Genomic DNA, 576,716 nt, shown 5'->3' on the forward strand with positions numbered 1-576,716 from the left:
CAAATGTCAATGAAATCAGGATGTATTGTAATAGCTTTCAGCATTGTGCTCTGAGTGGCAATGCTAACATTTTCACATTGCGCAATTCTGCCAGCCAGTTCTGGGAACAGCACCCAACCTACCAGCCAGTGAATAATACAATTTTTATGTTGGCTCGAAGGCCACTAAATTTTGGTGACAGGGAATGTCTGTAGTTGATGCAGTCAAGTGTACATATAGCCTGTTGAGGAACTTTCCAGGATAGATGATTAAATGTTTGTGGAATTTCACATTTTTTTCCATCCTTGCTCAGAGCATGATGGAATTCTTGCACGACTCACACGTTTCTCATAGGAAAAAGAATCAGCAGAGATTCAAAACCTTGGTTCCTCCCTTGCCAGTTCGGACTGCCACAGACAGCTCAGTAATCTGAGCTCATCTTGAGCAGTTATTCATCAGTCTGTCCAGGGATTTTTTAAAAATCAAGTGTAATCGTTCAAGTGCAACTCTGTAGTGGGTGCAACAAATGTGAAAAATCTTTATACAAATCTTTATGTAAGTCAACAGAATATGATTCAGGATCATATCATATACCACATTTAAGTAAATGAGAGAGGAAGGTTGTGCACAGAAGGCGGATTGTTGTTGCTTAGAAACAAAGCGATCAAATTGACCAAATTCCCCTAAGAAGCAGCACTCATCCGAGGACAGTGCCCTTGGACGGCAGCCACAGCGTCAGAAACTCTGGTATACTTCAACCATATATGAGCTGGCTCTCCACCAGCCTGCACGATTAAAGCAGTTGCAGACTGCAATACATTAGTGATATGAGGAAAACATTATGTCTAAATATAAATGTCAATTTAAAAACAATAAACATTAAAAATGAAAGTGAACTAATGGAAGAATGAGTATATTACAAACAAGTAAAAGTCGCGCAAGTTCTTTTGCTCAGCAGAGCACAGGCTTCTTACAGGAAATATTTCATCAGAACGTGCGCGTCCATGTGGTCTGTGTGGCATGTGATTGCTCGCTCCCTGAAAGACTGGGAACGGGGGCAGTAGACTACAGTACACAGTAGTGCGGCTTGCGAGAGGCAACTCTGAAGCAGTGGAGCTTCTCAAACTTTGGCAGAAAAATTTGACACAAAGAAGGCGTCCGACGGATGCTTTGACATTCAGAGCATCAGAGGGTTAACCTCTTAACACTACGAAAAGCAACAAAGTTTTTAAATAAAAGGGAATTTGCGATTTTCTTGGAGTTTCTTTGGATTTAGCCCGTTAAACAACTACATTGCTAGCTTGTTGCTGAATACGTCTTCACACACGGACCTGCAACTTGGTCGCTAACAGCGTTGTTTCGGGAATATCTAGCTGGCACCTTGCTAGCATTGTAGCAAAAAGAGATTTTCATCCCAGAATGGACACAGGGGTTGTCACTGAAAAGAAAAGGTACATGTTCTGCTTTGGGGGGAGATGGGTAGCTTGTGTTTTGTTCTCTTGCAGGTTAGGTAGCTAACCACGTTTATTTTTTTGATTAAGTGTATTGATGCACGTTTTCTTTGCTAAATATGTTTTATAGTTGGATTGAGTTATCTTGTCAGCGAGTATAAAATGGGAAGCTAGCTATACGTTTGGCAGTGCTAGTTGGCCAGCCGTCCTGGATTACTCAGACACCGTCCACGTCGCCATTTTGTCACGGACACTAGCTAGCTTTCTGGAATCGGGCGACTTGTTTGTGGTGATTCTAGTTCACGAACGTTTGCATTTTTAAACGTTCTTTTTTCTGATTCGCAATTTTGCATTATGTCTTGTGATTTTTTAATGTAGGGTGTCACTGGGAATATAAACGTGGCTCCCTGACGTTAACGTTACCTACCTAACAAACGTTAGTTAAAATAGCTGCAGAAGTTTGCTTTTCTGGTTTGCATGATGGCTAACTAGCTATACAACAGAGAAGCAAATTAACAAATGAAGTAAACATGTGTCTAATAGAGGTAGTTTAAACTGAAAACCAGGTAACTTTAATGTGAGCAAGTTCTTTAAGCTACACGTAAGTCATCCAACTGCTACTTAGTGTAACTTACTCCAACTATGTTAGCTGTGGTAACGTTTGTTGTGAGCTATTTCGGGTTTTCCTGCCTGACTTATTAACTAACAGGCTAAATGAACACGTTATCTATCTTTATCCGCATGTTTTGCATTTCCAATCCGCACTTTATTCCTTGATCCTCAGTCGTTTGCATCACACAGTGGTTGAATTAATTTATATAAAGCTGACAACGTGGTGTCGTTGAAGCGACTGGATGAGGGTAATTACTGCTATTCAGTGAAATCTCAAATTCAGAGGAAAAAAAAGTTTTAACTTTTTGCTGTTTTAAGAAGCATGTTTAAAGTAATTTAACTTGCTAGGTTGCGTCTGCCTATTTTAGCCAACACAAATCTGCACATGCTTAAATAATTTATGTGTACTTCAAAGCCTCGTTATTCTTTGCAGACCATTTACACAGCGTACAGTTGCGGCATTGTCAATTTTATAGTGGCATACTTGCTCAGGAAAATTGAGTTGAAGTTAAAAGGAAATATTTCAGTGTCTCACCTCCTAGGGTTCAAACCTTCGACTTGTCTACGCGTTCTTGTACCCCAACAAGGATGTTTCTTTGTCTTGCTGGTTTAAACGAGCTGGTTGGTATGATATGCATTCACTGACAATCACATTTGAAATCTGGCAAATGTATGTGCTATTTTGCTATTCCCTAATTTCGTTGAATTTAGATGATAGTAAAAACGTACCTGTTGCCTGTCTCGACAGCAGAATGTTTTAAAAGAATTGCCATGTTAATAAATTATTAATTAGGAGCATTGACCTTGCGTCCCACAATTAAAGGCCTGCGTTTCTATTTAAGTCTACTGGGTAATATACCTGTGCTACATAATTCTGACAGAATTTTTGAATGTGTTGGAGGAAAATTGGCTTAACTGAGGTACAGTGGTAGCAAAGTGATTTGATTCAATAGTCGGGTCCATCTGCACAGGATCTTGGCTTGATGAATTTCTGTAAGGACATTAACTTGTGGTAGTGTCCTGCTGTGTGTGACGTGGTGGGACTCTAGCCTTTTGTTTCTGGTGTATTTTAGAGAGTGCCCTGTGTTATTCCCAGCCTTCGTCAGTACGCGCTCCTTGCCGACTGTCAGGAATACTCGCTGGCCGGTGTGATTCGTTGCCTTCCCTTTGTGATTGTATTCCAGATCTATGTGTAGAGCAGGATAATTGACATACGGAGACTTCCATTCACGGAGGCTATGGGTTTAGTGAATGGTCAAAACTCATCAAACTTTAGTGTCTTCGCTCAATAAATGGGCAGTGTTTTGGAAGTTATTATGTAGTTGGTGTGATTGTCTTTAAATTTAAGTTTGTTGAAAGCTGTCCTTTGGTCCATCTGTAATAGAGCTGATTCTCCCCCACACTACGTACCGAGCTCAGGAGGTTGCCAGACAGTGTTTTTAATTTAGCTTTGCAGGCTTGAGTATCACCTTTGTACTCAAGCCCAATGGTTTCACAAACTCGGTCCCCCTGTGTATGCTGGCTTTCATGCCAACCATAATTGCAGTCCTATAATTTTAACAAGCTGTAATATTTTATGAATTACTCCTGTAATGTTTAGAGAGATTATTTACCCTATTTAGATGCATTATGTCAGAAATAGCTATGCATGTCATGAAGAATAAAAGTCTACATTCACGTTATGCTATATTGCAAACTAGATGTAAAAAATTTTAACTCATCAAATTAAAGACTGAGGTGAACTGGTAGGCTGCTAACTGTGGACTTATGCCCACTAAAACAAACCATTTTGTAGAAAATTAAGAATTAAAAGACAAAGCCAATGACAAGTGAAACCTGCATTGTGTTTATGCATTTAAGGAAAAAAATGAAAGAACTTGCATGTGTTCAGAAACCTAATTCAGAGGCTATTGAAGCACTGCAGTCTTTAATTTGGTCGATTAAGAAATTTGACTTCTTCATGCAATTGTTTGCAGTATAGCACAATAAGTGCAGTGTGATCATGGGATTCTTAATGGCAGAACTATTTCTGTCATAATGTGGATTAAGAGGGTAAATAATCCCTTTTAACAGCACCTAATTAAGAAAAATTAACAGCATGTTAAGATTCTGGGTTTGCTATTGTGGTCAGCACAAAAAGCAGAATACACAGGGGTCCCCAAGTAGGACCAAGTTTGAGAACCACTGCTCTAGCCTACACCGCACACCATAGGAAAAACAAGTTGGTCTTTTTGGTGTTAATCTTGGAGTGTTATTTAATTTTAATCATGCATATGCGTAAATGGGCTCAATATTTTTTTGTGCATGTCCAGTGTACATTTGATTCTGAATTTTGTTGTTCATGTCTTCATATCTAACTTCTTAGTCACAGATTACTTGACTTCAATGAGGGTTCCTGCCGCAACATGTGGCACCAGAGGCTAAATCAAGGGAAGCAGTAACAGAATTGGCAGGTAGCTGTATATTTCTGTTTAGGGTAGAGAGCTGTGTCTTGGTGCAGCACTTATGTGAAGAAATGGCTGTAAATTAAGACACTTCTGTGTTTTTGTGACAATAGCTGTTTTTGATAGCATGAAGTTTCCTGCATGGAGCAGTATATTTTTCTATTTCGAATGAAACTTGAACTGTTTAATTCAGCTACAGACTGACGCACTGTAATACTTTAAATGTTAAATTAAATATAGTTTAAAAAAAATTGCCAGTCCATTCAGGGCTCTACAGTGCTTCCATTTTTAGTAGCATTTGCTCTTGAAAGTAGATGTGCTCTTTTGCCAGTTAGCAGTGGCACACATCTACTAATTGGGATGCAGTAGTGTGCTCCAAAAATTTTCAACTTAGGCACACATGCGCTCCTTGGAAAAAATGTGAGGTTAGAGCCCTGCCATTTGTTTATGATCATAACTATAACACAAGGTTGTAAACAACAGAGTTTGCAACAGTAATCCACTCAAAGTGCATTTCTAGGTACAGTGTGTAGCCTGGCAAATATTACATAATGCTGGCCGTCATATTACGTAATGCCAAACAATGTTTTGTCACATAAATATCTAGTGACAGAAGACCCTAGGATGTTAATGTAGGCCGGTCGCTGGCGTTTAATAATGCAGCTAGGGAACTGGTTTAGGCTACTGTTGTTTTGGTGACTAGGTTGTTAATGACAGGACACTGCGTGACCTGAAGTCTGGTTGCCTTATTTTCACATTGCACTTGGTGAAACAGAGTCGTGAGAACACCATGGAGAAAGCGGTTAGGAGTAATTGGCAACGGACAAACCGTAAATCCATGCGGTAGTCCGCTGGGCTACCCAGCAGCCACGTTTGGTGACGCAGTTTTATACTTGTGTATTTGGAATAAACATTGTACATGTGTACCATTTGTATAGAAAATTATGTTAGAAAGTTTCTACATCCTGTATCATTTATTTTACGTGGGCAATAAACAAATTAAATGGACTGCGGTTTATAGTTTTCTAAAACTGTAAATGTAATCAGTTAAGAACATGTCTCTGGGAAGATAGTTAAATATAAATGTATATAGGCAGTGTCACAATTTTTGTTGTGTTGGCTCTGTACTCCAGCACATTGGATTTGAAATGAAACAATTGGGTGATCCGTGTGGGAATTACAGCCCTTTTCATTCTTTTGCGTTTAACTGTACTTTTGGGAATATGATCTGATTGGATGGAAAATCTATCTTGCGTCCTTACAGGATTCACGATTGGCAGGACATGATTCACGATTTCACGAGGACATGAAAAAATGGCAGAAATAATGTGTGAGGACATTTTCAATTATTTGGCTTACTCCCTCAGTGTGGTGCTATTATACACAGTTACAAAATCACAGATGTGCTGATAATATATGCATTGTCACTATATGCCTGTCCTCCTCGCAAACTAGCTAGCTGTCATTGTGTTATGTAATCTGTGTGTATTTATAATTTTACTTTGTTCTTTGGCTAGCATAGTAAACTTACAGTTGAGCTTTTGTTATGTTGCACCTATCCTTTCCAGTCTAGGAATGTTGTCTTCCAGGTCTAGCACTATTGTTAATATTAATCAAGTGAATGCATTTATGTTTCTCATGTATTGTAAATTGCTCTGTGCAAGATGATCTGGATTAGCCAAGATATTTCCAGTATTCTAGGTGAATGGCTCACTTACAATTTTTTTTAATGTGGTGAGGCATTCTTTAACATAGATTATCATGCCTAAATGCGAACAATAATAATGTCTTCCAAGAAAGATGAAAGATTAGTCGCCGTCTCGATTGCCTTCTGAGATAATGCTGGTTAAAAAGGGGACCTTCTGAAATTTCAGTTCTCACTGTCTTGTAAAAATATTTATCTGTGTCTTTGTGCAGTTTGGAACTTCCGCCTAAATGTTTAATCAAGGAAGAACCAACTGAAGGTCACCCAACAGAAATTATTTGTAATCTTAACCAGTCCATATATTTCTTGTCAATGCGTTTTCATCTAGGGCTGATAGCATTTACTGGTAGTCTGCTGGGCTTTGATGCATTAGATTGGTAGTTCTGGATAGAAATATGGTAGCCCTGGGTGCCCGGGCTCTCGATCTGGCCACCTTCTGAACCATCATGTGATTAAATGGTCCACTACACAATTTATGGCCTTTGAAGACATGATCACAGCATTTTGGAATGGTGTTAAAATTGTGGCTGTATGTGTCTCTTTGCCTGACATTTTTCCTTGCATGCAAGATATTTTGACTTGCAGCAGAAATGTTTTTTATTTCATACTTTCATACAGATACATTTTTTGTTTCAAGGGTGTTAACTTGCGCTGTATTAAAATTTTTTTTTTGAAAAAAATGCAGTTTTAAAAAAGCTGCAACGATGCTTGTCTCAAGTCGACCGTTTATGTACAAGTTTACAGAAGCTGTGGACATTCATCGTCAGGTTCACGGGCTCTAAGGAACACATTGGTGTGATTGTGTTCTCATTGAGAAGCGTTTATTTATGTGTTAAAGTGTTTGTTAATTAAGTTTTTGCTATTGATATTACGCTTGTACACACTGTTACATTTCATTTGCATATTAAATAATCTCATTCTCAATTCATTTGTGCTGGAAGTGCTTTGCATTTGTTTCAGTTTCAATTATGCAAAGAGCTTTAACTGCACTGATTAATCATTTACTGTGCTGTGAAGAGATCTTAGATATTATGAATTTGCAGTAATGTCTTCGCCTAATTATCTACATGAAATAAACATGAACAGCTTGTTGATAAGTTATTTCATATGACCTCCTATTGATTTGATCGCTGTTCATATTTTGAAAATGTCAAATTCAAGAAACTCCCCACTTACTATATTTATGAAGATACAAACTACCAGCTCGGGCTGAGCGATATTGATGGTGTCACAGTGTTTGGTTTTCCAGTACAAATGACAAGAGAATTAAACTGATATGTACTGTAGGCCTCCACCAAAATAAGGATCAGTTAATCAAATCAATAATAATAAACAAATAAAATGAATATCATTCAAAAATTGGATGGTAAATAACACCCTAATGTGCAACATGCAAATGCTATGCTACTGTACAAAATATTCACGCAAAATAAAAACAAAATTTCTGTAGGCTATTTATGGCATTATGAGGCGTTGGGCAGAGTCTCTGTTGGCAAGCACTACAAGGCCGGTTACATAATCTTCCGTGAATCCTCTTTTGAATGTGGCACCCAGACTGGCAGACAGGGGAAAGGTTTGACCTACAAAGCAAATGGAGTAGATGCCTCCGGTGGCATGTTTTCGCCCGCCCCGCTCAAGTCAGCTGACGTGTGGTAAAGCTGTGGATGGCATGGGCTCCCTGGCACACTGCCCGCCCTTCACGCCGCAGCGGGGTGGCAGAGACGTGTCCTCCGTCCCGAACGCCTCTCTCCGGGACGATAAGACCACTCTCCCATTCAGGCACTTTTACAGTCCTGAAAACGGTGCGCCATTAAACTTTACGATCCGTAGGTTCCCACCCGCACGCGCGCAGAGTAAACGCTATATTAACTGTCCTGCAACACGGCCGCTATGCATGCTGGGTGTTCCATGGGCCAGTATGGGCCAGTGAGGTTAATAGGTTTTTTTTTTTTTGTTGCGTAGTTCTGTTGTCTCAGAGCTGATCTACAGTCAGCTGTGGCAGAGAGGGGGAAAGACGGCACCATCCATCGCATTTTTATTCGCTGGAGGGTAACAGCCAGACCTCCTTATGACTGAACACAAACTGCATACATACTAAACGGGAGGAAGTATACATTATTACGCCTTGAAGCTTATCCGTTTCCAATTTTTTACTTTTAACTGGCGCAAGACTTGGGGAAAAAACGCAAGCCGAGACAGGCTGTTGCATTGCACTGCGTCAGAGCCGTCCGCCATGCCTGTTCAGTGGAGGTTTCCCTAGCGCTACCGTTGGTTCCTGAAGCCCAGAATGGGCATTACGGTTTTTGAAAGGCATGTTTATAGGCTATGGCAAATTGATGACATGCCTCTGCAGTTTTGAAACGTGTCGTTCTTTCATGATGTGGCTGCAGTTATTTCAGACAGCTTTCTTGCCAGCTCTTTATTTATGTACAGTACAGAACTCACCATGGCGGTTATTGTAGCGAGTGAGCTTCGGACACAACCTACCATTTATTCCAGTAAGCTGTTGCATCATTTTAGTATGTGCCCGCCATGTTTTAACCACCTGAAGATCATATCATTTAGTGTGGTAATCCATACCCTTCTGTCTGTGAGAGATCGTATTTAAACTCAGCGATGTGCTCTGTAGATCAGGAACAAAATGGATTTCTCCTGAGTGACGCACAGAGACACATGCAGGTCAGTTAATGCCCTGGTGAATAACGCTCTTTCTTTACTTGTAGGTGACCTTCAAACATTAGAGCTCACATGCTGAAATCCGCAGCCAAACAGACTTGACATTTACTGTCTGAAATCTGGGTCAGCAAGGTTGTTTCTCTGAGTGGAAAACTCCACTTCTAGCCTCCTCCGTTTCGACTTCATGACAAAGTGAAGCATCCGAGTAGGGCTGTTGCTACCAACAGAACTTTCTTCTGAAAATAAACATGTCATTATCCTTAATTGTTTTGCTTCCTCGAAACCTCGTGAAGGGTGGGACGTGTCGCAGCAGCTCGTCTGCATTGCTAACCTGCGCGTGTGCAGGTTCGTTTGGGCGGTTTAATATCTGAACAGTGCTACAGTTGCCTCCAAAATAATAAACGTCGCTCGTCAGTCATTTGAAGTCACGCGGGGGACAGCTAGGGTATTAAACTTTTTGTTGAAGTAGCTGCCCGCCACTGGAACGTTGTTGGCGCTCTAATCCTCAGCCGCGACATGTTTGGTATCATTTAGGCCTATTGCATGTTGTCCAGGTCATATATCTTGCTGACACTCATCTCACCATCTCACACCATCCAGCTGCAGCTCAGTGACTTCCCGGTTTATGACTCTCAGTGCGTGTTGCAGGCTGGGTGCTTTCAGTGAACTAGTGACTGAGTGCCCCTGCTTAAATCAACAGTAGAAATGGTGCACTTGCAATGAATTGCGCCCATAAACACTTTGTGGCCTTGTACTTTGAGCATGCACTTCACTCCCAGAATCTTGTGGTGCTATCAAGACTGTGATAAAGCTAGTAAAATGTGGTTTTCTTGTTAATGTACCATGTTCCTTGTATTTAAGTAGCAGTGATGCCTGTTAGTGTTGTACTCGTAATGTGAAATGTTGGCAATAACATTACATTACATTACATTCATTTGGCAGACGCTTTTATCCAAAGCGACGTACAAGAAGTGCATTTTCATGATCGTAGACAACTGCTGAACACGGGTAACAATAAATTGCTAATACATTAGGAAGTTGTGGCACATTGTTTTCTTCCTGGCTCATTCCAATTTAATGACGAAGGGATAAGGGAAGGATCCATTTTGGTTTCATCATGAGGCCCTATGGATGTATCCTAATGGCTTTTTTCTTTTTTTGAAGACCTTTGTAAGATTTTGATTGGATGAGTTGAGGCCTGATAAATGTATCCTAATGGGCTTATTGTTTTTTTGAAGACCTGTGTAATTTTGATTGGTTGAGTTGGTGGTGCAGTCGGGACTGTGCAGTCAGTTAGGCGGTGCTTCTGGTGATTTTCTCAGGACATGGCATATAGCGTAATTGTGTTACGGAGATGATCAGCTGGGGTTTGTTGGAGTGGACCATTAGCTTAATTTCGTACTCAATTTCGTATGGCTTCCATGTAAATGCTAAAACACAGCAGCAGAGTGTTTGTGGTATGAAGCAAGCATTGTTTCCGGTGCAGGTAGGCTTTATGAAGCGTATGATGAGCCATCCTCCTGACACTTTCCACTGTCCTATTGGGTAATTACACAGCTTGCTGATGGCCTGTTTCCAAAGCCCACACCAGTAACACTGATGGGCTGAGGCGGTAGGCTGGCTAAAAAAGATAATAGATTCCGCTCTACAGTGGAAACAGGCTATTCATTCTCCTTAGTTTACTGAGGGAGAGGAGCTGTTGATCAGTGGCAGATGCATCAAGCAAGAGGAAGGACACCCAGCTATTCATTATTCTGCTGGTGATGTAACGTTGACAGGGGAAATAATTTTTCTGGGAACGATGCACATTTTGAGATGAAGTACCGCTCACAAAGTGGCACCATATTGCAAAGGCTATGATGGCCTTGACAAGAGGAAGTGCACAAGGAGAACTAGGTGTGTGATGCATGTTTGCTTTTGTATTCAAGTGAAAAATGATCAACTGGGAGGAAGCTAGGGAACTAAAATATTGAGCAATTTGAGCTGCCAAAAACTGAAACGGAGGTTTTCAGCCTACATGGGTTCTGAATGGTAAGTAAATGTTGGCTCTCAGAGTTGTATGCATGCTGGCAGAATGCAGGCGAGTCACATAAAACAAAATGGATCATCATAAATTAAAGTTATTAACACACATCTATATCTGGGCTCTATGGCATTTCTTTGAAGTATTACTGGTACTCTATTGTATATGAAAATACAGTTTTTTTGTCATGGAGGGGATTGATTGAAAAGGCCATTGCAGATATGTTGTATATATGCACCGATTTTTCTAGGTCAAAATAAATTTATAAAAATGGCAAGTCATCTTCTCCTCCCTTATCTTTTTTATAAATTTTTTTTACTGCATTTCTATTCCCCCCCACCACAAATTTTTTCATTCCTTTTAAGCTTGGATAAGAAATAGCTTAAAATTCTCAGCAGATGGTTTCTGTTAATAGAAACAGTTGTGTTTCTCCTCCTATTAGGTGTGTAGTGCAGCAGTAAATTAAATGAAAATGGACTGGTTTAGAGGCATTGTGATAGTTGCACAGTTGCATTGGTTAGGCTAATCTTTGCTTATTGTAGCTGTGACGCAGTGCTCAGATGCCAGCAAGGACATTTGCCTAAACCTTTGGCTGTAAAATGGCCGAAATAAATTTGTTTAATTTATGCTTCAAGGATCTGAGTTAGTTGGCCATATGACAGATCTGTACTGAGTACTTTAATCAGCTTAAGACAACATTTATCCAAAAAAACTGCCATTGTCTGAAGAGTTTTATCAATAGGCCATCTGCAACCTCTGGAGAAATTTGAGAACTCCTCCCCCAGTCTTTCAGCTGATAGTTCCTGGTTACTGCTGCCAAGATTTAATGAGGTGAAAGTAGGACAGTTTCATGTTCTGGCTACGGCCCCTTGCACCACCCAAAATATCTGCCTTCGGTTTTGATGGTGTAACAGCCTGCTACTGTGGTCTGGAGGGTTTGCACCCACCAGGCACCGATGGCACAGACTGTGCAGCTAAGAGCTAATGTGCACATGAGAGCTAATGCTGATTGTCTGCTTTCTGTTTACACTGTGCTGCCAGAATGTGAAGTGCCCTCTAATGAGTCTTCAGCCATTTGGCTGGGTCTGAGTAGATGGTCCTATACGCTTAAGAATGAATCATAGTCACATCTTCAATAAAGGCAAGTGAGCCGGGTTCAGTGGCAGCCATACATGCTCCAGCCACAACACTACCTCCACCATGTTTCACTGATGAGGCTGGGTGCCTGGGATCATGAGCAGGTTCACTTTAACCTCATATTCATCATTTCATTTCAAATCCAATCTGTTGGAGTAAAAAGTAAAAAAAGAAAGTATTACTGTTGAAATACTTATGGACTGCAGTCTATATTGGTATGAAAATTTTATTTCAAATTCATATTTAAGTCACATCTCACCAGCTGTGGTGCTTTGACATTACATGCCTGGTATGAATTTGAAGGTTCACATTTGGATATGCCAATGTATATTTGCAAAGCGCCTGCTATCATTGCAACATAGGTTAGATAGTAACTCAGGACAGGATGAATCAAATGTCTTCTGTCAATCCTGGGAATTCCCAGCTGTCCCAAGGGTGTGTTAGCCAATTTGGAAAGAGCTTCAGTCAGGCAGGCACACTGCAGTGTGTAAAGGGGGTGGAGCACCAGGAGGAGGAAATGAGAGGTGATGAGGGGAAGATTACCAGACAGGAAGCAGGAAGTGAGGCTGCTCTACAGCTTCAGTGTTTTTTTCCAAAAACAGGAAATTGGTGTGTATTTGTGTGCCAGCCCCTCTCTCTCTCTCTTCAGCAGAAGGAAACTCCACAGACTGTTCTGTACTGTAATTTGAGAAAAGCACTACTGCTTGGCCCAGGTTCTTTAATGAAATGTGATGGAAGGCATTAAGCGTATTGGCTGGATAATTGCTTTAATGCAGCTTGTCGGTCCCATATTTAATTGTGAGATGGATTTTAATTGAGGACGGATGTCATCATAATGAATGCTCTTCAGAGCTTAGACCTACAGCCTGTAGTTGCCTATATTAATTAAACATCCCTCTGCCTGACCATGCTTCTCTGCTCAGTGCTGTAAAGGAAAGAAGCTGAGGCAGTAAGTGTCTGAGCGCGTGCTGATCTGCTCTGGCTGTACTCCAAGATCCAGAACATAGAATCCAGTGCATGTCATATGACCATGACCCCTCCGTCCAATCACAGTAAGGGAAGGGGGGGGCTTACTCCGCTTCCTTTGGTTCTCAGCCAATAAGCTTGAGCGTAAGACATTCATGTAAATGAGCAGCGTCCCACGAAACGCCGAGTAGCGTCCTTAAAGACCCCAGTGCCGCAGCATTCTCTAGTGTAGTCGGTGGCTGCATGGTGCGCTTCTCGAGAATGGCGCCCAGGGCTTCGAGCGTGGGCGTGGATGCTATTGATGCTAACGAGGCCCTCGCTGTTCCTCCCTCCTCCAGGGTGAGCTCGGAGCGCAGGAAAGAGAAGTCGAGAGATGCCGCGCGATGCCGGAGGGGCAAGGAGTCGGAGGTGTTCTACGAGCTGGCGCACCAGCTGCCCATGCCCCACAACGTGAGCTCCAACCTGGACAAGGCCTCGGTCATGAGGCTGGCCATCAGCTACCTGCGCATGAGGAAGCTGCTGAGCGCCGGTCAGTGTCCTGCGGGAGGGCGGGGTCGGGTCAGGGGGGAGGGGGGAGCAGGGAGGGCGGTGGGCACAGGCCCCGCCCACAGCAGCCTGGGGCGTGTCGATCACTCGAACCCCGGCGCTGTCCGTGTCTGGCGCATGATGGCAGGCGAGACCTCATCCTCCAGCTCGCGGGGTCATAAGTAACAGAAATACAGCACCGCTGCAGCAGCGGAGGAAGCCAGGTACTGTACGCATCGTAAACCTGAGCTCCACAAATCCAGCCTCTTCTTCACTCTGCTTCATTTAGCCTTATTTAGCCTGCATGCACACATTTCCTACTGGGCTTCTCCAGGGGGCGATAACGAACGCCGTCTTAGTGCTGTAACTCGAGTGATGAGCGCTCGCGGCCCTGCATGTTATCCTCCTGCCCTCAAACTGTTGACCCAGGCAGAAACACAGAGCCCGAGGCTAAATCATTATGCTAAATAAGCAGCAGAAAGCACGCTCGTAACAAGAATGTGCTCGTTAGGAGCGAGAGCTCAAGTGAGCTGCTCTTTTGTCAGTGATTAGAGCTGTGGGTTTTTTTTCCCCTCGGCTACGCGGTGTTGTCCAGGCCGGTGAAGCCTGCTGTTCATGTCCCGAGTCTCCTTCCTCCCTCCCCCAGATGATGCGGTGGTGGAGTCTGACCTGGACTCCCAGCTCAACAGCTTCTACCTGAAGGCCCTGGATGGGTTCCTCATGGTGCTGTCTGAGGATGGGGACATGATCTATCTCTCCGAGAACGTCAGCAAATGCCTGGGGCTGGCCCAGGTGAGTTCCCTGCTCGGGTTTGCGTGTGTGCATGCCTGTCTGCCGGTGTGTGTGTGTGTGTGTGCATGTATATGTATGCGGCTGCAGAGGGTGAGACTGTGTTCAGCAGGGGTTTGGGTTGTTTCTCTAAAACGTCTTTCCTCCTGCGTGGCAGTTCGACCTGACAGGACACAGCGTCTTTGACTTCACTCACCCCTGCGACCACGAGGAGATGAGGGAGATGCTCGTACACAGAACAGGTGAAATAACTGTACACGCACATGCGCACGCACACACACACACACACACGCACATGCACATACAGATGCACTCAGACACGCGTGCACACAGACAAGTACATACAGATGCATACACATGCGCACGCACGCGCACACACACACGGATACAGGGATATCCTTCAGATTCATTACTACAAGGAAGCTCTCAGAGACACAGACTCCTTCAGAATAGGCCACTAATCCCAGAATCCCCCCATATGGCCTTTACACAGTAAAGCAGCAGAACTGAGGAGCGTGCTCAGTGTCCCCACAGCAGCAGAGCATGCCAGCGTTGGCTCCTCTAGCCTTCGGTCACTGGCGTCACAGCAGACCCACCCTGTGCATCCTCCTCTGGCCAGGGCAGTGCTGTGGCTCAGGCTTTTACACACACACGCTCATTGCTGACCCTTGCTGATCACGCTGAATCCTTTGAGTTCTGCATAGCTTGCATGCTCATTTGTTTGAAGCTTTGAGACGGTGGCCTGATTTCTGTAATGACCTCCACGGCTGACTGAATCCGCGCAGTTGGCGTTAATGTGATTATCGCGGTTGAGGCCTTATCGAGCGCTCCGGTTCCTTTCCCAGGGTCCTCCAAGAAGGCCAAGGAGCCGAGCACGGAGCGAAGCTTCTTCCTGCGCATGAAGTGCACGCTCACCAACAGGGGGCGCACCGTCAACATCAAGTCAGCCACGTGGAAGGTAAGCCCTCTTGAGCTCTTACGGGGCGGCCGTGTCAGGAAGCGCTCTTAAGCCACCGCGTCCTTTCCCCCCCCCCCCCCACCTGGATGTCAGCGCGGCTTCGTAAGCAGCTTGTGGGCCGGACCAGTGAATGGCTGGGGTTAGCGGGAGAAGTTAGCGTAGCGCCAGATTACTGTTATCCTGTCACTGGGCAGAGATTCCATAAACAAAGCTCTCAATATAGCACCCTGCCCCTGTTCTAATCCCAAGCCCTGCTAGTGCCTGCAGAAGAGGGAGGCTTGCTCACCAGCGTGGCCTGGACCCTGTTTACAGTGCACTCTGGCCCCGTTTGTCTGAACTGCTGGCCAAGGCCTGCAATCCCAGATAACGTGATTACGCACTTTAAACACAGGTGAAAGGGTTGATGGCCGCAGACAGGTTCCTTTCCCATCAGTTAAACAGCCCCGTGCGTTGTGTTTGTAAGAGAGCCTGGAACTGTAGACGAGTGGCTGACTTGCATGCGATCCAAGCCTTTTCCAGAACTCAGAAATCTTTCCAAACCATCACACGTGATTTCCCCACTGAGGATCTGGTCTGAAATCTCTCCAATATTAGTGCACACCCGTACCCACTGCTAGCATGAAAGCATGATAGTCGCTTTTATATGTACAGGTGATTACAGAGGCCCTCCCCCTCTGTGTGCAGTGTGCAGAGACAGAGTGCCCAAGATGGCTGCTTAGTTACCCCCCCCCCCCCCCCCCCCCGGCCTCTCTCCTGCCCTCTCCCCAGGTGCTCCAGTGCTCAGGACACATCCGTGTGCACCAGGACGAAGACCCCCAGAACAAGTGCGGCTACAAGGAGCCCCCCGTCCCGTACCTGGTGCTGATCTGCGAGCCCATCCCGCACCCCTCCAACATCGAGTTCCCGCTGGACAGCAAGACCTTCCTGAGCCGCCACACGCTGGACATGAAGTTCTCCTACTGCGACGAGAGGCGAGTACCGCCAGAGCCAGGGGTCTGTGACTCCGGGGTCTGTGACTCCAGGGTCTGGACTGCAGACATTTCAGCTGTTAACACCCTTCTGCAGACACTTGGTCAATATATTTTCAGTTCCCCCCCCATAGCTGTTCCATATTACTTCTGCTATAGTTGCTTTTATATGTGTACTGGTGCCATATTTCTTCATTGATAAAAGTTTTGAGAGGTCTTGATGAAAACTGCTGCATAAGGTAATGCAATGTAATTTAGTACTAATAACGTATGGAAAGCGATGTTTGTCTTCTGCATGGTATGGAATTTTTTTTTTAGTTCCCCTACACCACAAGTTAAATTTAACTTAGACATAATGCACATTTGGTATTATTAAAAAATAAGTTGAATGTTTTGCATCCTTTAAAAATCTTTCCATGGGTGTGTGGCTGTCATGTCAGTGACTGCTCCAAGGGAAAGTTATGCAACACTGCCACCTGGTGGCAAATACCTGAAAGAGCTTACTGAAAGGAAGGACTTTTGGGGGTGGCTGTCTTCAACAGAACTAAGTTGAAAGATGATAATTTAGTTTCAACTGTGTGCTGATAGGCCCTCTCTCTATCTCTCTCCCTCAGGATCACAGAGCTGATGGGATACGAGCCGGAGGACCTCCTGAATCGCTCTGTGTACGAGTATTACCATGCCCTGGACTCAGACCACCTGACCAAGACTCACCACAACCGTGAGTATCACCCCACTCTAAAACACATTCTCTCACCGCATGTGCGTGCATTACGATACTATCAGAGTAATCTGCCCTGCAGCTAGGATTCTGCCGGACACTCTGCTCAGTACATCCTAATCGGCTAATCTGTGTTCTGCTTTTCTGCCCTCCTCCTCCAGTGTTTGCCAAGGGCCAGGCCACCACAGGCCAGTACCGCATGCTGGCCAAGCGGGGAGGCTTTGTGTGGGTGGAGACCCAGGCCACCGTAATCTACAACAACAAGAACTCGCAGCCCCAGTGCATCGTGTGCGTCAACTACGTGCTCAGGTACGGGCCCAGGCCTCCGGGAGCATTGACTGTGTATGCATGAGGCGCACTGGGACATGGTGTAGGTCATGTGCCTGTTACATATTACAAATACCATTTTCTTAAAGTAGCTACTTTGCCTACACGCCACCAGGGGGTGCTAGCACCCATGGTGGTCCACCGACCAGGGAATGGCTGGTGTTGACGACATGCAGGTTTGTGAAAGTTCCGTGTGTGTGACGTCAGCCTGTCTCTGCAGCGGGGTGGTGCAGGAGGACCTGGTCCTGTCTCTGGAGCAGACGGAGAAGAAGGCCAAGCCCGTGGAGGAGGAGGAGGAAGAGAAGAACCCCGAGGCTGACATGGGCAAGCTCTTCACCAAGGTGGCGGAGGAAAAGGCCATGGGGAGCCTGTACAACGAGCTGAAGGAGAAGCCCGAGGCGCTCACCCTGCTGGCTCCCGCTGCCGGAGACACCATCATCTCCCTGGACTTCAGCAGCCCAGGTCTGAGCTCCCGCCTGCATGAGGAGCTCTGTAGGGCAGGCAGACCCCTCAGTCGTAACTCTGCTGAGACATACACTTCAAAACCCACATCATTTTACTGATTCATTCTGCTTATGGGCCATCACTGGTTTTCAAGATTGTGCTGCTGCATTTTTAAACTCCCCTCCAGATGGTTAAAGTAAGTTGAAATTTGAGTTAACATGCCAGATATTTGAAGAAAAATAGCGGGCATGTGCCTCTGAGAAAGATGAAGGCTGTCCATTTTGAAGAGAAATGTTTGCGGTAGCTAGCTGTCCTCGGCTGTCGTGCGATGGTTGGTTTGAAGCCCTGGAGCTCCGCCCTCATCTTGACTCCTCCCTTCGCTCCGCCCTGCAGACTCTGAGATCCTGCTGGTGAAGGAGGTCCCCCTCTACAATGACGTGATGCTGCCCTCCAGCAGCGAAAAGCTGCCTCTGTCCCCCCTGCCCCCCAGCGAGCCGGCCCAGTCCCTGGTCGCCAAGCTGGAACCCAGCTCCGAGAGCTTCCCCTTCCCCGCACCCTGTTCCCAGGAAGCCTCCGGCACCCCCTCAGGCCCCAGCACTGGCCCCAGTTCCCCAGAGGTGAGCATGCCCAACACTGCCAAACCCACACATTGCCATTAATGCCATTAGCCATTAGACATGATGGTAATAAATAATACCCCATGCGCTAGAGTCTTTTTTAAGATAATGGGGTAGTTGCACTAGCTTGAGCAGGTTTATGTGGCGCCTACTTACAGAGAGTCTTATAGCACGTTAAGAGTTTTTGTTTCTAAATTCTCAGTATGCTTTAGTATCCTGGTTCTACACACAAGCTTCATACAGCTAGCTGGTGCAACCATAATCAGACTTTTTCCATGTCAGTAGGCTAGTCAGAAATAGTACGAAATAGCAAAACCACATAATTCACTTGAATGCTGAAACTCCCATCTTTTAAGTCTTTCTAGATGCAGGTGTTAAGACATGATTAATATACTTCACAACAGGAGAAATGATGATCAAGACTAGCATGATTCAGCTATATGGTTAACTTCATAAGTTTTTAACATATTTGAAATGGTTCAGATACAAGGTTTACCGTTTGCATGTGTATGAGATGTGCGGAGCTCGTCAGGACAGAAGAGCAGGCCCTGGTTGCCGTGCACTGACTGTGTCCTGTTGAACAGCACTGGAGCTGAAGTGACGAGCCTTCTTCTCTCTCCCCAGCCCGGCAGCCCGATGGACTTCTGCTTTCGCGTCGACTCTGACATCGGCAGCGAGTTCAAACTGGACCTGGTGGAGAAACTGTTTGCCATCGACACAGAGCCCAAGACCCCTTTCACCACACAGGTAGCCCTGATGCTTTGTATTACAGTGAAAACACTAGTTATGTCAATACTGCTTCTACCATCTTGGGAGTGTTCAAGGCCAGTGCTGGATACACTCTGGCTAGTAAGCAGAATTGTGGGACTAGATGGGCCAAATGACCTGATTTCGTCACCATACGTTCTTATGACAAGCTGCAGTGGATTGGTTTGTCTTTGTGACAGACCGCATGGCAGAACCCAGGCGTTGTGCAGTAACTGGTAGGCTGTCCTGTGTGAGTGAAGGCAGGATGGCTGACACTGTCCCCCCCTGCCCTGATCTTCCCCAGGCCATGGAGGACCTGGACCTGGAGATGCTGGCCCCCTACATCCCCATGGACGATGACTTCCAGCTGCGCTCTCTGTCCCCCGCGGAGCCCCTGACCCTCATCCTGGCCAAGCCCGGCTCGGCCCCCCCCACACAGCACCTGCACGAGGCCTGCAGCTCTCCCAGCTCCCCCTTCAGCCAGACCTCCTCCCCCGCCCCCTCGGAGGAGTCGGACGCCCCGCGCTGTGCCACCCCGCTCGCCAAGAGGTGAGGCCCTGGCACCGCCCGAAAGCTCAGTGTGTCCCCCCCGTATGCCTGTGAATCCTCTACCCAAGCACCCAGAAGCACCTTCCAATTTTGTCCTTGTGTTTAAAATGTTAGTCAACTTTAAGTGAACATGGAATATTTATCAGTGCTTAGTGGTACTGTCATACTAACACACAGGGTACTGCACTGTACGTTTAGTTGAGACAGACATTACTTGATGAGTTTCAGCGTCTAAAAGCAATCGCTGTTAACTACTTCGCAGACGCCATTATCTACTGTGCGTAAGCTTACATTTCTCACATTAGCCGTTATACAGCTACTTGGATGTTTTCCAAAGCAGTTAACCTTAAGCACCTTCCTCAACGGCAGTGATGTCCAAATATGGTCATCTCAGTTCCTTAAACGCACAGCGCACATAAGGACAGAGGGCTGTGAAAATGAGCGTGCCCCAGCAGCACTGTGACTCTCTCCCCCGCCGCCTGCGTTTCAGGCTGTCCGCTCTGGACAGGGAGCTCAGTCCCCAGAGGCTGGCCATACAGAACCGTCAGCGCAAGAGGAAGTTGGAGGACGTCACCATCTTGTCCCAGGCTGTTGGACTGGTAAGTTTAGGGTTGTTTTTTTGCGCACCCCATTGTTGTGTAAAAAAAGATATCCCGACTGCATAAACCAGAGAAGAGCGCTGTGGATTGTAACCACTATGAGAATAAATAGAGGGCCCTAGACTGTTGCTGATGATAAATTTTGGTTAGCCATATTTATCATTCACTGTATTCCCTTTTTTTCTTTTACACAATGTCTAAATCAAGATAAAATATGAATTGAATATTTTATCCCTTTTAGTTGAGATGGTTTGTGTTTAATTTTTCATATTTTATATTAATGTGTTGTATGTAAGATTATTTCTACACAACAGATTTACTGCTGGGGGACAGTAATGATGTGTTGAGTGGCCGAGTGATTGATTGGGCTGACTGCTATTTTCCCAGGGTGCTTTGCGCCAGGAAGTGACAGACCCTGCCGAGCAGGGAAAGAAAGCCAAGGTGCTGGAGGCTCGCGGCTCAGAGCTGCTTTCAAGCAAGACCATCCTTCTCCTGCCTTCCGGTGGGTCTCCAATAACCGAATGGAGAACTGTTTCTCCTCCATTTTACCCTTTCTCACATGCTAAACACATTATGCTAAATAATGGGACTCAGTCTCTGCCGGTGTGTAGTCTGTTGCTTACGGCACAAGTGCCGTCTTTCCCACTCAGATCTGGCCTGCCGCCTGCTCGGGACGTCTTTCGAGGGCAGTGGTCTTCCCCAGCTCACACGCTACGACTGTGAGGTCAACGCCCCGGTCCTGGGCCGCCAACACCTGCTGCAGGGAGAGGAGCTCCTGCGTGCCCTGGACCAAGTTAACTGAACTGAACGCCAGCCTGGTGTTCAGTACCGGACACTGCTACTCCACCCCCCACCCCAAACCAAGCTCCCTCTATTTATATTTTCTATGTCTAGTTACCGTCTTGCACCATATATGTAGATCTTAACGGATTTCCCATTTGGCAGAACATATATTAACACAGCAGCAGCCTTGAGGTAGCCTTAACCTTGAGCACTGGGAAGGACAAGTGTACCAGCTGTCTTATTGTGATTCAGACCCAATGTGGGCCAAAGGCCCACGCTCACCAGTGACACACGCGGTCAGTGGTTTGAAAAATAGCCATCTTCTTTTCTGTCTCCACAGTACCAGTGCTTTTGCCAGTGGTGTATTGTAGCATCGATCGCACAATTATATATTTTCTTAAAAAAACAAAACAAAAAAAAAAACAAAAAAGATTCCCAGCAGATCATGCAATATATGAGGCATTTTTAAAAGTACTTTAATGAAAGATTCAACATTTATTTTTTTCTGTATTTTCTTTCCTGTTCTCTGTGTGATGGTAGAGTGCATAAAAATGTGTTGCGTCTGGATTCGTTTTGTCTCCCTGTCTAATCTGTCACGATCCGAATGACGTCTGTTAGTGGTTCACCGATATATGCGGCTTAGGCAGTTCTATGTCAGTCCATACATGTTGCTGTACGCTGTGTATTTGTTTGCATAGATCACCTGTAACATTTAGAATGATGAAGATTGCGTGTAAAAACACCAGCAAAATTAACGTTTTGAAATGAGCAGAAAATTAATTGTGAAACATGACTGAGTCATTTGGACCTGAAATTGTGTGATTTTTGGAAGTTATCATGAGAGGTTAGTAACAGATGTATAGTCTAATTCTGAAATAGATTTTTAAAATATATATTTTAGTTACTTTAGTCACCTTTTCCCACCAGCTGAAAGGTAGCCATGCAGTAGATTTAAATGCCCATGCTTAATCACTGTAGCAGAACAGTATGTTAGGCTTAATTGACGTATATTGTTGATTAGTCCAGCCAGCCCATATTCCCAGCTTCACACTGTATTTAATGGTGGCAGTTATGCAATGTCGGTTCTCATGCTTCTTGCTGTCACTGTACTATTAACAATTGTAACAACATAATACATCTGTTGACTTTTTTGTGTCCTTGGGGAGTTACTTTCCTAATAGGATTTTGTCATATGTGTAAACTTCTGTTAATTCATCTTTCTGCTGTCTGTTGTTTGGTCTTCTAACACTAAATGTATTGTTTTATTGCATCAGTAAATAAAAAATGCGGACCAGGTTATATGAAAAGTGTCTTCCTGTTCCTGTGATCCAGACCAAATTGAGATATGAAACAACGGGATATGAAATTGTAGTCCTGAGCCCTTGGTAACACACAGGTTAGACATGTACTCCCTAATTCTGACTGTTCCCTTTGTGACGACAACTATGGTCACTGAAATGGTGGGCAAAACCTATCCGCTATGCTTTAATGATGTAACCATGGAAAAATTTCAAGAGAGTAGTCCTTTATCCTCAGCTAGCTCATTGCTTCTTCTTTCAGCATGACTCCATCATGCATAACCATTACACATTCACATAAGTCATCATATACACTGTAATGCTGCATTTCTGTGGTGAAGCATTTTTTGCATTCTGATTCTCTTCAGAAAAGCCACCTTCCTGATAAAAGTCACCCCCAACAACCTTTCACAATACTTAAATTGTGATAGCATTGATTCCAATCTTTGAACGATCAATCAGTGTGCAAAACTGACACCATTCTAGACTGACTAGCCGTATTGACTAGATGTGGAAGCCGTCTCTCCATGATTCTGTTTCAGATGCGGGACTACCACACCACAGAAAGAATTGTGCTAGACACGTTATACCTATAATATATTACAATAAATGGCTTTTGAACTACAGGTTATTATATAATCGTACTCTAGTTACAAGAGATCATAATAAAAGCCTTTCAATGTTTACGGAATCAAGAAGAATATAGAAGAAACAATTGCTCACCAGTGGTGTTCGAATTTATATAACCAAATAACGGAATAAGATTTCAGAAAATATCTGAAATGTATAAAGACAAACGTACAGCATATATTCTTTGGAATTTACTTAAGACGATAATTTACTGATATAACGCACCCATTGCATCAAAACTGAAACCACGCATCTAATAATTATTTAAAGTAATGCTGTCCTCGTTCCTCAGAAGTTAAACTTGATAGAAATAACGTTATTTCTTCATAACGTTAACTTATTAGCGGTGCTACAGCCAATTCATTTAACCTCATGACAGCACAGAAAACGTTACATTTCTTCTTCTTTTTTTGTTTACATAAACGAGCATATCATATGGTAGTGCAAGCATTAAAAGAGACAAATACACTGTTTGAAAGAAAAAAAATCTTACCGTTGTTTACGTGTGCTGCTGGTTAAGGTCTGTCATGCATTAATGGGCACAGTAGGGGTGGAGAGAGTGGTCCCCAACTGGATTCCCGGCCGCGTTTAATCGAGATGCGCTCGCTGCGTTGGAGAAGTCCAGCCACATCCCTTGTATAGCTACGTGCAGATCCTCATGACATTATGACAGCGTAGCCGCACACTGAGGCACGTACACAATAAGGAACAGAAATTGATAAAATTCTTTCTAGATTCAGCAAAAGCTACGTGCTTCCATACTTGCGTTAGAAGGCAAAGGACAAGCACGTTAATGACATAGGCTAGGCCTATTTGTCGGATACATATTTTAGTGATCTGCCTGTATCTGTAGCCTACACGTCCATGTCTGACACAGTTATTTCCATGGCATGATTACATCTCTGTTAAAAGTTTATAAATGCCCTTTATTTAATTTAGCCTACCGTTCATTGCTCACATACGCATCTTATTCAGGGTAGGCTAACTATGTAACCTTTAATAGCCCATGAATCTCCATTTCATATGTTCAGATGCGAAATATTTTATTCTGAAATCGGCCATAGACTATGCTATCCTAAAGTCATGCTGGAATGGAATTTATAACCAAATCTCCAGTTGATATGTATTTTTCCTGAGCAGAATGTGTGTGCTTTATTTAGGTGTTTATAATTTTTAGATGATTTTCGGGATATCAATTGTTTTCAATTTCGTGACCGATTTTGATACTTTGCTGAAACTGCAGTACCACATTTTTTAAAAAATGTGGGATTATAACCCCATAAACATGTAACCACAACGCCTTTCTTTGTTTGGCCTTTGCTGCTTCCTGTACTCACAACACGGAAGTTTACGAACAACGTCAGTCAGTCGTACATGCCTTCTGTAGCACGGCGTAACTTGTTCAACTTATCATACGTCCATATAACATACTCATTTATTTTTTTAGATAGTTACTGAGAACAGAAATGGATTACTTTATTGAGCCAGTAAAATCAGACTGTGAAGATATATTGAGTCGATTTCAGAGAACTGAATCGGTCCGGTACGAGGAATTCGCGGCCATCTGGAGAAAAATGGACTTCCCCAGTATATTTTAGTAAGAGTTTTATATTCCGTGAATGCATTACAGTGCGTCTTTACTGTTGGATTATATTTGAGAGAGACGGTGCATTTCGTAATCATGTTCTGTGGAGACAAATTACTGATGTTGTTGCATTAACGTTAATTCGTTAGGTAGTATAGCTTTAGCAGTTGACCCAGCCAACACGTATTCAGCAACATTAGGTAATTAAGATGTTTCGTTGGCTGCCGTCTCCAGTTGTCTGAGATGGGATTTTCATTTGATTTAATCTAGACTGCATAATAGCTGTACCCAAATTTTCAATGTCATGATTCCATAAGTCGCCGCAAGCAATACTATACGTCGCTAGCTAGACTGCATGCTGCAATGGGGGAAACTAAACATGAATGCTCAGTATTCAAATTGTAGCATCCACATACTTTTGTCAATCGTGCATAAATAAATACCCACAAATTTGGCTCTTTTAGTGGTGATTCTTTTGAAACATTTAAAATCCATCTATGACATCCAATAAAAGAGTGCTTGACGTGTACATAGGTTAACGTAGGTTGGCTAATTCTCGCATGCATGAAACAAGACTTTTAGTCTTCATGCTACACCCACCGAAGCTGTATTTTTATCGCCTGCCCGCCAGCAATGCACCGAGTAATCTACCTTAGGCAATTCTCATCAGTTTTTCGATTTGCAATGTATCAACTGTTTGCACTCTCTTCATTTCCAGTGGTAAAATGGCAGCCAATGAGATGAGGGCCTTCAGCCGTTTAATCCTGACGACTGCCTATCCGTACCTCCTCCCTCCTTACAATTTCCAGATACGAGTTGGGGGACTGTATTTGCTGTACGGCTTATATTACACACAACTTGTAGCACCTAAAGAAAAGGTAGGGCTAATCACCCTGATGTAAAATCCAACATCAGTAATGCATCCAACTATTTAGCTAACAGTTAACTACTGTCTATGTGGTTGTGGTTTTTGCTTCAAAATGTTTTGCACAATTTAATTTGAGCCCTGTTACCCTGTTGGAGTTTGTGTCGTCAACATTTACGATTTTATGGAGACATGCACAAGAGTTTCCGGTCCACCAGTTTTTGTGCTTCTTGTTTTCAGATTACCATTGCGCTGAAGGACTGGGAAAACATAATGAAGTTCCAGCAGGATGCTATGAATTCCCGGCACTACGATGTGTGCTACATCTTCAGAAAGCTCATCTCTGAGAAAGCCTTTTATTTCGCCGCTATGCCCAAACACGTATGTCACTCACACTTGCAAGATCCGCAGTAAGCAACTCAAATGTGTTTCCAGGTTCTGCCTGGTTCTGAACGAACATGGGTGATGGGACCTCTCAGGTTGATAGGAGCTACGTGTTGCCACCCTGCTGAGAAATTCAAAATGAACTGTTTGGTATGACCCATGACACTCTCTGGGTTCCTTGCAGCTGTACTTCCATGTGAAGAGGAAGCCCAAGAGGCAAGAAGTGTGTGAGGAGTTCCGGGATCGGCCTGCGCGTGTGAAGGAGCTCATCACCACGGAAACCCTGGAGGTGAGGCTGGTTTCTGGGATGGGATGGTCATCAAGGCACTGCTAGACCACATCCCTCCTCCTCCTCCTTTGTGCCTGGTAAATACCGAGGCATCGGCACATCTCATCATTGTTCTTCGCTGACATATATCCTACTGCGGGCTTCTTCGAGATTTCAGCCCCTTTTTAAAATATGTGTAATCAATAGCAAAGTGCTTCTGTAAATGTTCAGATGTTCAATGTCCATTCCCTTCAGATCTCAATGATGAAAATGAATTGTTCTGCGTGCACTGGGTATAGCTGTTGGCAGTTGCAGTATAGCCATATTTTCATTAAGGAGATTGTGAAGCTGTGAGTTGCTGAGTCATTGTGTTTAGTTAATTGTGCTTACTCAGTTTCATGCTGTGTTGTGTGCAGGAGATTATGAATGTCCAGGAGCACTATGAGAAGGTAAAGGCAGCCGTCTCCACGACCCCTGGCCAGCCAGACCCAGCAGTCAACTTGATTAATAAGCACCTAGGACCAATGGTGCAAAGCACGGTGATGGAGTACCAAAACTGGCTGGACGAGGTGGTAAGAGATGTGTGTGTGTGTGTATGTGTGTGTGTCAGAAGGAGGGAGAGCACTATGTTATCTATTAACCTGTGTGCTATTGTGTTAGAGCATTATTTTGTGTGTGACAGTGCTCCGTGACCTTGTGTGCTGTTGTCTGTCACTCTGCTGTACTGTGCGTGACAGTGTGTTCTGTGTTTAGGCAGTTAGGAAGAATGAATCTGGAGATGCAGCTGCTGCCGCTGATCCTGGTGAAGGAACTTCTACGCAGGGTGACGTGAGTGGCTCTTATCTCAATCCTAGATGAGACAGCTCAGCACTTAGTTATTTGAGGTTGTCAGTTGAAATTAGAGGAGCTTTTAATTAATGATTAAATTTTACTACTTGTTTTCATCCCTTATTATAGCCTACGGATTGCCATAATCATCTTCAGCATCTTAAATGCAAGGTGGCACTGATAACAAAATGCACAGCGTAATCTTCTTAACCTCAAGGTGGCGCTGTTAACAAAATGCACAGAAAAATCATCTTTCCCACTGTTTCTCCAGTCTTCCCGAAGAGCAGAACTCTTGGCATCCATCAAATCCAAATCCTATGGACATTTAGTGGAGGTATGTGTCTTTAAGTCGTTTACTGATGTCATATTGCTATATGTTGTTTGACTTTATGCAGTGTTTTCATCTTGCCTTCTGATTTCTGAGCTTTACAGCTTGATACTGCGGTTATTGAGTACCTCAGGCGAGATTTATTTGCAGACATTTACAACATTTTTTTCCTAGTGTTTATATTTGATAGGAAATTGTCCTGTCAGAAGTGTACTAACTGCTACACCCTCTCCTTGTCAGGCGTCCAAGTCCCGACGGCACCGGCAGGTGGAATTGGACACTTCCGGCCCAGAGATCAAGCAGGAGTCCACTCGTAAGACGATCCCATGTCTGCAGACAAGGACTATGAAGAACCTGATCAGCAAAGGCAGGTTTAGCGCTTGGCACTCCATACACTTGCACCTTCACATAGCGAGAAATCGCTGACCGCTGTGCTCATGCTGTCTCTGTCTTGTAGGAAAGGTGAAGGAGGAGGTTATGGAGTGCACCAGACACTGGCGCCTCAGCGTCACCGAACAGGACAAGTCACGTAGGTGTTATAAATTGTGTTATATTTCACGTTTTTGTGGGAAAGAATGTGTTTTTTCTCAATTGAATTACCTGGAAACTTGTTGGTTTAATGTACCAAAAACGTATGTAGTCAGCTGCACAAACAAGGCTAATCTATACTGACAGGCATTCACTAGGCAAGAAATTCCTTTGGCTCCCATATTATCCCCCTAGCATATGTATTCATAAAGTGTTCGGTTTAGTTTTATAGCCTGTTGTTGTGCAGTCAGGTAGGGACTGGCCTTGAGGGAGATGTGGTTGGATGGCATAGCAGTCTGTGAAAAGTAGTACCCGACTTCCTCATCCTGGCAGCATGTGCCAGGCCATCAGTTTGAAAGACCAGTTGATGGAAACTGCCAAAGCTGTAGCCCTAGGAGTAATAGTAATAATAATAAATGATGATTATTATTATTGTTATTACTACTGGAAAAAGTCCAGCATTTGTTTTAATCAGGAATAATTTCAGTTAAAATAAATATTTTGTCTCCTCATTTTCATCCAGTGAAACGAAGAGTGAAAAAGCGATTCAAGTATTAACGCACTGGAAGAGGAAAATGAGGATGCTGAAGATGGGTCGTGCTTTCCTGACGAAAGCTTCGCAGTTGCAGAGGAGGAACCCTCGGGGGACAAGCGGTGCTTGAGTTCTTGATTGGTCGGGTGTCTTGCAGAACACGGCTCGACTATTGACTACGAATATTTGTGACTCAGTGGCACAAAGTCAATATATGAGTCATGTGTTGTCAGTAATCTGCTCTAGAGGTCTGAATCCAGACAGACTGTTTCTGCTCACCGAGTTCTTAATAAGGATAGAAGTCAAAAACGAGACCTTACACATGTAGCATACATGAGGAGTATTTATTTTTTTGCATACATTTTAAACAATTGTTTTTCTTTTCTTTTTTTTGCTTCCAATTTGGAATGTTGGATTCTATTTGTGGGAGGCTCTCTTTGAGGCACTGCCCTCTGTCAGTTTTGGAGACCCAGACCTCTCCTCTGAAGCGCATGCTGCTGTCAGCCACTCCTTTCCATTCTGCAGACGACTGGCCCAGCTGCGCAGTCAGGGCACTTCGCTTGCAGCTGGTGCAGTCAGACTAGGAGCCCAGTCAACCAGGGTAGGTCCCTGGTGCATGCTGAGATGTGGATAAACCCACCTAGGCAGCAGTGCAGCCAACTGTGCTCTGCTATGCAGGGCTGCTGGCCTGTCAGCACTGGCACAGTCTCCATTTTATACCAGACCGTGGTGCCAAATGCACACACGACACAAGCCCAGTGTCTTTAACAGGATGAGCTACTCAGCAACCCCTTGAATGCATGAGGCTTTCATGCTAATGTCCAGTAGGGAGCTGGATGCTGTTTTTTTTGTGCTCCTTACTATGTTTGATTTATCACCATTCACTTGTAATTAAAAGTAGGACTATGCAACCAAAGTGTTTCTTATTGCGAGAACAGAATGTTCACGAAAGGGAGGTAGATAGGACATGACGGGCTTTTGTCTGGAAAAGTCATTCTAAATTGTGTTATATTTCACGTTTTATGGAAAAGAATATGTATTTTTAAATTGAATTACCAGGAAACCTGTTGGTTTGAACCAAAAACGTAGGATGTCAGCTGCACAAACAAGGCTACTCTGTACTGACGGGCATTCACTATGCAACAAATTCCTTTGGCTCCCATATTTTCCTGCAGTATTTTCCCCCATATTTTTCCCATATTTTATATATTCATAAAGGAATGGTAAAAACCAGCTATCAAACAAGGACTGCTCAAAACCAAATTTATCTAATATTATTCAGTGTTCTGTTCAGTTTTCTAGCCTGTTGTTGTGCAGCCCCTGCCATTGTCTACATGTATGTGTTGCACAGTGTATATTGTCCAACACCATATGGTATGCTCCAGACCAGGGGTCAAATACGTATTTGTTTTGGATTCAAATACTTTTCTGTGCTTTACTGATCTTGTCTGGTGTATTGGAACAATGAAATACTCAAAAAAGTGCAAACTCCGCCTTCCTCTGGTTATATTGGCAGTCTCAATTACACCAGGAAAGATCAATAGAGCACAGAAAAGTATTTGAATCCCAAACAAATATGTATTTGACCCATGTCTGGTATGCTCTGTATTTTGGAGCCCCCGTTGCACTGTATATGACCACAACCTGATGTCTTGCCACTTTTAATGCAGGAATATGTGAATTCTTTCACATATGCACGGGCAGCCACATAATTTCACTAACGGAGAGTAGTTATACCTTGAATATTTTAAAATTTGTAGTACCTTTGTAGCTGTGTGTGATGACATGTCAGAAGACCCAGGAAGATGGTATTTTGACCTGTGATTTTCTGTCTACCTTTTGCCAATCGTGGCATTCTTTTTTTCTTTTTGTTTATGCTGATTTGCACATGACTTTGATTTGTTTTTCATGTTTGAGCAGTGAAGCAAAAAGACTATAATTATTTTTCCTTGGGAAGCATACAAGTCACATAATTTCATTTTTAATAAGGGCCTTTCAGTATATGAATGCTTGGTACATTAAAAAAATTTTGTTTTTGTTTGCAAAACCACCTGTGCCTAACTTTAACAAAATATTGCATGAATAAAAATAAAAATAGACAGTTAAATCTTAACTGTTTAAGTTTGACTTGCTTGTGACAAATAACTGTAGAGCGGTTAGCGTGACATGTTTCACAAGGCAGTTAGGGCTCCAGGCAAAACAAGCAAGCTTGTCTTATGTTGTATCGTGTTGAAAATAGTGATAGTTCTGCGTATGCCACTGTCCAGGTCAGCTGAGGTCAGTTGCTTTTTGATGTCGAGCAAATGAATGCTAGCGTGTATGTAAGAAATGCTACTCCCCTCAGGATCTAACTACTGATGTCTGCTGTCCATCACATCACAGGGCTGCTGTGTGACCATGTACCGCTGTATCATTAATATTGAAATGTATTTTTATACACGTTATTTATTTCTTTATATAAAAGGGACACTGCACAACAATCAACATATCATGAATCACATCAAAGAATGGCGTGCCTGATTTAGCTCAAGAGCTAATTTTCATCTGTGGCTGGAAAGTGATCCAAATCCTTGTGAATAATGTGTAACATTAAGCAGGACAAAGCCATCAAAATTAGACTAAAGCGGAGTATAAATCATTATGATATCTCATTGCCCACTCTCATTCTGTATTTTTCTATATTATTTTAGAAATTATTGATTTGACATAATTGTCACTGGGTTACTCCAGACTCTAATACCATTTTGAGGGTTTGGATGTTCTATGTTGCCATGTTCCTTTGTTCTCTTGCATACTGGATCATTTCACACAGCTCCCGAGGCATTCAAAACATGACACAAACGTTAAAATATAATTTAACTTAACTTATAGCTTTTAATATAAGTTCAAGGCATTTCTTTTGAGTATTGCTTGTTTTGGAAACGAAACTATCTTTCTTCTGCAGCTTATTAAAGTTATTTGTGGTTCCCAAACCCGTTCATTCTTTGCGTAGCCTAGTTGATGAATAGCTTTTGAAAGGATATTTCATTCGCGTCACAGTACAGAACTGCTACGATAGTGTGCGCGATGACAGGCGACCTGACACGCCATAGCTCATTCGCGATACCAGCTTGACCATTGGGCTACACTTGGTTCTGTGATCAACGGATGTGACAACGGTGGAGACGCATCTCTGAAGCTATGTTATATTACAATGGGAGCCAAAGTAGAACAAAGGAACTGTGATCATTTCCAAACATTTCAGATTTCGATCCTACATCTCTGTTAGGCTAGTTTTATTCCAGCAGGACTGATTTCTTTCCACTGATGTTGACTAACATTTGGTAAGTTTCCGATTTAATTCTATAATTGGACATTGCCCTCCATTAGTACAATTTCACTATGGTAATCATTCATTTTGTTTGCATGCTAATTCGATACCAATTTTAACTCGGTTAAAACTGGCACGAAACAGGAATCCGAAACGTGCTTTATTCAAATTTAGTTAAGCACAGTGTGTCACACTAAATTTGGTGTGGCATGGTGTGCTCGGTAGGTGTGATTTAGGCTACGCACCTGAGGCTGTGGTTAACCGTGGAACGACAGAAGGGAGGGTGCAGCACGTCACTGTTTGGATGCCAGTGGGACCCACAGAAAAAGCAAGAGGGAGACAGGAAGAGGAACACAGACCGTAAATGTGGTTGTTGAGAAATGGCCTAGGAGCTGGAAGGAAAGGGCAAAGCGGCTGTTCATTTCAGTAGCGTCCAATTAGCAGCCGCTATCCGTATAGCTTTTATCCGGAGATAATGTAACCATTAAGGAAAGCGCAAACCGTGTGTGCCGCATTCGGATGAAAAACGTGGACAATCCAGATATTCAACCATGGCTTCTGATAGTAAGTGACCCTTTACTGGATATTATTATTATTATTATTATTATTATTATTATTATTATTATTATTATTATTATTATTATCTGTATTAAATATGTAGCCTATACTTACAGAAGAACGCAGGGAAATTATCTTCCATTGGAAAATCGACGGTTGTTGCAGTGCATGGCCAAACAGTGGGAGGAGAACGATTCTTATCTCCAGTATTGCACTAGCAGATAACTATCCGTTTATAATATCGTATTTAAAACCGCGTTTATATTTCAAATTCATGGGTTTTAGTTATATAGCAACTAATCGGGCGAATACTAGCCTGTGTAAATTAATTGTGTGACTACATTAACCATTTTGAGTTCACTGCAGACCGTTTCCTTTTCGCTGGCTCTAGCTATCTTTACTGATTAGACTTAGACTAATTATGACGTTTTCTTATGCGCAAACATGAAATAAAAATCATATCGATAGCTTGGGAATCCATAACCCGTCGTAAAAGCAGTTTAAGACTAGCATATTGAGAAAAATGTTACGTTTAGTTAAACATTGCCTTCTCAAACAGCTGCACACATAATTTAGTGACATGGCGCGACAGAAACAAAGCATTTTTATTGCTCCTTGATTTAAATACATTTTAAGGACACATGAAGCAGTTGGGTGCACAGTAACTAAGCAAATGAAGTCAGTGCAGTAAAGCAAATATATAGTTTGTGGGAGCAATGGTACTCACGTTTCCAATCAGTTATGAAATATTTGTAAGATGATATACTGTATCTGTACTCTGAAAATTTCGAGACTTTTATTTCATTTTGAAAACAAAATGTTTTACTCTAAGTTTCATTTCCACTGCAAAGTACATTTTTATTTGTTATCCATACTGTATGAATATGATATTACAAAAACACAGAACAACTGTACCACCTTATCTGCTGTTATGCTTGTTAATTCACTGACAGATGGAAAGAGACTTACATTTAGGATTTTCAGATAGGTACTTTGATGTGCTGTCTTACATCTGACAATGACAGAAAGCTGTACACATTGTTAGTGTCACTTTCTTGCATCTTGAGTCAGAAAGTGGTTTCATCATTGACCGTTACTGTCTCCAGGGACTTGCCACAGCATCCTCCAGGACATGGAAGGATAGTTACTCTTTGCTTTCATTATTGGGTAGAGGCATGGTTCCTTGTTTCCACATTGACTGCGATCAATCATCACCTTTTGTGGTTGACAAGGCCCAGATTACTGAGTGTGAGGAATTACATCTATAAATTGTGAGTGCACTAATTGACAATGGCTTCAGACAGCATTAACTGACAAACGGAGGCCAGAAATTCGTTGGGGAAGAATAGTCCTTGGCAGTATTTGCGTTCTAAATGTGGAGAAAGCATATACTCCTAATATGCTGTAGTTCCCCTGGCTTTTGCGCAGGTGTAAAGTGTTGGTCTCAAGCTGGACAGAGCGGTCAGGTCTGGACGCCAGGACTGCTGTGCTTCCTGCTGATTGGCGGGTCTGTTGCGCCACTGCTTGTTGGCTCCCCGAGCGCTGGAGTGGGCAAACTGCCAGGCTGTGTGAAAGTTGGACGATTGAGCAGTGCGCTGCGTGCAGCATCTATAATCCAGCCGGTTTAGGGGCAAGGTGCTCTTTCCTTGCTCACCATCTGGGTGAATCCTGTCTTAAAGTCATAAATGTTAATGGCATAATTGGATTGTGTAGAGCAGTGGTTTTCTTCTGGGCAGTAATGTTTTTATCTTTTTATCTGCCTATAAAAAGACCTATGTTTTTGAAGACTGAATTTTTATATGTAATTAACTTATATTTGATTGAATTATATTGGGCCCGTAACAGCACAATTTCCCATGCTGAACTTGTGAGTTGGCTTCTAGAACAGGTATTGTAATTGCTGTTGACTGGGCGCACTGGTCTCTGTGAAGCCTGGGCTATGTAGAAATGTTTTATTTGAATGAGGTACCTGCCCAAACCGTGTGGCACACCACAGTGCTGATTTTCGGTCCATTCCATTTCAGTCAGCCACCATTTCAGCCACAGAAGAAGCCAGTGAAAGCACAGAACAAGGTTGAAACCCTTTGCTTTGGTGCAATGGCCTTTTAAGAGAAATCCTCTTCCATCTTTTGCAGCTATCAGACGGTAGTGTCTGATCATTACTGAGTATCCTCTGCGGTTCTGCCTGGCTGCTTGGCCTAGATTCAGGGCCATGCGTAATTTATGCTCTCTGCCCCCGCCGGCAGCGGGGGGAGGGGGTGGGGAGAAATCCCGGGTTTAGCGATGCCCAGGACAGGCTTCTGCAGCCCCTGAACTGCTCTCAGTGGGGAGGGACATTGATTTATGCCGGAACAGATAAAGGTCTCTTTTTAATCACTCAATGTTATGTGCCTTGGTATTCATTTAATAATTAATGATGTAACCAGTGACCAGCAGCTGTGACATTGTGTAAAGTTTACTGGGCAATCCTATAATTGCACTGGCATCTGTGTAATGCACATTTGCACTGTTCTGTATTAATTCTAGTTGAGCGGTGGTTTATATGAGTGTAAAACCTGACTCCTGTCTAGGGAAGCAGTTAATTCAGTCTTAGTGAATGTAGATCCTGTTTTTTGTGGTCTGAATGTGTTGGTCAGTATATATTGCATTACTTCTTAAAAGAGAGGTGTCACATTTCTAATGCATTTGGCAGTGAAGCTTCTTAGGCAACTATCCCACAAAGCTATTAAAAAAATATTATTTGTCTCACTAAAAGTAGAATTAATGTTTAATAGATTGTAAAATGAGGGTGGTTTGGTTACACTAAACCATTTCACAATAGATTAAAGCTTTCTATTGGCAATAAAACCCATTAGCAAAGCATTCTCTTTGCAGTAATTCTCTGTCAGGAATCAAAGTTTTCCTATGCTTTGTCTGTCCGGACTTATTTCCTGACAGTGATCTTACAGTGCGTTAATGTCTCACAGGACATGCAATTAAAGAAAAATGTTACTCTTTATCTCAAGGGAAATGGTCCTAATTTCTGATTCCCTGTTCCTGTTTTTTTTTGTCCTCACTATGGCACAGTAGCTTTGATATTTTACTATGATACACATGATATGAATGTGTGTGTGTGTGTGTGTGTGTGTGTGTGTGTGTGTGTGTGTGTGTTTATACACGTCTGTCACCAGCATTACAGTTTTCCTGTCTCTGTCATTTGCGTACAGAATGTCACTGAACTGCCACTGCTAGATGGCTCATTCTGTTCAGATGCTGTTCCAGTGCATGGGTGGGCCCCATAGTCTAGTATCAAACTCAAACCATGCCAGTGCCGAATGTGACCAGCAGCCTGGCAGGGCCACGCTTAATTCTCCTCTATCCTGCAGCCTTCAAGAACACAAAATGTTATCATCTCAGGAAACATATGCAACATTTATTTGATGCTTCGTTCGTTTAGTTTAGTGTAGCCAGAGGGAGGATCCTTTGACTAGTGCCAATGAGGTATTGCAATGGATTTTGCAGTGCTGACTACCGACTTGAATATTGAAATTTGGCTGTGTTCTTAGACAGAGCAAACTGCAGAGGACCTACTTGAATGTGTCTCACTGGCCATTTTTGGGCAGTACTCTGTTTTGTCTTGATTACGGTCAGGAAGGGTGTTGTGCCTGCCCAGACAGGACATGGCCCGACAGATAGGGGTACTGTACTCCCGAAAACAGAGGGGGAAGGAAAAGGGCATGGTGTGAGAGAGAAGGTAGTGCAATCAACAGCAGGCACCAGTGTTTAATTCTGGACTAGAGTGGGAAAATGGCACTCCAGCCAACTTCACAAGGGACAGGGACTACACTGTTCTCCCCATCCAAAACCTGTGACCTCATGTCAATCATTTCTTGCTCCTGTCGCTTGTATAATATTACTCTGAGGTGCAAAATAATTGGAAATCAATGTAAATGCTGTACGTTAATGACATTGATGTGGTGATGCTTTTCATTTGTGTATAGGGCATTTTTGTGTTTTTGTTTGATAGTTTCATTTTCTCTTCTTCAGGGTACACTTTAGAATTCTCAATGGGGCGACATAGCTCAGGAGGTAAGAGCGGTTGTCTGGCAGTCGGAGGGTTGCCGGTTCGATCCCCTGCCCTGGGAGTGTCGAAGTGTCCCTGAGCAAGACACCTAACCCCTAATTGCTCCCAACGAGCTGATTGGTACCTTGCATGGCAGCCTTTCACCGTTGGTGTGCGAGTGTGTGTGTTAATGGGTGAATGAGAGGCATCAATTGTAAAGCACTTTGGATAAAAGTGCTATATAAATGCAGTCCTTTCTTTCTTTCTTTCACTAAAAAATGGCCAGTAGATGGTGATATTTCATTAGTAATATTGAGAGTGAGCTTTTCTTCTAGATATTGTGCTGATATTGAGCTGTTGTTAGGTTTTGATATAACAGGACTGCATTGTGTTTTTCAATTGCATTATTAGAATTTTAGCCTTTATAATTGGTTTAATCATTTTTGACATGTATACATTTTAAAAGAAGTTGTGCCATTGTGACTCAATATGTGTCCAGCAGATGGCGCAATTATTTATACAATCTCGCCTACCTTCCATTTCAATGTTCAACACGAATGGTCTCTGTCATATTTGTGTATTTGCTGTATGTCATCTATCAGGACTTCTGATTTATTATTTTTATTTTATTTTTTCTTATTTGTACAGTATGTTACAGTGTGTGTGTTTTATTAAATATTATTAACTGGAGCTGCTGTTTTAAAATAGTGAATGGTGATAGCTGCATGTCGTTTATGGATGTTGTGCGACATAGAGTGGAGGGGCTCCAGTTCCTGTCAGCCCCCCCACCATGCTGCAGGGGTTCAGTCTAATCGCAGGGATTAGCTCAGTAGAGCAAGTGAGCAGGAGGACAGCACCTGGCCACGGGTGGGGGCTGGAGAATATGGCCTATACATGCGCATGGGCAGATTCATCTGCATGTGTATGTTTCACATGGTTTCTGCCTTGCTACTGTCCCGTGAATCCCATTTTTGCACAGTCTCTTTCTTATCGTGGAATCATGAACACTGACCTTATCTGAGGCTAGAGAGGCCTGTTGCTCTTTGGATGTTCTTCTGGGATCATTCGTGGCTTCCTGGGTGGGTTTTCGCTGCACCATTAGAGACGTTTTGGCAGGCCAACCACGCCTGGTAAGATTCACCACTGTTCCAAGTGTACTCCATTTGGAGATAATGGATCTCCCTGTGGTTCGGAGGAGTCCCAGAGCCTTAGAAATTGCTTTGTAACCCTTTCCAAATGAATACATTCGAACAACTTTTTTTTCCTCATGTTTCATTAATTTAGTGAAATAATTGAAACATGGATTGTGTTTACTCAGTTTCCCTTTGTCTAATATTACATTCTGTCTAAAGATCTGAAACTATTCAGTGTGACACATGCAGTAATAGAGGACACCAGGAAGGGGACAAATACTTTGTCACCGCGCTGTATGTGCATTCATATTAATACACAGATATTCATACTCACAAATTCTCATAATCCAAAACACGCCCACTCACGTATTTGTACACTGGTACATGTACGCACTCAGAAATATATACTCACACATTCATGCACACACGTGACTGCAGACATACGCATTCTCTCCCACTCTCTAATTCACACCCTGTCTGCTCTGTGCCTTCAGTGGTGAATCAGGTGCATTCCTGGTCATCGGCATGAATTCGCATTTTTAATGAACACAGCCCATGAGCAATCCGGTTTTAATGAAGCCCGAAAATGAGCTTCGTAAAGGTTCGCTTTGCTGGCCTTTTAATCTAAATGCACCGGCTGGTCATAAACACCTGTGAACTGAGGAGGAGAAATGGCTCTCAGTCTCTGAACAGGCCCTAATGCAGCTGGATCATGTGCATTGTGGCCTTGGTTACTTACAAGTGGTGTGTGGAGGCTGGTGAGTCACGTATTAGTGGACCTTGAGCTGCCCATTTGTATGTAACCCTTGATGAGGTCCACAGAGCCGCGGCTCAGGCCGCCAGCTCCAGTGCGTGAGATACATGTGCCCAGAGGACACGAGGATTCAATCTCAGATGCGCACCCCGGCATTAGAAAGCACTTGTTGTCTTGCCCAATCGTGCAAGTCCCCTCTGCACCATGGCAACGTGGAGCCTTTTTTCTGCTCTTGTGTGTGGGTGAGGCTTCAGACATTCAGTCTGCCGAAGACAGACAGTTTCCACGGAAACTGACCGTTCTGCGGTGCTCAGGTGTGCGGAGTTACTCCTCCGCCGTGCTGTAAAAATAGCGGTGTGACATGTCAGGAGGCGGGGGAGGGAAAGGTGGAGGGGGAGGGGGGGGTACGCGATCTGAACAGGAATGAAAGCATTATTTGGGATCTGTGTATCTCTCTCTCTCTCCCTATTTCTGTCAGAGACACTGTGCTCTGTGCTGTGAGTGCACTTGGGCTTACTCATTTTTACTGTCCCAGCAGAGTAACCAGTTGTGCATTTCTTTCCACAGCGTGACTCTGAGAGTCTCATTCAGACTTCCCTGACCTGGGTGTCTGTTTGGGCCCAATCTATTGGTCATCTGCCAGCTATAGAAAGGGTTTAAACAAACACAACCAGTGCTGTTTATGGACTGGATATCACCATTCAGAGTCATGCTACAGCTGCGTGTTTTGCTTTTTTCCAGCTTGCTCGTGCGAACCCTGGGCTGACCACAGTTGTGCTCTGCCCTGCTCACACACGCACCTGTATCACCCACCACGCCTGCTGCTCACACAGTACTGGCAGTAGAGCAAACACTGCGCGGCCCCACCTCTCTCCCGCTCCCTCTCTCCGTCTCTCTCCTTCTCTCTCTTTCTTCAGCCAGCTCCTTTAAGTTCCCACTTCCTGCCGAGGTACAGAAAGATTTAGTGTCCCTCGGCTGGGCACGGGCTGCGTTTGGACTCCTCTCGTCTCCATCTGTTACCACCGTTCGCATCCGTATAGTTTTGCTGCTGAGGCCTAAAATCCTTGGCTCTGCTAGTTCCTTGTGGCCATTTTGTGGGAGCGCAGTCGCGTGGACTGGTACGTGGATTGTGTGTGTGTGTGTGTGTGTTTTCCTTTGAATATTGAAATGTCAGCGTGGAGTCATTGTGGAGCCTTTTTCCTGTCCTTGATCTGAGCTTGCTGAAAAGAAAGCGGATTAAGAAACCAGATAGTCTTTGATGTTGGATTTCAGTTTCCCCGTCTTGAGGTACTTTTTCATACCATTGCTTTGTGGTGAGCCCACAGTTCTGCATAGGAGGCCTCGTCTTTAAAACACCTTTAAAGCTTGGGTCTAGTGCTATTTAGTTGAGTGATGACCTAACTGGTGATTTTTCTTTTAAGATCTTGTGGAAAAGATGTGCTGAGTTGACCTTCAGAATAGTATCACTGAACTTCTCGCTGGGATTGTCATGCAGTGATGTTCTGTAGGGTTTTTTTTATTCATCAAGATTAATGAAGGGATTATAATAGTAATATCTCTGGTTTCTGCCACAGACTGTATGTGGTATGAAGTTACACACAGGTTTGCCTGAGAAGAAGATTCCATATTTAGAAGGAATGTTTTTTGTTGATTGCTTTATTAACGATTCATTTGACATGGTGTTTTTAAAAAAATATATTTTTGTTCTATTAAAACAGCCGTGTAAACAGTCCTGTTAGTTCCGTTGCAATTTAGGCTACTGGTGAGGCGTATCCGAGATGATCCCCTTTCCCTGATTTTGTGTGGGTATGAGCGCAGATGAAGGTGGGTGGCTTTGCTCGCTGTGAGCTCAAATCAGTCGGCTGTGTCTGTAGATAAGAGAGCTCTGCCACAGCGCTTCCTGCTGCACTAGAGAGAAATGCAAGCAGGGACTGCTTTCTCCATTGTGAAAATCAGGGTCATCTGACAAGCAAATTCAAAAGGAACTGAAGGACGGATCTAGGTAGCGGAAAGGAAAGTGGGCGAGCTGGTTTTTCTTTACCCAGGGATGAAATGACTGTGCACACATACGCACACATACACACACACACACACACACACACACACACACACACACACGCCCATGCACATGCACACACACACTCACACACGCACACACACACACACACACACACACACACGCCCATGCACACGCACACACACACACACGCCCATGCACATGCACACACACACACTCACACACTCACATACGCACACACACACACACACGCACACGCGCCCATGCACACGCACACACACACACACGCCCATGCACATGCACACACACACACACGCCCATGCACATGCATGCACACGCACTCGCACGTGCACACACATACACACACACATGCACACATGCGCTCACACACATACACACACAAACAGCACTCACACTCACACACACACACACACATACGCCCACACAGAATCCTCTCACACTTCTGTTGTCATAGTCATAGTTTAAAACATTTTTTTTATGAATGTAGGTTTTTCATGTGTGGGCCCCAGTGTGGAGGTCATTGCTGTAATGGCAGAGATCACCCTTTGATGACTGAAGAGAGCACAACTGACTATTAAGAGTGTATGTGAGAGTAAACCCAGTCTCTCTTTGTGTGAAAATCCACTTCAGGCATTGAAAAAGTCAGTTTGGTTTTAAACCAGGGCTGCTGCTCAGCAATCACACAGAAGAGACTCATTTCTTCTTCTAGATATCACATGCCTTCCAATGCACTCGTTCTGTACTTTAGGATGCTCACAAATGAAAGTATGATGCCAGATCTTATTAAAAGGGGCAGTTTGGGGCCTGCATTCATTATTTTTCTCAATTACAAACCCCAGAACAAAACCAGTAGATTTCCACCGCATAATTCAGTAATACAATTGGAGAGAACAATGGTTGTAAATCATTTTAGGGTTTGAAAGTAAAATGTAACAAATGCATTTTATTGCAGTTGGTATTGAAGTGTGCTGAGCCTGTGATGTGCATCATGTTGAGGACTGCTGATTGATGGGTACTGCGGCTTCTACTGTGCGTGCGTGCGTGTGTGTGCGTGTGTGTATCTGCGTGCGTGTATGTTAGTACGTCAGCATGCGTGTCGGTGTGTACTCAGGACGTGCGTGTTGTTTGATGGGTGTATCTCCCTCTCCCAGTCACTCCTGAGGCCATCGGCTTCCTCTCGGCTGTGGGCGTCTTCGTGGTGGTGCTGGCTGTGCTCTTCCTCTTCATCAACAAGAAGCTGTGCTTCTCCCGCGTGGGCGGCCTACCCTGCCTGGAGCAGTACGGCAGGAGGAAGCGCGCCAAGGACAAGGCCAGCATCCACCAGGGCCTGGGTGAGTGAGTCGCTCCAGAGGTGGGAGCTGGATGGGGTTATGGGGACTAATCAGAGCGGCCATTTCCACACACCTGGCTAGTCTCAGCCTACTATTCTGTCATTTTGCATCATCTGTCATTTCGCATCCTCTAATTACATTTTTTATTTGCTGGGTAAACTTGCATGCCTTTCCTTTTTACTCAGTATTGGTTTTGCAGGAGTTTAGCTTGACCGGCTTATTTGGTATAGTGTCAGTGGCCTGCCTGGGGTGGGACTTGCCGTTCCTCGGTGACGCACTACCGCCCATGTTACAGCACATTTCCCTTGCAATCAGCCGCAACACTGGGCTGTAATTTTGATTCTCCAGTTCTGTGCCTCGACAGCATAAACAAATACTGTGCCTGACGTCACTCCGGTGTCTGATGTACTTGTGAACGTTTGTCCTGTGCTTTCTACCCTTAAGCTGTGTAGCCTGTCCTGTTTGCTGTGGTTTGACTTCCTGTTGCTCCTTACAGTCGATTGACTCACTCAAGGACTGCCCTTTTTCGTCAGATGAGAACATGCTCAGGAGCGTTTTGTTTTCACAGGACACTGCACTTATTGTATTAGGTTGCAGCTTACGTCATGTGTGATTCGAACCGCAGGGAGTAGCAGGAGGATGGCATGATGTTTACCTCTGAGCCTCTGATAGAGGTTCCCAGAACTCATCTTTCATGAAGCGTAGTTTAATCCTACAAAGCACAGGTGTCAGAATCCAGTCCTGGAGGGACGCAGCATCTGCTGGGTTTTGGTGAATTTCACCTTTTAATCCTGTTTAATCCTCTAAAGTGATGTACGCAGCACAGAAAGAACTAGCTATATCTGCCGTATGATTTTTCCCCGAAAGCCTTCATTGGTAGGATAGCGTTGAAAACTTTTGGCAAACAGAGACCGTCTGCCAAAGGTTTTCAACCGGGTATTTAAAAACGTAAGCCACCAATCAAATTTGCAAAGCTTCTCGGAGCTTCTCGGAGAACCGTAGCTGCCAAGGTCCAATGGGTTAATTTTTGCAAGAGATAAAACAGGAAATGAGGAGAGGTGCTATGCCAGCTCCCCTTTGCCTGTACACTTGAGAAGTACGCTGCTCACACCTGGCTTTCACCTACCCCTGACAGACCAAGACACGGCTCGTCAGTGCAGCTCTGGGGCACTTATTCATGATCTCTACCTGTGTTCTATATTCCAGAAAAGGTGTGTCCGCTTCTCGCAGTCAATCAATCAGCTCCAGTGTACTGATCAAACTGCTCAATAATGAGCAATACTTTTAGTTGAATATTTTTCTAAAAAAAAGAAAAAGAAAACCAAATCGCAGTCTATAGAGTAAAAGTTCAAGAATGATTTGGAGATGTACCCTTGCCATTTCACAGTGCTGTCTTTGGGACATTAGGTGATTGTCTGTTAGTATTTGAAGGAGTGAAATATGTGACAGCCTTAACTGCAAACTCGCTGCGCACATTTTTGTAACAGTGACCAGACAATCACATGATGCTCATGACGCATCATATCATTGTGTACCTGTGATATTCCAGCTCAGAGCTTTCAGTTAGCCTGACTGCAGAATTTACAATGGTGAAGTTATCTTTTTTAATATTATTATTAAACTCAGGACAAATTGTCATAGATTAGTCAGTCTCTCTTATGCAGCAGTGCTACCCAATCCTGTTCCTGGACATCTACTGTCCTGTAGGTTTTCATTCTAACCCTAATTTGGAACTCCTGATTAGCAGCTCAACAATATATCTAGCTGTTGAATGAGGTGTGCTTTATTACATTACATTACATTACAGGCATTTGGCAGACGCTCTTATCCAGAGCGACGTACAACAAAGTGTATATAACCAGGAACAAGTGTGTCGAAAACCCTAGAGAGGGGGTTTTCGATACACAGGGTTGGAGTGAAAATCTACAGGACAGTAGATCTCCAGGAACAGGGTTAGGCAGCCCTGGCATACAGTATTGTACATGTTCTGGGTTAAAAAGATTGGGAAATGTGCTTTGCTGTGCTACAACCTGTTGTCCAGTGCCTTGATGCTGTGTTGCGTTCTGGGTGTACAGGCTTGATCGGTGTGCTGGGGGGTCCGCTGCTCCTCCTCACGGTGGGATATAGGCAGTCGGGTCTCGCTGTGCGTCCGCTGGCGTACAGTGATGTCATCTCCTCAGGAGGTGCAGGGCGGGGCCTCTGCGTTCTCCGCCTGGCTCTCTCAGGTCTCCGGGGCCATTTCCGGCGCCTTTCTGGGCCCCGCTAAGCCGGGGCCCACAGCTGCTGAAGAGCCCCCAGCAGACAGAGCCCAGGACGGGGCGGACACCCTGCTGCTGGAGGATGGCCTGCACTCAGGCAGGAGCTCCAGAGCGGGCGTGGCCAGCCTGGACGTGTCCGCCATGGACCCCCAGGAGAAGCTGGAGGCCATCCGCGCCCGGCTCGCCCAGCTGGGCCTGACGGACGAGCAGATAACAGAGCGCCTCTCCACCATCCCGGAGGAGAACGAGGACCTGGAGAGCCAGCTCTTCGACTTAGAGGAGGGCGGAATGAGCACACTGACCCCACACTGCTCCGGTAAGCACCGCCCCCTCCGCCCCCCGCCCCCCGCCTCCACCCCAGGCGCGTATGACCTCATCGCCCAGACCGACCTGACAGTGACGTGAGAAACACTGCAGTCACAGCGGTACATTACAGCAGTCACAACTCTGATGTGTTTGACACGTGCGGCAAGTGAAATTCGCACCTTCTTTTTGCAGGGTGCTTCGGCAACTGTTGCCAGGCTCTGATTTCTCTGTGATTACATCATCTTTATTTTTTCTCCGCATCATAAATTTGTGGTGTGTTCCTTTTTTTTTGTTGTCAAAATTACGGTAGTGCAGCACAGGAGATTAGTATAAACCTTGCTAAATTTCGTATTATATCTCAGGGAAGTAGAGATCTGCACGGCATGGTGAATCGCGTATGTCCCTGGGGGAACAAAACAGACCAAGGTTGTGCCATTATTCATACCGGCAGCTGTGCTCCCTCAGAAAGCCTTTGCGTGAAGCAAATTATTATGCCTTGTGATTGTGCATCAATGCCCTCTAATACAAAGCGTGGAGGAGCATCCGTAATGTGGAACGTGATGCCTTTTGCTAATATATTTAAGTAATTTGTTTCGCAACGGTAAACTGGAAAGGACTGACCTGCTTTTCTGGTTGTCTGAGACAAGACCTCTCGCATCCATACAAACATGCAGATATAACTCTGTGCCCTCTTGCATCTGCTTCCTAGCCACAGATTTATCTGGCTCTCCGCCAGGCTTCAGTACATGTAGGCTGACATCCCCAAACAAACCCTGGGCTTAGTCACGTATGATCATCTGCGGAGTGGCCGGCTCTCCTTGAGTGTGCTCGGCACGGAGGCCCTTGCTTTGTCAGAGGAAAGCTGTAGGAGGGAGGCCACATAAACAAAGGGCTGCCAATTGCCTACCTTTTTACCATGGGAACGGAGCCGCAGAAGTGGCCTCTCCTTCGGAGGTCATTGTGAGGAAGGCTTCGAAGTGGAAGCATTATTCTCTTGAGAGAGGGCACTTTGAGGAGTGGCTTCTGTGTGGCCGGTCTTAAAGGCATGCCCATTTCTAGCCATTTCATAGTCCGGCCACTTTTTGTGCATGGACACCGAGTCTATATCACTAAAATTGTAATGGCTGTTACAGTTGCTGGTTCATGTGTGTGTATATATATATATATATATATGACAGTATATATGACGATGACTGTAATGCTAATCAGAAGAAATGTTTTATCCTACAATTTTCTATCAGGCGGCTTTGAGCACTTTACCCATACTATGCTTCATTGAAAGCCTTAAATTCTGTAAATTTGACCATGCTTTCTGTGATTAATTGTCCGCTAATTTCAGTAACTTTGTACTTTCATTTAACTTTTATATATTAAAAACATGGCTGTTGTCAGTAGTTTCACAATGAATTATCAATTCGCAAAAAGCACAGATTGATATCTTTGGGTCATTGTTGAAAAAGTTCACCTTGTTCTTACCGATGAATCGTACCGACTGGTAATGGCAACGTTTTTGCTGTGGCCCACACTAATTTGGAGAAGCCTGTGAAAACCTACTCACACAGTCATTGTTAAGATTTGGCTCCTAGAAATTCATAGTATGGCTACTAATTGTTAATGAGACCAAGTCGTCACGGCATATCAAGAAAGCTTACTACTCATGCGGTATTAACTTCAAAACGCTGTCTTCAAAGCCTTCTCTGTGTGCTCTGCGCTGATGTTTGAAATTAGGAGCCAGCCTGCTACAGCGGCTCAGTGCAGGCTCTGGAGGCTATGAGAGTATGAAAGGGGGGGGGGGGGGTGACAGGAAGTCACTCATCTTCTGCGCCCACACAGTGGAGCCAGGCTGCACTAAAGGGTTTCCATGGTGACACTCCAGCCGCTTTTCTTCTCCATATGGTTGTGGAGAAAGAAGGACATTGTGCACATTAGGAAGTACACGGGGGGAAAATAACTACCTATTACAGTCGTATGGTATCCAGCAGTTAGATTATCTAACCATATGAGTGGCTGCCAATTAGCGATGTAATGACATCTTTACTCAGAAGAGCAAGATTTGGGAGGAACAGGGTCAAACCTCAGCAAACACAACCAGGAAAATGATGAATGGCTCCATCTTTCAAAGGCTGTTCTGCTGGCCAGCTTGGTCTCTTGGGTGTTCATTCTGTGCTGTAAAATGGGCGGTGCTATTTGTCACACCTTCTGCCATTTTTTCCAACTTCTGTTTCATTCATGGATAAACTAAGGGAGTAGCAGGGCCATCTTCCTCTGCTGATTTCTCCTGCTTACAGCATGCAAATGGTGGGGTGGTTTGTTGTATTTACTGGGGTTTTGGAATGGTATTCTGAATATGATCTGCTCTCTCCACATTGATTCCTGGCTTCCATTTTACCTCCCACTTAAATCTTTTTTACTCTTTTTTATAGGAGACATCTTTCACCCCCATATTCCACTGGCCTTTCTTGTCTGTTTTCCCTGTAGACAAATTTGCCCTACTTTCCCAACTCCCTCTAGTCTGTCCACCTTTTTCCCCTGGCTTTATCTATTCTCCCTCTCTCTGTCTCTCGTTCCTGGCTGCCTGTCTTCGTATCCTTCATATCCTCTCGCTCGTCCGGGGCTCACCTGTCACCTGCCCTGTCTCCTTCCTGTCTCCCGTGTGTGTGTGTGCTTCCTGTAGTGAACAGCTACGGGGACGACGAGGATCAGTCCACGTCTTCGGACAGCGAGGACGAGATCATCAAGCAGTTTGAGATCTCCGTGTCCCGCTCTCAGAGTTTCCGCTCGGGCGCGGGCGCGGCCGAGGCCGGGCAGCCGAGCGCCCCCGGGCAGCGCCACAAATTTACGCGCCTGCTCTCCGACCAGGAGGAGGGCAGCACGGAGCCCTCGGACTGCGAAGGTACCGGCAGGGCAGGGGGGGACAGAGAGGGCAATCCTGGAGGGTGAGAAAACAGAAAAGCAGGCAGTTTTTCGGCCGCGCGAGTCGGTCTGACCAACAAACGACGGCTAGGCTCCAGCCGTGCCGGAGTGCCAGATCTGGCCCCGTTAGGCCGGTGCTGCGCTGTCCGTTCTGGAACGCGCGGAGTTCACGCGGCATTAATTGCCAGATCTCACCCTTCCCTCGCTGTGATTCAGAGCAGACTACTGGCAGCGCAGCGCGATCCTCAGGCTCAGCGGTATGAAAGCCCAATCTGCTTTCCACTGATCCAGCACTAGGAATAGCTGTAGATTACAGGTATCTAAAGCTACACAGCCATGATCTACAGTACGCTCACCCCATTACACCTGTGAGGATGGGAAACTGACAGCTTGAGGTTTGATGGTTAATTAGGTGTAAGTATTGAAATGCTCTCATATGCATTGAACAATATTAAAAAATGTGGGTGTGCTTGCCCTCTCCACTTGCCTGGCACTGGTTTGATGGACTATAATTGGAATCCAGGAATATATAATAAGACTAATGATCACCGTGTCTCATCAGCATTCATATTCTATTGCAATTGTTCTGTATTTTCCAGTCAAGGTTTTTCTATTTAGTCATTGTCACTGTTATTCAATTTTTGATTCGTAGGTATTTACCTACACATATGTGAATTGCCCTTTATTTTAATTGTAATATTAAGTAAATGTACTCATATATTCATCCTTTTTTAATCCACAAATATTTTGATTTACATTGCAAAATAAAACTAGGGAGCCCATTTCAAAATGTAAGTTATTCAGAATGAACAACTGTGAGTCTGCACACTGCTTTGTAAAATAATAAATGTAACTGTATAAATGGTACATATTTACAAAAGCCCCATATATATGCAGTGTTTGGGTGTGTGCGTGTGTGCGCTTGTGTGTGCGTGTATGCGTGTGTGTGCGTGTGTGTGTGCGCGTGTATTCGTGTGTATTCGTGTGCGTGTGCCTGTAGGCACTTATTCTCACACACAAGCCGTAATCTCATTGCAATATTTGCACTTTTAGTAGATGTATTAGATCCTTTGAGCACCATCTTTGCTGTGTGCTTCAGGGCCATTTGTGTCCGTGCTGGGGCGCGCAGTGGAACACGGTGTCTCTGTTCCTGCAGACGCCGATGGGCTCAGCAGGTTGAGCTATCAGGACCCCCTGATGTGCGGGGAGGACGAGCGGGGCTCCGTCGGGTCCCGGGGCACGGCGGACGAGCTGGAGCCCGGTCCGCGCGCGGCCTCCGCCGTCACGGAGGACAGCCTGGACCCCGGCCCGAGCCTACAGGGCGCAGAGGAGAGCATGGAGATGGAGACCGCCGTGGACAACCAAGGCTTCGACAACAACGAGGCCACGGACAGCTCCTCCACGTGGAGCCCCGAGGTACTGCAGTCAGGGGTGGGTTTAAAAAGCACTCCACCGCACTTTGTAGCGACTTCGTTCTCCGTGACTGCTTACTTTACTGCCTTCTCTTCTCTGTATTTTGAATGACCGTGAATGTGCACCCATCCCATTGCTGCAGTGGCCTCCATAAATGAGCGGGGGTGTGTTCACAGCTAGCTGCTGCTTCTTTCCACTCTTCAGTCAAATGGTTCAGCTGCACATATATTATACGGGAGGACTGCAAGACTAATACAGCTGCTACAGACAGACTGCAGGCCCTGGGTCAATGAGCATAGCTATTGCACAACGAGGCAGGGGACACCCATCAGACCAAAATGCTCCCTCCCTGGGCAACCCCCAATTATGCCCTGTCCCACAAATCACCTGGCCAGTGCCAGCATGGTCAGGATTCAGTTCTGGTCCATGAGGTGTATCACTGCAGCAAAAGAGTTGCATGCACAATCAGAAAGCACTTGTTGTTTTTCGTAGTATAATTTCACAGCAACCGCAAGTTTCATATCTGCATGTTTCCTCTCAAAATTGGATTTGGCATAACTCGCTCATTTCTGGCCTCTGCCCCGCTTTTCATTGTGATCGTCCATCTGTAATTCTGTCACTACCCCATGAAAAGCGCCGGGCATCATAAATATTTATGGAGCATTAAGAATATCGGAACACTGCTTGTGGATAACGAGCGTTGCCGTGTGTCACTAATGGATAATTCCCTGCTAATGTGTTGTGCTCAGTTCTCGGCCCAGTGAGAGTGGGTGAGAGGTGTGGGTGGCTCTCTTCCAGGGCGGCCTGCTTTTGGAGAGAGCTGGCCCAGACCCGTGCCCGTTCTCACAACAGCCTGCGTCTGCGTGGTGTTGTTGCTCAGACTGCAAGCTGTGCGCTGAACATCCATCCCACTCGTCCAGGCTCCTCTTCTAACACTTCATCAGACATGTCAGCATTATTTATTTATTCCCATTTTGTTGGAGTGGGAAAGTGGGAAAGGTATAACATACAATTGCTCTTCCATAAGAAATGAGCAGCTGATTGGGCCAAGTTGGAACCTTGGATACTGCCGGACAGTAGGCACGTAGTGGTGTGAGTGGTGGAGCCCATGATTGGACAGTAAAGGTGAAACTCTTTGCTGTGAACAGCAGATGAAGCTCAAGGCAGAGTTATTGTGACCAGTGTTGTTGGGTGTGAAGAATGTGCGTTCTGGTATTCAGTCGCTGCTGGCAGCATGTTAACATTTCCCACGAGCAGAGCCGCACAGCCTCCGCTAACAATGAGGCCAATTATCTCCCCATTTACTGTTCTCTCAGGCACTTTCAATTTCCTTTTCTTTGCGATTCCAAAAGCCACACTGTGACAAGGTTGTGCAAGGTTGTATCTTTCACCTTTTTTATGCCTTGAATGAAGCGGGCAGAAATAGGCTGTACAACTGATAGCAAAAATGTTCTGAAGTCTTCTGCAGATCAGTGAAAATAACACACATGCAGACTCACGCACACACACACACACACACACACACGCATGCATCCAAAAAATGCTCTGCAAAGGTATCCATTTTCTTGACAAGTGTGTAAAAATCAAACATTATTTGTACAACTTGAATAAGATAAAGTTTTTTAATGAACCTGGTGATTTGAAAATTATGTATGTGTGTGTGTCTGTGTTCTTCAGGAACAAGGTGCTGGGGAGCCACTCTCCGAGCCGCCCACCTCCCACCATCCAATCTCCAAGTGCGGCGACCTCATCATCATCCTGGACTACAAGGCGGAGGCGCAGAAGCTGCTGGTGACCGTGGTGACGGCGCGGGACATCCCGGACAAGGAGCGCAGCGGCATGGACGCCTGGCAGGTGCACGTGGTGCTGCTGCCGGGCAAGAAGCAGCGGCACAAGACCAGCGTCCAGCGGGGGTCGGCGCCCCGCTTCAGCGAGACCTTCCGCTTCTCCCGCCTGGACCCCGGCGAGCTGGGCGGCTCCGCCCTGCGCTTCCGCCTCTACGCCATGGGCAAGATTGGGCGCGAGCGCATGATGGGCGAGCGGCTCTTCCACCTGAGCGGCCTCCGCCCCGACGGAGAGATGGAGGCCACGCTGGTGCTGGAGCCTCGCAGCAACATGAAGGCGAGTTCCCTTAAGGAGCATCACCGCACTGCACTGTCCGTAAATCACTGCGTAAGGTGCAATGCGTCACAGGCGACAGTGGGAACTCACGGGTGGGTATAGTAATTACGAAACGAGTAGCTGACTGTCAGGTTAAAGAAAGCTACCATGAACCATGGAGAGGTACAACAGCTAATATAGCAACAGTCAACTAGTCACAATCGCTCATAGTAAGGATCTTAAACTCAAACGTAGGCACAGCATTGTACAGGAATGTATTATTATACCTGTCTCGCTGGAGCAGGTGTAATATGTCAGACGTAGGTACGTGGTAATTCAAAACACTGAGATTGAGTAGCTCACTGCCTTGTGACGGATCTGACCGTGTGTGTCTCTGGCCCCAGAGCGCGGACTCCCAGCTGAGCCTGTCGGCCGTCTCTCAGAGTGACAGCGCCTCCTCCACGCAGTCCCTGTCCCACGGCGGAGTCCCCGAGCTGCTCATCGGCCTGTCCTACAACGCCACCACTGGCCGCCTTTCCGTGGAGCTCATCAAGGGCAGCCACTTCCGCAACCTCGCTATCAACAGACCACCTGGTGAGTGGTACACACTGCGTGTGTGCACCGACACACACACACACACACACTCACACACCATCACACAGACACTGACCCACAGACCTACGCACACACACACACACACACACACACACTTGCATTGGCATTGAAGAGATTGCAGCATTTTGGCTCCAGTTCTGCTTAATGTTTTGCGCTAGGCTGTAACTGTTGAGACCAGTGACCCCTGTGGGAGAAACTGTAGTGCTGGCAGTCTGCTTCTGCTCTGACTCTTGGCTGTCTCCTCACATTAAGCTATTTTCACCAGCTGCCTCGAGGTTACTGCCAAAGTAGTGTCTCCAGCCAGACATAACACTTACACCTGTTGCTTCACCTGGACACATGTTATTTTCCTGCACAGAAAGACTACACCTAGATGAGAGGAGGTGCAGGATGGAAACATAAGACTTCTCCATCATAATGCAAATTAAAATGATAAATGCCTGTCACGATATATTTGCTAATAAAAAAAAGTGCAGCCATTATGCATCTTGTGTAGCTATATATTTCACACAAGTGGGACACAAGCCTGCTTGCAGACTAATTATTTGATACCAAAGCAGTCCATTGGTTGTTTGAACCCTTTGGATTCAGTACAGGCCTATATTAGTTTATTAATGAGCTCTCACCCCTGTGAACTACATCTGTGACCAAAACAGTGCAGGGTTACCTGCCTTTCAGATGCTGTATTCAGTTTTTATACATGGCATAATTAACATTTAACTATTCACAGGCTGCATTCCCATTGCGAGTGTATCAGATTTTATTTTTGGCGATCATTGTGTTCTTGCATTTGCTAGTTAGCTGTTCAGTTAATAAACAATATAGCTTAGTCAGCTAATAAACAATATGATATTTTATTCAGTACTTGCTCTATTAATCTTGTTTTTCATAATTTTTGAGGACTTAAATGTTTCAAGGACAGCACTACACCATATATACAGTATGGCTTCCTGGTTTTATGTTGTTGTTACTGAGGGAGTAAACCTGCTCACTGGGTTGTTGCACCAATGTTGAAAGTCAATTAAAAAAACAGTCAACATGTTGATTGTGAGCGAAATACACATTCATATTGGATGGGTTAAAATGACGGAAATCTACTTGGAAAAAAGTAATAGCCTAGTCCTGAAATGAGTTTCTCCCTTTTGGAATTGTAATAGCATTTTTTGAATAATGCGAGATTCGTCAGTCATGCAACCATTACCCAGGGAGCTCTCAGGTGTCATGCTGACCTAACAGAGTCATTGGGTTTGACCAGATCTGTACAGGTAGAACAACAATATTCATCCTACAGGCTTTTTCAAATTCCTCCTTAAATTACACTCCTCCGATCCTCCCACATATACAGTCCCAGCTGGGCTGTGCCTGCCTCTCTTAGGCTGATCCGTTTGAAATGGACGGAGACGCTGAGTTTTGCAACTCCTTGCTGGTAGCATGTCGGCTAAAGCTCCGCTCTGCGTCCTGCTCTCTCTCTCCCCCGGCAGACACCTATGGAAAAATGACTCTGCTCAACTCCATGGGGCAGGAGATCTCCCGCTGCAAGACCTCCATCCGACGGGGGCAGCCCAACCCCGTCTACAAGGAGACCTTCGTCTTCCAGGTGGCGCTCTTCCAGCTGAGCGACGTCACCCTCATGATCTCCATCTACAACCGGCGCAGCATGAAGCGCAAGGAGATGGTGGGCTGGGTCTCCATGGGCCAGAACAGCAGCGGCGAGGAGGAGCAGCTCCACTGGCAGGACATGAAGGAGTCGCGGGGCCAGCAGGTGTGCCGCTGGCATGTCCTGCTCGAGTCCTAAAAACGCATGCCGCTCCGAACCACCCCCCTCCCCCCCCTTCCACCCCCACCGTCATTCGCACACCTGTCTTCATGTGCACGAGAACTTCTGCGGCCCTGAAGAACAGCACCGCTCCTCTGTCCGTGGAAACCTCTAAGCTTTAATTCAACCCAGTAATCAGTGGTATTGATTCTGCAGCCGGTCCTCACAGTTTGAATGGATCACAATCAGGGCCATACGCACCCAGTGAAAACGTGGCTCACTGGGTACTGTGGTGGCTTTGAAATTCTGGAAATTGAACTACTGATAAAAGCTGAAATGCAAATGTGATTCTTTAGCTGCAGATTTAATGTAGATTCTGTGTTCTTCCAGCATCATAATCATTCAAGTGAGAATTGCTTAGGAGTCACAAAACGTTTTTTTTTTTTTTTTGCTTGAATTTCATTTACGAAATTGTTCTCGTACATGTTTCTTTTAGCAGGAGGTAATGGACTGTGACATTTAAAAATGAAGATTAATCTCAGGAATGCCATTTGATGAAATGGTGTATTCCCTTGTGTCGCTTTGCTGAAAGCCGGTCTGTACAGGGCTGGGAATGAATCCAAACTCCCCCACTTTTAATTTTGCCTCCTCTCTCATCCAGCCAGGTTATCGATCTCTGCACTGCACAAAAATGTGGGTGTTGGAATCTCAAATCTCATATCTCAAATCTCCACATCTGTACATGTAAAAGAGCCCCCCCCCCCTCACACCATACCCCCATTGAACTGTGTCATTGGATGCAAACAGAACTCTTCCCTTAGTTGGTCAGAGCCGTTGCCCGCTGGGGAGTGGACTGTATGACTCACTCTGCTCACCCACCGCGTGTGAAGGGTGCGCTGCAGCCTTCTCTGAGAGCCTCTCCACAGAGGGGTTCATTCAACTCCCATCTGCTCCGCAGTCAAAAGAAACTATTAATGTATTTCCACCAGATGATCTGCATTCAGCTCTCGCACAAGGATATGATTTGTTTTTGGCTCCTCCTCCTTTGACCGTCGCAGGGTGATGCTGATCTATATTGCCATGCATGCCACGCTTCACTTGCTCCCTGAGTAGCTGCTATGATGGTGTTCTGTTTTACCCTGCCCGGGAGCTGTCAGCCTTCAAGGCACCTTTCTCTGGAGGTGGCTCGGATCAGAACAACTGTGGGCAAAGATGCAAAGGCCAAGCTACTGCCGGTCTATTGCTGGTCACCTCGATTTTGTAGCGATGCTACTTTGTTTACCCGCACCCAAGTCAAGCAGTGGGATGTACTGTTGCCTCTGTTCATACTCCCAATGGAGTAGAAAAATGGATTTATCTTCAGTTTATATATTGTGCAATATGTATTAATGGTCAAACACTAGAGGTTTTCGAGCAACCTAATTTGAAATAGATTTCATCAATGAAATTCTGTCACAAATGCTTATTATGCACAACGAGCTCACTGACAACTTTGCCGGAAACTAGCTTTAAGCAGTTATGACTGGTCAGTTGAACCTTGATCAGATTTGACTGTTGTGTAAAGCCAAAAGCACTGAACTTGTATGTGTACGGGTAGAGCCCCAGTCTCTCTTCAGCGCCCTCTTATCTAGCATGGAACTGTGCTGAAAAGGGGACATGTGCAGAGACGGTTTCATATGCTTGATGGTGGTCAATCTTCTGTTCTACAGTAGAAAGAGTTTTTTTTTTTCAAAAATGTGGTGATTTTTGTGAGTTTTCCCCTATGGAATTTTTTTTTTAAACGACAATGAAATTTCAGATGAGTTGATCATAAAAAAAAAATTACAAAACACCCTTCTCAATCCACAGTCCTCCACTGGTTTATTGCACAGATTAGCTATTGGCCCCAAAACAATTACAATTCATATTGTTATAATATAATAACATATGCATGCCAAATATTACTGTACATATTTCTTAATATTTTAGCAAAGTTTCAACATACCATTTCAAAAAGTATATATTTTCTATAGCATGCCAGTTTTACAGCTTCCTGAATTGTATAAAGAAGTGCCTGCAGTCTATGTACGGAACTGTTTGCGTGTGTAGAGTATAATTGTAAGAAAATGAGATAAGCATGTATTGTCAATGATGTTTACTATTCCTTTCAGATGCTGAGTGCATGGACAAGTTCAAATTATCATGTCTGTATAAACAGTGCCTGTACTGTGCATGCCAAAAGGATGCAGCAGAACATGTTTTGTACTTATTTTTGTCTTACAATAAATTGTGATTCTTGCTTTGATATTGCTGTTGCCTTGGTTTCTGGGTCCCGTGCTTTGTGCATTTCAAGTGTCCCCTTTGCCAAATTAGTTAGCTTTATGATCATTGAGCAGCCGTTCTGTATATGAAACATATTCTGCCATAATACTACAGTCCCTGTGCTGCTGTGAAATTGATTTTAAAATATATTTCTCAGAATACTGCAAACTGTAGAATTAAATCCAGCACTGTGTCAATACTACAAATGGCCGGGTGAGCAAGCCCTTTGGACAACACAAAGCATATGTCGACTTCCACATTTAACATGTCAGATGTGTGCGCTTTTTGAAGATACAGAAAGTAGATGCTTCCAACTAGAATAACAGGTCTCTTTGTGTACATAGACGAATAATTAAATTATGCGGGTTTAATCGAAAAACGGCAACACAAGGCTGTGCGCAAATATTTCATTTTAATCAAACATCCTTATCTCCTCCTCCTATGTGTGTCTAATACGGCGAATAAAAAAAAATGACGAAACCTAGCACCAAATAGAGAGGATGCTGAAATAATGGCGCGTCATCATCGCCTAGCGACTCTCCTAGCAACAAGAAACATCTGCTTATATGAGGACCAATAAGGTTGCAGAAAGAACTGTGCTGTTGCTTGTTGCACAAAAAGAGATATTTTAAGACCTAGGAGTGTTGCGTGTTCCGAGGGGCTTATTAAGGCAGCGATACAACGACAGGGTGTAAAAGGCAAACTTCAGTCAGTAGAGAGTGGGGACAATTGGATCAGAAACCAAAGGGATTAATGCCAGAGCAAAGAACGTTTACACGCTGGACGACGCCAACAGACCCGAGCTGAGTCATTTAACAGCTTCTTACATCTGATCTATCTACTACTTTGAGCCTCAAAGTGAATTATCTCTGACCATTATCAAAAGGTATTTATTTTCATTGTCATTTATAAAGATGTAGGCTATTACATTTATTTGTTTCTCATAAAATTATACAAATGTGAAATGCTAAACTCCAATATATTATTTGGATATCGTTTTACTAATTTAATTTACTATTAGTGTTTTATTTCGACCTGCAGGGCAACTTACATATCTTGGCTTTCACAGATGCTAATATATTTAATAATATAGGTTTTTATTGAAAATCCGAATATTACCACGCTAGCATGTATTACTCAAGTGCTACAATGTGAATAGTTTACGGGAATAATGGGGTTCTCAAAGCTTTACTAGTCTAATACCTACATATAAGCAACGCTTTCAACTTAGCTATAGGTCTCGAACAATATGACGTGGGAAACAGGCAAGGAGCGATTAAAACGCAGTACTCAGAAGGCTTGAATTTAGTGCACCAGTCATTATAAACGTATTCCGCATAGCCAGATAAATTGCTTGTAATAGCTGTCATCACCGAGGAGGCAGAACAATAAACTCCAAGGTTCAGCTCAGTCAATTAAGGAGCCACTGAGCGCCTTTATGAATTCCCTCTGGGTAATATCTTCATTTTAATGATATAAACAGACACCTTACTGTTTCTGGAAAGGTAACAAAAATAACTTTGCCTAAAATTGCTTGACAGATAGATATATATAATGATATACCACTCTTTAAAGAAGAGGAGTCAAGAGAGAGAGATAGCTGACCTACCGGTTGAGAGGGGAGGATTGCACAGTTAAATTCCGCCTAAGAGGTGATGTGGGATGTTAGCACCTCACCTCCGGTTTGAAGTGATGTGTGAAAAAGCATCACCTATAAGTAACGGTTTCAGAACAGAAGTATTTTATTATTCCAATAAAAATAGTGTAGTAATTCATATGGCAAATGGGGAATGTGCTGAGAAGCTACCTGATACAAAATGAATACAAAAAAGTATTCACTGCCACTGGGTCATTTCAAGGGTTTTTAAAATAGTCCACCCTGCATTTACATTCTACTTTGGGCATGCTTCTTGATAAGTACATATTTGACTGTTTCTGTTGCCAGGGATTTCCCAAAAGTAGCCGTTGTGAGTGGATTAAAGATTAAATATGTGCACCAGCGCAGATTAAAAGCAGATGCATTACTGCATCAGTTCACTGTTGAGCTCAACAACATCCGTTTTTAGTCATTAGGTAGGATTCTCATTCCTGCAAAATTCTGTCAGTACGTGTGGTCCCCTCGATGTGACTGTCAGTGATGGTTCTGTGTGTTTGTGGCCCTTCCTCCTGCAGAAACTTGTGAAGGCGATGTGTGAAGTACAGAAGGTGGCTCAGAGGAACCCAGGCAGCGTGTTCATTTGTGGCTGATCCCTGCCCTTATCAGGTACTGTGCACACTGTCGTGTTTTTGTTGTACTGAAATAGTCTTTTAACTGGTCAAACAGACCGAGGACTCCAGTCAAATCAAACAGGAGATTTGGTATCGACCATGTGACGCATTTATTTAAAATTTCCTCCATGTCCTTGACAGCCGATTCCCTCCAAGAAAGCCCAAATCGATCAACAACGTCGAAAGTTGCTTACTTCAAGAGGAAATATGCGGAAGAGGAGGATGTACAAAGAGACATTCATGGCTATTTTCAGAGAGTAAGAGCGGCCTCCTCTGAGAGCAATGCATGGTTCGGGAGCTGTGTTGTAGCATAATAATGCATATTCCATAATCATTTGTGTTTCTTCCCAGCACCTGATACTGCCAGAGGACCGCAGCTGCATCCTCAAACTCTCCATGGAGAAGCTGAGGTTCCTGGAGGACCCAGAGACCTACTTACGGCGCTCCGTGCTCATCAACAACCTGCTGCGGAAGATCCACCATGAGGAGGAGGAGATGGAGGAAGGGCAGGGAGCTTGCGGCAGAGTGCCCGGCCAGAGCCTGCTCTACTCGGACAGGAAGAGGCTGAAGTTGGTGGTGGCAGACTGCTGCTCCCAGGCCTTTGGGTACGAAGAGATACAGCACTACCATGTCGTACCCTACAGCTCCACCAGCTACCTTTACAGACTGGGCGGCTACCCCAGTGCCATGCCTGAGCACAGCACTAAAGTCCTGGTCTATAACCTGGATGATAACGGGTGAGCGGGTTTCTTGCTACCTACGCATGGAAAGAAACAGATACTCACCCACACACCTGCACACATTCAAACAACATTTGGTCACAGCCTGAGATTGCTGCAGCGTGGGCTGCTTCATTGAGTGCCTGTGCAGGCAGCCTCTTAGCGTTCCGAAACGGTTGTTCTTATTGGGCTTAAAAGACATTTATGCTATGAATGTACAGTAACAATCCAAATCATCATCAGCTTGTTTTAAAAGGACACATTGACATTGAAGATTCACTGCCATGGAATATCAGAATAACAAATAACTTTATAACTAGACTGTTTTGCGGCTAGAACCGGTATAATTTTCAGGGATAATTTTTTCAGTGTGGTTATTCAAACCATTGCTATATCATTAATGTACTTGTTTGAGAACAACGGATACGTCTGAATTATCATAGCTATAAATCACAATTGTGATGGTTCTGAGTGAAGTTTCGTAGTGTACAATCTCATGCTTTCTGCGTTTCACATTGTGAAAAGCCATATTTGTGTTAAGACAGAATAAATAATGTTTCAGAAAAATCTTCTATTACAAATACTTTGGAAATATGACAGAAAATCGTATATAGTAAATGCTTGTGAACTATGGGAGAGAAGACACTAAGTCAAATGATAACAACATTCATAGGAACAGGTTTCAGAAGTGTAAATTGTTGCATTGCAGCAATCAGTTTCATTGTGGTTTAGTTTTTTGAACAGAGGCACAGAATGTATATATCGTAGACCCAAGGAGACAACACAGCAGTACAAAGCGAGCACAAATTCAGTATAATAATTTTTTCTTGTCGATGTTTGTACTGTGAAACTGAAGAGGAATTAATTTGGAAATGTAACAGTGGTAGAGGCACATGGAGCCACGCACTTACTAATTGCATTGTGCTGCCCTCTACTGACGACAGTTTTACAGGTGAGTCTGAATTTTCATTGCAGATTTGCACTACAGGAATAGCCGGTAAATCTATTCTTTTCTTGCTATACAAATGGCACGGGGTCATTTCGGAGGTTATATCTGTCATGTTGTCATTCTTTCCCTCTGACTACTGTGTGTCACAATCCCTAAACTTTTCTGTCTTCTGGATTCATGTAATCTTTTGTTCTGTACAGCTATACTATTTACATATTGAAAAGCCACACTCTTCAGTACTACTGACTTCATAGTGAAACCTCAAAGCGTGTTCCCTGTGATTACTTTTTTGTTAGTTGTAAAAATTGATAAGCATCGTTTTTTAGGCTGTGCACGTGAGGTGACAGGCCTTGAGATTGACAAGCACATCTTGACGTTGTGTGTTTATTCCCTTACAGAGTCAAACCAAAGACTTTAAAATAGGTATTTGCTGACTCTTTGCCTGTAAAGATGCAACGATTTAAAGGAGAATAAAACTCCAACCCACAGTTTTCTGGGTCATAGTGAATACAGATAGGTGGGCCTCCCAGCCACAGGCTGCAGGTACAGGCCACTGCACCCACAGGGGAATGCTTCTTAGGGAAAGCTGCTATGGTGTTGCTGTGATGGAATTCTCATTTCTGCACTTTTTGAAGCCAGAGCAGATCTAAGATCTCTGGTCCAAGTCTCTGAGTTCTCTGTTTTTTATTTCATTTATATATGCTCTGTACTATGTCGTTTGTTGGAAGATTTCTTGTTCCTGCCAAAATCAAGTTTGATATAAGTTTGTGGATTGTTTGAAAAATTTTTGAGAGATGGATACCATAATGTATGATTGTTTAGGATTATATGGTGATAAATTACATTGATTTAATTTAAATTACAACTACGTGGAATAAAAATAAAACAATAATGCCATATTTGAATACTTGTGCGGACAACAATTTTTCTGTAATTATGTACAGTGTCAAAGTCATTGTTATTTTGATATATGTCAGTGTGATTCTAATCAGTTTTTTGAAAAGTGACCCAAAAGTGCTATGAAAATGACTCATTCGGTAATTATACAGTTGGTAATATTTTTCTGAATTAAAAATTAAATGCAAAATATTTTACTCTATGAAATTATTTTTTGAAGAGAGTAACTGTTCAATATTTCTTCAAAATATTCTTAAAAAATAATGTTATTTTGGCACATGTATTGGAAAAGTAGCATCAATGATCTGCCTTATTTTCAAGGATGTTTACTATCAAATAAAATTTTAAAACATTAAAACTGGCCTTTCAGGTTTTTTCAGGGAAACAGAACTGGTAAAATACTGCACACACTGGACAAACTGGCCCAGAAGTAACCCCCGAAAGTATGCAATTTGTTTTAAAATCTTTTGATAATATGGTCATGCATGCTATACCATCTTTTAACTGAAGGGAGAGCCATTGTGCAGTCAACCAGTTCCCTCAAGATTCAGTAGACATTTTCATTAGCTACAACTGATACCTTGTGTGATTGTTCAAACCCTTGATGTTGTCAATTTAATTTTTTAAAATGTACAAACCTGTGTCTCTCAGATTATTTGAATGATAAATGTAATGGAACTGTTTTTATTTTAAACATACATTGATTTTTCAACCTATGACATCCTGAGTATTTCACATCAATTATAGCCACCATGAACAGTATGTGAGTCATTTGGGGAAAATAGACCCTTTTTAACCTTGATGTCTCACATCTTTCTGATATTTGACATCTATAATGTAAGCTTGGAACAATGACCATACTCTTGGATCTTGAATCCAATACTCTTGGATTCTCTCTCTTGGATGCTGTAGCTGGTGCTTATACAAATGCCAGATCAAAATACAGTTTGATGGAGCTAATTAATTTATTAAGAGCAGATTTTGGCACAAAGTCCCGGAAAGAATCAGCCTTTGTTGTGTAGTCCTGGGTAGAACACAGGAAATTTGTGACACTTGTCACAAAAACTGGAAAACACATTTTGGAAAATAGGGTTGGCTTAAAGAAAATGATTTAATATTGATCTTTGATCATCCATATTTCTTCAGTCATAAACAGCACACAACTACTGTACTTATTATTCTTGACAAATTTCACATTCATAGTATTACATTTTTATATAAGTCACCTTCATATGTTATCTTCAAAAAGTCTGATCAGAGAATGTACCTTGAAGCCTTTTTAAAATTTCCTTTTAAATCTTTTTTGTAGGCTCTTCAATCTCCCACCTGCAAAATACTCATCGTGTGTGCTTGACTCTGTGTACTTGTTGTTTTATCCTTTATTTATTCTTTTGTCCCATAAAATATAAAAAGGATTTTAGAACACGTTTGCAATTATTTGGTATATGAACATTCTGAGCACACAGATAAATTCATGTCGGAATCAATGCGCGCGTAGATGACATTGAAATCGACTGAGCGCAAGCGCACTAGTTCAATTCCACGCGGGTATTCTATTCGTCCATTCGTCAGCCATACGTGCGCGTCCCCGTTTGCTTTCCTCGCGGAGCAGCCTGTCAGTTAATTTACCGGATATTTTTTTTAAAAATAGCAGTGGAGCGACGGAGTACACGCCTTGAACTCTATAAAACTGAAGTTATCCTGGCTGGATTCCGTATATATAACTTCACTGATATTTGTACGTGGAAGGGATTGGGTGATATAATATTTTATTTGTTCTTGTTATTTTCAGTGAAAACTCTTTTACAGTAAAGTAAGCTTAGCTAGCAAACGTTAGAGGTAGCTAGCTTGCACATCGTATGTTTCGCGGCAGCGAAGTAGCCAATCTGAGAACCCTTGCTTGTTAGCTAAGTTAGCTCAACTTGTGTTGGGTGAGGCACTGCGATCGTGTTTTATTACTTTAACATGGGTCTAATAGATATGGCAAGTAATGCGAAAACAAGATTTACGCAACTTTGCAAAAATCTGGAAGATCCACATCACGTAGCAAGGTTTCAGAAGATTTGTGGTGTGATTGGGACCTTTTCTGGGATTTCAACAGAAAAAACGCATGAACAGGAGCAACTTTACAACGGAACCTGTATTAAGCACTGCGAGGGTGAAAGTGACAATTATGACATTTACGCAGGTAGCGAGAAAGTTACCGACGGTCATCGACAGAGGAAAAACACCGCGACTGGCACTCGTACGGAGCAGGATGGCTGTAAAAACGGCCTTTTGAACGGGACAGGTCTGAATGTCGGAGCTGGAGAGACTGGGGGATACACTTTTTGCTCTGGTGTCACCAGTGCATCGGCGTCGGAAAACCCAACTAACGATTGCGGGGTGGACCGCATTTCAACAAAGGATGCTGATAGTCAGAACGAGAGTTCCAAAAACAGGAGCGCAGTAAAACCCATGCGCAAGAACTCACTGACTGGTGATACTGGGCAGGAATTCTTAATCGAGAATAAGTTTTTATACTACCTGTTCACTGTCGGAACTGAACTGGGGAATGAACTCTTCTACATCACATTTTTCCCTTTCTTCGCTTGGAACGTTGACGCCTATGTGTGTCGGAGGCTGATGATAGTCTGGGTGTGGGTCATGTACCTGGGTCAGTGCACCAAAGACATCATCCGGTGGTCTCGTCCGGCCTCGCCGCCCGTGGTCAAAGTGGAGGTGTTCTACAACTCGGAGTATAGCATGCCCTCAACGCACGCCATGGCTGGAACTGCTATACCCTTTGAGCTATTCCTACTTACTTACAGTCGATGGGAGGTAAAGCTATGCCATTTTTTAAAAACTAAACAAAAGCCACTGTCCTGCTGGCAAAACGTTTGATTCTTTATATTAGATGTTAGTTTAAACTTGTGAATCTGATTCATTTCAGGTTTAGTTGTTATAAGATACTGTTAATCTTATTGATTTTTTTTTTCACTCTGAAGTTTTAATGTCCATGAGTCATTCCGTACACATTCAGTTTTCAGAGCTGTATCCTTTTATTTGCTTGTGTTCTGACATTGAATAGGGCACTGAACTGGAACACAAAGCAGGCAAAACAAATGTTTAGCTGAATGAAAAACTTGCTCTCACCTGCTTATCTGTGGCCAATAAGCGATGATGGTTGGCCTGTGGTGAGTGGTGCAGCCCGCCCACCTGTGGCTTGATGCATTTTAATTCTGTATGGCAGTGGGATATACAATGATTAGGACACTCCAGTGCTCCATTTCTTTCCAGCCAGTTGCAGACTTTTTTCTAGTACGTTCCTGGAACAGACACACACACACACACACTACTGACCCATGGCACAGAAAGCACCTGAGGGCTTAGTATGTAACCATCGCACAGTGTGCCTTATCTGGATATCCAAAAGAGAGGGCAATCACTGCACTGCCCACCAGAGTCCAAGTGATATGGGAACCTCTCCCAGTAGGTTAGGCTGTGAGAGCTGCGTAGGGAACACAACAGCCTGATGCACAATTCTCTTTGACTTTCAATCACTTCAATCTAATTTCATCACAACTTTCATTATTGATATTGCCAATAATTCCTTATTTTAACAGCCATTATGGACGCATACGAGACAAGCGAATCTCAACCTCTTGCTATTAAACCCTTTATTCAAACACCTCATTAACCTTTCAGGATAGGTTGGGGTGGGTTTTCTGGTGGTCGTTTGGGTAATTATTCTTTCAGCCTGAACTGGGTACTGATATAGCATAAATGCTTCTCTGTGCCGACACCCTCCGATTGGGACTGAGGAAGCAGCGAGAAGAGCAGAAACCACTTTCACAGAAAGTTCCCTTTTTCCCTCTGAGCTGTCCTGGGGCACGGGCTGGCAGAAAACACTCTCCAGAAGTCATCTCCAGACCACAGTCGCAATCTTGTCATGAAGGGGAAAGGGGGGAGGGGATTTTGCAGAGTCTACTCTGTGTGCCAGCAGAGGTAATAAAGGGGAACCAAAGAACACACAGGACCCCAATTATCTGTGCTGCTGTAAAGTTGGAGGTCATCCAATCTCCTAATGTCAACTGTGACTGCTTATGTCATGTTGTTGAGCGGTTTTCTTTTTTTTGGCCGGATAACCGGATAATTACTTTTGAAAGATCAGCTCCGTAGTTAAAATGCATCTAAGCTGTGCTGCGTGGTTACCAGGAGTACCTGCGTGCGCACAACCTCAGCACGTCCGATCGTATCTCGGGTGCTTTAGATTGCGCAGTGGAGTGTGGAGTCGGGGGAAGTGATTAGGCTAATTAGCCTGTGTGCCCTGATAAACTCCCTTTCACTTCTTGCACGCGGTTTCTGTATGACAGAAGCCCTCTTTAATGCTTTGGCGCTTAAGACACACTAAGGTGACCTGAAAGGCGGCTGTGATGTGCATTCAGGTAGATCAAAAGCCCCCTATGCCCGTGATTACTGGGGTGAAATGTAGGCAGACTAAAAGGAAACACTTCACCCCACTTTTTACTTGTTCAGCTTTCATTGCCTTGCCCTTCTGTAGTCCCCCTCCTCTTGTTTAGTTTGTTGTCCTTTGGTTCCTGTACTGCGCCTCACAGGGATATGGAATTCCACAGCAATGACAGGCCTCTGCAGGAATTTGGGATGCATGGCAGACTGAGAACCCCCCCTCCCTTGTACAGTAACAGAACACAGATGTTTATCCATCTGAGGGAATTGAGAGAGGCAGGTCATGTTTCAAACAGTTTGAACACATATCATGGGAGGGCTGTTGGAACCACAGCTATTACAACTGGACCATAATTCAGCCTTTAATGTGTTGCAGTTATGTTTTGTTATCAGCACGTTTGCTTTCCCCCAGTGTTTTTGCACAGCTGCAATAGAAAAGCGTGTAGCTCGGGGACCCTTGCGTTCCGCCTGATTGGTTGAAGGGTTGAGGGGATTTCTAATCTCAGTGGCTGGCAGTGGAAAGCACCTCCCCTTTCCCCCCCACAGCTCTCCGGCTGCGTCGGCCCCTTGAGACGGCACTCACAGGTCTGTGATGAAAACAGGTCCTCGGCTTTGATGTCTCGATCACGGCGAGGTGACCGAAAGGTGCCGGCCGTCGCTGTTCGCTTCTGGCACAGCCGCTGATATTATGGGCTCTGTACACTGTCAAGAACTGGGGATTTCCAAGATTTCCACAGCTTCCTAACTCTAATGCACTAAACGTGTATATTGCTGTTTATTAGGACAGTGTATGGACTGCTTATACTGGTCCTGTGCAAATTGGACATGAAGAAATAGCTGCTCTAGGGTGGCTTTCTTTTATCTCTTGAATAGTTTAATCACGCATTTTGGTTCAGTGGATTCAGCGTGTTTTTATTTTATTGCATCATCAACCTAAAAATTGATAAGGACACACAGCTATGCTGACAACAGCTGTTTTTCTTTGTATTGTTGACTAGTAATATCCTGAAGATGTTCTGCAGCATTTTCTCATCAATGAATTCTCCTTTCTGGAATCTGTTCAAAAGCACAGTGGCAGCAAACTTCTGTAGGTTTTATGAAACAATATGTCCCACTATTCTTGGTCCTGAACTTCCATGTTTTTGGCTTGATCCCTTTCCGTCAGCTCACGCTCAAAGGAAAAGCCTATTCTCAGTGGGTCGTCACTTCCGGAAACCTTAGAAAGATTTGACAATTACTGTGTTGCCAGTAAAAGAAATGTGTGAACAGTGGTGTCCACTTATTAAATAAATAATTATTCTCACATTGCATTGTTCTCACCCACGAATGAGAGAATGCTTTGCTGCCTGTTCGTTTGAAACAAACAGTCTCCCTTTCTTCGAGTCTCCCTTTCACAAAAGTCGTCTTCCTGTTTTTGATGCATTCATGTTTCATTTTCAACTTGATTGTTGAATTTTTATTACTCTCCCGCTCCACTTACGTTTCTATTTTGTGCTGTCTGGGTCGATTTGCTAAGGGTGCCATATCAGTTCAGGTAAGGTTGACTGATTTATTACTGCTCAGCACCCCTCGTCTCTAGTCCGGAGTGTACCGGTCTCTCAGGCCTGCTGTAGCCCCAGGAGGCTTGGTGAGAGAGCCAGAGCCGGCCTGTGTGTGGGTGGTCATTAGCCAAGCTCACAGTCTCGTCAGGAAGCGCAAGCTGCCCCTGGCCCACGTGACTATCCCTTTTGGACTTTGTGCGTTTTTACCGCAGCTTCATAAAGCCGGTCCTAATCCTGCTCTGTAAGAAGCTGAAAGCAACCCACAGCCTCATAACAGGCCGCTGGAGGTTGCCGTGTAGCGACCGCGGTGCAGCTCTTTGGCGCGGGAAGCCTGCCAAATTAGCCCACGGCCCTCGGTGAGGGTCCTCACGGATAGCTAATGGATTTCCGTAGATGAGCTCTCTGCCTCGGTTAGAAGAAGGTTATGGCACACGTGTGATACGGAATAGCCATTTCCCACCCACCCCTGTTCCCCACTGACAATGAGCAGAGTTTAGCGCAGCTGGCTGTAGGCTAACGGGCTGCCGTGCTTTTGCCTGTGAGCCGGCTGCGCTCTAATCCGTGAGCACAATGCAGCCTCCCCCGCGTGTTTTCCCCAGCCTCTCGAATGTGAACCTTTGACCCCGCCGGCCCGCATAGATTGAGGCCACCGTGTCTGGGACTGGCGCGGGCTGTGGAAACAAGCTCCGCGCTCGAAGGGAGCGCTCGTCCGTGAAATTGTTTTAGGACAGGAACACGAACAACGCTCTTTGGGTGTCCGCCAAAAGCAACATCCAGCGGTAGATGAATCTAGGGTGTATTCCTCTCGGTCTGTCTCAGCCGTAGGTGCACAAGGGAGACAGGGTTCATGCTGCTGTTGGAAATATATCGTGCAGAATGTTTGGTAGAATGACGTCTCTGGGATTTGGGCTGTCTCAGTGAAGGGGTGAAGGGGTGGAGGGAGTGCTGAGTGCTCCCTGGGAGATGGAGGGTCAAAGGGACTGCTGAAAAGAAATTAGAGCTAAACCCCAAACACTGAAACCATAGTGAAGAGAGGAGCACAAAAGGCTTTCAGACAGCTTGCAAACATCAGCAGTCCCGGTGCTCTGCATCCCACTCACCCACTCACTGCGCTGGGCCAAGCTGGCCTCCGTCTGATTGAGAAGGTGAAAGGGGCCAGGTTGAGTAGGAGTCTGAATTTGTGTGTCTGTCTGTAGTCAGAATGTACTTTGGCCCAACTGACCTCGTTAAAAGGTTTTCCACAGAGTACCAGAAAACAGTATAACCTCTTCTTTTGCTCCGTGTGCCCACATGGTGCCTGTGAGATCTGAGCGACGAGAGTGTCCTTATGTCCTGAGCCACAGTGTTTTGTGGCTGTTCTACCCCTCTGTATATAGAAGGCATGATGGGCAAAGACTTTGGTTTGTAAGAGTCTCTGTATGTCGTTCTGTGTGTGTCCCAGCGAGGATGTTCCAGAATCTGTCCTCATTAAACAGTGTGATCGCTCACCCTGGGTTGACTGGATCTGACCTAAATGATCAGTGTGTGTGAGTGGGGAGCAGCAGGTTCCCAGGAGGCCCCCCTCTCCCCCACACAGCCCCCATACGCTGAGGCCCGTGCTCAGGGAGAGGTTCCCAGCCCTGGCTGTGATTGGAGGATGGGACGGATGGCGGGGTCACAGGGTCAGTGCGGATGGCTGTGGTTGGAAGCCGGTGAAGATGTCTGAGTTAAAAGGTCAATGCGGATGGTTGACCGAGCACGTTAACGCTAGTGTTGGCTATTGACTCCAGGGCGGATGGCTGGGTGAAGAGGAAATGTGGATGACTGGCCGAGGTCAGTGTGGATGACAGCGTGAGCTGGTCAGTGCAGATGGCTGGGTGAGGAGGGCCTTCCTTTGATGTGGTTATCCATTTTTGTTCTTTTCCCACTAGCACATTTCCATCTGTCCCTGCAGCTCCATATGGAACCCACACCAGGGAGCATGCCCAGTTCAGCTTTAGAGGAGTTCAGAGGAGCCAGAAGGGTTTTTAAAATCTGGGAATTAGGATTAACTCGGGTCTCCAGGGTGCAGGGAGCAGAAGCTCCAGCCATGAGGCATTATCACTACATTGTAGCGATGACATTTTTTTTTGGGTGGGTGCTAATGGCAGACAACCCTGGGTTTGTTTATTGACTACTGACCCACAGTTAGCATTTAGCTGCTTATAGCTAACAAAGCAATGTGTATCATGGAATTCTGTAGAGCAAACAATGATTGCAGCATTTAACATAGTTACTTCTTTTATTTAGGTAGCAGTTAGGGTTACTCTAGATCACCACATCAATGTTTTCAGAAATTGAAGTGCTGAGTCAGTTTCTAGCAAGCATTTAGCCACACATTTGAAAGGGTAAAGTTTCAAACCGTACTTGTGTAGCATTGTTATGTAGGCTAGTAATGTAGGCTAAAGGTGTATTTCTTATGTCATACAGACGATAAAATTTTCTAGATGACACATTTCCTGTTCCTGGAGTGTTTCCTTTTTTTATTAGCAGTCTTGCTATGTAGTTTGCGCATCGAGAGAACTGAATGGTTTCCAATTTTCGAGCTTAGTTATATACAGCAGGCTGCCTTCCAGTGCTGACAGTGTAGATACTGTCATTGGCTGTGATAGCCTTTACAGTGTAGCTGGTGCCGGTTCTGATATTATTACATTCACTCATTTGTTTAACAAACGGGCAGGAACAAATACCCATGGTCAGAATTCCAGACTAAGATTGAGTGTGCTAGGTAGAACTTTTTGGACTACTTCTGGTCTTTCGTAAAGGCTAACAGATCTGAATTGTCAATGAAGACAACTGTGCTACTGTTTTTTACTATTTGAGTTCAGAAAATGCTCTACAAAATCAGATTTACTGTATGTGAGTCATTCAAGCGAGCAGCTGCATTCCACTTTGAGACTGAGGCCTGCATTGGGAAAGCAATCTTTCCTGGTTATATCATCATAGGGTACAATTCATCTGGACTGCTAGCAGCACAGAACATTAGCCTATATTATACAGCGGGTGTACATTCTGTTCCAAAACACAGTGGCTGTATTTACTGCACTGTTACAGGGTAATACAGTCGCTAATTACCAACGTCTGGAGAAGATGGTGGTTCTCAGGCCCAGAAGTGCTGCCAGAGCTGTGATGTCTCTGGAGAAACACTGCTTCATCCTACCCAGCACAAACTCTCTCCTTTCACTTAATAAGCTTCACTCCTTTCATACTGTGTGTGTGTGTGTGTGTGAGAGAGAGAGAGAGTGTGTGAGAGAAACAGACAGCTAGACTGTGAATAACTTGATACAGATTATGTTAAATGAAATCATATGTTCGAACATCTGTTTGCACCTGTCCTGAAAAGGTTCATCCTCAGCATTTAATTACAGAAGAATACAAAAATACATGAGGCTGAAACTTGGCTATTTAGAACCATCTAGCCTTGCCATTTATCTACAAGCTAGAGAATATCCAGCATTTATAGGAGCATACAGAAATCCTTGAAATTAATGATCCTTCGTGGTAATGCAGAATTCCCTGACTAGAATATGAATGCAGTCGTGCAGTGCATTGGTTACTGGCAGAAGATGAATGATCAAGCCTGCAGCTGTGTTGGATGCACATGAGGGTAGCAAAAGACATTAGTTCTGGCCTGCGGTCCACGTCATTTGCCAGCTGCAGGACTGTAACCGAGTGACCACATTTCCCTCTCTCCCTCTGTTCTCTCCGCCCTTTCCCTCCATCTTTCTTCTCTCTCCCGCAGTACCCCTTCACGCTGGGCCTGGTGCTGTCCTTCAGCTGGTGCATCCTCGTCTGCTTGAGCCGAATCTACATGGGCATGCACTCCATCCTGGTGAGTCGGCGTCTCCTTCAGCATCATTAACCCACCGCCCCGAGGCAGGGTGCCCAGAATCACCCTGGAGACCGAGGGGAGCAGAGAGCACTCATACCCCCCCCCCCCCCCCCGCCCCCCACTTTTAAATGTGCCTCCTTCTCAAGATGGGGCGGGGAGGGGGTGGGGGGTCACATTGTCCATCGCTGGTTCAAATTACAGGGCTTAATTGAGGAAAATATGTGATCTCTTCAGTCCCCATTGGCTTCTTCTAAAAGGCGGATTGGCCTGTAGCCAGTGAGCCTGAAGCCATGGGGTCTGGTAGGAGTAATGGCTTCTTCATTCTCCACCTGACCAGAGGATCGCGGGCAATTAGGACAGTGGCCAATCAGACGGAGCCAGGGCCGGCCAGCGCGGGCAGCCTGGGGGGGCTGGAATGGAGCTCTGTGCTGGTGGTCTGGTGATGACATGCTTTTCATCGCTAAGAGCTGGCTGGAGCCACTCAGTGTTTTAGTCTGAACTACCCAGCAGACCCTGTCTCTCAGAGCTCAGGGTAAAGCACACCAGAGAATTACAATCGCCCTGTCTGAAAATGGAGCGATGAGATAACCCTAAGAGTCATCATTTCACTACATACTTTTTGAACGTGTGAATGAATGCATGGCTTGTGTTCCGTGGAGATGTGCTTTTGGCTTTTGGCCAGCCACTGTTGCGGTCGCTCTCACCTCTGGAACTGTTGCAGCATGTTTCCTGGTACGAGCACTGCACTGACGCGCCCCCACGCTGCCCCCCCCGCTGCCCTCCGTGTGTGTGTTAGCGGGACAAGTAAACGCGACCTGATTGTCCCGCACAGGCTGTGTGGGCCCCCCTGAGCATGTACACAGAGCGGCAGGTTGCCTTAGCTGGGTCTCTGTTCGGCTGGTGAGGGCAGCAGGACTAAGGGGACCAGGCTGAGACCCTCTCAGGCTGAGTCTGTAGAATTACGGAGGTACAGCTTCTGCTGTCGACCTCTGCGTGTCTGGCCCTACCTGCAGTGAATTATAGGATATTTGCTTTAAACTCACGTTATACCAGCCATGACTTGCCCCTTTTTATGTAAATGTCTGAACTGGCTGGAAAACCTGGTAAACTACTGCCTTTTGCTCTATGTTGTAACTGCACTTAACTGTGTTGAAAGCAGCTCTCGGTAGGATTGGTACTCTTGTTTTGTTAAGGTAAGCGTTTTTTAAAATCATGCCACTCTTGAAATGAGCATTTAGGAGCGGATTACCCAGCAGCCTTTAGAGTCGCAGTGCAGACAGTTTCACATGTGAAACGGAAAGAACCCAAGCCCCCTACAGAGCAGAAGGTCAGAGAAGCATTTGCGTTTGTAACAGTAAATGGCTGTCTCAGTACGCTTATTCCTTAAAAGGAAGCACAGCAGAGAGAAGAATTCCAGTTAAATTTTTGGTGGGATTATAACAGCGATGCTGCTGGGGGGGAGGGAGCTGAGGGGGATCGATGGAGGGCTGGGGTGGGGTGGGGGTGGGGGGGTCTATGGCTCTCACTCGCTGCGGAGTGCCGACACTCTTGAAAGTGCTTCTTTGTGTAATGAAGTTCAGTCTTGCACCCTTTCTGTTCTGATGAATACCTGCACTTCCACAGAAGTTCTCTGAATTCTCACTAATTCTAGAGAATTGAGCGTGCTGCGGCTGAACCCACATTTACAGAACCGGGGGAGTCTGGGCTGGCAGGCTCCACAAGTATTCGGGTAATTATACCCTACCACCGCTGGAATGTATAAACCTGTTACTGAGGGGCGAGAACTTCTGGTTTTCCACCCTCCCTTTACCTGGGAGTCAGGTGTGAAGACAGTCTGGCCAGTCAGTAGCACTAAATGTTCAGTTAATTACTTGGGAGAAAAGAAAACCAGGGCTGGATGTGGATTGGGGGGGGGGGGCAGATTTGAGTGTGGGTGATCTGAACCGTATAATGCCACCAATTTACCACTAATGCTGTAATGTTATAAAGCACTTCCAATAACTCCAGGAGCATAAAGTCATTCAGTTTTCCCGTAAACTGGTCTTGTTATTGCTGGTGTTGATCGCAGTGATAGCTGCTTGCAGGTGGATTACATTCCCATAAACTTCGCAGAGCGGAGTAATTTCAGCATCGTTGCTCCTGTCCAGCATGGATGCTAAAATCACGGGACTTTACTTGTGAAACACTGGCGCAGTGAGCAGTATGAGCACTACCCTGCCCTGTTGCTGAGAAAGCGGTTCTGCGTAAAGCTTGCGCAAGAACTAGCCTGCAGCCTGCAATGAAACATCATGAAGTCATACCCACATTTCAGACAAACCGCCTTAGCCTCTAAACATTTAGGAAACTCTGGAGACATTGACCTAATTCCGATTGTTTAGTCTAACTGTTTACATGGAAAACGATCAGCGTTTGTCCAGTGCATATTTTGGGCTTGGTGCTCAGATATCTAGAATGTTATCTTATTTCCCAGCTCTCATTCTTTTCTCTTTGGTTGTACAGGACCAACTAACAGATTATGTAATTGAATGGCTATTTTTCATTGGTTGTTCACAGTGTCTCACTCATGTGACTGGTGAACATTGATCAGGAATCAGATAATTTGTTTTGATATGCCTTTGCATCTTTGAAGGAGACCTGAGGCGAAGATAAATTATCCTCACTTGCAGAACCTGACACGCTACATGACAAGCCAAAGTTAAGCCAAATTTTAGGGTGCACTGCACACACAATTTCACCAAGAATCATTGCAAACTTGTAGTAGACAAAAAAGGACAGTTAAAATGGGTATAAACTGGTAGTCTGTATTTTAGGCACACTTGTCAGCTCATCTCTCACCATATTTCAGCTTCATTGCTGAGATATGGGGGCAGCTTCAATGTGGACCCTGTTGTTATTTTCCCATCTGTGCACAGTCGCTTAATTCTGTGTGCTGAAACTTGTACTTCCCAAACTGCCAGAGTGGAGCTCTTTTTCCCCTTGAACGTCGTCTGGCTGATGACATAATTCTGGGTGAGCTCATTTGTCTGGTGTCTGAATACAGATGAGTGGCGGGTGTGTGTGGCTGAGGCCTGCATCATAAGACACATTGATTAGGACACTCAGCGTGGTGTGCTAAGCAGTGACTTGGTTACGCTGAACCCCAGACGGTGTTGAGTCAGCACTGCCTGTGGTCCCGCTGACCCGGTCTGCTCAGGGCCGAGCTGATGGCGCCGGGCATCCTCCGCGGCCGTTCGCTGGGCGCGCTTCACGCTCGCTCCGCTCCCGCTATCGACGTTTCCGAGCCCCCTGTCTGCTCCAGTCTGCATTCGTTTGCTCTGCGCCGCTCAAACTGCTGAGTCTCTGTGCTCCTCCTCCAACTGTGAGGGTCGCTGCTGCGATGGCCGCTCGTCACCTGAGGAGATCACAGCTGCTGGCTGCATCACCCTGGCTGCTGTTGCAGAGGAACCTGAACTGAACCCCTTCCCTACTCCCCCACTCTCCACTCCCCTTTCCTCACTCCTCCCTCCCCACCTCTCCACTTCACGCCCGCCCTCTCCCCTCCCCCTCCCCACTCACAGCTCCGCAGGAGGGCACGGGCTAGAGCGTGCCGTCGCGTTGGAGAGGGTTGCCAGGGTGAGCAGTCTGGTGGGGAAATGAGCTGCACTGTCACGCCTGTGTGGAACCGTGACTGCAGAGAGTCCAGTTCCACAGAGAGCGACTTCACTGGCTGAGAAGAGCGCGCTTCCTTTTACCCTCCAAGTCATTTCAGTTTTATTTAATCCATATGCAACATCACAGTTCGAGCACTGCCACTGTGAGGTCACAGGCACAACATGTGACTAACGTGGGATTTGACTAAATCAGAAATAGTTTCTTGTGTAATGGTGATTATACAATGCTTTTTTTCTTCCAGTTTTAATATGTAGTCATGTAGCTCTGTGGGTCAGTATCTAACGGAATCATAGATTAGCAGATCTGTTTACTTTGGGCTTCTGGGCTAACAGCCTTTCACGGCACATGCACTGGCAGCTTTCCTTTTGAATTTACTGTCTGTCAAATCCCCTGTATAGTGCCCAGTGCCCCTTAAATACCCCTCACAACACCTCCTGTATTCCTGTGCTTTACTCTAATGCCTGGCTCCAGACTGACCTCCCCTGACCCACCCTCGTGATAGAGGAAGTGGAGCCTTGCATTTCCAGCTAATAAGCCCTTAATGACATGCCCTAATGGCACTTAATGGTGTTTGTGTTTGAGATTGGCCTCTCTGCCCTCCACACCTCCCTTTCCCACAATGCAGCTCTGTGCTGCTCGCTGGCCTGGAACTGTGGTTGCTCCTTCGCTGTTTGCTTTGGATGGTTATGAAAGTTAATTGCTGTTTGTCGCTAAGGCGCCTGCGCGTACTCTTCCTCAGAATTTGCTGGTGCTGTGTTACAGCGAACTTTTAATCCGTGCAAAGAAAACAGCCCTCTTCTGTGGCAGGACGTGCCCCACCCTTTGTTAACCCTTTTATCCGGTAGATTCGTTTGGTCTCTCTCTCATCGGGAAGCAGGAACTCATTGACATTGCAGCCAATAAAGGCCGATAATCGATCTGGTTAGGTAATTAAGGGCTCCAACTCCTGCTCCTCGGGATGAGGAAGAGACTGTGCCGAGGGACGTGTTTATGCCTCTTAATGACCACGTGCCCAGAACCATGACACTGATTAACAAAGAAACAGGGCACAATATGGCAGCAGCAATAAAAGCATAACGTTTGTTTATCATTTACACCATAAAGCCTCTAACTGTAGTGATAACAGGCAGTTTGTGCAGTCTTTAAACCAGTGTAAACTGATGGCTCCAGCTTCTTTGTTTGGACCCTGACACTGCAGGGATCCCCTCTGTCAGCGTAATGTAAAATGGCTCCTGCTGTAGGGGACAGAGGGTCAAGGGTGCTGGAGAACAGAACGAAGATGAGAGGAGGAGAGGAAGGGGGAGGGGACGTCCTGTTTGCCTAAACCTGTACCAGCTGAAAGCAGAAACTAAACTACAGGACTGCAATGGAGGATATGAGCCTATAATTGGAACTGTGTTTCTATAACATAAAAGGCTGATTTCATTGATTTGAACCTTCTTTTAGTGCAAGGAGTGTTCTCTGTAATAATAGTTGAGTACTGTCAAAAGTGTGCATTTGTTTTTCTGTTTGTTTTTTTTTTAATGACAGGATGTGCTTAAGGAAATGTGACTTATTTAAACATGAAATTAAAATGGAAGTAAACATAACATTTGAGGGCTATCTCAGAGTCTGTGCTTCCAAGGGCCATTGTGAAGGCCTTGCGCTTAACGTGTGCTTTGAAGCAAGGCATTATCACAGGGCTCCAGAGTTGCTGTGCGGTGCACATCACACTTGGTCCTGCTGGTTAATAAATAAAAGCTCAGGGTGTGATCTGATCTGATAGGGACTGATCTGAGTGGTGTGTCAGCATGGCCAAATGGATCTGTAGGTCAGCGACCTGCAGGAGTATGTTACCACATACACACACACACACACACACGCACTCTCACACACACACACACACACACACGCATGCGCACACACATACACGCAGGCACCTGGACTCTACCCTAACCCAGCTGTGGTGCTTGGAAGTGAGGTGTGTGTCCAAAGTCTTCCTGCACAGGGCATGTGGACGCTGGTGAGCTCTGGGGTCAGAGAGCAGTGACTGAGGGGAATGGGATGTAATACCGGAGAGCAATAGGCAGGCAGAGGCAGTGGTCTGTATGCGGTGGATTCATGTCCTGGGCCATCTGTGGAATCTCTCGCCTAACAGTGAAGCACTCCGAGGTTCACACACCACTGCAAAGACAAACGTACAGCCCCGGGCTTGGAGAACCCGTTTTTTTTTTTTTTTTGCATGGCTGGGATGCACAGCAGCAATGCACATGCAGGTCCATGCACAAATGCATGCAAAGTAAGCACATAGACAGGCACATGCAAGCACTCACACACGTGCATATGGTTTGCACACAGGGCTGCTTTAAGTAGCTGGGGCAGTGCAGACTCGCAGTTGTGCACAGCCCGTTTGCTGAGTACGAGGGTATAAATGTTTATGCCCGTGTGTGTGTCTTCATTCCCCCACCGATTTTATCTGCCTTGATTTGCCTAAACTGCTTTGAAATAAAAATAAATTTTTTTTTTGGTAATTTCATCAGTTATGATTTTTTAAACAATGTAAGTTGTAGAAATACGCCTACCATTGCAGTATATAACGACAATGTACTATAATGGTTAGGACCTCGGCTTGTAAGTCAAAGGTTGTTCGATTCCTAACTGGTGCTTAATCTGAATTGCTTCAGCAAAATGGATTGTGCGTAAAAATGCAATCCGTATGAGTAGCTCTGCATAAAAGCGTCTCGTAAATGCCGGAATGTGATTATAACGTAATGTTGAGCTTGAAACGGGCCCAAAAATGTCAGCCCGACCCAAACAGAGCTCGCATCTTTTTAGCCCGAGCCCGCGTGTTGCAGCATTTTGAAGAACGCCCGAGACGATCTGAACCCGACTTGCAGCGTCAGTAGATGTACCTTGGTTTGAGGTATCATCGATATTCTGTTTGGAGAAATGGAACTGACGTGTGAGTCGGATCAGTGGATGGTGCACGGCAGTAGGCTTGTGCAGTATACCGTCATAATGTTGATGTCCTTGTTTTACGGTTACCGTAGCGTACTTAGGCAGGGTATATATAGCCTAATTATAATTACATACGCAACTTAGGGTATCGCGGTATTTGCATTTTAAGAGCCCATGTAAAAGTTTGTCCAGACCTCGAATTTGAATTTCAGTGGCTGCTGCCTCACTTCGTGCCCCTCTGACTATACATTTTGCCCCGAGGCACGCATTCTGTCGCGCGCATGGCTTAGCTTTTTGCTATAACTGCGATCCAGCTCGCGCCGTGTTTTGCGCTGAAAATTTAAAGGGCCAGAAGAGCCCGACAGAATTAGGATCTCTAACGCAATGCATTGATCTTAATTAGGAATTGCACTTGCATGGCTGGACAGCACCCTAATACCACACACTCAGCCTGGGGATGAAAAGTAACATGGTGCCAGACAGTGCCTTTTTCAGTCTGAACGGCCTATTTATTAACAGAATTGCTTTGAATATTCAACATTCTAACTGTAGGAACACTACGACATTATCCACTGGAATGTATCACTTGTTATGGTTATCTGTATCTAGGTGTATCCAGGATCTTGGGAGAGAAATGTAGGAAAATTCTCTCAGTCACACATTAAGCAAGGTTAAATTTGGAGTCATAACATTGCCTCTGAATTATCACAAACTCCATTACTGTTGGGTCTGGTCTTGACAGTGCATGGCCTGTATACAGTTAATGCATTTCTGGTGAATTTCCTTCTACGGTAAACATAGTGCTACAGTGTAAATGGTTTACAAACACACTGTTTGTGGGGCTGAAGACCTGCCAGCTGGAAACTTTTTTCCTATTGCATCAGGTTAGAAATTGTGATGATGCTCTTGCTGAATATTTTCTCATGTGTATTAAGGAGCCCTTCTGTGGTGTACTAGGGAAATTGCCTTTTTTTTGCAAATGAATGACAGTATTTGAAAGAAGTGTGCAATCTCCGCTCCTTTTCCACAGACAATATTAAAGCAATTGGTCATGAAGCAGCGGTTTTGATAGGATATTGCTCTCCGCAGTGCTGCACTGTCAGTTCCCCAGTGGATGTAAAATATAGGATATGCATCGCCATTCTTCAGGATCACACTGGTGCTGTGCTGAGTGCAGTTTAACCCTTTGAAGTGTAGGTTCTTGGGAATATTTTTTCAAAATTCAAAAGTCAGTGCTCTAGAACTCCATTGATTACAGTTACCAGTATTTATTGTTACATCAGCCTTAGAATGTTGAGTTAAGAACATTCAATTCACACATTTGTGATCTGACACCTTAAAGGGTTAATGGCAAGCATGCCTCTATTGCAGGCCTCAATTCGGGGGAAGTCGGCTGAGCCATTTGTCACAAGCTGATTGAATCCAGTTGGTAGAGGGGTGGAGAGAGCTGATAGTTGTAGCCGTTATGAAGTCTGTGGCAGTGTACCTTGCCTGTGCAAAACAAACTTTTGACAGAATCCTCGGTTGGGTGGGGGTGGGTTGGTGATTTGTGGATCCCTGGCCTGGCCTCGGTCCTGTGTGGTGGGGAGCAGTGAGGGGAAGATGCCCTTGAGAGTGTGGAGGAGAGCAAAGCCGGATAAGGTAGGGCACTCTGAGAGAAACTACAAAACAATGCTCGTCTCGCGGAAATCCCTCCCCTCTCCTCCCACGCCCCCCCCTTCCCCGGAGAGTGGGCGGAAAGAAGCATGCGGGCCCATCGCCTTGGTTTCGACGTCGAATCCTGTTTCTCGCTTCCCCTTTCTCCTCGGTTTCCCCGCAGTTTGCCACTTCGTTGCCGTCTGCGCGTTGACATAAAGCGAGAGCAGTGCCTCCTTTAGGCTCCGCCCCTCAGGACGGGCCCCTCCCCCTGCCCCGCGAGGTCACACTATCTCCACCGCGGTCAGGCTGACATTCTGCAGACGCAGCGCTGCGCTCTCTCAAACCAGTGCGCACAGAGACGTGTTCAAACAAGAACCCGTCCCGCACAAACACCGCCGCGCCTCCCGTCCAGACAATAGCGGGAGACGCCGTGTTACTGAGTCTTAGAAGGTGGAGGCAGATGGGGAAAGCGCTTCATCCCCGGCCTGGCGGGCAGCGGGGGTTTGGCGGGAGAGCGCCCCGCCCAGGCACGCGGCCGCGGCGGCGGTCAGGAGTCGCGTGGCGGCGGGCTGTGGGCTCGTTCCGCTTGGGTTGGCTGCGTACGAAGCTGAGCGGAGTCGCTGGCAGGGGCAGCTCCTGAGGTCTGGTCCCTTCACAAGCCTGCATGATTATCCCTCACCAACCTGCTCTCTGCATTCATTCTGACCCAGAAGCACTCATTTCACATTACCACTAAACTGGTTTTTGTGTTTTGAAGCGGTTGGCCGCAGTTTTGACAGGTCTTCGTCAAGCAGTGTCTTGCGACTCGACAGTGAAACGGAATAAAGGAAGGTTGCGCTAGATAATGAGCTGATTTCCTTTACTTCAGTTTGATTGGAGACTTGTTCTGTTCCCGGCCATAAATCTCAGTCAGAGACAGTGTTTAATCTTCCACTCAGCAGTTGGGCTGCTGCTGCTTTTCATGTACATCTGGACAAACTATCAGCATGTGTGGCGCGGGCTTTTGGCAGCCTTTGAAGTGGAGCAGCCGTGAAGCTCGGAGACTAGTGCTGCTATTTGCGTTTCTGTGTATATACGGCTAGTGAAAAAAATGTAAATCAGCACAAGTAAATGAAGGAGCGCACAGGCTACCAGATAGGTGTGGCCCATCCATTATTTAAGAAAATGACATCCCAGCATGCACCAGGTTGTGTATTAAATGCTGAGTAATGCTGGCTGCCTGTAGCTGTAAGAGGAGACCTTAGTGGCACTGAAAAGTGGATGATTGCTGGGTAGCGTCTGGCAGGAGCTGCAGGGACTGAGACGGCTCAGCTTGCTGATGTGTCACGAGCCACGGTGTTCAAGGTGATGTCAGCCCAGCCCTCCGGAGAAGTGACATCATCAGCGGAGGGCAGGTGCGGGCAGAAGTGCATGCTCCTGGCTGGCGATGCCCAGGCAAATGTCCAAGGCAAAACAGGCGAGCAACGGCAGATAGTTTTACTGCAAACTTCAGCCTGGGGTGAGAGCAGCCAGTGTCATAAAAACTTCAGTGGCTATTATGTGACTTTATTTTGATATTTCCATGTTTTTTCATTACCTGTCCCTTTCCCAAAGACTAATATATGTGCCTTTAAGCACATTCAAAATTGTTATCTCAACTGGTATGAGAAGAATATTAATTCAGCTTGAGCCTGGGAAATCCAGTGTAAATACAACTCCCTTTCTGTCACGTTTTCAGGCATATTCACTGGTCTTAGCCCCAGTTCACAGTAATGCAGACCTGCAGGAATATCCTGTTGTGCATACACGAATAGCTTCGTAATGGTGGAGTGTTTGTTGTTCGTTTCACTGACACTTACTGAGAGTCAATGCAGTACTATACTGTATGTGTGGGAGGGAATCCTACAGAATGTTCTTCAGATCTTACTGCAGTTTTTGTTGTTGCTGCAAGATAAATTATTCACTTTTTCTGTAAATAGTGTACATGTGTGCATCTTTTTGTGTGATAAGGCAAATATTCAGAGAGGAATCTGGGTTTCCTTGATCGTTGTGGAGATTTGTCATGTGACGGGGGAGATGGTGAAGATGTTTTTTTTTTGTTGCCGTTGGGCAGGACGTCATCGCCGGCTTCCTGTACAGCATGCTGATCCTGGTGGTGTTCCAGCCGGCGCTGGACGTGATCGACAACTTCAACCTGACGTGCCAGTACGCGCCGCTCATCATCGTCTCCCTGCACCTGGGCATGGGCTTCTTCTCCTTCACGCTGGACACGTGGAGCACGTCGCGCGGAGACACGGCGCAGATCCTGGGCTCGGGGGCCGGCTTCGCCCTGGCCTCGCACCTCAACCGCCGGCTGGGCGTGATGCTCGACCCGCCGCCGTCCCAGCTGCCCCTGACGCCGCCGCCGCTGGGCCCGGGCCTGGTTGGGCTCTGCCTGCTGCGCCTCGTCCTGGGCATGGCCCTCCTGCTGCTCATACGCGCCGTCATGAAGGCCCTGACCATCCCGCTGGTGTGCCGCCTGGCCGGCGTCCCCGGCGACGACGTGCGCAAGGCCCGCCGCCACATGGAGGTGGAGCTGCCGTACCGGTACATCGTCTACGGCACCGTGGGCTTCAGCGTCCTCTACCTGGTGCCCGAAGCCTTCCGCTGGATCGGCCTGCTCTGATGCCTGCCTGTCACGCCTCCGCCCCCCCCCCTTCAGACCCAGCCTATTGCTTCCTCACAGAGAACACACGACCCCCCTGGGGGTGATTTCCACCCCGAACTGTGTGCTTTAATCATTACTGCTTTATTGCTTCGATGACTCGGCCTTAAAAACTGTTTCCTTTTTTTTCTTGTTGATTTCTGCTTTGCGCTGTCCTTAGGGTCTGGCTGTTAGACGTCCGCGCGCGTGATCAGAGTCACAAGAGGACTGTGGTTGCGTGGGCTGCTGGTACAGGGGCTGGGATAGCAGGGTTCTGTGCACCACTTCCCAATACTGCTTTCTGTTATCTGCTCTGACTTTTTTTGCGGTGAGACTGCTTGGTCCAGCAATCATCTCACATGCAAACACACAACACACACACACACACACCACGCACGACACACAAACACACAAACACACACACACACACACACTAACACACACACACACACACTAACACACACACCTTGCAAAAGCCAGTGAACACAGAACTGTTTTTTTTTTGGTTTGCTTAGAGAACTGTTCAGCACAGCTCAAACCCTTAAAGAATAAATATTCTGTTTTTGTATTCCCATTTAAATTGATTAGATTTTTGTACTTGAAAATCTAGCCAGGAATGACACATTTTGTTTTTGTTTGTTTTTTTTACATAAGATCCGAGTCTTGTTTTTCATATTTTTCTCCCCTAAGGGCTCTTTGTGTGTTTCTGTATTTGTTTTGTTGATGGAGAGATTTAAGTGTGGGGAACTGGGAGGAAAGAAGCCATTAACAGGCACATGTACTTCTTAGATTTCCCTGATAGCTGTGGACTGGGTGTGGAGGGATGTTTTCTGGTCATCAGAGGGAGGGGGGGTGGTTACATGCCCTACGTATTCTAGTCCTCTTGACCCCTCCCCCTTTCCCTAACACTAACACTGATCTGAGCTTGCTGCCCAGGGACTTCCTGTTTTAGCTGAGAGTCGCACGCATCGGCTTCCTGTGGTTCAAGTGTCCCGTGCCTTGGGACCGTGAAAGATGAGGATGAGGCGGGGGCCGCTGACAGGGGCCAAGGGTAGGACAGAAAGAGAGGGGGAGACCGAGGCGACGGGACGCAGAGGTGCGTCAGCGGGAGCAGGCCGTTCTCCTCTGACGCACGGTCGAATTACCCGTGTCGTTTTGGAGGAACTGAAAAGTCGTTCCCCACACCCGCCTGCAGGGGGCTGCAGCGTGCCCATCGGACGAGGCGCAAAAGGGAAGTTTAAAGCAGAAGTGAGATTTTGCGGCCTGGTGCTGAGAATCGCAGTCTTGTACTGCCTGAAGCTGCACTTTTTAATGCAACTGTTGCAGTTTTGTCTCTTTTTATTCTTATGCATCTGTTCCGCCAGTGCTTCTCCACCCACACCCACCCAAATGAGAGTAGCCTGTCACATCCCTCAGTGCACCATCCTTCACTCCCTTCAGCTTCCTTACCTGCTGCCTCACCTGCCACGACTGCATCGTGGGGGTCTGCTCACAACACAGTTAAATATAGCAGAAAATGATCTAGTCTTACTACAGTGTTGCTGTAGTACTCTCCCTAGCTGACCAAGGTAATTGCTGCTTTAGTACGGTACATAAATTATACATAAATGTTATTATTTTTATTTTGTCAAATGTCCTTGTGCTTGTGAAAGTGGAGCGTGGTTAAATGAGAGCGGGAAGGCACTTCGCCGCCGTGGAAACGGTCGGCTGAGACTTCCCCTCGGGTCACTTATTTTGCCGCTCCCAGAATGCACTGCTCCCTTTGCTGTTGCCTCCTCTCTGCAACCCCTCAGAGCTGGGGAAGGAGCCTGGAGACAGGCTAGCTGTCAGCAACGTCTGTGTTGGTGTGTGTGTGTGTGTGTGTGTGTGTGTATGCGTGCATGTGTGCGTGTGCGTGCACATGGGTGTATGTGTGTGCATGTGCCTGCTTGTGCGTGTACGCGTGCCCGTGCGTATGTGTTTCTGTGCGTGTGTGTCTGTATATGTGTGTGTGTGTGTGTGCGCGTGCGTACGCATTTGAGTGTGTCATGGTTGCCTGTGTTTTACTTATGTGGTGTTTTGTTGTTGTTTTTCTTTTTAAATCCCGTGTCCTTGTCCTGATAGTTTGGATGTGTTCCAGTCAGCTGTACTTGAGGTCACGGATGTGATCTATTTTAACAGGACAATGTAGGGCTCGGGTTCCAAAAAAAGCAAACAAAAGAAAGCGGTGGTCTTGATTGGCTCTTATGTAAATAAACCCAGGGAAGGGCAGTAGAGCTTGCTATCTCTGGCTGCTCTGTATCTGGGACTGGGGTGAACAGGGTTAATGACACTGCAGTGTTGGTGTTACTGGTGCTGTCACGCCTCAACACCAGACTCTACTGAGGGCCTACTGTGTGTGCACTGTGAACACTGTGAGTCTTTACTGAGCATTGCTCCCCACGGGCTAGAAGTTAATATAATTTTGCTTTGATCCAAACTGGTTCCACTTACCTCATTTTTCACTTTAGTCATTTCACCTCTTGCTTTTGTATGTTCTCCCATGTCAGTATTCTTAAAACATGGTTCAGATTTCAGTATATAAACCCTTGAGGAATATGTAGAAGTTTGTATGTAAAATGAATTGACCATCTTGGATAAGGTGATGTAAAGAAATGACATTCGTTTTTCCCATTTTATTGTAACCTGCAGCTAATTTGCCGGAGTGGAGGAAAAATGAATTTATTTTTAATTCCCTGAAATACTAAACTTGAGCTTTAGTGGAGCCTGGACAGGCGTAAAGTTTTGAAATCCAGCCCCTACAAATTTCCAATACTACACAATGGAATGGAAGTAAGCTATTGGGCATCACCATGTGTCTGTATGTATGTCTGTAGGTTTGTGTACTTTATTATTTTAAAGCTAAAGCTTTTATCTGTGCTTGTATGTACAGCATTAGGGTTTTTGTACCTTTAGTAAAGAATACTTTAGGTCAGAAACATACAAAAGACCAAAAAAAGAGACTTAAATCCTGTAGTTTTTTTATTTTTTAAGCTTGACCTAAGTTCCATTGTTCTATATACCCCAGTGCCTTTACTGTAACTGTTCTAAAGTACTGAGTGACTCCTCTGCTTTGGAGTAGCAAGGGTGTGGACGTGTTCTATGATGACTGTTGAGGAATGTTCTGGATAAGTTTATCAGCATGTTTGGGTTTGTGTATTTATGTACTTTATGTATTTCATCTCTATCTTTAATTTCAGTCTGTAAAAAGTTGTCTGGTTTGTTCTCTAGCTCTGAAACTTGTAATTGCAGAGTTTAGGTTTAAAAACTCATTATTGCTTTACTTAAGCAGCACAATTAAAATATCCTGCATCTATTTTGATTTTTCTTGTAAAATTTTGCCTTCGTATTCTCATTTTTGAGTGATGTGTTTGTTCCTCAGTCATTAACACAACAACCTGTGTAAATCATTTCCATGAGATTTCACTCCTAAGGTGAGGGACAAAGTATAAAAGGTCTGCTGTTAAAAAGCAATATTTTTCAGTGGATGAATATGCATACTTCTCTTTTCTCCAGGCTCACTTGGAGTGGGCTCAGGTAAATCATTTTAATTGCTGCAAAACTCTTTTGCTCTCAGTAGAAACAGCTACAGCTGAAGGTGTGAAAATTAATTTTGAGAAAATAATTAAGAAATGTAATTTTTCACTGTTGAACTTGGGACTGTTTGATGCAGGAAAGCTCAATAATTTGCACATATATTGCCAGAAGGCCTTGAGTAGATTTAGAAAAGGGAGGATTAGATTTAGACACGCCTGTCGTACAGACCGTGTGAGCAGAGCTTCTGTATTTCTCCTCTAGGTTGGTGTCATCTCCCCTGATGGCCACATCTGTTCTGGCTGCATTTGGCTTCCCTTGCACCTGTGGACTGCAAATTTGCTTTTCCTGTACACTGTTTTCATGCTTACTGAAAGCACTGTCAGCTCAGCACAGGGCCTACCGGTAGAGGCGCGTGGTGGTGAGATGTTGATTTTGGCTCATCTGTTGCTCTAACTGAAGCCACCAGAGGTCTTGTTTGTTTCAGTTCTGCCTTTGCTCCACTTTTCTGACCAAACCCACGTCTGATTTTCCGGTCCCTGTTTTGTCCAAAGTAAGCTGTAAGTCGTTAGAGGTAAAGCAACGCCTGTGACATGGAGTATGTCCGTACAGTACGTCCCACTGCTAATCAACACCGTTGGTAAGTTTGTTTCAGTTACTACCAAGTTTGAGGGGCCGCTCGCCTACAAATGAGTCAACTCCATGTGTGTGATGAGCATTTTCCACATCGCTTTCCCTTTCTGAGAAATATTCATACGGTCTGCACGGGGACTCATTTCTCCCCAGAAGTACAGTAAGTTTGCACAATAAAGAAATGGAGCAAACAAGACTTTTAAAATCTTCTTTAAAAAATCTTTTTTTTTTTGGTACCTGTCCACTCCAGCCATTTGTATTCACTAATTTACAAATGGCTAATAGAGCTATACCAATTTGATCACTTGTTTGAGTGTCTGTGCTTCTGACATCCAGTTAAATTCAAAAGTTTGATGGCATTACAGTATATTTCACTTTCTGTAGAAAAAAATAAAAATAAACCCACTAGAAATAAATGCACATTGTGAATTTTGCCTCATAGTCATTGTTTGATTTGAAATACAAATTTGATGAGCACAGAGGAAAAACAACCTATTTGAGACCGCTGCGTCAGTACGTTGCCTTTATCTGTATCTTCAGGGTAAAAGTACCCTCTTCATTTTTTTCTGTTGAGCAGTGGGGCTGGAACAGAAGGTCTGTTGAGTGTCTGTCGAGCGTCTGTGTGCGAAGTCTGTCACCCTGGTCTCCTGCTGTGTAATGGGATCGGTCTCTTCATTTCAGCCCTGAGAGGGGGAGGCAGAAGAGATCATTGGATCCACCCCAGCGCCACACCGTGTTACTTGACAACAGCTGAATTATTAATGTTCGGCCAAGTGGGGTACTGGATAACGGTGCTGTGCTAGCATGCGTGAGCCTGACCTGGCCACATCCTCGCTAGGCCCAAACAGATTTTATTTAAAATAACTGACTCGCAGGCTGCCTCCTCCCTCGCCTCTAGTGTTTAGATTTTGGTGAATTATCGGCTTTGCCTGTACCTTAAGGAGGCACGGAGCGGAGTTTCCACCGCTGCCTGCCAAACTACCAGACGGTACCAGGCAGACAGACATGTGCAAACATTTAAGCCTGACTTTGAACTAAAGTCCTTATTTTTTTTTCCGCTGTGATGCGCGTCATTTTTGGACAGCTTTTTTTAATGAACGTTCTGCTTTCATGATGCCACCTCCCCCCGCCGAATTGAGCAGCCCTGGCGCATATGGGGCGCACGTGGCCGGCCACCTGGCGCGAAGCGGAGCCATTGAAACCGCGGCGGTGCCGTCTGATCTGGTGCCCCGCCGTGAGAGGCCTGTTGCCGCGGGCCGTTTGGGAGCGGTAGGGCACCCGCCACGGGCACAGTGCCCCGCCCTCCTCATCTTACCACCTTCCTTTGGTCCTGTCCCAGCAAACAGTGGTGCCCTGGGTAGCTTCTGTTCACACTGTCAACCATGCCATCATAACCTCCCCCCTCCTTCCCACAAGTCGAGCACCCTGCACAAGAGCCAGTTTTTATTAAAAAAAAATCTATTTCGTCATCCAAGTTGAAGTAGGAAAGCAGGGTGCCCACAGGGAACCGCAGAGATAACGTAGCGTCAAGCAAAACAAAGCGGGGGGCTGCATTTCTTACGGTCCCACAGACGGGTGAGACAAAGGCGCCTCTGTTGCTGGAGAATAATGGCGAGTATCTGCCACCCTCCCCTCACTGAGCCATGCGCATAGAACCAGACTCTGTTTCATCTCCGTCGCTTTCAAGCTCCGCATTCTGTGATCTGTGACTTTATCGGGGCATTCATCTCACTTGTCACCAAGGAGGCACCAGGAGCTGAAGGGCTTAAGTGCACCTTTGTGTGGTTTAGAGCGATCCTTTGAGCATCCACATGCAGGCCAGAGAACAGCGGGTTTGACCTTTCCGTTTTAACTCATCCTGATGGTGAAAAGAATGCCACTCTGTGGTTCGGCATGGGCTACAAGATTTTCAACCGATTCAACTCTGTGTGGCAAAATAAAAGCTAACAGAAGAGAAATCTTGTTTATAACTATGTTATATTAAACCTGTTTGATCAGTAACATCGCACATACACAGATTTCAGTTTCTCAGGGTTAATGCACTGACCATCCTTGCTTGTACATCAAGGACAGTACATAAACACTTTTATTCCTATACAGTGTCCCTTCTATGGCATTTAACTTCCTATCCTTAGACCTACTCCCTCTCTAGTCTTCCATGTTGTTTATTTGAGAAGGACAGTTGAAAAAAGGTTTGGTTTTCATAGTATATATATATATTTCGTAGTAATTATTAGGTATTTTATGAAAGTTTGATTTTAACAAATCAAAATAGAATTGGAATCACATTCGAAATGAAAGAATAACGCCTCTATACGAAAGAATAAAACAGTTGTTTTATTCGATAAAAAAACGATATAAGAATACATGGCACTAGGTGTAAAGATTTACAGTGAGTTACTCCCACCTGGTGGCCAAAGAAAGCAATTATTATCCATAAAAGTGAATATTATTATAATTGAATATTCACTTTTACAAATATTCGTCATTAATTGTAATAAACATGTAACGCATTTTTATCAAAAAACAAACAAGCACAACATAGACTTTTTTTCAATACCAGGTGTATTAATACGGAAGTTCCAAGTCTCATGTGCGTTTTATGTCACGGAACACTTCTCTCTACACGAAGAGTTTCCAAGGGTCTCAAATTGTTGTTACTCCGCAATGCACCGCATGTGTAAGTAATCGTATTAGTTGCCGCGGTTCTTAGTTCTGTGGTTGTGGATAGCTATGATTATTAGAATATTCCTTGTTGGATAATATATTTGATATGTCATAATACATTATCTCCAGCGAATATTTTGCCAGTTTGACACTTGACACAGAAAACATCTGAACCCAGTCTTGAAGTCAGTGAGTTGGCTAGCACAACCTAACGTTAATATAAAATATATGATATATTATATCTATACGTGTAGTAGCAAGAAATGTAATCTGTGAGTAAAAGAGCCGATCGACGGAACTTATTACATTTCAGCAGATTCCTTTTGACAGCGCGAGAGATACAGAATTCGGTGTACCGCGTCATTAGTGTAATCGCTTGGCATCATAAAAGTAAATGAGTGTCACGTCCAACACGTGATTTTGAGTACCCTTGGTTGACAGTTTGCGAACCATCAGCGTTTCATTATTTACGCTCATAACGTCTCCCTCGTAACTTCGCAGTTTGTGTGAGCTACTCACACGAATAATAATTTTGGCAAACAGTCCTTATCATGTTTTTCTTCCTCCACCAGGAAATTCTGGCAGGCTGTGGATGAGTGTTGCCATGGAGAACCTGGAGGACAAATTTGCAGCTCTGTCAGTTGCTCGACGCCTGCAGCCTAGGGAGCCCACGTACCTGCTGGACCTAGCTGTTCAGACTCCAGGCTCTGGCGGTGGGCTGGTGGCTGCCTGTTGCTCCAACCGCTCTGTTGTTCTGCACGACTCGCACACCCTCAGTCTTCAGGGTGAATTCAAGGGTCACAGCGGGGCAGTGTGTGGAGTGCGTTTTTCCCACTCCTCCTCTGGCCTGCTGTTCTCAGGCTCTGCTGATGGGACATTGTGCACCTGGGATGTGCGCTGCCCCGGCTCGCAGGCTGTACAGGTGTTCCAGAGCTCCCCCTCTCACTCTTTCTGCAGCTTTGACATCAGCTGCAACGACGTGGTGCTGTGCGCTGGCACTGAGCAGGTGGAGGAGGACAGCTTCCTGGTGTTCTGGGATGCCCGCATGGCAAAGGAGAGGGACGGGGTTTTGGGGGTGTACTCCGAGTCCCACAGCGATGACATCACTCAGGTGCGCTTTCACCCTCAGGATCCAGACCGCCTGGCTTCTGGCTCCACTGACGGCCTGGTCAACGTGTTTGACCTGGGCCACGGCTCGGAGGAAGACGCCCTGCTAGCCACCTGTAACTCCGGCTCCTCTGTCAGTGCGGTGTGCTGGGCGGGTAAGGAATATGGGAGGCTCCTGTGCCTGAGCCATGATGAGGGTCTCCACCTGTGGGACTTGGCCCACATGGAAACGGAGGAACCGTTGACCGTTCTGAGCATCCCTGATGCCCGGTGCTCTGCTGCTCTCTCTGGAGATTCAGCCCTGGATTACTTTGTGGGAGGAGCCTGGGTGGAGCAGGAGGAGAGGCTCCTGGTGATTGGTGGGACCATCAGAGGGGAGCTCCACCTCTTTGACTGCATTGACCAGGGCCTGGAGCTACGGAAATCTCTGCAGGGTGGCCACTCTGCCACTGTTCGCTGTTTCCAGTGGGACCCTGCGGGGGGCGCTCTCTTCACGGGCGGGGAGGATGCACAGCTGGTGCAGTGGAAGCCAGGAGCAGAGGAACTAGCATCTGGGAAGAGACACACCCTAAAAAGTGCCTCTGCATTGCAGCTCAAAGCTGGACGCCATGGGAAGCACACAAGCAAGAAAGAAAAGTGAGACAGAGGGGTGTGAACTGGGGAGGACATCAAAGACAGGGGAACAGTGCTCTGCTTTGTGAACCGCCTGTTTCCATAGACAGTGCTGTCGGCTGAGAACACCTGTGTAAGCATTTGGGGACACAGCCTGGGACGTCTTTCTAGTGATTTATGGAAAACCGAAAGGCTGCAGACCTGGAGTACCGGGGGTCCGTGCAGGCCGGTGGATCAGTACCCAGCACAGACCGGAACTCAGGCCCACTGCCCTCCAGGACAAGACATATACACAGAAGAAATGGGAGGTGTTTTCCAGGCACTCACCGTTAATGTGTTTTCATGCTTTATCCTGTGAAGTGAAGTGTCAGTTAGATTTTCTTTCAAAGTCTGCAGAAAAGAGATGTTTATGGCACAAGACCAGCGAGGACTGCTGTTTCCCCTGTGCTTTGTCAAAGTCTAGTGACCCCAGACTTGGAATGTGCATCTGTTGATTATCTTTTCTTTTTTTCTTTTTTTTAAATCTAGCGTGAATTTTAAAATTTCTGCTCTGAAGTTTAAAAGTAGCCTTCATCTTGGATTCTGATTACAGGGTTCACATCATCAAAGTCAGTGAGATGATAGAGTGCACATAGGAGCAACAATGTCCTGTCCTGTTCTACAAAATAAATATAATGATATTTAATGACTTCGAAATGGAGTTCAATCTAGAGGCCTTCCCTGTAATCACTCAAGACAATGATATTTGGACAGCTCTGCACAGTGTTTCCTGGGGCGGAGACCAGCACCATAAACAGAACAGTAAACCAGTCTAATGACAGAGAAAAATGCTGTACACATTGGAAATGAATTGTTATGGGTCACTCTGAGAAGTACCTTTATGACTATAGGCTGTGGTTATGTATTCAGTATCATCATGCTTGCTTTTAAATTATATAAGATCATTTGCATTATCTTGAGATTAAAAAAATGTGCCTTACGTATAAACCTGTTTGTATCTCCTGACTTCAGTAAACGGTTGTGTGCTGGGCTGGGTATGAATGTTTTTGTGCACAACTGGGTGGAGTTATGATTTAATCCTAAATGGAATCTTCATAAAACAGCATGAACTCTTTTAACAATACTTTAAGTCTGAACATAGTCACCATCCGTTTATAATGTTTTGTGTAAAATGTAAAAAGATCATTATTCTTGGAATGTAGTATTTGCTCAAAGGCTTGTGTCATAGCTCAGGCTGTATATTTGGTAATCTGCGTGATGCACAGCAGCCATCATGAGATGTAGCACTGTAGCAAGCGTGGCCAGTTTTCATCAAACTGTCAAATTTAGTGAGTCTAAATGTTGAAACGACCACCCCAGTTTGTCAAAGAATTCTAAAAGGTTGTCAGTGGCTGAAGGGTGTTGGGATCTTGGTGTAATATATCGCAGAGGTGCACAACAAGGGCAGATCACATGCATACTTCAGGTGTAACTTTTTATAGTATATTTATATTTCTTAATATGCTTTGTACATTACACATGGTATCATTCGAACAACATATGGAGACAATTTCATTAACCATGACTTTTTTGTCATTTGTTTTAGAGAGTTTAGCTGTCTTTCAATTAGAATTTTAGGATTGAAGGTGTGTCATAATGTACATCCTGCATGGAGAGGCTCAGGCCGCTGTCTCAGCAAAGTATTTTTAAAATAGTTTACAGTGACTGCTCTTGATATCTCTGACATCTTAACTAACAGTCCTATGTTAGTATTAGAACAGAGTGGCATTTTTTAAATACAAACTGAACTTGTCTACTAAAACTGAACGTGTCTACTAAGTTTAATAAAATGGTTAAGAAAATGCATTCAGGCCTGAAATTCTTTTTTCAAATCCATCATATTCTAGTATATAGTATAGCTACTTATTTATGGTGACTACCTAAATTATGTTTATTTTGATGTGAAAAAAACCAGTTTCCCATAGTGCTGCAATGTGTAAATAAGCAATGCCTTACCTGTCTGTAAAACATTCAATTGGAAATTAAAGGGATTATGGCTTTAAATGTAAAACGAAATTCTATATCTAGAGGTCTAGATCATAATGGTCTTAGAGCATTGATCTAGTTCTGTGGTTCTCAGCCTTTTATTCTTTTTTCATGGCATGCATATAGCTATTTCTGACATAATGTGGCTTAAGAGGGTACATAATCTCTCTAAACATGAAAAGCATAATTGAGGATAATTAACTGCTTGTTAAAATTCTGGGATTGCCATTGTGGTTGGAACGAAAACAAGCATACACGGTGGTACCTCAGGGCCGAGTTTGAGAAACACTGGTCTAGTTGATCTAGTAGGCACTAAAATAGAAGTAAAAAGCAGTATTACTAGCTATTCTATATGAGGAAATAGATGGAAGTAATTAGTGGTGTAAATGTTAGTATTTTGTGGTAAATTATAAGATATTATGAAAGTATCTTGTGTGACTGAGTGGAATTTCTTTGAATTGTAATGAATTATTTTCCACTTCCTGTCATTCCAGTTCAACATCCTGTTGGGGTGGCCAATTCAATTCCATTTCCAACCCTGGCATCAGAACAGTTGCTTAACCATTTGCATGTGACAGCACAGGGATATTGTTTTTTACTGCTTTGTTTATTGTGTCCACCACTGGCCCACCAGCATCACTACATCACTAAGTAACAAAGCTTTTTTTTTCATTTCACAAGACTAATTCATATTTAGCTGCTGAGATCTTGTAGAAGAAAAGAGTTTATATCATAAGATTTAAAAAAAAAAATTCTATTTAATCATTTTTTGTCCTAAGAAATATTACTAGAAAAATGCTTTGCCAACTGACATTTATATAACAGGTTACATTTAAAATTGAACTGTGGTTAGAATTACCAATACATCAGCATTTAAGTACAGTCAGAAGTTCCTTGACTGCCGACAGATTAGCAACACTGAAACTAACACCAAAACACTGAGTCAGCGCACTTGGGTGGTGACTATTTTTTGTCCCTATAGCCATGCTACCATCAGGCCATCTTCTGTATAATTCATTGCTTAGGTTCAGAAGAACAGACTGGAGCTGCATGAGCTGCATATATTGTTTTGTTTTGGGTTTTTTTTCTTCTTTTTTTGTTGTTGTGTAGTTGTTACTTGACAGTGCTTTGCAATGTTATGTACCAAAAAATTTTATGGAAATATTTTTCAATGATTATTATGATATATTATATCTATCTATTATATGATTATTTATCAACTGATTATTTTCTATTATGTGGTGGTTGGTGATTTTTTGGATTGAACATTATGTATATGCAGGCATTGATGCATGATTGGAATAGTTTTCTCAAATTCATGTAACTCCTAGTCAAGGATGTTTATTATTGAATAATAACTTGTGATAAGTGATATATACCTCATGTGCTGCTGTAAAAAATATAGCTGATTTTGCAGTTGTATAGTTGTTCTTATTTAGTTTTTAGTCCAAGCATTATCATTGGTTTTATGTATTTGTAAGCTTTTGTTTATCACTGATAATCCATCAAGGACAAATAGACAATGTCTACATCAGCAAATCCAGGTTGATTTTCACTTTTTAGTAGAGTGCCGAGATCTCATATCTTGACAAGCTAGCACGTGTACAGCATGGCAAGGAGATGTAAGATTTGGACTTGTAATTGCTACAGGCAGAAACTACATATGGATCACATTACACCCTGGAAACATGTGTAATTACTATTACTCGTATGTCAGAATTCTCTGAAACAATTGGCAAGATGTTCAGTTTGTGCAGTATGTATGTTCACACGGCTAATGGGACAGTGAGGAAATCACTAGCAATAAATGTCTAATACCAAATGAAGATACATTACAGATAATGAGAGAAACCTGTAGTGCAATCTGCAAGCCCACCCAAAAAGATATGTCTGCATTTAATTATAATAATTCAAAACAAACCATTCTAATTTAGTCACAAATTTAAATGGAGCTATTGACTTTGGGGTGAATCTTTCATCTTACATTTGAAGATTTCCATAGTACAAATGCATCTAAAATGTAATAACAACCAATACTTGACATACTAAGGCACATTTATGGAAACTGATAAAACACAAAAATAAAACTGGTGGTGTGTGGAATTTACATTTTCCAGTTATCAACTATATAACAGACCTATTAGGGTGAATGCAGTGGTAAAACAGCAGCAAGTGCACACAAGTTCACAGTATTTTGTACTGAACTATACACAAGAGCTTGTTTTATCATTATGAGCTTCATAAATAGCAATATCAATATCTAAATCTCCAGCATTCAAAATATCATTAACATATCAAAATTTTTCCCTTAACAGGTAAATGGGTGACAGTGATAAAATAGAGATGGATGTTTGTTTTTAAGTAGATTCGTACATTAACTGAAACTAAACTATTACGAACAGAAAAGCTGGAATTTAAAAACAATATTTTCCCTTTCTTTGAAAGCACTACATCCACAATGATATCGTAACCATCATGGTTGCCATTGTTATTGTTGCTACTGTTATGTAACATTTTGCTCCAGAGTGTGGTATTAGTTCATGAAAAAAATCCCCATTTAATCCTTTTCTCCAAACGGGACCAGCTGCCAGAGTAAATCCTTGCCTTTTGGTCCATGGCGTTGCACAGTATGAAGTTCTGCAGCAATCAAGCACAAGAAAGTGCGGTTTGAGTTGCCTCGATGCGGAATAGCACGCCAAGGTTGTACAGTAAAAGGGAAGGGCCTCGAACAGGTTTAGCCTCATTCCATACGGGGAATGGTCCACCTTCGCCTCCTGCCCAATCTCCTTCCTAGTACCATTCTTTTCAACCGATCCTATTTATTCATCTCTCGAGGAGCGTCTCTACTTGCGAAATGATGGACGTCACCAAAGACCCAACCCAATCGCTCATTTTCTTCAAATGAACCAATAGGCAGCGACCTCAGCTCCGAGTTGAACAGCACGGTAGAGTGTGCTTCTGTTATGTGTGCCATGGACTCAGCCCAGTAATATTGACAATAGGGTGAAAAGAGATTGCCCTAAATTAAACAGAGTCAAAAGCAAAATAACCAGAAAACACAGGGGTGCGCTGCAAGCAAGCGATTGCGTAAACTATCAGGGAATGTGATTCATTTATTTTCGTTTTTTTATATATTCGTATTTCGTTATTAATGGGACTCGGAGGATTATTTCGTTAGAAGGTAAAAGGTGCTTGTGGGTTTGGCTGTCTAAAAAAGGCCAAGATAGCTTTTTCTGCTATTGCCGCTGCTAGGAGTGGCTAATTGCACAGGACTGAAAACATCCTAGTTTAGCAAGCAAAATACTGTTTAATAGGATCACTCCTTGCCACCATCTCCACTCCGAAACACAGAGGATCAAGGTAAAGTACGATACGGTTCCTTTGCCTTCCTGGTATGTGCGCTTAATTTGAGTAGCTAGCAAGCTAGCCAGCTAATGTGGGGAATCTCTCGTCTCTGCCACGGTATTCGGTAAGATAGTGCTACACATGTTCGCAAGCTAACCAGTCATACATTTGCAAGAACTACATTGAAACAGCCCGAAAATTGTAACATTTTGCAGCAGCCACTTAACGTTTATAGAAGTCAGTTGCTAGCTAAAACATTTGACTTAGACTGTGATGGTTCGCTAGCTAGCTAGGCCCAATGGTAGTTTTGGCTAACTTAGCTAGCTAGCCATTTTCATGGTTAACGTAAACTCGGTAGTCATGTGTAACAGCTTACTTGAAAACAATATCGTGTAGCAAGTACTAACGTTTGTGAATTGACGATTATGAGTTCTGGCTTGGTAACGTTAGACTATTTGCTTCCTTGTTAGTTAACTATGCGCGAAATATGTCTTGCTTGGTACTTGTAGCTTAGTAAAATAATGGGTAGCTGTCGTTAACCGTAGGCACCCTTCTACAGTTTTAAGAATGATAAAAATGCCGAGAACTAACGTTAGATTAGGTAGCAACATGGTGCTTTGTGCTCCACTAGAAGTAGCGTTAACCATCAAACGTTGGCTAACCTGACACGGTGGATGTGATCAAGATGAAATTGACAGTTTACTGCTATTGAGCTTGGCCGTTTAATAACGCTAAATTGAATGCATTCTGTAATGTTAACTTACAATGCGTAAAACACAGTGGCGGTTGCTGTCTAACGGTAGACTTAGTTTCTTGTATGTGGTTGTGAACAATAATTGTCACGACGTTTCAATGACAAGCTTGCTAACATGTCATGCTTTCGCATTAGAGATTGAAACGGTCAATTTGACGCAGTGTATAGCTTGCTGTAAATAGCTCATATGAAACTAGCAGTTGGCGGACTAGAAACTGACGTTACTAAGATTTACCATTGACTCTTGCCACATTGTTATTTGAATGGTATATCCTGAATTTTCAAGAACGAGTAAGCAGATGGTTGCTGACCTTACTGTTAAATGGGGTTCCGAGGTGGTTAAATTGATTCAAATAATCCGAGCTAGTTTTTGCTATGATATAACCCTTTCCCGTGTTATTACTGAAAGGTAAATCGCTGACCTCGTGTTAAATTTGCACTCGAGTCATTTAACATATTTAGCTTTATAACTTTTCCTTAACCTTTCCCGGGCCGTTGCTGCTAAGTACTTTTCCAGTTCTCTACTCACCTGTTCTTTTTAGGCTCCTGTGACCATACCATCTTAACTCGTATGGCACATGGAGGAGAAATAGAGACCAGCTTCGGCTTACTGTGTTGAAAGCCGTCTTCAATGCTTCTTTTGTACCTAGTGCTCATTCACCTCTGGAGGTCTGATACACTGTCAGGCATTAAAGAAAAGGAGGAAATACCAGCCAGAAAAAGTGTCCAGTTGCCCAGTTAAATATATCAGTACGTTATTTATGTGTTATCAAGGTGGTCCCCTTGGAAGTGAATTGACTTGCCTTGTATATTTCACTCTGAGTCTGAACCGGGACAGTGTTTTATGGTTTGCTTGCTGTGGGATGCATTTTAAAATGCCGTACATGAGTGTGTTGGAGAACAGTGTGCAAGTTGTCGATTGGCCTGAGGCAGGCAGATACAGGCATTATGTTTCCCTGCTTTTCCTTATGCTTAGCGAGGTGAGACCTTCTCAGGCTTTGGTAAGGGTGAATGTGCCCTTGCTTTTTCCGGGCTTGCTTTTGCATGCCCCCTTGTCAGTCCCAAATGTCACAGAAGCCAAGTGGCCTTGTGTCGCATGGTGCATGTACTTGTGCGATTGCGAGAGGGGAAAATTCTCCCTGAGTGGGCTGTCCCCTTCAAGCTGTAAGTATACACGCAGCGGGCACCATCCAAGGAACGTGTGGGCTTGTTGCATTCAGTGAAGGGGAAATAGGCTTGCTTGAACTACCCACGTGAATGAGTGGCGTAGCGCATTACCTTGGGAACCTTTCGGAGGTGACTCAACGCTGTGTGAAGAGCATATTCCGGTATTAAGAGCGCCATTCCCATGTGTCTCTGCTCACGTGGGCGTAGTACTCATACCTGTGTGTACGCATGCATGTGGCCTGTAGGCTTTTTGCGGGGTTTCTAAAGGTCACATCAAGGCAGGTGAGTCTCGGTTCTACCTGCTGATCTGTGTCCTTCCAATGTCCCCAAAGTTTATGGCTGGAGATAGGTGCCACGTGCTGGTGATTTCGTCTTTGCCCTCGCTCCTGTTCCCTGCACTTATCAGCTGTTTACGGATTTTCTGCAATATGCCCAGCTGCATTGTGGGATTGGTTTGTCAATGCTGTGCATACATTTAGAACTTTTTTTTGTTTTGTTGCATCAGCCAGTTGAAGCAGAAGCCCGAATTCGGTCGGTTCTTTAGGTTCTTGTGCTTTTGCACTAGCGCAGAGCGCTGGTCCATCTTGTCGTGTGATTAAAGCGCAGGAGGGGGGCGATGTAGTGTCTTTGTTCTAACCTCTGGACAAGCAGCTGTGTGTCGGGGGTTTTGAGCCGGGGTCGAATGCGCACGTTCACCTGCTGAAGGGCGGCCCTGCTGCAGATGGCCAGGTAGGCCGCCGGGCAGATGGGAGGGGAAATTTGAGCAGAAAGATCACCTTATCTGCTGCGTCGGGGGTTTTGTGCGGCTCAGCCGGAGCGCTCACCGGGAGCTGACGCGCGGCAGGGCCCACCTGCTGAACCCCGTCTCGCCCGTCTGTGCCTCCCCCCCCACGGCCCCCACCTCGTCCAGCGCTCCGATAGCTGGGGCCTTCCTGGAGCCCGGCTAATGCCTGTCAGCGTCCTGCTGCTGTGGGCTGGGGCCGGCCTCTCGCTCTCGGTCCTTAATCCCTCCCAGTGTGGATGTCATCTGGCTCTTATGTAAGAGGGATGCACGGGAAGAGGATCGGCACATGCTGTGTGCCAGCCCAAGCCCCCCCCCCTGCTCGTTTTTTTACTCTGGACTTGGCATGCTTGCTCTAAGTGGCTGCTGACAGCGCTTTGTTGTGACTGAGCGATACGCAGAGGTAGGCGCTGTGTAGACCGACCTATCTGAACTGCACAGGGAGTCGATCTATAGAACTGTGAAAATGAGCAGTGATGCCCATGTGATGGGCCTCTGGCAGCTTGTCACACAAAAATGACTGGTTCAGCTTGCCTAAGTCCAGATATGCCACGAGAAGCATGTTTTTCACAACTTGAAGTAAATCACCAAGGGCATAAACTAAAAAAGTGCAGTTGAAGGCACCCTACTAAATTGGTGTGTACACGGTGAAGGGCCCACTCATTTTTTGGGAAATGAGTTTAGTTCCTAGTGTTGTGGTTACTTTGCTGTAAAGTGGTTTGAACTCCATATGGGGGAACTTTTTCAAATGCTAAGCTGTCTAAAGTTCCTAAGTAACATGCTTCGGTTGGATCATTATGATCGTTTCTTGCACATAGTTGGAGCTGGAAGGTGTTGTGGCCTCTTAAAATGTAATGGAACAAAAGTTAAATTCATGACTGTTGCCTATAGGGCATGTGTAACACCTGTGAGGGGAGATACTGTTGTTGTGGATTAGACTATAGGCGTGATGTGCCTGGCATGATGGTGCATGTGGCTGCTTTCATGCGTAGTTTCGAGCGGCGCCATTGTTTTCAGTGGCACCGTCTTCAATCTGTCGTGGGAGCAGCCCCGCGGGCCCTGCCTGTTGCTCTTCCTGCCTTCTGCAGCGCCGTGTCGACACACCCTGCTTCCTGTTCTGAGCTGGCTGTGCGGTTGGCTCTGCCCCCACGGCTGGCTCCTCCCCTGCTGCCTGCTCCGCTCGGCAGAGCCGTGGGCTGCCTGGTGCTGTGCAGTCCAGCGTGGTGGGGTCTTCACAAGGGCCTGGGCACGGGGACCTCCGCTGTGTGCCAGGCGGGTTCCTACTGATTATGAATGGAGCTGCAGTTCCACATTGTGAATGGCGTTTGCACACTGGAGGGTCCTAGATGAGTATTATTAGCCTGGTAACCCTAAACTATCACATGCTCTTAGCGCCTGCGGTAACGGTGGTCTGTCGACCTGCCGCTAAGTGTCGTCCCGGCAGTAAATTTGCGAGGCCCGTGCCGGTCGTCATGCGTCCTGTTGCTGTTACGGTCTCTGAACGTGCTGTCAGAGAGGAGACAAACTGAATCTCCATCTTCTCCCGGGGATCACGGGATCCTGGTCCAAAGGCTGGAGAAGATGGCCAGGAGCGGGCATGCCCGTGTGCTCTGCTGCCTCTGCTGCACAGCAGCTGAGCTCATGTCATCGCTGTGGAGAGTGATTGGTGGTCTGTGTTCACGTGTGTGCGCGTGTGCACTGGTGTGTGTGTGCATGCTCATGTGATGGTGATATTCAGGCCTGCAGCTGACCCCCTCTTTACCCTCTCTTCTCCAGCAGGGCTATGTCCTCAGCAGCCACTACACCTCCATCAGTGGACAAAGTGGACGGATTTTCCCGGAAGTCTGTCAGGAAGGCCAAACAGAAGAGGTCGCAGAGTTCCTCGCAGTTCCGGTCTCAGGGCAAACCCATTGAGCTCACTCCTTTGCCACTGCTGAAAGGTGAGTCCTCAGGCCCCATTACCCACCCACCCACCTACCTAAGGGGTCCCCCTCACCAACTGAACAATCAGTGTTCGGGTCACATTTTACATCACCTGACTTTATGCTCATTGAATAGTCATGTTATGGAATATAGGCCCGTAGTTGATGGCGATCCTGCAGACATTGTTATTTTTATTCTGTGTGAAAATAAAGATAGTCACTGGCGGATGCTGCTGATCTGGGTTTCTCTGATAACATCTTTAGCTGTTTGTGGCGTACTCTCCTGACGACTCGAGTTCTCACGCCTTGACGTCACAAATGCGTGCTGAATGCACATGCTATATGGGTGTGCGTTTTTATGCACCGAGGCAGAGAAAGAACCCCCATATGAAGAGAGTCCTTTCCTGTGAGTCTGCTCTCAGAGGAAGTGTGTGGTTCAGTGTGGCGCGAGCGTGTTCTCGTGGTGTGTGAGTGCAGCGTGCACCCCAGATGTGGCTTTGGCAGCGCTACTGAGGGACAGAGCGCGCTCCTCAGTTTTCTGCAGGTAGCAGCCGAGCGCGCGGCTGTTGGTTTGGCCATTTCTGCAGGACATGGTTGACTGAGATCAGGGTGGCTAGAGAGAGTGGTCTGCCTACATTCCTGTTCTTCGTGTGAAAACAGCGCTTACTGCAACCCGGTGTTCTCTATGGTGAAACCTGCAACTAGAGATTTGGAGGAGCCGAGGAAGAATCCAGCCTAAAGCCAACTGGGATGTAGCAATCCCTTTCTTAAGCAGTGCACAGTGTACTCTATCCCTGAGTGATATCACGGCTGGATTTTTACATCCTCGTTCTGTGGTGTCATCAGAACCCTGAAGCATTAGATCATGCCGATAAACTTGTGATTAATTTCATTTCGAATGGCTGGTAAACTTATGAAAACATAGAAATGTAAGCACCACTACCAAATTATCAAACAAAAAAAAGTCATAAGAATAAATGCTCAACCATTTGCCACTTTTACCACATTATTCTGTTGCCGTCTTAAATGGAGCCAGCACTAGGTTAAAAACAAGATATCCACGTGTGTTGATGCCTGGTTTAGGAGTGATGGTGAGGAAGAATGAAGTTTCCTGCCTTGGTAAAAGCCCTGTGTCACTCTGTGCTTGCGCTGGTGATAGGTGTGAGTTGTGCAATGAGAGAGGAATTAATATTGTGGCTTCCCCAATGTTAAGGGATGCCCTGCTCCATGGGTACAGACTCTTAGGTACAATGTCTCACCTATAGTAGCAGTCTCCTCGGCAGGTAAGGAAGTTGTAGCCGCTACGTGTTACTAGAAACGCGGCACCGGCAGTATTTACACTTGTTGCAATTAGTCGCAGCTAAAAGCCAACGCCACGGTATTCAGTGTCTGCGGTGATGCATTTCACACTTATCTCCATGGAGATGAACATGGACACGTCGCTGTTTTACAACACGCTTTGTTCAGCAGATGGCTGTTCGGTGTGATTACATGGCTAGTCTTTCTGCACATTTTTAATAATGTAGCCGTTGTTCGTGCCTTGATTGCGTTTCTGATTGTTAAGAATGTAATAATTTTCGATACATTCATTCTCTCATGTTTGTATCTGATCGTAAGTTGGCAGTGTTCTGTGAAGCCCTGTAGGAACCATTGCATTTAGAGTCTGTTTGCTTGTTCTACTTTTACAAGGAAATCAGTGGGTGTAGTGGATATGTGAAAATCCTTGTGAAATGGTCTGTTAAGTTAGTCTGAAGCCTGTTTCATATAAACGCCTGTGGATCACAATGTGAAGATAATGTTGAATTGTTCGGCAACCCAGCCCACGTACGTGCCTGAGATGGGCATTTCTGCTTCTATTTCCCACAAACCTATCTGTGTATGAAATTTACATCAGAAAGCAGCGTATGCTTTCATGACCATATTCAGAGAAAAATGAATCTCTCAACAGTATTTTATTTTCGCTCGTTTGAGATTAGCGTTATTTTGGGATGATCATAGTGCGAGTCCTTTATTTCCTTCTTCCTACATCTTTATTGTAGTCTGTTGTTTTTGACATGGAGGATGAAAATGTGTGCTTTCCGGGAGTACGATTGAAGAAGTAATGTTTCACTTGCATGTGATGCGTGCCGTGGGCAAACCAGACCAAAGAGGGACATGTGCAGCGGTCCGCATTAGCATTTCTGTCAGGATTTGCGGATCCGAGCCGTCATCTGTGAGCCACGAGGACGACAGCGGCACGAATCATTCACAAGATCAGCCCACAATCACAGAGACGCTGCGCCGAAGCAGCCTGCCAGCCGACTCCACCGACAGGGCCGTTTGCATGCCTCCGCTTTACCTACGCTCTTACAATGAGCTTTGCCTCATTTCCATTCATTTCTCATTTCCAATTCCGTGTCTGAATTCCAAATATTGTGTAAAATGGGGGGGGGGGGGGAGTCTTTGTTTTTGAATGGATGGTGGTGGTGTGTCTGCTGAGGTTAAACCTGTGTCTGTTTTTAACAAAACAACAGACAAAGGGGTGCTGCGGTGACCGTTATGATGGCAACAGAGGTGCAGAAATGGCCAGGCCGCACCACAGCCCACGTTTTTGAATAAGACCTCAGCGTGTCTGTGACAAGATGGAGAGATACTGTATTGCGTGTCACATCCGCTTGCTGTTTGTCCATTTGGATAGAAGTGTCAGCCAAATAAAGTGTAATGTAATGCGGTGGACACCAGTACCTGGGGCCAGCCAGCCTGTGCATGACTGTGTGCCTGCGCACGATCCGGACACAGGGAGCGGCTTGCGGAGCGGTCAAGGAGAGCTCTGTCCCAGGGCGGTGTGTGTCAGTCAGTCAGTCACGGTGAATCATGGACCGGGCCTGTTCTTCAGGATTCGATGCGTGCAGAGATAGAGGGAACGTTCCAGAATCCAAATCAGAACCTCCTCTGGTGTGAACCTCTGCGATGCACTTAATTGGGCTCCTAATTAGGATGTTATGCAGGAGAGGTAGTGTGGTCTGATGTCTGAATGTCAGGCCACAACCTCCTTGGAGGATAGTTAACTTTGTGTAGACTTAAGATAATTATCCACTGATAAAGTGTCTGGGTCATCCTGGGTGTTTTTTTTTTGCGAACGTGAAAGTCAATCGATGCATTGTTTCAGCTCTGAATTTCAGCCACCTCATGGAACTTGGTCTTCAGAATGAACTCCTGTAAAGGTTAGCCTGGTTGACGCTGGTGATAATACCGTAAGTTATTTTCTAATGCTTCAATGCAGAATTTTGGCACGATGAAATATTTAGCCAGTAACGGACACAAAAATGCTTTGATTTGGTTGCAGACTGTAGTTGCTAGGTGTCGCTTCATTTTGCGGCTTCCTTACCGCTTTTCAGCACACAACTTCAATGCAGACCTTTGCCGGCCTTGAGTCTCTCTCCGTGGGCATGAATATAGCCCACGTCATTGTGGCAGCCTTTGTGAAGGTAGCTGTGCATAAAAAGCATCAGATTCCATATTGTGCCTCGGCTCTATAGTAGTTTGAAAGGTCCTTTCATGCTGAGCGGCCGGCCTACGCAGGCGGCTGAGGCTTGCGTATGCTAGCGCACGCACCAGTGCTCGCTGTGTTGGAAACAGACATGCCCTTCCCGTAGGTGCCTCCACATCAGAGGGTGCAGTGGGCATATGCTTTCAGTTTAAACCCCGCGTCTCCTCCTCTCCTTCAAAGCCCTTTCTGCAGGGCTCTGGCTGGGAAACCCACCCTTTTATTCTGGGGTGTCTGAATGTGGTTCTTTTTAAACTTTGAGCCAGCGTGCGTGAGTGTGAAGTAAATGGTGGCGGCGGCGGCCATCTTCCCTTGCGCGTGTCTCGCAGTGCTCTCTTGTCGAGCAGTCAGAAGATTCTAGATGGCGGGCAGCTGAGGCGGGAGGGCAGGAAACTGCTCCTCTTCCGTGGCCTGTTGCCTGTGTCCTGTGCCTGCGCTGTGCTGCGGAAACCTTTAGTTTGAGACAATCCTCGCAAGGCCTTGAATTACTTGCCTTCTCACAGTGTCTGATGTTTGCCAGGGTGGTACAGTACGTATGTGTGGTTCTCAGCCTCCATGCTAGTAATATGAGGCTTGTTTGATGGTCCCATCAACATGGCAGGATTGAAGTTCATTTTAGAGTTTTTAGCCTTGTAAGTCAACTGGTAGCCAAATATGGAGGGGAGTGGTTTGTTTTTATGGGCTGTGGGTTGACATGGAACGCTAAGTTGTTCCTTGATAGTGGAAGGCATCTGTTGAAATGGGAGCCGGAGCAATTTAACAAATACAAGGCTCTGCAGTGGAACTAAGGTCAGCCTCCCGTGGACACGAATCAGTGTCTGAAAAACTTGAAATACTTCTTAACGGTGTTCATGGGAGGTGAAGTCCAGGCTGTTCTAAATATAGTCCACAGTCTCTGGCTGATGACTTTGCTTCTCTTCAGCACTGTTTCTTTGGCTTTGTTGCCTCAGCTTTGGTAGGAGGTAAAGTTCAGGGTGTGGTGTTGTGCAAGTTAATCGGAGGGGCCGTGCGTGTGTTGGCAACTGTAGCGGCCCTTCTCGATGACGGCGCGAACCAGAAGGATTCCCACTGGCTCCTAAAACTCTGGGGCCGCTGCAGGCTACGTGCTACAGTGCCACGCATCTTGTCTCATCCTTCCCCTGCGTCTTGTCCTGTTGATAGCTCAAACGGGTCAGCTGATGCTTTGAGCTGCAGTTGTGGGTAACGTTTCGAAGGGCATCTTGGCTAATTTCGGGGTGATGCAATGCCAAAACAACACTTGTGTGAAGTTTCCCTCGCCTGTGGACCCATGCACACACATGGCATCTTCAATTTCATTGAGGGTGTCTGTAGGAGTGTGCAGATTCATGTTTGTGTGCTTGTTTCCAGACTGTGTGTGTGTGTGTGTGTGTGTGTGTGTGTGTGTGTGTGTGTGTGTGAGTGTGGGTGTAGTCGGAGCTGAGAGAGTGGGAGAGTGAGAGGTTTGGCTTGTGGCCTGCGGGGGGGATTAGTGAGTCTTTATGATGTAAGACAGAGTGGCAGCAGGAAGAAGAAGTCTGTCCAAAACCAGGCCAGATCAGGACAAGCTGTCGGCTCTCCACAGCCTCCGCCAAAAACACTTGTGCTTCCCACAATCCCTTTCTCTCCGCCCGCCACGGGGCGGCCGTCCCAGCGTCCCTCAGCACATCCGCGGTGTGCGGCGGTGCCGGGGGCAGGGCAGGGCAGGGCAGGGCAGGGCAGGGCAGGGCAGGGCGGGATTGTTACAGTACTAAAATAAGACCCACCCCTCTGCACCGTGTGGAAGACGGATAGCTGTTACCCTGACCTCATGAGCCGAAATAAAAGCCGAGGGCATAAATAGAAGGCGCACCGCGGGGAGAGCCAGAGTCCAACGCCGGCTTGGGAGCAGCTCGACGTTTCTCCACGTCCTCCTCTCCCTCTTTTCCTTTTTCCCCTTCAGTCAGCTCTCTCTCTCTCTCTCCGTCCCGGCCCCCTCTCCGGAGGGGTAACCCGACCCCCGGGGTGTCTCTTTACAGCGCCTTCGCGTCCCACCACTTCCAAACGAGCAGCGGCGAGCGGCGGGCCCCTACCCTCCGCTCCGGACTTTCCCTCCTGCCCCCGAAACGGGCGCTGTTTTTGCCGGGCCGCCGTCCGCGCAGAGCCGGGAGCCTGGTTTCAGTGAGTCTGCCGCCTCTAGTGCCGGGGGGGGGGGGCCGGGTCGGGCTGGGCTGGGGGCGGGTCCACGCCTGATCGCTCGCCCCTGCCGCGCACTCAGGAGCTCGCTGTGCGTACGGTCTGCCTCGCTGCGCTGTTGCCATGGAGGGCGAGGGGGGGGGGGGAGGGGGGAGGGGGAGGGGGAGGGGAGGGGGCTTCGGTGAGGCCTGGTAGCCCCTGGGCCGCTCCTCGGCAGGCCCTTTGTCGTGGCGAAGCGAGTTTTCCGCCGCGGCGCTCCCCTTGGCACGGGGGTGGGGTGGACGCGTCTGTGTTTTTCTCATTACGGGCGCGCTGTAGCGCAGTAGGGCAGGGTGGAGCGGGCACCCCTCCAGCCTCCCCGCCCCGGCCCGTCCCGTCCCGTCCTGGCGCCGCCCTGCGTCCGAGGGAGCGGTCCCTCCTTCAGTGGATGTTTTCGGAGCAGAGGTCGCGGAGCAGTCGGGCTGGTGGAATGCGAGGTATTTGGACACGTCCGCTTTCCTTCGCTCTGAAACGCCGGGGGCGCTGGGCCGGGCGGCGGAGGAGGAGGAGGACCAGCCGCTCATCTCGCGCGTAGCCGCGTGCGCGCGCCGCTTTCGCCCGGCCGATGGAGGGGACGTTTCTGAGAAGCGCGAGGCACGCTGCCCCTGGAGCGCGACCGCTGCCGTTTCCCCCGGAGACGGAGAACAAAAACGTGCCTCTGAGGTCACCCAGCATGCAAAGCGGTGTATTCAGCTTCACAAGACGTGCTTTAGGTTTCACTTTCTGACAGCTGTTTGTTGTGTCATCGAATTTTAAGAACGCGTTTTTCTCAGTCGGGTTGTGTGTGTGCCTTGTTTACAACACCGAAATGTGGATGGTTATAAAAAGGCACGCAACCATGTTTTTATTTATAGGTCCTTGTACTGTGTAATTTCTGGGCCACTCCACTCAATGAAAGACGGGTTATAATGGTGACGTGTAGAGCGAAGAGGGTCTTTAGAGTGAGAACACATCACATCTCTCTCTGTTAAAAGTGAATGGGCGGTGTATGAAAGACCCAGGTGGTATCTCAGCTCTGTGCAGTCGTAGAAAAATGCAAAAATGATTAATAGTGTGGCCTGGAGTCAGTGAGGCACGTGTGGAGATTCAGGTTAGGTGGCCTCTTGGGTTACTACCAGTTCATCCTCCTGTCAGATGTCTGGGTTGAAAGGAGTGTTTTGAATAGACGGATGCTCATCTCTTTACTCACACCCATGACCACGGCCTCGACTGACAATGCTGCGTGTCATCGTGTATCGTCAGATTTAGCTTGAGGAGAAGGTATATATTGAACCAATACCCGTAATATCTTCATCTGGATTTGTCTACAAGATACCAGTTTTCATCAGTTGTCTGCCTCACTGTGAACAGTCTAAGAATGTCAATCTCATTTATTAGATTCAAATACGTAGCCTAGTGCTTAATTCTTCAGATATAGAATTATGCAGTGTAAAAATACTTTAGTGGGAATTGATTTGTGCAGGTAATTTGTATAGAATTTTCAATACCTTTCACCCTTAAGGGCGTGGGAGTATTGTGGCATATCTTCTAGGAATGTACCTGTCATTTTCATTAACACAGAACGTTGTTTGCTCACAGTTAGGTGTTTTAGACATTTGGTTTCTAAAGGCTTTTCAATGTTGGTCACAACATATAAATAGATAACATTTGCTGAGATCAAGTTTAGCAGAAATGCCACTTTTAGGTAAATCTCCAATTAGAACTAGATTATTTCAGCTGTATATGTGGTTGTACAATGTCGCACATTGAATCATTAAATGAAATGATATTCACACTTTGAAATGCCAGTAAGTGCTGAAGTAATTAGTCATCTCATTAATATGCCTGAGTATTTGGTAAATAGTAGAGTCATTCAGTTGGAAATAAACAGCATTTAGGCCTAGCTGTTTTATGTTTTGACATTGCAAGTCAGACACAGTACGGCTTGCAGTCTACTAGCCGTGTTCTCTTGTAGAGAAGTGTTGCTGCTCCTTCACCATGGTGATCTAATACGGTAATATAATTGTACACCAGCGCAGGGGCCCGGGGCCCGGGGCCAGCAGATTCTTTCCAGGAGGTGTTTGTCGGTGTTGTTTGTGCCGTTTTGCATATGCGTGCCGCGCGCCGCGCGCGTTGACCTTCACGCCTGGCTCGGGCCCGCCGGGTCACCTGCTGAACACACACCTGCTTGCTCAGCTCCTTTTCTCCGGCGGTAATCTAAGCTCGGTCACAGCGCAGGGCTTTTATAGGCCGGGGATTTCCCCACCCCGGCTCGGGCGGACGGGACGGGACGCGCCCCGGGACGCCACCACGGACGCGTTTGGGTTCAGCGGTGGGCGCGAGGGAGGGTGTTGCTGTCCCTCGTTCTGGGGTCAGACAGCAGGCTAGATTCTGACAGCGACCCTCAGGCCATCCAACCTGTATCTCTGCGTGTACTTCGCTGAGTCCACCAGGCTTTCTGCCTCTCGCTGGAGTAGAGGATGGAAGGGGGATTGGCTGCTTTCATCTGGAGAGTGTCTAACTGACCAATAAGAGACTGGTGTTTCAGCTGCACAGGGTGGTTTGAACGAAGAGCAACACGAACGTGGACTGGCACACAGAGTGGTGTTGGACTCTTTTCAGTGGGTTTAATTGATTGTGAAACGTTGAAGATCTGGATGGTGATCTATTAAACTGATCGCTCGTACAGTAATGTATTGTGTGAGCTTGGGTTCCACTCCACTGCTACAGATAGGCTAGTGCTTCACATCAACATGAGCACTTTGTCCCACTTACAATAGGTGTCCTACCACAGTGGTGTCTGCAGGGCTAACGGAGGCATTATAATGTGTCAAAAATGAATGACTTTCATTAAACTTGCATGAGTAGCCCTTTTTAATGTTCTGCTGATTTAACACTTGGCTCGTTTCAGTTCAGATGTTATTTTGGCATCGTTCCTCTTTATTTTGGGTCAGTCGCGTCACTCCTTCGGCCTGGAGATTCTACTGCAAACGCCCCAGGACACGAAAGTCAGTGACTGAGTCAGTTCCTGATGTGTTAATGCGCTCGGGGGGGGGGTGTCATGCTGAAGGTAGTTTTCTGAGGCAGGTTTCATTGTCACGTTAGCTCCCTCCTCCTCTCTATGAGGCACAGCAGGAGAACAGAAAACTATGAATGTTTTTCCAGCTCCCCAGAACGCCCACTGCCTCCCACGGGGAGCTGTGCGGTCGGAGTTTAAAGACCTGTGTGCAAGCAGCGGTCGCAGAATGACCGTCCTCTCCTGAGTGACCGTCTCTACGCAGAGCCACGAGCTAGCAGTACCATCGGTATCATCCTGTACCTCCCAACCTGCCTGTTCAGAGTGTATGGACTGTGGGCTTTTTTTAATCACCTTGTGTTAAACAAACATTTGCTTCTTTGCCTACTCCAGCAGTGAGTAGACAAACACGTTTCCTTCTTCACGTGAGTGTTAGGTAGAGAGTTCTGTAAACTGAAAAAGCTTTCAGCCTTCACCACGGTCACTCTCGACTTCCTGTTCGCTGTGAGCGGATGCTGCCGAAAGTTCAAGTGCAGAAATAGCGCTACACAGTAACATGTCCGGTGTTAATTCAACACCGACAAGTGTTAATTCAACTCTAACAGAGAACATTTCGTCCAGCTGCGGTCCAGAGTGGGGACCAAATGTGTTTGAGCTGAATTAACGCAGGACATTTTACTGTGCAGGCCTTTCAGTCCGAACAGCCCTGACCCCACCCCCCCCTCAGAGAAGAGCTCCCTCATGCCCATCACTGCAGGGGTCACTCGAATGGAGGGCAGAGGTGAAGGGAGCATTTTAATCTGTAATGAAAACGAGCCGTACGGTACAAACGCAGAGCGCAGGAAGCAGTGCATGATGGGAGTGCCCTCGCGTGGGCCTTAGTGGAGTTGTGGGCTGGCATAGCGGTAGCCTGAAGGAGATTATACTCTCTCCGCTGCGATCATCTTGGCTATTAATAGTTTCCTTTAAGGCCATTCAGGTTCTCTGTAGCGTCTGTGGGACCCGGGGGAGGTGGTGGCCCGTTGAGTAATTTCAGCCCACAGGAAACTGAGGGCACTGGCGCTGGTGGGCGTGTGCGTACGCACTGGTGATGCGTCGCAGATCTGGGGAGAGGTTCACTGCTGTCCTAGTGCGTTTCAGGAAAACCAGCGCCAATACCGGGGGGGGGGGGGCAACGCTGTCTGTTGTCTCCGCCTTCAGCTCAGTCCTGTGGCAGGCTGTGCAACGTTCTCATCTGTGATTTCATCATCTGAGGCCTCAGTTTTTCTTTTTTTTAACGTGTTTTCTATTTTTATTTATTATTTGTGGTAAATGGCTTGTTTGAGAGGGAAAGGCCGTTCCGTTCCAGTTCCAGTCTGACCTCCAGCCGTTGACCCCCAGAGGTTCTCCCTGTTCTCTGGCATTGCCGGCGAGCTCTCCCTTTCCCTTCTGGAGGAAAAATGTCAGCAACCCTGAGTTCAGGCTTCCTGTTGCCCTGTGGCTTCAGTGTAAACCCAGCAGCTTTTCTGCGTCTGTTTCCTGTTTTCTGTTTGGAGGCCCGTCTTGCCGCCATCTTTCGGGGGAACGAAAGGAGGCTCCTGCCACTGTTTTGCTGAGACGCATCACTCTGTGAAGCAGCCTGGTTGGCCCTGCCTCTTCTCACTTCCTGTTGGCCACTCTCCACTCTCCGTGTCCCTTACCCACACAAAGCCTGTTCCTCTCCTCCTCTCGGTCCTCCCTTCCGTGGGTTCTGGTCCTCTTTTATTCTGAAGTGATTTTTGGAGCAGAGCACTCCCGCAGCCTGGCTGAGTTCTGAGTTCGCCCATTGAGCGTGCCCGGTTTGGACAGGGGAAGGAGTGGCAGAGGCACACTCGATAGGGCTGTTAACTGAAAAGGCATATGTCAGCATGCGTCACCAAGCCTACAAACGCGAAGGGGCTGACTGACGTTATGCAATGCTAGTGCATCCATATGGATTCCCCTGCCAGCTCCAGCCCACTCGGTTCAAACCGCACAGGCCAACCACTTCAAGTGGCTGCTAGGTGTTTATTTGGGGAACTAAATATCGAAGAATATTTATATCTGCTCTACCCTCGCTGCCCTCTCCTTCAAGCATTCCCATCTTTTTTTAACCGTCTTCTCTACCTTCTGTTACTTCACTCTTCCTCTGTTCTCTCCCTCTCCTCTCCCTGTTCTCCATCTGCTCCCTGTTTTTTTATATCTGTTCTCTGTTCTCCCTTTGTTCTTTCTGTTCTGCCTGTGTTCTCTTATCTCTCTCTGTTGTCTGTCTGCTCCCTGTTTTCTCCTCCTGTTCTTTTCTCTCTATTCTCCCTTTCTTATTTGTTCCCTTTATCTGTTCTCTATCTGCTCTCCCTGTTCTCCCTCTGCTCTCTCTGTTCTCTCCCTGTTCTCCCTCCGTTCTCTCTGGTCTCTCCCCGTTCTCCCTCTGCTCTTTTGGTTCTCTGTTTCCTCCCTCTGTTCCCTCTCTCTGTTCTCTCTCTGTCGGTGTTCCTCTCTTCACGCATCTCTCTCTGTGGGTGTCCCTCTCTTCACGCGTCTCTCTCTGTGGGTGTCCCTCTCTTCACGCGTCTCTCTCTCCCGCAGACGTCCCTGCGCCGGAGCAGCCGGAGCTGTTCCTGAAGAAGCTGCAGCAGTGCTGCACGCTCTTCGACTTCATGGACACGCTGTCCGACCTCAAGATGAAGGAGTACAAGCGCTCCACCCTCAACGAGCTGGTGGACTACGTCACCGTCAGCCGGGGCTACCTGACGGAGCAGGCCTACCCCGAGGTCGTCAAAATGGTGAGCTTGCAAAAACGCACACTGCCATCGGTCCAAGGACTGTGCACAGACTGAGACTGTTCTCAGGACTGTCCACAGACTGAGACTGCTCCCAGGACTGTGCACAGACTGAGACTGCTCCCAGGACTGTGCACAGACTGAGACTGCTCCCAGGACTGTGCACAGACTGAGACTGCTCCCAGGACGTCCACGATGGATGTCCAGACTGCCACAGATGAGACTGTCCGACTGTGCAAGCTGAGACTGCTCCCAGGACTGTGCACAGACTGAGACTGCTCCCAGGACTGTGCACAGACGAGACTCTCCAGACTGCACAGATTGACTGCACCCAGGACTGTCCAACAGACGCCCAGACGTCACAGACTGAGACTGCTCCAGACTGGACAGACTGAGACTGTCCGGAGTGCACAGACTGAGAGTCCAGGACTGTGACAGATGACTGCACCAGGCTGTCCACAGAATGAGAAGGAAGAGACAGGCAGGAGCTAAACTTAGAGGTTCCTCCTGTCTGAAACGGTTTGTCATCATTTCATCCCCTAGAGCGGATGCCTCACTTCTTAAAGCACACACAAACCCGACTTTCCAAACAGGCATGTTCTGCCGCGCGCTGTTTGAGTTCCGGTGATGAAGACTCTGAGGCAGCGGCCCGACCCCCGCTCGGTGCAGGTCTGCGGTTATTAATTCCTGCGCTCAGAGTTTCCTGTGGGCGCCGGCGCGTGGGAGGAGAGGAACACGGCATAAATATTTACCCTAAATATATACCCTGGCGCTACGCGGCTGAAGCCCCAGACTGAGCAGCGCTCGCCTCGCTCGCTGCTGCCTGCGGAGGCCTGCGGAAGCCAGCGTGAGTCTCTGTGACTGCGTCCGATGCAGCCGCCACGGTTTCAGCGCACGCTCACGGAGTCATCCCCCCGAAGGCGTTAATCTGTGACTCCGCGCCGCGTGTTTCACATTCTTCGCGATCACACAGTTCACGCCGAGCTTTGTGCAAAGCTCTGATTCATTAGGAGTGTTAAGATAACTTTCTGTAGTTTATAAATATTGGGACTGATTTTTTGCCATGTTCTTAGTAATTACAATCCCTTTATTTTATCCCCCTAAGATGAATCTGTTTGGAGGAAAAAACCTGTTTCATGTGTAGACCTTCCACTAGGGGGCGACGTGGTGCACTGTAAACAGAAGGAACGGCAGTCTGACTGAATGTGATGACTAGGCTGTTTGTTTCTGTGTGGCTGGCTTCTCTTGTCTGTAGTAATTGCAGCGGGCACAGGACCAGAAGTTGCATAAGTACCCCTGCATCTGTGTGACATTTTTGTTTGGCTTTTGTCTGTCTCCTAGGTGTCCTACAATATATTCCGGACCCTTCCTCCCAGCGACAGTAATGAATTTGACCCGGAGGAGGACGAGCCGACGCTCGAGGCCTCATGGCCTCACTTACAGGTAGCCATGAGAGAACACTGACAGTAGCAATGGTGGAACTTGCAGATTGCGTGCGTGCGGATAGGCGATTGATTATTCAGCCTGATTGGCTTTCCTTCCCTCGTGTGGAAACCTCCCTGGCTGTACATTTTGGTTCTCCTTTTTTTAATTTGGATTATGTTTTGTGTTCTAACATTGTGCTTTTTTGGATTAATCCTGAGCCTGTTCTTTGGATATTTTTTGGCTTTGACGCGGGTGCTCTCTCACCCGTCTTGTGTACTCACTGCTCTGTTTTCCAGGACTCCTTTAGAAATGAGATGCATATCTCAAGGAGAATCTTCCTGGTAAAACTTTATTTACATTTGTTTATTTTGTATCTTTTTTTATTTTTATTTTGTGTTCTTTTGAATTAAAAACCAAATTCATTCAAACAACTAAAATTTTGAGATTAACTCCTTCCCAGTCATCCTCCCTGTCCCACCTCTAACCCACAGTCAATGTGATAGAGGTTTCAGACTAGAGCCCAGCGCCCCCATGTGGCTGTTTCCTGTACTACTGTCATTTGTGTGCTGTGACCCTGGCCCCGCCCCCCACAGCCCTCCCCCAGCCTCTCCCGAAGCCCATGCTGCCGCCCCACCCACCGTCCTGACGCCCCTCCCCCTCTGTTTCCGCAGCTTGTATACGAGTTCTTCATACGGTTCTTGGAGAGTCAAGAATTCCAGCCCAGCATTGCCAAAAAGTACATAGACCAGAAATTTGTATTACAGGTGAGTGAAAAGAGCACATTTCTCTCAGCGCAGTGAAAGTGCCGTGGAAGCTCTCTAGCAGCACTGCTGTGTATGTCCCGTCTACATAAGAGAACACTGGCTTGGGTGTAGAGAAAAGCTCTGTAGCTGGATGTCAGTGGATAAAGTTTCTCTAGTTGGATGCTAGCGTTCAAAATTGCTCTATAAGCAGGTGTTGCTGTATGAACTTGCTCTATAGCTGTGTGTTGCTGTATGAAATTGCTCTGTTGCAGTGTGTTGCTGTATGAAATTGCTCTATAGCTGCGTGTTGCTGTATGAAATTGCTCTATAGCTGTGTGTTGCTGTATGAAATTGCTCTGTTGCAGTGTGTTGCTGTATGAAATTGCTCTATAGCTGCGTGTTGCCGTATGAACTTGCTCTGTAAAGTTGACGTTAATGTTAGCGCTCTGACTGTCGTCCCGCCAGCTTCTCGAGCTCTTCGACAGCGAGGACCCCCGGGAGCGAGACTACCTGAAGACAGTCTTACACAGAATTTACGGGAAGTTCCTGGGGCTGCGGGCTTTTATACGAAAACAGATTAACAATATTTTTCTACGGTAAGAGCGCGTGGATCACAGCAGCGTGTGTGCACAGCAAAACCAACCGTCTGCCTGACTAACTGTCCCTCTTTCTCTCTCTCTTTCCCCTGTCCAGTTTTGTTTATGAAACTGAACACTTCAACGGGGTAGCTGAGCTGCTGGAGATCTTGGGAAGGTATATGCGTCTGTGCAGTTATAGCCACACTATAAACCGAACGTCGAAAGCCAGAAGTAAGCGGTGACGTTTTCAAGGCACCACTGTGTTGTGGTATGGAGTGAAGCTGTTGGACACCCCTTGCAAGCTGACATTCTAAAATTACTCTGCAGCTGCAGGCCAATGCAACGCATGCATTTTAGCATGCAAGAGGTGCCCAACAGCTTCTCCATGTCTCCACATGCAGCAACGCCAGGCAGCGCTGTTGCATTCAGGCACGTGAAGGTTACTGTGCGTCGCCCGTGCGGGTTTTCAGTGTCAGAAGAGGCTTAGCGCTCCTATTGCTCACTGCTGGTGTGTTGTCAGGCAGGACAGGAAGCGGCTTCTTCTGAGTCCGTCTGTGTCTCTCTCCCCCTCAGCATAATCAATGGCTTCGCTCTGCCTCTCAAGGCCGAGCACAAACAGTTCCTGGTCAAAGTGTTGATTCCCCTGCACACGGTCCGGAGTCTCTCCCTCTTCCACGCACAGGTAACACGGAGCAGGCCGTGGGCCTGTGTGTCTTGGTATCAGACTTGGGTCAAATACATATTTGCCTTGGATTCAAATACTTTTCTGTGCTTTGCTGAGCTTGTCTGGTGTATTGGTACCAATGAAATGCTCAAAAAAAGTGCAAACCCCGCTTATCTGGTCCTCTTGGCAGACCCCACTGCACCAGGCAAAATCAATCGAGCACAGAAAAGTGTTTGAATCCAAAACAAATCCGTATTTGTTACAGGTCTGGTTTGTATGTACTTCCTGTAGCATGCCGTGTGCATGTGCATGCCCTGGCCTCTTCATTAAGCACACACGAGTACTCTCCTCTTCTACAAGCTGAACACTGTCTGGTGTCTGTTGTTTTCCAGTTGGCGTATTGTATTGTACAGTTCCTAGAGAAAGACCCAGCACTAACAGAACCAGTAAGTGACCTGTGCCCTGTCAGAGAAGCCCGTCTAATTTCTTTAAATGCCGAGTGGTTGATTTAACTGTGGTTGCTAATTAAGTTTTTGTCTCATTTAGGTCATCAGAGGCTTGCTAAAGTTCTGGCCGAAAACCTGCAGTCAAAAGGAGGTAAAATCGCTACAGTCGCTAGCATTCGTCTGAAACGCGCACGTCATCGATGGAGAGATGTATAAGGGCTTTGTCATTGTTCTCTGATGAATGAGGTGCATTCTTGTCTAACTGCGTACCTACTGCCGTGATGTCAGTAAGCGAAACGGATCGGTAGACGAGCACTAGACAAGGTGTGTCCTACAGGGGACTCCCGATTTTGGTGAAATTGCGCAACGAGGCTGGAATTTGTCAGTCGCAGGCCGAAAGGGTGTGACTCCTGACTGGCTGGCTGTGCCGTGCAGTGTCAGTTCCTTTAAGATTTAAGCATGATTGAGGAGGCATGCAGTGAAACTTGGCAGCTGGAGTTCTGCTAACCTTGGCACACTGAGCGCACTTCCTCACACCATACAGTACAACAGACAAGTGTGCATTGTGTGTGAGCAGAGGAGTCAAGTCCCTGCCCGTAAGGTTTATTACACCTGCATCCTCTTACGTTGTACCAAAAGAAAAAGCAATCTTACTGCAGCTTTAAAAAGACTTTTATTTTTAACTGATAATTTTTTACGCTGTGCTAGTGACAATAATAGTGACAAGGCTAGTGATAAATCACAATTGTAGGTCTTCCGCAGGACCATACACGTGTACTGTGATCTGCAATCTGCATCACTGCAAACACTGAGGCTCCATAAAATGGAGAGCTGCTCTGGGGCAGGTTATGAGAGGCAGTTGGTGACTTTGTGTGGTCTGGAGTTAAAGTGCTTTTTATAGCCTTGTCAGGCAGGATTGGTGACAGGTGGTTGGCAGTACGTGGTTATGGAAACTGTCGTTTAAAGTCGTTGGGTGGCAATATATAATATATGAGTTTGTATTTTATTTGGTACGTCGAGGCCCAACTCTTCTACAGTAGTCCAGTAATAATGTGCATCAAATACATTTTCTTGCAAGTCTTAATAATAGCAGTATGTATGTCAGTATTCTACATTCCTTTTTTACTCCTACCTACGTATTCTATTGTGCTGACATGGGAAAACTAGAACAACAGAGAACTGTGATCCAGTAAAGCTGGTTCCTGTTTGGAGATAAAAAGTTTTCACATTTCCTAAAGACGGTGGACAGTCTCCATAGAAAGCAGTTTTCTTTGAGCTATTAGGCTGCTAGCAGTGCAGAGAATTTATCCTTGCTCTGTCCTAAGATTTTGTGCCTAAAATACATAGCTGGCTGAAACTGTAAAATATTATTAAAGTATTTTTCTTCACTGGTCTCACTGCCAAGCCCCTTCCTTGCCCTTTCATTGATAATCGCTTCTGTTCTGGCTGTGCTGAATGACTGCCAGTATAGCGGCAACCAGGGCCGAACTTTTAAGGAAACATCTTAAGATTCTAGCCAGCTACACAACGCACAAATATTTGTGTTGGTTAAATATTGGATAAATCAAAGGTACTATACTTTAATCAGTCTAAGAGCAGATTATTTTCTTCCAAAACGCTTTGCTTCAGACTTTTGTGTGTAGGCTGCAGTCTTTTTAAAGAAATCTGATCTCTCTAACATAATGTACTGTGCCTAATTGTTGGCATGCCAGCTCTGTCAGTTCTGCCTGGCTCCTGGTAGCCAATGCTAGCTTAGCCATTAGGCTAACATGGCGTCGTTCGATATGGCTTCTGGATCTACTCCACAGTTAGAGCATAGAAAAACAGGCGGGAGCAGGTTTCGGTGCTTTACATTCTGCTCCTCGTTCCTGTCCCTACGTTCAAAATGCCCATGTGAATGTTGTCTTGTCGTTCTTTCTGGGACCAGGAGCAGCTTTGGTCTCGTCCGTAAATGTCTGCTCATGTCCTCTCAGGTGATGTTCCTGGGGGAGCTGGAGGAGATTTTGGACGTGATCGAGCCCACGCAGTTCGTCAAGATCCAGGAGCCCCTCTTTAAGCAGATCTCCAGATGCGTCTCCAGCCCACACTTTCAGGTCAGTTCCAGAAGAGCCTTAAGATCCTTAAGTGGTGTTAATCGTATCTGAGGTTACGCTGCTTGTTTGAAGGCCTTTATTCCATAGCCCTGAAGTCTGAAGGTACTGTGTCTTAAAGTAGTGATTCAGGGTATTTTCATTTTCTCATAAAGGCTATGCACGTACAACCATGAACTTTTTGGCATCCTTTTATCCATTTATCATATGGAAAAAAGAATAAATGCATTAGAATAGTGGATATTTCTTCATCTAATATGAGCAGAATAAAGCTCATATATATTTTGAAATCCATGTTTTGATTACAGCTTTTTTTGGTAAGCCTGTGTCAGCAAAATAATGTCTGAGGGGTCTTAGCATTATGCAGGTTGAATGCTCTGAGCTGAAATAAATTTCCTGAGGCAAATTTAGGCTCCTACCTCAGTCATTTGTAATGAAAACATGCTTTAAAAAAATATGCGATTCCATTGCAATGGTTACTTTAGTATTCCAGCAGATATCCCATACGTTATACCACTTAGCGACAAATGTGTCTTTCTAGTACCTTAATATTACCTAATATTAAAATTCAGTTTGGTTTTAAGTCAAAATGGTCTCGCAGAATTTTTGTTATCACAGATGGGTAGCTAGCCAACTGTTGAATTATATTCAAAACGGAGGCTTATCTATAACGTAGTCAAGCTTTAGCTAGACTAGCTATCCTCTATTCAGTCAATCATGGACATCAAGGTGACACTGTTGCAAGTATGATGCTATAACTTGGCTTGCTTGCTCTTACAAATTTCCACTTTATTTACTGAGTCAGATCGATGCACATTTTTTTATAATGGTGATTGAACTTTTCTAGGCGCTACTTCATAGCCAGGCATATATTGAAAAACAATGCACAAGTCCAAGCCAATCAGAATTGAGTATTCAGCCAAGCCATTGTGCATAGGTTTTGCGCGCACACAACAGATTTTGTGAGCTATAAAGTTCTTTTTTATCTGACACTGATTGTGTTTATTGACACAATCAGCATCAAAACTTTATTATGGAAAGTCTGGGTACTAATCTGAGTCGTTATGCGTGAATGCATTTTCTATACAAAGCGTGTTGCTGCCCAGCCAAGATGCGCTCTAAAAATAGATTCTTCCCCATGCCTGTAATCGATTTGGAATCAAACTCATTATGCGCTCACTCGATCTGTGAAGTAATTGAAAATCACCATCCCTAGTTTAAGCTGTGATACTTGTGGGTTGTAATCACTGTCTTGATTTAAGCTGTAAAGCTTGTGGGAGAAGCTCGTCTTTTTTACAGGTGTAAGCAGTGAAACTTGTTGATTGTAATCTCCGTACTGGATCAAGCACTAAAATTTGTGGACTGTAATCTCTACTGCTTTAAGCAGCGGTGCGTTGTTTTCTTTGTACAGGTTTAAGCAGTGAAGTAGAGTGCACAGTCATCTCTGTACAGGTTTAAGCAGTGAAGTAGAGTGCACAGTCATCTCTGTACAGGTTTAAGCAGTGAAGCAGTGTTCTGTATTCTTCGTACAGATGTTAAGCAGTGAGGCAGTGTTTTGCATTCTTTGTACAGGTGTAAGCAGTGAAGCAGTGTATTATATTCTCTGTGCTGGGTTAAGCAGTGAAGCAGTGTTATGTATTCTCTGTACAGGTGTAAGTAGTGAAGCAGTGTTTTGTATTCTCTGTACAGGTGTAAGTAGTGAAGCAGTGTTTTTTATTCTCTGTACAGGTTTAAGTAGTGAAGCAGTGTTTTGTATTCTCTGTACAGGTTTAAGTAGTGAAGCAGTGTTATGTATTCTCTGTACAGGTTTAAGTAGTGAAGCAGTGTTATGTATTCTCTGTACAGGTTTAAGTATGAAGCAGTGTTATGTATTCTGTACAGGTTTAGTATGAGCAGTGTTATGTATTCTCTATACAGGTTTAAGTAGTGAAGCAGTGTTTTGTATTCTCTGTACAGGTTTAAGTAGTGAAGCAGTGTTATGTATTCTCTGTACAGGTTTAAGTAGTGAAGCAGTGTTATGTATTCTCTGTACAGGTGTAAGTAGTGAAGCAGTGTTATGTATTCTCTGTACAGGTGTAAGTAGTGAAGCAGTGTTTTGTATTCTCTGTACAGGTTTAAGTAGTGAAGCAGTGTTATGTATTCTCTGTACAGGTTTAAGTAGTGAAGCAGTGTTATGTATTCTCTGTACAGGTTTAAGTAGTGAAGCAGTGTTATGTATTCTCTATACAGGTTTAAGTAGTGAAGCAGTGTTTTGTATTCTCTGTACAGGTTTAAGTAGTGAAGCAGTGTTATGTATTCTCTGTACAGGTTTAAGTAGTGAAGCAGTGTTATGTATTCTCTGTACAGGTTTAAGCAGTTAACTGGTGCTTTGCATTCTTTGAACAGATGTAAGCGGTGAAGCAGTGTTTGCTGTAATGGATGTGATCAGAGCGATTGCCTTTGTCTCCCACAGGTGGCTGAGCGCGCCTTGTACTACTGGAACAACGAGTACATCATGAGTCTGATCGAGGAGAACTCCAGCGTCATCCTGCCCATCATGTTCGCCAGCCTCTACAGGATCTCCAAAGAACACTGGAACCCGTGAGTTACACCCTCAGACTGTTGCCATGGAAATAATATTCACCAATCATATTGTCGCCATTTTAAAGAATACGGTTCTCAATCATTTCATGTACAATAAAATAAGCAAATGTTAATATTTTTGACTGGGATTTTATTCTCTTCCTTTCCTTCAAAACTGCAGAGGGCTCAGACGAACTTAAACAAATAAAATAGCATGCAGTGTGTTTTTGGCTCACGTTAGAGTGGGCCAGCACTGCTGCATTTAGGACCCTTCTGTAGGCTACTCCCAGTGGACAGTCGGCTGTCCCGGGATGTCCTGTCCAGATAAAAGCCCCTTTTCATGCGAAAGGCTTGAGCTGAAGTCTTTCTGCAGCACACTCAAGCTTACCCTGTCTATTTATATTGGTTAATTATTTTCTCATTCATGGTTAGCTACAGACCTTTAAAAGCCAGCCTCTTAATGTGCATGTGTAATTGGACGGAATGCAGTTCAGAATGAATGCTTGGAACCTTTTCAGAATATCCTACTAAAAACCTGTCAATGATTCGTTGTTTTGTGCTCATCTTTATATCGCCGCAATTTTAATTTGTGTTTTTTTTCCCTCTCAATCTTGTTTCCAGGGCGATCGTAGCTTTAGTCTACAATGTACTGAAAGCATTCATGGAAATGAACAGTACTTTGTTCGATGAACTCACAGCGACATACAAGTCGGATCGCCAGCGGTAAGAGCCACTCGAATTGCGCCGTTTTGTGCCGTGAGGTCGTTTGTTAGTTTAAGAGGAATGGCCGTCTAGTCTAGCGGCTGGCTTTTTGTCACGTGTGATGAAAAATTGTTTTTTATTGGAGTGAATATGGTCTTCCTGTAGCTCCCGATGAATGACCTTTGCAGCTCCCATACGTGCACACACTTAATATACAAGTGCACTCAGTCCGGTGCACAGAGCACAAAGGAAGTGCCCTTCCACGAACATGGCGCACATCCATAGGCTACCCTGCACTCGCAGGATGGACAGAAGCATTAAGCAGCAGTGATGTGACCTTTGACCCCTGTCTGTGAGTCAGGGCTGATGGTCATTGAAGTCCAGTTTTTTTAAAACATGGGATTCCCCCTCTGTCCTTGCGCAGGGAGAAGAAAAAGGAGAAGGAGCGGGAGGAGCTGTGGAAGAAGCTGGAGGACCTGGAGCTGAAGCGGGGGCTTCGGAGCGACGGGATAATCCCCACTTAACAGCGGCGGGCGCTGCTCCGCCCGTCGCCTAGCGCCCCCACCCATCCACGGCCGCCTCGTGCCAGATGGAGCAACCGTTCTCTTTTTTTTTTTTTCCTGTATTGTGCGACTTACTTTACGGTAGATTTCACACGTCTGTTTCATTATTTCAGCAGCACTGTAAATAACTTTTTTTTTTCTTTTCCCTTAAAATATTACACCGAAGAAAAAAAAAATAAATAAAGAAAAACGAAGAAAAAAAATAATAAAAAACGAGAAAAAGGAACATGTCGGAGGATAAAAAAGAGACTTTGGACTGTAGGACTTGAAACGAACTCTTCTGTATAAAAAACAAAACGAAAAAAAACTAAGAAAAAAATCCATTTTAAAAAAAGAAAGGTAATTGTTTTAACCTTCATCCTGTCTCTGCCCTCGGTTGGCCCCTCCCCTCTGAATCCTGTCCCCTCCCCCTCTCCTGGTCCCAGCTCTCTCTCCAAGGTGCGATCGTACCTTTACCTCTTTCGAGGGCTGCGTTCCTGACTGTGCGGAATACGAGGTTCCTTCAGGAGGCCGGCGGTGGGGGGGGGTTCTACGCTGGGCCCTAAACATGAGGATGCACCCTGCCCCCCCTCCCTCGAGGCTCACCCCCTCCCCTCCCAAACTGTTACAGAACCATTAGTCTGAAGGAAGAAAACAAAAATGAATTTTCAAGCCCCCCCTCCACCCCAGACTCCTGCATTAGTCTGGGAAGTAACAAAAAAAATGGAAAATAAATTATTGCACACTTTCATTTTCTTCCCTCTTACTTTATTTCTGTTTCTGAAGTTTGTGTGCGTCTGACCAAACCACCCGTTTGATTTTGTCAGATCTTTATTGTTTCTTTGGTTCCTGTCCTTTCTGTTCAGTACCGGGTGGTACCGGTCTGGTACTGGTACCGTTGATCAGTAACCTGTAAAGATGAACCTGTTAACAACCGCAAGCTGTAGAGGTTCCCAAGTTAGTGGTGAACTTGTGAAACTCATGTATTGTGAAAAGGAACACTATTTGTGTCAGTTCTTCACAGTATTAAGAATCTGTATATTAATGAATGCAGTACATTGATATCTTGTATCTTGTAGTAATTTAGCTTATATTTTCTTAGGAACAGTTGAGGAGTATCCAGTATATAAAGTGGTATAATGGAACAAGACTTCCTGGTTTTATGATGCTGTTTTCTCCCCGTTTCCTTTTTTTATTATTAAGTTCCTTTTGATCATATGCTTTTTTTTAAAGGGGTGGAGTGCAGGAAGGGGGTGGGGTTTTGGGGAGGATTCAACATCGTGCTCAAATCAACAGTAACAACTGCGTTATCGACCCCATTCAACTTCGATGTGTGCTTTAGGACGGCCCAGATATAATACAGTTAAAAACAAAACAAAGGGTTGGTTAAATAAAAATGTCTAATTATTTTAAAAAAATAAAGAGATGTTAAATTAAACCTGTTTTCTGATAAAGCCCAGATGCAGAATGTTTTTTTAATGTTAAAGCAGTAATGCTGCCTTGAGGGACAGCCAACTGAGTGCATGTGCGCCTGTGTGTGTGTGTGTGTGTGTGTGTGTTTGTATGTCCGTGTGTGCGTGCGTGCATGGATGTATTTGTGTGCGTATGCATACGTTTTTTTTGTGTCTCGTGTATGATGCAGTACTGGCTTTTTACCATTAGAGGGCAGCAAATCCCTACTCATCTGTATCTGCGAAGGGGCAGACTCGCGAGTTGCGGTCAGGCGAGCGATCTGCTCGATAAGGAGCCGCTGAAGCATTAGGAGGGTAGGGACTGAATCTCGTATTTTCTCTGCCCACTTGGGCACTAAACCCGTTCCTCTCCTGAAATCTGCTGTTAAAGACTTTGCTCAATTAATATGTTAATCCACAGAGTTGGCCCAAAACCAGAATGATTCAAGTTTAAAAACGGCCTGTAAGGGCACATCCTGTATCCATGATTGAGTGTTGGGTCAGAAGGGAGGGTTAACATTAACTGCTGTAGATATACTCTGGAAGTGCCCATTCACTATCAGCTTAATGTTAAGTGCTGGACTTTTATTTCCAATTCATGTCATGTTATAAGACATTCTGTTAAAGCTGCATGTCATGTCACATTTAATTTTTTGTCATATATGAATGCAAAATGCAATATTTAGTAAGAAGGGGGGACCTGATCAGGGTGCTGCCCTTAATTGCTTAAATTTAAAATGTTCTGGAAACGCCCATTTCATCATCAGCTCTGTGTTGATAGCCATCAATGTTAAGTATTGAATGTTTATTTCCAATTCATAATTTATGTTTATTTAAATTTAAATTTTTATTTTTTATTTTTGGGCTGGTTGTTACTGTTTAGCATCAGTCATTAGAGGCGCTGTGGTTGTGGTGGACAAAGCGCTGTGAGACAAGTCATGTTCTTGGAATGAGCAGGATTTGACAGGTAAGGGAGGAGAAGCCTGTTAGTTTAATTGCCAGGCACACGGTGTTCTGCAGTCCGCCCTCTCCATCGGGTTTTGTTTGACAGGATAATTCCCCTGGCTGAGGGTCAGACACCACAGCCACTTTGGGCAATGGGAAAACTCTTATTTAATTAGTATTGCCGATGTGAAAAGATGAAGACTTGCTTTCCTTCTTAAATGTACTTAATTTATCCTCTAAGATCTTCAGTGTACCTGGGCCACTTTCATCCTCAGTCTCTACGGAAGTCTGCTTCTTTAAATATATTAGGAGAGCTAAATTCAGTCAAATGTAGAGATACACTGTAATGAAAAACAGAAAAGGTTTTTCTTTGCATTTATGAAAGGAGATTATCGAGGCATAATTCCAAGCCTTGATTTCATGAGGTAATTTTTTGGCCCATCAGGTGATTGTATAGTGGAAAATTGCTCACCCATTCAAAAGCCTGGGAGCTATAAATCATGGAGTAGCAAGTTCTCAAATGTCACATTTTACAGTAAAGGCTGACCAGGGAATATGGTGGTCAAAACACACTCCTATGCATTGGCCTGGAGTTGCATGCTGGGTGGGGGATTTGTTTTCTGTCTTGCCTTTATTATCATTGTGGTGTCCTAGTGCACTATTTTTCATGGCACCCACATGGTTAACAATGATGTTCCTCTGAATACTTCTTAGAAGGGCAGCAAAAGAGCTGTGTATGGTAATATAATGATAAGGTCGTGTTCATAGCCTTCATCTTTAATATATCCGCATATTCTTAGAGTGTACTAATGAACAACTGAGAGTGGATTATGGGATTGTATAGACCGACAGAGAGAGAGAGACAGAAACTGCCCTTTCAAGGTAAAGACTGCCCTTATTGCTGAGCCCATGGTAAAATGGAGAAACTGCAGCTGCCTCCAGGGAAGTTGCATGGCAGGCTCGAGCCCCAGGCTGTGGCTTCCGGACCCAGCTCACGCAGTTCTGCGGGATGCCATTGGGGGTTTGGAAAATGGACCGCGGCATTTTCACGGCAAAGCGAAACCCGGAAGATGCAGTCTCTTACTGGGTACTTTTTAATTTGTGCGCGGAGACACACCTGAGAATACAATCTCTAAAATGCATGGTTTCATGAATAAATGAACACCCACTTCAGAAAGCATGTGGAAACGCTGCACCGCTCGCTCAGACGAAGACTGGGAGTCTTCAGCCATCTCATGCATAATTTCAGATATTACTCATGTGAGTGCAGTGCACGGTTTGCCTGACTCTCATGTACTTGCTTTCTGTCCTGTCCCCCAACACGTGTCTGGGGCAAAGTGAACGCCCTTACCCTGATTGCCACTGACTCCCAAAACCTCTGGTACGTTAAGTCACTAGCTCAGGATTTTGGGGTCAGCAGACTCTGACCAGTCAATGTAATTAGTTGGCAGTGTAAAGGAGTGTGAGGTATGAGGTACCGGTGACATGTACATAGGCGTGTGTGTGTGTCTGTGTGTGAGTGGAAACGGGGAGGGGGGGTGGAGAGCCATAGATGGAAATGCAAACCCAGGTATTGTACAGTCTTCTCCATATTCATAAACCATAATTGAAAGTAGTTGACTATACAAGAAACGCTGCCATCAATTTTTCTTTTTATATCACTATGTATGATAACCCACCATGAGAGCCCACTGTGTTTGGTGCCTGCCAACACTCAAGATTCTGCTTTTCTGGGCAAATGCTCAAAATATATGAAAGAAGAATTTTCTCCAGGACTCCTGAACATAGCTCAGGCTTGTAAATATATTAAAACTGTTGCAATTTCTGGATATTTAAACTTTTCACACTTCGATGTTTAAATAGTAGAATTAATCACAACTATACTGCCTTGCTGATGATTCCAATTGGCTTCCTGTTTCTGGGTCTTAAAACAATAGACATGAGTGATTGTGAGTGTCTCAGTGGTGTGACTCAGTGGTTACTCAACAATAGATCATATCCTAAATGCATATATTTGGTAACAGACAACTACAGCTATATGCACACACATAACTCTTTCATTGTTCATCTCCCTATGCAAACTGCTATCTGGGCTGCAGGTTCCAATGGGCAGTGAAACATTAGCAGTGACTCTCCATCAACAGCAGGGGGGAAGTGCAACTTGTGAACTAAAGAAAGACGCAGCTCAGACGCTTGTACACTTGTTCTTCTGTCTTAGGCTGAAGTTCCCTGTGAACCGAGTAACACTTGGCCAAATGGCAACTGCTTTCCCATGGACAGAGTCTCCATCGTTATAGCATCTCTTATGCTAACTATGCTGTCTTACTGTTGTGCCTGTCCTAAGACTGTATCCTTGAATTATTTTGTCCCAAAGTAGGTTACTATCATTTTTGTCCGTGCTCAAATGGATGGTTTTATCTAAGGTTTCACTAATGCGGGCTCTCCAAGGAATCCTGTTCTCTGTTTGTGTTGATAATGTGATAAGATCTGAAGTGTCAGTGCCAGTAAAGCGCTGAACATGGAAACAGCTTGTTCTTGAATGCCCAGGAAATGGAAGAGGATGCCTTCAGGAGCCCTTCTGACATATTTCACTCTTTCTGCTGCGTAAGTGTTTTCTCTTCTGCCCACCTGTGACTAGGCTTAACAGAGGAGCAGACATTTGAAATCAGGGAATACCTGTAGTTTAATTCTGTTCTTCTCCCTTCCCTACCATCTTCAGGAATCTATCGGTCAATTTTGATGCTTGGTTTTTATCCTTGCACAGAATGGCGTACTTCAGAGAAATATGTATACAAAATGATTATGAAATAGTGCACATGCAACCCTTTCCTCTGTGTGTCTTCTGTCTTTTCCTGAAATGGATGATCAAAGAAACAGGACAAAATTATAATGCAATCTACCTGCCATTATGCAACAATGATGACAGATTATGCAAGAGCGATTACTTAACTTTAAAAATAGTACTAACCATATGCCTTGTAAAACAAACAATACTAATTATTGTAGATGCTACTGCTAATTACTCTAGAAGTGAGAGTTCATCTCGCCAAGAACATATTGCCTAAATTGTGTGATTACACCAAATTAAACCTGGCATTCTATGAAACATCTAATTGCAATCTACTCCAGTACTGCTTCTTTAAGGAAAACATTGAATACATTATATAGGGCAGACTACTCCAGAAGAAAATGATTAGTTACGGTATATTGAAACGGGAAACTGGAAAATACTAAATGTAGAGCTGGTCCAATTAATTTTTTGCTTTTAGTGATATTGAAATTAGTGCTGACATGATAGACATTGATGTTCTGATGACCCTGAATTTTAAAACACCTGTTGTTATTTTCAAAATCAGTGTAAAGAGCAGTCTTTACATTCAAATAACAGGACATTTGCTATGAATACTACCATTTACAGTATCAACATAGAACGTTTTGTGCTGGGTTGTGCAAATTATTTGCTTTTTCATAGTCAGGTACTAGAGATAATGAGTTAAAGATGCCCCTGACTATAAGGACTGAATTCCGTTTGAAAGCTCATTGACAGTAACATTACAGTGATCTGCCACCATATCATTCTGAACTTTTAACTTACAGAGCTTAAGATTTTGCTCTCTGTACGTGGCCACTTCCACATGAACCCCTACGTTTCATTTTTTCTAACTAGCACATGTTGCTTCTCCAAAGTGAGAAAAACCCTTTTCCATTTCTGTTTAAAAACCCTTGAACCCCTAAAAAGTATCTTTCAGATCTCTCAATATCATGTCCTCCTTTGTCCCTCTCACTCTACTGAAACTGCATTCTATCAGTAACCCACTGCTGCTTTTCACACTGCAGGTACAGTGCCATCCAAAAGTTTGGTAATGGTAGAGTGAAATTAGTTCTTTTTTCTATATACTTATGGCATCTGAATTTGAGATCAAAAGATGAATATGAGTCAAAAACATGGACAGATCAACCTTCATTTCATTGCATTTATGTGCATATATGTTTTATCATTTTACCAAAACAGCTGTTTTTGTGTTGAGTCCCCCCATATGTGACCTTGTTTGCTGTGGTGTCCTCACCTTCCTAATTAATCGAACACTCTCAGTTCACCCCTTTCTGCTACAGACTGTACAGCACTGGGATCTCTTAAGTCATTTTTTTCTTTCCACATATGAACATGTATGCAAATGCTCCCTCTCTACGAATCTTCGTCACTCTTACCCTGCTATTCGGGCTCTTCTCAGCTCAGTTTCGATGATTTCCCTCTGTCTCACGTCACATTTCATTTGAACCGATCCTGATTCCTGCTGTTTGTCTTCTCTCGCTCTCCTCGTACTGCTCTGTTGCCCTCATTGGCTCCCCGTTGCTGCTCTAACAAGCGTCACGATCCTCTTCTCTTTTTTTTGTTGGCTGTTATTTTTTCTGTTCTGCTCCTTCTCACCCTGTCGTGAAAATTCGCTCTGCAGTCTCATTTTTCCTGTTGAGATTATCTTTCACGACTATTTCTTCTGTTTCTAAGTATGTATCTCCTGAGCTGACCGGTGGTAGAATTAACTGTCTGCAGGCAATAGAACCATACTTTTTCATTTTCTCTAGGCTATTTTTCAACACGCATTTAATGCCATCAATCTTTATAGCTGTCATACTTCACCTTATTGTAAGGATTCTTCTTTTTCCTTCAAATAATCCCTGTTCATGAATCATGATGTTCGTCAATTCTATTGAAGAAGAACTAAACCATATAATTCCATTTTATTGTCAATGTTTTTATATCTAATTTGAGAGTTAACAGGCAGTCATCCTCCACAGATGTGGAACAATTAATAAAAAATGCATCGGTGTGTAATTATGTTAAAACATCCCACTGCAGTGGCGAGAAGGCCAGGGTGTTACGGGTGTGTTAAATCCATTGGTGTGTTAAATTATGCCATTGCAGTGAAGGGAAAACCAGGGCCGTAGCAGATCTATTTGTGAATTTTCTTAATCTGTTTCAGGGGTTTAACATCTGTTTGTCTCCTCACATTATGTCTTCAAAGTGCACACGTTTCATTCGCCAGCTCAGAGGAGGCTTTGTCTTAATTGTTTTACACAGCATCCAGGAGACGGTAAAAGGATACAATTATGAAGGGCTATGGAGAGCAGAGTGCACCCTAAGCCTAAGCCTAAGCCTAAGCCTAAGCCTAAGCCTAAGCCTAAGCCTAAGCCTAAGCCTAAGCCTAAGCCTAACCCTAACCCTAACCCTAACCCTAACCCTAACCCTAACCCTAACCCTAACCCTAACCCTAACCCTAACCCATATAATTCAATTTTATTGTCAATGTTTTTATATCTAATTTGAGAGTTAACAGGCAGTCATCCTCCGCAGATGTGGAACCATTAATAAAAAAATGCATCGGTGTGTAATTATGTAAAAACATCCCACTGCAGTGGCGAGAAGGCCAGGGTGTTACGGGTGTGTTAAATCCATTGGTGTGTTAAATTATCCCATTGCAGTGAAGGGAAAGCCAGGGCCGTAGCAGATCTATTTGTGAATTTTCTTAATCTGTTTCAGGGGTTTAACATCTGTTTGTCTCCTCACATTATGTCTTCAAAGCGTACACGTTTCATTCGCCAGCTCAGAGGAGGCTTTGTCTTAATTGTTTTACACAACATCCAGGAGACGGTAAAATGATACAATTATGAAGGGCTATGGAGAGCAGAGTGCACTGAATGAATGCCTAAAGGGCAGCCAGTTCCAACAGCACTGGGAAAACAGAAAAACATTTTTTTTCAAACATTGTGATTCAAACTTTTCAAAGAAAGTTTCTCTTTATAATTTAACACTGCTTGATCATAATTACATTTGGATTACACATTTAGGTGTTACATTTAGAAAATCTAGTACTCTGCTCCCAGTAATCACTATAGGTTAAAAACATGCACACAATAAGCTTAAAAATAATAATATAATCTTCTTATCTGAAAGGGCTGAAAGTACTTCAGCTGTAATATTGATAATAACTAATGCACATGGAAAATAAGTTTTAAATCCAATTTCCAACCAGTAATGACTTTTTATGGACTGAGCTACCTGTCTATGTCAATTATCCCCCAGTCTTCATGCTAAAATAGCATCAGTATGAGAATAGATACAATCTCGTGCAGCCAGGATATCTTTCTCCAGCTTGGTATCATCCTGCTTTTGATCTTCCCTTGCCATTGACCACAAACCTCAGTGTTGGCAAATAGTCACCTGCTTCAGCAACCAGGTGCATGGATTCATTAATTACGAAGCTGAACTCCACATTAATCAATGGAGGTTGTGGTGGACTCAACCGTGCGTGACACAGAGAGATTAAATGCTCTACTAATCAATTTGGCCTGTCAAATTTAATAGAGCGGTTCCCCTCATTAGGGCTGAGGGACCAATCAGAATGAATAATGATGACCGATCAAACAGCGTTAATAGGCTAAGCCTTAAAGGCCTACTACGCAGGATTTTTTAGCCTGTGTCTGCAATCAAATAATTCTCTATTTAAAAACAACAATTTAAAACATACGTACATTTCCACAACTCTATTTTATCACAAGCCCCTCTCTCTCTTTTTCTCTCTCTCTGTATCTTTCACGAACTCACCTCTCACTATAACTGAGCATGACGGTTAGCACGCACTCTTGATCAACCCCTCCTGTATGCTTTAACTGTACAGAAGGCCTATGTCATTTTTTAAATTTCTATCGCTGATTGGTCTAATGGTGTTAGGAAGTGTTATTTTTGTAATGTAAACGATAGGAGAGGAGAAGCTGTGGTGGTCACGAGATTATAGAATGGATACTTATTGAGGCTTTGGGGAGGACGAGACAGCGGTGTCCTCCCTGCTACATTTTTCCAAGTCACTAGAGGCCACTGTTGAGATTTTAACATTGGCAAAAGGGGTTATGTCCTGGAAGACTTAAAAATGGACATGAAAATGATTTGTTGACACTGTTATATTTAAAGAATTATTTTTATATTTTTCTCTTTCAAATTCTTGAGGAGGACGGTCCTCCGTGTTAGCATCAGAGACTAAGGGGATAAAGCTATAATTCCACTTTTGTATATGCAGAAATCAGCATGGTGAACGGCTGCTGGGTCTTTATTTGTGGTACAAATTGAGAGAGAATAAAAAGATGGATTTTATATCATATATCATAGGATAGGTAGCTATAATGGAGAAACAAAAGGCTCAGAGGGCATCTGTAGCTCTGAGTGAAAGAACACAGGTAAATGCACATACAGGTTATAACAGGGTCATGTCTATGCTTTATCTACAGTACTGATGAGTCGTATTAACTGTAATACAAGGGAGGATGGAACTCATCTTTATCTGCCTAAATGTACACTGCAAATGAGAAAATATTTCACTTGAATACTTGTGCTAATTATAAACACAATGTGACATAATGTTGGAGATGTATGTGTCCCATTCTCAGGGAAATGGAGCTATCCTGATCAAATTCTGCCCCCACGTCCCTACCAAAGTGGGGGGCAGAATGGAGGAATGTGTAACCCGGTGCTTCATTAGGATCCATCTCCTCCCACAGCTCAACCGCCTTTTCTCTGGGTGCTGGCATATATTTCATCCCCTCCGCCTCCAAGACCGCTACGTATCCAGCTGAGCCTTCGATTCCTGTGTTGGTGGAATTCTCGCCCCTGTACGGATTTTTTCCATGCATAATGCAAAGCCCAATGTAATCTCATCAACGGAGTATTGTTTGCCATTAATCTCGCGCTATTATAATACGTTAAAAAGAAAAACTTGCCACAATTCAATCCGCATGAATATTTGATATCCTTCAGTAGGCCTCTTCGTGGGGGAGTAAAAAATGAAAGAGATTTAGGTCGTGGAGGGATTTGTGGGGTGGGGAGGGGGACCTTTTCTAGATGTCATGACTGCATAGAGAAGGGAAAACAGGTCAGCCCATCAGACCTACTCAAAATACAGCCAGCTATGCCTAGCTCTGGGGAAGAAATTAAAATGAAGCATTTAAAAATATCATTCAGTAGGAGGTATGTCAAATGTAGTCAATTTCAGACTATTCCCTCACATTTGTTTTTAATCAGGAAAGGTGCAGGCTGATAGCACAGGGGCTCATTTGTAGCTGGCTCACACACGGGCAATGATGTCAGAGTGAAAGGCCATGATACCATCAGCCCGTGTCAATGGGGTCTCACTGCCTCACTCCTGCCATCATCCCGACTGTGATAAGTGATTGGTTGGGACGCTCTCCATCCCTTCTTCCAGGCCAAGCTCCTGGGCGTTGCGCTGAGTGCTAAGGCTGGCAGCAGGCTTTGAGTCAGCAGTGGGGCTTGGCACAGGCACTGCAAAACCAACTCTGACAAACTGGATTTTATTAGCTCTGAGCCATCAGCACTCGATTCCTCTTTTATCTTGGTCTTCCCAGATCCAGTTAATGCCGGCTCGCCCCTTATCTCCTGATGAACATGCACAGTGATAGCGATGCCCTTTCACCTCTCATCAAGCTCACAAGGGACCAGCCTCATCAGTACAAAATAAACTGTATTTCAACCGCCCCCCCACCCTCCCCCAATTAAAAACTGCAATTTAGTGAATGTGTACATATATTGATTGTCAATGTAGAAGCCAAGTTACTGGTCAGTGCTGAAGAAGATGCTTATGAAATGTTTCCCATTCCAAAACACTGTTTACTGTGGATTACTGCAGTAGTTTTCAAAATTTTAAATGAGAGGGCATAATGAGCAGGGCTTGCACTCATTAGAGGTGCTTACCTTGAAATGTGCCTAGTCCTTGGTTTGTCCATGAACCTAATAAATCTAGTGTGCATGACTGAAGAAGAGGCAATTCTTATTTGTTGTTGGTGCTTAATACTTTCCACCAACAAACCAAGGTAGGTTTTTTCTTGCATGGAACATTTTCTTTGCACAAACAAAAGGATCATAATATGACAGTTTGCATTATAATTTTGGCCCAGGGTTATTAAAAGTTGTTTTTTTCTTACCTGTGGTTAGAACAACTGTTTCAATATTGCAAGTGAAAATGACTTTATTCAGGCCTCTAAACTAGACGACAGCCTTGCTGGTGGAGACACTGTCAGTGTCTTACGGATGAGAGGCATTCATTTGCATGTGAATGCAGAGTGCTTCCCCACAATCAAAGATCCGAACATATCCCGAACTTACCAGTTTTAGCAGGCAGTTTTCATAACATGACTCAGACTGAGAGAAAAAGTACAGCCAGTCTCTTCATGCCACCAATCATCTTACAGTACCGTGCAAGATTAAGAGGAGAGAGGAGTGTCTGTGTGCCGGTCCAGAGTAGGCGTGTTATTTAATGAGACTCAGGGGTGTACTGTAATGGTCCCTTCAGTCGATGAAGTTTCTGATCCAGCCTTTAGCTTGTTTGTCTCTGAAAGGAACAAGCTTCACCTGTGGAGAACACCCACTGGAGGTGCAGTACTGTACAGAATCCCCCTGCGCACACGATATTCCTCCCTGTATACCCATGTCCCCATGGAGCTGGAAGCCCACGCCTTGGTGACTTTTATTCAGCTGCAAGGTGACGCCAACAGCAAGCCACGCACAACCCTCTAACACAAGCCTCCTTATTGCTCCTGAAAGATGCTGACAGATTTATTTTAATAGATGTGCTTGGAGCAGAACTATAGTGGATGTTTCCACCTCACATTTTTTGGTGGAAATGTGACTTCCACAAGTATTTACGCAGATGCTTTGTTTCTGATGTCCTATTTTTCTCTGACTGAAACTACATTTCATTGGGAGGGTTGGAATGTTTAAACTGTATAGAAGTTGGATTTTTTCCAAAGCTACATGATTATCACAGAGTCCAGGTGCGGTATCTGAGACAAGCTAATCCATTCTATGCCTCCTCAAGGATGCAAATGTGCAGATTGTCTTCTGTCACAGATAATATTAACTAGCAAATTTTATATTAACTTCCACATCTTCATTAAGAAGAGATATAGAGCAAATTTTATAACTTTATACATGTTTATACATGGAATGACATTTTGGACTTGGAACTTAGAATACTTAGAGGGCAGGGATTCTAAATTTAAAAGAGAACCTCAACAGGGTATAAAAATACGCTGAAATGCTTTTTTCTGAAAAGCAATGTCAACTTAATATAATTGAAAGTGATCTTGCTAATGCTGACAGTCAAGTTAAAATAAAGAGCTGTATTCATTTGTTTCAATGGTAACTACTGAAAAAATGCCCCATTTTCAATGATATCATGCTATCTAAATAATTGGCTTTGGCTGCTGTCGTATATTGGATGGCAGTTCCCACCGTCCCCCTGCTGACTGGATGATTTATTTAACGAGTGACAAGGTTTGCAGAGGTGTGCACAATCGAATATGTGCCACATGAAGCCTACATGTAAGTCTTCAACTTTTTTAGATGGTTTGCCAGCTATGAAAGCAAAGAAAATTAATTGATTTAAAACAGAGGAAATGTACCGCTGTGCAAATTCCCATTATTTCATTAGACGCAAATGTATTAATTTAAAATGTCTCCACAGTTATTCAACTCTCTCCTTCCCCTTCAATATTTCATTAGAGGATTAGTGACGTTCCTGCAATTATTAAAGCCAGTGACCAAGCACATACTGTATAATCACTGCACAAATCAGTGTGCTTTACAATGGTGTTACATATAAATTGCACAAAATGGTATTTAATGACTTAACAAACCATACATATTCAAATAGATTATGTGCTTCACGTACTGATTGTTTAGTAATTAAATAAAGTATAATTTAACTGCCTAATTGAAAATAATTACCCCATAGGATTACACTAATAACAATTCCCAATTTAGCTGTCTCAGACGTGACATTCTTTCAGAGATTAGGGAGGTTAATCCACCCCTCTTTTGCTTTCCAGTAAGTGTGAGAAAGAGCCTTTCAAGAGATTATTTTAAAAGAGTGTCTCCATCTATTTTTTCAAGGGTTTCAATTATGAATCAATTTGTCTGGTGGAATTGCTTTGCTCATCATATCTATCCCACTTTAACAGGAATGCAAATGAGTCAGCTGAAGCATGTTTAGTCCTGAGAGAGTTGACCTCTCTTCTCTGACTGAACCTCAAACAGGGAAACATTCGAATGAGGCTCTACTGCAAGTGAATCAACAGCATATTGAGTGTCATCTGTGGATATAATAAAGAGGTGCTGCTGCTGTCAAGCCACGCATTGTTCTTTATTACTCAACTTTGGATGGGTAACACAGATTTAAACATTGAGTGCAATCGTCAGGAGAAAAATATACCAGAAATGTGATGTGATATTTAGAAAATTAAATTTCAATCTGGATTACTGTTCATGATGTTGTGGCATGAAAAGCAATGGTCTATGTGTCAAAAACAGGAGTGGTTACACTGTCTGTGTCCCCTGAGAAGATCAAGCAGGCTAAGCTCATGTCTTCCCTTTCTCCACACGTCTACCCTGCAGCTGAATTATTCAACATACTGTACTTAATGCACCACCCAAAGTCAGCTGCACTAGTTCTAACAAAGCCTTTCCCTATGCTCCTCTCATTTTCCTCGTGGTTAACAAACAAAGATTTGAATTGATTTTGGCGTAAGATTCCTCTGGAAATAGCTCATGTCAAACTGTGGTCACCGTTGGAGGTAATGAGTAGGGAGAGTGAAAGCTGTCAGCCGCGCATGCCAAAGGTCTGTCAACTTACTGCAGCCTTCATCGACCAGAGCTGATCTCTCTGGTTTTCTTGTGTAGCTGTTGAAACACTTGTCCCATTGGAGAAATCGTTAATATTTAAGAACAGCTTTGAATATAGACAACATTTATGTATTAATCCTACGCTTTTCTGATTTGTGATTCATATTGCATGACTGAGCTAACTCAAGTTCACAACAACAAGCTTAATTTGGCTTCATACATTGTTCCTTGGTAACTAATATTTGGTTGCCAAGGAAACAGGCCGGTGTCATCCTCTATATAAGGATAGAAAATGACAAGTGACGCACAAAAGAGAGTAAATTGTGACAATTAGCAAATATCTCTGCATATTCCTGCAGGGCAGGTGAGTCCATCGATAGGAAGAGAGAAATGCAGGATTAACTCTAATGAAGGGGAGGAGTGGCCTTAGTCATGTACCCTCCGATGCTATGCTGAAAACATTCCACAGCTGTAGTTCTTCTGGATTATCAGTTTTTCTGCAGCTTTTAGAGCATTGGTATTGCAACTTGACAGTTCGAAATGTTGTACTCCCCAAAAGAATGCCCTTTTTTAAAGCAAGCATGAAACAGTAACAGTGATGACCGGGGTCAGCTGAGAGGATGCACCTCCTTAGTCTCCAAAGCCCCAGCTGAAAACACTTTTTGGATTTAGGTTTTTCACAGGCTGGGCTTGGCTGTTGAAAAACAAAGCAGCACCAGTGATGACATAGATATACTGAGATCACCAAGGCTAGTTTGTATGGATCTATCTGAGACATGCAGGGCATAAGGAGAAAAAGAGGTTTGTAATTGACTTGTTTCAAAACTCTGGTTTTTCTTGCTTTGCATATATATTCAATAATAAAAAATAACCCTAATCTACACCTTTAAGTAAAAATCCAGTCTATAGCACCCTAACTTAAAAATCATACGAGCAGATGCATTACATTCTGTTACTGAAGTAAAAAACAGGCGCACTGATGAATGTTAGACTACTGTTCATCCTAGCATTGTGATCAGTGCTACTGGCTGATCCTCAGCGAATTTGTCTTCTCCAAATTTAAATTGACCCTGTGTCTGACAGTCCTTCACATGAACTGGCTATTCAGGAGAGTCTACAAGCTCTGTGCTATTGTAAGAGAGACACTGTCAGCCTGGCCAATGAGCTTAGTCATCCGCATGAGGACCTGTGTGATGAGCTAATTAAAACAAAAAATGTTTAAATAAATTTGTTGGCCCGCATGGAGCTGAGCATGTTCAATTCCCACCATAATTTGGAATGGCCTATCTGCGACAGCAGTCACATTCATGTGCCCACTGCTGTTTTGGGAGAGTTCCACAGTTCTCCTCCGAAACACATGGTGTCACCAGTCTGCTTCTTTTCACACCAAAGACTACGGCCGAACTCGCACAGAGTGGAGTGAGAGGAAGACCATTCAAATGAGGCCTTGACATGCAGTTCACGCCATGATGATCGATCAGCTGGGGTCACTAGAGAGCAAAGAACTGTGGACCCTAATTGACCCATACAATCGCCAATTGTGCATCACCATATAGAGCTACCGGCCACTGTTAGTACTCAGTGTAGCACAGTGTGGATTCAACCTGAGACCGTCGGCTCCTCCATGCACCACAGTGCAGGGCCCTGACTGAAGGAGACACCCAGCAGGCCTGTGGTAAGCTAATTAACACTCTCTACACACCACTTTTCACCACTCACACAGTTTGGATATGACAGGCCAGAACCCATAGGACTCATCACCATCCAATTGAATTTTGGGCAGCAAGGAAACAGGTGTAGAAACACAACACTTTTGGCTGGAGATCAGAAAACTTCTGCTGAGGTTCCCCCTGTATCTTCTCCAACAGATTTCAAAGCTATACATAATTTACAAGTACAAATAATTTTTTTTCACAAAAAAAACAAGAAAAAAATGTATGAGACATCATGAAAATATGATTTACAAATTTAAAGAAGTGTTTTAAATGCAAATCAGTTAATTTCCTTGTTTTTATTATTTTTCTGTTAGAGGGTTCTTGTGCTTAGACTGTACAGGGTAGAACAATCTGTTGTCAATCACTCAGATGTGTTTCTTCTGAGCACTGACCAAAGGCTGAACTGGACTGTATTCATTAAAGTGTGCCATTTTCTTTAATTGATACTTCTGGGCTGAGTTATAATCAGAGCTTGGATTGGTCTTGTTTTGTATTCAGTGAAGCACAAATGGATAAGGTCTTGAATTCAATCAAAACTTGTCCATTACTTTGACTCGCAATTAGATGCAAGTGTTCTTTTTTCACTAATACACTTTCACCAATGCTGCAATCAGCAAAATTAACTTGCCAAACTATGTCTGCTAAGAAAAAAAAACTTTAAGAACAAAAGTTGATTGAACTCGCATCAAAGAATCCTGTCATGCAACTAAAAACACTTTCTACCACAGTAGTAGTACTTTAGTGTTAAGTTCATTATTTTACAAAGAACACAGATGGAGGGTTGAAGCATCAATCAATCCACCAATAAATCAAATTTTACGTGGCATAGCCCCATGCATAATTGAATTAGCACGTAGCATCACAGTAAAAATTTGATGCAAGTATGACAAATTACAGGTTTTCTTCATTAATAATACATCTTCTTTTTCCAATGTCCAAAAGTTACCAGCACTGTGCTATTAACTTTAATTTTGTGGCTGTGATATTGGGACAGTAACTTTATCTGCATCTGTGGTAGACACTAATTGGCTAGAGCTGGACATGGCATTATGTGAGACAAGCTGAGGAGTGGTAATTACAAGCATTCATGATTGCATAAGATGAATGCACTGTCAGTGACGGACTAAAAACAGTACTTTATACAATTCTTTTACAAACATGTTTATCACACCAGCTTATGTAACATCCTCCATCACGTCTGTCATCACACTGACTTACCGTATAAAGGCCTTTATATATGTACTCAAAAGAGATGTCAATCATGCTACACTATACAGCAAATGTGAGCCTTTTAAGACACAACACCTATTAATTTGCATGGCTAGTGTATGAACCACAGTATTGCATCAGAATAAGAATATGAGAATAAGCAGCACACAAGCTCTGCCTCATTGTTGTAATAAGATCACCCATTTACCCTCTTGGTCATATCACACATGTCTTCTCAAGGCTGGTACTGATGTTCTCCCCTATAAAAGGCCTTTCTACTGTACACATAGCACACATGCACACGCACACACACACAAACACACACATGCACACTCACATGCACATGCACACACACACACACACACACACAGACATGCACGCATATGCGCACACACACACACACACACACACACACACAGACTGGATTATAATACCTGAGGTAGGCTCTGCTCCTGTTAAAGTTCAGGGAAGGAGGGACTCACAGCATGCTGAGCACACACAGCTCCTTGCCAGAGTGCTTGTCACAGGGCCACCTCGGGCAGGCATTCTTGTTTTTGGAAAAGAGGCAATAGGAAAACCACCCATTTATCCTTCATTGAACAGGGGCCGCAAACAGAAAAATAAAAAGGCTGTAATAACCGGGTCCTTTGTATGAATCTAACCCCATTGTTGTAAGTTTTTTTCCCCTTGTTCTCCGTTCCTCCCCCACACATGCTAATTAGAAAGAGAAATTGCAGGGCATCGCCAGGGAGCCAGACCTTCATTATGGGTACATTTAGACACAGTTCCAGTGGTGTCTTACTCAAATGTCTGAAATAAACAGAAAAAAAGAGAACTCTGTACTGAATGGAGCTCTGCTGCACGGAGGGACCAGGGCACACCTCCCCATCTCTGCCTCTCCGCCCATACTTACCGACAGTCGGCTCCGTCTCCGCTCTGCTAAGCAGCTTTCATGGCCCGGTGAGAAAGCCATTCATTCATTTTTATCCGGTCCTCAAACGAGAGATGTTTGCTGTGATAAATTGCCAGGAGCGCTCCACATCAGTTTAGTATTATCCCCATATGATGTTCAGCAGGGCACTGAGGGTCATAGGAATGTGTCTGGGGTTGAGAATGTCCAGGCAGACAGGATGTAACTGCATGTCTGTTTCTACCCCAGTCAATTAAACAACCGGCTAAACCACTTTTACTGTATTAACCTTGTTTATATTGCTTTGCACTTAACCTTCCCTTATTTAACAATGGCTGTCTATTCTCACACTACACAAATATGTGTGAGGATTGTGTATAGTTCAAATGCAAAACTAAATTTAAAAAGTACCACTCGCTACAAAATACTATTGAATGTCTGAATGAAGAAATGCAATAAAGTTAGAACGCACCCTGGCAGTGTCTGACTGACCATAAGGACTATGAAGTGTAGGGAGGGAACCCCTGAGGGCATCTCTGACAAAACAGAGCAGTTTCCCTCTCAAACAGAAGAGTGCTAAATGCATGCTCCCACCATTAAGACAATGAAGAAGAAACTACGTTCTTGAGATCTCTGGACTCGGATACCGGATGGAGGCTTCTCCTTGCTCAAATACATTCTTCTACACAGTCACTGCTCTGGATAGCCACTGTTGAAGATACTGCTTTCTCTTCTGCAGGGTGCAATGCATGCACAGGGGCCGGTTGTGGCAGCTTTGACAGCACCTGCACGGATGCAGGTGAGCCAACGGAGTGTGAAAGCATTTGCTAATTGAACAGCTGGGTAAAATATGTCTTAACAAAAAATTAATATTCATTGAGCTTATTAAGTCTGCGCATGCAGACATACAGTCACTCATGCTTGAAGCGTTTATGTGACAGTGGCCCATCTGGGTCAAGCTTCCTCCTACCCCTCCCCCACACCACCTTTCTTTCGGTTAGAAAAAATTATGCTATTGAATCTGTTTCTTTTTTTAATTTTAATTTTAAAAAAAATTTTTAAGCAGTGTTTGGGTTTCACTAAATACATACCATTTGATGAATTAAACCTGAATCCCAACTCTATTTTCAGAGTTGAATATTGTAGTCTCATGGAAAGAAATGGAAGTTAGTTAGTTAGCTAAAGCATATATATACTCTTGTATGCCTGGTAAATGAGAGCACATTACAATGATACATTTCAATGATTATGAAAAAAATTTCACCATTTGTTGGGCCATATTAAAAAAGTATCATTTAATTTTCCACCCAGCCCATAGAAACATTGTGAAAAGGAAATGTATCTTATATTCAATAGCATACAGATAGGTAGCAATCTTATTCATGTAGTTATTCTTATTAATAGTAGTCATACTATGAGTATAATTATAGAATTCTGTTTTCAGGGCTACCTTGCATAAGAGGATTGCCACCATAATTAAACACATTTAATGAATAAATAGCATAATGGGCTCATGCGTTTGGGGAACATCCAACTTCATTAGTGTGTTTATCCTACAGTTTAAACACTGAGGTAGATGCTCTTTAATACCTCGCTTAGATTGCTCAGCTTGAGTGACAACAGGATTTGATGGTGCTGATGCAATATTGTGACTGCAAGTGGCGAAGCATTGAATGCATTATTTGAATAGGACAGGTGCTGGTGCAAATCGTGCACAGCGACTTCCATGGGGTCCCTTGTTGGAAACGAGCCCATACAAAAGATGCCTTTTGTGAACATCCCATTAGTAACAGGAGCCCTCTCTCTACAAAAATCAACATACCCTCAAATGTCTATTTCCTCTGAGGAAAACCAACAAATTGAGCCATTTTTAGACATTTCGGAAGTTTGTGGGTGGGAAAGAAACAGGCTGATAGGGAATCAGAGCTTTTGTGTTTTTCCATGTGCACCCACATAGAGGTTCACGGGCGACTGATATAACTGCTGCTCCCAGATCCGCGAAAGCTGACACACAAACAGGTAGCCTATTGGTTGAGCAGGTACTAGTACGAGACACCACTCAAAATGACAGGTGTCATGGGACATAACAAATCTTTGGTTCCTGTAATCACATGATTTGAAGCAAGCATCGGTGCTGCAATTCAAACAGCAGTGATTTGAAAGCTTGACACCACATATGGAGTGGTAGAAGCTGTGCTCAGTTCCAGGCTTGTGCCAAGGACCTCTCAGGCTTCATAGTCAAAAGGTCGTTAAGAGGAGAGGTTAGAGAGTTCTGTGGAAACTAAGCGACTCTGTGAGGGCCTTTTGTAGGAGGGCAGGCAATTATCTGAATGCGCTTCAGGTGCTCTTCTTGCTTCCAGATAACTGGCTGCCTGATTCAATAATTGGCCCTCTTGGAGCTGTCCAGACTTAAGTGGGTAGAAGGGGTGCTGAATTTTTGTGTGGCCCTGCCGGTGCTGTCCATGGTGCTGAACTCTCCTGTTCTGGATAGGGACTGCATGAGTCAGCACTGCTCATATGTGAGCAAGGGTATACAGTGCAGAGACACAGTGACACAGTTTTTGTTGTCTGGGCTCTGTACTCCAGCAAATTAGATTTGAAATTGAAACAATAAATATGAGATTAAAGTGCAGACACTCAGCTATAAGTTGACCGTATGAACACTTATATTTGTCGACCCGCATAGGAATTACAGTGATTTCTATACATAGTCCCCCCCCCCATTTTTGGTGAGCAAAAGTAATTGAACAGTTGGCTGTTTAGCTGTTCCTTGGCCAATTTTGTGTTTTTGCATCATTACTGTACATCATGCGCAAGAAAGCAAACAAAAAGTCTAGAGTTGATTCTAAGTGTGGAGATTGCATTCGGAGTCAGTTATTGTTGTCAACATGAGGACCAAATTAGTGTCAATGCCAATAAAACAAGCTATCATGAGGCAGAAAAATCAGAATAAATCAATCAGAGACAGCCTTGGGTGAGTCAACATAAACTGTTTGGTACACACACACTCTCTCTCTTTCTCTCTCTCTCTCTCTTTTTCTGTATCTATTCTCTCTTTTCTGCCTGTGTTTGAACAATGTCCCGATAAAAGGGTTTTTAAATCTCAAAATCTATCTCTCTCTCTCTCTCTCTCTCTCTCTCTCTATCTCTCTCTCTCTATCTCTCTCTCTCTCTCTCTCTCTCTTTCACGCACACACACACTATGTAACCCCTACAGAAAGGAGGTTAGTAACACACTGGTGACTCACATCTTGCAGCAGATTCTTGTCAAAAGTATATCCACTAATATCTATCTTTAGCTATTCATGCAGAAGCAGTTTTAAGAGATAAATAATCATAAACATGTCCCTATATTTTTCATTTGACCACTTTTTCTCAAATGCACAAAAAGCATGTGCTAAATAATGAATCAGCGTGTGGATTTACTCTCATAGGCTTCCAATTAAGGGGGAAACATCTGGACTATGGACATAATCTTACATCATCTTACATCATGTTTTACCATGGAGAAAGCTGGTGAGCAGAGCCTGTGGAGGGATATACCCTCTGGTTGCATATCCTATCAGGTTTGTGATGACCATCAACAGTCAATTGAACATTGGTTTCGGAAAGCCTCCATTACACAACGATGCATGACTACCAGTACCTCCCATGCATCACCATACAGGAGAAATTGTAGCTGTGGCACTGAATCTGAAACAACATTTTAAAAATATAAATAGTACGGTATATAAAAGAGGTAAGCCATTAAAAATAGTTGCATGTCTGATTGCTCAAACACTATACATGTTTGTTTTTCTTTCAAAATTCCCATTTGTCAGCTGGACAGCTATACCCTGTGGGCAGACGTTAGCGAGGCTTTCTAATTTGCAATGCTTTTCTTTGTGAGAGAACGATTAAATAAGAACTTTATTCAGCTGAGTAATATCTAACACCCTTAGGGGGAGTCTTCTCCTCCATATATCATAATCACTATTCATCAACCAGCAAGGCACGCACAAATCGACCCGAATCTCTTCACAATGGCAACCATCCGTGATCATGATCCTACAGTCTTTTCAAAGAAAACCGAATAGAATGACATGTTCAAAATAATTCACACCTTCACAAAAAATGTAATAATTGAATTAATCTAATTCACAAAAAAAAAATCTATCTAGCAAACCAAAGGTGGAAAATCCAGGTTCAGAAAGTAGAAGTCCTCCCCAGTATTTTGTTCTAATCACCTGGATGTGTTAATTAGCACAATTCTTCAGCCAGGAAGCAGAACTAATTCGTAACATCAACTGGGTGAGTTTGTGGGTGGAAGAAATCCACAGCAGCACTTTTACTTTCTGACCCCTGGTCTTTCTACCTCAGTAGAAATCTACTCCAAAACACATTTCATAGACAAGCTTAAAAGACCCATGAAGAATGTCATTTTTCAACAGCGAAATGTGTCTAAAAATGAGAGAGCTAATGTGAAAAGCACATGCTGATAATCAAAATGATTGAGTGCTTTGAAGAGCTGCAGTAGTGCCTTTTTGAAGGCAATTGGAGATAAAGGTCTATTTACAGATCCTTACAGAATTATATTGCATGGCTTGCGATTGTCCCCAAGCCGACCCCTGCAGCACTGTTCAAAAGTGGAAATGTAAATATCGGCAGATTCTTTTCAGTGAAGACTCTGGACAGAACTGTACCTGTCTGAGACGGACAAATCATTTTTTATGGAAAGCTGTAGAGCACTGCAGGAAAAGAAAAGCTGGGTGCTTTTTATCCAGCAATTTAGAATGAGGTAAGTTCAGTGTACAAAGTACTCCATATGCCCTGAGCATTGTAACAAAATTTACGAACATAAATGTAAACTTTGAGCTTTGAACAAACAAAAGCTAAATCTGATTTATCACTGTAGCCATGCAAATTGAAAACAAACACCCAACCACATTTATTTTGGCTCAAAAACCCTATGATAAACACAAGATGGAGCAACGGATATAAACTGCTGACTGCAAATCATTACAGTTTGCTTCTGTTTGCTTTGCCTTCAGGAACAGATGGCATTCGCTGTCTCCGTTGACCATGGTAAATTTATGGGAAACCAGGAGATTTAAACAGCATATTGTAAATCTGGCATTATTTATAGACTGAAACATGATGTTGCCAACTCCTTTTCCCTGTGAGAGGGAGTTGGCTGTTATGGTGTCATCTGTTAGGCAAAAACTATTGATGACAAAGCAATATTATGATTTCTTAAGAACAAGGTGTGATGTTTATATGTTAGTTTACATGGACATTATTTCATTGCCACTGGCACATGATAAAAGCAGGCAACCAGACACAGAGATCTGTGTTGGCATTACAACATTATCTCATCTCCAGCTACACCTACATATGGATAACATGATTTACTAAAGTAGGACATGTTCCTGGCTCAACATCCCTTGTTGTTCCAGAGTCTAGGAGGGCTGCAAAAAACCTGCATAGTATGCCTTGAATGTTTAACTAACTTTTTGTCATTTGTTTTTTTTAATTTATTTTAAAAGCAGGGAGCTTTGGAGAATTTTGAAATGGCTCAGGAGAAGGTTGTTGGGCACACATTGATGACATCAGAGGGCAATGATTGGTTAATAGGAATGTTGTTCCAGGAACAACAATAGTGATGTTGATCCAGGAGCATATCCTACTTGCCTCAATCACGTTGTGCACCTACATACACAACAGCGGGGAGCTGGGGGATCATGCGTATCCTCTGAAAATTTCATCTCAATTTGGGCATCATTACTGAAGACAGCCGACATGAATAATACCCTTTCCACCTCAGCTGATGTGCAGTGAGTTTTCTGGTTCAAAATGACTGCTGTGCAGTATCTGTATTTGTGCTACATGATGATAGTGGTTGATCCACTTACCCTGGAGTTGTTTGTCTGGCTGGCTGTGTTAGTAATGTTAATTAGGCCTCTCGTGTACAGTCCTTAACAGGCTGTTTTTACACACTTGCTTAACACAAATAATTTGGTTGCAGAGTCTCAGACAAGTCTACAACTATGGGAGCCGTGAGGGGCAAGTTTGAATCTCTGTGCTGATGATATTCATTCTGAGCTGCTAGTTACACAACCATTGAATACCATGGTTCATCGGGACAAACTTCATTTGTTCTTAGTTCCTGTCTGTGATTATTGATGGTGTCCTCCAGCTAGCTCATCAGTATGATAAAGTACACCCGTGCCCACAAATGTCCTTATTGCATAATCTGCACATCCTAGTGATTGAATGACTCTGGCTCTGGTATGAGACAGTTTCAACCCGATGTCAGTTTGGCTAGATTTGTTCAACACTCAAATCTGGAGATAATATAGGTGATCATAGCTGCAGGAGCGAACGATATATTTGCATTATTGTAGAACATTCAGAGTGCCATTAGTTTAAAGCTTCACTTTAATCAAAGTTAGATTCACACCAGGCTAAACGTGACTTGGAATAATGTTCATGCTGCGTCAAACAGTTCAGTTAATATGCTAATATAATAAAATTGATAATATCACTTCACCCAAAAGGCACGAAGATTCTGTTCTGTTCTAATCATTATGGGTGTCTGAAAAATAATATGAGAAAAATAGATTCATAATGCATGTAGTTGCGGAAATTAGAGGAATAACAAGGTGAACATTTGGAGACAACAAATACATACAATAATGACATATACATACAATAATTACATAAATATGTTAATACTTATGACATAAATTACACCTGGAAATATCAGGGTGAGTTGCAGGAACTCATCACATTTCAGTGAAACTGTCCAGATACTTCGTATAAACATACCTTAATTTCATTTTTGGGTAAACACACAGATAAGCTTTTAGTGATGCTCAGTATACCAATAACAAAGCTACTAGAGCGTGTCATCCATGTTCAGTCACTTAAGACCAACCAGCTAAAATAATGCAGACTGTATCAGCAGCTGTAAACCGCCTGTCTGGATCCAGACGCCCCTGTTCTTCTGCTGGGAGCTTAAGCTTAAGGAAGTCTTGGCTTAAGGACTGAGTTGGAGCCTGGCTGCAGCTGTCTCTGGGCCTCCAGTGCTTCACAGGGATTTCTGAAAGAAGTGCGGAGCGTAATACAGAAGCTGGTTCCTCATGCCCTTCATGAAATCAGCTGCTGCCTCTGTTAAGCTGTCTCATGTCATGGTCTGCACCATTGCACAAACAGCTTGAAAACAATGAAAGCAAAACAAGTTCCAAGATGTTTGAGACAGTATACTGAGATTGAGTGTTTTGCAATATTTCTTATTAAAACACTTGTAATTGTTTTTGACTCATGGATTTTTTCAGCCTGTAGTTAATCATCAAAAATGTATTTATTTTTTCTCCTCTCTCGTACCAGTTCTAGGCTATAAAACAGTTTTATTATGGTAAGCACATGGCGTCGTCCAAAGGATAATTTATTCTTGAAGTTCAGCGTTGGTAAAGGCAACACACAGATTTCCTAATACAAAAAGCAGGTGTGTTACTGATGAAGTTTGCATCAATTAGGCTGTAAAGGGCTGGGAACATACACTGCCACTCAAATCTCTCTGTGTTTTTCTCATCTGCTTGCACAGCGCTGGAGAACCCAGCCCTACCTACCCTCTCAATTAACACATTATAGAGATTGCATCACCATTACCCTGCCTCCTCCACAACCCTGCACATGCACACCCTATTAGCATATTTTATTCATGACAAAACATCAGCACAGCTGCCACGTGCTATCAATCTACTCCTAACAAGCAAGTGTAAGGAAATTTCATGACTAAAGCAAACAGAGATATGAATAATGGGCAATTTTTTATTTTCTAACATAACCGGAAAAATGTAGTAAATTCATGATATCTTTATTGTGGGTGATTTCTTTTAGGTCTGTTCTTTATAATAATAGATTGTAAACATTTATAATCCAGTTTTGATGGATGAATTCACCATGATGTTTTAATGCAAAAAGCATGTACTGCGTGTGAGGGGAAAACATTGAGGTAGAGAAAGCTTCACTCACAAAAAAAAAAAGACTCTTCAGGGAATTTTGTGGTGAAACCCCTGGGATGTTGTTTTTGCTAGGGACCGGCGTCCTGGCTGTGGGGTACCTCACAAATGTATTGTTTCATTCCTTCTGTCTTCAATCTTCCTCTGAGGACAGCAAAAGTAAACAAAATTGCTGTGCACAAAAATAATATAAGAATATAAATTGTGATTGTTGAATGTGTACACTAGTAACAGAATTAAAAATCATAGCAACTTTCTGTAAAGATAAAGTGAAAAATGTATTCAATTCATGTTCATTTGAATTTATGAAGAAGGACTGCTGTGACAATTAGCTCAGGGTCTCCCAATATCTGGTTGAAGGCCCCTCACTTGGTCCTTGATTATTCTCCAGAGTCACTCTACAGCCAGGAACATGGGATTTTACTTAATAGCCTTGGGGCACTGTAGGTGAAGAGAGGAAGCATCTTTCATCGTCTCCGTGGCAGCAGTGCATTGACCACACTTATTCCACAGCCCTTTGCACTTTAGCTTTAGCCAATCACATGTGAAAATGTCCAATTCACATGTGATATTTTCTTTTCACGTGGATATTTTAATTCACTTGTGAAAATGCTAAATTCACATGTGAAATTGATTTTTACACGCGAAACAAAAAATCACATGAAATTTGACTTAAGGGAAAGTTCAGAGTAAAAGTAAAAACTTTTGCAAATAGTAATGCTTAAGTATAGATACAAAAATGAACTACACAAGTACAGTATTTTTAATTAATTTGCTGTATCTCAGAGGCCTGAAAGGTCTTCTCTGTTTTTGAATAATGGGACAGGCTCTGCATGACTGCTTGTGATGCTTTGACTGTGGAATGGAAAGAAACTTAAGAGTCAATTAGGTTCGTTGCCTCAAGAATTGTACCTGTGATATTGAAATTACTGCTCCTGCTGAGAGTCGCTTTTCCCCCGCTCCTGTTCTTCTAATCTCATCTGACAATATAACTCCCTCCTATCCACAGGAGTTTAGGGTCCTGCAATGGCTCATATAGGGAATTCAGAACGGGGAGTGAATTGTTCAGAGGTGTATGCATGTGCGCCCAGCACCAGTGATGTCACGATTGGTCTAAAGATTATTGGTTGAATGGCACTGTTGATAGACATTATATAAAGCCAGATCGTCCTCACATGTATGCCATGTGCTGTCAAGCAACGTGAGTGGGATCCAGGCCCCGCAAATACTGTGACCTGGTACTCTCCCCTGACCATGAGACACAGCAGGATCACTAGACATCAATGTCTGTTTCTGATAGCCCCCAATTAAAAACAGACCTACTCTTACATAATTGGAATTTTTACCAGCTGGCCCCATCTTTTACGAAAAATTCCAGTGCACCATCCTCTAATCGTGATGGAAAGTCGACATAGAAGTTAAAAATACATCCATCTATCCATCCATCCATTATCTAACCCATTTATTCCTGGTCAGGGTCGCAGGATCCCATCCCAGCATGCATTAGGTGAGAGTCAGGAATACGCCCTGGACAGGTCGCCAATCCATCGCAGGGCTCACACACCATTCACTCACATGGTGGTTTCATTTGAACATGGAATTGCTACGCCTGCGAGTAATAATGTTGGTAGTTATTCTGTCAGATATATAAATAGCTATCTAAACAATAACTAATCTGGAAATAACAAATTAACTAGCAAATATCCAGACATTAAATACATTAAATGTTTCTCTTTAAAAGACTTTAAAATACTTTCTCTTTAAAAGAGGTTGGAGATCTTTCCTTTTTTACCGCAATAAAAGCAATAGCTTTGCTAGAATTGTTATTAGCCACATCACTGTGAACTGTGTCCCTTGGCCATGTTTCAACACACAAATACTGGTCTATTAACCACTATAATTCCCCTTTGTTCAATCATATGCTTTGATTAACTTTATCGCCTTTATGAAGCTGCTTACCTGTTCTGGGCTTTCAAACAGAGCTGCTGGAACCTGCTCAAGAACAATGCTGACTCTCCCAGTTTTATTCTAAAAAAGACAATTTTCCGCATGGAAAACCATGAATGACAAAGACAAGAAGTGAGCTTGACAAAACTGTGAACAGTGAGGATGGAGCAGCATAGTGCTGGTTAATGAACTATCAAGACTGTGTAGAAGAACCATTTTATTTATCAGGATGTCAGACTGGAATGGAAAAGTAAACCAGGAGGGGAGGGCGACCAGGGGCATGCTATGGGGGACGCTACATTTGTTTTGCCAACTTGCACACGTTGGTACATACTTGAATAAAGCTTTGAATAAAGTGGGGCTGTGCTGGGAATTTCAAAAATGTAAACAATCAGCATGTCAGTTTCATTTATTGTTTAGTCAGATTTATATTTTCAGTGACAGTAGTGTTGTATTGATGCTCCTCAGCCTCAGTTTAATGTAAACATATGTGAATGAAAATGAATTTGTAAATGGATTTGAGCAGGTGGTACCTTAACTTATTTTATTAATATCTCATTCGCTGTTCTGAAGTCTACAAGTTAATGCCTGCTAAATCAGGATCAATGTGGTGCAAAAACAATAAGTGGCAATAAGAAACGTATATAATCAGTCAAAGCTGGCTAGTAACTTATTCCTGTAATTTGGTGTGTTTGGAGTATTCACTGATAAGGGAGGGTGACATGGGAGGGGAAGAGGCTGCTGTTGCTGATGTCCTTGAGCAATGCCTTTGGGGGCGGGGTCACTGATTATTGATTGACAGCTAGCCTGCTTTTATTTCTTGCCAATAGTCAGTCAGTGACTAAAGGTCCAGCTCAGTCACCCTGGAGACAATGTTTGACATGGGAGGCTCTGGAGAAAGCTAGTTTTTTTTTTTGGCACAGACTGACATTATAACACATCTATAAGGTACAGTATTCTTGCAATGAGAATGACATACAAGACTCCTTTTGCACCACTCACAGACAATAAGGTGCAAGGTGTGCACTGTAAAACAATGAAATGACCAGTGCTGTACTGATTTTATTGTTTCATAAATTATAAGCATACTAAATTTTTTCCATGAAATGGAATAACTTTGGGCTACAGTAGCCACCCAAATCATGCTATATATCAAAACATTAGCAAACAATAAACACAATTCATTGGTTGACAACAATACTTGTATCACAAAAAAAACTTATTGTGTTTAAATGAAAGTTGGAATGCAGAAAAAAAAATCCAAGAAATATTCCTCTCACTTGTGGGCCTGTAATGGTGGTGTGCTGTGTTTGTTGCTTTGTGGAATTATTTGTTAAATGTATATGCCATCAGAAGAGTCAGGTCAGTTTGTGTTTTACATTGCAGTAATATCCACTTTGGAAAAAAAGGCTATTAGATATGTCACTCAAATCTGGGTATCATAAAATTTTGATATGTGTATGTGTGTGCGTGTGCATTTTTGGGTAACTATTGTTTTTGGAAACTATTGTAACCACAAACACGCAATTGTATTGACACAGAGTCGACACGGGCAAAAATTAGTCGTCATGAGTTTTTTTTTTTCCGTCTTCGTTACGGTGCAAGATGCCTCATGGGAGTTTTTTTTCCCTCTTAGTTACAGGGCTAGATGCATCATGGGAGTTTTTTTCCCTCTTAGTTACAGGGCTAGATGCATCATGGGAGTTTTTTTTCTCTTAGTTACAGGGCCAGATGCCTCATGGGAGTTTTCCCTCATAGTTACCGAACACAGAGCCTGATGGGAGTGTCGGTCTGAAAACAAGGGCTGGCTGGTGCTCACAGCCTTTCACATTCTCTGTTCTACAGCTCCAAATGTGACACTGCCAAACTCAAAAACAGTTTTCCACAATAGCAAATATGTGGCAAGAGAATAACATTACAGTATTCATAGCATTTTAGTGCTGTATGAATTTTCAGCAGTGGTTGCACAACATTTTTACTGTAGATTTCAGATGTACTGTAATAGGATTATTTCTACCAAAAGACTTACTTGATTTGGCTGTGTTTATCAGTACAAACTATAATGTGATTATCTCACCAAAAATGCTATTTGAGGTGCTGAAGATACAAGAATCACAGAGATGTCTGTCCAGACATAATTTTATTGTGCTGATACTCCAGTTTGTGGAATTGCAAAACAACAGCTTTCAGTGTCAATGCTACTTCACCTTGCTTAACGAAAATGTATAAAAACAGAACCATTCCAATAAAAAAACCCCCAAAAAAACAAAAAAAAACAAAACATTTTTGACTGGTCCTATTGTAGATAAAGAAATTATTTAAAGGGAGCACAATAATTGCTTTTCGCTGTTACTTTCATCCAGTCCCAATGTAACTACCACCAGTTGGTAGAATGGATGAATAGAGTAGCACATACAAGCTGTACATTTACATGCTCAGGACAGTCTGATTTATATGTTCTTCACCAAGAAAATAAATGACCTCTCATATTACTGAGTGTACATTCAAGTGACAATGCATCATGTGTTCCCTGCAATGAGAGCGCTCCATGTTAAAGGTGCGAGATTGCAGGGAAATATGTTTGTCAGGAGGGGGATTTTACCAGGATCTGTTCCACTTCTCTCTCATGAGGGACAGAGTGCCTAGCAGTTTGAGCACCAGTCCCCAGTATTTCTCCTACTTGGTGCCATTTCTGAAAAATGACAAAGTTTTGGTCTAACTGGAAATGACCTGTGACCAGGTAAAAAAAAAAAAAGTCTGTTACTTACTTTTTCAATGTACAGTGGCCTAATATTTGGTATTTGCACCCGCATGCGCTCTCTGCAACAAAGACTGGCTATAATCAAATAAAATGTGATTATAAAAATACAGCTGAGTATATGACATTTCTATGTACAGAATATATTACATTCTGAATTACCTGTGAACAGCCCGAACAGGGGGGCCATGCAGGAACATATTATCCAAAACAGTGCTTGGCAGTTCCTTCCCTCTAATAAAAAAGCCAGTGCCACAATCACTGCTCTACACTACTAGAAACTCAAAAGAAGATTGCATAGTTTGTGACTTTACAACATAAAACAAAATGGCAACAATGGCATCAACAGGAAATTATGCACTACCTCGTTCCAACAGGCTGGGAAACAAGGTGTACACGCACCCAAAAGACAACCCTCGGTTATAAAATTTAAATAAAAAACACAGGCTAAGGACAGGAAAGACCGCATTGAGACAAAACATTCCTCTTTAAAAACATGACAAATGCTACTCGAGTGAAGGAATCAGCATCAATTCAATGAAAAAAAATTTTCAATAGCTCACTGGCAAACTGCCCCTTAAAAGGAGACTGAAGACCATTGTGTCGTAAATGGTTCAATACAGAATGTTCCCCTATCTGACTTGAGACTTAACCCCCTCTCACACGACAGGCATTATGAGTCTCTACAAGTAGCATGGCCTCTGTACTGACGGAGATGGGCCTCTCTGTATTCAGCACAAGGTGAAATAAATCCAGTCAATCCAATCAGGATGCCATTATTGGGGTATCAGTGTACAGTGCTCAGGAGTGGCATGTCTGGCCCGCTAGAAGAGTATTAAGTCTCAGCTGGCACCTGTCTCCCCATGCAGGAAAGAGAATACCCGTTAGTGTGGGCAAGGGGGAGGTCACAGGGAGGCGGTTCTGGTCTGTCTGTCTCTAGACTGGTCGTGACTTCAGGGTTTGGAGGAATTTCAGATGCAATGATCCTTCTGTAAGGTGCCGGCGAGGGCAGGGGGCCATGCAACAGATCCCGGGTGGGGTGAGGTGGGGGGCTCTTCTAGATCGAACTGGATATAGAGCTCAAAGAGCACAACAGAGAGAAAGTAAAAGCTTTCAAGACTTAAAAAAAAATCCTTTCATTGTATGGCTTGTCTTGATTGGGTGTCTGCATGAGTGGTTTTGACTCCAGAGCACGCAAGGCTAGATTGACAGAACACATATGTATATACATGATAAAGTCATGTGCACCCAGATCCACATCCACACACATGCATGCACGCAGGCACACACACATGCAGGCACACATGCATGCACGCAAGCACATATGCATGCACACACACACGCACGCATGCACACACACACGCACTGTAACCAGTCGGAATATTAATAGTCAGGTATCTCCCTTGGAGGTCTCTCAATGTGTTTACTGCTAAACACAAAACTGAGTGTCTGAAAATGAAGCACTTGCTGCATTCTGGAGTCACAGGCAGAGCTGCAGTCCATCTCTTCTCAAAATGAATATGACAATGACAGAAAACGCAGCATTCGCAAGTATAATTTTTGTTGACAGTTAATAAATACAGAGCACTTTGAAGCAAGCAATAGATAGCTCCCTGTAAACAGGAGTTTCTGCTGCAGTGCTGAGTTAAGTTTAAGAACTTATCTTTTCATGAGCTACACAACCTAAAAGCTCTATCTGGCAGGGTTAGAGGACTGTGGAAAACCCTATTAGGCCATTCAAACCCAGATCCAATGCCAAATGCACTGATGCACTCTACTCTCTGTACACCTAAACCGCCATTCAGCAGAACAGAAATCTAAAGAAGCAGCATTTCATCAAGGTGAGCTTTTAGCTGTGAGGTGCAATCAAAGCACTTGCAGTCTCTTATGCAGCTTGGCAAGCCATTTTCTCTGTAATCCCATAACATTCTGCTTGCTACTCAATAGTTTGTTTTGAGAAGGGGGACTGTGAACCATTGGATTATACTGAATTTTATGTGTGCCAAGAGCTGCTTCTCTTAAGCTCTTATGTCTCTTGGCTTGTCTTCTGCAATTTCATCTTTGCAAATTAAACTAATAAATTAAATTATTTCAATACCATTTTCCAACAGCTCCACAACAATTGAACATCTGGGTGTCATTGATCAGTGCTGACCACAACCAGCAACACACCATAAGTGGGCCAGTGAAAGTATATTCATTTTGCATGTGGAGAGTACTGTAACTAAGCGACAGTAAAAGGACTAAAGCAATTATATCTTCCTGGTTATGTCTGCATACTGGAATGGCATTGTGTAATATGTGTTTTTGGGTTTTATGAGTATGAATGCTCCTTTCTTTGAAGGGTAGACAAAAACACATTGTTTTACAGGGCAGGCATTAGGCATCCCCACACAACTTAACTCAGCAGTGCAACTCCAATACACTGAGGCTGGTCCTCTCAGTCAGAGGTGTTCAAGAGACCACCTCTCCCCATCTGGAGAAAATTTTCTGTAAATATTTCATAAATAGTGAAAATAAATCAAAACAATACATGGATACTATTCAAGTTAAATATATATATTTTTTCAATAAATACATTAAAATATAAATGTATAAATGGGAACATCTATTCACATTATATACTTTTTCGCATTTATATTTCCAATGTGATACCATCTATTTCAAATGCATTTCATTGTGCTACCAATTCACCTCTTACTTCTCAAAGTGGGCATCAATTCTACAAATCATAGCTAGTAAGCTAATAGCTAGTAAGATTAAGAAAGTTACTGGTGAATACAATATATGCCCCCCAAAAGAGATTGTCAAGGCATCATTGATTCACTAATGTTATCACAATGCTGAATGTTCACTTTTGCATCTGGAGCAATGGGACGAAAGGTTTACAGTACAGTAGCTGTGACCAACATATTGATTAAATCATATCTCTGCTGGGTCTAAGTTTTAAAGTTCTCTGTCACCTTGTTTGGATAAACAGAATTAAAATGTACGTTGAGAGAGAGAAACCAAGCTTGACTACTCAGCTGTCTCAAATATGAAGAGACAGTGTCACCTGGATGCCTTGATGCCCATTTAACAAAAATTATTAATTTCACACAAAATGCAATGTAAAATGTACAAAAATGATACCAAAATGGAAATATAAAAGATCTAAAAAGATTAATCAAGCACCTTATAATGACAGAGTTTATTGATTTAATTATTATTATTATTTTACCTTTTTGATGCAATTCACATATTTATATAATACCAACAGGAAATGTTCTCCAAATTCCCAAACCCTGAATTTCTTCATTGTGAATCGACATCATTAAAACAATCTAAATTCCTGGAGATACAGTTAGAACAATAAATAATTCTCTTCTTTATTTTGCATGCAGTAAACTGCATAATATACAAGCAATAGTTAGTTATTAAGTTTCTTTGGCAGGCCAGAATCCAGCTGGACATGCAGAAAGATATTTACAAGGGAAAATAATTTGTCCATTTTACACAAAATATGTTTCTCTTGCTCCTCTCCTCAATGAGAGAAAAGGCATGGGTGCAAATAACTAAAAGAGATAAATTAACAAGAAAACAGTGAGCAGTTCAAAACTGCCCATCGTCTTTCTCTGAGTCGGGTGTGACTGGTCTGGAGACGGTGAAAATGTCCTGGCATTTGATTTTGGTTTTGGGGGCGGAAGTCTGTGGTGGCTTCCTCTTCTCGGAGAGAAGTTTCAAGATCTCAGCCACCTGCGACTCCAGGGAAGCCATTCGGCTGCTGAGTGTCTGAATGTCCTCCTTGAGCTGCAGCTTGGTCTCCTGTAGCGTGGTGTGCAAGGCCTGCTCGGGGATTGGGTAGAAGGGGTGGCGCACCTCCACAGGAATGGGGCTGTGCTCCAGGGGACTGCGGTCCAAGGGGCTCCGCGCCTCCCCCAGCTTGTCTATGCGCAGGTCGCTCTTGGTGATGCCGCTGTCACAGGAGCCCGTCTTGCGCAGGGGGTTCTTCCTGTCCCCCACGCTGCCCCTGCCCTCCGATTCCTGGCTCCTGCTGTCCTCCGAGAGAAGCTCCATGGACCCGGCTTTGGAGACGTTGTTCCAGTCCTCCTTCTTCTCCTCGGGAGCGGCCATGTTGTTTTTCAGGCGCATCCAGCCGCGGTTGCTGGCGGGCTTGAGCCGCATGGGGCTGGTGACCTTGAGGCAGTTCTGGTCGCTGACGGTCAGGCTGGGTTTGAGCTCCATGATGTCGCGATTGTTCTGCTTGCTGGGCTCGCTGGTCTTGATGTACACCAGCGAGTTCTGGATGGGGGTGATCTGGGAGACAGTGACCACGCTGCTGTTGCCGGTGGTGGAGGCCCCGTTCTGCATGGGGTGCGAGTGCTGGAGCGGGTGGTGCTGGTGGGAGTGGGGGTTCAGCTGGTGCTCCGCCTGCAGCTGGTTCTTCTCCAGGTCCAGCTGGGAGGAGCCCTGATTGCGCATCTCCTTCTGCTGCTTGAACTTCTGGAAAAGCTTCCTGACGGGATGGTCCACCGGGATGGAGAGTGTCACCTCATTCTTTTGTCGCTGCCGCTCCTCCTCCTCCTTCTTCACATCTATGATCTTCCGGAAGATTATCTACAAGACACAGGAGAACAAGCTGAAGTGTGGACCGCTCTAGTACAGTTCCTCCCTTACAAAACCATGACAAATGCTTTGCGTGGTACAGTATGTGCAAAACCACCAACTGTATTACTAACCTGTAGCTGAACATTATACAGTAGGAGCACATGATGCCATAACACATTAATTAATGTGGCTTGGGACCTCTATCGATCGCATAAACAGGAAAGTAATAAGAATGGGTGTGTATTGATGGCAGGTATTATCCTCAGTCCACAGGTAGACTGTGGGAATGAAAAGAACTAACCATGAGATAACAGGAATTGCCCTTTGGTGCACTGCTACCTTCCACTGTAATTACGCATTTAAGCATTGCGCATGTAACACTGTATGTAAGTACATGTAAGTGCAGTATGCTATGTCATTACACGTTTTCCCATAGAGTAAGCACATACATACAGTGCTAACATATCAAGTATATAACAACACAGGCACAAGACCACAGTAATGAAATACACAGCACTTTTTACAGGCAAATGTGTGGCATAGGTCATAGGGCAAGCCACCCTATTTCATTTATTGCTTAATCTCTGTAACTTGATGGGAAGAAGTTCTTTTTACCTGCCAATTGATTATTCAGATAATTGGCACTTGTTAACAAAGGAAAATGAAAGAAAATAGATTGAGACCAATGATCTGTTTAAAGTAAAGTTTTCTGCTCCGTCTATTTTCAGCTCAACAACCGTCAGTGAAGTCTTATATTAATTCACCATACAAGCAGACATTATGAAACGGCTTATTAGCGTTTGTTAATAAGCCAGACGGCAGTTATGAGGTCCAGATTGGTTTCTGATGTTGTCCTTTAGGGAGTTCAGTAAGGTTTTGTGGAGACTCTCTGGGGGCTTGTATTGGATTAGTGTGTGTAGAGGTGTGGAGTATTACAGACTGGAGCTCCAAACAGCGGCTCCAGGGCTCCGGCCCAGTGAAGCACAGCTTCAGTCTTTCTGATGGATAGCAGGGCTTGACACTCTCCCTACGTCTTATTTCCTTTGTCTTCATTGACTGTAAAGAGCTGAGTGTGAGCTGCATGCTATATTGACCAAGGAGTAAATGGCTGAGGCCATGCTACAGGCCACACCGGTCACAGCACAGTCCTTGCTGAGCACAGCAAAGCGGTTTAACAGCAAAGCTAAGCGGACCTCAGCACTTCCTCAGGTTTTTTGGACGCCTGTGCTCACACAGAGACTGTGTAAGATTTGCATGCGGGTTCCTCGGAAACGACTGTTTGGCTTCAATAACCTCGGTTAGACAATGTTTTCCCAAACGGCGTGAAAGATTTAGCGTTCATATTCCATTAAAATGTTATTCTCTTAATGAGACGTGGTGAGAGGCAAACGGGACATAAACGCGGTTTTATCACCACGGGCACATCGACAGGCCGCGAGCGCGGGGAGCCGTCGCAGTGCGCGCCGATGAAAGTGGCCCCCGATCGCCCCGACAACAGGCAATCGGTCGAGATATAAATAGAACAACGGCCATCGCGCGCTCTTGTTCTGCCGGCGCTGTTCCTACCCCCAAGTGTTGGCTTTGGGAGGCCGCTGTTAAATAATACATCCAACCTCCTGTGCCATTTTACATTATTTAAGCCACTCTCAGCCAACTTGGAGAGACAGCGCTTCTGGCTAATTATGCTGTAAATGACAAGAATTAGTGGTGGAGAGGCTCATGTGTTATTTTTATTGGCATAAAATCTCTTAGTAGCTGATGGTGAGACTTACTGGGAGCAGTTATTTCACATCTTGCTCTCTGTAGCACTCCTGGCTAGACTCCTCCCCCCCTCTCTGAAAAGCTCTATTACATCCGCTCAGTATTAATGCCGTTTGCTTGTCATGCCGGCGTAATTGCAGTGCAGCTGGGAACCGCACGTTGTTCAGAAGAGAGGCCCTATCAATCAAATGGCCGTGGAGAGGCCGCTTTTCTTTTCCCTTAACGTAATTGATTGACTATTCATTAAGGGTCCTGTCCTTTTCAACCACTTTTGCTGATCGCTAATCTACTTGTGTAATACATTCAGGTGATGTCCGAGGACAGTGAAATTATAATTTGCACTTTCCCTACGGATGGGAAGTTTATTTGTTACTGGGACTTTTCAGACAAGAACAGAGTCAACGACCAGTGTTTAGCACAGTGTTTCTAAGGAGATGGGACTACGATGCAAATGTAATACTGTAGGAGGCCCAGCAGCCCTGCTTTTGATTGAAGGGTGTGCTGTTGCCAGGGTTGGGGAAGCTACTCTGAAAATGAAGAATAACTAGAATTACTAAACATTAGCTAACAGACACAGTTCTGGCACTTGGTCATCCATGATTTCACAAATCCAAAGCCCCAAATTCACCAAGCCAAAAAAAAATAGGCTAAACCCTAATCACATTCCCCAAACGAAATGACACAGTTTGTTTATTAAAAAAACAACAAAATGTGCCTTGCATTACTAAATAACTTAACAGCCAACTACATTAATCTCACGGACGCACCGAAAGAATGACGTGAGGTATAGCTATAGTACAGCAGACTCTGGCTCCACATCCATGAAGTGATTTTGTGTAAGGGCCATTTACTCATGCTGAGGGAAAATAATCCTGTAGTACTTGTTGCAGGCATTTATTTTACTGGACATCACTTTCACGCCAAGTGGTCAGAGACCATAGACAATGTTCCACATCCCCAGCAGAAACAGTTGCAAGAGCCTAAAGGCTATTTTTCCTCTTAAAATAATTAAAGATTAAAAAGCTAAAGCTTGCTTCCACAGTTTAGCCTGTGGGGAAATGTAGCTTTGTCCACACTACCTCGCTACTCAGTTAAAAAAATAACTTTCCTACTTGAACGATAATTGTTTCTCAAAGTAGTTAAGCCACCACATGCTACTGGGAAATGTAGTTAATCTAGTAGCTCTGTTACACTGTCTCCAACATTGCCTGTTGACACATGTACTACACCTTCCCTGTGCAGCAAGTATTCCACACCTGCTGAGAGGCCCTCTGGCTGAATAGAAATCTACATGAGCAACCTCATGCAGATAAGGATCCAGGAGCTTTGATGTGGTTCAAGGTGTCACTGAGACACGGAAGATGTTCTGGGATGACAACGATGCGGATGAGGTGGCACAGATGAAAACAACAGACTTATCGAGGCTCTGCTATGCCAGCAGCAAGGCTTTTGATCAGATGTGCCAGCCCACAGTTCAGAGTGCCAGGGGACTGGGCGTGTCCTGCTGCAGGGCTATTATTTCCCAGTGCAATCAGCAGAAGATTCTGGAAAGAGAAGCCTTTTCTCAGTCAGAGGAAGTTTAATATGCCAAGGGAAGTCAAGCGCGGTTTATGGGTCTTAAACTCTTCAGATGGATTACAAATAAACACATCAATTATTAACAGCTGAGTTCAGAATCAGAACACTGTTCGCAGAACCACTGTCCAAAACTGCTGTTTTTGAAATAAACACTTGCAAGCCAAACCACACCATTTGAGCCTATCAGTATCCAGCATAAACGGGCAACCAGAACAGCGAGCACTTGCACACAGTTACTATACAGTCAGCTCAGTCACTCATGCCACTGACTTCTGATTATGTGGGCGAACACAGCAGCCAGGATTCCAGCAGACGATATCATGCAAAACTGAGAGGAAATTAGAAAAGGCCAAGTGGCAGGCTTTTAGCAGAAGTAGACTAGTTCAGTAAGGAGCCTGATGCCTGGATGACAAGTATCTTTGTTATGAAAAGCTATAAATTCTCCTCACTGTATTTCATAGGACTACCGCAATGCCCCAATAATGAACTCTTTCACATGGAAAAGATACAAAAGAAGAAAAGATTTAAGCCAAAGATCAACTGACCAGATGCAAACTAATAAAACAAGATGGTGCCCACAATCAATTACTCATGAATATTTCAAATCATAAAGTGGGGATTTTAATGGGCACCAAGTTCCTTATGTGTCACTGACTTACTTCTCATTTGCCAGGTGTGTGACAGGTAGAACAAACAATGTTTACCTAGAATGATTTTCAAAGTGATCCAATGACACACAGTTATGAGGACCAATTAAATACCAGTATTTGAGTTCTATGAGAAGCAACAGCAGAAAATAAGAATAATGAGATAAAGAGATTCTGGTGGCTTCAAAATCTCCGTAAGAAACCACACACATAAAACACTGTGTCCCAATTTTAAAAAAGTAATTATTTATGCACCACATTTTTTTGCCTGTTATTCCTAGGGCCGTTTGTCTATACCAGGGGTGTCAAACTGAATCCCAAGGGGGCTGCAGTGTCTGTGGGTTTTTGTGGTTTCCCGTCAATCAGCTGACAATTAAGGCTTTGAAAACAAGGCGTGTGGATTCCCAAGCCAATCAATGACTTAACTGAAACATGGGGGTTGAGAACACCCCAAAAACCAGCAGACACTGCAGCCCTCCAGGACTGGAGTTTGACATCTGGGATATGAACCAGAAGACCTGCAGAGATTTGGACATGTATTTCAATGGTAATCCTCCAGGGGTCCCGATAGACACTCCAACGACACATTCAAGAGACATAAAAACATTTAGTTGATCTGTTATGGGAAGAGTTAGGAAGGAAGGTGAACATGGATGGAAGTTGAAATGCTATGAAAAGCACGTCTTTGAGCCAGTGGTCCTCACTAGTGGTCATGGATGGCTTTCCTTGTCACTCAGAACTTGATTAGAACGGCAATTGATTCGACTGTTTACTCAGGTCAGCCCCTTTCTTTGGTCTGAGTTAGTCACTGATTTTAAGGAATAAACAAAAACTAGCAGATTCTGTGGCTCTCCAGGAACAGGATTGACTATCAGTGCTGTAAAAAGAAAAATGCAACCATATAAAGCAGGGTTCTCCAATCTTAGCTGAAAAGGGCTGGAGAGAGTGTTTTTGTTTTAGTCCAGCATTAAGACATCTGATTCTACTTAAAGTCTTGATTGAAGACCATGATTTGTTAATTAGTTGAATCATGAGCGTGAGCAACGCTGATTCACCCCAGTAGTAATCCTGATGTTGACTGACCAAATTATTGTTCTAACCACACTTCCGTCTGTCCTATTTCATAACAGCTCTTCATGGAACACAATGTGAAATGTTCTGAAAGAGAGAGACATTGTGCAGCTTTTATGATGGTAATAGGTGTAAGAGAAGCGGGTTTCTCCGTCCTGACAGGAAAGCTAGCTTTACTTTAAAATGACCACTCCTGTTTGCCTCAAACCACAAGTACAGTAAGTTCATAAGTTCACAAACAATGCATTAGCCTTTTGCATCCCAAGTGCTGGCACAGTACTCTGGTTCCGTCAGACTGGGAATTTTGTGGCAGTATTAAGAAGATGGTAAGACTCGTTAAATTGTACAGGCTAGAAAACAGGCTTTTCCTTTACTGTATTTGTACTTATATTTCTATGTTGTAACTTGTGGTTCTATTTTTTGTGTGGTTACTTTGTCTTTTATATGGACATTTAAAACTTATCTTAAGCCAAGTAATATCAATTAATCATCTGAATGAATAGTGGCTTTACCCAATTTATCAAATTGATATAATAAATTCTTATGTTCCCAGACTGCAAAACCTGCAAATCCCTTTCACAGACACAATGTACTTCTTATTTTTAGCACTGAGACTTCGATTGACATCATTATTCAAACATGAACTAAACTCTAATACCTCATGCTTTAAAACTAAAACACAGAATAGACCAAAGCCGTAAATATGTAAGTTTCTTTTGACAGTACCCAGTCAAAGAATTAATTGGGCCAATTACATTAAAAAAAAAATCATTTGAAGACAAGAAGCCAGACTATCTGGAGAGTACAGAAGGACACAACAGCAGAATAATGCCAACATGTGAGCCAGTGATGAGGACAGTAGTGGAAAATCACTGGAAACTATTCAATTCCAGTTTATTTGTATAGTGTTTTTTATGAAAGGCATTGTCACAAAGCAGCTTTACAGAGTGAGATCCAGGCCTAAACTTAAAATTATTATGAGTTTCATACAACAAAGTTCTCAAGTAATCAGACAGACTGAACTATCGAAAACAATACCCATTGTTTCCATTCTGTTTAAGACACCAAAGGTTGGTGAAGGGTTTCGGAGGCTGTTGGTACCCAGTCCATGTGTAGACGCTCGTTCCCTCTTCATTATATGATAATTGACTCACAAAGAGCGACTTTTTTTTTCCTTGAGCAGGTGGGAAATTAATTTAATTACAGGCAGCACGACTACAGAGCACTGCAAACTCAGCACGTTTAAATACTCACAAGCCGTTAGATTTATAGCAGTGCACACATCAGCCCGAAACTCCTTGGGTGCACAAGTCTTGAGAAAAATGAAACACTGAAATGATTTATGATCATTTCTCTTTTAATTCTTGCTAAATATTCTTTGTTCCGTTGCACGGAAGGGTCTTAGAAATCAAGTGGTCACAAACCTGTCAGCTGTGCAGACTATGATATATCAAAGGAAATTAGGAATAAAATAAGGAAATTTAAAAAAAAAAAAAAACGTTTAGTTAAATTACCTGTTGCATTTTACTTTGATAGAGTACAGTTGATCCCTACTGGGCTTACATAATAAGCACATAAACATAAAATTTTACTGATGTATTAAGAGAAAGGAAGAATTCAAGGAAGTCTCAGTAAAATGTGCCTGTAAGTGCATGCTTAATGAATATGCTTGCACTGAACAGAGCAAATTTCAAGGGCTTTGCTATTTGGTAAATGGTAAATGGACTGCATTTATATAGCGCTTTTATCCAAAGCGCTTTACAATTGATGCCTCTCATTCGCCAGAGCAGTTAGAGGTTAGGGGTTAGGTGTCTTGCTCAAGGACACTTCGACATGCCCAGGGCGGGGTTTGAACCGGCAACCCTCCGACTGCCAGACAATCGGTCACCACCTGAGCTATATCGCTGAGCTATATGTATCATATAGCAGTTTGTTCTTCCCCTTTTGTTAGACTGTATACTATCCTCTACTGTACATAGTGCATGATATTTATGGACCTGCTTGCTGGATTCAAATGGTTAATTATCATAGGGAGACAGTGTGAAGATGTTCTTCTCATAGACTGACCATAATAATTTCATATCAAGTAGATGAGGAGGGAAGACCGTAAAATCAGTAATCAAGCATAAAATCAGTAACTTGACAAAACAAAACTTAATCAGGCACATTTCCTCACATGTATGTCCCACTACTGACATAGCATTGGTACATTTTATTGTTTTGAAAATTCAAGACAGAATTCTCTCTGGCCACTATTCATTTATATTGCATACATATTTTCAGTCTCAAATTTTTTTTCATTTGCATTTGGAGCTGATTGATATTGATTTCACATGTAACTGGCAAACAGAGTTCATGTGCGAAAACAAATAACTTTTAAAAAAGTTAGTGGCAAAAACTACAGAATGGAGGTGCTAGCATTTGAAATGTGTTTGACATACTGTACATTACGTCATACTTGTAACACAAGCCTCACATTTCCAGCAGTTATCTTTATTTTTTTGTGGTAATGTCAGAGAATAAACATATTTTGAAACTGCCTGATGATTGATATATGAACAAAACCAAAGATAATACCATTCTATGAGTTAATAAGACAGCTCCCTGAGAATGAAAGTGTATGTAGTCACATTGAATTAATCCCGAATGACTTTCTTCTGTCAGTTAATAAGACGGCTATCTCCCAGGGAATGAGACTGCATGTAGTCACATTAAATGAATCCTGAGTGGCTTTCTGCTTCTTAGTGCAAATTAAAAGGAAATTAAGCACTGCATGCATGCAAGCACTAAACACATTCAGACTCTGCAGGTTTGGAAAATTCCTCCTGCACATGAATGCTGTCATTGTCATAAGTGTAATATTCGATATCCTCGGTTGGATGAACATCATTAACATTGTTCATTTGCACACAGAAGGACACTGTGAGGACAGTGAGCAAGCATATTAAGGTAATAACACCGGAATAATCTATGAAACATAAAAAAACTACACTCAGCGGCCATTTTATAAGGTACACCAGCTCGTTAATACAATTAACGTGCTCCACATATAATCCTCTGTCGCCACTCTCACCCCAGACAGTGTAAGCAGGCAATCTTATAATTGTTCCACTATGTTGACCGTATGAGCTTGGAGGAACTTGACTGTGATCCTCTCTTGGAGGAGGACCAACACACAATGTCAAAGTAAACGAGCAGGAATGCAAGCAGGATTGCTGACCATCAGTACGCCCAACACCGCAGCCATGTCATGGTCAGAGCGCTTGCGTGGGCCTCAGAGGAAGCCGTCGCGTGCTGTCGCACGGCTAACGCACACCGAGGCATATTTACATCAGGGGTTGCAGCCACTTACACCCTGATGTGCATTCAGAGAGAGTGTACTCCTCAGCCCGCCGTGAGTCCCGTAGCTATCTGTGCCGGTCCTTTTGGAATGCGTTGCTTTCGGCAGGTCTATTCCTAGGCATGGCATTTTGGTTTTGAGCTAAGGTTCAACTCTGTCGCTTAAAGCCGATCGCAGCAGGGACTGGCGGAGAAGGGAACCCCTGTAGGATGAATCATAAACTCAGGCTCTCTCTGCCGGGGGTTTAATGAGACCTGGCAGTAATTTAGTATCCCGCTTAACCAGTCATGGCAGGGCGGGGCAGTGGCTGGTGGCCTGCCAGAGAGGGTGGCCGCTTCGCTACGGCGTTGTGACCAGCCCCCCCCCCCACTCCCACCCCCCATCCCCCCACGCCAGACGCCAGTCAGCACTTCCTCCCGAATGTGGCCAATCAGCAGATTGCTGTCGGGCCTCTGCTCTCTTTTTGGGGGACTAACCCTTCTCCTCATGTGAATGCTTTTATCTAAATGACTGCTGAGGTCAGAAAACCGATTGCAGTCAAAGAAGGACCGAAAATAATCTACACATTACGGCGTAGCATCTTCTGCAGCCTGTATCGTTCTTGATCAGGGTCCGTGATTCAGTTTGCACAAAATACCGTAATTGAATTCAAGGCAAATGTACAATTAAAGAGAGACAGAATGAAAAATGTTTTGGATCAATTTCGTAATCCATAATCCAGTTTTTCACAGTGTTTGCTCTCAACAACCAGATGAAATGGCTGATTGAACTGAATTGAAAGATGCTAGTGCTGTATTGCTATTCAGAAAGGCAATTGAACTGTTGATAAGACTCAATGAATATCATTAAAAAATAAAGGAGCAATAAAACTAAATTAAATGTTTTGTTTTTTCAAAGAGTTCCAGCATGGATTCAATAAACCTTTGTGCTTAATTTTGACTTTTAGATAAAACGTTTTCAAGACAAATATTTTTTTCCATTGATGGAATTGGTGATCATTGATTGGTGATAATTAAACTTATCAGAAAAAATAAAAATAAAAACAAACTTTAAACTCAATGTTCAGGACAAATGTAGATAAATCCAGGTCTATGGTTTGGAGGTCACAGAGACCATCATGGGCTATGAGGGATTATGTGGTGCAAAATAGAGTGACAAAAAAAAAAAACCCAGGTATGTGCACCATATGACAATTCAATGGTTGCATCATGGCCCCATCTGGACAAGAATGTGAACAATCATGATTTCCAAACACATAAACCCAGAAAAATGATTCATCTTTTTAAGAAAAACTTAAAATCTAACAGAAAATTGTGGAAGGTCAGTGCTCTTGTGAAATGCTCTTGGATGAGCTTTCACATTTTAAACTCTCAGAAAGTACTAGTACTAAGGGTAACAAGGTCCCCATGATGAGGATATTTTTCTCAGTGTGTTGGCCATCTTGGTGATGGCTGCCACTGACAAGAGGATAATCAAGTACCAGTCCTGGATGATAAAATCCTCATAAATCAAACTCTGTAATGCTTTAAAAAAGGTTTCAAGTTCACCAGCAATAGAGGATATTCAACATTCTGTCTGTCATATGAACATAATTGCCTATAAATTATAGCCTATATTGTAGTGTAGTGCACAATAGTGTATTCTATTGTAAATGGCATTGTAACCATATAGGGGTTAAGTAGCTCCTGTTAGGTACTGTTTGTGGCTGGGCAGTGTATATCACATCAACAAGCTCTGTACACTGAAGATAATTCAGTCATACTGGGCGTATCCATCTGGCACTCCACACAGATCTGCTCACCACTTTAGATCTGAATTGTCCCCTGGCTCTTATCTGTAAGGTGCTGAGCAAAGCACTTTGCTCTTGTCTGAAAATGATATATGATGGTGGAATAATAACATTTTCATTGTCCATTCGGATGGTACAATGTCAGCGGGTCAAGAGCCAAGCTAAGCACTGAAACATTGGTGAACATGGCTGTTGTTGTCTGTCACGCTCACTTTCTATAGCTTTCCAAAGCTCCTATCACCTTCTCCAAGTCTGCCGCTCTTTTATTGTCTTTCCTTCTAACTCACTCTCACTTTCATCCTAAGACACATTATTAATGTATGAGCCTTCTGGTGCATCGTGTGTGCAGCTTTGGCCCTAGAGTTTATTCCACTGGCATTCTCCCTGCAGGCATGCAGCTCTGTGGGAAAAGACAGTAAAAGACACATAGACCATAAAAAAAACACAACATGCCTTTGTCAATGGCACTGATGGAAATACTTTTGGAATATCTGATTATCCCCTTGGCACTGTCCATTTGCATTTGAGTGCATACCATGGTAACTCACTTCATTAAATCCATCATGAATGCACTAGGGGTTTAAACATGAGTGAAGGGATTAAGCGCAAACAGACTCATCAGTCAGGGAAAGCCTAAAATGTGCATCTGCTTTCCAAACGACTACTCCCTACACATCCGTTTGGTGACTCAGCAACGATGCTGTATGCTTGTCTTCAGTTATGACAGCAGAAAAGGAGGTGCTCATCTTTTCAGTCAGATCAAGAGGTTAAAAGCTTCATGGTGATATGCTTATCAGGCAGGTGAACTTTTCCATTTCACAACTTTCACAAGCTGTTTTCAGGATAATAATGATGGACATTTCTACTGGGGGAAGAACCACAAAAGCCAAAAAATATGCCAAAGTGCTGAAGCAGATGCTTTCAGTTATACACATGCATTATGTGCCAATGAAGGGTTCACCTGGTTATTTTCGTATTCACCCATTGTAGCTAGCTTGGAAAGCGCACCCTTGTGATTGAAAGCGTTACTGCAGAAAATGGGAGCTAAAGCACCCACACACCAGCACTTCAGACACAGAAAATGAGGAATGTGCATTAATTTCTACTCATTACCCACCGGACACTGCTCTGCCACGTGTATCTTTTCTTTTTCTCGGCTGAGCTTGTCTTGAACCTGAGGTCACGCAGCCAAGCCCCAAAGGGGTACAGTGTCTGCAATCACTCCTCTGTGCTCATCACAGGAAATCCACATGAGAAGCAGTCAGCTGAGAGTAACATGTAATCTCACCATTTCCTCCCCCCGTGGGAAGCTGGACATCATGACTTCTAAAGTCTACATTTAAAAAAAGTACTTTCACAAACATAGCAAAAAAAAAAAAACCACTGCAGGCACAGAGACACGTCCTCTCTCTGGGGATTTCTACTACCAGGAACCTGTGAGCTTTCTCTACCCTCTCTACAACAGACAGCAATTCCTATAGAATAATAAGGCAGGACAGAGTCCAGGTTGGTGCCTCAAGGCGAAATTGCCTTTTAGTGGTGTTTGTTGAGCCTTGAAAGCTCCATTCTTTCAAGCAGTGAACCACTTCAAGGTCAGAGGGGCATTGGAAAATGGCACTGGGCCATTTGAAAATACGGCGCATTTAACCAAAGGCAGCAGGGAGGCAAGGGCGAGGGTGACCAATGGAAGGCCTTGTGCCCGGATGGGTCTTGGGGCTGACTGGGAGCCAGTCTGCACTGAATAGAGAGAAACAGGAGCAGCTGAAGTCATTAGACCCCATTCAGTGTGTGCAGGAGTCAGATGGACCCACAGCACAGACTCATGGGTTAATTCATAAAGCCCACAGCAGCAGAAACCTATTTTTCCATTAATAACTGCTGTCCGAAGGCACATCCTGGCAGTCATCACAGTAAAAAAAAAAAAAGAAGCAACGTGGCAATCTGTCACTCTTGAGAAAGTCTTTGGATGTTCACGTAAGTGCTTAAAATAATTTTGAAGCAGTCCTGAAATGGGTTACCTTTAAATAGTATGGTCCATTGCTCCACAGAAAGTTAGAGGATACAAAAATTGAGGTGACAGTATATAACAGCAATACTGCATATTTTAATGCTCTGTCAAAATATTAAATTTACTCATATTTAATAATACTGTGTGTTTATACAATATAAATAGTGAAAAGGGGAAAAAATAAAGAAATGGAATAAGCACCAAGAAACTGTTTTAAGAAGGTATAATACACTTAGAAATGTTTTCTTAAGCAGTAATAACTGTATCCTAACCTAAAGTGTTACTGACATAGCAAAGATTTGGCACATAAAAACACTTGGACCTAGTTTCAACATCTTAAGGACCCTGAGTTAAATTAATAAATACCAGTCTTGAGAGTTTGCATGAACCTCTAACTCCTCTTCCCTCCATTCACTGAACTGAAAGTTGTTCAATTTTAATCAAAGGAGGAATATATTTGATGTCATCCTGGATAAAATGTTTCCATCACAGCCATGGGCTGTCCTGTGTCAGGAGTGAATGGGGAGGAAATCTACTCACTGATAAGGTACTTGAATGCTCCCACTGTGATCACATCACAGATTGATGGGAATTGAAGGACACTACAAAAAGCCTACTCTTAGGGACCATCACTCTCATGAAAGAAAATCTACAGGCAAGCCAAAGCTCTTTAGTCATTAATGTCTACAGTAGCCTACTTTTCCATTTGAGCGCAGCTGGCATTAAACCATTATCTGACACAGAGAATAGTTTGTCATGAGTCATTATTATGAATTACAAAAGGGAAAAATCTTCATTTCAGCGCTCTTGAAAAGTTACCTTGATCGTCACGCATTGCAACGTGTCTGCGTGATTGTGGAAGACGAGAACTTTCAGTCTGGCATTCCAAACACATCAAGAAAAACAAGTAAAAACTGGAATACATTGATTGATGTTCTGACCCTGCTTTCAGATGTTTTGCCGTAGGAAGTGAAGTATAGAATTTCGATATGTTACTGTGAACCAAAGCATCCCTGATGTGATGCTTCAGACAGCAGGAGTGGGAGACTGCAGTCCACTGAGTCAGTCCCCAGTCAAAGTTCCGCCAGTTCTAAATACCATCTTCTGTTTCAGATTTGTGTTCTCAGACACTCTACGCTGCTTTAAAGCCACCACCCTCATTACCAATATTTCCTGTTAGAAAAAAGGAAATGCAGCCTCGCAAGACAGATTCTGAAAGGAGATTTGATTAGTCTCTGTGTGGTAAACAGGGGCGACGGAGACCCCAGTGGAAACAGTTCTTATTCAAGCACAGGAGGATATCCAGACTTTGCCAAAAAATCTCTCCTGTGGGCTGCTTGGTAGCTCACTTGGTAAAAGCTCCACTTGCAGTGCATGAGTGAGCGCGACGGTATCGGATGAAATCCGGCCAGTGCTAGTGTCGATTGCAGCCGGCAACCCTGGAGGGGCGGTGCACAATTGGCTTTGCATTGCCTAAGGGATAGATGGGAGGGATTTATTTAGCAAGTATAGCTGTGCTCATTTCTCATTGCGATCCCTGTTGGCCAGCCAATCCCCCATGGCTTGCTCTCAGCGCACACGTATGATTGAATGATTGACATTTGAATTTGATTGAGTAGACACGTGAGTATGTGTGTGGGTGTGCGTGTTCACGTGTGGAAAGCTAAGAAAACTTGTGTACATCCATGTGCATGTGTGTATGAATTAATTATTCATTTTATGCATGAGAACAGGCCGGTTTAAAACAGCTGTAATTCCGTGGCTGGTTCATTGCATACTGTGAAATGCAGACTGGGGGAGCAGTTGGGCTAGTCTTATAAATCATGCCTTGAAGTACAGCTGCCTGGCTATGACAGCACACATTTCGAAAAGATAAACAATTCAAACAAATCACAACATCAGCAGAAGATATACTCGTCTATTAAATTCCCATCTGTGACTACTTTCGGTCTTTCAGAAAAAAAAGATTTTGAAGAGGCAGCAAAAGACCTGATCATAGCTAAACTACAGCAAATATGGGAAAGGATTATAAAGTTTAGCATCAGTTAGAGCCAAAATGACAGGAAAACCAAATTACTGCATGCCATTCTGACCTAAATGCTCTTCGTAATCTAGCTGATATGTGTGACAATTTATTATTCTCAATTTGTGACTAATATTATTAAAGCGAGGCTTAGGATTCAAACAAAATTGACCATCCACCTAATCTCAATTTACTGGCTTGACAAAAGATTTGTCTTGTCATTGGACTGTGCACCTTCAAGGGTAACAGTCATCAACATTGCTTTTGGAAATTACCATTAGGAAATGATAAAAAAAATTAGCATAAGGTTGCTGGATCAAAGAAAATCTTTAAAGCAAATCCCAAAATCCAACTGCAAGCATTGAGCGCGAGGATCCTGTCATTAGTACATAGCCTACACGACAGACTAATTGAGGTAAAATAACAAAACTGATGCCAAAGGCTACAATGATGCAACAGCCTACAATAAGTTTTCATTCTTAATAATTCCCTCTCATATCTCAACGTGGTGCAATTCACACCCTCATAAAACCAATGAAAAGCCAGTCCAGCAACACAGACACGTCTATCAAAAAACAGAGGAACGTGACCCTCGGGTCTGTCTGAGGGAGTAACGGTAGGGGCAGGACAGGACAGAACGGACTGTGAGCGTACCCGTTTGCGCAGGTTGCAGGTGAGGATGAGGTTGCGCGAGAAGGAGTTGGCGAAGGCGGTGTAGAACTCCAGCACCTTCAGCAGTGCCTCCCTCCTGATGACATGTAGGTCGCAGTAGGTGAGCGCCCGGACATTGGCGCACGCATGGGCCAAGGTGGTCTCCTTCCAGAAGACGTCCCCAAACACATCCCCTTTACCTGAGAGGGAGAAGGATTTTCTTTCTTTAGTGAAGAATTTTCCATATCAACATCCTCATAATCTTTATGACAGCAGCACTGAGTTGGCATATTCATGCCGTCCAGTGTTGGGAGGCAGTGTAGTATTGGTTAGGGAACAGTACCTGTAATTCAAAGGTTGCAGGCTCAACTCCGACTTGGGGCACTGCAACTATACCCTTGGAAAAGGTACTTAACCCGAATGGCTTCAGCTCCAGCTGTATAAATGGATTATATTTGTAAATCTAAGTTGATCTGGATAAAAGTGTCAGATAAATGGCAAAATGTAATGTAACAGAGCCACAAAATTCACACAGTTAACACAAGGTTAACGCAGTCCTCTTCAGGGAATTTGAAAAGTGTAACAATGTATCAATGCTAGGTTAACAACGAAGCAACCAGCAACATTATCAAGTGTTACATTCATATACTGTGACATAAGAACCATTCTGTACATCTCACTTATAAATAAGCAATTACAGGGAAATGGGCGAGTTATTCATTGCGGACAAAATAGTGCACACAGGCACATTCGCAATGTTTCGGCCACTTGAAATGTCAAGAACACTCCATGTGCTCAGTGTTAACAAATTGTTCTTTATAACCACGGAATCTCGTTGCAATCAAAGTTCCATTGGGAAACTGTGATCAGATTGATTTAGCAGCGAGGCAACAAATAAGCTCGGCTCACGGCTGCATGAAAGTGGTTTATAGTGACTGAGGAGAAAAAAAATGAACCTAATAACGTTGAGGAGAGAGATATAAGTCTTGCGTCTATAGTTCTCAGGCAGGCGTTATGGAACTCATTCAACTCTGTAAAGCCCCCATCGCTCACTGTGGAGGCTCCGCGTGTCTGCGGACTACAAATCACCGGCCAAGCCCCAGTCCTACCCCAGGCTCATGGTATCAACTCAGCTTCCGCTGAAATGAGTCCTCCTCTGGATCTAAGAGGAGAAAGGGACCAACTTCTATGTAGGGCACATTAATCAAATGAATCTAAAAAAAAAGAAATTTGGATGGACAGCTTTGAAAGCTGGCAGGTGGATGGGCATGGCCAGAGCGTCAGGGCGCTGAGTTACACGCCAGTCGGTCTTCTAAGATGGAGGCAGCGGAATATGCTGACGCAGTAACTGACAGCTCCTGGAGGGTGGACTGGCTGGTGCCGTCTGCTGACCGCGCGGTAGAAGCAGGGACAGCTACCCTCCGGCGTTTCTCCCATCAGCCGCTGGAGATAATTGAACAGCTCTGCTGGTTCGGAGGCTGGAAATACCGGGAAATGCTGCAGGCTAATTGGCTCAAATCATCCTCATTTTACTGAACCTGTCATTCTCTCTGGTGGCAGCCATAATTATACACAGGTGAAGGGAGTTAGGTGGCTGTTCCTGCTGAAGGGAAATTGGTGAGAGATGAAATCAACAGCGCTATCTAATCAAATGCAATTTAGCACTATAACAGCCTACTTCTCCCCTATAAATTCATTTAAATTTAGTACAGCACATACATACAAATGCAAAATGGCCATATTCTAAAGTTGGAAGCTGTTTTTCTGGCACCTGACAGAAAATCAATCAAAGAAGAGCCATTCCAAATTACTGGAAACCGGCACCACCTCGCATTAAAGAGACTTTCTGTAATTTCTGCGATGGCGGGTTTGGCCTTCTCCTTCATTATTACATTAAAATAATTATTGACATATTACTGACTGGTAATCAGCCAAGATGTTGTTGGTTGGCTTTGTCGGGCCTGTTTATAAAGGAGGTGTCTGCTGTGCCTCCAGGGACAGACCTACACTAAACTTGTGTGGGGTTTGGCTCTCCAGCAACCTTGCATAGAGAATGTTCTTTATTTTTCCATGAACCTGTATTGGGATATTTTCTTTTTGTTGTTCTCTATTTTATTTTGAAGTGAATAAAACAGCTATTGGGCAGTCCTGCTGTTTTTGTACTCAAATTACCATCATGACCTGGCTCTGTGCTGCAATGACATATTTATTAAACGATTAAAACTGCAGGGGTTAAACAGCTGGAGACATGCAAATAGATTTGCAGAAGAGAAGCTGACCTTCCCTTTAAAAACTGATCTGAGGAGGCCTGACATAATTCAATACTGTTACTACATCAAAATTCTCTTTAAGCCAATTTGACTTAATTAGACTTGAATCAATCTAGGTCTAGGACGTTTTATATGAGGTCAGGCTTGTTTGTCATCAGAAGGGCTCTCCGTGAAACATGTATCTTTGTGTCTACACACCTGTACACACACATAAAACATACCTGCACATCCACATACAGACAAGCATGCAGAGGCACTCATTATATGGCTACACAGGGTCAAATCTCTTTCCTAGAATGGGGTCTCTGTGTATTAACCTGCAGCTTCACACTGGCAGTGGCCCTGTCACTGCTCCTGGAATCAGGGATGGGGGTTTATCCCTCGGTGGGAGGACTCATTACTGTGACTTCTCCTTGTCAGAAGACAGAGGATGAAGGCTCGAAATTGCATGTATAGTGTGGTGCAGCACTGGTAGACCAGTGTGCGAGAATTGGAGGGGGGTTAACTCAGGAAACGACATAATATTGTGCCATCTTGCAGTGGATATGGTGTCCAGTGGGTTACATTATTACACAATGACTCATAATGTGAGGTTAAATAATTCCCTGCCAAAATATAATTTGTAAAACAGATTTCTGAATGTCTGTCTCTTGTAAGGATGAGAAATTATGAAATTTTTATCAAGAGGGCATAGAAATGATCAGGATTGCAAGTAACAATAAGAATTACAATCTGATGACAGCATATGAAATAGTCATCAAAGGGCCAGATTTACTTAGAATCTGTAAGGAGTAGAATGCATGTAAATATGGCATCATCGTCATCAGGATATATTTACAAAACTGGCAAATATTTAGTGGAAATGAAATATCCTAAAAATGTGGGCCATTGAATTATGGCCCTCTTTCCAAAATCGGCCCACTGACCTCTGAAAATGTCTGTTGTTATAATATTATTTCAAAATGCCTATCAGTAACATATGTGTCACTTTAAGATGAAACAAGTTCTTTCACAGCTCTGAGGATGTCATTTTTCCAAAAGGGGACCCAGCTGCTAGGCCCTCTCCTCTCTGCTTCTCTTGCAGAGGTGATAATGAAGATCAAAATGGTGTCAGAGTGAAGGGGATCATCTGGAGCATCAGCAGGAGATAAGAACAGAGAACTTCCGTCCTCAGACATCACTGCGTGAACCATGGCAACTGGACCGTCACCAACGAGGTCACCAAACCTCAATATATGAATAATACCTATGTGACCTCATCCTCACCCTGACTGATCACACGCGGTTGTCTTGCCTGTCATTGTCATGGATGGGAGAAAGAGGAAGTTGCATCTGTGAGTAGCCAGTAGTACTGAGGAAAGTTGACTAAAGTTCAGCTCACTGAGGCATGAGTGCTAGAAGTAATATTTAAAAATATATGCACACTAAGCTGTTTAAAACAACAATGTAGACTATTACTGCATGGATAATATATTAGAGGGCTTGAGAATAGTTCAGGGAGCTTGAAAAGAAGCGGCACATGGTCATTTAGATTCTTTCAAGGATGGAGCTGTGGTTGACCATAACACATCGGAGGTATTGTACTGTTAGGGACACAGGAAAAGTCATCCTCTGTGAACTTCACTGCGGTGGCAGATGAGCTTCCTTATGCAGAAACATGAAGATGTCTGAAATGTCATGTGCCTTCCCTGTTCCTGCGAGGCTCTTAATGCCAATGCTTTGACAAACGACAGGCCCAACCTTAGCCCCGATTCCGCTCCCCTGGGGTAATCCCGCGGGGATCGTGGGACTGAAACATCACATCGTCAGTTCCTGGAGCCCACCCCCTGTACAGAGCATTAATGAGGGTACAGGCCCACCCATGGAGGAGCAGGCTTCACGTTGGCATCCATTACGGCTGGTGATTAATGTCGCGCAATTCTCGCACAATGCGTCTGCGGCTAATACGATTTTTATGAACCTTTCCGCTGGTGCTTTGCGGGGCTTTTAATGACGTTAAGGAACCGTTCACAGTAAATACAATCATGGCTCCGGAACTGCCCTACGGCCTGACAGCCGATGAAAGGAAATTTCTCCTCGTTTGACGGCGGGATGGTAATAAACCCTGACAGCCTCAGGAGGAAAGCTCCCAAAAAAAAAAACACACACCGAATCCAGGTTCACAGGCAATGCTCGGCGCAATTTGGGCTCAACAAGCAGCAGCGTGAGCACTCAGGGATTGTTTGTACTTATTTGCATTTGAACAAAACATCAGCTGAGGGGTAAAACAGATGGAATGAAAGGCCTTGGATACCCTGTCTAGATAAACACATGTGGCAGGCTAAAAAAAGGCACCTGCTCATTTACTACTGCGTCTCCGCCGCTCACCTAGAATGGCTATGACCTCATCGTCCTGGATGACCTCGAGCGACCCCGACACCACGAAGCACAAGGTGTCCACGCTCTCCCCAGCGTGGAAGATGAGGTCACCGGGGGCGCAGTGGATGGTCTGGAACTCCACGGCCAGGGAGCGCAGGCAGCCGTCGCTGGCCAGCCGGAAGGCGGGGTGCTCGTTGAACACCTTGCGGTTCAGGTGGACGCAGATGTCCGCCCTCATGTCCTTGGGACAGATGGACAGCACCTGGGAACGGAAGGAAACGCACCAAATCAGGTGTCAGTCTGCAAGCTGGCCTCTGATGATGCTAGGCACCGACTGCAGGACAGCAGGAGGATAGCTGATGTAAGAAGCCAGAAAGCTGCACTAAAAATATTCTCATTATAAAAACACAAATTGACTAAACAAATTCTGTGAAGAAACCAATTCTCATGAGAATCATCTTCAAGCAAAAAACACTCAAACTGTGGTTTGAGGTAAACTGTGCAAATGGGGCACTCATTTCTTTCATTTTATAACACCTCAACAATTTTATGGATATAAAACTTTTACATTCCATTTTAGGTTTTCTCAATCTCAAATTTTTTCTTCAAATGGCTTTGCAAATGGTTTTTAAAAAGTTTTGTCTGAACATTTAAAAAACTAAAACAGTGGCATGTAGCCTTCAGGAATTTAACAGCTAAAAGTAAACAGCAGCTTTATAGTATCTGCTTCAAGTACTTAACATTATTCAAGTAAACAATATTGAACTTGCATTCAGTATTTCACTGCAGCGGTGATAAAACTAACAAAGTAAGTGCTAGTGTGTTGTTAACCTTTATTGATTGCAGTATGATGTTAGTATGATGTAGCTAACACAAGCCAATAACAATAACCCATAAAACTTATTTATAATGTTGCTTTTTCAATTGAACGTTAAAAGTGAACGTACTGTAATAGCACAAGAAATTTGAAAAGGCAAAAGTCCCAGGAGAAGATGGAGTTAAATCTTTAAAAGTTATATATTTTCAAAAGCATTCAAGATGTTGCTTGCCTGCTGTCAATAAGTCCAAGCAATCAGAGCATATAGATGGTATGTAAATTATGAAGTATGCAGACCTGTGTTCCAGAACCCAACAAATTAAATGCTTAGTGAAATGCTTACTCTTATCATTAATGGAATGTTGGGAAAATGTGAGTTTAAATGTCCAAAACGGTAAGCATATCATATTAAAATTCCATATATGTCCACAATACATTAATTTAAGGTTAAACTGATACTATAATCGCAATATGATTTTCAAAATTCAATTTTTCCAGTTGTCCTGTGCCTATGTTTGGTGGATCCAGGCTGTCGCTGCAGACACACTATACTGTCTGCCATTCTCACTTATTGCTATTCTCTTCTGTTGGTAGGTGATCCCCAGTTTCCCAACTTTCCTAGACTACTTCCTCTGCGTCTTGTCAGTCAGGCAGGAGTGCGGCACCAATTTGGACTGATACAGTAGAAAAGCTAATAAAGTTACATTTTATACATTTTGGCATCGACTTGGTACCGAAGTATCGGTTCTTGTGACATACTTATTAGTGAATATCCTTTCATGACTATGCAGCAGTCAGCCTGACTCAGGGTCAATAACAGAATGAGAAGGGACAGGCACACAGGGAGGTGCACGATTCAGAAAACTCATTTATCAGCCACAGATTCTTCTCTACCTAAAAAAGGACAGAGTAATCCTGCTTTAACCCAGTATATTATACAAAATAATCAGATACTTAATTTGTAACTATCCATTAAGTTCAATATTAAATTGGGGAAAGGTCACAAGCAAATTAAAAGCTGGTCATAGGTTTATTAGAAAAACCGGAGCACCTTGTATTTTCTTAGTGGGTCTATTCTGACAGTTTGCAGATACTTGAGGAATAAACCCAGCCACATAAACCTTTGTGCATACTTGGACAAAAAGCCAAGAAAATATTTCTTTCAGAGGTTTGGTCCAGTACAACTAATTGCCTCAGGAGATGGGGGGAAACCTATGTACCTTCTCAGTGTCGATGCCCTTGGTCATGGACCAGGTGGAGACGATGTAGTCCATGACCCTCTCGCTCAGCCCTTTAGGCACCTGGTAGAGCTTCAGGAAGTCACGCACGTTGTTGAGCATCTCGTGGTAGCGGTTGGTGTTGGCATACATCTGCTGAAAGATGGTGGTGACATTCCCAAAAATAGTTGCATACAGGAGGGCTGGGAAATGAGAAAAGACAGAGGTGCACAAGTAAGCCTTCTGACACACTGGGACATCACGGCATAATTGCATAATGTGCGTAGAGGTGCTCCGCAGTGTCTCAACTGATGAAGAAGTGAGGGCAGGTTTGCCCTGAATGCAGCCAGTTCAAGCCTTGGCCAGGTCATTAGCAGGAAAAAACCAAGGTGAACATGTTGGCAAAATACATTTGGCCTCAGTTGACCTGCTCAGGTACGGTGGCTTAAATTGGCCAGGATTCCTCTGGTTACCACTGCATCCATTAACAGCAAAAGCCAGGAGACCCCGTGGCTCTCTAGGAACAGGAGTGAGGAACACAGGCTCAAAGACATGCTTACTGTCGCCTTTAAACTTCCATCCATGTTCACTTTCCGTCCTGACACTCATCATAACTGATCAACTAATTGTTTTTTTAAATGTCTCAATTATAAACTCAGTTGTACGATTAGTCACTTGACTGTGCTGTTAGAGCATCTATGGGGACCCCTGGAGGATAACCACCAAAATACAAGTTTAAATTGTGGAGACAAACTGGTGGCCCTACTGATACGTGTACATTGGTCATTTAAGAATGTCAAAATGGAAGCACATAGATTGGATTGGACTCAGTATATACCAATTTTAGCAACTAAAACACTGCAGCTATACAGCATAACAAAGAACCCCAGAAGAGCAGCCCTTGCCATATGGTGCCACAATGTGTGTCCCTGCATTTCACTGTTCATGCTTTCTTGAGGGAAGTGAATGCACCGATTCTCCTGCTCCGCTGAGCTGTTTACTGACAGACTCCAACACTACTCCCCCGTGCAGTGTTGCCATAGAAACCCGACCCAAAATAGTTCTTAAAATAATTCAGTCATTTTCAAACCACTCAGAAAAAATAAAAAGGAAAGGCAACAATTTAAAGAGTTACTCAAAGTCAGAGCTCTGGCACATGAGCAATGGGAAGATCTGTCACAGACATAATAAGAACAGCAGAGTAGATGATTAGATCAAATAGCCCTTTTCCTACATTGTGATAACGCACACTTATATTTCAGTTTAAGACAGTTGATCTACAATAAGTGATAACACAGCGCACAGTATAAAAGGGAATAAAAGAGTAAGGGAATCTGTAGGTCTGGTAGGCACTATTTCACCCAAACTCTTTTGGTTGTAGTAAAAGTTTATGGTCAATAAAAAATAACCAAGGTAATCTTGATGGCCATACCAGACACTAAGTTCCCTTTCCAAAGCACTGTGCCTGGAGGCTGTTAGGGCTAATGTGCCCACTGTAGTATTGTGCTGAGTTTTTTTATGAACTACCATAGTCCATCACCACAGCCCAAGGGAACACACATAGTAAATATGAAATACATAGACTACCATAATGCAAACTGCCAGATCATATCTTCACTCTGCACTGGGTATTGGCTGCAAAATCTCACAAGAGAATGGAATCTGTGCAGTTGGCAGACTTCAATGCTGTGGACACAGCATCCACGGTAACATTTCAATTCAGATCCGCCTGGTAGACATTAAATGATCAAATGAATACAGCACTGATGAATCATAATGTTTACTTATACTGTACATTTTGATCTAGGCTTAGGGATAGAACATGAATATGTTAGCAGGGATAAGAAACTCATTTTAGCCCATGGGAGGTTGGTGCATATGCTGGTTTTTGTTACAACCCATTACCCTGGCTTAATTGGTTAAATTAGCTGATTATACATGTATAATGATGCAGCCCCCACAAACACTCAAGACAAATATTTGAGCTTAAGGCATATCATTCAGGCGTAATGCACCACTTTAGATTAATTACAACAGTAAAATCACTGACAGTACCACTTAAATCCTACAAATAAAGTGGCCTCTTTGCATATGAATTTGACACCCTTACACAACATCTTATGTCTAAATCAACGGCAACTATTTTTTTTATTTTGTGGTCACATGCATGTTCCAGACAAATTAAACCTGAACTATGATTTGAGTTTACCACTGACAGCCGAATACATTCTGGATAACAAAGGACATTACCACAGTCAACACAAAATGATCTCCATTCCTCAATGAGATCCTCAATGAGTTCCATCACAATGCTTTCTCTAAGAGTAATGGAGTAAGCACAATCTGGAATGGATCAAATGAGAGTTTTCACTGTGAGGTGTACATTTTTGCTTCTCAGCCACAGTCTTGGAAAATCTGAGGACTGCGAATAATTAAATGACCTGCCTCAGCACTTAACTGAGTGGTACTATGACACTACACAGTAGATGGTTAATTGAACACACTTTAATCCACCCAGCAGAACACAAGACTAGTGCTGGAATAATAATCATAATTACTAGAGTAAACATGGCCACTACATTTATTACCAAACACTATCACATTAAAACTCTTCAAAAAAAAAACAAAAAAAAACTATGAACTGTCTTCTGTCTTAACCCACAGTCCTTGGGATTCTATGGACCTTGGCCATTTGCAAATTTAATCGTTGGCTGGCTAACTGTTAGCTGGCAAATCATTAGCTAATGTCATCGCTTGCTCTTCCAAGCGGCTACAGTACAAATCTCACAGCAGACCTGTCTCCATTACATCAGCAATGTCAGAAACAGTACAGCGTCTCATCTTCCATTTAGGCTGGTGCCCAACATGGACCTTCTGAGCAGCCAAATATGCGAGAGGCCAGAAAGCAAGTTAATGAAAAGACATTAGCATACATTCACAGGCTTGAGAGTGAGCGCCATAGGGATGACATAAAATAGCACCACTTACAAAATGCTGAGAGAGGAATATTAACCGCATATAAATAAGAACATTCCTCATCCTATTCAGTGACAAAACTGAAGCAGTAAGACTGAGAGATAGCTACGGCTAGCCTAGGCTGCATGTGTAGCAGTGCTAAAGCTATTTAGTCTGGAGATAGGCCTGCACTAAGACAGCTGAGATGCATATTAACAATGCATGAATAAGTTCAATCTATTTAGCTGTGACTTGGAATAAATAAAAGACCAATGAGCAAGAACAAGATTGGTAGCAAGGCGAGGCTAAATAATAAGGCTATGCCATCCTTTCTTTGTATTAGTCACTCCCCAAGATTTAAGGATGATTTTCAGCAAACATGAAGGGATTGGATGAGTGGGATAAATAAAGAATGGTTCCAACTAAAATAACAATACAGCTAGCAATTGGGTACCAACTGCCTGTGCATCGAAGAGAGGTTGTTTAAATACACTGTTAAGTGAAATAGACAAAACCATGCCAGTACATTTCATATAAAATAAATACAAAATAAATATATAAGCTTAAAAAATACCTTATTAATGATAACAATGACAAAATGTTTTTAAAATGTTAAAAATATAATACCACTAACATTGTTGAAGAAGTTTATCACCTCAACCCCACATGCACATGTAAACACACACACACAAACGCACGCACACACACACACACACACACACACGCGCGCATACTCACTGTCTCTCTCTCACTCTCTTAAGACACTTAAGCAGATAGGAGGGGCTGTAAATGTATTACATGTGGTAAAAACAACAACAAGTGGTAAAAAAACTGAAACTAAGCTACAATAACTTTATAAAAATAAAGCCAGTCAGAATTAAATCTAAGATGAATAAAAAGAAAATCAACTCTGATTAATCTGATGGTCAACAGTAGCCACCTCCATTGTACCACTTTGACCAAATTAAAATGCATACTTTCAAAAAAATAATTAAAAGCCCAGACTCCAGACTCTGCTGAATTTCCGGTGAACACTTGATGGAACCCTTAATTGAGTGATTGGCTCGTTTCCCATGTAATTAATCTGAATAAGAGACGTAGGCCCCCCCCGGGGACGTTTTCGCTCAAGTGGCCACGAACAGCAGGTCGGAACTCAGTCAACAGTTCTGATCCGACAAGCCATAATGCTACACTCATTCTCTTCATCATCCGCACACAAATCGCCCGCCCCCAGCCTGGAACAAACTGCAGTCTGATTATGAGGTCTGCAGCAGACACAGACCACTATTCCCCCCGTCATTATCCAATCACATTGTTAGTGCTCTCGGATGAAAGGCCACAGCGCACCTCCACTTGACTTACAGTCAGCCTCTTCACCAATGAAACTTATTACTTTCAAAGTGCCACCGTGTAATTCTATTTGCGCAAATTGCAATTGAGGAGAAGGAGCCTCTTCAAAGCGAAGCTCTCCCGTTGATGTGTCTAAATAAAAATTGATCGAAGGGATGAGGATAAGAATCGCATTTTAGTCATACTTCCCTCAGGGGGGTGATAATTTTCCTTATTATCTTTTTCATAAACATATTTGTGCTGCGTTCAAGCATTCTATTTCTCATTTTGTTCAATTGAAAGCTAATCTGATGCCATTTATGAGAAAAATGAAGATGAGAAGGCACAAGAAAGTAACTTTCAATACTTTCCAAAATATCAGCCAGAGATTTGCTATGGTTAGTCAGCTATTTAAGATAACATCAACAACACTTAAACATGCAGCTTGTACTGTTTCTTTAATGTATAATAATCAGACTATGTATTAATTATACCCATTAGCAATCATCAGAAACATAATTAGGAAGAAACATCAAACATTACTTTTTCCTCATAGCAAATAATGAGAAACAGCGTTCATCTGGTGAAATTTAACAAAGGCTTGCTGAGAAGCAAGTCTCTTGGGAGCCAAGATTAATTGTCTCATTCAATTGTTTAATTATACTCGTACATCACCATTAGCAGAGATACAAATAGATCCATGACCACGCTGCAATCCATTCCATAGGCAGCAGGGTGACTGCTGTCACCATCCACTTGTATCCAGAAATAGGTTCCAACACTAAAAATCCATTCAGATTATTCTCATTAGTAATAAAGGCATCACAATACCCTTTTTAAGCAATGCTGTAAAGTCGCAGTTACTTTCACAATTGCATAGACATAATTTTACTGCAAGAACTATTTGAAGCAAATTTTAATGACAATCAAGAGACTTTTCTTTCAAAGTATTATAACAACAGTGAAAACACAAAGGAGGGTTCGCAGAAACACTTACACAGCTCAGAAGACCGGGGGAATAGAAAACACTGGACCTTCGACTTAAGACCAGAGATCTTCTTGAGTAAATAATGAGATGAGATGATTAATTCAAAGTAAAGTTATTGCACATTCCAGCAAAGATTTAATGGCTGATTTCCATTTGAAAACATATTAAGGGTTAAATTCTGGGTTCATGGAAAAAACCCCTCCCCCACCACCACCTGCTGCCCCACGATTTGAGTTACTCACAAGGGATTATACCTCCTATATGAATCCATATCATTGTTATTATTCAATTTTCCCTCTTTATGCACACACGGTTAAGAGTCTCCTAATCTCTCAATCCACTGCTAACTTGCCCTTCCTTCTCTGACCCCCCCATGCACTATATCCAACGGTCAATGAAAGCAATTATGTTAAGGAACAATCCATCAAGTCTCGTTTCTGCTTGATTCAATTATCACCGCCGTCATTCATGCTGAAAACTCGCCTCTTTCAAAAAATTTGTATAAATTGCAAAAAAGAAATTAAAAAAGGGGGGGCCCAATTTCTTGCCTTTTCATACCAGGAGATTGGGTTGATACAGAATAAGTTCATAAATGAATGAGTCAGGCAGATGTAGAGGATGAAAATGATAACAGTAATAATTATGGAAATAATGGTTGACTCGCTACAAAGCAACACCCTTGTAACTGCACGCAGCTCGATATTGAAACATATTAAATATTTACTAGCTGAGCCTCATTTAATGATATTTTCCCAGTGTGCCACATCTCTCTTCATAGGGCGACAAAGGGTATTGGAATATCAATGAGAGGCAGAATGAAAAAAACTTTGGAGAAGTTACGAAACAGGAGAGGAATGGTAGAAAATTAACACTCCCGACCAAAATCAATAGCCTATCAGTCATAAATTTACTGCAGAAGTGAGACAGGCTAACAGGCTTATTTAATCCCATTTTTATATGAGCAACAACTGGTATATACATCTTGCGTGGGGTTAGAATTAATATACAAATAATTTTTTAATGAATTGATTGTTTGAAGTAGTAAATTTGGTAAGGGATAGCATACAGTGTATATAAAGCACACAATAGATTCATTAACCAAACTGTGGTATAAATGTGTAAAAAGTAGTTTCGATACTGGGTGGAAAACCACAGAAACCAGCTGTAATTCCAGCTGTGAATGTCACACCTAAGCAAACAATTCCTTACAGGGTCTGGAAAATGGCACCATCCTATTACCAATACGTAAAGCCAGCCCACACTCTCCTACTACCTCTATGCCAGCTGAAACCTGCCAGTGGAGCTCATTGGATTGGATGAAAACATGTGCAAAGCCACATAAGCAATTTGACATTTTGCACGAAGAAGACTGCATAAACTACAACAACAGAAAACGTAGTAATCTTAGAACATCTACAAAGGAAATACGAAGTGCCAGAATCGTAATTTGTATTATTAGCCAAGCCAGGTACCCTGTCAAACAAAGTCAAATGTCCCCTTAATATCTCACATGATAAACGGATGCTATGGAGTAAGAAATTTTGATTAGTGCTTAGCAAAGTGGGCTGGCATTAAGAAGATCCATAAAATTAAAAAGGGTCCATAAAATTAGTACACACTTTGAGACACCTGCTGGCACTTTATGGCGAACAACTCACATGATAAATGCCCATGTAGACAAGAGTTATAAAACACAAGCCCCTTTCATACCCACTGCAATCAAGCTAGTCTCCATTTGTGCTCTGGACACCCATCTTGTATTAATGAAAGAAGAAAGATAGTGGCAATTATATTCAGAGTTCGATCAAGACACTTGTTGTTTGTGGTTACAAGAGTTAACACGATTTAGCAAGTTTCAATTATAATTTTATGATATTCAAGTTACATCATTTTTCTTAGTTTCATCATTTCCATCAAGATCCATGTTTCTCTTTTGTGATGTGTTGCTGAATTCAGAAATACATCACAAATATCTAGGGCAGCAAATGGACAGCCTATAATAAAGTGTCACATCAGCAAGCTGCTGGTTAGAAATTTATTGGCAAATGTGAAGGGCCAAAAAGTCGATTGAGGAACAACCCTCCTTTGTAAAGGACTGTGCTAAAGGCTGAGTAATTTGTTAATAGCGCTAATTCTTCTCCTTCTGCTGGTCGGATAAGTCCAAATTCAGTTAAAGGTGCATTAAGCCCCAATTCAGCTAAAGGGATTAAAGCCATTCGCTTCAAACTAAATTGTTTCTCAAACTTTCTTCTGTAAAAGTACTTTTCTCTTCTGCTATATATTAAAGAGAGTAATTGAGTTGAGGAGAAAAAAAAAAAAAAAGTCCTAAAAATGATTCTGCTCACTGTTACTCAGCAGATTAATTATTCTGCTTTGTGTACACTGTTAAAATCCTTTCATTTTTGGGTGCTTGGATTAATTTGTACTGCTAATCTCCTAATCTGCCGAAAACAATCCCTCGCGCATGAGAGGTGCGCAACAGAGACCTATCGAGCCACGCAAGCCTTTGTGAAAGGAACAAACTTCAATGGGAATGCAGGCAGATCCTACAGGCAAAGACCAAGAGAGGATCACCAAAAGAAATCAATGACATCAATAACAAAATCAAACATTTTACTTGCAATGCACTGGAATGCAAGATTGTCCCTGGAGGACCTGGAAAACGGGCACCAGCACAGGGATAAACAGTATATAACCGGCAGAGCAGAGAGCCATGGGCTCGGGGTTTCCGGTGGACAAGCTGGGGGATGGAATTCTGAGTGGAGAGATCACAAATGACTCTATGCAAATAAAGAGTAGGAAGGAAAATCCCCAGATATATGACTCATCGCATGAATCAAACGTGAACAAAGCAACGACACCACACACTACAGTTTAGCATAGCTGCAGAGAGAGCGAGAGCAAGAGAGAGACAGAACGTGTGTGTGTGAGTGTGCATGCATAGTTTTCTTCACAAGTCATTACAGAACCCGTGAAATATATGCACTTGTTCAAGTTCTCTGTCTATATGTGATGCCCACATCAAATCCAGGAAGAAGGCGATTGCAAACTGATGACAATCTTTCTGGCTCTTTCCTCCTGACAATGGAGACACACTGTTATGCGGGAAAGACACACTAGCAGGAGAGCTTTACGCTGCCTCGGTACTTATTTTTGATTTACACATTTATACTTGTTTTACTCACTTCGGATCAATTATTCTGCTCAATTTAAACTGCATTGATGAAGGTGCCCTTGTAATAAACTACAAAACAAATGAGGGATTATGACCAAATTCCGCACAGCACTGTCGTTGATCAGTGGGAGACGGATGCAGTATTGAACAGGTCTGGGAGGGGGGTTATGCACACAGGCACAGGCAGTGATGCACGGTGAGTGGGGTCTTTTCAGCCTAACATTATCACTGGGGAATTCACCACAGGAAGAGTCTGCCCTAAAGCCATTAAAGAGAAACAGTATGCTCTTGGTAAAGGCATTTTCATTTCTGGAGAAAAATGATTTAGTCATTTTAAAATGTCAAAGTAGAAGTGTTCATCGTCTAATTACCAGACCAAAATTATACAGAGACAGAGAGATGACAGAGGGCATGTTGTACAAGTGCGAGCGCACGCACACACACAACCACACACACACACCCCACACACACACGCATACACACATGCACACACACAGACACATGTGCGCGCTCACACACACTGCCAAAGGGGAAGATGAACATTGTCTTTTTAAGTCTCCTATGCAATGCTCCCCAATAAAAAGTGTGAGATACCAGATAAGTGTGTGCAACCAATTAAACAGTATAACAACTCAGACTGGCTCCCCTGAAACCTGGGGAGTTTGTCTCTCGGGGGCATTCTTTAGAGATTCATCCCATTAGAAATGTCCAGCGCATACTCTCTAATTTACCGCCTTCTTCTGTGTAACTAATAATGCTCTGCCCAATTTGGGCCCCAGAACTGGAACACTGGAAGCTTGCTGGACTCGGAAGCTGACGTGACCTGAATGAGTCACTCAAGGTCTGAGAGACAATGTGTTACACAGGGCAACAGACTCGCTTTGGATTAATCGTCCCACGGGCGATAACGCAGCACTTCTGTTCTACTCCGGGATCGGCCAAGACAACGACTATCTGTCTGCCATTAAGGAGGCCGGCTATACGGAAAAAGATCACAAAGAGTCGCACTCACAGGGCAGAGTCTCTGAACACATTTTTTCATGAAAGGCGATCGTTTGTTGAAATGCCAAACAGTCAATAAAAAAACCAAAACACAAATATGATAATTCCAACTGGGCAGTTATATTTAGCACACCAATGCTCTCTCTCTCTCTCTCTCTGTTTGTTTTTGTGCCTCTCGCTCTGTGTCTGGCTCCCTCTCCCTTTCGACACTGTGGGCAGCGTGACAGACGATCTCTGAGGAGCGCATTATATGGCCACCGCTTTGTGGCTTCCGTGGGGGGGGGGGGTTTGGGGGGACAGTTCTGGGCCAGAGCCGATTAACACATTCATAATCGCTTTAATCACCCTGGATCAATTAAGTCTGCCCATTTTAAATCACACTGATGAGAGCGTGCTTGCCATGCAGTGGGAACACTCAGCTTATTTCTCATTCTATGCGATCTCTATTGCATTACGGACTGCGGTCTCTATTGCACTACGGACTGCGGTCTCTATTGCATTATGGACTGTGGTCTCTATTGCACTACGGACTGCGGTCTCTATTGCATTGCGGACTGCGGTCTCTATTGCATTGCGGACTGCGGTCTCTATTGCTTCGGATGCGGTCTCTATGCGTACGGACTGCGGTCTCTATTGCATTACGGACTGCGGTCTCTATTGCGTTACGGACTGCGGTCTCTATTGCACTACGGACTGCGGTCTCTATTGCATTATGGACTGCGGTCTCTATTGCATTACGGACTGCGGTCTCTATTGCGTTACGGACTGCGGTCTCTATTGCACTACGGACTGCGGTCTCTATTGCATTATGGACTGCGGTCTCTATTGCATTACGGACTGCGGTCTCTATTGCACTACGGACTGCGGTCTCTATTGCATTATGGACTCGGGCATGAAACCGTATCCCCAGCCTTTGCAGAGATGGCATAGCCGGTCAAAGCAGATACATGGTCTAATTATTATCGCCCAGGGCTTGTAAAAGCTCAGGTAACGGTTGTGCCTCTGACCCGAACGGAGGCTTGCCAGTCTAAGCTCCCTTCGGCGCCGCGAGTGCTTTACTGAGGGCTTACCGCTCCGTGTACATTAGATTCATCCAACTTTTCAGCCATTATTCAAAGGGTCTTTCCCCCCTAATCCTTGTCTGTGATAGCTTCTCCCCTGGCACCGCGATATAAGTCGAAACGCGTAATCTCATTACGGCGCGGAAACCGTCTCCGGGAACACGGAGCCGGAGCGAGACTCCGCCATCGCTCACGTTTCATTCCCGCTAAACTGGCGGCCGCTCTATTTGATTTCTTTAGTTTCATCAGAAGCGCGATGCCTGATGCCTGAGCTCATTATGCGCACACTGGCATGTGTGCTCTCAGCAGATGAGCGTGGGCCCCAGTCTCATATCTGCTGCCAATGTAGTTAAGTGGCCCAGTAATCAGAAATAGCTATTTTCTGCAAAGGGAAGAAAGGTGTGGGAAGAGGACGCTCTGCTCTTCCAGGAGAACTGCGCGTCTGTGGGAACGTGGGCTGACATCGGGACATCGTACTCTGCCGGGCTGACATCGGCCTCATTGTTCGGGTGAAGAGCCGCTCGGCGTCGCCAGCTATCTGTTCGGAGCGAGTGATTTAAATTACACTTTTTCTTTCGGGCAACAATGCAGCCGTAAATAGCAGCAGCGCAGACGATTACACTGAAAGGCCCCCACCACTGAAGCCAAGCTCCTCTCCTGAGAGTTAAGGGGACAATATGGCTCATCTATTCCAGGCAGACACACGGTGCGCTCAGTAGCGCTCAGTAGCGCTCACTGCGAGAGGCGAGACGTGATATTCAACGCAGCCGATTGCTCTGCTTGAATGGCACAGTGCACTCAGACCCAGGAACATTTTATGTACGGAATCCACATCAATAGGTTAAGTCACCTCAAATTTCCACAAATTGATCTGGTTTTCACATAATTTACGCCTGACATTGTGCCCAGAAAGCATTTTCATAGACTTGCTTTCATGGACTTTGTTAATAAAGCTATACAGCTTTCCCTGCACTGCATACGCAACAGACCCAGCTAGAGCTGCATTTCTTCATCCAAATACACATATAACTGCCACATTATTTTATAAGAACGGTTACTGGGTTTTAAATGAATGCTTGTGCTTTTCTGATAAATACCATATAATAATGATATACTGTATGAAAGTATATGTATAAAATTAAATTAAAAATACAGACTGCCTCATAACTACAGACAAGGTCTGCATTCTGTTTAAAAGCTATATGATTAAGTGATCAGAGTAATGTTACAGACTTGTACATTCACAATACATACAATAGAAAATCATTTAAAAAATCAAATTGCTCAATGAATATGCAAAGATACCCAAACAGATAGAATGAACAATGCTGTTATGGTAACATAATGGATTCATATGGAGTGCAAAAACATTACCCTAAAATAACGCATTCCAAAGCAGAGCGGTAAATTAATTCTGCAGCCTGATGCTGGTGCTCCATAGGAAATCATTCCTATTAGATTACACTGGTGTCACATTATTGGTGGTAATTAGACAGCAGTCTAGTCCTGGAGCTAGAATCACACCTTTCTGGGAGGAACTACATTGAATCAATGCAGAAAGCTGGGGAGATGCACTAGGGAACTCCACAAAATTAATGAGGATCTGAACTGTATGCTTAAATGCAATGGGCTGCTGCATTTCAAATAAATCAGATCAATCTTAACGCCCTGCCCGTGTAACTGTAGCACTGGGACTACTGGCCCTCTCAGAGCTTGCGTCTCCAAGCTTTGGGTGTTTGCCTGAGTGAGTGTAGGGTATTAACACTGCAGGACGGTCTAGAGCCCGATCAACATGGCTGTATTTACAATACAGTTGGACGGAATGGGAGAGTGGTGAAAGCTGAAAGGGGTAAAAGAGCACAATGAACCACACGCTTTCTGCAGTGATGGAGAACACTGACAGCACTGGGGGCCATTTGTGAGCAATCTGTGGAAAAGCACACAGTAAAAAGTGTTTTTCATTTTTATCTACCAGAATCCAAAAGGGATGAAATGTACTCTATCAGATTTTACACTGGACATTAAACTTACAGTCCAACCTTTAAAACACTGGCTTATCGATCTGCATGAAACTGTCTGTGGTGGATTCTCTCAAACAGCAGACCTCTAAAGCAGGAAAGCCTTTGACAAAATGGCTAAGGCTGTCCAGAGCTTCATAGATCAAGGCAATTGGCTAATGTAAGACCGCGCGCTAAACATAACCAGCTACAGGACTCAGCATTTTGCAGCACTGGCAATACGTGTCACCAGAATTAAGGACCATGTTTATGTAATCCCTGTCCCACCCCACTGCATTTTTAAAAAGTCCTCTCAGTGGAAGTCATGACTTATATAAAACGCGCTCGGAAGGTAGAGTCAGACCTGCGTTTCATCAAAGGGCATTTGAAGTCTTTGTGGCCTTTGAAGTTTTCTGCGCGGTGCTGAGGGCGGAAGGGAGCTCCTGCTGCACTCTACAGGGGACTCGCGAAGCCCGGTCCGAAGCTGCAGTCAGACTGAGAGGTCGGGCCGGACCAACGGGAGCCAGCGGATCTCAAACGAGGCGGAGAACGAGCGCACGACCCAGGCGCTGAAGAGGGGCAGCCTCCGCCGCCCAAACAAGACAGAAGTCTGATCCGCTGTCAGGTTTCATCAGCGCCCTGTGCTGAATTGTTCCGGACGCCTCGGCAGGGAGACAGAGGGGAGCAGGCTGCTCCAGTGGGAGCTGTGCGCTCAGAGCAATGCCTGGGTTCGAGTCCCCCAACGTGACACTATATTACCTCCACAGCGCTGCACTGGCGCAACATCAACGTCTTCAAAGGGTCCTGGGATGGGATTGTTCCCAGCTGATAAATAGTAAAGGATACACCTCTGAAGCAGGATAGACAAAAAGGGAGCCATTTTCCCGACAATGTAAGCACAACTACGCCTGGGCACAAGTGGAATTGCTAGTTTCGTCTTCTGCAAATAGAATATGTGAAAGCTGTATATACACGGATGCGTAAAATGCACAAGAGAGCAGGGTCAGGTAGTTGTTTCTCTAGTAAGTGTACAATCACCTAATCAAGTGCACGTCTGAAATTAGTGGTGACTTTGGTACTAAACAAACATTTACAACAAAGAAACATGCACTGGCATTTAAAAGGAAAAATATATTTTGTTTGAAAAGGAAATAAATCAGAAAAACTATTCAGTCTCACCTTTGTTTTGATATCCTGAGTAATGGTTTGTAGAAAGGCTTGCAATGGAGCCTCTCATAACGTGCTTGCTCTTCGGCCATGACTAGATTAGCGCTTCATAGCAAAGCTATCAGAATGTAACAATTAATATTTTAACTAGCAATTAGTTAGCACTGTAATTGACTGGTAATTGTTCACTTATTTTGATACCATTCACAGTAATGACTTCAGATCCAAAGCTAATGTGTAAATTTGTAAAAAGCTTTCATGTGTAAAAAGAACTGGTTGTCATTCTCTATGGCTCATTGTATGAATCATCAAATATTTCAGAACCACTTTTTAAGAAGTATATTTCAAAATGACATGTTTTATTTAATTTGCAGCTATACAATCATACACAATCCTAGAAATTGGGACATCATGTTTAAATGTATTTATTTATTAATGTATGTATTTACTTATTGTAGCAAGTTTAATGGCTATTCTAAGCAGAAGGACTTGGTAATTGCTCCTGCACATCTAATAAATCCCTGTGTCATGTAAACACATGGGTGTGAAACTGAATCACCACAATCAATCTCTACACTGACCACATGACCATTAACTGATCCCATTAGCTGGGCTGTGCTGTAGGCAGCCTAAGCTATCTTCTAACCCATGGCAATATACTGTATATAATATCATTCCAAGGCTCTATATCTTGCTTAGCCAACTCCTACTTGCCTCCTTCAGCTCACCTCTAAAGATGAGCTCTCTTTGAAACACACATCTGCATAGTTAAACATGTCCTGTGCTTTTTCCTGCAACACTGAAACCCTGGAATAATCAATCACCTCTTCACTCACTGGCCTAGTCTGTCCCAGCCCAGCACATTATAATCCATGACACACCAACAGCCATCATTACAAAAGCTCTGCTGAAGAACATCTCTCATTGGGTGTCGATAGAGAGGGAGGAGACTTGGTATTGATCCACTTGCAATCAAAAGTTTATGACTGGGAAGTGATCCTCACCGGAAGCGCCAGGGGACCTTTTAATTGGTCTGTTTCTCACCCAGCTGTGAACTGGCTTTGGCGTGACCGCTCCTTATCCCATTGATTGCTTTGAGGACACTGTGAGCTCATCACCTTTGGGCCATCAATTCGTTTTTTTATCCACAATGCACCTGGGGGGTTGCTATAATCCTATGTAGCTAGGCGTGGAAAAATTACTGAACATTGGACCATTTGCGCACACACATTGTAATTACTAAAGTAAGGACTGTACAATATTCCCACTGATGCAGTCATTTAATTAAGGAAAAAATAGAATTAATGTTCATAGGTCCAGAATGATTTCCCAGCTGACAGATACGATAATGACAACTTTAAATAAAATCCAGAAGCCTATAATCTGTAGAGATAATGTACATGATAAGGAAAAGACAGATTTGCATCAGTAAATGAACTCTTCGAAATGTTAAGCACCATAATTTGCCAATGGGTTTAAGGGGAGCATGGAATATTTGTAAAGAAAAAAAAAAAAAGACCACATTTTCAGTTTGCTTCTTTCTGCTCGGGGACAAGTCATATGGTATTTTAATTCAAAATTTTATATTTTTATCAAATTGAAGTGATTTTGGGGGAAAAGCCAAAATGCCAGCTGGCTTTTCAATCAACCAAGTAGTGAAAAATTAGACAATTAAGCCAATCTGACTGAAAAAGCCAAACCTGGCAGGATTTATGCAAACAAGGCTTGTGTTCAATAACTGCATCATTCTGAAGCATTATGCTCTGCAGATGTATTGTCTGCTGTTTATATAGGGCCAGCGCAAGAACTTTCCATGGTGCTGAAACTCAGTACATGGTGTTGTAGCCCCTTCGGTTGCTAGCCATCACAAGGGGAAGCCAGGACAAAGGCTGAGATGTTAAGGCATTGCTTCACAACAACATGCATGGTTTTATTGCCACACGTGTCCCCACGAAAAAACAGATTTTTTTCAGTGCATCACTGATACAGAGTCTTACTGCTTTCACAGTAGCTGTATCACCCAAGAACTGTATCTTCAGCTTTCTAAACCAGTCTTTGCAAGACTTTACAGGATTGTGAAGAGCGACGCTAGGTTTTCATCAGCAGAGATGCCTGTTCATTCACAATATTAATTCCTGCATGAAGATATCCACAGTTGTTTCCTGAGCGCATTTCCATGACAAAGCAAAACACAAAGCAAAACACTAGTCTAGGTCGGTGTCCTGTCCGCAAGTAGAATTGATTTTTTTGTTTCCATTCAGCATACCAATGGAATTGGGGCTATTGAGTAAGCTGCTATCAATATGTACATGTTCAATTTAGACCAACCCACAGATCTCTTAATGGTACATCTGTATATCTACTGTAAACCACAGCCCTGGGGAAATAGTCCCTCCACAATGGAATAGACCTGGCTCTTTCACACTGAACCACAACCTGCCACTTTACAATGGACCAGCACATGCAGAGCAGTGGAATGAAATGAGGGTACTCACAGCCCACCATCATCATGGCCACAGAGAAGATCTTCTCCCCGTCTGTGGTGGGTGCGATGTTCCCGAAGCCGATGGTTGTAAGGCTAGTCATGGTGAAGTAGAGGGAGGTGATGTAGAGCGAGTCTTTGCTGGGGCCGCCCTCCCATTGGCCGGGGCCGCTGGTGTTGTAGTAGTAGGGCGAGCCGATGCTGGTGGCCAACTGGTAGAGCCAACTGTCCGTCTTAATGGTGTTGGTGACCTTGTCTATCACCTCGTAGTCGCCGATGCTGTACCAGATGCAGGCCAGCCAATGGGCCACAAGCCCAAAGACGCACACCAGCAGCACCAGCACCGCCGCTCCGTACTCCAGGTAGTGGTCCAGTTTCCGGGCGACCCGGCCCAGACGCAGCAGCCTGATCACTTTCAGCGAGCTGAACAGACTGCTGATCCCCTGTGCGGCGGAAGAAACATGGTCACCACTGGCCATCCCCAGTGCCACAGATGATCCATGCATGCGCATGCCCACACACAAGCAAACAAGCATGCATACACAATCGTAATTGTAATACACTAGGATTAAGCAATAAGTCATAATCACTGACTTTCACATTATTACATGTTTCTTTCCCCTTCTGAAGCAGCCATGCTGTTTTTTCCAGGTACATGTCCCAATGTGGAATAAAGAAAATACTAATGAATTGAACTGAATCTTTCCCTCAGAAGACTGCCCTTGATCGTAGTGGTGGAAAAATACTACACAGCAAAATGACCAGTGTTCATTCAACACAGGTAACAGATAACATTTGATCCCACATACCAGAGTATGCATATGGCTACAAATGAACTCCAGGTCCAACCCACAGAAAAATGCAATCTAAATTCTAGCATCAAACCATTGTATTGGCACCAAAGACTCCGTTGCCATGAAGCCTGCAGACTCTAGGCAGCCACACGGTTCAATTACCTTATTATCCATTCAAAGTACTGTAGGAATGATAGCCACAGGACATCAGAGGCTTGTGATGCTACAGCCGAGTCAAGTTATCAGGGAAGATCTTACAGACTACATGAATAATTACAGTCATCATTTTTTTAATCTACCTATAACCGGTTTATCTGATGGCTTTCATGCCTTTGAGGGAAAGCAGTGTCTGTTCTAGGCTGTGAAGAGCATGCAATTTCCCTTGTTTCTTCAGCCCAGAAGATTAAAGTTGTATTTAAAAAATAAATAAATAAATAAATAAATAAATAAATAATAAAAAAAAAAAAAAAAATAAAAAAAAAAAAAAAAAAAATAAAAACAAAACTGTGACTGAACCACAGCCACACCCAGAAATACCAGCCCCACAAGCTCATGGTTCCAGACAGGGCTCTCAGAATCTGGAGGCCTCAGACATGTATTTTAGTGAGGAAGTGATTGGACCGATGGCCCTTTTGTATGGACTTTTGCTCTTGATAATAAGGCAAACATGCCTGAAGGTATAGCTTCTGATCATTCTGAGCATGCTCCTCACAGCCACAGACCACACACGCAGCCATTGCTGTGGAGGAGACAGAATGCTGGCATTCCTTACTATGCTGATGCAAGTGCACACCTACACATACCGCCATACCAGCACTCCTGGTGTACCTGCAGCACACTGTATCTCTCTAGTACAATAGTGATGGAGAGCAGAATGAAACAGGCAATGGTTAAGTAGGCAAGGTACAGCACTGTGGAGGGGACGGGGGTAGAAAACAGAAGTGTTGTAGAAGTGCTGTCATGTAAAAGCAGAACAACTAAATGAGATGGGAAGTGTAGCTCAGTCCTTTCAACCTCCATGTGCATTTTACACTTGATAAGTATCATGCGCAATAGCCGTATTTCAGCAAAAATATTGGCAACAGAAAAGGTGAATTCTCTTGATCTGTGTTTAACCCATTGGGATGTAAAAACAATGCAATGCATTTTTTTCAAGTTGGTTGGCAAATTTCGAGCATAGATGGGCTAAATGACCTGTAATATTCACGTTCTTGATCTTCCCACAATCTTCTTCATATTTAAAATGAATATTTGGATACTGTTAGGATCTGAGTTAGTATCGCTTTATATAACATACCAGAAAATTGAGGCTGGGTAGACTGAAAATTTATTTAGCCTGTGTACCCGTGACAACGTTTCAGTTAGGGTAAAGAAGATCACCATAAGCATATAACACCACCTCCTCAGTGAAGGCAGCAAGCCAAAACTCATCTTAAGCTGCATCTTAATTGAAATGCATAGATCAATATTTTTAATCTATTTTAAAAAAGGAGACAACGGCAGAGATTGATAAGTGTTATTTCTTCAAAGTGAAAATGCTTGTTGTATACCCAAATAGCTGGCTATATGTGATGTCAGCTTTCTAAAGCACACACACAACCAGAAATACAAAGTTCAATTTATTCAAACCTTTCAGCAGTTTCATAAAACTAAATGCACTTCCATAAAACTGCCCCTGTGTATATTTTATGCAAGAGCAGCATGTTTGGTGGTGCATAACATCTTTTAAAAGTCTAGCGCTGTATTTGAGAGAAGCATTAAAACGCTTCAGTTAAACTTTACTCAATGTCCAATAATAGGTCTGTGACAATGTAGGTTTGAGGTGCTTTGTGAGGAATGTTTTGAATTAAATAGTGGCATGACTGTAATTGCCCAGTATTCAGCTTTTGCTGTCTTTAATATAAAGTCATTTCAAAATCAGCAGAGATGTCTGTTACCACTGTATGGGGACACCGCAGCTTACCTTAAGCTATTCACGAAGCACAAATTTGATCTTTGCAACAAGAAAAGTTGTCACTGGTGCGGTTGTTCGTGTTCGGTTTCACAAAAAAAAAGGGGCCAATGAAATCTGGTTTTCTCCGACAAACTTGGGTTATCGTGCCAGCTTATTGCTCAGTGCTGTGAGCAAAACCTTGTGAAGCAGTGCAGGTAACAATGACTACAGTAATGCAGCTCACTCATTCCATCTCCAGACATCAACACTCACTCTTCAAGTCTGCTTTGGAGGAAACTGCCCACAGTGCAGTCCGCAGACTTTCAAATGTTAAATGATGTTGACTCGCTCAGCAGTAGCACAGTATTGGAGAGAGTGTGGCACTGTGGGATGAAACCCATGTTTTTGCAGATGCTCAAAAATAGTGTTTTTTTTTGTGAATGACAGCGCGCCCATAGCAACAGTACATTTTCTCAGCGGTACGGCTTCCCATCCAAGTCGGCTCAATAAGAAATCGCAGGCTTCCGGGGCACAGCGAATTGATATTTATTGACCAGTCTACGTCTTCATGCCATTCTGTGAAATCGTGTGAATAAATGGGGACCCGTGCTATACAGTATAAAGAACACCAGAGAAGGGCGTTTACGGCACAAACTAAAAAATGTGCAAAAGCACTTCACACACTTGTACACTGAAATCCTTTCCAATGACAATGCTTCACTAGGCTACTCCACCCCATTAATTATAACCATTAACATCATAAAGCTTAAAGTTCTTTCTCACTTTGTGTAACCAACAGAATGGAACATTTTTTAAATGCTCAAAATAATTACTTTTAAATTTGCATTCATGAAAGGACAGATTTATCCATTGGGGACCTAAGCGAAACACACACAAGTGGACTGTGCTAATGTGTAATTATTACTAAAACAGAGGAAGGCTAACCAATTAAAGAGTGTAATTTATGTCGTATTTTATTTGGGGTGCAGATAGAGGGTCACATAAAACATAATTCTAAGGATGAAATAGTGTTCTGTTTAATCCCTCCTGACCGCCAGAGGCAGTGCATAAGGACTGGACTATCACTGTCACGTTGGATTGTGGAGTTTACCACGCTGGCTCACGCACGTGCAAACTGCCCCCTTCCAGGTGCGGAGTGAAGTGCCACTCTACCAGGTATGTGGCTACATATTGGGCAGCCTTCAGGGGGGTTTGTCTGTCTGACAGCTCTACAGCAGCTACCAGGACTTCACCCTGTTCTACAAAGTCAATATCGCCTCCCCACATTCAGTGGGGTCTGCGATTCTCCCAGTAGTGCGATTCTCTCCTCCTTAGTGAGGTATGTCCTCTTCCTTGTGACCTTGTTGGCATTTGTTATGCACCGCCTCTGGCGATCAGAAGGGTTCTATGAATCTCGGAAGACCACCAGAGCTGTCTGTCACTCGGAATCAGCGAGAAGATTCCAGAGCAGATTGTATTAGTGTTGTATGACAGCGGTACTCATGCGAGGATGTGCCACATCACATGTCATGGGATGACATTCGTTGTTATTCATATTCTCGACGTGCACGCCTCCAGAGCGAAGATTGTCCAGTGCTTATGCACCGCCTCTGGTGCTCATCCGGGATTCATAGAACCACAGTTACATCCGTAACTAGCGTCAATAAACATGTCGCTACAAGGGTTACAAGTGACTGAGTCCATATTGTATGCAGCAACACAACATAAAACCTGTGCATACACAGCGTTTTAGAAAGGGATTATGTTTTCATTAGGGGAATGCCCCGAGGAGCTGATTAGCTGAGGAGCGACAGCTCGCTTTGACTGGTTGCCTTACATGACTCCCTGTGCTACATGTCTCCCTAGGGCCCGTGTCACATGGTGATCATGTAAGACACTTGCACTTAGTAAACAGACCTAGAAATGCACAGAGGGAGGTTGGGAACAATAAGGAATCATGAATAACAAAGCAGACAAAGAGAACAACTCGAGACAGAAAACAAAAACCGTGCAGGAGGTAGAACACAGTACAACAGAATGTAGACTTGAGAAGAAACTGGAATGGATGGATGGATGGAAGAAGGGGCAGGTAGGGGGGGGGAAGCAGAGGGTGACGTACGCACTCTTATAAAAGCATCACTGATCAGAGGAAAACACATCAATAAAAAAAAAACAGATCTTTTTAAAGTTCAGAAGATCCTCACAAGCATTATCAGACCAAAGCGTACAAAGTGCCAAGCGACTGTCTGCTTATTTTGCAGCATTCAATGGGTGGCAAGAAGTTGATGGGGGCCACCCCGTAGCTCCCTGCCGCAGCACCATGAGTCTACCGCCATCGCAAACTGTCAGGACTGATACCGAGTTCTTGGGATGAAGGGTGGCATAGAGAGAGAGAGAGACAACGGAGCCTCTCAGAGCCCAGGCAATATAGGGAAGGAAATGGAATTATTTGGTTACCGGGAGTACAGAGTCCTCTGCCCGGGTGGCATTTCTCTGCGGATTAGCCGTCTCTCGCAGATGCCCGACTGATGGGGTGTCCGAAAGCGGGTCCTTTAAAGAGACAACGGGCACAGCTCAGACACACGGGATCAGCTGCTAAGCCCTGCAAACTGCTGGTGGCTTCTGAGTCTTTTCATGCACAGTAAACAAACTGGAGAAGTCTCTATTCCATCCATTGGCCTCTGACTGTATCCATGGGAACTGACAGCCTTTGAGATTGTGAGGTCCCATAGAGATAAAAGTATCCAAGGTTTGGGTCGCCTACCACATATGTGCATTTCAATATTGACTTTTATTGATTAGTTCATATTTCCATTAGCTATTTTGTTTCTTTGATCCTGCGTAAGTCAGTGCTGTAAATGTGTGAACTATTCCTTATTGTAAATGTTGGAATTTGTCAAGGACAAATGCGGATTTGACAGATTACACAGGGAAAAATCTACATTTTCTGGTTTGGAAGCCTGATAATGCAGTTATGAAAATTAGAACTAAGTTTCAAGGATACAGTAAAGTAACTGAGGTCTGACAGTCTGCCACTATTTTTAGCTACACAAACCCTGCAGGAGTGAAAACCCTGCAGCTGAAGACATTCCCAGTTAAAATGGACTCATTATTTGCAGATTAGGCACTGTTTTATTCTGTTAGTTCTAATGTGTTGATAAAAATGTAATATTGACAATGCTGATCCATGGCCACAATCACTTTACTTCAATCAAGGGTTTGTGATCATGTGTGCTTCACCAGTGATTACAGTACTTCTGAGGCTGTATAACTAATAATATTAGACCCTGTATTTACCATTTTACAAGAAAAAATTAATATTTTAAAGTAGCAAGCTCCCAGAGCCAGATATATCAGTAATGATTAGAATTTCATATAAAAGGAATGGACTGATGCTTTCCTTGCAGTATCATCTATAATTCAAAAGGACGCTTATGTAACACCAGGGCTTAAGCTTCGAGTTATTAAAAACTCTACAGCAGCTGTTTCTCGAAAAAGTTCCACTGATGCTGATAAACTGACCGCTGTGTCAGACGACTGCACACCCCAGCCTCGTCATTTGACTCGTCTGGGAGACTCCCAGGGAGCAGACAAGGCTCCTTGCACATGACCATCAACAGCGATATCATGACCGTGTCCTGTGCTCGCCCCACCATTAAGACACAGCACGTACAGTAGGCCCATCATGTTATAGTCTTCTTCTCCATTGGTGTCCATTGTCTCCACATGTATTCAACCCCCCCCACACACATACAATCTGCCACGTCTCAGCTGGAGCCTGAATGGGAACTCCAGTCACGCTAGAGAAAAAGACTCCCAGGAGCTCTGTCAGCTTGTCTCCGCGACCCCGGCAACACAGCGCGACACAAAAAGGTCACGGTGGATTAAACATGGGCTGCTTCGCCCGGCGGGCGTGAGCGGTGCTCTGAAGTGCAGTTCTGAAAGCCTCTCTGAACAGCAGGTGAAGTCCACGCAACTGCATGCGCATCTCTTCCGCAGTGGCCTCAGGGACACTTGATGAGCGTAAAATATGCAGGGGAACCTTACGTCGTTATGCGTGCACGCAATCATGGTGGCTGAGCATGCAAAAGCATGCTCGTGTGTAGAGCGTGGCTTGTTGGACAGTGTGTGTATACACTGAGCAAGCTACAGTTACATGTATATCACCTAGCCAGGGGATGTGATGGGGAATGACAACCTTCTCATCACTGTGATTTGATGCACCCATCAAGTGGAGAAATGAGCACAGAAAAGAGGAAAACAATCCAATCAACAAAAGAAAAGTGGATATCACCTTCTCTGGGCTAGTGTCTCTCTCCCATTCCACTGTTCCCACACCTCCCTTCCCTTATCTCCGCTCTCCTGTTGGGTAGCAACAAGCTGCAGTCTCAGTGGAGCCAGCCGTTCCCTTCAAACATAGGAGACATGGCTCTCCAGGGCTGTGCTCCACACCGGCAGTTCTCTGCCAGTCAGAATGCTTTACTTGAGTTCTCCTGTCAATATCTATACCTTAATCTACCTGTCCCTCTGTCTCTTCCCTCCCTCCAGTTACTGGGCCCTTTCAACCAACACATTTATTCTTCTTGTGCTAGTTGAAAGCTCTCCAAATATTTTTCACAGACACAGGCTATTTTCATTAGTTTAACATTAAAGGAATTATCACAACACACCTGTGCTGTTGCTAGGTTACCTAGCCAACCAAACATCCCTTGTTTTTCTAAATCTGGTAGCTCTCACAATACTAATTAGGTGTTTTAATCTGTTGATAACTTGTATTTATGTCTGCTGAATGGCAAGCTATCTTTTTGGTGTTGGGTGTGGATAGCCGAAGGTTGGCTTGAAAAACAAAACTGCAAACAAAGTTTGGGGCTTCTAAACGACAGTAAAGGGTCTAGCCTTTGTGCGGTTTTCGTTTGTAAAAGAAATGGGTCGCCTTAGCCCAGCCATAACTTGGCCTTTCACACAAACCCTTCTCAGCGAGAAAGCGCAGCTTGAGGGCTCCGTGCGGAAAGTTTTCAAGATGTTGAGAATTTGACCGTATTGATTTCCCATGAGCTCATTCATTCCTGCTTCCACGAGACACTGCTGTCCACAGCAGGACCCTCAGAACAATTAGGCACACAGGGAGAGCACAGAGGAGGGGGTGAAGCGCTACCCTCACGGTTCTCCACCTTCATTTATCAGCCTTGACCTTTTCTTTTCTTTTGCCATGGCTCACCCCTGCTCTTGGATTTTCCCTCCTTACGTATATCCCTCTCTCCACCACCCTCTCCTCTGATTTGCTCTTCCTGCAAGGAAGTGGCCCGGATGCCAAGACGCCTTAATCAATGCCATCACTCAGAGAAAAGAAAGACAGGGTATCTTGGTGGATGGCGGCGCCTTTTTGCAGTGATTAGAGTCACTGCGGTTAGATTTCACACAGACATCTGGACATTAAATCTGGTCCCCACAATGAAATTGAGAAAAGGCAAAGAGAGAGACATTAGGCTGACAATGCTTGATTCAGGTCTGCTACTAGAGTCAAGACATTACAAAAGCCACAACAGGTAATTCTATGGATTACGCAAGTTAGCTGTTACAGTCTCACCTTAAAGACCTCTTTGCTTGTTTTTTTTTTTATGATTCTGATCATACGGTCTCATTTTCCAAGAGTCAAAACACTTCCAATAGAGGAATTCATTTTTGCTGCTGTATTGTGAAATATGCCCAAACTAATCTGTAGTGTACAGTAATGCTGCTCATTACTGTTGTGAAGTGTCCGCAACATAATCTTTAGTGGAGGTCAAAATCAGTAGCGTTCAATCCGCCAAACTGTTCTGCCTGCATTTTCACTCCCCTTTCATCTGAAAAAGTACTAGAAAAGTGTGAATTTCCTTAGAGGTCTGCTTTTATTGCTTCAGGAGTCCTGTCAAAGCCTAGTCGATCTTCAAAGCGTTGCTGTTTTTTCTTTTTTTCATTACTGACATAACTTTGGCAACAGTGAAAAAATGCTGATATTTTACTGTAAATGCTGATGCTGTATTTCAGCAATATATCTGGGGACAACCGCTATTAAAGTATTAAGTAAAACATTTTATAAACACTCTACATTTGCTCTACATACACATCTGTAAATACATATTTCCTAAAATCATTGGAATGTAACTGGGGACCTGTATTTCTTCATCTTGCTGTCTCAATGAAAATGTGTAACATTACAGAGACAACACCAATAAATCTAAGGGTATACAAATCATATCTATGATCTTTACCCTGACTACTGCATTCACACCCACACCCTAAAAAGCATGCGAGTTCTTCCTATGAAGTTGTTCTTCATAACATATAGTCTCAAGTAATCATATGAATCATATCTGAACTATGATCACACACATAAATGGCATGCGTTGGGTGTTATTTATAGTTTTACTTCTTTATAATTGAAGATGCACCACAGAATTTGCTCCTTCCATTTGCATAAATTAGAAGCAAAATTATGCAATTAATCCCATACATTTAAATGCAATGTTGTTCTTGCTTGTTCACAACACATTACAAAATAACCAAACAAATATGAATAAGTTTAAATCACAAATATCACATTTTAAAATATTTAAATTGCATATTAAAATATATTTTTTTAAAGTAAAGTACATCTTGCTCTGTTATTGCTTTGAGGATTTGTAATAAACTAGGTTTGGGAACTGCTTTAAACTCCCCATGCTCCACCAAAAGAAACAGATTTGAGGGGAATGTGCTATCATAAATATCACATCTGCACATACTTATATAAGTAAAGGAATATTTTGCAGGATTTTTACCTTGAAAATATTGTAAAATAATTATAAAATTAAAGATGCACTGGCAATCTGTCTTTGCACACGTGCCAAATCTGTGCTCCTCTGCCTGTATTTCTTCTTCTAAGATGTGCTTGGGAGTGACACTCCTTTCCTTGTGGGGAGGGGTAGGTGTGGCTACAGAGATTGTGGGGTGAAATCAGGTTTCAGTGGAGTGTTTGTAGCAAGCTAGCTACCGCAGTGACAGTTGCTAGCTGCAATTAAATGAAATACTCCAATGAAATACTCTCAAAAAGTGCCAAACCCCATCTTCTGGTCATACTGGCAGGCTCAATTACAGCAGGCAAGATCAACAGAGCAAGTACTTGAATCCAAAACAAATACGAATTTGACCCAGGTCTGCTGTATAATACGCCTTTAATTTCAACAAAACAAGTAGAAATTTCGGGGGAAAATAGTGGGATGTGGGATTAATGTTTATATTTCTACAGTGCTAGAAACTGGATGTATAAGTGTGTGTGTCTGGTCGTACGTAAAGTAAAAGTAGTACACTGAAACACGTATTTCATATGTAAACTCCAAGATTAATTCTATTCTGAAGCTCCTCTTTCAAATTTTCTGAAAAACATTTGAATTCCTTTGACTGCGGGAACTAGACAGCTGTAAATCCTGTCACTGAGTAAGGACTGCAGTCCTGATTAAACCTTTTCAGGGAATATCTGGACACGATGATAAAAATTAAGAGACCAGCCGTACAACTGATTGTTCTACCAAGCCAATTTAAACAAGAGCTGCAAGAAAATGTCATTAAAACACACACGCCTTAAAAAATATACTCGCAGAAATCTTCAGAGTAAAGAAATCAGTGTTACGCAAGTAGGATTTATATTTTATCATGTGCGTTTTCCTGGGTATGATTAGTGAATTCTGCAATGGCACCCGCAAGACTGTAGTTCATCAGAAATGCAAACCTACACTGGGGGTTTGAACAGGAATGAGTCCCCAGAACACTGTGCAGAATACAGAGTAGGTGAGCATGTGATTTCCTCAACTTTACAAAGAAAGTCTCCAAGTCTGTCATTTTGCCCGTATAAGGGACAATACTTGCATAAGGGCCAGACAGAAAACAGCCGTCTGGGCTATGTAATGCGATGTTGATTACATAATTGCCATCTCAAACAGTCAAGAAAAGGCATCTCGAATGGAGTGTTATTATGAATTTCCCTGCTCTCCTACCTGTGTCTCTAAGCGCACTGTGGAAACACAGCTGCTCACAGTGGACTGCTGCAAGCTGCTGACAGCTGATAACAATGGGAGCCCACAGCAAGGCACGCAGGCTCTGGCTCATTAACATCAGTCACCTGCTTCGTGGGGTCATTTGTGGGTTCTTCATAAAGCCTCTCCTTTACACAAGGGGTCGTTCTCGCCCTGCTGCAAACACACCCAGCCTGTCTTTATATACAGCATCTGCTCTTGATCTCTATGGGACTGGCTGAACTTTGTCAAGCTGATTACAGGAATAAGGTGATAGAAATATGACTTTTATGAAGGTGCCTTCCCAGTCCATCGATAAGGAGCACCTGAGGACCCTGGAATGCATTGCAGACTGATCGATAGCTCTTCTACAGTCGGTATAGGGAATAGGGGGGAGAGAAGTACCACATTTCACACCCCTGTGACTTTGTTCTGCATCTGCACACGCAAAGGAGAGGGGAGCTATAAATATCACGCTTAGGAGAGGATGGACTTGAAGACCTTGCAAGCAGAAATACAAGAAAACAGGGCATGTGCATAGCCTTCTGCTTCACTCAGGTTGATATCCAATTCACACTACATTCTACCTGTTAGCAAATCTCCAGACTGAAGGTTGCCAATGAATTCAAGGAGTATTGATTGGTCACTAAATTCCTTGGAAGCCTAGTGGCAATTTTGCTTGATATACCAGAACAGCTCTGACAGAACACTAGCAACAGGTTGGCAGGTAACCTGAGCACAGAATCACACAACAGCAGCACAGGGATTGCCAAGCAATTCGACATACAAGCTTGAAATGCTTCCAGCTTACCTCATCCACATTCTCAAAGGCATTGATGATGTCATAGGGCAGGCAGGACAGCAGGTCTATGACAAACCAGGTTTTTAGATAGTTCATGCGGATGAGTTTGGGGTCAGAGATGACCTCTCCGCCAGGGCCCACAAAGGTAGTGTGGAAGTTGAGCACGATGTCCACCAAGAAGATGACATCCACCACGCTGTCCAGCACTAGCCAGGCAATGTTGTTCTGCTTGGTCTTGAAAGACACATTGTAGGGCACCATGATGGCCGTGTAGAAGGTGAGGATGAGGATGACCCAGTCCCAGGTGGTCTTGAAGGTGCAGTAGTGCAGGATAATGTGCGGGGGTGTCTTCGGCGCCTCCTGCTTGTACTGGGGCAGGATGTCGGAGCCCAGCTGTAGAGCCTGGGGGAGGTAATCAAGTAAATTAAATTCAATTTTATTTGCATAGCACTTTTTACAGAGAGCTGTCACAAAGACGCTACACAGATTAGAAAGACAAGAAGACAGAGCAGGTAGAGAGGTAGATGTGTCAATCATTCCACTAAGCACACTCTATAGAAAAGCATTTGTGTGCTTATGAGCAACAAGGGAAACAACATATCTTGAAACACAGAAAGGGCATAATACAATCAAAGATAATTTGTGCTGATATGATGGATATAATAGTGAATAAGTATTGTTTCAGATAATACAGCCACCATTCATCATCATCAGTAGGCAGGTGGGTGATCTTGATTTTCTTTATTATGAACTGGACCACCTTTCTCAATCAGTGTTACTGGCCATCGGCAAGTAGCAAGAATGCCCAGAATGTCCTGCTCCCCTGCACATATCATGAGAGGGTTGGGGTGCCTTCATCTCATACACCCTTTACATCAAACAAGGGATGAGTCAACCACAGAAGTGATAAAAAGCTGCTATTATACAGGAGAGAATTCTTTTTGAGACAGCAGAATAAATTTAAAAAAAACTCAACTTTCTGAGATCCCACAGAAGAAACGCTCTCAGTCGCAGGAGTTTCACACAGAATGTGGCTTTAACACGCAGTCCACAGGAGCCTGATCAACCAGCACAGTTTGCAACGGAGTGAAAGGGACGTGGACCCCCGAGTGACTGAACCCTCCCATACACTGGACAGTGGACAATGCAGTTACCATTTGCATGTCACTCAATGGAGCTACTGGCCACAGAATTGATCCAAGACCATGGGGATCATACATGCACCACAGTGTGGTGCCTTAACCGAATGAGCCACCAGCAACTTTTTCAAAGATCTTATTTATATCATCTCTATTTTTCAAATTTTATTTCTGCTCTATTTTCTGGATACACAGTGCCTGGATACAGAGCAACACAAAAATATCTGTAATAAAGGTTAATATAAAGTACATTCCAAGACTAAACCAAACAGCGTTGCCCTTAGCCCTGATGGCTGCTCCATAATTAGTGCAATCTCTCTACCATGAACATTCATTTGCCCACTCTATGGACCACATTTCACTCATTTAACCATCAGAACACTGGATTAAGTTTTTGTCCATGAAAGTACATATAAAACTTGATATAATAAAAGCTAAACTCGATGGCTAGACCACTCTGTGGAGCAGTGGCAAGACAAGAACCGAAGCTCCAGGAGCGTCTCTCCCATTCCAGCATGAAAAAACAAAAACACCTGCTGAGTGCAAGAGTACTGCGTGTCCCTGAGGAAGGGTGATGCAGCCGTCAATCCATCTGGGGGGGGGGGGGGGGCAATGGCTCAGAACACAGCTGCAGGAGACTGAGGCGGGGAGGGGCAGCGGAGTGCCGGTTACGGGGGCATGGGGCCCTAATGAACTCTAAACGCTGACGTGCGGTGGGGGCGGGAGTCGAGAGCTCCCCTCCCCGGCAGTTTGGGGACGCACTTTGCAGCAGCGACAGCGCCAGAGCCAGGAGCTTTGAATTCTTCATGACTTCGTGATGAGCTCTGTCAGGGCCGCTGCTGAGCACGGCTCATTCTGGGCTCCGGCTTTTGAAAAGCCTGCATTGCTGTAGCGTACGTCATATTCCCAGCTGCAGGCACAGGGGCTGGCATCCAGCACCATTAAAAGTGCGCATAAACAGTCCAAAAAGCTTGGTAAAAAAAAGTTTTCACCATAGTTATTTTGAGTGCTGACATCCCAACAGAACGCAGAAACACCTAAGCAGCTGTCTAAAAAATATGTTCTTCAATATGAGTGTGCACATGCACAACTGTCTGTGTGTTTTCTGAGTGTAAATGAGTGTGTGTCTGTGTGTACTGTATTCTCATAAAGTTGATATTGCAAGAGATGTAGTGGGTGAATATTTATGCATGTTTGTATATATACATGTGTATGTATGTGTGTGTGTTTCTGTATACAGTTGCGATATGCAGTGCATGATCGACTGTCAGGATGTGTATGTGCGTCTCAGTAAAACATACCTCTGCAAGACGTGAGTGCTTGTGGCTGACCTCGGTCTTGTTCATGGGCGTGAGCTGCTGCAGAGTGCTTCGGCTGTTGGTCAGTGCCCGCGTCAGCCGTGCAAACTTGGTCCATCCTGCACGTGAGAAACAAGGAAAAGGATCTCCTCATCTTTCCACAGCCCGGAGAGCAAGACCAGGGGCATCGTAGTGGGGGGAAAAGTGGGACTGATTACCCAGGGCCCGAATGGGGGGGGAGGGCCCTCGAAAAGCCTGGAATAATGCGTGGGAGACATGGATCAAGAGAGGAAGGGGGCCCACAGAGATGCATAGGGCCCAGAATTTTGTGCTACACCCCTGAGCAAGACTACGCATGAAGATGAGCAAAGTGCATCATTCCCCCTCATTTCCCCTCGCAATTAAAAACATGAACACTCTTGGGATGTTGTTGTGACTCGCCCCTGGCAAATCGTGACATAAACGCCACACGAAAATAACTTAATTATGAGGAAAATGTATTCCATTTGGCAAGAAAATTATCAAGGAAAATAAACAAAGTAAGAGACAGAGGACGACGGCAGGGCTGCTACGTGGCGTGCTGGAGAGTAATCAGCAGACAGCGATGAATGAGGGTCGCCACCATTTAAAAGTGCAAAATAAGCCTTCAACACCTTTTAACACTAGCAACATTAAAATACATTATAAAGCAGAGACAGGAGACACTGGAACACTCCTTTCATCCAAGCACCTCATTAACCATTAAAAAAGATGCTCCTTTAATGGTGGATTTTTCAGGAGTTGGAGCTGAATTTTTTTAGCATGGGCTGGGGTAGGTGTCTCAGGCACAGTTTGTGGCATCATCTTGAAATTCAATAAAATAAATAGAGACATCCGACTTGTTTTTGACATTAAAAGCAAGATTGCCTGGGTACAATCTGAATCTGTACAGATCAGTCTCAAAACAGACGCTTCAAGCAAAGAGATACAGGTGTGGTTGTTTCCTACCAACAACATGACACCAAACCTCTTGGAAAATACAGGCAGAAGACTGCAATAAAGGGTTAAGGGTGTTAAACTGGCACTGATGAAAAGCTGGTAGAGAGGATTAAAGCAGCCTGTTGTACAGCCTTGCTGTACCTCTCGCGGTCATGTGAGGGAAGCATGTCACCATATGTTAAGTGCAATCTGACGCCGCGTAGCATTAGAAATAAGTCAGACAGAAAGTGTGCGTACATAACCGCACCTTCTATGCTGCCAACATGTCCTGTCCTTTGGGCTGAGCCATATGTCAGTGATCTCAGGCACTGAGCTGTTCAGACAGAACTGCATGTCTTAATGAGGTCGACTTTATCAACCATCACTCAGATGATAACAAAAAATTCCACGACGAGGAGTCTTAAATCCAAAAATGTTCAGCTCTTTGTGAGCACCTAATTGAAATGATGAATTTACAAAAGAGTACAGCCCCATCTTACATAAACAAAAAAGGCTGGTTTACAAGCAATTTCTGTCCTGTCCTAATAAGATCTGTTTATGAGAATTCCATAATGTACTGTCACTGTAATTACACTCAGAAAACTTGTGAAATTGTGGCCTACTGCACCGACAACACAGCTCACAGATAAACTACAGAACATGTGCTTACTGTTCATACTTTCAGAAAACTTTATTCATGTTTTCATAACTACATAACTACACCAGGGATGTGTTTGTCCGTACTACTGTTTCACTACTGCTATAACTGTAGTTATGCCAATTAAATTTTATGAAATCATAAAACTAAAATATTTTGCTTCAAAGTTAAGAAGTTATCTTGCGCTGTTTGGTAAGCCCTAGGCTTAAAGTGGAGATGCCTTTCTAAGGACTGCTTTCAACAATTAAACATTTGGATACCTAATGCGGTATTAAAGCTGTTGGCTGTAGCATAGGAAATAAAGAAATTAATGAATAAGAACAGTGAGCAGAAACTGATGCCCTGGAGCTCTTCTGGATGAAACAAGACTTTTACTGTGTCTGGGCTAAAGGAGGGCTGTTTACCTTCAACAACAAGGCTGTTTCATAAGCTTTTTGTCTTTACTGTCTTTACTGCCACTACAACCAGATTCAAAAATAGACCCTGCAGTATACCCTACTCACTTCCTTGTGTCGTTCAAAGTAAAAAAATAAAATTAAAAAAGCGTCAAAAAAACATTCCACCCTAGGCAAAGAAGTCTACTGTTTAATCTTTACAAATAGACAACAATGTGGATGAAACAGCTGTGTGAAAAAAAAACATGTCAGGGTCATGAGGGGATGAGCACCCACACAAGGGGCTGTGTTTACCCTCCTTCTCTGTTGCTTTGGGAAACATTCACCGCAAGCTTCTCCCATGGGGGAGGGAGGTACTACAGCCCAGCCATTTGCCGCCATTACAGACAGACCCTGTTTTTGGCTCTGCTCTCTTACAAGGAAAGGGGTGATCGCTTTGAGCGCCAAGCGAGAGCAACACACATCAATCTACCCAGCTGGCCACATCTGAGTTTCGGTCTATAGCGCCATATTCTGGCCCAAGAAGACTGCCGCCCTGCTGGCCGACATCTGCCATTCAAAGGCAGGGTTGCTTCAAGACAACAATGATCTGTTTGAGCATGTTGCCTTTACTAAGGAGTTTGAAGAGTGATGCGATGCACCTTTGTGGGAAAGCTATATTTGGGTTTTTGAATAAAAAAGGACCTGTTTCCTCTACCCAGTTTACATTATTAAGAAGAAGACATGGAATATAGCTAATTTGCTAGAAAGCACAGGGTGCAGTAAAGCGAAGGCTTCATAGGAGGTTACCGTGACAACACTCTCAAAATAACGATGTTCCTGTTAGCTAGGGGCGAATTTGCCTTGAGCCGACTAACGCATTTGTCATTGGAGTCTTTGGGTGAGTGAGCAGCCCAGGTTCAAATCCCACCACGAGCAAACCTCTAACTCGTTACACAAACACAGCATGACACTCCACTTCCTATGCTTCTCTCATCATGTGCGTTCACAGGAAAGTATGGGCCCTCACCCCTTTAAGGGAAAACTGTTACAAGATCTCGGAATAAACCCATAGGGTTACAACTTCACCTAATTACAAACATGACAATTTTGGCAAAAACAAAAGCAAATGCTTTTTGGGGGCGTTATGATCATTTAATATTTATTATGAAAGCAGCAGTGCAGAAATCTAATTTGGTAAGAGGAATTGCCATAGCTGCTGGAACTCCTATTTGTTTCCGTATTATTGAGCCAAGGCCCCAGATCTTGTATTATTGATGAATTATGGCCCGCCATCCAGGAAAGGGAGACTCTTTACAGCAAACAACTGGCACAAGGCTCCATAGATTTAGATTTAGAGACATTTATTAAAAGCAGTATTTCACTTGAGATTTCAATACAAGATGCAAACGGCATACGGTAAGTGATGTCAGGAATGGTTTCAGAATTCCTTCTCTTACTGGAAGCTTCCTGCCATCCAACCAGCAATAAAATATTGTTAAAATGCATAAGCTTATACAAATAACATAGCGTAGGCTATGTTAAGGTTGGATACTGTCCATCCAGGATACCATCCAAAACTGCCAAAAAAATCACAAAAATCACTAAAATGGAGGAAATTTGTGACTTCTCTGACAAATGACCAGTAGCCTATGTCCCAATCACATCATGAAATCCCCATCATCACGCTATATTATTGGGGGTGGGGGGGTTCTGGTGGTTATTTGGCCTGTTTCATAATATTGGGGGGGGGGACAAACTCTTGTCTCATAGTGATGATGGAACTCTTAGTGATGGAGGAAGCCTGAGGAACATCAGGAGCTAGCGTGTGTGATCACTTTCAATTCACTTCAACGCTGATGTGCCCCAACAGAAAACAGCAGTATCCCGCCTGTGTACAAATTGCACTCCTCATCACTCACACTGAAATGGGGCATGTCAAAAATAAATAAATAAAATAAAAACAGAGCTCGGCTGCCAGTAGCATAGAGCTAACAGTAACGTCATCCCTATGGGGCGATTCCTCTCTGTCACCAGGCTGTCGATTTGCCCATCAGTAAGGTGTTCTGATCCTCCCTGGAGCCCTCGCAATCACACAGTTGATTCTGCGGGCGGGATCCTTGTCAATAGGCAGACACACCCACTTAACGTAGCAGATAAGGAGCAGATACTGTGGCAGCCCATGGAGGGAGGGGCCAGGCAGGGCCTATCAATCACAGGTATCTCTTTCTATTTCTGACTGCCCTGATTAAGCATTGTAAAACATCACCTGACAGGCTGTCACTCACACAATTTACAGACTGCATTTCTCACAACAACGTGTCCGACATTGAGCCAGGGGATTCCACAGCCTAGCGTCTCCACCTGATTTTTCTGTGCTTTTCGAGCAGACCCTTGGACCTACCCTTGGTGGACTCATCCTCAATGGGCTGCTTGAAGACAGTGATGTCTTTGAAAGTGCACAGGAACAAGACCACCTTGTCGTTCTCGTTCCGGATGGGTGCGATCTGCATATAAAACCAGACAGGTGTCCCTGCAGAGTTTAGAGAGAAACAGAGAGGGGAGACAGGGTGACCCGGTGAATGATACTGAGACTGCACAGGAGTGGCAGTCTTCTGTCAATATTGGCCCTAATTTTTATTTGCAGCCAAGAGGCCTTGTACAGACGTCTGTATGTATGACTCTGCCATTACGAGTGAAATGTTCATAAGGATGTGTGTTATATAGCAGCTATGCTTTAGTGCCAGGTGGGCTGAATATGCGATGAAGCTATTCAATAAAAAATACCCAACAACCAGCTGCTTTTCTAAGTTAAGCAAAATACTTTACATTGTAAGAAACTTAAACAAAAGACAGGGCACACAGGGCATTTACGGTAAATGTTAGCTTTTTTCTCTATGAAGATAAATGTACAGTAAATGTTAGCCATTTTTTTCTGGCTGTAGTTAAATCTGCAGTAAATGCATATGACACATTGAGAATACTCACTGTTCTTTCTGTACAATAGGACTTCAAAGCAATTGGACTCATAGCTATCAAAGGTCTGCCTGACTTTCTCTATTGTCTTCTTGTCAGTCAGCTCTCCGTACATAAAACTGTGAGAAAGGACAAACAGTTGCATGGATAAGGCAAGAAAGAAAGAAAGAGGGAGGTGGATACAAACAAGAAGATGACAGACAATAGAGAATTAAGAAAAAGGAAAATATGGGGGGGGGGGTAGAAATAAATTAAGAGGAAGAGAGATAGAGGAAGTGAAAGTGAAAAGGAGTTGGAAAGGGAAAGGAGAGAAAATGACTCCATTAGAATAAATCACTATGCTACAGAAACAGCTTGGCTCCTATGTGTAACCCATTATTCATTGTTAGGGTGATGACAGTCATGTCCTAGGACCGTTATCTCTTAACCTCCCTGCCTGGGACACCTACTGCATACGAGGTGCTGGGTAGACAGGAGAAACTCATCCTATGTTTTTATGCGAGTCGGAGCGAGAGTGCTCAGTCACTTCAACATCATTATATTCCCTGGAATAATGCATGCTGAGAACAAGCATCTCTGGGTTTGTGTTATAGTCAGGATAATCCAACAGTACAGTACGAAAGTGATCTGCACAAATCCCAGCTCTGCCTGCGTGTCAGGATCCAATTAAAATCCATTCAAAATGGCAGAACACAGTTCTTTCTGTGATGACCACTGCAGACAGTGTTGTAAGGAAAACTTGCTTATTTCAATTAAGTTTTCAAAACACAAAAGACTGTTCAAGGCAGAAAATTCACAGCAACAGTTTTTAATATTAAATTGTGGCAATTTATATTTAACTATGAAATATCTGAAGTGAAATATTAAATTATGGAGACAATTTCTGGCCGTGCAACTTGATTGACTGGGTACATGTTTTTTAATTGGCTGCATGGCTATCAGCCATGCTATGAAGAAAACATTGGTCCAGCGAAGTTGCGCGATTGGACACTTCAGTCCACTGAAGTTTCACAGTTGGGGACTGCAGTTAGACTAGTTAATTTCTTTGACAAGGTAACTGTACCGTTTAAAAACGGATCATTAAAAAAGCACAAGTTGACATTTTTGTTCCAAAAAAGAAAAATGATGTTGATTTGTTTATTGCATGGATATTACGGCCTCTAAGCACAATATGCACACTGAGAAGTAATTTAAGCAAGGACATTTTTTAAACGTCTTAGACACAGCATTATTGGCTTTGAATTGGTTGAAATGAATAAAAATTGTGAGAAACACATATAAAATGTAGAGTGCTTTAAAAAACAGTTTAGGAGACTGCTATGCATCAGTTGCTAAAAGCAAGGAAGGCTATAAATGCATACATTTGCCTAAAAGAAAAAATATATGAGCTCCTTTACTTTTAGGACTTTTTATGTTTGCCTGTATTTTACAAGTTTTTAAAATGGCCTTACAAAGCATCAGCAGTAAGACATCTATTTCATCTCACCACACATCTTTCCAGAAAAATGACCAGAAACTCACTGAGACAGATGCAATCCCCCCCAAATCAACCACAGTTTGATTCATTTAAACCTTTCCTGATAAGCCAAGCTTTTGTAAGTTTTGTTTTCTGCCACTTTACTGTGTGTGAGTTTCTAGTTATTCACAGTCTTTGCTGTGCTCCTTTGCTTACTTCATCAAAATCATGGACGTTCTTCGCCACTCAAATTGTTTAAATCTTTGACGCGACAAAAAGCACTATACAAGTGGCACCTGCAGCTGTTCCCTGGGAAATATGAGACACCCCTCTCAAACGCGATGCCGCGCATTCACGAAAATAACAAGTTCACGGCGCCCCAGATGGCTTAAGCACAAGCTGTTACAGGTAGGTGTATCGTGGTATCACATTTTTCACCGCACATTTCTACCCTACGCATTGCCTCTGAAATTCCCTGCACTCACACCCCTCCACATTTGTCACCCATGTGGGCAGTGTTACTATTCTCGCCGCTGTGATTGATGGCACCTTGGACCAATCCATTTGTGTGGTATAAGCCACTCTGGAGGTGGAAACAGCGGGAGGACAATTGTCATTGGTCCAGCATGAGTAGGTGGCAAGTACATAGCATAACAAGCGTGAATCCGCAATAGCTGCGACCGCACACGCGCATGCATCCATGTAAATCTGTGAATCCAATTGGGAGTTATGCGTCTTTTTGTGATAGGCCACGCCCATCGCCACGCCCCCTCTTGGTAAATGGACTTGAAAGTTACTCAGCTCTACCTTCGGTCATGACCAACGTCCATGCCAAATTTCAGCCTCCTGGGGCAAAAACTGTGGCCGCTACGGGGTGGGACACTTTTTGTGGACCAACCGACCAACCAACCAACCGACCGACCGACCGACCGACTGACCGACAGACAGAGCTATAGAGCTGCAGTCATAGCTAACAAGGATCTTGACAACAGCAGACCATAGTTCACTCACATCAACAACTAAAAATCCAACTAAGCCAAAGGGATTTATTAGTTTCAATTTTCTTATTAAACAGAAAACAGTTGAACGTTTTATAAAATCTTGTTTTTGTTCTGTTTTCTAGGATTAAGCATGCTCAAACCTGGCTTCAGACCTGGCTTCACATAACTACATACAGCAAGAGAAAAGCCTGCTGGAGCACAGGATCCCACAGAGAAGTCAGACACAGCACCAATGCTGAGATGCAATGGCACCCGTTGGCTTAACTCTGCCTCACTCACATCATTGAGACGGCGAAGAGAACGGAACTCACCTGCACGTGCTGCTCTTCTGCATCACTTCAGCCCTGTGGTACCCCGACAGCTTGCAGAATCCGTCATTACTGTACACTACTGGCCACTCCACAATCTGGGCGTTCCCAAGCAGGAAACTGGTTTCTACCACAAAAAGACCAGATGTTACTGCATTATACAGACAAGCAATACAGACACAACCGACAATGCTGTCAACCTTATTTTCTTTTTTTTTGGTGCAATGTGCAGGTGTGTCTGGCCAGAGGACGGTAGACATGTTGAGGAAAGTTTCAGGAACAAGCAGCACATAACATTACATTTCAGGCGTTTAGCAGACGCTCTTATCCAGAGCGACTTACAGAGTTTTTAACGCAGAATTTACATTGCATCCATTTATACAGCTGGGCATATACTGAAGAAAAGCAAGTTAATGACTTGCTCAAGGGTACAATGGCAGTGTCCAACCAGGGAATGACACCTGTGACCTTTAGGTTATAAGACCTGCTCATTACCCATTATACTATACTGCCACCCTGCATTACATAAAAAAATTATTTCAATCCAATCCAGTCTGTACATCAAGGACATAGTGGTTTTCCTGTTGCTAAATGATACAATACTATGTATCAGTCTGAGAAAATCATTGCCTTCTCAGCCAGGTCATGAATGGTAAAAGAAATGATTCAATGTACAATTCTATTGCACTGTACAATTTTCTATTGTAGACAGTTTGGGCTTCTCTTCAAAACTAGCTGTAAGGAAAGACGTCTCTGTCAGACGTGTTTCTCAAACTGGCGCATAGACGTTTCAATGGTTACTAATGATTATGACATTTCAGAAATGAGCTGACATTTGGAACTCAGGACTGTCGAATTTAGAGTGAAATTTACATGGATTTACGTGGATTTCGGATCACTAATGGTAGTTCCACTGTGCATGACCAATAGTTCAGCAGCTCATACAATGATGCTGTCCTAGCAATTTTATACTGACACTAGAAAATGCTTCACACATGGACAAGTCAAGTGTTATAATAAGATGAGCAATATAAGATTAAACAGGATGAATATAAATACTCCAAGCTAAGGGAACATCACCAAAATAATAAATACGATCCTATGTTTGAGCAGCTAATTTGTCCAATGTTTTTATTTATAAATAACTTACTTGGGTATAATTTAATGACTGAAATTATAGATTATATAACTGTTTCCTTTTGAATATTAATTATTTCACTGTTTTCATACTCCATATCTTTCTTACATTGATCGTGTTCACTATCCTCATTTCAGTGCCTGTGTTTCTGGAATGAAAACAAGGCAAAGCTACGAGGGAATGAACATTTCCACTGCAATCTTCCTGAAACACTGCTACCGGCCTCAGATTACACATCAAAAGCCTCAGCCAGAAAATTGCTATTTGTTCCAGCCTACATACTTCAGTATGCTACACAGCCGCTCATACGTCACCATCTACTGTACTGTGCCAGCTGAATCAATGGCTGCCTTGCATGCCTCCAGACAATGCCTCACAGAAAGAGTCACAAACACGGGACCTAATTGTGAGTGCACAGGTACACAAAGGGACTCGTTAATGTTGGTGGCTTGCGCAGAGCACAGGCACTCCACTGCGCTCCCTCTTTTTAGGAAAACTACTGCCATGTTCACCTGACAGGAACAGCTGTCCAGGACCTTTCGCTACCACACTTTAGCCTGGACTCCAGTGTACTCTTCAGCATTTCCTGATTGGCTATTTAAAACTAGAGCCATGCTGCGTACTTAACGGACTGTGAAATACAGGGCAACAGGAGCAGGGGAAGGCAAATAAAGTGCAGCAAGGAAACTGAGAGAACACATTGTAATGAACACACAGGAGCATTTTCATGACTTGTCTCCCAATAGTGTTGTATCAAACCAGTGAAATTAGTGGCAGTACAGAGAAGCAGTCTATATACTGAGTGCCCTGCTGCAAACTCAGAAGCCCTCAAGAACCGCCTGCCCACTCAATGCGCATACACACACGCACATACACACACATGCACTCACACACAGACAGACACACACACACACATAAAAATATGTAACTATGTATCAAGAATATACGCATATGCAAACTCTGTCTCCTCAGCAATAAAGTGCGACACTTGATGCTAACGGTGATGCCAATCTGTTCTATCATATACAGAGTGATTCATAAACCTGAAACAATGACTTCTTCATACAATGGTTAATGGTTTATCCCTGTCTTCAAGTCCTTTTCAGTTCCCAGATTGTGACCACAGACATATATCCCCATTACAAATGACTGACGTCAATACACATTTCATAAAATTCAATCATTTAAATAATAGCCTGGCCTCTTAAAGCTTGACTTTTTTGAGACAGTTACACATTCCTGCTCAGTATTAGCCCACTACAACAGTGGATCTTGCCTCTGAGCCATCCTGGTGATTATAGGATCAAAGCAGGCTGGTCAGGCAGAAGAATAGTCTCAAAATTGGTCTGCACTCTGTGTCCATCTCTCACCAGGAGGCAAACTCTGTATGTCAGTACTCAGGGGCAGACAGGATAGGGCAGACACAGGGCCCAGGCACTAATGTCCAGAAACTCCAAAACAGGTTTTTCACCTGACATTTGAGAAGCCACTGTATAAGTATAAGCCACAATTAAAAGCGCTTCACTCTACATTAAATAATTGGCTGGGTCAAAAGTATACAAATCCTCTGTAAAAAATAAAATGATTACATTGATAGTTCACTCCTGAAAACCCCAGTTGATAACATTTTATGAAGGGACATTATAATGAAGAAATAATTTTTTGAGAACAAACTGTTAAAATGTGTTAAAATGTATTGCAGTTCAACATTGCATTTGCCACAAAGAACCTCTCAACACATTTATTGCACAATAGACAAAGGAACGGAGGCATATTGGTTAGGGATGAGAGATGCTATATAAATTGATTGTGGGGCATAAACCACAACTACAAAAGAAGTGTTGTGCAGCTGTTCAGCTGTTTCCATGCTTTGAATGGCAAGTTTTTTCAAACCTTTCTGAGAACAGATAGGTGCTGCATTTATTTTGGAATTTATTTCCTTTGTTATGAATTAATCTGACTGATGACGCGAATCGAAATAGGGTGTCTTTTTTCATTTTTTGTGTGCTGCCTAATGCTCAGCGGTGGGTAGACAAAGTCTGGTAATGGAGAGAGCTAGAGAAAGCAACGGCATACATGCAGCACCGTAGAACACAGCACAAATGTTGACAGATACTTAGACAAGGTATGACAAATTTAATGCCATTTGCAGTGATGAAAGTGAAGCCAACCTCCCTTCCTGGAGGTCTTTCCTGTGAGAGTTCAGGACTGCAATACCAGTAATGAGCACTCAGAGTCAATACTCAGTGTGCATGTCACAATTACAGCACGCCACTGCGCCATCTGCTCTACGTCAGCGTTCAGATGCACAAATCCATCTGAGAGGCAACATATGTGTGAATCACGTATCCGTGCCAGAGCTTTTCCTCCTTAAGAAAGCCACTTATTTCGAAAGAGGGGCAAAGCAGGTCACCTCCCATGCCTTAGTCACAGCGATTAGCAGGGTTTGGGTATGTTTGGGTGTGTTCGACTCAAATATTTGCTCACTGAGCAAGATGGTTCTTACCTCTGACGGGAACCTAATGATTTCTTATAGAATAAGCTTGATAAGAATGGGATTTGGACCACTAACATGCTCACAGCCGTCAGGAGAGCAGTGTTCACCAGCCTTCGGGTAGTAGTGTTCAGAGAACAGAGTACTGAGATTCACACAAAGACTGAATGCTGATCGGCGAGTGGGAAATGTTACTACACTACAGACGTTCCTGCCCAGTGAGGTCAAGAAAAAGCACGACTCACAGCTGGTTTTGACAGCAAGCTGGAAATCCGAACAGTGTACTGTAGCTCAGAGGATGTGAAGAGAGGTGATTACGAGAGATTCAATTTGCATTTTTTACCTAGCAACACAAATAATTTGTCTCATATCCAAATATTTATCTTGGCAAAACAGAATGGAACAAATTTCAACATGTCCTAAATATTATGAAGATTTTTATGGCATGAAACAATCATTAAAACATTTAAAAAAATAGTTATATCATTAAAATGAAGTAAATAGATTTTAATATGTATTTGAGGACAAGCATTTCTAATGGTATGAGGCGGTGTAACCACTTTGGTTGTTATTCATAAAATCAGCAGAATAAATTCAAAACGAAATGAAATGATGTACAATGACACGAAACACTTAAACATTAAGGGAGCGAGGCTGCTAAATAATATTGTTTAAAGACTGTCTTAGCAGCCACAAGAGGAAGAACAAAGAAGTGGAGGAACAAGGGAAATTTTGGCAAAACTTTGCCCAATTATGAATTTCGATTTTGTGTTTGTTGACTCAATTCTGAGTCAACAAAGACGAAATCACAATCCATCATAACTTTTGCCAAAATTTCCCTCTCGTCTCCAGGCACAAAGCCACTGAAGAGAAAAGGCTTGGCAAAGTTAACTATTTTCAGTCCTTTCCAAGAAAACAAACTTTTCCAAACAAGTTTCTAAGCGAGCGTGTTGCGGGGCTTTTGGGGGTACGTCTACTAATAGCTCTTAGCACAGGGCTGCCCAACTCTGTTCCTGTAGAGACACCGTCCCGTAGCCAGGTTTTCAATTCAGACCCAATTCGGCACACTAACTAGCAGCTCAACAAGACATCTAGCTGATGAACGAGGTGTGCTTTGTTTGGGTTGCAGTAAAAACCTACAGGATAGTAGATCTCCAGGAACAGGGTTGGGCAGCCCTGTCTGAGGGCAACGGTGAGCCTTATGGTCCATAAGTAAATAATGTCCATTCCAGTGCCAAATGAGGCTGACCACATGTGTTTTGGAAGACACACACGTTTGCTTGTGCTATTCCAGATTCACGAAGGATGCTGCTGGAAGTGATTTGGATGGGTCAAAATAGGAATTAAAAACATAATTTCAAAAGGTGGTTTTGGGTGCAAATATAGCAAAATGCACTAAATTAAAAGATTTAAATGCATGTGTGAGTTGTAGGCATATTTTAATTGTCGAGCATCATTATTTTTTAACAAGCCCATTATGAATGCAAGCTGTCTATGATTATCAACAAAAACAATGACACAAATAATCTACCACTCATTAAATATTCAGTATGAGGGAAACTCTGTACTGCAAATGGTTAGATGCTGGAATTCAACAGAATTGAGTGAACAGAGCACTAATTAGAAGTCCAATCAAAATCCATTGTGTGATCGATCATGACTTTCTTATCCTGCATTTATTGTCAAACAATGAGCCAAGCACTTGCATCTCTAATCAAGAGACAAAACCCAGACTATTATGTAAGCTTCAGAACAGAAAAGAAAAGCACACTTCGGAACAAAGTAGTTGTTCCACGTTTTCAGCAGAAATACATTTATAGTCAGTTTTCAGCAAACTTTATGCAAAATGTAGCATGGGTAGGCTGACTAGAATCAGACCATACTTTCAGTCAGTAAAGGGCATCAGAGTTGGTCAAGTAAAAATAGTATTGGTGTAGCTCAGAATGTTAGTATTAAAAATGGTCTGAGAACAGCGAGCCATTCAGACAGTATTACTGTACACACCAGGTTTGAGAAAGGCCTATTGCAGTAAATGCAAACCTGTGGATAACCAGATGACATAGTCTTATTAAAGTGTACTAGTCTTATTAATGTGTACTCATTACCTTGTGATTGAGAAGCCATTTCAAGCATCCATAAAATGCCCCGCCCCCCCCCGCCCCTGGACTATGTTCTGTTGGTTCAGCTCAGTGTTCCGGATCTAACAACCTCTCAATAACTCCACTTATGTGAGTATTCACTAGACTTTCATCCACAGAACAAGTGACAGGAGCTTTCTTAATCAAAGGTTTGAATTTTTGAACTAGGAATGAAATGAGTTTGGATAATCTACCTTTTTTTATGGCAAAACAATGTCTCCATCAACTAGTCTAGCACTTAAAATGCACTTACAGTTAACACCACGCTCTTTTACGTGAATGCAAAGCTAATGGAGTACTGGGAAAATAAGCATAAGAAGTAAAAAACTGGATTTTTCCACAGTGTGAGAAGATACACATGAATTCAGTGAGAAAGATGTCATACTCACTCTTCACTGATGTCTGCTGTGAGCCATTGGTGGGAAGAGCAGGGAGCTCATTGTTAGTTCCAGAGGGATTTCTTGCCTGACTCAATTCTAGACTAACAAGGCTTCTCCCTCCTCTCTTTTCACACTATGCACCTCTTTATTTATGCCTTATGAAACAACCAAATGCAAAGAAGCCATCTAAATGTTACTTATCTCGTCCAGTTATCTAAATTGGTCTCCAGGGTACTTTCAGTCTGCAGAGAGCGGGGAAACAAACATGCAATAGCTTAATATGTCATTACTCAGGCCAAGAAGGAGAACATAATGTTTAGGCTGTGAACCAATTTCATCAGACACCTACAATCACCCGTCATAAACTCAGCCTTCAATAGAACTGTTTAATTCTACAAACCTTGCAGCTATGACAGCACCCTCCTAGACCAACACATTCAACAGAATAATGTGGCTTGTTCTTCAACAGACTAATCAATAGCATATCTGTCCATCTCAAGCTTGAAATGTACCGCTTTCCAGCCAATCAGACACTCAAGCATCTGTAAGGTTGCACTGCTCGAAGAGCCATGTGACACTTGCTGATGACATTGTTGAGACAGAGGCACGAAGCCCAAATTTGCGTGCTTTCATATACATTTATTTCAGATTATGTGAGTCATGTGCAGGGTTTTGTGTTACCACAGTTACCATAAAAATAGGAGCGCAGACACATGGGAATGCCATTAAAGTAGTACCCCTGCAATGGTTAACCAAATGCCAATATTGACTGACTGAATTAGGTGTGAGCGGTCATGGTTTTAAAACGTCCCTAAAAATGGAACATCAATAATACAGCAGAGAGCCATTCAAACACTACTGGCTGTTGCACGGGATAGAGCCATATAAACTGCATCTAGTCACGTTTCATAAACAGACATCACACAATAGCACTGTGGAGATCAGCTAGGGGCAAGATGGGGGGTTGGCAGTGGGAAAGGGGGAAGGAGGGGGGGGGGGGTAGCTCTGTGTCTCTTTAAGAGCAAAGGGGTCAGACCCCCATATAGCACCTGCGGGCTGTTTGCGAGCCACCTGTCGAGAGAGATCATAAATGTCACCGCACAGCGGGGCGGGGACTGGCGGGCTGCTGGGTGGGACGAGGCAGGCAACGGTGGGCCGACTGACGGGCCCCCGAGGGACACACACTCGAAACAAATCTGCCCGCTGCAATTTGAGAGCGAGAATCAACGTGTGCTGTGCTGTGCCAATACAGGACAGATAATGCATTCTCTCTGATCACTATTTACTGCAGGGTCTGACAAGAAAGAGCCCACTCCTTGCCACAATCAGACATTCTCTTTGAATAAAATCACGCAGTTAGTTAAAGCACTTCTACAAAACCAGCTGTGCTGCATTGCATAAGTTAAGTTTGAAGAAATTCACGCAGCTAGTTAAAGCACTTCTACAAAACCAGCTGTGCTGCATTGCATAAGTTAAGTTTGAAGAAATTCCAAAGTGTTCTTCCTTCAAATGTTCTTTAATTTCAACTGCACTTTCCACTAAGTCAACTGCAAAATTCTGCTTACCGATTTCACAGTGTTAATGAATACAGTACATTTTCTGTCAATGTCAAAGTCATATAGGGCCAGCTACATACAGCAATACTTGCTAAATTATGCAATAAATTAAAGTAAAGTACATATGTTTATGTTGAAATCAATAAATTGGAAAATTTTGACATCTCTACTAGATAATGGCCCTCACTATCAGGATTTTTTCAGTTCCAATGTGGTGTCAAGTGTTAGGTTGACCTCCAGAGAGCTGTATCCCATTGAAATACCTTGTGCACTGCTGTGATGTGCCCTTTAGTTTAAGGATGTGGTCCCCGGTGGTCCATATGAAAGCCACAGTGTCCACAATTCGCTGTCTGTCTACTGTCTAGTAGAGCGTAACTAGTAACTACAAACATGCTGCTGTGCAGTTTGAAATAGGAAAAAGTAGCACACATCGAATAAAAAGACATTACAAACAAAATACATCTAGATGCATGGGATTAGGTATGCACTATTAAAATCCATACTCATAACCCGTCAGTTGTTGATTCATGTTGTTGAGCTGTTCATTGATCTTAATTAAAAATATTTCAAATTTGCAGAAACATGCAATCCCCCTGTCCAGGCTAGTCTATAAGACTACGGGACACTGGGCTGTAGCTTCAACCACAGCTGTCTAAGATCTCAGAAACGAAAATAAATCAATATTTTTGGTTTGGTAAATAAAATGTGGCCACAGTCATCTAACTCGTGATTACTACGAAACAAACATATCAGGGAAAATAAATAGTGAAAAAAATATGCCTGCTGTTTATTTTAGAACTCGAGTGGGCGAAGCGTGGCTCGGTGACTGCGGGCTTCGATAAAATGGAACAGAAGTTACTGTGGCATTTACGGAGCGCGCTTTACCGTACGGTCCGCGTGTCCAAATCTGACCTCTAGTGGTGTACCATTGCAATTTACATTACCGATAATCACAGAAAAACCATCCTCAAGGCTGAAAAAAAAATAAAATAAATAAAAATAATAATAATAAAAAAATAAAATAAAATAAAAAAATTCCCATAAATATCGACATTCCTTTGCCCTGAAACAAACAGGCTATAACAACATATTTTCGAGATTTGTAAATTCCTGTAACGCTCAAATGAATAAAATTAACTGAGAAAAGAAATGACCAAAAAGACTGACAAATAAAAAGTTCGGAAACAGATTTGTTTTTAAAATCAATATTACACCCATAATTTCTGGAATAAAGCTATACGAATCTTCACACGCAGTAAACAAATCCCATATTCCTGCTGCATTAGAAGTTATGGACAAACTAGCCTCATCCAAACAATAATCCATTGGATAGAATAATATCTATAAAATAATCTTTCACGTGACATGCATACTTCCTTTTACCCAGAAAATCTTTAAAAATTAAAGCAAGTTTATAAAATACGTTTAAAGAGTTTGTTAAAGTTCCCCCCTGAACCGCGTTACTTATAATTTTATTTCACCTAGATTTAAAATGCATTTTCTCATTTTCAATTTTGCTCCATATAGACAACACTGACAGTGAAGAATAGACCACGATTTTAAGGTTTTGTCTCATGCAATTCAGTAACCCAGTTCATATGCCCTGTTTTAGGAACAACTGCATTTGGTGAGCTTTAACTTCAAAAATATAAATTTCATTGCTATTTGACGGGCTGGGTTAGTTAAAAATAAACATTCAAGGACACAACTGTGGCTGTTTAAACTTCATGCGATTGCACTGTGAAGAGAGTTGTACGAAAACTGGAAGGCTTTGTGGTAGAAAATAAAATAAAACGTTCCAGTTGGGAGTGCTGTATTTAGCTTTAGCTATTTTACAGTTGTACTATCCACACAGTTTCAAAATCACAAAATACGATCAGTGACGTTATAGCCTACACATAATCACAGATGGATATCAGTCGCTGACATGGCATTTCAGTTTGGAGAGCTTTTGTGAGTATCATGTCACGCATCTGGTCCTCGTGAGGTATGTCATAAAGCGTGCTATGAAATCAAGAGAAGTACGAGATGTGATGTTGTTTTGGACTCATTTTTAAGACAGCTGCATATAAAGGGAAAAATATGGGGTCTCATATAAGTGAACTTAGTTGGCCGGCTCTGCGACTTACTGATATGGCCTGAAAATTGTAAACACTCCTACACAGTAGCTTACACAAATTATGAACACATCCTAGCTCAGGTCTTAAGTCTGAAGTATGTAAAACAATTAAAATATCTACTAGGGAAATATGGTCATGATAACTTGCCTTTTCTTATGACTGAATGGTGACATCATGGCATGTTTTAATTAACGCAAGCATCAGTCGTAGGCTACTTGGGTTTTATTTCCATTGAAAACCAACCCCAGGTAGCAAAATATATAGTGCATTCGTGACAAGACCACTGGTGTGTAAAAATTGGAAGAAAAAAAAAACTGTTCGACAACACGATACCAGAACATAAAAGGAAATTAACAATGATGTTAAAACAATGTAAACCACAGTTCACTCATCTTGCGCAATTTCAACACAGCCAGTCCATGAGAACATGTCTAAACAACCAGACAACATCGGGAATACCACCTAAACACCTGCCTAGGCCAAACAACAGGGCGTAAATAAAACGTTTGATATCATAGTCTTCCTAATTCAACAAATTACATAATGGATATATATTCAAACTGTTAAATACCGTGATCACAGCAGCCACAGATTTCATTTTAACGGACAGAATATTTAAAGCGCAGTCAGATATATCCCTCACCTTTCCTCATTGACCAAGCCAATGAACCGTTTAAAATGTATCATGGTGCAGAATATTAACATAGGTTAATACGACATGGTGTTTAAAACTTGGCAAATAAAAGGCGAAGTCATGTCCACAAGTCCCCTTAAACAACAAACAAAGGCGAGGGATGCTTCCAGCACCGATTCAACATATCCACAAAGACTCGTTTACAAAATACAAAAAAACAATATTGAAAATTCTATAAACTTCCTTTTAGCAGTTTGGGTAAAACGGAGAAACAAGCTTTCTTACCACTTGATCGCCTGACAATATTTTCCAAAAAAGTGTTCTGCGGTGCCACCAGCCCTCTCTTTCCCCCTGGCATTCTGCGATTGGGCAGTGTTGATAAGGGTCGTTGGCAGTTCTAGAGTTACTCGTAAAAGTTAAACTATCTGGATGGGTAGCTGTCGGCGGGATGAAGAAGCTCATGGTAACGTTCCGCCTTGGCTGATTGAGGCTCTTTGGTAGGAGCGCTAGAATCTTTGAGATCGCCGGTTCCCTTTCTGAACACGCATGCGCATTTGGACAAGCGCGCAACTCCACGACAGAGGAATCTCTAACGCAGTTTGAGTGGCTACAGATATAATTGCGCACAAGTAGTCTGCTCTGAATCCCATCACTTGTTGGCTTTTTAATCTAAAATGGGCTTCAGCAACCAGGTGTTTTAACGTGTACATGTTTAAGGGTCGTTCGTGTATATTGATCGCCGAATTGAAAATACAGCGTGCACAAATGTCTTGGTGAAACGAGATAGTAAAAAGAAAAATGAAGACGAAACACCGAAAAAGCAACTCCATAAATCGCTTCGACAGTTAAGGACTTTGTTCATGATCTGCAGTAAAATTCGTACATTTCATTCTGCAACATTGTAGCCCTATTGTCGTTTTCTCCCATTATCCCGCCCTAATTAGTGGTAAACCTGGCTGGCGTAAGCTGAGGTGGCTCCTGAAGGTAGGTGGGAAGATTCAAAGGACAGAGGTAAACTACCGCTCGCTACGGTCCTTGCTTCATTGGGTGGCTATAGATTACTCACGTGCACTTAATTTTCTTCCATTCTAAAAACTACGGTACGTTACAACTTGTCATGTTTCGTCATGATCTACAACAAACTGTTTCCTTAAATTACGTGTCCAAATAAAGATCATACAGAAAGCAACCATTAGGCCTATTTATGGCTTGAAAGTCATGCGCACAGTACACACAACATTGTGAATACACACATTCCTTATTTTGGAGTTAGTGGATAGAAGGCTATGACCATACTTCTTATGTACAGGTAGGTAGCGAACAAAAATGGACACAGTCATTTGTACTTTAAAAACATCAAGACTAATGTATACAAACAGCTCGGAAAAGTGGTGTCACAATTTGCGAAATGCTTCCTGTTTGTCAGGGTTGATAGCCACTTGCCTGGGCCCCAGTCATTGTATTCACGTTAACGTTTGCTGCTTATAATTAATAATAAAATAAATCTTGTGGATCAACAACAGCCTTGTAGAATTCTAATGAAAATTTATTTAAGTGTTGCTAGTATAGAATGCTGCGGCAGTTGTTTTCTAGAGCATAACTGCACTGAAATATACATTTCATACCGGTAAAGCCTTGAATATAAAGTGCAAGAGAATTTGCTTGTCAGTGTAGCCTACTGTACACATTACTTAATAGTCTGGAAGACCCAGTTCCCAGAATGTGTGCCTCAAATTAGGCCAGATAGTGCCCTACATTTGGTACAGGTTTACTGCAATTGTTTATGAAACTCAGCATCTGCATACTGAAATCATAAATCAATGCTGTCAATTTTTCATGGTGTTATATGCTTATGATGCTAGAATCATTTTATTGGCAAGCATGTCAGAGCAGCTATTCCATTTTGGGGGAGTCAGATACTGTCCAGTAGAATCAAGACCAGTGTAAAGTATTAGGACCTGGGCTGAAAGCTCTAGAAAGAATAACTACCAGCCACCAATGATAAATTACCATTCAGCAATTTAATGTATTAGCAGCGGATTGAACAGTACCCTGTAGTATTAGAAAAAATAGGAACCAGCAGTAAAGGACAAGGCATGCATGGAAGATCAGAACATGTGGAGCAACTGAGCTGTGGTGAGGGTATACATTTTCATTTGACCCACACAGGCCTACACTGCCTTGGCAAACAATGGGTGTATGATGCATAGAGAGAATTGACTTTATAGAAATGACTAGACATAAATTCTGTATTCAGAAATTTTGTCTAACTCATCACATAAATCCAGGGCAGGGTTAGTGTGGCTGTTTTATATTAAGAATATACTCAATTGTGTAACATATTGTCAATTGTGTTTTTGTGGAGAGTTGTATACATTTAGTCTACTTCCTTAATTACAAGCTGTAATTTCCATAGACTGCCGTGCTTCATAGCTTTTGCCAGGCATTGTCCGAAATGTCTGTATACTTCCAATAAATCATTTTCTCGAAGTGTAAAATAATTACATGCCCTTTATGCGCCTATCGGATTACACATGTTGTATGAACCTCCTGCTACGCATGAAATAAGATTTCGCTGCAGCTGCCGCCAGTGTTTTCCCAGTCCACCAGATGCCATCCAACTTGGTGTTGTCACTTATAGATGACAGGCAGAGGAAGAAGTGTAACTGTTCATCTGAGATTATCTTCCCGACAGCTGCCACTCCTTCAAACCACATTGAGGCTTAAATCCATGATTTAGTGCTGCTGGCACAGAAAAGAACTGGATAGCAACCAGAACTTAGGGGTGAGGAATAAGCAAAGCAAAGCGAAAAGAACCCACACAGGCTTCCACTCACTGTTCTTTTTGTCTGTTGGGGCGGGAACTAAGGAATACACCCGGCAATAAAACCAGGTTTACAGAGCTAGGCCATCCAAAACAAAAGCCAAACCAAATTGTTTTGATTCAGAAGGAAGACGGACCCCTACTGGCCCACCCAAACAACTTACTGGAGCGACTCATTTTTTACACATATTCAGACTGTGAGCTGTTTTCAACATTTGTGATTGTCAGCAATCACAAAAACAATCTGAAATCGTGTTTGGGAAGAAAAGAACTTGCATTTTTTTTGTAAATCTGAGTTAAAGACTTGGATATCAGATTATGACTTGTGAGTGTGCCAAATGTAAGAGAAAACAGGCATTGAGGATGTCTTTTATGTTACTTATCTCATTTTAACCTTTATTTGGTTTCTTGCTGATGCCTTTGTGAACCAAAATAACAAATCATCTGCTAACTGAACTGCATAGCTCATTGTCTTTCCAAAAGGTATTCTCTACAGAACTGGCTGATAGTAGTTATTTTAAGTGTAAGCAATTTCTGTTGCTCACGTTAATGACAGATGTATTTCAGACATCTACGGTCAGTAAAGATAATCACTGACCTGACTGTTTTGCACCCTGGCTATGAGAGTGAATGGTGGAGGAGAGGTCAAATTCTGTAGCTCATTGTATAGTTATGAATTCCTCATCAATTCTGAAATGGAAAAGGTTTTGATTTAAAAACTAAATTCCCATTTGTCCACATGTATTACATTACATCAGCTTACCCTTGTGACTAATGCCCTACTCTATTTATGGCACATATGGTATATGCTCATGATATAAATGATTCAACTGGCAGGAGTTTGATTTTAGCTTCATCAAACCATTTGGTCAAGATGGTAATCCTGGGAAATCAATCTCAAACCAGATATGTCAAAAGTATGTTTGGGTGAATTAATATGAAACTTGTTTTTGAAAGGAGAAGGATTTACACAAATTTATTCTACTGAGTATTCATCTAAGCCTTGGTGTAATTTAAATAAAAAAAGTATAAAAACAGCATGTGCTCTCTTGAAATCAACATTAAATGACATTTTAAGCTCGCAAATTCATGTTCTGGAACACTTGCTCCTTATTTATTTCACATTACTGAATCTAAATCATAACTTTTATTGTCGCTTGTCACAAAACCATATGCCTGATTTGTGCGTGATCCCATCTGACTTTTATTCATATTATTTCATTTGTCTGAAAAAAACTTATATGTTTAGACTTATTCATTTAATGTCTTAAGTCAGACACTGCAGAATGAGATTTACATTATCTAGAGGAGCCAACTATGAAACAGATCATATAACTGCTAAAAAAAGATTTCTGCAGTTAGGCAGGAACAAGCTATATCAACAGTGCATTTTCCAGGGCATTACCAACTAATCTATCCCGAGACTTGGGCAAAATAGCCAAAGGAGCTGAATTTAGTACTTTTTTAAAAGATTTGAGATGAGTAATAGAAGGCAATGAAGGTGCTGAGATCTGGAAAATGTTAAAAAAGCTACTTCCTGACGGTCAGCCTCTTGTTGAAAAGCCATGAGTGAACAAATGTCACAGTGCAGCATCTTACAGCCTCTTGCTTCCACTCTGCATGAATGTGTTTCCCACTCTGTGGAACAGTACACATGCTATTTACATCTTTCTTGTGCTGCAATACAGATATTTACCCTCCTGCATGCTGCATTCTCTTACCAATAACTCATAGCAGCGATAATGAATCTCTGGTGTAATTTGCCAGTTATTCCCCTGTGACTGAAGCAATGCTAGCAGCACACCCCAGCAATTTTGTCATCTGTTTTCTGCTGATGAACCTCCCAGGGTGATGTGACTGTAAGTCCTTGGTTCTGCTGTCTGACTAAACCCAAAGGAATTTTCTTGATTTCCTTAAATAAATAAATGGAATAAATATTTAAACCCTTCCACCCTCTTCTTGTCATTGTAATCCTTTCCAAAAGGCAGCAGCTTTGAACAATATACTGTACACATGCTGTATGTTGCTCCTTTGCAGAGAAATTATTCCTCATTTTCATCAAATGCTCTTTTCTGAGAGAATATTCTATGCGCTTCTATGCACTTCACACTTCAGGCAAGTACAGGCAAAACAAGCAGTGAAAGTTAGTCTACCAAAAAACAGATTGTAGAAGAATGATGCTGCATATGCTATGCCCGAGATACTGTTTGCCCTCTTTTTTATTGTCTACTGTTGGCATATTGGAGTCTTCAAATGTCCCAAATTCAAATACTGTACACGTGTAAAATATTACCTCATGTATTGAATACACTCCATGTAGTTTGTAAAGTTGCACATGGCTGTTATTGGAGTGTTAAACTAAAATTCAGGAAAAATACCAAACTTGAATTCACCTATTATTTTGTTTAAAAAAACTCACATGTCCGGACCCTCTTGTGTCCGCTACATCCTGCATCTCACCTGCTCCTCATCTCTACTTCCCTCTTCTTCATTTCTCTGTTCTATAGGAAACAATCTGGTCCAAAACAAGATTGGGGGTGGCATTCCTTCCTCAAACTGCAAGTCAGGTATCTGTTTCTTCTGTGATTCAGTTTGTGAAATATACTATGAACATCCTCTGTCTGGAAATGTTTTGCTAAATAGATAAGGACGAGCTCTTAGTGACCACTTTATTGGTGATTAATGTAACGTGTTTAGGCATTAAAGGTAAATAGATTGATTTATTGTCATAGCTAATTTTTCATAGTAATTTTTCATAGGGCAGTAAGATATAGGAGTATTATCTGGGATGTTTTTATGATGTGCTGGACCCTTTGAAAAGTTCCTTCTTGCTGCTAACTAGCAAAACTTTGTGCAAAATTTATGGTTGGTTAATCGACTCTAATATAAAGAGCTGTGTGCCCTTTGGGAGAGAGTGTCATATCATCCAATATTGAAGGTTCCCTCAGATCCAATGAGACTGTACTATAAGTGGTATAATGGAAGTTTAAAATCACAGTTATCTGAATCACCCACTATCTCCATTCACCTAAGGCAGTTTTATATGTTTTAAAACCACAGTGGGTTGAAGGGAGCAGCAGAACAAACTTCGGGGTACAGACAGGGAACAATAAATATTTACCAGAGGACATAAAATTGTGAAAACATTAAAAAAGTATATCTAAGGTTGTAGAATGCAATTTCCTCTATATATGAGTACAGTTCTAGGCGGGTAGACCTTGTGTATGCATGTACCCTTTGCTGAATGGAGGAGAGTGTGGTGGTTTTTGATATACCTCTCTGCCTATACACCTATCTGCACCTATCCCACTGCACAATGCTAATTACTGTAATCATGCTAATTGATATGTTTAATGTCCATCAATATACTGCAATCAAATATCGTCAGGACTTTTTTTTTTAAGAACATTTCAAAAACGTTCCCCGGAAATCCAGTACTCGTGAGCCTGGTGATGTCAGATATGTGGGTTTGGGGATTGATAAGCAATGTCATATAAGCCTACTCGATCATTGCCAACAGTACCTTTTACACCCGCAGTACATTTATGGTGAACAAATGAATTCCCATAACGACCATCAGTAATTTGAGGCAGTGCTCCGTCTCAGTTTTGCATCTGCCTTTTAATAGACTTCTCTTTGGCGAAGGGCTCCTGGCATATTATCATGGGCTGGTCTATATCCAAAAGAGTGTTCCACTGCTCTGTCTTGCATAGCACCATGAAGCAGCTGTGTTCTTCAGGCAGGTGAACATTGAGATGAATGGTTTGGCGCTAGGTTGGCCTGCAGTGGAAGTCGTTGGTGCGCTCAGTTGGGTTGACAAAATGAAACATCTGTGCCCGTGAACCAAATTTGTTACTCGGCTGCGTGCCCCTTGGCTCTCAGTTAGTCTCTAAACACAGCAGCGACCCGTGTGTTCCAGTGCTATTGCTGGTAGCGTCTGAGCTAGACAGACAGGATAATGCAAATGCTCGCATTCTGTTGGCTGCTCCTCTCCCCCTCTCTGTATCCACTCAGTGTATGTGCATTCGCACACAGCCAGAGGTGTCCAGGTCATACCGAAGCTTGCGGTCATGGCAAAGCGTAGCGAGGCTACATGAATCTCATCTGCAGTACCCAAGTTCTGAAAGAGTGGCAAGGCTGTCACTCATAACAGGGAGGCACAGCTTGATATTAGAAACAAGGGCTTATGAGGTACACACTGGTCACCATACACCTGGCTAGCAGTATGACACAATCAAACCCTGTCTGCAGCTATCATGAGCAAAACACTGAATGAGGAGGAATGCACATCCATGCACATTCGCCTAATGCAATACTAATTTACGGAACAAATATTGTTTGTTCTGTAAGTAGTGGATATAAATCTTTATGTCCCTGTCCTCACCTTTATTTATAGTCTGGGGGTACTTGCATACATTGTACACTTCCTTTCTCATATGGGCTCTGTTAAACTAGAAGTTTGTTTCTATCACTGTATTTCCCCACAATTTGTTTGCATAACAGTTCCAATTACATGCTTTTGCAAATAGGAGGATGCAAATAGGAGGATGATATGGGGACTAAATCAGCTACACCTTCTATCAGCTCTGTTCTAATCTCAGCACTGTCCCTTAAATGATAACAGAGCGTCTGAAGCTGGCATACTCAATGCCAGTGGTACTGCTGGGTTTCATTCTTCCAGTAAATAAATTCATTCAGTAAATAAATTAGACCAGGGACACCCAGTGAGTGAGCCTCTGGCTAATAAGTGGCATTAATTAATCAGATAGAGAAGAAAACCACAGCACTATTGGCCTGAAGGATCAGATCAGTGTGTTCCTGATCTAGAAGAATTCTATAAATGGGGTTCCTCTGTTCTACCTGTGCCTTATTTTTTTTGCATTTAAAGCAATAATTATGCAGTTATTTTGTCAGGGGGACACTGGCAGGGTCTTTTTGACTCTGTTGGACCGGCACTCTCAGATGGTTGCTGATAATTATCCCACCACAGCGTAGCATTTCAAGTGAATGGTCTCATGATTTGGCCATGTGATTGCGAACCGTGCATCTTGGACATGACTCACAGACGAGCCCTGGGAGAGAGACGAGAGAGAGAGAGAGCATCAGGTGCCTACACCAGGGGGTCCGCTGTCGTTCGGGTGGCAGAGGGTGACATAAACCCCCACACAGCTGCTGGTCCTCAAGTGACAATGCCCTGAGAGATTCTGCTGAAGGTCCAAGGGGTTGCCGTACACTGTCATTGCTGGAGCTGGGGCACACAGGTCTGACCCTCCATGTCTGCAACCAGGTCTCCAAACTTCTCAGTGACAATAATAATGGCTAATAATGGGATTCTACTCAATCTTTCCTGCTCTCCTTTTGCACCCTTAGCACTGGCTGTGCGCAAACTGTTGCAAAATCTGTTAAAAAGGGCATGCTGCCATGGATATTAGGGTATATATAGTTACGTCAGCATAATATTGCTAATCCTTTAAGCCTGAGTTCAGACACAAAGCATCTGACCTTTCTGCCCCAGTTGTATCCAACTTTGACCATCAGCATGTCAATGACAGCTAAAAAATAAGATAAGAAGCCGATTTACATGCTCCAGAATACAAATATCTCTCAAAAGTGTGCATAGGGTAATTGCAGTACGAAGGATCTATATAGCCTGTGGACAGACTTTCCACTTTTTGCTCTTGAGTTCTACCTGGTTGATGGTCAAGTGGCCTAATGCTGTGCATTTTTTTAGCCACTCAAAGGTAATGTTGATAGAGGGCTGTACGATCTCTAAGAACATATTTCAGAATATTCCCTTGGGTTGAACCTGGCTCTACAATCAAAAACCAATGTAGTGCTGCAGAAGGCTCCCAATATCCAGGAAATATAATCCAGTAAGCATCTGGGGCCGGGGTCTCTGTCTGATGATTCGTTTTTAGCACAGCTGCATGGTTCTTCAAAACGGATAGAAGGCAACAGATAAAAGAAAGTGATAAAGTTTCAACTCCTGTGATTTTTTTATATGGACACACGGACAAGGTTTCTTTTAACAAATATATTCATCCTTGTGGATAAAGTCCTTGCACCTTTGGCTAACTTTGGAGGTGCATTGTTAATGTTTTTCGTGACTTGCTGCATGCTTTCCTCCTTTTGCATGGTACAGAGGGTAAATTAACATAAGCAGGTAAACATGCAACAGCTGACTATTTTCAATTACCTCAGTTGTTGCACAGATGCTAATAGCTCTGTGTGTAAATCGACCTTGTAAATAGACTTCAGGCAGTGTAAATAGACCTTGCCCATCAACAATAGCGCAGCTTCAGGTTACACCACCCTGTTTTATTAAGCAGTCGATCTTACATAGATGGCCATGTTATGGATAAGGAAGGTCGAAAGAACAGCACCGAGATGAGGAGATAATTACAGCTGTGAGTCAAAATTTATTCATGCAGGTTTCTAAATGATGAATTTTGCTTATAGATATGTGAGTGAGAGTGGGGATCATAAGCATAATTATCAGTGTTTTGACTTTGGCAGTAACAAATCTTTCTTTCCAAATCTAACTGCACCATTTACATTCACGGACAGTGAGGCTCAGCAAACACACACACCCACACACATACACAAACAAACAAACACACACACACACATGCATGCACACATGCATGCGCACGCGCGCACACACACACACACACACACTCATACACGCATGCACACGCACACACACACAGACAGACACACACATATGCATGCACACACACTCTCACAGACACACATTCATGCATGCATACACACACACACACACACACACACACACACACACACACGCACACGCACACGCACACACACAGACACACACACATTGACGTTTCAAATAGGTCAATGTTTCATTTGCAAGAAAAACATATTCTGCACAGTGAGAAACTATCTTATGTTCTGATGATTGTGATATTTTTAAAGATGTATTTATAGATAACCGGTTGACATGGCTAAATCCTACTCACACTGTACAGAACAGGTGGCAAACCATCTTTTTCTGAAGAGGCTGTTTTAAAGGAAATTACTTGTGAAACATTATGTTACCACAGTGTTTCAAAACAATTGCTGTAAAATTGCACTGCCGTTCGATGGCTTTACTGAACAGCAATCTGCACTTGGAAAAACCTGTTTATTTTCGACCCCGCTTTGGATCGCAGCATTCCTGCAGTGTTGATAGCCGAGAAGCAGCAGCTTTGTCTGCTGTAATTTGGCAAATGCATAAGAAGAGGGAGGCAATATTGAGCCCTGGGAGGCTGGCCTGTTCTTTTTCCTTTGATATTGATCACAGATGGAGGAATCAATGGCGCTGGAGTGATGAGGCGACGCGCTGCCAGGTTTCCACTGGCAACACGGCGAATCTAACTCCTCGGGCCTGCGTCGCAATCGTCTCTCCTTAACTCAATCACTGGTCTGTCGTGGAAGCTGAGATTTAAACAGCAGACCTCACATCTGTCACCATGTGATGGATGCATCCTTGTTTCATGTTCATCTTCGGCTAAAAAAGTTCCATAAATATTCATTCATAACTCAGTCTGCCAAGTACTTAATATATACTGGTACTGTAAAATCGTGAAGAATAAAAGATGCTCACACAAGCATTATCCCCTGACCAAGGCCCGTATGGACGGGCCTAAGTGGTCTTATGTCATTTTTTAGTGCATGTAAGAATGAAATAAGGATGCAGTATTTGGTCTGCATACATCTAATTCAATTTTATCCAGCTACTTTACCAAAGGAGAGATGAAAAAAGACCTATCCGGTGTAATTAGTTAGCGGTATTAGATGTGATTTTGATTAGATTGGTTTGGCCTTGCACATGATGAGCAACACACATCCAGCACCTGCAGTTCTACTAACTCTGGTACCTTATTCAATTGGCTAAGTCTGTCTAAAGCTGGATGACTGCATATGAATATGAATGTGCTCTACACTCTAACTGGCATGCAAGGTGATGGAGAATGTAGTAATCAATGGATGGGCTTATGACTTTAGTTATAACTAGTCATAGTTTGTTTACCAAATCCAGTTGGTTCATTTCTGTGACACTACACTAAAGCATGCAAAGTAATATAAAAACAATTATTTCCATATGTATCATCAAATTGACAATTTTTATGGTTTATCTGGTCATTATATTGCAATTACTAATGTTGAGGCATGTATATATACCATAACATTCGGTATGCAGTCTTGTAGGCCTACAGAAACAGGTTCAATTATTCTTCTCATGCCATGTCCCTCCAAGCTATAGCCTGTGCAGACTTTAAACTCCTGTTCTTTTTTAAAATTCTAGTATTCTGCTTAATTTTAGGATTTCTGACCCTATTCTACAGGTTAGCCTGTAATCTGAAACTCCTGAATGCTAGTAGTTTATCTACCCCTCCCCTCTGAAGCTTTCTTACAAGATCCCACTCACCCAGGTGTTCAATGAGCTCGGTTCCATGCCCCCTACTCTTACTGTACCTTCAGAAAATGAATTTCCTCACACTGTTAACCCATCTAGGATCTGCACTAAATATATTACTATAACATCTATTTTACTGCAACTCTGATATTTTCAATTTTATCTCATTTTATATTTTATATTTCAATTTTATATCACACTGTGAGAGGATTTGTGACAATGGGACAGGTGTACAAATGAAATGTACATAAATGTCAAACAAGGATTTAGACGCAGTGTTTATCTAATCAGTAGATTAAGCTAGTGTTTGACAAGTACTGCATCCACATGCTTGTCTGAAATCTAGCTTTTTACATTATGTTCACACACTTGTCCCATTGTTGCAAATCCTCCCTCAGTGGGGGAGATTGTTTCCTCCAAAACACATTCAGCCTGCTGCTGCTTCTTCTCATTCAGCAGTCTCCTGCCTCAGCTGTGCTGCCATTATGACAAAGGACCGCACATCCTTTAATAGCCAGATCGCTGACCAGAGGAGTCGATTTTAGAGAGCCTTGGTCAACTGTGCGATGTCCCATGGTACTCCTGTTCACATTAAATTTGCTGACCACTTGTGGGCGCTATTGAACAGCAAGCAAGTTAACAGTTCTGTGAAATTCAGTCCGTGGAGCCTGAAGTAGGACAGACGCTATTGTTTGGGCTTTATCAGTGTGCTGCAGGAGTGAGCAGTGGGAGCAGGGAGTGTCTGTAGAATGTAGCGAGGCCCTGACTGTTTCTTTTATTGGGTACGTGTGAAGACAGGATTTAGGCATGAAGGAGGACCATATGACTTTATACTAGGGCATATGACTTTGTGTTTTCTCTTGGTTGGACATCAAGCCAAATGCATGTCTGTCCATCCAAGCAATGATATTCCAGAGGATTTTTACATCTTTTTCTTTCTGAACAAGGCTTTTTTGAATCCATAACTTTGTGTCCATGACGGATAACTTATTGGTAAAAGGTTTTACTGAAAAGAAAAAGTTCAAATCATTTAATATTTGATCAAAATTTAATTTAAAAGACCTCGTTAAAAGAAACATGGGAATGTCTATAGAGGGGAAAGTGCCAGCTTCATAAAATAACAGTGTTGTTACAGTTTATGGCTACTGGTTTACCAAACCAATGTGGCATGTTTCAGTGGCATATGGGCCATAATTAAACAAAAAACCAAGGGGACATGATTATAAACCTTGTTCTCTGAAAGACAACCGCTGGACTATATAATGAAGTCATAATATTTTGAATTTTACATCTCAAGGTTACTTTAACACAGGGAATCCTCACTTTTCTGTGCTCCTCTCCTGTACTGTGTATATGCTTTGATGTATCACATCACAACTGAGTTCTCCGAAATGGATGATTTAGCATTCATAAATACTTTAGTTAAGCCAGGGAACTCCCCAGGAACCTCTTTAGCACGGAAACACTGGGGATACAGTTGAACCAATCACCAGAGAATAGGATCATGAAGCACTCACACTGTAATTTGACTAAATTCAGTTGGACGTAAAAACACGCAGAAATTTGAACTCTCTCTCACCGAATGCATTTTTTCAACATGATCGAAGCGTGAATGGTTGATCAAAGCACTGATTTTACTTCCAAGGTTGAGGAAAACAGTATTTTTTCAGTCAGGCTGCTAGGGACTCTTTCCCTGGTACTCAGCCTCCACACTTATAGCATGGTGCAAATATGAAACAATAATGTATAATTGTTTGCTTCATTCATGTTCTCTTTATTTATGTACATTTGTTTTATTCAGCAGTTTAATGTGTCCAGCCGAACAGGCATTTTCTATAAATATGCTTAATCTAAAGTGTGTAACTCCTATGGAGCAGATAGAAACACACACTCACCCACTCTCTACATCAGAGGTGCCCACTTCCAGTCCCAGAAGGCCAGTGTCTATTCTGGATTTTGTGTGCTGTAGTCCTCAAGCGATCAGTTAAATTCACTGATTGGGTAAAGGGCCCACACACCCAGTTTCCAATGCATACATTGTTTGGTGATTGAAAGGAAACCACTAAAACCACACACCCATGTTCTGCACAGTCCCTTACTTCAACGGGTAATAACAACACGGTGTTTTATTATCAGTAGCTTTTTAATTTCCACTCACATACATTGCTGTGCACACAGTAAGCACAAGGAAAAGCCAATGTTAAATCTGCAGTGCAAATTAAGCAGCAAAATAACAGAGCTCATTACTTGTTTATTATGAAACTGGATATTCAGGTTTGCATAAAACATATTAAAATGCTGGGTTTGTCCATGACAGCATTAAACGTTTTAAACAGATTAAAAGACAGTGGCACCACAGGGTTCTTAAAATGGCAACTAAATAGGCCGCATAGGTGACAAGATAATTGTTTTGAAAAACCGATTGGCAAAGAATCTTGTCCTTGTTCATCAACTTCTTGAGAGAAAACTACACATTCTTATAAAAATACAGTTTACCAGTTTAGTAGAACTGCTTACAAAGGACGAAACAATAAAATAGCATACCTTTTATCCCTTGCAGTGAAACACAATGCTATTCAGTGCTATTCACATGCTTGCAGTTTGCTTTTCATCTCTAAAAGCCTAAACCCATTCTGTCACCCTCTCTCTCCCAAGTGCTTGGTGAAGCTGGGGCTATTAAACAGCCTGAAGCTGAAGAGAGTGGAAGGAAGTGATGTCATCAGACAGAAGTGATGCACTCAGTGGTGCTAGTGGCACACAGCCCGCAGTCACACCTCAGGGCCACTGGGTAAGTGTAGAAGGGGTCTACCTGGGCGGAACAGTTGGGCAGCTTGACTGTCACCATGCGGGTCTCGTTGTAGGTGCACACACGCTGGTAGGACTCAATGAAGGGCGGGTCCAGAACAGGCTTCTGTACAGAAAGGAAAGATGCACAGTCACTAATGGTAAATAAAGGGAGGAGTCAGCTTTGGAGGGGCAGCCAATAACCAATCACACTGTGCATAGCAGGTCCTCATGAAAATTCTGCTCAGATACAGATAACAAATTGTGAATACTGTAAGGGCTATTGTGATAGCTAAGATGTTGAAACAAACTCATAAAACATGCCCAAAGCAAAAACAGATGATCCATAGAATTTATCTTCAACTACGACAAGTTTTAAAATATTGCAGATCATGCACTATGTACGTGTGATTCTTAATAAACAGAAGGTTACAAGCCTTAACAGGAGAGCCAAACAGCAAATATATAAACTGTACAAAAGTACAGCTTCCCCCATTCACTTAGCATATCCCTCTTTAAACCAAGCCACTAACTGTAATACCCACAGACACTCAGAGCACAGTTACACATGGCTATTAAGCAAGCAGCAATCAATTAACTACTTTTGGGAATAGCATCAGCTTCAGGAATGCAGAAGACATGACAGGAGCTATTGAAACTAAGCTTAACTAATAGCCTGTTACATGGCAGAAGGAATGAATAACGCCAGTGATGTACAGGGTCCCTTCAAGACATGGACTAGAATTAAATAACACACATGGACAAGATTTAAATCACTTTAACTTAATTAATACGCCAAAACATTTTAAACAAAGCTATATTTTAATATATAATATATATAATCATAAGTGATTTCACAATTATAGTAACATTAAAACATATATACTCTATATTAACATATATTAAACATATATACAACCATTGCATCAGATCACGTTGTATCATATAGTACTCTAGATCATCTGATACAACACATCTACTGTATGTTGTGTAGCATTACTTTGTACTGTAATATACCTAGATTATAACCTGATTCCATTTTCTGGTAAATGTATTCCTACGCCTGAAACACTTATATTGTAATTAATCTGTCCTCTGCTCACCTCCCAGGTCTCACAGCGCCCCCAGCAGGCATCGGTGGTGATGTGCATACCCCCGCAGCCCGGTTTGCGAGCCAGGAAGGTGAACTCCCTCACAGCGCAGCCAATGAAACGCCGCAGGTTGATGTGAGCCTCCCCCGTCGCCGCGGGTCCCAGGCCTGTCAGCAGCACCGCACAGCAGAGCGCCACCCGACACCTCGGACACAGAGAGCACAGGGCACAGGGTGAGAATGGGACCACACAGCCACAGCACCCCCACAGCATCGAGCACAGGCAGAGCGCCACCCGACACCTCCTCGGACACAGAGAGCACAGGGTGAGAATGGGACCACACAGCCACAGCACCCCCACAGCATCGAGCACAGGCAGAGCTACAATATGTACTAATTATTATTAAATATTATTACTTATTTCTGGTATAGGAGTGCAACAGAATTCTCTACTGTAACAAAATTTTGTTATGCGAATCCTGTTGTACCCCTATTCCAGAAATAAATAATAAACCATTTCTCATTATCAGCTTAACTTCTTCCAGGTAGTCCAATTTGAAAATCAGCACTGAACCTGCTATTCATTTAAAATCAGTTTAGGGGTTTCATTTGTTGATGTTACAAAGCTGCAATTCTTTATTGTGCACTTTGGTTACAGTCTGTTGATTTGATTTTTTGTTAACATTTTTACTTTTCACATAATGTATAAAAATTACACCTTGACTATTGGACTGCATTGAACAGTCCTATCCAAACTTCAATATCCTCCTAAACTATTCTGACAGATCTAACCTCTGACCACCTCTGACTCTCATTTAGGTACTGGTGTACTGTGGCATCGTGTGAATCCCAGTCTGCCCAATATACCTCCATGCCATTATCTCTCTGTGCAACCCTATGCTCCTCAGTACCCCTCAGTCTGACTTCCCATCGCCATCACAACAGTGTGCGGATCATTCACCACCTTCCACTACATTCTAAATACTCTATACGCTTTTTATTCAGTACCTGGGATTCTCTAACATGGACCGGTCCTGGACATGTTCCAGTTCTATAACTGATGCTGAAACCATGCCACTGAGTCAGCAGTGATTCATTCTAAAAAATGGTCATGTTGAGTCAGGATCTGGCTTAGCTTCTGGGTGCCATTGATATAGTAGTTTAATAATTTTTATATGTCTAAACTATCATACTATATGCCATACTTATACTGCAGTTTGTACCTGAGTATTCTCATACTGTAGTCTAAATTCAGTTAACATTTTGTATTTTAACATTTGGCTATTGGCTCAGTATGCACAAGCAGTTATTTAACAGTTCACTGTAATGGCATCAGATAAATAACCCAATAACAGGATTATCCAACTTCAGAGTAGAATCAGTATATCAGGCACATTCACCCAGCTACTCAGCTCTGCTGCTGCATTGAGCACTCAAGCCTTCTGGTTTTCAGGTAATGCTGAAACTAGGCTGAGCACAGAGTGCAGGTCAGATCACTCTGAGTAGGTGCTTGTCACCATTCTGAGACAAGAGGCAGATCAGTGTGAATCCCCTCAAATGCTCCAGGAAGAGGTGCTGTCTGCTTTCCACACGAGATATACTTCACAGTGTGCTCACAAAGACTCGCCCTATACCAGTATGTCCACAGACTACAGACACTCACTCACTCACACACACACCACACACACACACACACACACACACATATATATATGTTACTTCTATACTGTATTTCAAAATGGGAATTCTGAAATTCAAATTTTCTTTCCTATACCAATATACTAATTGACCATATATAACTTAAACAATATTTAGTATAGCAATCACTTTTGGGGTTAGTATGAGTCATTCATTTTAATAATTGCGTGGATCATGCAATAATGACAACAAAGAACCACAAGAGAAAAAAAAAACAAGTTTCAAGATTTATGCCAATTAATTTAGTTCAGAAGTAGGCCAACCAGGTTAGACAACCACAGAGATCAGGTTTAGAGCAGGAGAAACAAGTTTTGAATCTGAGGAGTTTCTGTTGAATACTTACCATGTCAGCTCCTTCCCCAGCTGTCTCATCTGTGTTTCAAGTCCCAGGGCAGGTCACACTGGTGTGGGTCTCTGCCGTACGTCCTTGCTGCACCGGCTGCTGATGTGATGCCTCCTGTATCTTCTCTTCTGGCTCCAAGGATCTGGGAGGGAAAGCTATTATATCTAGGGATGTCTTGTCAATCAAATGCAGACTAGGGCGGTCCCATATGAATATGAATAGATTTTTTTTCTCCCCTCATGATACATGACAATACCCTGAAAGCCATTTTAACACATCCGTGCCTCCCCCTTAATCCCATTACCTGCACTGACCTCACCCCAGGAAGTATTATGCCTGAGGGGAAAGTTTTAGGCAAGCGCTCTGGTCCCTGTATTCTAACGTGTCAAAATATCATCTTTGTTTTCCAGGTGTTCCACAGTGCTTCTTGCCCATTTCTTCATATGTTTTGATATCAGGGGGCTTGAGCTGTCGGTTGAGCTGTACCTCACTGTCTTTAATCCACTCATCTTTCATCACAGGTATTTCCTCTTTTATAGCCTGTTTTAGTGGAAAGTTGACTTACAGTACTGCCTATAAGGTATGCATTCCCTATATATGCTGTGTATACACCTGAAAGGGTAGTTCACAATGACCATGGCAACAAATGAAATGACAATGCCATTTATAGTTTTGTCGGGTCTGGCAGGGAGGGAAGGAAGGCTAGCTGAGTAGCTGCAGAACGAAGTCATCCAATAACTCGATTCGCATGGTTGCAGAATTTTCCAAAGACAAATACATTTCTGTGTTGCTGAGTTGCCCAGGGACATTCCTTGACTCCACTTAATCTCCCTTTTTCCTGGGTGAGGCTGTTCCTCCTGACAGAGAAAATAAACAGTTGGCCTAATCCTGCCCGGCAGCACCGCTACCTCTAGCAGCAGCGGCCAAGAGCTCGTTCCCTGCGCTGCTGCAGCGGTGCATTAGCTTAATTGGGAAAAAGGTGGTTCTTTTGTTCGTATGCAGCCAAATGGAAGGAGGGAAAGCACGTCCATATTCCCCCTTCATCCACACTCAATGTGTTGATGGGCTTGCTGGTGAGCGGGTAATGTTCACACAGGTGAGGCCCAGCCCTGAGGCAGTAACGTGTTATTTTTAGGTGTGTTGTGAGCATTGTCACCAGGAGACAGTGAAATCTGGGCAATTTTGTGCATGCCTACAGTGAGGGGCAAAGAAATTGTGGGAGGAAAATCAGACATCCACACAAAATGCTGTAGCAAATATAAAAGTTTTTCCTCTGTAATGGTATTTTAATTATTATGCTTGGATTATGCCTGTCAGCGAACACAGGTAAAATTATATTTTAGCTTGGAGTGGGCTTAATAATTGATGTTAGCAATATTTAAACAGTCTGGACAATTTAGGGATTTACTAATGTGAGTCTGATCCCTTGCCGGTCACACTGGTGTTAGCTGCGGGATATGGCTCACAAGCTCTTTTTGGTGAGTAAAACTACCCTTTAAATGCACCACAGAAGTAGCACAAACAACAAAAACATAGTTACAGGACAGCTATAGATCCCTGTAGATGGCCATCAAACTTTATCACCGATATCACAGAGCAGAGGTCATGGGACAAGATTTAGAGTGGTACTGGCAGGGCCAAGAAAACTCCTAATAATATAAAAGATATCAAAGGAAGATGTTTGGGGAGGTGGGGACTGCTATGCATGGCTTTATTGGAGAACTTGTCTTTTAAATGACAGTTTGACATCTAGGTTAAAATTTCTGCTACTAATGAAGTAAAACACATAAACTGTGACTGGCTGTGTGTTTTCTTTCCATGGTCCCATTGTGGTACTACAGGAATGGATCTAGAACTTATTTCTGTGGGGGGAAAAAAATACGGGGGGACTGATATTTGGGAGGGAGTTTGAGGGACTGGATTGCAATCACAGACTCAGGAGGAGGTGGGCAGAGATTGGACTACAATTGCAAACCAGGGGGAGACTGCGACTGGGGTTGTGATCACAGGCCAGGGGAGATTTACTGTGAATAAACTGACTCTCAAAAATAATAGATTAAGCCAAACAATTTTGTCCAACAGTTGTGCAGTTATTTTTCCTGGTGTTTCTTACTCAAGGAGTTGGTGGAAAATAGTATAAACACTGCACATCTCTAGGGGCCCCCTGGACCCTCTAATGCCCGGGAAAGCTTTGCCCGTTACCCCACTTAGCACCTTAGTACCCTGGGTCTATATAGTGAAGCCCAGGTGGGTTTGTACAAAAACGGCAGGTCAGTGTCCCATGGACCTACCTTTATATAAGTGTGCGGAAAATACAACAGAATAATGATCACTGTATACAGACATAGCAAATGACCATCTGCCAGGAACATCCAGGCCTCAGAAAGTAAAGCTTCAGTGGGGCAAAAATGGCCTCTAGTGTTCATTATTGGTATTTTCTCATTTTAAAAAATACAAGTGCACACACCTCAATGAGAATGCGTGTGCGCACATGCATGCACACACACACACACACACATTTTTTAATAAAAAAGTAATAAAAGTTTTCCCTTTTCGTAATACAACTTTCTCTATACAACACAATTTTAAGTTCTGTATCAGTTCAAGTCTATGATATGCAATGCTTGGTAGGCCCCTGAAAAACTTTCTGAAAAAGCCAGAAGCAGGAATATAAATTAGTATGAGTAAAATGTTTTGATTGGGAATCACCTGGGAACCGAACAGAGAATAAAAATAGATTCACACTGCCTTGCAAACGCATACATCATGTGTATCTATCCTGCCAGCATGGTATGGAATAGTCATGCAGGAGCTGTGCCTGAGGAATTTGGTTGTCATGGGTACAGTGTTCCGTAAATGGCAAGAGGCTGTTGCACTGAGAAAGCAAGTACACTTGCCCTTTGCAGCTTTCACGCAGCATTATATTTGATACAAGCTCAAGCTATGGGAACTGGCTGCGTAACTTAAAGAACAGTATGCTCATTCCTAATATTGCTGTTATGACACTGTATTTATTCCAATAAGATTTGTTTGGCTGGGATTTTGGTGCATAAACTCAATCTATGAAGACTTTAAAATGGTGCTGTGGTATTTAAAATGGTTAACTTTCTTGTCGTTATTTTAAATAGCATTCAGGTTGGAATGAGATCAATTATTTTTTTCAAAGTCCTAATCCTTGTGACCCAAGTGTATTTGTTAATTATATACTGACTTGAAAAAACAACTTCTTAATACAATCTGACCTTGGACCCCAGTGCCTTGAGTTACACATGAGTGTGAAATGTCAAGGCACAAAATAGGGACAGTTACCAGCTACCATTCCTCAATGAAAACCTGCCGGGACAGGAGAATCAAAGGAAAAACAATCACATTCTTTAAAATATACAGACAAGCACCCCGCTTCCACAAAAAGAATCCATCAGAACACAGGCATCACACAAACAGCCAGTTCAAACCAAAATACCAAGTGCAAGGGGCTTGTGATGGCATGTGAGCATTTGCATTAAATCAGATACAATTTAATGTTGCCAGTCTGAGAGAAATGACCTCATTTCTCCCGAATTTAATACACCCAACTTCATTAAGTAAAATTATTTTAAAAAAATAAAACCAACTGTAAGTGATTTGCATGCAATTTTACACAAGTAACACATGCCTTTATCTGACATTTTCAGAAAAATGCCATTTAAATTAGCATTTTCATTAAAATACTTGCTTCCTGAGTCAAAACAGAAGTGGTGTTCGAAACTAATTTCAAAACTAAGATTTGGTCTGGTGTAATTCACTCATGTAAAATATTTTTGAGCTGCAGATGGCGCTCAAGTAGTAGCTTTTTTAATTGATCAAACCTCTTAGGTGGTAGACAGGAGATGAAAATGATACTTCATTGCAACATTGTAGTAAATGGTCTATGCAACAGCAATGCATGTAATGCATATTTGAAATATGTGTAAGATAATCGGCGAGTTCTCCAATTCGCTCTGTTGTGAAAAACCAGGCTCATATGTAAAAGCAGTATGCAAATATCAGCACCATGTAAGCAAAGCATTATCTGACCACCAGTAAACAGAATGATTGTTTATGTGTCTCATTTGGGCAGGAGATTATTAGGCATAGGCTGTTGGATATTAGTAGCTAAATTCATATGAAAACAAACTTGTTGCGAAAGAGAAAGATAAAAACACAGAATGTACAACAGATAAATTGGCAAAACGGGCATATGTCTCTCACTGTTTGATGTACGAAGTTTGCTGATAGTTTAGTCCGTATCCATCTTTTTGCATATAATGTTTTGGAATTACCATTGCGGCTCCAGTATGTAAATTGATCCTGGATCAGTTCTGGCGAGTAGATAGTATCCAGGGCTATATTTAACCTTTGGGTCCCAGCTGTTAGAAGCGTGTCGTTGTCCACCGCGTCCACTTTCCCTCGAAGGTGTGGACCTCCAAATTTGCACACAGTGGGTGGAGTTAATCGTACTGGACAACCTTCGCAACTCATCCAGTAGCAGTACTCACTTCCAAATAAACATTGTTTACTGCTGAACCTGCGTCAAAGTAGGAAAACCGGTCGACTGAAACGCTTTCTGACTTGGGCATTTCTTGTAAGTACACACATAACGACGCTCAACTCGACTTTCTTATTTTAAATAAAATACAGGGTCGCTGCATTGGTCATTTCGCTGCAATAGCCGAGCCTACGCTTTCAAATGCACAGTGCTTAAAGGATCGCCAATAGATCTGTTAGGTGTTGGATAATATCAAATATATTTTTGTAAACCAGCCTGTTCCTGCTTCTTCTTTACTTCACATTAAATAACGGTAACTTGCGCCACGAACATCAGTGGCATTGCGCCTTATCTTGCAGCGCTAATGTTAACACGTGCATACTGGGGATCTATTTTCAGAAGTGACAGGTTCCGAACATCCAAGCGTCTCTTGCTCTATCTGACATTCCAAGTGTCAAAGTGCGTGGCATTTAGTCGTGACCAGCCCTGTTACAGCGTACATACGAAACAGAAAAAATCTATAAACCTGAAGGTTTTCTAAAAATCTTTATTTCTCACACATATTGTTGCTATTTTCTGATAGTTGTTGATGTATAGGTGTGGAACTGATTTTGACTTTGTGTGGGTGTAGCATACTGCCAAACTGCAAATTGTGCTTCTGGAGTATAGGTTCGAAATTCAAGTATTTTGGGGAGTAGCACAGTGTGTTGGGTCTGCATATGGTCATTGCATCAGACAAGGTTGAGTTTTTGTAACCTGTGATTTTAAACTTTTATTCTGTACTTTATTGAAGTGCACTATGCAGATGTCATTGTCCATAATATATTTGACTTACAAATCTTATATATGAAATTAACTATTCATACTGCTGGGGGTTTACTGGAGCACAGTATACAGAGTTACTGGAACTTTCTCAGTGTTGCAAAAGCACTGCTGCGCTTTGTATTAATAAATTATCAACAAATAAATATTATATTATATAGATATTATATAAAGCTTTGGTGGTTTGAAAACAAGAGCAGTTTGGAGTTGCTGGAAATTCTCTGTTCTGTGGATGAGAGTATTTTGTGCTGCATATGCAACATGCTGCATGCTATATTTTATGCTCGTCTCCTGGCGTGGTGATAATTGTTTTGGATAATTTATGTGATGGGTGTTGGTGTACCTCGCCCTTAAACTCCCTCTCAGCCTAGTTTCTTGGTAGGCTTCCATAAATCTACTGCCCACAGGTACCACACCTTGTGCAATTACAATCAGGGCTGGGGCGTGTTGCTGTTTAAGTATTTTGTAGGTGCTGCTGCTTTAGCTTTGTGTTTAAATTCATATATTCACTGGCATGAAGCACTGTGACGTCTGCTGTGTGAGACAATATCTTGTCAGGCAGAGGATGTGGATTCACAGCCCAGTTCTGACTGCGCTATCGTAGCCTCTTCTGCTGGTGCTCTCTCAAGGTCCACGTGTAAACTTTAGCTTTAAGTGCTAACCCACCTCTGGGATATAGTCATGATGCATGGCTTCTCTACACTTACAGTACTATATGTGGCACATTATAACCCCTGGGAAATATGTGAATTTTAGACTTTTAAGTACCACATAAATGCATCCCTAGGGAGTCATAATGTAATAGTTTAAGAAAGAGGTGCAAGGAAGATTATTTTCACTGTACTTTATCAATGTTCTCAGTGCTGGTCCTCCTGCTGAGGTTTTATTGAACTGATTCCATGAGCAGGAAGAGTGTCTGCTCATAGAATGTCGATCGAGAATCCCATTCCCATTTTTTCTCTGACTGTCCCTTCAGCCTCTTTGAGTGATAAATGTAGCCTATTATTATAGTTCACCATCTGCTGAAAAAATAGTCCATTGTGAACTGATTACCTGTAAAAAAAAAAGGTAATGTCATTTCACTGAAAAGCACATTGAACTCTAAAGCTGGCAGAACCTCCATTGTTGTTGTTGTTGCAGTTAGAGTAGACTATCAGCGCCCCTAATTTGACAGTACACTGCTATCTTTTCTGCTGTCAGTATCGTATGAATAGCAACACAGTATCATGATTACAAGATTCTGTTTTTAGAATTTAATCAGAGGTTAAGTGGTGTTGTCTGTATTTCTTGTTATTTGGGACGTACACACCTAGTAACTCAAAGGCAAACAAGTGCACTATTTGTGGGCGGTGTGAATTTCGTGGCAAAGTTCTGTTATAATAGTGACACGTGTTTCGACTGTGTGCGGCAAACCGCAGTCTGTCAGGCCTCTGGGAGTAACATTCCCTTTGCCAGCTCTCTGCATAGTGCATACCATTCCTAAATAAATAAATAAATAATAAATAAAAAATAAATAAACTTTTATTATCAGGGCAAAGCATCATGAGGATATCCTTATTTTTACGTGTGCTGTATAAATAGACAAAGTGCTGAAAATTAAAAATGAAGGTCACTTTAGTCCTTGAAAGGTGTGGCAGCCATTTTCTGGACACGCCCTTTAGCTTCTGCTCTGAATAGGCTTTTGAAAGAATTGTAAGTTGTTGTGGCTGGCAGATTTTGCGGGCGAGATTAAAGAAAAACAATGTAACCGCTTAACTGCATTCTCCTGCACACCCACAGAGCCACTGCATTTTTGGCATTTAGCAGGCACTCTTATCCACAGCAGCAATAGAACAGCTTCCATTTTTTTTGCTTAAAAGCTGTTTATGCAGCTCGATATTTACCAAAATGATTAAGGATAAATGCCTTGCTCAAAGGTACCGTGGCATTTTCACCAGGGATTAAACCTGCAGCTTCAGAGACAGAAAGCCAGTCCCCCGACCTGTTGTGCTACATTGGAGCAGCTTCTGTGCATGAGCCTGTGAGAACCCCAGGCTGAATCTGAATCTCCCATGCCGGCGGTTCTCATATTTTTTTTTGGAGAAATGAGTGCCCTGTCTCTACAAATGTAACTGGAACCTGCTGTTATAAGCCTGTTATTCCAGCGTACGTGAACCCAGTAAGGTGATCCCTGCAGGCCCTGCCTCCTGTGTTCACTGTAGTCCTGTGTGACTTTGGCACACAGATAGACATTGGCAGCTCTCTGAGGGAAGAGGCAGCTGACTCGAGCCTCTGGATAGCACAGATTCCACACCATAGTGGGATGAGAAATAACAGTACTTGCCTACCTCAAGGGCAAGCGGCTGTGCATTGGTGTGGTTATGTGTTCGTGCTGACAAGTTTGTGAAGGAAGTGTAAGTGACAGTGTGTCTTGACTGTGCAAATATGTACACGTGTGTGTGTGTGTGTGTGTGTACAATTTCACCATGCTTCAGGATTTCTGACAAGTTTTAATTAACTAACAACTGCATGCGTGTGGTTATTGTTCTGTGTTTGTTGATAAATTTATGTAGATATGAAGAGCATATTGACCTTGCTTATGTTTGAGCTAGAGTCACCTGCTGCGTGCCTGTCCGTCAATCATAAATGATTTGCATTTCCGTACAGGGCATTCCAAAAATAATAGGACATGTATGTGTCCCGTGCATTAGAACAGTACAGGGCAAGCAGATGTCTCTTGTCTCACAGCAATAAAGAACATTTCTTAAAAGACTTAAAAATGCTTTTTTTTATGGTAACCCGCCATTTATTTTCATAGCAGAATGTTCGAGCTCAGTGTATTAGTGGTAAATATATAAAAGAATGTCAAATGTCATCCAGCAGATCTAGTTGCTGGACCATCCCTCCTAATCCTCTTCGATGTGTTGCTGCCTGTGTTGCTCTGTCTGCATGTGACCTTTGTGCACATGCAAAGAGATATAAAACACTTCTGCCTGTGGGGTAAAAACTTGATTTGCAGTCAAGGTAAACTTTGATAGACATTAAATTAGGCCTGCAGATGTCAAATCCTTTATCTGGTTTATTCCATTGTGGAAAACCAACACTGAGAACAGAATCAATCAGCTGTGGAACAGGGAAAAGAGTTTTTTTTTCTCTTTTAAATACTACTTTAAACAAGTTGTGTGCAGGTGGTGTGCACCTCATTGGAGCCTCTTGTTTAGAATTCACTAAGCTTGGTAAGTCTCTCTGTGTGGTGCGTATTATGTTTCAAATAGCCTACATCCTGATAAAACTTTGGCGCTATTTCCTCTTAGACCATGAAACTGGTTAAGAAGGGCTAATTTGCATTAACCACATCGTGGAGGCAGTTGGAGATTAGATTAGGCCTTGTTATGTGTACTGTAGATTTGTGCCATTCTCCGTTCCCATGTCAAAACCAGTCAAAGGAGAAACTTCTACTCTTCCCTCCAAAATGGTACGTACATAATCAGAATGAGGAATTATTTCTGTGATCTTGTACAAGTCACTGTAATGAGCCATGATATGGAAGAGGTGTACCCTGTTGGGTTTCACTGTGTTGTGTGCACTGGTGTGGAACCAAGAAATCATTGTGTTCTACTGTGTATTCCACTTAATGAGCTTAGGGACAGCTGAGCGTCTTCTTAAAGAGGAGCAGGATTGATTTCCTCTAGTCCATTTCATGACAGGATTTAGGTTGAGAGTCCTTAATTGTTTACATCATTTGCCATTTTAACACCCAACTGCTTTGGTTGCAGTACTTTCTTTCCTTATTATTATTCATGGTTTGCAAATCGGTATAGTTTGGATTTATTGTGTAAATAATTCTCATTTTGTATGCAGTCTTTTAAGATTGAGTACAAGTGGTGAAGTAGAAGTACGCTAGTATATGCCTAGTATTGTATATCAGTGCTAATTTCTGCAGCCTCCTCTGTTGCTTTGGGAGAGTGCAGACAAGTGTGTGCTCTGCTGCAAAGTGCAGAATGTTGAGCACTGCTTCTGATCACATGACCATTTGAAAGTCAGGCTCACACAGACATGAACCAGAGGAAGACGCTGTGGCTTAACAGACTCACTGGCACGTGATGAGATGCTGGCACCCCGATTGGCTGAAAGCCTCCAATCCCTGTTGCAGTGTGTCGCCAGTCTGGGCTGCCAGCGTGGACTGGCATCCTTAACTCAGTGGACCACACAGAAGCCCTGAAGTAGTGTTTCACATAATTGTGACAAAGCTGCAGGGATCCACTCTCCCCTTTTACATCAACCACTTTGATGATGTAGAGAGCCCATATTAGTAAACTGAATTATTTTGGATATATTTGGCGTTAACAATGTAAAAAAATGTCAGGAGGCCCTTCATGGGTCATTAAATTACAAGACTGACAAATTGATTTCTCTCAGTCAGTTTACTATGTTAGTTTTGTGATGTAAAGATTCTTATAAAATGTAGTTGGGCAATTCCAGTTCCGTAGGGAGGTTTTTGTTTCCACCAATTATCCTGGCTAAATGAGCAAATTGGCAGTAGCACCAGCACTGCTTCACTTGTAGATTAAATCACAGTAAACCGTTTCATATAAGGACACAACAACAGTGTTCGGCTGTCATTCATGCGCTTATCAAGAATGAATCTGAAATGTCAGATGGTGTAAATGTCAGGCCTAATGAAGTAATGAAGGCCAGAAGTTGGCATGAAAACTAGAAACGGATACGGCCCTGGTGGCCCACTTCTGCTGCAGATGGATATTTAATGAATGGGCAATTACCCTGGTTTAAAATGATGTAACTCATTCCCAGTATAGTCTGGTTTGATTTGAGCTGAACCCAATAATATAAGTTGCGATCACTCAGCGTTTTCATTATGCATCAGGACAGTGTGGTTTGCTCAGTGTCAGAAGCTGACTGTATGTACTCGGGTCGTGATAACAGGCTCTTTCTCGATTTGAAGAGTCCGAACTTCCGGATTGCTGTAATGATCAGCCGTGGGACGCATTACAGATGCCCCACGGGTGTGTGCATTCAGTGGACACCAGCAAGCAGAGAGGTGGGGCTTGTGTCAGGCCTAGCCAGGCACCTGTCTTTAACTGCACATCTGTGGCATGTTCGACACCCTGTGAATGGAGGGCCCATAAGCAGGCTATTCCAGTCACTAGACAACTCTGGAGTGTCTGTTTACTGTACCTGTAGAGAGAAAGTACAGGTTTGCATGTGTATGGGAGTGTGCTCGTGAGCATGTGTTCGCATCCCCATATGAGTACCGTATTTGGTGTGTGTGTATGTGTGTGTGTGTGTGTGTGTAAAAGGGCTGTTTGTTTTGTACAGTCACAGTTTTGACAGTGTATGTGTATGACGTGTTTGCTTTCACTTTGTTGTGTGTCATCCCTGTAGAGGGCGCCAGGGCGCCTCAAGGATTGTTGTAAGCATGTGAAAAAGGAAGGACAGGATGAGACTGTTCTGATTTAAAGAACAACTGTACTGCTCATTAATTTATTTTGAAATGCCTATACATTTAATTATGCAAAGAATCTCTCTGCGGGGCCTTCATCCAAGTGTGATCTTGAACAGTCTACACAATTTTATTAAAACAGAAATGTGTTTCAGTGTTTAAACAATCCTATCTGATCAGCCATGCATTTCCTTGATAAGCATTTAAGATTGCTTGGGTTATAAAGTTTTTTTTTCCAATTTGTGGCTTAATCTTCCTCCTGTGAACTCAGATCCGGTGTCCTCAGTTTTGTGTCCCCATTTTCACTTAGCTAGAGAATATATTGGTATATGTGGAAGCAATAGATAAAGTTATGTAGCAACTGAATATATTATTTGTATGTGTTTTTAAGCACTCAAGAGTGACAGTATGATATGCAGATGTTTAGTGTAATGCTATGTACATATAGAAAAAATATACATTTAAAAGTAAGGGGCTAACAATATATGAACTTTAATTTAATTCTATTGTACAATATTGTCTTAACACTTGTTCTACTTTGATATTTGTTTTCAACCATAAAGAGCTGAATAATCCATGTTCTTATGCAAGTAATTTCCCTTTATTAATCCATGTTCTTATGAAAGTAATTTCCCTTTATTGATGATAGTCTGTTTAAAAAAATAAATGCATTACAAAGACAACATTGAACTTGTTTATTCAGAACTAAATGATAACCAAGCAAAAAAAATAAATAAAAATAAAATAAAAAAACATGGACAGCAGTGATCAATTTAAAGAAGTTAAAGAATTCCTCAGTCCTGATCCTGGAGAGCCACAGAGTCTGCTGGTTTTTGTTTTTGCTTTAAGATTGGCAACTGATTCAGACTCAAGAAAACAGGTGACCTGAGTTAGCCTTGCAATCAACTGCTGCACCTGATCAATAGCAGTGCTACAGCACGAGCCAGCAGACCCTGCAGCTCTCCAGGACCTGGACTGGGGACCACTGGTTTAAAGGCTAAATTTCCACCCCTACTATTTCTAGCACACAAACCCAACGCTGAGTGGCTTAGCGATCCCTCCCCCGGTACTCCAGACCCCTCAGCCTCGCACTGTAGCAGTTTATGTGATCGTGTTCCATCCTCTCCCCGTCTCCCCAGAGCTCAGCCATGCTGTCCAGATCCTCTGGGTGATCCCCTCTCTTTGGAAGTATGGAATCTGAGAGCGCCGACCTCCAAGCGGAAACGCGGGGCCTCCCGCTGGACATCGACAATGTCCACATGCTGCTGCAAGGTCAGTCTGTGGAGACTTGATTTCATCTAACTGCTTTACCAGAGGGGAATCACACCCCCTACCACAGCTGGGAGGATCCATGCCAGGTTTTCCATGATGCAGGCAGGCTGCTGTGCCACACAACGGAATCTTCATGCTTTGATTTTTCATAGTTTTGTTTTTTTTGTGAGAGGGATAAACTGTATTTTTTTACATTACATCAGCTGAATTGTTATTATTATTTACAGAGGGACACGAGACAGTATAAAACTTCTGAGTTTTATGTGAAGGGACAGAGGTCACTACCACGGAAAGAATGAAATCGTAGACAAGGGTCACGTGCATCACCCTTTTATCTTCCTGGCAGGCTGTCTAAAATGCTCCCTCTGGTCTTTGGCATACATAGCACCGGTGAGATCATTCATAGCACTGAACAAGCTGTCATCATAAATGCAAGACGAGCTTGCGGAGGTTACTGCAATCAGAGCTCAGGGGGCTGTCAACTTCTGGGGTGTGTGAACTATGGATGCCAGCATGCAGTTAGCTCTGTCACAGATTCTGTGGAAAATGTCAGACCTGAGAGTATTTTATTTTCAAGTTTACCAGCCTTTACGCTGTATGTCTCTATTCATCCCTGTGTTAAACTGTGCCTGCCCAGGCCTGTTGAAACAGAGGAGTTTTCTTTTCTTCTGGGACATGGGCAGATTAGTGTTATTTGTCTAACAGTGAACCATTCATGAATGCGAAGTCGTTTTTAAAGGCTCTCCTTCAGAGGGGAAGGGAGAAATGGCTTACTGTGATACATGTTACACTAAAGGCGCGAAAGTGAGTCATGTGAGAGTGTCAGTCATGTACTGCACGTTTGACTTCACTGTGTGAGGGTTCCACTGTGATATTCTATCTGTGTGTAATGATAAAATACACAGCAACAGTGCTGGGGATCAGGCTCTGAATATTCACTTGCAACTCTTTTTGAAGGCTTGACCCTTCAGTTTTATCCAATTTTGACCTATGTACTGCATAGTTTAAGTCACTTGTTTAATTAATGTTCAAGATCGTGAAAAGGTGCTGAAATTGTTGTAAGAAGTTTTCTTTGAAGCAAACAAAAACAAATGCCTAATGTATTCTCCCACTTGGAAAAGAAGATTTATTGGTTACTTAGCACAGTTAATAATTTAATACTTAAATCTCAGTTATGTACCGTTAGAATCGGGCTTTTGTTTCAAAACGAACTGGGGCACGTGTGTGTGTGCGCGCGTGCATGCATGTGTGTGTGAGTGCGTGCGTTTGTGTGCGTGTGTGTGTGTGTGTGTTTGTGTGTGTGCATGCGCGCATGCATGCATGCGAGCATGTACTTGTAGGTGTTACGTGCTTGTAAGGTGCTGTCAAATATTGTTTGGTGCGATCACTTAATATGTACAGTGTACATGTTTGCTGACCGTCTTAACAGGATGGACACTGCCAATGTGGCTTTGAAAGAAGGCTGACAGTGTGGTATAATGGTTGGGGAACTGGACATTTAAGTTGCAGGTTTGATTCCCAGGTATGATACTGCTGTGTGGTATAATGGTTAGAGAATGGTTGGGGAACTGATCCTTTAAGTTTCAGGTTTGATTCCCAGGTATGGGACTCCCATTGTACGCTTGAGCAAGCTGTTTAACCTAAATTGCTCCAGTAAAACAACCTGATGTATAAATGGGTTTTCTATATAAAAAGTAAAAATTCACCCTTGAGAAGAATGTCCAGCTGCTTACATGGATAATATATAAAGAATACACTTTGTAAGACACTCTGGGTGAGGATATCTGGTGGGTAAAAAAAAATGTAGCAATCAATTCTTTTGAAGAACGCTGTGGAGGTTGAAAATGCAGAAATCTGTCTTCCAATTTTGCTGTTTATGTTCTGTGTTCTTGGAAGCCCTGCTTGAGGGTCATAAACTGTGCTATTTTTGGCCCCTGACTGGCTCCCCTTTAGCCTTATTTAGACATGTGTTAGGTCTTTGTGGATGTATTTGTACTGGGGCTTTAACTCCGTTAGCTGTGCAGTGCCCAGATGTTGTACTGAATGTGGGTCTGCTGATGACTGGCAGAGATGTCAGCTTTCAAAATTGAGGATGAGCTAAATATGCAGTTCCTTCATTGATTTTTAATGGTTTTAAATGAGTACCAGGAAAACTGATTTCTGTGTTCTGTGCTCGCCCCAGTTTCCATTTGATTGTGTTTCCGAGTGAAAAAGCAGGTTTCAATAACCAAGCTCAAGTAATGCTGTGACATTGTCACGCTTTGTGAAGGGTTACTCTCTAATCACCAAAATCTCATTCTTGAAGGTAGTCACTGTCCTGGACTTATGAAATTTATTACCCAGTGTATTGGGCCATATTGTATTTTAATGTATTTAACTTCAGCTATGAACATATTCCTATTGAATGCATATTTGAAGTTGTATACATACTACAATAAATAATAGACACAAGGACACTTCCTAGCTAGGAAAGCTAATATACAATATAGGATTAAACTTTTTGAATCTCAGAGCCCTGAGTATCTGATGTTTAATCTTAAAATCCAAGATCTGGAAACTTATACTTTCCTTTCCTCTTCATTTAAAATACTTTAGGTCCTTGTTTGGCATCAATAATTTAATTTAACCTGAAATGCCACCTGGTCGTAATTCTTAAAACTGATTATGAATCCCAAGGCTTCATACTGTATCTCTAAAAATCAGTATGCGTTTTGTATTAAAGTTTTGTATTTAATTTTTAATTCACAGAAAGTGATTGTGATGCAACCTTCCAATTCCAAATGAACAGTAATATATGAAATAATGAGAGTTCGAAAGGTGGCAGAAACAGATTCAACATGCTTTTCCGTGAGTGGAACAAATGTAAAAAGTTCCTGCAGAGCTAAAAAAAAAAACAAAAAAAAAAACAATGGGTATGGAAAGCTGCCGCAGAGTGATGTAAGCATGTTCAAAGTGCTTGGACTGGAATTAGTCTTGGTGTCATGGGGGGGAGCTGATGTGATAGTCATGGGAGAGCTCTGCAAAGAACTCAGTGTTAATCTAGCTGCTGAGTGATAAACCAGATTGCACTAATCAAATGGCTAAATCAATCAAGTTGTATTACATAAATGATGTTTTTCAGATGAACCATTAAATCATTGTGAATTTTAATGAGTTCTTTGGAACAACATATTTTGCATATGTTTTGTCCTGTGCCTTGAAACATTAACATAATTAATTCACTGAATGCCTCTGCTTTTTAAAAGCATGGAAGCAGAGCTCTATTGTGAGAATGGCTCTAATGCGGGAGATGGGTCAAAGTTGGAGGCTCATGATGGTTCTGCGTGTGGTAGCAAACAGTTTCTGTCTCTGAGTGGATGCCCAGAGTCTTGTTTGCTTCCACCGAAATGTTTGCTGTAATACACATTATTGATGCTATTTTGCTGGACTGGCAGTGTATCAAAATGTACCCTGGAGCAAGGTACTTAATATGAATTGCTTAAGTAAATATCCAGCTGTTGATAGGATTGTAGGTAAAAGAATGCAATCTGGATAAGAATGTCAAAAGTGTATTAATCTCAATATGCTATTCAGTTTTATGACACAAGAGTACAGTAACAATGCTCCATGTGTAAATCCGGTGTGCATTGAGATTAATATTTGCATGTCTGGAAAACCAAAATGGAAAACCAAAGACTTGTTTGCTCATTTCCAGCGCTGAATGAAACTTGTGTATATCACCTTTTATCCAACTGCTGCAAATCAATCCCTAGTCATAACATTTGTTATTGTTACCTTTCTGGAGTAACTGAAGACCGCAGTCAGGTTACGCATTCTGTTGTGCTTAAAAAGACAAGCCTCAATTAATCATTAATTATGAAGATGCTGTCATACTTTGTGATACAGAAAATTGTCTTGTTTAGATGCTTGGCAGATTGTGAGTAGATTCCCAGTGATTTAAGGTGTTATACACCAATGTTGGTATTTGACATTTGACAGAGAATGGGCTGAACGATGCAAATACTTTTGTGGCCTTGACTACATGTGATTGGATATTTCCCACAGTCTCGTGAGAAATTTAGTGTGGTGCTCATGGTTATCCCACCCCAGTGGTCAATGCATATTGCCTGAAAAGGGGAAAGTCACCTGAACTGCCACCAGTATGCACAGTATAGCACCCAGCTGATTGATACACGGCAGCCATTTTGATCCAAAATGCTCACCACACATTGGCTGGGTTGGAGAGGGAAGGAATAACATGTTCACTATATGGCATTGTGCTCACACTGACCCGAGTGGTAGCCATCAACATGCAGGATTTAATGGAAACCATACCCAGAAAACTTTAGCTCCACTGAGATTTTGGTCTTAGTTTTGATGCGCCTGTTTGATCTGTTGGTGTTGGATTTCATGGAAGAACTGTCTGAAAATAGAGCAGAGAATCACTTGGCTCGTGGTGTGGCCACATTAGCGCTAAGTGCAATTTCCCGCTTAATGGAGCAGGGGGAGCTAGTGCTGTGTGACACGCAAACCATGTTGTCTTTTTTGGACGTGATTCAGGCATGTTTTTGTCGAAGCGGTTTATAGACACACTAGTTCAAACTACTTTTGTCCCATCTCTGCTCAGGTCAGCATGCACATTTGTTCAGTGTGGGTGCCTTTGACAGTCTCACCAGACTGACCAGGCAATTCATTTCCAAAGAACCTCGTTACTGTGGCCACTGTGATGTAGGCAAGCTCCACCCTCTTTGCTGGTGGTGGAATCACTCACTCGCTCTGTGACTGTGCTAACTGGGTCATAGCCTCTCTTGTCTGGGCCTGCAAGGTCTGTGTGGGAGGGGTTTCCACACTCACCTGCTTTCAGAACCTGTGGGACAGGTGGTGTACTGGAAACCCTGCTTTCACTCATTATTCATCTAAACGACGATGCATAATTCACTTGTGCCATTGATTCTTTTGACTTGCAGGTTCATGTAGGTCTAATGATTCTCATGAACACAACAGGAAAAGTCAGGTTTCTGGCGTACACTGCAGAAGGCTGTTTTTGAGTACTGTGCTTATGAACAGCGTTTATGCTCAACATGATCAACACGATTTCAGTTTAAACAAAGGAAAGCACCCAGTCGAGTGATTATACTGGACTGGTTTATATTTGCGTCATGGGTGAGTATTTGTTGTGCCTTCAACATTCATGTGTGTTAGAGATTTTTCTCAGACTGTGATTTCGTGTCTGCTTGACTATAACTACTGTAGGTGTGCAACATCAAAAAACATGAAGAAAACAGTATTGTAGTGTGATTGCATAGAAACACTCAAAGCTAATGGCATTGAGGGAAATAATTGTTATTCTGTGACAGTGCAGTTATTGAGTTACACAGTTGCACTATGTTATCGTTCATTGTTTTGGAATGTATTCCTTTTGGTACATTATTTATGCGTATGTGTGTCTCTGTGTGAGGGTGCGCACGTGTGTTTGTGTGTGAGGGTTTGCCTGTGCCTGTGTGTTGTCGATTGTAAGAACAAACCTTTAGCTACAGTGGCCTGCTATACTATCTCATTTTCTAATTTTGTAAATATAGTACATTTATTGAAGCTACCCAGAGTTCTATCTGTCTGCATTTTATCATTTTAAATATGACCAAACTCTCAAAGAGAGAAAGGAACAATGAATAGAAAAGGTCATTTGATTAACACGGTGCATGGGAGAAGTAACAGCATTGTCTAGATATGGACTACTGATAGTGGAGTGTACTGTACATGGTGTATTTTCTGTCTGTGTTCATTGATGTATGTTCTTGAAAGCCTTGAAAATGTCATAGAATAAGGTAGCAGTCTGCTATTCTACTGAATTCTGACTCATCGGGGCTTTGTATCACGGTTCGAAAATTGAGTTCTGTGCATAAACCTGTATAAAAAAAAACTTTAATGTATTTCATGGGTAAGATTGAACTAACCAGGGTTGGGAAAAAAAAACATTTTTTCTTATCTTAAATGAAGCAATGGAAGCAGTGCTGTGAAACTGTGCTGTGGACCCTGAATGTGTATTTGGGATGCGGTTTCTGCGGTACGCCTTCAAACACCCTGGCCTTTCTGGCCCTGAGTGTGTTTGAGTCACACTTGGACCACTTCCTGGTGTTTAACATTAGACCCTGCCCAGAGTCCAGTCTCCAGACTGGCCGTGGGCGGAAGGAGACACCGTCCGGTCGGTCTCCGAAAAACAGCTTTGCGCCCGGAGGTGGTAATGAGAGCGTTCGCTGGTCACCTGGGTGCGCTGGGGTCCATTCTCAAAGTGTGCCGGGAATAGGCCTGTCTTTGGAGGAGATAGCTGAGGTTTCAAGATTTGTTTATGAGGTGAGGATTTGGGAAGAATCTAAGGAAAATGAACTGGGAGGAAAGCCCACCGTCAGACATTTTTTATACCGTTACCGACTTTGGCCAGTTGGACAGTGGTACGTGGACCTTACCTGCCTGGCTTGTGCTCTTTGTATGCAACCATTTATTGTATACTGATTATAAAAAATGATTTACAAGAGAATCAGGAAAACACTAGCATTGATGGCTATTTTTCAGAAAATGGAATTTGAATTCCATTTTCATCTTTGCAGGTATACATTTTTTACATTTTTGAAGATAGCGTTGGAGGAAAGCAAAACATAGGTTTAAAAATATGAATTTTAAATTTTGGATATTTGGCGCCCATTGTGGGGCTTTGTATATCCATTTCCCACCCTGATTTGGAATATCCAGTTACTATTTGTAGCCAAGTTCATGCAGGATACCTCACTGCCAATTTGGGAGAGTGAGCACATAGGCGGTTATCCCCTTCTAGCCTGCTTCTTTTCACACCACAGCCCACAGCCAAGCTCGTATATAGTTGAGTCAGAGGAAGACTTCTCTTATGCAGCATGCAGTCCATGGGTGCAGACCTGGCCAGTGGGGGTCGCTAGAGAGTGATGAAATGTGGATCTCTAACCAACCAAACCTTCCCGTACAGTGTAATGAGATGCAATCGCCAAATGCACGTTGACCCAAGATAACATTGTGAAACAAAAAACATAATGAAACAAAATGGCGTGTGTTCTGTGCCCTGTAAACCTACATGTTTTGAGTGTGTCTAGATGTTCATTCAATGTTTGTCTGTCACAGTGGAGCAGGAGCAAATTCAGAAGAGAACTTTCACCAACTGGATCAATGCTCAGCTTGCAAAGGTGAGGTCAACTTGTAAAACAAACCATGAAAAACCTGCTGAAAGTCCCTGATCTCTGCCATACAACATTTTAAATGCTTATTTGCTTCTGTTATTTCTAAACAGGAGTATATTTCAATTGCTTTAGCTGTTTCAAAAATGTAGGAATAATCTTTTTTTGTCAGGGCCTGGTTATAACCAAAACAAAAACAATGCTCATTGAAAAATTGACTCAGGCATAGAAACTCATTTAGTATGGTACTGTAACATACTGTATGTAGACAACAAAAATCTCCAGTAACGGTTCTGTACTTCTTCTGTGTACTGAATAAAATGAAAATAAACATTAGAAACTGTGCAGGCCAGACCCCCCTAGGGCCCTCCCTCCCCCCAACGAATGAGGAAGACAGAGCCCAGACCATAGATACCTCCCAGTGGGGCCAGGACACTCTGAGGTTACCCGTGGTTCTTCTGCAGCCCTGGCACAAGTGCATGAACTGAGCTGTTCCTGTCCCACTGGTGGCATGGCTTCCCTGAGCGCGTGATTGGGGGGGGGGGGGGGTGTAGTATAAATAGAGCTCTGGTAGCAGGAGGTGCAGACAGACAGCAACAGGAATCTCCCCCTGCCCCCCCTCCCCAAAGTTTGCAGAGAGTAAGGGCACTGCTTAGAAAATGTCCCCGCTCCACTGTAACCCTTTCTGTTCATCTAGCTTTACATGAATAATACTCCCACTACTGTGAAGATGAAGATGCTTGGTGGTGTATCACCTACATGCACGAATGTGAATACAAGTGTTCAAATACATTTAAAGTACTTTTGACGTATTCCTCTCATGAAAACAGTGACTGAGATTCCAGGCATTGAGGGAGTTATTTCCTCACCTGATCTCACTCTGTCACGAACATCCTCTTTGTGTTGGTCGGTTAGGAGACTGACATCATGGTAAATGGTAAATGGACTGCATTTATATAGCGCTTTTATCCAAAGCGCTTTACAATTGATGCCTCTCATTCGCCAGAGCAGTTAGGGGTTAGGGGTTAGGTGTCTTGCTCAAGGACACTTCGACATGCCCAGGGCGGGGTTTGAACCGGCAACCCTCCGACTACCAGACAATCGGTCTTACCTCCTGATCTATGTCGCCGAGTAATGTTGCTTCAGGCTGCAGTCCAATCAGTGAAATAGAAGGAACAGGAGTGTTAATCTACGGTATAAGTTAGTTTGTCATAGTGATGCTTATCTGGTGAAGTTGGTGTTTGTTGCTTGCCCTGGTGGCGAGGCTAACGCTAATGGCCGTTGTCTCCCTTGCTTCTCAGCGAAAGCCCCCCTGTGTGGTGCGTGACCTGTTCCACGACGTCCGTGATGGGTCGCTGCTCCTGGACCTGCTGGAGGTGATGAGTGGTCAGCACATGGTGAGTCCTGCTTTCCCTTACACCCACAAACCAACCCCGGGCTTTCCTATTGACTTATTGACGTGTGACCCCTACCCTCCTGCTCACAGAGTCGGGAAAGAGGCCGAGGCATTTTTCAGCACCGGAGTAACATTGAGTCCGCCCTGTCCTTCTTGCGGAGGAAATCGGTGAGAGTCTCAGAAACTGAGAAAGTGGCTGGTAGATTTATTGCTCATACAGTAGTCATTTGATAGTTTGTGGATTTATACAGAATATAAAGATAAAGATAATCAACTCATATGTCAGGAGTATGACTTTCTATCCGGCTGTCCATCACATTGTCTTGTGTTTGCACAGATCAAGCTGGTCAACATCAACATTCCGGACATCATCGATGGCAAACCTTCCATCATACTAGGCCTGATATGGACGATCATTCTACACTTTCATGTGAGTGACTCCTTCATGCAGAGATGGGGCTGGCTTCTGGCCTGTGTTCTTATTAAAACTGGAAGTAAACTAGTCCTTTTAAATGCTTTGTTAACTTACTGGGGATTTTTACCAAGAGGGGGAACTGTTTAAAAACTGTTTGAACTACTGTAATATGTTGTTCAGGTTAGGAAATGACACCTGGAATATGGCATCAGTCTGTCATCATATCACTTGCAATCTCTTAAGTAATAGCTGTGATGACACATCCAGTTCACAGCGCATACCTTTCCTTTTTGGAACGGTTTCAGTGATCTATAATGATCATGAAATTCTCGGGTAAAAAGGTGTAGTTTACATCAGGTGGAATTCTACTTGTTCTCTGAAGACAAAAGACTGCCACTCAGACACATTCCAAAATAGAGAATGCTGTTTCTCTCCACCTTTCTCATCCACTACCGTGACTGAGCATGTCCGCCCGGCTCCTCCAGATCGAGGAGCTGGCCTGCGCGCTGTCCTTCAGCTCTCGGCAGTCCTCCCTGGAGTCCCTGGCCAGCCTGGACACCTGCTCCACCAGCAGCCGCAGCAGCAGCAGGCGGAGCAGCCCCCTGCCGCGGAAAGGCTCACCGCTGCACCAGCGCTTCCGCATCTCCGCCAAGAAAGCCCTGATGCTGTGGGTCCGGGAGCAGCTGCAAAAGTGAGCGTTTCTCCCCGTCCCCTCGGTGCCTAACAGGGCACTGTTACAGTATATCCAGGGGCACCTCCGGGGATTTTGGGCCCCATGAAACGATCTAATATTGGGTCCCACCACACCAGAAAATCCTATGGTCTAATATTTTTTGAGGGCCCCTGTCAGTCAGGGGTGCTCTTGGAATCATTATAACCCCCTCACCCCCACCCCTTTTGTCACCCCTAGTTATTACTACAGCTGAGCAATGCATTGATGGAGCAAACATCCCCTTACCTCTCCCTGTCTTGTCTAGATAGTTTATTTATTTGTACTTATTTTTAAAATGCAGAGTGGACACTCTTTCCTCCTTTCGTATCTTACCTTTTTCTTTATTCAAATGGGTAGAAAGCAGAGAGGGTAATAGATAGGGAAGGGATCACAGTTCAAAACGTGCCATGACAGGGGATGGAGCCCACACCCACTTGGGCGTGGGCAGGCTTGTATGTACACAAGAGCCCACCACCCTTCAGGCTGCACCACACCTCTTTGCAGATAGTGTATTTTTACTAATACTCTATGTGGGCATGTATCTTCAAGAATAGTCTGAAGTGCAGTTAGCAAATTATTTAATGTCTTGTTTGGACTTCTGAGTAAAGCTACGTAGAGAGAATATAGGCCTGAATGGTTCGCCTGCTCTCTCGTCCTCTGACATGCGTGTGTTTAGGGCTGGCTGCACCCTCAATGTTAAGGACTTCAAAACCAGCTGGCGTAGTGGTGTCGTGTTCCTGGCCATCCTCTGTGGTCTTCGCCCAGACCTGGTGGACCTGTCCAAGGCCAAAAATCGATCGAACAAGCAGAACCTGGAGGAGGCCTTCCGGATTGCCGAGCAGGAGCTTCGAATCCCCAGGCTGCTGGCGCCAGAGGGTGAGTGTTGTGGTCAAAATTGAAGTTGGGTTTCTGTGTCCCGGGAGGCTGCAGAGTGCTTGCGCTGTGTTTTAGAAGGGACACTGGTTACATGTTCAAGGACGCATCATGCCAAAATCTATTAAGCACAGTAAATCAGGCTCCACCATAAACAGTGGATTTGTTTCTTTTTGCTGTCTCAGATGTTGATGTCAGAGACCCGGATGAGAAGTCCATTATGACCTACGTGGCCCAGTTCCTGCAGTACTCCCAAGACATGCCTGCATCAGAGGAGGAGATGCAGGTGAATCTTCAGTATTAAAACCAGAAATATATCTATGCTTTTTCTACCTTGGTCTGTTCCACCTATGTTAGTTCTGCAGTGATGCAGTAATCTTATCTTCTTTCTCCCCTTTGTGGTGAAGGTGCAATATATGACTTCACCTCAGAGATTCTCCCCTGTGAACCTGCCTACCCACTACACTCCTGCTATCTCTGCTTCACCTTTGCGCCAGGTATGCCTCTGCTCTCCCTGCGGGCTACCTGAATTCACACTGGCTTGCACCAGGGATTTATATGACATGTCTTCTGACATGCTGACATTTCTAAAACTCCTACTCTACTACCGTCCTACTGCTGAACGAGCAAGCTATAACCAGGCTGTTTAAAATATTACACTGTGACATCCCTCTATCTTTATCTGATTTCCAGTCCTTGGTGACATTCCTAAGCATTGGTAAATTCTGTGTTAAACACTTCTCTGCATATGTTTTTGGGGGGAAAAAAAGTGCTGGAGGAAATTTACCGTAGCATGCATTTGCTCAAAGCCAAGGTTATCTTTTAACGTCAAAGTAATTGAGTGACGGCAGGGATCATTTGGTTTAAGGGCTCATTCACTCTGTGCATTCCTTATGCTACAGCAAGAGTGTTTATCCACCTTGAACAGAGGACTGGTGCTTAGAGCAGGTGTGATGTATTAGCAGAGTTGAATGGTGGTTATGGGGCCCGCAGTACGCTGCACTGAACAATCATATCTTTTGAATAAAGCAGCCCTCTCTGCCCTTCACTTTCTGCTTGTTTCCTGTTACCCTGTCCCCTGAGGGACTTTCAAAGCTATTAAAACTTTTGGTGTTTTTCCAGTAGAGATCCACAGGGAAATGATCACCTGCGTTGTTCTATTCAATGAGCAGAGTTTCCTGACCAGCCCTGTGATGGTAGTCCTGTATACCAGACCTAGGTTTGTTTTGAATTCAAATACTTTTTTTGTGCTGTATTGATCTTGCCTGGTGTAATTGAGCCTGCCAATATGACCAGAAGGCGGGGATTGCACTTTCTGAGAGTATTTCATTGGTTCCAGTACAACCAGACAAGATCAGAAAAGGCGTAGAAAAGTATTTGAATCCAAAACAAATACTTATTTGACCCAGGTCTGCTGTATACGCCAGTGTCCCTTTTTTCTCCCGGCTTGACTTGAAAAGCAAATCCGGCCTGACCGTCTGTTCTCTGACCAGGCTCACCTGCTCCATCCCACTCCTATGAGAGCAGCCCCTTACCAAAAACCTGAGCCCTCCAGATCTTCTTCTTCAGTGGTAAACGCTCTGTTCTCATGCCCAGTTTTCTGCCTGTCTCCCACAGTGGCTGTTTCCTGTCTTCCTTGTCTGGTGGTGTCTTTAACTCTCATTTTCACATCACTTTTATTTGGGCAAATAATTTTAACATTGTTTTCATCTGGTCATTTGTGAAACTTTGTTTTGTCATGTTTCATGAGCTATATTAGTTATATTATTTTATGAGCACTATTAGCTGAGAAAAACTATATGACTTCTTGCGAAAGGGAGGGGGAGCTTTGTGAGAACCATGTTGGCCATGCCTACAGACTGAAATTAACTTAAAATTAACGACTTTATTTTTCCCCAGTGCTTCTTGTAGCAGGTTAATCAGCGTAACATGGTATAGCATGTATAGTGGAATGTTATTGGAGCTGTTTCAAGGTTGGATTTATCATGATAAATGATGGTAGCATGTATGCTAACAATGCCAGTGAAGGCTAAATATTTAACAAGGATTACTTGTCTTTTCTGATAAGGCTAAAATAGCATAATACCTCAATTATTGGGCAAACCAAAAACGTTTTTTGTGGAAAATGGTAAAGAGCATATATAACTTTTGAAGGGCCTCTGTGTTTTATTTTTTGTCCTTGTGACTGTCATGAAGATTATTTTGGACTTATGATTCTGCCACCAGATCATGTTGCACTAAATTGCCACCTCTCCAATCATTAACCTCTCTGTTGCCATGACCGCAGACCTCTGCCAATCAGAAGGCTCGAGAAGTGACCTGCTGGCTGGAACAGGCCTATCAGGAGCTGGTTGAGGGGTGGGACTCCACAGAAGGCGAGAGCTATGCAGAGAGATACCATGTAAGAACCTCCACAGGGCACGTCTCCTCTGCTCCAGTTATAGCACAAGTACCTCTCCATCATGTGGAAGGAGAGCAGAGCTAAAAGGTTACCATGGCTGGATGGATGAATGCACATATAGATGTAGATATGACACCCCTATGAGATATGAGAGTACAAAAGAGTACAGAATTCTTTGTGTTATAGCTTTCTCTAAAATTTTAAGATGAAGTCTCATGCATTAAATGAAAATTAGATACAACCGCCTTTAATGGTCTTTTGAATCTTTCTGACATTACATAGAAACTGTATTTGTTTGACCACTGTGTACTGTGCTGTGCTGCGCTCTGTGTGCGTGCGTGTGCACGTGCGTGTATGCACGTATGTGTGTGTCTGTGTGCGTGCGTGCGTGTGCATGCGTGTGCATGCGTGTGCGTGCGTGTGTGTGTGTGCATGCGTGTGTGTGTGCGTGTTTGTGCGTTTGTACGTGCGTGCGTGCGTGGTGTTGGCTCAGGTGTTGATTGCGTGGTGTCCTTTGTGAGCGTGCGGCGTGTGAGCCTCCATGTCCGCCTGGTCGTACCTAGCAGCGGCGGCGGTGATGCCCCTGACGGGCCTGGACCGCTGCTGACAGGGAGGTGCACCTCGAACCCGGTCCGAATTACAGTAGCACCTGAACTCAAGGAAGTTCTTCCCGGAACTTAGATCGTAATTTTTTCTGAATTAAAAATTAGGAATTATTTTTTGGGCCTATTTGGAATGGGCAATTCAGTATTTTACTTGCTGTGTTTACATATTTATCGTTTGTCAGTATTTGAATAATTAAAGTTTGCGTACTGTACGTGTTCAGCCTCCAAGTGCAGCCTTGCGCAGTGGTGAGTTACTCAGAACTTTCCGGTATTTGCCGATTAAATGAAACATTAAATCCAAGGTGCCAGTGAAAAGTATGATGTTTTTATATGCTTGTGTGTGTATGTGTGTGTGACCACATTTGGTGACACAGTCTCTTTGTGTTTTTGTTTTTAGCTGCGTGAGTACAAGACTGTGCTGGACCTGAGTCTGCCTGCTCCTCTGGATGCAGTGGGCCGGTGGCTGCTGCGTGTGGAGGGGACGCTGACTGACGAAGACAAAGATACGCAGGACCACGCTCAGGCTGCTGAGGGTGCCAGAGAGAAGCTGGAGCTCCTCAAGGTCTCCGTCTCCTGCAATGCGACACTCTTCCGTTCTCGCAGTCTTACTCATCGTCTTTCTCATTTGTCAGTTATTCTCTGTGCATTAAGGCGAAGTGCCAATGTGTCTTTTGTCAGACCTCAATGGAAGAAATGAGTCATCACCTGAAAATCTTCAACTCCTTCAAGAACATGGATGAGTATGGTGCCATTCTGGTTCCAACAGACAAAATGGAAGAAATTAAAAGAAGGTTGGTTAAAATGCATCTACACTTCCCCTTGAATTGCTATGCTCCTGTGACAGGCCAGAAGTTATTGTATATTCACCGATTGGACCTTCTCCACAGGTTCACCAGTGTTCGTGTCACTGCCAAGTATCATGGAATCAAATTGGAGTACCAGGAACACTGGCACACAGTCCTGGACCTCCTGGGCCAGCTGAACAGTAAGCTGTGCTCCTGGAAGAGGCCCTACTGCTCCCAGGAGGGGGTTCGAGTGCTGCTCCAGAACTGGCATGTGAGTGGGCTTGGGTTGTGGCTCATCATATGTATCACAGAGTGAGAACAAACCTCTTCTGGGCATTTTGTATTCACACTTTTGTAGGTTTGAAATTGGATTATGAGTAAATAAGATCAAAGTAAGCCTTAATGCAGATGCAATTTAAATGACTCCGTAAAGATTGGCCAACCAGTGTTCTGGTGCTCATTACAAGAAAGCAATGTAGCAGTAGAGCTGGTTGCACTTTTGTGAGGTGAATGTAATGATTTGTCTTCTGAGCCTGATAATGCAGGTTTGTGTGAAGCCCTGCGGTGCGGTGGAGGTTATGTAATGCTGTAATGGAGATGGAATGTTAACTTTCTCCTTGGCTTTATGGTGCGGCTTAGAGCAAAAACACCAAAGTCATTATTATGTTATGCTGGGTGTAATTACAGTAATAGTTCTTGGCCATGGGATTTAAGAAACCATTGAGTGAATTATAAGCCCAAGTGAAATAAATCTGACCTTAAATGTCCAATACCAGACTGTTAGGGGGAAACAGACCCAGAGCTCTGCTGCCAATGATGATATGCCAGACTGCAGTGAGATCACTTTAAGTGTGGCAGACTTGGCAGAGTAGTTGTGTGAATGTAAAGGAAAGAACTGTGTGCTCTCACTGGGCCTGCGTGCGGTGATGGAGTGATTAGCATACTTATCTTTTGGTATTATTTCAGGAAGCCGTGGACAAGCAGGACCTGGTCTCTCTGCTGGAGGCTGCTCTTCTGAGGCTGAAACTTGTCGCTGGCAAATACACCAGCAAATCCGCCCTGGGTAAGAGTGTGAGCGTGAGCATTGGGGGGATGAGGCTGTGCAAGTGAGGCTGTGAGCTAGACCTCCATGCCATTTCCAGGGAAATTTGGAAAAGGAGACAGTATATTTAGAATGGGACTTCTATCATACCCGCTCTTTATTTTGCAGAATAAATGAATTAACAGGAAAAATTGTTTAAAACTTGGCTGAGCATAGGCAGAGAACCAGGGGAATCATTTTACTGTGAAATTGTTCTTTTTGGAGTGCTTTTAGAAGAAGAATATGTGGGTTTACATTGGAGCTTGTCATTTCGCATACCTCCCACTTGCAAAGTAAATACCTCCCACCTCATAAATGAAAACTAAAAACATAAATTATCATGGCAGGTTAATTTTGTCCCAGTTGTCGTAAGTGTAAAACACTAAATTCATATAGCTAACAGACTTCTCTGAGTGGAGTGTGATGCCTAAGCAGTGATTTTTTTTCTAGTACAGTGGTGACTTTTCACATCTCTCTCTCTCTCAGCTCCCTTTGGAATGTATTGTCTTTAGTAGGCTACCACACAGAGTGATTATTTTCATGTACACATCTGTGTATTTTAAAGATCATGTTCATTGATTTTTTAAATAAAACATATTTTATCCATGCAGCGCCTTATGATAGCGTATCCAAAATATAGCAATTACTGATTTATGATTTCCCCCTGTGCCCACACACACACTCACTGTCCTCTCCTCCATGACCCCACCTCGACCCCTGCCTCCGACAGCTGCGGACTCCCAGAAAGTCACCCAGCAGATGAAGGATCTGGAAGGCCGGAGCACGGTGTGTCTGGAGGCGGTGTCGGCGGTGAAGAGCACCATGAACCGCGTGCTGTCAGCCTGGGACTCTTACTGTGACTGCCTGAGCTCTCTGCAGGCCTGGCTTGCCCAGGAGTCACAGTCCCATTCTCACAGAGCAGAGGTAGCTCTCGAGACCGGTCCTCTCCTAAAATAGACACCGTCATTACCAAGACTGTAAAAAACGCTCACTGACATACTTAGTATGGTGTAGCCAATGGGAAAGGTTAGCAGGTGAATTAACATTATGTGGGTATAATACTGTGAGTATCCAAGGGATCTTTTCTAGTTCATTCTGATTTATTCTCACCATTTTTCATACTCTGCCCAATTTTATGTTGAGAGTGAGTGTCTGGAGAAGTTAAGCTTAATCTGTCTGTTGTACTGTTGACAGTATTTATATGGCAGTGCAATGCACATTGTGAATTCAGCCTACTATGTACTGCATACAAAAAACAATTCCAAAGGTAACAGGAAATCATTTGTGTTGGCTGGCATTATTTATAATGAAATTGCTTTAGGCGAGTGACCTTTGTCTGGTTGCTAGGTGAAACTCGGGCACTGCTTCTCCCTTTTGTTTGTTGTTCTGAATGAGCAGTTATTCATCTCTCGACTTGTCCCCTCCTTCACCAGGTGTCATCTGAATGTATGTCAAAGTGGAGCTCCTGCCAGGCTCACCTGAACGAAGTGGGAAACTTCCTCACGGAGGTGACAAGTCCACAGACAAGCCGCGCCCTGGCAGACGAAATGCGCAAAGTCAACATGCACTGGGCTGACTATGTCAAGAGAACCACATTGGTAAGTGTGGATGGTTCCTTTATATTCTGCAATTCTTTGTATTCCATAATTACCTCAGGTCAGTATTTACATAAGTATTTTTGACACTGTATGAAAGTTCTACAGTGTGTTGACATGTTGTACCGTATCATATGTGTGAGGTGTTTACCTGTACAATATTATACATGGACATACAGTAGTAACATCTTTATGCTGTGGATACGATCATCAAGTCCAAATCCTGCTTTATCACTGAAGCAGAAACTTAGGCCATAAATTGTGAGGTTGGGCACATTGTAATAAACATGATCCTGCTCCCTGTCAAGGATGGAACCTCCCGGCCTCCTGCCAGCCCACATAGCCCCCAGGCTGTGCAGGCTCTCTGCCGCGAGGCCAGTCAGCTGTTGAAGGAACCAGTGGAGGCTTTGTCTGGCCCTTTGCGTACCTACAGAAAGAGGCTACAGGTACTGTCTGTCTTTGTCATTGTTGCCTGTTTGGGTGTGTGCCTGTTGTGTGGGATATCTTATTATCATAGTCTTTCTGATGTGCAAGGTATGGTGTACTGGCTCATGGCTGATCGATTGAAGTTTGTTTGGCAATTATTCCTCCTCTCTGTTTCAGTTCATGATGGAGAAGATAAATGATGTGGACGTTGACTCGCTCGCCCAGTTCCCAGACTGCTCAGCTGAGACTTTACAGAAACTCAGACATACGCTCCCTGAGGTGCACCATAATGCTTCACTCCACTGATGTTTTCTCTTTGTCTACATTTGGGGCTTTCTAAATGTATGTCATGCATAGTTATAATAACTTATGTACAGTTCTCATAACTTTTTGAGTTGTCCTGATATTTGGAAAGTGAACTGTTACATGTTACCTAAGTGTTTTTGTGCAGACATCAACAATGAGGTGTGCGGTGTGTGTGTGTTTGTGATGAAGGTGGTGAAGACACTGCATGGAGCAGAGCAGGTCTGTGAGGAGCTGCAGCAGAGTGTGTCCAGCCTGGATGGCCGGCTGGCGGAGCTTCAGCACTGTGAAACTGAGGCCAGGGAGCTCTACCAGCTCCTGAAAGAGGAATGGAAATATGGCCAGAGCCAGGACCCCAGGGCCAGAGTAAGCACCATCATTTATTGGCTCATTTTATTTCTTTCCCATTCGTTACATCTCATTTGAGTGCAAAGGCGTCTCAACCCAAATCTCCATCCATGTGTGATTTGTGTTCATGCAGCTCATTGTGTAACCTTTTGTTCCTGTAGATGTTTATCTCTCGAGCCCTTCAATTAGAGGGTCAAGTAGTGACTGAGGAGCAAGACCTCCAGGTCATGGTGATGACTGGGCAGAAGAACTCCCCCTTGCAGTACCTGATTGCATCAGGAATGCAGGACAGGGTCAGAGCAGCTGTTGCACACTCACAGGTGTTTAGCCCACTTCTATTTTTTGGACTTCATTATGCTGAAAGCCAGTGATATTGACTCTCATAAGGATGGTCCTTACCTGCCATTCATATATAGCTGTGTTTACCTCTGTTTTCTCCTAGTTTTAACTGATTGTATAGGCAAAGGACTAAGCTGTTATCTGCACTTCTAGGAAGCTGTTGGGATGCTCAGCTCTCTTGGGGCTAGACGAGACCGAAGTCCCACTGAAGATCAGCCTCCTCCTAAGATCTTCATCCAGTCATACACAGAGGATGTACCCCAAACTCAAGCTGACACAAAATTCCACACTGCCACTGAGTCCCGGGTCATGACGACTGAGACACAATCTCTGGATGAGCCCCAGGATATGCCTGAGCCCCACCCGCAAGAGGAACCCCTGCCCCAAGAGCTTCCCCCGTCCCTAGCTCAGCCTGAGCCCCTAGTACAGCACCAACCTCCAGCTCATCCCCAACCTCTAACAAAGCACCATCCCCAACCCTCTCTTCACTCACCAATGCAGACTCAGCCCCAATCCCTGGCTCAGCCTGGTGCTCTAGCTGAGCTCCAGGCCCTGTCTCAGCCCCAGACCCAACCCCAACCCCAACCCCAACCGCAACCCCAAGCTCGTTCCCATCCTCAGGGCAAGATGCATCCACAGCCAGTACCTCAGGTGCATATCCAGCATTACTCAGAGTCCCAGCCTCCACTACAAACCTTCACATATGCACAGGCAGTAACTCGCTCAAAGCCCCAGCCTCAGTCACCGTCAGAGCCTCAGGTAGAGACCCATCCCCAAACTCACGCTACAGTTCATGCCCTAGTTCACGCCCAGGCAGTGTCTAAGCCTCTGTCCTACACTGAGGATCCAGTCCCGCCTGACACTAAGGCCCCGGTCCAGCCTGTGCTTCAGACCCAACCTCATGTGATCACCCTGGATAAAACTCATTCTCAGACCCAAGTCAAGCCCCATGTCCTTAAACAAGCAGGTGATCAACATTTCCCCCAGGCTGTGCTTGAGTCCTCCGTTCCTGACTACCATTCCCAGATCTCAGCACAGTCACAAGCTCAAAAGCTGCAGGCCCGTGCCAAGAATCGTCCCTGGATGCAAAAAAAGACCGAAACCCAGGCTTGGACACACACAACAGCAGTGCCAGAAGAGAAGATCCAGCATCAGCCATTATTCCATACCCAGATTCAGGTCCAGGCTCCACCCAAAGCCCAGGGCAAGATTCAAACCCAGCCCCAGGTCCATGTTCAACCCAAGGCCCAGGTCCAGGTTCAACCACAGGCCCATGTCCAGGCTCATAGCCTGGCCCGGGTCCAGGTTCATCCCAATGCCCAGGTCCAGGTTCAAACCCTCCAAGGTCATGTCCAGACTCAACCCCAGGCCCAGATCCATGATCAACCCAAGGCCCAGGTCTGGGCTCAACCCCATTCTCAGTTCCAGGCTCAACCCCAGGCCCATGTCCAGGCTCATACCCAGACCCAGACCCAGGTTCAGGTTCATCCCAAGGCCCAGGTCCAGGTTCAAACCCAGGCCCATGTCCCTGCTCATAGCCAGGCTCAGGTCCAGTTTCATCCCAAGGCCCAGGTCCAGGTGCAAACCCAGGGTCATTTCCAGGCTCAACCCCAGGTCAGGATTCAACCCCAGGCCCAGGTCCATTCTCAAACCCAGGCACAGGTCCGGGCTCCACTCCAGGCCCAGGTCCATGTTCAACCCCAGGCCCAGGTCCATGCTCAAACCCAGGCACAGGTTCGGGCTCCACTCCAGGCTCAGGTCCATGTTCAACCCCAGGCCCAGGTCCAGGCTCAACCAAAGGCTCAGGTCCAGGCTCAATCGAAGGTCCAGGCCGAGGATCGTCCCCAGGCACAGGTGCATGCTCAACCCCAGACCCAGGTCCTGACTCCATGCCAGGCCCAGGTCCATGTTCAACCCCAGGTCCAGATACAGGCTCAACTAAAGGACCACATCCAGGCTCGACCTCAGGCCCAGTTACAGGCTCAACCCCAGGACCAGGTCTATGCTCAACCCCAGGCCCAGGTCCATGCTCAACCCCAGGCCAATACCCAGGCTCAACCCCAGACCCAGCTCCAGGTTCAACCTCAGGCCCAGACCCATTCTCAAGCCAGTGTCCAACCTCAGCCCTGGTCTCATTCTCAGACTGAAGTCCAAGTTAAACCTAAGGTCCAGGCTCAGGCTCAAGTTCAGGTCCAGCCTCAGTCATGGGCTCATCCCCAAACTGAAGTCCAAATTCAGTCCAAGGCTCAGCCATTAGTCTATACCCAGAATCAAGTGCAATATCACCCCCAGGCACAAGCTAAGATCCAGCCTCAACCATGGGTTCATACCAGAACTCAAGGATTGCCACAGGTTTATCCACTAACTGCTCCTGAGATCCAGGCTGAAACAAAGGTTCAAACCCATCCTCAAATCCAGCCCAAGCCATTGACCCAGACTCAGGCACAATCACAAATCCAGCCCCAGCAGGGGTCTCAATCTCAGGCACACACCCAGGCCCAGCCTAAGCCTTGGACACCAACTGAAATCAAAACATTTCCACAAACATATCCACCGACCCACAGACAAATCCAACCTCAGACATGGGTCCAGAGTCAGGACCAAGCGCAATCCCAGGCAAAGACCCAAGGTCATGTCCAGGTCCAGCCTCAACCTCAGGCCAAGTCTCAAGCTCATGTCCAGGTCCAGGCTCAACCTGAGGCTAAGACCCTAGCTCAAGTTCAGGCCCAGACCCAACCTCAGGCCCAACCCCAGGCCCAGGCTGTACCCCGTACCAAGGCCCCAGCCTTGGCTCAGGCTCCACCTCAGGCTTACACAGAGGCTTATAGCAAAGCACAGGCATTGGCTCGAGACAGATTTGAGGATGCCAAACACTGCTTACAAGACCACATCCTGGAGGCCATTACAATCTTCCATGATACACAAATCTCAAAAAAGGAAATGGAAAGAAAGGAGGTAGGCATTGAACTTTGTGGGGGAAAAGGAAAAACAGCTTAAAATACTGTACATTTCCCAAATAACAATTGCATTTGTTGTATAGCACAAATGGTATCATTTCTTTCTTGCTATCTCAAAATTGTACAACTTGTATTTTCAACAAATATTGAACATTATACTTAATGGTCTCTTCCCACTCCCAGGAGACCCTGAAGGCCTTGGACCCTGAACTCCTTGGGGAGTTCCTGAGAGCAGCAGAGGGTATGGAGGCTTTCTGCACTGTTGCTCAGCTAAGAGACCTGGAATTTTTCACTGAGTCAGTGAGGACACAGTGGGAGGTAGGACGACTTTCCTTTGCGCCTCTAGGGAAATAAAACCTATAATACTTCTGAATTCTTAACAGAGCGCGTGACTGATGTCAAGATTGTTTTACACTTATAGTTGTCTTGGTATTGTTATTGTACTATGGGGAATGATCCAGTGTATGAGTATGGAGTGTATGTGTACTGTATATCTGTATATTTTGTTGGAAATTACAGTGCTGTGTACGGTATTTGTGTGAGTACATGGTAGGAAATTAAGATGTATTGTTGTGTGAATATATGTTTGCATGTTTGGAAATGCAGATATTGTAGTGCTATGCTGCATATACTGACGAAACCCTGTGTTTATTATCATTCACATCCTCTCTTACAGAGCATCAGTCTTTCCTGCCCCTGTTGTGATTTGAATACAACACATTTAAGTTGTTTATGCAAAATGTGAAAAATTCCTGTAAAAAAAGGAATCCTTATAGTGATAGCCTGATTATTCCAATACTTATTCCCAAGCATCAATGAAAAGCATTCATATGTGTTACTGTAACACCTTAATATACATCCTTAACTTGTTACTCTAAGCATTTCAAATTTTTCACTTTTCACCCAGGCTGTCCGTTTAGAGATAGGAGCATTTTTGAAGCACTTACGGTTTGAGATTGTGCGAAGAGACTTTCACTCAGCTGCTTTGCAATGTGAGATGCATATTAACAAAGAGAGGTCCAGCGCTCACTCTAATCTTGGTCACAAGCACCAGGTACTGAAATGTCTCATACTAACTTCACTGCATGGAAGGGTGCATGGGTTTCATGGTGTCTAATGTGCATGCACGTAATAATGTGACTGTGACTTTCTAATCTATTAACCCTATTATTGACTGTAATTTCAATGAATCAGTTGCATTAAGTCTTACTTATTCAAATTTAAATATAAAGCAACAGTGAATATCACATTGCATCACAATGGTAGCATGCTTGCCCCTGTTTTCAAGCGCAGCATGCCCCACAGGTAGCGATCTAACTGACATGCCTTTATGTTCCTGCTAGCAGTTGGAGAACATGTTCAGCAACTCACCGGTATGCTTCTGAAATGTTATTAGTAACAGTAATGAGCCTTGAGGTTTAGTTGCAAAAATGCAGACCTCGTATATCTGAACAGGTTTATGAATATGATTCAATACAAACCACACACCAAATGTTTAATGCACTGCCTGTACATGCTTGCTTCCAAACTTTCACATAAATAGATTTTAAATGCATTAATAAATAAACCCTATAAACAGACCTAGGAATTCAGAAAATCTGCATCGAGTTTGTTGCCATGAAATTTGTTCCTGTATATATCAGTGTCCAGAAGTTTCATTTTCCCTCACTGCCAGAAAATATGGGCTAGCTATTTGACCCTGCCAGTGTCAACTGCCTTTACAAGTGTAATCAAATTTTGCCGTTGAAGATCAAACAGCTCATACTGATGTATTTGTTTGAACTGGCAGTTGGCAGCTGCGAGTACATAGCTATTAACCTTATGTCTTCATGCCAAGAAGAATGATATTTGAATAATGGTAACCTCAAGGTATTTGCGTTTGCCATTGAACTGCTGTAGTTTGTAGTAATCAGATTGTTTGAGTATTACTGTATTTAATGTTTGTTTGTGTGTGTTAATGGACACTATTGTCACAGTTCCTGATCTAGAGACCATCTTCAGAATGCTTACTGTATCTAATATATTTACTGTAATACTTATTAAAAACACATTTATTGTACAGACAAATAAATGAACATCTTCACCCTTCCCCCTTACGGATTATGGGTGAAAGCAATATATAACAACAAACTAAAACAATAAAGACAAAAGAAGGCAAAACTGAGCGGTAACTTTTCAGTTCACGGCTTATGTCTGGCCCACTTTACGGCTTTCCAGCTCCTCCCATTTTTTGCTTATTTTCCTTTGACTTTCTCCGTCGTGCTCTGACATGTCATCAATCACATGTAGCTGTCTTTTCTGTTCCATCAACATGTCTAATTATTGCAGTCATGGTGCGAGGGTGCAGGGTACTCTGTTTTGGTGTTGGGTTGGATTAAATTCACTTTGTCAACACCAGTGGGTGGGGGGGGGCTTTGGCCTTTGGACTGTGGAGTGACCGCTGCTCTCCTCTTGCCACGGTTGCAGACGTGCTTCTCCTCGGAGGGCAACCTCCTCCTGGCCGGGCGGCAGCTGGAGGCGCTGAAGGAGCTGTGCGACACGCTGAGCCCCGAGGACGCGCACCGCCTGGCGCAGGCTCAGCTGCAGGAGTGCGAGAGGAGGCTCGCGGCCATACAGCGCCAGTTCAGCGGAGACAGGGACTCGCTGCCTGGGTGAGACAGAGAGGAGTGACGCCGTAGGCCTAACGAGTATGAATAACCTGTATGGTGTGCGTAAGTGTTGTTCTCTTTGATAGTGTGTCACCTGTTCCAGTACGTTTGCACGTATAACGTGTATGCAGTGCATGCATACAGTGCACACACACACGCACACATACGCACGAATACACGCAATCACACACACAAATGTGCATCGATACATACTATCATTGTTGTACCATTACACATTTTGTCTTGAATTATCCTCATTCAGACAAATTAGTAGGCACCAGATCCACTAAAGTACTTTATTAATGTCCTGTTGGTGATGGGATTTCCTGTAATTCCAATAGTGCACATGTGCCTTGCATATTTGGCCACATGAAAGGCAGGTTCCATCAGGAGAAGTACGATTCCTTTTGTGAGCCTCTAATTATGCATTTGGGAGTCCATTAGCCTTGACTTAAGTCTGTGCTAAGTAGTGCTTTTCCCTTCTCATTAGCTGACTTCCTGTTATTTTTGGGTTATTTCCTAGGCACCCTGTAGAGCTTGCTAAAGACAGGGCTGAGCACAGAGAGACTGCGATGTTGTTAGACGCCCCACGTGACAAAGCCAGCCCTCAGGTACTGTTCCGCTGTTTGCTGCTCATTGTTAAACCCAGCTCATCCTTTTCAATGAATGCAAAATATATCTGTGATAAGGATAACAGTAGTATTAAACACAGTAATTAGGATATTTCAACAAATTATTCAAATGGCTTATTACATAATGCTGGCAGCATTTTGATAACTTTATGGCTATCAAAATGCTGTGTAAGTCACTTTGGGTTAGAGCGACTGCTATATGTCTAATGTAATGATGATGGTGTGTGTAAAGTGTTAATGGAGGTGGACATGATGTTTAGGTTACCCAGGTGATTATTGGGGCAGACACAGTGGAGGTGAAGAAAGTTGAAAAAATTGTAATTGAAGATGACCCAGCCAAACGGGAAGCATTGGCAAGGTACGGTATTAAATCTCTTTCCGTCTGTCAAAGGCAAACAGCATTTCACTGCAACATTAAAGGTAATGATTATGGGATTTAGTATTGTGTTCCCCCCAGAGCACCTTGGGTCATTTACTGTTACTGTTGCTAATCCCGTTCACAGAGGTTTAAGACTCCACCATTGCCACCGTGGAGTGAGAAAGAAAAGAAAGTCTACTAGATGCTTATGTTTTTTTTTGTATCCAGATATCAAGATTCAAGAATCACCTTCCAGGCCCAGCTGGCCAAAAACAAGCAGAGTCTCCAGTCATTTCCCCCAGAAGTTGTCACTCCTGCTGACTTGCACACCCAACTGCAGGATTTGGAGGTCTGACCATTCCCACTGTCCTCTTGATGCTCAGATCAATGTCTTCCCCATGTCATTTACTTCCCAGTGAATAATGTAGTCTAAGAGTGAAATTTCTGGACTCATTAGAATATCTAACCGCACCTCAGGATGTGGTTTGTTACAGCCAGCAAAATAAAAAGTTAAAGACATAATTATGTCATTCAGAATACTCATATATTGAATGTGAAATTTTGATGGATCCTAACTGTATGGTCTCTGTGGCCCAGGCTCTGCAGAAGGAGACAGAACAGCTCTGGTGTGAGTTTGCGCTTCAGGGCACCCAGTGCTCCAAGTTTAAAGGTGAAGAGCATCGATTGGTGCAGGACAAGACTGAACTTATGCAAGAGTGGCAAAGACAGCAGATCTGTCTACAGGGGAGGTACAATGCAATGCAACACCAATCACTCTATACTGTGTGCAAGTCACTGATTAGTCATAAAGCACACAACACCTCGAACACAACATAACTTTATGATATATGAATACAGTATGATAATGGGTGCTTTAATTATGGCATACCATAAAAAAATCTAATTTAATGTGTATTATATTGCTAGGTTAATAAATATGCACACACTGTTTCACATAATCTCCCTTTTTTACTATTCTCACTGAAACAGACTTAAACTATTTGCTGCGTTTACTATGTCCTATGTGAATGACCAAGAAGTTCCTCATTACACTTGATTTCACAAATACACAAACATACTGTACCTACATTTCTGGCACACAAGACACATCCAGTGTGCTGCAAGCACAGTCTGCTAAGAGGCATGTCTTTATTGTGCCTCAGGATAAAATCCCTCCAGACGGCAGTTGGGCTGATCGACCCAAGGGAGAAACAGATCCGTCACATCTCTGAGCGCCTGGACAACTACATCAAGAAGCCTAAGGACGTCACCGCTTTCTCCCTCACTGACGCCAACTGTCTACAAGATATAAAGGTTCTCTGAGTGGAACCAGGGGAAATACTGCTGAATGTCTCATCAAACCTAGAGATCATATGAAATAGGCAACATTCGTAAATTTATAGTCTTAAATGAAGATTTACCCAGTCAAAAACATGATCTTGAGACCATATTTTAGAGTGGTTGGTGATAGCCCAAATTACCTTTGAAAATGTGAAATCGATACCATATTGTAAAAATGTTGTGTAGATTTACAATACTAAATGTAGGATCATCGTATTTTCAGGTCCTTTTCAGGATTTTGCCCATAACCCAGACTTCTCCACTCTGAGCAGGACCTGGAGGAGGACATCCAGCAGGAGATGGACCAGCTGTCTGGACTGGCCCACGAGGACAGCCCGGCTCTGGGCGAGCTGGACCCGGAGGACAGGCTGCCGCTGAGCCGCGCGGCGCTGGGCTGCCAGCGCGCCCTGGACCAGCTGAGGCAGCAGGGCAAGAAGAGCGAGGCGGCCACACGGGCGCTGGACCGCTTCCTCATGTCCCTGCGCACCGTGGGGCAGGACGTGGGCGGCACGCGGGCCGCGCCCTGCGAGGACGCCGAGGTGCTGCGCGACTGCCGCTCCCGCCTGGCGCACATCCGGCAGAGCGTGCGCAGCATGGCCGACAAGGCGCCGCAGCTGGACCGGCTGCTGGAGGGGGCGGGGCTCTGCGTCACCCGCGACGGCGCGCCCGCCTCCTGCCTGGACATGGTGTCGGCGCTGGAGGAGAGGCTGGAGGAGGCGGACGGAGGCCTGGCCGGGCAGCAGGAGGGCCTGCAGCGGGAGCAGGATACGCGCTCCCTGGGCCTGCGGAGGAGGGCGCTGCTGGGGGCGCTGCGGGAGCTCCAGGACGCCGCGGAGCGCCAGGGCGTGAGGGAGCCCACGCTGCCCGCTGTGCAGCAACGGTGCGTGAGCGTGATGCGTAACACCACACACTCAGACGTGGCTTCTTATTTTTAGCTCGTCCTTTATTTGTCCAGGAATAAACACAATTCACTTTTACATCACATTTTGTAATCTTTATATTTTTATTATTATTTTTAAGCATTGTTAGCATCAGTAACAATCGTGCCCTTTATAGCACAAGCTTATGTTATCTTTGTGATATCAACTGTGGAGAGTAAAACATTTTGTTTGAAAATAACTGACCTTGTTTGAAGCGTGTTGCTTCTTTTAGTTCTTTTGAGAGCTTTGTTGAGTGCCTGAAGGCCAGGTTGGGACTTTGGGACCTGTCTGCCCTGCAGGCCGAAGGCTGTGTTCACTCTTTGACTCTCTGCTGCCCCCTACAGGATGCGTGCCCTCACCGATGTTGAGAGCCGGCTGGCTCCACACCGCACAGAGCTGTTCAAGCTGCGGGGCGCTGCTGAGGAGGGCGATCATACCCTGGAGGAGCTGGAGAGCCAATGGGAGGACACCCAGAGAGCGGTGACTGAGGGGTGAGAGAGAGTCAGCCAGACAGAAAATGTGACAGAGAAAAAGTGTGAGCTAACAGAGGAAGAAAGGATGGGGCTTGGGGTGAGACAAAGGATAATAATAAAGTATGGGCATGGTAAAGTAAGAGAATAGAGGGCTGAGAAAACAGAAATGTTGGGGTAGATGGAACTGCACTGTCTCGCTGTGCCCTCCACCATCGCACATACTGAATGACTGGAATCTCTGCGTTTGGGTTTGCAGGCTGGAGCAGTGCCGTGTGCTCATGGAACTGCTGAAGAAGTTCCAGAACTGTCGCAGTCGCCTGAGCAACACGCTGCAGAGGGCGGAGCAGACCATCAGTGAACAGGCTTCTTACATGGGCAAGGATAACCTGCAGAGGCTTATAGCCACGGTATACTCCACACGTTCATGAGTGAAAAATCCATGGTTCATGCCTTACAGTTCAATATTTTATCCACCACTAGATGGCACACACTATCTTATGTTGTTTTTAAGCAGTTAGCATTTACCTGTCAGTGCTTCTTCCCTATTGTGTATTCCTATTGTTGCTTTTTGTATTCTGAATGACAAATGCATTTTTGTGCATGTAATTTTTCAGTTGAATATGATAATGTTCTATATAATTAAGCCTTACTGCAAATTTACATTTCTAGTATTTAGTGGAGATTTAGTATTTGTATTTTTTGCATTTGTATAATTTCACTTTTTACAATTCATTGTCTCTTGTAGTGCCTTTCATTAGCAGGCCCAGTAAACACAAGTGATAACAGCTGCATGCCTATTGTCTAGAGTCTATTGGAGAGTAGGGCATTGTTGAGAGAGTTCTGTTAAAACCCAAGGAACTAAGTGTGTGCGTGCGTGTGTGTCTATGTGTGTGCATATACATGTGCTTGTGTGTGTGTGTGTGTGCGTGCTTGTCTGTGTGTGTGTGTGTGTGCACATGTGTGTCCTTTTCTCCAGGTTGATGGCATTAAGGAGGACTTGGGCAGTCTCGGGGAGGGGGTTGAGGAGATCCGGGGGGTGTGCAGACAGCTGCAGTCCCAGCTGAAGAAGATCCCCGAGTGCGCAGACGCCCCGTTCGAGAGCGAGGCCGATGCCCTGGTGGACCGCTGGCTGGACGTGAGCCTCTCACCTCTTTGTTTGTCTCGTCCTGATTGGTCTATCTGTAGCACCCCAGCTGCTTGGCATTATCCTGCTGCCTGTCACTGTGAGTGATGGGAGACAGCTGGTAACGGTGTCCTTATGTAGCACACAGTGTGTTACCCACATCGCTTCAGTGCCCACTGCCAATGACCCTCATTTTACAAATAGCATTTTAATCTGCCCCCACTGTCATTTTCCCCCATTTTCACCAAGTTTATGAAGCCACCTGTTTACAAGACTGCCAAGGAGCACTAACATGCTCTAGCATCAAGCACATGAAGATTGCTTAAAAGAAATAAAATCTTCTGAATCGGTCTCACATTTGCAACACTTGCCCCTGAGAAAGCCAACTTGCCTTTTTCCTGACAAAAGCTCTCGATAATAACACACCGGCTGTGTAATGACATGGCTGCCGGAGAGAGGATTCTGATTGGTTGTATGCCCCCTGGGCTTCAGGTGACAGAAAAGACAGACGCCCACATGGACAACCTGCATGTGGGGCTGGAACTGTGGGACAAGCTGCAGCTGCTGGGAGGCGAGGTTGACGGCTGGATGGACAGAAAGATGTCCATGTTTGCTGAGAGACATCCCTTCCAGAGTGAAGATGAGGTCATAGCGCTGCAGGTAATGCACCCACCACACCAGGATTTCACATTCCTATGACCATTAATGAGGTCATAAGGTCACAAGTGTGGATGTGTGAATTTAACCATTGAAATGCATTACATATTCTCTATCTAATCTAGAAAGCATACATAAAAGACAAAGGTCACAAGAAACTGGAGGATTGCTCTGTATTTAATTTTGTTGTGTTTAACTGAAAGGGAGAAGAGCTTCTGGCTTCTGTAGAATTTTCCATTTAATTCCAGTCCATGCTTGAATTGTGTAGGGATTAAGTGCATACCCGTATCATGTTCCCAGGATGAGATCCAGGCTCAGGAGGAGAACATAGAGCGTTTCCACAGGAAGTCCTCCGAGATCCAGCAGCTCCTCCAAACCAAAGAATCTCCGCTGGAGCTGCAGGTGAGTGACGGTGCTGCAGCCTCCCTTGGGTGGGGCTACAAAGTGGAAGGAAACCTGGGTTATCTCACCTCAATCGCGCCCACAGGTGATGGAGAGCCAGCTGAGGAAGAAGATGGAGCAGGTGAAGGAGCTGTTCTCCGACAACAGCGACGTATTTCAGGAGCTGATGGCGGTGAGGCGGCACATCGCCGAGCGGATCTCCGAGTGCCAGTCTTCCCTGCAGGCCATCGAGTCCGCCATGAGCACTCTGAGTTCGTCAGAGAACCCACAGCTCCTCACCCAGGTACCCATGCAACCTCAACCCAGGGGAAACTGCAAATGCAGAAATTCTAGAATATGTGGCTGTAATAATGGGTTATGATGATTCCTTGTATGGAAAACATGAAGTCCAGTTTTGTAAGGGGGCACTTTTCAGACAGGGCTAGTAGTGCTTTAGTAGTGTCAGGACGTGTGGCCTGTCTCTGCAGGAGCTGTCGGAGCGGCTGCAGTCGGAGGCTGAGGAGGCGGATTCCTTGCTCAAGGAGGTCAGCCTCATGGGGAGCGTGGCCAGCCCTCACGCCCTGCAGGCCCTCATGGACGAGGGGGCCCAGCTGAAGGAGAGCGTCCGCCACGCCCAGGAGCTGATCAGTCAGAAGAAAGGGCAGGTGGAGAGAGGCCTCCTCAGGGCCATCAAAGGTGAGCAAGACTATTGAAGACTTAAGCGGGCAGCATACTTCTTGCGGAAACGAAGTTCGGCGAGGTCGTAAGAACAAAATGACGTGATTGCGGAGAAAACGAACAAACGCATTTCCTTGCCGAAGTTTTTTCGGCACTTCTTGCACCTCCAAGATTTTCTAACTAGCCGAAATCACCGCAGATGACACCAATGCGAACATCGTGTGTGACTGGTCAGAAATTCACGGTGGGCGTGATTTATTTTGTTTTATTTCCGCAAACTGATTCCCCGTCTCCAGGGAGACCACACTGCCGGCAACGTTACAATAATTACATATATACATAATACAATAATATTGATACTTTTGTTGCTACGTGCGGTTGGGAAACCGCATCGAGTATAAAACAATTTCGGCCGCAGAGAACTTCTTCGGTTTCGGCAAGCTGAAGAAAATTCGACTTATTATGACTTAGTATGCTGCCGGCTTAAGGGGGCACACTCCAGGTGGCAAACTCTTACAGCAGTAACCGTACTGCATTCCACTGTGACCATATGGTGCATAATTAAGTCCTATCAGCTGATAATGGCTGGATAAGCAAGCTGTTGTGCCACAACAAAGGGTGCAGTCAGAAGTAAAGGGTCAACGGGTCAAAGTCAGGCATTTCTCATTGTGTTTTTTGCATCAGGACGTCTTCTCCATCTCTGTTCCAGATGAGTGCCAGGGCTTCGAAGAGTGGTTCCAGGACCTCCAGCTCTCTGTGAATGAGTGCTTTGAGAACCCGGAGCAGAGGGAGGATGTGGAAGCTTCTATTCAGAGACTCACTGTGAGTTCCAGACCCATTTGCCCGCAGACCGGTTCGCCCCAGGAACAAGCTGCCTAATGAAGCCTTGGGATGGATTCGCTGATGCACCTCCCGTTTCTCTACAGCAGGGGTTCTTGGAGTTTAAGGAGGGGGAGAGGAGACTGGACCAGCTGAAAGAGCGTGTGGCCCAGGCAGGGGAGAAGCTCCCCTCTGAGCAGCTGGACCCTCTCGGTGTCTGGCTGCAGGACCAAGAGAAGGAGCTGACCACCTTCAGAGCGCACTGCCAGGATCGACACAGCCACCTGGAGGACTGCCTCCAGACGCTCAACAGGTACACAGCTCACCATTGGTTTCTTTAAAATAGGAGTTTTCTCTCCAGCAAATATCAGGCTGAGACAGGTGTCTACTATAATTGGATTCTTTGTGTTCAGTTCCGTCCGCAGTTGGCAATGTGTTTGTGTGTATTGTGTGTAGCTTGCAGGAGGAATACAGCCATGTAAACACGTGGCTGCAGGCAAGAGAACACAAGCTGGCTCAAGGGGAGGAGCTTAATCACTTGCATGAAGAGGTTCTCAAAGAAAGGTAATCACTACTATAGGAACATTGTGTGTCTATAATATCTTACATGTACACACATTTGCCATATATTGTACTGACTTTAACAATGATGGTGATAGTGATGAGATATTCACTGTGGTATTGATGATTATGATGGAGAAATGCAGAGCTCATCTCCCCTTTGCTGCAGTGAGCGTGTAGAGGGCCTCAACAGCCTGGTGGTTGCAGTTCGTAGGAAAGGCCTGAGGAGTGATAGACTGGTGAGAGAGAGTGATAAGCTGCTGCAGCGGTATCACAGTCTGCTGGCCCGGCTCAGCAGCCAGGCGGAGGCCCAGAGCGCCCTAGCCAGGGAGACTCAGGCCTTTGAGGCCCAGGCAGAAAGCACCAGGGCCTGGATTGGAGACCTGCAGCAGCGGGTACACTCTCTGGACAAAGGCACTGTGGGGACGCAGGCGGAGATTGAAGACAGACTGCAGAAAGTTCAGGTCAGAGAGTCCACTCTGTATATTCAGTTCAATTTAATTTTCTGGTCAATTCATTTGTATGACCCTAATTGTCTGGCTGCATTTGTGTTCAGGCTCTTCTCAGTAACCGGTATGAAGGAGAATCCAAACTGCAGGACCTAAGGTGGACTGCCCAGAGGCTGTCCCAGCAGAAAGACCTGGAGGAGAACAGAAGGTGTGGAGTCCAGCAGACAGTGAGAGATGCTGAGGAGCAGTGGAGAGGAGTCATGCAGTCTGCAGAGGAGCTGCAGAAACAGGCGGAGGCCCAGAGCACCCTGGTCAGGGAGACTCAGGCCTTTGAGGCCCAGGCCGAAAGCACTAGAGCCTGGATTGGAGACCTGCAGCAGCGGGTACACTCTCTGGACAAAGGCACTGTGGGAACGCAGGCGGAGATTGAAGACAGACTGCAGAAAGTTCAGGTCAGAGAGCCATTCTGTCTTCTTCAACTTCTTTACAGTATGTGCTTTACATTGTCGGTCCTTGGAATGGAAAAAAAGATTGATCAATATTTCAGACTTTGGTCATTGGCGATTGCACGTCTTGTTTATTCTTCATGTGAAAGGAATTCAGGCAAATTTTCAGAGAAGGGAAAATCGGTCTCATGATATTTATGTATTTTCTTCTATCATCTATTTAAATTGATGGGTGTATTACCTTTGTTCCACTTTTTTTTCATATCACCTTTGGTTGTATCAATTTGATGCTGTCATACGCTGGTGTAACACCCCTGGAAGAGAGATGCGGCAGTTCCGGGTGTGCACCGTTGGTTACCGCATGGAGAGAGAGAGCGCACCCACACCAACACGAAATCAGACACAGGAACAGACACCTTCATCCTTCCACCTCACGGGTTCTGGGCAAAAAATAATAAACTAAAATATCAAACTAAAATAACTAAGCCAAAAAAAAAAAACAACTGCAGCTTTTCAGGTCTTTGATCATAGCTGGCCCACTTTTCAGCTGACCAGTTTCTCCTGCTTTTCAGCACCGGTTTTCTTTCTCCATCATGTGCTCCTTCAAACAAAACTGAAACTTGCTGTCTTGCTGTGTACTCCCAGTCTTGGCCCCAGTCTGTGGAGAGGAACACGCCTTTAAGCGCCTGGGCTGTTTAGTTAATGCAACCTGGTGCGTGTGCTCTCTCCACCAGCCGGCGTTGCCAAGACCAATCTGGTTCACCGCCGGACCGAATGCCACAAATGCATTCCAACTGTTCCAGTCAAAGCTGGGGTCTATTTACTTCTATTTCTGTGAAGGGTCAGAGTTAAAATTGTCTGTTGCACATTTGGATGACCTACCTGACTCTAGTCTTGCAATAAACCCTCCTGCAGATGCACTTTTCTTTAACAGCTATTCCATCTCTTCATGATTTTATACAAAATCTACTGCCTGTCTGATTGAAGACAGATTGCATGCTGTGCAAGTAAAGAAGCCAGACAGAAGCAATCAGTGGAAATGACATGATTGATTTTTTACAAAAAGTTTTATTTTAATTAAACTTTTGGTTTTGTGGCTTTATTTAAGAAATATGCATGCCACCTACATCACACATATTCTGCTCGTGAAAGAAATTTGGGAAGATCCTTATGAAAGGGAAACAATAAGAAATGATAAAGAAGATTAAAAACTGTAATGTGGTCAATACATTGGGTTGAGGACAAAGATACATCCTGAGAAAGACAGACCTGTTTCATATCGCAAGATATTGTATATCAGATTTTTTCTCAAAAAGACCAAAATTCACCTAGAGCAAATAACATTTCCTATGATCGTAATAGGCAGAAATTTTCCTCTCGTCTCCCTAAATGTCAGCCAAAGAAATACTTAAAGAGAAAGAGTATTTTTGGTAGATTTAAAAAATTAAACTGAAATTACACTAATATTCATTCATGATTAGCTGCTGGAAGTCCCTCGCTGTCTATATAACTTCACAGTGAACAGGAGCTGCTGGCAGAATTTCATAATGAATTATTTTAATTGGATACTGAATGTCTGTACAGGATGCTGAAGGGCAATACTGGGTAAACATTCAATGAAAACCTCAAAACAATTTATTATCCATTAACTGCTTGAAAAGTGTTCACTGGAACAATTACAAGTAGTAGTAGGACTTGATACATCTACATTAGTGAAGTTGTTAAGCCGAGGTACAATTTCTCATGTCATATTGCACCAAGAATCCTAGCATTTTCCAGGAAGGCAGTAAAAGAGCTTTATCGACATTTAAATCTTTTAGTGTTTACTTGCATTTGCTTCTAGTGCCTACAGCAGAAGGAAGCCGCAGGTTGCAGAAAAAGCATGTCAGTAAACAGAAGAAAAGGAGCTGGCAAAGCACATTTCTTTCCTCTCTTACCATCTGCAAGCCATCTGTGAGAGCTCATCTGAATGTTACCGCTCTCTCATGTCCCAGAGTAGATTAGGGAATCTGTGATGATCAGCATATGTACTGTCCTGCAAAAATGTGATCTGGCCTGACGTAAGCCCTCATTTGGATACGGGATCTTTTTTGCTCTGGGGGACATGTGAATGAAGCACATTATGGAATCCTTTGTCCTGTCCTGTCTTTTTGTTTGTGTTTGACTGTCTGTCTATTTGTTTATCTGTTGGGCTGGCTTTATGTTCAGGCTCTTCTCAGCACCAGGTATGAAGGAGAGTCCAAACTGCAGGACTTAAGGCAGAGTGGAGACAGGCTGTCCCAGCAGAAAGGCCTGGAGGAGAGCAGGAGGTGTGGAGTCCAGCAGACAGTGAGAGATGCTGAGGAGCAGTGGAGAGGAGTCATGCAGTCTGCAGAGGAGCTGCAGAAACAGGCGGAGGCCCAGAGCACCCTGGTCAGGGAGACTCAGGCCTTTGAGGCCCAGGCAGAAAACACCAGAGCCTGGATTGGAGACCTGCAGCAGCGGGTACACTCTCTGGACAAAGGCACTGTGGGAACGCAGGCTGAGATTGAAGACAGACTGCAGAAAGTTCAGGTTGGAGAGCCAATATGTCTGACTCTGCTTCTTTATGTGTCTTACATCCTGGTTGCCCTAAAAAACAGAACTGAAAAGAGATATCATTGATTTGTCTTTTCACCTTTTTCTTTTTTATGGAACCTCTACTTTTTGAAATAACTGGATACATGCAAAATATGATGAGGGTCATTGCTGCTAACACACCTGACAGGTTTTTTTTTCCTGTTTCTTTTGTGAGCTGGTGGCACTACTATCGTTCCTCTTTCCTCCTTCTTGGTATGACTCCCCTAACTTGTGGAGAGCTGGGTAGGGCTTCATCGGGTTTTCAAGTGGGCACCCTCTTCTTTGGTTTTCGTCTAGCCCACAGCACCTCTGGAACTCTGGATGGCAAAACCAGCATCCTGGAAACACCCGCTCGGAACCCTACTCAACTCAAGCCCCTTCTCACTCGGACTCTGCTTGGGGCTCTTCCATTGCTCTTCCCTCTTCAACCAGATCCAACGGAGCGCCACTTCTGTTTGCTTGGTGACATCAGCCTCAAGCTTCTTTTTTGCCACTCCATCAATGCCGAAGAGCCCCAGGGTTCTCCAGAGTGATTGCCCCGTAAAACCCCTTGCAGCTCATCTTAACTGGCAGATTCCAGACTTTCCATCCCTTCAGCTGACTCTTGAGGATGAGAGCCTGGCATTTCTTGAGCTGTCACTCATGTGCCTCTTCGGACCCGTCTTCCCAGGGTACTGTGACCTCAATGAGAACCACCTTGTTTTGTGCCTTTCGACAAGAGGGCAATGTCTGGTCTGTGGCTGGTGTTGGTAATTTCCTCCAGAAATTTGAGCTGCTTCTCAACATCCGCCCACATCTTCCAGTCACCTGTTGTGGTGAGGATTCATTTGTTCCTCACTACCTTTGCTGTACTCTCCTGTGTTCTGAGAAAGTTGATGAAACAGGGGCACCGGCTAAGCTGATTTTGCCTTCTTTCATGCTTGCTCCAGTCCTGCAGCCAGCTGTGCAACGATTTGGTCAGATGCCACCAGAATTTTCCATAAGTCAGTCCTGCATGTCAGGAAGAGAATAGGTGCTCCAAGCTAGCTAGTTTCTCACACAGTGAACTGCTAGGATTCTCTGCCAACTCCCACGTGTGGAGGTTCATTGGAGTAGGCAGAACATCATACACCGAGCAAACGAGAAACTTGATCTGCTGCCCCTCCATGCTCCAGATGTCTTGCCAGGTCAGCGTGTTCTCCCGTGCGCTCTCCCACCGACTCCAGCTGTCCTGTTTTTTCATGGCCACGGCTCTGACCTGCCGGATTTCTTCCTCCACCTTTCAGAGTTCCCTCTACGCCATACTGCGTGTTTTTTTTGTTGTGTCTGCCTTCTTTCAGCTTTTCCTGGGTGCACATCCCAGACCCAGTCAACCTGGGTTCACCAACCCAATGATGTCTGCATGTTGCGGCCGTACCTGCATCTCCTTGAGTGCTCTGTTAACTGACAACTTGTGACCTGTTCTGAGTTTGAACTTTGCCCGGCGGACCTTCTCATCCTTGCTATCCCTGAACATCTCACTGATCATTGTATGTCCCATTTTTCCTTCAAGGATAGTAATTGGGACAGATTTTCAGAGAGGAATGACTAGTTGGTTGATTGGTTGGCTGATTATTCATAGTGATTGCTGGTTTTTTGTTCTGCTGACATTTACGTATATAATTGGGCTGGTATTTTACACCATTGTTCCGTGTTCTCATTGTCTTTTTGAATGCGTCAATTTAATGCATTCCAACAATTCCAGTCAAAGCTGTTTTGTATTTACCTCTATTTAAGATAAAGGTCAGAGTTATATATTCCTGCTGCTTATTTCACTGTCCTGTCTGACTCTAGACTCACAGTTTAATTTATTGCAAATGTGTTCTTTGTTAAGAGCAATGCTCCCCCTGCTCTGTATATTCAATAAATTTTTTTATTTAGTTTAGTTCAGTTAAATTAAATAGTTTGACCCTGACTGTCTTGTGGGCTGCCTGTATGTTCAGGCTCTTCTCGGCACCAGGTATGAAGGAGAGTCCAAACTGCAGGACTTAGGGCTGAGTGGACGGAGGTTGTCCCAGCAGAAAGGCCTGGAGGAGAGCAGGAGGTGTGGAGTCCAGCAGACAGTGAGAGATGCTGAGGAGCAGTGGAGAGGAGTCATGCAGTCTGCAGAGGAGCTGCAGAAACAGGCGGAGGCCCAGAGCACCCTGGTCAGGGAGATTCAGGCCTTTGAGGCCCAGGCCGAAAGCACCAGAGCCTGGATTGGAGACCTGCAGCAGCGGGTACACTCTCTGGACAAAGGCACTGTGGGAACGCAGGCGGAGATTGAAGACAGACTGCAGAAAGTTCAGGTCAGTTAAATGCTACTATTTACATGTTCAAATCTAAACATGTTAGAAGAAAAGCATCCTCATGGAGAACCCAGTAATGCTTTGTTTTCCATGCTTTTCAGGCCCTCTGGTCGAAAGATCTTTGTCATGTTAGTTTTCATTAGTTCAGATTTTCGAGTTTATGAGTTTAAAGCCTCTCTAAACTGTCTGTGTAATTTGAGAGTTCTTTTTTGCTCTTCCAGAATGCATGAATATTTTTTCTATTTACCATGATAAGAAGCAGAACCTTAATTCATTCTTATTCATTTTTTGATTTGCTTTGAATGTTAAATAGTTTACAGAAGATTGAAACAAATTTATTTCATCATTTGCCTGAAAAATGTTACTTTTCTGGAAGACAAAGCAAATACTCTACAAATTGCAAATCAAGCAAATTCTTATTACCAATATAAATCCTCAACAAATTTTCACAAAATAAATTTTAGTTTTCATTTTAGTTTAATTAAATTATTTTTGTGGGTTTAAAAAATAATCTCCCATGTGGTGTTTCTTTTAAAGTTTCTTTAAAATTGTGCAGCAGGTAAACAATGATAGATGTAGCCTACAGTTGTATAGTAACCCTTTTTCTCTCTCTGTCTGTCGCTCTAACAATCTCTCTCCCTCTCTCTCTTGATCTCTCTTATGGTCCATCTCTCTCTCTCTCTCTCTCTCTAACAACCTTTGTCTCTCTCTCTTTGAATTTCTCTGTCCCTCTCTCTCTCTAACAATCTCTCCCTCTCTCTCTCTTTGTCCCTCTATCACTTTCTCTCTCTCTGTCTCTTGCTTTAACAATCTCTCTCCCTCTCTCTCTTGATCTCTCTTATGGTCCCTCTTTTACTCTCTCTCTATTTATCTCCCCCCCTCTCTCTCTGTTTCTGTTCTCAGGCTCTTCTGAGTGCCAGGGGTGAAGGAGAGTCCAAACTGGAGGACTTGAGGCAGAGTGGAGACAGGCTGTCCCAGCAGAAAGGCCTGGAGGAGAGCAGGAGGTGTGGAGTCCTGCAGACAGTGAGAGATGCTGAGGATCAGTGGAGGGGAGTCGTGCAGTCTGCGGAGGAGCTGCTCAGGTAACCGTCCTCTCTCTGGGCAGTTCTCATGGAGCTGTGCATAGGTGGAGAAATGCTCATGGATTTCAGGTGTAGACAGAGATTCATTGTGTTTTCCCAGAAAAGTCTTAATGTAGCTAGCAGTAATCTGTAGCCATTGTTTCTATACAGCTGTTTGCCTTTAAGATCACTTTTAAACGTCATTTCAGGCCACTTTTCGCTCAGATTTCAGTGGTGTTCTTTTCCCCACTGTTTCAGGACGTTGGAGGGGCTTGTGGAGCGTCTGATGTCCTGCCTGTGCCAAAAGCAGCAGGCCCAGGACCGGGTGGAGCAGCTCCAGCGGCAGACTGCGGATCTCCCTCAGAGGTTCCCCTGGCCTGGGCTGGGTGACCGCCGACAGGCTGCGGAGCACGTGCGTAACCTGCTGAACCGCACCAGGGCCCTGACCCCTGCCTTGTCTGACCTCCCAGCCCGGGGTGCGGAGCTGTTCCAGCTCACTCAAGACCCCAGCTGGATTGACCCTTCCTGGGGGGCCCTAGAGAAATGTGTTCCCCCGCTGCTCAAAGACCTGACTGTAAGCCGGCTTGCACAATTGGCCTCATGCATGCCTTTCTGGTGCACTTGTGAGACATGAGTGGCGATTGAGATGTTACTATGGCTACAGTCACTATGGAGCCAGTTTAAATAAGCTGATAAGATTTAAGAATGGCTAGTAGCAGTTATACATTCTTCATGCATTATAACATAATATAGCAGTAAAAATAGCTTGTTGTCCAATCCAACATTACTGAGTGTTATTTAAATGATGTAATTGAGAAAGTCATTTATAAAGATCTGGCTGATTGGGATTTGTCTTTTAACTTGTTCTCTTTAATTACTCTGTTCAGGATGCCTGTGGGAGCCTGGAAGAGGGCATCCAGACAGAGCGTCTCTGTGCTCAGCTTGTGGAGCAGCACAGTGCTGCCCTGGACTGGCTTCACGAGCAAGTGCAAGGAATAGGGGCACTGCCTAGTGACAGAGCCGGCCTACAGAGCACCATTAACACGCTGAAGGTACCTCCCTTAGGCCCACAGGCACGCACACACACACACACACGCACGTACACACACACGCATGCACACAGATACACATGCACATACTGTACATCTACACACTGTACGTATATATATACACACACCGGCATACACACACATACACACACTCGCATACATGCATGCATGTATGCACGCACGCACACAAACATACAGATACACATACTTATACTCACACATTATGTGCATATGCAGAACACAATTTTTTTATTTTTGGTGACAAAAAGTCCAGGGAGGCTGTTAATGAAACTTGAAAGTGTTCATTTGTCAGAGGCATTATTCTGGAGACGGTGGACTCACCTAGGCAACAGTGAAAGAGCGGCGTGTGTGTTCTCCGCAGGCCTTGCTACAGACTGCTGACAGGGAAGAAAAGGAGATGAAAGAGCTGGACGCTGTGAAAGCCTCCCTCCTGCTCCTGTGCACTCCGAGCGGCCAGACCTCCCTGCAGCAAGAGGTGGGGCGCATGCAGGAGAGGAGGGCCCGCTTGGAGACGGAGGCCCGGGGCAGGCTGCGGGAGTGCGAGGCCCGGCTGCAGGGCCTGGAGCAGCAGCGGGGCGAGAGGGCCCAGAGACTGCGAGAGGAGGCCGCCGATCTGCGGGGGGACCTGCACAGGCTGGGCCAGCGCATGGACTACAGCAAGCAGCCTGCTGACATTGGCCGCCTCCAGGACCAATGGAACACCCTCAAGGTACCTTCTATAAGTCAGATACAGGGGATTCCCTGGCAATTTCCTGTAATGTGAATATACAGTATATTTAAGTTCTGCTGGGGATCTCGTCTGTGTTGTCTTTCCCACTTACATGCAATCAAAGTAGCCACAGTTCATAAAAGAATTACAGTAAATGTGTGCCTGGGGCTGTAGAGGTCTGTATTTCTCTCTGTGTGTAAATATGAGGCATACGGTCTCATATTGTTGTCATAAAAAGACAAAAAAAGATATTAGCGTGTTTTATCTGGCTTTATCTCCTGTTATCTGATCTTCCAGTGTTTCCAGGCTACATCCATACTGCTCTGCCGGTGACAGCACTGTCAGCACTGCTTGATACCTCATTACACTCAGTGTTGAATCACATAAAAGTTTTTCCTCATTAAACTCATGTGAATCTTCACACTCAGTATTGGCAACCTCTATTTATCAACACTGTGTGGCTTTATGAAACAGATTATTTACCCAGTAAAACAAGCAAATATTAGCTAACTCCTGACTTTAATTAACTTTATCTATAAAACATTAAAACTTAATTAATGCACTGCTTCAAAAATAACACAGGGAGAGGCATTGCAATGACATGGCTCAACAGTTGGTGGCAGCAGTGGACCACGCTACTCATACCTGATAAAATCAGTGACCTATGGCTACCTTGCTCTTGTCCTCGCAGATTCTTAAGTCACTGGGGAGGGAAGGCTGCGTGCTGCTCTGAATAGTCGTGTCCAGTGTTGTGTCGCATCATTTAAACCTGTAAACCACTCTGCTCTCTTTAACAATGCTGTGCCCTGCAGGGCTGTGAGAGACTGCTGGAGGAGCTGGGGCTTCGGGTGCAGGGTCTGCAGCAGGCCCTGGGGTCAGAGGTCGCCACTGAGGTGCTACCCGGGGATGTGGTGTCTGACGTGGCTGCAGTGGCAGCGGAGCACGACAGGTCAGCACCCTCTTTCTTTTACGCTAACGCTGCTGCAGGCTAAAAAACTGACTCTCTCTAACAGGAAACCCACTCCACGATGTGAAATCACCTATATATATATTTAAGGGCAGTGTTCATGTATGTTCATGCACGCGTGCATTACCGACCGAATAGATGCATAACGTTCTTCATAGTTTATCACAGTGGTCAATTCGTATTGGTATTCTGTGCAGACTGCGGACTCGGCTGTCAGAGAGGCTGGACAGCTGCGCACAGGATATTATGCGCAGTTTGAGAGACTCTCTTCAGGCTCTCCAGCAGTGGAACGAGTCTGCCCACGCACAGCTGTCCTCCGGCTCTTCCCACAACACACAGGTAACCGGGTGCAGAGTCATTCGAGTGTCCCGTGACGTCTGTAACTCGCTGTTATTTTTTTCCTTTCCAGTTAGGGATGCTTTAATAAAATAATTGAGATAGCAGGAACAGTCACCCTGTGTAGGAAATGGTTATGAAGCAGATTACTGGAACTGCTGAGTGTCGGTTGCCATGGCATTCTCAGGTAGCCCAAGATGGAATAAATGGAAAAAAACAGGGACGGGGACAGACGGAATGATCAAAAGCCCCATCATTTCTCTTGATGAAATAATTTAATGTGATTGTGGGACAATTATGAAAAGTTACTGTTTCCGTTTTCAAGGTTATTCTTTAGATTTCTGTCATTTGTTTTAATGTGGAAAATAATCTGTCTCAGCCTGCATTGAACTTTTTAGACGTGCAACTATAGATTTTTTTAGATGCTTAAATGCTTTAGATGTTTTGGACTGTATATGTTTGTAAAGCATACATATATGAGAAACTCACATGACGTGAACATATGATGTACGGTAGAGCAATTCAGGAAAGAACAGATTGCTGCCCTTTCATCTTCAGTGTTTTAAACTACAAATGCATTATGTGCTTCTGCAGATGAAATTATCAGTCATGTACACTGAAAGGCAAGTGGAAGAAGACGTAAAAACATGAGCATCTGTTTTTGGCGAGCACATTTAACCCAATGCATGCCAGGACTGTGTTCGCATGCAAGTGTATATTGATGGATCTGTATGTTGCAGCCTGTGCTGGAGGAGGGAGAGAGGCTGAGGCGCACCCTGCAGGGGGCGCTGTCACGCGGTCAGTTTCTGAAGGACTGTGTGGGGCTGGAGGAGATGGACAGGCTGGGCAGGGACAGCTCAGATGTCCTGAGGGACACTGGGGTTCACATCTCCAACCTCACGCAGAGCCTTCAGGTGAGCTGTCCCCTTTTGAAAATGGGCCAATGAGACGATTTGATCAAGGCACCCTGACAGAAACACAAAATAACAATACTTCCCCTACCTTTCTAATGGACACACTTTAACACAATCACTGCCACATATATGTGTAATTGATTTCAAATGAGCCTCATAACCTGTAACAATGGTTTTTCGTGGAAATGGCCCCCTTAGTGTCAATTCAGTTTATTTTTACTTTGTCAATGCTATGGTTACACTGTGATTTCTTGGAATGACTATTGTTGCACAGAAGGGGAAACAGGAAGCACATGAACATGTGTCTGAAAGGCCCGCGTCATTAGCAGAGCAGCAGCACGTGCTGGGTCTACTGGATACACAGGTGCAGAAACACACACCTCAGGTACAGTGCATTCCCACCTCCTCTTTGAGTCAACACTTGATCATCTCACACTTCAGCCAGATATGTGACAATTCACTGACACTTAGTTAAAAAGGAATCTCACTGTAGGTCTACGCCTTGGTTCATTATATACCTCTCAGTCACTCAGAGGCATTATGTACAACTGCAAAGCGCCAGTCTTTTGTATGTATGGCGTGTGCGATGTGTACTTTGTGGGTGCTCCTGTTAATATAATGATTAATTGGCACCAGATAGTACAGCAAAAGCATAATCACACCACTGTTTTCTGCATGGCTCCGTTTTTAACATCTACTGGATAAAAGTAGAAAAGTAGATTTTTTCCCTTTTTTAGCTCCCTCTATTATATATTGTGTGCATTTACCAATTAGATACGTGTGGAATGTATTACTGTAGGTGTGGCTTTTATATATTGTGCCACCTATTGTTTTTATGACCCTGTTGAAGACCTAGTGTCCATACGCATTGGTCTGCTTCATTGCCTTGTTCTAGCAAATTTAATCAAGGCTTTTTATCCATTTTTTCACTAGGAGACAGAGTGCCTTGGCCTTTTTCCTTAGTACCACAACAAAGGTTTATTCACTTTCCAGAGGTAGTGTCTTCTTCAAGGACTATTGTTGAGTGTTTGCCTTACCAATGAGCACCTGCCCTTCCTAGACCCCAGCAGTGCTTCTTTTTTAGTTGTTTGAATAGCATTTTTTCCTCTTTGTGTTTGAACGGAAATAACCTGCTGATGATACAGCACGACTGGCTGGTTCCTGACTAAATCTATTTGCAATGTCTAATTGCCACTTGCAGATTTGTCACATGACCAAAGGAGTGGACATTGCGGGATTGCAGGCTGGAGACATGCCTCGTGCTGATAAGGAGAAGGTGCTGAGCCAACAAGACGTTTCTCTGTCATCGCGGCCTGTTGATGTCAGCGGCCGCAGAAAAGCCCCGCGTGATCGCGAGAAGCGAGCCGGGCTTCGACCGGACACCTTGAGGAAGCGTGATGAGGCGGCAGCACCTGACATGCAACAGGGAAAGTCTTTCACGGCTGAGAAAGAAGAACCTGGAGCCATGCTCATTCTGGACACTGGGGTGCATCAGATTCAGACACACGGGACTGACACTCTGCATGTTGGTCCCCTGCCCCGTGAGAACATAGAGTACACGGCTACTGGAAAAACTGAGGCACCTGGCAATGAGATTCACCGTACTGGAGGACCACCGCAAGACAGCATTGAGACTACAGTTACGGACTGGCGCGGCTCTGAGACTCAGGACCCTGGGATGTCGAGGCCTGACAGAACGGACATTGAAACTCGTCCTTCAAAGAAACAAGATGCCAAGATGGTAGATACTCAGAAACATGATGAAAGAGAGCCGTGTGAAAGCAGAGATACACAGCATGTGGAGGAGGTTGGTGTCTGTCAATTTCCAAAGACTCCTTCTCAGTTAAATGAGATGCAACAGCCTGACAAACCCAAGGGCTTTAATGCTGGTAACTCTGTTATGCTGAGCCTAGACACAAGGACTGAGCACCCAAATGTCCCAGATACTTACAACGACAGGGAGGAGCGTGAGAGGATGCCGACTGTACAATCAAAGAAAATGGCCACGGTCGTCCTGGATGCAGACACACTGCATATACAGACACCAGAGCCATGGCAATCTAAGAGCAGCGATTCCCTGCGCATTGTGTCCTCTGAAACGGGAGGGTTCGACACAAAATGGACTCCAAGTCGAACAGCAGATGCTAAGACGCAGCCGTCTGACATTAAAGAGCATGAGGAAGCAATGTCTGGAGACACAGTAAAATACACTCTCAGCTCACCCAGCAGTGCAGCCCCACACAAAGCAGCACAAGACAGGGCAATGCAGCCAGCTGACGGCAAACAACCCAGTAAAGCAGAGCTAAGTTTTGTTCATCATCTGAGAATGATGCTGGACACAGAGTCACTGAAGGAGGAAGAGCCTCACCCTGTCCAGCCCCTGCCAGGGGAGAAAGGGGCTGATAAGATTAACCAGGAGGAATCCACCCTGACCAGGCTCCCTGAACCAGTGCAAGGTGGAGCCACTGAACCCAGCCAGATTAGAAGTACAGACAACCTCTGCAGCCCAGACACTCAGGAAATACAGAGGAGGTACCTTGTGTTAAATCTGCCTGAGGTGGCGGAGGTCCAGAAGGTTACTGAGAAGCCTGGGTCTCTACTCATGGAGGTCCAGATCCATATTGACCAACCCAGGGGACCCAAGGCAGAGTTCAGTGAATCCACCCAGCTAGATAGAGGCGAGGGTAGCAGAGTGATCCCCACTGATACTGCACAGCTAGACAGAGAAAAAGGAATTAAAGTGATCCCCATGGATACTGCCCAGCTAGAGAGAGAAACGAGCAATAGAGTGATCCCCACTGATACTGCTCAGCTGGAGAGAGAAAAGGGCAATAGAATGATCCCCACTGATACTGCCCAGCTGGAGAGAGAAGAGAGTGTGAGAATTATGCAGACTGATCACACCCAGCTAGAGGAAGCTAAGCCTGATACTCCTGAGGTCCACAGACCAGTCTCTGATACAGCAGTGGGGAGAACCACAGAGCCATTGAAGAGGGAAGAGTGTCATTCCAAGAAGATCCACATCCAGCCCAAGCCAAGGAAGAAAAAGGCTGTCAAGATTAACCAGGAAGAAACCACCCTGACCAGGATCCCTGAACCAGTGCAGGGTAGAGCCACTGAACCCAGCCAGATTAGAAGTACAGACAACCTCTGCAGCCCAGACACTCAGGAAATACAGAGGAGGTACCTTGTGTTAGATCTGCCTGAGGTGGCTGAGGTCCAGAAAGTTGCTGCTGAGAAGCCTGGGGCCCTACATGTAGAGGTCCAGGACCATGCTGACCAAACCAAGGGACCCCAGGCTGAGTTCAGTGAATCCACCCAGATTGAGAGAGAACAGGGCATTAGAGTGATCCCCACTGATACTGCCCAACTAGAGAGAGAAAAGGGCAACAGAGTGACCCCCACTGATACTGCCCAGGTAGAGAGAGAAAAGGGTAATAGAGTGATCCCCACGGATACTGCCCAGCTGGAGAAAGAAGAGAGTGTGAGAATGATGCAGACTGATCTCAAGGCAGCAAAGCCTGACACTCCAAAGGTCCACAGACCAGTCTCTGAAACAACAGTAGGCAAAACCACAGAGTCACTGAAGAGGGAAGAGTATCATTCCAAGAAGATCCATATGCAGCCTGAGCCTAGGGAGAAAGAGGTTGTCAAGATTAACCAGGATGAAACCACCCTGACCAGGCTCCCTGAACCAGTGCAAGGTGGAGCCACTGAACCCAGCCCGATTAGAAGTACCAGCCTGGACACTCAGGAAATACAGAGGAGGTACCTTGTGTTAGATCTGCCTGAGATGGCTGAGGTCCAGAGAGTTGCTGCTGAGAAGCCTGGGGCCCTACATGTAGAGGTCCAGGACCATGCTGACCAACCAAGGGGACCCAAGGCAGAGTTCAGTGAACCCACCCAGCTAGATAGAGGAGAGGGTACCAGAGTGATCCCCAGTGATACTGTCCAGCTGGAGAGAGAAAAGAGCACTAGAGTGATCCCCACCAATACTGCACAGCTGGGAAGAGAAGAGAGTGTGAGAATGATGCAGACTGATCACAAGGCAGCAAAGCCTGATACTCCTGAGGTCCTCAGACCAGTCTCTGGAACAACAATGGGAAAAACCACAGAGTTTGCTGAGAGGGAAACTGTAAAGGCCTCTGTGCCAGAGTCTGCCGCAGGAAAGGACAGAACACTAGAGCAAGCCAAGCAGCCCGAGGCTGAGAGAGAGCACGCTGAGACTCCCAAGACTCTGCATCCAGAGAATAGGGAGGCTGTAGCCCAAGGCAGTGGACAAATTAAGGAAAAAGTGGAGAGTATGAGGCTGCCACTCATCGGTACAGCCCTGGCTGAGCCAGGACTGTGCCCCTCAGTCACTCCAGCAGAGCTTTCGGGTGGCAGAGAGAACAGGAACCTGGAAGGAATCAAGTCACCACAGGTAATGCTGGCATCTTTACTCCAACTATACGTTTCTGACTAAGTCCGATATGGTCAGCTCTGCCTCTGCAGAGACAGGGTATGGCACATATAACGGAAAGGGTAGACTGGTGTTAAGAAGGGAGGGGAATGGAATTTGGAATGTTTGGAAAATAACTTGTTTCATTCAGAACAGCAATGATAACTTAATGGCTTAGTGACAGATGTTTTTGAGAGACAAACAAAAAGTGCATTTCGCAGTAGCAACAGCACCATCTGTGCCTGATTGTGGGACAAATGAATTGGTATCCATGAAATATGGTTGAACTGTTGCTCAGGCTGTCTGGTTGACTCAGAGCGATATGGTTATCCACTGAAAAATTGTTTTCAGGGAAAAAAAGATATTTTAGGGGAGGTTTGAATGGACTAAGAGGCACAATGTAATTATTGTTTGTTCAGACTGGGCAGAGTGTACAGATACAGGCTTTTGCAATAATCAGCCTTTTCTTTTTCTGAGCATTATTTATAATCAGGGACCATGAGATGCCATTAACTGTCTGCTACATGAAGACAGTGTTTCTTGACTCATTAGATGAGCTACATAGATGCAATCAAAATGAAAGGTTTTTGATTATGGCAACGTACCCACCTCACATAATAAAAAAATAATAGTCCCTTCCCCCCCAAACAATAAAAGAATACCAGATTATATAACACTGTTAGGGATACACAGTTCAAAGCTGTCTTTGTGCACACCTATTCCTATAATATTTTGTGTTTGGGTGTTGATACTTCTCAAAGGTTTGTGGTGTACAGTTTGAAAATTCAGGTTCATGGTAAACAGTTTCTCACAGATGGAAATTCATCTACATTGAATGCCAACTTCATTGTTTTTGATTAATTAAAACTGGCTAACACATGAAGAGACAAAAGGGGTTGATAAATATGAGGTAACCTGCATCCTTCTCGTGTTATTGATGGATTTGTCATATCTAACATAAGACTTTTCGGTTGACGATATGTACAAAACTTGTAACCTCTGTTTCACAAGAAAATTAAGGCAGCTTGCAGCCACTAAATGGGCATACATATATATGTTCATTGATGAACATTTAGCTGATCAGGAACTCTTAGGTGCCTCAGAATCCCTGGTAAAACAACATACAGAGAGAGCACTGCAACGTAATCCAGTGGACTGCCTCAGTCCATGGCACATGCCTCAGGTGGGTAGCAGGTGGAAAGCAGCAACTCTTCATACTATTGTGGTACAGTGGAACATACTCTTTTTCAAATAGTTACTGTATTTGCATTTACAGAACAAATGTTACAACCAGGATAACATAGCATTGGACAAGAACACACCAAAAATGTTTTATATGGCCTTGACCAAGTGCCCAAATAGTTTACTTTGCTGTAAGTATTCTGTGGTAATTCTGGGAAATGCCTCTGATAGACATGTAGTATCTATATACTTTAATAGATTATTTATGAAATTAAAACCACAGACATAACCAGAATCTGCTAAATTAAAAACTTGTGTGTGTAGAACATTGAGTAATCACAGAATAAGCTCTCATTTCTATGCTGTTCTCTCTCATGAATAGTAGGTAAATTGATATGTCAGTCATGCAGTTTTTGCTGAAGTTAATCTTGTGCTTTTTTCCCTGTCATGCTTCATGAACATGTTTTTAGCCTAAAGATATGCTACTAGGTATGGGCATGGACACTACGTAGTACACTCTAATGCCGTCTATAGCTTGAATTCCTTCTAAATTGCATAATGGTGCACTGGATGAGTGGAAACTAAAGCTGAAATGGTTTTCTCCGCAGAGCAAAGAAGAGAACACAATGAAACAGCCGGATTCAAGTGAAGCAATTCAGGAAGTACCTGAGGAGGGGGCTTCTGTAGCTGGGGATATTAGGAAGAGGGAGGACCTACCCCTGGAACTGCCACATGGACCAACCATGCAGGAGACCTTCAAAGAGATACAGCAGCTGGTAGAAACAGGACCCGATAACTTTGTCATTGGGGTGAGTTCTTTGGTGCCTGATAATCACATTAAGCAAAGATTGAAGATGACTTAGAAGAGTGGAACTGCATTATAGGCTATTTTTGGTGGTGACTGAAACAAGTAGTTACAGAAATTATGTTGTTTCTCCATTGCTCTTTCACTCACTCATGCATTCACTTAATCACCTAAACAATTGAGTAACACTAAAAGAGATTAAAGCTGTAGTAGAACTAGAGATCATAAAAGCCAGTATAGGAGTTGCGTCAAGTATGAAGTGGCTGTTCAGGTTATGCTTTATATTGCACTTCTTTAAATTTGTAATTTAAAGTATATTATTTTGCTGCTCTAAGCTGCGTAATTCAGTCTGTCTCAAGGCCCTTCTAATGTGAAAACATGAAGATATTTGGTCTATCAGAGCTGTTTGTAATTATATTTGTCTGTTTGTGATTATAGGGAAAGCCTCTGTGGGAACCTGTGGGGAGTTTGGACACGTCACGCAAAGACCTGGACACCCGACTGAGCCACGTGGTCTTCCGGATTCTTAATAGTCGAAACCGGCCTGCCCAGCTCAACACCACAGGCATGACCCAGCAAGTAGAAGAGGCTGAGGTGAGACCCTGCCTTTTAACCTTTTGAAGAGTGGGTTTTTGGAATGTTTTTGCTACATTCTGAGCAGGTGGTTTAGAACTCCATTTCTTTCAGTTACCCGTGGTGATTGCTACATCAGCATTAGAATGCTCAGTTAAGAACAGTCTAATTGCATATTTGTAATCTTACACCTTGAAGGGTTAAGAAGTCTCATCCACGTTTTGCTCATATATTACTCTTATTTGCTACCAGTTTTAACAAGTATTTTTCCCACTCAAAAAGCGGATAAAAACACTGGGGGTAGGGGCGGCTCGTGCCCTTTCATTTAATTGGAGGGAGATGCTAAGAACGGAATGTCTTTTACTTTAAAATGATGAACGTCTGCGTGTCCGTGCAGGTCTTTCTGGGACCCCTTCTTATATTATTTTTGCATGTATGTACATGTGGATGTTCTTCTAGAAAGGCTGTGCATATGAGTCATTCCAGGTACCTGATAGATGAGGTCTAAATGTAGTGTTGTGTTACAGGACTGCAGACAGTGTGCCCAGGAGCAGCTGGCAGTCTTTTCTCAGATGTGTGAAGACAGGGACTCGGATGATGCTCAGCACGTGGAAGGACAGTGGAGCGCTGCTCTGTGGGACGCCTCTGCCGCCGTGCATGCCAAGGAAGCCCAGCTTCAGCTCGTCACGCTGTACCACGAGCAGACGCTGGCTGCTAAAGCTACTCAGGAGAAACTGGAAGCTGAGCTGGATGCACTGAGAGCGTGAGTGTCACTGTCTATCCATGTTTTTCTACATTTCTGAATATTCATTTTCAGAATTAATCTCCGTGTGCATTGATCTGAAATGGCTGTGATTTGCCAATGCACCTTAATGTACGTATGTACACATTAACTACCTTTCTCTTATATCTGTGTAGACTCCCTGTGGGAAGCTCCGCGCAGAAAGCGGAAAAACTGCGTGCTGTCCTGTGGGACATGGAGCAGGAGAGGACTGTGATTGGAGAGCTGCTCCAGACAAGCGCCAAACTATCTCCCTACCTGAGTCAAGCAGACAGGCTGGTGGCGCGCACACAGCTGGAGCACCTGCAGGGGGAATGGAGAGCACTGGCTAGGGCTGCGGAGAAGGCGCTCCATCAGGTTTCTGTCCAGATTCAAGAAAGCGGCGATCTTCTCCAGGAAGCACATGAGCTTCAGGACCAGCTGGAAGCTCTACAGAAATCTCTGGGTCCACCCCAGCTCTCGACCGAAGAGTGGGACAGCCAGAGGGCTGGACAGCTGATGATCATGGGCTCTGCCCTGACAGCTGCCAACCAGCATTACCATCACCTGCAGCAGCAGACCTCTGATGCTCTTTTCCAAAGATTTCAGGGAGAGAAGGAGCGGAGGGACATTGAGCAGGCCCTCCATGGTGTGAAGGAACAGGTGGATAAACTACAAGGACAGATTTCCAGGCAAACTCCCAGCAGCAGCAACACCACCTTGGGTAAAATCATGAAGGTTATGCAGGAGGCCTTTACCTGGGCAAAGCAGACAGAGTGTGACATTGAGGCAAGGAAGAAGGTGGTGCTTCTCCCAGAGGGGGTCCACAGTCAGATCAAAGGTCTTAAGAAGCTGCAGTCAGAGATCTCAACCAAGCAATCCCAGCTAGAGTCATTTGTGGAGGAGGTGAGAGAACTTATCCCTGATTTGGATGAGAAGGACACTCCTATGGTGCTCTCCTCACTCAAAACTCTGGAGAGTTTGGCCAAGTCAACTGCTGAGAAGCTGGCTCGGGCCCTGCAAGACATGGAGTCGGGCTTGCAGACAAGGGAGAAAATGTCTGAGCAGATTGTCGATGTTGACTCCTGGGTGGTGGCCCATGTCCATAAAGAGACCATCAGGGAATCTATTAGCAAAGGGAACACAGCAGACTTGGAGCGCAAGCTCCGGCAGCTCCAGGAGACATTGAAGGAAGCAGATAAACAGGCAGCAGTAACAGAGGCCCTTCTGATGAGGAGTAGAGACATTGCCCCAGAGCTTACCGTTATTGAGAACTGTCGACTCAATGACAAACTCATAAGCCTTCAAGAGGACATCAAAGATATTATCAGCTGTGAAAAAGCAAACTGTCAGGAGCTAGAGAAGCTGCTCCAAGCACAGGACTCTTCACGTAAGAAGCTGTCCTCAGTGGAAACAAGCTTGAGACAGATGTTGGTAGACTTGAACAGGTTTAGGTTTCCGATAACCAGAGACTCACTGTGTTCTATAGAGCCTATAAAACACATGATTCTGGAGCAGAAATGTCAGGTGGACCAACTCTCTCACTGCAAGGAAGACAAAAGGAAAGAACTGCTGTGTACAATTGCTGAGATACAGGACAAGGTGAACTCACTGGGCCAAAAGGCTGAGCAGCATGAAAGATATTTAAACTGCAGGCAGCGCTTAGAGGACCTGAAAGAAAAAGTAGAGGCACAGGTCCTTAAGGTGAAAGATGAAAGCATCAGCAAGGAAGAGAGGTTTAAGGGCTGCCAAGCCCTTCTCATTCAGTTACCTCTAGTCAAGAACCTCTGCAAGGTGGCTGAAGTAGAGCTGCAGAACATCTTAACAGATCTCTACCCAACCCAGCTGAGCTCTGAACGCCAGAGGCTCCGTCAAGTCGCAAACAGCTTCTCCACCTTGGAGCTGACTGTCTCCAATGACACTAGCATCCTGGAGTGGGCCCTGCTGAACAGCCTCCACTGCCCCACAGAACACAAGGCCATGGGGGAGTTTCTCAGACACGCCAACCGGGAACTGGAGCAGCCAACCCCATTGCCGTTGGAAGAGCAGGCCATTGATAGAGAGTTGTTGAAGTGTGCGACTCTTCGGAGGAATGTGGAGTCTAGAGCAAGGGTGCTGGAGGCTTTCGAACCCAGGAATGGATCCAGGCAGAAGGGGCAGGAGCAGAAGAATGCAGATCTGGCAGACCTGAGGAAGAAGACTCTGAGTGGCTGTGAGATGCGAATGGTAGGTTTGTCTCATACACTATTTAATTTTGTTTCGGATTGGTATTTTCGCCATGTGATTACTAATGTAAAGCATACACCGGTATATTTATCCCCCTTTTGGCCATGCTACATATCAGCAGTTTTAATAAATACAATAGCATGCCCAAACAGTTCTATCAGTTTTTCCAAAGTTGCAATTTGTCAGTTTAAATGCAGCAATAATGATCTGTTTTGTGACTGTTTGATGGCTTTTGCTTCTCCAGGAGAACTTGTCTCAGGCACGAGAGATGTTAGGAGATTACAGCAGGGCTGTCGGAAGTGCGGTCGCATTCCTGCAAGAAGCCGAGTCCAGGCTCCACCTCCCTCTTGACTATGCTGGGAGCTGCCCAGAGGAGCTGCAGCGCACCCAGCAGGCCCTGGCCTCCCTGGATGAGCAGTTCCAGTCCCACATCACCCAGATCCAGGCCCTGGTACCACAGCACAGCTGCCTCTCTTCCTACCAGGCAGAGCAGCTCCACAGCACGGTCCTAAGCCAGCTTCTTGTACGGGTTTCCACACTCCAGGCCCAGGCCCAGCGCAGAATGGAGACGCTTCAGAAGTAAGCCTGCCTTCTCCGTGTGATGATATGAAACTGTAACAGTCTTCTGCCCATCAGCTGCAATGGCTTCTCATATACACTCACCGGCCACTTCATTAGGTGACAGGAGTGGCACCCGGTGTGGTCTTCTGCTGCTGTAGCCCATCTGCTTCAAGGTTTGATGTGGTGTGCGTTCAGAGATGCTCTTCTGCATACCTCGGATGTAACGAGTGGTTATTTGTGTTACTGTTGCCTTTCTATCAGCTAGAACCAGTCTGGCCATTCTCCTCTGACCTCTGCCATCAACAAGACATTTTTGCCCAGTGAACTGCCGCTCACTGGATATTTTCTCTTTTTTGGACCATTCTCTGTAAACCCTAGAGATGGTTGTGCGTGAAAATCCCAGTAGATCAGCAGTTTCTGAAATACTCAAACCAGCCAGTCTGGCACCAACAAACATGCCACGTTCAAAGTCACTTAAATCACCTTTCTTCCCCATTCTGATGCTTGGTTTGAACTTCAGCAGATCGTCTTGACCATGTCTACATGCCTAAATGCATTTAGTTGCTGCCACGTGATTGGCTGATTAGATATTTGCGTTAACGAGTGAAGTTTGCAGTTGAACAGGTGGACCTAATGAAGTGGCCGGTGATTGTATGTTCTCAGGAAGATAGGGTGAAGATGCAGTATATAAAAATAACATTATAAGTCCTTATGAAGTGATGCATGCATGAAGTTATTGTGACTAAGCATTCTTTGTAATCTTGATGATTCCCTGTTATTCAGATTTCTAATGATGTACTGTTTACAAATGAACACTGTAAAATGGGATTTGGGGCATTCATAGGGAAATTATGTTATATTGAATGGCTGCCACTTTCATTTACGATTATTTGTCTCTCTGTTTTCTGTTGTGGAAGTTTCCAGCGAAAGTTCGTGAGAAATGTGATTGTCATTTTAATATCTTCATTGGTTTATGCCCTCTAGATGTTCCAAAAAGCAGAGAATGTACATAAAGTGTTATAAGGAGATCTGCCAGCGCTTGAAGACAGTACAAGCTTCTCTTTCAGACTGCATCTCCTACAATGCAATCTCTTATAAAGCTTGCCTAGATCAGCAGGGAAAACTGAAGGTATGTAAAGTGGTGTTGAGATCCATCTTATTGAAGTCATGTTAATTTAACCCTAGCGCGTGCCTTAGCTCACTGTCTGTGCTTGTGTGAAGGTGCTGGTGCTGGAGGTGGACTCCCTCGCTGGGAGGCTGGGGGAGCTGAAGGAGTGGTGTCCGGAGCGGGACTGCAGCAGGGGCAGAGAGGAAGCTGTGAGCACCCTCTGGAGAGACTGGGCGAGGCTGGAGCGATGTGCCCGCTACCTGAAGACTCGCTCAGATCAGAAAGGAGCAGAGTGGAGAGACATCACTAAGAGCGTGAGTACAGGACCGAATGTGAGCAGTGTCCTCAGCCACAGGACTAATGGGCTGTTATTCCTATGTGATCACAGGAAATGTGATATCTGTATTTGAAGAAAACACATCCAGATGCCTTTGATACATTGCTTTGTTTATTTGCTTTGTTCATGTGCTTATAATGTTCTCTTATGGTTTGAGTGACATCATAAAGTTTACAGCAGGAAATTAAATATTTGGACCCGATAAATCCTGAGGTGTGGTGTTGGCAGCCTACGGTCATTGGTCTGGGAACCGGTCTGGTTATCTTAAGAGAGGGGTGTGTTCACTATGTTCAGGATTACTCAGGGAAGTGATGTTCAGGAGAAATCATTTATAATGTTTTCCATGTTTTTTTTATTGTATGTCTTCACTCTGGACAATGTGCGGTGTCTATCCGTTTGTACCAACCAGACTGTAAAAGCCACTGAACTGAACAAAAATGAATTGATTAATTAACATGGATGTCCACATGTGTGTATACATTAGGTGGAGAAGGCCACTGTCATTCTGGACCAACTGCAGGATGAGTTGCCGGAGTGCTCCAGGGAAACGGCCACCCAGGAGGAGCTGCAGGAGGTGCTGGCATGCATGGAGCAGTACCAGGACCGTCTGGACTGTGAACACCGCGCTCTGACCGCTCTGGAGCTCCGAGCCGCGCGCCTCCTGGGTGTCCCTGCCCATCAGGAACTGTCTCCGCCAATCCCGCTCTGTCAGGAGCTGCAGACAATGCAGGGAAGATACAAGAAGTAAGATCACACTCTCACATTTAGTACATTTAGTTTGCAGATTCTGTGATATTTTACTTCTCTTAAATGAGATGATGGTTATGGGTGCACCCCTGTCTGTCCCGTTTAAAATAAAAAAGGGCATCACTATACATTACATAATATGTCACTTAGCAGACGCTTGTATCCAGAGCAACTTGCAAAGGTGGGGAATGTCAGTGTTCGTGTCAGGAATCTGAAAGTGTGACATCACCAAGAAGGCACAGAAATCCAATTTATAGTCAACAAGTGTGAACCCAAACAAACCAAGTAAATATCACTACACATCTAACCTAATCTTTAGACAGCTATGCCTATACCAATATTACCCCAAAAGGAAATACAAAAAAAGAGAGAACTACTTAAAATGGTCAGTGGAGCCATGATGCAGGGTCTTCAGTCTGCATGGGAAGATGGGTAGGGTTTCTGCTGTCCTGGCTGCAGTGGGAAGCTCGTTCCACCACCAAGGGACCAGAGCAGACAGGAGAAATGACCGGGAAGTGCAGGCATGTGAGAGGCGTACATATAAAGGAGTGGTCCCTTTAGCTGCCTGAGGCTAGCACTTTGACTCGAGCTTATGTCAGTAGCCGGTGGAGGGAGATGAGATATGACATAGATGAACCTGGGGAGGCTTTTTGTATGAGATTTGGGTTACTACTTGCAACTTTCAGCTAAGTGAACCCCTTTTGTGACTGTTATGACATCTGTTCCTGTCGCCGAAGGTATTCAGTGTACTAGCTAAGCACCACTCTAACTTCATATTTCATGGTGTTAGTGATGTACAGTATATACTTGGTAAAGAGGGCTGTGGTGAAATAATAGATATCAGTTCACAAACCTGCAAATAATATATTCACAATACTGTTACATTGTTGTGCAAACAGTAAATCAGCCCGTAATAATATCTTGTCTTGGCTATCGCTGAATAATCTGTGTTATTGTCACTGGGCATTGGTGGCAGTGCTTGTATAGCGTTAGGGGGCTATGCCTTGCTGTTCACACTGATGAGCTCCCTGGGGTAAGTGGGCTGGCACTGGGGCTGCAGTGCCCCACATTCCAGAGAGGCATACACGCTCGCCCACACTCACACAGAGACGCGCACATGAGAGACACTTAGCTCACTACACCCTCGCTGACGCAGGACCTCCTTCTCAACTTTCTTCGTCCTTGTTGGCAAACATTTGTTCTCGTGGAGAAAGTGCAGAGAAATCAGTAACGGGATCTGGAATACAGCTGACGTGCTTTCGAGGTAACGTTGGGGTTTGCAGTTTGTTTCTACCTCATGCTGTCTCCCTGCCTCACCTGTCCTGAGAGGTATATAAAACGCAACGCGGGGACGTTAGCTAACAATGAGCCTGGTTCTGCAGCCTGAAAGAGAAGAGCATGCTGGGCCGGCAGGCGGTGCAATCGGAGGTGCAGGAGCGGGAGCGGGTGAAGGAGGAGATCGGCGGGGTGAAGGAGTGGCTGGTGGCTGCCGTGTCCCTGCTGTCTGTAATGGAGGACCTCCCCAGCACTCAGGAACTGCAGGTGGGTGGCCCTGGAGAGCCTCACTGTGCTACACCTCACTGAAACATCCATCTTAAATCTTTAAGCCTCATGATGATGTTCTTCTGTAACTACCACCTGCCAGGGATCCTGACCTAAGGCATAGTGTGAGCAGATGTAGGCTTCAATTTCACCTTCTTACATAGCTCAAAGGAATATTTCCCGAGCAGATGGTGTTGCTTATATGACTCTGTAGAATAAATACCCTCTAGTTATGCTCGCTTCAGTTGTGTACAGAAGATTATGGTATTGCTTATATTATGAACACTATGAGCATATTATTGTGCTAAGATGTGACTACAATTAATTTTTTATGTAGTCTTGCACTATCCAGTTGAATAATTGGTCTTGGTTTTTTCAAGTGACCACTTTTTATTAAACTTTAAAATCACTTTTACTTTCAACTCCTTGTGTGCTTAAGTCTTTTTGTATTTTTGCAAAAGCACAACTTAGATGTTGTTTAACCAATTAAGATGCATTCCCCCCTGCACAGTGGTGCATGAGTAATGCCATTTTAATGAGAGCTAGGGCAGCTCGTCTCTCCCAGGAACACAATGCACTGCTTGTCCTGATTGTAACCAATAAGGATAATCTCCACTGAAAGAATTTGCAGTAAACCTGCTTTGGAAATGTCTCAGAGTCAGTAATTTGTTTACGAACGTGCTTGTGAAAATGAGGGTGAAGTTTCCGGCATTACTCAGCCCTTCGTGCATCGGCCAAGTTTCATGTTCCTTGCCTTCAATGACAGTAATAATGGTAACGAGTGACCGTTGGAGTGAGAGAGCGCCGAACAAAGTGCATTATTTGAGCTGAGATGTCGTTGGCTTTTAGTCCCGGGGGTTTTCTTCGGTTAATTTTCCCGCCCGTATTGTGCCGCTCTCCGTAAGTGAGGTGCGCGGAGCGCCGCCTCTGTGTCCAAGCCCCTGAGTCACGTCCAACATTTCCCATCAGGCTTTCATCTCCAGCTTGGCGCATTCTCTGCCTCCACAGTGGGACTCTCAGTCTGAAAAGGGCCCAGGAGCACCTCTTTTGTGTTTTACCTTGTAAGAGGATACTCCAGTTCCTGGATCTCAGTCTCTGCGCTGATGTAACGCTTTCCTCCCTGAAAAAAAGCAAAAGACACTTTCCCAGAGCGGCACACCCTGCAGAGCCTGAGGTCTGGTCATGGACACCTCTCTCACCGGATCTTTTAGGGTCCGGTTTCCTCAGTGATCTATGGTTTCACAAATATATTTTTGCTTTAGATTAGTTTCTTTTATTTTATTTTTTACCTTGTATTAGAAGACAGTGGATGTTGTTTGCCATTTCAGTTACTCACCTCAAAGCCAGGTGAAAGAAGGCTGATGCTAAACGGCTACAATATCGAAAGGCTGAATGCATATTGAGTTTGGATTTCTAAGTACAGGAATAATATAATCTGACTGCACACGATTGGCTGAGGAGTTTATCTTGTGATATCTTCATAACTGATACCTATGTTTTTTGGTAAGGCATGGAGTCTCCTGTTTATAGAGGGAATGTCAATCTGAGTGGTCACCTAATGTTGAGTTTGTGTGTGTATGTGTGTGTGAGATGGGGGATTGGGGGAATTTTTTGGTGTACGTGCATAATGGATAATTATGTGTGCCACATTTGGGTATTACATTTTTTTGGTGAGAAAAAGAGTGAGTGAGTGAGTGCATGCATGTGTGTGTATATGTGTGTGTTTGTGCAAGAGAAAGAGAGAGGAAGGGAGATAGAGGAAGTGAATGAGTCAATGAGAGAGAGAGAGAGAGAGAGGGAGGGAGAGAGAGGGAAGGAGATAGAGGAAGTGAGTGATTCAGTGAGAGAAAAAGAGAGTGAGAGAGAGACAGTGAGAGAGAGAGGCTTTCAGAATGGTTCCATACACCCAGTTTATGAGGGCTTGAGAATTATGACATCTCTCTCTGCAGGAGGTGCAGGCACAGTTGTGCTCCCAGAAGGCTGTGCTGCAGAGCATCATGGATGGCCTGAAGATGAAGTACTCTGACATGTACACCCTGGTTCCTGTGGAGATTGATGGACCGCTGCAGGAGGTCAATCGCTCACTGCAGGAGGTGGAAGAAAAGGTACAAAGAGAAAGCCATACAAATCTTATGCTCTATGATGCCCCCCATCACTGAACATTGATCATTTAGTTGAGGATACTATCTCAATGTAACGAAAGGAATATACTTATCACTTATTAATTCATGACAGCCACTGGAATCAGGTTCTGTTGTAGTGGAGGCCCTGCTCATGATTTGCTAACCACTGTCATTTAGACTGTTGTCATGGCAACGTTAGGATCTCCAAACTGCAGTCTAAATTGCTCAAAGATGACTGACTTCGGCAGAGTTAATCTGTTTTGAGTCACGAAATGTGCCTTGAAAATTATGTTGTAAAAAGTCAGAGAAGCATGGAGCTGTGTTTTAATTGTGAACAATAGACTGCGTAGTCAAACCCAATAAGCATTGTTCTCATATACTGTATTCTGCAGAAATTAATTCAAAATGGAGTTTTTTGCATTAGTCCTTTGTTTCTCTGCCTCCCACTGTCTACGTGTCCTTTCTGTTGCAGTGTCCTGTTGCATGTCTTTGTGGAATCCACCATAGAATTCTGACCTACATGTTGCCACCCATTGTGTAAAAAAAGAAAAGGAGCTCTTTTGAAAGAAATTTATGCTTTTTGTCTGCACATGTTGCATTGCAGGTGGGGGAGGCAGTGGAGAAGAGTGGGCCTCTGTGCAGGCTGGGTGGCAAGGTGGAGGAGATCAGGGTGGGCCTGCAGGTTGTCCTGGCTTCACTGGAGAAGAGGTGCCCCTCAGTGGCAGAAGCTGAGAGTAGACAGAAGGTGGGGGACCCCACAGCCATATTCCCTTATGTAGAGCAAGCTGAAGTCCAGTCCTCTGGAGAAAAGCTACTGGACCTAGCAAGTGGTTTCAAACAATTGGATTTTCCATAGAGGAAAACTTCATAACTTCAGAAAAATCATAACAACAGACAATAGCAACAACTGCAGCATCTATACAACAGACGTTTACAGACATATACAATAGATGTTTACATCATCAAGCTATCACTAGTCAACAATAAAGAATGCTTCAGGGAGCTTGATGACGTAAACATCTGTTAATATCATAAATCAGAGGATAAAATCATTAAAACGTAATTTTTTAAAATCAAAGGGATATGCATGACATGTTTTTTGGTGAAAGATGTTGTGTAATTGTTTGCTCATGAGAAGGTACTATTTCTGAAGTTTTCCTCTCTAGGAAATCACATTATTTCAGACCGCTTCCTAGGTCCAGTCACTTTTTTTTGCAGTTGACAGTACTTTAACAGGCTATTGATAATATAATGATGTGCCAACCTTTTCCAACTTGTCAGCAGCCACTGCTGGTAATGAATGCCTACAGCGATTAAAGCTGAAGACATTAATCAACTCTCAATTTTCTTTAAGCCATATTTCACGTATTGCAACACCTTTTACATTTTCAACTTAAAAATCCATATTACTTGAAATATGTTGATTGTTCAACAGTATTTATGTTGGGATTTGAGCTGAATATTGTAAATATCTGTATTGTTCTAAAACTGTTTATTCACTGTTAACTGAAAATATCAATCTTCTTTGTCACTCCTTCATTTGTGTGACACCATATCTGTGTGTGTGTGTGTGTGTGTGTTTGGGCAGCGTGTGTGGGATGAGCTGGACAGGTGGCACTCCCGCATGGCAGCACTAGAGGTAGAGGTGCATGACATAGCAGACGACCTTCCGGAGGAGGCCCACATCCTGACGGATAAACTGATGGAGACGCTGCAGCTCTACCAGCATGTGGCCAAGCAGGCTGAGCAAAGGACTGCCTTTCTCAGCAAGGTGAGCTGGACTGTATTTCCCAGCATGCTCGACTACACTAGAAACTTGGCAGCAGCCCTGTTTGTGGCCGTTGAATATACCTACTAAACCTGCTCTAGAAAAACAATTTGTTGGATGCCATTCATATGAGAAATTTACATTTGTATTGCATAACAAACAGAAGTACTAGCATGTACTGTACTGTTAATGTTGTAACTGTATAATCAGTGCATGTGATTGCATATGACATTGACCTCAGTGTCAAAATATTTTCACAGCACCAAATACAATTTACACGCTGCAGAATCAGACATTTTCATTTTGAAAGATTAGCCAGTCAAGGATGAAGCTTGCATAACCACCCTTGATTTAAAAAGGAAAGTTAAGTGCAATATAGTGCATGTGTGCTTTATAAAAGACTTCTTGTGCGATGTATGCCATGTCATGCCTGGTGTCTGTCCTGTTCCTGCAGATCCATACTTGCCTCCAGGAGCACGAGGAGATGATCAACAGCTCGAACAGCTGGCTGATTGAAGCTCACGCATGGCTGACTGCGCCGTGTACCTACACCACCGCCAACTGTCTCAGCAGCCACGTCAACGCCCTGCAGGTCAGTACGCTGCTCACTGCCCCTCTGAGTGAGACAACCAGTGTCAGTTTCTCCCTGGCTCAATTCCCTGTCAGCTCAGGCCTCTGAGATCAATACTCAAGAGACAATGTCATTTTCCATTTCATATAGAGTAGAAGGCAATAGATCTATTTTCATAATTCTGCAGGTTTTAGTTAAAGGAACATTTTCAAAATGGTATGTACAGTTCTGTGCCTGTTTTTTATTTCTCTTATTCTATACAAGATTAATTATTCATGCACAATATATTATTATCTTTTGGACATTAAATTATATTATATTTAGCATATACCCGTATCCAAAGCAGCATCAAGGTAGTTTTGTGGACGATTTTACTTGTTGGTCATTCTTGCAGATTGTTTCTTGTATTGCTTCAGGATACAGCAGCTATATCCTACACTCTTCAGTTTAAGAGCCTTATGAGTCTGGTTCCCTTACTACTGTAGCACACTGGTGTAACGCAGTGTATGCTGTGTGAGACATCGGTATGTCCCAGAACGGTAGCTCAGCTATTCGTGCGGCTCTCCCGCGCAGATGGTGCTGGACGACTCGGAGCAGATGAGGAGGACCCTGCAGACCTTTGTGGCGGTGCTGCAGGAGGTCAGCTCCGTGTGCGACATGACCGCCCAGGAGGAGCAGCTGGCCCAGGCTGACCAGCGCGTCGCCAGCATGCAACAGAGCATTGCGCATCAGCTATCGCAGTTCCAACATGCCGCTGAGGTGAGCTCCACCTCCCCCCTCTTTCCGTGCCTCTTGACCTCATGTGGATGCTAGACGAAAATGGCAACCGCTCACTTGGGGTTCTCGCTATCAGCCGTAGCAAATTCCTCTCAACTGAGCTGATGAAAATGGAGACTGGCCCAACGGCCATGGTTTATGAGAAGACACACTGACCATTCAAAAAAAAAAAAAAATGTCAGATTTTAGTTTTATGATGGCCTCTTTTGAGTGGATGGTAATTTTTTTTGCATTTTGTTTGCTCATAAGGAGGTGGAAGCCATTGAGTCGGAAGTGGAAAAGATGGAGAAAAACTTGAATAAATTTAGAGACATTTTGTCCTCCCAAGACTCCGCCCCTTCCCCTCCAGAAGAACGCTGTGGAAATATGCAGGTGAGTGCAGGTGTTGCTGTATGGTTGCAGGTTATCACGCATTCTTTGGCATTATCGTGTCTAAGCGTGTTCCTGGACATCCCTCCAGATGATCTTGAATGATATTGAGTCGATGAAGAGGACTATGGCTGAGATCCAAAGCTGCAAGCCAGGCCTGTGTCTGCCGGAGGGAGCAGAGGAATCGCTGACCATATTTCACAGAGCCAAACTTCTGCTTCAGCAAATCCAGTCACTGGAGCAGATGATCTATCAGCAGAACCCAACACTGAAGGTATGTCCAGAGACAATGCCATTTATCCCTGTACAGAGATGTTTACTGCAACATTTCCATGTAAATCAATTTCTGTATTTATTGTAGTGCTGTGTACAACATGACAACTTGGTAATCCATCTGGTCCAGAGCATGTTGGTGTGTTCAGCTGGTGCAAAAAATGAAGCCGAACAATGAATTGCAGTCCCCTACTCTCAGACACACTCAAATCACAGCTAGAAATAATTATTTTCAGTCAAATGTTTAAATGTTTTTGGAAAGTTACTTTGATAAATTCTTAATCATTAATAGAGCCACCAGTTTGTCTCCGCCATGTGACCTCCAGGGATTTAAACTTGTAATTCAATGGTTATCCTCCATAGGCACTTCAGCGGCACAGTCAAGTGACTAATCATACAATTGAGTTTCTAATTGAGACATTTATGAATTTCGGTGATCTAATATGGGGAGAGTCAGGAAGGAAAAATGAACATGGATGGAAGTTCAAATGCTGCAAAAAGCATGTCTTTGACCCGGTGGTCTGCAGTCCTTGTCCTGGAGAGCTGCAGAGTGTGGCTGTCCAGGACCCGAACTATCACTGCAATAATAATAAAAATGCATCCATATAAAGCAGGTTTTAGCCCAGCACTAAGACACCCGATTCTACATAAGGTCTTGTTTGATGACCATGATTAGTTAATTTGTTGAATAATTTAAAAAAAGATTTTTGTGCACGTTAAATGTTATACGACTCATTTTTAATTTGGGCATTCCCCATGACTTCTAACAAAACCTAATATGCCCTGTACAATATTTCAAAATACTGTGGCATGTGCATGGTAGTGAGTAATCAAACTTAGCATTGTGTGAGTATCGCTTGGAAACATCACTGTCTTGCTTAATTAGTGGCAATTACTTTGTCAGCTTAGACAACTGAGGTGGTGCAATGGTGATTGTATGAGAAGTGGCTTGACTAAGAGGTTATCGCGGCCTCTAGCTGATGGAGGGCTGAGTGCCATTCGAGAAAACAAGGGAAGACAAACTGGTCAGTTTGGAGGATGTCGATCTGAGGAGCTCAGTTTCTTCCACAAATCTCATTCTCTTTTAGCTACATATTCTTTGTGGCTATTTAGGTGATATTTGATCGAGAATTTCCATACGCCACTTGTAATGGCCAGGAACTGCATATAAACATTAAACAATCAATTCCCCTAACAAGTCCTTCTGGTTAGCCTTTCATTAATCAACAATGAGAGCTGCTTCCGGAGTCCTTTCAGGAGGACTGACCATGCATGTGGCATTAACCTCAATGAAGGGAAACAAGTAGGGTCGCAGGTATGTTAGTAAGTTAGTCAGTAAGGAGACCTAATGAGACGTAATAAGCTAATGGCGTGTACTCCAGTCTCACACAGAGTGAATTATCTCCTGTCAGCCCATGACAACAGGCATGATGTAGCATGTCCTTGGCCCTTGATAAAAGAGTACTGTCATTGGTTAAGAAAGAATTAGCACAGTCACCTTGGAAACAAGCTCCAGCTGTGCTTGAGATTATGACAGGCTGCCAGAAAGTTGCGTGCCCAGACAGGTCACGATAAGGCCTTGCAAGGCTACGTCTGATCAGCCAGCGCTCAAGAGCTGATTAAAACTACCGAACTGGTCCGCGCTTTCATTCTGTGCCAGAGTGACGTCCTCTCCTCCCAGCCTCCTGGTTTCCAGCGCTGGCTCGTCCAGATTTACAGTTTAATCAATTAGAGAATCCTGTGTTTCAATCATCCTGCATATCCCACCGTAGAGCTTCCTCCCACTCCCCCATCTCTTTTATGTTCCTGGGATGCTGAAGCTCTGTGGGCTGAGACCGGTCATGAACCAGCAACCTCCGAAGGTCAGGGAGCTGGTGGAGGGAGGTGTTTGTCTGTGGGAAGAACAACTGGAATGCAGTCCAGCCTTGGACGACCCAAGGTTATCCTACAGGAAGGAACTGCTTGTGAAACAATGCAGTCTGATCTACCGCAGGCTCCTTTGTATGCTTGCATCTGTCAAGCGGAAATGCACTAATCTTAAGTACTGATGAGAATGTCATACTAGAGGATGTGAGTATAGGTTTGAGGGTAGGCAGGTATTAGCTATTGTTTCAGGTTACCATAGCAACTGAAAATGTTGCTGTCCTTCTCAGGTGGCCATTGAGCAGCCAGTGGAACTGGAAGAGCTGTCTACCTCTACCTCAGAAGAGGTCATAGTCCCCAGTCCTACCCTGTCCATTCTTGAAGAAATGCAGGTGAGCTTACACCTCAAACATCAAGGAAAGTTCTTTAAACAATACCTTGAAAAATTGTCTCGCTAGCCCGTTGTGGATAATATACATACTACCCTTACTGCGTCTTGCCTGTCCTATGAATAATACTCACTGATATTTTCTCCTAATTTTCCATCTCACTGGGTTTACCAAACCAATAGTTTTATGAAGAGGGCTGGTATAATATGTGCTTCTGTTTCAGGACAATGACGCAGAGGTGGGACAGATCCGGATCGTACATGTTGAAGAGGATGTTCTGAAAAGATCCGGGGCATCTCTGTTGACAGTGGAGGTGGGGTCCAGTCCAGAACAGAGACTGAGCTGGGGGTCAGAGAGGACTACACAGGTACAGCACTAAGCCTCTCTTTGTCCCACTGTCCCTCAACTCCAACACAGCTGATCAGAGGAGGAAACCAAACGTGCTGGTCCTTGAGTGTCTTTCTCAATTTGCTCTGGATGTCAACAGCTTCAACATACATGTATGGCAGACGTGGTGAGAACTACTGATAATCAGGCTTCCCACTCATCCTGGAAAACCTTGAAAACCTGGAAATTTATCAACTAGTTTTCCAGTCATGGAAAACACCTGCGCAAAGTTTTGAATGGTTATGGTACTTGCACATTGCCGCCCCCCCCCGGTCCACCACCAGCTTTGGGCTACCGTTGTCCATGTTTCATGTCTGTAAGTCTAAGTCATGGAAACTGTCCTTGAAAAGTCCTGGAAAATGATTTCCTAAAATGAGTGGGAACCCTGATACAGTGTAATAATTCTCACTAATTACAAATAGCAGTTTAACAATGTCATTCAGTTCGTCGAACAAGAAGCACCCGTAGTAAGGATGTTGTTAAATGTGGCCGGCCTGTGTGTCCCTGAAATTGCAAAGCAGGAGGTGTGGTATATGTCACTGTCTGAAGAGGAAGAAGACAGAGGAAGCTCCCACTCCTCGTCCTCAGAAACGCTCACTTTCAGTGTTCCGGAGGTAAAACATCTCTGGAACCAAAGCCCACCGCTCCGCTTGGGTCCTTCGTTCCTCCTCTTCTGCGCTTCCTCTTCTCTTCCGCCTCTGCTGGTTGATTTTCTGCCCATATCCAGGACCACTCCTGCTGCCTGTTCCCTTCATACTTCTCCAGCCTGTCACAGTCAGAACACTCTGCGTAGAACTCCCCCTCAGCTCTCTTGTTTTCACAGTTTTCTTTTTAATGGCTTCATTCTTTCTGTTTAAACCTTCATTTTTTTCTTTTCCCCTTTCCCTTTCACCCTGTTGGCAATAAAGCAGTTCTTCTTTTGCTGGCCCTTTTCTTTTTTAACTTTCTATTTCTTTGATGCTCTGTTTGTTGTATTATTTTTTCAGCATTTATATACATTTTTGTACAGAAGCTGGCCAATTCTTATATTTTCAAAATATTGTCAATAGTTATTTTTGTCTCTTCTAGGGTACAGAAATATATTTAGAGGTTAGAATGATTTGGGAAGTTTTATTAAAATAAGTATAAATATGATCCAAATATATTTTTTGAAGTTAACGATGAAAATGGAGCATTTCGTATAATGTTTCGTTCACTTTGAATGTATGGAAAGTAGTATTTCATCCTCCTTCTCAAAATCAATTTGGCTTATATTAACATGGGGAATTTTTAATGGAATCCCTGAATGAGCATGATGACTCAGCCCTGTGTTTTTTGTACTTCTGGAAGGTTTTTGTTCTTTACTTTTGTTTTGTAAACGTTTCAAAAGCAAAACAAAAAAGCAAGATCCAATACACCAAAAAAAAAAAAAAAAAAAAACAGCACAGAGACGGCTGTCCTGAGAAGCATATGCGGCTATTGTGGGTTCTTTTCTCTGCCGGTCAGTTTATGTTTCAGTACAGGCTGATGAATCGCTAGCGGCAGGTGCTCCCTGCCCTATTTCTTCGGAGTGCTATAGGGGAACTGTATGGCTCAAAGAAAGCCGGGACACCTGCTGAATCCCTGAGGGCCATTTAGTGTCGAGGGGTATCCAGTGGTTACGGAGACGACGCTGCTTCACTGCAGTGGCAGGCTGTGGACTGTAACCTGCCCCTGTTCTTCTCTGCTCCCGCGACCAGGATCCAGACGAGATCTTCACAGGCGAGGAGCAGGCCAGCAGGCCGACTTCAGACGCCTCCTTGGAGCACAGCCTAGGAAGAGACGAAGTGTTTGATCCCCAGCCTGATTCTTCCACAAAGGTACTGTCTTCCTGGTATAGCCAAATCCACATGTTTACATTGAAACTGTTCTGGATGTCTCTCTCATTACACCCTTACACACATACACACACACACACGTGCACACACCTACACACGTTTTTTTGATTCTGTTTGTATGTTTTACTTGGCAATTCACTGTATTGTTCATTTAGAAAACAAATCAAGAAAAATATGAATAGTATTTATTTGATTTTTGCTTTAAAAATGGAGCAAAAAGTAAAAAAGTGAAGGTGTGTCTTGCATTTCAAATGCATTTAAAATACTTCATTAAAATACACCCCAGATAAGCAGAACCTCTCAAAAAATGGCTTTTTCCTTCTCTAATACGCTGTTCAAGGCATTTTAGCTCCTGCTTAAAAAGTGTGACCGTCGCTGAAAGACAACTGTTCCTCCTGTCTCCGCAGGACATAGTGGGACTCTCTCTCCCTACAGGAGCGAGCGAGACTGAAGCTCATTCAAAGCCTGTGGCCACAGTCAGAACACAGGCCCTCCCTCAAAGCATGGTAAACAAATCCCCCTCAGTAAACCTGTCCAGCACCGCCTCTAAAACCCAGCAGAGGTGTACAGTCTCCTAGCGTAGAGCGAGTAGTCGGAGCCATCATTCAGTGCGTTTCCATGGCATAGAATTCCGAATATTAAGCGTTTCGTTTTTCGGCGGTCGTGTTCTGTGCCCAACCTTCTGTTTACACGCATTGGAGTTCCCTCATTCCTGATAGACTCTATGTTTACATGCACACTCAGTCTTGCTGCCTACCTATAGATTTGTGATTTGTTGTGTGAAATGACATTTGCAATTGGGTGATCATAACTTTACAAGCACCTTACAAGAATGATTTTGGCATTATGTTTATTTTGACGATATAATACCCGATGTCTACCAATATTGGGAGGGACTGATGCATCACATTTACCCAATGTGTAATGTTGTGATGGGCACTGAGATTTGCAAGAGAAAGCAATTGAGTTTCCACAGATTCTCAGTGGGAATTCTTTTTTCAAAATAGAAATAACAATTACTACATGGGCCTTTTATGTTTAACTGTTATACTCCTAAGCAGTACTGTTGGAATAATCCTAAAAATGTATTTACTGCATGCCTTTTGTAACAAGCCAGAATATTGCACACCATGTTTTAAAACAAATATTATAGTTTTAATTTGATTCTTTCATCTAATTTGAAAAAGGGAATGGTACTAAAAAACTCATTTTAGATTAGAATTATTACCCCTTTGTGTACCTGCTGTGCTTATTTGCTGACACTATGTTAACTATTCAGCTGTTCATGATGTGCCTGCTTTTTTCTTTTTCTTTTTCTTTTTCTTTTGGTGTTCCCTTAATATTCGGAAAGTAATTTTATTGTTTTCCTGATTTTTCTGGATTTAATATTCATGCAGTGTTATGAAGCTAGTTACAATGGAATTTCACCTCCAATACCTGGAAGGAGAATATTCCTGTTTATACTCTGAATGTGATGTATTGGTGGTAGAATGTACTGTATATTCTGAACTGAGTGATCTTTTCAGCACTCCGAATACTATTTGCTATTCATGTAAACGCACTGATTGTCCAGCTGGCATTAATGTAGCAAGTAGGACCGTTTTCCCTGTCTTAATCCTTTTCCGCATGCAGACTGTCCTTTTTATGCCCTTGTGAAGACTTTGAGACTGCCTATCTCGTGTCCCCGTCTGGGGGAAGAAAATGAATAAATCCACAATGTGATCCACCCCTCCCGTCTCTCTCTTTCTGTGTCAGGAGCTCTTGGGACAGAGTGGGCTTGCATGGCGGGGGGAGGATAGCCAGCCAGAGCGGCTGAAGACACAGAGCCAAGACACGCACAGCACACACAGACCGGCGGGCGACAGACCTGCCGCGTTCACGCTTAGAGACGTGTCGCACGCGCTTCCACACACTGCCGGCGTCGCTCTAGAGGCCCCAGACATTGACACCCGGCACTCCACACAGCTTACACCCTCGCACACTCGAGACTCTGATTCGCTGATTAGGGACACGCAGCGCAGCACGCCTACACCTTCTGAGGTAGCGTACGGACAGGCCCGAGACACTGAAGGGGCTACTGAGGACACTCCACCTGCTCCGGAGGAGGACACCGGTCTCCTGAAGACACAGAGGAAACAGACTTCCCCCGTGTGCTCCCACAGCACGGAAACAAAGCCTCCAGAGAGGGAGAGTGTACACAGCACACACCCCCTAAGTCAACACGCGAACACGCCTGCCGACCCGACAAGGCGAACACATTCGCAGTCTGCGGATGGCTGTATCCGGCCATCTCTGTCCGAAGACTCTGCCGCTCCTGAGCACGCGGTTCTCACGCAGTCTAGGGACACGGAGCGCGAGCACACGCAGTCTCAGGACACACTCAGGCTTCCCCAGGACGGTGCAGACAGCATGCGTCCAGCTGCGCTCCTGGTAAGCACAACCACGGCACAGTTTTTACACAGCCATGCACTTCATGCACTCTAACCACTCTACTGTCAATCATGCACAAACAAACGTGCCTTTCTGTATGCCCTGGAATTGCTTTAAGGGAGTTTTGCAAGAGCTCTTGAAAATCATTGGGTTAGCTCTGCCGAAAAGCCGGTGTGATCTTTAGTGCTTGCACAGTGCTTGTTTACGCACATTACTAACTAATCGATTTGTTTGAAGAGAGTTTGGTGATCTCAGTTCTGTCTTTTGAGCCTTCCCTCCTGTAAACTCAGGGTACCCTGCTACTGGTGAGTGGGTGTCAGCGTTCACCTGGTGAAAATTGCCATTGTTATTCGTGGGTGGGGAAGGGTGTGGGAGGGAAACACCCTGTCAGCTCGGGTCCTCTTTACTGTGGCGACTGTTTCAGCAGGTTCCCTCAGGCGCTTATCTCTGTAGGAATGTAAACAGAGTGCTGTCTGAGTGTGTGTTTGTGTGTGTGTGTGTGTGTGAGTGTTTGTGTGTGTGTGTGAGAGAGAGAGAGAGAGAGCGGCGCAGAGTTGTGTGAAACGCTGTGTTGGATCAGCTGGCAGTGCTGTCGCTGTTGTCTGGCCTCCCTCCACCTCATTCTGTTCAGTCCCACATGCCTGTGGGGCACATGACCAGAGTCTCGCGTATAGCGCTCTGATCTGTCACTCGAGCCCGGCAACCCGGCAGCGACTTTCAGGAAGTGAGTACAGCTCCGGCGTGGATTGTGGGTGGGGCAGGCGCGAGAGAGAGAGAGAGAGATAGAGAGAGGGAGATAGAGAGAGAGAGTGAAAGAGAGATAGAGAGAAAGGTGGAAAAGTTGATTTTCGAGTCCCAGCATCCCCCGCGGAGGCGGCGGAGACGACACACCTTTTCCATGCGCCGAGCTCTCTCTCGCTCCTTGAGTGCCGTGACTCTCTCTGGTTGTCCCAGGCCTCAGGTGAGACCTGCCCCGCTCAGGGAGCGCTTCATGCCTGTCGCGAGCAGGCCGCCCAGCTGGAGCTTTGGCTGGAGGGAGCCCGCCGGAGCCTGGGAGCCCCGTTGCCGGCCGCGGCCATGCAGGACAGCTTCGAGCAGCAGCTCCTCAGCTGCCAGGTAAGCAAAGAGGGGTCAAAGTTCAGCGCCGTTGGAGTCCGCGGCTGGAGGAGCCGTGTTTGTTTAAGCAGGAGATTGGCAGGCGCGTGAAACACCACCAGAGGCATGACTTGACGATAGTGTCATGTGCTAGCTCGGCCCAGAAGACCCTCACGCTGAGGATTCACGCCTTTATTTTTAGTGGATTCCACATGTATTATTTCTGTGGGCTCTGCCCTTTTTATGCACGCCGGTGTCAGGTTACAGCCCAGCACAGTGGTGTCAGATTAAAGACCTGTGTGTTCACTGTCTCAGTCAGGGCTCAGCATGTCTCCCTCCTCTCCAGTCACGCACAACCGCTTTACTGCTTTAATTCACTCCCATTACGGCTGGAATTCCAAGTGGGGTGAGGCGAGACGTACAGTATATCTGCATTTGGATCCCGCTCTCTTTAGGGGCAAAACTGCTTTTCTGAGTTACTCGTTTCATATTGCATTCTTTCCCTCTTTATTGTGCAAGCTGCTCTTATTTAACAGCCGCTTTCTAAATTGCTGTGAGTTCAAAGTGTTTCTAAATGCTGCCGAGTGGGACTGCTGCTCTGTGCAGCTGTTTTTTGTACTTACAAAATTATGGGACAGGAGGGGTTCCTTAGCAACCCAGGTAAATGACAAGCCTAGATATAATGAATGGCCTCCTGTCATTATTTGTTCTCATGGTCTTGGTCTCCTATTTTTTATGAATGCATGATTTTTGTGGAGCTATAGAACAGAGATAGGTCTAAACAGAACTAGAATAATCTCAATGCAACTGTGTCTAACGTGGCAAACACACAGAAAGACAATTGAGTTTGACACTGTTTTAAGGTTCTTAGGGTGAAAGCTAGAAGATTAATTATCACACAGCATATTGTATGCACAAACACACCTCAGTTTGTGCGTCACTCAGACTTAGCCAATGTGAAACCACGTACCACAGCCAAAAAAAAAAAAAAGTTTAAAGTGACAGTGCACAGTGCACCACTCTGTCCTTCAGGAAAGAGTTAAGCCGTTTGCATTATTTAAATGAGCTAAAAAGAAGAACTCAGCCTGGTTAATATTTAAAAAAAGACATGAGGTAGCTTGCAGGAACAAATATGTAGATCAATGTGAGTGACCTAAGGTTTCTTCTGTGCAAGTAGAAAACTAATTCATATGTGGTCTTCCTGTATTATATACATATTATATACAGTAAGTCTACTGAAACGATTAATGGTTTTAGGAAACAGATGACGCATTTCATTCCTATATAAACACTTGTTTTTATAATCTGTGAAAGCTTTGTTTTTCAGATTCTGTGAAACATAGTGGTTTACTACTGTATTTTTAAAAATGAATTTGACCCACATTTCACACGCAGACCCTGTCTGTCTGTGCCGTTCACACATATTCTTACTGTGTGTCTCCCAGCTAGATAGATAAACATGTCTTAATGCCTCTGCTGTTGCACTAAATTTAAAGTTGAATTCCCTTCTGCTGAGATGGTGCATTCGCTGAATTCTTGCGTATCGTAGTTTCAATGTCAGATAGTTGTGGTATGAGGTCACAAAAATATTCTGTCGGTGTGAATTTATTTAATTTGAGTGTAGTGGAAGGGAGCTACCTAAAAGAGTGGCTATTGGTAATCAGTACAAATGCTGAATATGTGGAATAGATACACTATTTCAGTGCGGGTGTCAGTGTAGCTTCGCATAATATTTCCAAATGGCACGTGCAGGCAAAGCTAGAGTGAAAGGACAGTAAACTTTGTGATCTGACCCTGCGTTGCATTTTGTGTGCAGTAAATGTAAATATGTTTCAGAAATGGGAATCGTCCAATATTACTTTGCTCAAGAGAGTACTGGGACCTGGATTTGGGCAGAATAAAATACTGTAACCTTAAAAACATGTACACTGTATTTTGTCCAGGAACATCAGATGCAGTAAATGGAAACGGCCTAATGACATTGGTGTCTCATGTTAAAAGGGGATTTGAATACATTTCGGATTTCCCATCTGATGCCCTGTATGTGCACCCAGGAGATGTTCTTGGAAATAGAAGCGAAGGTTGCCAGCCTGTCAGACCTGGGCCTACAAGAGGCTTCCAGTGAGACACACCATCAGGTGGAGGCCCTCTCATCTAGACTGGAACTGCTCAAAACCAGTCTGGTCACCTTCCAGCAGTTACTCCAGGAGAGACAGAATGTGGAACAGGTATGCTCTTGTCAATATACACACCCAGAGCGTACACACAAACACACACACAAACACAGAACGGCAGTATATGCAAAACAGGGGCTTGAGTAGCCCCGCCCCGCCAAGGCGGGGCCACTCAACTCCAGGTCCTGCATGTCGCGGTGTCTGCAGGCATTTGCTGACACCATGTACTACACCGCCTGATTTCAATAATTATTTACCTCCTTGGCTCAGGAAGTAAGCTCATTAGGTAGTGTAATGCATGGAGCAAATACCGGCAGACACTGCGGTCGGCTGGACTCGGAGTTGAGTGGCCCTGCCGAGGGAAACCAGGCAACCCTGGTTCCTGGAGAGCCATAAGCACCGCTGGTTTTCGTTTTTGCCTTAAAATCAGCACCCAATTCAGACCCAAACAATCAGGTGAAGTGAGTTAACTGCGTAATCAACTGCTCATTTTGTTGCTCAGCACTTAATTAATAACAAAATATAGCGGAGCCTGTGGCTCTCCAGGACCACAGTTGCAGTCCCCTGCCCTAGGGTATTATTTTCAGTGATTAAGGTTTGTAAAAACACAGTGGTATTCCAGAATGTCTTTTAATGTTGAGATATGCAAGGAAATAGTCAAAAATTGGACATTTGTATGTTTCTTTTTTGTAAATACGTTTTTTTTTGTGAATTTCAGTTTTGTGTATTTCTCAGTTTAAGTTTTATTTAAAGTGAGCAAGTTTGTTTTGTGCGGAAGAGAATAGCCCCATAATTTTATTTAATTTATATTGTGAATCACAGTGATTGTTCTGTTCATGCTATACATACCATATACTGTAGCTACCTTTTTTTAAAAAAAAGTCTGAAGCTCATTACTACAGTATGAATTCTGTATACTTAGTTCATGTTCTACATTAGGCATATCAGTAAGCTCACTATATGCAGGTGACTATGATAAATGTTGAACTAAAAACTTTTCAGTACATAAATTGTTTTATATGTACCTGGATATACAGTGGGGTCCAAAAGTCTGAGACCACATTGAGAATCTATAATATTTTCACGTAAACCTGGAAATAATCAGAAAGTTTGAGGATTCAGAAACATTTAAAAACACAAGAGGTTATTACATGTAAAATGAAGAAGAAATATTTAAGATTATGCACTATTTCTAGGTCAGCAATCAAATTTAAGCAAATTTATACTTATACTATTATACTACTATTTATACAAATACTTCGTACAAAAGGTCAGATTTCCTCTAAAACGCTTTGCAGAAACTGGATCAGTTGTATCCAAAAAACGATCAGGAAGACCAAAAATGACCACACCATCAGAAGATCAATACATCAAGCTTAGTTCCCTGAGAGATAGAAAAGCAACTTCATCACAGATACACAATTTGCTAAATAAAGAACGCAAGACTCCAATCAGCAAAAGTACTGTCAAAAGAAGGCTGTCTTGTAGTGGTCTCAGAGGACGAGTAGCAGTTTCTAAACCACTTCTCAGGAGGGGAAACAGGGCCAAATGCTTGGGGTGGGCTAATAAATACCAGCATTACACAGTGGATGACTGGAAAAAAGTCCTATTTACTGATGAATCCAAGTTTGAGATTTATGGCAGTAACAGAAGGGTGTATGTAAGGAGACGAACAGGAGAGAGAATGATACCGCAGTGTATCAAACTCACAGTGAAACATGGTGGTGGGAATATTCAAGTCTGGGGGTGTTTTGCCTACTCTGGAGTTGGACACCTGCACCGAATTGACTACACCCTGACCAAGGAGAAGTACCACTCCATTCTTCAGAGACATGCTATACCCTCTGGTTTGCATCTTTGTGGAGAAGGATTCATACTGCAGCAGGATAATGACCCCAAACACACCTCAAAGCTTTGCAAGAACTACTTGAAGACCAAAGAAGTCCAAGGAGTCCTGACTCTCATGGACTTTCCTCCACAGACACCTGACCTCAACCCCATTGAACATTTATGGGGGCACTTGAAGACTGAGAAAGCCACGCATTCTGTGACATCACAAGAAGCTCTTTGGAACATTGTCAAATCATGCTGGGATAACATGGGTCATCAGGTTATGCACAAACGTGTCGAGTCCATGCCAGCTCGAGTGCATGCTGTCATTAAAGCAAAAGGGGGACCAAATACGAAGATATTCTGAAGTTCATGTACATTTTTCAAAAATTCAACTTTTCACTCAAATTGTTAAGCTGATATTATCATTTGTAATGAAAGAATTAGTATTACATTCAAAACAAATGCAAAATAGAAATATCTTGACTAGTGGTCTCAGACTTTTGGACCCCACTGTATATAAATAGCACTAGTGGATTTTACAGCCAAAACTGGGACTGAAACATTGAAACCCTCACACAATCCCACACGGAAACATCCCACGCTCACACTGAAAGCTCTCAATGCACCACTCTGGTCTTGAGGAGTCTTAATATTGGTGGTTTCACCATGTGCCTTCAGGGGAGCGAGTTTACTGAGCCACTTAAAATAACCAACTTAATTACTCTCTGAAATTAACAGTGTGCAGAATCGTAATCACTCTCACTTAGATTTATTACCTATTTTACTCTACCATAATATATATCAGAATGCTGAGAGAATGTTAGGAGAGAGCAAGCTGTTGTCATTAGTCTGCTTTTTCATGGTCTTGTTCATTAAAGCTGCATCTGTCTCACTGTTTTGTCCATCGCACATTCAGGTACGACTGTTGACGAGAATCTCTAGTTGAAATGCCCCTGGAGGTGCATTCAGAGGTTAAAATAAACGGGCTTCCTGTGGTATTTCATTTTCAAATGAATGATAGCACAAAATTACCATTTTGTAAGTGTGTAATTATAGGTACTTACTTAATTTGATAGGCCTAAAAAAACAATTGATGTAGTCTGAACCTTAATTGCATGATTGGTAATTCACAGTTGGTCTGTCACCACAGGAGATTCAGCATTCAGAGCACCTTCAAGGAAGTGTGTTGAAGGGCAGTGCCAGTGTCCACGAGATGCTGACCTCCACCAAGGGCAAACTCATCAGACAGAACAGTTTGCAGCAGCAGAGGGTACGACCAAAAAAATGTTGCTGAAAAGTCTTGACTTATTGAATTAGTTTGAATATTTTTGAATATTGTAGCCGCATGTGTGCAAGAGTTGAGTGCAAGATGGGTTTTCTTGCCTGGGTTGACTGTAGACCCAGTGTGAGGTGACAGTACTTGGGTACTGGAGCTGGCTATAGACATCGTGGAAACTGTGTTTTGGTGCTGATGGACTCCTCAAACTCTCCAGGAGCTGGAACACGAGCTGAGTGAACAGAGGGACCTGACCAAGGCCATCGCGAGGCATGGCAGCCGGTCACGTCTGCACAGCCTATCACAGGACAGCCAAGCGCAGACACCCCCAGGGTAAAGCTGCTCTGCCCTCCCGCTGTCTTAGCTGCACCATTCTGGTCAGATTTCACTCAAGCTTTAGCACATCTTAACTAATCCAGAATGCGACTGTTGTTTCTTTTTTTATTGTGATGTCATACAATTGGAATGTGACGTGGACTGAGAGCTTCTCTCTTACTGGACCCTTCAGATCTCCTGCTGTAGTTCCAACTGCCCATACTGACGGTGAAGAGGGATTCATATCTGAGGAGATGTGGGCACACCTTCACACCCGTCTGACTGCCAAACTGCAGGCCCTGGAGGAGAGTGCAAATCTAGGCTCATCTGAGGTCAGGCCTCGCAGACTCTGGGCAGTGTGCTATGTGAGGGGGTGTGGCATTTTAAAGTGTATGGATGGATGTTTGGTGTTTTTGCTGAGTGGGTGGAGGGCGAAACCTGTGCTGACTGCTCTCCCTCCGCAGGTGACAGGTGCAGTGGTTGCCGCGGGTAGCAGCGCGATAGTGAGAGATCTCGGAACACACACTTCGCAGGAGCTGCAGTCACACACCGTACGCCTTCGAGAGCTTGGCCAGCTGGCCATTACATCACAGACACAGGTAAGGAGGGCCAGGTAACCACACTGCCATTTTCCCAAGAGACCCTATTGGTCAGTTTGGTCTGTTGAACTGGTGTGCTGTGTACCGCAGGCCAGCTCAGAAGGGGATTCCGGTCTCACCCTGGAGGAGGATTTGTACCACGTGCTGTGTGGAGTGGATCTGTCGCTTTGCTCTGTCACAGACCTGCTGCTGTCCCCCTGTGGGACGTCCCAGGAGGACGACCAGCTCTATCTGCTGCAGCTGGAGGTACTGCTCACACAGACAGCCTGATGTCTCGGCGATACTGTGTTACTGACATTACTGCCTTTATTCTGCCTGAGTTCAATGCAGAGAGTTCAATACGAACATTTTGTTATGCGTTTATTTGGTTATTTTATATTTCCTCACGTTTTATTTTAATTTGTAGTTTTTAGTGATCTACATGGAAATAACACCCATACTATGGATGGAAATCCTTATTTCTGGGTTTTACTTGTGGCCCATGTGCAATACGGTGGTACTGTGGTGGCATGATGGGAAACGGGTGCTGCAGTAGAGGCATTTCTGTGTGATCGTCAGAGCCTGGCTGTGGAGCTGGACAGAGTGGGAAATGAGTTGAGTTGCCAGGAGCCAGGGGTCCGGAGCGCTCTGGGTTCAGCGGCTCCCCAAGTTTCCCCCTGTCTGCAGTGTCTGCAGAGCCGCCTGTCCATCATCCAGACGGCCCTCCCCTCCAGACAGGCCCAACTGCGAGCTCGCCTGGACCTCGCCGATCAGTGCCAGGTCAGGCGTGCCTCTCAGCCACAATGGAAGTTTGTTTTATGTCTTTGTCTTGATGATTTTTAAGTGCAACCATTATATAAATGAAATAAAATCAATAAATAACTCAACCACCACTGCATCCTCGCCACAATAAATAAATAAATACATTTTTTCAGAGGCCCTAGATGACTGGGCTTTCAAGGTATAATGTGTGTCCATCACCAGTTTAGGGATATACAATATGAAGTAATGCATTGCAATAAAAGATTAACTCTTGGTCAATACAGTCTCACACAGGCATATACTATGCTAACAAATAAAATAAGATGCAGGGTCTGAATTATCTTGAATGGCTAGAAATATATTAAATTATTAAATAGCAAGATGGTGAAGGGATTAATGGATAGTGATGAGCCCAAAGGTTCCAGAATTGATTCCAAAGTAATTTTAACATTTCAGGAAACTCAGTTTCAATGAATATATAAACATGGAAACATTGTAATTATGCTTTGAATGTCACCTAGGACAAGGTGTGTCTGTTGAATAAAACATGGTAATAATAATAATAATAGTAAATTGGAGCAGCAGCAGCTGAGCATATAAAGAGTAATGCAGGTAATGAGCAGCACGGGAGCGGTCTGATTGTCAGTTTTAAAAAGGCACTTCATTAGTCATGTGTGCATGTGATTGAGTGTGAGAACACGTGATTTCTGAGGCCAACCAATTGTTGGCTGCTGCGAGAGTTTCCTGAACAAACTTGCTATGCGCATTTCCTGCGCGACGCTCATAAAGTCTTGTGTGAGGTGTGTGAAACTGTTTCAACACCCTGTCTAATAAGGTTTTGCACACTTAACAGCTCTGAGTTGATAATCGAGAACTTACCTCTGGTATTCACACATTGATGTTATCTGTTGATCTATCTTCCTGCTGATACACATCCTGTCGTTTTAGTTTACATAGACACAAATGACAATTATAATTTGCCTTTGTTTCTCTAACCCCCACAGAGAGATATAAGAGGATTGCATGAGTCCTTGCTTGGTAAAAACTTGCTTTTGAACCAAACAATTAATGAAGCTTCAGGTCACGACCCTGGCAAACAGTTTCAGGTAAACCCTTCTGCAGTGAAAATTGATTCCATTGCTCCCAGTCAAGACCAGGCTCTCCTGCTGTTCAGTGAAATCAACTATTTAACACCAGTATTGCTACACCATGTCTCATTTTACAAACCAATACAAAGTAGTGAAGGTAGGGAAGTAGTCTCTCTGGAATTTTTTTTTTCCTGAGTTCAAATGGGCCCCCACACCCTAACATGTCATAATGAAAAGCATGATGTTAACCTGTGGCCTGAATCCTCCCTGTGGTTGTGTTTGCAGGCTGTTGAGCAGTTCCAGTTGGAGGCGCTGCTGCAGGAGAACCAGGTGTCTGCATTGAAGGAGAGGGTAGAGAGCAACAGCCTACCCACATCTCTCATTGAGGAGGTTCACAAGCTGGAGGTAGGACATGTACATACTGATATAGATGACATGCATAGTAGTATTAATAATAATAATAATAATAATAATAATAATAAGAAGAAGAAGAAGAAGAAGAATAATAATGCATTTTATATAATACGTTATATTTAGTCAGGTCTTCTGAAGCTTTTTAGCACTGTGTAGCTGGGCATGTTTGTGCACACTGTTTTTGGAAGGTCTCATGGTGCTGTAGGTGGTGTTCAGTTAGGGCAGCGGTATCAAAACTCCAGTTGTGCAGTACATACATCCAGCAGACGCAGTGGCCCTCCAGGATATGAGCTTGAGTTAGCTCCCTCCTTAGAGTTAGTGTGACTGTGCACTTGAGACACTGTGCATCCTGGGTCTCCAGGACGTGCTGGATAGCGCCTGGAGCTCCTTGCGGGAGAGGCAGGAGGGGCTGAGGGAGAGCCTGGACCTTCAGCAGAAGTACGAGGGGCTGCTCCAGGGGCTGGCCAGCCTGACAGAGCTGGGCCGAGAGAGGCTGGGCCGCAGCCAGGGCCTGGTGGAGCACAGTCGCACTGAGCTGCAGGACCACCTCAGCAGCCATAAGGTGCGCACCGCCTGCAGGCGCATTATCACTTTTTGTCATGGCACCCATAAATAACTGGTTCATTGGTTCTTTATGGTCTAGTATTTCGACCATAATGACCTGACTGAACCCTTTGCTGAAATACTTTCTTGAGTAAAACTGCTGACTGCTACTGTTCGTGGGTCAGCCATCTGACTCAAAAATCCAACTCGAATTCTTACTGTCAGTCAGTCCTTGAAGAGTCCTCAACAAAATCCTGACCTCAGTTCTGTTCGCTGAAGCGTCCAATTAAAGGCCTGCTCTTTAGTGTGATTTTGCACTTGTCTCCTCCCCTGGGATCACAGGGTTATTTTCAGCGTTTGGGATCGTACCTTGCTGCGGTGAAACACTTCTCCTCACGGGTCCCTGACAGTGTGCTGCGCGGGCAGGAAGCCGCGATGGCGCAGCTGGAGCAGGATATCGGCGCTCTGCGGCGGCAGGCCCTGGAACACGGAACGCAGATGCACAGAACGCTGCAGGTAACCGGAGGCTCTGCCCCCTCGTTCAGCACAGCCAGTGGGAACCGGGCGCTGACATGAGCTGTGAAAACCTCATTTGCGAGAGGAAATATGAAAGTAATGTTATTCAGCAGGGGTGTGTTTGTCTAGGACCTTGCAGTTGAGAAATGGCCAGTAAAAGGCTTCAGCGCACAACAAGAGCAAAGTTTCATTTGTATGCCTGCTATATAGAAAATAAAATGAAAATTTTCATGACATGAAATTCTGAAGAGATGAGTCACAGAACTAACACATATTACTGTTTCAAGAAATGTACATTTTGTCAACAAAGAACTGGTTGGGTAGTCAGCGATTAGTGTTTACGGCGCCTTTCTCACCTGTTATCCCAAGTATTTGTTAATTGCTCCATAGCTTCACGCTAATTTAATTGTAATCATAGTCATTGTTTATTCCCACTTAACTAATCTTATTTCACTGTATTAGCATATCTGTATTAGCACTGTCTTCTGGATGTTTCCCCTCTTCTTTCAAGCTGGCTCACGTCACCCCACTGCTGAAAAAGCCCACTCTGGATTCCTCTGTCATCCAGAACTACCGTCCTGTCTCCCTTCTCCCTTTCCTATCCAAAACAATTGAACGAGCTGCTTCTAATCAACTCTCCTCTTTTCTCTCCCTGAACAACCTCCTAGACCCCTACCAGTCTGGCTTCAGACCTGGCCACTCGACGGAGACCGCACTCCTCTCGGTCAATGAGTCGCTTCACGCCGCACAAGCAGCCTCCCATTCATCTGTCCTGATCCTCCTAGACCTTTCTGCTGCCTTTGACACCGTCAACCATCCCATCCTCCTGTCCTCCCTGGCAGCTATGGGGATCTGTGGCACAGCACTTGACTGGATTGAGTCCTACCTCTCCGGTCGCTCCTTCCAAGTCGCCTGGGCTGGTGCAGTATCAGCACCTCGCCCCCTTGCCACAGGAGTTCCCCAGGGCTCTGTCCTTGGTCCCCTCCTATTCTCCCTGTACACCCAATCTCTTGGTCCTGTAATCTCTGCCCATGGGTTGTCCTATCATTGTTATGCCGATGACACCCAACTCTTTCTCTCCTTCCCGCCCTCTGACACTCGGGTCTCTGCTCGCATCTCTGCTTGCCTGAGGGACATCCAGAGCTGGATGGATAACCACCATCTTAAGCTGAACCCAGGCAAGACGGAGATGATCTTCATCCCTGCTCCATCCTCTAACCTTCTCGACTTTTCTATTTCCCTGGGGGACACTGTGGTGTCATCATCACCCACCGCAAAAAACCTTGGAGTGGTGATGGACAACAGACTGTCCCTCTCCCAGAACATCACGGCGATGAGTCGAACGTGCAGGTTCTTCCTGTACAACATCCGGAGAATGCGCCCCTTCCTCACCACCTACGCAACCCAGCTCCTGGTTCAAGCGATGGTCCTGTCCCGCTTGGACTACTGCAACTCGCTACTGGCTGGTCTGCCAGCATCCGCCATCAGACCCCTGCAGCTCATCCAGAATGCTGCAGCGCGTCTGGTCTACAACCTCCCCAGACATTCCCATGTCACCCCCTGCTCACTGACCTCCACTGGCTGCCTGTTATGGCTCGCATCAAATTTAAGTCCTTGGTGCTTGCATACCAGGCAGCTAAGGGGTCAGCACCAGGGTACATTCAGAGGATCATCAGACCCTACACACCAGCCAGACCTCTCCGTTCGGCCACCTCTGGACGCTTGGCACCTCCCCCTCTCCGCGTCTGCACTTCCCGCTCCCGTCTGCTGTCTGTCCTGGCCCCTCGCTGGTGGAATGACCTCCCCGTGACGGTCAGAACAGCAGAGAATCTCACCACTTTCAAACGCAGACTGAAGACTCATCTCTTCAGGCTGCACCTCTCCCCACCCCTCTCTAGCCTATAGTTCAGCTCGCTGTATCTAGCTAGGATAATTTGATTATGTTAGTGTATCTGGCAGGATTGTTTTTGTATGATTAGGTGTGATTCCAGTGCTAGTTTGTACTTGGTAGGATTCTTGCTTGCTGAACAAGCTTACTCTACAGGGTTGGAGTCCTGATCGATGTGGTCACTTCTGGCACTACGATCCTTACTTTACTCTAGTGTTTCTTTTGCGCCTCTACATCATGAAACCTATGCACTTGTTGTACGTCGCTCTGGATAAGAGCGTCTGCTAAATGCCTATAATGTAATGTAATGTAATGTAGCATATGTGAGAAATCGACAGACCTGCCTGTGTTTTGCTGCTGTGCTGAGGATACTGGGGGCTTTTGCAGATATGGACACAGTGGGAGGAGAACTGCAGCGGATTGGGGAGGCTCCTGCAGGAAGTGGAGTCCAGGCTGCCCAGCGTGGGCCTGGTGGAGGAGACCGAGGAACGCCTGCGGGAGAGGCTGTCCATCTACCAGGTTTCCGTTTTACCTACTTGCCAAAACCACTAGGGGGCAGTAAAGTGTTCTCCCATTGAAGGGCCTCGGTGGATTATGTATACACCAATGTAATGAATTATTATGGATGAAAAGGTTGTACAATTATATAATTATTTAACCTGTAATTATTAGTGTTTTCATGTTACTTAGTTCTGTGGTGCTGGGTTAGTGATATTTTCCATCACAAAATGGCAAGAGTAATGTGAGTGTATTGTGCGTAATTCCGATATTTTATAGAATTTTCCTCATATTCTCTCTTCATTAATTGTTTGGTTCTGAAATTATTTTCCAACTCAAAAAAAAACCGAGAGAAGTGAGTTCTGAGGAGTGAATTCTTCTTAGATCTTCTTCAAAGAGATTCATGTGTTCCCTTGTCACAATTGGGTTCACAGTAGTGGCAGAGTTAGGGGCCTGTTGCCATAGCAGTGCGAGAGGTGGATTGGGGAGGTGGAGGAGGAGGAGGAAGGAGGTTGGGGGGGGGGGAGCGTGTGAAAGAGGAAGATGATAATTGAATTCTTTCTCTGGCAGCAAATGAAAGGAGTGCTGGAGGAGAGCGGGGCCCGGCTGTGCCTGGTCCTGGAGCAGGGGCGGGGGCTGCAGGGGGGCGGGCGGCGGGATGTAGCCGCTGCCGCGCGGGAGCTGGAAGCGCGCTGGACGGCCGTGCGGAGGAGAGTGGAGCAGGACGGCCTCCGGGTGGACAGGCTGCGGAGGATCTGGAGCAGGTGTGAACAACCGGCAAAACCGATGCAGGCTGCACCCGTGCCCACTGACACTGTCTCACACCTGTGTGAATCATATGTTTTTAAGGACCGTTTACATTACTGCTTATGACTACTCGTCACGTTAACGCCATGACATCTCAGTTAATTAATTTCTTGATAATAACCAAGCTCAGGGCTGCCATTCTGCCTTCACTATGAATATAAGCGAGAGTATCTGCCCCAATTTTCTCTTTAACCGTGTTTAATGTTTAAAGGAAAGTGCTTCTGCCTACTGGAGTGATTTTTAATATTCAGCTTTTCTTATGATGCGACCTGGTCCAGCCCTGCTTTATTCCACAAAAAGAGCCAGATGGAGTTTAGAATATGACAGTGGATGATTCATTCCTCTTGCAGATTTGGCTCAAACCCATGTGAAGAAGTTTATAAACAACCCTGAAATAACACCCCCAACACCCGCCCCCCCTCTTTCCGCACCTGTAGGTTCCGGCGTGATTCAGTGGCACTCAGTGAGTGGATGGGCGAAGCCAGAGAGCGTCTGCAGTTGTGGAGACATCGCTCTGTCACAGTACCACAGGACCTGGAGCAAATCCGCACTCACCTCGCCCAGTTCCTGGTGAATCATATTATTTGGATTATTTGCTGTTCCAGCTGTGATGCCAGTTAATTAACTGGACAGGTCAAAATATTCTCCCATATGAGATCTGCTGTGTATTTTTAATTTCTTTCACTTTAAACTCTGATTTCTTTCACTTTTAACCTCAATCCAAAGCCTTCATGTAGCCGTCTGTTCACTTTCTCTCTTTGTGGCTATTTGCACACACACTCAAATGCCCTAGTTAAAAACATGGACATCTTTTTCATGTGTGTTGAAAGCATTGTGACGCATAGATTATGTTACTTGCTACTCTTTATTACTTAATAGAGATCCATTTGATTATACCTGTTAACTGCTGCCACCCTTGTCCATGCGCAGGAGTTCACCAAGGAAGTGGAGTCCAGATCGGCTCTGAAGGCGTTGGTGGTCGGCACGGGCACGCAGCTGCTGCTGCTGAAGGACACCGACACCGCCTCGCTGCAGTCGCAGCTGACGCAGCTGGAGCAGGGATGGGCCCAGGTGCAGTCCGCTCTGCCCGCCATCCAGGAGAGACTGCACCAGGCAAGCGTAGCGACTGCTCACACCTTGCGTTATATTATATGCACATTGCCCAAAAATGGTCACATGACATATTCCAGTCCAAGGATGACTTTCAAACTCTTGAGAAACCAGGCACTTTTGAGGTTTGAAAACGATTGCGGCAGTACAAAGATTTTCAGAAGAAGGGCAGCACGGTTAGTCTGTTTACAAAATGCTGGGAATAAAATCCCAGAATCAAGATTTTATTTCCACACACATTTTTGAGATCTCTGCTTTTATAAAGTCAACGTTTTTGGACCGAATACCTTAGTCAGCACATCTAAAACCCTGAAAAAACCCAGAAAAAGTAACTGTTCGTCCATACTGCTGTATGCCTACAAATCTCATACCTTTAGCTTTGAGCCGTTTCTTTAGTTCTGCTGGAACACCGCTGTGGAAAAAACTGCAGCAGTGAATGATATAAACTTATATTTTCAATGGGATATTTAAATCTTAAAATTAATGAATTCATAAAAAAGTTCCATGTGGCTTTGTCTCCAGAGTAAATAAGTCCTTTGGCCTATCCCTCAGTGCTCGTTGTTCTATCCTACTGAGGATGTGGATGGGAGAGATTAAATAAATATGTTATTTCCTCAATCTATAATGACCTTCCTGCCTAAGCACCTATTACAATACCCACTTAGATGTGGTAATCTAGACCACAGATGACAGAGATACCTCAATGATTCCCCATGTCTTAATATAATCTATTTCTCCATCTGAACAGTATGTACTGTGCCTGCAGCATATCCAAAAATGTAAAATTAATATCTTGACTGTAAGATACCGAGAAAATGAGTCTAGATAAGATCTGAAACGTTACTCCCACTGCTGTCAAGGCGTTGATGGAGAGGCTCCCGTCACGCGACGCAATAACAGAGCTGAACACCTGGATCAGCGAGAGGGAGGTCAGCCTGGAGGAGGGGCTAAAAAGGCTCCACAGCCACAAGGCCTCAGCAGCCAGCCTCACCCAGGAGCTCCAGCTGCTCAAGGTACTTCCCCCTGATATACTACTTCTCATATATGCCCTACATCTGGAATTCCTGTCAGCTACTCAGCTGATTTGCCAGTTCTCTTGAGTTACACGGCTGTTTCTTTAGTCATGCTTTGCTTATTCTGAATTCTTTCCAAAAAATATACTTGGCCGTCAAGTGAAATACTTATTTATTTATTTATTTATTTATTTGCTTTTGGCTTCTATTTAATCAGGTAGGTCAACTGAGATGTTGCAGAAATGACCTAGGCACTCATTACTGCAGGTAGTGAATATGAGCGGTCATGTACTCAGTCAGATGTAGTTGGTGATTAGGTGGTCAGATTTCTCAAGACAGTTTTGTGTGAATTTCATCATAACACAGGGGTTAATGCCGCTGCTCTTTTGTACTGGTAACATGCAGTAATGATGCTGAAACAAGGGCAATGTGCTGTTCTGTTTTCATTAGTCCAACACATGTGAACTAAACTTATTTTTACAACACGGTGACCTTTCTTACATGTGTCTTCCTCAGGAGTGCAAGTTAGAGATCACCTGCTGCCAACTCACTGTGGACTTCGTCAACCAGTCGGTCTTACAAATCAGCAGCCCGGACATCCAGACCAAGCGCTACGAGCGCACTCAGTTTGCAGAGGAGCTGGGCGCTCTCAACGAGCGCTGGCATCACCTACAGGGGGCACTGAGCTACCAGGTCAGCCCACTCACTGGTTTCTAATCCCCTTCAGGGTAGCACAGTGAGAATGGTCCATTCACCAAATGCATCACAGGGGCAATCTGTAATAAAGTAGTGACATAGGGTAGCCAACAGAGGGCAGGTCAGATACAAGTCAGATTGTTGTGAGATAACTGTTTTATGTTTTGCTCTGTTTTGATTAAGAGGAAGTATAGTTCTTGCTTACTCTTTCTTTCACTGTGGAATTTTTCACAGACTAGACATGTGGAACAGCTACTGCACATCTGCGCAGACAGGGAGAATAAACTGCAGCATCTGCGCCACTGGGTCATTGGCCAGAGGGAAAGGATGCAATTGGTCGAGAGGCCTGTCAGTCGTTCTTCAGCAGAGAAAGCCCTGAAGGAGTGTGTGGTATGTTTCAGAAACACGGGCAAATTATTATACAATTATAATTATAAGGTACAACAAAATATTTGCTGAATGATTCATTCAATGTATACTATATTGCCAATAAGAGTATATTTTAGATTTTCTGTAAACAGAGATAGTTCCAACTAAACCAATCTACTTTCCCTATCCTATCTGCGTCTGTGTGTATGTGTGTGTGTGTGTGTATGTGTGTATGTGTGCGTGTTTGTGAATGTAATACCACAGGAGACGGAAGAAAAGCTGAAGTTGAAACTGGCAGAACTGCAGGTGCTGGGAGAGGCCTGTCTGTCCCAGGATGAAGGCACAGAGCAGGAGCGTGACTGTGAATTCATCACGCAGACGGACGCTGTCAATCAGGCCTGTGCAGCTTTGAGTCAACAGGTGTGTTAACCTGACAGACGAACTCTCAGAGCGAGCCTCTGCACACACACACTCACATGGTTTGTATTCATTGCACTGAAATCATCTCTTTGCTTACACACGCACACCTGCACACATGCGCCCACACACACACACACACACCTACACACACACACACACACACACACATAAACGCACACGTATGTGTTTTCATGGACATAAACAAGCAATATAAATCAGTACCCATTTGATACGTGACAAAAGTGAGAAATCAATTTTTCCAAAAGTGTTGATGCACCTTATTAATTACCTTGATGTACCATCTGATATCTTTAGAAATTAGACCAAATTAATTTTCCACTGCTGTTCTTGTACTGTTATGCTGTATGCCACACATCACATGGGAAAGCAGTGGAGCTCAGAAGTGCAGGTGGTGATGTTGTGTCCCCCTCCCAGGTGGTGGAGCTGAAGCTGAGGCTGCAGCAGGTGCTGGAGCGGTGGGGTCTGTTTGAGCGACAGCTGAGTGAGGCCGTGCTCAGCACAGCCCAGGCCCACTACACACTGGAGCAAGAGCGAACACCCCCGCTCTCCCTCAGCGCTCTCCAGAGCCATGCCAATCAACTGCAGGTCTCCTTCCCTTGGCTTTTAAAAAAATTTTTTTTTTACATTTTTCCTTTTTCTTTCTCTCACTTTATTCAAGCCAATGTGAAACCGAAAAACGCATGCATGCACGCACACACACACACACACACACAAACGCACACATACATCTCTCTCTCTCTCTCTCTCTCACCCTCTCTCTCTCCATTATTTCCACATAAATTATCTTACTTAGTGTGAATGACCAAATTGCGAAATGTGGTGTGGAATAAGCCCATGACTTTTTTTTCACATGTGGTGCACACAGTCATTTTTTTGCGTTAGAAACAACACTAATTATTGGTTGTATTGATACAATGCAGATTTTATCACATTCCTCCATACAGCTCCTGCGGGACGAACTGGAGCAGGGTGAGACAAAGTGGGACGCTCTGACCGGGACCTATTCCGCATTAAGGGACGTGGTCAGTCCTGCTGCTGCCCTCCTCCTGTCTGAACAGCTCGAGGGGGAGCAGACACGGTCAGTACTGCCGCACCACTGCACTCTGCAGCACCCAGACACTGCGAGCCACACCTTCAACACCTTCCAACAAAGCCTTATTCACTGCAGTGGCATAAGGCAAAATGTCATTGAGCCATTTCAGTACTCACCTACCACGCCTTTGTTGGATGTGTCTATAAATTCAACGAAACCAAGTATTATATTGTAAATGGGCCTATAACCAAGGTCTCCATGTCCTTCCAGCATCGAGAACTTGAGTGCATCTGAATGGCTGTTGTGTCTAATGAATGATATGAATGGACTCTCCAAGCTCTTGTATTGTCGTGTGGCCTTTGAAGCAACTGCGTACACGTTGCCCATGTCACTCGGCATCTTGCAAAGCTACGTGGACGGCAAGTCATAGTGGCCTGCCTGTGTGTCCTTGGTCCTGCCAGGTGGAGGGCGGTCATTCAAGAGCTGACCGACGAGCTGCTCAGAGCTCAGGGACTCCTCCAGCGCTGGCAAGGCTACAGTCGTCTGTTCGGCGCCATTTCGTGCCGTCTGAAGCGGCACGAGGAGGAAACCAAAGAGCTGCTGAGTGCTCCGCCCTGCCAGTACAGCACTGTGGAGCTGGCACAGGCCCGGGTGGGGGCCATTAACGTGAGTACATAGCACAGGATCACAGAGTGCTCGTATGGGCTATTTCAAAAAACCCATTTGTTTGGAGGAGCTGCCTCTCTGCTCATGAATGTTCTAATACAGCCTAACTACTTTTGGAGAGGGATAGGATGAATCCATCTCCGAGGTTCTGGGGCTGGCTAGTGTGGCCACATCCACCTGGAGACAAAATAGAACTCTGGGTGGCTCACTCTGTAAAGGCACTGATCACTAAGGATCTATATCAGCAGGACATACAGTAATTCCCAGGAGTATATACTGTAAGTATGACTGACGGTGTTAGGATTGCGCCCGGCTCAGCTCTTCCACATTTCAACTTAAAAGTTCTAATTCTGTCTCACGTGACCACAAAAGCTCACACAAATGATTTCTTTGGTAGATTTGAGATGCTTTTATAGTTTCCTTCTTGCCACTGCCATCCAGGCGAGGTCTGAGAAGTGGCCAGGATACTGTTAGTGCTGCAGGACAGCCTGATCTAGGAAGTGTCCATGGCATGATTCCCTAACTCTCTTCCTAAAGACTACACCCGTCTCTTGACCACTGCTTTTGTTTTTAAGTTCCTTGGCCTTAATGGTTGAATCTTTGTTTCGACTGCACTACCCTGACTTACTGACCTTTAGATAGGAAAGTAGGTGCATTTTGTTTCATTTATTTTTCAGAAAATGTGTGACTATTATTATGCACAGACAGAGGCCATTAAATTTTTTCGTTGTTTTTGTGCATTTGGTCATTTTTTTGTTATATGAATACATAAATTTAGGTTTGTCATAGCCGATATAGAATTGTGTAAATTAAAAAAAAAAGTGAAAATAATTTGTAAAAGATTCCTACCCATAATATTTAATAAGCATTTATCTGAATATATTTTAATGAAAAGCAGTAGAACAAGCAATTCAATAATTACATGTATGTAGATCACATATCTCAAACATTTTTTTTATCACAGTAAAACTTAAAATTAGTTTGCCTGTTTTTTAAACATTAAATGATATAATTGCCCCCCTCCCTAGTAAATGTATTAGTTTCCATTTTATTCCATTATCTAATACACTTCTAGCTAATGGATGTTTTTTATTGTATTGCTTGTGCTCATATCATGCTTTTCAGAAAGCGGAGGAGTGCAGATTCACACACACGGCCTTGTTTTTGCAACAAATATGTGCTCCTGGAGAGGGAGACATTCTGTACACACGAGGGACATCTTGTCATTGAGCAGGGATAAAAATACCAGCGGTTGTACAGCACTGGGAAATTGGTTGTTTTTCCCTGGATGTGGTGTATTTCTTCTTCCTCACTTGCTAGGCTTTTCACTTTTGAGTGTTTTTCAAAATTTAAAGCAGTGATAAAAAATAATCCTGACAGAACAATTAATCTAAAAAAAGGCAGAGGTTTGACAAATATACTGTCATCAAACACGATAAAAACACATATAATACGAGAAAAAAAAAAATCTAAAATTAAAAGAACTTGTTGACACCTTGCTTTTTTTCCCCAGGGACTGCAAGCGAGCATAGATGACCTGCAGAGTAGCATGGAGGAGGTGCTGGAGGCTTCGAGAAACCTCATAGGACAGATGGAACCAGGAGCTGCCGTCTTCATCCAATCAGAGAGCCGTCTGCTGGCACGCAGTGTTCTGCAGTTGGGCGAGGCACTAGCAAGGAGAAAGGAACAGCTACAGGTGGGACAAGTGCTATTTTAAACCATGGGTCAACCACTACTTTACACATAGTCGAAACCGACAGTGTCACTGCACTATCCCACTAAAGATCCCCAAGTACAGCAATTAATGTGGCACTGATGCATCCTAAGTATTCATATATTCTTCTGCCTGTGACTGTGCTGTGAGTTCAAAAATCACAATGGGACTCGGATTCCGGCACAAAGAGGGGTTCAGGAAACAGCGGATGTTTTTTTGAGGTCTTGCCCTATCTGCTTATCCCCAAACACGTGATCTTCTGCATGTAGGAGGAACTGGAGCAGCTGCAGGAGCTCAGTAGCAGCTTGGAGTTCCTAGAGAAGCACTTGAAAGACTGTGAGGACAGAGTGACTGGAGCTGTGGACATCAGCCACAAGGATGTTGCTAAGGTGAGTCAGCATACCTCCTACTCAAAGTGCTGTTTACCCAAACATTTTTTTTTTTTATTTTTTTTTAACAGTTCCCCATGGTAACCATCTCTCTCTCCCATCAGACGGACCTGCTAGCGCTGAGCGCCCTGTCTCCGGACCTGGATGCCTTGAACGAGCTGAGCTACCGGCTGGCCCTGAGCGACCCGGTTTCCCGCCGGCTGCAGAGTCTGAACAGGCAGTGGGCTCTGGCCTCCTCCCTTGCCCTGGAGCAGCGCAGGTGAGTCGGTGCACTACCAGGAAACGGCATCTCACAATACGCCACTGACGCCTCGGCCTTTCCCACTGGCTTTCAAAAAATGACCCATTATATATATACGTAAATTAAAATGGATTTATTGATAAACCTGTGTAGGAGAGGTTGTTTATTTGAAAACTTTATAGCACAGACACCATTGTTTAATTGGCCAGCTATTTTAACACACTCCAGCCACGCAGCTCCTGCAGGTTTTCCATCTGTGGCGGTATAAACTGAGATTATAGCGGTGAAACTAGGGTCAGGGCAGCACCTGTCTCCTGAAGGTGAGTTCTGGTGGACAGGCTGGTGACTCTGTGTGTGTGTGTGTGTATGTGTAACAGCGAGCTGCAGACAGAGGTGCTGAGGCAGCAGAGCTTTGAGCAGAAGTGCGAGAGCTGGATGGGTTTCCTGCAGGGCATGGAGGACAACCTGGCCGTCGACATCGCCGGGAGCTACCCTGGACTAAGGGAGCAGCTTCGCATACACCAGGTAACACTATTCTGTTCCCTTACTGCAGACTTCACTGCTCTGATCGTTGCTTCTGCTATGACTATTGTTTTGTCTGGTGTATATCAAGATATGGTCCACACGACCCAATTAGGCTAATAAAATTTGGACGTGTGTAACATATATACATGTGTGTACTCCAAGTTTGCTGTGTATTTTAAAACATGAAAAATTGAAAGACCAATATTCTTCTAAGTCATTTTTCATAAACATGCAGTTCAACCCATAGGGCTGATCTCAGTGGTCTGGTGCTGGTCCCCTTTGTACTTAAGGACACACTGATGGACGAAAACACTCTGTTCCAATGTGTCTCAGAGGTTTCAGGTGGAGGTGTCCATCGGTCATCAGATTCTGCACTCGGTCATCAATGAGGCGCTTAAATTACTGGAGAGAGGCGAAGTGGAAGACAGGTGAGGGTGCCCTGCGCACCTGTCCTAACTGGTCTTGTTCCCCACAGAAAATGGAGCTTGCTATCAGCAGATGAACATGGATACTGTATATTCAAAGCACAGAGTGTCTGATTCCTGCTCTGCAAGGAGTAGAAATGTTCAATTGAGGTTTCTTTTTGGCAGCAACTTGCTTAAGGGAACAGTTAACATTAAAGACTTGGTGGGTCATTTTGAGCAGTACCCCAGTGATACTGAGCGGACAGTCTTGTATACTCAAGTTGAATCATTCTGAGGGACATTTATAGTAACTGGATGAGTTCAGTTTTTATAGTATCCAAATATCAAAACAAAACTCATTCAAGTGCTCAATGAACTGCACCATTTCACAAGATATTGTCGAAACAACTGTTTTAAAAGACTTTTAAAATATATCTGTGTATAACATTGTAAATTAGTAACTATTAAGGTGATAATTAATAATATTTTAATATGAAGTGTACAATGCTTAGAAGTCCTCTTCCATACAGTTTAACAGAACTTTTGTAACATGGTGATGGAAATGAGAAGCTAGGCTGTGATTGAAGTGAGTTTTGATGACGGGCGTTGCTGTACCCGCATGCAGGAGTGACTTCATCCTGAAGCTGTCCCAGCTGAAGGAGCAGTGGCAGGGGGTGGTGCGCCGGGCGCAGCAGCGCCGGGCCCTGGTGGACGGGCTGGCGAGGCACTGGCAGCTTTACGCTCGCAGTCTGAGGAAGCTGAGGAGGCTGCTCAGCGACGCCCACGCCCTCCTGCCCCCCGCCGGCCCTGCGCACTGCAGCCTGGGCCAGCTGCACTCCTCCCTGGAGGACCTCAAGGTAAAGGCCAGGGTGGGGTCATGTGGCCTGTCTGTGCACCGCAGGCTGCCGTTTTCTGTTAGCATTAACGTCCAGTGGCAGTATTTGGTATGAAGCACAAGAATGTACTACTGAAATGGACAAAGTTTTATACATTGCAGTACTCCCCTTGAGTTTTTGACAGATAAATCCTTAAGTGTAAAGCACTTTGTGATCACTTTGTGAACATGATAAATAAAACATTTCAAATCCACTTTTTTTAGTGCTAGCAGTGTGGCTTGGCCATAATAGTAACTTCACCGCAACCATCACTAATATGTCACGCCCACTCAGCTGATGTCAGCCATTTTGTCTTGTTAGTAATTATTGACATTGATCATAAGGAATTGATGTTTGGGGAGCAGTTCCCTTTCTGTCCAGTTGTGTCTGCACTGCAGTCTGCCCAGTTAAACGGGCATTCTCCCTTCCACAGCACATGGAACTACTGTTCCATCGCCACCAGAGCTGCTACATCCAGACCCTGGAGGTTGGCAGGCAGCTCTTCTCCATGGGCGATGCACAGACTCAGGCCCAGCTGCAGGCAGAGCTGGGGGCCCTGCAGGAGGACTGGGAGCGCTCACACAGCCTTCTGGGAAAGAGGAGGACCCTCATCTGCACAATAATACAGGTAACACATGTTGGGGAACCTCAAAGCAGCGAGATGGCCTGTGTCATAAAGTTCCACCCACTGAGAATTTCACAACTGCCATTCAGTTTCTTGTCAGTTGTTACTGTAATGTGCAGGAAAGGAATTTCCGAGACAGGATTGAAGGAGGTTGAGAATAAGATTGTATGCAGTATGAGATTTTTCATGGTTTGCAGGTAAGTGTACATATAAAGCTTGTGCAGTGAAAAACACAGCAGCTAGTTTTGAAGGATATCGTTGTGAGGCAAGTAGAGATTAAAATTCCCTAAAAGATTAGGTTTCGCAGTAGCTACAAGTGGGGTTGTGTCTCATAATGATGTTTTAAAATCAATAAGTAATGAGACATAGCATAGTCTTAAGCTTGATATGATGCAATTGAGGAAATACAGTCCCATCCTCTTTTGGAAATGCAGCTGGGCAGAATTTTATTACCACAAAAGGTTCTTTAATTGTTTAATGTGAAAGGTGATTAGTTTCCACACCTTGGTGTAACAGCACATGACCTATGCAAATGAAAATGGTGGGATTTAAACTCTAAATAGACCTCCCGCTCAGCCCACTGACCCACATTTGGGTTTCATCCGCAAAATGGCGAGTGAGTGAGTGAGTGGATTGAAAAGCTGCCATAATCTTGCCGTGGTCTACATTCCCGGCCGGGTAGCATTAGCTGCTGCACGTTCATCTCATTCATCACGCTCATATAAAATGCTGAACAATGTGTACTCATTTTTTGGACTGGAGGCCTTGTTTCTCTGGTATTCATGTTCCTGACCTGATTGTTAAACCATCATATGGCCATTATAGACATTGTAACTGAATAATTAAGTAATAATTATTAACTGACAATTTGAATTTAACCTGACAATTACTTTGAATTATTTCACTACAGAAATCACTGACTGATGGTGCATATATTCATATATGCTGAACTCAATACAGTTAAGGCCTGAGGAGTTGGGGTTGGTGTAATGTCCCATTTCAGAAGTTGAGCAATATAAAAGCTATGCACAAAGCATGTGTGAGATATCTGATGTGTAGGTATGGAGGCTTTTTTAAATTTAATGAAATCTTTCTGAGGCATTGACTAATATAAAAAAAGATCATTGCATTACTCATTTCACCTGCACGATGAGCAATTTTAATGTGAATATGGGAATAAAGCGAAGATATTCTCCCTGTAAAGGGAGAAGTATAAGACCGCACAACACTGGTGGCTGAGGTGTACTGATGCTAAGGTGGGGGGGAAGGAAAGGCAGCTTAGACTAAGTCTGTCTGGGTTATTAACATACGTGGACACAGGGCTCAGCCATCCAGGCCAGCAGAAGGTTGACCCTGGTCCTTGTTCCGCAGCTGAATCCCACTTGATTCTCTTGGCACCCACGTTGTCCGTCTAGCATTGACCAATCAAATCGCCCTCCCTTTGTTTGTGTCACGCTGCCCTGGATACAGTGCACACCTTGGAGACTGGACTGGCAGTGTGACCAGTGCAGCATCTCTGACATCACTGACTGTTGTTCTGGTCCATTTTGAGCATCTCTCGATACCCCACTAAGATTCAATTCACACTGGTTCCCGGAATAACGCACCCCATCGTCCTGTGGAAGGAGGAGGGACAAGAACAGTGGCCCATGAGGCCAACACAGTTATTAACAATCAGTCCCATGCAGATCACCACAGCTCAGCCTTGCAAACCAGAGCGCAGGGAGGCCAGTGTTATTTGAGCAGCTTGTGTCAGTTCAGAGGGGGTAATTTCTATGGAAACCAGTGAACTCAGGACAAAGAGAATTAAGAGGCTTGTACTGCTATAATACCCAAAAGGGAATCAATGTAGAAGCTGGCACACCAAATAGCCAATGCACATCATATATTCAACCATAATTCAAAAACTGGCATGATGTTTACAAGGAATATCACATCTGAACTCCATATCCCCTTTGTGATAATGGTGGCAGGCAGTGAAGTGAACTGTGGAAATCGATTCAGTGAGTCCACGATGAGCCGAGAGACACTGTGGGCCCTACGTGATTCTTCTGTGTCTGTCTCTCTCCGTGGGGCAGAGGGCTTCGTGAACAGCCCTTCACTTGTGCCCTTTCCTTCAAATCAGGGTCTGCCCACACTTGTGAAGTTAGCCTTCCACTCATCTCTTATTGAGACCTGCGCAGTCTTCCAAGGACATTAGTGTAGCGGACAGCCCTGCCAGCTTTAAACCACACACTGCTCTGGGTGTCTGTGGGGGCAGGTTAACTCAAGGTACACAGGGTACGTTGTGTTCAACATACATTGGTTTACACTATAGAAATAAGGGGAGATAGACAGAGGATTCATCACTTGAAAACAATAGTTTATGTGTGTAAAATGACTTCCTATACATTATAGAAGGGTAAGTATGTAGCAACAGCAACCGATGCATGGTTGTTGAAGGAGCATTATTTCCTCTGTGCCTCAGGTAAGCATTTGAGGATGTGCGTCTCTCACAGTCATGTGACCTCGATCAATGTTCTTTCACAGACCTGGGAGCGCTGTGAGGCCAGGCTAGCCAATCGCAGGCGCAAGCTTGAGGAAATGAAGTCCAGGCTGAAGCAGCTGCTGCCAGAGCACCCAGCAGAGCTGCAGACTGCCGAACAGCTCACTCAGGTACATGCCCACTGCACACACGCACACACGCACACACACACAGTGAGCCCAGTGGAGAAAATTAAAAAAATAATGCACTATATTCTTTCATACTTGTGACTAATCTATTAACAGTGTATTCTATTCTAGCTATTAATTTACAAATTTTTGAGGCATATTGCAGTGTGTCATCCAGCATTCCTTTTTATGAACCCTCATATCAATATTGAATGAAATTCTTGGAATAATGAATTATGGGTGATTCATGCCCAGCATACACCCAGTATACATTTTTAGCGAATTTGTTCTTATTTCTAATTTGGCCTTGTGCCCACTGAAAGCATTATATTTTGGAGTTTCGTTGAATTGACTGTGCTGAAGACAAATTTTGGATATGATTTAAAATCTTGAAGTGACTCGTGGTCTGACATCAAATTCTGACTGTTTTAATGTCTGCGGCCAGTGTCCTGCATAATTGACCTTAGGTTGGCCCAGGAAGAGCAGTTTTGAGTCAGCAGGATTATCCCCATCACAATGTGCAATAACAACTCCTTTGGATGATCTGGCCGGATGCATGCTTGACTGTTCTCATGAATTTAGAGAATTTCACAGCAATTTGAGAGGCCTGTGGATAGAACTGGTCATTCGAATTTGGTAAAAAATCGAGGATGAAAAAACTGCAAATTAAGAGGAGTTTTGTAGAAGCTCAGTGTGTGTCTGCAATTACCAAAAGCACAAACTTATCTCTGCCTCCCAGAAATTGCTTGCTTCAGTCAGTGCTATGTCATCACCAACCAAAGTCGTGACACAATTGTTTTTTTTTCCCGTCGGGGTAGGATGGGCCTGTGTTGGCCAGCATTTGAATGGGATGAAGTAATTAGTCTCACATCGCTGCAGACTTCCTGTCGTTATGGGCTATTGTCATAGACCGGACTCTAAAGTGTTGAATTAAAACATTATAAAATCTAAATAAAATATATATTTTAAATACAATTTTGCAAAAGAATAGTGGATAAAATGTTTTTTTTTAAATTTTACTTACATGTACAACAGCCTCTTAACTGGCAGAGCCACTTGCTTTGTCACTTAATTAGAAGTGTCTGTCCTGGTTCCCCAGCTGCCATGAGTGGCTGCTTTGAAGGGATAGCTCTGGTGTTGACTGCTTTTGTGTGTGTGTGTGTGGGGGCGGGGGGGGGGGGGGTTTGGAGGTGCGCAGTCCTGGTATTCAAAATGTATTTTATTTTATAATTTGCTGAGAAGCAATAAGTTAAATGAAAAAAGACATGCTGACTTGTGGCTTTTTGCTCTGTTCAGTTAGTCGCACATGACTGCTTGTGGATCTATTATTACAGAAGTGGAAAACTGCAGAGCCAAACTGACACTATAACGCCTCACTGCACTTCCACTCTCATTGGCTGATCCAGCCAAAATCCTTAAACTTTTGCCTTTTCCCTTTAACTCTAGTAAACTGCTACCCAAACCATTGTTTTAAGCCCTTAAACACGTAAATAGAAAGAATGGCAGCCCATTATTTACCCAGGATGGACATGTGGCAGAAGTTAATTGACTTAAAATAGTTAGGATTTGGTGTTACTGATGATTACTTAATCATGTTGTGTTGGAGCACAGTGTTTAATCACTTTTTCAGAGGTGGGCCAAGGTTGTTTGTGGCTGTGGCTGATGATAACTGCCACAAGTCCTGGAGATAAACTAACAGCACACAAAGTAGATCCAAGTTTCTAACAGGTTGGGCTTTCCGCATTATCCCTTCTGGCTCATTATGGGTTTATCTTCCCTCCTCCCCCTTCCCCCACTCTCCTCTGTGTGCGCTCCTCTCTCCCCTCCCCCATTCCCCTCCCCCGTGCCGGCCTGCGGGCCCTAATCCTGCAGGGCTGGGGAGAGACAAGAGAGAGAGAGAGAGAGAGAGAGAGAGAGAGAGCGGGCGAGAGCGGCAGGGGGCTGACTTGTTGTTATGTTATGCAGGAGGCAGAGGACTCGCTAGAAGACTGGGCTCAGAGCCTGACGGAGCTGGCCACCATGAAGACGGACCTGTCCCAGTACATCATCGCCGACGACGTGGTGCTGCTCCAGGAGCAGGTGGAGCATCTGCGCTGCCAGTGGGAGGAACTGTGCCTGAAGGTAGGGAGAGAGACGCCGGGCCCGGACCATGGGCTGCGCGTGTACACGGGCGGACAAAGCCTCAGCTGCTGCACTCTCTGAGTGTGTGTGTGTGTGTGTGTGTGTGTGTGTGTGTGAGAGAGAGAGAGTGTGTGTGCAGCTGCTACATGGAGCACTGCTCAACTCAAAGGCAGGAGGGAAAGTTTAATATTATTAAAACAGAGTGAAGTCAGGACTGTTTTGATTTTCTTAGTGAACAGTGGATTTTAGCAATAGATTGCTCTCTGGCCAAACTTTTGAGCTTTCTGGTTATTTTGGTTGCATGCTGGTGCAGTGTCAGAGATAACTGAGAACAGACGCCTTTTAAGGGTTGTTAATGGAAGCTATTGATGGCAAAGGTCTGAACTCAGTGTTCAGCAGATTTAAGTCAGCTGCATTGACTGTTGAAACAAATTGTGTTTGTGATGAAAACTGACCTCTCCGGCTCAATAATGTAATCTCACTGCTGTTGTCATTTATCACTAAAGTAAGTAATGCATTTTAAAAATGGGAAAAATAATGATGCGATCCCTCCAGTTTTTCAGGGTAACTTTTGGCGCTAACTTGTCAATTGCAATTTCGGACAGTACATTATAGCTTTATGCTGAGGAAATGGCGTTTATTTTCTAGAAAGTAAGATTTCAAGAGTGATGGAATTGAAAATGAACCTACACTATAAAACCCTGTCGAATTCCATCAAACATACTGTCACATGCACTGTAAAAATAAAATGAAATGAAAAAGCAAATGAAACACAGCCATTGGCTGTTATTGCAAGCTGTTCTCTTAGAGATATCAGACGCATGATGCTTCGCGTTGACAGGATGTGTCTTGAGAAGGTTAGGTACTGAGGGAGAGGGCAACAGGTTGCAGAGGGAGGCAGTCATTGGAATGGGAGAACAGATGGCGAAGCAAAGCCGGACTCAGGCTGCTGAAACTGGCCCTTTGTAACGGGGATCACAAGCTGTGTGACACGTCAGGGGGTCAAGCACAGAAACACAGTGACCCTCCGAGGGTTCAGGGGCCCGCGGAACCAGCCTTTAGTTCCATTTGAATTGTGCCGCGAACGGCTTCGTCCTGTGCCTCTCTCTCACCTGTGCATCAGGGCTTGATTCACCACGCAGATGTGATGTGGTGGCAGTGTCTGTCTGCCTTATTAAGGTCTTCTCTGACTGTCTGATGCACTTCTCAGTGTTGCGCTTTCCTTTCAAGAGTAACTTATAGAATCCTCAATACCTTCATCCTTTATCATTTTGTTGCCTTTTAGCATCAGATTTTATGCTAAGTTAGCAACAAAACAAAAAAATCACGGGCATCTTCCAATTTACAACACACATTTTATTAAGCCATGGAAGGTCAGGTGGACCTTCTGTTATTCCTAACTTTGCGATAGGAAATATCAATGGACAAGTCTTTAATATTATGGCCGTGTAGTAATATAGCATGCACTTTAGGCATAGTCACTCTCCCAAGTTGAACTCTTTGTGTTTCATCTAACTTTTCTACTGCTTTTCTACATCTCACATATTCTCACAGCGCTCCTTAAAAGGTCTGGGTTGAAACTGCGATAGGTGTTCTTCCCCGTGTCACACTATGTTTATTCATTTGCTATGGCAGAGACAGCATGCAGGTATTTTAAACTGATCTGAATGTGTGATTTCAAGCAAACTGGGGCACAACAGTAATAAGACATGGCGTGAGTTTACTAGACCGATTGAATATTCATTCATTCAATAATATTGACGCCTGTCTTGTTTTTTTTTTAGTGGGAGGATGTAGAAGATGGTGTTAAAGTTTTGTTTTTGGTACTTATTTACACAAGAACTGTTGCATCTGTGATGTGCTTTCACGCATTGCAGGTATTATTTCCTACTTGCCTTTAAGGGTATAGACTGATTTTAGCTTCAGTTGAGTGAAATCTGTGCTTCTAAAAGAAAAATAACTTTATTTAAATGCCTTGTTTTGAACTTACACTATTAAATGAACTGGAAAAACCATTCTGATTTGGGCATACCTAGTAGCCATGGCATCATTGATGTTTCGGTTGTTGCTCACCGCTTTCTCACTCTTGAGGAACTCAGTTCAGGATCTGAAAGTTAGTTCTGTCCATTACATGTCCTGCCCTGAGGTTATTGGTGTGCTCGTCCACATCTGGGTGACATCACATTCCTGCACTGTTTATCTCTATGGTAGCACCGGAGGTGCTTTTTCATTGGAGGGTTGAGCCCCATGTGGAGCCACACCCTCCCGGTCCCCCAGCATCCCTTTCTCCATATCCTTAGTCTCATATCCCATCCCGTGCCTCGCTCCGTAGGTGTCTCTACGTAAGCAGGAGATTGCTGACCGGCTCAATGCCTGGATCATCTTCAATGAGAAGAACAAGGAGCTTTGCGAATGGCTGACGCAGATGGAAAACAAGGTGGCACACAATGCCGATCTGAGCATCGAGGAAATGGTGGAGAAGCTGAAAAAGGTATGGCACAGCCTGTCCACAGGCAAACTAGCAGGACCTGTGCTCCTTTCCCATTTTATGTGTGCCAGTTTATCTGAACAGTAATGTGGGCTTTTGTATTTAATTTATTTAATTTAGTTTATCCCAGCATAATGAACACATCTGTAAGGAGCCGCACGAGGCCACTTTTTCAGGATTCTGTAATTGTCATGCTAAAAGAATTCTCTGTGAATGCAAATCCTTTTCATTAACTCTACTGGATAATTTAGCTCTACTCATTAATCAGTTTATCACAAGCAACAAATATTTTGTCATTAAATGGTTTGTATGCTAATTTTCAAGGATGTGAGCAAGTAGCTCTGTTAGGAAATAATAATTGTGATGCTGGCAAAAAGACTAAATGCACTTATAGATCATCACCAAACTAACAGCCCAGCCCACATGTGTCGCTTACACTGATCAAATGGAATGATAACACCGAGACTCTTTTCAGTCCTGCCTATGCGAGTGTGTTTCAGTGAAGGCATTCTGTCAGTCTAATCTTGTTAATCCAAACAAAATGCAATCAGTTAAATGAATGTTAATATGTTCTCTCAATTGTTTGTATGATAATGTTTTGTTATCAGAAAATGGGCACTTTTTCCGAGCTGGATGACAGGCTATGGAAGTTATGTGGACTTTTAAAAAATCAAAAATACTAAATAAATAAACATATAGTTCTCCTGCTGTGTTCTCTGGTCAGATCTGGAAGCCTCCAGTGCTAACAGCCAGTTGTGATCTACCCTGCCTGGGAATAGAGCGACAGCTGTTTAAATCACAGCAATGCATTGTGGGGAAAAAAACTCTTCACGTGCACAAAGCACGTTTGTTTATGCTGTGGGGGAAGGGGGGTGGAGGAAAGAGTAATGCATGTGGATCTTGATAGAATGAGCGTTTCCCAACCCCCCCCCCCCCCCACCCCCTACTTCCCAATCCAGGACTGCATGGAGGAGATTAACCTCTTCAGTGAAAACAAGACCCATCTGAAACAGCTGGGGGAGCAGCTGATCACCGCCAGCAACAAGACCAAAGAGACGGAGATTAACGACAAGCTGAAGGACATCAATGACCGATGGCAGCACCTGTTCGACCACATCGAGGCCAGGTGAGTCCCGGGCCGCTGTGACGACAGGTCCCTGCCGGGGATTACCGTGAACCTGCAGCAGAGAGCCTGACCGAGGGATAATGATATTAATCCATAAGCAAGCCGCGCAAAGCCAATGAAAGGGCCAGTGAGCTGCTGGGAAGGAGGCAACTTCAGAGATGGTAATGCACAGCACATCTGGCCACATCTGTCCATTATGGCGCTAGTTGAAAATAGTATATTTATCCATTTTTGCAAGCAAGGGAAGTTGAAGAGTGATTGCCTTCGCAGTGCTGTGAGATACGTTGTCCAGTATGTTTGGGAATCACTCTGTGCACAGTTGTCCATAGACTTAAGAAATGCCAATGGCTTTAGGTCTCTCAGTGATGTGCTGAATAGGACTTTGGCTCTTTGGTCTACGTGAAGTTTAATGAGTGGTCCTCATTAAAGTAAGGTTTAGGTGGTCTTATCTCACATATAATGGTGGCGGAGGTGCACATTTCTACATAGAATTTTATAATACCTTACAGTTCCATATGTCACTGAATTTGTATATTCAATGGATTTAATAGTCAGAACAAGTGGTGTCCAACAGTCTGACTGCTGTGTAGGTTGCTGGAGCAGTTCATTCCTCCTGAATGGTTTCTTTTTAATGCCATGTTATGAAATGGATGTTCTGGACAAATCAAGATACTGTACGTTCTTTATCTTTCCTGGACAGTCTTTATTTTTTGCCTCTCAACAGCAGTGTTCTGGCTTAACCCCATCCCTCATGTTTTCATCTGCCCGCTAATGAAGCAGCACTCAAGAAAGCTCTTTAGAGAACCGTCTACTTATCGAGTACTTATCCAGCAGAACACAAAGGTTGTTGTGGGGCTTAATCACCCTGTTTATGTATTGTGAAGCATTAGCAGTACTTCCGCCGTGGTAGATTTTAAACCTCCCAGAAGTGTTGTGCAGCCATCTCTTGCGTGTGATGGCCTCTGCAAACAGGTGAGGAATCAGAATGTCAGCTGCCCTGCTTGCTTCTATAGAGTCCCCTAGCTTGCGCCAGATGGCCAAAGTCTCAGAAGCCAGGGACTTATCTCTGCAACCTCTGGTGCGCCTGTTGATGATGGTGGCAGATTTGCCATATGGCTGGGCCTGTAGCCGCGCTCAAAGGCTGCCCTGCCCCTCTGTGTGACTGACGGAGGGAGGGGCCTGTCCGCTCACATTAGGGGCACAATGGAGACGCGCCGGGGGCCGTGGGCCCGGCTCTCCCCACCCCCCCCCCCAATCCCCCCCCCCTCCCCCTTCGCGGGTCACAGCCAGCCCATTTACACGGACATCTGTTATCGTGTTAGCGAAGCGCCGGGGCTGTGCGCACAGCGCTAGCTGACACAAAGCACCGTGACGCGCCTCCGTGCGAGCCGCGGCTAATCCTTCGCAACTGAAGTTCGTCTCAGAATAAAGAGTTCATCTGACACTTAGTGTGCTCTTTGTACCCAACTGGACAGAACATAATTTGTGGCGGTTATCAGCTAATATGAGTGAGAAGCTGCAAATGAAGACTTATAGAGCCTTAGCTCTAAGATTTTTGAACGGCTGTTTAATGTGCTGTGACAGCACATTACCTTGTGACCTTTGACTGTGCCACTGTTTGCACACTCCTCCTTATGACACGCAGTAAATAGGTCTGTTGAAGTCCTTGAAGCTGATGTCAGTCGCAGCCTACCTATCTGGCAGGTGCTTTGCCGGAATGGTAATATAAGGATTTGTATTTTGGTGGCATAGGGCACCTTCCTCCTGATTAGTGCATGTCACTCCATTTTTGTGTTATAAATTCAGAGATATAAGATCCTGTTGATGACCATTCCGTCCTTGGGGAGCCTTGTTTATAGTTTATTGGGTGAGTATCCATTATATTACATTACAGGCATTTGGGAGACGCTCTTATCCAGAGCGACGTACAAAGTGTATAAACGTAACCAGGAACAAGTGTGTTGAAAACCCTGGAGGGAAGTACAGTTCCAAGTGCAGGGAGCAAACGCATAGTTTAACTTGGACCCTGTAGGTTAATCTGATCAACACAAACAAAAGCAGCAACAAAGCAGTCTATGCAAATAATACAAGCAATAATTAAGTAGGCACGAGTGCAGTAACTAAAATAAACTAAGATGAACAGCTTGCCTAGTTACAAACCTAAGCTTACATAGTCAATTAGAGACTACAGGGAGGTAGGGAGGGAATGAGATCTGGCTTTCTGTTTTTTACCATGTTTTTCCCCTATACTGGGTCCTATATTTAATCTAATATTGTTTGTCCATTCAGATTCTCATCAACTCAAATCAGCCTCTAATCTCAAGAGTATTGTGCACGCTAATGCCATAATTAGCCTTTTTTCTATTTTAACTTATTTCACTAGTGTAGTGTGACAGCACATAAACAGTGTTAGTAAAACTCTCAATAGCTCAAAGCTATTCATTTGTTCCATTGTGCCATGCTATAAAATAAGTTTTACGTTTTCCTGAGCATTAATGCTACAGTCCTGACAGTATCACGGTCCAGTCTTTTCAATGCTCCACAAACAATTTTTTTCCAATACAGTACCTCCAATACTGAGCACTGTTGCTGAGAGGAACAGGAAGAAAGGGAGTGGACTGGAATGCCCTGGTACATGGCCGTTCACCGCATTCCATTTGTGGCCCGTCACTTTTGGGTTTGCCCAGTATAATGTGCTTTGGAAGAATAAAAGTTGTCATTAGTTATGACAGAGACCCCGGTCTGGCACCAGTGCATTGTGGGAGGTCGGAGAAAGTCGACTGCAGGGAATCAGATATGCTGACGCGGGCGTAGAGTCCTCTTTTGTCCCAAAACAAACTGGGTGCCTCCAAGCATGGTCCAGCAGCTGCCATCTGCTGACAGCGGCCATTGTGTCACGGCACACGGCTTCCTCGCCGCTTATAGCCGCCTGGACAAGTGCTGCAGTGCGTCTGTCACGGCAGATGTGTCTGTTATTGTCTCCTTTCTATTTTTTAAGAAAAAAAAAATCCTATACTGAGTGTCTGGCTGAAGTCCGTATTCTTTGTTGCTACTAAAGAATAGAATGAGGTTCTATTGAATGAAAAAGTAGATTGTTTTTTTTCCCCCAACTCTTTCTTGTGGTTGAAAGCTATATCTCTTCTCTCCGAGGTTGTAGTTTATTGGGTCATAAGCAGCTGGTATGTGTATAAATTTTGAAAAGGCCTGACTTAAAAACCACTCACTGCTTTTTTGTGTGCTGTTTCCACGTAGCCATGGTAATGCTTCTGCTGGAAGAACTTTGGCATCATGTGGCGTGCTGTGTTGCCATGGTGATTTGTTGGCTGCAGAGCAGAGAGCGGGACACCTGAGAGGGAAGGGGTTCGTGTGTGAGGGTGCGGGAGCTTCAGGGCGGAGGGAAAGGGGAGCAATGCCTTGAAAATGGATGGGAGTGTGCAGGAAGCACAAAGCGAGGTTCACCGGCCCTGGCCAGCGCTCCGCGTGGTGCCTGTCCTTTGTTTGTTTAACTTGGCGCAAAATGCTAATAGTTTAAAGGAGCCCACGCAGTAGTTTTTGACTGGCAAACCAAGCAGTTTTTATGCAGGTTTTCCTGTGAGCCTCTGTAAATGTGACCGAATGGCCAAAAGGTACACGACTAACCATCGAGGGAAAGCATTGACAGTAGCAGGAGGAATCCTGCATGCTTCTGTGATTCGTTTTATGGTCAGGTCTCTTCATTGCCCATGCTACCAATATGGTGCCTGCTACTGCCAGCCAGCATCTGAGCTGCTCTTCCTCTTTGTACGATTCAGTAGCAATTTCCTTCCCCCTGTTGACACCGTTTCTCCATCTTGCATCGGTCTTTGTCCATGGCCAGGACACTCTTGAAAAAGAATAGATTTTTAATCTCAGTTAGGTTTTCCTGGTTAAATAAAGGTTTAATAATAATATTATAATAATCCTTCTAGCTGTACACTAACTTTAATGGGCTCCTCACTTTAATCCCTGCAATGGGGCTGCCTGTTGGAAACACCCTTCATCCCTATGAGATCTCCTTCCCACTCCCTGGGGGTAGATTAATTTGTCACCTGTGAAGCCTCTAACAGAATGCCAGCAGGATGTTAGCTGGTATCAAATACCCTCATGGTCCCACAGTCAACTGGACTCTAAATGTCCTAAATTCCCTCTAAATTTCAAACTACCAGGGACAAGCTATCTTTTAAAAGAAAATGACAAAACATCATGTTTAATATGAGGTAAATGCATAAAAAACTAATAGTTCGGGTACAGTATGCTTTATGAGGTGGTTTCCTTCAAAGTTGATAGTTGCAGGCTGCATCTTTTAAGACTAGAGCCTGACCCTCTTCCATCTATCTATGATGCCAACTGGTGGTACTACCAGCCGAGTGGACAGTATTTGCACGTCATGCCATTGGGCACTTAACTTTAGAAGGTGCTGGTCCATCCTTTTCTGCCTGGGTGCCCATCCAGTCTTCTCACTGGCCTTAAATTTTGGGATATAGCTGACCGTGGCCCTTCTGTTTTTAGGAAATTATGGATGATGACATATATGACTTTCTGGTGGGATTTTATTGTCCGTATCCTGTAACTGGTGACTGAAAAATGTGTTTAGACAAAACACCATTGGCTTTTCTCTGCTGGGACACAGTTGTTTAGTAATAAAGATGACACCAGGAATATTTTCTGGATTTTACTAGAATTTTTTCTGAATGGATTTATCTTGTTGCTCAATAAGGCCTGCAGTAATTAATTAATGAAAGGATTTTCCGATGATGCCCCTCCCACCTGCAGAGGAATGCAGCTGCAGCTGCCCCCCACAGCTTAAAGGGGTGGAGGGGGGTGGTCTCAAATCATAATGTGGCTCGGCCAGCCAATCAGGTTCACAGCTTTGAGGTCACTTAACCTCATATGCCCCCCTCCCCTCACACACTCTCCCATCACTCTGTGTGTGTGTGTGTGTGTGTGTGTGCATGCTGAATGAGAGAGGCGCCCAGCGAGGGGGAAAGTGAGAGAGAGAGAGAGAGAGAGAGAGAGAGAGAGAGAGAGGGAGAGCGAGAAAGAGAAAGAGAAAGAGAGAGAGAGAGAGAGGGCCCGGAACAGGGGGGAGTGGGCAGGCAGATTGCAGCGCATGAAGGAGGCTGAGCAGGGGGAAGCACATTCTGATGGGTAACATGGAATAGCTACACAAGCTGTAAGTACCTCTCTGCCCCAATCCCACATCCCTTAAGCCTGTACGCACCACCTAACAAAACCTTTCAGCTGCATGCTTAAATTAGCAAACGTGGAGCCTGTCTGCTGCGTTTGAAAGAAAGCGAGAGAGAGAGAGATGGAGAGGGAGAGCTAGAGGGAGAGGGGGATGGGCCATGCTTTGTCAGCGCGTGCAAGCGGCAGCCTCAGCAATTGATACATGGGGAGATCGGGTGCCTGGCTAAGTGCATTGCACGGACATTATTGATTCATTCTCCTCCACCACATCCCTCCTCAGGTGCACAGACCGTCGGCCATTTCTGCTGCAGGGCGTGTGTCTGTGTCCATCGTAGAGATGAAAACAGGAATCAGCTGACTGAGCAGAGAAAAAGAAAGATGGCTCTACTATCACTGTCCTTCATCTCATACCTGATTTCCGTCGTGTTCTCTCGTGCTGCACATGCCTTTGTTCTTTTTGTGATGTAACGGAAAGCACGTTTCACATTCCGTCTGGTAGGCATGGGTCACATCAGGGGATGTGGGGCTGGGGAGTCCAGTCTAGTAAATGCCCAGTAGAAAATCCTGCGAGATTCCAGCTAAAATATCTGCAGAATGAGGGTCTGCAGAAAAATATCAATAAAAGGGTCAATAAAAGATTTTAACAGAATGAGTGAAAAAGCTGGCGCTGGTCTGGCACTGGCATGAAACCTCAGGACGCTGCGGTGATGCTCAGTGATGTGCGTTCGTGAGCTGTTGTTTTGAACCATGCACAGGAGTAGCTTAGCGGCTAGCCAGCAGGATCACAGGGGATAGCTGTCACCTTATAGAATTACAATCGCAGAGCATGCGCCGAATGGATATCAGAGGACGTCTCTGTTTCTTAGATACGATAATCAGTATGCAGGCGCCTGATCCCTGCTGGCAGGTGCACCGTCAGATGTGGAATCATACCAGGATATTTTTCAGTGGCAGTTCCACCATTATAGATGACGTGTCACATGGCAGTGAGCATGCGCAGGTCATTTCCCTGCCTCAGAAATCTCCTTGTTAAATATGTAGTTACATTCTGACCTGTGCACTGCACACATTCAAAGGGAAGGGGCCTGTTTTTGATGGTTTTGATGAATGAACACCAGTTAGTATTATTGATCATCAGGGTACAGGAATGGAAGAGACTGTTCAGATTTTAGGTTGCTTCCTATCATAGTCCGCTTTGTCCCGAAGCTTTGAGTACAAAAAAATAATTTGTAGCTTTTTGAAGTTATTTGTAATCATTTTAATACTGGTCCTATAACTAATGTATAGACCAACCTTTTGGATCATGCTGTTTGTTTTTCACCTGGATGCATGATTTTTAAAGAAATAAAGAATATAAAAAGAATATAAAAAAGAAATAAAGAATATAAACAAGGCTGTTTAGGCTCATAAAGAATACGGTTTTGGCTCTCTGGTTGAAGCCATGTGTGTAATGGCGAAAGAAATGTCATTTGTGAGAGAAATGCCATCCAGTTTAAAGACTGGAGTCTTGGACAAACTGACCTATGATGTGACTAACAGAGACGGTAGGCCCTGTGGTGGCATCTGAGGATTCAAATGCAAATGATCCTTTTTAACGACAGATTTTCAGCTTGCCCCCATTATGATGCAAGAAAAACAGGAGTATGGTCAACACCTGCAGCCTTAAAGTTAAGCTCTCTTGGACAGATTAAAAGTCATGTGTGTCATGATGCCCCCTCACTCAGAGGTCCTTGAGCTGGGAATAGTTTTTATTTAACATTCAGCGTTTATGTACACTGTTAATAACTTTTTTGTTTCTTAACAGTGTACATAAAAGGCTGAATATTAAATAAAAATTATTTAATGTATTTGTTAGCCTTTTTTGTTAGTTAATTTGCAGTATGGTAATGTACTGATGTATTGAAAGAACTCTCCACACAGAGGGAACTTTAGATCTGGGAGTGAACAGGCTGGATGATTTGAAAGGTGCTGTTTAGACGTGGTACTGGAATGTTACTTAATGTTAAGAATGTTGGTGTGTACATGTAATGTGTGGGTTTATGTTTGTATATTTGTCTAAATGTTCCTGTTTGTTTGTGCGTGTGTATGTGTGTGTGTGTGTGTGTGTGTGTCTGTGTGTCTGTGTGTGTGTGTGGAAAAACTGTCCTAGGGATGTACACGTTCATAGACACATGCATGCCTGTGTGCCGTGTGTACATGCAGATGTGACACAGACGTGCTTTGCCTCCATTTTGTTCAGGGTGAGGAAGCTGAAGGAGACGCTGGTGACGGTGCAGCAGCTGGACAAGAACATGAGCAACCTGCGCACATGGCTGTCCCGCATCGAGGCCGAGCTGGCCAAGCCCGTGGTCTACAGCGTCTGCCACAACGACGAGATCCAGAGGAAGCTCGCCGAGCAGCAGGTCGGTGCAGCGGGAGCTCCTCCCTCAAAATGCTGCGTCTTTGAAACACGGCACATTTCAAAATCTGCGATTCACACTAAATCATTTGCGTTGTGATAAAAAAACAAAATCTGTTTTTGCCATGGCTTTTTTCTGTGTAAAAAATGCTGAATTGTTGAAATGTTCACACGACCACTGAATGTGTTTCCCTCCATTTTTCTACACACCCAGTAAGACGCATAGCTACGTATACAGACAGTAAACCACACTATATGATCTTCTCACACTCTTATTTCACAGCATTCAAAACATCAATGAGTTTATATAAAGCATTGAATTGTATTGCAAAGGGACGCATGTACAGTAAATTCAGTAGAAGTGAGCAGTGGTCTGTACAGTATGCTGCTATTTATGATACAATTTTCTGACATAGTGAGTTGCAAAAACCTTGCTACTGTGGTGGATATAGCGCAGTAGTGTGACTTCCTTTGTATTGCATCCTCGCACCACTATGCAACTTCCTCTAATTAGAATGCGGAAGAAAATAAAACAGTTTCTTGGTGGCGCCCCATGGTAAAGATATTTCACTTTATTATTATTCAAATGGAAGTATCCCTTTGAATTCATCTACTTATATAAAACATATGTCAGAGGATATCTACGTTGTGGTTAAGTAAAGAATGCACTTACTTGCATGGCTGCCGGTTGACTGAGTTTTATCCTCCACTCTATATGCTGAAAATTGTTCGGGGAAGGGGCCTCAGACTCTTAAGAAACCCTCCCAGGGTAACCAAGTAAAAATGGAGATGTCCCACTGTGATGTCTGGGAGAAAAGCCTTTAGGCTCACTGGGCTTTGCTCACATGTCTCTCACACTCTGTGAAGGAGCAGAAGAGAGGGGAGCTTTCTCTCCGTTTCCTGCTGCTCTTCAGAAATGCCTTTTGTTAACATGTCTTTGAATTAGCCAAAAAAGAAATCAGGCGGCGTGTAAAATGATTGCATTTATGACGTGGCTGTGGGCTTTGTTTGGTTGCCGGGGAAGCTGATTCATTTCTAGTGATGCAAGGGAGCACTTTTGTAAGCCTTCCTTCTTTTGATGTATTGTGCATTTCACCTGAGGATTCTAGTTTTCAAGTCTTTTCCATGGTCCATCTGTGTGAGCAGGGTCACTAACATATGTTTCTGATTCCTTTTCCTGTGTGCCTGTCTGCGTGTGCATGTGCGCATCTTTGCGATGTCCGTCTGCCTTCTGCGCGTCCGCGCGTTTGTGTTTGTGCACGTGCGTGTGCTTGTGTGTGTGTGTGTGTGTGTGTGTGTGTGTGTGTGTGTATGTGCGCACGTGTGTGTGTGTGTATGTGCGCACGTATGTGTGTGTGTGTGTGTGTGTATGTGCGCACGTATGTGTGTGTGTGTGTGTGTGTGTGCGTCTACGGGGACAGGACCTGCAGAGGGACATTGAGCAGCACACGGAGGGCGTGGCTTCGGTGCTCACCCTGTGCGACGTGCTGCTGCACGATGCGGACGCCTGCGGCAGCGACATGGAGAACGACTCCATTCAGCAGACCACGCGCAGCCTGGACCGCCGCTGGAGGAACATCTGCGCCATGTCCATGGAGAGGAGGATGAGGTAGGCATGACGCTCAGCCCAGCACTCGCGTTTCCCAGGGGTTTTCAGCACTCTTTACATTACATTACATTTATTTGGCGGACGCTTTTATCCAAAGCGACGTACAAAAAGTGCATTTCATGGTCATGGACAACTACAAAACACAGGTTCAATAAGATGCAATACTTATTTTGCTATTCCAGCTATTTCTAGCCAGGAACACAGTTTAGTTCACACAGTGAACACTATTCTGACCTAACCTCTGCAAAGCCAACTAGGCAGAAGAACAAGCTACAGTATTAGGACAACTTTCTGTGCTCCAAATGAATTATGCGCGGTATGTAATGTGCCGGCAGTCCCACAGCTGCAGGCCAATCAGAGCTGTGTCACTGTGTTCCCTCTGTTCGGTGCGTGCGCAGATTACTTGTCTAATGAAGGGAACCCTTCATGCCTGCTCATAGCCCCCCTACCTCTCCCTCCAGGATTGAAGAGACATGGCGACTCTGGTGTAAGTTCCTGGATGATTACTCCCGCTTTGAAGACTGGCTCAAGACGGCCGAGCGTACTGCCGCGAACCCCAACTCCGCCGACGTCCTCTACACCAGCGCCAAGGAGGAGCTCAAGAAGTTTGAGGTATTTCCGGCCTTGCTCCCCATTCTACATTTTTTTGGTGCATGCCATTCGGTTACTATAGCATCAGCCTCTGTGTGTGTCCATTTTCGGCCTTCCAGCTAATCAGAAAGCCATCAGTCTCATTGCTAAGATTTCATAGTAACGAACTCTGAGTACCCCAGCAGTAATCATATGATGATGTGAGTCTGCTAACTTTGCCAAGCCAGTCGGTGGAACAGAGAGCTGAGCATTTCCTTCTGACTAACAGGGACACTTAAAAAAAAGTCTCGGCACTTCAGCATAAATGAATTTCCTCTGTTCTAGGCAACCAGCAGTGGTGCTGTTAGAATGGAGCATGTTTCCCTTGGCTGTTTTTTTTTTTTTTTTTTTTTCAAATTTCAAATTATACAGACGTTTGGAGTGAGCTGCTTTATCACAGGTTTCTTCCTAGCATTTCTTATTCCCAGCCTTTTATGAACCAGACGAAGGGAGGTTAGAAGGATCCTGCTTATGAATTAGCTAATATAGCAAAAGGCCACCTCATTTCATGCACGTTAGGTAATAAAGCAAAGGGCTGATCTGGAACATTGTTCTTGCCCGCTTAGAGAGAAGCTCATTGAAAAGAATTAACGCTCTTGGTCTCTGTTTGTGCAGGCCTTTCAGAGGCAGGTCCACGAGCGACTCACCCAGCTGGAACTCGTCAACAAGCAGTACCGGCGCCTGGCGCGGGAGAACCGCACAGACGCCGCCAGCAAGCTCAAGGTCATGGTGCACGAGGGGAACCAGCGCTGGGACAACCTGCAGAAAAGAGTGGCAGCCATCCTGCGCAGGCTCAAGGTGAGCCGTGACCTTGTTTTCATCCCGAGAGGAAGGCCACTGCTACAGCAATGGGTGCTTTGCTTTAGGGATTAAGGCACAGCAGCTTTCATTCACGCTGTTGCTTGGGACCTTCTGCTTAACATGAGTCTTAAGCGTCAAGGCACAGTAAGACCCTTCTGCTTAGCATGAGTCTTAAGCATGAAGGCACAGTAGCGTTCATTCAAATCCACTTCTCCCTGTATCCATCTGTTGAGCTATTGAGCGAGCCGGCCATTGACGTGGTGTGACTCCCCTGGTGTGGAAGGAGATTTAGTGTCATCAACCCTGAGCCTTCAGAATCTAGGTCATATCCTGTGACAAATAGACATATGAAGTCACTATGTAAGCAACTGTTTCCATTTTGGTCTGTGGCCTAGCCAGACGCGAAGTCACACCTGCTCAAATCAGCCAAAAGACCGCTATGCCAAATGTTCACTGTGGAATACTGCACATTGTACCTGAGTTTTGAGACTGTTCTCAATCAGCAATGATCAAGTATGGGGATTTTATTATGATGGTTTTGATTACTCTCAAGGTAATTCTTTAATTAAATTGATTGCGTTCTATCCACAGCACTTCACGTCTCAGCGGGAGGAGTTTGAGGGGACGCGGGAGGCGATCCTTGTGTGGCTGACGGAGATGGACCTACAGCTGACCAACGTGGAGCACTTTTCTGAGAGCGACATTGATGACAAGATGCGACAGCTCAATGTGAGTCGCTGTCTGTTGTCAGGGGTTCATGTGGATCTTCTCTGCATGGCAGTCATACTGCACTGCTGTAGGACGCTGCTCAGTGATGCCTCTGTCTGTTACCACAGGGATTCCAGCAGGAGATCACACTCAATACCAACAAAATCGACCAGCTCATCGTGTTCGGCGAGAACCTGATCCAGAAATGCGCCCCTCTGGACGCCGTGCTGATCGAGGATGAGCTGGAGGAGCTGCACTCGTACTGCCAGGAAGTCTTCGGCAGAGTGGCCCGCTTCCATCACCGCCTCACCAGCCGCCGCCCGGTCAGTGTCTCAGCCAATGAGAGCCCCTCAATACAGCTCTTCCTTCTACAAGTGCCACTGTCAGATTCCTTTTTCATAGATCTGAGCCCTGAAAGACATTGAAAGGAGTCTTCCTAAATGGGGTGTGGCCCTTGTCTTCTCTCCCCAGATGCTGGAGGAGGAGCGGGATCTGTCGGACCGGGACACGGATCTTGAGGATTCGGGGGAGCTGGCGGGGGGCTCTTGGCAGGAGGAGAAGGACGGTTCCTCCGGGGACTCCCCCAGTCGCCGGGCCGTGTGCCACCTGCTGGCCCCGCCCCTGGAACGGTCGGGCCGCGAGACACCCGTCAGCGTGGACTCAATCCCTCTGGAGTGGGACCACACCGTAGACGTGGGCGGATCTTCCTCACATGAGGATGACGAGGAGGCCACCTTCTACAGCGCCCTGTCAGGTAACTCAAATAAACAGGTTTTGCTGTCATGAAGTCAGCAACAGACCAGCTCACTATGCACTACCTGGGTCAGCATTTCAGAGGCCTCTGGGATGAAGTACCATGGAGAATACTTGCCTGGTTCTTCAAGTCTTCTCCCTCTGCTGCCATGTGGCCCTAACCCCTTCCTGAGGGCCCACTGACTCCCTTCTTTTCTTCCAGATGTAGAAATCACAGAAAGCCCAGAATCCTTTGTTAAGGCAACTACCAAAGCATTGAGAGCAGCCTCTGGTAGGCACTTGCCTCCTGCATGTGTCTGTACTGTTGTGTGGTTATGGCCAGGCATGAAGCCCAACCCAACCCATGTCCCCATTGCTCCACCACCCCTCCCACCTCCCGCTCTTTCCTTCCTCCTTGCTAACCTTCACTCCCCCGGTTCCTCCCCACTCTCACACGATCTGCCAGGCTAGGAAAAGGGCCGAGGACTGCGGCTGGATCAAAGCTGTTACGTCCTTTCACAGTTCTGCCTGTGAAATCAAAGCCAGCAGGCTTCCTGAGTTTTGGTCATGGGAGCAGGATTGCTGGGTTGACTCCATCATTGCTCTTTTACACAGGAGAGTGGAAGATAAGGACACATCCCTGAATGGTCCCTCAGACCCATATGTGGAGTCCTGCTGTCCATACCAGACACTGCATGAAAATAAAGGCTGCATTGTGTTTTTTGCAACACTATTTTTTTTCGTCAGTAAAGCATGTCAGCCAGTTAAGCATGCCAGTCATCCAGTCATGTACTCATTTAATGTTACAAAAAACCAATAACTTTTTTCTTTCTATAAAACTTCAATGAATTGATCAATTGTAACTGATTTCTATTGCATCCATGTTTTGTTCATCAACCAATGGGAGATGAATGCTGCTGGTTCTTTACTGCAATGTCCCATGCACTGGTTCCCATTGAAGTGGCAGCATCTGCACTGTGTAATAATTTGGCTGCCGTGGGGACAGTGATGAGCCAGGCTCTGACGGGTCTCTCCTGTGGGTTCCAGGAAAGTCCGTAGCAGAACCCCCCAGCTGGCATTCCCCGGACTCCCAGGACAGGAAGCGTCTCCACAGGGACCTCATCCGTGGACTGGGCTCCTCCCCCACACATACCAGCACTCCCTACCAACAGGGTTATGTAAGTCTCCTGGCCTCCCACAGGCACCACTACATCTATATGGTGAACTTCTGACACCCAGTTACTGTATGCACTCAGATAGCCATCACTCTCTACAGTCAAAGTCCTTTTTCAGCTTTTTGGTAAGATAAAGTCAGCCTTTCAGATGTATTAGGGCTGTATTGACATGTTGGAGAACTGACTTAATAGCACATCATAAACTTTTGGAGATAGCCATATATTTATTTATAAAAGTGCTGTGTTTATTTAAACCATGGGGATGGTGTAATCTTAATTGGGCTCAATAAAAGCACATGATTCCCTCTTTATTTGACTGCCATTAAGAGAAGTACGCTGCCATGGCAAAGATCCACAGTTGGATGTGCCTGGTGGGGTCTTGAGGTTTTGCATCTGCTGCTCTACAGGCCAAGCTGATGAGCGAGTGCAGCGGGAGCATCGAAAGCGTGAAGAGGGTGAAACTGATCCTGAACGACGACGAGCTCTCAGAAGAGCAGGGCCTCACTAGCCTTACTACTGCAGACAAACAGTCAGGTATGCTGCCCATTCCCCCCCTGCACCCAAGCATTTACACTGCAGACAGGCACAATGCCCATTTGCACCCTGAACTCAAGCATTTACACTGCAAACCAGGCAGCCGATTTGCACCCTGAACCTGAATTCACACAGCCATGTCCTTATATACACAAAGGTCATTAAAGTAGAGTATTACATACTTTTTTGGTCCATTTGAAGACCAATATATCTCTTACCTCCTGCTATGTTATTATACTGGTATGTTTTTGCCATCACACTGAAAAGATTGGCTTTTCACGTGAATTTATCATTTTAACATTATATTTAACATTTTAACACAATATTGAATTACAATATTCACATGTGAAAACAAAACATGTGACTTGAAATCGCAAAGCTTACCTTTTTCCGCTATCCTCTTATAAATTGGGTTGTTTTTCTAGTTCACTCCTGAACTCTTCATATATTGGGTCTTTACATGTAATTTTTAAACATATAGTTCTTGTAAGTGACAGGCTGCTTGACATAAGCCTTTTAGTGCATACAACTCTTAGCCAGGTCATTATTGACTATGTGAATGTGTTAGTAACCAGTAAAGGTTCAAATAAAAAAATAAACAAAAGAGCAGGTCGATGAGCATCTGCCCACAGTCATTGTGTACGGTACTGGGTGTAAGCCTGACGAGAGCCTGTCTGTGTTTGTGAAGGGGTGATTGGGCGATGGGAACTGCTTCAGGCACAGGCTCTGAGCGAAGAACTGAGGGTCCGACACAACCTGCAGCAGTGGCAGCAGCTGAACTCTGACCTCAGTAACATCACTGCCTGGCTGGGGCGGGTGCTGCCGGAGCTGGACAGACTGCGGAAGATTGAGCCGCCCACCACTGTCCGTGACATGGAGGGCAACATCAAGGAGCTGAAGGTAAAGGCTGCAAAGCTCTGTGAGATCTCTGTTGCAGTTTGTTTGATTGGCTCAGGCAGTGTAACATAGTGAGATGTTTTGTGGTTCTGGAGGTGCAACTTTAGAATAGATTATAAATGTTCTTCTTGCTCTTCCTATTAACTGAGGCATAGCATGTCAAGTGCCGAAAGACCAAAGGAAGTGACCAGTTCTGTGTCCAACAAAGCAAATGTCAGCTAAAGTTATGTAACATTCACAAAGCAAAGACCTTTCTTAGTTTGTCACAAATGTTTGATAGCTTTGCCTAACAACCAGAAAATACGCACAGTCAACCAAATGGCTCGGTGGGGGATGCTGAGAGAAAAGTAAACAATCCTCTGGCTTATAATTGGCTATAATGTAATGTAATCTCTGTTCCTAAAAACAATCCACAGGTAATCCAGGGTGAAAATCGTGCTGTTGTGACCATTTTAATTAAATGGGGGAAAATTTGATCAAATCAACATGGGAACAAAATGGAACCTTAAATTTGAAATATTCAACAGTTGATGTTACAAGGCAACATAGTTCACCGTGAACATTCTCCCCTGTTGTATACACAGCTGAGCTGCCCTTATCTTATTGAAATGCACTTATGTTTTTATATGTTGTCATTTGCTGTGGGTTGGAAGGATGTAATGTTGTACACCAGCACGTGACATACCCTAGTGCAACAGTGCAAAATGATGGCCTGTGTTAGCCCCACTAATGTGTGTTCTGTGCTCTCCAGGATATGCAGAAGATCTTTGAAAAATACAAGGCGGTGATGATTTCAGTCAACCTGAGTGGGCGGGACTTCCAGCAGGGGGACAGTGCCGAGACTCGAGAGCTGGAGACAGCTCTGCGCAGCGTGAACCAGAGCTGGATGAAGGCCTGCACGGCCTTAGACAGCTGGGAGTCACAGCTGCAGAGCAGTCTCATGAAATGCCAGGTGAGGCACGTAGTGAACACAACCAATCAATCCAAGTGCATATACAGTACATGTTATTTTCTGGTCTTAAATGCATGTGCATCCCTGGTGCTTTGGCTGAATTCACTCCTTACATGATAAGCGAATGAGTGTGTGATAGCTGATGTTCCACGTAGCTGGGCAGAAGGTGGAGAGGAATGAAGTGCTCAGTATTGACTTGGTTCTTGCCTCCGTAGGAGTTCCATGAAACTCTCCATTCCCTGCTCCTGTGGCTGGCCCACGCTGAGAGCCGGCGCTTCGTGGTCAACATCCACGACCCGTCAGTGGAGCCGTCTGTGCTGAGGGAGCACAGTGCCACACTCAGGGTGAGCAGAGGGGGGCGTGCATTTGGGATCTACCGCCACAACTGTGCAGCCTGGTTCTTTCATGCCAGAGCTCACCAAAACAGCTATTTCTCGCACTGTGGTGACACACAACCGGCTGTGGTGGCGTGTGGACGTGCGCACGCTCAATGTGCTGACGGGCGCGTTGCTCCCCCTTGTGGCAGGGCCTGGAGAAGGAGCTGCTGGAACGGCAGCAGGAGGTGTCCTCCCTGCAGGCCATCTCCTCCCGGCTGCTGCTGGAGGCGGAGGGCGAGGACAGCACGGAGGCCAAGGAGAAGGTGCACGTCATCCGCAACAAGCTGCGTCTCCTGCTGCGCCAAGTGGGCCACGACCTGCAGGCGCTGCACGGGCGGCTGGTACGTGCTCCCGGCGGGTGCACCGCCATCGCGTCGTGCGCGCTTGTGTCCTTAACCGCCAAGTGTAAAATATGCGCTAAGTGGCTCAGCGTTGTCAAGCTCACAGGTGATAATTTGTGCTGGCAGGACTCTGGTTCTCTTTCTGGTCCCGACGCTGAAGTGGACTACGGTGGCCTGGGAGCATCCGGCAACCAGCACCCTGTCTCTAAGGTAACGCGTCCACTAATGCTTCGCAGAAGCAGGCTGCTAAGTGAAACCATTTTTGGGATCGTTGTCAATTAGCTTAAGACAGCAACAGCACTGTCAATGGCTTAGCCGTCTAGCACTAGGTACACTGTTGAGGCACTGGTCCAGGTATTCTCTGTGTTGCATCTGCAGGAGGTGGCTGGAGAGAGAACACCTGGAGTGAAATCGCCAGGAGACAGAAGGTATCTGCTTGATCTCTGAATCTCGCTTACCCGCAGTTGCACGTCACTCACTGGAACAAAGTCTCGAATCCCCATTTAGCTTTATTTACATATTAGGTGGAAATCAATACAGGACAGGAATTCATTAATTTAATGAGACTGTATTTACACCAGAATAATTTTATAATTTTATAGTACTCATGAAACAGAAACAATGCTCAGAAGTGATGAGCAAAAAAAGGGGCTATGCAACACTAAACCTTGTAGAACCGTGTCATGGTTTGGTACCCTTTGAAGTGAAGCCACCCAAACAACTAACCTTTCTCTCTGTCTCTCTGCATTCCTTCCCAGGGATGAGAAGAGAGATTCGTCCCCGCCCAGGTCCTTCTTCTACCGGGTGCTGCGGGCGGCCGTTCCCCTCCACATGCTCCTCCTGCTGCTGCTGGTGCTGGCCTGTCTGGTGCCGCTGTCAGAGGAGGACTACAGCTGCGCGCTGTCCAACAACTTCGCCCGCTCCTTCTACCCAATGCTGCACTACACTAATGGACCCCCGCCCACATGAGCACCACCTCCACCCCCACCCTCAACACTGCAGTCAAGCAGGCTGTGCCCTAAAACTGCCACTGCCCCCAGTACACCGAGATTTTTGTAGCAGTCCAAAGGAGAAATTTGTTTGTTTTATGTCTACGTGTATCTCTCTATAATTTTAGGGATGTGGAAGTATCCAGTTGTGTGCTGGAGCAGAAAAAGCCATGCTGTTGGTGCAGGTCCTACGTGTATATTTATTATTGACGTGTTATTCCATGCAAAATACATCAGTGTCAGTGGGATCAGCTTTAGATCTGCTCTCATGTCCATGAAAAAAAAAAAAATCTATATATTTATATTTGAATGGGTGTCAGTCACTGGTTTTTAAATTAATAGTTGTTCTGGGTTATTTTTAATATTTCTTTTGTGTGTAAGAGTGACTGTACCACAGCACCACAAAATTCAAGAATATCTGTGATTTTCTATTGCAGCTACTATTTTTACTCCTAATGGGGGCGCAAAGTCTGGATTTTGACATTTTGTACATATAATTTAAATGAGTGCTTTTCGTTGTTAATTTAGGATGAAGTATGACATAAATTGTGAACACTGGGTAACGGTAGCTCCACAGTTTCAAAATGCCTTGTCAGTACAGACGAAACCAGGAAGGGCGCAAGAATGGAAGGAAGCATAAATCAAGTATAATTTTATTATGAAATTCTTTTTAGAGGCTGCAGGATACTGTGTTGTATTTATGAGTGTAAAATTTAAATTATGACAAAACTGTTGGCAGGAATTTAATATTTTTGCTTTGGTTGATGCTGATTAAGGAGTGTCAGTGAAGACAACATTTCCTTGCCCACTGAGTGAATGTGAGTGTGTAGGCTGCGTTAGCCAAGGGACGCTTGCCTGTCTGTGGTGGTAATGTGAGTGCTCGACCGTTGTGTGAATGCGCTTGTGTTCTCCAGACTCCACCACAGCAGCTGCTGTTCTTGATCAAACATCCATGTACTGTAGCCCCAGAGTAGCTGGTCACAGCACTGGACTTGATCACATCGGATGGTTGTGGGTTTGAATCCCTGTGCAGTGCTGTTATGTCCTTTTTTCTCTTTCACTGGAGTTTTGCCAGTAATATTCCAGCTGTATAATTGGGATAGATGAAGACATATGACTAGTGAAAGACACCCAAAATAAGGACACGTAGCCAGCAAATTACAGTACAGTATAGACTCTGCGCAAATTCATCAGAAACTGGAGATAAATTAAAACTGTAAGATTAAAAAGAAACAATGTAGAACAGAATACTGTACATTTTTACAAGTAATTCAGCTTCAGTAGTGTAAATAGAATTTCTACTCAAAGTCCTACACTGTTGGAAAGGGCCTCCTGGAACATAAAGAAAACAATGGTGTGTACAGTATGTGATTTATATTTGAATGTTTATTTATGGGGATGTACAGTGTAAGCCCTTTTTACCTGACAATAAATATTGTTTGCCATGTTCATCAAAACAGGGTGTGAGGAGGGTAAATATCTAAGGAATGTGTTTGCGTGTGTGTGTATCATAAAAGTTTTTGCAGAATATCTCAGTCCACTTGCTCTGGTGAGCACTGAGTTGTGTACGGAAGCCATTTCAGTTGCAGATTGTTAGTGAAACAGTTAAATACAAAGCTTAAAGATCCCAGGGTTTCCATGGTGATGGCAGGTACGCCATGTCTGCCCACAGTCCAGCCAGTACAATTGTAACCGGAGTCCTTTCTCCACCCCTGCTGGGTGAACGGCACTCTTAGTTTAATTTACCGACAGGGCTGAATGACTTGGGGACTGTAGTGGCAGAGAACTGTAATTTCAGTCTTTAAGAGTATGCATCAGACATTGTGGTCTAAGGAGCACTGCTCCCCAACCCTATTTTGTTCAGCGTACCACATGGGAATGAGCAAACTGCGAGTCAGCTTCAACTCTGCAACAGTTTTTACAACGTTTCCAGATCAGAAAAATGCTAAGTAACAGGTCTACGCTTGATTTAAGACAAATGGAAAGTAATTCACACCAAATGTACCCCAAAAAGAACACAACCTTTCTCGATGCATACCATTCATTTATTTGTTGCTGACAACTTGCGGGAGTTGTTCAAACAACATGATACAAGTTTTCCCTGATGAAGATAACCTATTAATGCAACTGCTTGTGACACAAGAATGTTTGTCAAAAAATTTTCAAATTGAAACGATTGATGCAAGAAACAAATAATGAATCCATGTTTCTGATACTATGCTACAGCTTTAAACTCACCTTTTGATAATGAAATAAAATGATAAATGATTTCTTAAAGTCCCTCATGAGACCCATAACATTTGAACAAGCCCTCTGGACAAAAAGTAATTATTGCTACGCCATATCAACAAAACACTGCACAACATGACTCCAGTTCAAAGATATTTATTTGATTCATATTACACATGGCCGTCAGCGTGAAACCTAAGCGATGGGGTTTCAACTGCTTTTGATTCAGGGACCCACACTGGCTGAAAGGCATTCTGGGAACCTCGGTCATAAACGATAAAGGGTTTTATTTTACTTTTTTTTAAGTTTAATGAAGATTTGGAACCATGCGGTTGTGATTTAGATCGTGGATTGGTGTGGGGTATGGGGTGGGTGTTCAGACTGCAATCGCAGATGTGGTGGGGGGGGAACCTACCTACCACCTACACGTTCTTTCTGTACAGCTATAAGCAGCTACAGACTCAGGAGATTATTCTCACTGCTACCGGCAGTACTCCACCACTCTACAGGTAGTTCCATTTTTGTAACATCAATGACAGGAAGTGCTCCCCGTACCTGGGGATGATGGAGGAAATGACTGGCCGAGGCAATAATAGTCCAATAGTCTACACACAGCCAGGTAATTACAGCAGTTCTCATTCACATTTTTTTCTTTCCACATTCACTTCATGGTTTTCTCTCGTGCATGAATGAATGATGCAAAGACACAAGTGGCTGAGAAACACCTGAGCAGCCAATTGTCCAATTACTTTTTCTCCCTTAAAATGGAAAGACTGTGTATAAAATGGGCTGTAATTCCTAGCCCGTCATCCGATATGGATGTGAACAGCCTCAGCTTAAAAGCTGACAAGCTGCAATTTTACCCCATATTCAGTGTTTCATTTAAATCCAATGTACTGGAGTACAGAGTCAACACAACAAAAATAGCGTCACTGTCCGAGTATTTATGGACGGCAATGTTATGAAGAAGAGAAAGGCTTTGGGTTGCTAGAATTTACCTGGTGTGTAGGTCACTGGAGAATATAAAGTTGTTTGTCCATTTGTACCTTTAAATGAATGCAAAATTCATAACACTAACAGAGAATAACAAGGTGGCTTTAATTACAGGACAAAGAACTAATTACAAGACTGTTGAGTAATGATGAGAACATGGTATTATTTATTTCATGGCAGTAGACCAGAAGGATAGAGGACCACATGACTACATTCAATTCAAATGACCATGCTGTCAATGAATAAAATTTGTGGATGCACAATAACATTGGGATCGACGGAGAAAAACGCATTTTTCAAGCACCAAGCGAAGACTGTGCCTGATATGATGACAGTGGCAAGGTCACACTCGAAAGTAGCCTATTGTCACCTGCACCACTTGTTTAGTATCTGAAATGTAGCATTTTTACTGAATGCACAGAGCTATACAGACTCAGTAGCTCTCTAGACTTGTGCCATGCTTTCTGTATAGTAATGAAGTAAGCAAGTGCACGTATATTGTTATGCATATAAGATTTGTTGCATTTTTCCAGCATATGTTTGTGCTCATCTTCTTCATCCATGAATATGGAAGCTTCAGTCTGCAGTTTACATTTGTGCTGTTTTATGTTTTAATCTTTCTTTAATTTAACCTTTATTTTACCAGGCAGGTCAATTAAGATTGGAATCTTATTTACCATGAATACATATCACTACTGGGATCAACCCCAAAATGCCCATGCTGTGCATCCATAAAAAATGTCATAAATCCCAGGTCTATCTAAGAATGTGTTCATTTTTATTGGAAAGGTGACTAAGGTTCTCTTTGTTATTGAATGTCTAGTTTGTAATGAACAGACCTTTCTTTGTCAAGCAGCATGGTATAATAATGGCAGCTGATTGTAATTGGCAGAGACATACCTTGTGATTGCAATGCATTGATGAGTTCTCAATGAAAGGATTTATAATTTTCAGCACATTCATGAAAGTTAAGTGGATCAACAGTATTAAGCCATGGCCATGTTCTTTTAAACCTAATTGTAATACACTATGTCCTAATCTTTAATAAATTTTAATAAATTGAGCAGGAGAATATTTTTCCGGAGGTCAACTTTTCAGAATGAAACTCATGAAACATGTTTAAATTTAAAGTGCACCATTTACTGAATAAGCTGCTTCTTGGAGGACAATTTTAGTGCAAAAAAAGGAAAATCACACAATGGTCAGAGGGTGGGGGAAACAACAAAAAAAAATCAAAGAAAATTTATTCAAACGTGTTCTTTTTTAAAATTGACTGAAACAGTTTTAAAGATTTACTGAGAACTATTGCATTACCAAGCAATGTCTATTTACAAGAAATCACAGGAAAAAACAATGAATTAAAAACAATGTGATTACCAGTTATATATTTACGGATACAAATTATCCCCTTCATAGACAAAAAACAGTTTTGAAGAGTTTCCAGCATGATGTTACCAGGGTTCACAGAAAAAACTTACAAAAACAGGAAAAAATGTTACTTCATTTGAACGGTAATTTAGTACGAGCAATTCAGGCACAAAGCCCATCAAACCTTCCAAGGGGGTTCACAGAGCGAAGCTGCATGGCAGTCTCAGGCATTAGGCCGGCCTTCTGGACTGCGCCATTAGTCCCTTCAGCTTGTGGTCCCAGTGTGGAACCCAGACTTTACACTGTCTTCTCCATGACCAAACACAGCACCAGTCACTTAACAGTTTCAATGAAACGCACTGTCACAGAGCACTACTTCATATTGTGGAACATTTAAAGGAATATTACAACACAAATTTAAACCGAATCTTATCCCCCTCGTTGCTGATATCCCCAGATATCCACACTTGAAATGGGCCTTTGGTCCAATTTAAAAGGAATACAATCCTCATACAAATCCCATAATGCAAAGTTATATTCTGTAGAGTCTGCCTACATTGTAGCCCCATCCCAGGCTGGCCTTTGAGGAAGCCGTTCCGGTTAAGGAACTGGGCTTGCAACTATTGGTCAACGGCTTGCAAATCCAAGGTTGTAGCCTTTATTCCCAGGTGGGGGCACTGTCGTTGTACCTTCCAGTAAGGTACCAACCCTGAAATGCTTCAGTAAAAATACCCAGCTGCATAAATACAATGCAAGTTGGGCAAGTCACTCTGGATAAGAATGTCAGCTAAACGCCTTCACTGTCAAAATGTATATCTCACATATGTTGGTTTCACCACAAAAACTGACAATCAATTCGACAGAATGTCACGAGCTCCTAGAGTGAAGAATAGTCAATTCACATACATTTATGAATGGTAATACAGAGCATAATAAAAATACTAATTTATGGACAATAATTGTGTTTGCATTACGCTACAGTATCAGGCTGCCTTGTCTGACTGAATTTTAGCGCACGTAAACCAAACAATCATTTTCAACACACAACCATCTTTCTATCATACATAATGTAAGTGTGATTAATTGCAACAGAATACAAGTCTAAACAATTATGATCAAACATTTGCAAGTTATTAGTTAACTTCATGTTAACCAATGTTCCCTGGCATAAGCAGGCTAAGCAGCACATCCAGTTTTAACCTTATTTGGCTAGTTAGCAAATTGTAATCAAATTGGAATCAAACCGCTAACCATCAAGAGAGTTAGATGGCAAGTAAAGCAAACTTAAATTTTTAAAATGTAGCAAACATAAAATAATATAAATGGCCTAGCTAGATACCTTGTGAAAGAACTGGTAAGAGAACTCCACACAGCCATCTAGGCCCACAAAGGGACAGATTCATGGCCTTAGGCAGCTAACTGTACTGAAAAAAAACTCCCAAAAAGTTAAGTATAAGTCTTTATTTAATCTCTCTCTCTCTCTCTATCTCTGAACCCAAAGGGGTCAGCAGACATACATGTCAACAGCAAAGAACATCAGGTGACTACTGCTCATAATGGCTCCTCACTATGCACACCTGGAGACACAGATTTGGCACCCAAGTTGGCCATATGCTTTATGTGATGCATAAATTGGTGGGGAATTTATCAAAATAAATATTTTGGACTATTTTGATTTTTCTGACCATAGTACACTGTACTATAGCAATACATTATACTACGCTCTGGTACTGTACAACAGATGATTCACAGCTTTTAAGTGCTCTTGGGGAATCCAGTAGCCTAGTACATACATTATGGGTTTAGCCTCAGTTTACCTGTTTTAATCATTCTCACATCTCTGCTAAGTACTTGGTCTAGCACCTTAGCTTATGCAGTCCTAGCCAGGTAGGAGTCAGGTTCTTGTGAGCCTTTTATGAGCAGAGAGTGGCTATCAAGCAGTTTAAAAATTTCTCATTTCCAGGTTTCTTTGGGGAGGAGGGGCGTCTCACCAAAAAATGAAAATATGACATGCCAACTTTTTTTGTTGTTGTTGAAATGCAATAAAAAGCAAAAAATAGAAACGGAATAAGCAGTGTAAAAATGCTGAAGAAAATAGTTTTCTGGCCTCGGGTACAGTTCTGCGTGAGTCCACCATCGAGATCCCAGCAGACTCAAGAGTCCAAGAAGCCCGGGGGGGGGGGAGAGCATGCCGGGCCAGGCAGGATGTAAAGGCGTTACTCACTGCTTTCCTTGGGTGGACAAGGGCACTCCCCGCTGCAGGATGGCGGCGGGCCAGGCTGGCTCTGCGCGGCCTGGGACCACGGGCTCGGCTGGGAGGAGTACGACGCCGACATGCGGCTGCTGTGCATGGTGTTGGCGTCCAGCATCTCCAGCAGCAGGTCGTAGAGCGGCACCACGTTCTTCCTCTTCATGTTGGACAGGTGCTCCATGCCCTTATTACTGAGAGAACGGCAACAAAAAAATAATGGGTATCGTGAGGAGCCCTGGCCAAGAGGGGAGGCTCGGAGAGCGCCCACACGGCGCGGCGGAGAAGGCGGCCGCTGTACCTGAGGTGGCGGATGTGCGCCAGCAGCATCAGCAGGTGGGCCAGCCGAGCAGACTGCTGCTGAAAGGTCAGGCCCTTCTTGGCGATGGTCCACACCAGCGCGTCGGTCACGGAGTCCAGCATGTGCAGCAGCTTGCTGCGGCTCTCCAGCTCCTCGCGGGTCTCGCTAGACGTTGTGCACAGGTCTGCGCCGGAGACAGAGAGAGCAAGGACCTCTCAAAAACTCTGCCAGGCACAGATACGCATGACAAACTCTTCCACCGAAATGTTCCATTGCTTTCCATTGCAATGATAAGCAGCCTGTACCAAACACTAGATGGCACTATCAGGAGAAGAAAGGCAACACAAAAAGAATCACCAGTATCACTTAAGACTTTGATTTGACTTTTGACACTTGGGGCTCCTTTGAAACGCTTATTTTTACCTCCTTGCAACCTTTCCTCATGGCCTTTCCTAGCTCCTTAGCACCATCCAACGGAGGACACAAGGAAAGGATGCAAAGACGGAGGAATCAAGGAAAAGTGTGTCAGGAAAAATTGAGTCCTTGAAGCCTAACTTTGAAATCACATCAATTACAGATATGGCAGATGGGGAGAGGTGGATCCACAGGTCGATCATTTATATATTTCACACATTCTGAAAAAGTATACTTCCGTGAAGGAAGCACTCATGTTTCCTTGTTCAAGCATCCTTCGGGAGCCTCCTAGCTCATTGCTCTTAACAGGTTAGAATGTTCTTAAAGATGGCGGACCTCGATCGATTTCAGGGTCAGTCGAGGACCGAGGAGACAAGGAAGGATAAAATAAGCGAGCAGAAATAGCCCTCAGTCTCCATGAATTTTAAGCAGCTAAATCCTGATCCAGCATCCCATGTAATACATCATCCTCTATTTATAACGTAAAGGTGCCTTCTCATTAGCAAAAAAATGTAAGTTTTGCACCACCTCTTCATGCACTGATTCAGAGGCATGAGGCCATCCAACCAATTTCTGAATTAGACAAGGCAGAAAAGCCTGACGGCTAACCCTACCTGAGGAACATTCCAAAATCAGAAAGAACATCATTTTTGCTGATTTACTGTTAATTTTCTCTGTAGGTACGGCCTTTAATTTCAGTAATTAAAACCATACCAGTGTCATCTACACTGTAACAGAGACCTCTCATAGTAAATAGGCTGATAAAGCAAATGCAAAAAAAACCTTCGCAATTTTTCAGTGGTAATTATACAAGTCTGTCCTACACATATTTGACAAACTGCCCATGGTAACTCACTCTGAGAGGCTAAATGTAAAACCAAGATTTCCCAGACTAAACATGGAATTAGAAAAACAGCGACATATCTTGCTCCAAAATAAAATGTTCTGTTCCTATTTCAGACAGCTACAATGTACATCACATTTACTAGCACTGTTTACTTCAGAGACAAGCAGGTCTTCCACTGAAATCAAGAAAAGGGAAAAGCATTTGTATTTTGAAACTTCCGCTCTGAGAAGGGGATTTTAAAAGGGAATTTTGCCTGTCCAGTGTGCAGAAACTTTTTGATTCTGACTTTTACACATTGATGGGTTGGCAAAATATTGCAATTACAGAGTTGCATGTGAGACCCCACACTGTGTACGTAAATTCTGACTAAACTCTGTGGCAGCAAAAAAAAATGATATGGCATGCATCACAAGGCTTGAAGGCAGGGCTTTCAGTGAGAGCTACCACTTCGCTCTGGGATAACACCGCAGTTGCCCTCTGCCACGTCTCTCTCAAACGTGTGGCTAAAAGTGTTTCCAATGGCAGCAGTTGCCCCTGGTTTCAGCACTTTTTTTTCAGAATTTCGTCCACACATTCTTCAACCAACAGGGTTACACTCAGCTAACCACACAGGAGCTACGAAAAAGATGCCGGTGTGGCTGCACCTACGCCGGCGCAATGGCCAGCGTGATTACACATACCCAGAATTTGGTTCTTGGCGCAACAAAAACAAGCCGCAAAGCTCTCAACCTTAGACCACGGTTTCAGCTTGCCGCGGCGTTCACTGGGGACTTTGGATGGGTCTGTAAACAGAAGTGCTATCTGTTTCTCCTCAGTGTTTGTGAATCTGCCGAGCCGTTATCTGGCTGGAGATGAAATAGTCGTCCACGAAGGTCATTTAACGCATAAGGAGCGGCAGCGAGGACCTCCTCCGGTTTTGTCCAGAGATAGGCTTTCCCAACCCCTCCCTTGCGCACACACTCCTCATTGTTGAGCTGCTTCCAATATAAGTTAGAATGATGTGGCCTAGCCCTCTCTCCCTCTCCCCGCTTTCTCTCTCTCCCCCTCCCTCTCTCTCTCCCTCCCTCTCCCTCTCACTCTCTGACTTTTACCAGTTGAATTCAGTTGCACAATCTGTACTTTTTCCACAGATTTTGAAAGGAAATGAAGGCACTGGCTGAATTATGCCCTGTAGTTGGTGGATGGAATTTTTTAGGCTTGGTTTTGACCCCAAGAGACACAAATAACAGTTCAGTGACCTTACTTTAGGCACAGATTAGTACAGAACAGTGTTCTTCAGGAGATAATAGTTGGGGGAGGGGGGTGTTTGTTGGAACAAAAGCCGTGAAATTGTGACACAGATGCCCACACAGCTGGAACACTGGCACTGTAATAGTGGTGCATAATACACTATTTTAAAGATGCAGCAAAATTACACGCTTTGTTTTGAAATTTTCTTCTGGCTTTCAAACTATTCCAGCAACAAAGGCCCCTGATTGCAGCTGAAAACCACGCGTTAAGTTTTGAGTCCAATTACGTTAAGTGCGGAATCTTGTTTCCGATGAGACTTTGATAGCGTGGGACAGGGACATTTGAGACAGACAGGAATAACATCAAGGTCAGCAGGCTTGACTGCCTACAGGCCGGACTTACTGGGGTTGAGAAGGATAATGGCTTTGAGGCACACATACTCCTCCCTCTGTAGCTTCAGCTCCCGAAACCTGGAGGTTGCCGCCAGCACCATGTCGAAGATTTCCAGGATCCCCTCCACACAACTTCCCTCATCCCTGGCAAAAGGACAGGCCCAAAATCGCACATCCCATAATGCATTAGGAGCATTCATTACTCATCCCACTTCTACCAAATCTGCAGCAGTTACTTGGAAATGCATGGGAAATGTACCCATCTGATGGAGCACTGAGCGAAGTTCAGTTAACTGGTTATTACGCTGCTGCTGCTGGAGCCTATTTCCGTCTCTTTGTGAGGAATGACTTAAAGGTTCAAGACTTCATTAGTTCTGAATGGGGGATAAAGACCGATTTAATGCTTGTTGAGTGTAATTACCTTGATTATGTCCCGTTACCACAGAATCATTCACTGCTCGGATACAAGAAAAATGGTTGGAAATGGGTGGAAAAATCGCTCAAGAACACTTTAGCAATTTAGCTGCCACATAACCCTAAATTAGACACTTTATTTCTTATCTGTAGCACCAGTTTCACTGTGCGAGTAAGAAAGAAAGTTATACTTGTTCATCAAAAAAGGATCAGATTAGCCATAAAACTTACATTGCACTTTTGCTTAATGACTGCAAACATACAATGTCATGAAAGATGCTGGGCTTCCATAACATTCCCTAAGACAAGAGACGGACCAGTGGATTGTGAATGTCCGTTATTCAGTGTGCCTTAAAAATGTCCTACAGCCCGAATACATATTCCTCAAGATTTCATGCGAGCTATTGGCACACGCTGCAATTGTACTTTTCATATGTTTTTTGTCCCAGGAAATTGTCATGTCGTGGAGATATACTAGCACATCCAAGAAGGGTTACAGCAAGGAGAAAAATAAGCAAGTGTTATGAGAACACACCAAGGTTAGTTAAGCCAGTTGAGATAATCACTGTGGCTATGGGGAGTGTGTAACCCAATTCCTCATACTTTATACACACAGCACCACAGGGCACAGGTCTGCCAGCAAGGCACATTCTGCCTGGCAAGAGTTGCGCTGGCTGTTTTTCATATGTCACTAAAATCAATGATTAATGTCAGTCACAACCAAAATCAATGCACCTTTGGTACATCTGTAAAATCTGTAAAAGTCCTTGTCAAGGTCAGTAGGTCCTTTCCTGAGAAATTACCCGGTGTTACCCCGAAGCATGAGCATTTTAGGACAACCACTCCAAGGGCAACATCACAAGCAAGTTAATATTACATTATACAACCTAATATTTTTCAAACCAATCTCTGCAGTGAGGCTAAACATGTTTCAGGTTTAATGTTAGATTAAGAAAATATTATATAAAGTAAATATATATAGCTGTACAAATGAGTAATGCTACAGTAATATTATATATTAAATTATAATAGATCATAAATGGTTCTCCAGTGCCATCCATTAAGACAGGTGCACTTTAAGATGATACTTACTCGGTGCATAGTAAAAAAGCAAAGTGGTGGGGTTTAGTAAGCAAATAAATTCTATAATGGACACAATAACCAGTAATAAAAATCTCTAGTTGAGGAAAACAGCCAGTTAAAGTGAATATACATTTTTACCTTCACGTGGACTGTGGAATACGAGTTCATATGAATCATAAAATGAGGCAGTCTAAAATGGGTAAACATTAGTACAGTATTTAACTCTGCAAACTTTCCCGAACCTGATTTACAAGGATACTTGTAATATTACTAAACTTCTATAGCTATCAGAAGGTAACTGCACCAACAGACAAATTCATATATGACTGTTTATTACGTTTATTCCTTATTATGCAAAGTGTATTTATGTGAAAACATCTGTCGTCTTTCCTTATCACCACACATTGCAGCAGCGGTCGATTTACGGGAGGTTGGAATATTCAGAAGCATGTGCGAGGAGAACAGAACGTGACCAATATCCGTCTTATCTGCAGACATGCAGCAGACAGTAATGTTCCCCGCGCGCCGTGCCGGAGGAACCGAGAGCGGCCGAGCATGCCAGGGAAAACTAAAAAGCTATTGCCTGTGGGAGTGCTCCGTGACTTAGGGGGGGGGGAAGAACACGGGCATCTAAATCAGACGTCCTCGGCATGAAAACAGAGCAGAAGCACACCGCGGACCGACCGTGGGGGCCCGTGACAAGCGGCTGTGTCCGAGCCCGCTATTCGCCGCTGGCCGCGAGCCAATGAATGCTCTCAATACTCCCTCGCCGGCTCCACTCAGGAACTTTCCCTCATTTTGAGAACTATATCCCCCATGTTGTGCGCTGTCCTAATCCAGTAAGCAGGAGAGAAAAGCTTCAGCAGTCCTCCAGCCCTTGTTCTTCAAATCTCAGATCAAATCTGTGCAATGCTACACCTCACCAGAAGATTACCATTTTCTGAAATCAGCAGGCTTTACTAGAGATACGATCACAATCAATCAACGATACGCCAGGCTGGAACTGCACTGTACAGTAGCTAGTACTTAAATATCTGTGTGTGTACGTAATCTAGTTTTGTCATTATACACAGTATACAGAGGACAGGACAAAAGCAGATACATCTGCGAGACAAGACTTTTACCAGCTTTCTTGGGAAACGTATTTCCGCAATGTCACATTAAAGAGGGAGAGACACCGAAGAAAAGAAGAAGAGAGAGGGGTACCTGTTGAGCTTGAGGTCTGGGGAAAAGATGAGTTTCCCAGGGTGATCCACAGACCTCCACATCAGGCCCAGCATCAGCACCTCCAGCCAACAGCACTCCAGCAGGTGTACTTGGTCAGACAGGTCCAGCTCCACAAACCCTACGGACACAGATACTGCCACATAGATTCACACAGACCGAGACCAGCACACAGACATAAGCCAGGATTAACACACTTATGCTTTGGGCTGAAATGTGAATGACAAATTATTGATTTGAAAAACTGAGAGAAACACAGTTCCTGTCTCTGTCTCAGCCTGAACTGACATGCTGTCGTAGTCAGATTGACTCCTGGATATACAAAAACTAAAACACTGATGCATGCTGACACTAGCCCCACTGACACTGTCCTAACTGTCATATCTGTCCTGCCATACATTTAACACTACTGTGAATGAACAGTGAAAATTTATTTGAAATGTACGTTAATACTTAAAAAATTCCAAAGAAAAGCACTATGAAACGTACAAAGAGGACCTCAAGGATCCAGCCCTGTGTGCATTGTATACTGTACTGTAAAACCATATTTCATCACTGTAGTGTAACTAATATTTTTGGCACCACCTTCAGGGAAATCACAAAGACAACACAAAGGCGAACAAAGACTCAGACGGCAATTATGTATACAGCACGTAATACAAAGGGGTCACGCTGTAACACGTGAAGCAGCAGTTTAAAGAGCAGCGCACCACCTTGAGTACACGAGTAACCTGGCTGTGCCACAGAAGAGGACGTCGCTGACTCCAGGTTTATTGTGCCGTTAAGCAGCTACAGCTCATTCAGAACGCTGCTGCCAGAGTTCTAACAAAAAACGAAGAAAGCTGAACATATTACACCAGTTCTCAGGTCTCTGCATTGGCTACCATTGTGTCATAGAATCGACTTCAAAATACTGTTACGTGTCCATAAATCACTTAATGGTTTAGGGCCAAAATACATGCTCTGACTTGCTTCCATCCTATGAACCCACTAGACTTCTTAGGTCATCAGGGACCGGGCTGCTTACTGTTCCTAAGATTAAAACGAAACATGGTGAAGCCGCATTCAGTTATTATGCTACACATAGCTGGAATAAACTTCTGGAAGATCTTAGATCTGCCCCAACTCTGGCTACTTTTAAAAACAGGCCAAAGACTTTTATGTTCATCTTTGCCTTTAATTGATCCTAATAATTGCACTTGACTTTAAAATGCACTGTGATTTTTATTCTTTTTTATGTCTTTTATACTTTTACTTACTATTTTTAATGCTCTTTCCTTTTTATCTATTTTATGTAAAGCACTTTGAATTGCCTCTGTGTATGAAATGTGCTATACAAACAAACTTGCCTTGCAATTAAAGCTGCATGATCATTATAAGGTGATGAAGGTTCATTTGCACATCATCCACGTCTTTCACCCAGAATGTGCTCATTTGCAATTTTGCAAAGTTTATAAAGAACAGCCCTAGAATCACTGCGGCACACACTGGTCACACCTCCTTCTACTGGTAACCTGTTGGATTTACGCACCAGGCAGTGTGAAGCACAAACTGTAACACTGAAGAAAGCAGGAACAATGCCTCTGACTGGACAGGGGAGGTAATCGTCCAAAAAAAAAAAAAAAACCAGCATGCTTAGGGCAGAGAGTGAATTGTAAAAAGGCCTCTTTGCCACCAGAAAGACACAGGTAGCTGCCAGCTATTTGAAGAGGCCCACTCCCATCAGAGAAAGTACAGGCAGGAGAGAGGGACGGAAAGTTGAGGAGCCTTTTGGTGACTCAAGTAGGGCACATCCCACCAGGAATCAGAGAGTCAACAAGATCAAATAATAGGCCCCTTACAAAACAGAAGCCCAAAGAGAATGTTTCTGGGTGTAACAAGGAATGTTTTTTTAAGAACTTAAGAACTACATGCTTAATGAAAAATAACAAAATATAAAGCCATTGAAACTTTTAAACTTTTACTGTTTAATTGTAATAACAGTTGCATATTCTCCTTTACGTTGCATTGTTTACCATATGATTTGCAGGCACGTTTTCTAAATAACTATGGAATAAAATAGAATATGCGTTTTCATTCATCTCCTCATCCGAAGAATCTCTGAAGAGCTGAGACCTCAGCTGAATTAAACCCACGTCAACATGAAAACACGCACATAAATACGCACTTACGCACGCACGTACGCACACACTCACACGCGTACCTGCAGGAACACAAAAACACACAAACACACCCGCAGGAACACAAACACACACAAACACTCATGCGACTGACCAGGGATCTTTTTGGCCCAGCTGATCATGAGGACGAGCTCCTTGTCGGCCAGGTTGGTGAGTGACATCATCATGCTGTCCTCGGTGAAGGGCTTCTTCAGCTCCTTCATGAGGTAGATCTCCGGCGGCTCCGCCTCGATGATGCGGTTGATTAGCTGCTCGGGCGTGAGCGCCGAGGACTGCGCCTCCCGCGTCTGAGGGACGACTCCCTCGGCCCGCCTCTGGGTCCTGGCCCCGCCCCCTGTGCCCGCCAACTCGCGGATGTGGGGCATGCGGCGGTGTCGCGCCCCCCGGTAGGTACAACGCTCCCGTCTCACACCTGGAAAAGAGAGCGAGGCTTTAAAAAAACATTCACATTCAATGCATTTGTAGGATCCAGCTGTATAACGAATACTGGTACAAATACAAAGGCTATGCCTACACACTGACGATGTCTGTGTAAAACAACACTAATATTAAACCCCCGGCTCATCTACAGAGGTCCTGATAGTCAGCCCAGCATAAAACTACTTCCTGAACTGTAATGAATCATCATTACAGTCACACATTATCAGCTCTACGGTGCATCGCAGAAACAGGGCCAAATATGGACCGTGCTTCTGCCGCACTGTCAACTCTGTGAGCTTCGCAGAATGAGCGAAAGCAAAGATAGCAATATGAGGGGCACAAAAAGCCAATGCCATTAGCGCTGGCTGAATATTTCACAGATGTTTTTTAGTGAGGCAAACAAGTGCCAAGTGTCAAGTGATCGAAACCGACTGCCGTGTGTGCTCGAGGGAACATCAGCACCATTAAAGTAAAAGAGTCATCACAAGTGTTGGAGAGCAGAATAAAAGAAGAGGTTGGTGGGTGAAAGAGAGGAAGGAAGAGAAAGCAATCAGCGGAAGACGAGGCCCGTACCACACTTCATCATGCCCACTTCATAGCACTTGCGGAGTCGGCAGGCCTGGCAGCTCTTGCGCCGGTTCTTGTCGATGGTGCACTGGTTGGTGGCGGGGCAGATGTAGTCATTGTGCCCTGCAGGGCAGACAGGGTACAGAGACCTTCATCCCCAAATTAATGGGAAGAATACATACACAAGCACTGGACACTTTGCTCTGGTTCATCTATAGACAAGCAGATGCAGCAACCAACTGGCTTTCTGCTTCTAGCCACCTAATCATCTCCCACTTCTGACTGGTTATATAGTCCCTTGCGTTCCCTCCCCAGTTTGATTGCCCAAATCAAACCTTAAATATACGTTACAGTTAGCCTCAGATTTAACTAAAATTGAAAAGGCCCAGTTTCTAACATCCAAGATATGAGAAAGCTCCACATGAATTATTACAGTCAACAAGCGGTTGATCAATGAGCTAATGAACGCTATTGCATTCATTGTCACTCAGCACTGGCGATAAATTGCAAGCATAAATGAGAGACTGCTGGGCTGCTCGTCCACCGAGACACACAAAGTGCAAACAGACACAACAGGAACATGAGTGCTGTCGGGAGGGAGGTGGCACAGGTGCCCAGGAGCGGGGGGGGGGGGGGGGGGGGTTACCCAAAAGGAGGTGAGGTGATAAAGGTTGGGGTACCTTGGATGCTCCTCTTGAAGAAGGCCTTGCAGCCCTCGCAGGACCACACCCCGTAGTGATACCCCGAGGCGTAGTCATGGCACACGGCACAGAAGTGCATGTCTCCCTTCCCCGCGAAGCAGCCCCCGACGGAGCTCGTCCCCTCCTCGCTCACCGCCATCCTCTTCCCCGCCAGCTTGCTGGACAACACAAGAGGGCAGCAGTCAGCAGGCCCCACCAGGCCAACGCACAGGACACGAGACGAGCCACAACGCCATCGAACGAACAAGTCCCTGTTCACTGCGTGAAGTCGAAAACAGAACATAAAGCATTCACATGCAGAGATGACCTTCGTGATTTTTAGATTTTGGTAAGCATGATCTGCGATTGATTTTCCTGCCACCCATTTCTGCTCTCGGAAACCGCGTGTCTGCAGCTTGCAAAGTTCATAAAGAGACAGCCCCAGTTCAGGTTCCTTGCAGCTATTAGTCACACCTCCACATAATGGGATCCTGCAGTGTGAGGAGAGGATTGTTACGCTGAATAAAGCAGGAACAATGCCTCTGACGGGACAGGGGAGGTAATCATGCCAAAACCCTGCGCACCGCAGGCTGATATTCAACAGCAAAAAGGCTTTACCAGCAGAAAGACACAGGTAGCTGCCAGTGAAGCAAGGAGGCACGCTGCTATCAGAGAAATCACAGGAGGGAATGAGGAGCCCCGCCACCGCGCGATAGCACCAATCGGCCCAAGATCTCCTTGGTCTTAAAGCTGGGTTTCCTAAGGACATACTGAGTGGCATAAATGTTCTCACAGAACATTATGGTATAAATTAAACCTCGTCTCAGATTAATTGCTCTGAACAAGGTGAGCATTTGAAACGCATTAGGGAAGTAGTGGGAGGAGGAGGAGCGATGATGCGGCGATTCGGGTACCTGGTCTGGGCCTGGCCGTGCTCCAGCGGTTTGGGCTCCGCCCACGGGGAGTGGGTGGGCTCTCTGTACACCAGGGGCTGCTGGAAGTGCAGGGCCAGCGGGGACACGTGGCCGTGGTGGCCGTGGGCCGGCCAGAAGAGGGAGGGGCTGAGGGACTGGCGCGCGGCGGGGCTCTCGGGGTTGGCAGGGCCGCCGTGGCTCAGGATGGGGGGGCTGTAGAAGGTCAGGGCGGCGTAGTCGTGGCTGCTGTCCGTGTAGGGGGACGGGATGCAGACGGCATGGCTTTCCATGCTCAGGGCGGGCAGGGCACCGTTATACATGGTGGGCAGCAACCCCGAGGAGCCCCCGCTTTCCCCAACCTTGCTGGAGTCCACCTCCTGAAGCTGCAGGAGAGGTAGCTCATTGCCTGGAGAGCCAGCCATTTTGGATCTATCTCATTATCCACAGGCCCTCGTCACTGAGAAGCCCTGCTGCAGCACACACAGGGATAGACAGAATCACACATCTACACTGACCCAAAGTACAACACACACACACAGCTCAACACAATATCTAAACAATCAAAATACAAGAAATCAAATATATCCTTCTTTGAGAACAAGGAATCCATCAAATGAAATAATAAGAAAAACATATAAATCCACCAAGCCCAATTTGTTCACCCAAATTTTCACAAGTATCTTGGAAATCATAGCACTTCTCCCCACAAGTATGTTTACCACAGGACCGACAGTACCTTTTCTATGATGATTAGTTATCGCAGTGATCAAGACACCATAGTTGTAATTAGCTCTGGCTGGCTAAATTGGCTGTTTCATTATGCACAGCCAAAGACCTGTTAATTCTGCCTGCTTATGGTGATACTATAATAAAAAAGCAACAGAACCCAGCTGGATTTAATTCATTATCTCAACCCAAGTCTAGACTTCTCAGTATTTAACTGTCACAGTTCCAGTTCACTTTATGTGTGTGTGTCATTACTCCCACTTGAATTTAACTACCATATTCCACCCAATGTAATCGCTCCTGTTAATGTAGCTAATATGATGAGACCGTCAAAACTGAAAACATGTTCAAAGCAGGAATTGCAGAAGCACAGAGCTTTTGTTTTAATTTACTGTATTTTGTTTGATTAAGACGATGTGACCCAGAAGATATTATAGATATCAAATTCACAGTCTTCATTACGAGTAGATTGTTTCAAAATTATGATGTGAAACACTGAAAAAAGAATCTGAACTAAAGTTCAGGTCTTGACAAAACAAGGACAAAAAAATATGCCCGCTTCCTAATTTCCTCTATTATTGCATATTTCTCACACTGAATGGTTTTGGATCTTTAGACAAAACATAAAATGACTCCACAGTAAGAAAGAGACAAAAAAGGGATGGATTCATGGCAGAGTAGCAAGGTAGAAACTAACCAAGAGTAACATCAATGCTCGTCGTACATTTGCAAAATCCCTGGATGATCCCCAAACCTTTTGGGATAATGTTAAATTGACAGATCAGTTAAAAGTGAATTTTTTTCAACGACACAGGGCACATTATGTCTGGCAAACTGCAAATACAGCATTTCCCAGTCAGAACATAATACCAACAGTCAAACATGGTGGGGGTGGTGTGATGGTATGGGGATGGTTTGCAGCCTTGGGACCTTGACAACTTTCCATTATTGAAAGAACCATGAATTCTGCTCTGTACCTGAAATTTCTTAAGGAGAACGTCCAGGCATCTGTCTGTGAGCTGAAGTTGAAGCGTAATTGGATTATACAGCAAGGTAATGATCTAAAAGACAAAAGCAAGTCCACATCTGAATGACTGAAAAGAATCAAAATGAAAGTTTTGGAGTGGCCTAGTCAGAGTCCTGACTTGAACCCCATAGAGATGCTGTGACAGGACCTGAAACGAGCAGTTCATGCTTGAAACCCTACCAAATTGCCTGAATGAAAACAGCTCTGCAAAAAAAGACAGTGGGATAAAATTCCTCTACTACAGCAATGTGAAAGACTAATACAAAATTATAGGAAGTGTTTGGATTGGGTTATTGCTGCTAAAGCTGGTGCAACCAGTTATGAAGTTTAAGGGGACAATTAGGCTACTTTTTCACATGGGTAATATGGATGTTTGATAACTTTTTTATGTTTTGTGCTTACTCAGGTTCCCTTTGTCTTATATTACATTTTGTATAAAGATCTGAAACTATTCATTCTGGTAGATATACAATAATAGAGGAAATCAGGAAGAAGGCAAATACTTTTTCACAGCAGTGACAGCACTGTACTGTTTTCATCAACCAAACATGCAAGTTTTTGCATATGTAACTGTTAAGTAAAGATAATTTATTGATGAGTGTGGATCTCAAATGCCTTTTATAATTAGATTATAGGGACAAATGCTCCAACAGAGATAACAGATTGTACTTTGAATCATCTTGAGTGTATGTCTTTTTCCATTACTGAGTAATAAAATTCAGGGGAAATTATCACCTGGCTTACTCTAATTCAAAATCTAGGACTCTTTAAAACATTAACTTTGAGTTATCCTTATTTGTACATGACATAAATTCAGAATCATAAATAATATACAATTAACAGCAAAGACAGATGATATCAAATAATCACAATCCATTACTGATAAAATATGTTAATGTACTGTTTTCTTGTTATGGCTTACAAATAAAAGCAACAAACATTACTCAAGGCTGGTTTAAGAACCAAAGCACGTTCAGCACAGACAAACTGAGCCTTGGTCTGGTGCCAATGAGGGTGGAACCAGATCTCAATAAGCTTCACGTTTGGACCCGGTGACCTTATATGACACTGTAAATAGTTAAGACAAACAGTTGATCAGCAGGTTAATGATTGTTAGATTCAACGAAGTAGCTGTCTATGGCCAAGAATGGCGGGTAACGGGTGTTTGTGTGACTGCCCAGACGACAGCCTTAAGCACAACCAGTTTTAAAACAATATGTAAATTAAATAAAATTGAAGGTTGTTTCCTTATTTTAAACTCCCATTACTTCACATTATAGTGCTTCAAAATGATGTACACCACTTTCATGGAGACCTCAACAAGAGCAAAGTAAAATGTTTCATGTTAATCAACCCAATTGGACCCATATGAACTCTGTTAGAGTTGAATTAATGCCGGAAATTTAACTGTGAGAGAATGCTGTTGACTAGGCCATCTGGAGATATGGAAATCCACCCCAGACACAGGGCCTGATGGAGAATCTACTAAGACCTGTGACTTTAGAGTGGGTCTCATTTTTTAGTTCCATCCTTAAATGACCACGGAGAAGAGTTATGTTGTTGTACAATACATGCTGCAATTAGGTTAAATGTTGTAATTAAAGCATGACATAAGAGCAATAAATGTTGCTCTATTTGCTATTCTACATAAAGGCTCTAACAACAGTACTTGTAATTGTGAATGCCAAATGATTTGTAGCTGTAAATAGCAAATAGTTACTAAATCAATTACTTCAGATCGATTCAATATCATTATAAATATATTTTTGAATACATTTCGAGTATCAGTTACATTTGCAAATAATTTATCTGGTGCGGCTGCAGGTTTTTTTTTTCAGCCCAGCACTAGCACACCTGATTCTACTGATCAGGGTTGTGATTGAATTTTAAGATCATAACTGATTAGTTAATTGGTTGAATCAGGTGTTGTAGTGCCAGGCTAAAACAAAAACATGCACCCACAACAGCCATTTTTGGATAAGACTGGACAGGTCTGCTTTTGATTAACTGAACTTAAAAGCAACTGAAAAAAGTAGAGTAGAGCATACAGCCCCACGTCCTCCTGCTGCTAGTCCAGTGGTAGCCAACCCTGTTCCTGGAGATCTACCATCCAGGTTTTAATTTCAACCCTAATATGGCACACCTGATTTTACTAATTAGCAGCTCAATTGAGATCTCTAATCTCTGTTGAATGAGGTGTGCTTTGTTAGGGTTGGAATGAAAACCTGCAGGACGGTAGATCTCCAGTGATAGCCACTGTGCTAGCCCATGAGAGATATGCGAAGTGAGAAGAGGAGGGAGAGTACCAAGGGTCAACCTAAACCAGGGGTCCTCAATGTTATACAGAAAGGGCCGGTGTGGGTGCAGGCTCTAGTTTCAACAAAGCAGTAACACACCACATTCTACAAATCATGGTCATTAGCAAAGACACTATCTGTTAATGAGCAGACTCAGGTGTGTTACTGCTTGGTTGAAACAAAAGCCTGTACCCACACCAGCCCTTTCTGGATAAGACTGAGGACCCCCTGGCCTAAGCATTACTCAGGCTCAGCCTCTTCATTAAAAAAGCTAATTATTCCAAAAACCATCCAAAAAAAGTCATGGGACCCCTGAGGTGAGTGTGACTCTTGCTAAAAAAAAAACCCCCTCCCACAGACAAATTTATCTAGGTCTTGACTCTTTAAGCCTGGGGAAGATACATATTACTGCATAATTGAACATTTATCTATATTGGTGGTAGGACAATAAAAGAACCACTATACCGAAGTGCCAAGAGACTCATTCTGCTAAGACACTGAGATCCAGTGTAATAATGTGCACCATTGTCGAGGTAAATTATCCTGGCCGTGCCAACAAAAAAACAAATTCAATATTTTAACAAAAGGGGGGAAATGCTACTGCACATTTCAGAAGCAAAACCTGATCGGTCTCTCGCTGGAGAATTAAAAACACAAACATGTTGTTACGAACAGCAAGCAAACATCCTCACAGGGGCACTAACACAAAAGCTAGTCTTATCTGGAAAATTTGGACTCCTGGAGTACAGACCGTGACATGTTGATGCTGGCATTGTCGCTCCCAGGATTCTCTGAACTGTATGCACCGGGGCAGGTTTGCTCCTCTGCACAACGCACACATGCCTGTCATCAAACACGCGTGCTAGCGGGTAAATGTGCATGCTAGCGGGTAAACATGCATGCTAGCGAGTAAACGCATGCTAGCGTGTAAACACATGCTAGCGAATAAAAGCATGCTAGCACGTAAACGCAGAGATCTGCACCACGTGGACTGTGGACAAAAACATCAGACAGGCAACCCCTTTCAGCACAAAATAACAGTGTCAATCAGGCTTTGATTTGAATGTAGGCTCAGGTTACGGTTAAAAGAGATACAGGCAATTTTGTTACTACGCAGCTTAAGCCACTTCAGCTCATGGGATGTGAGTCATTTAATGAAGCTCACCTGCATCCAGCTTGACCTTTAATTGACCAGCTTGACACAGCACCACAACAATGCTAGCACATATTTACCGTTATGAGGAAAAGGCACGCTCCTATTAAATGCTTTACAATAAAAAGTATGTAAAACAGAATATCATTCAGCACAATAACAAACAGTGATTAACTTACTTTTCCATAGTCAAATGGAGGAATTGATAACCGCTGCCGGTTCCACGGACAGACCGAAACTAAACAAAGCAGTCCACAAGCTGTCCTTTGAACAGAGATTACACCTTCTGAACCTGCAATCTGGCAGCCATCCACAACAAACCAGCCCCAGTAACAGGTGCCAGGTCTGTTAATGAGACCACATGAGGAAGACGCCGTGTTCTTACAAAGAACACCATGCACAGCCGATTTCAATGGGGGCTGGAATCCCAGCTAATTACCATCAAAGTGAAACTGAGGGTCCAGCGCAAGGTGATGCTGGGAGGGTTTACTGCTTTCCCACTCGATGGACACTGTCCTGCAGGTTTACCCCCCACCCCTAACTCACTGCAAACTATCCTTCAGGTTTACCACCCCCCCCCCTCCAGTCACTGCACACTGTCCTGCAGGATTACTTCTGCCTCTCTAAAACCATACGTTCCTGCAGTAGTTTGAAGCCTGTAAGAGGACAGGAACTCTAGGCTATCCCTACCCACAAGGGAAAAGCAGATGAAGCTATTCCTTCATATAATTTCAATCAATTAAATATTTAACTTGACACATTTTAAAACCCACTGCACAAATACGGACTGAAAAGGTCCCACGCAATACAGTACCATGAACTATTCTATCAAGACGGCAAGTTTGTGCCGAACGTACCCAGAGGATGGTCAATGAATCACAGCAGAGCTGCTCAAAGCACGAGAAACGAGGCAACCGAAATGCTACAGTAACAGCGTACGCGTCGATTCAAAGCACTTCAAATTCTTGTAATGACATTTAAAACAATATTTGGTATGATCCGGCTGTAATCTTTTGTTCAAGGCTTTTCTTGCACTGGATTCCCAGACTGGTGTGATAATCAGTGATCATCACTCACCACGGCCATACTGCCACCTAGCTACTTCTCAGGAAAATGGCCACAAGCCAGTATCGCATAACTCTGAACAAAGGGCCAAGGCCACGCAGTTACTCCCCATCTTGCGCTTTATTCCGCCCTCAATGCGGACGGAAGCGTTTAAGAAATGGCCATTTCAAATTTTTCGAAAGGGGAAAAACATGCCGTGTAAACGGATTGCAGGGGAGGTGTGAAATCTGAAGACAGTAGAGCAGACAGCCTGATTATCCTGAATGGAGCTCAGGGCAATTTACCTGCCACTGGATCTGACACACCTGCCGCTGGGGCGTTGTAGCCTTTTTCACGTGTAAAGGAATATAGGGCTGGAGGGTGCGACTCTAAAACAAGAACACTAATCAGCACACTTGCTCGTTTACATGTACAACAAAGTACATTATTTTTTTTGTTGTCTTCGCTCACTGATCATTTTTCTGCACATGAACTGCTGCACATGAGTTGATTATAAAACAATATCTGTGAAAATGTCTTGTTACTGTTTGTGATTTACTATATGACTAAGGACAGAAGTATTCCATATCTGGAACTTCAAATGTAACAGGACTGATGTCCAACCGATTGTAATCACTAATGGGCTCATTTGGTTTGGAGCAGTCTTTCTTTAGGGGGAATAATCCAATGACCATTCACCTGCAATGTGTCTCCGGTTTGATTTCAAATGGCCAGTGTCACTATCAAATTGCTGGCACCACTCAAATATGAAAGACAGCCCCATGGCTACAACTCTGCCGTAAAACACTTTACAGCCAATCATTTATGTCAGAGCCCTTTTCCTCTGAATTTAGACAAAGTTCTTCAACTGAACAATTTCCGAATAAATGTCCATTTTGCAATGAATTGGTCAGTAAAGGTCCATTGGCTGGTGTGATAAGTCCTGTCTTGTGTACAATGTAGCATTTAAGCAGCAAAACTGACAGATAAGATGGGCAAGTTATCCTGAAGATCATTCTCCCAGCTGAACACAAAACATGCTGTGTTTGCCTGCCCTTCAAACACCACTTCCCACAATGCATCAAACTGTGCATAATATCTCTTGTTTTCCCACATATGCTATATTACATATCCACTGAATAGACGTATTCCTTGGCTTGGTTTTTGAAGCTTGTTTTAGTTACATGGTGTACAGTTTTGGATAATGAAATAACAGAGTGGTTCTTAGAAATCCATGACCTTGACATATTAGGTTTGCCAGCAAGAACATTACTGTCTTTCACTGCTGAATTGAGAAAAGAGATTTGTAAAAAGGAAAAAGTAACATATATACTTTATATAAGGACAAAATAAAAAAACTACATAAAATATTGCTTCAATTTGCACTTAAATAAAACAATCTATCTTTTTAAAACTATAAATAAGACTACTCGTCCATGTCAATCATTTCTTCTGCTTCACATATCTTCTATAATTCACTCTCTTCACGTTACCTTTTCTATCTCTTCATTGCTCAATTTATACATTTCTATCTTCATACTCCATGGCTACATAATGATGCTGGACTGTAAAAGTCTCTCATTACCACCACAAAAGCCTAAACTCCTCAATACTTTGAGTTTGCTCAATATACAATTTTCACACAGTTTTATATTTTTTACTTCTTCGTGTAATGCTATTACTGTATTTCCATCGCCCATGACTTTCCTTTATCAGCAATTTTTCATTTGATGACCCATGAATATATGACATGTTCACCATTTTAACAATGCATGTTACCTCGTACATCGACGTCAAATGTTACTAGGCTATAGCTTAAAATGTTATTAGATAACCTTATATTTTCACGGTATTTTCCATGTTACATTTTATGTTGTATACTACTGCTAATACCAATACTTATAATATTGATGATAATAATAATAGCCATCTTATTATTAGCAGTAGTAGTAGTAGTAGTAGTAGTAGCAGTGTTGGAATAGTATTTGTAATAGTCATGCATTTGAACCTGAGAGTGTGTTTTTTTAAAAACAAGTAACTCTGTTTTAAAATAATTATAATTAAAAAAAAAAAAACTAAGCAGGGCTGTGATTAGAGGGATGACGTCCCACAAGCGAACACTGGGTTAAGTTTTTTTTTTTTCTTTTTTCCCCCCAGAGTGAACCTAAAAGCCTATTACAACAACACGATCAAGGATCACCGTGACTGTTTACGACTTAATGGTTACAAGCGTCATCTCTCACATATTCTCACCATTTACTTCTGGAAAATCTCGACCTCCGAAGGCCCATCCCTATCCCGTAAAATTCTATATGTGCATTTGTAAATGTAAATAGAGAACTGGGAATATCATGTTTATGATATTACACATTACGAAGTGCTTGGCGAAATTAAGAGAAGTAAAACGTAAACAAATATCAACGAAATAAGCCACGTCTGTTCTGATATATGCAGCGATTTGTTATTCCGTCGTTTATTTATCAACCAGTGCATAAGGTTGAAATTTATGGTGGTACATCAGCGTAAACATACTTCATATGATACTGTATTATGATAACAGCGTGGCATTGGTATTCAATGACGTTTCATTGAAGAAGAGAACTGTGTGAATGAATCCACTCCGAAACTGTTAGCACTTTTAAATTTGCCAACTAATTTTACTAACCACGGAAATTGAAAGCACGAAACCAGTAAATGTGGATTATTTCACCGATTTACACATACTTATTCATAACCAAAAACCAGAATAAGGAATCAGAAGACTGCATTTAAACTAGCACTGCCAGCAGGTTGACAAATTTGCTGAATGCAACACGTTACTCTGGACTGTTAACTCCATAAAATAGTAGGTTATTATCAGACTGAACAGAGCACGCTGTAAACTAGCTGCAACATGTTTATTTACTAAATTTAATAAGAAGGCAATTCGATCTGTAATTTTCTAAAGCCTGCCCAACGAGAGATTGAATTCTGCCTACCTGTCTTGCCGCAGCCCCGAATACTTATTTCAGCTGATAACGAAAAACCTTCTGCTCCTTCAAATCAGATACCTGTAGCCGCTTATTCGGCAAAAGCAAGTGTCCACGTTTACCGATGCACTGCGATAGCGCCGAGTAAAACTACAAAATAAATGTATAGCTAAACTAAAATCGCCAATTACGTAAGTATGGCCGTATATCATAGTATGCAACAGGAATTATCTTGTGAGATGGAAATTAGCATTGAATTCTGAGAGAACAAGCAATTTGATTGCGAATGCTGTCAGCTCAGTTGTTTGCGCTCACTTTCCCTCTTTCAATGGCTTTGCCCTAGTTGGCTGGAAAATTTCATACTTAATCGACAGTCGCCGACGTCACTTACCACACCCTCCCAAATCCTCGCTTTGTCGTGCCTCTTCAGTGACCAGTGCTCGACATTGAGAAGCGGCGATTTTTCACTTTTTTTCGCCCTGAGAATGTCGCTGTGTAACCTTTCACTTTATTCGTTCTCTCCTACAACTGAAAGGTTACACAGCGACTTTCTCCAATGTCGCTGTGTAACCTTTCAGTTGTAGTAGAGAACGAATAAAGTGAACAGGGCCAAAAAATATATAGAGCCTATATTTTTATTTTATTGCAAAATGTATCTTATATTGGAGTAGAATTAATTGATACTGGATATCTTGGAGTGGCGTGGTGTAGCCTCGCAATCGAAGAGATGAAGATAATGAACTTAAACTGTTTTTTATTTTTATTTATTTAAGATAAAGTAAATAAAAAAAACTGTTTCTGAAGAATTTGTCTGTGAACTAATCTAAGGCCTACATTAAGTTTTTAGGCATCGTATTGCTGCTGATACGGAAGAGAAATGCCCTTCGATAATGATGCTTTGTCCCTGTTTTGTAAGAGTTTAAATGTATGCTTATAAAACCAATCGGTAAAGGAAAATTTTACGTATTTCAATAAGACTGAAATTTATATTTTCTTCGGAGGTGAACTCAAAACTATCCGTCTGGGCCATCTGCTCTGCATTTGCTATGCCAATAGAGGGCAGCACTTTGCTCTTAAAATTTAGCACTACAGTATGTATCACGGTAACGAACGGACACGCATGCGGACCATTTAACTAGGATACCACAAGCCACCGGCTGCTAGCCCTGGCGCGTCAGGCCATAGGGTAAAATAGCGACCAGGAAACCCGGCTCAACGACTGTGGCTTTACATTGGAATGCTCAGCTGCAATCATTAGCAGAACAAGGTGTTAGATGCATAATTACAATTTATTATATTGGTTTGAGCATGTTAAATCATTCTGCGTATTCGGTAACTTCTGTTTTGAAGCACAGTAATGTGCGATCCCGCATTCGAAAGGAAGGGAAGCGAAGGCAGACGTTCTGCAGGAAAGAACATTTTGTTTTGGTGCATTATTTGAGTTTATTTAGTATATTGGTAATTTCATCAATAGGCCTAGACAGGTTCTTGAAAACACAACGTTGTTTAGAAAACTGAATTACACTGCTATAACAATGCAGCGAATATAGCAACAATATATTCAAAACATTGTGGGTGAAATCCCACCAAGGTGCCTCAAAATAAAGAAGCGCAGTATTGATCCGTATTTTATAGCGCACTACAGAACCGTCACACTGTGAGGCGCGTGTACAGTATGTACTTCCCACCTCATAGCAAGTAGCCTTAGAAAGGAGCAGAGCATAAACACCTCACCTGGAAAGTACTGCAAGTGTGAAGGTAATCAATACATTTTAATCGATTCGTTCCCTTTTGTTTTTGACGCTCTTTAATCAGCAATTTCTGAAGTAATATCAGGTTTGGTGTAAAGCTCCTGTTGATATGATTTCCTAGCTATAATCATCTGCTTCCCCAACAGAGATAAGTGGTGTGTTACCTATTAACTTCAGAAATTGCTTGTTTTTACTGTGTCACACAGGCATACTGTAAGTATTTTTTTTAACTATATCCCGTTTCCATCATATTCTGTTGTCTTTAGTAAGTATCTGCAATAACTTAATTCTCTTATTAGTACATAGCATAGGACATAATTGGAGGAGATGGTTTTGGATTCACTTATTTCTTTGCCGTTTGTCCCACATTTCTCACTCCATGCAAGGAGCATTACGGCTGAAGCATATGCATTCCTGCATGCACTTCTCCATACACTCCACCAGTACTACAGTAGAGCTTGCGCACAGGAGAAGAGAGGCATCTCTCAGTGATATAGCCAAGGGGACACCTGGCACAGTTTTACAAAGGAATTAAAATTAAAGCACGTCATAAGAACCTCCTTGCAGCTGGTGAAACTAACTCACACTGCTTCTTCAGGCAGTGATGACCAAATTGGTCAAAACCCTTTGTTGCGTGCCACACTAAGTGTAAACAGTTACAACCATTGATGCCCATTCATTGCCCACCTGCAGAATGCTAAACACAGAATTGTATCATTTCTAGCAGTACTTGTTGTACCTAACACAGGTTGCTTGGTTATTTTTTTTAGGTTCCATTGCTGTGTACAAATCAATCCACACCTCGACAATATTAATTAGGCTAATAATAAAGTAGAACTTGTGATGTGCTACTGCTCCTGTAGAAAGTGCCAATATTGACATTTTGTAGTCTCACTGGTATGTGTTTGTTAAAACTGATTGACTAAATGTATTTTTTTTTATGCACCAGGTCTGGGCAATTCAGTAATGGTTTCTTTTCAGTCATTGCAAATGAAAGCTTAGTAATTGTAAAATAATCCTTGTTGTAGTTTGATGTCAGATAGGGTGCCGCCTAATAAGAATTTGTGCATTGCAGTTCTTGGGCCTTTAAAGTAAGAACCCATCAAATGTCAAGGCTTCATTTGTTTCATAGTTGTCTTTTTTGTGTGATTTGGGAGCATAATGAGAATACTGGACAGACAACAATCAGACTTTGTCTTCTGGAGTAGCTGTATCTCAGAAAGTAATACAGTTTGGCAATGCATGCAAATCTTAATCATGGAAAATATTAAGATGAAAGTATAGAAAATGGGTTATAGTATCATTTCAATGCAAGATGCTAGCTACATCTGTAATTTAACATACTTCTTTTCCGTCCAGACAAGTCAACACAATAGTGCTTCAGCCTGACTCCATTATCAAGCCCGCCATGCAAGATAGCAAGGACAAAGCCAGAGCATTAAGAACTTTCTGTTCCCACTTGTGTTCTGTCTGCGCCTCTACCCCCTTTTAATACAAGTGGAGCACATGGCCACGTTTTTGGTAGATGGGACCTGCATCCTGTCTCAGTCGTAGGAGCTGAGGAGGGGAGGAGGGGACAAAATTATGCTCCCCGTCCGAAACTGATTGAGTGCACATTTTCACCATATAAAGCCTAGGGCACTTTATAATCCCTATGGCACTTCTTACAGTGTCTGAATGGCACTGACCGCTCTCATTTCCAGTGAAATGTAATGTATGCACACATTCATTAGTATAGGAAGTAGGTATGAAATCCTTGACCATGTCACAAACCAATTATCAGTGCCACACAAACTGATGGTAGTTTCTCATGTGTGATTGAGAACTGTTATTGATGGGTGAATGTGTCATATGAGTCTTACTGCAAGAAAACATCATTATATAAAATATAGTTCTTCTGGTAATGTCTTATTAAGACTTAATTTTAGTTGCCTTCGCTGTATGGTATGGCTGTCTGTGAGCTTGTCTTTACACCACAGGGGCACAGGATTTCAAAGGATGATGCTGTCAGTCTAGGGTTTTCATCTGAATCACTTCAGTAACTATCGAGATGTAAAACAAACCGTTCGATGGGAGATCTGTTTTCCCTAGATCAGTGTATTCACTGAACAAATTTGAGGTCCTCCTGAATTGTTATGTTCTGTAATGTAAGTATGTGAGTTGATTTGCTGTTTCTCTGTGCATTTGCTGATTCAGCTACAGTTCCATCCATCTTTTCTGGACAAAAGAGGTTCCTTTCCTAGTCTCTAATATCTCTAGTTTGGTATAGCACAGTAGCACCCATGTTGCCTATAATGAGCCCTTTCATCCCATTGCGCCTGTATGGAAATCTACCAGCTACTGCAGATATACCAACAAGGACAATGTTGTGATCATCTCTTAATTAATTGCCATTAAAAAGTGCCCTTATTCCACACAGAACTCTGTCACATCAAGGTCTGCGCCTCCCATTAACAGAGAATGTTCATTGAAACCTTTGTATTGGTAGGAGCTGAGCAGCTGCAAATTAAAAGGAATTCATACAAATATTTCATAATTGGTATTGGATTTATTCACAGTGTGAAGACTGAAAACTCCAGGATGAGTTTTTAACCGCAGTCATGATATAACAGAATCAAGGTATTGTATGATCGCTTTTCTATTTGATTGTCAATGATTATTCAGTGGATAAATTATTATTATATGTTGTACAGCTATGTTATATTGGTAAGTCAAGGTAAACCCCTCTCAGGATCTGCTGGATGATGCCTCAGTGCCCAGCCCCCAGGTACCCCTGCCTCCTCCATTCATGCTCCTGCACGCTAGGCAGCCTGTGCCACTGGGTTCACTGAAGTGAGGTCAGTAAGGACTGGTCAGAGCTGAACATGCACCATGCAGGCATACAAGCACCCTGCAAGCTGAGCTCGTAAACAGGAGTGAACTTTGCTGAGTTCATCAGTCGTATGTGTGGCTTCTCTGGCCGGTCTTTAAATGCTGCTGTGAAACGTGCAGTGTAAAACAGCCATGGGTTTCCACAGAAGGGGTCTGGGGTTGTGTTTCAAGCGACAGTGGTATCCAGGTATCAGGAAACAGAAGGTAATACGAGGACCGGTGTGACATTATGAAGTTGAGTGGCGACACCCTTGCATCCTCCGTGTTATCTGCAGCAGTGCAGTTTGCCATGCGGATACTCATATAAAAACAAAAGGGTCTTTGAGGATATACTGAAGGGTGATGCAGAAATAATGTATGTGACCACATTCAAGAAAAAGCACAAATCAATTTAGTCTATGACCCAATATTTACAAAAAAAACTTTTTAAAGACCACCCCTATTGATGATTGCATGTATGTAATAGTAAGGAATGAAAGCTAGAGCAACTATTTCAGCTTTGGAATTTGAATGAGAACATGTCATTGAGTTTGTGGGGTGGGAGCAGGACAGGCTATGGGTAGGTCTGGAAGCCAAGCTCACTAACAGCTGCTGTACAGTCAGGTCCAAAAATATTTGGACAGTGACACAATTTTCATCATTTTTGCTCTGTACGCCACCACAATGGATTTGAAATGAAACAATCAAGATGTGATTTAAGTGTAGACTCCTTAATTTAAGGGTTTTGTCAAAAATATGGTATGAACAATGTAGGAATTACAACCATTTTTATACATATCCCCCACCCACACACAATTTTAGGGGCTCAAAAGTGATTGGACAAACTAACATAATCATAAATTAAATTATCATTTTTAATACTCGGTTGCAAATCCTTTGATAAAAGCTGCCAAATTCCCTATTAGAAATCTTTGTTTTCATGTTGCCAAAATTACAGTGGGTTTTAATTAATAAATGTGTTTTTCTTTCATAAAACAATTCACCATGGCCAGAAAGTCATTTAGTCCTTTCACTGTTTTTACACAGAATCTCACGGCAAAGAAACGGTATAATTAAACTGCAATTAAATCAAATATTGCCCACTTTCATTTTAGTTACATTTTGGTTAGCTAGCTTGCTAATAGTACTTGCTGTCACTGACTTAGTCAACAAAGAGAGTGTAACATATGTGAACTCTGCTTTCTGAATACGGTCTGTTAGGTGCTGGTTGTACGTTGAAAACATTTTTTGTTGCTGAACAATTTTCACTGTTCAGTCCCTTCCCTAATGTAAAAAAATAATAATCGTTGAACTGTTTAAAGAGAGTAGTACATGCTGCACATGCTACACAGAAGAGTATCAATCCACCCTTGTTTTATGACAGCAAGGCCTTCCCTGACCTGTCTGGACCCAGACACTATTCGGTGGTGGGGGGCCCGGGGGGGGGATGCACTTTCTAATAATCTTACAGCTGTGAAATGAGCTAACATTCACTGTGATAAATAGCCTTCATTTGCGTAGGGTTTAATTGCTTCTCTTACTCAGAAGTATCCTCCCTATCGCAAATGTGAACAGAATGTGAAGTACGGAACGGCAATAAATAATATTCAAGGTTGCACAGTGGGCAGCTCGCCTCCAGAGTCACTGGGCGCGGTTCCCCATTGGTGTTCCGCCCCGGCCCTGTCTGTCTGCTCGGTGGTTCCTAACTAAGGCAAGCGTAGGCCCTTTCATAGCAACACAACTCTGCTGCACAACAGCGGAAGGAGAATTTGTTTATCTCTGCATGACTAGGAATATGTGAGCCGATTCACAGTCTTCATAGCGGTGGTGTTGTCTCGGAGAAGGGAAGTTTTGGAAAACAACTGTAATTTAATGGTTTAGATCTGCTATTGCAAAACTTGCTTCTGCTGAGGAGAACAATGCATCCAATCTTACGTTTAACTGCTACAAAGTAGGGCTGCACAGTATGCCAGTAATACTGTATATCGTGGTGTACATATTTTCTTGCCATATTTTACAATATTTGCCCCCCAATCAAAAGCAGAATTTAATTCAGATTTTTTCTTTTTAAATAAAAAAAAAAAGGATTATGTTGTGTGGGATTTCAGATGACAATGACATTTTCATGGGAACAATAATAAAAATAAGGTGGATTTCCTTGTGCGCTTTTCACAGCCATAACAATGAGCTTTGGGCGTGGGGGGGTGGGGGGGTTGGGGGGGGGCGGGTGTCCTGATGACGCAACTGACCATATAAAGACATTTATGTTGTCTACCGTGAGTTAAGTGCAGGGCACCCTTTTCCCGTGAGTGTGGGTATTGGCTTGCGGGTGTGACGGTTATTTTTTCATCATTTTTAGGCAATTTTTCATTTAAATGACGCTATGCATCCATTCTATTGAGTGCTGCCGTGTCTTTATCAAGCGAAGCAGAATATAGGCTACGTGTTGTGAGAATACATTTCCAATCTTCTGTCTCACTTGAAGAGAGGTCCCTGGATAAAGGATATACCGGTAAGCCTTTTGGTAAATGATAATAGCGGAGTGTTACCAGTGCTTGAAGTAGGGGGGGAAAGAATAAGTACCGGTACTCATATGACATTGAAGTCCCAGACAGTACGGCACAACCGTCCATTCTGGCCCACTTCAAGCACTGAGCATTACCGTCGGGCTTTGATGGAAAATGGTATGGACACCATGATCACAAAAATGTCTAACCTTCAGTACGATTTATGAAAAATACTGTTAATACATACAGCTGGGTATTGTTTAGAAAGCATACTGGGGTGTGGGGAAAAAAATGATACCGTGCAATCATACAACAATGTATCATGTTAACCACAATCCAGTACAATGGTGATTGTTGAAATCTTTCCCCTGGGTTGCATTCTTACCAGATACAGATGTATCTGACCCATGCGTATATGCTCATTGACAAAGCCGTTACCTTATAGAAATGCTTATACTTTTATCAGTGTTTCTTAGCATTTGAAGACATTATTATTTATACCCCTGTACCCACGAATATGAGTCTCATTCAAGTCTATGTAAAATCATGTAATGACTGAGGATTTGCGCATTGAACATTTACTCAAGGTCTTGCAAAAAGCAGACCTAAAAAAATGGAGTGTACTTTTCTTTCATAGCCAGCTGAGTGAATAAAAAAGGTGTCCTTTTTCCTCCATTTGTGGCCTGGAAATGATTAGCATTTCATTGTTTCTCATGGAAATGTACTTTAAACCTTACTTATTGTTTTTGGGTCCTCATAGGGGGTGGGGGTGGGTAGGGGGTGAGGGGTGGGTGGGTGCATTGCAAAATCCCATGGCAACAAGCGGAGGCGAGCGAATGCCAAACACCTGGGATTCAGCGGCAGATGCAGTGCAATGATGATGCTCTTTTAAATTGCAGGCGCAGCGGGACTGCAGTTACCCATCGCCGCACCTCGCTGAGCAGATGCGCGTCGTACGGCTTGCGTTTTACTTCACTTTGAGCCCCAGCTCTCTGTCTGTGTGTGGCATTGCCTTGAGACGGCAGCTCCTTGTGCAAGAGAAATGAACGTCTGAAGGTCTGTCTGCCAGGGACACCATCAGCCTCTGTGCTGCCAGAACAGCCAGGAAATCATAAATTATGGTGATGGGAGAAGGTTTTTAATGGAAACCCCCTACAAGTTTAAGGTTACACATTCATTGTAGAAACTAAGTGGAAATATTAATTAATTAATTAATTTATTTATTTATTTATTTATTTATTTATTTATTTAATGAATGTATTTAATGTATTTCATTTGAACATGAGACAAGGGAGTGGGCTTGATGGGAAAAAAGCTCCCCTGAATTCTGCAAAGTTTTGGACATACAAGCCATTTTGGGTGAGGATATGCACATTGTAGAGATGCACACTATTAATTGTCCCAGGCAAGAGCTTTATTTCCTCAGATACCCTTGAAATGGTGACAGAGAAGTTGCTTTCCATACTCTATTCTCTCTAAACTCTATTATGTTGTGTTGAATAGCGTTGCTAAATAATGCATTCAAGAATTCTTATTCCTACCTAGGCTGCACAGCCTTGTTTGCCATTGTTTGAGTTAGAAGAATATTTTTCTTGTGCAGTTTGTTGGACCTACATATATCAGAAGGTATTTTTTGTTGTGGTCTTCTGAATTCAGGAATAACAAAATATATCTGTTATATGCTAACAAGCAAACAACACACAAAGGTGACAAGTGACTGTGCTGTATTTCTTTATACCAATAGGTGCAATATGGAACAGTGCTCGTAATATCAACAACTCTGAAGTGAGTTCTGTCTAAAATGTCTTGCAAGTTACCTGATAATGAAGCCCCACTGCCCAGACTGAATTAAGGGCAACATACTGAACTCGCTGACCTGAGCTTGCTAAAGCAGAGATGCAGAGCAGGGGGGGTTCCTCTCTGCCATGGAGTTACGGAGAGGTCAGACTGAGACGCAGAGTCTCCTCACTCGAGCTGAAAACACCATCAACCCTTTTTGGAGGAGCCACCTGCACAGGATCCGCATCAGTGCGCTCAACATGGGATCAAGCCATTAAATTCGAATGGAGGAACGCTACGCAACGCTAAGCCTGGCATAGCGCACAGCTCAAACTTAATGCCGAGCTGCGCCTCCAATCACATCACAGCTTTGCGTGAAGCTGGCAGATGTAAACACGGAAAAAACATTTTGGGATAAGCCCAGGATTTTCGGTTTCGCACCGCAAGTTCACAATTTAGCCTTACACCGCAGACAACCTACTACTGTCAGCGCTTGTTACAGTTTTCCAAACCGACGGCTTTCCTGTATGTGTGACGTCAAGCTTCAACAGCTTGAGGCACTCGATTTGTCTCGTGCGTAGTCAGCGCCTTACTTGGCGTCATCCGCAGCATTTGATTCTTGTTGTGTGAAAGCGGCTTTACATATCAAACACTCTGTCTGCAGGCTGCAACTCCAGTGCTTCTGATCTCTCCAGGTGGATGGCTGGATGATAGATATTAACAGCTCCCTGCTCCCCTCTCACATCTCCCTGGGTCCAGCTGCTTGCCTGTCCGTCAGCTGTGGGACTTGCATTTAGAGAGCCATCTCTGCTCACTGGTCCGCGCTGAAACAAAATGGCAAATAACGACATAAAAATGCAGATGAGCAGTTCCCCACTTTCAAGGTTCAGGAGTGCCGAGAGATTAGGAGCCAAGCAGAGTGTACTGCGCTTGGAGTGAACCTGGAATGACCACTGTCCGTGCAACGCAATTATTTATTTTCTAGAGGCTATTAAAAGCAATCTAATACAGTGACTAATTTAAACTGAACGAGGATTTTTGGAATGGAACTGAATGTTCCCTGTACTGTTTTATTGCTTGCTGACAGTTTCATTGTAAAACGCTCCAACATGGCCTGGAGGTAATGGAATACATTGGGACGTAAGGCTCCTCACCACTATCCATGTGTCCACTCAAACCTCAGGTGCTGCAGTGGGTCAAGCCTGCAGGGAAATCAGCATATATGCATATATACGCACACCAGCCACTTTATTAGGGTATACCTCTCTAATACAGGGTAGTACCCCACCTTTGCCCCCAGAAAAGCATGAATGTCTTGCTAAATGGATTCAACAAGGTCATGGAAACATTCCTTAGGGAGTTTTGTCCATACTGCCTCAACGGCATCACACAGTTCCTGCAGATTTTTGGGCCACACATTGATGTGGCAAACCTCCCATTCCACCTCATCCCAAAGGTGTTCTATTGCATTGAGATCTGTGCAGACCACTGGAGTAAACTGTCACTGTCATGTTCATGGAATCAACTTGAGATGATGTGTGCTTTGTGACCTGACGCATTGTCCTAATGGAATGGTATCCATTTGAAGAAGGGTAGACTGGCCATAAAGGGGTGCACAAGGTCAGCAACAATGCTTAGGTATGATGTGGCATTCAAATGATGCCCAGTTGGGATTAAGGGGCCTAATATGTGTCAAGAAAACATTCCCCACACCATTAAACCACCACCAGCAGCCTGCACTGTTGACAAGGCAGGATGGATCCATACCAAATTCTGAACCCACCATCTGCATATTTCCACAGAAATCAAAATTTGTCAAACTGAGCAATGTTTTTTCTATCTTCAATCATTCAGTTTCAGTGATTGTCTGCACATTGTAGCCTCATCTTCCTAATCACAGCTGACAGGCGTGTAACCTGGCATGGTCTGTTACTGCTGTAGCCCATCCACTTCAATGTTTGACGTGTTGTGCATTCAGAAATGCTGAATTTTTTGTTTTTTTAAAGCAGTTGTTTTGAGCATTCATGGCCGTTCTATGAGTCTGTTCATTCAGCCACAGAACTGCTGCTCACTGGATGTTTTTTGTTAATCACACCATTCTCTATAAACCTCTCTAAGAGACTGTGGTGTGTAAAAATCCCAAGAGAGCAGCTGTTTCTGTGATGCTGGAACCACCATGTCTGGTACCAATCATACCTTGTCAAAGTTGCTTAGATTGTGAATTTTTCCCATTCTAATTTTTGGTTGAAAAAAAAACTAAACTTATTCATGCATGCTTTATATTTACAGTAAGTTATATTAAGTTGCAGTCACATGATTCACTGTATGGAGGAGCAAGCTATTTGTGTTAATGGCTGGTGATTGTAGGTGGCAACTCTAACTTTAGATCGATTTACTCTTAATTGCATTATTACCCCCAAATGTCTTCTTATCACTGTCTTTTACTTTCATGCATTATTGTCTAGTGTTTCCATCTGAATGCTACAATATTTACAGATGTAGACAATGATCTGTCAGATTTGTATTGCAATAAACAATTTGTATAAATAAAGGAAGCACTCTTTTGTATTTCTGAACTCAAATTAATCCATGGATGATGCTAAATATTCTGCTATGGGTTCATATTTAGGAATAGAAAACCATGCAAACTTGTTAATAGGCATTAAATAATTGCCACAGTTGAAGTCTGTTTTAATGGAACCTGATGTTCCAAAATGCTCTTAAAATGAGTCTGCTTTTAAAGGACCACATTTACAAAAGAACTCTTAAAAATAAGTCATTAAATGGAACCTCATTCACTTCAGCATCCTTAAAAAGCAATTATGTGGTTAGGTTCACCCTGTCACATATAAAACTAACCTGAAAACAATATAAATGCAGCAGACTGATACATTAGTGAAGATAGCACACATTCATCTTGAATTTGTGTTTCATTTCTTTCCATCATGCTCCAGGTCTGGATTTTGGGCGGAGGGAAGTCCCCTGTACTCTCGCACTAGGGCTGATCCAGACACTTCTTAATCCCAAAGGACCTCAAAGACTTAATGTTATTTTAAGTTGTTCTCAGTATTATCAAACAACAGTATACTCACACAACATATTTGGTGCAGAGATCCCATTTTGGTGTAAATCAAACAGAAATAAAACGAAGCAAGTGAAAAACCCTGTGTGAGATCTTGTGATTTATCAGTAAGAAACCAAAATTTATAGACAAGAGTAGGGGGCAGTGGAAGCAGTCTGAACATTCCTCCAACACCCAATTATATCTTATTTGTCACTACTGTGCACGAGGGTGAAAAATAAAGCCATTCACTGCTTATACTGTGTTTTAACATTAGTCCCTAACAAGCAATGGAGTGAAACAGAAATTAAACTGCGTTGTGAGCATTTTAAAAATTGCTTATGAGCAGTTGGCCAATTCATGTTCATTTGTTAATTACCATAGTAAATACTCATTGTATTTCTTTAGAACAATAATGAGATTCAGTCAGCTAAATGCTTTAATGACTTAACCAAGAGCTTCTGAGTGGTGCTGCATATTCATATACTGATGAAATGATTTGCGCTGAAGAGAAATGGTTCCCATTACTTGAGTCTGTCGTTGAGAATGGATTTGAGGCTGGAATCTCATTTTTAGGCTACATGCTCTGGAGAAAAAAAAAGAAATAAATATGTGAATTCATGTAGCTCCATCTTACCTTCTATCAGAACTGACAAAGACCTTAATGCTCCAAAAAGGGCTTTTTTCTGATTGTGCTGAAGTTCTATCCAGCGGCGAACTGCTCGTCATTGAGTCTGCCAGGCAGTGACAATAGCTGACAGATGGAGGTTAATAACGTCTCACAATCTCACTATAAATTGAGCAAGGACTTCTTTTTCCAGGACCATGACCATCTCAAGGTCCAGATGTGGGGAAAATTTAAATCATAAACCCAATCACGAATGGTCAAAAGCAGGATTAAAGGTCTTTTCTACAAGCTGAAAGAGCAGTCCTACCTTTTCCCTGCTGTATGTGTAGTGTGGACCAATAAATGCATTGCATTGTGTATCTTTTCTCACTCTATTTAAATAACCATATTTGTGGTGAATGGAATTCTAACTAAACAATTTTTAATTGATGACTCTCACTAAATAAAGTTATTTGGAGACACAAGATACAGTGCTCATTTATGTACCCGTGCAAGTGGAAACTGTGAAATACAAATACGTGAATATCTAAGAACTCTTACTTTTGAGCGAGAACAATGACAATCGGGCTGATATTATGTGGTACATATAATATATAATATATAGTTTTTAATATCATGTAAATATCAACTCAGAGCCAGTGGTCTGAGATGAATGAGCTGCAGTGTCATTAATCATAGTCATTCCCACAAAACCACTTCAGTCAGGAAAATTCACATATTTAGATTAAATATATCAATGAATATGCTAATTATTTATTTTTGGTTTGCGGCTGAATGGTTCTGCATTAGGTATGTCTGTGAACGCACCAGCTTACACTGACCTATCAAAAAGGGATCATGATACATTTCCCCAACTAAACAGGGGAAATACCTAAACCCCCAGTACATACAAGCAGATACAAACTACAGGTGGAAGCTGGGGTTGTTTTCCTCTTTTCACTCTTATAAAAAAATTAATCAGGGGCACTATAAGTGAAATGTTTCATGAATGAGAATTATAGTAACGGATCTGAGTCGTCCTTCCCTGGTCCACTCACTCAGGCATCTGCATATCGTTCTCTTGCCTGATTCATCACCTTCCCTGTGGTGGCTGTGGAGCTCAGGGCTTGATTAAGACACACGTTCCTTTCCATGTAAATGTTCAGCTAAAGAAAACTTTCATATCCAATTTCTCCCAGGTTCAAGGCTAGCTGAGCTGACTCTGAAGACACCTGTAGTCTGATAGCTGTCCCCGATCATTTATGACATTTTCTTTGTGTCTTGATGGTAGAGTGCCTTTTTTTAAACTCATTTAGCCTCGCCCCTTGTTGGAAGTTGCCTGGATAAGATGCTCCTTTATTGATCACAGTCCTGGCTTTGTTGAGCACCTCTCCTTTTCCTTCACTGCAGTAGCTGGGCTGAGGGGTGAAGGTTTTTCTTCTTTACATGTTTTCTTGCCGTCATGAACAGGGCAGAAAAGGAGTGTTTTGAAAAACAACAGGTACCATTCAATTGCTACAGTTTACATTTTATTTCTACAAAGTCATTTTGCAATCCAGTTACTAGCCACAGTTTATACCCACTTTTCTGAAGTTTGTGGTTATATAAAATAATTCTGAAAGGAACCTAACGATGAAGATTGCTTTATTGCATCAGTGCAAAATGACTACTGTTGGTAGTGATCAGTGCTTTTGTGCACTGCATCTCCATATACACTACATGGCCAAAAGTATGTGGACACCTGACATCCAACATCTCATCCAAAATTATGGGTATTAATATGGAGTTGGTCCCCCCTTTGCTTCTATAACAACCTACAGCCTTCTGGGATTTGCTTCCATTCAGCCAGAAGAACATTAGTGAGTTCTGGCATTGATTGGGCGGTTAGGCTTGCAGTTGGCTTTCCAATTGATCCCAAAGATGTTGGATGGGGTTGAGGTCAGAGCTCTGTGCAGGCCAGTAAAGTTCTTCTAAACTGTTCTCGACAAAACCATTTCTATATGGACTTTGTGTGTGCCTGGGAGGCTGAAACAGGAAAGGGTCTTCACAAAACGGTTGGGGGAGCACAGAAATGTCTAGAATGTGATTGTTTGCTGTAGCATTAAGATTTGCCTTCACTGGAACTAAGGGGCCTAGCCATTGAAAACAGCTACAGATCAAGGAATGTCCGGATACTTTTGGTCATCTAGTTTGTCTACTCTAGCACTCAACATTCTACAGAAAACAGGTTCATACATTACATAAAAATCCCTTAGCATATGCTATTACCCAGGGTGGCTCTTAAAGGTGGGGGACATCAGTGTTAGGCTCAGGAATACCAAGAAGGCTCATTTAAAATAATTAAATGTCAAGTTTGCTGAACAAATCCACAATTAGTATTGTAAACAAAGGAAAGAACTGCAAGGTGCTCACGGCCAGAACAGGGAGATCTGGCTGGTGTGTAAGGTCCAATGTTCATCTGAAATTATGGAAGATTCCCTTTAGGCACACAATAGGCTAGCACCAGGGTTTTTTTAAATAATGCAAGGTGCTGTCAGTAGCCACTGGGTGTAGATGAGAAGTTGAGTGACATGGCTGAGCCCGGGTAGGCTGTAGATGAGGCCAGCATCAGAGGTCGGGATGAGCTGCAGACGTCTGACGGAGGACGCAGGGTTGAGAACAGGTCGTTCAGGTTAGGTGGAAGAGTATTTAAAATACACTGTCCTCCACTCCTGCGCTTCACTTCCTTTCAAAGAAAGGACAGCGTTCAGCTGTTTGGCCGTGGATAAGAACAACCTCGCCCCCGTTCTACCCCCCCCCCCCTTGGTTCCCTTCCTGAGGCAACTCCTCTGCTCTTTTGTGAGTGGGATGGGAAGTGGACAGGGTTCGCACGTCACAGGAGGATGTGGAGGACTGACTGATGTGCGGGGGCTGATCCGAGTCCAATCAGAGCTTGGGGAGGAGGAGAGGCCAGAATGCGCTCTCTGATGAAGGAAGCGAGCGGGCTGAGGGGCCAGCGGAGCGCTCACACTGCACATGCACTGGCTGCTCCAAAAACCCTGCCTCAGTAACCGCCATAAGCACGCCACATGGAAAGCCGGTGACCTCAAAATGTAGGTCCAGGGGCTGAGGTGCTGTATGTTTACATTCACATTTAAGCAGACACTCCTATCCAGTCTGACTTACAAAGGAAAATGCATAAAGTATATACTGTATACTGTAAGTAGCAAATAGGTTTGAGCTTCTTTTGTTAGATATAGCATAGTCAGGGCTAGTAAATGCTTAAGGGCTGATAAATGCAGCATTATTTTAGCTAAGATGCAATGGGAACAGATGTGTTTTCAGCCTGCGGTGGAACTGAGCTGCCGTGTAGTGGGGAGTTCTTTCAGGTATTTTAGGAGATAAAGCTCGGCATACCCCTTCCACAGACATTCACACTAATGACAAATATATTCTATCGTATACTGTACATATTGCACTTACTAGTGTACTTGGTTTTGTTCTTACAAATTAATTATGTTGTGCATTTTATTCAAAAATCTTCTACTTTTTGTGGGGGGGGGGGGGGTTGGATTACAAAATACTTGATTTACTTATTATTTACTTGCATTACATATTCACTTAGTAATGGGCCCTGGTCTTGGTAAGTTTGGAAAAGTGCAAACCTGCAAAGTGCAATGAATTTGCATTGTGAATATTGATACATTGTGGATACACTGTTTACACTACGGTTTTGAGCTGTTCATGTCTGCAGATGTGTAACTGGAGATTAGTGAAAACTGGACTCCAGACCCCAGCATTGAAAGCCCTGACCCCATGTAACGGACAGGCACAAAGCTAATCCCTCTAGCCCCTCCATGTCCTGGCATCATTTGGAGCAAGTAGAGACCTGCTCCACCATAAAAGGCCAGCTGGGAAACAGATTTATGTCTTTTTTTTTTTTTTTTTGGAACATTCATTTATGAATTATGACTCATAATTAATTGTGTCTCATACGCAGGGATCCAAGGTAAACTTTGGAATGTGAGATCATTGAGGGCACCACTTATTTTTATTTTCTCAATTAGAACAGTGCTATGCTTGAGAAATCTTTAGCACGGACGCTTATGATGCAAGGGCAAATTGACTATTTTCCAATTGTACGCTGAAAATAACTGGTCAAGGTAAAAACATTAGCTATAGACTGCAAGGGAACAACTTTTATTCCTGACTTACAATAAGAGCTCACCAGTTTCAAGGCTTTCAGACTGAATGCCAAGTGACCTTATCCTATGGTCCAAAGTATACCTAGTGAGTAGCGACCACGCTTGGGACAAATGTGAATTTAAGATGTGAATTCTTGCCGAAGTTATGCAAAACTTGTATTTTACAATATTCACATTGAGTGTGGAAAGGGACCAAGAGATAAGAAAAGCAGATTATGCTCATCAACAAGCAGCCTCTTTGTGCAATGCATGTAATGCGGGAAGGAATACATGTGGGCAGACGTATTAGCAAGTAATAACAGAATGATGGGAATTTAAAAAATCAGCATGGCCTTGAAGTTATGGCAAAGGGAAGTATTTTATGCAATTCCATTGCTGCATGTATGTCTGAAGAAGATGTGAAATATGATTGCAGTCAGGAAGCATTGTTGCCTGGAAGCTTATATGTACAAAATGCTTGGAAAAAAGAAAGAAAGAAAGAAAGAAAAGATACTTTCAGCCATTCTTATGTGTAAGTGCCAAGCAGAGGGAAGATAACAGAGGAAAAGGATAATTTACAGTGAAGGGCCAACATTGCCCTCTACTGTCATAACTGGGGGCCTGGGGTTTTTCTCAGTAATGCATTAGAATGTAGCATTTTTCACATGTATATATCAGTGAAAACTGGAAAACTGGAATATCAGTTGTTACGCACACAATAGAGTATTTTACTTTCATGTTTCTCAGGCTCTGCTTTGATTTGTGACTCTGACTGCGGGAAAAGGTTTGGCCAATAAAAGACTCAGTTCAAGACCATGGCCTGCACCCACACACTGTAACTCAGTGTCAGCTTGACAAGCCGTCCAGCAAGCTCATCTAATTGCATTTTCTAATGCAACGTCACGTCAATTAAAAACTCTCTAGACATATATTTGAGCCAGATAATACATTTAAATAACACCTTGCTGTTTGACTGTCTGATGTTAATCCAACTGTGGTTTAGATTGTTTTGAAAATGTATATTTTTATTGTCATGTGTAGTATGCAACTTAAAAAAAAAAATTTTTTATTGGCTTCTCACAAGGACAAGGAGTCAAGGACAGGAGAGAGGGGCTTTAATTTTCTCCATATATTACTGAGTAACATGAAATATATCCATATGGAATAATTACATTTGTGATTTCAGGCAACTGAAAATATGTGCAGTATGAAAACTGCAATCTAGTTGAAAACAAACCACTCAGAAAGAGCATCAGTCTGATGAGAAGATTTTTTTTTGTTCTCTAGATCACTCCTGAAAAAACTGGACTGTCTCCAAAAGAACTGTATCTTCCACAGATAGACACAACACTTTAAAAGCATTCTGGGCTGTTCATTGGTGAAAGCACAAAATAGCAAGCACATCTATTCAGTTGCCTCCACTCAACAAAACACCAGTAGCTTATAATTCTCCAAGTGAACTGTAGCTAGTGAATTGTGACAAATTAAGTGCAATTAGAAAGTTGCAGTATGTGAAATCACTACACTTTGCAGAAATGGTGTAAGGAATGTGAATCAATTTATGTTTGTTCATGTGTACAATTATGGTTTATTCTTTATTTGAAATAAAATTTTCTATTTTTCTTTTTTTTTAAATCTAATTAAATGTTTGCTGTTTTAGTTACGGCCAGATATAAGATAAATGCGAAATTTTTATTAAATTTAAGTTTGAATTTATGTTTGAATTTTAATTACAGATGTGTGTTTGCATGTGTCTATGAAAAATATATGTATATGAAATGATATGATATGCTTGTATATTTTGTGTGTATTAAAAAATGTATACACACACACACAGACACACACACACACACACACACGCACACACACAGTATATATGAGATAATGGAAGTATGCCTACTGTCTGTTGCCTGGTTACTTGCATTATTCCAGGGTACAGTAAGTCATGGAAACTCTGTACTGGGACACTGGCATTAGCAAATGCAATATTTTGTTTTTTTATTTGCAAGGAAGCACGGTCTGTACCACGCTGTGCAGGGAGAGGCATTTCTGAGAAACTATGACTGAGCTTCCAAGAATCAGATGTTGCCCAGTTACCTCTGTAAATGTCCTATCACAGAGAGCGTACTGCAGCCTAAAATCTCTGATGAGACATAACACACTGTGGTTTAAATTCAGTCAATCAGGGGCTTTTCATGTCATAAAAAAGGGGGCTGAGTGTTTTCTATGTAGGCATGTAAAAATCTTTCAGATCTACTTGAGTATGTTAAAGGATTGAATTAACAAAAACAAAAACAAAAAAAAAGACAAAACAATCCAATTATTGTTTTGGATATCAAAAATATTGAGGTGTCAAAAAAATGAATCCAGCTATTTCTAAACAATGTAACACCCTATTTATACAGAACAATGACGTGTAGGATCAGTTTGTTAATGTACTGTAGAAAATAATTTCACGATTGAATGATCATTTTGTGCAAGAGAAAACAAAGGCTGGAGTCATTCTAGATGACTCAAATCAGTTTTAATTCTTGACTTCAACACTTGAGATCAAATATTAATAACTGTTATACCTCAAGGCAATTTACTTTTGTATTAAAGATTCATGAGAGAGAAAAAAACTGTTCACGTTTTCCAAAGAAATAAAAAACTATCTATTGAAGTCTGTGTGTGATAGTGATAATAACAAACCAATTTTGATTGACACTGTACAGGTGAATATTCATGAGATTTGAGATGGTTATTCAGAGAGATTGAAAATGATACACCTGTTGTTACATTATTTTAACACAGGAAACCATTCACAGTGCTTCATATATTTCCATGCGATAATTTTCATTTGATTAAAACATCTCTGGTGATGTTATAAACGTTGTACAACTGTACATTTGCTAAATGAATCTGAATCTATGTAATGTTTTTTTTATTATTTTTTGAACGCGTTTTCCCAAATTTGAAATGCCAAGCATGCACGTGGTTCGAAACCCATAGCAACATCTGTTGTTGATTTGGGAGAGTACAGACGAGCATGTGCTTTCTTTTGAAGCATGTGATGTCAGCTGCTGCTGCTTAGTGCACCCACAGTTCACAAGTTGCGCTAGCACAAACATGACTTGGACGAAGACAACAGACAACCTTGTGGCCATGCGATTGACCCGCAGGGGCTGCCGGTGTGCTATGAGATGCTGTTAAAATCCTCCAGCTGAACCCCTCCCATCCCTGGGTGTTGCTAGAACACCCTCAAAGACGACCAAATTTAATACCAGAGCATGGGGCCCATACATGAACTGGAACGGTGCCTTCACAAGACAAAGCCACTCATTAGCCTTCTATGTCACGTTTTTCACTGGAGTATAGGGCTTATGAACCTTTTCCTTTCAATTTTCAATGCACATAGAAGATATACATATCAGTGACAAATTAAAGGAAAAACGTGAATGAATGAGTGGAGAACGAATGCAGATGCTTCCATATAGGTGTACTGCCTGGTGCAATTAAGCAATTAACATGCTCTGTGTATAAAAATGTTGAGTATACCCAGTTGACCTAGTCCTTGGATCAAGATGGCAAGAGTAAATGATATAAGTGACTTTGAAAGAGGATTCATTATTGGAACATGGGTGGTAGGAGCAAAGTCACAAAGACTGCTCAACTGGCTTTTCAATAGGAACAGTAACTAAAGTGACATCTTCATTTACAACTATGGGAAAAAACATTCGCAAATAGGGTCGGGAAATTGTTGTCAAAAGTGCACATTTGATGACAGGGATGCTTGAGCATTAGTGTGATAAGTAAGAAAAAACAGGTGACTGAGAATGTCAATGTAGGACGTGATCAGGCTGTGTCAGCAAGAATAGTTTGTTGAAAACAACATAGAGAGGGATATTATTGTTGGGTTGCAGTGCAAACCCCTCATTAAAAAGACAAATGCACATTTGAGAGTTCAGTGGTGCAAAAACCCTGGGCACTGGTAAGAATGATAAGAATAGGTAAAAAAAAAAAATGTTTAACGGAGGGACAGACAGGTCAGTCAAACATCCATGAAGCTGATTAGATCACGCAATTACACCTTATCGAGCTTCTTATTATCAGTGATGCAACAATGCTCCCATTAAACAGAACTGAGTCATGTTTTCCATTGATGTAAAATACCAGGCTCTCTCTTGGGGTCACATGGTTAGCAAATTACCTCATAGTGTTTCTGTTCTCTGAATATTAATAATTAAACACTATTGTGCTGTAAGTTTTTTTTCAGTTGCTCTATGATGAGTTAATAGTCCTTTGTTGAATGCAATATACAAAAATATAATACATTCAGCCCAGAATAATATGTTTTCTGATTTTGCTTGAAATTTACTGATGAAATGCAATTGTGGCAGTGCACTGAATGAAACTCACCACAAGGAGGCAGCAGGCCTCAACAAGTCTTTTCCAGGCTTCAGGGTTTTTGTGAATCTAGGTGCCATGACCTCTTTGCTTCCAGCGAGAAGACCCATCAATTCGCAGTGACTACATTGAAATAACAGTGTCATTTGCCCTGTCCTGAAGAAAGGTCACTTTCTTTAAAGGCTTGGTTAAACAAACACAGTGCTTTCTCATGGCACACCTCTGTCATGTGAAATCATGTGGCTTTTGTGCACATGCAAGTCTGAACGATTTCAATAATATATTTTAAAAAAAATTAACTTCAGAGCTGCATTCTACAGCTGGACCATGGTTCACTCAACTGTGTTTTCTGTTTTCCGTATTCTTTGGAGTGTAGTTCTTCTCAAGTTTTGTGGGTATGCCAAAACCATCTCTGGTATTGCTGTTGTTGACAGAAGAAAAAAGGCAGAAAAGAAAGACATAAGCAAAGAGATAATGCTGATATAAAAGTCATTTTCATTCCTTCATGGGTGTGACCCATAAAATGTAGAATTGCTTTTGTAGAGAATTTTTACTAATACATGATTTTTTTCATAGTGACTCCTCTGGTGAAAGAGGGAATAATACTCATACTGTGATTCACCACTAAATATTTGCAGTAAAACATTTAGTGCAAACACGCAGTAAGGAGGCACGCTAGGCATTTCATCGGCTGAGGGAGAGGCACAGGCCCCCAGCCTCGACGCCCCAGCCAAGCGCAGGGCCATTACACAATGCGTCCCGCCTGGGCTCTGTGAGAGCAGAGGGCCTTTCCCAACCAGCGGCTCAGGACCGCCAGCGATCAGGAGAGAGAGCAGCTGTCACGCAGCCAGCCGCTGGGCCGAGGAGGAGGAGGAGGAGGAGGAGGCGGGGGGTCACCCTCTCATCTCCCCTCTGCTCCAGCAGCTCAGTTACGGTACCTCCACCTTGGGGCTCCGCCACGCATGGCAGCTGCAGTAACACGGGGGGGGCGTGAGACCCCGCGTCGGCGGGCGGGCGCGCGGGGAGGCGGGCTTCATTACGGGGGCAGCTGTTTCCGTAACGCCCCGGGATAACGATTAAAGCGGCCGCGGGGAGGGAGATACGCGGGAGCTGGCCGGGTGTTGTGTGCCAGTCGACCGACAGGTGTGCCAGCTGTTTCACTCGCTGTGCTGTGATGAGCAGATCCACACTCGCGCTGCCAGTAGCCCAACATGAAGCGAGCCAGAGGACACCCGGGGAATCCACTGGTTCAGTGTTCGCTCAATACACACAAGTACAGTCACAAATAGACAGAAAAGTCAAAGGACTAGTTATGATCCCCACACACATACAGGGAAGGCCAAATGAAATGCTCAGAAGCCGGGGGGAGGGAATATGGGGGTGCACTTTGCCCCAGATGAGTGGCTCAACTGTGGCCTGAAAGGTGCAGTAAGTGGCGCTTACGCAACGGCGTCACGGGGGGATCCTGTTTCAGCGTGGCCTGCCTGGAGAAGGCAGCGTGCGTGACGGCACCGCCTCGCCCACGCGGTGCCATCGCGGCGCGGGGATTAATGCTCCAGCCTCCGCGTCGGTCGCGCCGGTGGCATAATTGAAAGCACATGATTTTTTCCCCCGATGGCGACGCACCAGAGACGACTCTGCCCCGGCTTTGGTGTGGTGCGTTTCCATTAGAGCGATTATTTTTACTGGGGTTTGCGACCAGAGAGGAGGAGCAGTCGCTGGTACCGGGAAAACTGCAGCCCTACCTCAGATACTTGCTGAGCGCAGCCATGAACATGAACAGTGCGACAAGTGCTATAGAATTCAACGCTTTTAATTCAATAAGTGCCACTGAACAGGAATAGCTAATTGCGACACTTTAACACCATTAACCGCTCGAGCCATTGTTCACATACCAGTGTTTTGTTGCCATGGTAGAGGCTGTATGGTGATGTGTGGACAAAGCCAGGCCCATATACTTTTGATAGAGTATGGCAGTTCAGTTGTGAAGTCTGAGAACTTCTCCTTTTGCTCAACAGCTCATAATGTTCTCTTCCTGTAGTGTTACCAATTTAAACTTAGGTCAAAACATGTGATAACATACTTGCACAATAAAGGATTTCCACACATACTGTAGACTCTAAATTTAACAATTAAACGCACAAAATGAAAGAAGAGAATGTTCTGAATGTTTCCTAAATAAACCCAGTTTTGTCTCCTTTCCGCCCAAGTTAGACTTCTCTCTTGGCCTTGCTTTTACGCTTGTAAACACCTATTACATTTGATTATGGGACTGTGGATGACACCGTATTTATGCACGGAATGCCACAACAGCCATAGATACTAACTATTGTCCACCGAGGCTCAAAATACCCCGAAATCTTAAAATTAGGAGGGATGCGGATTGTTTGTTGAGCGGTGATAATTACACAGGTCAGTGCTGACGAGTTACACATTCAGCATAATATGGGTTCAGTAATAACTCAGCAGGCCCTTCTTCTGCCCGGTTAAATGCGTTCTAGGAAGGCAACTCATGTAAACTGCGGGCACCGTAATCACTGCTCTGCTCAGCTATATGTGATGCCCGGCAACAATGTGTTGACAGGAGGGAAAAATGGCAGGCTGTACATTTTCATCGGAGCAAGACTCAGTGCTTGCCAGTTTATGTCAAGTTATCTTCCCAGCTATTAAACGTATGGCATTATTCGTGAATGAGGCCATATGCAGTATTATTCCGAAATCCAAATTTATTTTATTTATTACTGAAGCATTTCTTGAGTTAAGGGTGCATTTATAAAAATGAGCTCTGTAATTTTCTTGAACGATGCTGATTATGAGACGGCTTTCAGTCTCCTTGATTTATTCTAGTTCCAAATAAACTTTGATTTTATGATTGATATGTTGTACCAAGAATTTACAAACAGGCTATTTATGAAACACTGACACACATCCTTGATGCATCCGGTTAAAGCCAGTTTTTCAGAAAAATAAAATCGAGCAGTGATTATGTAACGGTTGTTAAACGTGTGGTAACCCGCTGCTAAACATTTCTCCCAATTTTTCTCTCCAACGCCTGATCATACTCATACCGAGCACTCGTTGCACAATCCATTGTTGATTTGAGTGCAAAAATGCAAGCGCTCTCATCCAAAGTATGCGATGTGAGGCATTGTTTCTTATCACACCGAGGTTCACAAGCTGGGCTTGCACAGATGTGAGTCGTAGGACGTTAAAAGACCAAATCACAGATACATGACGAGATCTGTACCAGAACGCCCACTTCTCCGGGCAAAACTACAGCCCACTGCGCATTGGTTGCCCTGTGCGGCTGCCAGCCGCTGTCACTGGGCACAGCCCAGATTCAATACCAGACTGTGGGACCCCTCTATACGCTGGACAAGTGCCTTAACAGGGTGAGCCACCCAGCAGTTCACTATATTATTATTTAAATCAGGAAGCAATGGCATAATAACCACAAAAAAGTAGTGCTCACCCAGGAAATGGTGAGAGAAAAAAAACAATTTTATATCTGGCGCTCCCACTAGGCTGCCAGCCACTGGCACAGCCCAGATTCAATACCAGACTGTTGGATTCCTCTACACACTGGATAACAAGCTAGAAAGTCTCAACCCACCTCATTTTTTAAAGAAAGAACCAGAAGGAGTATCCTCGCAGTGCAAATATCGCAATCTCATGGCAATTTCAGGACAAATAGAAGGGTGGACAATGGAAAGCGTGTGAGCGCAGTGGCAACAAAGGCAAGCTGCGGCCGACTGCCTCCATCCGCACAGTCAACCGCACGGCAAACTGCAAGTAACACAACGCAGAGGAGCCCGCGGTTGTTTACGGGGACCAATGACATCTTTGTGGTCAGCATGCAACTGACAGCCAGTGGAAAAATAAGGGCAAAAAAAAAAAAAGAACAGAAACAGTAGCATGCTAGTTCCAAAAGATTTTAAACGTAAATATTGTGCCGGCGGTGTCTGGCTGCGGTCCAAGGGCCAAACTCCTCCTTGTACTGCAGCATTTAGAGTGATCCCCCAGTGCTAAAGACATTTGCCTCCTTGACCCTGTGCCTGGTCCACATGATAGGGCAGCTGTAGATGAACAAAGCAGATACAAGATTTAGCCAGCAGATACAAGCTAAAGTCCAGCATATCTTACTCAGAAGTCTTAAACGAACCAGGTGCAAAGAGCTTTTAACTATGGTGGTCATTGGTCAACAAATATGCACTCAGAAAACCCCATCAATTCTTTTTTTTTTTAAATAGCCAATTCCTTTGTCAGGAGAGCTTCCACTAACTACTCTTCATCCTACTAACATGCTCACATTCACATGAAAAAATGTATTTGTATTCTGTAATGTAAATTACAATTTTTATGATGCATTCCATCGTTTATAAAGTGTTTTTCATCAACGTTCAGAAATCACAGGACATCAGACGAGAACAAAATCGACCCAGAACTGAGTTCCCTTTTTAAGGATTCCCCATAACGTTTAATCCCCATAACCCCACAGTGCACCCCGAGAGGTCCACAGCTGAGCCTTCAGTTGCACATATCACCACAATAATTACTGATAGTAAAATCTTATCAAACTGCAGTATGTGTTCACAAACTCTAGAGGGTTACCCAAACTGATTATTTTTGGCATGTTGCCCTCGATGTTGCCACGATTTTACGCTTGGAGTGCGCTACCTCATTCAGCAGCCAGGACCGTTTGATTTTGATTAATGCAAATGGGAAGCAAAAGCAAATGTTGGTGCCACTGAAAAGTCTTGAATGTCTCCACGCTGTCTTGGGGTCTCCCTCTCCCTCCACTCCTACTGTAAACAGTTACTTCATACACTGGCATAAAAGCCACCCAGAACACCACAATGACATCCCTGACAAGTTCCCACAGAATAGCATGAGAGTAATTTTCCTTTTTCAGACTAGACACATTGCACATCATTCAAGAACCTATCACAACACAAAGGCTCATTGCCCTGACTGTGGCTCCAACTGGCTTTCTAACCATATTTCATTAGCGACTGGCTATGTAGTATTAGGCTCCATTGGCTTGCGACATGAAAATCATTACCACATGAGTGTAATAGCTGCACTTGAAAGATGACAGACATCTAAAAAGAACAGTCTCAATCTGTAAATCTGCCCAGCGTCTTTTTTAAGTTTGACTACTGAGGCGGCTCAGGCTAAAACTGCGCATTTAAATATTTGCTGCAGTGAACAGATTCTTACAACCTTTTAGCGTCCAATATTGAAACTTAGTTTTCTTAGATGTGTAGTTCCTACCACTCCACAGGGCTCACAGTTGAAACGGGTGTGCAGGTGATATTGGGAACAGCTCTTTGAGAATAATGATTTGTTAAAAAAAAACAGTTCCTGAAACCCTTATCCTGAAGGAACTCCGAAGATTGAGAGGGTGAGCAGGTTTCTTCATAAGGTTGCAGTTTAACACTTGATATTTATCTGAGGTTTGTTCCCATACCAGTAGTCAGCAGGCCAATTCATCTGCTTCTGGTGACCGCGTGATAAGCCCTGACGGAGGGTACAGTGCGGTGTGATAAAGCCTTTATACCGAGCTGTGCTATTTACCCGACAAGCTATTAAAAAGTGCTTTCATGAGGTTACACTGGCCCACATATGGCAGCAGTCAGATCAGCCATTTGCACTGAACTGCATCGCACTTGACAGGGCCACAATGTGACATCACCACAATGTGACATCAGCCACTGATCTGGAGTCTCGCTTTGAAAAAAAGAGTAGCCCTGGGCTAAAAAAAAAAAAAAAAGAGACGCACTGCTGTCTTGTTTAAAACTGTAAACAGGGCTGACAGGCACCAACAAAAAACCAACCAGCTTTCTCGAATTCCATGTATGGTTCGCAGAATTGACAAAGCGCTGTCCTTAATGGTAGGCCAAATCAGTTTAGCGCACGGCAGAGAGATTGGATTACCTGGGGATTATAAAGGTGAGGACTTTTTCCAGCAGGGCATCGGTGACAGGGCTGTATGTCAGCCATAGGTGTAAACTACTATATCCTCAGAATGGGAGATTACTGTCACCCACAGACAGGCCTCGGCAGATTGCAGGTGTTAAAATTGAATGAACAGCTTCTTCAAGGGCTGGCCCATTCCTATGTTCCAAGTGGGATTTCTGCGATTGATATCCCATCAGGCCCTGGGGCAAAAAGATCTCTTCACCAGAACAAACGAGGTGTCACCTAAGGGAAGAGTTCATCTCTGTCTCGTGCGCAAGATATCAGATTGTCCTCTAGGACCACAGTGTCTCTGGGCCTCCAGGACAGTGAGCCTCTGGTCACTGTCCTGGAGGGGCCAAGGAGGCTGACAACTGTGAAAACAGCCCTTAACCCCCTCCTTCCAGCAGTGACTGAAAACGCAGCCAAGAACGAGGGAGGAGTGAGATCACCTTTCAGTGCATCTGCTCTTGCACGACGTCAGAGAGCCAGCCGTCAGGCCACCACTCGATCCGTCCGTCCCTCTCTCCCCCTCCCTCCCTCCCTCCCTCCCTCCATCATCTGCTCCCCTCTTTCAAACCTAGGCCCTCCTTCGACTCGCTCCCAGCCAGCGACCTTCTCTCGGCGGGCACGACACAATCCGGCACCGGCAGGAGAAGCAGCAGGAGACCACGTCAACAGTTCCCTTTTTCGCCTGAAGCCCGGTCCGGTGAAGCCGGGGCACCGTGTTTGTGTGAGGTCTAATGAGGACTGCGTGAGAGCGGCGGGCCCGTCCGCTCACAGGCGAGTGTCAGTTACCCAGCCTGCCCTCAGCGCCGATCCAACGGCAACCTGAGAGCGGCAGGTTGGGTGTCCCCGCAGCCGGCCCCGCCCCAGCGCCGGATCCTTACAGAGCGCTGAGATTCCCAGAGTCTCACGCTCCTGTGGCATCTCGCACGGCCTGTTGCAACATCGCTCGCCGCTCTCCGTTACAACACTAAATAGGTTGCAGATGATACCGAGCGGAAGGCTGCCAAGCCCAGGCCTCCGCTGCCCCGACTCCTTCGGCCCTGCCAGCAGAGAGCCCGGTAACAACAAGCCTCCAAAAAAACAAAAAAAAATAAGAATCCCGCCGCAGCCGTGTCCAGTACCGCCGTGTAATTAAAGCCTGGAGGCATTCTCTGGAGCGCGGTCACCCAGCGGCGGCCTCCGCGCGGCCGGGGACGAGGGCTGCGAGCTCCAGGCTGCGTGCGCAGGGCTGCGGTCTGCAGGCGAGCAGCGCAGGAGGAGCATCTCCTCTGCTGGAGCTCAGCAGCTGTTGGGTCAGCCCTCCTAACCCCTCCTCAGGGCTCTCCGCTGCCTGCAGGTGTCCCAGCCAGATGATGGCTCAGCCGCAGCCTCATAAGATGCAGATGAGGCTGGAATGCGCAGAAGCACACCCACATGTGCACGCAAACACACATACGACACATGCCCACACGCACGCATAAGCATACACACGCACACACACACGACACATGCCCGCACGCACACACACGACACATGCACGCATGCACACACATGCATGCACACACGCAGACACATGCATGGACACGCACACGACAAATGCACGCACGCACACACATGCATGCACACACGCAGACACGCGCACATGCACAATCTCATGCATGTTCGCATGGCACACACACACACACACACACACGTGCACATACGCACACACACATGCACACACTCATAAACACGTGTGCATGCACACACACGCGTGCAGACATGCACCCCCACACACATATAGTTATGCTCCACGAAATCAAATGCAATGAAGGATTCTTCCTTCTGCCTTTTATCTTTCAGAATCCCTGGTGCACCTGTCCCATTCAATAACCAATCTGTACAAATAAACAAAGCTGGTTTCAGCTGGGCTCAGTGCCAGGAAGAGTGCTCTATACTGGACTGCCCTTTAATACCTTCAGCAAATGCAGCGACTCCAGGAAAAAATGGCCTGATAAAATACTGAGAAAGGCGAATGAACCAATATGACATTTCATTCCCCTTTCTACCAATTTCCAGTTGTGCTTGGAGGGACAGTTGGAGCAGTGGCTGGACAGTGTTGTCATGGAGCATGGGAAGGATGAGGGAAAGACAGAATGAGCTCAAACAGAGGAAAAACTGAAACAGAACAGAAATAATAACAACAAATGCCAGAGCAGTACAGAGATAGAAATAAAGATGATGGAGGTGGGTGGGGGAGGGGGGGGGGCGGTTGGTTACCATTGTCACACCACCTGTCTGTGGTTGGAGGATGTCCGCCGGGCTTTCAGCCTGTGTGGGATCCAGCACTTCCTTGTCTATTGTTTGTGTCCTTTATGTGGCTGAGAACACTGGGAGATCAGGAACACAGAGATATTTCACAGTTCCTGAGCTCCACAAAGCAGCGCTGCATGTACCGCTGAGATTCCCAGACTAGCTTTCATGTGGCACTGTGTACAAATTACAGTTAATATGAAACAGGAGCAGGATCTTCATGGACCAAACAGCACTCTTTCCACTTATATCCGCTGTCTAGACTCTTCAAAGCTTTCCACAACATTTTTTTCCGACAAGATTCTGTGACTTGGTCTGTCACCAGTGCAGTTTATGTAGTTTGCACATATACTGTAAAAGGCTATCAATTGTTGTACCTAACTGCCCACTGGATATCTGCTGCGCACTGCCCTGCAATGTGGGAGCAAAGCCACAGATCTATAACTCTATCTCCACACACTTTTTAATCTCTTCCGTCTAAGTTGACTGATGATTTGTATGGGAGAATAAAGACACTTGTTAGCCGTACAAAGGGCTTCATACTTATTGTTAAATAAGGTGACAGGTAGGATCGTTTTTCACCTCCACTAACAAAGTATATATATCCAATTGTGTGTTCCTGAAAGGAGAGCATTTTCAGTTCAGGCCTTTAGTTTTCTGGCTATTGTTCGGACATGCTCTGTTGTCATAGTAATTTCAGAATTTTAGAAAGCCCTGCAGATAGAAGGATTATAAGACCCCGAGGCAGAGCAAAAAGTTAAACTTTAACAAAGGGGTAATGATCCCCTCGAATGTAATTTTTGCTGGTTCTTGTCTTGCACTAAATTAAACAACAGTAGCGTACAATGCATTGAGGATCCTAATGTCGTAAGCCTTCCAAAGAAAACAATGAAAGGGAGGTGTTTAGATCATGTCCACATGCCCTAAGCAATCATTGTAATATACACAGCCTACAATATAAGGGAACAAGTTTATTGTTATTAAGTTTCAATTTCAAAGTCGGTTATAAAAAAAAAAAAAAGGTGATGTAATGCTTCTTCGTTGAATGGAAAGAAAAGTGACGTAGCGAGAAGTCTGCTCTCACAACCGCAGCAGTTCGCATTTTCAAGGTCTTATGAAAGCTCAGCCTGGACGAGAAGGCCAAGCGGATGAACCCCGTACACGAGCGAGAGGAATCCGGCTCCCAGAATATCGCTGGGAGATGTCCTCACCTCGCCGTGACCCTGGCGGTAGCCGGCGTGTCTCCACGTTTCAAATCGATTCCAGTGCGAAGCACAGCTGTCTCTGCCCCGATACACAAAAATGCCAACCATCTCGGACTGTCCCCTCGACGACCCACCCCCGAAGTGATTACAAGAACCGCAGGAACAGGTGACTCGACCAATGAAGAGGGTGCGCACACTGTGGTTATTTGTCACGTCGGGACAAAGGGGCCTGTCATTGGCCTGTTTCCAAAGGCACATCTCCATTTAAACACGTTTAATTACTAAACTAACATCTCCGCCAGACCTGCCGGGCTGCATAGTTCCGTCAGGCATTTTCAGCTATTTCCCCCGAGTCAGCAACAAGGAGACTACACTACTCCGGCGAGATGACATAGTACTCATATATGTGATAATCTGTCTTTCTTCCCAGTTACATTTCTTTTTGACTTGCTCTATGAGAAAATATATTAAGATGCCATAGTTACCCCTTTCTATACAGCTCCAAATATGTTTTTTTTTTCCTGAGGAACTGTCTGAGGAGGTCTGAGGAACTGTACGCATGTCTCTCAGAAATATTTCTTTGCTATCACACATTCAAAAATAAGACACCTGATATTCAATATGTTGATCTATATCATTTGAACCGTCCTCTCTCCCTCCCTCCCTCCCTCCCTCCCTCCGTTTGGCTTCACTCTGCTTCAGTGTGAGCGAATGAGACGGTCCCCTTTCGAGCTGAATTGTCTGAGAGAGGGCCGCGGAGCCCGCTGAGTGACGGGGTCGGAGGTCGTCACCTCCCGACCCTCCGCAGACTCCCTCTCCAAACCGTCCGCGGTAAAGTCAACAGCGCGGTGAACAAATTGCGGGAGTGACCGCGGGCTTGAATACCTGGGGTTCGAGACTGGAGTCTGCAGAATTCCCATGGCTAAATGCACGGGCCCAGCTGCTGCCGCTGCGCGCGGCCTGTCATGGCAACTTGTAGGGCACAATGCGCGAGCCGCGGCGACTCCTCCGATGACCTGCGGTGCGTGAAATTGTGTCACGTGACACAGCCTCCTGTCAAAATGAAAGATTTCGAACACTCTATGTTCAAGCAAACATTGTGTTGAGATGGATATGCTTTTTAAATTGCTCTAATTGCAAGGAGGAAGCAGTGGTGATTTGTGCGTTTGAAAGAGAGATGAAGACATTTTCAGCTCTCTTTATCTCATGTGGTAGCATGTATATTCAGCTCAAGTTAGTGTTTCAATGATAGAGTTAAATTTAATAAAATAAATTCCAACGTTACAAGAACATTTTTAACTGCAACCCAGTTAGTTTTGAAAGTGAAGGACAACAAAGGTTAGCATGCAAAATCTGCGTTTTCACAACCAATAAACTATGCTGCGGTTGGCAATGGGGTTTATTCTTTCATATGAAAGAAAATGTTTTTTCTGACACTATTTATTCCAACTTATGATTTCAACTTTAATAATAATAATAATAATAATAGTACTTTCTGGAGCAATTAAATTTTGCACACAGTATTTCACAGTATGACATGGCTGTGGGTCAAAGAGGAAGAGTCTGTACAATTGACCGTCAGAGTAAGGATTAAACAAAAAATGTTTCAAATAGTAGGGAGACAATAGTGTAGCATTTCTAGCATTGAGGAGAACATCAGAATTTTACATTATTTGACATGCACCTGAAGTGTGTGACAGGACACCTTTGGGAAGAATAGTTAGTTCCTTAAGAAAGAACAGGTAAGAAGTCAGGCCTCTGAGAGATCTTCATTTCAGATATAACATTCTGTAGTCATAGACCATCCCTGCCACTTAGAGGGCAGACTGTTCTCATGGGGGAAACCTGTCACCATCATATTACCTGAGTGCAGCACAGGGGTGGGCCGTGTAACGGGCCATCTGACCAAACCTGACCTGCCCCTCACCAATGCTCTTCATATAACTAACATCTCAGCCTATTCCCCTCCTCACAACCAGAGGGCGCCGTTACCTGATAAGCGATGCTGACCATCCATCCCAGAAGATAATCAATCATAACAGTAATCATGCACTAAGAACAGGCTTCGTAAAGCAGCTCTAGCCACAGTTTCTGACCATATGCTTCTGTGCACCGTATAGTTACGTGAAAACGTTTGACTGTGGCGGTAGACTTGATAATATCTGTTTATGTTTGTCCAGGTCTGGTTGTGTCTGATATATGGGGGCATGTCATTACATACCTCCCTTTGCTTTCTGGACTGTGTCTGATGGGATTGCTAAATGCAGAAGGAGCCATTTTCTTTGGCAATTTCTTTCACTTTACTTACTGAGCTTACCCCAAGAGAAGAGAGAGGTCTTAAGACAGGAAAACGGAGATAAAAGTTAAGAGATCAAAAACACTGACTCAAATGTGAAACCACTGAAGTTACAAAGCCTATTGTCACAAACACTCATAAAAAAAAAAAGCAAATAAACAACTGTCAACTGTCAACACTAAGAGGCAAAACATTAAATTAGGCGGCCGTTTGAATGAGGCTAAACGCATCTTGCATGACAGTGCTGTGCTGAATAATGTGCTGAATAAGTATCAGACAAAGAGGGCAAAGAGAAATATGACAGGGATAACTTAAACAATGTGTCGGGGAACGAAACCCTAGCACCTCCCCCGCCTCCTGGTGTGATGGATTGTCACGGAGCGGGGCGTAGAGGAAAGAGGAAGAGGAACAATGCATTTCGGGGGAGAGAATGAAGATTGAAAAGAGTCGGAGTGAAAGAGTGGCGCGGATGAATGTCAGGTATTGTGCGAATTAATAAAGGGAGGTCCGCAAACCGCGGGAGAAAGGTCAGATATTAGCCATGTGGAACCTTGATCTATGGAGGGAGGAAGGGGAGCTGAGCGCACAAACGCCACATCAGAACCGCCCGGGATTCCCATGCAAGGGCTGCTGGGATACGCCGGGAACGGACGGAGGCCAGGCACGGGCGCCGAGGAAAAACATCTTTGAGGAGTGGCGAGCACTCAGAAAGGGAGCGATGCTGGAAAGCCGTTCAGCCTCTGGGCGGTAACGCACCGAGCTGGTGACTCCAGACGGGACAGTTGTTGGGACCCGGCTGATCATTATCATAGGATAATTTGAAGAGAACAGGAGATTACAGAAAGAACTTGTCTGCAAAGATTCTACAACAGGAAGCCCAGGGGGAGTACATTTTCTGACTTCACACTGTAATGTAATCTGGGAGAAAAAAAAACATTGCCTCAAACTCAAAAATACTCTTCTTCCTCTGTAGACTTGCTGTAGGACCTGTGTGGCCTGTGTTGATACACGCAATAGCTGAGTGCTGAATAATAAAGCTATGCAAATGAATAGGAATTCAGTCAAGCAACCGGTTATTTGCTGGTTGTTGTACGACTGGCTTTATAGGACGGTCATGCTGTTCAGAATCTCACTTGCTGATCAGTGCAGCAAATCTTTCTGTTCTGGTGTACTGCTAGCTGTGAGATGTTTCCCCCCCCCCAGCTGTTGGTTTGGCAAAGCAGAAAGAAAAGACATGTGGCACCATGGCATTTCAGCTCTAAGGACAACTGATGCAAGTAAATAAAAGCTCAGTGTTGGGAGAGGGTGTTTACAGAAGGGGAGACTTGTCCATCGGCGTCTCCTCCATGACTTCTGTCCCTCTTCGACGTCGCTGCAGGACCCTGGTTAAAACCAGCGTGCAGTCTGTTTTCATGTACTGCTGCAGGCGTCTTGCTGGGGCCGAGCTATCGGAGTAAGAAGAGAGATGGATCATTAGCCATGCGCCCTGGCTTTGCGTGCTGTAGCCCATAATCAGCCGCACAACACAAACAGCACGCTTGGCTTGTCCCCTGGCTGAGTGTGGATTCGGGTGTGACACACCAGAGACTGTGTTACTGACCTACTGCCCTCAGGCTTGGTCCATTTGAAGGTACACACTGTCTGTTCTTTGAAAACACTCGCCAGGCTTCCCCCCCCCGCCCCCCTCCCCCCTTCTCAGGGCTGCTGGTGTTAGGTAGGGCAAGCCCAGACATGCAGGCCGACCTTGATTGATATTGCAGCAAAGTGGAATGTGTGTGCGGGTGCATGTGTGAATGTATATGTGCCTGCGCATATGTATGTATGCATGCCATTGTTTCTTGTGTGTGTGTGTGTGTGTGTGTGCATGTCATTGTTTATTATGTGTGTGTGCACGCATGTGTGCTTGAGTGTGCTCACGTGTGTGAGTGTACATATATGTGTGTATGCATGTCATTGTTCATTATGCATGTGTGCGTGTGTGTTCCAGTGTGCTTGTGTGTGTGTGTGTGTGTGTATGTGTGTGTGCATGTCATTGTTCATTATGTGTGATTGTGTGTGTATGTGTGTGCTCCTGCCTCATAGAGGTTAATAGGTGTGTTAGAGTATTTGGATTCCACAGATGGCTGACTAATGTCCAGGTAACCCACCACTCATTTTCCTTCAAGAAAGGTTAAGGGAACAAAAACACCCAATCTCTTTGACGTCTCAATCAACCAGTGAAGATGTTAGTCTCCAGACAACTGAAATGTGGACAGTGTAATATGACAGCTGCACGAGGGAGTAAACACTTGCTTAATGTTCAATAAAAATTTTAAAAATTTCATTTTTGAAAATATTTTCATGGCAACAGATTTCTCAATGTCAAAATGTCAGAAAATTAAAATACTTTTTTTCTGATGGGTCTCAGGAGGTTGATAGCCTCTGGGCAGTCAAAAGCAAATAAATCTTTTAATATCAGGTTGTCAGTCCAGCAGACCTAGGAGCACTGCTAACATCTTTGTGCCTTCCCCCGAGTAACCTTTGCAACAAACAAGGATACTGGGATAATTCTGTTAATTCTGTTTATGTCATTCTGAATTAAATTCTCTTGAGAATTTAAAGTGGAGTCAAAATGTATTATAAAACATCAGATTTATTTTAACAAATGACTGGACCGTGTTGCCTCACATCGAACAAACGTCCAGCAAAGTTTGTCATAACGAGACAGAATGATAGGAATTGTGAGACAAGTGGATGGAGAAACAGACGTAGACAGGCCTCATTTTGACCGACTGGTCTTTAACTTCGACTCATATTCACGTGGAAGTGCTACATTTCTTTTTTCAAAAACACAGTTTGGAGTTTAGCAATCAACAAAATAGACCAAATTGTCAAGAAAAAAGTAACACTCAAATGTACCTGTAAGTAAAAGTTAAGGACTGATGTTGATTGAATTCAGGTCACAGACAGAGGAAGTGAGTCAGTGAGGAAGTGAAATAATGAGACAGAGACATAGAGGCAGTACTGACGCAATGTGGAGTGTAGCCACTCATGGTGAGTTAGAGAGTGTTCAGGTTTGTGTGTTTAAATTACACAAACTACGCAACCTTCCCTCCGTCATCACCATGATGGAATCCATACACGTCTGTATGAAAACAAGCAGAGAAGGCTTCAGATTTTTACTGTGTAAAAGTTTCCATTTTTTGTGTCATACAATATATTTTACTCCAGCGATAATAAAAACTATGTTATAATGGTACGTGCCAAGTTTCCACCACTGATACCAACATTTATATTTAACACTTGAAATATTTTAAAATGTTTCTTTGCAAATTAGGTTATCACGGATATTTATTGGTTACCATGGTTTATAACTTGACCAAAATAGAAGTGTTTCACATAAAATGTTTAAATGCGTGAATGATGCAATGTTTGCATCATTAAAATGTTAAATGATACAAACACGTCTATCCCCTTTCGGTGTATTTACACATGGAAAACGTTGCAGGAATATTCATTGTGAAAGATCAGAGAATTCAGCACCCTCATTGGATTGTTTGACCTCATAATCTGAAATGACATCTGCAAGGAAACCTAAATTTAGAAAATCGGCACAAGGGACAACTGAATGCATGTTCTATTGCCTCATGAGTATCATTAAGGTTAAAATTACCACAGTACAACACAAGGTTATAAACTTGTCACTCTGCCGTACTTGCCAAAAGTACCTATTATGGTTTATATGACAGACAGACGGATGTAAGAAGCTTTGGAAGTGAGCAAGTTTAGGGAATAACACATTTCTCCTTAAACGCCTTAAACTTCTCTGACAGCTTAGTGTCATAAGTTCAAAGCTTGAGAGCAGCTTGTGTTGCAGGTGCAAGGAAGAATGCTCAGAGGAGATAAGTCTGAACCTTATACATGCACAGTAGCAACACCCCAGGTGTAGGGCGAGACAGCACTACGGGTGGATAGTGTCTGTGTCCAGCTGGGTTGACTCCACTGCCTTGGGCTAACACACACTTTCACCTGTCTAATCAATGTACCTCATCTTGCCAAATGAGGCTTGAGGAACAGAACTGTCAATGGAAATTATTCCTTGGAATATATAGTGTGAAGCACATTTCCCTGTATCAGCACTCTGAGGTTTATGCTCACTTCTGACAGTGAAAGAGCAAAGTGCAGATGGGGACTAGGCTTGCAGCCAAATGGCTGTAGGTTCGATTCCCTGGTAGGACACTGCTGTTGTATCCTCAAGCGAGGTACTTAACCTGCATTGCTTCAGTATATATCCAGCTGTATAAATCAATACTATGTAAAAGAAGAAGAAAAAAAATGCTGGAGTTGTGTCGGGATGAGAGCGTTGGCCAAATGCCAGTAATGTAATGTAATGGGTCAGGAACAGGGGGGCAGTTCTGAGGTGTCTCAGCTTCCTAAACAATTGCAAATTCTTTTCAGCAGTGGCTAAATTATTGAGTGCTTTTTCTAGCTTCTTCGCAAAATATGAACCAAGTACCAAGAGACCATGAAGGACGGAGCGTGGCACAGTGGGTAAGGAACTGCGCTTGTAACCGAAAGGTCGCATGTTCGATTCCCGGGTAAGGACACTGCCGTTGTACCCTTGAGCAAGGTACTTAACCTGCATTGCTTCAGTATATATCCAGCTGTATAAATGGATACAATGTAAAGTGCTATGTTAAAAAGTTGTGTAAGTCGCTCTGGATAAGAGCGTCTGCTAAATGCCTGTAATGTAATAATGTAAGACCAACCAGTAACTTGGCAGGCAGGGCTAAAATAGCATAGAAAATAAGGAAAGTACGGGGCTAAATGCCTTTTATCAAAGGCCCCTTAAGCTTTGGTGAGGTCAACATCCAACAGCAACATGCAGCTCAAAACATTCCAAAGGGGGCTTTAAGACAGTATCCTATCCAGCTGAGATGCTCATTCCAAGCGTGGGCAGAAGGATCCGGATCGAGTCCTAACTCTGCCAGGGGCTGCTGTGGCTAAGTGTCCAGAGGAAAGGCGTAGTTTGTGATGCAGTTGCCCCAGAGAGGAAGGGGTTTCCCTCAGTCCTCACTCAGCAGAGCCTCACCAGGCCTAGCTGGCACCTGTGATCTGCCTGCATTGGCTTTGCAATTTGCACAGTCATCCAGTTGAGTAACTCCACAGCCCAGATTGACTATTGCAGCGTGAAAAGAGGCAGTAACTGGCTGTGCATATTTCTGAGGATGCCTCTGCTAGTGCGCATTCTCCCAAAGTTAACAACGTGCATTCTCAACAGAACATTGCAGCAATGCCTGCGATTACAATTACACCGGGCCTTTCCAAAAAGGGTAGGAAATGGAAAATGGAAATTGAAGTTACTCGTTTTCAATGTACATTTACTTGTACTAAAACATAAAATATAACATTTGCCCAATTACACCTTATACTATGTGGCAGCAGCATGCCAACATTTAAAAAAATATATTATGGAGCATTGATCTGGTCACAGTTACGTCATTTTACACAGTAAATACAGTTTCAAAACTTTGCAGATAATATATTTCTCTTGTTATATGGCTCAACTCAAAATGGAAAATTCAATCAATCATAAATTCAATTAATCATTTCTTGGAGGACTATACATGCACAACGATCATAGACAAACTGCAAGGGACCTGGTAGAGACCGTGATGTCAATCAATATCTGTCCATGACTTTAACACAAATCTTTTTCTAATAATGCTGTTTGACAACCTCATTTCGGTGATCGCTGTGATCACCAAACTTTGTTTAGAGGGAAGAAAAAAACAACCAATTGCATGTAATCAATGTACTATTAACGTTAACTGGGGGAGACCAATCAATGTGATATTAATCTTGACTGAATCCAGGTTGGATAGTTTGGCTTGTGAAAGCTACAGTACGCGGTTCCAAATAAATATTTTGATTTAAAATTGAGAGTTTATGAGAATATTTTTGCTCATCATTTTGTTATGGCATCACTTCTCAGAAGCACAGGTTTCTCAAAGAGAATTATCGTGTGATTATGGCCTGCGTGAATATGGCAGTGTGATTTGCGGAGGCGTTGGAAGGTTGGGTCTGCAGAGCGCACTGTGGCGGTACGGCCAGCGGGGGCGCTCTCCCAGCCTCGTGTGGAAAGAGCCCTGCGGAGCGATCATTGGAGACCTTTGTGGAGTTGATGATGAATGGCAGCAGGACACCAACAACTGGTCCCGAGTCCTCCGCCGTGGCGCTGCCCTTGCGGGCGTGCGTACCTCTGCTTCCTTCACCGTTGTCAATTCATAAGCTCCCTGACAAAGCTCCGATTCAGCGCGCCCGCTCTGACACAGCTCCCAGCTGTCGCGGGGCGGTATCGAATCTGCATTCTCACATAGTCCCGGGCCAGGCTGCACTCACACGACAGGGAGGGGCTGAACGTTTAAAAAAATGTAAAAAAAAACAGCACCCAGGACCCCCTTTGTGCTGAACCTGGCTCCACTGGGGAAAGCAAGCGTTTATCAGGAATTCATGTGAAATAGCTTGTGAAATCCAGCGGCATTTCTCTGAAAAGCGCGTTTCCTTGTTCAGAGAAACAATGCAACGTGTGGCGCAATTCCGGGTGTCTTTCGCTTCTTTCTTTCTTTCGTGCGGTGGCACCAGATTCCATGTCTGCACAGAGTGCTGGCTTAGGCACGCGGTTCCAGGGCCAACCAGAACCCAAGAGGGGGGTGCCAGCCTGCCCAGGGACGGCTGTGCCGAAAGGCCTGGCACCAGGGGGGGAGGGCCCATGGGCTGGGGGGGTCTGGGGGGGGCGGGGGGGGTGGCATTGAGATTAACCCTGCGCTGGAGGTTAGACACTTCCCTGGGGGGCTTGTCCGCAGGCCTGAATCATTTACACCAGCACCCCGGAGCACAAGTCGGAGAAACCCTCCGTCAGCTGGAGATTCACACTGGAGCATTGTCTGCGGTGTCCTCTGCTGACATCACTCAGTGATTTATTTCACGCAGAACTCTAAAGGGCCTTTGTTTTCTTGTATCACCAGCATAAATGGATGATGCAGCTCAAATTGGCATGTTTATTGTGCGTTTGCTTTGTGTCTTTGGTAATGATTAAACTCAGCCCCCCTCTGATGCCGGAGCCAGCCTTCTTCAGTGCATAGACGAGGAGAACAGATCTGATTGATGGAGTCGTTAGATATTTGCCATCTTTAATTAGGATGTTCTGAAATTTGCATTTCAGAAACAATGAAACAATGACTGAGTTTGTGGATAAGATCTGCGGCTCACACACACTTTCATCCTCCTCTCTGTGAGCATGCTGGTTTGCTGGAGACCCAGGATCAGGGCTGTCGGAGGATGTGGGCGATGCGTGTGCGAGGGCAGACAGCAGGGGGCAGCCCTGGCACACAGACCTGGCGCTGTCATCTCTCAGCCCAGGCATGCTGGCATGAAACACAACACCTCAGTGCACACACCCACCCACACACCCACACACTCACACGCGCACGCACACACACGCACACACGCATGCACATACACATCCATCCACATACCCACACACTCACACGCACATGCACAGACACACGCACGCACACTCACACACGCACGCACATACATACACACCCACATACCCACACACTCACACACGCACGCATACACACACCCACCCACACTCACACACACGCACATACACACGGGTTTATACTCACTCAGTCAGTCACCAAGCACTCAGCCCCACACTACTAAAGCTTCTGTCTCAGCACTCAATCAGTCAACCATTTAGAACAAGCTGAAACCTTCCCTTTGCCCGTGTTACACCCTCCATCTGCATTACACCTCAACCCTACCCTCCCTAGTCAACAACCTGCCAGGGAACAGGCATTCATTTTACATCTCTCTGAAAATGAAACTGAATTTCAGAAGAAGCCTACGAGAGGAGGTGGGGAGAGCTGAACTGAATCAATGCACGTCAGCTGCTCATCTGTGGGCTGAGGGGCTTGTAGCTGGCAGAAACTTGGTCTCATTCCCAACCCATCATATACTGACGCTTGGGCAGAAGCCCTCGGTCTCACTATACCGACGCAGGAGTCCTTCGGCGTCATCGTCAATCTTTGATGCTTCAGGTATCCCCCATTGACTTCAACAGAAATCCTCAGCGTCTCTATGCTGACGCCGAAGGTAAACATGTAATGTTAATAGGAACAGTGTATCTTGCCAAATTTTTACATAACCAAAATCACAGCGAAATATAAATATAATGATCTCATAAAATTAAACATTGTTTATTTGTATTTCACGATTCACAAACTAAAAAGATACCTTTCCGCCATCCTGTTTACCCTTGGTGTCAGTGTAAGACGTCAAGGGTTTCTACTGAATTCTACGGGACACCTCAGGCATCCAGAATTGACGCCAAATGACCACTTCAGCGTCAGTATAGAGAACCCGAGGGCTTCTGCCCAAGCGTCAACATACAGCGTGATTATATGAGCTGGGAATGAGACCACGTTTCTGACAGTCTCGCCATTTACTGCTCATTCTGTGCTCACTGGTTTGCCGAGTCAACTGAGCCCCAGAATAATTTATGTCTGGATTTCCTCGGCTTCTAATGCAATAGAGAGGAAACTTGTCATAAATCACAAATCAAAATAAATTAGATATTAGTCAAATTCGCATAGTCCGAAGCACAGTATTTGAGAGCTCTGGTACAGCTGCAACTGAAAGTATAGTGTATAAGACTACTTGGTTTAATCATGTTCATGAGTAGAGAGGAAAGTTAAGGTGAGCACTTTAAGATTCCTTCACCCCTCTCCAACGGAATATTACTCAAAATGCTTCCTCTGAGGTGCCAGACAGAATTAATCCCTGATTCTTTTGAATGATTGCCATGTAAAACAGCAAAGGGTAATATTTTGCATTAAGTAGCCCTTATGCCTATGCAATTACACTGTAATTACACATGTTACTCCTGTTTAACCACTGTGTAAACACTAGCTTGTAATTTCAGTTATGTTTGTAACCTAACATTCAGACACATGTCTGTGACAACTGAAAAAGCAAACATACACACACATACATTGACACACACACACATGCCCACACGTACACACACACAAAGAGAGTACAGTTAAAAACAAGTACAACCTCAATTTATTATATTTATTCTTTTTATAACATCAATTCTAATGTGAACACTCAACAGAATTCCAGCAGTAAGCCATACAACTATTGTTTAATTACACACTTTTAAAGGTGAATAAACACCATTGGGTATTTGTTTAACAATATGACACCTAGACCAATGAAGTAAATGCTTAAAAAAAACCTTTTCAAGGTTTACACAGTTGCAGAGTCACTCTGTAATCAAAAGAGCAATAATTCACTAGAAAACCACAGCACATAACACCACCTTGCAAATGGCATGCAAGTAGGTTATCTTCTTATAAAGCATAAAAAAAATGTTGCCAAGACTATATTCATCTCAGCACCTCAGGAAAAGACATGAATGTAATATTTATGATTCAAAAGTTTGGTTTTATGTTGTTAAATAATTAATTGACAGTCTATACTAAAAGTAAGCTAAGGATCCAATCGATATGTAATTTGTCCTACGCCTATGGTAATATATATTTTTTTAATAAACAGATTAATAGTTAAGGCACTATTATTATAGCATTATTATTGTTAGTGAAGCTGTAGGATTGCTTATACAATGTGATTTCAGTGAATGAAAGCACAAAGTTGCATTAAATGTTGTAATACCAAGCAAATTGAACGATGACAGTCCTTGTGTAGCAGCGTGTTTCAGGATGCCTCGCATTAATTGTCCAGTAACATTTAAAGCGATGCGAAGTGTCCACTTTCTGTGTAGACATGGGTTAATTTACCCCCCCCCCCTCCCCCGTGAAAGTTCAGTGAAATGGAGGCAAATGTGTCAGTCCAGTACACACTGTACACCCCCCCCCCCCCCCCCATATCCTGCACAATTTTCTTGGTTCAGGTCAAGTGCTGGCTGGGGTCTCTCCTTGGCAGCCATTGCTTCCTCCCTGCCCTCCCTTGGCAATCTCAGGTCTCTCCCCACCACACACCCCTCAAGAACATCCTTTCAGAAATATCCTCCCCCTTTTCCAACGCCACAGCCAACCGCCTGCTTGCTCGGCTTTGGGCGACTACCCAGTCCGCGCCCTGGAACTCCGCGCACTGCCTTCCTGGAGGTGGGGGGCACCTTCCTGCCAGAATCGGTTCACCCCGTCTCGGGGCGAGGCATCCTGGGGTTGGGTTTCAGGACGAGCCACGCAGGGACAGCGGCCTGTTTTTCTCTTTTAGGGGATTGTGACTTTATTTGTTGTGTTATTTATTGCTAATTTCACACTCACTTTGGCCAGATCACAGAGCAATCTCTGGCCGTGGGAGCAGAACAGATTGTCCCATACCAGCCTCCCCGCCATGCTGCCAGGTCCAGAAGTTGGACTCCTGAGGAAAGGTTTTATTTCCAGGTTTGCACATCGGCTCCCTATTCCACACCCCCCCCCCCCACCCCCCCACCCCAGTCTTCCATCAGAGGCCCCATTCTCTCGTCCCTGAGTCCCACCACATTGCAGGCAGAAAGACTGACAGAGATTTCCTTCAAGGCCAGGGGTGTCATTACTGCACCTGTCTGTTAGAAACAGAGCATAATGAAGTACCTTCTATAAAACAATATTCCTTTAAAACAGCTTAAACGCACTTCTGTGCACGTGCAGACACATATATGTACACATAGCTGAACCTTTGTTAATCTAGTTGAGGCTAAATACTTTGCTAAAGGCTATGCCAGTCATGTCCCACTCAAGAATAAGCATTAGTTATGGCTAACTTGGTTAAATATGATATTACAGATATGTATAGAAATCATGTTGCCGCACAATCTCGCTCAAGTCCATATTAATTATTAATTAATGGAAAATATTTCTGGTTTTTGATTAATTGCAGGTGTATGAAGTCCAATAGCAACCTACAAAGAAATTATACAGAGATTTGAGAAGCATTTGACAGTGCTCTGGCCAAACTTTGGTGTTTCCATGAGGGAAGTGGTGTGTCAATACATCTGGCTGATGCCCTTCCTGGTTTTCAACACCAGCACTCTCATTACACATATAATTATCTGTAGAGGTGGGCCCTCGCAGTTTTAAAAGCCTGACCCTTGACTGCTGAGCAATGGGATACACCCTGATTGGCCGACCAGGGCGATGCCTGGTCACGCACCAGTCCTGAAAAGTCTGGGGCTGGGACAGCGCAGTCAACACCGCGGGGTGAGAGACCAGGGGGTCGGGGCGCAGGTTCAGGGGCCTGGCGCGCACTGATGCCTGTCAGAGCCACGAGGCGGCCCTTCCAAACGGCAGCCGACGAGGCCGAGCCCCCTGCACTCACACGCAGGAATTCCACACAGCCTGCAGGCCTTTGTCTGGCTCATAAGAGCCTCTAAAGAGCGCTGAGAGCGGCGGCTCAGTAACGGTCCACAGAAAGCCTGGGGGTCAGGCCGGCACCGGCCCTGAGAGATATGGGCCGTGTAGCTCTCTTTGTTCTCCATTCAGCCTGTCCTCACTGCGGCGGTGCGGCTGAGGAAACGCAAACGGCAGTGCCGCTGTCGCGGCGCACCTCGTGTCACTCCGCGCGTCACCCCGCAGGTCCCCTGTGCCTGCCAGCGCGGGCGAGAGCTGAGAGGCGGCTATCTGCTGTGGCCCCACTGCGGCTCGTTTCACAGACCCCCCCCCACTGAGCGGCTCACGGCCCTGCTTTATTCAGTGCTTATCTGTGCCACCTCGCTGTCTCTTACACGCAGGCGCCATTCCGGAGCTGACCGCCATCCTGTCCCTGGCCACACTCAGAGACACGCTCGCCCGGGAGAGCAACTGCGCGGGCTGGGGGGGCTGGGGGGGTTTGGGGGGGGGGGGTTACAGCCACCGGCAGCTGTAGCAACACACAAACACAGGGGGTGTGTGAGAGGGCCAGGAGGACCCTGCCAGCCCCAACTGACAGACACGACCTGGACATGACAATTGACACCATAAGTCTTCTTGGCCACCAACCACCAAAGCAGCCCCTGCACCCTGCAGTTCAGGGCTTAGGCCTCTGCGACAGGCTGACCAATCAGAGAGGAGAGAGACACCTTTGACGAAAAGATACTTTCAGACAGAGACAAATGCTTATACCTCTTCATTGGGCAGTAGCGATTACATTTTTTAGTAGTTTATCATAGGAATAGGAGTTGAAATTCAAAATCATTTACTCTCGTTAATCTATCTTTCACTGGTCAAAAAATAATAATTTAATGTTTTTATATTTTATATTTTATGATCAGTACTTTATTAAATTATTATGCCTATGGGGACCACTGAGTATTCTAAACCATATCCAGAGGCCTGACTCTTTTCCAGTAATAAAATAAACTACCCTCCATTAGAGTGATACTTTTCACAAAGACATTAATTTTCCAGGAATAGCTTTCTAAGAACACAGTGATACCTGGGCTCATGCAGAAACTTTCTGTCAGCGTCTCAATGTGCAGTTTGTGTAAGGTGATGACTTCATTGTGTAGACACTGAGGGAAAAACAAGCCTCGCTATCTCAACAAGTCATCATATATCAAAATGAGTGTCAGCTCTAGATTTGTTTAGTTGACTCATTTTTCACTAGGATCTCAAAGAGAGGGTTAGAAGGCTCAGTCATTCATGCCTGTGCTTTTTCACTTCAGTTATTTATATGAAAAAAGGACAGACTGTCCCGCTTTCTTTCTTTTTTTATTTTATTTCCGACAGGGAGAAAGCAGAGGGTGACAGCGAAATGGGATCACAGCTCAGAAGGTGCTATGACAGGGGGTCAAAACCTCCCCAACCTTGCGGGAAGACTCATATACAGTTTGAGTTGGCCACCCTACAGACTACATCATATGTCTTGCCTCATATTTTAATTACACATATATTAATTACAGTCCTTCGTAAATGTGAGGTCTAACAGTTAGAACTATTGTGGTCTACCACAGTGTACGGTATTATATTAAATAAAGCAAATCATTTACATTAATACTGTCATTGCCTCCATGACAATGTTCATTCCACAGGAAGCACATTTAACTTCACTGGTTTGACAGTCTTGGAGAAATGCATGCACTCGCACAGCCCACCTGAAGACTGGCCCATCCATCAGCCTTACACAGGCCTTCCCAGCAGCCTGCCTTACGTCCTTCCCAGCTCAATGGCAGAAAAGCCCGGATGCAGAACCACCACCACCGCCACCTAAACCACCGTGCTTTTCAGACAGCAGGAGAAGACAGGATGTTCCTCAGGCCATCCTATCAGTAATACCTGATCCTCGCGTGTTAAAGATAGCACACGCTCACGGGGCCTTTGGGATTAATCCCACCGGCGGGGCCCTGCCCGCTTGGGATCAGGATGGAAATGCGCCATTATTCCGCGCCAGCGGGCAGGCCGGGGCCAGGCACGGCGCGGGTTCGCGCGGCCGCAGCCCACCGCCTTTCATCTCGGGGGACAGCAATTAGTTAATCGTAAGCCGGGGACGCGAGGTGGTCTGGGGGGGGGGGGGGGGGTGGGGGGCGGGGCCAGGTGTTGCGGCCGGGAGCGGCGGGGCCCTTGATGAGCGTGAGAACGCGCACATGAAAGGGGGTTTGAAGGCAGATCATGATTACAGTTCAGCGGGAGCTGAGACAATCGGCAGCGCCGGGAGCCGCCTCCTTCCAGCGCCGCAGACGAGCAGTCGGACGCTCGCGCTTTTTTTTTAACACGGCTGGCTATTAGCGACCGATAAAGGGAGCTTTAGCGGGACTTTGGATAAGTCAGCGGTCATGGGAAGATGTCTTATATTTCGGGGTGAGCGGAGAATAAAGCTGAGGGGAGAAATGTGGGCGTGGCAGGATGGCGTGCTTTTAGAGGACACATGCCACACCGACTCCCAACTGGCAGCCGTGGGTACGGATCAGGGATGGCAGGAGCGAAGAGGTTCCAACACACGGGCTAAAAATAGAAATATAATACGCAGCCTTTCTGAGGGCCTTGCTGAAGCAGGCCCGTGGGATTTTTGTACAACTTCTTTCATCCTGTGGAGAGAAACAGAGGGATCTGTCCGCTGCATTGTCTGCCTACAATACCCAGAACTCACTTTCCCAGTGTTCCTCACTTCTGCGTTCTCAATAGACACAGCAGTCATTACTCAAACCCATTCACAGGACAGGAGAGGAATGCAATGGGAAGCACAGCCTTTGCCAAATGGAAACTGGGAGAGTGTTACACTGAAAATATTTGCAGTATTATGCTGAAAGACACATCTGATGTGCTTCAAAAAATGAATCAAAGAAGAAAAAATAATAATAATAAGTATTCCAGTTTCATTTGTTTTATTCAAAGCAGGGCAAACAATGCAAACCTTGGTATGCAGTAAAAGATTGAGTAATCCTTCTCATCATTGGAATCCTTGCATACAGGAAGTGATGGCATCCTTCTTCAGGTACTGCACTCGGCAGATATTTATGAGTAAGAGCTCTTCCATCTGTCAAATTTGATCTTCTCCAGAGGTAGCACATAACACCTCCAACCAGTCATTTCTCTCTCCCTCCGAGTAAACTATTCCCTCTAAATAATTCTAGCCCCCATGCTGCGGTTTTAACCCTCTCTTCGCCATGATGCCTGTGGGGGTGGGGGGGGGGGGTGTTCTCTGCTTGGAAAAACGACGGCGAGAGAGAGAGGGGAGGCCTCGCAGTTCGCGCCGCGAGAAGCGAACGAGAAAGGGGCGTGTGTTTCTGGAGCCGAGGTGAGGCTTCCCGCCGGGCCGAGCGCAGGGGGTGGAGGGGGTGACAGGCCGAGGCTCCGCGCAGGCATCTGCATTCAGCGGGGATTAGCGGCGCTGCGCCAGCGCTAGCGCGAGCTATTAGGAAAAACGAAGACGTCTGCTCCGTAGGCGTTTAAGATGTGAGGGTGCCGTGGGTTTTACCTGTTATTGTTCTGGGGAAAGTCATAAATACCACGGCTGTGTCCCCTGAGAGACGCGTCGTCGTGTTCCAACAAGTCTTTCTCAGAAGGGTTTGGCAGCTCTCCTGACCTTAGAATATGGATTAAGAATAATCTACTATTTTAGAATGGTATGGTTCTAATGCATTTTCATAGAACGGGTCCATATGGCATAACCAAATTCATAAATATGCATATGTAATATAAAGCAATCACCAAAGAGCATGCTTTTATGATAATGATTTTTTACAATTTTTATTGTATATATTTCAACTAGTATTGTTATGTATAAGTCATGCTTGGTGCTCCAAGAACAATGTGATACTAAACATGCTTAATGCAGAAATAAACTTAAAATACATGATGTCTGTAGAGCCTTCTCTGCTGACATGTGCTTGACAATTATTACATTATACCTCCATAGTAATCCACACTGATTGCCACTTAACGATGACTGACAACAATGTTCCAACTCTTACTCGTACAGCATTCAGTATGGCTATGCCACAGACTTGTGACAAGGATATGAGTATTTATATAGTGCTGTGTTATATCATTGTTTTTAAATCTGTGGGAAGAAGCCTGAACAATTTTAAAGTGCAGTTATACCACCTGCCTGTTTAGCTCATCTTAAATTTCAGTTATAAACAAATTACATTTAGGGTACATTAATCTCTACCCTAAATTCCTGTCTGCCCTGCTCCTCACAAATCATGTTGCTGGCCCAGCAGGCAAAGTAGTGTCTATCTGGGCGGGGGGCAGGGGGGTGGGGGACAGAGAGTGTGACTCTCAGAAGCTGTAATGTCTTGCCAAACTCAGCAGTCCTTTAAAGGTGCTTCTGGCTCATCTTTTCCCCTCCCCTCGCTACCAAATCCCCAAAGGAAGACAAATTAAATCCTTTTTCTTTTCGTGTCTTTGAACTCATCTGTTTCAACTTGCTGGGGAGCACGGTCCAGTGGCGCTGTGAAGTGCTTGAGCTGCTCAGTGTGTATTCAGCCCGTTAAGAACACTCCCTGCGGTGGAGAGAGACGGAGACAGAGGGGGAGAGAGAGAGAGAGGGAGAGAGGAATAAAGAGAATGAGAGGAAAGAGGGAGAGGGCGCGAGTCGCGTGGGCTGCTCCCGCGCCCGTCGACATGTATCGTCAGGCACACGCTCGCACCGGCCCATTTTTCACCAGTGACTGTGTCCGCAGACACTCCCCCAGGAGGAGAATCACGGCAGGGAAGAATCGCCTGCCTGCCTGTTTACAAGCTGTTTTAAGAGGCAGGTCGGTGCCATATGAGGTAAAGAAGATTCAGGTCAGTGTGTAGTTTGAAGAGTAATTGCCACATCATCACCTCAAGGATGTTTTTTTTTTCTCTGAAAGTGAACTACGCCACGCCAGTTCTTAGCACCGTTAGCTGCCTTCCAGCAGCTGCTCGCGCTCAATTCAAATCACTTGCAGAAAGCTATGAGTAGTACTGAATCATGCAGTCTTCAGACAATGACTGCACCACACACTCAAACCAGATCTCTCCATTTAACGTTCTTTCTATTTCAAAAATATATATTTTGAGGCATGCACCTTGATGGTGGTACTGGTTTGGATGTAACTTTAATCTCTAGCTATAGTGGTGTTTTCTTAGCATGTTAAATGCACATTTTTACAGTAAGTTGCATTTGGCTAAAAGCATCATCACAGTGACCAAATTGTACATTTTGAATTGTAAACCTTACTGTTCTACAGTATGGTGGCCCCAAAACTTATAACCATAAACCATAATATATTAGATTCCATGCATTCATAACAAATATTCTGTATAATTAGCAGGCATTGTAAATATAATTAGATACCATGCATTGTGAATATAACACAAAGCTATGTTAGTTTTTAATTGCACAGGTCTACTGTGTTTTGTATGATGGGGGACGTGCAGTGTGGAGCAAGTCTGTTGCTGGTTTGCTCTGCCCCTGTCCTGTTGCCCTGGAGATGACAGTTGATGGGTGTGGCCCTGCTGGAGGGTGATTTTGGCAGCCCTGTGAGGAGCACCAACAGCTGCAGCGGGACATCCAGGAGCTGTCCTTCCCCTCTCCCCTTTTTTCTGTCTTCCTCTCCCCTCTTCTCTCATCGGCCATATCAGACTCCTGCAAGTGGGCGTGCATGCTGGGCCTCCTGCTCCTGACCAGCACAGCTGCCCACTTACATCTTCCCCACCAGACCTCCCTCAGAGCCAGGTCCTTCCTGGGGGGCTAGGCCTGCTCCTGCCCTTATTTAGAAGATGCAGCAGAGATGACCTGGTCCCCAGGTAATCCTGCTCAGCTGGGGCCACCTGTGTCGACCCTTTTTGGAAATTCAATTCTAAATGTGTGCGCTCATGCAGAGCTCCATTTTGCATTCAATTTTGTACATAACTTGTTTTGGAAAAATAAAGTATGTTAGTTTAAATAGACACATGAAGGACAATATCAGATAAGGAAAAACTATGGCCAGTGTAGTTAATGCGGCCACATCACAGACAAAATAACCTGAAATAATCAACAAACATTCGTTCTTATAGCATTTGCAAGAAGTCAGTGTTGCCTCTAGTTTATGGAATGACAAGAGATCAGATGTTTGGAAGCAATTAGTCAAAAACAAGCAAACAAACAAACAAAAAGATTGAGGGACTTTCTAACTTGAAAGAATCATTTGCATCAATGCATCAAATGAACATTGAGAGCTGTGGTATTTACTGTTATCATACTATCCATAAAATAATGACTAACTTTCCTGCGAGAGGACTGCTTTCTTTCCCCACATCTAAACAACTTCACCTCAGAGCTGCTGTTCTACAAAAAGGGCAATAAAACTCATGGCTAATAATAAATATGAGATTTTTATGCAACAATTTTTCCTGATAAATCTCAGCTGTTTGATGTGTAACCTTATTTACATGAATCATTGACAGATGAGGCCACAGGCTCATGAGTAGCATGGGGTAGCATCACAACAGCTGTAAGCAGCAGACACACGTCTGAAGAAAGTCATAAATATTCATAGACCTCAATCAAGCAAACTGGAGATTGCAAGATTTAAAGGTGGGGAAGAAAACATACCCTTTTTTCAACTAGTTATCGTTTTAAACAGAAGGGTAGCTCAATGCAGAATGCTATTTGTCTGCATTCAATATCTTGTGGAATTACAGGGAACCGGTGCATTGACATTGGCTAAAGCACATTGCTTCCTTGATAAAATTTAACTCTGAAACATTACACGGCACTTCTCTTCAGAAGGGGTGACACGAAAAAAGGGCCTTTATTTCCAGCCCCATGCCTTTTCGGACTGAGCTCAGTTTGTGTAACCCCAACAACACAAGTATCATATTATGCACAAACAGGAAATGGCACGGACGTGTGGACCGAGGATACTGACGTCCTGCAGGACAGCCGTCCCCTCCACTGTCCTGGTGCTGCTCACTCACTCAGGAGTGGGCCAGACAAACACTTGATTCAGCAGAGCTTCAGGAAGGATCATCCTCCCTAGCCCATCAACCCCCAACACCAAGGACTGCCCCACTCCCCCTACCCTGTCACTCGATCGTATGTCTGAGGGGCGCAGCCCGCCCTGACCGGGAACAAGGCTAATTTTAGCTTGTGTGGGGAGGGGGAGGGTATTCTGGAATACGGGCAGCAGTATGGAGAAATGGATAGGGAACTCGACTTGGTACTGTACCAGAAGGCTTGAGGCCTGAGTCCTGGGAGGGGCACTGCCAACGTTCTTTTATTTACCGAGGCACTAAGACGCCTGGTCCCACATTGCCTTGGAAACTATCGACTTAAATAATTAGACATGTCAAATGCACGCTATGCAAGCTGTGGGTGTCGTGTTAAGCAAATAAATTATGTCCTGTGTGCGGTATCCCTGTACTGGGTGGGGCAAACATGCCTTGTTGTTGTTTTCGTTTACTTGGTGCAGTCCGTTGAACACGTTCTTCACAATGCTGAGGAGGTCAAACTCTGTTCTGAACCATTATAATAGGTGACTGGCAAAATGGACAAGCAGTTACATGTCCAGTTTGCGGCCAGCTCAGCAAACAGGTAAGCAGATTGCAAAGCCAGCCCCATGATAATTTCCTCTCCTGTTATCAGTGTTGGGTTGGCAATTATCAGGGGAGTGTGCAGCAGTGGGGGAAATGGCTGAGGCAGGCAGATCGGTGTGGTTTCTATGGCTCTGTCAATAGTTGCATGCACAGAGTTAACAGCTTCAAAACAAGATGGAATCCCCTGTAAACAGATGCACACACAACAAGTGCATTAATTTTATACGTCTGACTGGCAGATTGCAAGTTCAGCATACAGCAGGGACTGAATTAATTATCATTTAATGTCTACACTTCATGCTCATCTTGACTAAACATGGCTTACAAATAAATGCAAGCATTATGTTTTTTCTTCACAAACACAGTTTGAGTTTTTGTCTAAGTTTATTTATTTGATTAAACTGCATCACCTCTCCAACTTGTACCTCTCTCTTAAACATTTAATATAACAAAGCCCTGCACTATATAAAAAAAGCCTTTGCTTTGACTTAGAACTAAATTCGGTCAATCTGTTTAAATATGTTATGGCCCAATAAGTTGATGAACAGAATATGTCACATACCCAAAAAACAAGCACAAGCCCCAATTAAACAGTTTGACCCCCTAAAAAAATTGCATATTGTTTATCATTGCAAAAACCAAGAAATAAGTTCATCTTAACAAATTTTTGTCTTATATTCAGACTTAAAATCTTATTTATATTACTTTTTTTTACTAGAGACTGCAATGAGGTGAGAGAGTTTGACTCTTTTCAAGATTTTGAAAGGGGTACGTAAGACTTAAATCAGTTAATATTTAAAATTAACTGAAAACAAGTTAATATTTTCTACTTGAGGACACAATTAAGATTTTTAAGTGTCATTACAATTCTAAAACTTGAGACCATTTTTTTTCCCCACAGTGTTGATGTGAACAGGATGGGAGCCACGCTAGCTGTATCTCAGAGTAGGTGAATGATGACAACAATAATAATAATAATAATAATAATAATAATAATAATAATAATAATAAGTAGAGTAGAGGATTCTGTGGCAGGGCTGGGAGAGAGACTCAGAGCCGGGGTCCTGACATGGCGCTGACAGCCCAGCCTGGAGTGGGGCAGCTGAGAATGCCGCCTGACTGAAGCTCTGCGCTGACGCAGGGGGAGAGAGACAGGCGCAGAGGGCTGGGGAACACAGTCGCGCTAACGAGGCTGGCCTGCGTTTCGGCGGATATTTTGACGGGGCGTGTCTGCTGTTTATGCATTAGCACCGCGACAAAACGCAGGGAACAAATAAAGTCATTACCATTCCAACAGCATGTGTTCACAATACATGACAATGTGTTATTAAAATATTAACTAATATGGTATTTGTGAATGCAGTTGTAGGCAGCCACATGGTTCTGTCAGACAGTTATACTGTGATTATATATAATAGGTTACATTGAAGTTTGTCTAGTTTACTATTATTACTGCTCATGGTCAAACAGCAAGCAAACCGGATGACAAACATGGCGTTTGATGTGTATCTTTCCATGCAAGGGAATTCCCAAGTATATAATGTACAGTAAGTGTTCGACATGCTTGATACCTGTAGGAAACTAACATATGGCAGTGAGGTTTGTCCTGCAGAAGATGAAAGAACATCCTGCCCTTTGATGTCTTCCATGCCTGATACTGCGCCTATTAATAAACCAGCACTGCTCTCTTAACCTGTGGAATTTCATTTTCTCCCCACATTCACACACAGACGTAAACACGGCCTGGCTTTGCGCATTATTTTCTTATCGACAGGAACCCAGAGTTCCTCGAATGGAAATGGCATTGTTCCCACCATCACACACCTAATGGGCACACGATTAAGGTAAATACGTTGGATTTAATAATCGCACAAGTTCCCAGTGTCCTTTGCTGCACATATGTTGGACAGAGTGTACGGTAAACAGCTGTGGATGAGGGAAAGGTCAGGGAGCTTTCAGCAAAGTTCAGTCACAGACACACCTCTGTCTAATGCCCAACATGGCTTTAGTACAGGAATGGACGGCTAGGCCATCACACGCTATCACGCTTAAGCAGTATAACAGGCAGAGTGATCTGGAGTGTCAAAGAGACATCATAACTTTTATATGGCATACAGATGTCACTCTATATGCCATATAAAGTAATCTAAATATAATGTGTGTGAGGGGGTATAGGGGAAATGCAAGTGTTTTTTAAAGCATTTTTTTTTGCTTAAAGTTTCAGTCACAGTTGTTCATCCTCCTTGATTTCACTATGTGACACATGGAAGTGCAGATGCCTTTTCCACCAGAGGATGGTGGGGGGGGTTAGACCTGGCGGTGGCTCGGGGCCCAGTGAGACTCACGCTAGACTCTCCTGTTATGGACGGTAGGGGGGGTTAGACCTGGCGGAGGCTCCGGGCCCAGCGAGACTCACGCTAGACTCTCCTGTTATGGACGGTAGGGGGGGTTAGACCTGGCGGAGGCTCCGGGCCCAGCGAGACTCACGCTAGACTCTCCTGTTATGGACGGTAGGGGGGTTAGACCTGGCGGAGGCTCCGGGCCCAGCGAGACTCATGCTAGACTCTCCTGTAATGGACGGTAGGGGGGGTCAGACCTGGGGGAGGCTCCAGGCCCAGCGAGACTCACGCTAGGCTCTCCTGTTATGGACGGTAGGGGGGGTTAGACCTGGCGGAGGCTCCAGGCCCAGCGAGGCTCACGCTAGACTCTCCTGTTATGTTTTTTCCGAGCTAAGTGGATTAGCGGCGCGGCTCCTCTCCCCTTTCCGGTGGCAGACGCTACGCCTCAGCCTTAGGGGAGGGAGCCGACCTATCGCACGGCAGCTGTGGGTGGAGAGAGCGAGGGCAGGGAGCGCAACCTGAGTCAGCCCCACCTGGGGAACTCCGCTTCAGACTGCGCTGCTGTGCTCTCTCTCACCGTCCTCCGCGTCGCTCCTCGCTGGTGTCATTACATCCACTCGATTTTCCCTCGCAGGCTATGTTCACTTTCAATTTCAAAAAGAAGAAGCACAGCCAAAAAAGTATTATTATTATGGTCATTAATTGGCTAAAGAAGGTACAGTACAATGTAATGTACAGTACATCTATACATTTTAGTTGGAATGGAAATTATTTAAATGGTAACTGCCAGAATGTAACTGCGGACATTCAAAGTGAGTTGTAAATATTCAGTATTCTGTATTCAGTTAATATGTTTGAGCTAAAAAATAAAAAATAAGAAACTAGCCTGTAATTTAATCTGAATCATTGAATAGTCCAGTTTTGTTATATATTGTGCTTTTGAATATGTGTAATACATAGAGGAATATCCCCTGTGCTTTTGTGTTAATAATTATTAGCCTCCAGTCCAAGACCCCACCCAACCCACCCCCAGCTCCACTCCTCTCTCTGCCGAGTCACGGATCGTTCCGCCAGGTTAATCGCTGCTTTCCCAGCCAGCTGTGGCCCAGACGGTTGCATTAAGCACGTCCTGGGAAACAGCAGGATCAGCCATTAGCAATAACAACAGCACCTCAATCACCTGACGATATGATTTATCAGGGCTCCGCCGTCTCCCTCCATGCAAAAAGCTGCACCGATTCCCAAAATATGATTGAACAAAACTGCATCTTTTCTACTGCTGGTGTCCATTACTGTCTGGCACAGCCATTTGCTGCAATGAGCTCTGCTTCAAGTGCGGTTGCAAGCATTAATAATACATTTAAGTCTGTGTGTACGAGCCTCTCCGTGCACGCTATCTGTGTGTACAAAACATAGCCCCTGCCAATCAGGAACACAGCTTCATTATGCGTCCTGATAAAATATGTCATTGGTTTTCATGATATTAATCAGCTTGTACAAAGGTAGGGGGTTCTGGCTAATTGGCATTATGGGCCACCATATTACCCAAAAACCCTTTGAGTCTCGGCAGGCCTGTTGTCAGCGCTTCCCCCTCGCTGGCACAGGCCGGTAGGACGAGCCCTCCTCCTGTCACAGCCCTCCCTGTGACTGATGGCGATTGGCCTGAGGGGAAACCTTAAAATAATCGCAACAAATGTTACCCGTGACACCTGGCAGACCACCAGAAGACAGCGCAGGGGCCTTTCATAAACAGTGAAAAATGACAGCCACCGCAGATGCCTGCTCTATATTTGGGCCCCCGGAGAGGTGGGCGAGCGGGAATTGGAAGGGGGGGGTGGGGGCAGGGAGGGACCCGTTTCCATTCACATCTCCAATAAATCTCGGCCTAAACCCACGGGAGGCTGGCACCGAGGGAAAGTTTGAAATAGGTAACGGGCCGATGCGGTGGCAACAGGAGCAGGTCTGCTGTCCAGAGAGCACATCCCGCATTTCCATCAGTGTCACACTGACACACTGCATTGTGATCTAAGTTAAGATCAAAGGCCTGATTCAGAACCAATAGTGAAACGAGAAAGCTCCTAAAAATATAGCACAACCTAATCCATCGGTGGGTTCAGCAAGACAAACATTTACTGCAAACTGTGTTAGTAATAGAAAATGACAGCTGACCAATCTGACCAACATATTTGCTCCTTTAGATAGTTAGCCACTGTTTTTAAGCAAACTACAAACTTGTTTTTCATATTAAGACCTGCTGACTACTGCTACAGCTGCTGCTACTAATAATTTATACAGGGACCCTGGGGAGGGTGGGACACAGGTGTCAATCATTCACGTCTTCCTGTACCACCTCTCCTCCAATCAGCCCTTTGTACACAAGATAAATTTAAGTTCTCAGTAGTCCTTATAACTCAATATTCCTGTGACAGAAAAATTTAAATCTATATTTCTCTGGCAGCTGAATTCCCATTCACCCTCAGTGTTCCAGCATAGGAGTGTTCATGTTTCTGAAAATTCCATTTTTAAAAAACTTCTGAGTATGGAAAGGTACAGTAAACCACTCTCCTCTGCTCCTCTGCTTGTTTACAGAGTGTGGCAGGCATCGGCGTTGGTGTTTGGGTCTCTTCTGCATATGAAGCGGATGGGAGGAACGTGGCACGGCTGAAGTAACGTCATCTCTTACCCCTTCTTAGGCTGAGCCCAACTCTACTCCTGCTCAGAAGCCCCGGCTGTGTAAATGATATGCATTTGGGACATGACGTTATCTGCGAGTCCGTTCCCACAGTTACAGAGGTTCCAAACATCTTTTTTTTTTCTTCTTCTCTCAGGGAATGACTGAAGGCAGTGGTGTGTCTGCGTGCCCCCCCCCCCCTCGCCCCCCCCTCCCCCAGGTGTTACCTCATGGTAGGTAACATGAGAGCGGGGCTACAGGAGGGGAGCGTGCAGGAGCGATCGATACCGCCGGCCTCCTCCCGCGGCGAGCGCTCCGCCTGCCCTGTTATTTTTGGAAGCGATCGATGGCGAACGCCGGATAATGCTTCCCCTGCTCATCTGACTTCCCCTCTCTCGGCGGTGTCAGCGGGTTCTCGGCCCTGCTTAGCTCAGCAGGCGAGGAGCGGGGCTCAAGCACGCGCGCGGGCGCCAAAATCTACAGCGCTGGTGCAACCGTCAACATCAAAACAACGGGATGAATAAAATACAACGCTTGTCATTCACGTCTTCGAGGAGCACATGTCAACAAACGTCCGTAAACCACACCTGCTGACCAGTGTGCAAGTGCAACCGACCCTTTTTTACATTAGTAAATGGTTGTTAGCGTGGTAAATAAATGGCATAATTCTGAGCACTTCATAATTACCAGTGGCCATGTGACACGGGATAAGGAGGAACACGTATTTACCGCGTTGCCAGGGTCTAATGACAGTCATTACTGCCGTCCCTCCTTCACCTGGGAACAGCGGGCTCCCAGCGCTTGGTGCCGTGCACTCCGGCGCATGGTAATTAGTGGGCGGGGTCTGCGGGATGCGGTAAACAGCAGTTTATTTTGGCGTGGAGGGGAGACAGGCTCCGGCGGCGAGCTTGGGAAAAGTCTGTGTCGGGGTCGGGGAGACAGTCTTGCCCCGCGTCCCTCTGATTCCGCTGACTGCAGGGCAGATAAATGCCCCTTCGCTCCCACTTAAGGCCTGGACGAGACCAGCAGGTCAAGAGCCCGGGCTCCTGAGCCCCATCAAGCACTCGTCTGAGGACGGCGTGAGACAGTATGGAACACAGACCACTTCAGCAGGTTCTGTCGCAGCACGTCCCAGTGTCTTAGACTTGCCTCACATGCGGATTTATTATTCTTATCGTCTATTTACCTGCGTAGTTAGCTGACAGATGGCTTCATCCAGTGACTTAGAGAGCATTAGTGATTGAAGCAGTATTCATAATTATTAAAAATAAACAATTGAATAAAAATGAAAGAAAACCTTGATTCATGCCCTGATTAGTTACTGTGTGTGAGCAGTCTCCTAATGAGTCACGTATCTTAATTGCCTTAGTCGCTCAGCTCTTACTAAAGTTTTTTTTTTTTTAATCTCATGAAGTCTTTACTAAAGACACGGCACTAATGGAGGGAATTACAGGCTGCTGAAGCTTCAGAAAGGCCCGGGAGGAGAGCAGGAAGTCTGTGAAGAGCCCACAGCCACAGCCAGGTATGAAGCGAGCTGTCGGCTCCCCTCAGCTCATTGGCTGCGTGGCGGAGCGGGCTGCTGAGACAGCGTTCTTGCGGCGTGTCATTAAGGTGTCTGGGAAACGTTGAGCTGTCTCTTCTCACCCCTCGCTCGCTCTCTGAAGTGCCTGCAGCCTTGCTGCACCTCCGACGAGCTCATCCCAGAGTGACAATTACAGAGCAGAGGCAAAGCGCTAGAACGGTCTGCCAGTCTGCCCCTCCCCGCCCCCCTCACCTCACCCCCCCCTCCCCCAGACCCTAACTGCAGCAGCTTACTATACAGCTCCCTCCCTGCCCTTCCTCCACTGGCAGGGCTGTCGTACAAATGGGACGCCATTAATGTCCATTACTGTCAGTCGGCGGGAAGGTAGACAGTTTGCCTGCTTTTAACCTGAATCGACCCCTCCAGACCGACTCAGACTCCAGCGGCCCGAGTGCTTCTTCATCACCTGCCACACACAGCTCGTAAAAGGAGCACAGCACGGCGCATATAAAATTGGGGCAGATGTAAACAAAGCAGGTTTAAATAGGTGACCACCTCCTCTGCCTTTTTACCTCACTGTGCCTCACTTACCAGGCAGAGCCCAAATGTTTCACAACTCGAACACTGATTGATTTATTTTGTGCGGCCTTTTTTATGTCAGAATAATTCCGGTAAGCGTCTTGCCCAGGGGTGCTGCAGCTGGACAGCGCAGTCACTGCTGTAGTCACACGTGTAGCGGCTGGGCCTCTCCATTGAGTCCACTCACATCAGAGCACAGAGGGCCTGATGGAGCGCCTGGGGCCGGCCTGCAGTACCAGGGCCGTTAACTGCCCCGATCCCGGCCTCCGCTCCTCTCACGCAGAGGAAGGCAGACACAGCTGGGATCCCCACACATCCAGAGTGCAGGTGCAGCTCCACGGGCCTCCGCACCAGCAGCACAGGGCCCAACACTCAGGGAGAACTGGCGCGAGATCGTCTGGGGTTTTGGACGGGACAATGTGCGCAAAAAAAAGGAGAGCGTTTATTCCTCGCCCTCAGGCCTGAACTGACCTGCTCCCTACGCCAACGGAACCTGTCACATCACCACCGGGACAGTCAGACAAGACTTAACTTTTCAACACAGCGATTGAAGTAAACGCACAAAACCGATTGCTTGGAAAAGCGGAATGATTCATGTACATAGATCACTATGCCAAAGTGTGTTCCATTTTGCTGTTACGGGGAGAATGAGAGAGGTGCAGAAATGCAGAGGTGGAAGTACGCCTTAACTGCTCACATACAGCAGGTCTGTTTCCAAGGAAAAGACAAAATGTGGAATGAACAGATTGGAGGGAGAGGAAGGAAGCCTGTGAGCAGTGCATTTCGATATGTTAACAGGAGAGTGATAAAGAATTCGTAGGAATACAGAACAGCGCGTTTTCTGTCTGTTTTCATGACCTCAGCCTCCAGCGAACCCAACGCCAGGGTGTTTCCCAACTCGCTGACCTGACGCGAGTCCATTTTTAAACACAATGACCCAGAAACACTGGGCTGAACCCTTCGGCTTAATGACTTTGCCTCATTTCCCCATAGTAAGTTGCTCAGGGCCTATTTTTGCATAATCATTGGCAGCGCGTGTCACCGTTACACACACACACGGGCCCACATGCTGCGCCTCTCTGAAACTGAAATCCGGCCCCCTTCGCCCACCCCATCCCCCCCAGCTCATTCACCTCTTGTGTAACCCAGTTGGACGCGGGTCCCAGGAGGGACAGAGTGCCCCCTCCCCTGCAGCTCTTTGCTCACCGTGCTCTCGTGAGGAAGGGACACCTCCATGTATGGACAACAAAGGAGCCGGCCTCCCAGGACCCCTGGCTCTGGGTACTGCATTCTCCTCTATTGGCTGGACCTCCAGGTGAGGCCCCAGACTGCATTCTCCTTTACTGGCAGGACCTCCAAGTGAGGCCCCAGACTACATTCTCCTCTATTGCCAGGACCTCCAAGTGAGGCCCCAGACTACATTCTCCTCTATTGCCAGGACCTCCAGGTGAGGCCCCAGACTACATTCTCCTTTACTGGCAGGACCTCCAGGTGAGGCCCCAGACTACATTCTCCTCTATTGCCAGGACCTCCAGGTGAGGCCCCAGACTGCATTCTCCTCTACTGGCTGGACCTCCAGGTGAGGCCCCAGACTGCATTCTCCTCTATTGCCAGGACCTCCAGGTGAGGCCCCAGACTGCATTCTCCTCTATTGCCAGGACCTCCAGGTGAGGCCCCAGACTACATTCTCCTCTATTGCCAGGACCTCCAGGTGAGTCCCCAGACTACATTCTCCTCTATTGGCAGGACCTCCAGGTGAGGCCCCAGACTCATTCTCCTCTATGGCTGGACCTCCAGGTGAGGCCCCAGACTGCATTCTCCTCTATTGCCAGGACCTCCAGGTGAGGCCCCAGACTGCATTCTCCTCTATTGCCAGGACCTCCAGGTGAGGCCCCAGACTGCATTCTCCTCTATTGCCAGGACCTCCAGGTGAGGCCCCAGACTGCATTCTCCTCTATTGGCTGGACCTCCAGTGAGGCCCCAGACTACATTCTCCTCTATTGGCGGACCTCCAGGTGAGGCCCCAGGCTGCATTCTCCTCTATGCCAGGACCTCCAGGTGAGGCCCCAGACTGCATTCTCCTCTATTGGCTGGACCTCCAGGTGAGGCCCCAGACTGCATTCTCCTCTACTGGCAGGACCTCCAGGTGAGGCCCCAGACTACATTCTCCTCTATTGGCAGGACCTCCAGGTGAGGCCCCAGACTACATTCTCCTCTACTGGCAGGACCTCCAGGTGAGGCCCCAGACTACATTCTCCTTTACTGGCAGGACCTCCGGGTGATCTGAACTTTATGCATAGGTAACTACCCTCCATAACAGCCATGTTGCGTAATGGGACAATGTTCAGCATTTAGATTTCCTTGGAATGTTGTGGCAAATTACTAAATAAAAACTCCAATGCATATATTAACTGAGACACACACACACAAAAAAAACACTTTTTTCTGATATAGCAGAAAGCGTAATACTGCAGCATGAATCATTGGTCATGTCACACATTGGCATCTGGACTCTCAAACGCGGAGGATCTGAGAATTTTTAGACACGCGTTTATTTACTACTAATGCCGGGCAGTGAGAAAATATGCCATCTTGGACCATCTGATCTGCTTCCCTTACTCAGCGTCAAGCAACACAAGAAACGTGCCGCTCGGGGAGGAGCGAGGGCGATTTCCTCGAGAGATTAAAAGAGGAGGGCCCTGCGGGGGACGACAGCCGGAGCCCGATCCGCACAGACGAGGCCTCGGTTTGAGCTGGAAGGGCCACACCTTCCATTCTGCTCGCTGCAGGGGGAAAAAAAAACACCTCCTGAGAGCTCTGGGCTCGAGCTGGAGCCACATGTTCCAACCAAGATAAAAGGCATAATTAAACTGGTGTCAATGCCAATAAGACTGCCTGCCAAATAAACCTCACACAATCCCAGATGTTTCAATCGCCGCACCGCTATCCTCCCGAGGAACGCGAAAGAAGCCCCAGCCTGACCTTAAGATCAAAGCCCAAGGGGGTGACTAAAACAATGAGCTCTCGCAACTCGATTATTGAAGAGGAAAACTGAATTAGGGGCAAATAAGGGGGTAACTTCCTCAATGCGAAATTCAAATGTCTATGCCTTCTTCCGGCATGTATGTAAATGAAAGAAATAGGTTTAGGATGGAGTTTGCTAGCATATTCTTTGAGGTCTCCGGACGCCCTTCCCAGATAACTTCATCCTTCGTCTGGGGGTGCCACTCCCTCCCTTGTGAAAACAGCTGTATTAACACAACATCTGTTCGAATAAGCCGTTATGCCAGAGCCCAGAGACCCAGCCCACCTTCAGCTCTGAAGTTTATTGTTTTTGCAAAGTTGTTGCAATAGTGCAGCTGCCAATGCATTTTTTTTCTCCTTTCCTCCCTTACAAGTGAATATCTGTGGGAAAGGCAGAGTGGGAGAGGTGTCTCACTGCCTCTGAAATGGCCCTGGAATTACAGACAGGTCCAGGGAAGATGGTGAAGTGAAAGGGAGGTAGAGACACCGAACGTGTGGGAACAGTTGAGGACATAGTGAGCTAGACACTAGACTCCAGGCCCAACTGCCATTCCATCAAATCCCTGTTTACAATGCTGCCATAGTGTGGGCTTACAAATGTGCATGTGATTGAAACCTTTTTTTATCCGACGCTGGATAAAAGGCATCATCCCAGTGTACTCAACATTAAGCCGTCGGGAGTTCAAAGAACACACACCGCCTCGTACGCGGGGGAACAATCTCAACCCTGCCGCCCTGGAATGCTAGCATGCCTATCAGTGGTAGCACATGTCTGCTGAAGAAATATATGGTCAGGTTGCTGCAGGTAGCGCTGTGCCATAATGCCATAAAAGCCTGATGCATAATCCAAAGCAGGGATCATTTTCCCCTGCAGTATGCTGCCTCGCCCGACCGTTGGAGAGGTTAACTTATATTTACATTTCTGCAGGCTTCACAATTATAGACGTGCCCCAACCGATACAGGAATGCGATAATCCACAATTACTCTGTTGTGCTCGCCGATCTATTATTGCTAATAGAGTGCAACCGCCTTAACAAAGTGCAGAATGGCCCTAGTGTAAACATGCTGCACAAGTAATGACAGATTTGTTGTAGCCTGGGGGAAAATATTAGCCTAATAGAACAAATAAAGTCCCTTTATTTGAATATGCCAAATAATGGGCCCCGGTAAGCTTTGAATATTTGCATTCCTGGATAGGGTGGACTTCTCTACATTTATATAGATCAATGAGACATATACATCAACTGCTGTGAAACTGCCTACTCCCGTGGTTACAGTAAATATTGTTTAATTGCTAAAAAGTTAATAGTTGCTTAATCACAAATCATGTGTTAGATTATGCATGGTGAGCTATCTCAAAAGCCACAGTCTTGTTTCATGAAAGAGATTTGCGAGGATTTTTGCTCACAGATCCCAATATCTTGACAAAATGCATTTCATGAAGAAACATCTCATTCCTTTGATTGCACAGAGATGGTGGCACGCTCCGTGCCCATCCTTCAGATAACTATAAAGATTGCCCAAAAGACATAGATTACCATGGCATAAAATATTAAGTTAGTGCAACCTTCTTGACAGAGATCTTAGGTCAGACTCTAACAGGAGAATGGCCCTATCAGTGTTCCTTTACAAAAAAGGAGTAGAACATGAAAGTTTTTTTTTTCAGCATATTTTAAGTATTTGGCCCATACGTACATACTATTAAGTATACTATTTGTGAATTGATTCTTAACATCTTTTTCATAGTTTAAGTGTCATAGTATTTTTTAAAAGTGATCTGTTTAACCGCCAGTTTTCTCGGGTTTGTCTGACAATGCCATAGAATGAGCAGAGCATCTGCGTCCAGATACATCCATAAAGTGACAACAGCTCCCAGCTTTGGTATAACACTGATTTCTAATACTGATTTTGTTCAGTTTCCCAAGCCTCACTATAGGTGTCAAGGGAAACTTTTACACAGTGTGTGGTCTCCAAAAGTCCTCGGTGCAATTGATGGGTCTTACGTTACTATAAGTTTAGGCTACATTAGGCCCACTGGGGAGACCAAATAGTTCAAATAAAACAAATAGTCCAAATAATAGTTTCATGTTACACCGTGTAATTCCAATTTAATCTGACCGCAAGCCAAATTTTTCCAACCCCAGATACCCCTTGCAACATTGGCCGGGCCCACTTAGAGAAGAGGAGCGCTGCAGTTTTGCCCGCAAACGCAAAAGTTCAATGCAAACCCAAAACGAGGCGGGGGAATGATAATGATAGCCTGCTTACTCATTGCCTGTGCTTTACGACCTGCTTTCGCGGCTTGCAATTACCACTTCTACGTAAAGCCCTCCAAAACCGGTCGGAGAAATCTATCACAGATCTCGGCTAGCACTCTGCAGCCCTCGTGAAACGAGCCCAGAGCGAGCCCCGCAGGTCCGTAGCCGGCCTGTGAACTGCGACTGACCAGGGAGGGGCGCTGGGCGGATGACGCCGGACCCGATTGGGCGAAAGTAAGCCGCGCAGACAGACGCTCGCACGCCCGCGCGCACACGGCCGCTCGCGCCCTCGGAACCGCCAGACTCACGTCATGGCAAAGGCACGCGGGCCGGGCCGGCGGCCGGCGGGCCCCAGGAGCCGGGGCCCCGGACACAGCGCCGCGATTACGGGCTGAATGATCTGTGTCATCACTTCCCCGAGGACCAACAATGCGGCCCTAATGCGTGATTAAGTCGGGCACCGGCCTTTATGAGGAATGATGTGAACCATGAGAGAGTGACGGGGCGCGGCGCTGGCCGCCCAAAGCCTCCAGCAGCCCCAAAATCCCCACCTCTCCGGCGCTCTCTGTCTCTCGCACCCACATCCTCTTTCTAATTGGAGCAAATACACACAGTGAAATATCCAGTGTTAATTCAACTCTAAACAGAAAATATTTGGTCTCACATTCCAGAGTGGGAACAGATGTTATTTGTTAAAAGTTGAATTAACACTGATAGAGTTATCAACACTGGCTATTTTACTGTGTATACACAGATGAACAAGTGGAATGCAGAAGCACAGTATTTGGAAGTAAATGCATTTGGTGGCAATGTTATGTCACTATACACCCAGCCCAAACCAAATGAAACCAACCTGCTGGCAGCTGACGACACCTTGCTTGAGATTCATGATTTTTGCAACTCTATCCTTAAACATCACCCACGCTTTAAACTAATAAACGATTAAATATCGAAACCAGAAGATGCTTAGAAGTGTACTTTTTCTTTCACCTGGCAGGTTTTAATCTGTCTGTCATATGATCCCCAGAGGAAGCTTGACAACGGCTTGTGACAAAAACTCCACACCTGGAGACAGAGTGCAGACAGCTCCACTGCAGGAGTAACAACAAACAGAAAGAGGAATTATGTCCTGAATCTAGACTCCAAACAATGTCTCTTACTTATGACTCAAGCATCCCCTCTCACTGGCTCATATAGGACAAGGCCCCTGATATCCACTACAATAATAACAGAGGACAACGAGCAGGGACCTTTTGTTTTTAAAGGAAAATCTCAGTCATACCCCAAGTTATCAGAGTCAACCTGAGTTCTTGGATTATGATAATCTGGGAGTGTGATATGAGGTGGTAATTTCTTGTTGGTTGATCACGTGTGATTATCTCAAGTTCGAATTGGTTGCAGCACTCACACTACAAAAGCTAAATAAATAAAAAGTATTTTTGTCTAATATTCAGGCTTATATTTAATCTTACATATAGAAAGCAAATTAACACAAGCAAATATTTTCTACTTGAGAGGAAAAAAAGGCTAAATAAGAAGACTCATTACAAGACTAAAACACTTGTTAAGACAGACCTTTTTTGCAGTGCATAAATATTTCCATCATACCCACTCCTTCTCCCACTGTCTCCATATTTTTGGATTTTTGTGAAAGCTATGAAATTGCACTTCTCTCTGTTATTACAAATATATAGCAGTGAAACCACCACCGGCTTAAAACACCCACACTGCTTCCAGTGGCCACACAGCGACAGCTTCTCACTTTCTCAGCATTTTTGGACAGACTCACTGCAGCTCTTCAACGGCTGAATTTTGTCAGTGCATATTATATTTCTGAGAATGAATTAGCATTTTTTTTTTAAGATACATTTTTCACTTCTTATTTTTCCATGATTACCTCATTGCTTCTTATAGCATTGTTGCTATGTGGGAAAACTGTTGACACTGAGTTAATCATACTAACATAAACAAACTGGTCGGTCATGCATCAAAGATACAATTTACAAATGCTGGTTAGCCAATTAGGTTAGCCAAATGTCTATGTGGTCAAATCATCTTATACATACAAAGACAGAAATGACATATAGTTGTCTACAACAAAGATGATAGTGGCAGTAAACTTGTTAAGTTAATTAGATTCTTATATGAGTTTGTTTTAATTGACAGCAAAATAGCTTTCTGTCATGCTAGCATAGAAGCTATCATACAAAATACCACTAAACATGCAGGCCATATAGCAAACATTTAAAGACAACTCCCTGCCTTAACTTTATGTTCAACTTTAAAAAACAGTGATGTCAGTGGAGACTGACCTGCCAATGTGTTTATGTTTATGTTACTAAGGTTGACATAGTTACGTTACCAATTTACATGTCTAAAAGGCCTGCAGACATGTTTATGAATTTCTGTTTTAAATCATTCATCACAAAAACAAATATTTTCACAGGAATATCATTGTACATATTTACATAAATATCCTAACCGCATGTACTTCCTGAAAAAATCAACACTATGTGTTTCACTGACACACTATACCACAGTGAACAGTGACTGTTTTGTCTTTACTCAGTAACATTCTAAAATATTTATGCAATGTTTTACTGTAAATGTATTTAAATGTATCCTACATTTCATTTGCTGAAACTATCAATAATTTAAAAAAAAAACATATACAAATACCAAAATAAACCATGAGCTGGGTAGCTTGAAAACATTCACGGATTGAAACAATTGCCTCTTGAGTGGGAATAAAAACCTTGCTGGAGGATATTCATCAAATCCCAGGCCTTTTATCTTGTGTGGTTTGTTCTCACAGCTGGGAAAAGAGGCTGGATTGTGAGGGCTGGATTGTGTGGCTCGTGGATAATGTCACTTTGTGTATATGTTACAGCGGATGGGGGCAGTGTTAGGGCGCTTGGTGCTCTGGGGGCTCTGATTCCATGGTCCTGACCACAGGCGAGCCTCAGCACTGGCTGCCATCCACGCAAAGGTCCAGCTTTTCTCACACAGGTGGATATAGCTGGAACCCAGGTGGCCTGAAGTACACATACACACTGAGGGAGCTGAAGCACTGGCTGTGACTCTAGAATGGCTGCAGATGGCCACTGAGGATGCAGTAAGACCCTGGGTCCATGCAATGAGCTCCAGTGAACGACACAACAAATGTTAAATTAGGCTGTTATTTGTATTTTTCTATCGTCGCTTTTGTATGTGGCGTGGAATAATTGGACTACTTAATCTTAATTTTTTACCTGTTACCATTTGGAATAGAGCTGATATTTCTGTACAAGCAGCACCACAGTGGCCACAATGAACATTCACTAAATGGATGTGAATCAATTTCATCAAATATCACAGAAATGCACCTACACACAGTACCTACGAGGGACAGCTTTTATATTGCAGTTTTCAAGTTTGAACTAGTAATTGTCAATATTAGATAATTAATGCACTAATCGAACCCATAATCTCGTAAACGTGATGTTTATGCGGCCAATATGAAAAGCTATGAAAAGAAGCAGAACTCTGCGCTCAGGATCTGACGTGTTGAATTTCAACAGCAGCAGTTGACAACAGCAGCTGTCAGGAGACATTCGAAAACTCTGGAATTATAACTTTTTGATCTAAGCTGGCATTAAACGTTCTGTTTGATGTAAAATGCAAGCAAGTAACCCTGCTTTTCCAAGGGATGAAATTCAAGAACTTGGTATATTTTGGTAAATTTCTGCTTATGTCTGACTCATACCTTTTCACGGGCATGTCCCCAATTATCTTGGATCTAGCCTTGAGAGGCATCTAGACTTAAAGACAGCTTTTCAAAAAGGGAGGACCTGGGCCTCTGAAAAGGAAGGCAAGACAAAAGAAACAATCCTCTGACCTGCTCTGTACTTTGGTGAAAGGCACATTTACGTGGGTACTTTCTAGATGAAACACATGCATCCTCCTCCTCCTGCCTTTCTAAGAGCATCACTGAATTGCAACTGAACTTCAGACCTTCATTGTACTTTGCAAACCATGGCAACGGCATCAGAGAAGATCATCTTCGAAGGCTTGTTCATTTGGTAATTGGCATTGCTGACTGGCAACCCACTGATATGGGGACAGGGATCAGAGAGGGGCTGAGCAGACTGCCACTCTAACTGCCATCACAGCTGATTTTCCTGGCCGCACTGTCCCCAGCACAACAGTCATCTCGCCAGCCACACCATGTCCTGTAGCAGACCAGTCAAGCGAAGTATGCTGCTCTTCCAGACTCCTCCACACATGTCCACTTCAATGCAGCTAAGCATCCGTGGAGGACCATGTTTACTATTGGGTGGATAGCAAATGTTCACCGAGGCTCTTCCTAAATCCTACAAGAACTAACATAAATTCAGCAGTTAATGACCTCAGCTTATCTATCCATTCCTAAGTCAGATGGAAAAACTAAAACATACCAGGTGCTCTAATTTCTTTCATTTGTCACAGAATAGTACTTCTCTCAAACATGGAGGTGAAACCTATATAGATCCCGACCTTAATAAAATCCAGAACGCACCATAGCCCCGAGTAAGATGATCCTTGTCTTCACTTTCTGAATGGGCTCCTGAGTAGATCACATCTGCCTTGTTCTTCCTGTGTACTCACGCAAGCCTCATAGGTAACCCAGGCCTTCCTGCACCAGAGCACCAGCTGGGGGAGTTGCCGTACTTACAGTACACAGGCAAACTGTTTCTTTTTTGTTCAATGATGGATTGATCTTTAGACAGATGGGGGGAAAAACAAAGTCTGTATATATTAAACCTTGTGTTTTCCACTTCAGCGTTCCAAAATAAGAGGGTTTGGAAGGATTTGTAAGTCTGAGAATTCGCTGTGGTATGGTCTCGCTTAAATAAAAACCAAGCAAGAAAGAAAAATTCAATCATGTCTTACAATTTACCACACCAAAGGGAGGAAAGCAATACCAGACCTCCAGTCTAAGGTCAAAACTGGAGGCATTAATGCTTGTCTTGTCTTGGAAGTGCTGGAGGTTTTTAAATTTAGACGAAATTAGGAACTAGTCCCTAATTTTAAGAAAGTAATGGAACACAATATAACAGAACATAATTTTTTTTTTTCTGAAATTCCATCACACATGGATGAAGCAGATTTCAGATATGCTGGAGAACATTAACCCTTTGCAGTTCGAAAAGGAATCTTAATTGATTTCAAGCAAGGGGACCCTGAAATTCCTTTCAGCGTGTGCGGCGGTTTGTTTGCGCAGCAGTTGGTGAAATCGGATGAGCGTGGTGCCCCGGTGAACGCCAGGGTCCGGCGAGAGGTTAAAAGGTAAAGTAAGCAAACAAACAAAACCCGCGCACCGCCCCAGGTCCCCTCGCCTCCTGCGCGGGGGGTGTCTGTTTGTTCAGGCACGGTGGCAGCCGCCACCCGCGTCAGCGGGTTTATCCGCTCTGCGTTTTGAGCGTGTGCACAGGGGCGTGCAGCGTGTCAGCTGGGGTCCATGCCAGCGCAACCCGAGCTGCTCCGCGCCACACCATGTGACCGGTGTCATGTTCCTCCTGCCCGCCTGCGGGCGCGGCCGCAACGTTTGGGCAGAATTACCGGCCGCTGTCACCCTCTAACGCAGTGACTCTACCGTCCTGGACAGCTAGCATTGTGTGTATGCAGTTTAGAAGACAATGTGTTTGTGAGTTTTGAAAACAAACCAATAAATTGAGAAAAATTAAAGCATGAGACAATTGCAAATAACAATTGCTTATTATTAAGATATGGTACTGTATCATTGTACATTAAGTGTGTTTAATGCAGTGAAATCAGCTTCTTATGGCAGGAAGGACAAATAATTTACCCGCTGCATAACAAAATACATTACACAGATGATATATTGTGTATGAAGTTTGATACCCTGAAAATACAGTTGGGTTTACTGCCTATATTTGTTATTGACTATGAATAAATGGCTGCATACAGCCGTAGATCTTGTTATTATCCAGCAGAAGATCTTTTGAAGTAGAAGTTTATTCATGTATGACTTTTTCACTTTTTTGGCAGTTTGAGTCATGGCTGTCACAGTTATGGTACCTTCTATGTCTACCTGTAATATGCTGTACATGCCTATAAGGTGGAATTCTTTCAGTGTTGGGACTAGTTTGACTGCAAATGCAATTTAGACCCGCAGAGAAGTATTTATTACTTTGAGACATGAAAGGAAAACGAAGGCCATTTTTCTTTCATTTGCGTCATCCAGGCCACACACTCATATCCCAGTATCAGATCCTCAGTTTTAAAATATTTTAAATTTTAGCAAATATAACGATGTTTACATCCATCACAAAAAATCACCTTAATTTTTTTTTTTTTTTTTGCTCTTGCTGTGGGGAGAGCAATATTTTGAAAATCATCAGTCTTGGAAAGAGTGCTGTGTGTCCAGGCTGACTGCATAGGCTGTGGTATGCAATGGTTCTCTAAAGTGACTTTTCAATATAGAGAGAAGTATTTCTACCCCATGTCTCAATAACTTGTAATAAATGCAACCAGTTGCAAGCAAAAGCAACCAATACTGTTAAGGCAGCCAATTAAACATTTCAAAGTAGTTCAAATGTACCCAATATAAACATTTTTTTTGTTAACTTTCTTGAAGAACAAATATTAAACCGGCATTATAAGCATCTAGGGGCTATTTCGTTTCAACAATGTACTGAAAAAATAAGTTAATCCAAGTACAATTTCAGCAGCTAACATTCTGTAGCATTGAATCTACAGTAAACACCAATTCTGAAGTCCTTTCACCAGCTCTGAGAAGAACAACTATCAGGAAAATGGTATCATGATGACCTTGAAGACACACAGAGGAGACTGATTCCTTTTGCAGTCCTAAGATTGAATCAAAAATGCATATACTCCGCAAAAACAATGTACATACCAGAAAAATACATATTATGTGTGCGAATGTTATGATGACACATATTAAACGCATTTAAGTGCAAGCAAGATAATGGCTGCAACCTAGTGACTATTTTTTACACCACAGGCCGCACAGTAAAGTAAGTTACCATTTATTGAATGAGAGAATGTCTCTCTGTGAAGGTTACTTGAGGGAACCTGGAGCTTATGCAGACAGCCAAAGAACCCTGCTTAATATATGGCCGTTCTACACCCTACCACTGTGGACTGCCAATCATTTTTGACTAATGATATAGTCCGAGCTCAAACCCACAACTTCTCAGCTATAGGGCCCAGCCTGTGCTAGTTATGAGGCCTTCACCAACTGAGTCAGTCAGAAAGCCTGTGAACAATATTTAATATTTTGTTTAAGGAGGACAGTAGGTCTGATTTTGGCCAGCATAATGATATTCTATTCGCTGAGATTTCAGGAAATTAAATAAAGTGCCACACCCCATCAGCAGGCAAATAAAACAGACAGACAGACAGTCAGACAGACGAGGGATGACACATGGCATATGTCACAGACAGAGCAGCTGCCACTTATGTACTAGGTGAGAAATCAGCCTGGAGTGGTCGTACTCATATCTGCCCATCTTCACCAATGCTCATGTTCTTTTTCCTCATTAGTTCAACTCTCTCTCTCACTGCTGACTTTTTGACTCAAAAAAGTACTTTCAAAAAAAAAATAAACAACAACTACAATCCATCTACAGTATCGGAAACAAATACGCTTTAAAAGTAAAACAGCGTCCTAAAACCATCAATGAAAGCAGTTTCTTTTTCATGTGTTACCATGGACAGTAGCCAGGACTCTGTCTTAACTTGCCATTGCGTATCTACCTGTCAGGACAAATGTGGCAGTTCATCAGAGGGTTTATTAAAGGAGTCAGTGTACATTGTTCAGCAAAATATTTTAGCAGAAATGCATTTCTTTTTACGTGCCCTCCAGCTGAAATGTGTGTGCCTCAGCACAGCGCAAAGTCATTTCTTTGGCCTGCAACATTATCACACATTTCTTACTGCTATATTAAAATCTCATATCATTAAATCATTTATCAAAGTCAAAGAGAATAATTCTGTGTGCCAGAAATTATATATTTAATATGGCCCCAGACCACAATAAAGAAGATCCACAAATACCTTAACAAAAACCTATGCAAGCTTTATATATCACATTAAATATTGATATAAGTTGCATTCTTGAATTATGTCCATATTCAATTAGTTATTAATTAAATATGAGAGGTGATCTACAGGTAGGGATCTGTATTTTTGGGGAATAATTCAAGCTTTTAAAAGCTTGAATAACATGGCTTTAAAATGCTTTGGAAGTTTGTAATAGGATGAGTACATTTAAGATTTGACCACTCTGTGATATTGTGGATTCAACATGGAAGTCTTCAACACCTCATCTCAACATGGAAGTCTTCAACATTTCTCTATTTGTGGCAGATATGGTTGAATTATCCTGACACCACAGCATGTGGTCATTTTACAGGTTTGGAAGCCTTTCAGAAATAAATGTAAGCCATAATGGCAACACGCTACGCTTGAACCCAACTCTCATACATCATACTGATGTTTTATGCGGACAAATACAATATGTCCTGATACGTTCAAAGCTACCAGGTCTCCTAAGGTATGTATGCTGGGGACTGTGCTTGTCTGCTGTTTTCATGAGGCTTATTCACTGAGAACATCATAAGAGTGTCACTGATAAGCATGCATAATTCATCTGTTTTATGATCTGACTCACAATGATATACCTGTATCTGTAACCTCTCAAAATAAGGTACTGTCAGCTCAGAATATATTATTCACTTTCGGTATCCTTTACTAAGGTTTACAAGACATTTATATCATGTCAAGGGTGCTCATCATTGCCAAGCAGTCCATTTGGACCTTCAAAGGTTTATATAGTGTACCCACCAGTCTACAATAAATGTCAAATACAATGGTATATCATAACCTTTGATGAATGTTTATTCTTTTAGTTTCCAGGGCAACAATGTTACAGAGGAGAGGCAGCAAATGTCTGGAAGGATATTCACTTTTGTTTCCAGTGATTTAATCTTCAAATACAGAGGCATCTAAATATGGTTGTTCATTAGTATAGTACATTACCTGAAGTCTACATGGGAAAAAATAATTCTATTATATTATATTCTATTCTAAAAACAAAATACTTTCTGGAAGGTTCCAGGTTTATGTAAATCTAAATAAAACAAAATAATGAAAAAGTCAGTTCTTAGTGTAAGGGTAGGAATAACAAATCTAAAGTCATATGAGTTATTACTGATTCATTTAAGAAAACAGCTGGAAAATCACAGGGGCAGCATAAGTTAAGTGTCTTGAAAGAAACCAGTGACAGTCCAGGTAATCATTGCTCTGTGTGGCACCTTTAAGTCAATTCATCATTCAAAGTGTCTTTACATCATTCAAAGTGCCAGGGCAGAGAATGGCCTCAGCAGGTTTTAGATCATCATTCCTTCTGAAATGTTATTGTCATGACAGCCAATCAGAAGGACATACTGGAAACATTCTGAAACAGCAGAAACTTGATAGGCGGAGCAACAGCCATGTGTGCACCTGGAATCCCTCAACATAGAGGTGCGCAGTCATCTGTTTGTACCTTCAACAGTATGTCAGGTAATACTTAATGCCACATAATACGTTATACCTACCGTATAGCAAACATGACATCAGCAGAACCCTGAACCAGCTGAATTTCAAAAAAAAAAAATCTAGACGCCAACAGTGTGCCACATAAATATATAGCACTTTGCAGCAGCCAAATGATCAGGTAGAGCATGACAAAGTATGTTTGTTGATGTATGTGCATTGACAGCATTTAAGTATCATTTTGGATGCTGATCAGAAAGATACTGTGGCCCATTTGGTTAGTCTGCAGAGGTATGGGATATTGAGTAGCTTTAAATGGTAGCATCATGGATGCTGTCAGTGATGTCAGAGTGAGGTGAGGTCTGGGCCATGCAGATGAGATCCTCTACCCGTGGCCAGAGTCATCACATTTCACTGGGTCTGGTGCGATTGAGTGACTGTGAAGATGTGCATGTCCGTGAACCACAATAGTGTGCTTCACTCATGCCACCAATAATGAACATTATGAAAGCACACAACAAATTGCTAATATGCTAATATAGAGGGCTGGTTGATCATGTGTTTTTGAAGCAAAGGACAAGGAACAGCTGTTATGAAATCATAATTATTAGTGTGTTTGAATCTTAAGAGCATTCATGGCAATTTATGTTCCAGCTGATACAATATAGCTCTCTGGACCATACATCCACAAATATTCTGTACGAAAATAAAACGTTTAACTTAACTCTCACGGTAAAAATAATGAGGCATCAAACCATCTGACAGGACATTAATATATTATATATCGGTTCTGTCTGTTGGCTGGAGTTCTGAATGTGTGCCTCCTGGGTCCAACCCCGATTTAAATCCACAGCTGCTGCTGTTTTTCTGAGGTTTAGTGTTACCTTGTACTCCAGATTTAATCAAAACAAGCAGAGCCCACAAACAGTTTGTTCACTTGTCCAGTGTTCTTTGAGGCAAATGTGGGAGCAAGGAGAACCGAGGTGGTGTGGAAACCCCCTCTCCACACAACAGGGAACTCCCCCCACACCGAGCACAGCCTCCACAGGTCACACTCAGGGGTGGGGCAGTTAAGGCTCGTACTGCAGCCACTGCTCACATTGTCTTAGGGTTTTTGAGAAGCCCGTCGAGTTAATGTTAGGGGCAAGTACACACCCCCCCAGCCCCCGCCCCACCCACCCACCTTGAATTTACCTATTCTTTGGTTTCTCTTGCAGGTATCCACCAAATCACCAACAGCAGACAGACAAGGTAACTGGCAGAAAAAAACAGCATCTTTATTACAAACTATTCATTAAAACTATTGGACCATGCACACACAGCAGAACAATAATGCCCTTCTCCCCTCCCTCTCTCCCACTCTACTCATTTCTCTGCCCCCCCCCCCCCCTCACTGCCCAGGTAAATAGTCGCTACCCCGCATGCAATTCCAACGCACTCTCGAGAGAACACAAGATTATGAATTGTGCATTATCACTCCCGTGCACTGCCTCAATATGAAGAGCACACAGTGACCCTGGTAGCACTCTGGCTAGTACCCAGTCTGCTCACCCACCATTGGGGTACCTATGTTAATCACACCCAGAGATACAGGGATTAAAGAGGGCAGTTGCTCCGCAAGAGCACACAGACATACACACATACACAAGAGGCAAATACAAAAGAACCGGGAGATGTAGTATCAGCCTTCACCATTTTGCCAGACCTAGCTACAGTACCTCCAAAAATAAAAAGAAAACTCAATTCCGCTCTCATTATAAAAACTGGCAACCCTTTACTTCTGGCATTAACATCCCAAAATGGGTCTGCATGGCATCGTCTGATGCAAGCTCCAATGGCGCCAACAGGACTGCCCCAGGTTGCCACGGTGGTCAGCTTTATTGTTTGGATAATCTAAATACAGTAAGCTTGTTGGACACAAACAGCAGGGACCTTTTCCAAATAAGAAGGTGATGAGTGAACCAAATTCAGGAGCTGTTCAGCGTGTCAGCATAGGTTTGCATGAGTAGATGCATTTAGCCTTCTCACTGTAAAATAACACATATTTAGTGTTTGTGCTTTAAATATTCTCACAGAGAGCATTGTTAAAGTTTGATAGCAGATCTCAGTTTAAGTTGTTACTGTGCACTTCCTTCACACATACATAGCTATAAAACCAGGCCATTCGAACAGAGTCATAATTGTTTTAATCTCTTCATGATACCTTATAGACCAGCTGTAGACTGCAATGTTAACTATATTATGAATTGTTTTAAGCAGACACCAAAATATAACATACTGCAGCAGTATTTAAACACATTACGAGTAATTTCAAAGATGACTGTAAGGGTTACGGTAATCCAGAGGCCTTTTCCAGCATAATGTCTTACTTATTGGATCATAGCCATTCTCTTCAGACATGACTACTCTTGCAGCCTGCAAAGACCCATTAAACTGAAATGCAATCTTAAGTCTGTCAGGACTGTTAAGTACGAAGTTTATGTGAATAAAATCATGGTAACACAGTGGTCCATAGCTCTCCCATTAAAAGAGCAAAATATGAGACAAAATGCCCATATGAATTGCTGGTTTCTTGAGATATTTATTTGTATTTTCTTTTAATGGTGTAATGTCTTATTTTAATAGATAAAAGCCAGGATAAAACAGTATTCCTTGGTTTCCACATTTATTACAATTATATGCGATTCAGTTACCTGTCAAAATAATGTAAACAAAAAGACAGAACGCTTTGTGCAGAAGCCTCCACGGTGGTGCGGTTCCTTAATTAGTTAATTAAACTATTTACATCCAAGAATGCTCTGTGGCTATGTAGAAAAATGCTTGGCACGCCCAGTTTGCCATTATTTTGGCTACCATCACAAGAAGCAGAGATTACAGTGACACAGGGATGTTGGTTGGGACACACAGTAAGAGCTACAGTGACTAAGATTGCTGAGCTTGCTGATGTTCCATTCATCACTGTTTCATTGAACTTGTGGTATTAAATGAGAATGCCATTAAAACAGAGAAAACACTGTACAAACACTAAACACCAAACACAAGGACAAGTGAGAATAGTAGTTGCTAGCTAGGAATTAATCAAATCTTTGACTGATTTCACCCTGAGAATTTGCTGGACAAAATACTCTATGCAGCTATTTAGGGCCACGACTATCCCTGGGCCACACAATTCAAGTTTTTTTTTTTTTTTAAAGGAATTTACTGATTTATGTTGGAACACTTTGAGGCCACAGCAACATTCTTGTTTAGGGCCAACGCAATCCTAGGGCCAGCTCTGAATGAAAATACATCGAAGTGAATAAAAATGCATATGCAAGATGTAGAGACCTCCACACATAATGTCACTGAGAGTACTGTAAGTAATGAGTAGTGCACTTTTATAAGAACCTTGTTCTTCTGTACTCCTGTGCTGCTCCTTGCTGGAATGTTGAAGGCAGCAGGCTGAGCCCATTCATTATTTCGCTACTGCAGGACTCAGCCACGGGCTCATTCCACTACAACTGACTGCATCCTCTACAACTAAAGATGGCAAAGATAGCGAGCAGCTCGCCTGCAGAACTTCGGCAACCTCTCTCCTGGGCCGGACAGATCTTTTTTGTGTGTCATCGTGCTCCAGGCCAACAATCAACACAAAATTAATTTTTAAGTTTAGAAGTAAAGAAGGGCTACTCAAGTCTTCTCCAGACTTGTTTCATAATAATTTTGCAATGGCTGTATTCATAAACTTTTGAATCCCGACAGAAAAAAAGTTTACTTGTTTTATTTTTTAGTGTCTTGAATGATAAAAATATATATATATTTATATATATACATATATATTCAAAGATAATAATTTGTAGGTTTCATTATAATAGAATATGTGGTTCTTGAGATTAAGACAAGAGACTCATGTCCCCTACAGGGGACTACAATAAATTTCCTTGTCTCAGGAGGTTAAAGATCAAAAATCATCTTATTTTGTAATATAATGTGCTTCAGGCAGTGAATTTATCAAGACAATGATAAAGAGTCTGTGGCCTGTTTTTCACTAATTGAGCAATAAAAACCAAGTCTCTCCATCAAGATTTTATCAGATAAGGGCTGAATGGTTTACATAGAAACGTGCTGGTCGACATGTATTCAGAACAACATACTGATGCAAGCATAGCATAAATGAAGAACAAAAAGTGAAAAAAAAAACATGAAAAGAAACTGAAAAATGTAACTGCATTCTGTCATTCTGCTCTTTTCAAAGTCTAGAACGAGGACATAATTAACAGTATCAATGATTCTCATGCCAGCTTCTGTGCTTCTGTTTACAGACAATGTTTTGAAATGTTAATTATCTACATTGTGTTACGGTTTATCGCTTGCAGTGTTGTGAATTCCTTAAACGGAACAGACAATCAAAATGATTTTCAGACCTGCGGGGAAGACCGGTCTGAACACAAATGTGGCGAACAGATGCCGCGGTTCAGACTTGCGCGTTCGGAAAGCGGCGCCCCGGCGCTGCACGGCTTCGCACATTCCGCAGCGAAAGGAACACGGAGTGAGAAGATGCGTCTCTGCCGGTCTCCCGCTCCCACAACAAGTAGGAACGTGGCTTCTGTCAGCGAGCTGTAAACCACAAGTTTCTGTCTAGCAAGACATTAAACACACTAGCAGGCATTGGGCTGGGTCGGCGTTTCCACACTAATCAGGGTTTTAAAAAGTTGCTTCTTATCAGCAGCATTCATAAACCATCATGATGGCACACAGTTTTGGTTTTGTTTTGTTTCTACTATGCATGGGCTAATTTTTTTAAACAAGAAGCAATGAGTCCTACTAACAAGTTGGAAGAGCATTTTCAACAATATAATTACCTTTTTGCTACAGTAGATGTCCTGTTGGTTTACCAGTGACCATGCTTTCATAGGAAGACCAAAGAAAGAAACAAGTGTTTCACAATTCAATTCAGTTTCACCTGACATATTGCCAAATTAAATGTGAAGCCAATGCAATTAAAAGTACTACTGCAAGTCCTGCACTTAAAAATGTTTAAGCTGTGAACAGCTATTCAGACAGATTCTTCTTGAATGTTCTCATTTTCATGGTCTATGACTGTGTACTGAAATGACTCATTATTAACCACACTGCAATGCATTTAATCTTCCCCATTATACCTGGATGTGTGTGAATGACTCCCATCCAGCATTCTAGAAGCAACATACTTCAAAAGTATTATTATTATTATTATTATTATTATTATTATAAAAATGTTGAAGTATGTTCCCCCCCTACCCCCCACCCCCCGTCACCTCCAACAAAGTGACACAGCCACCAGTGGTTCCTATATCAAACAGACATTTTATATTATATGTTACTTTTACTCACTTATAACTACATAATAATAGTTTATGTGCAACACTGCCAAACAATTACACAAGATGAAACAGATATGCCCCAGCTACAGGGATTCCACAGGAGACGTTATAAACGTAAGATACAACAGACAGGAAATCTGTATTGGTCAGACGCTCTCGACCGTTGTTACTCCCAAGATACTCCTGGAATCTGGTGTTGGCTTTCAACCGCATGCCGTAGACAGAGCAGAGACAGAGCAGCTCAGGGTTCAGTGCTTCCCCCCATCTCTTATTGTACTGCATACAAGTAGGTCAGTGATAATGCACACTACAGCATACAGATGCTGCCGCAGAGACATCCGATATCCCAGATTTCAAATTCGCGTTCCTCTTTTCCGGGGTCCACTGTAACGGTTTTATGATCGTGCAAGATGACCGTTAACAGGAAAGAGGAACTGACAGGAAGGCTTGGCTTTTGGGGCATTTGTACATTGCATGCGTTCGAAAATGACCTGAATGGCTTGTTATAGGCGCAGGTTTTTAGGCTAGTGTTTATGACAGTCTAAAATGGGCAAATGTGCAAATCTTTTTAGCATATCAAAATTTTAACAAATTACGATTTTCTCACATGCGTGCGTGTGCGTGCTTGTGAGCATGTGCATGTGTGTGTGTATTTGAACTTGCCTGCATTCAGTACTGCAGCAATCATAAGTTTTTCATGGATTAGTTTATTATGGGAGCAGTTGTGGTTTTGAAGTGACCCCCCCTGACTTGAAAGTCAGTTCTCGCTCCATCGAAGGGCACGTCCATTAGCATCAGAGAACCCAGGGGATACGGGCCCTATACAGCGTAAAAACTCATAAATGTCCCATTACACATGAACAGCAGATGAAGCCAGGAGCTCTACCGGTAGCACACCCGTCAGCCCGCAAGAGGAGAGCAAGAGCCACAGCCTGGTCTGAATCTGAACTGATCTGACCCTCACAGCAGCAGTCTGGTCCCTTCCTCAGCCTCGGCTGCAGGTCTCTGTACAGCAAGACCAGAACATCGAAAAGTATTGAACAAACTCCAAACCAAATTTATTACAGCTATTTCAAAACTGACAGACACATTTGACATATTTTACTCTATTTGAAAATACAAAATGTCCTTTTTACTACAGGTTTGAAATAAAGAATGGCATGTTACTAAGGTGTTTGGAAGTCTGGTGTTGGAACATTTGCTTAAAATAAATAATTAGCTAAGCACACAATATGTAAAAGGCACAGGCCAGCCCAGAAAATGTATGCTAACTCTTGTACTATTCATGTCTTGTAATACTCAACACCAGTCCACAGAAGGCTTTCGAATGACATTGTTATAAAATGCTTTAATAAATAGTTTGATTTATTTCTAAGAACAAACAAAATTCCACTAAACGAACCAAATGACTTTGCAAAGCAACTTTTTGTACAAAATAATTACAATTTTTCTGCACATTCAAATTTCTCCCCGTTTTTTTCTTTTCTTTTCTTTTTCCCAAACAAATCTTTGTTTACCAGCTCTAATATGGGTAGTGTTTTTTTTTTTCATTCTTTGATTTTGCATTGTCTCAAATATTGAAACAAGACTCTTCTCCAAGAGTTGCAATATTAAACATTACAAAATAAAATCCACTACTGTTTGAGGTAATCCACTTTGTTTCAATCGTTGTATGTTTCCCAGTCCGCTGCTGTGCAGAAACAGCACTAACACAAAAGCTTGACAACAACAAAAAATTGTTCCCTTCATTAAGCCTAAATTCAAAGCAGAAATATGATGCACTAATACATAGTATCACAAAATTTGACATACTAGTATTCACAAAGTAAATTAAGTGGGGCAAGCGGCCACACCTAAGGCATTCGTTAGGAACTTCCACAAATGTCTTGAAAAACATAAGCCTCAGTTTAGGACAGGGGACCCCCCAACTGGAGAAGCAAACAAACATGTCGCCATACGTTACACAATCTCTTAGTGTTATTTTTCATTTAAAGTAAAGCAGACAAAAAAAAATGATGATCAATGATTATATTAATGCTCTTAAGGTAAAGTGGGATACTGTTTCTTAACTGTTAAAACCTGCCTTTGTCAACTGACATAAATAAAAGGAATGGCATTGTAAAAAAAAAAAAAAATAATATTAATAATAATAACAATAATAAAAAAGTGTGACTTGTCTTAAGTTACTAACTTCAAATATACACAGCGATTCCTTTAATATGTACATATATACAATGTTTCTTTTCTCTCTCTTTTTTTTGATCAAATACCTTTATGGTTATACGAAAAAGAATTCTGAAAGGACATCTTTCCCTTTGTTTGACTGCTAATTATAGGGTCTGACGGTGAAAAACAAAGGGCTCCAAAGGCACTTGCTACCAACACAAATACTGAAATCCTTGTACAGGCTTAGAGAAGACGACAAAGAAAAAAAAGGCCACTTCAGTCACACAGGTCGTCCCGCTTTGGAGCTGTGCGCTTGGTAAGGCAGATACGGGCCAGAGAAGACCGACAGTAGTACGATGCGTGATGTAAGTAAAGAGCTGCCATTCAACGGTTCCTCACAGTCCTCACAGGATTCCGCACGTCGCTCGGAAACCCATTCCACACAATACGCTTGGAGAGGGCCCTCCCGTTAAAAAAAACATGAATTACCTGTAAACAAAAAAACATCTTTGTACAAATATCTTTTTTTTTTACGGCTTTTTTTTTTTCCTTTTTAAAAATTTTTAACAGTACGTCGCAAAATCAGGCCTCAAACTCCCTGGTAAAAAGAAATGCCGTTTTTTTGTTTTTGTTTTTTGCAATAGCCGAACATAGAAAATAATGCTAATATCAAAAAGAGAATCTTCTCTGCTTTGTCGCAGAGCCTCAAATAATTTACAGACAGAAAAAATAAAAATAATAAAAATAACTTTTTTTTAACTCTTTGTCTGAAATAGCGCGGAGAGATGGAGGCTTTCATTCTTTGTTTGAATCCCCCCTCGTCCCTCGTTCGCTCGTTCATACGTAGTGGTCTTTGATTTCCTGGCTGACGTTGGCAGCGTTGACGTTTTTACAGCGGTTGTCCTTGGGACTGTTGGTGGTCCGGTGGGGTCGCTTGACGGGGGAGCTGCGCGTCGTGCAGATGACTTCTTTGGCCTGCACCGCAGTCTTTGAGTACTTGTGGGAGGGGCACTTGTCGACCTCCATGCCCTCCTCCAGCTCCAGCTCCTCCTCGTCCTCCTCTTCCTCCCCCCCGTCGCAAGTCCTGTCGGAGGAGGACATGAGCTTCTTGCATTCGTACTGAATGTCCCTGTTGTCCTTGTGCTGCTGGCGGCCGGGCTTCAGCGGTTCCCACTGGTTGTTGACGCTCTCCTCCACCGGCGCCCGGCTTCTTTCCCGCTCTTTTCTCCGCTTGCGGGTCCACCAGATGCAGATGATGATGCAGAAGATCCACAGCAGGCTAAAGACCACGCACAGCACAGGTACCAGGTAATCTGTGCAAGAGAGAGAGAGGGGACAAAAGAGTCTATCAGACTAAAACTCCATCACCAGCACAAGACCTAGGGCTTACTGTTCATTCGTTCTACGTGTAATCGCAGTTCATAAGAAGACCACAGTCAAAAGTAAACAGCATGTCCACAGAGCACATACCTGCACCTGGCATCGAGAGCTGTTGTTTTATTAAGAGATGGTATGTCAAAACTTCATTGTTTATTCTATGAATCATATTAAATACTGTTTTGTTGAAGCTATTATAGCCAAGGCAAACACATTTACATCACGTCTGCTTTAGAATAACGTTGCCATATTTCACAGGAAATAACAGTTCCAACTAGTCCTAAAAATGTTAACCCTAAATAAAGGTGAGATCAAACATTTAACATACTGTGCTATATAATAAATCTATACAATTTTAGAATTCTGTCCTCTATTTGGTTCCTCAGTGAATATTTTTCATGTCCCTGTACCTAATGCTCTTACATGTGGTGCAGGTGCACTTGGTTAATTGGAAACTCAACTTTCACAACACAACATCAGGGGCTTATATGTGTAAAGTGTATGTACCGAAGCAGTATGATTAATTAAACCTCACTCTCCAATATCCAGAGCCAACTCCTTATTCTATACCCCTGGGGTCACCACAAACATTCACACTTTCTATTTAGTCATTAAAGGGCATACTGTTCCTGTCACACTTTTAAACTGAAAGAAACAACAGCAGAAGCTGTTGAGATGAGGAATGACACCAATGTATCTAGGGAAATCAAGGACTGGTAGGTTGCAGGTTTTCATCTACGTAATCAAAAATGAGTTCTCTTCTGCACCCCCCTCCACAAAAGCAAACACACACACACACACACAATTCTTATACAGATATCACAGCAGCTGAGTTTGGCTCATTTCAGGTGAACAGTGTGGTGAGTCAGCACAGCGTTTGCTCTTAAAACGGGTCTTTAAAATGACCTGATCTGTCATTAGGCCTCTCAGCCAGGAGGCCCCAAGGCGGAGGCTGGCCCCCGGGCTCATTTAGGCCCTCACTTACCCACTGATTTCGGCATGACCTGCGTCTCCACCTTGACCTCGATGACGGCCAGCATGACGGTGCTGTTGTGGCTCTTGTACAGCGTGTTGATGATGGTGCTGGCAGCTTCCTGGATCAGGCTGTTATCCTGCTCATTCTGCTCGAAGGACTGGAAGGGAGAGACAAAAAGGGGGGAAAGCCAGCGGGGTGTCAGTCGAGCCTATCAGCGCTCAAGCACGCCAGCGCAGCGAGGCTCTACGAGGGCTTCGCCAGTGACCTCACTGCTGGGCTTCAGAGGCCCTTGAACGAGCAACGATGCGACGCGTCGCTTTTTGCCGCAACCTCTCGAATTCAGTTAGCGATATAAAGAAGCCGCGTCTGACTCGCGCAGCCCGAAGGCAGCTATTTCAGAGCTGGCTGTTTCGTGAGTCACCTCCATCTTCGCTCACACGCCATGGTGGATCTGGCTCCACAAGGCATGTCGAAACAAGGGCCTGGAAAGCAGAGCCTCGCTTGCTTGAGATCTTCCTATTGCACGCGTCTCACGACACCCACCCACCCCCCCCCCGCATAAGGTAAGAGCCTACCCCATACTGTAGGTTCACTCGGCCGTTCTAAGTAAACCAAGCTTAAAATGCATCGTTGTGAGATGTGATCTCGACTAATGACTAAATAATGGCTGAGGTAGGTTCCAGCATCATGGGCAAATGTTACCGTTCAGTCTTGAGCATACTGCAGGTTAGTCAAGTGAGCCTCATTAAACCCGAAACCATTCAGCTAAAGGACAGTAATTGGTACCACTCCTCTCCGGCGAATCACAAAACATACAGAGTCATGGGGAAATCAAATTTCCATCCATTAAAGGATTTATGCACTCTAGCTGCTAATGTCCCCTGTGTTTCAGTTTCCAAGCAGAGAGCTTGGGTGGCCAAACTAAACTTGTCAGAGCAAAGACTTTCATATGTGCGCAAGGCAGAGATGCACAAGGTATTCAAAAAGAAACTAAATGTCAAACAGATGTGGTGAAAATGTTAAATAAATAAATAAATAAAGATGAAGGCTCAGGATAGTTTATTACCTGAACTCACAATCAGAGATCTAAGCATTTTACTTAAAGGTTTCTAAAATACCACACATTGCCCCTGGAACATGCAGAAGCAGACGGATCCATCAGTCAGATGGGACATTTAGAATGAAAAAAAGGCCCCAATTGTATTTCTGATCTTTAATACCCACTGATGATGATGAACAAAGTGGATTATTTAATACTGTGAAAGTCTTCAGGTGCAATAGAAAAGAGGGTAGACAGCAGCATGACCCAGACTGTGCTTTATTGAGCAGCCAGTGCTGAATACTTACAATGGCCACCTCCACTGCATCTGGGTTGGAGTAGGAGAGGTCACAGAGCAGCAGCAGGGAGCGGTCCTTGGCCAGGGTTCGAGTGGCGGGCAGGTACCTCAGCTCCGTGCAGATGTTCTCCACCGTTGTTCCCTGTGGTCGGCACACACAGACAGAAGTGCAAGCGTGAGCCTGCAGAATCCGAAGGCTTTGCAGCACGACGTGCTGGTTTGCAGCAGGCATCACCGCTAAAGGCACGCCAGCACATGGCTTTGATTCTGTTGCCCAACATAACGAAAACCTGGCCTCATAAACACTGAATAGACTTCAGAAGTATTCAGCGGTGGGACGTATTCCCAGAGCAAGGCAGTTCGGTACATTTCAAAAATGCAAGAAGATTTATATTGACGTGAGTTACGGTGGAACGGATCTGAAACACGGAGAGCGTGCACGTTTGGGCTCTCACCAGTGGAACCTTGTTTCGGTTGAAGATGAGCGTGATCCTGGCGCAGCTGTTGTCCAGGTACCTGGTGTTCGGCTCGCACTTGGTGTTGATGGGGGGCGGCGGGTCGGCCGAAGAGCAGATGCCCCACTGGTGGCACGGGGGTGAGAAGCAGGTCAGGAAGTTGTGCTCCTGGCACTCTTGGCCTGCGGGACACTGGTGGCGCTCTTGCCCCGACGTCCTCTGCAGAAGGCATGGTCGACGGCCACACATGACCTGCAGGCATACAGTAATGGGGTCAGAGCCATTTATACACACTCAGTCACTGGCGTACAAAGACAAGCTAAGCTTACTGACTGATGGACTAGTTTATGGTGCCTAACAATAAATAGGAACAGATTAAATGTACAGAGGCACTAACCTCCAGACATATCTATGTGGAATGGGGAAACTAGAAACGCATGAGCCTGGAGGCACCAAAATCACAGAGCCAACAGAGGCAGCTCAGGACAGCTCATTCTGACGTCACTGACCAATGATAAACAGCACACCTCATATGGGCAGCTTTTTAAAAACTAAAGATACACATTGTCACTTAATGTTGTAATTAGTGTTTCTGTCATGCTATTACTAATAATCTGTAAGTAGTATTAAAATGCATGTTAAAATATGTATACACACACGAACGCACACACACACACATGCTCGTCATAACTTGACTTTCATTTTCCGGATTGTTTAACAACTATTAAACCAGCTTCTATAATGACACAAGTCAAACAATATCCAATGCTGAGTAACCAAACAAGATCAAAGGAGTTGGCCAAAGGAGTGCAAATTTGAAAAACTGAATCATCGCTGGAATTTGTCCGCAATTTCAGTTTATAGTGAAGCTCTACAAAAGTGACAGGAGAATTTCTGGAGGTCTACACCAAGGCTGCTGTGTGTTGGAAGCTGCAGGCCTACCTTGCTGCACTGCATGTTTCCGCTCACGCACTGGCAGCTGTGTGTTGGGTGGAGCAAGCCTACCTTGCTGCACTGCACGTTTCCGTTCACGCACTGGCAGCTGTTGCACTCCTCCTCCCAGCGGCTGCCGTGTGGAAACTGCAGCCCGGCGTAGCGACACGTCTTCCCAACGCCTATAACTGCACGACAAAACCAGACAGTGAGCAGCGTGCTCCAGAGGGACCAGGTCGGCTACAGAGGAACTGAACTAAACACAGGCACAGAGCCACAGAGACAATCTAAAATCAGCTGGCCAATCAGGGCATCTGCTTTGGAGAACTAGAGCATATGCACGTTCAGAGCTATTTCCAAGGTCTTATTCAATACAGTGACCCCCCCTCCCTCCCCCACAGCTAGCACTGCCAGTGCATAAAGTGGCACTCACACTCTTGGCAGCGAGGCCCGGCCCGGCCCACAGGACAAACACAGCGGAAGCCGTTAATCTGGTCTATGCAGGTGGAGCCGTAGGCACAAGGGGACGACTGGCATTCATCAATGTCTGGTTTATGGAGAGAAGAGACTGGCGGTTAACAAACAAAACGCACGCTTCACAAAGCGCACTCTCACACTGAACCCTGCCGCGGCCCTGTAGCAACTTTAACCGTCACCGGCCCGCTAATAGGCTGGGCATGCGTAACGATCGCTTCTGGAGACTAAAGATTGATCAGTAAGGTAAAGACGCACATTTGATGTTTAAACCAGAGAGAAATGCAGCAGAAAATGTAGCCCATTGTTTATGGTGTGCGCACAAGGATCAGGTGACATTAAGGGACCCCTCACGTTTATATCCAGAGTGGTTCAAAAAAGGAAACTAAGCAAAAATGTAAATCTCCTCTGTTTTTGTGAGCACTTCCCCTCTCAGAAGTGCGTGTCAAAGACAGAAAGAATGAAACAGAAAAAGACTGAAGTGAACAAAGCACCCCCCTCTCCTCTAAGAAGAGACAGGATTCTTGGGGGTCAATGAATAATTCAACTGGTACGTTTGGGGTTACAGCTGACCTCCGCTCATTGGACAGGTCAAAAGGTCAGGGGATGCCATCTAATCTGGGCTCTGGTAACAAGCCACCCCCACCCCAGCCCGAAAGGTCATATACCCCCCCCCCCCATCTCCGCCCCACCCCCCACCCTGTGCTTACTGATTCGGCAGTCTGGTCCAGCGAAACCGGGGGCACACTCGCATCGGAACCAGTTGACTCCATCCACACAGATGCCACCGTTGTAGCTGCACAGGTAACAGAGACGGGAGACCAGTTACAGCCAAACACCACACAGCTCGATCTGCGCTTGTCATGCCATCACATACGAAGCGAGGAGAGGGATCACAAAGGCTTATTCCACTTATCAATATCCACCCTTCATATGCAAATACCCCCCGTCCCCATGCTGGGGTGCCCTCCTCCCCCCACCACCGCCCCATGCTCTCAGGGTCAATCAGGAAGAATAGGAGAAGGGGTGCTTCACCCCCAACCACCCCCCCCCCCCCCCCCCGGCTCCACAGCCACCCACCCACCAACGCTAATCCCTCTGCCAATCATTGAAGGAATCTCTTTAAGGGATGTGGCTCACACACACCCTAACCCTAGCTATAACCCTAACGCTAACCCTAGCCGTAACCCTAACCCTAACTGTAACATTAGCTGTAACCCTAATCATAACCCTAGCTGCAACCCTAACCCTAACCCTAGATGTAACCCTAACCCTAACCAGAGCTGTAACCCTAACCCTAAACCTAGCTGTAATCTTAACCCTAACCCTAGCCGTAACCTTAACCCTAACCCGAGCTGTAACCCTAAGTCGAAATCTAACCCTAGCTGTAACCCTAAACCTAACCCTAGCTGTAAATCTAACCCTAACCCTAGCCCTAGCTGTAACCCTAACCCTAAACCTAGATGATACCCTAACCCTAACCCTAGTTGTAACCCTAACCCTAACCCTAGCTGTAACCCTAACCCTAACCCTAGCTGAACCTAACCCTAACCCTAGATGTAACCCTAAGCCTAGCTGTTACCCTTACCCTAACCCTAGTTGTAACCCTAACCCTAACCATAGCTGTAACCCTAACCCTAACCCAAGCTGTAACCCTAACCCTAACCATAGGTGTAAACCTAACCCTAACCCTAACTGTAAACCTAACCCTAGCTGTAACCCTAACCCTAACCCTAGATGTAACCCTAACCCTAACCCTAGCTGTAACCCTAACCCTAACCCTAGATGTAACCCTAACCCTAGCTGTAACCCTAACCCTAACCCTAGCTGTAAACCTAACCCTAACCCTAGATGTAACCCTAACCCTAGCTGTAACCCTAACCCTAGATGTAACCCTAAGCCTAGCTGTTACCCTTACCCAAACCCTAGTTGTAACCCTAACCCTAACCATAGCTGTAACCCTAACACTAACCCTAACCCAAGCTGTAACCCTAACCCTAACCATAGGTGTAAACCTAACCCTAACCCTAACTGTAAACCTAACCCTAGCTGTAACCCTAACCCTAACCCTAGATGTAACCCTAACCTTAACCCTAGCTGTAACCGTAACCCTAACCCTAGCTGAAAACCTAACCCTAACCCTAGATGTAACCCTAACCCTAACCATAGGTGTAACCCTAACCCTAACTGTAACTCTAACCCTAGCTGTAACCCTAACCCTAACCCTAGCTGTAAACCTAACCCTAACCCTAGATGTAACCCTAACCCTAACCCTAGATGTAAACCTAAGCCTAGCTGTTACCCTTACCCTAACCCTAGTTGTAACCCTAACTCTAACCCTAACCCAAGCTGTAACCCTAACCCTAACCATAGGTGTAAACCTAACCCTAACCCTAACTGTAACCCTAACCCAAGCTGTAACCCTAACCCTAACCCTAGCTGTAACCCTAAGTCTAACCCTAGCTGTAAACCTAACCCTAACCCTAGCTGTAACCCTAACCCTAGATGTAACCCTAACCCTAACCCTAGATGTAACCTTAACCCTAGCTGTTACCCTTACCCTAACCCTAGCTGTAACCCTAACTCTAACCCTAACCGAAGCTGTAACCCTAACCCTAACCCTAAACCTAGCTGTAACCCTAACCCTAAGCCTAACCCTAACTGTAACCCTAACCCTAGCTGTTACCCTTACCCTAACCCTAGTTGTAACCCTAACTGTAAACCTAACCCTAACTGTAAACCTAACCCTAACACGAGCTGTAACCCTAACCCTAACCCTAGCTGTCACCCTAACCCTAACCCTAGCTGTCACCCTAACCCTAACCCTAACCGTAGCTGTAACCCTAACTCTAGCTGTCTGGCCCAGCGAAACCGGGGGTACACTCGCATCGGAACCAGTTGACTCCATCCACACAGATGCCACGGTTGCAGCTGCACAGGTAACAGAGACGGGAGACCAGTTACAGCCAAACACCACACAGCTCGATCTGCGCTTGTCATGCCATCACATACGAAGCGAGGAGAGGGATCAAAAAGGCTTATTCCACTCATCAATATCCACCCTTCATATGCAAATATCCCCCATCCCCATGCTGGGGTGCCCTCCTCCCCCCACCATTGCCCCATGCTCTCAGGGTCAACCAGGAAGAATAGGAGAAGGGGTGCTTCACCCCCCCCCCCCCCTCCACAACCACCCACCCCCCAACGCTAATCCCTCTGCCACTCATTGAAGGGTAGTGGCTCTTTGTCAAGTCGGCCTCTGATTAATAGGATCCTAGGTCGCCAAGCTGTCACATTTCAAGATGATTTAGGGACATCTTCCCTGTTTTTTTTTTGTTTTTTTTTGTTTTTTTAGTTTTCACAATCCCTACACTAGCTCTGGGAATGATGCCCAGTAAAGTGGATGCCTTTGGACTATTCAGGTCTGGTATTGTTCAGACGAGGGAGGAGGAACAGAACGGAGGCAGAACAACAAAACCGCCACCAGCGCAGGCAGGCAGGCCTACACAAAGGCAGGATTTCCACCCGTGCGCTAGAGGACATAAAGACTTGTTTAACTGAACTTACTTACCAGGGGTGAGGGTTGCAGTCATTAGTGTCTGCGGAGGTGGGAAAGAAAAATGAGACACATGTCAGACAGCGCTGGAACATTCCTCCGTGCATTTTGATTAACTGCTCAACTTTCATTAATTCACACGGATTTAAAAAGTTTGATCAAGCGCCTTTCCTTGAACAGAACAGAAGCGAGAGTAGCGTCATAATTTTCAGAGACCCATGGCTGAGTAGATTTTCAATGCCCTTAGGGTTCACTTTAACATTCTTTCCTTTCAAAAGGTGTATTTGAAAGGGTTCAAATGCTTTACATAATGGACTATCTGCAGACACTGACATAACATTGCGTATTAAACAGTATCCTGTGGCCTCTAGTCACCGATGGATCATTATCGCTGTCAATCTGATCCCAGATGCTTTCTGTTGGCTCTGATCATCTTCCTCTGCCTAACTTTATCAAAAGCTTATTAGATCTGTCAGTGTACTGGGAGAGGGGTGCGGCTGCATCATCAGAAGCAGTTCTGCAAATAAGACGGGTCCCTGGAAAACCATGCGTCACGCAGTCCCCGAGCCCTGTACTGATGCCGAACACGCATTTTAGATACAATCAGACAAAAAGAAGCTGTCTTATCTTCCACTGAGAAGAGACAGAAGCAGAGAAAGACAGAGAGAGAAAAAGAGAGAGGGAGGGCGAGAGAGAGAGACAGAGAGAGAGAAAGAGGGAGGGAGAGAGAGAGAAAGGCAGAGAAAGAGGAGTCATTCGCAAGCTAAACTTTCAGTCTCTAACAAGTCAGGTCCTGAATTCATGGGCTCTACCTCACTAAATAGTTTTATTGCTTTCTGCTGCTGCGACATACGCTCTATTGCATAGGCCGGGAGGAAGGAGAAACACCCATTTTAGAAAACACTTTGATCAAAAGGGAAAGCAGGAGTGAAGTGGGAGTGTCTCTCCGTGCCCATGAGCTATGAGCGCGGAGCAGGCAGGCTCTTGCAGAGGCCTGACAGGCAGCGGGGGCTCGGGCCTTACTCTGTGTGCACGTGGGCCCCTCCCAGCCATCCTTGCAGATGCAGGTGAACGCGTTGCCCCCTCCTACACAGGTCCCGCCATTTTCGCAGGGGCCCGACGCGCACGTGCTGTTCTTCGCTGAAAAGGAGAGGGGGGAAAGGAGTTACAGCTGGTTTTTAGCACGTACACTTACAGCCCCTAGCCATAGCAGTGCATTAGAGGGAAGTCAAGGGATACATCAGGGTATTACTGAAGAACACGGCTGGGCAATATTCACTTTAAAGACCAGGGATAGTCATTTAGCATGGAGAATATAATTGGTAAGGCATTAGAATACAAGTACAGCCTCAAAAGAAAAAGATATGATAAGAGCTTTTACCTGTGTTGCAAGTGCTGCCACCCCATCCTGGGGGGCAGGCACAGCGGAAGGCATCTCCGTGGTCATAGCAGGTCCCCCCATTACTGCAGGTGCTGGCGTCACACTGGCTTTCACCTGAGGAGACACAGGAAACATTAGCCACACAGACACACATGCCTAAACAAACACAGGTAACAGCCCCAAAGGCTAGCGCCACACAGTACCAACGGCCGCACTGCAGCCATGACTCACGCGAATGGCAGGTCTTCCCCTTCCAGTTGTCCAGGCACTCGCAGTAGAAGTCGTTGACCAGGTCCACACAGCGGCCGTTGTTCTTGCACGGGTTGCGGCCGCATTCGTTCACGTCTGCGACGGAGAAGAACAGCGCGAGTGAAGAAGTGAAAGAGGGGCGAGAGGCGGGACTAGCTTAGATTCGGGTTCGAGAATGGACGGCAGACTCACTGAGGTCACAGAGGGCGCCCTCCCACCCATCAGGACAGAAGCACATGAAGGAGTTGACCCCGTCGATGCAGGTGCCCCCGTTCTTGCAGGGGCTGGAGACGCAGTCGTTGATATCTGAAAAAGGGGGGGAGAGAGAGAGCCTGAGTAAACGCGACTCTGATGATGATGATAATGATGATGAGATGATGACAGACGTGACAGGCTTCGCTCTTCGCCTGCTCAGTGAGAGCCGAGGACGTACTCTCGTGGCAGTAGATCCCGGTGAAGCCCTGCTCGCAGGAGCAGGTGAAGTTTCCGGCAGGCAGGCTGATGCAGCGCCCGTGGGGGCCGCACACGTTGGACGAGATGTGCCGCACGCCCTCCTCCGTGGCGTTGGTCGCCACGGCGATGGTGCAGCTGTCAATCACTGCGAAACAAAGCGAAGCAACAATGAGGCGAGGCCCCTCAGAAACGGAGCCTCTCGGCAGGGGGGGGCGTAATCAAGCGAACAGAGGAGAGCTCTAACATGAGTGACAGGGAAATGGGCCAATGATAATGCGCACCTTCACAGGGGGTGGTCTTGCAGTGGTCCTTGAGGTCAGAGCAGGTCTTGCCCTCGTAGTCCTCAGGACAGGCACAGTAGTAGTCGTCCATGAGGCTGTGGCACTGAGCCTTATTCTGGCAGGGGTTGGGGCTGCAGGGATTAGACTTCACCTGCAGAGAGGGAGAGAACGCATTGGAGGGGGGGCTGGGACCTCAGTCTGGGACCTGGAGCTCAAATCCTGATTAAACAAGCAGATAAGTTCAGCAGGAAGCTCTGTAGCTTCTACTCATAAGCGCATTAAAAGAAAGCTACCTGCATCACATCTTACACCTAAACTCCTTAGCTTCTCTAAAAACCAAGCCTAATAGTGCTGAGGAGATGAGCAGGCCCAGGAAGAGAGGGGGAGCAGGGAAGGAGGGATACAGTCCAGCTGCTTATCACAAAGCCCGCGCAAGGCACACGGTCTGAATACGTTGCTTTTTCAGGAGGGTCCTCTTTTTAAACGACGTCCCCTTTAACCAAGTACAAGAGAAGGGCTCTGCAGCTACGAACACCCATTTGCTCATATTTCTCCATCTGTGCAGCTTTTATGAAGCTCATTAAGAGGAAAAATTTCTAACTTAAACAAGGCCCTTCCAACACATAAACCACCAATGTGCATATTACCATTTAAGGCAATACCAGCTCTGTCGGCAATCTGTCACTCTCAGAGAGCTGATGGGTTCGACCTATGTGTCTCACACTCTGGGTTTTTTTTTTTAAACCGTCAGTTACCGTACCTGTACCTCTGTTTAACACAAAGAATGTGATGCAGGCCTCTCTTTCTGTCTCTGTATGTCTGATTCTAATTCAGACTGAAGCTCCCTGTCTCTTAGCTGTCCCCATTCCAGACTCCCAATGGGGAAAGCGAGCACTGCGTCCGGTGGCTCCAGGGAAGGCCCCGCCGCGAAAGTCACATTTACGTCCGCCAGACGCAGGGGCAGAAAAACAACCGGCGGTCAGTCTTTCACCTCCAGGTCAGAAATGCTAGCGCGGCTCCCACTGGAACGCGCACTGACTCTACTGGGCGTGCTCTCTTTTTTTGGGCATCGAATGGGAAGCAGGCCAGACTGTCCCAAATAAGAGTTACTTCATCCACTACAGCCTTATTTTTAGCTGGAGTAGCGCGCCAAAGCGCCTGGACCTCGATCAGTACTTTCCACACATCTGAGCCTTTTTATAAACACACAGCTGTTGTTACAAGGAGGACTGCAGCCTGATATTCACCCCTGATATTCAGAAACGCACCTCCGATAAGCATGCGAGCCGGAGGCGGCCAAACCTGGATCCCAACCGTGTTTACCCACAGTGCGGTCCTTTAGGAGTCCGGGTCGAGCGCTTAGAGAAAACCTGCTTGTCTGACACGGGGCACTGCACCCCCCCCAGAGACAGGCCTCACCCGCCCCGCCCGCCCCGCCCCGCCCGAACCCGTACTCACCTCGCACGTGGCACCGGAGAAGCCCTCCAGACACTCGCAGACGAAGCTGCCCACCACGTTGTGGCACTGCCCGCCGTTGCGGCACGGGCTGCTGGCGCAGGAGTCAGACTGGATCTCGCAGTGTATGCCCACAAAGCCCTGCGGGCACACGCAGCGGTAGCCCCTGTGCGCCTCCTGTTCGGACAGACGCAAAACGGACGTTACCCCAGGAGCTACCCCAGCCCGGGCCCATGACAAGGCTCCGGCTCTGGAAGGATTTTTTTTCCTCCAGCGGGCCGTGCGTACGATTCGGAAGTGCCCCCCGGAAAGCCGCCCCACACCCACCTTGTCCGGCTTGCATGCCGCTCCGTTCAGGCACTGTCCGTGGCAGGCGTTTATTTCTGTGGTCGGGGTAAGAGGATAGCTTTTTCATGACAGGTCAATTACGCACACACGTCTACGAGTCACACGAGGCATGCAGTCAGACATGCACTAACAGAACATACTACATGCACGCTCAGAAGGAAAACACCCATTTAGTTGCGAGAACTCCGGACAAACGGTGCTGTTAATCGCATGCACTAAAGCTGCCTGGTTATACAATTGCACAATTCCCCTGAAAGACTGAAACGTGATTTTTCTGTAAAGCGAAAACCCACTTGCTAAGCAGTGCATTTTAACAAATGCTGTTGCCTTGTCAGACATAGGAATTGATGTACAATTCAGCCACATAAGAATTTGGCATCTATCGAAAGCAAGCTTCAGCTAGAACAGAGGGAGAAGGCTCTGCCCAAAGATTTGAGCAAGAAGATAGTGGCACGATAACAACTGATACTGACTGATGTCACAGTTTTGTCCAGCCCATCCTTGTAAGCAGTCACAATGATATCCACCAATTAAGTTTTTGCAAGAGTAAGCATTATGGCAAGGGTTCGGAGTGAGAGTGCACTCATTAGCATCTGTAAAGTAGAGAGACACAGGGAGAGAGACAGAGAGGGAGAGAGAGGCTTGAGTACCAGCGTCCCCAGCCACCACCACCAGGCAGCACCACAGCGAGGGTCAACAGAGCACCGCTGAACACTGACACTGAACACCGACACCATGTCTCTCCTGCATCACTGCTGTTCCAAGAGCAGGCCCGTCAACTTTCGATGAACCCATTCAAAGAAGCTCCAGCAGGGCGATACACCTTTCCCCCCTAAGCCCCCCCACCCCACCCCACCCCTCCTTTCACCAACCTACCCGCCCCCTCCTGAATGAATTATTCTCTCAAATCTCATTAGAGTCTCAGGCATACCAGCAGCTGGGAAACAGGAGCTCATTTTCTATAGAAAAACAGAGAAGGGGGCGGCGAGCCCTCCAAGCCCATCAAAGACCTCACGCTTATTAGGGCTTAAAATATTCAGGAGGGTGCATCAATGTGCAAATCATTTCCCTGAGGCGCACCTGTCCTCTCTATGAAACCGGACGCTGGTGTTCAGGTAGTGCCTAATGGCTGTAAGGGGAGACGGGCCCAGAGCTCGGCCCGTAAGCCGAGCCCCGGTCTTGAATCTATCCCTGAGCTTGTTTACAGGTTATAAAGCGTTTCCTCTCCAGCTCCGCTTCCTCCGCAAATTGTGCCCTGGGGTAGGACCCGAGTGAAAATGCCTTCCCCCTCCTCCGCCCCACCTCTCCCCGGTCCGTACCCAAAGATAACCCCCTGTCGTTTTAAATTTAGTCCCAAGGCCAGCAGTTGCCAGGCCGTGCATTATTTATAGCTTTACTCAAGTCGCCGGTATCGGGTTGCAGATAATATCCAGCTTTCTCCATGCAGCCCGTTCAAATTAGAACTCTGTGGCAATATGGGCTTAATATGGTGAGGGGGGAGGGGGGGGTGCACACCAAAAAGCGAGCCGGTCCATTGGCTGGCATATGATTAAGGAACACATTAAATAAAACATGCAATCAACACTCTAGTCTGACATTAGAACACGAGCCATTTCACAACCCTGTGTGTCCAAGCAGGAGGGCTCCTCCCTGGTCTTACCTAATTGGCAGGTCTTCCCAGCCCACTGAGGGGGGCAGAGGCACTCAAAACTGTTCTCGCCGTCTATGCAGGTCCCGCCCTTGTCGCAGGGGTTAGAGGCACACTCGTCCGTGTCTGAAATACACACCAAAACACTGTCACTGCCCTGCACGCGCACACATATATACAGTACATATATACACAGTCATGTGCCTTGACAACTGAGGACATGCCTCTCCTCAAATATAAAATGTCATCAGAGGCACGTGAAGCTCCATTTAATAGAACTGGAGTGATAAAACTGGAGCGATTCCAGGCGATAAAATCTAAATGGAAATGGGAGTGGAATATTCAAGCGTTTGACACCGTTTTTAATGCACATTCACACATTCACATTTTACATTCAGAATGCTAAAATAGGTGCTATTATGCCACACAAAGGCTGCCCAGACCCTGTGTGTGTGTGTGTCTGCGTGTGTGTGTCTGCGTGTGTGTACGTGTGAGTGTGTGTGTGTGTGTAAGTGTGTGTGTGTGTGTATGTGTGTGAGCTGCTTCTCCCAGCGCCCTAGAGGTAGCCGAGGCACGGCTTATCTAATACTTTTAAAACAAAGCTACTTCATTTAATGCTACTTCAAGAAAGAGCATCCCCTGCTATTATACTAACCCAGTGGCAGTGCTCCAGATAAGAGACTTACACTTTTGTGAGACCGTGTTTCTGACTTCACACTGTAACACGATTATCCCTTTGCATAATCCAGGTCCAGCAGATTAACAGTGATTAAACCTCAGTCCTTACACTTCTGGTGAAGGCACAAAGACACTGCGTTCTGGGGAAGAGCTCCCGGTCAGAGGAGGGGAGGGGAAGCGTCAGATAAACAGGAGTTTGGTTCGGCAGCTGGCCACGCCCACCCTGCCAGTGCACATTGTGTTGTAATGGAGCGCTGGGAAAAGGGGGGGAGGCAGCACCCTTGTGGATTGGTGGGGTGGGGTGGGGTGGGGTTGGGTGGGGTGGGGGGGGGGGGGGGGGATTGTTGTGGGATAGCGGGGAATTCCACCAGAAGATCCTGTGTTGCCATGACGATGCTGCCTCGGCCCCAGATGTGCCGTGGTGCTCTCAGAGCTGGGGGGGGGGGGGGGGGGGGCAGACGGGGGCAAGGGGTTTATAAAAACAAAAAAAAAAAAAAAGAAAAAGAAAAAACCCAGCAAGCGTCCCAGAATGAGATGGAGCACCAGTGACCGGGCCGTGGCGTTTATAAAGCCAAACACAGGTTGGTTCAAAGTCAGCAAAGATTATGCAAATCCCCTCATCTGCATGATCAGTATCATTTCCCTTTAATCCCGGCCCCTTCCACTGAATTCTGCTGAGGGACCCCGCTGTGTGGAGGGCCTGCCAGCATTAGAGCGATGCGCCCAGCATGCAGGCCCTCCTGCGGGGCCCGCGGTGAATGGGTACATCTGGTTCGACACGACTGGGGGAGGGGAGCGCGGCTTTGATGTGCGGGGTTCGTCGGAGAGCCAGCCGAGCGGCGCTCCCGGGGAACAACAAAAGAGGAGGGCAGGGAGGGGGAACTCACCTTTGGCACAAGTGGCTCCCCCCCAGCCCGGCGGACACTGACACTCGAACCCAGACGGTATTTCGTGGCAGGTGCCCCCGTTGGCACAGGGGTTGGACACGCAGGCGTGCTCCGCTAAAAAAGAAAAGCACAAAACGACGGGGCGTGCGTTAGCGACAGAAGCGCCGCGGCCCGCGCAGACGGCCGAGAGAGGAGCCCCCCTGGATGGGGAACGGAAGGCCTGGGGGAGCTAACCGAGGCCCCCCGGCACCGAGGGAGGCTTTCTGGGTGCCGACGGCAGGCTCTCACCGATCTCACAGTTCTTGCCCGAGTACCCGTCGGGACAGGCGCAGTGGTACTCGTCCGGCTCCGTGTTCATGCAGGTCCCTCCGTTCACGCAGGGGTGATGGGTCCCACAGTAGTTCAGATCTAAACACACACACACACACACACACACACACACACACACAAAATCTGCCGTGAGCGGGGCCCTAGTCCACTGTTCTCATCCCTGACCCCACCCCCACCCTACCCCAGAGCAGGCATGTAGCTAATCCCCCTTCCCACCCAGCCAGAACAGCAGCCCATAAATCATCACAAAGGCCTCTGTGGTCAACTGCCCGCCCCACGCATTCCCACTGCGACTTTTTGAGCGGGGCTCAGCACAAACAGTAAATAAATAAACACAGAGGAAGCCAAAGGATTTAGCCTCCACGGGATTTAGTCCGCACTAGCTCTCCATGATGAAGGGCTCCCCGCAGATCAGGTTACTGAGTTCCACTCCAGGTGCTGCTTCATTCACCCATTACGGCCGCCGATTACAAGTGCAGCAGTGGACGTGCACTACAGCACCTGAACTAACTCCTAGACTCCATTTCATGTGTCCCGCTTAAGACGTTTAAACTACAGTTCCCATGCTCCATTGCATCGCGCCTGTCGGCGTCAAACCGTCTCACCTTTATCGCACAGCAGGCCTCCCCAGTTCTTCTCGCAGCTGCACTGCCACGGCTTGGAGCAGGTCCCGTGAATGCAGCCCGGGTAAGGGATGCACTCGTCGCAGAACGGGCCCTGCCAGCCGTAGTTACACCTGGGAGACGCAGGGAGCAGAGAGATCAGGACGGGGTCCCGCAGCAGGGCCAAAGCGCCGCCCTGCGGCCGTGCACCTGGGCCGAAGCGCCGGGAGGGCGCCGCCGATGGTTATCTACCGAACGTCAAATAAAAGACCGTCTTGACCGCGCCCAGCACCGACTCCCGGATCCTAATCTTAGAAGAAAGGGACATTCCCAGGCGGCAAAGGTTAAGCCTGTTTCCATGTCGCGTGGCCGGGGGAGAGGTGACTGAGCACGGGCCGGTGAAGGGTTAGCTAATCAGTTGGTTTACGGCAGCACTCTGTTATTCCAAGGCCAGCGGTACGGCCGGCCCCAGCTGTCTTGTCAATTCTCTACGCACTATTTTAAGCCACTTTTTCTCCGCGTCGGGCCCAGCCGAGCTCCAGCTGCCGGTCGAAAACGCGAGGTCTCCCAAACCCTGCACAGAGGCCACGCTGCATTTGCTACAATCTGGTCAAGTGATGTCCCAACCCGAGACAGTATAAAATAAGATTAAGAGGAATTAGGTGCTCTCAACTTTCATGAGCACTTCAAAGGAATGTTCTGTTCTGGTGTGTGACTAATGGGACGAGGGGGTGTGTGTGTGCGTGGGGAGGTGGAAGGGGTGGGGGGGTGGGGGGGGGCGGAGCAGGAGTGCTTATTGGTGAAGTGCACCAACAGCGGGAAGGAGCTGAACATGGTTTGTGAGGGAGCACAGACAAAGACATGCTCAGAATGGGATATGCAACACATCTATCACAGTCACCCAAGGACCCATCAGCAGTTCCCCCTTAAAACAACTGTGTGTCTCCAAAATAGCCCCCTGAAACCAAGTGCCTCAGATATTTACCAAGCTTATTTTTTTTCAGTCGACAAAAAGAGAGTGTATATATTTACACCAAAAAACACAGCTCACCCGTAGTTGCTTGGAAACAACTTGCTGGTATCACATGAAAGTGAGTGAATGCCCATTGTGAACTTGAGATGCGGTTGCAATTTTGGGCTTAATCGGTCGCCAGGTTTTACTCTTGGAAAAGGATGTTATGTTCCAAGCTGACAAATAACTCATTCAACACAAGATCATGTGTTGAGGCACATTACATTCCTCTGGCATTTCCATCAAGAAGCCAATTAATTTTTTATTTTTTTAATCCTGAGTTTGCATGTACTTTTGCACAAGGCACACACACACAAAATCCCCATGGCGATACCTCCCAGTGTTTAATGACTTGGTTTGCAGTCAAAATGGTAAAACACAACCTGGCAAAGGAATTATAAGAGCTGATTGGCTGAAGAGGCATTTCATCTAAACCACCTCTTTATGGGTCTCGGATGGATGGAGAACTCGTCACTCGCTCTGCAGACTCATAGGTGTACAGCTTGTTTACCTTCTAAGGAGGTGGCTATGTGGGATTCGTGCTACCATGTTTTGGTGGAAAGGAAGCAAGTCACTCCTTCCTCTTAGGCCTTGTCACTTCCTCCATTAACAGGTACTAAACATAACCACATCTCCACTTCCTGTTTGGGAAACTGATAAGGAGAACACTCCACTTTTGGAGGCGTCTTCCTGGGTGGAATTTACAGATCGTCAACCTTCTTATAACTGCTTTGCCAGATGCTCGTGTTCCTCTGAACATTCTGAGCCATAAATACAACATAATATAACAAATGATGCTCAGAAATTTCATTCAGAGGTTTTGACCCTAGTTTCGACAAGTATGTGAGACTGCAAAATCCATTTCCAAACTTAAAACATGAAACAGGGTGAGTAATGTATTTAAGGTCTTTTTAACAGAAGCTAACAGAAGTGCAACACATGAGTTGTGGGGTAGATTAACTGTACCCAAGCACATAATCACTCCACCACACTCCCGCCGTATCCAGAGAACGAGACAATTCCCAATTCCGGGATAGCGCATATCATCCCAACAGGTTACAGGAGCTAAGCTAAGCACGGCTCTAACTGTTAACCACCCAAATCCAGTCTTTCAGCTGGGGATTCCAAACTGATCAGAACGGGGAAACCGATGAGTGGAAATTATTTCCAACACGGAGACTGTAACTCTAATCACATACGTGACCATCTGCCGTGAGGGCGAAGAATTCTGAGCGCACGCGGAGGAGCGCGAGGGAGCATGGAAGATGATAGTGGATTAAAGGCTTAGTGCTGCCAGTGCTCCTTCGAGAATGTGGACTGAGGAATTCTCACCTAAGCAACCCTCCAACTGACAGGTAGATGACAAGGAAGCAGGGTTGCTTCACAACACTTCCTGTTGGAGAGGAAGTGGATCCTCCTACACTCGCGGCAGGGAAGCGTCAGCCAAAACAGGCCCAAGACAGGAAGATATAATGGGAGACGGTGGCGTAGGCAGAACAGGCCCAGCACATCGTTTAAGGAAAGGAAACACAGTCCGCATGAAAAACAGTCCTGTTTGCAGCCCTGGAACAGGAAGGGGAACAATAGCTCTTGGGACTGGGGATGCAGACTCCGTTCCACATAGGGTGGGGGAAGGCACTCCCCCCCTCTCCTTCACCCCTCAGCCAGTAAACAATCAACTTGTTACTTAATCATTTGCATAATAGGGCTTAAAATAACCTCAGATCTCTCGCTGCAAATGTAAGAATAATGATTGTTGAAGGGTGGATGTGTGATGGGTTAAAATATATAGGTCTGCTATGTTCAGATCTTTGCTTTAGTGAGACTGTTGGACCACCCACTCTTGCCACTCCCATTACAAATCTAACCCAAGGGTTCCATGTCCCAACAGTGTCAGATGCTCTAAAGCCAGTCCATAACTAAACCCACAAACTCCTCCTCTGTCTGCCCTCTTCTTAGTTTGTGACGCGGAAGCAGTCCAGGCTTTTCAGTCTTTTATGACACTGACGTATACACAAAGCAAGGACTCGTGCACCGTACACACACAAACAAATACACAAAAACAACACAAATAAACCCAGACAAAAACATGCCTGAATAGACACACAACCAAACACGCCCATCCGAACACTAAGCGGTACATGCATAAAGTCATACAAAACTTTCCCAGCACAAATGCAAAGTGGCAAAAGTGTGAAGTACCAGGCTAAAGGCAAAACAAAAAGCAGCACATGAGAGTGGTCGCTGGGGGTGAACTGTGGAAGAACAGAAAAACTCTGAAGCACTTATGAGAGCTGAAAGAGCACCTAGCTCAATGATTTACGCAGCATCAGTATGCGCAGAGAGGTCAAACACGCCGCCACGCCATCAAACTCGTCAAACGGGGAGACTAGTAATGTGCGGCTATTTTTGGAAGGGACTGAACGCAGCAGCCGTAGAACCCCTCATTCACCGACTGAACTGAATGAACAGCCACCACGGTACTGACAGCTACCGCTACCGGCCAGAGGAGGTGTTAGCATGCGAGGCAAAAAAATATATATAAAAAATTATTTCAGTGAAGAAATAAGTCTATACTGAGGAAATGTCACGATTGCACGACATATCAAAGAAAGATAACTAAGAAGTGCACAACTAAGAAGTCTTTCTAGCCTCTGTGGATCACCTCCTACCCTTTCAGAGCCCGAAGGCAGGAATTTCATTTAAAATCAGTTGGCAACAGAATAATTATATCACTGGATGAAAACAGAAGAAATGATCCAGCCTATTAATCATTCTCTGTAATTAAACACTCATATTAATCACATTGAGCATTCACGACAAACACTGCCAATCATTACCAGCTTAGTATTGCATGTTTAAAACAGGGACTATGGTTAGTGGTTGCTGGAATTCAGTTACAGTCCACAGTTAATTTCATAGCATGGAATATTTAGAGACCAATCTAGTATACGACAGCTATGTAAGCAGATATTTATTACTAATTACTCATTTGAACTTCTGGAAAGATTTCATCACTCTTAGGGAATTCATTTTAAGTCTCTTTTAACCAAGAGATGCATTAGCAAATAAGAGTAAGTAAGAGTAGGCTATCCAACTGCCATGCAAGTTAGCGAGGCTATTTATTCATTAAAAGCAGCTACATAGCTAGTAAGCAACCCATAACTCCATCCAGCGACTAACTAGCCTGCTGCTACTTATATTCAAAGCAACGCCCACAGAGATATTTTTTTCATATTAATGCATTATTTGCAGTATTCAATAAAAGTACAAACGCATACAAAAAGTGTTTGAGAATCAAATTTTGACGCGCTGTATGTTTTGCAAGCAGCGCATGGCTAAATGCTACATTCTACAGTACGGTTTACACTGAAGCTGCTTGTTACTGCCGCACCCTCCCAAAGCGCTCGCATGGAGACAGAAAGGCTTGGAAACAGGCAGGGGACGGCGCTTCACCAGGAAGCCGCCTTCCGAGGTGTGAAATTCAGTGCGAGCGTGGTGAGGAAACGCTGACTTACGTGCATCCTCCAGGCACCGCGCAGCCCCCTTGGAGGAGGTTACAGCCTTGCTTGCAGATAGCTGCGAAGAAGGAGAAGAAGAAGAAAAAAAAAGGCAGTGAGGAGGGGTGGTTTGTTTATTACTTTTTTTTTTTTTTAAACTCCTACATGTTTGACACGACGCGTGAATCCATGGGAGCCATTGTGAAACCCGGCGCTTTACGGCCCCCTTCTCCTCCCTCTCTTTACAGGCCGGGCCGATGATTTACCGCCCGACTGCCGAAACGCTCGCGGAGGACCGACCCTTTCTCCTGCACCGGGCCGCTGGCCCGCCCCCCATACCCCGCCCTCGCGTCAGAGCACCGGCCCGGGCTGACGCTCACACACGGCCTCTCCTCTACGCGTGTATCCGATCACCAGGGAGGCCAGGCCCAGGAGTACCTCAGGCCAGGGGAAAATGGCACCACGCGCTCTGAACGCAGCGAGCGCCGAGCCCCCCCGCTAAACCCTTCCGCGGGAGGCGTCGGCCGCAGCACTGAAAGGGGGACAGATTAGCTGGCAGGCTGTAAAAAGCAGAGACCTGCGGAGAACACTGGGCCACATCCATAAATTACCCTGCCCGGGGGTCCTTTGTGAGGCGGCCTGTTAATGGAAACTGCAGAATAGCCCACCCTGTGAGGTTTGCGCGTGAGGACAGCAAGTCAGAGCGCCTGAGGCTAGGCTAAGTGTGCCTGCGTGCTCCGCGCTTCTGTGTCCCAGCGCATACAGTAGCACACAATCACTGCGCTGTGGAGCCTGTACTGTAGGCAAGCAGTTCCCACACACAAGACACAGAGTTACTTTACGCCGAATAGATATTTCAACAAATAAGCTGAGTTTGTGTGTGTTGCCACGGCGAGCCGGCGCATGGAGAGGGCCGCGGCGTCCCGCTTACCTGTTCGGCAGTCCGGACCCATCCAGCCCTCCATGCAGCCCCTGTTCCCAAACTGGTCGCACACGTAGTGGCCGAAGTAGTCGTCGCGGGGGCGGCACTGCTTGTTGCACTTGATGCTGTAGTAGTTCTCGTCGCACCTGACGCGGATGGTGTAGTTGAAGCTGGCGATGGGGCCGTTGTGCTGGATGGTCTGCCCTTCGTCCCCGGGGTTCATCATCCCCTTGTGGATGTTCCGCTCGATCAGCAGGCCATCGTCTGGACGGGAGTTAACAAAAAAGAAACAGAATGCTAAGAATTGGGAACGTGTATTACCTAGTCAAGATCAGAAAAGGCTATTTTGGATCAAACCTAGATCTCCTTCCAAAATTGTAAAAAACACAATAAACGCAAACACAAGGGTGGAGGTTCTGGACTGCATTAGGTTGTTGAATAAAACTTTATCTCAACGTCCCTGCTATGTGAGAGCCATTTCTTCTTTCTTTTTTTTTTAGCTTTTTCTCTCTTGGTCCTTCCTTCACAGGAAATCCAGCTCTGCCTACTTTGGAGCCAAGGAGGAAATAATAAGACACTGTAACAAACTGGGATCGGAAGGGCCTTTGCTTTTCCTCAAGCGGTGGAAAAACAGGGACCAGCCTGCAGTTTGAGAACAGAACCCAGGGCACAGGCTCAAAGTAAACCCCTCTGAGGACCCCCTCCCCCCCCCCCCCGCCCCTGCACCAATACCCCCCCCCCCCCCACCCCCAGCGTATACACAGGCCCAGTCAAAGAGGACACGTGCACCCACTGCATCCAGAGGCGCTCAATAGAAGAGGTGTAAACAAAAGGGTGGAGGGGACCACCATGCAGGCCGACGGAAGGATCGGACTCTGACAGAGACATTAATCACAGGGCCTGGCTTTAACAGTGCCCTCGACCAGCGTTATTCAAGGCGTACCCTCCTCCTCCTCCTCCTCCTCCTCCTCCGCCTCCTCCGCCTCCGCCTCCTCTTCCCACCCCGGGCCAGCTCCTGCCACCACTGGGATCCCCCAGAACGTCTGACCTTCATAGCTTTCCGCACCGGCCCCACAAACCACCCCCCGCGAAAGCGGCCCGTCGCCACGGCGTTTAAAAAGGAGAGAAGCAGCGAGGGGGAAGTCAGTCCTGCGCCGCGGAGTCGCTCGCTTTAACAGAATTAAAAGAAACGGCGTTGCGTTCCGCAGCAAACACAGAAGGGTTCGGCACATTAAAGGATCCAACCGTCTGCCACAGATCAATTGTCTCTCTCTCTCTCTCTCTCTCTCTCTCTCTCTCTCTCTCTCCCACCTGCAAGCTGCAGCACTCACGTCTCCAGTTAATTTCCTGCTATTAGATATAAAAATACAGGCCAATCATGTGCTCTCAGCGCTGAAGGAGACACTTTGAGAGGCGCCTGTTACCAGGGAGAGCAGGCAGCGAGCGCTGCAGCGCACACGCCGCCGCCGCCGCCGCGCTCCACAATCAGAGCGGGCGTCGAGTCCAGAGTCGGATAATCAGCGTTTCGGGCCGCAATTCAAGGCCCTCGTGGCGGACTCGGTTTTACACCTTCTCCGTCGTAAAAAAAAGCTTTTCTGTAAGCCTGGAAAGCGGTGAATTCTCTGAAACCACAACTCGTGGTTGAAACGACCCTATTTTCTAGCGTAAATGATCGAACCGCGCCGTTTTTTAAGTATGGCTAGTATAACCTAAGGCGATTCCGACAAAGAAAGACGTTTTTTATCACAGGGGAGAATTGAGGCCGCGAGTTTCAGCGGTGGAAAATCAGGGGCCTGTGATTCCCTCCCTCTCACCCCCCCGTCCCTCCCCCTCCGCCGGCACCTTCCTCGCCGTCTAATGACAATGTCCGAAGAATTAAGAAACAATAACAGAAATAGCCCTGGCGCTTCCAGATAAAGAACAATGGCGCAGGCCCAGCGAGCCCCGCTTTGTTTTGTGTCTAAACACGGAGCCGTCCAGCCAGCTTCCTGCCGGGTAAACAGCGCGCAACAGGCCCTTTTCCTGAGGCCGCTCGAACCCGCGCACAGCTGGGCTCCAGTAATTGGAGGCCCCGGTCCTGTGGAAGTGGGCGCGCACACCAGCGCCAGCCCAGCGTGGATAATCAAGTGGCGGGCGGTAGCTGGGCAGCTGCCGGGACAGTAATTAGCGGGCAGACATCAGTGGAAAAAAAAGGCACAAGTCAGTAATTAATGGCTTAACAAGGTGATGCACTCACTGGCTTTATGTAGACGGTGGGGCGCGGACGCGTCCCCATTGGTCACAATGGCCCCCCCATTCACTCTGCGTGACCCAAACGCCACCGGCACCCAACGCACGAGGACGCGCTCTCCAAACACTGGGAAGTGAGCTGATGGGTCACACCTCGTATCAGATTGAATGGGTTCCAGGCTAAGGTCTGCCCGCTGCATGCCATGCTGTGGATTTGTGGTCATGGCCGGGGCAGCGGTGTAGGAACAGGAGCGTGTGGCCAGCAGCCCGCACGTTTCCAACGCCTGCCAGAATTCTGATCTGGAACACTAACCTCTAAACAGGGGCGAGCAGCTTCATGCCTTCTCTTGCGTCACAACACTGTGTGCGCACGTGCATGTTTGTGTGTGTCTATATATATTTTGTGTGTGTGTGTGTGTGTGTGTGTGTGGTTGTGTGTATTTGTGAGCGTGTGAGTGTATGTGAATGTGTGAGTGCATGTTTGTGTGTGTGAGTGAGCGTGTGTGTGTGTGTGGTTGTGAATGTGTGTCTGTGTGTGAATGTGTATGAGACTGAGCGTGTACGTGCGTGTGTGTGAATGTGCATGTGTGTGTGAATGTGTATGAGACTGACGTGGTGGTGTGAATGGTATGAGATGAGGTGTAGTGCGTGTGAGTGTGGTGGTGTGTGTGTGTGTGAATGTGTATGAGACTGAGCTGACGTGCAGGGTGAGTGATGTGTGTGAGTGTGTGTGTGTGTGTGTGGTGTTTGTGTGTGTGAATGTGTATGAGACTGAGCGTGTACGTGCGTGTGTGAGTGAGTGTGTGTGAGTGAGTGTGTGTGAGTGTGTGTGTGTGTGTGTGAGTGTGTGTGTGTGTGTGTGTGTGAATGTGTATGAGACTGAGCGTGTACGTGCGTGTGTGTGTGTGTGTGTGTGTGTGTGAATGTGTATGAGACTGGAGTGCGTGTGCACAGCCCCAGTGTCAGCGCCACCTGTCTGTGCTTGTACCGCTGAATTCCTGTGACGCTCGCGGCAGGTCCGTGAGCGGGCCCTGACGGCGGCGCCGGCTCCCTCTCCGCGCGCCTCTTAAACCGGGGCTAAATAAAGGCTCCCCGAGCGTCGGCCCGGCATGCCGCCCCCGCAGGCCCAGCGCGGCGCAGGTCAAGGAACCGCTCAAAATAATAAGAGGCCCGCAGCGCGGCAGCAGCGGGAGGCTAGAGCCCGCGTGCGACGCCTTTAGCACTAGCGTGTGGCAGAGGAGCGCAGCGCTGAAAGGGTTAACCACTTAGCAGGGGCGAGGTAACCATGGATCTGATGTCATACGCACGGAAAGAGAAAGACCAGATTTTTCACACGCCTGTCACATGCCTACCGCAGGGCATGGAGGGGGGGGGGGCTGGAGGGGGGGGACTGGCCACACCCCGCGGTCCCACCCGTGAAGACGGAGCAGCGCATTCGGAGAACACGTGACACCCTCCGCCGAAAAGCTATTTCAGCTGCAAGGCCGGGTGACCTGGCTCCACCGAGATGACAGGCGAACTAACATATCTATTCTAATTTCAGCGATGGTTCCTTCTGAAAAGCACATAATGGCTCACTCACTACTGGTTGAAGGGAGAGGGGGGGGCGGGAGTTGTGTGTCTCCCCAAGGGTTTCTGGCTCTTACAAACGAAGCAATAACAGGCTCTTTCACACACATTCCCAAAGGCGATCTGCGTCTCTCCCCTGACAGCCGTCCCCTCACGTTCGTTCCGGTAGCAGGTGTTGTGCCGGAGAGTCACCCGGAGTGGCAGTCTAACAAGGCTCTGCTGAATGGGGCTCCCATAAAACAGCTTCCCGGTACGGCCCTTTCTCTGCAGAAGTGCGTCACACCTTTTCACAGTCCGGAGCCATCCGCAGCTCTACAGCAGCGCCCCGCGCGCGCTCTAAAACCCCGACCTACGCGCCGTCCTTCTCTCTCTCCTTCCTCTAGTGTCTCCCGGAGGGAGGAAACCTGCACGGCGACCGCGGCACCAGAATTCCCACACTGAGCAGGAGGCGCTGCTCGACCGAGCAGCAGGACGAGCGCAGCTCCAAATTCCTGTTCTCGAAAAGCTGGCGCGCACGGTCACACAGTGAATGGTAAATGGGCTGCATTCATATAGCGCTTTTATCCAAAGCGCTTTACAATTGATGCCTCTCATTCGCCAGAGCAGTTAGGGGTTAGGTGTCTTGCTCAGGGACGCTTCGACACGCCCAGGGCGGGGATCGAACCGGTAACCCTCCGACTGCCAGACAACCGCTCTTACCTCCTGAGCTATGTCGCCCCAGTATTCCTTCTTCATTCGTTTCTCTCTCCCAGTTGTTCGGTGGTTGCGCATCGACAGAAAGAAAACGCTTAAAAAGGTACAGCCCTGAAGGCATGATCAGCAAAAAGGCTGAACCACTGTTCTGGCTGAAGGCCATTCTTTTTCATTATTACTCCTCAGATGTTGCCTAATGGCACTAGGCCTCCTCACCTTTACAGGCAGACAAAAATAATTTTAAAAATTTCACATTGCGAAAACGCTACAGCTCGTGACAGAACGCTGGACCTTTCCCTAATTGCCCGGCAGCCAGGAGAGAGAGGCGGGGCCGGGACGCGGTCTGTGTTTGGAGAGAAAATGGGGGCAGAGGGGAATTGTAAAGGGAGGGATTACGGAGATCCGCTGGCCTCCCCTGGACAAACAATAAGCCGCTCGCCGCACACCGCTGACCTACAGGCATCGGCCAGACGCACTGTCACAGGTGACGAAGGACGGCGTCCACCAACAAACGGACCCCCTTAACCCCCTCGACCTGACCGTGAACACCACCAGCAGCAGAGCGAGGAACAGGTTAGGACAGACTGCGGTTCTATAAACCCGAAAGCAGGAATGAGTGGGGTCAACGCAATGCTAAGCTCTAAATCACAGCCGCCCCATCCCCCTCTGCTTTCTAACAGTTTAAGAGGGGTTTTGCAGTGGTGGCAATGAGGCAAGGCCTGACATATTAATAACAGTCTCCCCTGCCTGTCCCAGGACTGCTCAATTACTGACCAGTTGCTGTAAGGAAAATGCCTTGGTAACTTTGTTGGAAGACACCTGTTTTTGACCTATTTTTAGCCTGGCTACATTCTTAAGTTCTAGCCTTTCAAAAGAATGTCTTCTAGTTTTTCTTGTGGTCCACAAACCCTGCAGGACATACAGTACTGCGGGGCATTTTCTCACTCTGCGGGAAACGGTTTTGTATTGTTTCCCAGAATATTCAAACGCCTTTGTCTGAGACTCAAGGAGATTAAGTAAAAACAGGAAGCTGTTAGCTCATGCAACAGAAATGTGTATTTGTATTTTCAGAGGAATATACAGACCGGTGGGTGAGGTCAACCCATTGATCTCGTCTGCAGTTAAAATAACCCCGATTCTAATGGAACCGGTGCAAGACGGGGGCCTACCTCCAGTCCTCTCTCTCTCGCATAGATTAAATTCCTCAATTAACCTCTTTTTTCCTCCCGACAGTTCTTGAAAACAAAGCCGAGCAGGAGCGCACAACCGAGGGGTTCGGGGGAAAAACAGGATACAGCTGCGTATCAACACCGCCGCGCCGAGCCCGCTCCCTCGTCTCCGCGCCGCTCGCTGTTTACAGACCGAGCTCAGACGCCTCTTGCGAAAGACGCCCCGGAGGTACAGCAGCCCCAGAGGAACTCCTTCGCAAGACATTCCTCCCTGAAGTATCTACGTGGGGCAGTGGCGTATGAAAGGAGGTAAATACGGATCCTCGGCCTGTACAACCAGCGAAAAGGGCAGACAGAGAATCAACGTATAAGCCTGAAATGATGGCGGGTCATTATGCACAACCTGCTCTATCCCTTACTCGCGTGAGCCAGAGACACATGGGTATCTGGGAAATATTCCCTACAGGCGGCTGCCTAGCCTTGAACCCGACTCAACAGTGCGCAGACACGTTCACGAGGCACTTAAGCAAGAAATAGGCCAAGCTGAGCTGCCGTGACAACAGTCACCATGGAAGGGGCAGATACGCTCCCCACGTCCTCCCCATAGGTCTGTGTGATGGTTTACAGCTGGTGACTTTTTTTTTTTTTCGTCATCTGTAGAAAAAAATCTATAGCCCACTGAATATAGAACCAAAAAAAATGGCATATATCTAAGAAAATGACAGCTTCCTGGCTTTGAAGGGATGAATTGCAGCGAAGTGTGTCATCACCTGAACAAACTGGGTCCAATGGCTACCAGATGGCATGTCCATTCATGAAAATGTGCCGCATTTTTACAGTGCGCGGAGCCATCTGCTCCCTCTGTGCCTGGGCCCGGCGAGAGATTTATCCCTTTTGATTCCAGCATAGCTCTGAGACTCGAGCGCTCGAGAGGCGTGCCGCGAGAGCCAGCTGACGGAACCTCAGGTGTTTCGAAGCAGCAAGTCCAGACTGCTCAGCGCCTCACGGTGAGAAACACGGGGGCCCGGGACACTGAAAGGCGGGCCTAGCGTTTCGCCTCCTCGCCCTTTCGGCTGGGCGCGCCCCCTTCCAGCCCGCGGTAAAAGGAAGGAGAGGGGTGGTGGGGGATGGGGGGTACTTACTGTTGCGCGTGTCATTGTCCCAGTCCCAGGCCTCCACGATGAGGGTGTAGGACCGCTGAAGGAGAAGCAGAGGACAGCGCGTCAGACATTCACAGGAACCTGCAGCGCTAGTACCATTTAAACACTATTTATGTCATTTAAACACACACACACACACACACACACACACACACAGAAACACACACACACACACACACACACACAGAAACACACACACACACAGAAACACAAACACACACACACACACAGAAACACAAACACACACAGAAACACACACACACACAGAAACACACACACACACACACACACAGAAACACACACACACACAATCATGCCGGCCTCACACTGATAACTCTATGGATACAGAGGCAATTCACTCAGAATTCACCGGCGTAAACATAGAGCATATGACAAAAAAAAATGAATGCGCATAGTATAATTGCAGCCACTTCTGAAAGCAGTGATTCACAACAACCCATTAGTGGGGAAGAGTACTCTATTCCATCATTGCAATAATGTATGCTCACACTGGCTTGAGTGCATACACAATAACCACCAATAATCATTCAAAAAGACAAACGCACATTTTAAAGAGACTATCAATTGGCTGAAACGCAGTCCAACTTTCACTCAGCGCAAAAAAAACAGACTGCCAAGTCATTTAACACTCCTCTGCTGGCCAAGCAGCCCCGCAGTCGAGAATGCAGGCCTACATTTTATGTCTATGCTCACTCAACTTGTCTGATAGAGAGAAAGACCGAACTTACATTTAGTGTACACTTAAAACTCTGCACTGACGCAGATGTCCTGCAGATGCGTCTTAGACATAAACTGCATGACGCAGACAGGAATCAAGCCGCAATATGAGGACCAGGTGCTCCTGAATGTATGCGCTTACTTGTATATGGATCACTGATGTACACTAGTGGCGAGTTTGTGTCTGTTTGTGTGTGTGCGTGCATGTGTATGCATATGTCCGTGTGTGTGTGTGTGTGTGTGTGTGCGTGTTTGTGCTTGTGTGTATGCATGTGTGCATGCGCACGTGTGTGCATGTGAGTGTATGTGGGTGTGGGTGTGGGTGTGCGTGCGTGTATATATGCGCGCGTGTGTGTCCATCCCAGGGTGTTGTTAGTGAGGGGACAGTCCGGTTCCCACACACTCCTCTCACTGATTAGCTGGATTAAGTGACAGCTGCCCAACTGACTGGGGGCAGGGATAAAGCGGGTGGGGGAGAAGGAGGACACTAAAGACTTCCATTACCAGCGAGAAAGCCACACTGGGAACAAAACCACCTTTAAGCCTCCCAGAACCTTCCCACAATGCGTCCCCGTCCTGCCGCCCCGGTCCCACAGAAGAGCGGGCGCGAGCTGCGGAGGGAGAAGGACGCTGGCTCCTTTTTGTTTTCGGGCGGGGCGGCGTGTGCGTGTCTGGCCGCTTTATTGCACTCCGAACTGCAGAACTGATAAGGGCGATATTTATAAAAGCAGGCCTGGAACACGAAACCAGGCCGCTCGGCGAGAGCCAGCAGAGATTGCATCAGGAACCTGCAAGAGCGCAAACCCCCCCTCGACCCCCCCAGCGCGTGGCACGGCGCAACAGCGCCAGGAGGACCGCCAAGCACGCACCGCACGTCAGCTGCCCCCAAGGCCCCCCCCAGCTCCGTCCGCCGTGCTCCACGCTATTGGCTGGAGTCCTGTGGGCTCACTTACGCACTCACTGAGAGAAGCTTCGACCGTGCGTCACTACCTGACAAAACGCAAAGCCCCGCTGCCAATGTCAATCACGTGACCAGACGGACGAAGCTGCCCAGGGACGCAGGCCTGACTGGTCTCAGAGTAAGATTCTGTTTGACCTGAAGGGCGATGAGACAGACACAGGTGGCGGTTCCCATGGCGGGGGGGGGGGGGGGGGGGGGGGTGAGGTGTGGGGGAGGGCATTCGGGAGGAAGATTACAAAGTGGTGCTCAGATTAGAGGGCCTGCTGGAGCTGAGGTCTGCGGCTGGCCATCGGTCCACTGCTGCCTGGCCTACACTGTTGCGTGTAACATCACTGGACTCGCACAGCCTGGGCCTACAGAAGACCAGCTTGATACAGGAACATCAGCACTGGACATTGCACTGCATCACAAATGAGCAATAGAAGCAGCGAGCTCAATAAAAAGCTTTATTTCACAGAGGTCCTGGATGCAGATAACAACTCATTCAAGGAAAAGGGGTGAAGGCTGCAATTAAGAAAATACGCAAATCAGTTCCCTTATGGACAGGAAAGAGGAAGCAGAAAGGCAGTCCCTCCCGAAATGAATTATTGCACCTCGCCGTGACAACCACGCTCTACTCTTTCTTTTCCAAGGTTAACCTCTCACTACTCTTGGACCTTTATTCCCCTCTAAAGGTTTTGGCAGCCCGCAGTCTCTTGTGTGGACAAGAACTCCCACCAGTATCAGATGTCACAACTCATTGCTGGCAAGGCCACAGAGGAGAGGGAGATGCTTTACTGTAGCAAATGTCATGGAGAAACATGGAAATGGCCCTGCATTGTCAGCCCTGTCACCCTCCCCCCCCCCTCCCGTAAAGCCACAAAGCAGTGTGGGGGTTGTGTGTCGGAGTGGGGGTGTGGGGGGGGGGGGGGGGCATGGCAGATCCTGACACTTTGCCACTGTTCTATTCTTTCTTCTGGAATGGCCCAGGGGTCAGCGACCTTTTCAACAGGCTTCTCAGCATCGCGTCCGATAAAAGGGCCGCCCGACCCTGTGCGAGTGCAGCACGCAGTGGCCAGGAGCTTTCACACGGCCTTATCGCCCCCCCCCCCCCCCCTCCTCCACCCCTCCTCCACCCGCACACCTTCCACCACGCTGTCAGCTGCCTCTGCTCAACCGCCCAATCAGAGCAGCTTCCCAAAAAAAAACATCAGAGAATGAGCCGGAGAACCATCGAGAGAATGAGGGACAGAGGGAACAAAGCAGAGACCAATAGAAAGTAGAATGAGAAATCGGCGAAGGTGCAGGCAGACAGAAGGGGAGCTGATGAAATGAATGATGAATTTTAAAAAGGGCTGGGGAGTGTGGAGAGTGAAGCAAGAGAAAAGAACACTCCCTAAAAATGCCGGTGCCATTTCCTCTGGCGGCCCAAGGACTCCCACTCTCGGCTCGAGAAGAGTGCATTTCCTGCTCTTTCATTTCACAGCGGAGGCATCCCAAAAGAATAGGTACTCAGGAAAGAGAAAAAGCTAAGATAAGACAGGCCTTCCCTCTGTGACCTGCCAGACACCCTCCTGTCCTAACCCCACTCTCATCTTCATCCAGAAACTCAAACTGCACAGCTGGCAGATTCAATGCACACCAAATTCAGAAAGTAGGGTTTTCAAATAAAGAACTCTCTCTGTTAAGGTTTAACATTGCGATGTGAGAAGCACAGTGCAGTAGATGTAGCAGATGATGTGGTTGCCATAGGAGATCTACTGCAGGGCTGATGCTCTCAGCACATACTCCCACTGCACTTATAGCCCAACGAAATTCCACCCCTTGGGGTGGTGTGCAGTGGGCGGTGGGGGGGAGAACACGTTTCCCTCAAAAGAATCCCCAGGAAATGTCGCTGTCCTGACATCTGTCTTGGCAAAAGGAACGCTCCAAGGGGAGAGCTCTGTCCACCTTCTACAGCTCCCATATATTAAAGTGATTTATTGCCCTCAAAAGATGGAACGGTTGTTTATTCATCTGATAGCAAGTAATCACTCCATATAATCTACATTAATCTTAAATGTCATGACATGCAAATCCTGGCTTTCAGTCTTAGCTGGTCTCTCTGCAGTGCAGCAAGCCCAGGCATTCAGAGAGGAAAGCTACATTACACCAGCCAGGCTGGTGCCTCCAGGATGACCTAGCTGAGAAAGCAACCTTTAATTAAGCAACTGCTTGACACCACCAAGCCAATTATGTGGGTCTGGAGGATTTTGTCATTAGCTGGAATAGGACAAGGCCAATTCCGTTTTAATTTCTTTATTCAATGAAAACTTTTTACCAAACACCCACAGCCCACACCCCTCCCACAGTCTGAAAAAGATGAGGACAATGTGTTATAAAACTTCATCAAATGACCTTCAGTCATCTTTTGAAGAAAAATAAAATTTCTGAAGGACATGAAAATTTATTTTGAGCTGCTGTGGTTTGACAAATTAAGTCTCAATGCAATTTACTCATATGCAAAAGACACTCTCAATCTCAAGGTCTCTCAGTATTCCAATACAATTATCACACAATTAACAACTTTGTAAATCTAAGTGCCAGAAGTTCCTAACACCCACCTTTTCTCATCTTTGGCAAGATTAATATAAATGAACCATTCGGTCCCCAAGGGCACGGCAGTTAATTAAGCAGTTAAGACAACGCCCTTCTTTCAGGAAACATCCAGAAATGCTCTACAGCGAAGCAAACGTGGCCCTAAGAGCACATTTGGGGGGTTACAAAGTGGAAGCTTCTGACCTCCGCACAAGGAGAAGAATTCATAATGCAAGCCCAACTGCGTGTGTGTGCACGCGCGTGTACGTGCGTGTGTGCGTGTGTACGGCTGCGTGTGCATCATTTATTTCCCAGAAGAATGAGAGAATCTAATACCAGCTACCCAGTCAACCAGCACAGCCATGTTCAAGACAGACAAGTCTAGACTTGGCCTCAAAACAGACAACACAAGCCAGGGGGTGACCCTGGTGGGCCGACGCCATCCTCTTCACACGGGCAGAAGAAAGACACCCCCGAGATCAATCATCCGCCTGCATGGGAGCCCTTCCTCCCACAGTATTAGGGGTTGGGAGAGGTCCCTGCCGTGGGCGCAGCGAGGGGCGGACAAGTCGCCCACATTCATCTCAGCGACAACAAAAACCCGACAACCGCCGAACTGCGGGGGGGGGGGGTCCGAAAAAAGTGTGGAACACCCATCAGATCAGGCTCTGCACTGGCTCTCACGGCCTCTCTCTCCCATTCGCGCCAGCTCCAGAGAGAGAGCCGGCCACGTTTCCACATCGGTGATAGCAGGTTGCTAAAATTGTTGTTTTAAGAGAGACAGCCACTTTAAGACTGAGCACAGCCCCGTTGAAATGAGGCAGTGCGCGTAATCCCTTGAGCTGGAGCCAAGGCAGCCTCTGTGGAATACTGTTCTTCAAACACAATCAAGTCGAAGGGGGGGGGGGGGGCAGGATCCAATCAAAGCAAAAAATGTCCCAGCGAACTAAAGCAGGGTTCCAAGGCTGAACTGAGATTTCTCAGCAGCGTGCAGTGGTGATTTTTGCCGTGGGACCAACGATGTTAAGGAGGCGTAGTTAAGCAGATATCTGGAGGTGGTGTTGGGTTTGGTTTCCTTTCACGCCTCTTCTCATCAGCCAAATGCTCGCTTTTGTTCCTCGGGATCTTCCCATGCCCGCCCAACCCCTTCCCCCACAACCCCCACCCCCCCACTCCACCCAACTAAAGTAACCTCTGATGTGGGTTAGGCGTTTCACAGTGGAGCTGCAACACCTGAGCAGGGCATTCAACGCAGGACACTTAAATTCAGCCTACTTAAGTGCAATATAAGAACGCCTTATGTAAACATTCTTACACCAATCCTCAATATGACTGACATTTTGCATCAAACAACAGGCGCTGGCATTTTCTCCCCTCCTTCCTGACATGATAAAGCAGACAATAGCTCTGTTAAGGGCATTGTCACTTTGAAAGGCGCAATGACAAAGCGGTTAAAGGACCCTTTCTTTCTCAGAGCCGGTAAATGATATTCAGGGTTGGGGAACTTCAACATCTCTTCCCATCTTCCCTGATTCAGTGTCCGGTTCTTGCCACTGATGCAGCCTCCCCCTTAAATCTATTCACAGGGGCGGTATGGACAGTGTATCTATGTCACACAACGTGCATTTAGAAAATACGACAGTAGTAATTTAAAAGGTTAACTTAAACAGGTAAGTAGGCGCAAACAGTAGTTGCAATGGGCCTCACTGTGCTATTAGTGAGATTGAATGCAGTCAGCAGTGCTTACTGCATGAGTGCCTAGTGTTTGACAGAGCAGAAAACTGCCTCCAGTGTTGAACCACAAGCACTTTGTCACCAAGCACATGCGCTTTATGTACACATACAAACCATTTAGCATGCTGCTACTATGCCAACAAGATCATTAACAATGCATAAATACAATTCCGCAAGCCCCTCCTGTAGAGTGCTAATTAACCAGTGACACACTCGCACATGCACTGAAAGCACAAGTTAACGAACACCCATGCACACAGCAATGCATACACACAAGCTGACATTAATGTACAACCGATGCCGTTCAGTTTGTTTCACACTCCAAAAATTCAGCCAATTTCCTGTTGGATTAACCACAATTGCAGAGCAATACGAAAATGTGACCTAAACTTTTACTAAATTCACTCATACTTTCAAAATACGGTGTGTTTTGAAAGCAGGTAGCACTCCTCCCAAGTCATGGTTCCAGCTTTGTGGTACAAGTTGATATTTTCTACTCCAAGTCACGCACATCCACTCCACAGAAGAGCCAGAGCAAAGTGCACATCAGGTCAGAACTACCCGACAGCTGAACCCAATCAACTCAATGACACAAAACCAGAAACCCCAGTAAGTACACAATGTCTCAGCATATTCTGCAGCCCTACAACATACATCACAACACAATACTCCAATAAAGTACTAAATACTACAACCTGAACAAAAGGACACCTTAGGTTGAAACATATGCATCTAATTATCCGTGAAATTTATTTAGTCAATAAGCATGACCCCCAAGAGCACTTGCAGGAAAGATGGACGTGCCAAACACGTACCATGTTACTCAGCGGATAAAGGACTGATTTATAAATGCTTGGTACATCCAGACCCTGTCGCACTGTTAACCTCAACAAGCTCAACAAGGACATTACAGCTGGTAATATCCACTGCTGACGCATCCGCGCAGCACATGCACGCATACATACCTGTATGCGGTAATGAGTCAGAGAATCCCTATCGCCTGTCGCACTCTCAACACGTACGAGAACTGTTCTACCAACAGGCATTACATGATTTAATTAAACCAGAATGCAATCGCTCACCCTGGAACTACAACCGGCAACTGCAGAGAAACCCTCCCCAGCGCTCCAAGCCGAGCTCCATTATAATTTCAAACAGGTACAAGAGTCAAGTGGGAATTAAACTAGCCGTGCAATAATGCGCTTTAATTACAGCATGAGGCTGCTGAACACCTGCACGCATTTCATTTGCCCCCCCCCCCCCCCCGCTCCCCCCAGCACAGGGAGAGCAAGAAACACAAGGCCGTGTTATTAACGACTGACAAGCGTGTCAGGTACACAAACACCAGGAGCAAAACAACACGCATGTCTCTCCCCTCTAATCCCCCCCCCCTCCCTCCCACTACCAGAAACAACAAACGGCCAGCACACGTGGATATAACTCATTCATGGCAAACGCTTGATTGAAATTCTGTCAAACAGAATACATTTACAACAAGGCTTACTCATTTTATTCAGAATGGAATCGGGGGGAGGGGGTGTGGGGGGGGGCGGGGGGGGGTTGAGGTATTGACTTCAGCCAAGAAGGCAAAACAAAACCAAGCAGGCTTCCTGGCAACAATTATGGAATACAAGGCTTTAAACAACACAACACCCGCCCCCCCTCCTCTCCCCCCACTGTTCACGTAATGCACTCACACCCTCCTGTGAAGTGGCATACAGGGCTTTTAGTCTTATTAAAGTGGCACGCTAGGGCGCACTTGTCCCTTGTGAAGGCCAGCTGCTTGGCTCCCCACCCCACAAGAAGCCATGAGGGTCAATTATACATCATCATCTCCGCACAGCTGCATGGTATTGGATCAATAAATTTAACCTACTGTAATGGGAGTGTTTCTCCTGGAAGAGCACGCGACATATGTTCATTAATTTCATTTGGCAGGAGAGCAGTTTTCCCCTGTTCGAGTGCATCAGCGTCTACTCGAGCGAACGCAAAGTCGTCTGAACTGCTTCCAGTAAATAAGGGAAGGATTTGTAGACTGCTGTCAATGAGAATTACACGAGAACCTTCATTAGCCCCAGTTTAAGGAAAAAGACAGATGGCTTTAAAAAGCGTTTAAATGTAGTGTAATGAGCACCATTGATCTTAACTGATCAATACAGTTTTGGGTAAACTAACAAAAATCCCTCAGCAAAAGTTGACAACAAGGCTTTCTACAGGCCTAACAAAAGTGCAACTGAAAAGCACAACCACTGCATTAGGGGGGATAATATAGTCCTGATCTCTGTGAAAATTCTTAACAGAAATGCACTTTTTAATACTGCATACAGAATTGTTTCTTCAGTATTAAATATCTATGTATATATATAATATGAACTCCTACTGTAGTCAACTAGCTATTCTACCAAGTAAATACAAGACACTGACCTCTGTGAAACCAGACAGAATGCACACAGGGGACACTGCAATGAAATAAGATGTTCATAACCATGATCATGTCTGGAGCCAAAATCTGAGTATGACTTTTCCAAATAGAACAAGGCTCTGTGAAGAGTCTCCTGTTTGCTATAAATATTCCCCCGTGACCAGGGTGAGGAAAATGCAGCTACTTTTCCACAAAACAGCTCTAGGGTTAAAAAAAACGAAAGAAAGAAAATGTTTATTGAGAGCAGAGACAAAAGGCATTTTTGTTCTTGTCAGAAGCTTCAGCAATCAGCCAAGAAATGCTTTCCTTTTTTTCAATACCCACAGTGGGACACAAGCAGGCACCAATTTCATCAAGATAATTCTATGGCACGTATCACACTTTTTTCCCAACAAAAACATGCACATATTTACCCGGGTCACAATTATTGGCTGTATAACTACCCAGAGAGTTGGTGCAATCTCTCACAACAACACAATTCGGTTTAGACCAAAGATAGCAAACAAGCCACAGCCACCTGCCCGAATTTGAAAACTGCCAATCATGGAATTGTGCTGTGAAGCAGAAATCCACTGTCATGAGCAATTCAGAAATCAATAATGCAATCAGATGTAGATTTATTCCGGTTCTGAATCTCTATAGCCCGAGCTCGACTTCCAGGTGAGGTCTACACAAGGGGCAGCACTGAAAGGCCAGTCCAGGAGAGGGAGGTTTGGGGTGGGGGCTAGAGGGGGATAGATAATTACTTACTAAAGGACTATTAAGCTGTATCCTAGCAACCCCCAGCAAGCCTCCAATCAAATATGACTGCAGCTGTCATTTAGCCTTGGAGTGCAGTGCCCCTTTCCTCCAGAGGAAGGTTCAACCCTTATTTCTGCCGTAAAAAAGTCATTGTCAATACAAAGAAAGACAGCCCCCACCAAAAACTGAAATAAGAAAAGCTTCCAAAAACTGATATGACAAAAAGATTACAATTGTTGAAATTATACCTTTACTGCTATTTTTTGAACACAGGCATACTTTTAAAAACAATACCTGCCACTTGTGTGGTCAGAGTGAGAGGCCTAAAATTATCCAAGAAAAAAATATGCCCATGGATTGAAAACTCACATAACTCTATCACAGTCATTTGCATTTTTTTTTTTTTTGACAATTTGAAATATGACCCAGCCAAACTCCACAAGCTTGCATTCATAAGAATTCATGGGGCAGAGATTGTCCACACATAAATATTCTCCAGCAAGCATCAACAGCTCTCTCGTCAGTGTGAAATCCAGGCGACTACCAAGGCAGAGACAGGGCAATGCACAACAGAGAGGACCTGGCAATGTTCTTATCCCTACACTCCGCTCTGAACACACACCAGGGAGAAACCAACCGCGTGCACTCTTATCCTGCGCTTATCCCCCTCCAGCACAGTCCCAGGAGGCATACATTTAGGAAAATGTGTTAGCCACATCTGGTCTCTTGCAGGGAAACATGCGGGACTTAGTGTTGTGTAAAGCAAAAAAAAGAGTGTCTTCGTGAAAGGTGTTCACTTGTACATGCTCCACACTACTAAGTGTTCCACACTACTATTTGTTTAATCTAATTTATAATGACAAAAAAGAATCCTGGATGTGTATCAGTCATTCATAAGACAAACCATAAACCATGAGTATCCCAGAAAATGTCTGACCTCCGGAGGTAAATGTCCACTTTCATCACTCCGACACAGGCTTCAGCCAGAACATGCGCTGATTGCACCAATAAAAGACACTTTATTCATAAACAGGTCTCGTGGGCTGCTAAATTGTTTGGCGAGCTGCGTATTAATTATTCATGCACCCCCAGTGAGCCAGTGAAGTAGCGAACCAGACCTCTTCCACTCTATCAATCGTTAACGTCGCTAGCAGTGAAACAATGTCAGAACACAGATCTGCACAAAAGGCCTGGTAGAGTCAGGTGGTCCCATCCCCCAACACCGCCACAACCGTCTCTGGCCTGTTTTAGCTGCAATGACACCAACAGCGTTTTCTGCGCTACGCACAACTTACCAGTAACTAGATCTAACCAAGGCCCATTGCTGACAGCTGACTATCAAGGCTGGATTTCAGTGCCACTTCCAGCAGAGGGCACACCCAGTACCTTCAGCCGGAATTTCAACTAAATAAATGCAGTTACTTAAAAAAAGTACCCTGCATTTCAAACCAATCAATCACACTTCATCGGTGAATAAGCAAAATGGAGCACTAAACATTTCTTAAGGGAAGAATTTAGGTTCATTTCTACAGCAAATATTATTTTGGCAAACAGAAGCACTCAAGAATTAAAACTACAATATGTAAGGAATCAGTGTGTGTAGACTGAAATTCACCTGATAGACAGGGCAGTTGTGGTGGTGTCTTGAGAAACAGAATTTACATGTCAAAATGGAAAATAAAAGAAGCCAATACAACAGGTGGCAGCCCCTTAATCTGTATAAGGTGCTAGATATCTCTTTACAATACACTGGGGATTCAGTTACACTGAGAACACATCAAACGGATATCGTAGCAAAGGGAAACATTCCACCAGCAATTTCATTAGCCTCCAAGGAACAGTCCAGAAGTGCAAAAAACAACACTGAAAATAATTAGTAGTAAATCACCCTTCCATACTCAAAATAAGGTATTTTACTGTACTAGGCTAAAATACCTTTACTTTGATACGAACATACGAACACACTAAAATAACTACTCTCTGTTTGGGTTAAACGTTTCGGTGCGAAATTAACAGAAACTAAGGACAGGCTTTCACTTGAATGTTGGCCAATGGCTTAGCAATGACATAACCATCCGAATGGTTCCCCCACAGTAGACGAACACTCGTATGATACTCCATGCAAACACTCTGTGCTCCCGCTGGCACCTGTCCAGAGCTGAAGGTGAATAAGTACTATTAATCCTTGCAGCAGCAATAAAATTAATCATACTGACACAAAAACAACCGACGTGGTGTTTGAGATAAAAAAAAACAGTATTTCTGAAGTACGGAGATTGATGAACACATAAAATAAAAATAAAAACTTGTTTCACGTTTTCTTCTTGGAAAATCAACCTCTCATTATAATCGAACAGCAAGCATGTCGCCCTTAAACAGCAAAAGCGCGTTACAAGAGTACACCTTCGGATTGCTACCCTCTAGCCAATGTAAAGTGAAGTGGGTGTGCGTTTTATTTCTGTGAGCAAGTCCAGTCAAGTGCTGCCTTAAGTAATTCATCGCGCAGTTTCTGTTTTCTCTTTCATCTGAGTATTTTTCCACTACTTAGGGGTATATGGGTATCCAAATCAAAGCATACTTGCGGAGAACAACTAAACGCACGTTTCATTTTTTTACCCACTAATATTTGTTTTATAACCTAATGAAACATGATAAAGACTTACGGTTTTGATAAAACTGAAAGTTGTAGGTTTTCCATTAGGACCCTAAATAAGCATGCATGTCCCAGTATTATTTGGTGACCGCAACCAACCGCACCCCCGTTAAGTCGACCAGTCGCGCGCGCTCTCCACGCGCCATTGTGTGCCTGCTGGTTGGCAGTGACACCCACACCTGGAGCAGCAAGACACAAGTTTCTGAATGACATTGATCGCCTCATTTGAGCCGCACTACTTTGCTTAACACTGGCTAGACGTTTTCACTGCATATGCAAAATACAATGAACAGAAAACTGAATAAATATATAAATTAACAAAGAAATAAACTAAGCCCGTCAAAATGTCCTATTGACGACTGAAACCTGTCAAATTAAAAGGCTGAACTGTAAAACTGTAATGCTGAGGGACCATTGCAACATTTTTTGTCATTCTTACGTAGACAGGCTTTTGCAGATTCACACATTGCGAAGTTGCTTGCTGGAATGTAGATGAACAAGTAACGCACTGGTATCTTATCCATTCAATTGGACACGACGTGCAGGCAATTTATTTAATTGCTCTTAATGCAGGGAATATTTTTATCACATGAAGACAAGAGCGCTCTACACCAGAGATCAATGCCACACGTTCCAAGCCTGTGTATAATGCATGACGCTCAGAGCGGAAAACAATCCCAATGGAATGGTCAGAGTTGCGGACTTTGCGAAATTATTGAGCCCATCAATTCCGTAACAGTATCCCGCTACAAGCCACTTGCATCAGACATAATAGACGCGTTCCATCTCACAGAATAACTGCACGTTCGGTTAACTTGTAAAACTGTGAAATATCGACAACAAAAAATAAAATTGATTACTCACCGGCCAAGCGAATTGGAAAGGAATTATAATCTTGCCAGCACCGTAGATTTTGTTTTGATTGTTTTTGATATTCTTAAAATGAAAATTATTTCCACCAAGAACGTTAGTAGATCCACTTCCGTAAGTGCAAGCGCCTTTTGTCGTGACCTCGGATTGAAATTCCTTTAAACATACTTTAAAGTATGTGTCGCACTCGTCCCGGCTACAGCGGAGGTCCTGTGTGTTCCTACTGCCATCGCAGCATTCCCCGTCCGACAACTCACCGTTTACATTCTGTACGGTAATCAGCTGTAGCTCAAAATAGCCCGAGGAGTGGGACACCTAAAAAAGCAAATGCAAAATTAATAAATTGAAATAAAGAACATCCACCAAAAATATATAAAATAAAAATAAAAAACATAACCTATCAAACACCATTCTTAATGTCGAGGAACCCTTATGCGCTGGTTATTTTCAAATAGATCCTTATGTCCTAATGTTTTTGTTGCACTGTATATCCGTGACATATGATTCCACATCGACATGCCATACACCAACCTGTTATCAGTATCTCAAATACAGGCAGTCAGTCGTATACAATGAGCTAAGCTATTTGGGGCTCGACATCATTTACTCAAACGAACTATTGTTGAAATTAAGGTAATAACGTCCCATTAAATTACACACGTAGATGGTTAAAGTTGAAAGTTTGTATAATTAAGATACACAACATACTGTATGGAAGCAATATACACCGCCGAATTAAACTTGATATTCACTTGAACCTTAGCGTAAGTGAACGGGATTGCAAGATCACATGATTCGATCGGAAGACAGCAGAATAATTTTAAACACGATTTAAATGTTAAATACGCGATTTAGTCTTCAAGAGGACACATACAAACTTTTAATCGTTGATGACTATCCATAATTTAATGACATCCATTCAAGTATGAATTCTGACTATTTGGAAACAGCCCTCTTACCTTAGTATATAATGTCAACAGCAGACACACCATTAGAAAGCAATTCGTAATCCTTATGCAATTCCACATGCCTCCGATTAATTAGTGTATCATGAGGGGGGAAATTGTTTTTAAAAAGCTGCCGTTGACCGGCGACAGGATCCTCCGCTCCTGGCATGCACGATTCACAAGCGTGATCTGTTCCTACTATCTTTCCAAATGGAAGAGAAACATTAGATGCGCGTTAGGGAACAGCCGAAGCAGCGCACAGATGGTCCAGCCACAAGACTCTCCCTCCGTCAAATCACTCCACGGCAACTGATATGTTACGGGGCTACGGCCAAGCTCGAGGATGTGTTTCTGATTGGCAGCTGAATAAACCACTCACTGACTCGTGTTCTCACATTTGGTGAAGACCAATGTATGAGCCAACCAAAAACAGAGGGGGCGGACCATAACGAAAAACTTTATTCTATTGGTACGTTGTGGTTGATTGTGCTGGCTATTTATCGATGCAATCAAATATGAAAACTGCATGTATTGGAAGCTATTTTTGTTTATTTCTTTAAACAATCCGCACAAAACTCTGTTTTAAAAAATACATACCACTTTAATAAAAATGTGAATTCTCTACTCTCTCTCACACAGACCCATATAATATATATATATATATATATATATATATATATATATATATATATATAAACACAAGATTGTAATAAATATTAATCAGCAAGCATCCTTATAACACTGACGCAAGATCAGATCAGCCGTCGAGGATTCTGTCTGTGACTATGTAACTATTGAATTGAAACAATAGAGAAATTGAAAAATATTGAATGCATTTTTAAATTTTTATGAGTGCTTTTCTCATACTTTGTAAAGTATCAATGCAAAAAAAAAAATCATAACAATTACGTCGAAATAAATTCTAAATAACAGACATAAGTACAAGTACCACACCTCGTTTATATTAACTTGCAATGATCTAAAATGCATTTGAGCCGTAATCACTAATTAATTGTTTAAATATAAAAAGAACAACATTGAAATAAGTACTATGGGTTCGAGATCAGATCTGGGAGTCTATTGGAATAGACAGTGAAGTGGGAGCAATTACCCTGCAACAGTCTGCCGTAACGAAAACCAGCACCAAATCTAAAATACAAATTCACGTGGCTGTCAGCGCCCTCTTCCGTACATTTACACAATTCTTGAGCCAGCTAAAAATAGCTGCCAGTGTAGGACAGTATACGCAATTTAGGTTATATCTACTGAATATTAATGTATAGTAGGCTACACATTTCAACAGAAAGGGTGTTCTCCTACAGTCGTGGTATAAGCAATACGATGAAGACAATTAGTTGCTTTCATCACCATTTGTACATATGCCACTTGTTTCAGTTAAAGCATGACAGACCTCTCAAAATGTAACTGTTATGCACTGTATTTGAAATCTGGAAGAGGTACCGTATTTAGGTACATTAAACATTACCATGACTTGTCTCCAATGATGTTTTCCAAGTAGACATTATTTAAGTTAGTTAAAACTCAATACCTTTGTTTGTTTACAAACGTAAATACCATTGGTCAGCTGGTATAGAACAGACGCAAAATGTCATTTAAAAAATCAGTAAACTGAAACAACAGCGTCTCTGTCCTTGCTACAGTAGGTGGTGTTGATGTGGAGGTGGGGAGAAAAGGCTTAGTGAGAAAGAGTAATACCTACAGTACCTGTTCAACTGGCACAGGCGGTGTGACAGAGTGGACCAGCCACTGTCTCCCTGCCTGCTGTAGTTGGATAAATGCCACTGAACGCCACACAAATAAATATAAAACAAAGCATAAGAAGTCCATTCTAGTTTACGTTCATACGTCTATGTCACGTTATTAGTTCAACGCGATTCCATTGTAGCGTACTAAAATTCAAGTTAATGCTGAAAGATGAGGAAGATGAAGATGGGCGAAAAGGGCGCAGCTATGAAAAGGAGTGGTGTGTGCTGTAAATCTCAAGGGAAACGCAAAGTGAATTCCTCCCCTCATCTATTTTTCATTCTCCCTCAAGGCATTGTGCACACTCTTGTAGCCCACACCAGTTCTCTTTTATCTCTATTCATCACTGTCCCTGACCCACTTTAGCAGTCAGCATATACATTAGATCAACACCAATGAAATGATATAATACCGGAGGCTGTGACAAAGACACTTGTTTCCAGTGAACTGGATTCTTTTTTCCAGTGTGGATATTCTACTACTTAGTTAAAATCACAAGTAGGCCTAACAATATGTGTTAGAAACACAGCTGACACATAGATAGATATGGCATTACGGCAAAGTATTTGTGAGAGATAGTAGAATTAAGGACTGCGCATGTTGCTTTTCATATTCAAAATTAGGTAACGGACAAATGAGAAATCCAGAAAGGAATACCTTTATTTATATATCGACACCTTATATCACCAGTTGCTCGGCATCTCTCTGATCTCCGCGCGCATGTAATGTGATTTTGCTTTGGAGCCCGTGAGCATACCGATGCAGGAGTGGCACTGTAGCCTGTAGTGTCTATCAGATCGCCTGCAGAATTGCCCTCCGCAGCAGATAAGCACCATAAAAGCGCCGTGCACCTGCTGCCCGGGAGCAGCTATCAACATTCGATCGTTCCTCGGGACATAGATATGGAATGTCTCTGGCAAGCAAGGCGAGGGGAAAGGAGGAGAGAGTGATGAAATGAATCGCACCTCGAATGAACACCTGTCTGTTATCTAGTAATTCTGTGTGAGTAACCCTAGATAAGGACACGTACCAAATTGTCAGTCGTGTTGTTTAATAGCATTAAGACACAGCAGACACAAAGAGGATAAGCATAAACCCATTCATTTTAATTGGTCACGAGAGCTTTGATGGCTTTCACAATCTCACATCAATGTATTACGACATACATGGAGCCTACGATGTTTTCCATTCAAGCTCTGAATGTGAAATTAATTAGATGAATGCCATGTTTTTTCTAACCCGATTAACCTTATTGTAACTTCTTTTGGTTGCTGTCACAAGCAGAGTCGCATAGACGATCCTGTCAGCGATGCTTATGTCAGCAGAAGTCAGGATTTCCCAAGGGCTAAGCTGACAATTCTCTCAACAGTGCCGGCGCTAGTGTCATTTGGGCCCGTATGCGAAGCGGGTGAAATGGGCCCTCCACAAAGAACAGTACTGGGAAATTACAGAAAAGAGTTAACCATGACGTAAAGTATATGATCCCTTTAAACAGAGCTACAGTATCTCCGCTTTGACGTTAGCCTATGTACCAGAATGCTTTTGAAAACAGTCACGCAATAATCAGGTTACTTTCAGTGGTGTAGTGGGGATTTTTTTAGTGGAGGAACTCTATTTTAATTACGCCATCACACATCGCGTTATTATAATAATAATAATAATAATAATAATAATAATAATAATAATAATAATAATAATAATAATAATAATAATAATAATAATAATAGACTGTATTTATATAGCACATTATAATACAATGTCTTCTCAAGTTATGTGGGCATTAAGCATCTCTTATTTTGAGATAAAAACACTGATGGATCAACAAACAATTACAAATGCCACAGACCCACACAGACACACCCAACCAAATAGACTGTTAAGATAATCGGCAGATACAAAAGTGAGAAGGTAAACAAACTAGCTACTGTAAAAAAACTAACATCATCAACAACATTCATTATGCTACTGTGTGCAGCATTGCTTCATAACCACGCAAATAATCCCAATTAATAACTGTAGCATTAGCAGACTGCAGAGTAGACAGACAGGATCCGCGAACTAACTCACTAACCGGTACACATAGTTGCCGTGCATGTTTGTTCTGGGATAACGTTAGCCTCCGTTGGAGTTGCATTTACCGTCGATGGTTCAGGCTCCAGGGAAGCCTCAGCTTGGGGTAACGTTACATCTGCCGATGGCATTACTAGCATCGTCTCCAATAGAAGCCGTGGGCGGCAAATTCGCCGCTGATGCTGCGCCTGTGAACCACGTTGAATAAACCTTTTTGGCATTTCTAGCCTATTTTTCTGTATTTTCAAGTCTTCTTTACTGTCTTTTCGCTTTTGAAAGCCCGATTTTGACTTCTGCATTTTTGAGAAATAACTGTCAAGAAACGTATAAACTAAGTTAGCTAACGTTACTGTAATCTATGTTCAGTGATGCGCGCAGCCGCGATCAAAAACGTTCAAATAATGACAAGATAATATTGAAATATTGAAAAACTATTGGACAGAGACCCCCTGCGGTTACTGGACACGTCCTCATTATCAACATATTGTTCTCTGATTAGACAAAATGTGTAGTTACTTTTCAGAGCTGAGATGTTGCGGGTATTTTGCGCAAAGGCTATTCAATGCAGTTCATCCACCATTTCAACGGGCCCTGTGGGCCCCTGGTCAAGCTCGGGCCTCTGTGCAATTGCATACGTTGCATACCCGCTAGCGCCGGCTCTGTCTCTCAACCTTCTGTTTTGATCTGGATTCACACCACTGTCTCCACAGCATTTTGACATGCTTTCATTAAGCTACTGTCAGCCTAAAAGAGGGCTCAGTTACTAGCCACCTCTCTAAATAAACATTCTGGCATAGTCCACCTGCACTGTGAATTTTGTTTGAAAAGAATGAGGAAATGTCATACGAGATGAAAAATCCAACTTTTCAAGTTTAGCCGAAGAAGCCTCAACCGTCACTTTGTGCCTGGTCAAGAGGTTTTTCAAGTGGAACCACACAGTGTTCATACCTGAAAAAACCATCAGATGTAACAGTCATACTAATGTTTCCCAGTGTGCACTTCAAGTCGCAAATTATATTTTCAGGCACTGGGAAATGTCTCCATTGGATCAGACATCCCGAAAGTCAGAAGTGCACATGGTAAAGAGTGTGAAGCACCAACACAAAAAATCTGTGCCAACAAGGGGTTGTGTTGGCACAGGACTGAAAACAGGTAATTTTTTTATTCGACACAAGTCTTAAGGTGTCTCACCTTGCACTGTCACAGTGCAACTTACAGGTACAGTACATCTCTATGTCAAGCACACATTGATGAGTGCTTGCCAAAAAAAAGAAAATGCCTGAAGGCAGAGCTGAGCATTAGTGTCATAATCTCTCGGCGCATAGCTTACATGCATTCTTGGTACGCATTTAAACTTGACAGAAAGTGACTTGACAATATCCAGATTTTCTGTCTCTCTTTGCCTTTGTCATACCTGGGAACGATTTCCTCAGCCGGATTGTGCAGTCATGCATCATACATTTACACAAGAAGAAATGGGTGCTCTATGACTGGGTTAACCCGCTGACCTTTGATTAATGTAAAACACTTGGATACCATCCCAAATTTCCCCTGTTCCCACCTGCCTGGGCTTTCCACCCGACATATTTCTACAGTTGAAGTGTCGGGTAATGGCAAGAAAGGAATGTCGAGTTCGCGCTTCCCTTGTTTCTGTTAAGATCTGAAGCCTGCAGCTAATTGGGGAAGCAATCATTAACAGGCATTCGCATCCAATAATTAACAAGGGACGCGCACGTTTCCGTAGAGTCCTCTGCTAAACCTCTTCGCTTGTTGAGTGTCACAGCAGTTTTGAGTCCAAATATAGGATTGTCTGTTCTTTTTAAGTACGAGAATGCCCTGAACACGCGCATAACCTGGATAGACGGCAGCGTTTCAGTGCAGTCTCTTACGCTGAGGCTGAAGTGGTGGAAGATGGTTTGGGACACTGATAGTTCAGGGGCAGAAAGGGAGTGTCACCCTTGTGTCACGCCCCTCTCTTGGTTTGCTTGGGCGTGGTACCTGTTTCTTCTCTCTCTCAATCACAGGTGGAATGCTGGCAGGTGTGTGTGATTGGGCTGATGGCTTCAGGCCTGGCCTCCTGAAGCATAAAGGAGGCAGCTGGTGCAGTGTGCCCTCCTTTCTCTCTCCCTTGGTCTCCAGCAGCCATGTTTTGTTGTTTTCAGTACATTTTACCATTACACAGTCCAATTGCACTGCACTTTACTTTAAGATTCCAATTGCAAAGACACCTATTCTTTTTCTGTTAAACCTCATTATTTTCGTCACTAAATATTTTTGTTTAATGTTCACCCTGTGTGGTCTCCCTTTTGTTGCATTGCCATGAGCCAGGCAAGTGTAACACTTGAAAGACGGACAGAGATAGCGGGAATATTCACTGACTGACAAACGATGTGTATCTTCAGAGACTGAAGAGGAACGTGACTGAGAGGGGTAGAGAGGATTTGCCAATTGATGGACAGGTGAGAGACAGGGGTGGGTGGAGACACTGACTCTCAAGTGGACATCAGGGACGCTGACCCTCCGCAGATTCGACTGGGGGCCGAGGGCCTGTCGCAGCTGAGCTGCAGCGCTCCAGGCCTGTACTGTAATAAGGACACACTTCATCAGGTGGCCTTTGTCATGCCCGAGCAGATGTTTCCTCCCAGGAAGCAGGTGTAGACGGTCGTCACCATTCATCTTTTATATTCACAGTTTTTATGACGACCTTATCAAACGCGATAAAGGGCCAGAGAGGGGCAATCCAAAGTCGATGACTGGCTGTGTGTGGCTGTGTGTGGAAGAGGGGAGCATGCAATCACTGTAACATAAAAGGGCATCCCTTAGCTTAGCTATTGCTGTTAGGCTTGGAATATACGTTAACTGTAGCTGTGTGTGTCTTCATGTTATAAGAGAAATTTACAAGCAATCTAACTTCAAGACCCTTATTTTCCCTGCTGATTACATTTAGTGTCAAATTAGATAGTTTACTGAAAGCATATGGGTATGGGTATAAGGAAAGCTACTATTGTCATAATTTGAAATAAAAACATTTTGTTTATTTGTGTAATACAGAACTTGATTGAGTGTTTATCAAAGTGCACACTATTGTTTATAATTTTCTGCTGTGCCTGAACCCCAACTCTGTCACCAAATCATTCCTTGTAGATGAAAGAGCATCTTCATAAGACAATTAGATAGATAGATAGATGGACAGACATACAGATAGATAGATAGATAGATAGATATATATATAGATAGATAGATAGATAGATAGATGGACGGACAGACAGACAGACAGACAGACAGACAGACAGACAGACAGACAGACGGACAGACAGATAGATAGATAGATAGATAGATAGATAGATAGATAGATAGATAGATAGATAGATAGATAGATAGATGGATGCTTGCTTCAGCAGGTATTCCGGCCTTTGAAGAGGACAAGGATATCCGCGCTGAAGCGGACAAATGGCCTACATGTGTGAATTACATCACCAGCAAAAAAAATAATAAAAATGATTCAAGTGAGTCATCACAGCACAGCTCTTGTCCAGTGGGATTTAGGGGGGGAACTCCAAATATTTGTTTAAAAGCAGTTTGCTCATCCAGGAAATCCTACAAGCCACCAAATGCCAGCTTAACCCAAACTGCCTCTGGTATTTGTTTTTCTTTTTGCTTCACCCCCAAAGGCCACAACATTTCTGTAGCGTGAGTTAGACAGAATAAACAAAGACTGATGCCAACACCTGAGTCCTGAATTTAAGCCAAATCAGTTGAGCGTTGTATATAAAAGGTGGTTGATTACACCTTAACGGACATTGTCTTCTGTAGAATTTTGTCAGATTCAACTGTAGTATCTAGCAACTCAAAAGCAGAGCTGGCCCAGGTTTTGGTGGCCCTAAACTAAAATGTTGTTGTGGCCCAAACATAAAATAACTTCTTTTTTTAATGAAAGCTTAAATTGTTTTTAAAAATTGAATTGTTCGCTCTGAAAATAGTGTAGACTTGCTGTTCCTACTTCTAGTTATACTTGCACTGGTTCAGGATCTCTTGATGTCACAGTGGGGTATTGGTAAGAATACACAGAATCCAGATATCCAGTTTATATTTTAATGACACACATAACAGAACATCATGAGCATGATTACTATATTTGAGGGTGTGATTGATTGGTATTGACACACACCACATTTATTAAAAATCCTCTTGGATTGTCTGTGCTGTTTTAGGAACTTAACTCTTCAGCATGGGTGGTGAATGATAAATTGGGAGGGACACAGTTACAATTAAACTGTACCTGTGTCCATAACCTCATTGGCCTTAAGGTCAATGAACCATAGTGAAGGACAGGTCAAAGGCAAATCAAGACTTGTAGTTCAATTGTATGGGTGTGGTCTTGATGATTTATGACAAGCATTGTAAGTGACATAGGGGATGTTGCTGAGGAGGTAAAACCAGAAAAATCTGGTTTTTATGGCTCCTACAGTGAGTGGAGATGGTCAACACAGGGAACATACAATATGATCTTCAACGTGTGGCCCTTTTATACACCCTCATTTGCATACAGATGGAGAGTTTGGTGGAATCATATTGAATATCTTCCTCCTTTGTCCAATAATCATAGCTGGAGATGTGGGCACAATGTCTAATCTATGCCGGAAAGGTTTGTCACACCTGTGGGACGGGGACCAAGGCCTGGACTAAAGACGGAAGACTGACTGTAGAAGCCAGCACAGATGGCCTCACTTGTGCACACACAAAAGAAACTGTTATTAACCGATACAACAAATGACACGAGTCCAGAAATATGCCCCCCCTCTCTCTCTCCTTCTGAGGTGGGGGGGAACAGTTTCCACTGAGTGTTCAATAAGAAGCCGGTGGTCTGAAGTTAACTGGGTTCTAGAGTTATAAAATCATCAGAAACTTACAGAGCTGAAGGAGTGCAGGATTTACATACATTGATCCCACAGAACATGTTGGCCTTTCAACTGCATATAATCTACTGTGAATACTCATGTAGTTACCCATGTTATTAGTCTGTCACGCTATTCAAATCTGCTGACACAAGAAGTGTAATGTGATGGGTACAGGCAGGTGCACATGTTATCTTTAAAGGAGTCCAGCACACTTCCTCCACTCATAAAAGAATCACTCAGACTACCAATCACAGGGTGTCAACATAATAAGTCTCATTGACACTATACTTTATATAGCTAAATGTTCATGTTACACCTCCAGAATTGTTGAGTAAATTTATAACCAAAAATGTTTCACATGCAAAAAACAGCGATAAAATGCCCAGTAAAAATATTTCATGCAGTCTGGTGACAAGGAAGTATATAGTTGTCTTGCTTGGAAGGTTTTGTGGCTTTCATGTAATATTCTCTCACTGTAATGTTCGCACTGACAGACCTGTAACAGGTAGCTCACAACCATTGCGGCATACCAAACACAAAGAACATTTGGAGCAACTACTGTATGTCGATAATTTCCATTATTGCATTTTCCTTCATATTTTTAACCACTTTAAACAAATGCAAGCATGGTTTACAGAAAGATGGTATTGTTCTGCTGTGCTATTTGACGGCAGGCATGACCGGCTGTGTGCTTTTCTGAGCCTGAATATTGCACTAGAAGTGAAAGAATTAAATAACCCCACTCATCGTCAAATTGTTGTAGAATTATCTTGGCATGACTCCAGATATACCACAGTAAAATGTTCAAAATAAAAAATAGTACTATATATACATTTTCGAATCAAAATGAGAAAAAAATAGCTTGGTAGATGAAAAGTACATTTAAGGTGATATTTGTATCTTGAGAAATATAACTGTGGGCTAAACTGCACTGATGATGGTACTAATTAAAGGAGAGAAGTGGAATCCAGGCATATTTTTCATGTTGACACGTCCACAAATAGGCCGATGAGCACCTCATGAACAATACAATAAGGGCAATGTCGCATGGCCCTCCGACAGGTTGTGTCCAGGCAACACGTCCTCAAGCTCTGGGTTCCAGGGGAAGAATTTCAAGGGTGAGAGGAGTGGAGAAGAGGGTAGAGGGGTCAAGCAGGTTTGATTGTTTCAGTCTCCGTCTATTCGGGAACAGGATCTCAGGCGGCACTCACAACACCCTCTCGAGATTAAACTCCTTATTCGCGTCTACTTTCACTTTCCTTCACCTTTCCTAAAACCACGCGGTAATGCTGCCACAGAATACCACAAATGTGAGGGTTGGATGATTACATACTGTAAAGGGAGTCAGAAGCAGTGATATCCTTATTTTCACTCCATTACTAAATGCACCATTATTAAAATGTCTGGGACAGTTTTGAGCAAATATCTAAGCAAAGTGTAAGCACATTAAGCAACTTTCCTATCAATAGCAAAAAGATTTTTGGATAGTTGCCGAAGGGATTAGCCTTTAAAATCGAGCCTATTTTTAAGGCCAGCTTTTAAAGACCAAAGGCCATGCCCCATGTATTAGTGGCAACACGGATGCTGATTTATTTATAATAGTAGCTGGCAAATTAAGTGCTTATAATGTGCACTGCAGACCTGTGAAAATAGACTGTAAATGTATAGGGGTGGAAAAAGCACTCAAGGGATGAGATTTTGCTACTTTAAGGTTGACCGTTTTCAAATGTAACTCTGCACCCCATTGCTAACACAGCCCAGATTTCAAATGAGATCACGGTAACCTCCACCCTCAGATAACTATTTTTGAAACTCAGATCACTTAGAAGGATTTGCAAGGTTTTGATGATAAATGCTTTGTATGCTTTGTGGAAAAGTTTTTTTTTTTTTAACTGCACAAGCCCTGCAGACATCAGAAAATGTGGACCTTTTTAACAGAAAAGCTCAGCCGTTCCCTGCGGGGCTTTTTCCTCGTTTGTTTTCCGTGTGCGTTCCAGACCCGCGGTGGGACTGTCGGGATCCAGAATCAAAGCTCTTCCCTGGAGCTTGTTTATTCAGCAGGTCCCTCGGCTAGAAAGACCAATTTTAAGATTGGAGACAAAAAAAAAGTCCCGTGATGCAGAACAAACGTGCAACGAGCCGACTCAATGGGTGTTCGCCGGGCATTCTGGGAGTCTCATCTTTGTATTAATTTTTCTGGCATCTGTAAAGACAACTGGGGAGCCAGGTGATTAAAAGATGTCTTCACTACAGGGGTAGACATTTCTTACAGAGTTTCCTTGATTGTGCAATTCTTTTTTATTTTCATTAATTACTTCATTTATTTGGTACAGACTGTTCTGTTGTGCCACGGCAGAGGCTGCAGCTGTTCAGTAATGGGAAGCAGAGGATGCTGGGAGTACCAGGCAGTGGCCAGGAGCAGCTGTTAATTTTTTTAATATATTTTTTTTTCTTCAGTTTCCAGTGAAATGGCAGAATTTCAAATAAAAGTGCATTTCATTTTCATTTTTGTTCTTCAGAGTAAGGCTGCCAATTCATCAGACTGGAGTTGGTTTCTCTTCAGCTCAAATATGAGAACCAGGACACGACTCCACAAATATCTGCGCATTTTTTTTGTGTTTAGTGACAGCCATGTGAACTAACCATAATGGAGCAGAAATCAGCCAGTGATACTCCAGAAATGCAACTAAGCCAGATAATTGCATTGTAGGGAGAAAGTCATGATGACCACACAGCCAGTGCTGGAATCATCTACCCTTGCTACTTACTGAAAATCGGTGCTGTTGGTGCAGAAATCCTTACAGAATATGGTCAGCTAAAGAGTGGACAAACATGTTAAAAACAGTACATTTCAAAACACATTTGTTACAGATCAAACAGGATAAAATATCAAAAGAGGCAGAACCGTGTAATTTTAGCAAATGAATAACAGTCTCAGATACAGGCCGTGAGTGTGTCATGTCCACTCCGAACGCAGCTGCTTAACACAGAGCGAAATTCTGGCCAGACAACAAACTTCACACAAAGAGAAACATCTGGGAGATTAAAAATGCAGGGCTTTGATTGTGGTTCTATTAATCTGGTGCCATGGGCGGTGGAACGAGGCCACAGAAACAGGGGGGCATATCGGTCGCCACTCCCGAATCAGAGGCTGTTTATTAGGAAGCCGCTGCAAGACTGGCACCCTGCCTGGTCTCTGCAGATGGGAGCTGGCAACCATCTTCTGGTATAAGACATGGTGCCGTTGTTCTCTGAACCCTACACTGTCCATACATAGGCCAGTTTGTGAGCTATTTCACATTTTACAACCTCTGCTCTTAATAAATGATCTCCACTGCATGATCTAGTTTAGAGCATTTATTTCACAACAGAATAGAAAGTGGACTTTCAATTGCATTTCGCACCATTTACCTGTACAATTTGAACTAGAGTTAACCTGTGTTAGTCTGCATTGTCATAGATCTATGATCTTCTGAAGTTGCAGTTCTACACACTCGATAACCAATCCACATGCTTATCCAACTTTATTTGACACCACCACCACCACCACCATCACCCCCCGCCCCCCCAAAAAAAGCACAAGACACATAGCAAGCAGGCCTTGACAATTTAGAAGTCCTTGAGATCTTAGGGTGTTCACAGTCGTTCAGAACAACGCTCCAACTATAACAGTAAATGGAGTCCTTTCAAGCATAAGGAAATATGTCAAGGATGTCAAGCAGCTCTCCTCACTGTTAAGACACATTCAGCTGTTGTGTGAGGCTCACGGAGAGTGGTTGCTATAGAAAAGTCAGGGTTGTCTTTGGTTACTTACTGCTCCTATTCCCTCCAGCCGCCCAATTCACCACCTTCCCAGCGTTCCTCCCGTGTTCATGAATGAGACAAATATTCACTTAATGATTACCGCACCGCTCTAAAGAAAGAGGCAAACACAAACATCGCCATGGCAACTCGTCTTATCTGAACTCAATCCCCCAACATGGGAGGTGTTCCCCCTCTCACCTCCACCACCCCCCACCCCCCCCCCCCCCCCTCCCCCCAACACGAGAAGGGACGGCAGACAAATTACGCTCCTTTTGTTTGCGCTCAGATGTTAGCGGGCTCGATTTGGTTGCACCTTTGTGGAAGAGCAGAAAGAGGAAAGTAGAACGCTGTGCGTTTGTGAGACGGAGAGAGCAGCTACAAGCCACAAAGTGACGGTCTTCCTACATCATCTCGTTTCACTTTCAATTGTTTGTTAGACTGTTTGGGGAAAATAGCCTGTTACACCTATGAGCCACTTGAGTTTGAGGGTATGAATCCCAGTTCAGTATACATGTGCATAAGAGAAAGGAAAGATGAGTATCAGAGGAACAATACAATCTAAGTGCAAACCCCTTTATTACAATTTCATTTTACTCTGAAAATCAAGGAAATATAGTACACATTCAATTCATTATTTGAAATTATGCTGCATCATAAAAAGGAGGTGTTAAAATGCAACAGATTATGAATACAAAATTAAGTTACAAACAGAAATATCACAAGGTAATAAAATTCAATTTAATTCAAGCACACACAGGTATTGATAAACACAAAAATGTTATAATGCCAGTTGAGATCCTTGCTTCAATGCTGCTTCTCAAAAAATCTCAAAACAAAAACAAATTACTAGTTAAAATTTAAGTTAAAAAAACTCTATATAAAAAGCTGACAGTAGTCTTAGATGTTGATTGTGATTTGTCAGTTTTGTGCTAGATCTTCCTGGACAGTCTCTGAAACTTAATATTGGCATCTACAATAAAATGGAAAATGGATTCCACCATGACCATGCTAACAGGATTATATAAATAAGATTTCATTATGCAATGTCTGCTTGTTGCATCCCAAAGCAAACAACATACTTAGCCCAAAATTCATATTTTACATGCATTTCTCTTTCCTACATGCATTCAGACCACTTATTTAATTTGACTGGCTCGTGAACCAAATTATTTGTATCTTCCTCATTACAAATGTTTTATTTGTAAGACAGCTGTAACCATTACACAACAGTACAACTATGCCGATTTAAAGTGTGCTTTTGGTATAATTTAAAATCGTTTTTTAATACTGGTTAAACGCTGTGGACAATAATTAAGCTGGATTAATAACAATTTTTTAAAAACCAGAGGGCTGAATATAGCGATAAAATAATGTGTTTATATAAATACAGGGTCACAACCAGTGAGGCAGTTTGCCACTTAAATGTCAGCACATTTAAAGAAAAGTAGAAATCTAAAAACGGTGTTAAAAATCGAGCCGTTATACTTATACCCTACTGACTGTACAACTTTGACCTTCGGTTTGTGAACTCTGGCTCCAGTAAGGGCACACTGATGAGAACACGCCACCTGTACAACCAAGAAATAGCCCCACCCCTTTGACCTCTTCTGAACCCAACAGGAGCGCTAATAACCCAGAAAGCCACAGACCCAAGCATACGCACAGATAGCACAGTGTGCCAACATCGCTCCAAAAGCAGTTAGTATTATTGCAGATAATTTCACTATTGCCTCAAAAGTAAAAAAAAAAAAGTTATAGTAACTATGGGAATGTCAAAACTTTCAACATAATTGTACAACTGCGAACAAAGAAAGCCAGTACTTTTTATTTGAATTTGTCAAGTTAGGAGTAAAAAAAAAAAAAGATTCATATGCAGTTTGAAAGCAACAACAGTTTATGATTTGTGTTTGTCATTGTTAATCTACATTTTTAGATTATGTCCATTATAATTTATCAGCTACTCAAGCAAAGTCATGCATCTCTTGAAAACTGTGTACAAATGCTATTCCAGCTATTCCTCCAGAGGAGGCAAAATATCTTCAAAATAGTATATTGTCATGTAATTCTGGTGATGTCCTCGCAACATAATTTGAGTTAAACTGCACTATTGTCTGATTGAACTTCATCACACCTTCACCCAACAGTTTGATTGATATGTGTCCCTGAATGTGACCAATCCTCATACCAATATGACCTGAGAGAACTAGTGCTGTTTTTTTTTGTGATTACCCCCAAGTGACATGAACTTACTTTCCTAGGTGAGCACTGAGAACTGCTCCCTTACAGCAGATATAGGCTATAACCCATTAAGATTTTCTGTACAAAACAGGAAATTTAAGAAGGGGAATTATTCCCCCATTTCCCCCTTAAGCTGGGGACACATTGCATGATTTTCAAGCCTGATTTGGCAACGATTGGAGATTGGGCAGTCTGCAGTAGTCCAGGGTAGTCTATAATAGTTGCACTGTCACAGCTGTTACGGTACGAGTGCAGGAGTGAAAGACTCAAACCTGCCACGTACGACCTCAGTCAGCAACGCACCGATTAAATCAAACGTCTGATTTTATCAGGGCAGGTCTTTGCATAATCCTCAAAACTCAACACTTCGAAGGCTGAGCTTAATAAACCTGTTTTCTGGAGTGCTAAAAATGAAGAGTGACTTTGCAAATCACAGCACCAACCACAACTGTCACAAGCTGTATGGGTTCCATGTTGATTGTGGCTTCAAAATATTGTGGGGGAAAAAAAGGTTCTCTGGAGTGCAGGTGTATCATGAAAAACAATGTTCTCCCGAGAGAACTGTGTCCGTCTATTTTCCATATTTTTGTGTTCCTCAAAGACAGCCACTGTTATGTGTGTGCTTCACATACGACAGAAAAATCATGTAATGTGTCCCCTTTTTAGTTGGACTGCTGCCCCAGTAAGAGGCAACCTCCAGTTGGAAAAACCGTTAATGACCTTGAACTCTTCATCTTATAAGTGATGGCTTATTGCATTAACAAAGCGCATTCGCTGCTCTAAACTCACAAATTCTTCAAAAAAAAGGACTAATAACAATACAAAGAATTACCACAGTGATAATGACAAGTGCAGTATGACACAGGCTTTTGTCCTGAAATGAAAGTGTGAAAAGGAAAGCAGTGACGACCCAAAAGAAACATATAACATATCAAAATACTCATAAAATGTCCGCCAGGAGACCCACCAATGGGCCGATGATAGGAATGATATGGGTTGTCGTTACACATTGGTGGAGATCTTGTACTTGGGAGCCATGTTGCTGTGGAACCACAGGAAGCTGAAGATGACGCCCATGGTTTTGGGGATGTTCTCGTCGTAGGCAAAGTTCATGGCCTCCAGCAGCGGCACCTTCACCACCTCAATCAGCTCGCCCTCCTGCGGCTCGCCCCCGCCCTCGCCCACGCAGTCCTCGTCCGACACCTCCACGTAGAACATGGTCTGCCTGGCGCCGGTCACGCCCACCCCCGACCTATCAAAAAAAAAAATACCATCGGATGGGAACCGCGAATTAGCCCTAAGCAAGTTCCACAACATGGGGCAAGCTCTGCTTTACAGCTGGAGGACAATGGTGTGCAGACCGGGCCCTCCACCAGGAAGCTAGGTTTTACTTCCATCTGGTGCTTCAAATCTCCGCTCATCTCCAGCTATGCACTTGGCTCACAGCTCCAAGTCAGCTGTTTTGATTCGGTTGTGTTCCATTTGAGGCGGGTGGCTGGGAAGATGGGGAGGTGGATCATTGTGAAAGAATAAATCTGGCATGGGGGTCCCCCAGCTCAACACCATACCTCTGGCTCAGTGTGGCAGTTGCCACATAGCACAGCGCTGCCACACTTCAGGTGTTGATTCACCTTTAAGGTTCGGTAAGGAGGCATCGCCATGGAGATCTCTGATGAGGCCCTGTGGCTTTGGTAGGCTGGCAGAGAGAATCTTCAAAAAGGCATTATGTTTTCACTGAGACCCTGATTGTTTTAATATGCATTCTGAAGCGGAAATCTTTAAAGGATATTGAAATGCAGAAGCCGATAGCCTTTGCCATCTTATATCTCTGTTTAGCTCTACTCGGCAATAATGCATAAAGACATAACAATGCCCAAATACACTATGACCGGCAAGGTCAGAAAAAACCTGCACCCTCCCATGGCCACAAAATGCATGGCTTTTTAGGGAAACATTAAAAAATGTAACGTTCTTACTATTAACATTTTTCCAAACATCTTGTGGGCGTTTGGGGCCCCTCTGCTCATCAGGGCTCGTTTCATTTTAAACTGTACAAACTGCCACGTCCCGCCTCTGCCCATGACCTTGCAAAATGCAGTTTTCTGAAGATGCACCAGTAACACTGCAAGACCATATCATAGAGAATGTTTAGTGCATTTAAAGGGGAAATAACCTTTTTCTAAAGACATGCAGCTATTTATCTTCAACAAAAACCTGCAGATAAATAGCATCAGACAAACTTACATAAGCCCTTAATATCCATCCTTTGTATCTTTTGACTAACATTTTTTTTTATTAATGCGACAAATAAAAGAACCCAATAAAATAATTCATGTTTCAGAGTGACGGAACAAAAAAGCATTCCATTTCAAGTCCGAGCGCATTCCAAATAACCACCATAGACAAACACACGCCTGGCACCGACTTTGTTCTGTTTTCTCTCTCTCTTTTTTTTTTTTTTTTGGGCTCTTGCTTAATCTCAATATGAGGAAATCCAATATCTGCCGAGAGGCGTGAAAGAGCGGAGCCCGGTCGCGGAGCCCGGTGGCGGAGCTGAACGTGCCCTGCCGCGCAGGCCGGGCTTGTGGCTGCCTGCAGCGGAAGTGCAGGTCTCGCTCGCTCGCTCGGCTTATCTCGGCCACGACCTCATGGGGGCATGCGGGACGCCGCGGCGCCCACAGGGGAGGAAACCTAACACGGCTCCCGTGTGCGGAATACGAATCCCCCAAAAAAGCCCCGTGTTTTGCTGAGAGAGCGCAGGGCGGGCCATGCAGAGAGCCTGCGGGCAGGAGAACGTGAGGGCGGGGCACTGGTTTAGAAAGACGCCACGCCTGCATGCAGACAGGCCAAATCAGCGGCACTGAGTCATCCGAGTCACCGCCCCCCAACCTATCAGTGCGCTGGCACAGAGCTCTCCCTCTCCCTCCTCATCCGAGCACAGGCACAGAGCCATCTATCTTTCTCTCATTACAGCACCAGTACACAGCTCATGCTCAATTATACACAGGCACCACCCCTCACTGAAGTCTAAAGAACACTCAAAACTCAAGACAGGTTGAGAGAAAGACACAGACAGACAGACACCTATCCACAGGCAGACACAGACAGACGGACGCCTATCGACAGACAGACACAGACAGACAGACAACTATTGACAGACAGACACAGACAGACAGACACCTATTGACAGACAGACACAGACAGAGAGACACCTATCGGCAGACACACACAGACACCTATTGACAGACACAGACAGACAGACACCTACTGACAGACAGACACAGACAGACAGACACCTATCGAGAGAGAGTCGCCTCTAATGACAGGACCCCACTGTCACCTGTTTTCCTAAGAGACGAAGAGATGCTGAAGATACACAGAAAAAGAGCAGGTCATACCACAGCCCTGGTTGCCTGGGAAACCCAACCTACACGTAGAGTGTTTATCACCTCAAACAGAAGGAGAAGGAAATGTGCACACTTACCATTTGCTCCACCACAAGTCTGACTTTTTTTTAAATATAGGGCTGGCTGTCCATATTTATCACCTCGCCCATCAACAGAAAGTATGCCTCACTAGATTTAAAGAAAACATTCCTGTCCATTTTCACATTAGTGGCCATATACTGTTTCCACACACAAGAAGATCCAAAACAGAGGCTTGTCCAAAAACATAGTGCTGAGTTTAGCAGGTTACATAATAAAGTGCAGATGTGGAAAAAGTGAAAGATACAATGTTTTGGTCACAGATAGACCATCAGTAGCATTTGATGATGTGAACTCCATATGAAATGCAACAAAAATCCTCAACTTTCCACACCCGATACAAGCTGGTGGGCTACCTAATATCCCAACAATATCATTATGCAATATCTGTTTTTTAATAGTTCTCAAAGGTGTTTTCACATAATGAACAGTCAACCATTTTAACAAAGGAATCAGCAGAGTAAATTGTATTAATGGTGCTGACCTTTTAAGGTTTGTATAAACAATGTACAGGACATCCTGAATTTTTTACACAACACTGATCAAGTGCATCATTTAAAACAATGCAACTAGCCAATGATGTTGCTGAATATATTAACACGAACAACACACCACCAAATACATCACCTCACCATCTGAATGGTGAATTCAGTATCTAACGACAGAAATTAAAGGCACCAACGTTTTCTTCTACATAGCTTTTTCAGCCAAGCATCTTTCTGACAGTGTTTCTGAAGAGGAAGGAGAGTAGAGGTAGTTTACAGATGGCTTATCTGAGCTGTGGGCTCAGATAAGCCATCAGTGAGAATTCGTGCCATGGCTCTGTGGTCTGCCTGTTTACAGGGATTCCTTCAGAGAGGCGATGAGCTGGAGCCACCGATGGGCGATACCATTGTAGGTGTCTTATCAGGCAGACCTGCATGAACAGTACTGGGATGGGTCTCTCACACACTGACACACAGTCACACACACACTGTCACATACACACACAGACACAAACACAGACAGACACACACGCATACACGCACGCACGCACGCACACACAAACACACACACACACTGTCACATACACACGCGCACACGTGCACACACGCGCACACACACACACACACGAGACCCCCAAGTGCTGCCAAGCCATGCAGCGTCACAGGAAACCAGAGCCCCAAAGCTCAGCTGATTTTACTCATGCCAAATGCCCTCCTGGCACACAGAACATTTTGGGAATGACGTCATAGGGGCATTTCTTGGGAGACAGCCATGGATCATTTCCTACACTCACTTAAGAACTTCATTTTTTATTTTGCACTTCCAAGTCTCTGAGCCCTTCACTGAAAAACACTTGTGCCACTTGAGTTCATTTTCAAAAGGCTGAACACTGTTGATGGACCTTTCTTTTCACCAGTTAAAAGAGACTTGTTTGTTGTTCTGTTTTGCTCTAAATTGTGGTGAAAGTCACTTAATTGATTTAATAATTTAATTATTAATTGGATTTATTCTTTTGTATTTCATATTTATTCGTTATGCAACCCTTACTGTGATGATTCACTCTTCATTCATAGTAAATTGGTCCACACAATGGCAAGCTATGCAACATAGCTATGCCATAGATCTACATGCATTTGAGCCCATCTGGAGTTCATCCTCCAAATTATAATACCATTTAAGGAAACAAACTATCCAGAGTGGGCATATTTGTGCACACAATCATGAATTGCTATTCTAGCAATAAAAAGAAAATAATACAACGTGATGTGAAAGTGTGCTATTGGCACGTTTCAGACGATGCTGTTAAAAGTGGGCGAGAGATGGCAACTCATTCATAAAAGCACCTGTTACTCCTGACCCGGGTCCTCTGCAGACACGCGGAGATGAGCTCAGCTTAAGGACCCGCGCTCACCCATAAATGCTTGTGTAGTGACGAGAGGCCATTTCAGAGGCCCGACTGTTTGATCACATGACAGGCTGTTGACAGGACCGCCCGTCAAACCCAAGAGCATGCGGTGGAGGCCACAGAAGGCTCTCTGAAGGTGTGCAGTTGCATTGTTTGCAATGAAATTTCACAGGATGACCTCCACATTACCAGAGGTGGGCAAACATGTATATGTCAAATACGTATTTGTTTTGGATTCAAATACTTTTCAACGCTTTACTTGTCTGGTCTATTGGAACCAATTAAATACTCTCAAAAACTGCAAAGCCCACCTTCTGGTCATATTGGCAGGCTCAACAATTACACCAGGCAAGATCAATAGAGCACAGAATAGTATCTGAATCCAAAACAAATACGTATTTGACCCAGGTCTGGTACATGTGCAGGAATTTCCTCCTCCATCCACACTGCTATACTAACCTGCAGTCTGCTCCCGATAAGCACAGGTGAAAAACAATCAATTCTCATTCCGATACACCTTGGCACAACACCCCGGCAGGTGGGACAGACAGCCTGGAAGTCCACCGGCGGTGCGGCGGGGGGTGGGGGGGGTGGGGGGGGTGACGGTGAGAAAAGCAGCAGGTGCAAACTGGCGCAGGTGCGCGAGCTCGTCACCGAGCCTTTTTTTACGACACCAGGCTCTTTTTCCCTCCAATTCTGAAGCTGATAAGAGCACAAAGGCCCATTGCTAATGCTATCTACCAGGGATCTGATTACATACTTACTGCCTCAAATAACCCACTATTTCCAATCACCTCCGCGATGGAATTGCACACATTCTGCTAAACATTCATACGGCCATTCCGGCAAAGAGGGCACTATAATGATGATGATTAACTCAGGTGCTCCGCCATGAATGTTGGGAAGATTACAGCAGCAAAGATGGGGGACCGTAATCTGTCTGCTGGATGAGAAGGTCATGGGCAAAGCTGAGGAGATAAGGATTTTTAGGACTGTGTGTGTACTGGGGGAAGATGGGGGGTGGGGTGTACCTGTAGGAGGTAATCCTCCTCAGTTTGGCCACGGGCACGTCGTAGCCACACTCCTCCAGGACCTCCTGGCGGGCGATCTCCTCCAGGGAGAGGGCGGGTTTGTCCACGAGCCCGGCGCACAGCTCGTAGGTGACGCCGGCCGAGGGCGGAGGCAGGCGGGAGCGCTTCTCCTCGTCCGCCATGTCCCCCGCTCCGCTGGCCTTCTCCTCGCCCGCCGCGTCCGCCGCGTCCCCCGCTCCCCCGGCCTCCTCCCCGGCCGGTGCGGGCTGGTGCTTCTCCCACTCGCACATGTACACCGCTGCGGACGGGAAAGACGTTCAGCTCGGGGACGCACAGAACCGCTCCAGGCCCAGCCACCTGCGGTTCAGTCCCGGGCACGGCACGGCACGACCGCATTCTCCCATTTTCACCAAGAACCTACAGCTTCGCTAGCATAGGTAGCTACGGTTTTTATCCTGACCGGTTCTCATCACACCTGTACTGAATCAGCTCTGTTCAGTCTCTCTCTCATGTTAGTCTGTTTGCTATGCTTTAAGAAAAATGACCCTATTCATTAGTCACCGTCTCCCTCTCACGCACACACACACACACACACAGAGGTCAAGTACTACACAGAGCGACAGCTGACCTTCACCCAGTAGTCAAAACACGCATGCACACACAGCCCACAAGCACAAACTTGCACATGCACACACACATGCACACTCCTGCTCACAATGGGAGAGCTAAAAAGACACTGGTTACTTTGACAATACATCCTTTAATAATCAAACAAACAAACCCCGCAGCACATACATTTTAACAATCCAAAGAAAAACATTCCACGAATAGCATTGTTTGAACATCACCCGTTACAGAAACGATTTACCGCCTTTTTTTCCTATGTCGTTCGCTGAAAAACAATCACTTTGAATGCGAGGCCTTCCTTCCATTATGAAGCGAGCACCGTAGGCCCTTAAAGGCTCGGGTTGGAACAATGGGTTTGTGTCCGCGGGCTGGTCACGGCAAGCGAGCGAAGTGAGACAGGGCCCAAGGGGAGGGCTACGGCCTTGCGGCCGAAACGGTCCAAACACACAGGCCGCCCCGCCAGGGAAAAGATGTTTATATCGCTAACGTTCCTGTTTTTGCGTTTCCCGAAAGTCTCGATGGAGTTTGCCGTGTTTTGAGGCCATTTCCGGTGCTTTGGTGGGCCGAACGGTCATTTTTCTACATTAAATACTAATAGCCACCTCACACAAAATACACGGCTGTGATCATCAAAAAGGAAGAGCTTTCTGAGCGAGATATCTTTCTTTCTCCCCATTTGCTTCTGTCGCAGAAAACACACGGGCAATTGAGAAGCCAGAGGGCGGCCATTTGTAGCTGAACATCAGAGAGACGGGGAGACAAGAAAAGAAGGGGCTTAAGTCGCGCAATCCATCACCTTATGATTAGAGTAAGAAACAGATTCGGTTTGTGCAAACAAACAAACTACTGGGAACAAAAACGACTCGGCCTGAGGCTAGCGCTCCTTTTGGTAGCCGCCCCTCCCACCGTGAACGCCGAGAGCCGCAAGCCTCTTCAGGGGGTGTTTACAATGACTGCGGGGGGGGGGGTGAGAGGGGGTAGAGAGGGAGGAGCCACAGCGCAAGGTGATGAGAAAAGATCGTCACACTCCAGGCGTGGTACATTGCCGGAGGGAGAGCAGAACAAGAGAATTCATTTCACTGTACTCATCCTCCCAAAGCTCACACACCACTGTAGGCAGCAAACATAAAGGTCGAAACTCCTAAGTGAAATGTATTCAAACTGAATTACGTCTATTACAGGCAGCTTGTGACTGACAAATCCTCTGCCCATTATGGTCTTTGTGGAGGGGGCATTAGTGTTTAGGGAAATAATTTCTTAAAATTGACAGCTTGAAAAGAAAGGAGGGAATTACCTGGACGGAACTGCTTGACCAGGATGAAGCAGTGTGAGCTGGTATTGAAGATCAGGATTGAGACACTGAGGGAAGAGAGAGCAAGAGAGGAATGAGCCCAGACCACACACACACACACACCATCACACACACACACACAGACACACCCATGCGCACACACGCACACCCAGACACCCTCACACACACACACACCATCACACACACACACACACACACACACAGACACACCCATGCGCACACACGCACACCCAGACACCCTCACACACACACACATTGAAATGATGGAATGCTGAGCCACAAAGCAGAGGCTTCTGGGTGCTGGCGGAGATAACTGCACCCTCCTGAGACAGCGTCACCCTGTCTGACCATTATACCTGCACAGCTTCACTCGCCCAAGCACACTGGTCAATGTACACTGAAAACCTGACACGCAACTGCCTGCAGGAATCCCTCTCATAACAAAACTTACATTTTAATGGCTTCCTTTGGCTCTGTCACTCATACGGAGACTCAGTCTTGCCCTGGCTTGCGCTGCCCTTTGTTCATGAACATCTTCATTAGCCGGTGTCTTACTGGAAAACGCGTGTAAAGTTGAAGGCTTTAGCCTAAGGGGGGGGCTCTGTCAGTCTCGCTTGTTGGCCGCCACTGTTCCTGTGCTCCTGAAACTCAGGAATAACACTCAGGACAGGGAGGATCGTGAGAGACGCGGCGGCAGAAAACCCATTTCCTCACGGCGGGAAAGCAAACAACAACGCCAACACACTTCCAAGGGGCTTTATCCGTTCAGAAGGGCTGTTTAACACGCGGTTCAGTCAACTCCAGATTGTGTTCTCGGCAGGACCAGGTTCGGGGAAGAGGGCCTTTACAAAGACATCTTTCAGAGCTGATTCCATCACGGTGACACACCACCAAGCTCACATACCTAACAGCACTGGACAATGCGGTGTCCCATTGCTATATTCATACCACGTGAGATTACCAGTAATCAACTACGGCAAGCTAACTGAAATAGCAGACATAAAATCAGCTACAAAAAAAATGTGTCTCATCTCAATTTCATCTCAGCCACAAAGGAACTGAAGCACAATGTATGTTGCTCAAGGGGCTTTTAATTACTGAGCAAAAGGCCCCAAATGGCCAAAAACACGGCATTTGCCTTTCATTTACCATTAAAACATGTGAAGCCAGTTCCCGCACTCATGTAAATCTCTCTTCCCTCATTACAAGGTTGGGGGGGGGGGGCATGTAAGGAGCTGATTGAACCCGTAAAAGAGAAAGACACAACAGCTCCTCCATCCGCTGTGCTGAGCAGACAGTGTCAATTAGCCAGCAGGGCTTTGATAACGGGGTTGTCTCTGGAAGGAACTGAAAAGGTAAGGGTTATCACCTTAATTAATACCCAGGCTGGTTTCGTGTCTCCCCTGCACTCTTTAAGGAACTTTCTGAGAGGCTTTTGAAGTGCTTCCCTCTTGTTTCACCACAGCACCCCACCCCATCCCACCCCACCCCTAACCCTCCAAGTCCCGCTTCTAAAGAAAGGTTAGCGCACTACTGCACACCTATTAATAATGTTGGGCTGCAGTGCGGTTGGCCACCAAAACGGAGTAAACACTGGGGGAGGGAGGGAGGGGCTGGTCCAGCACCTTGTTGTTGTGCTAGCCTAGGATTAGCACCCCGGCCTTTGTCTCTTTGCCTTACTTGAATTTTAAGCTACTAGCTAAATCCTTCAAATAAAAAAAAAATAGAAAAACATCTCAGTCTTAAGAATCTCACCATCTCAATGGGATTTCTGAGGGGAAAAGACAGCACACACAAAGGCATGGCAGGCATTCCAGATCTCTTCACATGGAAGATGCACTGGACTGAAGGAGATTAAGGGCTTGGCTTTAGTTTAACTCCAGCCTTGGGGAGGGTCCTCACCTCCATCACCTTCCCCACACAAGCGCTTACCCCATCCCACCTCGGCCTTTTGAAACGTCTTGAAAACGCGCTCTCGGCCTGACAGCTTCCTCAAAACAAACTGCTCGGCCTGTCTCTTTCCCCTTTGAATGTGTTTTTTTTCTCCAAGATGTCTGCTGCTGATACTGTCAGCCCATATGGAGCAGCTGCACTGAAACAGGCTTCATGTGTAAATTCTTCAGATGGACAATGCTGTACACTGTAATACGATAAATTGAACACTTGTATGGTTAGCAGGAATAAAAGAGGCATTTCTCAGTTTTACAGTTTTGTTGGAGAGAAGGAAGATTATGAGATGAAGGATGTATTATGATTTTATATTCACAACTTCTATGCGTTTTAGAAATCCACAGATGAGACAAATCATGGTAAAGTCAGTTTCCTAATTTGGGCAAGGGTCCAGCAAACAAAATCAGGGGGATTTGACATTGTTTACTATTTTGCTGTTGCTTACACGCAGACAGTACTGTGTAAATAGGAATTATTACTATCTTCGGTTGATACAAACTCTCTGGAAGATGAGCCCATGTACAAGGTTCTCTGACCAGTATTGGCCAAGCAGTCCCTCTCTGTACAGCCAATGGGACCCACCAAGCCCAAGTAATGACTCGACATGGGCAGCATAATTCCTCCCCAGTACACAGTCAGCCAATGGCAAGCTATTATCGTGAAGACTGAAAAGCATTTTAGCCAGTGAAATTAAGTTTATAATGGCGTATATGTTAGTATTTCATAAAAGGACGCACACTGTTTCTTTTGTGTAAGAAAACCGTTACACGCCGGAAAAAGTTTTTGAGACTTTATATCTAAAAGGCTGTTGTTTTACAACAAAAATGTATTTTGCAATGCCAAAGTCTAAACAGAAGAGTTGGCATTTGGAGGCCTTGGAAGAAATCACTTGCCTAAACATGCCTTAGGAAAATCAATACAGTATACTTATTTTTGGTGGTATTGTCATCATCAAAATGGTTCAAAATTAGTTACCATTTAATTTTGGGTGTCATTTTCAGGCTTGTGTTTAAAAAGGGGAGCATTGCAGAACGGATTAACCATAATTAAAGTTAAAATATTGTGATATGAATCCTATATCACCCAAACATCTAGACAAATATAATAATTAAACCCATAATTAAACATTCATGAATTGCTGTCTTCAAAAAGGTTATGACCATGGCACATGATGACAAAAGTCTAGAAGTGATGATTTGCGTGAATCAGCAATTCGTTAGAAGGCATGCAATGAAAGCCAATCGCACACACTCTCTCTCTCTCACACATTCACAGACAGACAGACAGACAGACACACACACTCACACTCACACTCACACGCACACTCACCCACACTCACACAGACACACACACACACACACGTTGGTGGAGCCAGGCGGCTACAGGCTGTGTGGAGAAATGGGAAGGAGTTGAGGAAGCAGGAAGCCCTGCCCTGTCTTGCCAGGTCTGCTTTCCCATGGTGAAAGCGCCCTGGAAGTGGGATCTGGAGATTACTTATTTAAGAAAATAATAATAATAATAATACAACAAAAAAAAATCAAGTGCATTATAAAAAGGCTGGGAGGGAAAGCACTTTATCTACAAGCAACAAGATTAATTTCAGCCCCTGATAAAGAACTTCTAATTCCTTTTTTGGGCACTATCTGCGCACGCTGATCTATCGTGCTCCTGGATCCCTGTCCCACCTCGAAAACAAACACACCAGGAAAAGGAAACTATTTCCAGAACACAGGCTATTTCTTTTCCCTGGCAGGCTGCTGAGGAGCGATAAAGAGGCCTTTCTGGACAGGCCTGAGAGCAGCTCAGCTGGTACGAGGTCATGACTTTGACAGGCCTCGGCTTGTTTTAGCACCCTGCGCCGCTGCTCTACCTTGAAAGCTCTCCTAATATGTAAACCCCCCCCCCCTTCCCCCCTTCCCCCCCTCCTCCACCCATTCCTAAATTTACAGCCTGTGGAGGCACGGGCAATTTAACGTGCTGCGAGGCCACTTCTCCGCCAGACTCTCCGTCGGCAGGAGCGGCGGGAGCTTGTTCCTTGCGCGTGCGGAATTTTGCCCCGACCGGCCGGCCGCACCTACCCCCTCCATCCCCAGCCCCATCCTCCAACCTCCACCTCCACCTCCACCTCAGCATCGGCCCCTCCCTGGGCTCCCTCTCTCCCACCACCACAAAAGCATGGCCAACGCTGGCCTTAACCCTCTCGCCTCCCCGCTCATTACCGGAACACCCCAAGGACCAATAGCGGGGCGCGCGTCACAAAGGGGCCAGGGTGACACTAATGATCTAAACAGATGCCGGTATTAATGGGTTTACCTTTCAACTGGGCCGGGTGCTCAGTGAGCACAGTGAGCCCAGTGAGCCCCCCCCCTTCCCCCCCTGGCCCCTATTGTATTGAGGGGCTGATAAGAGGATCAATACAGCGTTCCCCTGGGAGGACACCATCAGCAATAATGCACAAAGGCCCTCCACACTGAGAGCATTAAACCATACCCCACCATTCTAAACCCCGTTCTTCCATTCTTTCTTTGCATTTTGGGCTCTCTTTAATTCCCTCCATTTTCTTTTCATTATCATTCAGATGTCCACACCGCGGTTTTCCCCACTAAGCTGGACCTTTTGGATCCGTTCCTTAAGAAGAGTGAGCTGTTCAAAAAAAAAAAAGAGGAAGAAATCACCATAGAGGATATGGTAATAATTCTATTTAGTCCATTGTTTTCTCTCTCTACTTTTTATCCACTTTCCAGCCTCCTTGTCATCCCACCCAGAATAGACTTTTCCAAACCCCCAAACAGTTTCGAATAAAAATAAAAAGCACTGGTCAATGTTCCAACCGATGAATTACATAAGCCATCAGCTCATGCCTGATACTGCTGCAGTTATGTTAAGTTACTGGTAATTCCAGTTGTAATTATTTCTGAGCGAATTGGAAGCAGAGCTGAATGTGTTTTAGCAATGCCTGAACCTCTGTAAAGCTGCTCTACAGGGCTCACACCCATAAAAGGCACCCCACAAGTCTGAGATGTCCATCTTGAGAGGTACTAAGTTCATGAAGTGTTCTCAAGATGCCAGCTCTCTGGAGAGGGCCAACGGCGTGATAAATTGTCAATCCTCTCGACACAATCCAGAAACAAAGAGGAGATAGCACTGCCAAAATGGTACACCTCCTTCCAAAGAACTTCCTTTGAGAGAGTGCCTGAATGGGGTCGCAGCGGCTACAGCTCGATGAAGTGGAGTCACCCCTCATGCTCTGAGGTCAGCAAATTACACAGTTATGCGAATGCCTTCCAGCAAGTACCACAGCTATATAGAAAAAAAGAGTACAGATTAGGATTCGACTGTATCTAAAGAAACAACGGTGGATCGTACATGCAACGATGCTGTGACCAGGTATTGTTAGTCATTGTGGATTCATGCCACCCTCCCATTCCTACACTATAGCCACCTCATATATTGCCTGTTGCACAGTCCAAACTGGAGGTGCAAAGGATGCCCGGATTGGCTGCACTAGCATTTACAGGCTTAATCAGACTCCTCTGCAATTGTGGAGCTCAAAACGAGACCTAAAAGCTCTGTTTGCGGACACGGTCGGCATGGCTTAGCTGCTCTCAAAGCCACTTGCCCCTTGCCTGTTCCTATCAGTATGAAGTTGTTCTTTAATGTAGGTGGTGAGTCATGCTTCAGCACACAGAGAGAAAAGGTGTATGCAGCACTGGGCTCTGTGTGGCTGCCATGTCCTGACCCCTGACCCCCTGGGAACTGGCTCAGAAGCTTACCGAGGGGTGTGGGTGAAAATAAATGGGAAGAGGATGGAAACAAAAACGATTTACCCGATATGGTGTAATATCAATACGCTGTAATATAGATACCCTCGCTCACCTGTCATGTGTGCGCATGAAGTCCCAGGACTTCCTCGTTCCATTCTGTAAAAAAAAAGAAAAGAAAATTTTACACATGAATAAAGCAAACCAAGAATAAAAGGTTTAAAATAAGTGTTGATTGAATATTATTCACCAAAGTAAGTTTGCAGCTTTGCAGTGAAAAAAAATGACTGGACGTCATTTGAGTGCCGATTGTGCTAGTTCAAGATTAGCCCAGTAACTGACCCACGTGCAGAACAGAATGAGACAATTTCCTTGGGTAAAATTCTCAGTGGATTCTAGAGATAGACATTTTTCTGAAGTCCCACAGAGGGGCATTGCCAAAAGCTTCTCACACCCAGTCTATCACTTCTGCAGACCCACTAGTGTGCAGCCCCACCCAAACAAGACTGGGCATCATACCACAATATTCCGGCTGTCCCTTTTTGCCAAACCCCACCACGAAACTAAGAAATATCCCTCAGAAGTTCCAAAATATGATTAATGACAGATGCTAAAAAAAATCTAAAAAAGTGAAGATCTTCTTTCTCGGCTCTCAGGTCATGACATGCAGCACAGTGCCTGGGAATGCACATACCTCCAATGAGCCCTCACAGAACGTTCCGGAATGCAGGAAGCGCGAGAAAAAATACACCCACACGCACTTTCCCGTTCGGGAGACATGTGGACAAACTGCTGGATGTGTTAAAGAATGCGAAATGTGGGTGTTTTGAAATGAAAACACAAATATAACAAATGTCGGGGAAATTGCTGTACCCCCATGGGTTTGCAGAGCCCAACCGTCACGTTGACCAGTCATGTGTGAACGCCACTCTAAACCAACCCCACCACGGCGAAGATCACAGAGGTGTAGGGGTACGGTGGGGGGGGGGGGTCATCACCAGTGCTTAATCTTCTCATATAATCCCCCTTACGAATAACTGCTTAAGTGTGTGATAGACTCAACACTCATTTTCCGCAAAGTGACACACGAGCATGCAGCTATACTGATTCATGGGAGAAACAGAACAGCCACATATAGTGTCAGTTTACACATAAGGCAGGGCCAAGGCAACAACTGAATCATCATATGACATAGGCCAGAAATATAATACAGCAAAATATACCAAATAAATGAATATATACCAAAATGTGCAGTTAGGAAAGCACTATAGCATTCAGTGGTAACAAAGTAGAGTGGGGAGAGTAGGTGGCTGATAAGTCAAGGACCCTTCTGACATTTTCTCATACATCCAACACAGAATGCTGTACACTTTTAAGCAAGTTCACCGTTCTCATATCATCCATTAAACACAAGTGGTTTTTTTCTCATGCTACACATGCTTACTACTGTGCATGTGCTACTTGGAGAATGAATATGAGGCATTAGTTCTATCTGAGCTAGCCAGTAAAGAAGTCTGCTCGGTTATCAGTGTTGTAATTTAAAATGGATTTACGGCATTAAAACTCAAAGCGTGTAAATACATGCTCCCAAATATTTATAGCCTATAAAAGTATAAAGCACTCGGATATGAGGCCTGTTGGGTGATGGTTATGGGAAAGGAGAGAACTCTATAGATAATTCAGGCTTTAAGATATTATTATGATTCCATCCAGACATTTTTACCTCTTCAGAAAACACTTCCCATGCTTTTAGCCGAGGTGCCAAGCCACATTCCTCCCGTCATATATTTTATCAGCTCAAGGTAACCTAGATGTATTGCCTGGAAAACATAGTCTAGGATGAAAACCTACTTTCATCATTTAACACATTTTTTTTTTCTGGAGGTGGAAATTCATCTTGGCTCACTGTGAAATAGCATTGAGAGTCTGATATTAAACAGCAATGTGTGGAGATACCTAAATGCACTTTGCAACACCTCCCTCACTTCCTAATGCTTTCAGTGACACTGAATTCTGATCGGTTGTCAGAGAGAAATGAACCATCATATACGTATTAAGCACAGAAATGTACATTGGAGGTCTGGAATGAAATCACAGATGATTGCTCCTGCAAGGAAGAGACATAAATATGTAACACATCCCATCATACACATTTCCTGTTGCCTCTCACTACCCTATGGGCCCGGGAATAAATAACAAGGTTCACATAATACACTAGACACAATATGATGAACACACCCGCACACCCTCGTGTAAACTGACACCCCCCGTGGAGCTTTGCATTATCGTACAAACGCTTTACCGCAAACCCTTCACTCCGGTTTGCCTTGTGCACCAAGTAAACATAACTGCCTGTGCCTCTTGGCTCCAAACGGTGACTGTTTGGGAGGGAAGCTGAGCTGAAACCAAACCACACGGGCCGCATGCGGTTGGGACTGAGCGTCGACGTCCAAAGGTCTCTCTCCTAACTGCCATGGAGGTGGGTGAGCAAACAGAACCTTCACCTTATTTGACACCGCAAAGGGGAAGCACGGCATATGGGAGGCTATAAGAAAAAAGATCCACAAAAAAACCACAAGGCCAAAAATGCACAGCAGATTGATGAAGACTGATGAAGATTTCAGTCAGCACTGAAACGTTTGCTGACACTTTTCTAATCCCATACATTCACGTCCTTCACATAAAACAAGGAATGTGTTTACCGCACAGGAGACCTTCGTAAGTGGGATGGGTTTGGAGATGCCTGAAGCAGCCAAAGTTCTACCTGTACAATGAGGAAAATCACACGTGACCCTATCCTTGTGGGTGTTGACAGCGGCATGTTCACCTTTAGGGAAGACCGAGTTTGGAACAGGAACCATTCCGTGGCAAGCAGGTACACGAGCGCATAGTTGTGGAGGTGGGCATATTTGTGTTGGCAGGGAAGGATCCCTGCATTTGTGTGCATAGCATCGGCTGTGGTGGAGACTAAATACAACAACTTTAATTTAAATGAGACACTTCCACTGCTCCACAACACAGTAGGGGTGGGGCATTTCAAAAACAATTATTTCAACACTGAATAAATGCTTTGATTAACCATGAAACAAAATCTCTCTTCTACGTTTTCCTCACTGACTACAGGACACGCCTTTTTTCTGTTTAAGTGATGCAAGACATCTGCCTTTGCCTTTCTTTCTGGCAGGAAATCATTGTTAATGACATCATAAACAAAACATAAATCATCACTCAAATCATTGATACACATAACCCTGTAACCACTCCCCCCCCATTTTTCCCCCAGACTTCTACTTTGGAACAGAATAAAAACAACACCAAAGAGAGGACAAAAGGTGTTCTCTGTATAACGGCAGAAACCTTTCCTACGCAGCTACAAACCGTCACATTTCTGGGTGTTCAAAAGGACAGCTTGGTTTCAGAGCCCCGTGCCAACTGCACGAGGACACACAGGACTCCAATTCATTAGGCTGTAAAACAATACCTGTGTCAGGTTCACTCTGAACTGGGGTCCAGATGGCCACCCTAACGTGTGGAAACAGGCCTCTGTGGCAGAGCCCGAGGCTGGCAGCAGAGGGCATGGAGGACTGCTGCAAGAGGCCATTAGAGGATGGCAGTCAAGATGACAAGAGGAATCACGCTAACCATGTTCACTGAAAAAACATGAAAGTTCTGGCAACCCCCCGCCACAAGCGGTTACTGGTAGAGCAATTTGCAGTCAGCTATTATAACTGGACTGCTGTACAAACCTGACATTTTTACCTCCGTGCAGTCAGCGCTGCAGACAGCACACAGTATGAAAGAACTGTGGGTCGCATGCAGGAATTCTGAAGCAACATAAACTTTTAAGAAAGTTACTCAGCAATGATATAATTAATACCTGTAAATATTTTCAGGGTGGAGTGCAGAGAACCTTTTCTCAGGATGGATAATTCGGACGATGCCAAAGAATTGATCTCAAAGCATTCTACGTGCAGCAAAAAGACCTTTTGACATTTCACATGCCATGCACTCCTTTTCCTGTCCCGTCTTGAGTCTATCTTTTCTGGAAAGTTCCGCAGCTCACCCGCTGCCAGAAGTGTGCTGGTGTGGGCCAGCTCCTCTGTTCTCAAAGGAGAGGAGAGCAATCAAAAAAGCAGGATCCTTCATCAGAAAACGTGTTCTTTCAGAGCAGTTGGAAAACAGGTGCCAAACACACGGCAGCCCCAAGAAGAATCGACATATTACCATAGCCGCACACGCAAGCAGAATGCCGCACGTTTTACCTGCCTAAAGCATTCACCTACCAACCGATTCATTTTCTTAGACAAGTCGAGAGACCAGATAACATCAGAATGAGGTGAAAGCTGTTTACCACTGCAGACATGAGCTACGGATCTCCGCTAGAGCTAGCATTCCAGCCTCCGCCGCAGCGGTCAGGTAATGTCCTTTCAATCGTCTACCTTTCCCCATGAAGTGATCCTAACACCCCTCTACCGCCTAAATCCATTGTGCACAACTTCCTCTACTTCTCTCTGAGGTAACACAAAACTTCAGTGAAATTTAATTGGGCCTAAAACATTACTCGGCTTCAACCGTAAGAGAGTGACGTGCCCCTCCTTTCGTCGTCCCCCCCCCCCCCACCCCTTTTCTCCAAATCTTTCCAGTGACAAAAGGTGGATGTGTGACAGGCAATCCCCCTTGGAAAGCCCCCCTCGCGCTGACATGTCCACAGAGAGGGCTGACTTTGATGGCAGCCGGGACGGCGGCCCGGCCCACAGATGGCGGAGGCCCTCATTAACAGGGCCACTCACTGGGTCAATGTGAATAGCCCGCTGGGGCTTTGGGAATCACAGGCGACACAGATTACTATACAGATTACTGGGGGCAGGGCCTTGAAGTTAATGCGGTCCCTTGGCCCTCGTGCAATAAAGACGGGCGTCCGGATGAATGCCGAGGGGGGGGCGCAGGGAGGGGGAGGGAGAAATCTTGTTCTCGTAGGTGCTTAAAGTCTAATTATCATCGGCCCCAGTTTATTACACGGCGACCTCGGCAGCTGCAGAAATTCAATTGCTGTCACGCTGCCATTTACAATCACGGTCATTAATTCCCACCATGTGCTATTCAATTACACGTGATTTAAGCCCCCCCCTCCGCTCCTCCTTTCTCTGTAAACAAAACAGATTTCTTCTTTCTTTTTTTTTTTTGCTGGAGATGACTGCGATGGTCGAAAGCGTTAAAAGTGTGTTCACGGGAGGACACGGCACTAAACATGTTTCCCCGATGGAGAGGTATGTCTGTCTAAAATTACTACATAGAGAATCCATAGCACTGTAACCCTACACTACAATGTGGAGGTTTTACACAAATGTATGGGAGCTGGAAGATCTATGATCATATGCTAACCATATATATATAGCCAGTGCTTCTGCATAGGCCAGTTTCCAATACACACAGAGCAAGCTGACTGGAAACACACTGAAAGATGTAAAGCAGGAAAAAAAAAAAAAGAGATTCAATCACAGCACTGGTGCCAGAGAGTGTTTATCATTGGAGACTTTCTTCCTGTTCCTGTGGTTCTGAGTTCCGGTTGCTATTCAATTAGTTTTCTTCTTCAAATAAGCAGTTCCAACAAAGTAAAGTGAGGCCACCATATTTACACAGAATAGGTCACATGATGGGCTTCTCAGGACATGGAGCGGTTGGGGGCTCTGGATAAACCCGGAAAATTTGAATTGACACGGTGCCAGAAACGGGAGCCCACGCTCTTTTTGAAGTCTGCTTACGGACTTCAGCCCGAGCACCGAGGTGGCAGACAGGACAGAGACTACAGACAGCGCTCGGCCCCTTCCGCGTATGACCAGCAACGCGTTCCTTCCTTCCACAGGACGGACGCCGATGAAGCCGTTTCCTTCCAGGCTCGCTTGAAGCGAGACCGTGAACCTGAAATAGAACAGGAAATACAGGCGAGCTCACATCCTGCCCCGGCACTCCGGAGTCTTCAGTCTGGGAGGCGTCCATTCACAGTCATCTAGTCTTGTCCACGTGAGAGACACACACACACACACACACACACACAATCAAGCATTCTCAGGAATGCACACTTCTTATGAATAGGCCCTTCCTGAAGCCATCTCAAACCAAGTACCTTTCCTAACTGCAAATTAAATTCAGGCTTGATGACCAGTTCTGCACAGTCATCTTTCATAACCACAACTACTACTACTAGCCTACTACTACTACTGCTACTACTACTAATAATAATAATAATAATAATAATAATCACAAATCATCAACCAAACTCATTCTCCAAATGATATTTCAAGTAATGTATGGATTGGTAATTGATAAATTTCATAAACGGTTTACTGCAGGCAAATGCAGGGTATAGCCCTATTAGTGAAGAGTAGAACTTTGCTTAACAGTCGTGACTGTGCCAAAACTTTATGCAGGTGTTTCATGCCCACTTTCCCTCACTTCCTGCACTTCCTGTGCAGAACTGACCAGCGCATTAACCGCGCTAATGGCACAAGATTTTCCACAGCACATTAAAGCCGTTGCACGCGGCCCAACTGAAGTTATACAGTAATAAAACCAGAAAGGATGTCCTGCCTTGGTGTTGAATGCTGAAATGTAACAATAAAAACTGAGGACGCATTTAATTCACTCAACCCCAGGGTGCTTTTGTGACATTTCCAGACTTGGTAACTCCTAATGAATACACACTAACTCACAATGCAGTCCAGTGCAAAACCTGCTACAACACTGGTAGACACCCTTGATGCTGAGTAAATATTGGCCCACAGATACAGAACACAGAACTAAAGCGCCTGAAAACAACTTTTTTTTAAAAAAAATATATATTTCAATGGAGATTTATTCAATCATAATGGCATGGGCCCTGCTAAAACTAATAAAAGTTAGACCAACATCAGTATAGATTCCTCTCCCCCCCCCACTGGGCTAAATACAACAAGCACTGTTGCCATCAAGTTTTGCACCAAGCTGCAATTCCAGTCAAATAACACCAGCTGTCTTTGTAGCTTCAGGCTGATTCATCGCGGGCCGCCGAGCCAGGAAACTGGTTCGGCGCGAGCTGCGGGAATATGTGTGGGGACGGGCAGACGGGCAGACACAGGGCGGCCTTATTCCTGGGAAGCGACGCTGGTCGGTTTAGGCTGAAGACAAGTCTTTGTGCTCCGCTCTCTCCTCATGCACTTCTTAAAGCAGGGGAGATGAAAGAAAGAGAGCAGGGGGTGACCAACCCCTTTGTCTCCGCATGCTGTCTTTGCAATCCCTCCCTCCCTTCCCCCCCCTCACTCCTCCCCCCACCCACTCCTCCTCCTCCACCCCCCCACACCCCACCCTCCCACACCCCCTCTCTCACAGGTGTGCTTCCCATAGAGACCCCTGCCCTTCCACTCCACCTCCCACGGCTATTCATCAGGGGACGGCCAGACACTGACTGAGTGCTATTTCCAGCTCACAAACTCCCTCATTTCCTGCAGGATCCAGCATTCCTGTTGAAATGAGGACAGTCTGGGGGACAGAGAGCCGGCCTGTTCCACCAGCCAGTGAATCGGGGAAGTGCAGTCACTGCGGATCAGACTCAGGCCGGACAGACCCTGCCACGGACAGCATCGACACAAAGAAACCTAAGGAACTGACAGTAATTATTCCTGACAGTGTCTTGTCAAATGGTCACAAGTGTGAGAGGGTCTGTCAAGAGAAAGCTTGTTAGCCACGGTGCCGGTGAGAGTATTACTCTGGACAGCTACTATCACAACAGGATGTTTTATCACATAAACATATAGGCCTATATGATAAAAAAATTTTAAACAATTTGAAAACCAAAAGTATATTATGAAGAGTAGTTAATTAGAAGAAAACTATATGTAGGCTAAATTTAAAATTAAGTACAAACTAAAAATAAAAAATATTGTGTCACTAAAGGCACTTAAGGGGCATTGGAATATATTACCAAGAATCAAAAGAAACAGATCAGATAACGGTTTGTTCAATGGTATGCTCGATTAGAGATTAGGCCACATAGGCCACTAGATTCTTCATCTTATAAGTGTAAAATAAAACCCGGTGAAAAGCAAAGGGAACAGGTAAGAATGTACTGTGCATCAAGAGAATACTGCCTTTGTGCTATTCATATGTTGAAAGCTATACTAAATCAGCTCACAGTCCACCACAACCTGGGGTGTTGAAACCCAGAAATCTGGACAATCCAACACAGTTCATGGCACAAGTTGTTACAACCTGGCAGTTGGGATACAGAGGATCAGTCATTGTGAAAATGATCATGGAGATGTAGCCGGCTGTCTTTGTGAGGGGTTTCAGCTCACACAGTGGCCAAAATCTGATGGAGACTTGGCTTGGTTGCAACACTGAGAAATTGCTGTTCAGACTTCAACACTACTTCTACCAAACTCAACATTCAACAGGTCAAATCACATCATCATCAAACGTATGCCAGACAAATTACGTGATTTTGTCATTATGCAAATTGATTGTTAATAATCTGAATTCACAGTTTTTTTTTCTAAAATGATACGTATATGCACTTTTTTGCACTCAATTATTGCAAATATCAACCCAATTTGTTAGCATTCCAAAAAACATTCTGCATATGAACTATGAAACATCTAAACGCAAACAAAATGTGATCGGAGACAGCCGCAACATTTTCCTCATAACACTGAGGCTACTCAATGTTCTGCATGCAGCCATGAAATCAGCTAACACCTACAGCTCTATTTACGGATGGAATAAAATGTTAGCTCAACTGGAAAACCACTAGCCGAATATTCTTTTCTTAGTTTGCAATGGGCAGTGCGTTACGCTGTATTTTCGGCATCTCGAGTGATTTACGGGTCCTTCAAGGCGACACATTCCATTGTTCCCCTTAACAATCCACAATCTAGCTGGGAAATGATACACAGGACACAAATACAATGCCCAGAATGGCCGACCACCCCTGTCAACAGAACCGCGGCTCCGTGTACAGTGGGAAAATGTTCTCGCATGCTGCCCACTCCCCCCTCCCTGAGATGGTCGTCATGTTCCAATGGAGCACGATGAGGGTGGGGGGCTGATAAAGAAATAATGCTTAACAGTCTGGGGAATCAATAGCTTTTTCCTTGCTTTGACTTTGCCATGGAGTTCTGTGGGGCCCCAGCAGGACGTGGCACTGGAGCCACAGTCCACCGCGAGCTGCACGTACACATGGGGACAATGCCGTTTCAACCGCTAAGATGGATTGCCCTTTTTTTTTTTTTTTTTTTTACAGAAATACAGCTCATAATATCGCTTTTGATATAGCAGCCATACAGCTGTCCAGTAAAGACCAAGCTATAAAAAGGAGCTTGCGTAACCAAGCTAATTTGTATTGAGATGACCTCAACAAAAGGTTGCTCCCATTCACAGTGCATCAGTCTGTAACATACTTGCCCATTTGACAGGCAAAAACTTTTTTAACATTCAGGCAAGAGGAGGCTAAGGAATAAATATCAGAAGAGTTTCACACTGTACTTTAACACATGGGACTGATGCAATTTTGGTCCCTCTTGTGTACCATGCATGCGTTTCTGATAAGAGCTGTAAGAACACTGGGGATTCATTTTGGCAGTCATTAGTAGATGTGAAGTCCCTCACAGCAGGACGTGACCTATAGTGAACAGGCACGGAGGGAGCCAGTACGAGCCACACAGAGGGACAGTGGGCCACAGTGCACGTCAGCCATCACCTCCAGCCCTCAAACTGACAGAAAGGAGACGGGCTTCAAAGTTACAACCCCCTAGGACCAGGCAACGCATGAACTGTCACCAGGGAGGACAGAGCGGTCAGAGGTCAACCACGGGCACACTGACCACCTGTCCATCAGACCTCCAATGCTTCTAAACACCGCCCACTCAAACGTCTCCTGCAACTGAGCTGATCCCAGGGAAAATTTCCCATGATTCCAAAGGGCACGAGAGGAGAAGACTGCAACAGGAGGACACTCAGCTGCTAGTCACCCCTCAGTTAATTTCACATTCCTCTCACACCTCCCTAAAACTATTTTTTTTTTTAAAGTTCACAATTTCATGGGAAGCGCATCCAAGGCCCTCACCTTTGTGCCCATCTCGCTCATTCGGCTCAAATGTATTCATCACCCCTCATCACATCTGCCCTGGCAAATCCTATTTCCTGTGCCTATTGAGCGCGCTCAGCGGCCTGGTGCTGCGGTGATGGCTGCCACACGTTTCCCATGGCCTCCTCACCCCTGAGCCTCCCCTGGGCTCCCGGCTCTCATTGTTCCTCATCTGCTGTCCACCCGCTCGCTCCGGTCCTAATACCCCCGCCCCCCGCCTTTGATATCACCCTCCCTCCCTCCCTCCCGTCCCCTAATCCAGCAGGCTGTCAACTGGAGAAATCACCCGCGTCAGCCCAGCTGCCTGCTCAGGACTCCTGAACGCCCTGCATGAGAAAAGCTCTAGGATTTGGGTTCTGGGACCAAGCTTGTCCTTCAGCCAATCAACTAATCAATCATGTCCAGATCCTATCATTTCCCTAGAGTACCTGCTTTCCTAATCAGTGATGCATCTACACCTAAGCCCTGCTAGTGTGTTTGCAACCATAAAACAGCTAATGTTTTGCAGTTTTATTTCAGACAAAATGCATCTGAATGATGTAAACTCACAGTCGGTTTACAACACAATTTTGCAGGGAAGTAAATATTCGTGGAGCTGGCAATTTTCTGGTCTCCGACCATGAGACGAAGTGAACGGGGACAGGACGAGATAATAATACGACTGGGAGCAAAGATGTGAAGACAAAGCACTAGCAGCATTCCACAGGGTAATAAAACAGAATCAAGAGAACAATTTGAGAAATGCACAGAGCGGGGGAATATGCCACAAACAACTGGTTGAAATGGCAATGGCTAATGACTAATGATTTCAGGGAAGGGAAAAATGGGATAGGTGATATGGCACCAGTTAAAAATGATCCACAGTCAGGGATGTCACAAAATGCCAGGAACATAGGGATGAGTACTTTGACTGAAGTACTGAAGTGCTTCAGACTAAGCCACCCAGCACAAGACAAATGGGGTCACTGCAGACCAGGGATACCTTAACACCTTTGCCTCAACAGATTTAACCCCAAGCTATGCTCCAATCCACAAGATTATGTAAAGCGGCATCCTGACCAGGAAATTCTCTGTTCTTGCTTTCTGCAAACAGAGATAAGAAACCTTCACTAGTTTTGGCTTTGTCTCTTGTCAACATTATCTGCAAGAATACTTTTGTATTTACATTTTTTTTTAATGACGGAAAGTTGCAATTCTGTAAATTGGAGTTTAAATGTTCGGGAGGGTCCTGAACTATTTTTACAGGCTGCTTAAATTATATTTGCTAATCTATCTATACTGTCATTGTTCAGTTAGCAATGTTAGAAGGTGAAAAGGTCAACCTAAGATTCAATGTGAGAATTAACACAAAATGTCATCATGGCCAAACCATCAAACAATGTGTACCAGCAAAAGAGTTAGCTCTAAACAAGAATAGACTATTTAGCACTACACAAGAATAGACCATAGATGTCAAGATCTTTTCAAAATGATCTAACTGTAAGATTTGTCCTCCACCCATGTGAGCTATTTGTGTCCAACGATTGTATTCTAAAAATGAAACATATTGAGGCATTGCATCAGTGGACCCAAAAGTGGACAAAGACTTTAGTAGCATAGCATAACTGCAAGCAACCATGTCCTCAGTTGTAACCGACAAAAAAAAATACAATTATATCTCTGGAACTAAATTACTCCATAGACATACATATGATTAATTTATGATTGATTTTAAGTTCTTACAAATAGCACAGTGCAGAAATGTTAGGAGGAATTAATAATAAAGAAGTGCTCAGCCTGCTTTGTATAGGCATATAGCTAAGATAGGAAAGGTGAAGAAGAGCATTATCTTTTTAATAAAAATGGCTAACGGGATCTCAGTCCAAAGCACAGAATTCCCAGTATTTCAGTGTATTTAAAAATAACTCCTGATGTCCAGCTTTTTGTGTTGTATCAGAGCAATGGCTTGGAGCTGGTCTTCTGAGCAATGCAGAGTCAGTGTCTATAGGGAACAGACTGGAAGGGGTCTGCATAGAAACTGGCAGGCACGTGTAGGTGGTACAGTGACTCAGAACTGCAGATCCAGCTCAGCCAGTAGCCTCAGTGGAGACTACTGCAAAAGCCTCAGTATCTCACTGCAATGTGCCCCATCTCCCAAGACTCTTCACATAAAACCTGAAGTTTTGAAAAAAAAAAAAAAAAAAAAAAAATGCAAGTGGATGTGTAATAGGCAGGCAGGACACTGCCGATGCACTGCTTCAGTATATATTCAGCTGAAGGAACAGATGCAATGTAAATGCTAAATAAAAATATGTGTAAGTAGCTCCGGATAAGAGCGTCTGCTAAATGCCAGCAATGCAATATTAATGCCCGCATTCAATTCAAATGACTCACACTGGCATATCAAGCTGCAAACGGCAGTGCTCCTTCCTATCTTCAGACAACGATTGCACTATACACTCTGACCAGACCCCTCTGTTCAGCACCCTCTCTCCTATAATGGCTGTCCCATTTTTTCAAGCACCTGGCAGCAGGTCCTTGTGGCCCCCTCTCCCATTGTCTCACAAGTCTTGAGGGATATGCACCTTGACAGCGACACTTATGCAAATGTAATTTCTCCTCTCTCTACCTCTCATCATAGCAGTGGTGTTTGGTTCCATGTGAAATGCATTTTCATAAGTTGCTTTGGCACCTGCCAAATTACTAAAGTCTAAATGGCTGTACTTAGTGTGAACAAAACCTAGGCCTACCTAAAAACTTGCCACCAAACTTATCAACCTATTCTCAGTAATACTTCTTTGCCCAGATCTGTCCTGGTACCCAAAGTCTGAGGCTGACAAGATTCAGTCAATTTCCAGTTCATTTTTATTTTGCCTTGTACAGGCCATTCACTGGCCATTATCCTATGATGATCATCATTTGCTCCCCCTCCATGATTTTAAAACCAACACTGACCATGCCCCAGGGACAAAGGGAAATACTGTAAAATTCCCCAAAAACATATAAGAGATAAAAACATGACAGTGTGGCTTGCTGCACTGATCACTGTTGGTAGATGGTCTACACAGACCATCTGCTTGGAATGTTTAAGGAATTTCTCCCCTGCCATGGACCCAGCAAGCGGCATGTGTGACTCATCCATGAACCCGGAGCACAATAGGCAAGCACCTTCACACTGACTCTTAACTTCAATACTAGGAAGCATTACAACATTGCACAAATGTCAACACTACAGACACAGATGTAGAAAACAATTAACAAGGAAACAAAAGCAGGTGCCCTCCTCTTAAGAAAACAAACACAATATCCTAAATGGGTCTGGACTCCCTGCGAGGTGCTTCGTCATTTAATGATTTTGCACAGGATGTCCTGGGATAATGCATTTCATTGCTTTTGGAGGAATGTGCGTGCTGACAATATTAGCAAACTCTAGACAATATGAGCCATTGTGCTGAGCTTGCATGCTTTTTTGTGTCTGTTTTTTGTTCGTTTGTTTTTTGCTTAAATAAAATCACAACCCCGCCACAACCCCAGGTCACGGGCTCCAATATCGGATTTTAATTGTTTCTTAAAATAATAATAGTGATAACACGCACAGCTGCGGCTACAGTACGGCTACACGCCACATTCTGTATTTAACGCTATGTCTCATGCGTCTGAAGCCCAAAGACACAGCACTGATACACTAAGTTCTAGTCCATGCACTAGAAACTCCAAGACAGGTTTCTGTTCTTTTCTTTATGCATTATTGTATTATCTGCTCGGCGGGTGCTAAACCTTATTTAACCGCTTAAGAGAAGAATTTGACAGCTAACCGCACGTCACAGCTATACAGGTGCATGAGGTCACATTAACCGGACAGTACTGATCAACTACATCAGGATGTAGGCCTACAATATAGGTAACGGTGCTTAGTAAAACATTTCCGTGCAACAAAGCTTGCGTCCAGTGATGTCACTTTTGACACAAGTAACTTGAACTTGTTCATAAAAAAGACAACAGTGGGCATATTCGACAACTTGAGAAAATGTATTTCTTTCAAGTCACACGTAATTAAGAACCACCTAATAAAACGAACTAACGTGGGTAAGTAGGCTATTCATAGCTAGTTACTTATCAAAGTAGCAACCAAGAAAAGTTCAACTCATCGAGGCTTTACAGCTGAAGAGCAAGCAACACGGAGAGGCTCATTGATCATCTGCGTTATGCTGTCCATTTCGCAAATGTAAAGCATGTGGACAGCAGCTATCGTTGTATATTTGAGTAAACCAAATGCAAACCTTCGTAATGTTAGTTAGCAAGCTAGCAAAATATTTGCTGCTACTGGATTACAAATTTACTGTTATCTGAAAAATGCAACGAGCGAAAGCATGCTCACCACCTAGCTCATACTTAGTATTCTGTACAAGTTATCGAGATATTGTGATGAGTATAATGAAGCAACCGCATATGAATGGGGACTGGGTTGTTAGCTAGATATGAATGGGGTGGTTTAATGCTAGCAACTAGCTTCCGATGAGCTCTGCAGTCCAGAGTATCTCAAAGACAATCGCGTGGGAGTGAGTTGCATTAACTCACCTGGCTATAGTGCACCCTGAACGGTTTCATATAATTGGAGCTCGTGCACGGAACGACTTCGATATTATTAATCTGCTCCATGGTTTATACAGATTGCTGCCCACACCGGTGTTTCGCACCCGAAACGCACAGCCGCAGAGAAGCAGGAGTGCTGTTGACGCCTACGGATGCTCAGATAGGCCAAGCCGTGCAGCAAAACCCAAATTCGTTGCACCGAAGCTTCGTCTCGTTTGCGGTTATCACAAATGGTTCTGAAGCATGCAATTGCACGTGTTATTTATTCACATTAAGTACATTCCATTTATGGGTCTACATTCAATAGCAGTAAAAACACAGGTTTAATATATCTGTTATACAATATATGTGCAGACAATTAAGCCTATTATTGTTATTATTATCATTAGAAATGACTTAGAGTTCTGCATTGGGGAATTTGGCAAGGACACACTCATGCAATATGCTCTCCTATCTTTGCAATATGTGTGATGGCCTCTAAACACATTGAGTCAGGACCTCAGTTTTTAATACCTCATGTGAAATATGGCATCTCCTACAACACAGTTTCCCCATCACTGCACTGGGGCATTGATTTCCTGCTTAGTCCTAAGAGAAAAACACACACATATTGACATAATAATACTACTTCAAGCAGCAATTTTGTTATCCAAGGAGCTGTCCCATTCAAGTACTTACTAACCTCACACAGCTTTAGGCATCAGGTATGAGAAAGAATAGAATTATATGAATTGTATGAATGATTGTAGAATGATCTTTGACTCTCTGTATGAGAAGTGTTGTATAAATAGTGTTTATTATTATACAGGCTACTGCTATGCAAATTCATCTCATTTATTATGGTTCCTATATTTATTGGCATTGCATTATAAACAGCGAATAACATATAGAATATAAACATCACTTGATCTTGTCCACTCTATAGCCTAATGCATAAACGGTTTGTGTTTCCTATGTGGAAGTTACATCTCAGCTGAATGATAATGTGGTTTTCAGACCTGACAGCCATCTACAGGATTTGAGGTTGACTGTCCACATTTCATATATAGTGCATGGGTAAATTTTTCAAATACGGTATTGGAAACTTCTTCTGTTTACATATAATGTCTGCAATAACTAGTTGTGTTTAAACTATCAAAACTGCATAGTAAAATAGGCCCTACAAAGTCAAGGGAAGAGGTTGATTATGTCAGTGGTTTAGGAACCCTAGCACCAATACTGTAACCTAACTGAGACCGAGTCGCATACATACTGTATGTCATTGCTTGTGCTGCTTTTCAAGTAAGGAAATGTGACTTTCTATGCAAAATTGTTACTTTCACAGAATAAGTCACAAAACAGAAACATCAGATAAAGAAGATATTCTTTAATACAACATATACACTTTTCTCATGTTGTTATTACTCCTTTAATTATGACGATTATGACTATTTGTAGTAGTAGTAGTGATGCTAGTAGCAGTAGCTCCAGCAGCAGCAGCAGCAGCAGTAGTAGGCTAGTGTTAGTTGTGCTGTAATAGCAGCATTACACTTTATCTCTGTTGCAATCACTTCACCTTCCCTCTCTCCATTGCCACAGGCGGCAAGGTTGTTATCAATCACCTGGAATGTTTCCCGCGTACGCCTGGCGCGAGACTATGGATATGATCCGTGAACAGCCTTAACCGCACCTCTTCCCGCCAACACGGCTCAAAGTTTCATTTCACTGCTTCTGACTCACCTGAGCCTGCTCTTTATTAACCTTGATTTATTTTTTCTAAAGCGCCAGACTCGCTTGAAAACGCATTCAAGCAATTAGACTACATCTAATCCAGTCATAGGTCACCTATTGGTAAAATCCAGCACCGCTCGTGCTGCGCGTAATACATCAAGTCACTGTTAATGTTGAATAGCTCAGTACTCTGGCAACATTTCACGGATCAGCGAACCAGTAAAGTAGCCTAATATTTTCACAGTTATCTGGTTCTGGCTTTTGTTCAAAAGTAAATACGTTTTAAGTTGTTTCTAATTAGATCTGCCTTCAAAAAGCAGCTGTACTGTAACATCGGTTTCATAATTTCTATAAATGCACAGTAGCCTAGGCTAAATCAAACGCATTAGAATTAAATGTATTCGAATTTTCTTTTCTCCGCCTATAGACTTTTGTGGGGCACTTGGTCCTTTTTGTTCTATCGACTATAAAACTGTCGATCTTCCTTCGACATATAAATGGATAAAATGTATATTCGGAGTATTTAGGCTACATTTAAAATTTTTGCATTTTTAAATTTATCTTAAAATATACGTATATAATGGAGATTATATAGACTACACTATCATATTGTTGGAGGATGTCGGCATGGTGCATGTTATATAAATGTCACTGTACTTTAAATAAATAAATAAATAAATCTCTCCCATTTGGGATAGATACAGTAACCGCATCCGTTTGGTCAGCGCAATGGAGTTATCAATCAAATGTAGCCTAATGCGCATACATTGTTACAATAATTTCTATTTCTGTGTAAACCAGGTCAATTTAATGGATGACATGGATGTTACTTATGGCGGCATGGACCAAACACCGGTATTGGCATAACATAGTTAGATTTTTTGTATAATCGAGTATTGTTTAAATGGTTTATGGAGTTCTGATGGCTTTTAATTTTTAAATCAGAAAAGGGATTAAGCTATTGGCAGCTCTTAGTGATATTCTTAATCATGCCGATAGTTAAAGTATAAGAATATCGCAACATTCTGTGTCCCTGTGTATGTGTGTGTGTTTGTGTGTCTGTGTTACTCTCTCTCTCTCTCTCTCTTTCTCTCTCTCTCACTCTTGCTCTCTGTCTCTCTCTCTTTCACACACACAAATAATTTAGATTGAGAGATATATTTTCTTATGATTGAGCCTGTTTTTTTCCACTTGGAAGAGCAGAAATCACAGTTGAAAATTGATCCATTTAATAGCCATGATGTACTGAGGCACTACACTGCAACTTCTCCTCTGAGAGAAAGCTGAAAATAGTGCAAAAGTGCCCCAGTTTCTATTTAGCAACTTCAAAGGTGAAAACTAACACTGTGTTAAAGAGTCTGGATTTATCCAGTCATTGACTATTCAGTGCAATGGATGACAACCATTGGAATTAGGCAAAAATACATCATAACCAGAAAGTTAATTTCATGCTAATCATAAAACAAAGTCGATATTAATATGACCGTTTCTGTTGATTTGGCTATGTATTCCACAATTTTAGATTTGTAGTCAAACAATTCATATGTGGTTGAAGGGCACATTCTAAGCTTTTATTTAAGGGTATTCTTATACTTGTTATTGGCGTTTGTCAATATGAGGACCAGAGTTGTGTCAATGAAAGTCAAAGAAGCTTTCGTGAGGCTGAGAAATAAGAAAAAGCAGTCAGAGAGTTAGGCCAACCCTTAGGCTAGTCAAAACCAACAGTTTGGGACACCCTTAAGAAGAAAGAGAATCCTGATGAGCTGAGAAATCAGAAAGAGCTTGGTACGCCAAGGAAGACCTATATGGTGAATACAATGAATCTGGAGGCATTTGGTTGAACTTGAGCAGATAAGATGCTTCAGTACACTTCAGAAGTCATTCGGCCGCTGCTGTCAGCAGTTACATCATCACTGAAGACAAGTGAGCCAGTATATGTATTTGTTCATGTAACACTTGCGGTTTGCACAAACTATTTGTTAAATGTGAATTTAGATCTACCAGAAATGGAGCGCATATTTAAACAGTTCTCTCAAAGACTTGGAATTTGTTTACTTTTACAGTATATCGCAACACTTTAATACCTACAGTAAATTGCGTCACACCATTCATAGCATAATGGAAAGTAGTGCCATGGCCTGTCTCGTGCCCATTCTCTATATATTTTGATTCATTTTTTCATTTTTGCAGGAAGTGGAGTGAAATCAGACTGCTCTGTGAAAATGACACTTAGGGACCATGTGCTCCAATCTCAAGGTCAGAGCGACAATGTGCCTGCAGTCACTGTTAGTAATGAGGGTGTAATTACCCATAGTCCCTAGGGCTGCCATAGGGAGCGGAAATCCCCACGCTACTACAGCAATAGATCCGCTATCTCCCAGGCTTCTGCCTTTGACTCAATACCATCAGTTCTTTTAAGTAGGGTACATTACATCTTCTATTGCACACATGCATACATAGTCTGTATAGCTCTTTTCAGGAACAATGGTTCAGTGTAATCCTCAGATCTGGTGGTGGTGGGGCGAGGGGGGGGGGGGGTTAGTTTGTCTGAGAAAAGCCGCTCCACTGCAACTTTTTTTGAGTAAATTTGACTCCCTAGTGCTTGGACATATTTGTATTCCTTTACAAAAGTTGAGCAACTATGAGCACAATTTGTTCAGGACAAAAAAAGCTATTCTTTTTATGTCATCAGCTGAAGAAAAGCAACAGGAAGCCATTTTTAAAACATCAGAGGCTGATGGCTCAGTATTAGAAGTAATAATAATCAATGAAATAATAGCATTACTAATGCAGGTTTGTTTCTGAGCCACTGAGTGACAGGACGGGCGTGGCACTCCATGTGGGTACCCATGATGCAGCTCCAGGGGTGAAGTCACCCACCTTGGCAGTGCCACTCCCAGGCACACATCCCCAGGTCCCAATCTCCACGGTCCAGCTTCCTGCCTGTGCCCCAGCTTCATACACTGGCAGGATGTAACACTTTTGCAGCTGATCTGCGTCCAAATAAACACTGCCAGACAAAACAATGTGTTATAGAAAATGAATGTGCTCCTTTCTTCTCCCGGGCTTGCTTTATATTGAACGATCGGCGCAGCTGTTACGCCCGATAAGCACCTCCGCGGTGCAGAGGGAGAGTCGCGGCCCCAGTGGCCTCATTGTTCTGGAAACGCGCTGGTCCACAGGGGCAATTACGCCTGCATCCTCGGGAGCGGTACCCTATGAGGTCAGAGAGCTGGGTGCACGGAGACGGCGGGAGCATCCTGGGTGGGTTTAGAAGGAGCGCCAGTGGAGACAGTGCTGTACCCCTTTCTGACTGTGTTTGCAGTGGCAGGCCCAAGGCCAGGGGTGAGCAGTGGCAGGCCGTTCTGCTACAAAGAGGCATCCTTGTGTGACTGGAGTGGTAGAGAAACTGGAGTGGTAGAAGAAGTGGAGTGGTAGAGGACTGGAGTGGTAGAGGAACTGGAGTGGTAAGGGAACTGGAGTTGTAGAGGAACCGGAGTGGTAGAGAAACTGGAGTGGCACTTTGTGGAGCACAAGCCTCTATCCGTGCTACCTATAGCAGCTGTCATCTCAAATAGATCAGAATACAGGATATTGACAGCGGAAGGAGCAACTTCATTTAAAAGTGCACAGCAGAGGTAAAATGGGTATAATTTAAAATAACATTACTGCTGCTTTTATAATTAATTTTCCAGAATGAGTATGATTTTTCACAGGTATCAGGCTCTCACTACAAAGTGCAATTCTATGAAATAAGACTGAGTTTGATCAAATGATGAAGCTAATAGCCCGATGCAACATGCTGAGCTTCCTGTATCATCAGCCCCTCTGATGTCTTTTAGTGGATCCCCTCTCCACAGAGCCTTAGAGAAATTAATGCCTGAGGGACCAACAACACGCTAATCACGCACCCCCGTGTACACCCCAGGAGGGGACGGCCTCCCGGGACGACCCGCACCCCTTGTCACCCCGCAGAGGAACAGCTCCATCATTCCAAATTAGGATCAATCTCTTCCTGACACAAGCCAGACAGCACAGAGCTTAGGAGCATGCCAGAGCAGAGATCCAGGTCAGTGAGGCTTTCCTCCTTGGCCTCTCTGTCTCTCTCCCCCCCAGTAAACTGCTCTATCCATAGCAGCTTTATCTGCCAGGGTCTGCAGGGGTCAAGCAGGCATCTCTATTGGGCTGTTGATGAGAAGAGCCATCCTCAGGGAATGCACTTAGCAATGGTGCCCATAATCTCACGTTTTTTATCCATTCACAAGGAAACAGTCCATTTTATCTGATTTTAGTCTTTTGCGAACATTAAGCCTTCCTCTTCTGCCTAGGCTTTCCCTTCTTTTACACTTTCTCTTTTATGTAATATTGCTTTAATTCTTTTTAAATACCGATACCATCAGATGCCATGGTTTTCATATGGTCATGGTAATGCAAATCTTCAATTTCTTCTGGTTAGTGAAGAATGAGAGGGCATACAGACAGGCATGATGAAGTATCTGAGGACTTCATCTCACAGGGGAAGGGAAACTACAGGTTCCTTGCACGTTCCACGTTTGCTGATATTGTGGTAGAGATTCCAAAAATCCCTATAGCGCTAATAATTTCAGTTAAATAAGTGTGGCGCTCGGAAATTTAGGCATAGTGCTGTGTCACAAATGTGAATTGCATAGACAAATAATACATTGTAAATAAAACTAAAACCAAGAAAAATTCTGCAAAAGAAAACAGATAATTTACGTGAAAAGCATGAATATATTATTTATGAATATTTTAAAAAGATTACGTTTTTTCATTTTCCAAGTAATTTTCCATTATTCTATGTCACTTTTTGTATATTCGAAAAAATGTCACAATATTAGGGTGTGGTACTGGTATAGGTTTAGTGATGTAATGTGATCTTATGTAATTTCAGTGGCATGTATGAAGGTTAACTGCTGTGTGTAGTGAGTGGGGCAGAATGATTCACTGAGGAATCAGATTAACTATACTGAGACAAAGCCAGAACTATGATTATGGGGCCCCCCACTGGCAAAAGCACCACCCCTTCATTTGGACAGTATAGTTCACTACTAATTCGTTTATAGTCTCTTCATCAAAAGGACATAAGAAGTCCATTACTTTGCTTCTTCATGTTGACCAAAAAGCATTGATTATTTATAGAGCACTTGCTTTGACCCCCACTCTTATTAGTAAAACCGATTAGTAAATATTATCAGCTGGATTTTTGTCCTGTTTTGAAAGCAAAACAGACGTGTTTTGCTTTCAAAAGATTGTTTTAAAAGCAAAAAGGAACCTATTACAAATTTTTAGAAAAAGGGCAAAAACAGAAAGGATAATCAAACCAATATACATAGCTATTTTCAAATTATATATTATAATATAATTACAATGACAGACATGTTTGTACAATTTTGCTGAAAAAAATGCAATTCACAAAAAATACTTGTTGAATGTAAAAGACTGCTGTAAATTTAAAATTCTAAAATTGGTCAATCATAGTTTGTTTCCTTAAACTTACTCTGAACAAACAAAACTTCCATTTTATAGTAATAAAATTTTCAGCTGTCGGTAAATTTAGAAATTATACCAATTTTCAAATGTAGGTGGTTGGGTGAAACATGCTGGTATTCATCCCAGAACTCTGGACAGGCACTCTGGATGCATGTGCAATATAGCGTAGGTAGACAGGTATGTTTTACATTTGACACAGTGTGGGCAGAAAGGTATGTGATGTGTGTTATAGTGTTAGCAAACAGGTATGGTCTATGTGTGAAACATTTTAGACAGAAAGGTATGTGTGATAGTGTAGGCAGACAGGT

The 576,716-nt window shown here is 44.3% G+C and overlaps 15 protein-coding genes and 2 long non-coding RNA genes across 53 annotated transcripts; 12 read left to right on the plus strand and 5 right to left on the minus strand.

The window, feature by feature from the left end:
* The first annotated feature begins 1,031 nt into the window (after positions 1 to 1,031).
* hif1aa (hypoxia inducible factor 1 subunit alpha a) lies at positions 1,032 to 22,327 on the plus strand. Its single transcript, XM_064323905.1, has 15 exons — positions 1,032 to 1,430; positions 13,332 to 13,522; positions 14,165 to 14,310; positions 14,465 to 14,549; positions 15,153 to 15,265; positions 16,034 to 16,236; positions 16,848 to 16,954; positions 17,116 to 17,263; positions 17,502 to 17,743; positions 18,119 to 18,342; positions 18,967 to 19,089; positions 19,394 to 19,638; positions 20,129 to 20,237; positions 20,625 to 20,739; positions 20,888 to 22,327. Exons 1-15 carry the CDS (start codon positions 1,399 to 1,401, stop codon positions 21,037 to 21,039), a joined length of 2,235 nt encoding a protein of 744 aa, XP_064179975.1. The 5' UTR covers positions 1,032 to 1,398; the 3' UTR covers positions 21,040 to 22,327.
* Positions 22,328 to 24,263: 1,936 nt separating this feature from the next.
* snapc1b (small nuclear RNA activating complex, polypeptide 1b) lies at positions 24,264 to 30,379 on the plus strand. The gene is made up of 10 exons (XM_064323947.1): positions 24,264 to 24,545; positions 25,252 to 25,411; positions 25,639 to 25,779; positions 25,967 to 26,071; positions 26,467 to 26,622; positions 26,804 to 26,878; positions 27,150 to 27,212; positions 27,447 to 27,573; positions 27,664 to 27,735; positions 28,258 to 30,379. The coding sequence occupies exons 1-10, from the start codon at positions 24,415 to 24,417 to the stop codon at positions 28,290 to 28,292; spliced, it is 1,065 nt and encodes a 354-aa protein (XP_064180017.1). The 5' UTR covers positions 24,264 to 24,414; the 3' UTR covers positions 28,293 to 30,379.
* Positions 30,380 to 31,623: 1,244 nt separating this feature from the next.
* On the plus strand, positions 31,624 to 43,641 carry LOC135248902 (synaptotagmin-14-like). Of its 2 annotated transcripts, XM_064323968.1 has the most exons (4): positions 31,624 to 32,140; positions 41,253 to 41,432; positions 42,568 to 42,643; positions 43,508 to 43,641. In XM_064323968.1, the coding sequence occupies exons 1-4, from the start codon at positions 32,128 to 32,130 to the stop codon at positions 43,557 to 43,559; spliced, it is 321 nt and encodes a 106-aa protein (XP_064180038.1). In that variant the 5' UTR covers positions 31,624 to 32,127; the 3' UTR covers positions 43,560 to 43,641. The 2 variants fall into 2 exon arrangements, with proteins under 2 accessions (XP_064180038.1, XP_064180030.1); XM_064323960.1 differs by lacking the exon at positions 43,508 to 43,641 and having other exon boundaries at positions 31,625 to 32,140; positions 42,568 to 42,704.
* On the plus strand, positions 43,598 to 55,077 carry LOC135248884 (synaptotagmin-16-like). 3 transcript variants are annotated; one of them, XM_064323917.1, is made up of 6 exons: positions 43,598 to 44,006; positions 46,671 to 46,889; positions 48,066 to 48,340; positions 50,000 to 50,443; positions 50,827 to 51,016; positions 52,519 to 55,077. In XM_064323917.1, exons 1-6 carry the CDS (start codon positions 43,598 to 43,600, stop codon positions 52,830 to 52,832), a joined length of 1,851 nt encoding a protein of 616 aa, XP_064179987.1. In that variant the 3' UTR covers positions 52,833 to 55,077. The 3 variants fall into 3 exon arrangements, with proteins under 3 accessions (XP_064179987.1, XP_064179996.1, XP_064180006.1); XM_064323926.1 differs by having other exon boundaries at positions 48,066 to 48,325; XM_064323936.1 differs by lacking the exon at positions 46,671 to 46,889.
* A 608-nt stretch (positions 55,078 to 55,685) lies between these two features.
* On the plus strand, positions 55,686 to 59,935 carry sertad4 (SERTA domain containing 4). Its single transcript, XM_064324072.1, has 4 exons — positions 55,686 to 55,980; positions 57,267 to 57,357; positions 57,504 to 57,619; positions 57,714 to 59,935. Exon 4 carries the CDS (start codon positions 57,759 to 57,761, stop codon positions 58,101 to 58,103), a length of 345 nt encoding a protein of 114 aa, XP_064180142.1. The 5' UTR covers positions 55,686 to 55,980; positions 57,267 to 57,357; positions 57,504 to 57,619; positions 57,714 to 57,758; the 3' UTR covers positions 58,104 to 59,935.
* Positions 59,936 to 61,491: 1,556 nt separating this feature from the next.
* sgpp1b (sphingosine-1-phosphate phosphatase 1b) lies at positions 61,492 to 84,009 on the plus strand. The gene is made up of 3 exons (XM_064323981.1): positions 61,492 to 62,747; positions 69,678 to 69,767; positions 80,086 to 84,009. The coding sequence occupies exons 1-3, from the start codon at positions 61,893 to 61,895 to the stop codon at positions 80,635 to 80,637; spliced, it is 1,497 nt and encodes a 498-aa protein (XP_064180051.1). The 5' UTR covers positions 61,492 to 61,892; the 3' UTR covers positions 80,638 to 84,009.
* Positions 84,010 to 84,051: 42 nt separating this feature from the next.
* Positions 84,052 to 91,071, plus strand: wdr89 (WD repeat domain 89). Of its 5 annotated transcripts, none has more exons than XM_064324022.1 (2): positions 84,052 to 84,847; positions 88,080 to 91,071. In XM_064324022.1, the coding sequence occupies exons 1-2, from the start codon at positions 84,808 to 84,810 to the stop codon at positions 89,252 to 89,254; spliced, it is 1,215 nt and encodes a 404-aa protein (XP_064180092.1). In that variant the 5' UTR covers positions 84,052 to 84,807; the 3' UTR covers positions 89,255 to 91,071. The 5 variants fall into 5 exon arrangements, with proteins under 5 accessions (XP_064180092.1, XP_064180102.1, XP_064180111.1 ...); XM_064324032.1 differs by lacking the exon at positions 84,052 to 84,847 and adding an exon at positions 87,445 to 87,520; XM_064324041.1 differs by lacking the exon at positions 84,052 to 84,847 and adding an exon at positions 87,534 to 87,720.
* A 3,116-nt stretch (positions 91,072 to 94,187) lies between these two features.
* Positions 94,188 to 121,919, plus strand: ppp2r5eb (protein phosphatase 2, regulatory subunit B', epsilon isoform b). Of its 3 annotated transcripts, none has more exons than XM_064324000.1 (14): positions 94,188 to 94,611; positions 99,078 to 99,238; positions 110,536 to 110,732; positions 112,071 to 112,172; positions 112,826 to 112,918; positions 113,363 to 113,493; positions 113,591 to 113,650; positions 114,049 to 114,157; positions 114,532 to 114,585; positions 114,686 to 114,736; positions 116,559 to 116,678; positions 119,128 to 119,255; positions 119,859 to 119,960; positions 120,364 to 121,919. In XM_064324000.1, exons 2-14 carry the CDS (start codon positions 99,082 to 99,084, stop codon positions 120,461 to 120,463), a joined length of 1,404 nt encoding a protein of 467 aa, XP_064180070.1. In that variant the 5' UTR covers positions 94,188 to 94,611; positions 99,078 to 99,081; the 3' UTR covers positions 120,464 to 121,919. The 3 variants fall into 3 exon arrangements, with proteins under 3 accessions (XP_064180070.1, XP_064180063.1, XP_064180081.1); XM_064323993.1 differs by having other exon boundaries at positions 94,189 to 94,611; positions 99,075 to 99,238; XM_064324011.1 differs by lacking the exons at positions 94,188 to 94,611; positions 99,078 to 99,238 and adding an exon at positions 104,687 to 104,903.
* Positions 121,920 to 150,468: 28,549 nt separating this feature from the next.
* LOC135248996 (potassium voltage-gated channel subfamily H member 5) lies at positions 150,469 to 226,733 on the minus strand. Of its 4 annotated transcripts, XM_064324198.1 has the most exons (12): positions 225,850 to 226,096; positions 215,108 to 215,231; positions 212,352 to 212,458; positions 211,768 to 211,896; positions 207,378 to 207,493; positions 204,947 to 205,339; positions 198,563 to 198,655; positions 193,392 to 193,821; positions 177,226 to 177,425; positions 175,198 to 175,450; positions 170,564 to 170,760; positions 150,469 to 155,701 (listed from the first exon to the last, which is right to left on the minus strand). In XM_064324198.1, exons 1-12 carry the CDS (start codon positions 225,920 to 225,922, stop codon positions 154,697 to 154,699), a joined length of 3,120 nt encoding a protein of 1,039 aa, XP_064180268.1. In that variant the 5' UTR covers positions 225,923 to 226,096; the 3' UTR covers positions 150,469 to 154,696. The 4 variants fall into 4 exon arrangements, with proteins under 4 accessions (XP_064180268.1, XP_064180250.1, XP_064180248.1 ...); XM_064324180.1 differs by lacking the exons at positions 198,563 to 198,655; positions 225,850 to 226,096 and adding an exon at positions 226,631 to 226,733; XM_064324178.1 differs by lacking the exon at positions 198,563 to 198,655.
* On the plus strand, positions 226,412 to 240,844 carry LOC135249076 (uncharacterized). 2 transcript variants are annotated; one of them, XR_010328557.1, is made up of 4 exons: positions 226,412 to 226,548; positions 230,896 to 230,955; positions 239,466 to 239,598; positions 240,705 to 240,844. It is a non-coding gene; the product is annotated as an uncharacterized LOC135249076 (long non-coding RNA). The 2 variants fall into 2 exon arrangements; XR_010328556.1 differs by having other exon boundaries at positions 226,455 to 226,575.
* On the minus strand, positions 238,935 to 247,220 carry gphb5 (glycoprotein hormone subunit beta 5). Its single transcript, XM_064324341.1, has 4 exons — positions 247,027 to 247,220; positions 242,726 to 242,867; positions 240,698 to 240,890; positions 238,935 to 239,721 (listed from the first exon to the last, which is right to left on the minus strand). The coding sequence occupies exons 2-4, from the start codon at positions 242,752 to 242,754 to the stop codon at positions 239,530 to 239,532; spliced, it is 414 nt and encodes a 137-aa protein (XP_064180411.1). The 5' UTR covers positions 242,755 to 242,867; positions 247,027 to 247,220; the 3' UTR covers positions 238,935 to 239,529.
* LOC135249042 (nesprin-2-like) lies at positions 247,200 to 267,879 on the plus strand. Of its 6 annotated transcripts, none has more exons than XM_064324285.1 (12): positions 247,200 to 247,328; positions 254,634 to 254,766; positions 261,892 to 261,953; positions 263,246 to 263,341; positions 263,431 to 263,508; positions 263,678 to 263,770; positions 264,241 to 264,446; positions 265,144 to 265,343; positions 265,526 to 265,626; positions 265,748 to 265,837; positions 266,834 to 266,911; positions 267,628 to 267,875. In XM_064324285.1, exons 2-12 carry the CDS (start codon positions 254,685 to 254,687, stop codon positions 267,823 to 267,825), a joined length of 1,284 nt encoding a protein of 427 aa, XP_064180355.1. In that variant the 5' UTR covers positions 247,200 to 247,328; positions 254,634 to 254,684; the 3' UTR covers positions 267,826 to 267,875. The 6 variants fall into 6 exon arrangements, with proteins under 6 accessions (XP_064180355.1, XP_064180379.1, XP_064180395.1 ...); XM_064324293.1 differs by lacking the exon at positions 247,200 to 247,328 and adding an exon at positions 250,311 to 250,447 and having other exon boundaries at positions 267,628 to 267,877; XM_064324309.1 differs by lacking the exon at positions 266,834 to 266,911 and having other exon boundaries at positions 267,628 to 267,873.
* An 841-nt stretch (positions 267,880 to 268,720) lies between these two features.
* syne2b (spectrin repeat containing, nuclear envelope 2b) lies at positions 268,721 to 375,795 on the plus strand. 10 transcript variants are annotated; one of them, XM_064324086.1, is made up of 116 exons: positions 268,721 to 268,908; positions 269,025 to 269,137; positions 269,234 to 269,402; positions 270,098 to 270,194; positions 270,943 to 271,136; positions 271,646 to 271,810; positions 272,116 to 272,253; positions 272,411 to 272,512; positions 272,729 to 272,902; positions 273,046 to 273,204; positions 273,377 to 276,178; positions 276,364 to 276,498; positions 277,088 to 277,234; positions 278,647 to 278,831; positions 279,352 to 279,439; positions 279,721 to 279,818; positions 280,047 to 280,167; positions 280,416 to 280,567; positions 280,982 to 281,132; positions 281,432 to 282,039; positions 282,424 to 282,570; positions 282,809 to 282,959; positions 283,529 to 283,687; positions 284,168 to 284,335; positions 284,633 to 284,734; positions 284,820 to 285,017; positions 285,202 to 285,409; positions 286,101 to 286,213; positions 286,318 to 286,523; positions 286,667 to 286,774; positions 286,941 to 287,235; positions 287,328 to 287,672; positions 289,875 to 290,219; positions 292,226 to 292,570; positions 293,474 to 293,652; positions 293,890 to 294,205; positions 294,519 to 294,683; positions 295,063 to 295,410; positions 296,223 to 296,359; positions 296,575 to 296,716; positions 297,454 to 297,627; positions 297,902 to 298,012; positions 298,829 to 302,050; positions 303,859 to 304,059; positions 304,494 to 304,649; positions 305,156 to 305,391; positions 305,547 to 307,614; positions 307,859 to 308,193; positions 309,160 to 309,304; positions 309,397 to 309,597; positions 310,105 to 310,364; positions 311,750 to 311,909; positions 313,859 to 314,014; positions 314,637 to 314,777; positions 315,621 to 315,803; positions 316,255 to 316,392; positions 316,945 to 317,130; positions 317,398 to 317,520; positions 317,609 to 317,791; positions 319,944 to 320,045; positions 320,266 to 320,409; positions 320,948 to 321,043; positions 322,148 to 322,267; positions 322,693 to 322,791; positions 324,041 to 324,715; positions 325,670 to 325,831; positions 327,865 to 328,038; positions 330,968 to 331,087; positions 331,311 to 331,426; positions 331,602 to 331,740; positions 331,873 to 332,007; positions 332,098 to 332,253; positions 332,566 to 332,766; positions 333,753 to 333,854; positions 334,122 to 334,241; positions 334,612 to 334,812; positions 335,136 to 335,309; positions 337,585 to 337,716; positions 338,266 to 338,459; positions 338,940 to 339,072; positions 339,433 to 339,615; positions 340,473 to 340,625; positions 341,142 to 341,318; positions 341,556 to 341,711; positions 341,955 to 342,110; positions 342,546 to 342,716; positions 343,076 to 343,209; positions 343,626 to 343,830; positions 345,344 to 345,526; positions 345,814 to 345,933; positions 346,038 to 346,192; positions 346,552 to 346,699; positions 347,033 to 347,127; positions 347,729 to 347,960; positions 348,412 to 348,606; positions 351,133 to 351,258; positions 353,221 to 353,376; positions 355,709 to 355,867; positions 356,824 to 356,990; positions 364,435 to 364,597; positions 366,015 to 366,202; positions 366,664 to 366,814; positions 367,448 to 367,630; positions 368,225 to 368,362; positions 368,470 to 368,664; positions 368,813 to 369,095; positions 369,297 to 369,365; positions 370,121 to 370,251; positions 370,656 to 370,782; positions 371,471 to 371,682; positions 372,431 to 372,631; positions 372,847 to 372,975; positions 373,158 to 373,349; positions 373,476 to 373,559; positions 373,728 to 373,777; positions 374,108 to 375,795. In XM_064324086.1, exons 2-116 carry the CDS (start codon positions 269,031 to 269,033, stop codon positions 374,316 to 374,318), a joined length of 27,621 nt encoding a protein of 9,206 aa, XP_064180156.1. In that variant the 5' UTR covers positions 268,721 to 268,908; positions 269,025 to 269,030; the 3' UTR covers positions 374,319 to 375,795. The 10 variants fall into 10 exon arrangements, with proteins under 10 accessions (XP_064180156.1, XP_064180165.1, XP_064180220.1 ...); XM_064324095.1 differs by having other exon boundaries at positions 320,951 to 321,043; XM_064324150.1 differs by having other exon boundaries at positions 293,890 to 294,043.
* Positions 375,796 to 378,678: 2,883 nt separating this feature from the next.
* LOC135249010 (estrogen receptor beta) lies at positions 378,679 to 401,403 on the minus strand. Of its 8 annotated transcripts, none has more exons than XM_064324239.1 (11): positions 401,068 to 401,403; positions 393,546 to 393,629; positions 393,266 to 393,322; positions 391,843 to 392,312; positions 390,929 to 391,107; positions 390,255 to 390,371; positions 389,356 to 389,673; positions 387,064 to 387,202; positions 384,371 to 384,504; positions 381,478 to 381,661; positions 378,679 to 381,370 (listed from the first exon to the last, which is right to left on the minus strand). In XM_064324239.1, exons 4-11 carry the CDS (start codon positions 392,262 to 392,264, stop codon positions 381,145 to 381,147), a joined length of 1,719 nt encoding a protein of 572 aa, XP_064180309.1. In that variant the 5' UTR covers positions 392,265 to 392,312; positions 393,266 to 393,322; positions 393,546 to 393,629; positions 401,068 to 401,403; the 3' UTR covers positions 378,679 to 381,144. The 8 variants fall into 8 exon arrangements, with proteins under 8 accessions (XP_064180309.1, XP_064180317.1, XP_064180327.1 ...); XM_064324247.1 differs by lacking the exon at positions 401,068 to 401,403 and adding an exon at positions 397,225 to 397,583; XM_064324257.1 differs by lacking the exon at positions 393,266 to 393,322 and having other exon boundaries at positions 391,843 to 392,309.
* A 6,547-nt stretch (positions 401,404 to 407,950) lies between these two features.
* On the plus strand, positions 407,951 to 411,473 carry LOC135249086 (uncharacterized). The gene is made up of 2 exons (XR_010328560.1): positions 407,951 to 408,171; positions 409,066 to 411,473. It is a non-coding gene; the product is annotated as an uncharacterized LOC135249086 (long non-coding RNA).
* Positions 411,474 to 481,239: 69,766 nt separating this feature from the next.
* jag2b (jagged canonical Notch ligand 2b) lies at positions 481,240 to 525,987 on the minus strand. Of its 2 annotated transcripts, XM_064324370.1 has the most exons (26): positions 525,680 to 525,987; positions 524,715 to 525,035; positions 512,028 to 512,082; positions 505,235 to 505,489; positions 504,322 to 504,382; positions 499,795 to 499,925; positions 499,148 to 499,267; positions 498,860 to 498,973; positions 497,307 to 497,420; positions 496,120 to 496,239; positions 495,626 to 495,681; positions 495,302 to 495,475; positions 493,844 to 493,994; positions 493,543 to 493,707; positions 493,302 to 493,415; positions 493,092 to 493,205; positions 492,861 to 492,974; positions 492,503 to 492,619; positions 491,495 to 491,522; positions 488,634 to 488,719; positions 487,883 to 487,996; positions 487,522 to 487,637; positions 486,517 to 486,768; positions 486,072 to 486,203; positions 484,734 to 484,881; positions 481,240 to 483,684 (listed from the first exon to the last, which is right to left on the minus strand). In XM_064324370.1, the coding sequence occupies exons 1-26, from the start codon at positions 525,746 to 525,748 to the stop codon at positions 483,209 to 483,211; spliced, it is 3,717 nt and encodes a 1,238-aa protein (XP_064180440.1). In that variant the 5' UTR covers positions 525,749 to 525,987; the 3' UTR covers positions 481,240 to 483,208. The 2 variants fall into 2 exon arrangements, with proteins under 2 accessions (XP_064180440.1, XP_064180447.1); XM_064324377.1 differs by lacking the exon at positions 496,120 to 496,239.
* A 12,773-nt stretch (positions 525,988 to 538,760) lies between these two features.
* nudt14 (nudix (nucleoside diphosphate linked moiety X)-type motif 14) lies at positions 538,761 to 569,407 on the minus strand. 2 transcript variants are annotated; one of them, XM_064324389.1, is made up of 5 exons: positions 569,173 to 569,407; positions 554,614 to 554,657; positions 548,770 to 548,834; positions 546,849 to 547,146; positions 538,761 to 541,693 (listed from the first exon to the last, which is right to left on the minus strand). In XM_064324389.1, exons 1-5 carry the CDS (start codon positions 569,251 to 569,253, stop codon positions 541,444 to 541,446), a joined length of 738 nt encoding a protein of 245 aa, XP_064180459.1. In that variant the 5' UTR covers positions 569,254 to 569,407; the 3' UTR covers positions 538,761 to 541,443. The 2 variants fall into 2 exon arrangements, with proteins under 2 accessions (XP_064180459.1, XP_064180466.1); XM_064324396.1 differs by lacking the exon at positions 569,173 to 569,407 and adding an exon at positions 554,749 to 555,296.
* Positions 569,408 to 576,716: the final 7,309 nt, after the last annotated feature.

The sequence above is a fragment of the Anguilla rostrata genome, chromosome 1, assembly GCF_018555375.3.
Source record: "Anguilla rostrata isolate EN2019 chromosome 1, ASM1855537v3, whole genome shotgun sequence".
Taxonomy (NCBI): Eukaryota; Metazoa; Chordata; class Actinopteri; order Anguilliformes; family Anguillidae; genus Anguilla; species Anguilla rostrata.

Bases quoted from the DNA above. Each gene is read 5' to 3' on its own strand.
- sertad4 (XM_064324072.1), top strand. From the start codon at position 57,759: ATGGAGAAGCTGAGGTTCCTGGAGGACCCAGAGACCTACTTACGGCGC.
- LOC135249042 (XM_064324285.1), top strand. From the start codon at position 254,685: ATGGAATCTGAGAGCGCCGACCTCCAAGCGGAAACGCGGGGCCTCCCG. The intron at 264,447-265,143 runs GTGAGCGTTTCT...GCGTGTGTTTAG, and splicing joins GTCCGGGAGCAGCTGCAAAA to GGCTGGCTGCACCCTCAATG. The intron at 265,627-265,747 runs GTGAATCTTCAG...TTTGTGGTGAAG, and splicing joins CATCAGAGGAGGAGATGCAG to GTGCAATATATGACTTCACC.
- sgpp1b (XM_064323981.1), top strand. From the start codon at position 61,893: ATGGGTCTAATAGATATGGCAAGTAATGCGAAAACAAGATTTACGCAA. The intron at 62,748-69,677 runs GTAAAGCTATGC...TCTCTCCCGCAG, and splicing joins TTACTTACAGTCGATGGGAG to TACCCCTTCACGCTGGGCCT. The intron at 69,768-80,085 runs GTGAGTCGGCGT...GCCGTTGGGCAG, and splicing joins TGGGCATGCACTCCATCCTG to GACGTCATCGCCGGCTTCCT.
- nudt14 (XM_064324389.1), bottom strand. From the start codon at position 569,253: ATGGAGCAGATTAATAATATCGAAGTCGTTCCGTGCACGAGCTCCAAT. The intron at 554,658-569,172 runs GTGAGTTAATGC...TTTTTTTTACAG, and splicing joins TCAGGGTGCACTATAGCCAG to AATGGAACGAGGAAGTCCTG. The intron at 548,835-554,613 runs GTGAGCGAGGGT...CTCTTCCCTCAG, and splicing joins TTCATGCGCACACATGACAG to TGTCTCAATCCTGATCTTCA.
- LOC135248996 (XM_064324198.1), bottom strand. From the start codon at position 225,922: ATGCCAGGGGGAAAGAGAGGGCTGGTGGCACCGCAGAACACTTTTTTG. The intron at 175,451-177,225 runs GTACATAGGTTT...TTCCGTTCCCAG, and splicing joins AGGGCATCGACACTGAGAAG to GTGCTGTCCATCTGTCCCAA. The intron at 170,761-175,197 runs GTGAGCGGCGGA...TCTCCCTCTCAG, and splicing joins TGAGGTCATAGCCATTCTAG to GTAAAGGGGATGTGTTTGGG.
- LOC135249010 (XM_064324274.1), bottom strand. From the start codon at position 392,264: ATGGCTGGCTCTCCAGGCAATGAGCTACCTCTCCTGCAGCTTCAGGAG. The intron at 384,505-387,063 runs GTACCCCTCTCT...TCCTTTTGCCAG, and splicing joins CCAGACCTCAAGCTCAACAG to GGATGAGGGAAGTTGTGTGG. The intron at 381,371-381,477 runs GTACAGCGGCCG...CCGTTCTCTCAG, and splicing joins GCGCACATCCGCCACCTCAG to TAATAAGGGCATGGAGCACC.
- gphb5 (XM_064324341.1), bottom strand. From the start codon at position 242,754: ATGAGACAGCTGGGGAAGGAGCTGACATG. The intron at 240,891-242,725 runs GTAAGTATTCAA...TCTGTGTCCGAG, and splicing joins CTGGGGAAGGAGCTGACATG to GTGTCGGGTGGCGCTCTGCT. The intron at 239,722-240,697 runs GTGAGCAGAGGA...CTTTCTGTACAG, and splicing joins GGCGCTGTGAGACCTGGGAG to AAGCCTGTTCTGGACCCGCC.
- wdr89 (XM_064324022.1), top strand. From the start codon at position 84,808: ATGTCCGTACAGTACGTCCCACTGCTAATCAACACCGTTG. The intron at 84,848-88,079 runs GTAAGTTTGTTT...TTCCTCCACCAG, and splicing joins ACTGCTAATCAACACCGTTG to GAAATTCTGGCAGGCTGTGG.
- LOC135248884 (XM_064323917.1), top strand. From the start codon at position 43,598: ATGTCATCTCCTCAGGAGGTGCAGGGCGGGGCCTCTGCGTTCTCCGCC. The intron at 44,007-46,670 runs GTAAGCACCGCC...TGCTTCCTGTAG, and splicing joins ACTGACCCCACACTGCTCCG to TGAACAGCTACGGGGACGAC. The intron at 46,890-48,065 runs GTACCGGCAGGG...CTGTTCCTGCAG, and splicing joins GGAGCCCTCGGACTGCGAAG to ACGCCGATGGGCTCAGCAGG.
- hif1aa (XM_064323905.1), top strand. From the start codon at position 1,399: ATGGACACAGGGGTTGTCACTGAAAAGAAAAG. The intron at 14,311-14,464 runs GTGAGTTCCCTG...CCTGCGTGGCAG, and splicing joins AATGCCTGGGGCTGGCCCAG to TTCGACCTGACAGGACACAG. The intron at 15,266-16,033 runs GTAAGCCCTCTT...CCCTCTCCCCAG, and splicing joins TCAAGTCAGCCACGTGGAAG to GTGCTCCAGTGCTCAGGACA.
- LOC135248902 (XM_064323960.1), top strand. The intron at 41,433-42,567 runs GTGAGTGAGTCG...TACCCCTGACAG, and splicing joins CAGCATCCACCAGGGCCTGG to ACCAAGACACGGCTCGTCAG.
- ppp2r5eb (XM_064324000.1), top strand. From the start codon at position 99,082: ATGTCCTCAGCAGCCACTACACCTCCATCAGTGGACAAAGTGGACGGA. The intron at 114,586-114,685 runs GTAAGTGACCTG...TGTCTCATTTAG, and splicing joins ACCCAGCACTAACAGAACCA to GTCATCAGAGGCTTGCTAAA. The intron at 116,679-119,127 runs GTCAGTTCCAGA...TGTCTCCCACAG, and splicing joins TCTCCAGCCCACACTTTCAG to GTGGCTGAGCGCGCCTTGTA.
- snapc1b (XM_064323947.1), top strand. From the start codon at position 24,415: ATGGATTACTTTATTGAGCCAGTAAAATCAGACTGTGAAGATATATTG. The intron at 27,213-27,446 runs GTATGTGTCTTT...TCTCCTTGTCAG, and splicing joins CCTATGGACATTTAGTGGAG to GCGTCCAAGTCCCGACGGCA. The intron at 27,736-28,257 runs GTAGGTGTTATA...ATTTTCATCCAG, and splicing joins CACCGAACAGGACAAGTCAC to TGAAACGAAGAGTGAAAAAG.
- jag2b (XM_064324370.1), bottom strand. From the start codon at position 525,748: ATGTGGAATTGCATAAGGATTACGAATTGCTTTCTAATGGTGTGTCTG. The intron at 499,926-504,321 runs GTAAGTCAGCGT...TGCGTCTCCCAG, and splicing joins GCGGTGCCTGGAGGATGCAC to GTGTAACTACGGCTGGCAGG. The intron at 496,240-497,306 runs GTAAGACCAGGG...TCTACTTTACAG, and splicing joins TGGGAAGACCTGCCAATTAG to ATGCTAATGAGTGCACTCTC.
- syne2b (XM_064324086.1), top strand. From the start codon at position 269,031: ATGGAAGAAATGAGTCATCACCTGAAAATCTTCAACTCCTTCAAGAAC. The intron at 317,792-319,943 runs GTATGTCCAGAG...TGTCCTTCTCAG, and splicing joins AGCAGAACCCAACACTGAAG to GTGGCCATTGAGCAGCCAGT. The intron at 353,377-355,708 runs GTAGGGAGAGAG...CTCGCTCCGTAG, and splicing joins GGGAGGAACTGTGCCTGAAG to GTGTCTCTACGTAAGCAGGA.